This window comes from Tyto alba, unplaced genomic scaffold, assembly GCF_018691265.1.
Source record: "Tyto alba isolate M040663 unplaced genomic scaffold, T.alba_DEE_v4.0 Super-Scaffold_6, whole genome shotgun sequence".
NCBI lineage: Eukaryota > Metazoa > Chordata > Aves > Strigiformes > Tytonidae > Tyto > Tyto alba.
Genome location: NW_024881327.1, coordinates 13,548,691 through 14,125,406, shown reverse-complemented (window position 1 = coordinate 14,125,406; position 576,716 = coordinate 13,548,691). Strand labels below are relative to the sequence as shown.

Genomic DNA, 576,716 nt, shown 5'->3' with positions numbered 1-576,716 from the left:
CGAGATAGTTACTGGCAGACAGTGTTTTGAAATGCAAATAATTATAATAGTCTATCATTCCCTCAATCTGTAATTGCAGGGTAAAATGGAGGACAGGTGCATATTTCGAGCTCTGTTAAGCACTAAAGTTTTAAAGTCCCTCTCTGGACACGGACTTGAATTGATGGCTGATGTATCATCAGATACTTAGAAATCTTGAAAAATTCCATAAACAACACAGCCAGCATTCTACATGCCTCCTCCCTTGTACTTTTTTTTTTTTTTCTATCAGCATTTAGCACAAATGGTTGTTTCTAATTAAACTTCAGTGCAGGGGGAAAAAAGTAAATGGATGCAGCAATGATCTGGACTATTGGATAAAGAGAAAGCTTGCAGGAAGAAAGTGAATAGCAAAATGAGAATATAGGACCGAGGCACGTACGATTGCTAAAAGAAACAATTACCAAACCACAGGCAGTCTTTGTTTTGCATTAAGTCATCTGTAATTCTAACACTGGCTCAGACCAAGGACTTCTGTCATTAAAATAACCTGATTCTGTCAAATTATATGGGATCCTTTTAGCTTAGACTTGCTCAATTCTTGCAGAGAATTCAGGAATAACTTAGATCAAAATTTCTGTATTTCACAAACTGAAGAGACTTGCTGGCCCAACAGTGTAATGTGTTATTTACACACAGATCTTGAAATCTAGGACATGAGCTTGTTCACGGACTACTCCAGGGGAAAAAAAAAAAAACAAAACAAAACAAAACAAAAAAAAAAAAAAAAAACAAACCAAAACAAAACAAAAAAACCACCCTGACCTGGTTTGGGCTGAAATAGAGTTAGTATTCCTTTTCGAGAACTATAAGAGTGCTGTGTTTTGGATTTAGCTTTGGGTTTGGTATGGGAAGAATGCTGACAGCACACTGATGTTTTCAGTTGCTACCGAGACTTCAAGGACTCTCCGACTCCCCATGTCCTGCCCGTGCGCCAGGGCACAGGGAGCAGGGAGGGAGCACGGCCAGAGCACCTGACCCAAACTGGCCAGTGAAATATTCCATATCATGGCACGTCATGCTCACTATATAAAGGAGGGGTGGCTGGGAAGGAGCTCTCTCTCTCTCTCTCTCTCTCTCTCTCTCTCTCTCTCTCTCTCTCTCTCTCTCTCTCTCTCTCTCTCTCTCTCTCTCTCGCTTCCGGGATTGCGACTGTGGGATCTTGGTACCTCGGGATCACCAGCCGGGAACGGGCTGGGGATTTATTGGTCAGCGGGTGGTGAGCAATTACACTGTGCATTGCCCGTTTATATTCTTTCTATTATTGCCATTGTTTTCCTTTTATTGACATTATTAAAGTGTTCCTATCTCAGCCTGCAAGTCTCCCTTCACCCCTCCAATTCCCTCCCCCATTCCCAGGTGGGGAGGGGGAAGGGAGGGTGACTGGCTGTGGTGGCTGGCTGCCGACCAGGTTCAAACCACGACAACAACAAATCAAAACAAAACAAAACATCAATTTATGCTAACACAGAATTTTCAGCCTGAATATTCCAGCAGATTCCACACCAAAGAACGAGCAAAACTTTTACAGAAAGTAATTCCGGGAATAATCCGTAATATCGTGAAGGAGGTAGAAGATCACAGAATGCTTAGTAGAGTATATAGGTACAATACTTAACTTTTTGCTCAAGAAACTTAATAACCTCAGATCAACAAACATGCAAGATATTTTCCAGAGAGGAAACCTTAACAGGGTTTCTCCAGTACTACTTAATACCACTGCTCAGCTTCATGTTCAGCACAGTAATATACAAATCACCTATTTTACAGCCATTATCAAGTGCAGTATATCTGTGCAAGGACTGAGTATGAGGGGGCACACACAGGTACAATGGTAAAAATACAGATCTGTTTTCAGGCCCCAGTGTGCAGTGCCTCATGCTCTCACTCAATGCCTACTTGGAAAAACAAGCGAGGAGAGTGCACTATGAATTATCTTTTCTGTTACTCAATCAAGCTAAGTACTGAGGCAAAGGCAACTTTTAACTCTAGTAGTCTCTCTGAAACAACTGAAAGCTAAGCTGCACAACAGCTTTGCTGGCTCAGACAACGAGGCCTTGGACAGACGTTGGGTATCGCTAACTTCTCCATTCACCAGATGGAGGGTTTTGTCCCTACTGGCAAAAATGCTCAAGTGATAGCTCATTATTTATTTCAGGCCATACAAACAAACCCAGCTGGTCCGGACTGAAGCAGGTTAAGAAAAACAACAAAATCTTCATGGGCAGACTACAGGAATGGCAAATTCTACAGAGAGGAGATAAACTTAGAAGTGGGGAACATTTTGCAACCACCATGGGTATTTGGCCCTCTATCAGCTACAGAGATTAAACCTGGAAATTGCTGCTCTTATCTTGTTGTCCACATAAAGTTCTATCTATATTTGAAACAATTAATTACAAAAATGCCATAAGGCAATCCTCAAAGTCCCACATTCAATTCAGCCAGCTAAAGTGAACACAAATGCACCAAAAGAAAAGACTGCTGACTCTACAGAATGAGCCTCCACCTCTGGGAACAGCGACAACCTCTCACGCTGTATACAGAGCAGGAGCTGGCAGTTTCTCAAGTGACATTCAAGTGATCAGCATCACCTCCATACCTTCTTACTCCCTCGGCAGGAGTCAAGAGCAGCCCAAATTATTGAAAAGGCATAATGACTAGGAAAGAAGGACTGCTGACAAAGATACAAATAAAAGTACTGGTTCTGCTCTCAGATGCTCAAAGAACTATGGGATTGCATGGTGTGTTCACAGTAGGTCAGTGTAACCATATGGTCTGGCTCTTCTGGGAAATACTTCATCTCTACTTTAGTCCTCAGAAACATTGGGAGTAATTACGTGAGGCCTCCAAATGTTTACCATGGTTCAGAGAATCAGTCTTCTAAAGAAACAAATTAAGTGTCCGCTTGAATTTAATCCCGAAGCTCAAGTATATTAGTTATCCTGTGGTTGTAACGTTCTCTCCAGCCTTTTGTTTCAGATTTCTCATCAAAGAAAAATATAACCTGCTGTTGGGACTGGATAATATTTATAGAGTGCTCAGAGCACTCTATGATAACAAGTGTTACTAATACCCATGAAAAAGTAACAGAACTTGCACCTAAAAAAACATGCCTTCCCCTCTGGATTGAAGGGAAAAGACACAACGCTGAAACAGGCGTAACAGGATTTAACAATAATATTAACCAGAGAGAAAGAAGACAACGGGAATGAGCAGAAAACTAATGCAAGTCAACCACATGAACATGGAAAATTATTTTCTGGCATATTCAAATAAGACAGGTGCAGAATGGTAACACACTGAAAAAAAAAAAAAAAAAAAGAACCAAAAACCATATCAGAGCTCAGACACCTTTAACGGAAGGTTTTCAGACCAGAACTGGAAATCTTACTCTATTTTGAATGCTAGTGGAGCACACGATTGAATTTCACTGCTGAACATTACTGGGAGAAAATGGAGTGATCAATGAGTTACAGCTTATCCTCAGTCCAGTTTATGGCTAAGGTATAAGTGTTAAAGGAAGATATTTGTATTTGGAAATGAAAGACTTAGAATCTGTAAGAAGAATTTGAAGTTTTGGATCATGTGGTTGAGAAAAGAAAATGGTATACGCAGAACCCACAGAGATATACAAAATAATACAAAAAACAAAAATACAAATTTGATAGTACTGTTTACCACAATTTATAATACAAAAACAAATGGATAGAGAGCGATGTTGAACAAAAACAATTTGAAAAGAAGAGGGGGAAAATATTTCTACATAGCACATAATTAACCGGTGATGGTTTTCCTGAAGGTATTATCAAGACCAAGAGCTTAGCAAGATTCAAAAAGGATTTAGACATTTATATGCATAATGAGAACATCCACAGTTACATTAGATGAGATTAAAAAAAAAAAGTGAGATATAAAACTTGATGCTTCAGTGAATAAGTCAACTTCTTGCTGGTGAACATTAGAAAGAATCTGTCCCAGTGGGCAAACTGTTCCACAACTACCCGTTATGGTGCTTCCTTCACTTACCCTTGAAGCAGCTGGAGCTGAGCACTCCAAGTCAGAATGCCAGAACAGACAGACTTGCTTTGGCCATTTATACATTTCAAGTGAAAAAAAAAAGGCATTGCTATACAATCAAATCAAGTACATGTGACAGTGAGCTTGCAGAATTTGAAAAGGAGAATAGAGCTTCTTATCTCATAATATCCTTTAACTGTCATTAACTGTAAGGTTTAGGGCACTGTAAGATGATAGTTTTGGCTTTTGGAGAGAATTCTGTTTGTGTACATCTTTCTTTAAAACCATATTTGGCACTTCAAGCTACCTCTTAGTCTCTGGGCCAAACTCCCTGACAATAGCCAGTCCCACTCTAAAACACACAGATAATCTCCTTGTGTGCTGTGGGTGTTCCTGTCAAGTTAGTCACAGTGTGCACCTAAACTCTGCTTTCCTGCAGCTTAACCCTCACTAAAATGTGACGCCAGTCCCCAAGATGCATAAGGGGAAAGCCTCTTGGTAGCACCACTCAAATTTACCACGCTTTCCTGGAAGGCCATGCTTTACCAGGTTTCCTGGTAGCCAGCCCTCCTTCCTTCCTTGCAATATACTAATGCTCTCATCCAGTACATTATTTTCCCACCCCTCCCACCCCTTAATTGTGCTGGTTTTGGCTGGGATAGAGTTAATTTTCTTCACAGTGGCTAGGATGGGGCTATGTTCTGGATTTGTGCTGAACACAGTGTTGGTAACACAGGGATGTTTTCCTTATTGCTGAGCAGCGCTCACACAGAGCCAGGGCCTTTTCTGCTCCGCACCCCACCCCAGCAGCGAGGGGCTGGGGGGCACAAGAGGTGGTGAGGGGGCACAGCCGGGACAGCTGGCCCCAACTGACCGAAGGGACATCCCAGACCATATGACATCGTGCTCGGTGCATAAAGCTGGGGGAGGAAGGAGGAAGGGGGGGACGTTCAGAGTGATGGCGTTTGTCTCCCAGGTCACCGTTAGGTGTGACACAGCCCGGCTGTCCTGGGGATGGCTGAGCACCTGCCTGCCCATGGGAAGGGGTGAATGAATTCCTTGTTTTGCTTTGCTGGCATGCGTGGCTTTTGCTTTACATGTTAGACTCCCTTTAGCTCAACTCATAGTTTTCTTACTTTTACTCTTCTAATTCTCTCCCCCATCTCACTGGCTGGGGTTAAGTCAATGCAAATTCCTTCAACCTGTCCCCCAAAAGTAAAATCTCTTTTCAACAGCTAATTCAGTTAATGGGAAAAGCTTCTGTGCTGGGTTTGTGTGACTGTCATGGTTTTTGGTAGCAGGGGAGGGGGCTACAGCAGTGGCCTCTGTGAGAAGCTTCTCAAAGCTCCCCCAGCTCCAAGTTGGACCCACCTCTGGCCAGGGCCGAGCCAATGACCAACAGTGGCTGCACCTCTGCGATAACATATTTAAGAAGCAGAACCTGGAAGGAGTTGGGGTTGTGAGGAGTTGCAAAGAGGACACTTATGCAAACACCAAGGTCAGTGGAAGAAAGGAGGAGGAAGGAGAGGAGGTGCATTGGATCAGGCTCCCCTCAGCCTGTGGTGAGAGGGCAGGCTGCTCCCCTGCAGCCCATGGAGGTCACTTGTGGAGCAGATGCCCACCTGCAGCCCATGGAGGACCCCACATGAGAGCATATGAGTGTGCTCCAAGAAGGCTGGGACTCTATGGGAAGAAGCAGCCCCCGCTGTTGCAGTTTGGTGCTGGAAGGACTGTAACATGTGGGGGGACCCACGCTGGAGCAGCACGGGAAGTACTGCAGCCTGTGGGAAGGACTCACATCAGAGAAAGTTAGTGGAGGACTGTCTCCCATGACAGGGACACCACAGTGGAGCAGGGGAAGAATGCGAGCAGTACCGCCACCCTGAGGAGGAAGAAGCGGTAGGACTGACTACAACCCTCCATTCCATGCCCGCTGTGCTGCCAGAAAGGAGGAGGTAGAGAAATCAGGAGCAAAGCTGAGCCCGGGTAGAAGGGAGGGGTGGGGTAAAGGTGTTTTCAAGATGTGGTAATGCTTCTCGCTGTCCTACTCTGTTTAGTGTTGTTGTTTTTAGTGTTTGAATTAAATGGCTGTTCTTTTTCTTCCCCCAATGAGTCTGTCTTTTGTCCTTGACCAAATGGGTGAGTCACCCTTCCCTGTCCTTATCTCGATTCTCGAGTTCTTTGCTTTATTTTTCTCATTCCCATTCCTGAGGGGGAAGGGGTGAGTGAGCAGCTGCATGGTGCTCTGTTGCCCTCTGGGCCCAAAGCATGACAGCTTCAAATACAACTAAGATTCTCACATAACCTGACCACCAGACACTTTGACACTGTATTCTGTCACCTATGCTTAGCCTGGAAAAATGCTTGGACTCAACCTCAACATACTACACTTACATGAAAAGAACTATCTGAGGAACAAGACAGTCCACTAAAACTTCAAGGCTTACTCATATTTAAAAAGAAACACCCAGTTGATGAGAAAGGGTTGTTGTAACATGAAGATGGGTTGTAGTCCCTGTTTGAAAGACCACTTCTGAATTCTGGCCTTGGACCATTTAGTGTAAGACAGAGGCACAGTTCTCAGAGCAAGGACTGAATTCCTCACATATAAGTATCCTAAATATTAGGCTGAGAAAACATAATCTCCCCTCAGTGTGAACTAATGCACTGTTAAAGCTGCTCTATTGTTCAGAAAAAGACTTCCTAGACAGACGGAAGACTGTCTCCTAAACTTAACCATCCCCTCTTACTCCAACCCAGAGATCCAATGATTGCCCCCTTTCCATGAGAAAAAGCATGTTTCAAAAACCTACAGCAACATGAACTGGGTTTCTCCACATTCAAGGCAAAAGGTTTTAAGATTGGCTACCTTACATAAAAGCAGGCACCCCTATATGTATGTTTCTTGCAACAGCCATTGCTGCTGTGTTTTGTATAGGGCAGAACACTAGATCCTGCAGCTGCCAGTTCATCTTGCTCACAACATAGCCATGAGACCAGGCTCCCCAGAGAATACAGGCAGTAGAAGGATTTGAGTGCAGACATGAACTGTTTCACCACAAGATGGGACAGCACTGAGCTGCTCAGTGCTGAAGAGATTAAACAGGTCTAAGACAATCACAGAGAGGACTTCTGGAAACACAGAGAGCTTTACAAGAACTAATGTACCTAACTGGCTAGATGAAGGTCTGAGAAACACGTTTTCTGACTTACATGACAAGCTCCCAATTCCATTCTCCAGATATAAACAAACTGACACTTAGCTATCAATAACACAGTGGGAATTGCACTTCCAGAGGTCATGCCAGACCCAAAGTGAAAAGAAACCATCCTTTGTTTGCTACCTTTGCAGAAAAGTCAATGTTTAAATGTTACTGAATTTGAATGCTGATATAAACACACATAATATACACTTGGATCCTGCCTGAACACGTGCATTTATGTTTTCAACATATGCCAAAGACATCTAATTTGAAGGAGTGAAAAAAAAAAACTATTTATTTCTTTTATAAGAATCTGGCATGCATACAAAATTTGAAATGCTTTATTTTTATAGATCACATTGTAAATTAATGTAAATAATTCAACGTGCAGAGTATTCACTGTGCTGAAAATGACTGGCATTTTTCAAGAGTATAAAGAGAACTGCTTGACTAAGGATATCAGCAAATGATATAACGGCAAAAAAGACTTAGCAACTTCCAATAAAATATTTCAGACTATACAGATTGTTCCACATTTGAAATTGTACAGTATGTCAGAGGTTAATGCAAGTGTGCAGCACATATTTTGAAGATCTGTTGTTTGCACTTTAAACAAAAAAGATTGCTTTATTTTTTAAAAAACTTAAGTGACTGAACATGTACATGACCATATTGCCTGGATTTCACTTGTACTTGGCTCAAGCTATTGTACCATCAGGCATCAGAGGGTTTTTGTTTTTTTTTTTTTTTTTCCCTGCAGAAAATCAACAATATAAGAACAAAGGAAACATCTTCACTGACAGCTCAAGGTCATCCCTAGAGACTGCTCTTGCTAAACAAGTCTGTGGACATAGTTAGTGGAAATGCAGTAATTATAGGTGCCAGCTGGATCACTGGTGCAGACCACCAACTCAAAGGATGCCAAGGGTTTTAAAGTCCAAAATAGGCTCTCATTTTACTTATACCTTAATTAAAGAATCTAACATTTCTTGTACTCTCCTTTATCTCACACTATAATGTGTTTCAAAAATGCAAATGGAAACCAAAAAATCCCAATACCTTCCCATTAGATTAAGAGCTGATCAGGCAAGGATTATTTTTCTATTTAGTCAGACTTGGACAACCACACGTGACTTTCAGTAACATGCTATGGATTTGTCTATATTTCACTGTAAGCATAAAAGACATTTCTCTATATCAGCAGTTAGGTGGTTCCATTAACCCAAGGCTGTAAAATATACATAGCATATACAAGTACAGTATACAGTCAGATGGGCTACACTGATGGACTTCTATATCAGATGTCTTTTCCATTTCTCTGAAATAACATAGCTGCTGTTAGCGCTAAAAATTGTAATAAAAACATAGCACACCTCTCAGAAATCTTATTTACCAACCACTACAGTCCAAACAGCCTGGGAAGCTGGATGCTCTCAGTCCCTATCTGAATTCAGAGTCAAAATTTACAGCAAGCTGCTATATTTATAATTGATGACAATACTAATTACAGACATTCAAGCACACACACTATCTTCATCTCCCTTTGAGGTGTTAAATAAAAATATGTATCCAATAGTTGTTGCATAAGCATATCCTTAACATATTCTTTTTAATGCAGAGGGCATAAAATTCTCATTAACAATAATTGGAGTTAGAAACAGAAATTCCAGGAAGGATATGTTGTCTCATTAGATATTAACTGGAAATACTGTAAAATATTCTGTTTATGCATTGTTAGAATTCTGGAGTCTTGTCTTTTGTTTTTTAATCTTTCAAATTAACACCTCTATGAATAAGTCATTTAGAGCTAAATGAAAGCTCCTGCAATTCTAGAAACCATGTGTGTACTTGTAAGCTCCCGCAACGATACGGCCTTCCCACTAAACTGTAGAGTTTTAAGAAAACAGCTCTACAGCACCTGCTTGCCTTACTGCACAGGTAATTAATCCCCACCACAGTTTATTGATCTAGTAATTCCAGCAATAACATGTCTTCTCAAAATTCCCACCATGTTGGGGCTCACAAAATGCTGGTGGAACTCATGATACACAAGGGCCCGAATGTGTCAGTACTTCCTGACCACACACAGGACCACACGATTGCCTCTCCACACAAGGGAACACAAATGAGTTGGTATAGTTTACTTCAGGATTTACAACAGAGAAATCAGAAAAACCGCAGTTTTCTCTCAGGCAACAGTCCCTTCCAGGAGTCACCCATAAGTGGTTTACAGCTCCAAGAGAAAACTGCTTCTGCTCAGAGACTAATCTTTCTGAATCTTAGGAAGATTTCATTATACATTTCATTATACTGGATATATCATGATAAATTCTTCATTAGCGGCTTATGCCCACCTCCTAGAGCCAATGAAATAATTTCCAAGGACTACAAGGAAATAGGGTTATGCTCTGCTCATTCCAAACTTTTTTACAAACTTCACTCCTCAAGATACCCCAATTATCAGAAAAAAGGGGAGAAGCAGGAACCCACACAGATTTGGCCATTTACAGCAAGACTTCCAGAAAGTTTCTTTAACACTTCTGCTTTAATAATTATTGTCTGATTCCACAGTTATGAAAGGTGATCCTTCCAGCTGCCACTCCCAACTAAGAGATGGCACACAGTCATGTGTTTTAAAAAAAACAAACAGAACTGCCTTCTTACATTAATGTTTGTTGTGAATTGGTTGTTTAGCAGTAAATAAAATCCCAAGAGATGCTTCAGTAATTGATTTCCCAGAGCAAATCTATATAAGGATACAAAGTAAATTCAAAATTAACAAAAGTGTAGCTGTGAGTTAAGACAAAGCACCTGTATCAGTTCTCATTCACTGCTAAACCTATGGTCCTTACACACCACAGTTATTACTTCAGAGAACGTATACTTTGTATGCCTTCCAAATATCTTTTTTTTTCCAAATAAACTTTTTTAAACAAGATAACTGGAGGAGTCTCTTAATGAAGTAACAGTCGCTTGCAAAATTTTGCCACACAGAACTTTAAACAAGAAAAAAAAACCCATGCTAGAAAGCAGTATCCTCTTATTGCCACTTCATTGCTTGATTGGTCAAAACTGACAGTGTGATTTATCATCTTCACTTCATCTGTTAGGGTTAAACCTTTCCAAAATGCTGTAGAACTGCAAAGTACACTACTCCCACCCTCCTCCTCCTTCCATTACCTCACTGATAATTCAGGAAAGCTGGCCAGGATATTTCCAAAGCTGCAACTCCACACCACAGCATTACACCAAATCTTTCAAAAATATTCTTCCTCCTTTGTGGCAGGACCAAACCTCTATAAATGCACAAAGTTCTTAACGCTAAAATCCTGAAGAAAATGAGATAAAAAGGAACTATACTGATATGTATGTTAAAAAACCAACCAAACAAACAAACCAACCAACCAACAAAACACAACAAAACAGAAGCACAAAAGTCAAAAATAGACACACCTATACACACAAAAGAACAATGGGTTCTGGAGGCTTACTGCTCTTCATAGCAATGATAAATCTCCCACTAGACCTGACTACATTTTGGTACTTAGATTTTATTGTCACTGAAGAGTCTTGCTGCATTTAACAACAGAAGACATGTTTGCAGGACTCACCTTTGTCCACAACTCCATCACATCTCTGGTAGCTATTTGGTTCAATCCCACAGACTACCAAGTGATTTAGCAATGCTTCTACATTGATTAGCAATATTTCTACATTCTTTGAGCATCTCCTGACTTTAGTAGGCATGGCAAGTTTACAGGGCTTAGAGAAGCTGACTTTTCAAGGCAAAACCTTCTGTAAAAGGTTTGGATGTTGTATCTCAGCTCTTTTTGCAGTGTCAGCTATCGTGTTTATTTTGACATGTCTCTGTATAGAGAGTACCAACAGCTTGGCTATGCTGCCATCAATTCATCAAATGAGGAGTACAGTTACATGTCTTTTCAGAGTTTCCTGTACATTGCTAGTAAACAGACTACTGTGCATTTCTCAGCTCAAAGGCAACAGTAGTTTATATCAGATGTGATAAAGTGACACAGAGATGGTCAGCCACCTATAGTGTGCTTGCTTTGCTGACCTTAACGAGATATCCTCCAGTCCAGAACTGACTACTGACTTCTTTAGGCTCAGCAGCACAACTTTTCTTGTCTCTTCTGACCTGCGTTCAACATAGCATCTCCTCACAGGGCCCAGGGAGTACTCAGGACAGTATCTGATTTTTCCATGCAAGAGGAAAAGGAAAATGACACATACTACCTCTCATCCACTGTGCAATAGACAAGTACAGAATGATCACTCCTATGCATCTCCACACAGTTTTAGCAAAAACACCTTCTCATTCATAAAGGACTAGAGTGGTAACACTTTTGTAATCTCTTCTACAGTTTTATAACTGACTGCAGTTTCATGAAGACAAAAGATCTTTTCTTTTAGGTGGTCCTGGTACTTATTCCCCACTCAAATTGATAATGCTCTACTCTATCTAATATAAAAGTTATATGGTGTTTTTTTAAAGAACATTCACATTGTCATCAATAATGTCTACAGACACAGGGATGGAAATAGAATATACAGAAACCATATGTAGCATATACAGTATAATGTTGCACCCTAACATTTCCCACAGACAACTTGCCTCAGCTTATGAAAGATACAGCTCTTTGCAACACTTCATAATCCAAACATCTTAACACAACTACATGGTCATTTCTAATAAATTGCAGACTCTTCATAACTGATATACCACGGACTCTTGACTAGCTTTATCATGATTTGTCCAGTAATTCATCCATACAAGCAAACTATATTCTTGAACAGAAATAAACATGTATACCTATAAATAAATTAATTACATTGCTTGAAATTACAGGTATTTATGTAAAAGGTTATGTCATTATTCTCTATTATTTACATATTGGAAGTCCAAAGTGCGGCATTTTCTATATTCTCAGTACCCAAATTTGCACTCTTAATAATGGTATGGTATTTTCTGTAGAATGTACCAGCTAAAAAATATTTCATAATTATACACTAAAAGTGTCTAAGAACTATGATCAACTCTGTATTTTTTCTTGCATAAAATAGCCACAATAAAATGTGCACTGATGCATACATATGGTGTCACGTTGATGTTCTTAGCACTATTAAATAGTCAAGAAACAGAAGCAGTATAATACCAAATCTCAAATTGTACTAGAAAAGTCACATTAATTCAGTTTTTACATCCATAATTTCTCTGCTCTGCAAGACTAAGACTTCTGGGAAAAGCAGAGTCTTATGATGCTCTGTACTCAGCACGTAATGCAACAAACCATGAGTTTGCTTGTATATTCTAGGGAATAACCTAACCATGGCAGCTTTCAGGTGCACACCTGCTTACCAAAACTTATACACATGCATACTTAAGTAAAAAACTTGTTTTCACCCTTAATTTTCTACAATAAACAGTAGGTTAACCAAGCCAGTTTTACTCTGTGCTATCAGCCTGAGAACACTGAGAAAAACATTACATAGACATTGTTTTGTATAAATAAGTGATAATATTCAGCTTTTTACCACCTCAAAAACTGTTCTATTTATTCACATTTACCATTACTACTTTAAAATTCTCCTACTTCTCTAATGCAGTTATCATTATAACAATTCTCAAGAGTTAGTCTGTCCTGGGTTGAGTGAGTGGTGGAGTTTTTTTTGGTGGCAGGGGAGGGGACTATAGGGGCAGCCCCCTGTGAGAAGCTTCTCGAACCTCCCCCAGCTCCAAGTCAGCTCCACCTCTGCTCGAAAACTGAGCCCATCAGATGCTCCTCTACGATAACGTATTTAAGAAGGGATGTGGTGACGTGCAGTCAGACTTGTGAGGAAGAGTTGCGGCAGATGCATGAACACCAAGGTCAGTGGGGGAACGGAGGAAGAAAGGAGGGGGGAGGTGTGCCGGAGCAGAGACCCCCCTGTATCCTGTGGTGAGACGGCAGGGCGGCCCCCCCCTGCCACCCATGAAGATCTACGGTGGAGCAGACATTGATTTATGGCCTGTGTTTCGCCTGGTTGATCAAGGTTCTGTGCCCGAAGAAGGCCGGGGTCTCACGGGAAAAGGCAGCCCCACTGCTGTAATTCAGTGCTGGGAGGATTGCAGCATGCCGGGGAGTCCCACACCGGAGCAGCTCGGGAAGGGCTGCAGCCGTGGGAGGGAATCCAGTCGGAGGAAGTTGGTGACCCATGACGGAGCAGTGTGGGGAACGCTGCGGCCCGTGGGAGGGACTCACGTTGGAGAAAGTTCGTGGAGAACTGTCTCCTGTGAGAGGGGGACCATGATGGAGCAGGGGAAGAAGTTCCAGAAGCTCCCCCCACCAAAGATGGCAGAAGTGGCAGCACTGACTGCACCCCCCATTCCCTGCCCCTGCGCCACTGGGGGAGGAGGCAGAGATATCGGGAGCAGAGCTGAGCCCGGGAAGAAGGGAGGGGTGGGGGGAAGGTGTTCTCAAGATGTGGTAATGCTTCTCACTGTCCTACTCTGTTATGTGTTGTTAGTGTCTGTAATAAATGTATGGGTTTTTTTCTTCCCCTAACAAGTCTGCCTTTTGCTCATGATCATAAAGGGAGATTTTTCCCCATCCCAGTCCTATCTTGAATCCCAAGTTTGGCTCTCTGTCCCTTCTTATTGCCGGAAGAGAAGGGAGTGAGAGCCGCTGTGTGGTGGTTGGCTGCCGACCAGGCCCAAACCACGACATAGTCCTACGTATTTTCTCTATGAAACAACATCAGAGATTGTTGGGGTTTCAGCTCAGAGGGCAACTGAGCATCACACAGATGATCAATCCCCCTTCCCCCCCAGCGCTGACAATAAGCAAATGCTTGGGATTTGAGATAGGACAGGGAGGGATAAATCACCCATTACAGCCACTGGCAAAAGACAGATTTATTAGGGGAAGAGAAAAACATAAATTTAATACAGACATTAACAACAATAGCACTCAACAGACAAAGCAGGACAGTGAGAAGCATTACCACATCTTGAAAACACCTTCACCCCACGCCTCGTTTCTTACCAGGCTCAGCTCTGCTCCCAATATCTCTACCTCCTGCCCCCAAGAGGCACAGTGGCAGAGGGAATGGGGGGTGCTGTCAGTGCTGCCGCTTCTTCCATCCTGGGGGGGAGAGAACTTCTGGAACTTGTTTCCCCTGCTCTAGTGTGGTCCCCCTCTCACAGGAGACAGTTCTCCAAAACTTTCTCTGACTTGAATCCCTCCCACAGGCCGCAGCATTTCTCTAGCTGCTCCAGTGGGGGACACCAATTTTTGCCAACTGGCCTCCCTCTCACAGGCTGCAGCCCTTACCGAGCTGCTCCGCCGTGGGACACCCCCACGCACTGCAGTCCTCCCAGTGCCAAATTACAACAGTGGGGGCTGCTTCTTCCCATAGGATCCCAGCCTCCTTCAGGAGCATCCATGTTAAATGGCCATATAGGGACCCCCAAAGGCCATATATATCAGTGTCTGCTCCACCATACGCCTCCATGGCTGGGGGGGGGTGGGGGTGGGGGGTGGGGAGGGGCAGGCCACCCTGCTGTCTCACTAAAGGATACAGGGGGTCTCTGCTCCAGCACATCTCCCCCCTTTCTTCCTCCAATGACCTTAGTGTTCACATAGATGTCACAACTTCTCCTCACAACTCCAACTCCTCCTCCCAGGTCCCTTCTTAAATACGTTATCGTAGAGGTGCAGCTAATTAGCTCAGCCTTGGTGCAGAGGTGGGTCTGACTTGGAGCCAGGGGAACTTTGAGAAGCTTCTCACAGGGGACTACCGCTGTAGCCCCCTCCTCTGCTACTGAAAACTCCACCACTTACTCAAACCCAGTGTTGTATCCGTACCCAGTACACAATAGTGTAGCAGCAGAAGGTTATTCATATGAGAGACTGAATCCACAAGGATTGGAATGGATTTGCTTTCTTCCCTTCGACTCCCCAAAAAGGCCTGGTTCTGATTCAAAACAGATGGGTTCAAATTTGTTTTTTCTTAAAAATATTTTTGTGATTGTAGAAACGTATCAGTATTTTTAAACTTTTAAAAATGTTCCCTATTAAAAACTACTTAAAATCCTAAGTTTTTGCATATTTCACTCTAAAAGGAGAAAACATGAAAAAGCAATAAAAACAGATAAGGGGAACATTTGAAAAATTTAAACAGAGCTAGCATATCCTAAAGACAATTTTTGCTTTTTAGAATTGTGACATTTTAATCCCAATTCCAGAGAAGAAAATTTTATGAATGATACATTTTTTTCCAGAAGAAATACTTCCCATCAAGTACACTGATCTGCTCTTTGGTGACAGGAAAAAAACCTAAGCTTTTCAGAATGCCTGTTGTTGGACATTTTTAAAGTGTATAACATTGAGTCATCTTAAAACTGTCTCATTGTATGACTGCTCATCCCAGATTCATCTAAGACTACACATCAGCTTCTGCTAGCCAGTCTGTTCTTCCTGCCTAATCAAAATTTTAAACCTTGTGAGAAATCTCCTCATTGCAATTTCATACCTGCACGTAGGAGGAGTTAATTGGTTTGCAATGTTATGCGTAGGCATGCAGCCCTTGGGTTTGGGTATATCTAGAAAATGATACTGAATGTTTGTAAACTTCCACGAAAATCTGCTCCCTCATGATCCAGATCTTCTTCTCCTGTGTCAGATACCAGGATGTATTGAAAAGTTTGCTGTTACCATACACTTCCTACAGAAGCTAAGACTTCTTATCCCCCTAAGACATTACTAGTGTTTGCATACTTTACTGAGCGCTAGACAATGTCACAAAGACACAGCCTGGAGCAGCATGTTTCTGTACTGGAGCATTCCACAAGAATGACTGCAAATTAGACAGAGGCAATTCCATCCTGCTTCCCCGATGTTGGAGACAGAAAGTAATTAGCTGCTGGCCTACACCAGCAGCAAATCATTAACCCCTCCTGCCCCTAAACATTAGCTCAGCTGTGCTGGCCACTGAATTGCAAAGAATGGAAATACATCTCTGTCCATCTTCTGCTTTGTCAGCTCCAGAGAATCAGCGTAAATGTGCCATTCTTGGCTCCTGGATATCCAGTCTGGGAAGTCTTGAGAGGACTGGGTAGCATTTGGACTTTCTCAGAGCTGATACCCAAATCAGTCTAGCCCTCAGTGATTGCAAAAACTTTCCAGAGCTCCAGAAAGGGCAAAGCTGTCCGCACACATGCTGCAGTTCCTATACATCACTATACTGAGACAAGCCAGCAGATACAAAGACAGAGCAGGGTCTGGAGCTGGGTTTTGTCACCACTGTCTTGGGTTATCTTTATTATACATCACTCAGCTTGATCAGGGTTTGTTAAATACTGTTTTGGACTCTATTCAATAAAGGCAACACCTGCCATTTAACCTAGACTACGTGAAGCCATTCCAAAAGCCTAACTTTGAGAAGTGTTTTATCAAAGTAAGAATTTCTTTCAATACTCTTATTACATGTACTTGAAACATACATTGTATGAGCAATTTTTCTTCACAGCTATCAGCCTAGCAGCAAAGTAGGCCAAACACATCCATCTAACTCAACAGGCCAAACATAAAAAATGTAGGCCTTTTACAAATGCTTGTAAGAAATTATGTCTTATCATTTGAAAGATGGAGTCATTGCATCGGCATTACACAGCCTGTGCATTAGATCAGACAGCAAATGAGATATTGATAGAACTATTTTGAACAGTCAATAAGCTTTCTAATGATTGATAGCTTTGAGCTAACTGGTAATATCAGCGTCTGCACTTGGAAACTAGAGATTGAAACTGTAATGCAATATTCTCTTTGTGGAATTCATAAGCGTAACTCAGATGTAGGCAGTGGCTCCAGTTGAGGGATTTGCATGGGGCTCCTTCTTCATATCAGACAAAAAGAATGACAGCAAATTTTACTTGTTTTAATCTTTCCATCTAAATCCAACCAAAGCAGTATCTCAGAAGAACAGGGAGGGCTAAGCCATGGGAGAAGATAAGTTAAAGCACTGAGCAAAAGAACAAACTGAGGAAAGAGAACTTCTCCGTGAACATTGTGCTTAAAACAGCCTGCATGTTAGTCCCACAGATTTCAGCAGAAGTCAGAACAGAGTAAGTTACTGGAGATTCCAAGTAAAGAACCAAAATTTTCTCTTAGAATATTTTATGTAGTACAATCAGAGAAAAGGTAGCCATTAAGGAATAGAAAAAGGAGCAGAGAAGTAAACACAAGCACAGACTTTTAAAAGTGGTATCAAATCATTATCAATGCAGATGTAAAGCAGATAGATTTTCAAATACATGTGCTCTGTACTCTCCCAGCATAAGCTTCTTTCATCTCATGAGGAATCCAACAAAAATCCACTATTAAAAATATTCCTTACACCTGTAAAAATTTCTTTTTGCAGAGAATGAAGAAGGAATTTTAATTCCCTAACCTCCATCTAACGATGATTGAAATTAGTAACAGCATATTTATCTTAAGTTTCCAAGATGTCAAGCTGATGGTAATGTTCTGAGAAAGCTATAAATCCTGTTTGAATTACAGTTATTCATGTACAGTAGTTTCTACTAGGTTATCAACCAAATTTCCCTTCAATTTCATCCCAAATTGGAGAAGGGAAGAAGGTGAAAGAAGTGGACTGTGGATCATTTATAAACAGTTACTTCCCCTTGCAACCATATGGAAGCTGATGCTACTATTTGCAGGGGTATTGTCTCACACTTGCAAGAGGTTAGTGGTCCAGCTATTAGTAAAGTAAAATGCAAATGACTTTAAGATTCTCTACAGCGGAGAGAAGGTCCACAACGATTACTTGATCAAATTAACTGTTAGCCGTTTAAAACCTGAGATATATCAGGCTACGAGTACTAACATTGCTCCAATTGCCACCTAGATCAGCGATGTTCCAGTACACTCAGGCATAACCTCCTTCTGCCCTCTCTGCACCTGACAAGGATGCATCCTTGCTCCCTCCTACACAACACAGAGCACAAAAGTTCCTGCATAGTTAGGGATTTGCTTTGGAAAACCGACTGACAGCAGAGGTAGTTCTTCTTTCACTTACTTGGTATTACGCCAGTGCTAGTCCACAATCATCCATAACATTGCTCTTGGTTTATACTGACATGCGAGATCAGAATCCATACCTAAAACAAATACAGTATAGCACTTGTAAATTTATTGTCGTAATTTACTTAGCCAATCCAAAATATTTCCTTCACCACCAGTATTCTGCCCTAAGGAGGCAGTATCCTTCTTCTCTACTGCAGCACTTCAATCAAGTTTTTACATCCTTCTCACTGTTACCCATGTGCCTTCTCTCTTTGCCTTTTTATAAACACTATGCTTGAATATGTGTTTGGGTAATCACCTCTAATGCAAACTTCATGATGCCCTGACAAAAAGTGCCCATTTTAATTTACACTCTCTATGCACATGCAGAAAGCTGCTTGAAATTTTAGTTCACTAAAACAGTACAGTTGCAAGATGCTCCTGCAGAGAGGTGAAGTGGCAGAATATACTATATAGCAGTGGGATAAGCACATTACATATAGATAAGGTAATTTAAGAAAAACAGTGGGAACGGTAAAGGTTTTGGAAACTAATGTACACTGTGCTGTTTGGTTATTTTTATTATACTGACTCCTTGATGTAATACAAACTTAATGAACAAGCAGGCATTGTGGTTTAATAAAGAATCATGTCCTAAGCAAGGAGATAAAAATAACAGATAGTCCTCAAACTTTCTTCTAACACCTGCATACCACAATAGAAACAAACAGGGACCATCAAGGAATCTGAAATTAAATAAAGAACAAAAATGGCAAAGTGAAAAGCACATACAGAAGCCTAGCCAAATGGTCATGTATAATTTTCAGATTGAGAGTTGGAAATTATTTTGTCCAAATCTATGGTTGTTGCAAATAATTTAAGGTGCCCATATCCCATGAGCTGTGCTGACAAATAGTGTAAAATCCTGGTTTTTCGTATTTATTGAAAAGCCGTCTTTCTGTACCTAGTACTAGCCTTGAATATTATTTTATTAATAAAAAGTGACAGCATGGAAATGAATGATTTGAAAAGTGCAGAAAAAAAAAAAAGATACAATCTATGATCTCTTAGCCTTATAATGGCTTGTTATCCCCCAAAGGACACTGGTGTACATCTAAATCTGCATTTAGAATGTATGCCACCTAGTGGGAGTGAAAATTTGATCAAAATGTTAAACACAATCCTCCAAAAACTAGCCTGGCACACTGCAAGCAGGAAGGAAATTAGAATTTGCATTTGGTGTTCAAGCACGGTGTTTACATACAAAGCCCACAAAGCAAAGGGTTTCTGACTGTCCATTATCTCCTCCTTATTGCAAAACATGAGCTTTAACTTACATAGTTAAGACCTATGTATGAAAACACACTGGAAACACAACTGATGGTAGACAGACTTCACTACCTCAGGTCAGGTCTAATTCTAGTGCTGCAGCTCCGTACAAGCTATTTAATTTCTTTCAACTTGAACTTTGGGAGGAATGAACCAAGTGCAGCACTTTGGCTAAGCTACAGCCATTACAAAAGGAATAACGTGTCCATCCATAAGAGGCGAGTCTTGCATGTATGTGAGCATGAAAGGAGGTGCACATCTGCCCTGAGACATTTCACAGTCTTCATTTCGGCTTCATTTGTCATGTTAGATACAGAATGAGAAGCAGAATCTTCTCGCTCTATGGCCTGTCAGCAGACTGAAGGGAAATAAACAAGTCTGCTTAGCATCACAATGGATATGTAAAAGCATTTATATTTCACAATATAAATTTCACAACACAAATCTATGAAGCTCACTAACAAAAGATGCGAGTATATTAAAGACCACATGAATTCTGGGAAGACAGAAGAGAAACTCAGAGTTACTAAATACTCACAGCTACTTCCAGCCTAGCAAGTCTGCTGAACAGAAAATGTCAGCAAGGCTAAGAGCATACGAAGTATCCTTGCCTTAGTCTCACTCTTTACAGCAACTGTTGGAAAAGGGACTAAATGGATCTTTGATGTGACTTACCTTAGAAATTCTTGTTTTATGATAGGGCAAAATGTATATGTAGTAAATATACTGAAATATTAAAAATTAATGGTACAAGGCAATGCACTGTAATTACCTGACCTTCTCCCCCCCCCCAAAAAAAAAAAAACCTCTGGAAATGCACGAGTTGCCACAGCATAATCTTAGCTTCAAATTTAACCAGCTTGTATCATTAATACAGGCATGGCAAGTAGCATACATGAGAGGATGAGCACAAGAGCCTGAGGCCCTTAATGCTTCACAGCACGGCCCAGTCTCTCCCCGTGAAAGGCTCCGAGCACTGCCCTCCGTGAGGAGACAAGGCCAGAGGTTTTCAGACCGATACTATTTCCCCAGGGGCCAGCTCACACAGAGTTAAAAGGAGAACAAGCCTGTGGAGAGCTCCTCTAAAGGCCTGGCTATGCTTACGCCACGAAAGGATCCGTAAACCCCCGCAGTAACGCGGCGGGGCCCGCCGAAGCGGGAAGAGGAGCTCGCACCCCACAGCACCGCCCACGCACGCTCTCCTGGGCGCCCACCGCAAGGGCAAAGCGCAGGCACCGCGCCCATTTTCTACCACCCCACTCAGGGCCCTCCCCCGCCCTTCCCACCCCACAGCCTCCAGCCCAGCACCGTTTCAAAAGCCTCCCAGTTTGGCTTTCTCTTGGAAACCGTTGCTGGAGTACAGGCGGAAGTGCTCAGGCACTTGTCTGGAGCACAAGCGGCAAGGAGACAGGTGACGACTTTTTTGGTCCCCCTGCCTCACACGCGTGCAGGCGCACAGCCCGGCTCGCCCGCGGCCTCCCCCGCAGGGACGCGGCTTGCACGCTGCCTGGCATGCCCGGCAACCCCACCGTTCCCGTGGCTGCCCCGGCCCAAACCGGCGGTTTTTCACCGAGGGCGGGCACCTGCAGCAGCGCTGCCCCGCGGCGGGGGGCGGGGGGGGGCGTGCGGCGGCCCTGCCCGCCGGCCCTGCCGCTTCCCGCGCCGCGGTGAGGGACCGCTTCCCGCCGCACCGAGGACGGGGAGGCGCCGCCACCTTTTGGTCTCCTCCCGGGGACGCCAGGCCGGATTACAGAGGCGGTGGCGGCCCCCCGCAGGCTGTCATGGCGGGAGGGGGAGAGGAGAGGTCTGTTAGCGCTGAGCTTAGGCTTCGCCAAGAGCCGGGTGCTGAATCCGTAGGGCGCTTGTGAAGAGGTAGCGCTGTTTTGTTCCCTTTTGTGCTCTCGGCAGCACTGAGCGCTTTATCACGGTTGCTTGGAAGTCTTGCAAGCCCCACAGATGTTACTCTGCTTTTTGTCTCTTTTGTTCCTCAAGTGGAAGGGTACTTTAAAAGAATCTCTGTCCCTTTTAATTAAAGTGAAGGCTATTGGCGCTGTGATTTGTCTTGCTCCTCTCTCAAGAGAAAACTTCAAAATGACTTCTACCTGCTCTTTGAGTGCTAGAGAAGATGGCAAAGAGAAGGGAGAAGGCCTTACGCTACTCAAGAAGAACTCCTACTTTCAACAAAACCTCTTCATAGAATCATATCTGAAACATTTTTTGTAGCTGATACCACATATTTCACTTATGCGTGCTTCAGTTTATTCTGTGCGCAACTTCAGATATTCTTCATGTAAGATTTCAAGTGCCAGAGAGAGTAGATGAGGTTTTTTATTCATTCTGGTGGGGTTTTTTGACATGAGCTATCTGACAAATATGAAAGCAGCTCACAGTGTATTTCAGTCCTATCAATGTATTGCACTCTCCAAAATTTGATCATAATCTTTTGTTTAGCTCTATTATTGTGCCTGTGGGATAAAAGTCAGTAAACCAAAGCAAGAGACTTTTACCATTATTTTGGGGCAACTGAAGAAAAGTGAATGGATATGTTCACGCAGGATCTGTGCAGGAAGTAGAAGACATCCTCACCTCTTGCCAGCTCCTCTTCGGAAGAAAGACTTTCACAAATAAAGCTCAAAGATATATCATACCTATCTGTGTTTAGGTGGCCTGATTTTCAGTAGTGCTGAATGTTGGTTGGATTATGTGTTGATAACCAGGCTGCTGATCCAAGTAGTAAAACATGAATTTTGGCACCACATTTTAGACCCTGACATTCTAAAATACGTGTAGAGCTGCAGAAACAAAAGTGCAGGGGAAATAAGAAAAACACCTGCAACAGTAGAAGGAAGCATCAAGGCTGTTTGTATTAACGAGATGAGCTTACCAGGGTGTTTTAGAGGAAGCATTGACATCTTCTGCAAATACTGTTAGGGGACACACTTCTAAATCATTATGTGTTTTACAAAGGAACATTTTTGAAAAGGAAGAGGCTTTCTGAGAGTGTGCTTTCAGCTAGTAATTTCTCAGTCTAATCCGAGGTTGGGGCCAAACAAGCACCACTTCCTCTTCTCACACATATGGTCCTCTGGGCTGGCTCTAGGGCTTGTCTGCCCCCCCAGCAAGATGGTTTGGGGAACCTAATGAGTAGAAAACGATTAATTTTCTGTGGGTTTCCAGTTTGGTTCCCTGAGCTGATTACTGCTCAAACAAATGCTGAAGGAAGGGAGGATGGAGAGGAGCAGAACTTAGCATTTGTACAACAGGTTGTGTGGCTGGCTTAGTTTTAAAATGAAACCTTCATACCACAGTAGAAATAATTGTTCCAAAGAGCCAGAGACTTACCTGATACAAATTGGTAAAAACCTGTGAAAACTTATTTTTTTCCATCAGTGGTTTTGATCCACATGGCTTGAAACCCACTGTATTTCAATTCTAGTTAATCTACTTCCAAGCCCGTACATGGAAAAGAAAATGGTGAAAAAGCATCACTAAATATAATGTACATATGATGTAAATATGAAGTCAGTTTAAGTCAGCATATCTGCATAAACAAAATCAATTATGGATATGTATAATCTTCCTGTAGGCTGAGAACTAGCCAAAAATTATGCTGTTCTCTTGCATTTTTGCTAAACTACAACTATAAAGCGGGATTAAATTTTGGAAGTAAAACCCTACTACTGTTTGGTGGCTCCTCCCATTCATTTCCAGCCTCCAAGGTTTTCATGTAATTTAAACCTCGGTTTTACTAAATTTTCAGAATTTGATAAGACTGCTTTGCTAAATCATCCCTTTCGGTTATTGAAGCGTATTTGAAATGTATTTGTTTTATCTAGCCTTCTGTGTCCTGATGCTCATCCATCTCCTTTTGCTAAACATTATTTTCTGAAGAAGTAAAGTAATACCAGTATACCTGGTGACAGTATACTATCAAGAAAGAATCCTCCACAGTGGCTATTTTGGATCTGTGGTGTTTTATGATAACAAATAAAAAAGTGTATGGGGGAAGTTTGATCTGAGTCCACTTAAATTGTAAGAAAAATAATGGCCCATAAAGTGCGTAGAAATGAACAACAAATCTGTTTTCTTCTGATGTCTTAACAATATGTTTTTCTTCTTTTCCTGGGTAAGTTGTTTTCAAATCTAGAGATAAGCTGAAGACGTAAAATGATACAGAATTTGTGTCTGCATGAAATTTTCAGAATGCTTTTTCAGACACTTAAAATGTTACCCTTCTTCTAATGAAGAATACAGTAGTGTCACAAAGAGAACAGTAGGGCCAAGATCAAATTTAAGAGTAGAAAAGCAAATGGGTTTAAAATTGATAAAACACTAAAGATTTTGAGGTGATCTACTTCTGCTATATTAAACAGAACAGAGTATTTTGTTATTTGCCAACAAATTGATTTTATGTTACGATTTCTCTCACTTTATTAGCTTCATCTTTAAGAAAAAGACTGATTGTCCTCTTGTTCTGCAGCGGCTACATCAAAAATTAGAGGTATGGTACCTACTTAGAATATTTAACGTTGTTAAGGAAGTTTCATGAGGAAACTTCATTTCTGCTTTTCTGTGCCACGCATTTTCAAAGCTTCATAGAGGGAAATCTGCATCAATGATGCCAAGAAAGCACTAAGTATCCTTAGCTCCCCATAAATTCAACAAAGTTAGTAAAGGCTGCCCAGAGCACCTAGCAACTTAAAGACTTGAGGCCTTAGGCACTGCTGTCACTTACGCCTGGAAAATAATGCAACACATACATGCAGATGTAAAATTGGAGGTACTTTGTATCTTGTGTTTTAAAGCATGTTCCTGTTCAAATATGCAATTCTTCTCTCATGCAGTGCCTTTACCAGTAAGGGTGAGTGTATAATCATGCCATTCATACAGCCTCACTAACAGCTAGATCAATACTTGTCACGTGTATGGTTTCCTGGGCTGCTGCTTAAAGCTAATTTTGATGGTATTACTTGAAAACACACATTTAGCTTTTGGGTTCCTCGTATTGATTTTTGTTTTTCTAAATGTAATGCTTGTTTCACCCTAATATGTAAGTGTTTCTTTAAAGTGGATCTATAATGAGGTAGTTTGGACTGTGTGTCTTACCTCTCTCTCTACACTATTAGTATTGGACTCCCAAGGGCAGTTTGTGCAGTGAACTGTGATAATGAGGTTGATGGTTCATAAAAGGGCTGATGTGACAAATTAGCAACCTGTTTTGAAGACTAAGTAACCGTACCTTTGCCAAGGTCTGCATATCGGCTTTTTATTCATCATAATTTTTGTAGTTGTAAGTATGGTAGTTGCCCTGCTGAGTGTTCCACGTGCCAAGCTGATCAAGAAAACAGTTGCAAAATATGAGTACTGATGTGATTAGTTGTGTTTCTCTCAAGACAAAGCACATTATTCTGTGATTCAGGATCTGCACTGGGTTAAATTTTATGCAGCTTCTCGCAATACTTGAGGTCTTTGGAAGTTCATCCAATACCCAACGTCTGCAGCTTTAGATGGGAGACTATGGGAAGGAGCACATGTTACAAAACTCAGTTCCTCCTCATACAGATGTTGCCTTTTCATTCTGTGACATTTGGTTAAGCTGCAGCAGTATCAGTTGGTTATCTACCTATACTCAGGTCTTCTCAGAGGCACTCTCTTTTGTGAGACACTATAGTTTCTCTCAGTGAGACCTATATTATTTTCTCTGATCTTGCTTTTGGTGGTAATACAACATACCCCTTGATTCTGTTTAAGAGCACAGGCATTCCAGATCACTAGTAAAAATTGTCTTCTGTAGGATGTCTGTATAGATGGTTTTTAATAGTCCGTCAACTGGTTTGTGAAGATAGCCAATAGAAACAACATCTGCTATGTATTTTATTTCATTGCTACTTTTGCAGGTATTTCTTTAAACTTTTCATTTATGCCTGCCAGACTTTGGATGGGTGCATTCTTATGGGCGAAAAATGGCTCTGAGATATACAATGTGTATTTACATGTGTTCCACAGTAAAATATGGTTTTCAGCAGGAAACACAAAAGTTGTTGTCGTACACTTAGAAGTGTGATGATGATGCTTAATTTGTCATTTTATTTTTGGAACATTCAGCAAATTGAGCTTCATTGTCCTACTGATGTGTCCAACAGAGAGTTTGCATTGGTAGTCTTTTCTCATTATCATTGACACTGTCGGTTGTGCTAGCTTTCATCTTTCCCCATAGCTGTTGCTTTGGGTTTTTTGCTACAAGGACTCTCAAGCATTTAAATGAGCACAACTCGCTATCGTCCGCTTGCTGCAGTGGGATTGTCATTTCTGTCCCTCATGCTGTCTCATGCTTACATTTCCTGAGGAAAAATTGAGTTCTATGAAGTGTCTTGCATAATTGTCTGTGCCTTTGTGATGTACATAATGATGTGTAACATTATTTTGGAAAGGCTAAAGTAATGATCAAAAGTCCTTGCTGCATGTCTGCTTCATGTTTTATCAACACAGTTGGCAAGCAGTGGTCACAGTCGCTTCTGCAATTATATATTTCACTCTCTAAACAAGAGGATGGCTTTTGCAGAGCTTATCTTCTGCTGGGTGCCAAGAATTAATTGAGGCTTTTCGCACAGATATCGGTGTTCTGTAGTGGAAGAATATCAACATCAACATGAAAGTATGACTGCAAAGTGTGGGGTAAATGTTGTGGAAATGACAGAATTTGTACTGAAAATGTCATATACAAAGAAATGCTTTAATTTCCCCAGTAATTTGTACCTTCTCTGTGTGCTTTAAACTTAACTCTACAACTTAAATTAGTTATTAATATTTTTTTCCCTGAAAAATTGTAATGTAGTCACCTGAATGATTCTGGAACTATGGGACTCTGCATATAATACTCAGTAGGTCTCTGGGATGATGAGGGTAAGCTTACTTAAAATGGCAGTCGAGGTCCATTGTCAAAAAAGCTGAGCTTCACCAACTCACGTCTCTTACATATGATTTAATTATTTGTGTGTGCCCAGAAAAATACATCTTGTGCTATAAAGAACCATTCTTAAATGTCAGTATTACGAAGCTGCCTTTTGGTTTACCAGCTATTTCCAATTTTGATAGCCATCTGCAAAGTCGGAATACTATTCTTTATTTTTGTTTATATCCGCTCACAACTCATGCTCAGAACAACAACAAAACTATTCAAAGCACATTTTGTCTACCAATTCATATGGTCCACTTGTGCGAAATGCTTTTGAACATAAATCTTTTGGCTTATCATTACTTGTTTTTAATAACCAAATAATCAAGATTGACTTACTAATTTTCTAGGTCTGAAATGATATTAAAAACTCTTTCTTCAAAATGAGTGTTTTGGAATTGGGCTTCCCATTCAAGATTTGAAGGCAACTGATATCACTGTTTCCAATGGCTTAAGTCACCAGACCATTCTGCGTTGTGCTTATATGTACATTGAGACAAACCCATCTCAGTCAGTAGCCCTGCTTGGAGCAGAGCTTTCCTATTCCACAACATGTGTTAATGAGTATTGCAACATCTGCTGAAGAGATACAGAGATCATCTTTTCTTTGCAGGGAGTGTCCATATTGCAGGGACACAGCAGCATGATCTGTTATGCAGAGCTTTAACAGACTTGCATTGCAAACAAAATGTTTACGCACTTTTATGGGTAAATCATGATTAGAACAACCCCGGAATTTACTGATATGTTGATCAGAAGCCTGTGTACTGATAATGTCATAGCTGAGTTAGGGGAGCAACAAAAAGAACTTGTCAATCAAAAATTCAAAAATAGCATTACTTTGATTAAACCTAATATGCCAAGTACGTGTTGTGTTAACATGCATGGCTTCTATTTCAATAGGAATAATTATGCCAAGACTGATGAATGGCATTTTTTGAAAATCTGTCAGCACCAGCAATAATGGGTATCTGTCATTCAGGGACTGTGCTAGTGCCACTTAAAACATTTAAACAGGTATGATAGAAGTAATTTTTTAATGACATAAATTTTTTTTTTATGATACAAGTTCTCGTAAAGGAGGGAACTTTGCAATGGCTTAAACTTCCACTGACTTGTCTGGGCTCTAGGCTGGTAATCAGATTGCTCACTTAATCTCTTCTTGAAACAAACATTGTTTTTCGAGAGACTGAGTTCACTCCGAAACTTTACTAAGAGCAGAGCCCTGTTTTGACTTTCTATTCAGATTAATGGTGGCAAACTTCAAACACAGCTTTTCATAGAACCATAGAATAGTTTGGGTTGGAAAGGACCTTTGAAGGTCATCTAGTCCAGCCCACCTGCAATGAGCATGGACACCTTCAACTAGATCATGTTGCTCAGAGCCCCGTCCAGCCTGGCCTTGGATGTTTTCAGGGATGGAGCATCTACCAGGGCATCTATGGGCAACCTTGTGCAGTGTTTCACCACCCTAATAGTGACAATTTTATTCCTTGTATCTAGTTTGAATCTTTTAGTTTAAAACCATAACCTGTTGTCCTGTCTCTACAGGCCCTACTAAAAACTCTGTCCCCATCTTTCTCACAAGTCTTGTTTAAGTACCTTCAAGAATTATCCATGTTATTGGTATCACTGTTTCACATTAAGTACCAGCTATGAGGTGGCCATTATACAAGATAGGAAAGAAAATACTGGTTTTAGTCCAGTAAAGAAATTGAAAAAAAATCTTGTGATCTTAATGAGGATTTTGGTGAGATTTCTGACATTAATATCAAAGAAAGGGAGACCTTCATGTGTAGTTAATCCTGCAAGTTCTCTGCAGCTCTTTATAGTACTTGTGCCTTCTAAATGAGACCCAGACAGTTCTCGGATTTTAACATAACAAGGATTCTCACACCAAATGCCTTAAGGCTCCTACCCAACTTATCCTCCCTTCACCATTACCCTGTCCTAAGAAAAAGTATCATGCAATGCCAATTCAATATGAGAGTTTTTCTAAAGGTAGACTGAGGTTTGTGATGTGTGGAGTCAGTATCATCCTACAGGTAGTTTTTCACTGTAATATTTCAGACCCTAAACCCAATTATTTCAAATACAGCAAATTAACACCAGTACTTTACACTCACAGCACGCAAAAACAGTGTTAAAGCTGACATGATGATGGTACTCCTGGACTTGATGCATCTCAGCCAAAGTGGGCGTCAGAGCAGTTGAAAGCCAACTGATGCCTGCTGTACCAAGGTACAGGAGGGCTCAGAGGTTCTGGCAGTGCAGAACATTTTGTGTTTATCTCCTACAGAAAACAGGCTCTTGTGTCCCTTTGATTTTAAAACCAGCCTGTTCCATATGGCAAAGTCTGCTTCCAAATACAGTTCAGCTCTCTGTTGCCTGCGTGAGGAAGAATGGAAGAAGGACCCTTAGAAGGAACTTGAAACTAAGGTTCCTGTACAAGATGACTAATTTTTCCTGTTAGAATTTTGCCTTAAATGTGGTGCCTGCATTTAGGGCAAGATAGAAATTCTACCATCCAACTATGTCTAAATATTATTATTTTGCAGATTAGTGCAAGTATTTGCCAGGGAATACACATTTCAGATTGTTCTAGGAAAACGGTAATGGTGTCATGGAGAGGAAAAGAAGAAGGATTTCCATTAAGCTAATAACTTATGTGATTTTTAGCATGATAGAAATACTGTATCAGATCAAAGCCACAAATCTAGATAAACTAGCACATGAAATATTGCAGTGGGAGACACTGAGAATAAACACCATGCAGCAGAAGATCACATCTGCTAAAAAGAAATTTGGATTTGGACTATACCAAAACTCAGTTATGCTCTTTTTTTCCCCTCTGTAAAGTGTCCTCATTGTTCCCAGAGTCTGAACACACTTGTTAATCTTGAAGATCATCATATTCATATGAAGTTGTAAAATCTTGCTGCCGAACTTTTTTAAATCTGTGTTGCACTCGGGTGGCCATTATAACTGCAAAATGAGCAAGGATAAATAGGTGTATCATGATTTTTATTAGCCATGCTATTCATTATTTCTGTACTTCTGTCATGTTGCATGTTCTTGATCTCTTCCTTGGACTGATTAGTTCTGTTCTGCACATTTATTTTCACTTGGAAGTTGTCCATTCTCCTACAAACTTGTGTTACCTTTGTTTGGATTTCTTCTATGCTTGCTTTTCCCTCTTTAAAAGGATGTGAAGAGAAAATATTATTGTCGATGAAAGCGTATAATCGATTTAATGACATATTTTCATTTATTTGCTATCCCTGCCTTTCTCTTTACCTTGTATTCAGCTACTGATAAAAATGGAGTAGGTATTTTTAGTGGTGTCCCAAATGAATTCAAAGTAATTGTTTCCTCACTTACAGGAGATTTACAGTCACTAATTATCTATTCAGTATACACAATGCTTTTGTCATAGAATGACAGGAGTCACTGTGTTTTATCTCTCCTTTTGACATTCTCTCAGTCTTTTTTTAGGCTAGAGCAACCTAAATAATCTGCTGTCTGCAAATGCTGCCACTTGCATTCTGTTATTAAATAGTGAATGCACAGATTCTGCTGTAAGTGACATCTTCAAATGAGGCATCTGGTTTTCAAAACAGACGTAGAATAACACTTTTTTTCAGATTATTGTGTTACTGTACTATTTTACATGGGCAAAAAATGCGCCCCAACAAATGACAAATGATCTAATAGTAAGAGTCTGTTGTCAGTGGTTGAAGAAAGTACATGATTTTGACAACCAGAGGGAAAATGAATATTTTTGGAAGTTCTAGTTATACAGCAGTTCTCAGGGGAAAAAATAAGAGGGGGGGTGGGGGGTGGAATATGGTCAGTCTTTGGTACTAAGATAAAGTGCCAGAAGTCTTGACAAGAACCTGTGTAGTGACTTTCTGAAACAAGACACTGTGGCTTGAGTAAATGATTTAATAAATTCATGAAAAACTATGAAACTGACTTTCAAAAATTTTACAAACTCTCTCCTAGAGCTGGTTAAAGTTTATCCTTCCTAATCCTCTCCCATTCTCCATCAGCCCTAAGAGACTGTGAAGATCTAGCCTAGTGCCCTAGAAGAATCATGGCTTATGTCTTTTCCTCAATAAACCTTATAGGTTAGGCATCTTGGTTGGATTTCATCTTCCAGATTGGTATTTCTATTTGAAAAACAGAGCATATATCTTGGGGAACTTGACCTGAGAAGTAGGAGTCTGTGACAATGCAGGAAGCATTTAGCAAATTAAACATACTTGTTTCTGGATGGTTTTGGATCATGACTTTTGTTGATACTAATATATTTGCAGTATACCCATTTTGTATCCACAGTCAGCTATACACGGAATGCCATGTCTAGGATACATCAGATCCATTGTACATTGTGTGCAGAATTTTCCCGTACCATGGGTCAGGCTGCCAATTTGCCATGACCTGTTAGATAATGGAAAAAAGCCATTCAGCTGGCAAGTATTGAAACTGGAGTGGCTATTCCCAACCTCAGATACTATGTGAAATTTAGTTTTGTACTGAAATCTAAATTTGATATGAAGTCTTGCTCATAATTTCAGAAAAAGTAAAATGTGTAACAAACTTACACGTAATAAACTAAATCACAGTTAGCCCTGTTATACCTCAATCAAACTCTTTAAAGTTTTCTCTATGAAGAACATACATCAACCAGTTACAGTGGCTTGATAAATATTTCAGCTACGCATCACACTAGCCAGTAGCTAACAACCTTTTTCCTACACCAGTACTCTGGTTCATTTTCAACACAAAGTCATCGACAAGGTACTAATAAACCTCTGATTTAGTCATGCAGCTTGCAGTGAAAGCCTCAAGCTGAAGGCTGTGTGTGTATGTAATTTCTTAACTGCTGCTGTGAGCTACAAGCTTTTTCTATCAAGGTAAAATGCATTAAACTAGCTCATAATTCTTCCGTCTGCTTTGTGTTGCTTGAGAGGCTTTAAAGAGCTGTAATCAATTTGCCAAATGAATAAAGAACAGCCGTGACCCTGCATCATGCACAACGAAGGATTCACTTGTGAAAATACTGTGCATATATGAAACTCCTTACCTGTTACACAACTGCAGAAGCATCAGAGTCCTTGAAATGATATTGTATGCTGAATAAAGGAGAAAGATAAAAGAAAATAATGGATATTGTACTTTTCTGAAGTGAAATCACGTATCTAATCTTGAATTAGTACGATAGCAAATGAAACTTGCTGGCAAAAATCCATTCTGATTCACGGGTGCTGTGTCTTTCTCCCTGCTCCTAATCTAAGTTTAAAATTGCAAGGTCATTTACTGTGGGATTATTTCACATGAAAAATGCTTTATCCAGCCAGTTAGCAACTAGGGATTAAGGTTCTAGGTGTGTTTGGGTGAGAAGAAGAGAGAACTACCAATCTGTGTGTTTGGCCACAATTTCTAAAAACACGTATGTTGGAAAGTAATTGTTGGTAAAAATAGCTCAATGAAATCAAGTCTAATTTTGATTTATTTTTATTTATTATTTATATATGAAATTGGGATCAGCCTACCAGAAATGCTGGCAGAGAAGAGTGAACAACTCTGTGGCTGTGGCTTCTTCCACATGACTCATCATAAAATAAAGCTCAAACCAGCTACACAACAACTGTATTTCTAGAGAAGGGCTGTCCTACATATGTACACTTTTATCCTGTGTCAATTACCACCCTTTGTAATGGCTATCAAAGGCTGATTCTACAGTCAGAAGAAGCTCTCTCTCTTCACTTACCTCATGTAATACACCCATGATATTACGACCAGGAATTAAGCGGCAAAACCATGCCTGTGTCACAATTAAATTCTCCTATTTCAGGGAAATGCTGTTGCATTGTGCTGGCAGAGAAATAGCTGATAAAGAGGCCTAGGATGTGACAGATTATTAATCACCTTTTCTTAGAGGTCCAAATGTAGTAGTCTTTTTTTATTTATTATTATTTTCTCTCTCTTTTGCCTGTCATGTAAAACTGATAAAATACAGGAACTTTTGGGTTTGCCCCAAAGAGAAATTCACTGAACATATAATCACCATATAACCCAAACAGGCCTGAATTTTTGCATATATAAAGACTTCTCAGAAATGTCAGTTCCACAAACTAAAAAAACAAAATAAATGATTGAGATGCCCACTGCTCTGAGGCTGACCTCGGAGGTTCAGTATTACCTTTCCCCCACACCTTTTTTCGCCTTTCGGATTGCTTATAAAACAGCGATCTGTAAACCTCTTTTATAAACCTCTTTTCTATTTTCTTTCCGATATGGTAGTTTTTAAAAATTATTATTTGAGACCATGTCTAATTAACAATCAGCTTTATTGGCAGTAGTGCACCCAGGAAGGTGAACATTCCCATGTTAATAAATAGTCAGCAATCATTTTCTGACATCACAGTTTCAAACAATTGGAGCTGGGCTATTGGTCAAATGAAGGATTTAGTTTGTCTGGCAAAGCTCCATGGGCTACATATTAGGCCACAAAGTTGTTTTCTCCAGCCAGATACCTAGCTGTAAAGCAGTCAGTTCAGCTTCATGCATTTACTATGTAACTAACATAGCTGTGATTGGCAGTTTAAAAAAAAAAAAAAAAAAGTTGGGGGAAACAACAATTTTGTGACCTTGCCTTTTAATGGGTAATGAAGTTTTAAAATTATAAGCCTAGGACCTACTGGGGCTCTTCCTTGGGTTTATTCTTTCTGGGCAATTACATCAGTGAATAATATACTTGAGTACCTTCGCTCACTAACATCGTAACAGCAAGTAAGGGTGTTAACCTAGGGACTCAGCAGGTTTTCAGATCATTATTTATTTCAGAATTTTATCAGTATCTTTGACAGCTACTCATGAAAATGGAGTTATTCAGAGGAGGGATTATGAAGAGACAAAGGGTGGCATTCTTACAACCTTTCATAGACCTTAAATAATCTCTTTTTAATGACTGGTATGATTTGGTCTCAAACTTGAAAACCAGTTAACTCTGTGGAACTGTAGCCCCTTCAGTTTGTGATCTTATTTCTCATGTAAAGCCACTAAAGAGTTGTATGTCTGATCCCTTGCATGCTGCTTATGCCACACAGGCTCATAAATATGTCCAAAAGAGCTAAAAACAAGTCTGTTTTTCAGAGTTGAAGATGAAAACAGTGTAATCCTTTGAAGCTGTAATCAATCGACAAACCAGGAGCCAGCTCCTTGAATTGGAGTACATGGGAACGGTGCCACCCATTTGAAAAGGAGCAACACTAGACCCTGAGTAAGCAGAAAAGGAAGCTTGCTCAGTTTTCAACAAGGAGCAGAGTTCAAGTCATGAGAGTGTGGTTAGGAGTGACAAGCTTTCTTCGAACACTGAACAGGACCCTTTTCTGCTTTATGGCAGAACTACCTAATAAGCTCCTCCCTAGTCCTAATGGAAGGCTGATGAAAATACACAGTATTCGCATTTTCACAGTCTGTTTCAAGTCAGGCCAGACATTGATGATATGTGATTGCCACATATTCTGGTATTTTGAATGTCTCAAAGACAGAGTAACAGCATGTAATATTTTCTAAAAGTTCCAAGTGCTAGTTCAGTCTTTATCAGGGAACAGTTCTGGAACAAGGGCACTACTTCAGCTGCAGGTCATAAAAAGCAGAGCTTATACTAATCAGAGGTGGGATCACTGTGATCTACAAATTAAAAGGTACACTTGAAATTAAAAAAAAAAAAAAAGTGGAACGCCATGTTTCAAAGTTTCTCCCTGGTGATCAGTTATGTAGGAAATACATTTTTTTCTGTTTGTTTGGGTTTTTTCCTGCCATGTATTTGTCTTTGGACATTCTTCATATCCGCTTTCACATTTCTGGTGTTCTTAATAAGCCTGATAAAATACCATGGAACAGCTTTCAGCTATCTTTCAGTAGTTACTTTAACTGCTGAGGTTGTTGGAGGCAATGGCCCATCTTGTTTGGGTGCTGTCAAACCATGAATCTGCTAATTGTTCCAAGCTGCTACCCATTCCTTGTCTCATCACCACCCCTGTGCGGACGCGTGCATGTATCCTTTTCTCCATGCCAGTTGGCAAGTCAGGAGCAGCAAAGAAGCTTCCCGTGGAAGAAACCGGCCAGGACCACGCTTAGGGCTGCAGGAGCCATGGGGAGAACGGCAGTGACCTGGCCACAGCGGCTGGGGTCAGGCTTACAGTGAAGTCGTGGGAAGCAGCAGAGGTGAGAGGGACGTGGTGCCTGGAAAGCAGGTGAAGTCCATTGGTCCCGAGTGCCAGCTCCTCTCTGTCTAGCAGAGATTAGACGGGAGAAAGGGTGTTCACAGCAGTAGTTTTCAGAGTGTGAGCAACCAGCTTTGGAAAAGTACGTTCTGCTCAGCAATTGCAGTGCTTGGTCTTAGTTGATAACTGCCTGATGGTGTGGGACACAGGAATAGTCACTTCCCCATTCCTCGCAAATCTGTCTTTTCCTCTGGAACTTGTACTTAAATATATATATGCACGCATATGTGTGTGTATATACGTGTGTGTGTATGGGTACTTCCACAACTCTTTCTTCTCCATTGGTAGTAAAGAACGGTACCCCGAAAAGTCCTTAACTCTTTTCTTCCAAAGGAGTGCATAGGAGCAGCATTTTAAGTTGCAGTTCATCTTTTTAGCACTCTTGATTTGAATCCCTCTGCTTCTGACAGTCCTTTGCTAGCCAAGTAATTGAGTGTCTTTGGAAATGAACTACCAAGGCACAAGCAAAGTATCGTTAGTTCATGGCTATGCAGTGAACTCTACCCATGCTTCCTGTACCTTGGAAGTGTTTTGTGACACAGCAGTGGTGGCTGCAGTAAATTCAGCACACAGTGTCCCTGCCCTGAGGACCATAAAAATGAGACAGGAGCAGGACAAGTTTATATGTAAGGGTACTGTAACTTTTGAGGGCACTCAAACACTGGTGGTGTGAGTTTGCTGATGTTTCATTCTAAGGCCTTAGCTATCAGACTCCCTTCCCTGTGATTTGTTTTGATAAGATGATGTGAATGTTCCCTCTGTATTTGCAGCTAGTGAATGCCATCCCCCAGGGAGAGTCCTGATTATCTTTTTCACTAGCACACTCGGTACTTTCCATACAGAGAGCCAAAGAGCTTCTGGAAGAGCCTGCTTGACAGGAGTGAATTGTAGCTCTTGTAGCAGATGTAATTGCCAAGGAGCCTTTTGAGGAGAACAGTTTTGATTGTTGGTGAAATTAAATCTTGCCTAACTGTGAAAGGCTGAGAAGTATAGTGGGAATGCTAAAGATTGAAATTAACATTTCAGGAGAGTCGGAAGGGATGTCCAGGAAAATCAGGTAGCTCCTGTCTGCAACAAGCTCTCCTCAACTAATGCCAGTGCAGCAGGGCAGACCCTCAGCCTGTAAACTCTCTAGGGAAACCTCTACAGTAGCAGAAATCTCCAGAAAGGATCCGAGTGTCAAATCCTAGCTTAACAAATCCATTCCTTCCTATGTGAGAGTTACGTTTGCCTAATTTATAAAGATAATATGGAGGTTAGTGGGTATGTATCTTAACAATTTTACACAGAAAGTTTCGGAATTTCCAGCTGTTCAGCTGTAAAACATCAATACGAGACTTTTTCTTGCTTTCCTTCTCTGTTTCTTTCTTTGACGATGGATATTTTTTTCTTTTCCTTAAGAATTCATTTACCTATTTACTTAATGCTTCCTTTGACAGGATGGGATGTTTGAAGAAAAAGTATGCATGTTTCATAACATTTTTAGTAATGCATCTTTTTGTTCAACCTTTTAACCATATTTTCTACCCCAGAGCTGCTACTCCCTGTTTTGGTAAGGCCTCACTGCCCATCTAATAAGTTCTTAATGCTTAGTGTCTGTTTTCATGAACTGGATAATATGCATGGCTTTCATAAGCAGGAATGATTTCACACTGTAACAAATTCTTCAAAGTGACCACATTTTTCATTCAAAATGTAAAGATAACATCCTCAGGAAAGCTACACAGTTTTAAATCTTGTGTTAGGTTTATCCTGTTGGCAGGTACCCACAAAATTAAAATTCTTTATTCAAGTACCTGTGTTCAGAGTGTGTGGAAGAACAAGACCATTAAAATCTGTGTTTATTTGCCTGTCAGCATTTAATGGTATTTCATGAATACAGTTTTAGGTAATAAAACTTCTAACTGTAATTGTCTGGGCAGCATGAATAATCTCTAGTGTGTTTTCAAAATGGGTGGTTCCCAAATACAGAAGACTAAAACTGTTTGAATAAATTCTTGTGGAAAAATTAGGCATATTAGCCAGTGACACAGTAATAGAAGATTGTGCATTTATTCTTAAGTGGTTATTTTTAATCAGTATTGTACTAATTTTCTTCCTTGCAGATTGTCTACCAGTTCCAGTATTATGTCTTTTTAACCATGTTTCATTTTATATGTTTGGATTTAACTGTGATACATCCTGAATTGGTCAGTATTTCCTACAGAGAATTAGTTTTTGCATACCCTATTTTAGCATCCACTCATTCAAGATGTGGCTGTAGTGAAGGCAGAAGAACATCCCCTAGTAAGCAACATACGCAACAAATTTCAGTACCAACTTCAATTGTCATTCACCCCAGATGCTTAATAGAAGTATCCAGCAGAGCTCTCTTCACATATTTACTAAAAAATACCATGTTAATCTCCTATTTTAGGATTTGTTTTCAGCATTTATTATCAATGAACATCAGTTTCTGCAGCAGAGATTAACTATCCTCTTCTGGATTATCTAGCATTGCATGAATCATATTTCTTGCAGGGGAGCCAGCTTGTTGCAGTTAAGCTTCTTTATCTTCAATGCAACATTCATTAATGCTGGGGTTCTACAGTATCCCATTTTGGGACCCATACTGTTTTGTAATTATATATTTCCCTTAAGCAGTATCAGATTGGTCTCATTGTTTCCAGTATCTCATGCAGATGATCTTCAGATTTGCCTTTTCCTATTCCATCCTAAATGGAATGCTAACAAGACAGAGTAGTTAATTGGTCCATCTCTAGGTCTTTGCACTCCTCACTCATTGCTTCTATAAATAGATGTTCCGTTTTCCCTGTTGCCAAGGCTTGTAGCCTTGGTGATAAAAGAAGAAAGGGGGAAAAATTGGGTCCCTGAAAAACAGTATAGATATTTTCCACCTAGGAAAAGGCAAACAGTTCTAGAGGAGCTGAGCCTTTGTTTCACTGGAGTCCTTACAGTGCAACAGCTAGGAATAATATTAATACAAAGAAGAGATAGCAACGACTAAAGGAAGTCAAAGTGCAATGAAAAGATGGGCTAATGGCAGATACTATATACCATCCTAAGAACCGTTAGGGGCAATGGGATATTTTTGCAGCTAGACAGAGGATATCAGTTTAAAGAAGCATTGCTTAGGCCATCGTGGTAAATCTGTGTTCTCAAAGGCCTCTAAGCAGCAAGTGGAAACAAATGCAACAGGGGAGGTGGCAGTGCAGTTCTGCATAGTCCAAAACGACGGCAGCTTGACTGTGACATGGAGCTTTTGACAGTGTAAGCTAGAGAGCCCTGGAATTGACAGTCACACTTCAGGAGAGATGCAGACACACTGGAGAGAGTCCAGTGCAGAGTAACAAGGGTGTACGAACAAAGAGATAGCAACAGTGCATCGAATAGTCCATCTAGTTCAGTCAGTATCTTGTCCCTAACACTAACAAGCAGTGAGTGTTTAGGGAAAGAGTGTTAAAGCTAGACATAGAACAAAATGCCTCTTGATGTATTTTCCACACTTTAGTAAGTTGGAATTTAAGGAATTCCTGCGTTCAAAGGTGTGTCAGCATCATGCGTTTTAGTTGCCATTTTGGTTTAAATGTTGAATGTAGCATAATTGCTTTTTAAGCCATTTATAATATTTTATCTACATCTTACAGTGAAGAATCCTGTGGAAAAGATTTCCATCAGTAAGGAGGCAGTGAAGCACTGAAATAGATAGGAGTTTATGCTGATCTGTCAGTGTATGTCTTAACAGGTTAGATAACTGTCTGACTGGAATAATACAGGTATAATGTGACTTGGGCAAGTGGGTGAACTGTTTTATCTTTTCAAGTTGTTTTTGGCCAACTCTGTGACAGTGATATCATCCCAGGAAAGAAATCCCTGCTTCCTAAATCCTCTCTCACATTACAGCCTTTGAAGTAAGTTTATTTGCTGTCTCTTCCTCCTGCTATATCTTGCATCGATGCCACAGCAGATTGGACAACAAGGCACATCCTAAACCTTGTCTTATAAGATGTAACGTTAAACAGGTACGATTTGCAAAGAGGACACCTTCATTTGATCAGACATGCTAGAATTGTATAATTTTGACATTTTGTTCATTGCCAGTTAACTAAGGTTGTGAAGCAGAGAACAACAGGCCTGCAGATTTAACTGCTTTGTTGAGAAAGATTTCTAGAATTATTCATAAAGGATGAACTTGTTAGCTTGTTAGATAAAAGTCTGTTAAGCAGTAGCCAAGAGCCATGGGTTTATAGAAGTAGATCTTGTCAGGAGCATATGGTAGAATTAATCAAGGAGCAAGTGGGACAAAGAAATGAGAGACTAGGGATTCTATAGATCTGATTGACTTAGATCGGAGTAAGGCTTTGATAAAGTTTCACATAAGAAGTTGATATGCAAATTCAAGGATATTAGAGTCAATGAGAGGATGATGAAATGGATGAAAAACAGGCTGAGGAGAAGAATACTGAATAAATGGGCACAAACTGGCTTAGAGAATAGAAACAACTAAGGGCCTCTGGATTCTTCCATTTGCCACTTAAAAAAACTTCTTGAGGCTTTATTCAGATGCTTACTTGCACTTAGCACATGTCCACTGTTGCAGAAAACCAGTGGGGGAGATGCAATGAGGCAATATACTTCTATATCTAAGGAAATTGACTACTTCCCCCTAAGGAAGAGAGAGGAAAGGAACTTAGAGAATGCAATTTCTCTCATTCCAAGGCACAAATATTAAACAGACAAATTCATTTTTAGAAGTGTGGTTTTTTTCCCCAATGATGAATTATGGGTGACTGGCTCATAGACACAAACACTGTGGGCATCTAAAGTACAAGCAAGATAAAATTACTCTGGTGCTTCCTTTTTCCCTCATTTATGCCCATTGTACATCAGTATAATTGTGTTGCCTTGCATTACTACCTCAACTCTCCCTTCTATAGGATTTCCCCCTTATACCACGTTAAAGCGCCCACTTTCTCAGGAAGTGTTCTGTCTTCAATCTTGTCTTGCATTCTTCTTTCAGTTTTTAAAGACAGAGTGTAAGGACAGTATATGACCTGACAAAGGTCCATTGCTCTTAAAAAATTCTCTAGTTCTGGAAAATCTCCTCTTTCCCTTTATAGGGAGTGGGTCTACAGAGCCAAACTATAGAAGCATCATCCAGTATGCAGAGGTTTGGGCTGGGATTCAGTCCTGGGTCAACTATAATTTGCCCTCTGAACAATCAATTTATGCTTTCCCTTGGTGCTCTGCCTGTAAAAATGAGAATGATACAGAGTTATTGTGTAGACATAATCAGGTAATGAGGCATTTAGCTTTCTGCCACGAGGCAGGGAAGCATGTTAATAAACAGAACCTGTATAAACAAATTCAGGTCTTGGAAGAATCATGCTGTACACATGCTGGTGTAGGGGATTGTGTGTGTGTGTATACATATACATACATATATGCCTAAACCCTTTCTGATTTATATTGGTGAATTAATTTGTAACAGGGCACATCGTAACAGAGCTAGTCTATATAAAACTAATTTACATTCATCCATAGAAGTGAGTACATAAAACATACTCAGAGACTTTTTATCCAACCTTTTGTTGTTCATTGGACCCCTCTGAACTGGTTCATCAAAAACTTCGGCTTATGGTGAAGAAGCATTGCTCTGCATTCTGGGAGCTGTAAAACATCACACTCTTCATCAGAACAGCATTCTAGAGAAGCTGCATGAGAAGTACTGAGATCCCTAGGGACAAGGGATATAGTCTGTCCTCAGTCAATGGCAGAGAAACATATACTAAGATCTGTTTCAGGGTTTTTTTTGCTGAAAGTTCCCATTGTTCAGTATAACTCCATTATCAACACAGCACAGACTCAGACAGAACATAAACAGCAGTACTTCAAAAACCAGAACTTCCCTGAGGAAGTGTGGCTGCCCCATGAATCCAAAACTGGAACTGGGAATAACATTGGAGTCTAGGAAAGCAAACCAAGTGCAGTCAGGCAGAAAGGAGGCAGTGTGCCACTCTCACATTTTGTGTGCCCTTAATTCTACACAAAAAGCCTGCAGTTCCCATCCTCTACCTAAAAATACTCTGTTCCACTGCAATGATCTGTCTCCTAGTACAGTCCCACACAGGTTTTCATTCAGCATGACTTTATTTTTTTTTTTTTTTTTCCACCCAAGATCAAGAGAAGCATAGTGTCTTTAAACATCTAGGAAGCTTGTAACAATCATTCTGAATTCTGCATCGCAGCTGGGTTAACAGGATTGATACAAATACAGCAGTTCCATGTTGCTTATGTCCCACTGTCTTGAATTGGATGCTCTGGGGGTGTCCTGGCATGCCTGAACCATCTCATGGTCATTTCCAATTTTATTTAAATAAATAGTTTGAAAAATAGAAATCACAATAAAATACTACATCTTTATGTTTGAAAGGTTTTTGAATACAAAATTGAATTATTTATTCTAGAGAAGCTGATAATTTGATTTTATTAGATAGTATTTTTTGCTTTTATTCAGTTACCTGGGTAATATAACAAGTGGAATATAGAACTTTTAAGTTAAGGAAATGGTTAACGTTGACAGAGAAATGAATACTTATTCCGCTAGATACTTCTACTTAGAAGACTTCTTCGTGCTGAGTCTGTGATAGTTAGGTCAGGACTCTATTCCAACAGTATGCTAATCAATGCCTTTCCAAACAACAAACTCACGGTTATTTTTCTCCCGTGGGGAAAGTGGAAAATCCTATAAAGCTTTTATTGACTTTAGGCTCTGGGTTTGGAAGCAACTTAGTGAGTCCTGAGAAACCTGTTGGCTGAATTCAGTAGCAAGGGGCTGGTGAGTGAAGAGTTTAGTCCTTTCTAGTAGATATCACCACAAGCCAGTAGGAGCTACCACATGGGATTTTTGATGGACATAAACCAAATTTGACCAGCCAGAAAAAGTCATGAGACAGCTAGTCCTGCAAATAGCCTGAGTGATTCTTTGTAAAAAAGATTGCATGGTAGTAGCTCTAGCTATGTATTTCCTACTTTCTTCCAAATATGTAATCTGACAGAAATAAAACAAACAGAGGAGGTGTTCATTTGAAAACTATCATGAAGCCTTTCCTTTCTTTATTTTTTTTTTCTTTAATCTTGTGGTTCAAAACGGAAAAGACAAGGTGTCCAGTGTAGGCCAGAATGTGTTCACTTACAGAGCTTTGTTCTATGTATAGCCTCCTTTATTAACATTTGCAAATATCCAAAACCTTACCATTTCTACGTGTTACTGCTTAACATGTGTATGCTCAATGTATTAAGGAAATAATTCAAGGGCTTAAAGATAAGCATTCACTGCCATTTTTATGTCAGTTTCTGGCTGCCACTCAAAAGAATTTTGGTCCTTCAGCATACCTACCAGGCCATATAACATTGAAAATAGTGCTAGATATCTGTGTTTAACCCCTGGGCCCAATGTCCCAGACAGGCTACTGGCCTTAATTTAATCATTAAATTAAATGTGTTTATTTTCATTTTATATCATTTTGTTCAAGGGGCTATTTCAGAACCTGTATGTGGGCAGTTACCCTGTGAATTCTGGTTTTCGCTCAGCAACAGTCTCAAAGACTTCCCTTCATTGCCTTTTTTTCCCTGATTATTTTCAATTGTTTTGCTCCTGAGGAGATCTCTGAGTTTCCTATGGAAATACCTGAGAAGTCTGTCATTGCTGTTAAACTGAAATAAAATAATATTTCAAACATCCATGCAGAATAAAAGATGCCTTGCAAAGAAAGAGAAAAAAAAAAAATCAAGAGAAATTTCCATTCCTGGTGCTTTGTTTCACAAAGTACTGTCACAAGCTGCGTAGTAGATTGTTTCCTTGTCCCCTAATCAATCAGTCATATCATATGAAGCTTTTCATATCAAAGCCCTAATGTAAAGGAATTTCTTAAGGTAAGACTTTAAAGCTACTTTACCTTGTGACTGAAGGTCCTTGATCAGTGTTTGACTATAGATCATTATTATAAAGTTAAATCCTAATCACCTGGCTGTAGGGAAACTGATATATTCCTCTCTCTTTGGGAAGGCAGAGGAAGCTGAGGGAGATGGATCAGTTTTTCCATACAAGAGGGGTTTCTATAGGCCAGGAGGCTGTGCTGAAATCCCACAACTGAGACATGATGACTAGTGCAATGGATTTGAGTCCGGCTGTTTGGAAATAACCTGCTCTCTTGAAAAAAAAAAGGCTCTTGGGTTTTCTTCTTGGTCCTGTTAGCATTTCCCCAAAGCAGTGGTTTGAATGGAAGCCCTTTGTTCTCACACTTTTTCCTTCAGTTCCCTTGACTTGTGCCCGTACAGGATACTCCGTTTCAGTGCTCAGTTCTCTACTCTATTTCTGTGTTATGGGGATCAAAATAAGTGCCAATGCTTTGCACTACTACTTAAGTCATTAGCATTCCTAAAGGATATGTAAGGGGAGAGAGGCACTAACAAATAGGGATTTTTTCCAGAGTAAACTACAGAAGTAAACAGATCTGGCCAGTGCTGTCTCATGCAGAGGTGGACCTCTTGCATCATACTGCAAGCCCTAGCATTTCACTGTATGCAGATTTACATATAACATGGTAAGCTCTTAGCAAATCAGAATCTGTCTAAAAAGACCACAAAATGGATGTTGTCTTGCCTGTGCTACAACCCATGTTGCTACGTAATTCGGTTGGACAAGATTTAAGTAATAACAATTACAGCTTGATAAAGGAAAAGATATTGAAGAGCTTTAAAAGGCAGAGGAACACTTATAATTAAATATTAGTCATGTAGTTAATAATAATTAATAGCCTCACCTTCATAGCGGTGGTGGTGTTTTCACTTTGCATATGAAGAAACAGCAGCAAAAGCAGAGAAAGCTTTTCGAAATCAACTACCCATTCGTGTAGCTATCAAAACACTGTTGCAGGGTTTTTCTCTGCCAAGCTTACCTGGTTTTGGTAATTTTGAACTAAGGTAACAATACTAAAGTGTGACTCAGAAGTTGGTTATAGTTTGTGTTTCTAAAATTCAGTTCTGAAATCTCAGTTGTTAGCACTAACCATGACAAGAGTGTGTGGTATAGTATTATATAGAGACATGTTTAAAAAATACGGAAAACCTATGCACAACATGGGGTTTTCTAACTTTATTGGTGATTGGTTTATGACAGCAGCCTACGTGAACTGAAATGACAATGCAGCTTTGCATTTTCTTCCCTCTCTCCAGGACTTTCTTGAAAATGGGATGCATTATCCCAGAATTTGGTAAGCGAAATGCTAATACCAGAAATGGTAAGTGAAATGCTAATAAACAGATAAATCTGAATACCTCTTAAGTCATGCTTATGTGTTTAGAAGAACTTGGAGAGGAACTGGGTAACTCCAGTGATTTGGCAGTAAACATCCGCAGCTTTAAGCTGTAGGTCATTTGTACAAAATCTAGCTCAGATCAGTAGGTACTATGTTATACCTGTCTGATGGCTGATTGGCATCTTACCTGATATAAACTGGTGACATTGATGTACCTGATGGGCAGGTGTCTACTAATGTCAGAGTAGATTTTAATAGAAGAGTGATAATGTACGACTAAGAATTATATCGCTAATATGGAATATTAAAGGAAGTATAGGAAACAGAACAATCATATAGTATTTAGATTGATGGAGTAAAGTTTTAGTCCATTTCAATAAGAGCAACTTGGTTACACTCACAGAGGAGATGTTACAGGCTTGAATCATAAACTTTGGTTTAAGCTGTGTACTCTCATAAGAGGCATCACAGCAACAAAGTGTATGTGTGGCATCAGTTTGTCACTCAGTTGTTTATATTAACCAAGATGTGAAGGAATTAAGTGGCCCAGAGATTAGAAATGTCTGCATGATTTGTCAGGAAGGGCAGAAAAATACTGATGAGAAAGTTACTGCTGCATGGCATGTGACATAGTCATACCTTTTTCTCCTCCAAAGGCATCAAGTTTGTTTTCTTTTGCAATGTTAAATTTCTACAGAAAATCTGCACTTCTACACAAATTCGGTCATAAGCTGAAAATTTGGGGGGCTATATTAAATGTAAACCATTCTGCTACATAAGTGAAACTACTCCCATTGGGCACACTTTTGCAAGATTGGAACCTTGGACAACATTTTCTGTTCAAATGAGTTCTGTTTGGTCCGTTTCTCATTTTATATCTGCTCATTATTACTGTCTGTAATTTTCACGTAAGATACATCTCAAAAAATAATCTTGATTTATAATTAAATAACAGGTGTTATTAATAATTGCTATGTATTTAACAGAGGCCTATGACTAAGGGCCTTTTTTCAGCTAATAATGTCAAAGCAAATGTGTATCTTTAAGTTATATTCCAACATGTCATAAAAAGTTTTCAAAAGCTTTTCCGATATTTAACATTTTTAACTACCCACACATAAAAATGGAAGCAGGAACACAGAAACCTATGCCAGGGTTCGTTTAAGAATTTGACCTATACTGAGGTACGGGGTATAATAGTTTTGTGTTGGGTTTTTTAAAAAGAAAACCTTCCTCAATTTCACTTAGGACTGTATGAGGCAGTTAAGTACAGACAGTGATTTATAGAATTACTTCTTTGTCATGTACAGTAGGATTGTTAATAATAATAGTGTTTCTTCTCCGTTGCATTAATTCTTTGGAAACAACTAGAGCTACTGAATAGCTTGTTCTGAGCTTATTGCTCATTAGGCTTTGGCACCCAGTTATGCATGGCCACAAGTTTTCTTCTTTTGGAGCTAATACCAGAATAAAGGCTACTGCGAAACTAGTTTTTATAAGTGAATGTTGTTTGAGTTTGGATACCTAGTGGATGTTTTGTTACACCTACTACATAAACCACAGAAACTGTTCTCTAGAATTTGGTCTTTAATATACCAAGGGGCCTCTCTATCACATTGATCCTTTTTCATCATTTTTCAGAGACAGTGTAGCTATGCTATGGATTTCCTCTATGTCATGTGGAAGGATTTTTAATAAAACAGGCCATGTACAGCCATCAGCAGTAATTATGAAAGCAAAGATTGATCACTACCGATACTAATTAGTCAAGCTAATAATTAATGGCTGTAGTACACCCACCACGTTTTAAAATGGCAATTATTTTATCAGAGACTAGCACCTCAGCTATGTTATCTCTCAAGTTACAACTATGCATGACAATAAAACATTAAGAATAAAACACCTTGTGGCTATGGAATGAACTGAAACAAGCCTTCTTTATGGAGATTATGGGTTTTTCCCAGGCATAAAGTATAAACTACGTTTTATTAGAAAAATAATCCAGTGGCGTTGTAACTTGTGTAAAAGGCCAAATTCTGCCAGCATTTATTAACTTCTATCCTAGTTCTTTCTAAACATTTATTTTCAGTTGGCTTTACTTGTTTCTTGGAACTTGCAAATTTACCTGTTTTCTGCTAATACCAGTAAACCCATTTACAAACTTGCTTATTGAAGCGGCTTGTATTTGAGTTCTCACATTTGACTGGTAAGGACAGCAGCTCTCTTTCTAAAGTGCCAAGTGTCTGTGGTTACATCTACTTGGATCCAAATTGTACCTTATGCCACCCCACATCGATATCTAAATATCTCCTGTTCACTTAAAATTGGAGTACAGTGTTTCATCTTTGCCATCTCCTCTCTCCTTGAAGATACTGGGCCAGCATTCAAGATCAGGGTCTGTGTAGTCCCATCTGGACATAAAAACTAGCCAAGCATGCTTGGTTCTTCTGAAAGCTGATACCACAAATAACCATAACTATTCTGTTTCTCAAAGGCAGTAGATTTGCAAATGTTTGCAAGCAGCACAGCTTGTGTCTTCTCCAGTGCTGTTTTGCATTCTGGGAGTAGCACTAGCCAAGCTATACCATTTGCAAACATAATCTCTCAATAAAGAGACTTATTATAATACAATATATATGTACACATTTGGAGCCTTTCATCTTGAAAGAAAGCATTTGTAGTGGAAGAAATAGAAAAAAAAAAATGCAATTAAACCTGCTACGTTAGTCCATACAAGTTTAGTGTAAAATAGCTTGTACACAAATCCAGGATATTCTAACCAAAGTCTGGAGCTCCCTTGCTTGAAAGCAAGTCCTTGTAGCTGAACCTTCTAAACATGGAACTGGAGTTACAACTGCAAGTTACAGGATATTACTTTTAACTGGGGAATACAGGTGCTTAACACTTCTGAAATAGTGTGAAAATTTGGACCCCATCCCTTTAAGCCTCACATGACCTGTTTTCTCTCCATTTTTTATGTATGCATCTCTTTGGCTATTTCTTTAAAAGGTCAGTATACCAAATTCTTGGGAGTTCTTTAAAATCTTGTTGTGGTTTGATATAACTTACTTTATCATACCCTCAATAGCATGGAGAGTGGTAGAAAGAAAAGTATCTGTTAGGACTGAGATTTGAGATACAAACTGAGAGAGGCAGAAAGATTTACTCTATAATAGGAATAGGAATTCCTTGGAAAATTATAACTGCATATAGATAGAATGCTGGAAATTATTAAAGTGCACAGGAAAGTGAAGGGTGGGGGAATAAGTTAAGATGAGAAAATCAGAATATATTTTTATAATCATGAAAAAATCAGCAAGAAGAAGCAATGTTGGAATTGTAGGAAGAAAAGGATATTAGAGTAGCATCAGCTGTTGTCTTAGCTGTGCAGATGTAATACAGGCTTATAGAGCTGGTATTTTCATCATGAATAAGAGTTTAGAGGTTTAAATAGGGATTTTTAAAGTTAAATAAACAGTCTAGTCCCACAACACCAAAATGAGAACTTTGCAAAGGGAGGTCCCAGCTGTATACAGGGGAAGAAACCAACCCGTTATAACTCTGCAAATATATCAGCGTACTGCAGCCTTCACAAATAAGTAGGACTGCTGGCATATCTGGGGATTAGAGGCAGTACCCTGCTTTGCCACACTGTACCTCTTTTGCTGGCTCTTCTCCTTGCACGTTCCAGAATGCCCGATGAGTCTCAGAGCACTGCTTGCTTTCCTTTGAGCCCAGGGGATTGATTCTAGGAGGTTTTATATGGTTTCAGAAAGAGAAGGAAAGTGGAATGGTCATTTCTTTAAACTGTAGCTGCAATAAGCACCACAGTAAAATCAGTAGAAAAATATGTAAGGAATTAAATAATGATAGCCAGGGTTGTTATTTTTGCCCTTCGGATCAACTACTTTGTCTCTTTTGTTGTTCATGCTTGCTGACCAATACTCATAGAGAAGTAAGATGAGGATCTCCCTGCTGGCCTTTGCTCTTTCTGCCTTATGAAGCTCCTAGCAAGCATTCCTGTCAGAGGGGTCTCTCAAGCATAAAAGTCTGCTTGGCCCTCTACCAAATCCTGGGGGGCAGACTGGCGGGAAGGGGACATCGGGACACTGCTTCAACTTGCTTCTGCTCAGAAGCAGATCCTTGGAGACAAATGGAACCAAAATAAATTTGAACAGTCTCTAAGGACTAGGCCCACATTACTTCCAGTACACAGTGTTTTAAACCTGCTTTTTCTTCCCACTCTTTGATTCCTGCCCCAAGTACAGCTCAGCTGAACAAAGGATCCCACTCAGTGGGCTGGCCAGAAGGAAAGAAAATAAGAGTAAGTGTAAATATACACTGGGACCCTGTGGTGGTAAGAAGCTGGAGTTTGTGATGTCCCTTAAGAATCAACCAAATTCTTGCATATAGTAATAATAACGATAGCAGTTGGATTATTTTACATAGTAAAACTTGAATACTATTTAAACAATTTTTCAGAGAAAAAAAAAAAAAAAAAAAAAACAAGACCAAAACCTGCAAGTTTCATTGCAAAAATGAAGTAAAATATACTGAACTTGGATGATATTCACATAAAGAAAGATAGAGTAAACAGAAGACTACATATTCCAGAGAATTAATTCTTAATGGGCCTTAAAACTACTACTGGGTATTTCAGAAATAGAGAGCTAAATCCAAACATAAATTGCCTAGAGTAGAACATAAGTGCAGCTTAGGTGCCAAGGTTCAAAATGCTGATCATGAAAACTGCAGTTTAAGTGCTTCTTACACCCAGAGATGCTTAAATTCCAGTAACATGGTACTTCTTGGTCAAGTTCCCTCCAGCTTTGTCTGTATGTTCCTAGAAATCCAAGATGTTTAACAGTACACCCAGCTGATACCCAGTCCTGAGAAGGAGCCAGAAATAACTTCTTTCCAAACACTCTGAGAGGCTCAATCTAGGAAACAATCTCAGAATATTTGTAATCTGCACCCAGAATCAGATTGCTAAATCCAGTGATGACTGCTAGTACTCTTAGTGTGAACCCTGCTTATGTGATTACCAAGTACTTAGAAAATTTGTCTGTGAAGTGGGAGACTTAAAGTTCAGTTCCTCTGTGTGTCTGGTCACATACAAAACTACTTTTCTTCTTCCAAGGTGGAAGATGAATCTTTAGTCACCAGCTGTAGGTAACACTGAACAAGGACATACTTCTCTGTTCTTGTTGAAGTTCTGCTGCAGTACAAAGGCATTTATTAGGTCAAGAAGAAAGAGTAAACTGGAGGGTGAATCCATAGCCTGGAACACTTGACTGGAAAAGGGAAACCCAGATCTCAGCAAAAAGACTGCTGGCTCAATTTTGTTTTCTAGGGTCTTCCAAGTAAAATAGCCTTGGGGTTAAACCAGTCTTTGTGCAAGTAAGAGTTGCTGCTTTGAATCAACTCTAATAGCAAATTTTAAAAGTCTGACATCTGATTGATTTAGAAAAAAAAATCCAACAAAAGTTGTAGTCCTCTGTCCCCAGAAAACAACACTCAGCTTTGGAGCTGCATACGTTTGAGTGAACACAGGCACATCTCTGTACTATAAACAAAGGGGTCGCATTTAAATGACAGATTGCTCCCAACAGCATTTCCTATTGCTTGTCCTCACCCTGATGGTGTAGGATGCATTTGGCCCTGTACTTAGCATACTACTTGTCTTGGATCCTGTTCTGAAAGCTCCCAGTGTTGCTGCTTGGCACCTAACCTAGTCCTGGATTTCACTAGAACTTTTCATGTTGGTTTAATTTAAAATGTGGTTTACTACATGTGAGTTTTTAGAACTATTGTTGAAAGCCTTTTCAAGACAGTGGTTTCCTTAATCTGATGGAGGGAGACGATCTAGAGAACCAGCTTAATGATAGGTGAGATAAATAATCCACATACCAATTACGTTATAAAAGATTGTAGCAGCTTTCAAAAGGAGAAGAAGAAAAATTCCATTTAGGGATTTACCAAATCTTACTGATATTTCACATATCAAAATTATTCTCATCATGACCCATGACCTAATCCTTGAATGCATGACTGTTTGGAGAGGAAGGTCTATTTGCCAGACTTGTGTTTTAAGAGTTGAATTCATGCTTGTCAAGAAAAACACTCCAGCAATCTGCTTTTGTTACAGTGTTTGCAGTTGCTTATGCTTTTTTCCCCACTTTGAGCCTCAAACTGCATGCTTAAATGCAGCTTCACCACCGTGATGCTCAAATACTCACTCTCTGTGCTACACATGATAATATTGAAGAAAAATGAAGATTTCACTTGAGCAAAATCTATAGAAGGCTGTATTGCTCTTAAGATAGGAGGAAGAAGAAAAAATTGAACTGAATTAAGGGAAAGATCAGATGTTAGATTTTAAGGACAAAGGACTCTTCTGTTCAGGTACATCAACTCTTCTGTTGATGTTAACTGACTTTGGCCACTCTTAATCTGGTAAAAGATCAATCTCAGACAGAAAGAATTGCATCAGCAGTAGCTGCTAGCAAGATATTGAGCAGCTTGACAGTATCCAAAACGGACCAATTCAAGATAAGCTGGTCTAGAAATTACAGTAATTTGGACTCTAGAAGTTCTACATTGAAACCAACAGAATGAATTTCAGCAGGCCTTAACATGCCTTTATTTTTCATTTTATCAGGAGAGAAACCTAAGGAACAGAGGTCACCTTTGTTTCACCAAACTCAGTATAAAGTCCAACCTGGATATTTTTTATTTTCTTCATTTTGGTATTCCAGATATTCCTGTGCAATGTCTCACAATGAATATAATTTTGAAAGACTGCTGCAGCAAGATCTCTTGTCTCCAATAAGCAAATAACCCTCTGAATTGGTGAGACGAGTACTCTAATTCATTTTGCCTCAACTGATTGCCTTGATCCTCTTGTTTGTTTTTGCCTGGGTTAACTTCTTTTGATACTTTATGCTGTTCATCACTATGGGATTTTAATTAAATTGATATATTAACTGTTTGGTAATTACAGTTGAAGTATCTGTTGTAAATGTCACGCTGCTGTGCTCTCACCCCAGGTCAGCAATGAAAATGAGATGTTGTGTTTCAATATATTTACCCAAGGAAATTAAAACATAAGATAATTTATGATTTATCATTATCATTAGAGGCATTTATTAAAATTATTTATTACCATGCATCATGTAATCTTTCATAAATGCTACCAGTGGTAGCCTTTCTGTGTGGCCACCTACTTAATCTTGTTTTGCCTGCTGGAAGTTAGGCCAAAGAAGATAAGAGGTAACACTGAAAAACAAGTGAAAAAGTTTTAACTTTAGATCATGCCTTAAACTCTCACTATCCTCAAGTGGAATTGTTAACATGTATGCTTCATAGAGCTACTACAATGAGCAAAGACAAGCTTTTGGATAAGTTAACAGTGGCATCATAGCAAAGATTGTGAGGATACTTGTTCTGTATTCAGCAGAGGACAAGAGTTAGTCTGCTGTACAAGGTGTACATTGGCTAGTGAAGAGGAAATTCGTGGCCAGTTAAGCAAGTACTTTCAGCTTAATGATGGAAGGATTCTCCAGAAAATACATAAGTAAAAACATCATTAAAGAAAATATTCTAGTGCAAAATGTGCGGGCAGCCCTAATCCCAGTACTTCCTATCTGTTGAAAACTTTACTTTGCAGGAATAGCATTTCAGTGTATTATTATACACTGCATATATGTTACTACAAGTTTCACTTAGGAATTACTTCCAAATAAGATTTCTAGCTCTATTTCAGAGATTGAATAGACATGTCACTAGCATGTGTAATATGGTGGCGCAAGATGTGCTAATTAGCATAATTTCTGAGCAAGATCCCAGGTGAGATTGAAACCATATTATGCAAGGCACTGCTCATACATATAATTCTGGAGAGTTTAAAATGCGAAAAATTAAAATTATGAAGGGTGAAGAAGTTGAGTACTAATTATTATGGTCCTTTTATAGATAAGGAATTTAGAGGATCTTACATACAGAATTAGTAGACTTATTCTGGAAGGTGTGTAGGAGGTTATGAACTAACTGAATCCAGCTGTTGAACCAACTGCTTGACTGTGTCTGTGTCTGCCCTATGAGATAGGAAAGCTCTTCATTCCTGGGGAACAGCTTGTCTGTGTCCTGATTTCATACCACAGTCAGGGGGCTGCCCATGTGCCCTGCTGTCCTATAGAGAGCCCTCTGCACACTCCAGGAGAGGCCTTTGTCTAGATGATTAAAGCTTAAAGGTTGCAACACACACCATAAAGCACACTTACCACAAAATGGGTATACAGCTAGTAGGATCCTCCCTCCTATCTTGTTCTGTTAAACACTTACTCAGGGTTCAAAGTCTACAGTTCTAAGATGGTTGGTCCCATTGCTTTCTATTGACACAGCTATTTTGATGTTACATTCACTGAAGTTGTTAATGAACTTGCACATGTCAAATAATCAATACAAATAAAAGAGGGAAGTTCCAAAAGCAATAACCAGCACTACATCAAAATAATTCACTACATAAATTCCTAAATGTAGGGACTTGTTCTATAGATCATTGTAGTTTCCTGACATTGCTCTACTGCCAGTATAAATACTTCTTATGTTATGGTGTACTATAGATAGAGCAGTGTGTTCAAGTTACTTAAATTTATGAAGTGGGGCAGCTTTTTTCAAAATGTCAAGTTCTGGCCAAAACACTGACATTTTATGAAAGCTGCCTCACTTCATAAATGCATGTACATCCTGAATGGACTGTTCTGCCTGGAGTGTGCTATAACTGGAGAGAAGGATTCTTCGTGTAAGATTCAAAACAATTGAAAGACGTATGTAGATTTTTATGTTTGAAATGGACATTTTAAATTTCCTTTTTATGTAATTTGATGACCTTATGTATTCAAGGCTTCAGAAGTATTTGAAAAGTGCGAGGAAAATGCAGGTTAAACCTCACCTCAGCAAATGCTGAACAGTTTAAGGTGTTAGTGTGATCCTGGACTCATTTCCACTGACTACCATGGCACAAGGTTTTCCTGCTTTGCCCATGAACTGACCTTTCACTTTGATGACTTGTGTGTCTTTGGACAAGTCATTTAGTTTCCTAGTATTTTGATTTCTTTTTCTGTAAAATTAAAAGATCCATACTTAGTTAATTTTGATGGGCATAATTATGCTTAATTAATATTTATATAAATTATGAGAGCTTCAGAAAACCAATTCTTAAGGAAATAATTAATAATCAAAATGTTTTATTAATTGATGGAGTGCGGCACAGCACACAACATTTCTAGGCAAAGGAGAGACACAACATCCTGGTTAACAAGATTTTAAACTAATCAAATAATTCTTGTAAGGGTTTTAACTTGGCTTAGCTATTGTTTCTCCCAGTCAAATTATATCAAACCTGCAAGGAAAAGTCATGTTCTCTTTCAACACTGATATGTAGTGAAAGCCAGTGAAGATGCTAGACACCTAGAAAATTCAGACTTAAGTTTAATGAGGAAATATCATCTTGAAAGTCTTGATCAAATAGTAGTCACAAACTGAAAATATGTTTGGCGGAGTTTTGAAATCACAACTCTATCAAATTGATTAAAGCTGCACAATGCTGTCATTTGGATGTTACAGTTCAGGACAACTGACTTTGAATTTTGAAGAATGCTTTCATATTATCCCCAGACTTAATATGTTACTTTAACATCAGGCTTTGGGGGGATATAAAATAGAGTGAAATCAGGACTGGTGAAATCTTTGTTCACTACACAGTACCTTTTATGAGTCCAAAACATGTAGAACGAAAATAGCTAAGTGTGAAGATCCACCAAATTAATAGCTGTAAATAGCACGAGAAACCACTTTCTTCCAATAGTTCCGTATTTTTTTCAACACAAAATTTAGTAACAGCTTGTCATTAGAACGCATTGGGTACTCTGTATAGACACTGTAGAGGAAAGCAGCAAAGTCCTAGGAACAAGACACTTCCAGTTTAATCCTTTGTGATTTTCTCCTCTTTAGTACTTGGTTCATAACTGTGAGACATTCTTCAGAAGCAGATCCCCGCCCTCCACCCTTCTATCACTCATCTGGAACAAAGAGTCTGGTTTTCTTAGTTTGGCCTTCTGAAATGCAGTAAACTTGGATCTTTTCAGACTAGAGGACAGTTCTATCCACAGTCCCGTGATTGAACAATTTGAATTTTAACAGCTGACTTTTTGTGCTGGTCCCCATCATCAGCTAAAATTGTTCATTCTTGCTTGAAGGTTTTTCTCATTCACTGGACAGTCATGTCAGAGGTCTCTAGCGCATAGTACTTTGGCAACTTCCATCAAAAGAGATCTTCATAGTTGTCTCTACAGCAGAGTTGGGCAAGACTGGAACTCTAAGTATGTTTAGATGAATAATATTCTTGCCCATGTTTAAGTACATGAATGCCATAGTTATTGAATGGAATAATTCCATGTTTACTAAAATTGTTTTCTTGTTCTGAGAGAGTCGAAGCTCTGTTGCTCTCAGTGTAGTGCTGCTGCACTTTGTTTCTGGTTTTCAGTGTGTTTTCTTTTTCAATATACATTTTCATAGTTTAAATTAGACAGTACTGCTTATTTCCTTCACATTAGGTTTGCACATTTATGAGCAGTTTTACAACCAGACTGCTCTCACAATGTATTCAATGAAGGATAGAAATCAAGTGGTTAAAGCTTTAAGATGTTAAACAATAAAATAGGAAACAGTGCAAATAACGTTCTTTCCCTTAGTGACGTAGCATCCTTTATTAAAAAACAGAGGTATTATTCATCTGAGAGTTACTCTTTATTTCTGTGTCCCCCACTGGCATTCCAGAGGCAAGGGAAGAGTTTCTTCATAGACTTTGCATACACTTCAGAGCTTTTGCAGAAAGCTTCTTGTAAAAGTAATAAAGAATATAAACTTGGTGAAGCTGAAGCTGAGGAATATAAACAAACCTGATTTAACCCAACTCTTAAAGAGATCTTTCACATTAGTCTCACCATCACTATCACATCGATTATTCACAGACTGGTCTACTGGGAATATTCAGGTGCAGAAAATGCTGCTGGACTCAGAGTAATCGCTATAAAACCTATTTGTCCTGTCCAGAAAGAAAGAAAGAAAGAAGTAAAGACAAACCTGACTGAACCTATTCCCCTGTAAAACTGTGGGAAAATACAACAATATGAAGTAGGTGAGTCTAATGAAAGACTATCAGTTTAGAATTTTGTATTCAATGAGTTATAAAGATCAAAGAGAAGATTCTCAGAAAGATGTAAAAAATAATAAAAAAACTGATGTGGCTTGGAGTCTTTCACAGAGAAATGGAAGAAAACCAAGAATGAAATGCAAATTTTAATTGACATGGAAAAGTACCTGCAGAACTGTATAACGTTTCTGGTCTCTTTTAAGTACTTCCTTGAGTAAAATCTAAATATGATCCCAGTGCAACCACTCAAACAGGCACCAAGCCACCACAGGAAAATAGGTTCCCTTTCTGTTTCAGTAACTCTGTCTTCAGGTCCATTATTTTTCATTCACTGCACAACTGAGAAAGGAAATTCAGACAGACAACATGTTAGCAATTTCTAAACTTTTCTCCTACGTAGAAATTATAGTTCTAAATTCATAATCTCTGTGTTGCTTATATGAGTAGAAACGTATCTGAGCAACTGACTGGATCTAATTGCAGGTCTTTGAGTTGACCCAACCGCAGGGGTCTCGGTTTCCCTTCCGGAGCCAAAGACTGTGGATCACTTGACTTGGAAGAAAGTATGTTGATTTCCATTGGCTGGAGTCTGAAAGTAATAAACATTTAATAAACATTTATTCCCTCTAAATATTCACCTCAACCACAAGTAGAAGATTTTAGGTTCCCATAGAAACTGAAAAGGCTTATAGAAAAACAAAGAAATTTTCTGAAAGTACCTGGAAATACCTGTGCTCATGAAATACCTATTTGCTCTACAGACACTTAAGTTTTAACTGTTGTGAATAAATGGTACATGAGTGTTGATAGTTTTGATGCACTCATATATAAAACAAACCTCTTATGAAAACTTTTCATGCTTCCGACAGAGTTAATCAGTTTTGCAGAATTCAAAGTAAATTCTGTATCATCACCTATGAAAGAAAAACGGTCTCCACACATGAAAGATTCATTCACCAGTCACTAACACAGTTAACTCCCTGTAAGGCATTGCCTTAGGCATGAAGATGTGATCAGCACAAAGCAGGGCTCTGAAAAGAAAATACTCTTCTCTTGAAAAGAAAATTGATCATTTCCATCTTGAAGAGCAAATAGTTCATCACTGGTTATTTCAGCCAATGTTTAATCTTGAAATCTCTCTGTTAAGGCTTTATGTTTATGCCATGAATACCACCATGGGTATCTAAAACCACTTGGCACATGGTTGTTGCTGTTGCTGAGCCTAAGGAACATCTCTTTCTCATCTCATTCCTCTGACATAATGAAGTTTTGTTTAGGCTCATTACAGTGCATAATATGAGCTGTGCCACTCTCTCATTTCTCCTTCGGTCAAATGGTCTTTTATTTTGGATGATCGTGTATTATTCACTATACATTCTGCTTTCATTTGGGATTCTGTCACTGGTTTCCTTGCATGTATCACCATAGCTTTGCTGCTTGAAGGTTGGCTAGGGCACACATGTGCCTCAAGTCCTAAACTGTGAAGAAATGATCAGAAATAGTCAGAGTATGCATACGCTCAGCTGAGGAAAGTTGTACTACTGCTTACACAGTTCTGGCTGTTGGACCTCACTGACCACATTCTGCAGCAGCACAAGCCCGTTTGCAGCTGTGAAAGGGCTCAACCTAATGGAGAAAAGCAAAGCTGGGATTCTGCTGGACGCAGCCAACCTACAGTCTGACATCTGTGAATTATGCAAACAGGGGAGCAGAACACAAGCTTGTCCTTATAAGCAGGTTGTATTTTCAGTGGAAGAGGGAATTGAGAAACACGGTTGCCTAATAATTATTGAAGTTGGGAGGGAACTTATTCCCATGGCGCTTCTCAGGGAGGAATAGTTTATTTTGGCTTGTCTCTTCAAGTGGAAACATAACTGTGAATTAAAAAATGGCATGCTGAGTTTTAGGACTGGCTTTTTTGCTGCTTGCCAGAGAAAAGTGGTGAGTAGAGGGCAAGTTGTCATTGATTTTTGAAGCCTGAGTGCGCTTTTCATACCCTGATGCTGAATAGTGAGCAGGGTAATGCTGCTCGTGATAGAAAGTTTATGAATAATGCTAATAAATGAAGTGTTCACAGTGCTGTTCTCCTTCCCTGACATAACATAGCCACCTGCTCCCTGCTTTTAGAAGAAGGTGGTAGAAGATAAATTCCACCTTATTGAGGAATATGAGAAGCTAATTTATTCACAGTAAGATTGTAATTCCACAATCGTTACGCTTCTTTTCTTTGTTTAAGTTTCTTTTAGTTCTGTTTGATAATTTATAATGAATATATTAAGTTATTTATTAAGTTTAATTATTTTGGTATTACTCTTCTGTATGTTATGTTCTACAGTATTAATAATGAAAATGCTATCACTATTAATTCAGCACCAGTGTGAATGTAGATCTGGATGGTGCTATGTGGAGTCAAACAATAGGTCATTATATTTTTTTTAGTATTGATTTCTTGAAGAAGGAAAAAAAATACTATTAACATCATAAAACATAAACTGAATTTTTGTAGCCCTTAACCACTGAGTCACTTCATAAAATTCCAGACTAGATACAAATGAATGACAATTTTATTAATGTGGAAAACATTTGAGAAGCTGTAAAGAGTTTAAATAGCAATATGTATGCAATATTAAACTATTACAGAATTTTAATAACTTTTATGTGGTGCTTCCCATCAAAAAGCAGTTCTCATGCCATCAAACCTGGTTTCATCAGAATCGGCAAAATTAAATCACATGCACAATATACACATGCACAAGTAGTGCTTTTGGGCAGTATTGTTGTCATTCTGGAGCCAATATAAACTTATGATCTAACTGGTCAAGCATAATATACGTAGCTCATTGCTACTCTTTATTTTTTCATGTCACTAAGATCTTATTACAAAGACAGAAAATGAAAAAGCAAACAAGAACTAGAGTTCATATGTCTTCATATCATCGTCTCCTTTCTTATTTCATGGCAAACTTTGCTTGTGGACTTAGATATTTCAGCCATAGCTGGATGGTAGATTTCACTGAGAAGAGACATAATTTATTGCCTGTGTTACTAGAACATAATTTTGCAACACACCATGAAGGATCCATTGTCATGTCCCAGAAGGAGTTTGCTTTGTATTCTTCCTTTTGAAACAAACATGACATTAAGCTTACTCTGCTAGCAATTGGGAGTTACTCTATAGATGAATTGCATTCTCTAGAACAATGCCCGAGTCAGCATAATAAATAGAAATTATATATTCCTATTTGTTCATGGAAAAGAGAGTTTAAACAGGGAACTTTTAAGCAGTACAACTCTTCTTACCTTTTTTTCTCTGTGAATGAAATTCCATATTGTGCACAGTGTATGCAAGCCCTAAATATCACATGATCTCACCATCCATTTTGAGAGCTAATGTAATTTACAGGTTTTGTTTGGACATAGAATTTTACCTGTGTGCTGCAAGGCACATTTGGAAGTCCATAAATGGATTCAATAAATGTTGCTTAGATTAGGTTGAGTCTTAGAATGATTTTCTCTCTTTTATTATTTTATTCTCCTTTTTGAATGCTGATTAATAGCCTCTTCCAGGTGTGACTTATTGCTTTTGGACTCACAAACATAAAATTGAACAGCAAATTATTTTGTCTAAACAGATTTCTTTAAATGGCAGTTTTGGAAAAGGCAAATTATACTCCCATAGAAAGACATCTTCAGAGTCCCATAAAAGTCTTCATCTCTCTCATCTTTCATGTCAACATGCTTCTTTGATTTTGTACAAGCTTTGCTTCCCATCCTTGCCTGCTTCCGGAAGGAGAAACAGGGATGCAACAAATGTTCTGTTAATAGATACTATTGCTTAGTGCCATTGCACAGGAAGGCAGGTGCCCGTGTGTTGCAAATTGTAGCCCACACAAAAAATACAGACACTAGGACAAGTATCATTCCTTTAGCTACCATTAATCATGTGATGTAGCTGCAAAGTTTGTTTCTTTCCATTGCAGACTTACAACTGCCAATACCCACAGAGCACAGAAAAAAAAAAAAATATATATAAAAATGATAGTGTCCAGTAAGTGAACTTTGATGTATTTTATGAGGTACAGATGCTCTTGTGACAAATGGCATATTTCTTACACATAAAACCACATTGTGCCTAATATAAGAAGATTAATGAACCTCAAAATCTTAGAATTGAGGCGCTGCTTGGAAAAAGGGTGTGTGACTTCACATAAGGATCAAACTGCACCAATGCAGCAAATGCAGCAAAATACAACTGTACAATCTCGGGAAAAAGGTTTCCTATGGAAGTATTTGTCATAATTTGTTTCCAGCCTGGAGGTCCTTCAGTAAGGGCCATGGTATGAGCTGACGTTACAGTTAAGGTGCAAACTTCATATCAGAGGAGTCATGTCCCATGTGGTTCTGAGATAGTGCATTGCTGATGTTTCCCTATTTGTGTATAGGTTGTCTTGAAGTTTCAATGGAAAAAATTTCAGGGACAAATATGCTTTTTTGAGGTTATGATAAAAAATCGTAATTGAACTTTGCTTTAAGCAACACAATTTGTCCTTCCATCAGAAAGCCGAATTCCTCAAAAGAAGTTAGAGGCTGGTTATTTCTTTCCTTCAGTGAAGCACGTGCACAGGTGAGGTCAGTTTTCCGCATCACTGCCAATTAACTTACAGATAAAATGGGTATTCCTGACAATTGTCTGGAAGGCCTGTCAATTCCTCCATGCCCAGTCACCTGTGACTGCTGGTCTCCCAACAGCTCACCGGGGTATTTGCTTGGGTTGGAGGCCTTCTGTTATCTCCTTGAAGGGTGGTGCTTCTCTCGTATATGAAGCCTGAAGCAAAGTGTGCTCAAGGTGAGTGAAGATATTCATGATTAAAGCTAGCTACATCTAGAACAATGTGTAAAAATACTCTTTCTCTAGAGACTATTTTCAGGCCTTTTAGATCACCCATGATATTACCTCTCACTTCCTTTCAAAGTGGTATTGTAGATGAGTAGGATTTCATTGGAAATACACAACTGTGGTAAATACTGTCACTCATAAGCATAAATATTGCATACAGTTATCAAGTGTGTGACAAGGACCTCATAAATGTGTGTTGTAAGGCAGTTTTATTGCACACTAAGCACAAAAACCATTCTTTATGTGTGCCCCCAAATGTTACAGCGATCAAAAAAAGAGGGAGAATTCCATCACCAAGGGAGATGTTTTGCTACCAGTGCTGGTATTACAGCTTCAGTGGAAGTTACTCAGGGCTCTGCTGGAAGTGGCAGTCTGCAAGTCTCTAATGGAAGCAAATGATAGACTTCCTAAAGCGACAGTATCATTTCACTAATGTGCAACTAAAAGTATTCAAGTGAAATCTAATAGCTTCAACTTTCCAGAAACATTGTTAAAATAATTGCTTTCTCTTTTTGCAAAGTAATATTTCATGTAGCAGATGATTATCTGAAATGAAGGTAACCTAAACTATAACAAGAGAATGTAAATTGTCCAGACAATTCTTTAATAATTCCTGAGTGGCGCAACCAGAATGTTTCAACATGCCAAGACATTGTGAGCTAAACAGAACCTGCTGGGGATAATTGGTCTCTTTCCCATCGTCCAAAAGGTCATGGGATTCAGCCCATCTTGCTTATTTTACTAAATTGTTTGGTCTGTGCATTTATTTATTTATCATTAAGGCAGCAGTGTGACAGCTTTGTTTTACTCTGATGTTGCCTAATTTTCTTTCAATTTTCACACCCTCAGATTTGTGTGTGCGTGTATTTGAATTAATACTTGGCTACTGTGGGTATAAATATATATATATGTATACATATATATGAATCAACAAAGAGAGAGAAAACATGAATAAAATATTAGTGTTGTACAATTAAAATGGGATTAAAAGTGAAAGTAACATTTGGAAAACACTATATATATGTTCACGCTGCCTTTCTTGGTGTAAGCTGCATTTCACAGTCCTGTGTAACATGTTCTAATTTTTTTTTTTTTAATTTAACAAGCAAAGAGAAATAGAAAATATGTATGAAACAACTCCGTAACGCGAGTGTTTGGTGTTGTATAGTTCTATGTACACTTCTGATCCAATGGGCAACAGGTCGTTTTGTGCTTTACTTTTCTGCGTCTTCCCAACTCAGATCTACTTTGTTTTTTACTATTAAAAGAAGAGTAGAACCACATTCCATTACCTCTATGAATTAAGTACCGTCTCGTGCCGTGTTTTTGATACCTCATTGCCCTCAGGTGTGGTAACTGGCATGCCTGGTCTCCAGCACTTCTCTTTGCTGTTGCCTCAGAGGAGTGATATAATCAGCGCCTCAGAGTTTTCCTGCTAGAGCCGAGTCTATTCGGTTCCCGCTCCCAGCTGGAACAGGTAGCTGGGGAGCTTAGGGAAAACCGAAGGAGGTGCGGGGTGTGGGAGGGCAGCGCCTGCTCGCCCCGCTGTGCCGTGGGGCAGCAGTGCTTGCAGAAACCGCCTGCCGCCGCGCTGCACCGGGCGCTCCGGTGGTCCCTCCACGCAGCGCCGTGGGCAGCAGCTGCCAGCCTGAATCTGTAGCAGACTCTGGTTGTACTTCAAAAAGCAGGAGGCTCTCGGCTGCAGCTGAGCCGCTGTGTTTCCCCCCAGAGGCAACAGGTTACCCCTGGGGGGCTGAACCCTCTGTTGGTTTCCATGTTCTTGAGCTTGCCTCGTGCTAGTGACCGCTGCCTGGAGGAGAGAAGAGCAGCGCGTGAGGGCATCTCGCCACATCAAACTGAGGGCCAGGAAGCGGGGAATGACTTTCAGCTTCTATAAAACGAGGGGCTCTCCCTTTTCTTTCTGGTCGTATGGCTGTGGGCCTTACAATTGCTGTGTGATTACAGCCTTGCATTAAGCTGACAGTGCAGCTCACTGCCCAAACCTTGAAATTTAACACTCTGCAAGTATTTAACCTCCCTGAAATGCTGACAGCAACATTTGGTTTTAAGGTATATAAGGCCGAATACTTCCCTCCCATAATTTCATTGGCTATAGTGATATTAAACCACAGAGAAATTCGTCATGGAAAATCCTAAAATAGCCAACCCTTATGGGCTTAAATCACTAATAACCTCTAGACACATAGTGCTGCATGAAATAAATAAATCCCCTTTTCAACTTTCAAAGTGTGTGTCTAATAAGAAAAGTGAGAACCTATAATGTGGCACCATTATACTCAACTGATCTGCTTCCTTTCAGGAGCCAGAATCGCATTAGCTGGCTCAGTGCCTGCAAAGGACCCTTCCTGCTTAGCAGCGTTAGTAGCCCTGCAAAGTCAGCAACCTAAGCAAAGAAGAGTTGCATTTTATTCTAATTAATTTTGCTCTGAAATAATAGCTTAAATACATTAGTATAATGTGTGTGTGTTGTTTTAATTCTGTAATTCACTATCATGAAATGTTATAATTGTATTGCTATATAGTGAAACCTCTATAATCTCTATCTGTCTGTATCTCAACTACCCCAATGCAATCTTGCTGAGAGCACTAGGATACCCCAGATGATTCTGATCATATCATTAGAAGACAGTGGTGCTCATTGTCTGGTCTATCCAGCAGAGCAATTGCTCGGGAATGTGCACCAGAAATAATCCCATTTAAAGCGAGTCATTACTCCCCTGTGACACCATGGTAGACAAGGCTTAAGCTACTCTGAAGACAGTTTGAGTTTAAAGTTACTGCGATATAAACATCCAGCCCAAAGATACCCATTTCCCCCAGGTCACATTTCAGAGTAGGAATGTTCTTTAGAACTAATTGGCCCCCATGTGGACATGCTGTAAAGTCCATATATTAAAATAAGTGTTTCTCTTGACTCGGTAAGGCATAAACACGCACTTCATTGGAGCATGTGCCTGAAGTGTCAGCTGCGCTTGGGAAGAAGGAGCAGATCCAGATTTAAGTGGTGGGCATGTTGTATACTGACCACACAGAAAATACCTTTTTCCAATATTTAATTCTACTAGCAAACTGGACTTTTAGTCTCTTTTCTTTTTTGAGATCATAAAGTCTGCTTGTCAACCAGAAGTGATTTAATGATAAATCTTAAGCAGCAGAGTTCATCCGTCTTTCAATTCTGCATGGGCAGAACAAGTGGGGTCCAGTGTCCACCCACTTTGTTCCTTTCCTTGAGCTTTTGCTTTTGTCATCATTTACAAACGTGACCTAGAGGCTGGAACATGGGGTCTGCAATGTATGTAGTTTGAGTCCCCTGCAGCGGTATCAATACTGAATTATTTCTTTTGAAAAATAATTCTCTGTTCATGTTTGTATAAATTTCTTGCGTTCTTTTCTGTTACTTTTTTTTTGCATTGGGTGTGGCATGGATGTGTGTTTTTGAGTAGAGAAAGAGAGAGGTTTGAATCTTTAGAAAAAAAACCTTGTTACTGGATTATTCTCCACATAATCAACAGAATTGGGACTTTCGTTTTCGCCTCACAGCTGTAATCGTGCCTGAATTTATCTTTTCCATTAAGTTTCAGACTGGTTTTATTTGTCTCTTTTTCTCATTTTTCTGGCTATGTGCATGTGTGCGTGCACACACACACACACACACACATACTTTGTCTTGTCCTTGTATGCATATGTACGCACCCCCACACGCTACTACAGGTAAGGCACAATTTCATTTCCCGGTGCGCACAGCGTGGCCTAAATCATGTATATGCAGTGAATACCCGGTGTGTGACACTGCTGGGGAGATGTGCCTGAGCTCTGCAGTGTCATCGGCATTATCTTCGCCAGCATTGAGTTGGACCTGTGGTTTTGTTCCCCATAGCGTAAACCCCACGGAACCCCGAAGCAATGTTCTCTTTATGTTAAATAGCGCATTGCAGTGCGCTCAAATGCTTTGGGTACAGGCGGTGACAGGACTCTGGATAAAGAGAATAAAAGAAGGAGCGTTTTGATGCATGATTTTCCTTATTCTCCCAGCGGTTCCCCTTTACGCTTGAGAAGCAGCAGCAGGTGGTGGTTTTATTTAACACCGCTCTGGATGGGCCTGCAGCACGAATTCGGCAAACCGTGTTCCCGCAGTTCACCAAAGGTGCTCGGCCGTGGCCTTTCACGTGTGCCCGCGTGCGTGGTGTCGAAGGGGACAGCTTGTCGGAGATGATATCCCATTTAAAGCTGGCTCGCCAGGGAAGCGTAGCGGGGTTCCACTCCAGTTTGGGATGCTGGCACGAGGCGCTCTCTCGCCACGTTGTTTGCTGCCCTGTTTGACAGCGCTGCTGTCCTTCCCTCATTCCTGCAGGTATTGGGGATCTCCAGGGAGCACTGTCTTTGTGCGAGTGAGGACTATGACACTGCAGGATGCAACTAGAGCGTTAATGGGTCAGTGAGTGACAGCTGAGCCTTCTCTCGGAGGGATTTTGCTGGCTAGCACTGCCAGGAGCACAAGGTCTATACAGCGAAGTGTGCCAATTTAATTTTGTCACATGTGGCCTGGGTTGTACAGATAGCGCTGTTTCTAGAACTCTTTGACAATGCTAAAACTGATTCAGGCCACAATGCAACATTTAAGGATGCTAATTAGAAAATAATTGTGCTGGGTCGTACAGACTTTACCATCGTAATATATCTTAAAGGCCCCTATAGAATGGGAAAGAAGGTATTTTAATGCACTTTACATGCAAAATGAGGCACTAGATTTTGTGATTTGTAACAAAGCACAGCACAACTGCCATCACCCAGTAAATCAGAAAGCAAAAATAGTTCTTAAGCAGTTAGTATTCTGCTTTATTTGCTAATTAAAATGGGGTTTGGAACTGCTTTTCAAAATGATTGCTCTAATTAATTCGTTGTTCTTTTGCAGTTCTACCTTCTATACGATTTGAATACAAGGCAATCCCTTGTGCTTCTCAGAAGCATGACGCCCAACAGGGCATCCTTCCCTTCCTCAGAACAACTGGCTTTATTGCTTGTCATTGTTTAATAAAATGTCTATTCTATACCAGGGGTAAAAAGTCATCCGTATACACACTATCACAAATCCATTTGCAGTAAAATACAAGTATAAAGCCACATTTTAAATTAATATCAAATGTTTGTTTAATTTATGCAGAATTAAAAGAAAAGCAGATGATCACTTTTATAAGGGCAGTGACAGATTTTAGCTTTAATTATTTTTTTAAGGCTTAATAAAAGATAGTGATTATTGTAATTGCTATTCCTGTCACTGTGATATAATCTTTCATTTTGTGGTTGATGGATGATATTTAAGGTAGTTTCTTCAGTTGCATTTAAAACATTGACTGCGTTACTGGCAGAATACAAGACATCCCATATGAAAAGGGAATGAAAGGAATGGAGTATGGAAAAAGATGCACTCATTTTGCATTTCTCAGCGCTCGAAAGTTTTGAATATGATTCACATCAGTCCGGACAGAGATTTAAGGAGATGTAATTGCAATACTGGTTGTGAATATACTCTCTGGTAGAGGTAGCCTTGTATTTTCTCAAACTGATCCTGCTATCTCTGCATAGATGTATATTATTCACAGGTGTCAGTGAAGAATTTAATACCACAAAGGCTGCTTGAAAGCTTGTTTTTAGTGACTTGTTCAACACAAGAAGATGTGTTGTCTGTTGCTTGTTCTATTTATTAGAAATTTTTAATGAAAGGAAAAAATGAAGAATGGGTCTGGAGCTGAAGTTCACTGAAGTCAGTCGAAAAAGAGATTCTAGATGATTTCAAAACCTGTTTGATCAAATCTCTAATACTTACAAGTTGTGTCATGATCCCACAAGTATCACTGGAGTGACCCCTCAGCTTTAGTCAGAAAAGAGGTGCCAATCTATCATGTCTTGTATTATTTGATCAGTTCCTCTTACAGTAGATGACAAAAAAAGTTTTAAACTCTTCAGATTTTCATTGCCAGCACATTTGGAACTAACCTCTGTTTTCTTCAGTAGTGTAGTAGAAATGACCATGATTACAGCCTGTTATATTTTAAAGAATTTAGGTTATTAAAGATGAATGGTCCTAAATTTAGTTTTGTGGGGCTTTTTATGCCTTCAAGCTAGAGCTAGGTCAGCATAGTGGCTTTTGGATTCTGCTTTGTGCAATATCTGGATACAAGGTGTTATGAGCACTATATTAAATATTGGCTAGCTGTAACAAAAATCCATTTTTCAGAAAAACATCTCTGTCAACCCAAACATCCAAGCTATTTGAACTTGGTGTCTCCATAGCTATTTGGTTGGTCATTAAAAAAAAAAAAAATAAAAAATAAGGAAATGACCTCACAGTATCTGGCTACTCTCTGGTTAAGAAATTTCCAGCACAACGGTATTTGTTAGCAAATCATAAATCATGGGAAGGAACTGGCACCTATTTACCTTTCTCTTCTTGCCCACCTGTCTTTTCAACAGCATTCCAAGATCAAACAGATGCTTTTAAGGTCTTCTTCCTTAAAAATGAGCAAGCAGACTTAAGTGGTCCCTATGGGTCCTATAAGACAAAAATCTTCTCTGGGAAGAGAGGCAGTACACAGCCTGTCTCCCCTGCGCAGGGTGCAGGGTGCCTCTGGTGGCCTTGCAGAGGGCCTCCTCTCTGCCGGGCACACGCTGATTCTTCCTGGGACAAGATCCTTCATACCCTTAGGAGCTATGCTCTGTACACTTCTGCCTATCTCCCACCCTCATCTTGCTCACTTCCATGAGATACTCATTTCAACCCAGCACTGAACTGTTCATGTTTCCTGTCACATTTTTTCCCCCCCAGTGATTTATTAAATTAACGACCCACGTCTCCATAGCACTGAACCTTTCTGAGTGTTTGCATTTCTCAAATGTCTGCAAGTACTTAGCCTTCAGCTTCATGCTTCACAACATTGTGACTTATTGCTGTAATAGTTATTTTCCATACATCTGGAATAGGAACTTACACAAGTCTTCATGCTCCTATACATTTACATGTGCAATTCCTTTGCATTTCCACTCCTACTACCCACCAGTTTTGTAGCTAGGCATTTGCAAAATACTGTAGTGACAACAACATAATCTTTTTCAGTTAAGTCAATGTTTTAAAATAGCTAAAAAAAGATTCCTCATGGTAGCAGTAAGACAAAAATTTCTACATGTGATTTGCTTCCTATTTTCACTATATTATTGTCATTCTTAAGTGCCTGTCATCTACTCCTGCCTGCCAAAATCTGCTGATTTTCTCTGTTGTTCTTCAATGACTTGATTTAATGGAGAATGGGTTTTGGGGGTGCTTCCTGGTACAAGAAGGAGCTAATACAGGTTTGTTTTTTTCATAAGCAGCATCTGCTGATGCTTCTACCTGTTAGAACAAATATGTCTGTGGAAAAAGACAAGAGTGTCTAGATGGTAAAACACAAAGTCTTACCAGTCTGAGTACTGATGAGTTATCTGCCGGGAAGTGTGTGAGATGGAGAGGAGTGGAATGGAAGAGGCTGGTGATGTGCAGACATAGCTGAAACAAGCAGATGGCTTAAAGGAAGCTGAGAAAGGCTGTTAGCACATAAAGTAGCAGACACTTGATGATGAATTGCCATTTTGAGTTGCTAGGTCTTTCTTCCTTATTTAGATAACTACTGTTCCGATAATGACTTATATAATCGTTTCTCTGTGAAAACTTTGTCTCCTTTAGATTGAAGGTGTCTTTTTTTTATAGAATGAAAGCCCAGATTTAAAAAAAATCATTAAGGTCTAAATGCAAGGAGAGGAGAAAACTGGGATGGGAGAACAGTAACCATGTAATTTGCTTCCTTTTCCCTTAATGAAATTAAAGTAACTCACTGCCCTATCAGTGGGAAATAAGACTTAGGAGTCTACAGAATGGCCCGGCTGCTCAGGTTGTATCATCTACACCCACGCCTGACACAGTTTATCCCAGTCCAGCTTTTATGTCCTGGACACGGGCTCTGTATGACCCCTAAATTCTTCCTATCTTGCTGCATCACATGTGTTGTTACAGCAGTAGACCTATCCATTAATTCTTGTCTGACTTTGGACAGGTCCCTTAATTTACCCTTAGTCCCATTTTCCCTACCTGAAGAATCTGGTTTACAACACCGGCTGATGTCAGGGTGGCATGTGTGGGAGATGAGAGCTCATTACAATATATCAGGTAATGTAGTAATTATCAAGAACACTCAGGGAGGAAACATCTGTCCAACGCAGGACACAAATGTCTCATTTTGCTATGCCGGTAGATTGACAGGCAGACCCCTCCATCAGGACACTCCTGCACAATCAGCTGGTTGCAGGAGAGAAGCTCTTTTCAGTACTTGTCTTCATCAGACTGTATGGGTAATATATGGCCAGTGTATGTGTGACAGTCACTGCTTATTTGGACAAGGGTGTACTGAGGCGTATTTCAGAAAGCCATGAAACGTATTCATTCATGTGACCAGGCCTGTTCTGAGTCTTCAGGCAGGGCTTTGTCTCTGGAGTTGTGAAAGACACTCTGGATTAGACCTGAAAAGTGTCCTTCGTGATTGTTACCTAGCAGTGGGGTTCTAGTTTTTAAGAGAACAGTAATATACTGATGTGTTTCAAGGCAAAGGTGCATGCGGCCCTTGGGATCCAGGCAATGCATGCATTGGTTTCATTTTGCTAAATACATCACTTTAGTGTTACTCTATAACACCTATACATTACTGCTAATAAGCATAGGAATGATGATGAAGATATATCTCCAATTTCCTACGGTACCTGTAAAATATTAGTAATTTAAATGTGGCCATGCAAACTATAAAATTACAGCATCACACACTCTCATTGCAATATGATTGGTTTGCGTCTCTAAATGGTTCATCAATCCCAATAAAGACAAAGCGTGGGTCTAACTGTTGTCTTCAATCCAATAACTTAGTTTTATTGCCTCAGTAGCAGCTGTTTAAGTGCCCCTTCCTCTGCCACTCAGTGATGTGATATGCCTTTTCCATAAAGCAAGTCCATCAAACTTGCCAGGATTCTGCTCCAGCTCACCTCAAGGGATCCTCTCAGGTTTTGAACTGCACAAGTGTATTTAGAAGGGCATAAATGAGTAATAAAGGTACAAATGCCTCTTATTTTTGCTTAATTGAATTAAAATTCAGAAGGGAAAAAAAAAGAATATTCATCAACATTTCTCAAAATGTCTGGCCACCCATAGGCCATTGCTTTCATGAAGGAAAGACATAGGAGGGTAAGAAACATCCTGTAAGATGGGTAAGAAGTCTCCCAAAAATATTTAAGTAGTAATGAACTCTGGGTGAAGAATTTCCTGTTCTAGCTGGTCATTAATTGCCAGGAAATTCCTGGACTAGATGTCATTACTGATTAATAATGAAAATATTTAAGAAAGAAAACAATTAGTCAATTAACTTACCTAAACTGAAAGACAAAAATATAAATGTAAATATGTGTTACCAGGGCCTGGAGTTCTGTTTAGTTATTAATATTTTCTTAAAAGGTGAAGTTTAATAGTAGGCAGGAGCTGATTCTCTTCGATACCCTGGGTGTATAAGTGTCATAACTTCTAATTATTTTAATTCTTGTTTCAATTTCAGTACATTATTTGAAGTAAGAAACGTTGCTGATGACTTAAATGAGGAAAAAACCCCACGTGTAAATTGAAGCTGATCAAAATGGGGGTAAAAAGTGCAAATTATTTTGCAATTTCTTAATCAAATTTTTGAAACAGTGCTTATATAACCCATATTCAGGCAATTTTTTTTTTCTCACTTTAAATATATATATATATATTTTAGTGGAAAATTCACATTTAAGTTGATTTAAAATCCAGTTCACTATGGTGGCTGGGGATTTGTAAGGATACATACTATGGAAACATTTCTTTGTAATTTCTGGGCCTCTCATCCCTGAGTTGACACAGAATGAAAAATTGCTTCCTCTTTCTTTCATTCCAGTTACAGTGAAGAAGGTACTGCTCACTATGAACACATGGCAGGCACTCTAGAAAGAAGGAAAGTGCAAGGAAGTTTTCATGTACTGCATTGGATGCCTAGGCCTTCTCTGGCCATCTACCTGGGAATACAGTTCTCCTCTCTGTAGTTCGGAATTTTGAGTTTTAAATGTCCTACTGTCCTATTTAAGATGAATCTTGGTGCATGTCAAGAATATTTTAAACAAGGAAAACATCATTTAAATGGAAAAGGATAGCATCCATATATCATCCCTGACAGTGCAGCTTTAACTGTGTGCCTTTTGATTGTGTACAGTAATGAAAGATCTTTATAGTCTTATGTATTATTTCCCAGCTAAGCTAATTTATGAGCAGGTTGCTAATTTACTGTTTGAATGCATATGAAATACAAGTAATACACTGCCAGAGTGATTCCCACAAAATATATTTCTGCTTTGTTTTGTAAAATTAAGAATATTAATATTCTGTGGGAATAAAATGTAATGTTGTTATTTTGTTTTCAGGAGATTTCCACAAACATTTTATGCCAGAAGGAAAATAAATATACGCATCTCCACTACAGCTACTATACATATTTTATGATAATCTTCTATTGGTTTGCAATTTTCAGCCTAGAGTTTTGCAACCTGGATGACAATGGTTATGCTGATGAAGTTGTTAAGCTAATTAATATATAATAAAGTAATAGCTAGGTTTATCTCTGCACTTCCACACTACTGCCCTGTAACAAGGGCTGTTTATAAATAAGCATTCATGCTGAAAAAACCAGTTCTGTGAACACAAGTCATTTCAGGCAGGAAACAAACTAATACAGCAACATTGATGAAAAACAAACCCACCAAAGATTTTGGTGTGAATTTGAACTTCCATCCTGACAGATTTTATCATTGTCCTTTAAAAAAGTGTGAAACAGCACCTGACAAAAATCCACAAAAGAAACAGTTTATAGAAACTTCTATAAACGCTTTTCCCCTGCTTCAGAGAATGGTTTCATTCAGACACCAATGAATTTATATGTACAATTGAGACAAATTCTCATCAATTGAATTTTGAGATCTCCAGTGGTTATCACAATATTCCACACATCCATCCTGTTCAACAGACTGCTTATGTGTATGTTTTAGACAATGCTTAGGAAATATCAACATTTCTGGCATGAAAGCAATTGATATTTACAATAATTTGATAAATAAGTTCACTGCTGAATTGAGATATTTACCATATGCTATTATAAGTATTTTGAGACTTTTCTAGGCAAATGTCTAAGCACAAGACTTTCATGCTGAAATTTAGTGATCTGAAGAACACATCTTATTCTATTCATTACTCATTTTAATGAGGGAGGGGATGTTAGTTACTTTTTCATAATCATGACAAGATTTTGTGTATCTTTTCCAGTACTGTTCATTGAATAAGTTCTTAAAATAATTCTGAAAATTTAACAAAATACATCAAAAATACCAAAAGATATTTCACTATAAATTCCAGTATTACCAACTTCATATTTGCTTATTTTCCGGTCTGACTGGAGCCTTTGGTAACATATTACATTTTTTTCTGTTCCCTTGCTAGTTGACTTACAAAAAATGGGTTTTCTGAGTCTAAGCACATGGGTTTCAGAATTCCTTTCTTTCAAATATTTTTGAAAAATTTAAAATAAAATATAGTTTCTGTGAATATACTTTCCAGAAATTTAACATTCTAGAAAAGAAAACTGTCAAAAGTAAGGTGTGAGGTTTGGGTTTATTTTATCAAATCTAACATATCAATTAAATTTTTAAAACATATTTTCCTAGATTCTAGTGGAATTTTAGCATCCTCAGTAGATGGAACTAAAAAACTTTTGAGCCTGATTGTAAATGGGGTTTTATTGTTTTCACCTGCACCATATCTGATTTTTATTGTATAGTCCACAAAATCTGTAATCCTGTTTCCATTATTGTACAACACAGAGACAATGACATCTTTATTTCTACAAACCTACTAATTATTAAGAGCCTCATCTCGTTTCAAAGATGGATTTAAAATTAAACTATTTTATGAAAGGCTACATGATCAAATCTCTATCATAGATAGAAATCTGTGCTTTAAAAAGTGGATTTCAAATGCGCTGTTGCTATGATTCTTTCTTAACATCTACTAAATGTGTTGTTTTTCCAACAGTTATGCCTTCCGTTGAGGGTTATTTTATTTCTGGATTATTTGGGGACTTTATTCATAGACATGTCCTAGATCACAGCATGCATAAATCTTGGAGGGACTGTAGGAAAATCATTGAAAATATCTCCATATTGATTTTCCATGTTTTTGCCTACTTGATAAAAAAGTATATAAAAGCTTTAGGAAGCAAAGAGGTACCTACATATGTAATACAGTGATCGGAATAGTTGAAATCGCAAGAACTGAAGCAATTCCCTAAGTCAAGAGAATATTTTATTAGAATAACACAATAAATTCTAGCAGTTGTCTTTAATGAGTTTCTAAATAAGCTTTAATATCCTCTTTAATACAATACAGATTGATTTGATAGCCAGATTCAAGGCATCGTTTGGATTAGCAACTACCCATTTCCCCTAAATTAGGACCAGTTAGGAAATGAGTTATTAACAGACTGTGTGCAGTAGAAGAACTATTTTTGTGAACTTTTTTGCATTTATATATGTTTCACAGCTAATAGTAAATTGTCCCACCAAGCAATTTTGTCCCCTGCACTGTGATTGCCCTTTCTAAACAAAATTTGTAAATGTGCAAGTGAGACCCATCCTAGCTTTGTATGAGAAGCAGATGTAGACTGTGTTTGAGATAGATACAATAGAAGTATTTTAAACTAAATGAAAATATTTCATATTTCTTCAGACTGACCTCTTGTACCCTTCCTGTTAGTGGAGTCCAATATCTGTACCAAAAAAAGACTCCAGAGAAACTACTTACCAACCATTGAAATGCAAATGGGTGAAAAAAAAAAGGGGGTTGTGAAACCACCAAAGCAGCCAAGTGGGTTTGGCCCAGTTTTTAAAGCATTTTTACATTACTTTAACCCACAAGTGTCAGTTTTCAGTGTGGAATATTAAAGGTAGGCTCTTTAACCAGTCATTTTTAAAAAATATTCTCCCCATAGCCTTCTACTACTAAAAAGATGCTGAATTTTATTCCTGTCAGGTTCCAAGTTTGAGGACAGCTTAGATTCTGGGAGCCAGGGAGGTGTCCTGCTCAGGATGGACATGCTTACCTGGTCTTTGACTATCCTTATTCCCAGGCATTTTAAATCAGTATTTTCCTCTGGGATCCATCCTGGCTGAACTGAAACTGATTGGTTCTGAGAAGTGTATGCAGAAAAGGAAACATATTACAAATAATAGTGAGCCAACCTCCTCCACCAAAACATTTTTGTCTTTTTCTGAAGGCCGATTTGAGTGTGTCCATGAGATTTTTGAGTTTTATTTGACTGGAAGCGCTTATCATAAAGGTTATGCTGAAAGTTTTCACCCCAAATACCATTTTACTTTTTTGTCACCTCCCTTCAGTATTTTTTTCACCCACAGTTTCGTGCTTTCCCACTGGGACATGTGTGGTATCCATTATTTATGTGTTTATTCAGAGCCCTTGAAACTGGGACTGTACAGCTGCTGTCTTCCATTGGGTTTTTTTTTTAGGTTTGTTGCCATTAACATTTCATTGTAATACACTGCTATCAGAAGAAAAGCAAGGATGATCTTGTTAATTAAAATGGCATTTTGGATAACCTGAAGGTGATGAAATGGATAAAAGCCAGGACATGTAGCGTAAAGGCTGACATGCTTTACTAGGCTTGTCATGTTGGGCTCAAGCTTGGTGATAGGATATGCAAGCTAACTATGATACTGTCTCAGTTTAAAATTCAGAATGTCTTACTCTTATCAGAAAAGCTCTTGTGTCCTATAATTAAAAAGAAGATTTTGTAGCCATGGGGTTTCCCTGGAAAAGCTATACAACTTTTCTGCATATTGCACCTTGAAAAATAAGATCTCCCTCATCTCTGCTGTGTTCTGTCTCTTAATTCTAGAGCAGAAGAAAGCACAATGAGCTTTCTTCTCATTAGGATTTCCTTTTCGCTTTTCATTTTTCATTGTCTTAATCTTAAATGTGTAATCCAGGCTGAAACTGAATGCTTAACCCTTCATTTCACTAAGATTATGCCATTCTCTGGGGTTTAAACTAGCTCATGCACCAAGAACAACCTGACAACCCAGCCCATTTGTGAATTTTGCAACCCAGGTGGAATGCCAGGCTGTGATGATACGTCAGTGGCAGAACTTAAACGGCTTCTTTGTAATAAGTGGGAATCCTTGGATGATCAGCAGAATTTTATCTGTAATGTAGACATAGGCTACCCTCTTTCACTTTCTGTTTATTTTTCCAAATTTTAAAATATTTTTTTCAGTACTGTTATAATTACAACCTAAAGAACCACTGTAAGCAAGAAATTTTCATATGTTGTAATAAATCCTTTGAGTTGCTGCTCGGCTGAAAGTAATGGAGCGCTTTAAAAAGCATATTAATATATATCATGATACTTTTGCTTGTTGCATAAGCTATCTTCTTTTAAGATAGAAATCTTAGCTTTCAATACGATCAAATTTAGTCTGTAGAAAGAAGATCAATGCCAGCCAGTGAAATTCTTGCTTATTTTTTCTGTGCTTCCTCTTTCTTCCTAGAATTTCCTTTCTTAGGAGGAGTTAGGAATCTTCAGTGCCTGTCAGCCAAGGTCTCTGAACAGCCCCAATTTGATCCAGATAGCCTGATCATCATCAACCTCTGAGAAATAACCAGGCAGCTTCTTGGTGAAGACAAGAAAGGGTTAGTCTCTACTCCCTTGCCGGGCAGTTCTGATGGTTGAGATGATGTCTTTCTACAGTGTGTTGAAGTTAAAACAGCACAATCTGGGCAATTGTGAGGTTAGTGGAAGTCCTTAAAATGAGTTTTGGGAATCTGTGTATTCTGTGTGAGGTTTCTAGGGGTTTTCATCTTTTTATCACGTCTTGAGATAAAAAAGGAAAGAGGAATTTTCTTTTTTATGTTTTAGAGGATGTATTTTGCCTTCATCCTCTGAATGATTATGGATGAATGGGTGTAGCAGTGCTTACAGATCATTGACTTTATGTTTGGGTGAATGCCTGAATACACTGTTCCAAGAGGTAAATATTGGTTTATGCCAGCAGTAGTCAACAGCACCATTTTGCATGTTCAGTATTGCACTTCAGCAAAAATAAGTGGGAACAAGTACTGCACAACCACATGCATTCCTGACACAGCTGCTCATAACTGCCTGGAGACTTAAATCATTCTTGCAAACTTTCAGACATTAACAGGGTAAGGGAATATGTTTTATCCTCTTTTCCCACTTCTGATTCGTCTTGAGTGAGTTTGTTTGCTGTTTCCTCATCCTTCCTTGGCTCTTAAATCCATGAAGAATAGGACCTTATATTCTTTAGTTACATTTTAAAAGCTAGATAAGAATTGGGGATTTTTAGTCATATTTGGAACTTGATTCCATGGATATAGTTGTTTTCAGCTCTTGACCTGCAAAATTCAAGAATTCAGAAAGATTACTGTTTTTAAAAGGAGAGTGCTTTTTTAAAAAGCCAATGAATAATTAGTTCTTGGACTGATACTTCATATATCCATCACATTTCATTATCATTCAACAACTTTTAATGCCCTGGCAATAGAAGAGCTTTCATTACAGTGGCACTATTCTACAGTGTTAGCATTCCAAGAAATTAAATATTAGAAAAATGTACATTTGCGGAGTGTATTACAAAAAATCTGTTGACACCCATGAAAATGAGGAAATTCAAAGTTAAAACCAAATATGAGGATTTCTGAAATAAGCATAACTACAGGGAAACCACTGCATTATTTTGGTACTTCCAGCTGTTCCAAGTTTTTCTTGTGATATACTCTATTTCTAATCTTGACTATGCCCATTCTCCATTTTAGAAATAACAGTCTATCCAGAATAACTCCTGAAAACAAATGTTTACTTTGATCAACTTGTATATGAGGCCAAATTCCCATTTCCACTTTCCTCCTCTAAAGTTTTCCAGGGAGAGTACTGGAAAAGTATTCCTTTATAAGGCAGGCTGCTCTTTCACTTGAGGGCACATTTAAACTAAGCCTTTTAATACAAAGCAGGTGAAAGTAAAACATAAAGTAAACAATGCCATGAAAATGACCAACCTACAAAGCCCAAATAATTTAAAAATACAGTTATTTATTTCAGTTCAATAACTGGGCACCTCTATAGGTGTGTAAAGACAGGTATTTTCAGTTACCTTATGGACCTGGCCCTGATTCCATTCTGTATTTGAAGCTCCCTTTGGAGTAAATTGCATATACAGAACACAGAGCACATAAAAGCTTGAGTCCACAAAAATCTGTGGCATTAAATAACAACAGGTAAAATCCTGTTTCACTACATTTGAGATTTTATCTTCCACACCTGATGGACTTGTTAATCACTAGTCAGTTACCAATTCCACCTTTTATTTCACTAGAAACGCTTGTTATTTCTGTAAGATTGTACTACAGATATACTTTGCAAAAGCATTGTTCTTAAAGAAATGTTGTGTATCCATTAACCCAAATTTGTGACATTGACTTTAAAAGAGAACTGACATGAATGAAAGGAAGTGTTTTCTTATCATGACTGTCACTATTATCCTGTTGTGGTAACTCAGCCTTATGAATTTAAATCAGTGAGAAAACAAAACAGTAAAATCTAGCTTGGTCTTTCTTCCAACTTCAGTTTTGCTTTATACATTGTTCATGTGGCAGATAAAACACCTTGCATTTATTTAAATGTTTTACAGATTTTCTCAGTCCTAGATCTTATTTTTTTTTTAATACCAGGAGTTGCAAGAAGAGTCACATCTCTAACATTTGACCTCTGTTAGTTGCAATAATATATAGCACAGGCTCATCAAAACTGTCTGTATGACTAAAATTCCCTCATTAGCTTCTACAAAGAAGGTTATTCCATGTTCTTTAACTTTTTAGCACTGATTTTCTGTTTGCCTGAATATTTCTCAACAACTGAGGAAGGTTCGCGGTTGTAGTAATTGAAGAAAAGGAGAAATCTTGTTTCTTTATTGATATAGTCCATTAATATATGTATATCAACATGAAAAACTTACATTTATTTTTCATAACATCTAAAAGTAAATACATTTTAAGGGGCAGAAGAACAGGAGAGTCTTAGGCAGTGATCAAAGTAAACATCAGGTGAAAGACAAAAGCCTGGAAGAATTGATTATGCCACTTGGCTGCTCTCGTGAGGAAGATAAAAGAGGCCAGGACATGCTCTGCTACTCCTCGCATGTAGAAGTCAGGCTTGGAAACAATACTCCGACATCTCTGCCATGCAGATAACTCCAGCAGGCAGGTCTGCTGATTTAACTATTCACATTTTGTATTTTTTGTGCCCACTGATTGACAGCTACAGAACACATTCTACCAGCTTGATCTTTGTGTACTGGCTTTAATGAAAAAGAAAGAATTAGGATAGGAAATGGATGAAATTGAAAAGATAAAGTGATTAAATAAAAGATTAAGATTCCTGGAGACTGGGTATTCTGCCAAGATAATGCAAGGAGAGCTTGAGCCAAAGTGTTGAGCTGTATGCATACAGCCAAGGACACTGGAGACTGTATGAACTTCTGCTGTTCAGACCCTGCCAGGAAATGTAACTGTGGAAGAATAGCGCTTACAGATCCTCGGCCTTAGAACGGCTGGGTTACAAACGTGGTGTTACCTGTTGTGCTGTGATACCTCCAAGCCGGTACATCAAAGGGCAGCACGCTACGTACATTCAGCTCCCATTAAATATTATGTCAGTTAAAACTCACATCACTTGGTACTGTGCATGATCAAACTGGAGGAACCATGTTGTACTGATACAAAAATCTAAATCATAGTCATTATCTGGGAAAGGAAGAACCCGAACGTCCTTAAGATACGAGCCAGCCCTCCCATGGGGGTCAAGGAGGGAGGTGCCGGGACATAACGACCCCAGTAAGGAAGACACTCAGTCCCTGTAAGTTATCATTTAAAATGCTAATTATTAGAGATAACACTATAAGAACAGAATATCATAGGTAATTTTAATACCCTTTTATATGCTGGGGACTCCAGGTGATGTTGCGTCAAAAAGACCTCTGATCCACACACCAGGAAGACCCTATCCACAGAAGAGGCTCTCCCATTTCGGTCATTCGAGCTGCCATAGGATTTTCTTGCAAGAACACAACTCTATTCATCATTTCCACAGTCGAACAGAAAGGATGCTCACACGAGAACTTCCTGCTGCACCTGTGGATAAAGGCAGGGCCACACGTGGGGCGTCATCACCAAGCAAGGGGCTTGCTGCAGGCTCCTCTCTTACAGTGAGCTGGCTGCGTGGATCCTGCGACCGTGGGCTGGCCACAGCTCGGGGGAGCCTGAGGGGCAGGCTGGGCGTGCGGCACCGGCATCGGCACCGGCACCGGCACCGGCACCGCTCGGGCTGGCCGCTGGGTCTGCCCTCACTGCGAGGTGTGCCGTGGCTGCCCGGCCAGGGCCGCTGCAGGAGCCGGTTGGGTTTTGGTTGCATCTGGACTTTGATAGTCCCAGAAGCAGTGATTCCTGAGATGAAGATGGAACAGCAAGCTGCGCTCAGCAACAAGAAATTGGAAAGGCTGTTTAGTCTGGAGAGAAAAAATAAAATAGAATGACAGGGACATGGATAAGAAGGCTGTTCAAAATTGTGTCACTGTTGCTTCTCTCTGCCTTCTCTGGGAGCCGGGCTGTCCAAGGGCAGAATTAGGATCTGTGTAATGAAGAATCTGGCTGTGACAGCTTCAAAAGTAAAAGCCAGTAACAAAATGCAACAGCTTTGAGATAAGGCTTCAGGCCTTGATATCTCGTGTTCTTAGGGTACAGTGACCTATCTGTTGCCCTTAGTCCAGCCTTTCCCTTTTCCAGATATGTGAGATACAAGTGTCAAGACCAGTGATAGCATGGTCATTTGTAGGCACTGAAAGGCAAGTCTGTGGAGTACCCTTTACAGAGACTATTCTGCCTACGTCCCATGGCAGCACTGTTCCCCATGACTTCTGTCACTGTGGTCTTCCTTACCCTAGGCGGACACTCCAGATCCTCCTGGGTGGAGCAAGAGTCCATTCAATTTTTATGTGTAAAGGAACCTCACTTAGTTCTCAGAGAAGGAGTTCAAGATTAAGCTATTCCAAAGTACTCCAATTCTCTACTTTGCCACCTGAGGAAGATAACAATATTATATTTTTTCAATGTATTCCATGTTACCAGTTTTCTTAAAAAAAGGAGGAATTTTACAGTTCTGCCATTCTTTCTTCTGAATGCACTTGAGATGTACACCTTCTGCAAAAATAGCATGTTACAGCTGCAACATATTCAGGCACATGCAGCAGAACATAAATGTACACAAACTTCATTTCTTGCATTCCAAATGGAGTTTCAGTTATGTTAAGGTAAATCCAGTGCTTTAAGAAGAAACAGAAAAGCTTATAAAATGGAAGTTACACTTTGTGCACGGGTAAGGAAATTACAAAATACAGGGAGTTCAAAACAAATTCATGAAAAGTTGCTGCACTGAGGAGGAAAGATCATATCAGCTAAGCTACCTATTAAAGATGTTAGTGGACGTAGGAAGACAAAAAGTATGAAATGGCCATTATATAGAATAATTGCTGGGAGCCAAATGATAGGAAAGAAATGAGAAATGGACAGGACACTCAAAAAATAATAAAGGGGAAAAAATCTAAGATGACTACACTTGCGGGATCAGGAAAGAGAAGTATATTAGTAATAAAAATAGTGTATTTTAATCGAGAGGTAATTTACAAAGAGTGAATTTGAATCTGTAGTTCTGAACTCAACATGACATCAACAGAAGTAGCCTCGCTGCTGCCTTGTAGACACTTGCAATATGAAATCTGACAGCCAAAAGACATAAAAACCAGCACACTGCCTAGCTGGGAACTGCAGCCATGGGCACTGGAGCATACTCCTCTGCTTCAGGGAAATATTGCTGGTCTTTGATATGTGTTCCTGCAGGGAAGGACTTTAATGTTAAACTTTTCCTCCAAAGACTCACTCCATGTTAGGGACATATTAAAGATAAAGGGTGCTGTAGGAAGGTGATTGGTGACCTTGCATTGAATTTAATCTATTAGAGCAGAATTATTTTAGCTGGCATTCATCTTACTGAGAGAATTATTTCTTGGCACTCACTACTGTAGCAACTGAACACATAATGAACATTAATAGATTGTTTTCATCATCATAAGCCTTATGTGAGCTGAGTAAGAATTAGCCCCATTTTGCAGGTGGTGAACTAAGCCCAATCTTTCAACATGATGAACGTGTCCTACATAGTGTTGTATGCCCTCAACTCCCATTGGAATTGCAGAGCAGTGAATACCTTAGAGAAAGCTTTTAGACATCCAAGCATTTTGTTTAAGTGATTTGCTAAAAGTTCTACATGTGTGGTGTTCCTTATTCTCAATTACACTAAAACCATATTACATTAACCGGGCAGGAAGCCAGAGAACACAATCTGAACCTTACGATATTAACCCAGTGTCTTAACCACAGGATTGTTCTTTCCCCATAAAACAGGCACCAAAAAAATCCAGGATTTGGGGAAAAAAATGGATATCGGGATAATGGAATCAGTGCACTTCCCTGGCACAGATGACAGCCTGTTGATGAGAGAAAATGGATAAAAGCAGGAAAGTGGTGAATGGGGGTGTGTGTGTAAGGAAACAGTAGGAGAAATGAGTGGCAAGATTGAGAGGGTGTGGAAAAGGTCAGTAATAGCAGAAAGTGAGGAGAGACAATATATTTAGTAGTAGTAGTAGTAGTGCATGCAAAGGAGACCATTATGGGAGTGAGAACAAACACAGCGAATTGTGTAAATGTATTGCATATGTTTTAAATGAACAAATCCTCAGCACTTGGTATGTTGTTTGTATCCAGACACAGGTAAATCTCTGGAAAAAGAGGTCATATTTACCTTAGAACACCACATGGCTATAAATATAATGCAATTTCTAATGAATGCTGGTTTGGATTTTATGTTTATTGTTAATTGTCCTTTATGACTCATGTATTATTTCCTTAGCATTTTACAATGTTTCTATTGACTAAGTAATTATAAAATGTTGAGATATACTTCTTTATATTGATCCACCACTGCAGTAACAATTCTGCTTTGGGGTTTGCTTTTTATTTTATTTATTGTTATCATTCATGAAATTTCCCTTCAAGTTCTCCTAAGTCCTACACAACAGCTTCTAGACAATTTCTTGAGGGAATACTTGTTAAAAGGATTTCAAAGACTTGGGAATTAACACCATCACATCAAAGGGCATTAGACAGGGGCTTTGATCTTGCAGCTTTGTGTTCTACCACCTTTTCTCACTCCTTTTGATCCCCTCCACCTTTGCTGAACCTAACTACTGCCCAACAACCAAACCACGAGTTGTCTAAGAGGGAACACATGTTCTCGTCCCTTAAACCACTTTATTCTGCAGTGTCACTTATCTATTCATTTATGTGAGATGCCGTTTTAGAGAATTCCTTACAGCTACCAGGTCCCACCCTTTCAATGTTATATTCCTCTGTAGAAAGTGAAGGTAAATTATATAAAGGCATAGCCACATGACTACTGATAAAAGAAAGGCAAGTTTTCTTGAGAAAGATAATATGTTTTACCAGAACAACTCGCTGCTCCTCTCAGACACACAAGCCCTTCATCGAGCGTGTGAAGTTCTCCTAAATAATTTTTGAAAAATTACTACAATATGGCTAAAATTATAAAGCAAAGTGGAAGAAGGCACAGGAACATGCTGGCCCAATTACTCCTGGAAAGTTTCCCAAGTTAAAATTATCTGTTGTATCTCTGGTTGCAGATACCACTGGTGCCTAATACTTTCACCTGGTATGTCATAGCGATCAGAGACTTCCGCAGTACAGCATCCTCTCTTCAAAGATAAAGCTTTTAAAATGATCCTCACAGATTTTCTGTATCAGATTTTCTGGCAAAAGGGCCTTCAGTGGGATTTGTGGTCTGCTCAAGCAAATTTCAAGAGCTGTTACTCACCTTGTGCTCACATTCCCCTCTCTAAAGGGAGAACCGACTACCTAAACTTCTCTGGATCAACCACAGGAGAAGTGATAAAGAACCAACAGGCTAACAGTGGGGGGAGAAAAAAGGTGAGCTGATAGACATAGATCACACGCTGGGCTGAATAGCAGCCAACCTGTCATCCAGTCTATTAATGCTTCAGTCACTCACCGTAACTTGTACCCTACATTGGTTATTGGCTCCTTATTTTCAATGAGAGAAATACGGTTTGTCAAAATACCAGCTTTTACTGTTAAAAAATACCTCTCAGATGTTTTGCAGGTCACCTCTGGAGGGACTGGTCACTTTCTGAGAGCATATTGCAAATGCCCCTTCGAAGTGATATGTCTTGCGTAAAGCCACAACCTCTTTATTATTTTTGTACAGCAGAAAACCAATAAAACATCTTTTAAATAATCCCACTTAAGGTTTAAGCTCAGTGTGGCAGAAAGCTGTCATGGTGATTTTGATTTGAGAGGCTGAGAGAAAGGGAAAATGAAAATTGCTCTGACCTTTATTCCTAGTATAATGGGAGTGGATCATTTCTGTGGTTACTGTACAGAGAGCTTTGATGTTTTAGGATGAAACTGTAGGATATTATCTACTGCTCACTTTTGAGAAACCACACACACAGCATAAATGTGACTTGAGTTTAAAGAAAAATGTATGCACACACACAAGCACACACGCACACATACACAGATCAGCTCAGGTGCAATAGAGAATACCAATGTGCAGCAAATCAGAAGCATTTGATCTCCTACCTGTACAGCTTCCCCTGTGTGTTCAGTTTTATTCCCCATGTCCTTTGGGTTGTCTGTTATTCTAACACAGTGCCAGGTGTCAGAATACTATAAAAATATTGCAGTGCCTCACCCGAAGGAGAGAACAAGGGCACACAAGTGATGGGTATAAATCTGGACACACTCAAGACTAAGTGTTGCAAGAACAGTAAGGCTTCTGACAGGCTATCTTAACTCTCACAAAATAATTTTTACTGGAAATTATGACTGGGATGCTTTTTAGGGGCTGTATCAGCCAAGACTGCAATGCAATGGCAAGAAGACAAAGCTGTGAAGGAGGCTGTATGTGACCAGCCATAGGAATTAGAAGTGAGATTGGCAAGGCAATCATATCATGCATAGGAAAATCTATGAGTGCATTACTGAATACCAGAAAGCAAGGAGCAAAAAAGACAGAGCAGTGATTCAGTTTCTCTAAGAAATTATATCCATTACTTTTTAAACCTGCACAATAGGTCAGGTGCAAAACCAAGGAATGAAACAGTATGATTAAGGCCACCTACAGCCTACGGACCTGTTTACATCCATATGGTATATTTTCAGCTATGACATTTATTTGTTATTAAGACTATGCTGTACTGCTGATGTCATCAGATTATTGAGCACTTCCCAGCTAAAATTGGCTGAACATGAAGAAATCCTTAGAAAACGTAATGAAATCCATAGTTCTCCTCCATACAGCATTATTTCAATTGGATTTGTTTATTAGCCAGTGTTAACTGACATAAGGTCAAATATTCATCCCGCTTCTGTTATCCTTTTAATCTTTAAGAGCCTAAGGACATTACTAGTCATTACTTAATTGGAATTTCCCTTCGAGTGCATTTAATGAAATACCAGGTATGAGAAACTCACAACTTGCAAGCAATTTGTGGTATGCCATGCATCCTCTTTGTATTTGGCTGTGTATGTTTTGTTAATAATAATTTTTTTATTGTCACTGTTTCACACTTCCAAGGACCAGAATGTTAATGTTAAGACATTCTGTAGTCTTTCTCCACTCATTTTAAGAGCATAAGGAAACTCCAAAACTCTTAACACATAAACAATAGTTAAAAATTGCTACATATGTTCCATACATCATATTCCCTGCAGCTCACATGCAAAGTAGGTTGATTCTATTCTCTCATCCCATGCTATCAAGAACTGGATTGTCTATTTACCATACGAAACAAGAAACGGGTAGGACGTTACAAATCAAAAGGACATACCTAGACAAAAAAGATAAGAATGAAGATAAAGTGTAATTCTCATCTTCCCCGTGTCACAATCTCTGACATGTTTCTTCATGGCATTATGAACTGTTCTTGAAATTTATTACTTCCAGTATTTTTTTTACTCACTGATCAGAGAGAAGTAACTGTTTCCACTAAAACCAGATGACTCTTTCAGTGGCCAAATTAACATCTCTATGCAAAACACTGCATATTACTTGAAGTGTATTTGACTTAATATTATTCAACAAACTAATTATGGAGAAGATATCCAACCAAATAAATGAAATTAATGGCAAATCTTAAAACCAGGGAAAACTGTTTTCCTTGTATATTTAATCCTATACTGGATTTTACTTCGGACAGTAAGAGAAGCAAATCCTCTAGCTGATCAGCTTCACAGGAAAACACCCCAACCTCAGAACAGGGGTCCAAAACCAAAGGACTTGCAGTCTTTACTGTTGTTACTGAGGGACTTCATCTGTTCAGTTAGTTAAACAAATAAATGAAGGAAGTTACAGCTTCTGCTGAGAAAGTTTGAAGAGTTTAAATAAACACCTAGTAAAAATTTGTTCTACCTTACACCAGTTTTCCTAACCATTATGTAGGGAAAATATCTCCAAGCCTAGCTTTATTATCAAGCCCTGAGATGAAAACAGCCCTGGAAAGTCAAATGTTTCTTTCTCTAGCAAGGATAACACCTCCACAGCTGCTGAAGCCATGCTCTGTACTTGTACAAACTCACGTTCTTTACTTTTTGATAAATGTACTACAGTGTATTTTTAAAATATGGGGGTTGGCACAAGAATAATTTGTGGAACCATCCTTCTGTCTCTCTCCAGTGGTGCTCTTTGTACTAATACAAAGGAGGAGTGTAAATCATATTTAATCAGGAACCCTAACTACAGATTTAACTACTACGAGTCCAAGGCTTCATGGTTCACAACTATTTTTTGCAGAGATTGATCACTAGAACGTTTCACTTTGTTGTGCACACCAGATTACCTGGGGACAGGTCTTACACTATTGTCTAAGAAGCATCAGGGCTTAGAAAAATATTTTTGAAATAAGAAGAGCCACATTGTTGACACCGCAGATCTATTTGGTAGAACGCTTGGCTATACTGTTAGCGCTTCCAGCCTGACTTGGTTTCTTGCACTTGTTCTTCCCTTTCCCCTTCCACGAAGGGCTGCAGTCCCTTCACTTACACTAGCAGAACAGCTACTGCATCGCAACTTTTCATTTTTTACTATTTTGTAATGGCTTCTTTCATGTATCTGGTTAATGGTGTGGGCACACAAATGGTCAATTCAGTAGGATCGGGGGAATGGCAATGCGTAACAGAAAGGGAAAGAATAAGGAGCACGGAGCATAGCAGGGGCAGGAGTCTTCTAAACTGGTTCCCAGCTAGCCTCTGCTGATTCTCAGTTCTCATTTTCTCTTTGGAGAAGTAAGTGTAATCCATGGCAAAATACAACTGTTCCTCACCCAAACTCAGTTATAAGGAGGAATGAATGACAGAATGATGGCTTGGGGATTTAGGCTCCTGAGGTTAAAACTCTCTGCACCCTAGTTAAACTGGTCTTAAATAATCATCACTCATACCTTAGAACCGCATCTAAGTTAAAGAATACTCTTAAATATTTAGTTACTAGCTCATGCATTTAACACACATCAGAACTGCAGAACTGCCATGGGCAGATAGCAAAGAAAGGAGGGATACAGCTGAACTGCCAGTAGGTGCACCTCTCCCTACCTGATGGCTGCTACATACTAGGAATTAAGAGCTTTTACTGTTCTGCTTTGTGCTTGCAAATAATTTTGTCTAATAATGAACTTATGAAATTATTGAGTACAATTTGTCCTGAAGGGCCATGTCTCAGCTTGGCTGAAAGCTAGCTCTGAGTAATACTGTGGAAAAAATTAAAAGAAAAGCTCTTTTTTGACCCTCTTTGTTCTGCATTTGTATGAGGATGAAGTAGGCTGCACTGCAGAACAGTAGTTTTGTCACAGAAGATATCTTAGCTGATAACAAGAAATAACCTTGTCACCTTCTGTATCCTTTGCTGAAGTTAACATTATGTCATTATGCTTCTGGTATTTTACAGTGAGACACTGAGTCAAAATAACATTTCTTTTGTCTTTTTATTTTTGTCAACATCCTCAGAGCCTTGAACTCTAGGCATAATGTGGGCATTGAATTAAACATCTGCTCTCTCTGGGTTTTAGATATGTGCACCTTTACTAGGGACTTCAGCATGGGAGTGTAACCTTGTTCTTGCTAACACTGGTGTAAAGTAGGGATCATTACAACGCAGTCAGTGGAATTACTCTGGTAGAAAATGGGGGTAAATGGGGCTCTGGATTGTCCACAGACTTTCAGACAATTGCAAAAGATGTTGCAGTGTGTCCTCCAATTACTATTAACAAAAGTGCTCTTCCTCACGTAGCCATTTTCCTCAAAGTGCCAATTTCTTTTGAGCTCTGCTTCCCATTAAGACTTTCCCTGAATGAGGGCAAATGAGAGTGATGCTCACTTTCATCAGCTGAGCGGTATTGGAGGACTGGCCTTGCTATTACTATGCACTCACAAGCAGCTCAGAAGCAATTGCAACACACTTGGTTGTCTAATTTGAAACTTTGAAAAAGAAAGAAAAGGTTCAGCTCAGTAAGAGAGTAGGCTGTGTAGCAGCATTTAAAACTTTCAAGTGCTTTTTAGAACAAAAGTCTTGAGAAGAATTTTTTTTGTCTCTTCCTTTTCAGTGTCCCGGATCTGGTGTGTTTCTTCTGCGAGAATTCATGACAGCAACAGATATCCTAGAGGTAAGGTAAAAATTGTGAGAAAATTATTTGCCTCAATGGTTATTCAGGTGCTCAGATTTTACAGCAAAAATCAGACCTGGTCTTGGTAAGTGGGTGAGGGAGAATGTTCAGATATGTAGAAATTAGGCTGCACTGGAAAACAAGGTGCGAGCTTCCAACAGCAATACCAGTCTGCCTGACAAATTAAATAATAAAGTTCTGTATTGAGGCCTCCCGGTGAAGTAATGAGTGAAATCCATTGGCTCTAGTCCTTCCCGAGTCTGGGAGAAGTCTTGCTCACGGCTCGTGAGCCCAGATCTGACACGGGCACTCAGAGCTAACCCAGTGGTCAGGGTTCTGGCATCCTGTTTAAACTAAAACAATTTTAATCTCTATGATATCAAATTTATATCCGTTTAGAGTCCTTTATATAGGCTTAGATGAAGAGTGACAGAATATAATTCAGGCAGTTTTATTAATCACTTCTGAATCAAACTCTGTATCTGTTTTCTAAGGGAAATTAAATAAAGATGTCCTGTTCATATTTATGAGGGATTTTCCTCTAACACAGAAGCATATCCTCTGGCTTACTGTTCCTAAACAGCTTCTCAGAAGAATGTGGGCCAAGAAGCTGTTTACACTGGGATGCACACAGCTCTCTTTACTTACATTTATGTTTTGTGTCAGCACATAAGCAGCTGCCAGCTGAGGAGTACCCAGCACCAGCCCTTTTTGACTGAAGTGTTTGCATGCTCTGTACCTCACCCAACAAAGCCATGTCCAATGGGAAGAGAATATACATGTAATGAAAAACCTTACAGTTTATTGCAAAGTCTGTTCTTTATCAAATTTAATGCATTTATTGGTACAGTTATTCCAGCATTTTTTTCTGCTTATAGGCCACTTATTCCCCATCTGGTCTTATCAGAATCCATGAACAGTACTGGCTGGAAAACAATCATGATGGACAAATTCTAATACAGTTTTAGTGCTAATATGAAGATGTGCTACTAAAACAAAACAATTACTATAAATTTATAGGAAATTTTCAATAGAGAATAATTGAGTCAAAAGGACTGAGACTTAAGCAGTCTGATGTCTGAGTGGCTTTCCTTTTCTTTAGCAATCGTGCTGAACTTACAGCTGAAAACCGTAAAAATTCTTTGTGTGAGAAAATATTTACTATTTTGCATCCTTGTGGCTTACATCCTCTTTGGTAAAAATCTGATGGAAATCTGGAGTAACTTTCAGTGTCTACAGCGATTAAAGCTTTTTCATCAGGGAACTTCAAAATGCTACACAAAACCCACAAATAGTGGTTTTGTTTTTAAGGAAAAAGCCTACAGAGAGTTTGCTCAGGCCATACAGTTGCAGGTGGGTAGAAGTGAAATCTTCTTCTGAAGCTCTAGCCACTTGGTATTTTTTCCTCTTAGTCTCTTAAATAAGTTCATTATAGGTATTGTACATATATATGGCATACATTGTGTATGTGCTTTTGGGGTTCCTTTCAAGTTTACTCAGTATGAGTACAGTATGTCTCTGTACAATTACAAAGATGGTGATCTAGCTTTCATGAAAAATCCATCCAGGCCTGTTTGGAAAACTGGTGATTTACTGGTGCCTTTTAAACTTAATTGTTTTTTTCCCCTTTCCCTTGCCTCTTCTTATTAACTTAAATTTGAAGGAAATTACAGTAATTTGATTACAGCTGCTGTAGGAATTCGGTTAAAGGAATTCCAATTACAGCGAGCTATAGGAAAATGTTTTACAGAATCTTACACTAAAGTTGTTTATGCCAGAGCCTCAGCACTTCATCAGAGATTTTATATATTCGCAGTCAATTTTGCAGTTTATCTGCATCAGTGATGGGAGCTGGTGTTGGCAGGGGCAGAAGAGAGGGGTGTGCACTCTCAGGGAGCTCCCTTGCTGTTAAGAGGTGGCACATGGATGTAGGATTCTTTTCAAATTAATAGAATCCAAATGGCTGGTCAAAAGATGACAAAATCAAAAGTTTCAAAGGTGCTTTCACATGAATTCTCTTTTAAAATAGATGTAATTTGTTGGGGGAGAACCTTTCAGGTGTTTTTTTAACTCCAAAGTCAGCATAAATACTCAAATATATTGCTTGGTACCTCCGTCTGCTGGGCAGAGTAGCATCTATATGCCTACTTGACATCTTCAAATTATCACATTGTTTAATAATTTTCTTAAAGTATTTCTAAGTACTATTTCTTGTCATTAATTGTGCCTAGTGGTTAAGATGTAGACTTGCAAAAGAACCTTCCATCAGTGAAATTAGCATTTTAGTCTTAAATGTTAAATACTTGTCATGTTACAATTTTAAAGAGATATGTTTTGTCAAACCTGTTTTAAGAAAGCAGTTTTCACTGTCTGAAGGAATCCAATTTGGTTCTGTTTACTCCAAAGTGTAGAAATACAGAGACATCCTGGAATAAGACAACATTGCTGAAGTGGTTTTGCAGCATTGCTTAAGCGGATTTGCCTCATCTTGGAGGCGTTCTTCACCTTGCTTGATGGCTTCTTAATGAGACTACTGGTAAAAATTTCACTGTGAGCCTCTCAAGTATGACAAGACTGACTGCAAACAGCCTCCATAGCACCGCAAAGCACATCTTTAATGCTCTTGTTTGTCTACTTGACTCTATTCATTGTGTCTCCTCACAACACCCTGTCTAAGTAACCTTGAGAAACGTAATTATACACTCACTATTGATTAGTAAGGATCCATATTTAATTATGTGTAACATATTCCACTCCTAAACTTTTAGTTATTTGTTCACCAACACACCATGTCAGATTGCGGTTTACTTTCAGCCATTGCAGTAAATGATCTTCATAGGAAAATGAGGTTTCCCCCTTCCTAAATTGTTTAAGGAAGAGACTTATTTCCTGCTCCTCTAGCTGCATGCAAGCTATCATCCATCCTTTGGTACAGAAGCATGACCAGTCATTCTTTACTGAATTATTTTATTTATATTTTTTGCAATAAAAACATTTTTGCTGAGGCAATGCTTTGAGATCTTTGCATTGATTCTATACTGTGGACTCTAGGAATCACGTCAGTTAAATTTGGACCTATTGCCATAGCAGTTTCTTTATTTTTAGCTCACAAAAACTGTTAAACACTAGCAGTATAAGCTCATGTACTCAAACAAACCTAAAGTCTTCCCTAACCAGTTCCTATTTACTGCAAAAATAAACTTTTCCAGTAGAACAGGAACATGAAATTAAAAACTCCTGAACTCTAGCCTTAGCATACTACAAACTATCTCATTTTGCAGACAGTGTCCTTAGAAGTAATATGTGGTGATTTGCTTCCTGTTGAAAAAGGAATTGTGCACAAAATAAACCTTAATTTACAATACTTTTCTCAAACAGGAACTTAACTGAGTCTTTTTTCCAGAGCAAATTTAATCTATGATCCTTAGAGATGCAGATCGCAATTCTTGCTTCTGAATCTGTACCCCCCCCCCAAGGTTGGTTGTTTTTTTTTTTTTTTGTTAGTTCAGTGAAGAAGAATTAAAACCAGAGGACTTCAGTTTCTAGATCTGGTTCACATATGCTCTGAATTGGAAGAAAGACCATGACAGCAACTGACATCATTGTAGTGATCCCCACCAGACTGCGCTTCAGCACTGGAGTTCTTGCCAACACCTTCTCCAGTTCCAAACATGGGCTGATTGCTACTGATAATTCAGGGTCAAATTCAGAAGTATCAAAATGGGTGCTAAGGGTATTAAGTTGGGATGAAAGAAAATTAAAAAGTCTTTCCCCAGAGATCATCTCTGTCTTCTTGATAAAATAACTTCTACAGTCTTTATATAGTGTGATGATATCTGTAGGAGCATCCTTGCTTGGTTACATGAACCCAGCATGTCTTTATAAGATAACCTCATAGGAATCAGGGTTCTGCACTGTGTAGAAGCTCTGCAGCCATTTCATATTCCTCATTATCTCTTGAGAGTTTTGGTTGCTACCAAGGCAGAGCATGGGAGAGTAAGAGGAGAATGAACGTGTCCTCAGAAAACACCATTACTAAAATACTTCCCTACGCAGAAACTGTGACATGAAAACGTACTGATGAGTTCATTGCTTAGTGGGGCTATTTCTGGGATGTTTACACTCACTTCTTGCTCAGAGCTGTGCCTAGTATAAGCAACTAGTTTTGAAGGTCTGCTTAAGATAGTAGTGCACTGTTAAGCAGCGGAAGCATTTTCCTTCAAATATGGCTATACTCCAAAAAAAAGTAGTTCTGAGTAGCTCATTTGTGCAATAAAGCCAGTTGGTAATATGCTTTGGGAACTGTTTGGATCCAAGATGTTATAAGTGGAGGATCATTATCACTGGAAAGTGCTTTTAATGGCAAATGGTCTGTATGAAGTAACAAAAAAAAAGAGATTGTAAGGGAAGTGTAAAGATCAGGTTCAAAAGCATATCAGGGTAACTCACAGGGCTATAGCAAAGATACAGTAGTGTCATGGGGTTCTGTTTGTGTCCCGGGTAAGCTATAGGACTACAAAGCATGACACTACCATGACTGAACTGAGAATGAGATACTCATCTTGTAGTTGATAAAGGAGGTATAATACTATCTCATGATAAAAATAATGATTTATAAAATACAGGATGACTTGCATTTTTCCTTCACACTGAACAAGAACAGAATGAGAAAAACAGTAATAATCCTAAAGCTTGTTCATTCTCTGAGGAAGAACCAGGTCTCCCAATCTTCCAGGCTCTCTAGATCAACAGAAAAACAAAACAAAGAATATGAAAACCTGTTTTAAAAATCACTTAGAAATACAGTAAATAGCCAGTGGATTTTGAATAGGTCTGCAAACAATAGGCAAAAGAAATGTGTAATATTCATATATCAGAATATGGCTTTCGTTAATTAAATGAAATCTTTTGTATACTAGGAAAGACATTGACTAGAAAGGCATTGTTTTATAGTCTGGATATGTGTTGCTTGTGTTGTAAAAGTACGTTCTTCTGCTAGTAAAAGCTTCTGATTGACGTCCTACATTTTCTAGTACTATTGATTAGCTCTGGTGCATCCTTCAGGTTGTTTCTGGTCTTATTTTATGTCTGATAACACCACTGTGATGAATTGTGTTGTGTAGTTCTAAAAATAATAACAACCCTCAAGCAAACATGATCATTTGTGGAACTAGAGAAAGGTGTGTAAGATGGCAATGACAAGACTGACAGGAGAAGAATTTTGTTCTGAGAAGTACACTGTGAGGATTTACAAAAAAGTTTGTGTGTGCTGAGACAGAAAATATGATTAGATTTTATCTGAAAATTATATCCAAGCTACTTTTTTATAATTATTTTTTAATGAAAGCTTTGTGGCATATCCTTTTAAATTTTTACATTTGGGAAGAAGGAGAAAATAGACAGGAAATTACCTGACTAAAGTAGTCCTATTAAACATACATTCCTGCTAAATGGTTCACAGATCACCCAGTGACCAATGTCTACATCAGGTAGAGAACTCTGGTAGTTGATTTAAAAATTGCTTCTGGAAAGTACTGTTTCTGATATATTATTTGGAACTATTGCAGATTAAAAATTATCTAGATCCTCTCCAGGAGGAATATGAACGTTATTTACACTTGACGACCTCAAAATACCGATCACACTACACAGACAATATGACATCCATCCCTGCCTTCTCTCAGCTTTTGCAGAACCATTGTTATAGGGTAGGCAGTCAAATAGTCAGTCCTATGTGAGTAGGTGGGCACAGTGCCTCACATTTTGATCTGTTGGATGCAAACTGTAATCCTAGCATGTAAGAAGTCAGTGTGTAAAAGTGATGGCACCATGCATTTCACATGTCTTGAGCACACTGTTACTGGTTTCATGAGCTACTCGAGGTTAAAGCTTCTTTTCTCGCAATACATGTGTCTATGTAAAATAAACTGAATAGATCTGTACTGCAAACAGCAGACTGAACATCAGTGTTTTCCACTTCGTAACGAGCAGGGAAGAGGAAAGTTATATACTTACATTTCTTCTGTTATGTATATTATTTATATGTTTGAAATTACTGGGTGTCCAAGTTTTTGAAAAATCTAATAAACATAGATCCTGTGTGGAACATTTTTAATATCCTAAATGTCAAACACCCTCTCCCCCCCAAAAAAAAACCCTGACATTTGAGACCTAATTTTTTTCTTCAAGATATATGCATGCATATACAAATAAGTAGTAGGTTATATTAATATTCCACCTGACTCTAGTATCATATGCGTCTAGCTGCATCTTAAATTGCCAGTTTACAGGCCATTGTAGCTATTTTGCAGGTGATTCTTAGCCACTGCTTGTATGCAGATCTTGCATATAAAACTACTGTAGAAATCTGGCATATTCATTTACTGTCTTGCTTGTATTTCTAATTAGGAAGTAGTAACCCCTGCCTAAATGGTAATGTCAGCCATTCAGGTGATGCTTAGGTAACTAACTCAACATTACTGCTGTGGTGGTGTACATTTTAACAGAAGTAGGTACACTGTAAAGTTATACTTCATGAAGTATGCATTTACCAAGAATACAGACAAAACATACACATTTTTTTTAATTAAATGTTTTTGAATCAAATAACATGACAAATCAAACAAATGCCTGAAATAAGGAATTTTGAAAGACAGAGAGGAGTTCAAAATAAAGCAGAGGGCAGTGCATCTGGATTAGGATGTGTCTGTCATGTCTGGGTTGACAATTAAAAATGTGAGACTATGTTTTTGCTTTAAGAAAATTTGTCCCCCTTGGTCAGTCTATCAAAGCTCTGAGATTCATGATTGTTCTGAAACAGGGAAAATCGCTTCTGGCATCAACACCTGGGAAAGCAAAATTTTCAAATCTCATGGGATTTTAAAACATTCATCTGACTTTAAGTAGATCCACAAAAATGTTAAGTACTAGAGGAAATCACAATGAGTCTCCTCACTGATACTTATCTTCGGCTGCTCTGCTCTAGCTGCCCATTAGGTTAATGCATACAAAAGCACTGCTGACAAGGACCAGCTAAGAGCCCTATTTTTTCACATTAGTACGAGAAGGAGGAATGTCAGAATGTGACAGTCATATGCTGTAAACTTGCTTGATAAATATATGTACTAGATGGGGAAAATACAGTCAAATTCTGTTATTTTCTAACTAGCTCTGGCGGTTAACCAAGGCACAGTTATGTCCTTCAGCAACAATTCATGTTACGTATGATATCCTGTCATTTACATGACCTCAGAAAGTCTTTCGACAGGTTGTGTCTGATACGCTAGAGAATCTGAAAAGACTGGGTGGAGGAATCAGCTCTCCAGCTCTCGGTCATGATGGGGAACCTCAGAGCTGAAGAAACCATCTCAAATGGATCCCTGCTGATTACAAGAATGCAGATATGATGAACCCAGCTAGCTGCTCAGTAGGGATCATCACTTGGTCCCTCTTTTCAGCACCAGTGATGCCTGGGAACCCTGATGGACCTTGACGTGGGAAAGAACTTTTATGTTGTTAAAACAGCATCACCTCATGAAAACGTCATGATGAAATAGGGCAGGGATATGGGGAAATAGGGTAGGGAAAACCTCAAATGGTGCAGGGAAGAAAGTTCTCTTCAGGAGGATGTTTGCTCTTGGACAGTGATGAGAAGAAAAAGAGCATTAAAGAATAGGAGAAGGATGTGTAGAAGAAGCAGTTGTTATCCAAGGCACTAGAAGAAAAAAATGAAGGAACTCTGGTCCTTTAACAGTTCAAATAAGAAGGTTAAAGTTTGCATTCCTGGACCAAATCTCATTACACTTAAATGAAGGATGCTGTTTACTTTGATAAGAAATACTTCCATCAAAAATTACTTTGGACTTGAACTGTGCAAAGAAAATAATGTGCATAGGCTAGTCAGCACCTTGTGTGAGTGGACCAGAAGCCCCCACATAAATATGAAGGCATAAGGAAGATAAAACAAAGTTCTCTGAATAAAAAGTTGCAAGGACTGATGTGATATTTAATTTTTTTAAGTTTGCAAAGCTTAAATAATGGAAGGATATAAGTCTGAAAATTTTGTGGCACAACTGAGTAGAAAAGCGTAAGTTTTGTCAAGTATAATATGCCTGGAAGCTTTCATATTATTCTGATTATTTCAAATGCAGAGCAAACAGTATAAATGCTGAGCTGTGAGAAACTCTGTGTGAATAAATATGTGCCTATCACACTTTAGACATAAAATATTCATATATTTCAATGCTAATTCTTCCCTAACTTGGCTGTTTCCTGAAAAAACAAACAAACAAACAAACAAACAAATAAAAAAAAATAAAATAAAAAAAAAAAAAAAAAAGAAAAAAAGGATACTTTTACAGAAAAGTCAGAGGGTACAAGTTACACTTAATATTATCGGAACAAACAATGGCTAGAAACACTAGCTAGCACTTTTTTAAACCCCATTCTCTTTTAGTTGTGAACCTTCACATTACAGGGTGATAATTACGGAAGCAAACTTAGCATGGAAGCAAACAGCATTTTTCTTGCATCATTGCCTACTAGTGTGAAGCTGGTTGGGATTCAAGTCCAGACCCTGAATGAAGCAGCTACAGATTAGCGTTTAATAAAGAATAGGTCAGCTATGACCAGCTTTAATTGAAAAGGGACAGCCAGAGATAATTTCAAATGTAACACCATGGGGTTTTGCCCGTTTGAAGGAAAGAAGAGCTCTCACTTCCTTAAGTGCCCTTAGTGCTAATAGGAAAAGCCCAGCATTTTCAATCCCTCTCCTCAGGGCTGGGGGCAATACTAAACCAAAAATTATGTATATATACTGTTTTTCATAGAATTGTAGAATGGTTTGGGTTGGAAGGGACCTTAAAGACCATCTAGTTCCAACCCCCCTGCCCCGGGCAGGGCCCCCTTGCCCCAGCCCAGGGTGCTCCCAGCCCCGTCCAACCTGGCCTTGAACCCTTCCAGGGAGGGGGCAGCCACAGCTGCTCTGGGCACCCTGGGCCAGTGCCTCACCACCCACACAGGAAAGAATTTATTTCTTATATCTCATCTAAATCTACCCTCTTTCAGTTTAAAGCCGTTACCCTTCATCTCATCTCTACACCCCCTGATAAGGAGTCCCTCCCCACCTTCCCTGTAGCCCCCTTTAAGCACTGAAAGGCCGCTCGAAGGTCTCCCCGGAGCCTTCTCTTCTCCAGGCTGAACAGCCCCAACTCTCTCAGCCCGGCCGCATAGGGGAGGTGCTCCAGCCCCTTGAGCATCTTCATGGCCTCCTCTGGACCCACTCCAACAAGTCCATGTCGTTCTTATGCTGGGAGCCCCAGAGCTGGACCCAGCACTGCAGGTGGGGTCTTCACCAGAGCAGAGTAGAGGGGGAGAATCCCCTCCCTCGATGTGCTGGTCACACTTGATGCAGCCCAGGATTTTTTTTATTGGATATTGACTTTTCTCTTATTGGATGTTTTATTCATTCGCAGTACTGAGAGAGACAGCTCACTTGTTTGTATGGCAAGTCTGAAGAGAAGAAGCAATTTTATTCAATGCAGAAGCATTGCACAGCTCCTCTGTCATGCTCCAAGCAAGCATATATGCAGTGCAATGATCTGACTCTGTGCCTCCATTCCTAGATCTGTACCTTTGGAAATATATTCTCTAGGGATAAATAATGGTCTTTAACTTGTGGGGTACTGTGATAATGGAGTGATACTACAAAGATATCTGTAAAGAGATAGGTGCTCCAAAGCAATCTCCTCCTGGGGAAAACAGCGTGCACCCTACTGACACTGCAATTACCTAGCACTGCCCAAGCCTGCCTTCACTTGCTTTTATGCCTGCTGGATTCCTCGGCCATGTTATTGGTATACACCTACCTTGGCTGGTTCAATTCTCTCTTCCGTGGCATTCCCAAGCCGCAGGTTCCTGGGGCTTTACCTATCTTCTCAGAAAAACAGCATTGCCTCTCTTGTGAGGTCCCTATTTATTTCTCAGTTGGACTTCATATTCCTTGAGCTGTACAGAAAACTTGCCCCAGGATATTTTATTGGGTGTTTTCTTTCCCAATCACCCTCCTTATTTTTCAAACTCCTGTTACAGCTGAATTTTCATTGTGGCTCTGTACAACTCACCACTTGTGGTTCCTGATGCATTTTTTACTGCAGTTCCCGACATCTGAAACTGATTCCCTATAGTTCTTTGTCTCATAAGTTCTCCATCTTTTTCTAAATCTCATCTGAAGATGTGCCTTTTAGCACTTGCTTATATCTCTTAATTTTCTCTTTGCAGTTTTTTATTATATAAGCCATCAATTTTGTTGATAAACTGCATAAAGTATGTAGGAATACGTGGTCTATAAAAAAAAAAAAAAAGGTTATATAAAATATGACTGAATTGTGTTGGCCAGATTCATCTTATTCACATTAGTTTGAAGAGAATACCATAATTTTCCACAGAATTACACAGACACACTCTGGAGTCAGTGAAAGAGACTAGGACACAGGATATTTTTTGAGAGGACTTGACAGCAATCCTAGATGTAATGCAGTGCACCGGAGGCGGCTCACCTGCATGGTGGGCTGCTCTAGATTGAGCAACAAACTGGTCTGGGATCGGGAAATCAGCATGGCAGCAAAAAGCTGTGTTACAATAAGAAACAAGCCAAGTGAGGCTTCTGTGAAACAAACTTGGTGCCTAAATTCTGCATTTGGCTTACTGTCTTCAGTGAAAAATCTTCTTTTAGTCCTTGATACTTTATTCTCTGCAGCTTCCTTATTGATACAAAGCTTTAATGTACAAATCTCGTATGCACAGAAGGAGCAGCAGTCTGTGATCATCTTGCATCATTGATCGCCTTAGGTCCATATACAACCTCCAAAGCTACAGGGCCAGCAAAGCCGCAGTAAGGCTTTAAAATCTCTTTAAGATACTTCTATCAAATGAGTTTTCCCTGCCCCTGCTTTGAGGCTGAATAAGTCAGAAAACAGAGGATACATATGCTGCCCCCAGAGGTTGTGTCACTAGCAAAGAAGTCAGGCATTGCTAATTACTGAAGTGCCTTACTGGGTCCTTTGGCTTAAGTAACTAAGGGACTGATCCAAAGAAACCACAGGAATCAGTGGGAATTTTCTTCCATTTACTTCAGCAGGCTTGGGGTGGGTCAGGCCTTTGTTATAGTGTTCCAAAACCTGCTTAAATACACCTCGATTTTCTGCCGGTCTCGTAAACTCTATCAATTGTTCCCAGATGCACTGTGCAGAAAATAATTTTCCTTTTTCTGTGAGATTTCAAATACAAACAGCAAGCAATATGAGAAGTCTGTGGGCAGCTGGTTTGACTTTTGTCCTAGAAACTCCAGACTGGCCATGCATAACCTTTCTTGAATAGAAAAAATAACAATAATTCAAATTGATTTGAATGTGAGTGCAGTCAAAAAGATTGAAACTGGCCAAAAAGACTGGCTTGGAAAGTACTTCAAACATCACTGAGGAGAGAAATAAGAAGAACAGAGGATGATACTGTGAGCAGGAAATTATAAAATGAAATTCAAAACAGAAAAGTTAATAGATCTTCATCCAAATTCTGTCTGCATTTGCACCTTATGTATTTCCTTTGTTCCTGATCTCCTCCTCTCTTGCAGGTTTTAAATAGGCCTGATAAGGCCACTGGCTTCATTAAGTGTGTTGCTGTTGCTGTTTTGCTTCAGTGCCATTGCAAAGTGTATCAGCCTCAAAGACTGTGAGATGTCTGCATGCTGTCTGGAAGAACATGCCTGAGTTTCTCACAGTCTTCAGAAAAAAAAAAAAAAAAAAAAAAAAAAAATGGAATTATATTTACATGTCTGTTCCTTTTTCTTGGGATATGCCAGGAAGGGGACAATTAACATTATACAGTAAAATGAGCATCTGGCATTTCCTAGCTCAGTGAGGGGTGTGTCCTAATGAAATTCCAAATAGCCTCAAAATACTGATCCTGAACACTGAACACTCTAGTAGGCAGATTCCTTAGTGTTACACTGGACGGAAAATAATTTAATATTAAGAGAATTCAAACTAAATATCACTTCCTATCAGAAGACAAGTGTTTCCCTTGAAATGTTCTAGAAGACCTATTTCTTGAGATGCCTGAGAAGCAGTGGAAGGTAAGTACGCTGCAAGAGGCAGTCTTGCCTTGTCAGGAGGAAGAACCAGGTAACCCTAAGTTCATATGTGTCTAAAATGGATCCTGCTATGATTTTAATGGAGTGGGTCTAATAGAATGTTAGCAGCTGAATTCATCACTTTGCTGGATGATCGGTACTTATTTGAAAGTGTTCACACAGTGCTGTATATTTAGAAACCAACAACATCCTAGTTTCAGCTGCTTGTCACGCATGTAGGATGGGTGCTAGATAAAAGTGACATGGATTTAAAAAAAAAAAAAAAAAGAAGAGGAGAGTTTAAGTATAAGCTGCAGAGGCACTGTGTTCTGCTCTTCCAAGGAAGGGTCCAGGAGCCAGAAGAATTAGTTGAGATCTTGTCAAAGTCATTTATTTCAGAGGTTTAATGAAGCCTGGCTACCAAACTTCAGGGAAAAAAAAAAAAAAAAAAAAAAAGCTAGCCTTCAATTTGTAGTTATAAATTTGAGATGCTATATCTAGGACATGTGGTTAAATAGTTAGTAATACAAAATGTATCTGCTTCTATATCTAGTTCATTTAGATAAAACAATCTATAGCCAAAATTGATTTATGTAACTAAATGAAGAAATTACAATTAGGTCAGAAAATATCTATATGCATGAAAATCCAGTGTGTACAAAAGTAATTAGATAAACCACCAAATACAGTTAGACATACTGTACAAATGAGTGACCTGATTGTTCTGTTGTGCTGGTGTTAAGCAGATGTAAAATAGGTTAAATTCAGATCCAATGGCTTGTTATGTGGTTTTTATTTAGACCGGGTTTGCTCTGACTTCATTTGAGTACAGTGGTGTACACCTAGTGTCATGGTGAGCCACAACAACTTACTAATATTTGTTTGCTAATTTAAACATTTGTTGGTTTGTTAGGATGGGCATAAAGATAGAAAGAAAGAGGAAGGAAGGACTGAGGAACTATTTATTTGGGTAAGAAAATGCAGACTTACAAACTAAAGGACAAATAGGTAAACACTTCATCCAAGTTGATTTTCCTGTCCATATACCCATCACAGTCGTGCCTGCTAAAATCAATACAATTTGCTTTTTTCTTCTGCTAGGTATAGCTGCCAATTTCTTTTTAAGCTAGCACTCTGAAACTGCTTTCTCTCCTGTGTGCTGTGTTTTTTTTTATCCCTGGTCTGCATTTGGGGTTGATAATCTTGGGAGTTGAGTAGCATGGACTCAGATGCTGTTCTTCTCAGTCTTAGAAAACTTGTGAGTCTTAGAAAACTTGTGTAACCCATTCTTTCCCTGAAAACAAAAACTCTAGGGGTTTTTTTATGTTTTTAATGTTAGGAAGATTGTGAGGTAAGGGAAGCATAGGATAGACTCTAAGTAGCAGGTCTAACTTGTTTGTAGTGACAATGGAAGAGGAAGTAAAAGAGACAGGAAGGCTCAGCAGACCAAGCCCCCAGTGGAGGTGTACACCCAGGAGAGTATAGGAGACTGAGAGGGACAGAGGGTGCCTAGATAAAATCAGATGCCTCCATAAAATACAATGGAAATGCGGCTTTGGTTCAGAAATGAATAGCAAGTCTTGTTGCTTTTGTTATTGCAGATGCTGCCATTGCAGGGGTTTACATATTCTTCACTCTTTATGCTTTTTTTTTATTATTATTTCTATTTTTTTTTATTTTTCCTGAGAAAAACAGATATATATCACATCCACATCTTGAAATGTGCTGCATTCATAAGCCTCTGAATGACAAAATACATGAAGAAATCTAACACAAAAGATGAATTGTAAAAAAATAGAATGATGCATAAAAACAGAAAACATAAGAGTGTAGATTAAAATCCAAGAGGTGTTTATAGAACTGAGTCAACAAATCAGCTTGAGCACATTCATACATTTACTTTAGGCCTATCTATAATTCACTTTCTAGATTGTTTGCCTGAGTATGTAGGGACTGATTGCCCTCTTGCTTGTTTGTTTAAATCAGGAACATAGTCGGTGCATTTACTAATAGAACAGTGACATAACAGAGAGATGAGTCAGTTGAGGAAAAAAGTTATATAATGGTATTTTAAAAAGGTGCGCTGTAGTTTACTGTGAGGAAAAAATAATTTTTATAAGCTCTCAGCAAAGAGGCGAATAAGTCGGACTATGTACTGGGGACCAGTTTCTCAGTGGCTCCGTCTTGATCTATGCTGATGAACGATCTGCTTGGGGATGCCAGTCACTGAGATGAGCACAATGCTGCAATCTCTCCCGGTGATGCTGTTGACTGGAATTCACGCTGGCCCTGTGCGTGCCAGCCAGTAGTGGTCATTTATGCAAGATGTGAGAGCCGGAGCCATCCTGTTCTTCTCATTCCTGGAGTCACAGGCAAGGCATCTACCAAAGCCCCTTTTTGCAGCTTTTACATCCAACACTGCTTTCACTAGGTCAAGAAACAGAAGTGAAGCCGCATGATGTATTTGATCTCCTAAAATTATTTGCCAATCTTTCTGAAGCAAGGGAGATCAAATGCAGAGAAGAGTACATGTTCAGTCCACATGGTTAAACAAAATTAACTTTGGATAATGAATACATTTGAGGAAATCGTGACTTGCGTGTGGATAGTCCCACAAACAGGAAATGAGACTAAATCAATTTGATAAATTACTGCTTGCAAATGAGTCATTCAGACATACTTTTGCAAGCACCGCATTGAGAGCTATCCAGAGCAACTGGTGAGGAAAGGAATAGAGGAACTGTTTCCTGGCAGCAGTGTAAGCAGGTTGTCCACCTTACCCCATCCAGGAACGGTCTGAGAGTAGCTCCCAAGCAGCTTCCACCACCTACCCCCTACCATGGTGATGGTGTCTTTTTCCTGGAAAAGATTTCCACAGTAAACGGGGGACATCGCTGTGGGAGCTGTAGTTCACACCGATGCTCAGGTCACCTTGCAGAGAGCTGTTGGAAGACAAGGCCCCAGTTCCTCCCTGGTGAGCTGGTCACTCTGTGAATTTTGAACACTGTCAGTGTGGAGGTCCTCAGCCCTTCATGAACATACTTCACAGGACTGAGCCATACACGTCAGTGGGGAATTTCAGCCTCCTTAGCAACTATGTTACATCAAATTAAACTCCCAGTGAACTCAGTAGATATAGCTCCACTCCTAAAGTTGTATTTATTTTGTTTTATGTTGTATTTATCTAGGCACAGCTACACTGGGGAAAACAAAGATTCTGGAATGTTAGCTGGGTATGTGAAAGTAGGCTGGCTATTTTCATGTAGGATACAGCTATGAAATAACATGCAGAGCAATAAACTAAATTCCTTATTGTTGATCTTAGGCCTATCCATGTCTCCTTTATCCACGTATAAAAGAGCCTGATATTTTACAAGAGGTGTGAAGAACATGGCAGCTATGTACACTGCTAGGCTGCCATGCACTCTTATGCATGCTTTGCTGGCTTCCCTGTCGGTAACTGCTATGACCACAGGTGCTCTTTTGGGAGTTAGGAATATATTGGCTCAAAGAGAATTTTATGCAAAATAATTAAACATAATTTCTTAGCTTTCCACTGAATGTAAATACAAAAGTTGGTAGATAAAGGTATTGACTTGTTGGTGCCACTAAATGGAGCAATTCTGTCTTAATTTTTCTATCTTTCTGGGGACCCGATCTCTCTTTCTTTCAGATAAGACTGAGAAGATGGACTTTGTATTCCCACATATTAAATGACAGGGATATTCTGTCTGGAAAATAACAAATCTTACTAATAAAGTAGGAAGGAATAGGAGAAACTTGTGGGGAGGACTTAAACAGAAGTATACTGATAAGTGTAAGTGCTTCTTGTTCAGCAGAGGTAGGTATTGTGTGTGCATATTTGTGGGTGAGAAAGAAGTGCTTTCAAAAACACACACATTTTTCAGTGCAGGTAGAATAACAGTTTTTACTCCTGAGAATACTCAGGTGACAGACAAAGTAGTACTTAAAGAAACTTTGAGCTGAAGTGTTATTTCTACAGCCATTATCAGCTGCACTCCCATGACTAAAATGCATTCCTCCAGAGAGAGAGGAAAGCTAACAGAGCTTCTAGCCAATTCACAGGAAATCTGTTTTTTCTTCTTCAGAAGGGAGCAGAGGGAGTACTAGGTGAAAAAATTAACTTTGTTGAGACTGGATTTTCAGCACACAAGCAGACACGAAATGGACAATTACATAAGAAGTTAAAGCCCCAGTCACACAATGGAGAATCCCAAGGCCTCTTGTTTTTAATGGCATCGTGACATTTGAGACCAGATGAGCACTGGCTTTTTCAGACTACAGGACACTCAGTGAGGTAGTAAAAGTTTTCAATTGCCAGAACAGTAAATCACTCTAAGGAGTTCTAGTTTTTTAATCTTCCATACTTAATATGATACCACTTTAGGTATTACTAATCAAAGACAAAAATACTTTTCTGTTACATGGTCTGTATAAGGATAGCATAGATTCATGAATGATGGAGCCACATCACTTTTATACCAGTTGACTGAGATAAGAAGTTTCTATCATTTCTCAGAGAAACAGAGATTTTCAAACCCATTTTGTGGATGGAAAAGCAAAGACTGTCACGTATATTCTGTAGCAGAGTTTGAAAACCTCTGCTAATTTGCTGGGCCCATTCTATCTCTGCTGTATCAGGTCTGTAGGTCCTCTTCCTCACTAAGTACTATCACTGAGGCCAAAGGGCACAAGGTGCAATTGGTAGATAAAAAAAAGCACACAAGGAGGTGGCCCACAGCTGAAAATCTCTTCCAGAGACCCCATTGTGCAGCCTTTCTAGTTTCACTCCTCTCTCCTAGGAGCTGCGTATATTTAAAAATATGTTTTCCCGTTATTTCTGCTTCCTTTTCAGTACGGCATTATAATGTATCATGGAACTCTGTCAGCAGAGATCTTTTCCAACGACATGCCACAGAGAAATATTTTGAAATGTAGGATAAGTAAGGGTTAAAAATTGATCACTGGAACAAGCTAGTGTCTCCAAATTGCATTTGGTAATTTTAGGTTGTCCCAAAATACCCAGTGGGAGACATTTCATGCAATGTTTTTAAAAAACACTGTTTGTCTGAATTAGGGAATTTTTATCTCATTTATGTTATGTGCAGAGAAAGGCTGACAGTATGAAGAAGTGAGAGGAAGAAGTCTGGTTTTCAAAGTACGAGATGTCTGAGCCAGTACCCTATGTGTTGGGTAACTGAATTCATTGCATTGCTTGTACAGTTGGTCATTAGCTAATAGCCATTAGCCTGGTGTTCTGGACTGTCAGAGCAGTGAAAGAGAAACTCAAACCTGTAACTCCTCTGTACTTCCGAAAGCAGGAAAAAAGTCAGGAGTACATTTTCAAAGATACAGAGGATGATGGGAAGTATTTCTAGCTATGTCAGTGTCTCAGAACAAGCATTCCCCCCCCAAATCAGACAAATATGGAAGCTCCATTTGCAAATGTGGTCTAAGCACTATGCATGTCTACGTCTGCACTGAATATATCGTCACTATTAGATACAAAATAGAAAACACCAGGGATCACGAGAGAAACAGCCAGCCATAGGAGATCATGGGAAGCAATGTGTTTTGAAACTGACTGTGATTAGTCTTGATATTGAAGGAAAGAGTTAATGTCCAGAATGCTTATGTATAGCGTATCTAATTCACTGAGATGAACAAATTATCTAGGGTTGAGCTAAAAAGAACCCTGGTTTTAGACTACAAGAGAAAGACCACTGCTTTGAACTATAAGAAGTCAAAAAAACCTGCTTTGAACTACAAAAAGAGGTACCAGTGAGAAGAACCTTGCTTTAGTTGAGCAGCAAAAGAATTCTGCTTTGAAATACAAGTAGGCGAAAAAAATCCTATCGTATTCTGAGATGAAATGAAGTAAGAAATGCGCTTCCAAAATACAGACAAAACCTGGGTTTAGACATTTGAAAGAGAACAAAGAGAAACAGCTGTAAATACAGTAACGGAGTTGTATTATCTAATGGTCGGTGCCTAAGACTGGAAAGAATTTCTGAATCATGGTTGCTACTAATTTGGTCTCTTCCTAGCTGTGTTACTTACCTGACGGCTTCACTTGCTTTCCCTGTAAAACACAGCTGACTCTTTACCTACCTCACAGAAGTAGGGATATTTTTTAGAGTGCTTTGAAGATGTTAAGCCTTATGTACTTGCTAAGTATTGTTGTTATACTTTGTTATGGATGATTACAATGCAAAGGAGAGAAAGCCTGCTTTAATACAGAAAAGATAAATGAACATTCTGACTGTAAGCAAGGGTAGGTAATGTAGGAAAAAAAAAAAAATCAAAAGACTGAATAAACGAAAACAGAAAGATGGGGAGGAGAGAAGTGAGGAAGAACACTCTTCCAAGCACATCCATCATCCATGAAATGGAAATGACTTGGAAATTATTTGCAACAGGGTGAATTTCCACACGGAAATGACTTGCAACAAGAAAAGTGCTATTCGCTTCCCTCCTACCAGATGAAGTAGGCCTCTTGCTGTCGCATTGCCATCTGGTGGGGAAAAGCGACAGGCTTGCAGAGCCCGTGCTCTCCCAGGAAGGTTATCCAGGTAGAGCTGAGGCAGGGGCCGCCACGTATAGATACCAGAAATGCCGCTGCCTGCAAACACTGGTGCTTGACTGATCTCTCTGAGTGCTCCACCGTACTGAGGAGTCTGCCTGTGCTAATCTGAGAGCAAATGCAATATGTAATGATGCTTCCAGTAATGGGTAGACAGAAGAAAGCTAGTCATGCTGAAGAGTATATGCTGAGTACTTCAAAAAATAATGTATAATTAGGGAGACATATGGGTAAATGAATTCCAAAGACTCGGTCCTTCATCCACTCATCTGTACACAGTATCTAGCTCTTTTCTTTAATAATTCCAGTGAAAATGGAGAAATAATGAGTCAGAGCATATGTACTTGCACTTCTGTATGCATTAAACAAAGAGTTTGCTTAGGATGGCCTGATAATTTTGTCCAGCATAATGAAGATATATGAGGAAAACACAAAATTAACTTTGTCTTGCAAAAAGATCAAAATGTACTGAATTCAGTTTTGGGTTTTTTTGTTTTTTTTTTTTTTTTTTGTTTTTTTGTTTTTTTGTTTTTTTTTTTTTTTTAATCAAGCACACACAACAGAGAAAAGTGAGAACGAAGCTGTCAGGAATAGAAAGGTCTACATTCTGCAGAATGTTTTGCTGTTTCAGAAGTGAATACTAATTGTGGTATAAAATTGTTGTACCTCCAAAGTCAGCTAGTTAAGTGAAACCTTTCCAAGGAAAATGCTGATGTCTGTGGGCTAAAGCATATTTGCAATATGTGACAAGACAAATCAATTGAAACAGGAGTGCCCCAGATAAAACTGGATTCCCTGTAGTTACTTTATCTTCATGAATGAAATCATTAAAATCAGTCTTGTTCAGGGAGTCCGGATTCTGAGTTCATCTTCACCCATGTTTGTCAGATCACCTCTTCTGACTCCATTCATCAGCTTTGCAGCAGTAAGATTTCTGTGGCATCATTCAAAGGCATCAAAACAGAAAGTCCTTCAGATATTGATTCTGCCACTAAGTATTAGGCACACTGTTACATTTGATTTTTATGGATTGTTACCTTCTTCATGGACCTTTCTATTCCAGGTTCCCCTGAGATCGATGAACGTGCATGCTAAATAGAACCTATCAAGCATTATTCTTCACTCACTTTAAACCATACATTTCAACAAGCAGAATGGAATTCAGCATGCCACAAAAGGCGACTGGGGAACTGCGGTTCAGCTTCCTGTCGGACTGAGAGCAGCAAGGACTTCTATACCGCCAAAGGACATCCTGCCCAGGGAGCAACTGTGCCCTTCTAAGCTGCAAGGTTGAATCACAAGGCACTGCCATAAACCAGCTTCCTAAACATTTTGCAAAAATGGAGTACGGACCCATTTTCCTCCTGCAGCTTGTGGTGACCCTCCTCTCAACACTGTGACGTGGCCTTGAGAGCAAGAGCCTAAGCAGTCTTCTGGCCAGTGATGAGATGGTATGATATCAAATTCTACCCATGTTGTTGTACCAGCACCAAAACAAACCCTTGGGCTTTCAAGTTCATATGACTTATTTTAGGGTTTCGTCCTCTGTCTTAAGGGAGGTTAGTGACATGGGGCATTTTTTTCCTACATTGTTTCAGCTCTGTGGCATGTAATGTGTTGACTTTCTGAAGCAAAAGAACTGTCGTGTTTCTGAAAGTGAATAAAGGGACCCCTATAACTTTATCTCTGAACTGGGAAAAATCAGGAGCACCAGCAATGGATGCAAGAGAAATGGAGACATCATAATGTGGGAAGCAGCTGGGTGTTTGTACTAGTGCAAGTTCTTCTGCAAGGATCTCTGTGGTCTCTGGAGCATCTTCTTCTGACTCCTGCTGTTTAGCTAGGCTGAGCACTACTTTTCCCAGCAGTAGCTAGGAAAGGGCAAGGACACAGCAAGAGAAGGCTGCATTTAGCTTTTGTCAGAGTGGTGGAAGGGTCTCATGGAAAGTGAAGCACAGTCCAGAGCAGTCTTTCTCTCTCCTCAGTTTGGATCAGTGCATACAGACTGCCCAGGGCTATCGGCACGTGGCTTTTCCCTTTGTTATACCCTGAAGAATCCCTTCTTTCCTTTTTATATGGTGGGTTTGGATGGATATAATTTCTAAAGTTTTCTTTATCTCAGAGTAATTATCTTTTAGCATGAAAATCTAAAAATTACTTTAGCTAAAAGTGTATATGGAAATATGAAAGATTTTAAAATTAGGTGATTACTGGAACAGAACTTGTTCTGCTCTAGACCACTATCCTGGAGGGTAGTTAAGTCTCTGCACATAATAAAAACTTAAATTCCATAATGTGAAGCTTTGATAATCCCTTCAGCGTGAGGAGATACCTTCCCCCTCCTTTCTGCATTATTTTTACTACATAACACTGAATTCTGGTTAAATATGTTTCTAAATTCATGTGGGTCGTATGGAATTTAAATAATCTGAAAAACAGGTGCCGTTCAGCATGATGTTTTTAGGAATATAGGGCTTGATTCTCCCTTGCAGCATCCACAGGTTGACAGGTTGACTGTTTCCACCAATAAAAGATGGAAGCAAAGTGGGTGGGAAGCAATATCGAATCTGAATATTCAGTGCACACTGAAGGCATATAACAGCAGTATAAGAAAAAAAAAATAGTGAAGAGTGAATTCTACAGAGTATACTATAACCACTGCTTCCTAGGATTGTTATGTAAAACGCAAAGTCATAGATATAGATAAAATTCGAAATACTTTTCTCAAATCTTCTCCAGCATTTCTGGAACACAGCTAGGGGCAAATGTGTTATACCCTTTTTTTTTTCCTTCTTTTTTATTTGTTAAATGCCTATCAATATGGAAAGGCAAAGTGTCTCACAGAAATCATACTGATATTTGTCTGTATGCATATTTCACCCCAGCAGTTTAGTGAGTACAGTCAACGGATGAAGACAGTGGACTCCAAGTCTGTGACTTGGCATTACGAGAATTACTGCAGTATAACAGTGGGAGAGGCTCAAACATTAAATCAGTCAAACCCAGTTTGTTTGGGTTTAAGGTTGTACAGTGACGAAACATTTGTTGATCAAGAAAAAAATAAAAGTCACTGTGACAAGATCGATTATTTAAGTTATAGCAGTTATAGCTGAAGTACAAGGCAGAAGGCGCAAATGATAATGCACTTGCCATTTTCACACTCTTTAGCAATTCCAACTTTTACCTTGCAAACTCTTTATTTCACTTAGTATCTTGCAGGACAGAGCTGTTTATATGACTATTTAATTAAAACCAATTATCACAAAGCAATCCCATTTTCTGCATTGCAGTCCCTTTGCTTTACTTAGGAATGCTCTGAATTTACATCAGCTTGACAATTAAAGCTCCAAACCAGTTGTGAAAGCCTTTTATATCTAGTTTTCATTAGTTCATATTAAACGATTCATTGGCTTGATTTTTACTTCAGTGAGCCTTCTCATAAAATCTGCTTAGACATAATGGTGATATCACATAGGAAGTGAAATGAATTAATACATCAGCAGAAACACTAACTAGAAGGCTATTTTTTTTTCTCACATTTTATTATTTTGCAGATATACTTGTCAGTCATGTGCAAGATATACTGAGACCAAGACAGTAGGAAAGCAGCACTAAGTCAAAAGGATGCTCTTTGACAGTGTATTCTGTGTTCATTTGTTGAAGCAGGTGTGTAGTCAGCAAATCTCTGCTGAAGGGAATTACTCTATAGATGGTCTCTTCTTAGTGTTATAATGGTGCCACTAAAGCTACAATAATTAAGGATCTCTCAGCATTTCATTACAAAACCATATTTTCAAGTGGATATATAAATTGCGTATAGAGAAATTTTGCTTCTTGTTCAAATGTCTTCCTAAAATTAGCATTCTGAGTGGGTTCTTAAAAAAATACACACATTAATTTGTTGATAAGAATGACTTAATGAGTATTTAGCTCAGAAACCATGGAGGAACAGCTGTAACCCAATAAGAAGAAAAGGTTTGCCGCCTTCCAGATCTGTGCAAATATTGTGTAAAATATAATGTACAAAATGCTCCTGTGTGCAGGAGCAGACATTGATCATCAGAAACGTATCTGTTTAGCAGGCAGGGAGCATCCTTGCATTTATAGGTTTTTGCTGTTTTGTGGAAGGTCTGTACAGGCTTACTGAAAACACAAATCTGCAAGATCTCAGGTATTATAAGCCTTATTAAAAGGTTGAAAAAAGAGATTTACAGCGTAGCTTGCCTAAGACAGCTATGAGGAGAAAAGCGCTTCTGTCATCCAGTTGCATGCCCGGTCCAATAAACTGTGTTTTGCCCAAATTGTCCTCCGTACTCTCTTGTGTACTCTTCAACAAAAGGTGATCATCAGCTATAGGGGCAAGGTGCTGGAAATGTACCTACGGCGTAGCTTGTGCACAGCGAGAATGGTGAGTTAGGCTGGCCTAAGTGGGGGGGACGTGCTTTGCTGGCGGAGGTGCTTCAGCCCGTATCTGTGCAGGCAGACAGCTCGAGAGCACGGCCAGGCACCCTGGCTTGCGAATGTCGGTTGCCTTTGTGGCAGGCAAGTGGCTCGGGCAGCGAAGAGCCCAAACTCATCTCCCCTGAACAGCTAGAGCAGGCCAAGGTTTTCTTTCTCCAGTTATTATCAGTCTGTTTCCACTCTTTTCCCTTCCGTGAGCCTCCTCGTGACAAGATCGGACTGGGATCCTGTTTACAGCACGTGAAACGGTGTGTCTTTGTGAAGAGCTGTCCGTGGGTAAACATGGCAATGGCGATAATGTTATTCCTTGCCAGGCTCCGTTCTGTTATTTTGGCATTTCCCTTCTTACGCAAAGCGTGTCTTTGCCATGTAGGTGTTAGGTGGAGAAGGATCGGCTGTGTGTGTCTGAACACCAAATGCTTTCCACAGCACTGTCACAGGCAGATCTGGGGTCTGAGTTCTGTCTTACATGTGTAAAAGAGCAACAAATGGCATGCATTTTTTCCTTCATTTATAAAGCATTTAAACCCCCCCCCCCCAAAAAAAAAAATCCATTTTAATGTCTTTGCTGCACTACAAAAGTGTTTATTTAATTTTATTTTCAAAATACCTCAACATTTTTCTTCAGATTTATTCAGCATTTACCCAAAGACTGAAGCAGCTATTTTTGGAACATGTAGCGATATGATCTACAAATAACAAAGAGGATTAATTAGGTATTTATCCAACAGATGGTCAGTGAATTAAATAATACAGGTTTTAGAAAACTTCATAATTATGTATTTTTGCCTGAGAGCTCAGTTAAATCTGTAAAGAACACTAAACATGAAAATCTGAAGGATGACATTAAAAGGCAAATGTAAATAACAAGAGGACTGAAGTTCCCTTTCCAGGACTTGTGCAGTTCAGTAGCAAATGTCTGCTCCTCCAATCTTGTTTTGTTGGAGTTACTTCTGATTCATGCCAGTATAACTAGGAGCAGACTCAAGGATGAACTTTTGTTCTCTATAAATCATGCTGTTCTGCCTTTTTTTTATTTTTGACTTAAATAGTTCTGGCTTACCTGTCAGTTTGTCAGATCGTTGACACTAAACTATATTAAACCATAGTTCCTGTTGGAGTTACCCGCTGCATATCTAATACTTGCATAACTAAATCACTCAAATTATGTGAAACGAGGCCTGTATGTGGTAGAATATATTAACCTTTTGCATATTTATCAGGAAAAAAGCCAAGATTTAGTTCACTTTCCACATAAGGATACACAAAAAAATGTCTATGTACAAAATGTTTTGAATCCTAATGCTCAGGTTTAAGAAAGTATCCAGTATTAAGCTTAGGTTTTGACAGCCTGATTCATTATAGTTATTTCCACTTATTTTGAATATTATCTTCTGCATGCCCTCTCCATTTTTCTTTCATATTGCAAAGCCCCACTTTTAGGCAACAGATGAATTTGTGCTACAATTTTGTTCCCTTTACCTGCCTGTCCATGCAATCTGACATTTTGAATAGGTGACATCTGAGCCAGGTGCTGTGGAGAAGCCAGTTTGTCCTACGTACTGAATAATGGTAGTTTCCTTACTTGAAAAAAAATAGGATTTTTTTTATTTTTCTTGATAAACAGCCCATATGTATTAAACTAATAGTTCTAATACTGTCATTACAATTCCATGAAATGGAAAAATTGCATTTCTTTTTGTCTTGCCTTTTTAATTCACCTTGTAAGCATCTTATTTTCATTTCAGCTATGTAGAGCAAAGGCACCAGTTTACTGCCTCTAAATCTCTATATTTCAGTCAGGTTGAGTGTTATCAATACCCACTCTTTTTTAAAATTTTATTTTATATTTCACATAGTACTTCAGGTCCTACAATCATGTGAGACCAGAAACCATTTCTTATCACAAAAAGGAAAGAAAAAGGTTTCTATACCTCAAAACTGCAGAATTTGATTGATTTGAGTCTGTTACCTGGATAGATGATGAGACTCTAAACAGAACAGATTGAGCTGCAATTGTATCACAATTTTGAAATCTCTCCACTTTTAAATTAAGCACGTGGTATGATTTGATTGAAACCTGATTTCAGCATTGGCAGAAGGGTTCCTCTGAGTTCTCACTGGACATGTGTGGGTGTCAGGAAGATCCCACTTCTGCCAACCCATCCCGAGATTAAGACCATAAAGATTAGGCTGCCGTTAGGAAGCATGATGATCCAGTCTGTCTGTGGCGCCCTCCCACTGTCACGATCACTTGCATCCAAGTGGATGAGAAGAGATATATCTGCTAAAAATATACATCTCTCAGCAGCTGAAAAGTGAGCAGGAACAATACCGTAATGCCCTCCAGAAACTGGGGGTGGAAAAATGGCAGAAGGGGGAGGACACACAGAAAAAGCTGAGAAGAGCTGCACAGAAAAGTCAAAGGGGAAGCAAAGCAGGTGACCTACAAACCAGCTACTGCTCTTTGGGAAAGTGGCTTTGTCTTGGAAGTCAGAAGAGGAAGCATGGCCAGTAGTAGATATGGAGTATACAGTAAATGTGAGCCACTCCTGCTGAGCAGAACCTAGAAAGCAAGCCTTATTTTAGTTAAAAGATTAGACTAAAATTCTGTTTAGCTTGATACTGCTCACAAAAATTTCTAGGACCAGAGCTAAGGGATCATCAGAATTGTTTTTAATTTAATTTTTATTACTTTTTTTTTTTTTTTTTTTTTTTAGGATTTTGCTTTCTTCTATCAACTTTTTTTTTTCCCTTCCAGCAACAAAGGAGCATAAGGGAAAGATAAACATAACCAGATAAATGTTTTATAAGATTTGATTCCACTTTAAAAAAAAAAAAAAAAAAATTCCTGAGAATAATTGTAGGGGGTTGCAAAGTCCTGTTAGATGTAGGATAAATAAATAAATCTGGAACTAAAAAGTCAGGTTGCACCGTGCTGGACCTTCTACCACAGTATCTAAAGCAAGGGTTCCACAATTAATACTGAAAAGTGGAAAGAAGCATGGATACTGTGGGACTTGCTAAACTTCATTTGGTCTTATGATTTTTCTGTAGAACTGTGATAATTTTCTAATTTAAATGAGGATTTGAACCTATGAAAATGGAGTCGTGGTCTGAAGGGAAGCAATGTGAGCAGTAGCAGTCAGGTAAGAACCCTCTGCGAGTGCCAAATGCAAGGTGAGCTGGGACCACTGCCTCTCTTCACACATGTCATCATGCAGATGCCATCTGATAACAATTTATTTAACACTGTAGAAAGAGGAGGTTTCTCATCTTAATTACACCAGCTCTGAAATAGCACCATAGATTTCGTTGAAATTATTGCATAATTAAAGTGGTGACTAATGTAAAGAATATAATCAAGATTCATATTTTGTCACTTATGGAGACCACAAACTGTGACCTGGGGTGCTGGTTTGTGGAAGCGGAGGAGGAAAACGTGGGAATACAATTGGGATCCCAGGGTGGAACAACAGGAATGGAGTGGGGACCATGGCACTGGTGTTCTTCTTTGCGAGGTGGGAAAAGTGTGATATACTACATTATAATGTGGATTATAATATGTAAAATGGAGTTGTCTGAAGATCCATAGATAAATATAATTCCATAAATTATATTTCTGCCTACCAACCTGTGGTTAGTGGCCAAGAAACAGCAATTCACAGCTGGTCAGTGGTGAACAGCAGAGGAAGTGCATGAGTGAAGAAGTGGTAGTGACTTCTCAGGGGCAGTGATGTCAGAGACAGGAAGCATTAGAAATATGCTAATAGCTATAGAGGAATTCAGTGCTGCAGCTGGAACTAAGACTCAAATAGCCTGCACCTAAATTTCTGAAGATTAAATGCAAAATCAGCCCAAAGAGCAAGAAAACTAACTACTTCATAACCCATCATTTACAAAACCAAACCCATGAATAGTTGGTAAAACAGTTTAGGATAAATGAAAACCAACTCTAGTCTTTCAGCTCACACCTTAAAAAACAACCAAGTCACCCTTATTTGCCATTGGAAATAGTACTTGGGGGAAGAAAAGGGAGCTGTGGAGTATTTAGAAGTATTGGCTGACTGATTTAGGGGTTTTTTCATTGCATATAATCATAGGAGATGGTCTGGCAGGGAGCTAAAGAGATCATCTAATCCCTTTCCAAATCCACGGAAACATCTCAGTACTAGAACATATCTATTATATTTTATTTCCATCTTTCTCAGAACCACTTACTATTAAATAACTTCAGGGAATCTTTTCTTTATGAATTTCAAGCTGGGGCACAGAGAGACAGAAAACCAAGCAATTGCATTATCTTTTGGAATATATATCACTTTTTTCAAATAGGGAAGAAATCTGCTCTGGCAGAGCAAGGAATAGTCAGGCACTGGACCCTGAACTGTCTCTTCAGTTTACCCATTTAATGGATTAAGGCCACACCAAGGTTCTTGCCTAACACATGGTTTCTTTCATTGTTAAGAACTGCTCTTATCAAGAAAACACTAACATTTACTTAGCACCAGTAATACAAATAGAAAACATTCTCTGTTCACAGCCCAGCAAGGCTGGGTACATGGCTGTTGTCTCACATGGCCAGCTGAGTGACAGCCTCCAGGATAGGGATGAGTGTTCTGCAGGATAGAGGCAGAGGAGGGATCTTCTTACACCCTGCAGAGAAGCCTAAGGGGAATGGGATTTACTTCTTAAAGTCCAAAAAAGAAAAAAAAAAAAAAAAACAAACCAAAAAAAAAAGCCTGATTATATGTAGATTCTTCATTGTCCAAATAGCTCACAATTTGGTAATATGCCTGCATATTTTTTGGCTTAATTGAATGCTACTTGGTGTTATTCCTAGGGGAATTTTATCAGTAAAAACATTCTTTCCTGTGTGAGAATTGAGTCATCTCTAGGACAGTGATTGCTTGAATAGAAGAAAACCAATAGAAACTCACTGACAGCCAAATATAGCATTAATTCATGCCTCCTGAGAGGTAACAAAACATATGTTTTGATAGCGTGAAGTGGTGAACAGCAGGAGGAAATCTTAAGATTTCTCTTGATTATCTGAGATCTTTCTCCTGTATTAAAACATAACCTTTGTTTTGCCCACTGAGAAATCCTTTTGGCATTTCACAACACCTCTGAGTACCTTGCCCCAGGGCTTTGTAGAACTCCTCCTCCCAACTAGCTTTAAAATTGTGCAAATTCTGCACAGCGTCTTGAGGAATGGAAATAATTTTTTTGTCCATTTGTACTTGCTGCAGATCAGACAAGGCTCCCCAGTCAGGGCTGTGGGCAGAGTTTTCCTATGCAAATTCCAGCAAAGTGAACATCTTTTGTGCTAAATATTCCCGCACAGTACACATGTTATCCCCCTGTGAAAAACAGTTTGTGCTGAAGTGCCTGGTTGTTGTAAACAGGGAACAAGGACAATGACTTCAGGGGAAGGCTCACACACATACACACACACACACACACACACACACAGCTCTGTGAGCAGCTCTGATTGAAGCCGTAGGCAAACCAGAAGTTTAAATCTGTCTTTGGAGACTGTAGGCCAAAGAGACCGAAACAGCACAGGAAACTTAAGACATTATCCAACAGATGTGGTTTAATTTTGCTACATCTGTTGGCAGATATACAGAACGTGAGGATATAGGATGGCTGATAACAGCAGCCTGGGAGGGGCAAAGCCACAGGCAGTGAAAGCTGAATGTCAGGGACGTGATGCCCGAGGCAGGTGTCTCTGGGCGTAAAGTGAACTCTTTCTGTTCAGTCTGCCAGCTTAATAATGTTTGTTTCTGTAGTTGGAAAAGGTATTTCCTCTAGAGATGCTGCAGTCATCTAGCAGGGTTCATCCTGCAGGTACCGTGAGGTGGGAAATAAAAAATTACTTTGGCAAATTAGCAGACGGTTAAGAAGATAAAGTCAGCATTTTCAGGATTGCACACAGATTTAGGAGGGCTCAGTTTCTGCATGCTCAGCCTGAGACAAATAATGGCTCAGATGCTAAAGGGCTAATCACCATTCCCCCTTAGAAGTCCCAGCTTTTGAGGGGTTTGAGCCCTCATAAAAAACCAGATATTAGCTCTTTTTTGTAGTGAACTCCTACAGATTAAGCGCCACTGTTCACCACCAACTTCTGGAAAATGTCACTTCCTGCATCCACCTTTATGTTTGGCACCTCCACCAGCTAGCCAGATGTGCCAGTGCCAGTGAGTGCTGTGATCTCAAACTCCCTTCTATTCTCATTCACCTGTTGGGTTTTGGTTTTTTTTTTTTTTTTTTTGTTTTGTTTTGTTTTTTTTTAATTAACAATAAGCCTTTATATTTAGGACTATATTAAAATAGGATTTTCAAAAAGAAAGTGACAATAATGGATTTGTCATTTTTTAAGTGCCATATGCATTGACTTTTTAATAAGGTTTTCCCGAGCATCTCCCGGCTAGTCTATTGCTAACTTATTCCTAATTTATACCTAGTTTATGTTCATAATCATTTAAAAAAGAAGCTATGCAAAGACCTTTCACCTTCACTTTCCTTTGGCAGTGAAAAAGCAGCCTTGCATCTGCATTTTTTTCACCATACGTCTCCATAGTGCCTGTCATCTCTTCGATTAGCTATTTGCTTGAGAGAAGCATAAACATTTGGTATTACCTGCTGCTTCTGCCATTTACAGACAAGAGGAAAGGCTCCGGCTCACGCTCACTTTGTGCTAGCAACCACTTCAGTAAACTGGGTCCAGTTTGGAAAGCACAGCCATAGGCTGGCAGATACCCACCTTAGCTCTGGCAAACCCAATTCACTCCCAGAGAGGTATGGCCATGCTAGCACAGTAAATTCAGTAAGACTACTATAATTGCTAACTGTAGAAATGCCTGTGCTTGCTGTGAATGAGCCATAGGATCTATAGGTCCCTGGTACCCTATAGCTGTGTGAGCATGCCACTCTGCCTACTGTAAACACCCTACTTCCCCTCCTGGTGTGGGGCTAGCTCGTCCAGTAAAGGCTCACATTTTTCATGCCTTCACCATCAACCCAACTTTCTTCCTTCTCCCCCAAAAGACATTTCATTTAAAATTAAGCATAAACTCATTGTATTAACATAAATATTTTTATTAAATTCTTTCCTGGTATTTCATTTAAATACAGCTCAAGTATTTTCTACATCATATTGGCAGATACCTACAAGATTTCCTCCTGTCCTTGAGCATGACATATGATCATCCTTTCAGAAACAGTGAAATCTTTTTTACGTAGCTCTTCCTTCTTCATCCTGTTCTTCCATAGCTTCCTATATCTGTGAAATGCAGATAGTGTTACGTATAGGCTTTCTCAGTGCCAAGGAGAGATAGGGAATGGAAGAAGATGAATTAACTGGAGCTCAGTCGAAACAAGACTAAAATTATATTGTTTAAATATTCAGTTTATTTCAGATGCAGAGAATAGCAAGTATCATTGTAGTAAGACAAGATACATGGAGAGAAATAGAAAAAGTATCACTGGTCTTTGCCCGTTATAAATGTCTCCTGCTTGTAAGCTATAAAAGTCTACATGATATAATCATAGAAATAATTATAAGTTTACCTTCTAAGGGCTGCTAGAATGAATCAGTGCATTTTCTTCAATTTCCCTGAGTCTTGAAGCTGACACTGAAACTCTTGTGTTGCATTGCTCGTTCAGTCAAATTTCCCAGCGAAGTCAGGGGAGGTTTAAAGCTTGAAGGAATAAATGACTGGCTCTTCAGGACACATCAATTTTGATGTGAACTGAGAAAAAGGCTCCTGCTGCGAATATAACCATTAACCTCATGCTTTGATACTGACAGGCAGCTGTAGCATTTAGCCCCTAGGCAGGGAACGGAGCGGCCACAGCTCAGGGAAGCTGGAGAAGGTGATGAGACTTAGCGGGGAGCAGCTCGCGGTGCTCAGGTGCTGCTGCACCCCAGGCCCCCCTTCACTGGAGCCACTCCGCATGGCCTGAGCCCTGCCTGCACCTCCGAGGGCTGCGTGGGCAAATCCTGGGCTTTATGGTCTGCAGCTGTAACGGACCCATGCCCCAAAGGGTGCTTATGCATGGGCTTAAAATGAAAAACCAGAAAGCAAGTAGCTACCAGGATGAGGGAGAGGTGCTCAGGCAGACGGAGCCATGGTCTGCTGGCAGCCAGGGTCAGTGGGAGTCAGTCCGATAACCTGAAAACAACTGTTGTGGCTCAAATTCAACCAAGGGCTTTCCAGGGAGCCGGGGCGAACTGCTCAGGGCTTATATGGAGATATGTGGTGGTGTGTTTCCTATAGCTCGGAAAATATATGTTGTTGTGCTCTGCTACAAGCACCGATAGGCTCCGATGAAATTATGAGAAGGAACGGAAGTAAATATAGAAGGAGTCAGAAATAAAAAATGACACAAAGGAGCTCCAGGACTTTGCAAGTAGGAATGAAACAGAACTGTGTTTTCAATGCCCGTAGTGGAAATGTGTTCCTTCTACACTGGGCTGGTATGAGCTGCTCTCACACAGCCTGTGGCAATCTGGGAGGCCCACTGATGAAGCTAATGCACTTACAAAAGTGTAAATCCAGGGAGAGATAAAAATTAGGAGCTATTATTGTGACATACATTAGGGAAGTATATTTACAGTGAATATAAACAGAGATAACTGTTTAATATAGTCGTTCTTGGAAAAGTTTTGCCCATGCACTGTTTGCCCAAGCAATATCCTGCTTATCATAGACTGAGTGTTTATTTAATGAAATCAGTTCCTGTTTATCTTCAGTTTCTGACCTGTCTTTCTATCTGTATTGTAATAGTTTGGGTTTGCATTTACAGGCTAGTGCTATGCAAGTTTTTCACCTAAGCCCACTCCTTTTTTTCTGTCATTCCCAGGCCTGTTCAAAGGTCCCTCCCAGCTCCAACCTGCCAAGGTTTCCTTGTAGGACTCCTTGTGCCGCAGGAAGGGTCATCAGTATTTCTTACTGAAATAATAATTTTCTCCTGAGGTTGTGTCAAGCTAGACACTTTAAAAACTATGTTAAACTGACAGAGTTCTTTGGGTTTGGCTCTTCTTTTAATTCCTGTATTTGACTGATTCATTTCTCTTGTCTGCTCTGTCAGCTTACTGTTTGTTCTCCCCTTAATGTTTGTTCCCTTGGCATTTTTCAGCTCTCTGATTTCTTTTTGTGGGCAGCTGTGTCATCTACATCTGGGATCACAGCACATGCTTCCTCTCCTATCACCCACTTCTGTCTGAACAGTTGACCTTAATTTTCTGAGAATTAAAAAAAAAAAAAAATCGGGGAGAGTTTTCACCTCTCCACAGTTTCCAGCTAGCGCTGCAGTGCGTATCTTGCAATGTGGTAACTGGCCTTAGTCCCCTTCTCTCTGTCCCCTTCACAAATGAGTTCATGTACTACTGAGTTTAACACTCCTTGAGGTAGAACAGCAGGCCCTTTACTATCCCTGTAGAGTGCTGTATTTCCGAGTATAAGGAACAAAACCAAGATGATGATGATAATGATAATAATAATAGTAATAATAATAATAATACAATGTTGTAACCGAAATAGGATTGCTATTGGGATTCAAATGGGTGATCTCCAGATATAGCTCAGCTATCACAGGAAAGGATGTTATTGAAGACAAAGGTTTTGCTTTTCCCTACTCATCACATAGCCAGTGTTTCACCAGGATGACAAGAGATGCTGTACTGCAGGGCTTCTTTCACTTAACTGTAAAACCAAGTTTATGACTGCTTATGGTCACTAATGTGTCCTGGCATACTTCCAAGTGTTGGATCATTAACCTTGCTGTCAAAGCTAAAATCCACTTATATAATTAGGTTATCTTTATCTCAAATTTCCACTTGCAGTTTCACTTGGAAAAAAAAAAAAACAAAACAAAACAAAAAAAACCCAAAACTGTTCTTCCTTCCCATTCCTTCAGAAAAGAAAACAGCTGTATGAAGCTGCTGTCAAATAAAGGTGACTTGGCTCTTCCTTTGCCTTTTCCACTTGAATTTTAAACACAGTACTAGATCTAATCCTTCATCTCCTCACTTTACTCTTTCTCATTCTGTACCTAAACTACAGAATCCAGTTTAATACTTTTTATGTCCTTATTCTGCACCCATGACTGTTCCAGAGAGGTGTTAGGCCAGATAAGTGGCAGCTTTCATGTTTTTTGCTATCTCTGTAGCTGACTTCTAACCAGACAAAAAGTTATGGAGAGAGGGAAATGTTGTGGTTTGCTATGAGATGCTCTGGGGTTTACCTTTGAAGACAAGGTCAAAGCACCTTTTAGTCTTTGGAAAGGATAACGACAGTGTTTGAGGCAGTTCTTATTGTATGAGCATTTTTATGTGATATTTTTGGTGCCATTTTTCTTCACATTTTTCCTCTTTCTATGTAGCACATTCCTCAGTAATTTAGTACTTTCTGTCATCTGTGTAATCCTGTACTAGGATTTAATGTGATACTCATACCTGGAGAGTGCACCCCACTGGGCAAACGAAAAGCTCTGAAGTGCAGGCAGGCAGCGGAAGGCACCTCACAGGCAGTCAGCAGTGTGCATGCTTCCAGGTTTAAATCCCAGTTATGATTTGAAACTTGTACCTGTGAACACAACGTTGTGAGAGTTTGGAGTATCTGTTCACAAAGGTCAGAAGCAGAGTGTGCTAGGAATTTCCCAATGGCCAGTGTTTCCAGCTACCACCAGTGTTAGCACCTGAAAATCCATCTTTATTCTGTCTGGTGGAGATAACTTCATCTGTAACAAAAATTCTAGCTAGGCAAAATCTTTCCTAATTTACATTTTTGCATCTTCATTGCCATCAGATGCCTTGGTTCCCACCACTTTTTTTTTCTTTTTTTTTTTTCCTTCCCTGTATATCCCTGAAGAGATGTAGACAGCGGAACTACACAGGGGCCATGGAGGCACATCTGGACTGGCAGCTGCAGCTGCGTTAACAGGTCTGTTGTGAACAAGAGCAGAATCCAGCTCAGGCACACTCTGTGCCAGATCTGCATGACTAGCAAAAGTAAGATAGCAGCTAAGACACATTCTTGTCACTAATTCCCATCAGCTTGTCTCAAAATGCATCCATTCCCACAGTTTGATGGAGGCACACACTTTGGGTACCTGCTCCACTGATGGCAATTTGGACATCAGTTTGAATGAGGGACGGTTTTCTGTTTCTTTTTTTTTGCCAGAGCAGGGAAAATGTTTTTAACCACTCCCAAAGCTTTGGTGCTGTTCATTCAGTGTCGTGTCTGTCATTCATGTAAACAGAAGAGGTGATGGCCACATGGGCTTGCATCTGTTTTGGGGTAACCATTTGTATTTGTCTCCTCGCTACAACTTTCTGTTCTTAGCAGTCACAAAAGAGAGTAAAAAACCCCAAAATGTTTTTCTATGAACCATAATTGAGACTGCCAGCTTTATACCCTGCACAGGAAACAGAAATCAAACCATGGAGGAGGTATGCCAATCGAACCTTTCATAGCTAAAGGGAAGGATATTTTAAGTAATATAATGTTGATGAAAAAGTTTTATTAGTGATAGCATTGCCTTGCTTTTCTCCTTTTAAGCTATTATGGAAACTATTCTGTATTTAGGATTACAATCCATCTCATTTATATGTAAAACAGAAAACTATATAAAGTAATATCAATAATTGGATAATAAAGAACTTCACTTCTTTAGATATATATGGAGCAGAGTATAACCAACAGGAAAATATAGATTGCTCTCTCATGAATTGCCGTGCTCTTTTAGCAAGGAGTAACGTGTACTTTGGTGGTGAGAAATGACATATGAAAGAAGATTAGCCCCATCATATGTTATGCTTCACAAATTATCTCCATGGAAATGCAGAGTTCACTTTCTTCTTTGCTCAAAACCTGTTTTGGGTAGAGATCACTACTGATTTGAAATGTAAATCAAAATTTCCTCATGAATCAGAGGACTTCATTAGTCATGCATGGCGTCGTTCTTTCCAATATGACCTCGGTTTGCAAAATGATGTCTCCCTCCCATTCTCAGACTGAGAGTCAGCAATGAAGGAAGAAGGTTAGGCAGCTTTGAAAAAGGTAACTATTTGTCCTGAGAGCTTATTTGAATATTTTCTGATGTGAAGGCAAAACCACATTGGAACCACTTCCCTTGCCTCCTGTCAGTCTGCCTCACTTCTTCCACAAGGTGCAAGTTGTGGGAATTCACTGAGCAGAAATGATACTGCTCATTCTGTCCTAAGCAGAGCTCTTACTCCCATTTTAATGTTCTCACCATATGAGAGTGCTGCATGGAGTGGAACATTATTTAACATATACCATATGATATTCTAGTCCCTGCTGCCAATGGTGCATGGCTGAATACTAAAATCAACAGAGAACTCAGTGTACTGTAACTTTTTATTCACAACACTTCTTCCATTGTATGAAGCTGATTGATGACTTTGATTAGCCCAATTTTAACAGAGGGGGTGGTGCACTTTCTCCTCCGTCTTATCTGGAAATAGGGAAAAATGCAAAGTTTGATATTTCTAGTTGATACTTCTTGTCTACAGGTACTGCTCATCTCCTCAACCCCATAATGAATGCACTTAAGGATTTAGGTAGTGCAAAATGTATGCATTCAATATCAGAAGTAAAATCCATTCTCTCTTCTAAGGAATATGCACGAGCATATATGTAGATGACCAAATACTTTTATTTCCATTCTGAGAAACTGATGAATCTAGCATCAGGATCTAAGATTCTAATTAATGACATTTTAATTCATTTTAATTATATATGTACTAAATAGGCTTCAGTTAAATGTTTTTATTATATAGTACTTTTAAAAGTTCAAATAATTCATATTAGTTTAAATTAAAATGGCAATGAGCATTTTCTAGCAGTAAAATAAAAGTTTAAAAACTTTTAATTAAAAGTCAGAACTGTAAAAACTTTAAAAAAATCATCTGCTTGGGTGATTTCATTATTTATACTGATAGAAAGCCTCAGTGGACTTTTCAAAGATCGTCATTGTGAAAAAAATCTAACTATAATGACATTTATTTTATTTTTTCCTCTTTTTTTCATGAGTCATATAAATAAAAATAAAACATAAAGCATTTTGTGAAAAGGGGGTATGCAATCACATTTTATGGCTTACGTTACAATTGGCTTAAAAATAGAGACATCAATGAGACTAGGTTTCTGTGAAGTTTTATCATTAACTTTAATGTTCCCATAAAAGTGAATGAGAAGTTACAGTGTTTTGGTCATCTCAGTAGTTAAACTAATAAAAATACATACCTTTTCAACCATGCATATAATAGTGGTCCTAAATGATTACAACTGTTGTTGGTTTGGTTTGGTTTGGTTTTTTTCCCAGTTTTCTTCATTTTTTTTTATTTATTCTCTGAAAATTTCCATTCTAACTCTCCTAAATTCATCTGACCATCAAACAGTAAGGCTCAGAAAGACTTCTTGTTTCAGGGAAGCAAATAAATTGCAGTAAGGACAAAATAATATGTATTAAATTTTTGGTTTGTTTGTTTAGAGCTATGTCAATTTTTATCTAAAGCAATTCTTTTGGAGAGAATTGTAAATTGAAGAGGGGTGGTATATTCCATTAAACTTTACTGAACTGTTCCATTAGAAGAACAAAGACAAAAGAAAAAATGTGAATATTTTACTTGAAACCTTTAGAGCCATGTTTTAAAACTGAAAATACTTTAGTTTTTCATTCAAAAATATTTAAATTTTTAAATTTCCCTTCTTATTTCACATTTTTTTTTAAAAAAGTGGTAAAATCAAAATGGTGGTTTTCTACTGTCGTGCTTTGTTCTCATTGAACTATTTTTTTTGATCCTCCATTCTTCATGTTCCCCCTGTAAAAGACTTGAAATCAACCGCAACGCAGAAAGAAATAAAATTCTTCTAGTTTCAGTTTGAAAAACCAACAGCAAACCAACAAAAAATCCCACCTTGCAGGTGACTTAAAGGCATTGGAAGATGTGTTTTCCGAAGCTAAACCGGGAATTGTTCTCCTCATTCTAGTTGTGTCGGCTTGGATAGCGGGGAGCCGGGGGAACATCTGGCCGCACATCGGGTGACGTCCCAGTCGCTCTGTTGCCCCCCGGTCGCTCGGTTCCCCCGCGGTGGGGCTGTTCGGCTCCAGCTCGTGCTCCTCCCGCTTCCTCTTTCCCGCCCCTCATCCCCAGGCGTAAACCCCAAAAGATTGGGTGCCCACACTCCGGTGACAGCAAGGGCCGCTGCATCCCGTTGAGACACCCACGCTGACTTGCTGGGGCACAGGGAGGAGTCCCGGCGTGTCGGCACATCCATTCACCCCGCTCCTGCGGCCGTGACTGACGCGCGGACAGACGCTGTGCCTCTCAGCACTGGAAACAATTCATAATCCTTTCACGCTTAACCTTGATTCCTGCCTATTAACGTAGACGTGAAAGCTAATGAAAAAGAGATTATCATTTGTTCCATGCTTCGTTTCACTGATAAGTCAGGACCTTTAAATATTCACTGCTAAACAAGGGCTGTTTGGAAAACAAGGCTCCAGAAGGTGACTGTGGATCTCTGCTCCTAAGTAGGAGCCCTGTTAGCTAATGGATAGTAAAGCAAACGAAAGCTAGGTTTTTAAAACATGAGTAAGGCCAGCTTCTGACTCTAAAGGGAGGTGTCAGCTGTTGAATTTGCTCATAGTCCAGCTATTCATTTCAAGGACTGGTCATTCAAATATCCTGTCTATCTGTCCTTTGTAACAAGAGTGAGAAACAGAACTGATTATGTTAACATAAATACCAGAACAGCAGAATGATCATTATGAGGTAAGAGGGGAAGAAGTAGAAAATTTGGAAACTGGGTCATTCAGCATATGTTAATGTGGCCTTTCACCGGAGGGAGTAACAGAATTTTGTACAACAGCCACCCACCCCTTCCAGAAAAATAACAGTGATGTGTTGGAAGCAAAACCATTCCAATGTTAATGTTTAATTCCACAAAAAGGTATTTTTTTGCACATGGCTACTGGTTTTTTTTAAGCCATGAATTTATGAATATTACGTATATGGATACTGTGTATATTAATACACAATATTTTCTATGAGAAAATAAATCATCTAATCTACACAGTATCCACCCATTCTTACAAAAACTAGACATTCACATAGCAATGCACTGAGCTTGATCAGATAGACAACTTCTAAGATTTGTCTTTTAATATATGACCCTGACAAAAAAAAATAATAATATTGTTTTCTTATACGTGCCAAGCACATGAAAAAAAGTATACACTTGCAGCCTGTAAAAAGTAACAGAAATTTCCCTCTAGAAATTTCAGTGCTTCGTGGTTTGGTGTTTTACAAATAAGACATGAAAGAAAAAGGACTCCTTGCTAATCTACTTCTTTGTGTTTCTCTCAAAGTTACACATCTGTTCAATCCCAGCGGAAATAATTTCTTTATTTTAAGTACTAAGCAAAATTTTACAGCTGACCTTCCAAAGGAAATGTAGTCTTACTTCCCCAAGTCCGTTTAAAAAGAGCTGCAAGAAAAGAAGACTCAGAGCTCAGCAGTGCACAGTGGAATTGGCACGGCACAATTTCCAAATCTTGCATTAGCATTAGTGATATCCATTTTTATATGTTTCACACTTTGTAGAGCAGAAGGCAAAATTTTTACAAATTTAGCAATTATTGGTAGGAATATTGAGCTGAAGAGTTGTGACATCCAATAAAGTAAAAGATCTGTTAGCAGGAAAAGTCTATGTCTAATCCAAACTGCAAACTCCTATTCATCCAGGTAGACATTTCTATGAAAATCACAGAAAAGGTGTGATCCTAAGCTGTTAAACGAAGGTCATGTTTGAAAGTGGGCCTTAAAACCCTGAGTCACTTAAGTCTGTGTAGAGTCAGACCAAAATATCTTCCAGACAACCATCTCTTCATCTTGCTGACTCAGATCCTGAAAGCTATTCAGGTTCTTAATCCCTATTGAATCAAACACTTTCGAAGCGCTGTGCATTCTAGCTCCAGCCAGGTCTGGAGGAAATTGCTGTCACACACCGGTGCTGGCTCATATCATTCCTTCCATAGGTTTTCATAAACTTCCATCTGTACCACAGAGATAGTACCACTTCCTGAGCTTTTATAAGGCTGTGAATAGAAATGAAGACCTGAGAGGAACTGGTAGTATTGTAACAGAAGTTTTGTCGGTACACTAAGTGGTGTCTAATGCTTTACCTGATCATGGGCCACTGCAAGTGCTCTTCTTGTCTTCTGAGCAGCCTGGGATGGTATGAGGTACTATTTTTCAATCAGTGTTGGAAATGATGTGTGACCTTAAATGAAGAGTGATGGATAAGTACACTGAGAGACTCTCCAAAGCAGACAGCTGTTGAAGGAGTTTCTGCCAAATAAAGAAAGAAAGGATAGAGACACAGCAAGCTAGACAGAATCAGAAGAAAGAAGACAATTAAAGATAATCTTCCTACACAAAATTGTTCATCTTTCCCACAGGCTCCTTGCAACTAAGCAGAGAAGAAGTTGGATAAACAGGAAAATTATGCAGAGATTATTTTTGTCTATCAAGAACTCCCCTTCATTCTGTAGATACTTTGTGCTGAATTTATGTACATGTTTGTGATGGCCAGTGTCTGTGAAACATTGCCATGGAGTAACTGTCCCTTTCTTCAGTGATTTTCTTTCAAGGCCTATGAAGTCTGTTCCTGCTTGCTTTCACTGCACTGCTCTTTTGCTCACAGAAATCATTTGTCCCTCATTTAAATAGAGAAACTAAGTGAGATTTGATCTTTGTGATCATGACAGAAACATTTAAAGATGAAATGCTTTTAGCTAGTTTGGGCCAGAAAGGGTAAATATGATGGCAACAACTGAGCAATACTTCAGTCTTGACATGACCACCTCTTCTAGCAATTACAGCAAAGAAACAATATGTTCTTTACCCTTCTAAGGAAACAGTTATTCATTATTTGCATGAGGTGCTGGTTAATAACACTGCACCTGAAGTATCCAGAGATTTCTTACTTTTATTTTATTTTATTTTATTTTATTTTATTTTATTTTATTTTATTTTATTTTATTTTATTTTATTTTATTTTATTTTATTTTATTTTATTTTATTTTATTTTATTTTATTTTGTATCTTGGTGTTTTTTTCTCTTTATCCCAAGGCACTAGGTGGATATTTTCATCATGTAGACTGGCTCATTTGTCTCTGTAACTCTTCCATTCAATGCATGCTCCCACTGCCTGGCACATAGCCCTTCAGCTAGCAGAACCAATTAACCTCCTTCTTTTTCTTTAAAAGTGAAAAAAAAATCCCTCCTCCCTTCTCCGTGCTTACAATAGGGTTAGCCAAAGTACATATTCACAGCTATAAATATATCTCTTGGAAAACTGTAAGCATGTGCCATGAATTGGATTTATTTTGTCTTGGGAAATCGCACTTAACATAAAACTACAGTTTCTGACCTTTTCTTTGTTTTTCATTGTATTACTTATTAGCATAAAATAACATTTATACTCTTACTAATATCCAAAGAGGTGTTGACATGCTTGTGGATACATAAGCTTGCCAGATAAATGACAAGCCAACGGGGCACGTCTTAGCCATGCAGTCGCTGCAGTGCATTGCAGAAAAGCGAAATATCCTGCAGGTCAAGGAGGTGTTGCAGAATGAACACCATCACCTTGACTGAGTACAATCGATCGGCTTGAAAGCACCAACATCAGCTCAGGAAAAGGTAGTCGCTCTATCAAGACAGGATTGATAAACATCGAGCCACCTGGGCTTCTTCCAATTGCAATACTCATGACTGGGTGGGTGGATATCCTTTAGTAACGACTTGGCAAAAATTACCCCTTGTTCCTGCCTAAACCCTAGGTGAAACACACAGTTTGTTTTGATTTTTATAAAGGAAGGGGCTTGATTAAATTGTTTGTAGTTCCCCAGAGTGTTTGTCAGCTGTAGGTTGGAATCTTTATTAATAAACTGGAATACTTAGAATCTCTTTTAAGGAATTTTATGAGAAATATTTGTATGGTTTTGTCTTGATTGTCTTATATACCATTTATAATATTTAATATGTTCTTATTATTTTATTACTTTATGAACTACCTTGAAAGAGGGTGTGATATGTATGGACTAGCATCTGCTACAGATATGGTCAAGGCTTCTGCTGACTATTAGGGCCATTCTTCAATTCACTGAGCTCCTTCTGGTAGCCTGAAAAGGACTGAAGCTTTGTAAGCAGAGGTAGCACCTGAAGCACAGCTGTGATGGAAAAAATGAATTGTGAATAAGAGTCAGAGTGGAAATAAGACTGTGGTATTTGGCCATGTATCTAGTCGTCCATACTTGGAATACCTATGATCTGTCCTGGGGAGGAAAATGGAAAAATCAGATTAAATAAGAAAATGTGACTAATTTAGACACGTTCAGTCCTTGGTTAATGCATGTTTGTCACTCATAATGTGAAATTTGTGACTTGACCCCAGTAACCTTCACTTTGTTCTCTGTATATCAGTTTCCCAGTCACAGATGTTTGGAGCATCTCCATGAACTTCCCCATTCTGAAAGTAACAAGACAGTACTTCATAACTCCATCAAGACCACTTATATAAAATCCTTGCGATCCATTTGATATCACAGTATTACAACAGTTTCACACAAACTCATGCGTAGTGATCTGTTTAACCGTGTCTGGCTTTGGGAATATTGGGAGCGTTGCCATTTGGATCAGTGAAGGACAAGAGGGTTTTTTGACAGCATGCGTTGTCCACGAGTGCTCTACCTAAGTCCTCATCCGTGCTGCTGTATTATGCAGAGTCTGGCAATATGCCATCAGGGACCCTGTGCTCCATGGCAAGGTTCCTGGTGGCTGGCAATTTCCTCAGTGACCAGCTCTTTGCTGAGGAACACAGGCTGAAGCGCTGCTGTTTCCAAGGCAAACTCCTGAACAAAGCTGTAAGGAGCAGCCGTGCATATTCCAGGTAGAAGCACGGCCGTGCTAATCCTTGTAGTACCATAGGACTTCTACACTGGCAGCTTTAGCTACCCGTACTGCTGGAGGCAGAAACAAAGGTGTAGCCCACAGGGCTGTGAGCAGCTGTGTTGTGTTTGCACGTTGGTCTGCACCAACAAAAGCAAGCAGGGAGGAGTCATCGGGCCCTGGTTCCAAGTCTCCCCTCTACTCATTCTGCCTGTTCTTCCTCTGACTGTGAGAAATTCTTTATTCAAAGCTTTCTTTCCCCTGATATCTGTTGCTTCTTAGAGAGCTCATTTTTGTTTCCAGAGGTCTCCTACAATGTGCAGGCTGGCAATCAAGGGCCAAACTAACCTCTGTAGTAGCCAACAGAGTTTTAAGGTAGGTGAGTAAGGTAGTCTACAGTAATTGTACCCTGTGTGTGTTTTGGTGCCTGCTGTCAATTTAAGGTGGAGGTAGGTAATCAGTTATGTTGCATTTGGTCATAGGGGAGAGGGGACAGTTCTACAGGGAGGTATCTTCACCCAGCTGTGCCGGAGTAGCATGCAGTCTGCGTGTGAGGATGGTGTGGGCAGAACAGAAATATCTCCAACGTGTTTTACACGGCCTAAAGAAATTTAGCCCGGATCCCCCCTTTCCAGACCTCGCATGCTTGAAATGTCAGAACTGTGATTGTTACTCTAAGACCGGCTTTTAAGACTATTTTCTCTCTTTGTGAATCTAGTAGATCTTTTGGAGCAGTTTTAAACAACTAGATAGTTGTGTGATGGAGGGGGTTTGTTACAGACCCATTCAAAAATGGGTCATTACCTTCTCACAGGGAGGGAAAAGGGTGGAAGAGGAGAGAAAGTATTAAGAAGCTTCAGGGTTAAAAACTGAATTGGTTGCTTTTGATCTGGCATAAAACCAGATGTAGGTAACAGATTTCCTGGGAAGAGAGGTGGGGAAATCAAGGAGCACTGATTATTTGTAGTGCCTACTGAGTCAGAAGCAATTGTAACAGGAATCAAGCCCTGCTGCGCAGGTGTGAAATCGAGAAGTCACAAGCATCCAAAAATACACTGAATGCATCAGACGCTGCTGTGATTGACCTTATTTTGTGAATATTAGGTTTGTAACCTTGGACAGTAGGTAATGTGTTACAGGCAGTACAAAGTCCTGATATCCAATGTACAGTCCATTTGTTCTTTGCCTCAACAGACTGATTCAATGACTTGCCAGCACCTCTAATCCAAAACTGGCTGATCTTTCTGTCCAAGTCCCAAAGACCCATGCCCACTTCTTCTTCCATGTGTTCCTTGCAGTATTTTTACAAATTAGAAGGTTCCCCCCTTCCCAGATAAAGAAGGAAGTGGCAATTAATTTTGGTGTGAAGTCAAACAAATTAAAAATAAGATAAAGGGGAAATATGTTTCCATTTTTATCTTAGCATGTTTTTGATTAAAAATGTTGATCCTTTCCATCCTGTTTTGTCAGTAATCAGAAAGAAAGAAACAGCCATTTAAAATATGGCTAATTCCCTCTTATCTCTTTTTATCCACTATTGCTTAAACATTGCTAACAATTTTTGCAATTCAAGAGGCAGTCTGAGTGGTGATGTGGAGGAATTTCCAGTTCTGCTCAGTGGGTTGGTTCTGAAAATCAGCTGATCAGGCTTTCTATCAGTCCAGCTTCAAGTAATGCAGCCAGGCATGTCCTGTGGGATCAGGCAATTATTTAGATTGAGTGGCGCTCAGCCCCATTGCTGCCTTGTTCAAAACTCCCACTGTCTTTGGTATGTCCTGAATTTCCCACTTTGCATAATGCCAGGTAACCATTGCCCCAGTGAAGTAGATAAACTTGCCTTTATATGGGCTGTTAAAAATGACTGTGGCTTCTGCTGTGTACCCTGGGGAAACAGACGTAAACCATTGGAAATCAAAATTAATTGGCAAGATGTTCGGAAAGAGCAGGAGCATTCCTGTGAGAAGTGCAGGAGTAGCAGCAGCAGCAGAATCACCACCTCCATGTTGTGTCTTCTAACCTGAATCTCTTCCATTAATTCTCCTGCTCCTCACATAGCAAGAATTTGTCAGCAAAGGAGCAGAGGCAAAAGCGCATCTTACTATGAAAATTTAGTGTTTATTACAGTATTTCCTACAGCCCACTTAGCTGCTGCTTGCTCAGTGATTGAAACCTCCTACAAGGGAAACAAAAAATAGTTAGGCTTTGCACTTCCTATTGTTATTGCATGTGAAGGGTGCCCTACTAATTAATAGGTATGCGTGAAAGATCTCTTCCCTTTAGAGTAGAAAAAAAGCCATTTCACGTTGCTGGTTTGTGTCTAACTACAGCACAGTTTCCATCTTGTCCCACTGCTGCTTGCATATTGCACACCTTTCTCCCTCTAACCTCACCACGCTCTACTCTGCTGCTGAAGCAGAACTACTTTGAAGTGCTGCTTTATAACCACCTAATGTTTCCGTTGCTTTTCCTTCCACCTTTCTCAGGCCCTTGCACTGGCAGCGCTCCTCCTAACAGCCCTGTGATGCATCCTACGTTGTGGTGTATGTGGCAGAGCGTGGTAAGGCTGCTTCTCCTTTGCAACGTGTGTTGTCACACTCATACTTCCAGGGAGCTGGTGCAGAGTTCTGCCTCTTTCAGGTGCTGTTATGCAGTTGCTTAGTATAGGTATAAATGGCTACGCTGAGCTCAAAGCAGAGGTGTGGGCCCTGTCTATGTAATTGCTAATGCCTATTCTTACTTTTGAATCAAAAATGTAGAAAGCTTGTGCAAAAATCTGACCGGGGGGGGGAATAAAAAGCAAAAAGCCTTTCTAGTCTTGCTCTGCCTGCCTCTCCATGCAATTGGCAGGATAGATATTGCCTTGTTTGAACAGAATCTGCTTCAATTCATAGAAGATATTGCCGAGTAAATTATTTTAGAGCCATAACTTCACTGCTTCTGTTAGCTGAGCGTATGTAACGGTAGTGCATCACCTGCTTGTGAAGGCTGAGCCTTACGAGGTGGAATAAAACCTCCCAGGTCAGAAGTGAGGCACTGTGGAGCGCCCTGCACCTCAGCATGGTGACTGAAAGAGGTGGGAAAGACACACTCCCCAGGTTCATCCTTTGGGAAGGAAAAAAAAAGCAGTAAGTTCTCTTAATTTCTAGATCTGTGGGAGTAGACAAGAGGCGTGGGAATCAAATGTGGATAAGGGCAAAGGATGAAGAACTACAGGGTTGCTCTGCATTCTTTTTTTAAAAAAAAAGAATAAATAAATGGTGAATAGAAATAGATTAAGACTTCAGACCACATGGGCCATGCAAGGAGGGGCCCTGCTGTATACTTTTGTAAAGTGCAACAAGACAAGCTTCACAGTATGATTCAGGCTGTTGTTGAAGAAATGAGGTACCACAGAAATTAAGACAAATTGGAAGCTTACTACAAGTCCATTCCCAAAACATCATCACATTTCTCTTAACATTGGATTTAAATGTCTAGCAGTCTCCTTTCATCCTAGCAGCTCACAGCAGGCAAGGTTTCATCTTGCAAATGCCGTCATCACTACTGGCAGCCTTGCTGACCGCCTTAGCAGAGAGGCCAAGGACTCGTTGATGTTGTGTTAATTTAAATGGAATAAATTGGCCTAAAGAGTCAAAGGCATTAGCACGACCCTTTCACTGTACACTTAAACAAGGCTCAGGATTTTGAGCACGGACTTCAGCTGAGTCCCATGGCAAAAAGCACCATTAAAATATTTTAACTTTCATTAAAGATTCAGAAAAATGTAGAAAAACATTGGAGTCCCTGCAATGTAGTGTTAAGGCTTTGACTTTTCAGCCTTCCTTTAACCCTTTAGTTATAGAGCTTGCTTTATTCAGAGGAACAGAAAGCAAATATTTAGTCTTAAGTAGGATGAAACTGGGGTTCAGAGGAAAAAAAAAAAAACAAACAACAATCTTTTTGAGACTGTTCTTAAAGTGTTGCCATGAAAGTCCATACTCAGCTTCCTGAAAGCAAACAATTGCAGTCATAGAGCAAATGGAGTTTCTGCAACTAATGGTGATTCTTCCTTGCACTTCTCCAGTCCCCTGATGAGGGGGGACAGGAACAATCCGAAGCCTACCACAATCCAGTAAGCTTGGAACTCTTTTCTGTGCTATTTAGTACGTGGTTGTTAATAGCTTCACTGGTTACAGAACCTTAACGGCAATGCAAGGGATTCACTTGACCAGGTAGTCAACACTGAAGGCAAAGGGGAGCAGAAAAGGAATTGAGATTAAGAAGAGGACAAGGCACACGGTGGGAGCACCAGTTCGGGGGGGGTCTAGCGATGCTCCTCTCCACCACGTATCCTGCTCAGGAGGCTTTCGGGGTTGGGACAGCTGAGGTCTGGCAGGGACTCTGAGCAGCAGTGGTGCAGATCTGATAGCAGAAAGGGTGTCCTTTAGGGTGATACTTCTTCCTGGCAGAGTTGCTGGTTGGAAGGACTGCTGACTCGGGAGCTCAGCCCAAGTAGTACTTTGTTCACCAATTACACAGATAAACAAGGTTTCCTTCTGTTTGCCTGTGTTCCTTGGGTAGGATTTAATGCCATACTTGAGTTTTGTCAGTGCTCTTGGCTGGCCCACTTCTGCATCTCGCTGAAGTTTCCTAGCTTCACTATGTGTACATACATAGCAGTCTGATCTGGATTTTGTGTACTTTAATTAGCTTAATGTGTCACTGGAAGAAGTGAAGACACAGGCTAGGCGATGGTGTGCCTTATGGATCTGGCTGAGGCAAAGTCAAAAAGCAGTGTGAAACAAGCATGCTATACTATTTTGGAGGTAACAGAACTTAATTCACCAATGCCATCTATTAGGATGACGCCTCAAGCGGCCAAGCCTGAGCCCTGGTTGTGGGAGGTGTCATACAGGTACAGATGACAAGTCTAGCTTGCAGACATTTGATAATGGAGTGGTGATAATAACTTAAAGTATCCAGTGGCAAGCCTACTTCCCTTTCCATTTGTTTATTTAAAAAAAAAGAATTAACAAGTCCTGTGGCATGGTGGCCATACGTCCTCTGAAGTGCCAACAACAGAAGCTCAGCTGGTACATGGTTTAGCTGGTTTAGTTTAGCTAGCTAACAGTAAAAAGGAGTATTTAAAAGAAAGGAAACACAGCTGCCCGCGAATGGCTTCCAAAAACACCTGATGGCATATTCCCTTACAGTGTAGCAGGCAACTCTTGCATGCGGTCAGCCACAGTCAGATATTAAAATGTGGTACTGAAATAAGGGAATCTGTAGAGCTGTTTGAACAGAAAGATCATGCTCTGGAGCAAATGAAGCATGCAAAGCAAATGACAGAAATAGAAAATAAAAACCTTCTCGCACCTGTAAGAACAGACATAAAACGTCATGCATGTGTCTGTACATCTAGCTTTGTAGTCACCCAGCTTGCCTGACCCATCTCCAATTATTGTGCCATTCTTGGCTGCTACAGGGACTCGAGAGTAGCAAAGGGGAAAAAGAGGAAGATTCTCCAGATCTGCAAGGGTTAAAGCCTTTAAAACTCAAGGAGTGTTTTCCTGCTATGCTGGGTTCACAGGGACAGGACCTATTTTAAATGTAAAGTTAATTCCACATTACCAAATAAATTAAAGAAGTTTACTTGAAGTTAGAAAGGGGGAAATATAACCTGACTCTATCTCCACATGCAATCAGCACTCTTTCCCACGCAAAGGCAGCAGGAGCTCTCCTGAGTGCATTAATAAGCATTTCCCTGCAAGGCATTGTTCTGGAAGTCGGGGAGAGGAGGGCTGTTCTCCAAGTAGGAATGATAGAATTGCAGCAATGTAAACAAATACTGGTAAGTAAACAACGTACGTACTTGAGCTTTGCGGTGGATTTAAATGATAAAATTGCAAAGACAATAGTGTACATGCTTTCTGGGCCTTCACCTGCCACCTTGTAGATCTTGGGAGAGGGCAGTGAAGCATCTCCTGGACCACTGGGATAGTTCCAGACTTCAAGATGCTGGAGCTCGTTCTCCGTACCTGCTGCCCTTGTGTCCTTTCAGAGATGATGTGAGGTCAGAAAAGCCGAGCCAGGGTTCAGTTACCAAGCAGAGCATTCAGAGGAGCCCGAGGGCCTCAGACATGATGGCAGCACTTGCCGAAAGCGTTCACACCCAGAATCCAGCCTGCAGTTGTTCAGCAGCAGGATCAGAGCGGGCACTGCACAGCTGAGACAGAAAAATGAGGCCTAATTATTTGGAGACCCTTACAACCCAGATGCAGTCTTCCACTAAGCAGAAATCAGTGTCACTCTGTTCATTACACAGAAACATTCTGCCCATGTAGCATTTCCTTTATAGGTAGAACTTGATACCTTTTTATTATTATTATTATTATTCATTCTCTGCTGCTGTGTAATAGTACACTGAGCTGTTGGGAGCTATTTTATTGCCCCTGAGTTGTTACTTTTCGGTAGTGGATGAGCTGACTCCTGTGTTAGAAAACAGCTTTCCTCTTCCCAAACTGTTGAGTGTAAACAAGACTTTTTTTGCAAGTATGTGATGTTGTTTAATTGAGGTAAAGTACTGTCTAATTGCACAGATCATGCACAAGAAATAAAAGTAGCAAAATTGCAGGATGCAATTTTTAAGGGTTGGGTTTTTTTGGTTTTGTTTTGGTTTTGGTTTGGGTTTTTTTTTTATTTTGCTTTCTCTGTGAACAAAACATATTTTTACACTGATGAGTTTTTAATTAGACACTGCTCCCATTAGCTAAGATTAGGAGCTGGATTACATCTCCTGCATTTTTGAAATGCTATATGATGATGAAAAGGATAAGTGAAAAGGAAGAATTAACACAAAAAGTTTCATTGCATCTAGGGATATGCTAAACAACATCTGAGTGAAGATAACTGCCTTCCCTCCACCCCTGCTGATGTGTCTAGGTTTATCAGCAGGAAATGAGAGTGTTTATGTATTGGGAGATATTTGTTTTAAATATTTATAGGGTGCAAACTCCTTAGGCATTTACAGGAGGCTTTGTGAATTCATCATGAAGTTTTTACACAGATGTATTTTGGTGAATCGTTTTGTCATAATGCAAAAAGACTCTGTGCCCAGCCTCTGTATTAACCTTACTGCACTGTCTGGATTAAGAGGAGTAGGAGAGGCAATGACACGGTTAGAGATTAATGGGCAGTACCTGGAACACAGGAAAATCTCAATGTGAAGCAACGAGGCTGGAATTACAACACTGGCATTCCTAACATTTCATTCTTCCCTTTACCTCGCCCATGCTTGAACAAGCAAGTATACACAAATATGATCCAGAGTGTGTGCTGTGACCCTGAGTGTAGCAAAGAGGAGCTTCTGAATAGCTAGTGACTATAAGACTGATGATAAGGCACTGAGAAGAATCAATCTCCTGTGAATAATCATCAAAATACAGGCATTTCCTTGCCTTGCTTTTCCCTCAGATACATTTCCCTTATTTAGCCTAATAAAGCTGCACAAGGCAGGGAGTTACAGTTAAAGATAAGCATAACTCAGCACTTTAGGATGCAAGGTAGCTATTCTGGATCATCTCCTTTAGGTTAAGGGCAGCCCATTTCATGAATGGGAGTCCATGTGGTTTTCTTTCCCCTCACTCTAAGCAACTGTATGTGATGAAGCACAACCCAGAAATTTTCTTTTCCTTTTTGTCTCTAAGGAGAAACAATAAGGAAAGGTAGAGAATATATTCTTTGTTTCCATAGGTCATAGCAAAGTACGTGCTCCCAGATCCTCTGCTAGCTCTTCACCCTTAAAGCAACAGATGAGTCCCAAATTGTTTCAGTCTGTGTGGAACACCATCCTGCAGAAACATATGCTGAGGAGCACTTTATCAAGAGACAAATACTCTTTCCTATTTGGCATTTCAACATCAGTGATATTTGGGATTCAGAGCTCTAAAATATTCACAGATCTCCATCTACAACACCTTTGCCATAGGCATGCTAACTAACGATGCAAAATCTGGCTGGACAGGCTATGCTTTGTGCCCACAGTTGATGAACAGAACTGGTATTTCAGCTGCCAGCTCTCCAATCCCATCTGTTAGGATGCTGCTTATGTGGGTTAGATGTTGGTCAGACCCTTGCCCCTATTCCAGAAAAGCTGCATACGAAAAAGTTGACAGGTCAGTTTGATTCCAGACTTGTAGTTATTACTTGCAGAAAGCAGCAAGATGTGTATGAGTTGGGATGACTTATGACTGACACAGAATGGAAGACTTCATTAATTAGAAGCTGCATTAATTAGAAAACTTTTTTTTAACATAACAGGGTTCTGTTTGAACATGTTATTTTTAACTTTAATTGTTAACTGGAAAAAAAATTTAAGTGAGAAGATTATAATTAGTCACGTTTCTGTACTGCATGCCTTCATACACTCTGCCACACCTGTTGACATTTAAGTTCCAAAAAACCTTTTCTAAACAAGACAATAGCCAAATAGCAGATGATGGGAAGGCATGCAGATCATAAGGCTTGTAGATGCCAAAAAGACAGATTGCATGCAGCAGGCACCCTGAAAAAAAATATTTGGAAAGTCACTTGGTGTCTCTAAGTTTGTCACAGTGAAGAACTGCTTACAGGCAGCCCCACTGCATCCGCTGACACCTGCAGGTAAACGATAAAAGGAGTTAATCAGACGAGACGTAATTTGGAGCCTGCCAGTCAAAAAGGAATAATCCCAACCGGCCAACCTGAGGGTGCCTAATGCCCTTGTAAAAAGGTGAAGGACATCACAAAATATGACTACCCTATAAAGTTTATTGCGATATCACCCGGTCCCACCTGAGACTGGGACTTTGTTGTATTATGGGGGTATACAAATGCATCCGCTGCAATTAAAAAGCAGAGAGTATACATGAATGAGTCTGATGGTGCTCAGCCACAAAAGACTGGCCTGATTTGGGTATGTAATATGTAATTTCATTCTCTAGCAGGGAGCTAAACACAATACCAAGTGCAAGGCTGGTTGATTGATTTATTTTATCCTGCCTCCTCTTGGTTTGTATGGCAGCTTTTCTTTGTGATGTGCGTACTCATAAGTAAAAGCCTCTTTTAGTCCTCTGGGATCTGAATGGGGGTGACCATACAAACGTCAACACTGGCTGCAGATCATCTGTCATACAAGCAGAAGACAGCAGACAGCATGTGTTAGACAAGGCAGAGAGACACTTTCATAACTCTGAAAGGAGTTCTGTAATTGTTAATTCCGAGATCTGAGTCATTCCGTTTACCTTTAGCAATAACGGTACAATGAGGCAGAGGGATTTATCATAATTACATTTTCACCCGGAGGAGAGAGACCTGGAGGCAATTCCGAACTTCAATGCTATCTGCTGGGTTCACAGAAGGTTTCGGATTAAGTAAGAAATACCAGGTTTGCACTTCTTGCCACCAGGATTTGCTGCTACAATGTCAACTTGAGCTCAAGTTCCCTTGTACAAAGATTACTGGGAGTCACCGTGAACCTCTCTAATGATGGTAGGGTTACAGGTGCCTTGTTTTTTTTGTTTGAGAAAGTAACTGAGCTCCTTTCTGAGACCAGATAGTAAAAACTATTGGGGGAAATACATAACTCCCATCTGTGAAAAAACCCTGGACTTCTGCTGAGAAATTGTTCCAAAAAAATCCAAAGACACTGTTAAAAAAATGGGAGAATGTTTGAAGGCTGAAGTCACATTTTATTGTTTTTATTTCCTCTCCCCATCTCCCAGTCTTCTTTTCTAGCCAAATATCCTTTACCACACAGTGTATCTTATCTTAGCTCATGGATGTAAACAATTTTCCTCTTGAGTACAAACAGCAATAGAGCATGGCAGGAAATAGAGCAACTGGTGGTCTCAGTACCATGGGAAAAAAAAAAAAAAAAAAAAGTAGATTTTGTCATTTCTGACTTATAGGGCAATTATAAAATTACTTCCAGACATCAGCTGAGATCATCCTCTTCAGCCCATTGTAATTTTGATTTGCCTAGGTTGTTAAATAAATAAATAAATAAAAATAAGCAAACAAGCAGTAACAGAGTGCACAACCACATAATCTGTTGCTTCATTAATGCAAGATGTAAATGCTTCTCTTAATCTTCCTGAGCCTAGGCATACAGGGTGGTGTATCACGATGACAAAGCAGGGTTACGGAAGGGACACTCTGCATACCCTTTTTAACTCAAACACATCCAGAGCCATTGAACAAAAAGCTTTAATTTATCTCATATGCGAAGCTCTGAATGTATTGTTTGTTTAATCATGTTGATGCAGATAGTGCAGTTACTCAGAGCTGGAACTTCTTTCACTGATGCCTCAACTGCAGGTCACGTAAGAAGCAAAAGACAGAGGTTGATTCCAAAACGCTGTGTGGCATGAGAGTCGTATTGATAGCTGGGCTGGCTACAGAACTGGGAGACTCAAAGTGCCCTGAGTTCCCACTGAAGTTGTTGGGAATGAAAGCAGAGAGGAGGTGCTGACTTGAGGTCCTTCTCGAAGCCACTTGTTAGTGCACAGAGCAGGCGCTCGGCCACACCGGCAGCGCAGCAATGCTGATGGACACAGCTGCTTCCCAGGTGGGTAGGTGCTGTCAGAAAGGAGTTGGGCCAGCATCTTTGGACATCGGGCATTTTAGCTGGGTAGTTGGGAAGGTCATTACAAGTATGGATAACAGGGGAAACCACATTGAACATTTTGCCTCCAGATGCACGTGTAAATTGTGCTGGGCTTAATGCAGCTTCATAAGCACACAGCAGAGCAGAATATTTATAATGCCTGCTGCTGTGATATATAAGCACTTATCTAACTTTAAGTGCTGAGCAAGCCAGCTGCAGAACCTGCAAGGAAGCAAGATTAGGAGGCGGCTTGTTGCAGCACCATCATTGGAAAGCACTTGCTACTGTGAATTCTTGCTACCAAAGGAAGGGGATGGTTGATTTCTGTGCAAAAATCATAGCCAGATCTGGCCACAGGATATGTATCCTGGGAAGCATACATTTGGCTATAAATGTTAAATATTTCAGAACTTGGTTGTATTTTTATTTAGCTTAGGCAACTCATGTGCATCAGCCATTGCACTGCTTTGGTGATCTAAGAGAAAAAAAATGTAATTGTGCGATGCTGAATACAGGTTGTACATACACGACCTGTTGCATCCCATAGAAAATAATTGTATTAGAATAGATTTTTGTCCTGTTTCTTTCACCCAGGCAAATTCAGTCTATTTCTCAATGAAGTATGTCAATCATTGTAACAGTCATTTCTAGATCATTTGGGGCACTGCTATGTCCATGCCATGGGAAAAGGAGGAAAATCTTAGAGGCTATTTTCACAGTTGCTATAGAGCTTTTCCCCAGTTTTCTGCATTCTAAGTCTGTGAAGGAGTATGTATGGGGACGGTCCCTGAATTTGAGTTCAGCCCCACTAATCTTAATGTCACTCTGCATGGATAGAGGACCTAATCGCAAATGTCCACATGTGCCTATGTACTTCCAAACGCATTCTGTCTTCACTAGCAGAACAACTACAGTGCAAACCTCTGCAGCTCACCTTACACAATACAATTGGTGATAAGAAGTCTGAGCTGCAAGGCATCCATTTTTTCTTAAAGAAATTTACATCCAGTTCATGTACCATTGAATTTCAAACAATTTTACTTTCCTTGTGTTAACCTAGAAGTTTAGCATCACTGAATGCTTACACAGAGTCAGTGCCCTTCTGAAGTTGCTTCAATATTTTGAGACAGTCTTCAACTTGCATTTTTAAGTTAGATATTTGTATGGCTGCCTTCTGTAATAGACGTCTTTCATTAACTGTATGAGTGAGAGATCAAGTCTTATACTTTGAAATATTTAATTTAAAGATTTAACTGTATGTATGTCACCGCCTTTAAATTCAGTTAAGGAATAAAAGCTCAGATGGTTATTACTGGCAACATGATAATCCTTGAGGCACAAATATGAAATGCAGTCAGTGTCTTGGGACTCCTTTGATAAGTTCTGAAAACAAAGATAACTACTCCATGTACTCCCCAAATGTTCAGCTTGTCTGTATCCTGGTTAAACTGCTAGACTAACTCAGCGTGACTTGCAGAGGTACAGCACTGACGTAGTATAGTATTTTGAATTAATAAGAATTACCCAATACTGTAATATCATTTCTAGGCATCATGTGTTCAAAAGCTGCATTTCCGGAATTATTTAAAAAACTGACATTGCCAGCAAGTTGAAAAGCAGCTTAAATAACAATTCACCTCTTCCATGTCCACAACTCGGCATCCATCACATTAGTGTATGTGGACCTCATTCTACAGCTTTGGTCCACTTATGGTTGGGTTAAATTAAGTTTTAATTAGCTCAGGAATAGGGATTGTACTGTTTTGGAAGTGAAAGCATATCTTCTTAATGTTATAAGTTCAGTGTATGCAAATTTATGTACACAGCTTTGGGGAAGCAGAATTTAAATAAGTGCCAAGGTAAAGGTCTCTGTTGAAGCCCTAGACTCAAAGTTCCTGTTGTAGTTGAAGCTGTTCAAGGTGGGGTGGAGGAAAGGCCATGAATATTGATATGGGCTCTACAATTTGACATATGCAAAAAAGTGGACAATTTAGTCCCTTATCTGCCCGAAGTTTTATTGCTGTATGGAAGTACAAGCAAGAAGGTATCCGAATATCTTTGGACTAGATTGTCTCCTTTTCCTCTTCCTTTTCCTTCGTGATATATTAAGTTGCCTTCATGAAGTCATAAAATACATATTTTTGTGAAAGCCTGGGGCTCTATTATAAAACTTGCACATAAATGGTAATCAAGCAGAGTTTTAAAGGGCTGTTTAAAAATGTGTATAGAATGGGATTGATGAAACTAACTGGATTTGTACTTATCCCAGTTTTGCTGTCAAGTTTTCAGACTTCTGGTTTTGAAGATGAAGAGAAGAGCTTTGTTTTATGCTTGCCTACTGGCAGGTAGCACTTCATATGTTATGCAGTAGTAAAAAGATCTACTTTTCTTATGGAGCAGTGGATTATATTTCCTTATTTCTATAATAGTTTTATTGTTATTATTTCCATTGAATTGCTTCCAGGAAAGGCATCACTTAGGTTTTTTCCTCTTTCCATTCTTCATCTTTTTTTTTTTTTTTTTTCCCTTTTCTTTCCTTTGCTTCTTGACTTTGACTTCAGATTCTTTTTATAGACCGAGCAAAGCTGAGCAGGTTTGGTATTCTATTTCGAGTACCATTAAAATGCGTATAAATGTAGTACTCAACAAAATGTGACAGTAATGGCAGTCCAAATTCACAAGTGTTGCTGTTTTACACTGCAGTCCCAGCTCCCTTGCAATTAAAAAGCACAATAGATAATGTTGGGTGACATACTCTAAATATTTCCATGTGTTTCTGTTTCTTATAATTCTAACACAATTCTCCTCCTTTATAACTGTTAGGTTAGGGATTATTACAGTTATTAGTGTACTTTCTGGAAGTATTATGCCAAAATGTATCTGAAATTCATTTCTGCTTAATGTAGGCCATAATCTGAAAAGAAATTTAGATGCTGAACTTTGAGGATCTTCGCCCTAGGCACACTGCAGGATGTACACACATGAATAGTAATTGCAGTAGTCATGTTTCTGAAGTTACTGCATGGTGGGATATATGTAGGATCAGGAGCTAGTGCTACTGAAAGTAATGAAAGTATGCATTAGGACCACGATCATAAATCAAGAGGAGCAAATGCAGCACCCTATAATTGCCTTATTTGAAGTTTGTCTTGCAAATCTCTTGAAGTTTTGCAATAATAATGGTTAAACAAAAGACAAATTACCTTTAGTGCTTACAGCTCCTGGATCCTTGCTTCTTTTGGCTCTCCAGACGACGTGACCGGCAGTAATGAGTCCAAGCTGGCAGCTGAAGACTTTCTGCCTCTCTGTAATTTTTATTGGATGATTATTAGAGATAGAAAACTGACAGCCTGGAGTTTCTCCTGATTTACTGCCTCAGAGCAGGTAAAGAATATGCAACAGCTGCAAACTTTCCAGCTCCTCAGCCCTAATTAACCAGAAACTGAACCAGACACTAACTAAAGCCTGAAGATGCTGCCCTGGCCTCAGCATCAGCCTTGATGTCTGCTCTCACAATAATTCATCTTGCAAAAGAAATCTCAAGTGTATGTTTTGTGTATTTACAAGCCAGTCCGTTTGCTGTTACAAAGGTGATTGACTTCCACATAGTCTACTACATGCCTACTTCTGCAGATGAAAATCTGCACAACAAATCTGCACGTCATTGTTTGTTTAGAGTAGCATCTAGTGTTTCTAATTAGAATTAGATTTTAATTGTCATTTCTAATGGCGTGCTTGAGACACAGGCTAATTTACCCCTCCTTCAGGCAGTGAGATCAACTTCCAACCTTTCTTTCTATGATTTCTAAGGGATAAATGAGTTCCGTTTCATGTTTAGTTAAGATGCACCCAGACCAGGCATGACCTGAAGAGTCTGGAAGCAGACGACCTTGTGGCTTTAGACTAAAAATGTTCATCCGCAAGTTCCCAAACTCTTGACATTGTTAATCCTCTTTGCGTCATACCTATTGGCACTTTACAGCTAAGGACATATACTTCCGTCTCTTGTCTTTCTCTGGAGGGACCTCACAAAGTTTTGGTAGAAACTATGGCAAGCATTTCTGTGTGGGCTCTTCTCTAACAGAAATAGGACTCGCCCCAGAGATATTTCATGGAGGTTCATCAGATTTTACCCTGTAATCTATACAGGAATAAATTGCCAAGGCTTTTCATGTGTACTGGGATTTGCAGAACTGAGTAAGTTTCCTTTGCCATGAGTTTGTACTGGATTCTGCAGAGGGGTTGATTAGGCTACCAGCAGTCCTCTAAGCCGGTGTGTGTCAACCTGCTGGAGCTCCCAGAGAGCCTGCGGAAGGCTGGAAGGGAGTTGTGAAGAGTTAGGGAAAGGCAATATTAGTAAGGCAACGCACTTCCTTCACACTGAGAGAGCAAGATGTGGCAGTGGTTACTGACTGCGAGTACTTATCGCTGGCCAAGGATCTCCCAGCTGCCTGCCTCCTGGAGGCAGCTGAGTTCGGGCAAGAGAGGGAATGTCTCCACAGGTGACTGAGAACGGCAACTGGTTCCCACCCCACCTTCCTGAAAAAACCCTCTGATATTATGCTGAGGACTGTGTACGTCAGGGGGACAAACAAAGAAAGACAAGCCACGTGGAGTGCTTGTCTTTTGAAATGTCTGAGGAATGTTTTTAAGCCATCTATGCATGTTTTGGGTACTTACACTAAACTTTTATGTTGTTGGACTGGGTTACAAACATCTAAGCAAGGTTTCTAGAAAATCCACCATCCAGGCTGAACCACACCTGATAAATATTGCTGTATTAAGTTTGGGGGTTGTTTTGTTGTTGTTATTTTATTTTCCTCCCAATGTCTATACTAGGGTAATGGCTCATTTTTCAGTTCCCTAGTGAATTCCTCTTGAATGTTTGCTCTGTGTGCAGAATCCATCAGCCAAAACACTACTCGTTCCAGCAGCAGCCTCAGAGTGCACAACTAACAGAATTACCATCAATAAAATGCATATGGAATTCCTTAAGCTTGTGAACACTTACTTTCCCGCCAGAGGTATACGGTAGTTCATAAGAGTACTAGTGGGAGATTCCGGTTATAAAGAATATTTGTGTCAGTAGCAGATGTAATTAAAAGAATCGTTCTTTGGTTTAATGTTCACCTTTGGCACTAATTCTATTGGGGTCTAAATGTGGAAGGACATAAATATTGTATGTGGAGAAAATAGCATCTCTATTTGCAGACCAGCTGAATTAAAACCAGCAAGCAGTTAGGTGGTCCAGATGAAAACTATTATAGTGAGAGGTGAAAACCGTACCAAGTATTGTGGACCTGAGTTTCAAGCAACACACACGCCCGCAGTGATTTGCAGCGGTGGCTATGTAGTTGCACAGCCAATCTGCTAATGTGCATGCAACCTGTAGTAGCTACAGCAGGCATCAGTTCACTAAGTGGTATCTCCTGAAGTTGTCAGGAAACCAGGAACAGACAAAGCATGGAAGACTTGCTTCATGTTTTCATGGATTTTAGGCAACTCTAGACAAATATTAGTTCTCTTCTTTGCTGTTTTCTCTCCCAGTTGCTTTCAGTTTATGCCTCTCAATACCAATCACCTTCACCCCGTATCAATACTTAATAGGAGACAGAAAAAAAAGAGCAGCTCAGCATCTAATTCCACCACCAGCTGTGTCTATTTATCAGTGCTTCCAAATGGATCAGCTAGACGCAGTGATCTAAAAATGTCTTTTTCCTCCTACCGTAAATCCCCAGACTGGCACAACTTTCTTATTTATGCCACTCATCAGCAGAGAATAAGTGTGACACCAATCTGATACCCAAGCAAACTCCATTAGTTTTGGCCTTGAAGCTTTCTACAGCACTGTAAAAGGTTAGGGGTCTTCCCAGCTTATAATTTTTTCCTGTAATTTGGATACGAAGTACCACAAAAATGATCTGCTGCTCTCAAAATTGTTTATATGGTTACATTTGTATGTCTCTAATAATCTTTCCTCCAAAATTACTGGTTGAAAGCAAGGCATGTGAGTAAACAAGTCTATCAATACTTTCTATAATCAGCTGAATTCAGAAACCGAAAACTCCTTTATTTAGGGGCAGAGAGCTGTAGTGCAGTGTCATGTCCCTGTGCAAAACTGCATTGTTAAATCTGGACTAGGTCTGAGCCTGATTCTGCTCCAAGACACTACATACTGTTTGGTACTTTTCCACAGCACAGAGTTTTACTGGTGGTTTGGAGAAGGACAGATGATTAATGCCGGAGCTGTGGAAAGGAATAAACAGATCTTACTCATACATTACGGAATTGTTGATGTGTGTACCAATTCTGGGAAAAACGGCTAGGAGGATAAACATGGTATTGAATGTAGACTTCCCTCTTGATCCTAAGACCACTGTCACTGGAGATCTTATTTCTCTTGTAAACATTAAGGACACATGGTACTCCCAGGGCAGAAGAATGTCCTTAAAAGGGCAACAAAAGGTCTGGACCCGTGCCAGGAGGGGGTAAGACTGCACAGTGGCTCCTTTGTACTCTTCTGGAGCTCCACCAGGCACAAAGATCTGGCTAGACAGACACAGAGCTGCCTTCCACTGCGTACTCAGAGGCAGTCTGGCTGACAGCGCATACTGCTGCGCAAACCACTGCTGTCCTGGCATCGCCATGGGAAGGACGATGAGTTGGTAACTGCTGAGGCCGGTCGCCAAAGGCTGAGCTGTGAAGATGTGTCTGAACACCTCTTAGAGCTGCGACCTCTGAGGTCTTTGTGGATTCTCTGCCTGCCATGACAATGACCTGGCTGCTAGGCTCAGCTGATGGCCTTCCCTTTGGGGAGGATAAAGCAGAACATAGTGCAAGCTGCATCGCTGTGAGAATGATTTTCCTTGCAGAGAAAGACGGAAGGCATGTGTGGAGTAAAAGTAATTTTTAAAGGGGAAAAAAAAAAATTTTTAAATTAATTTTTAAATTTTAATTAAAGGAGAAAAAAAAAAAAAAGGGAAGATTGCCTAAAGATGGGTGAGCTAATTTGTTTTGTGCTCCTGGAGGGATTTTGACAATCCCTGAAATGTTAGAGGTGTGGGGAGGAACAAGAATCATGAAATCTTTTCTTGGCTTGTAACTGTGAATCTTGTCCTAGTTATGATCATATTGTTTATCTGATTATTCTAAGAAAGAGGATCTTGCAGCTTATATATAATGTCCTTCTACTTTTACAGTGTTCCATCTCCTGCAGTCCTCCCACATGCTCATCCTTGTAAACTGTGATCAGTTCTTCATTTTCCTTCTGAAGTAACCAAATCTTCCTTATCAATTAAAAATTCAAAGGATAAAAAGTCAGCCAGCAGCCTCCAAAATGCTACACTTGCTCAGTTCCAATTTATGCCTTCCTCTTCCAGGGCATGTTTGAGAGCATGTAGTGCAGGCAGAAAGTATCAGAGGTCTCCAATCATTAAAAAATTTACCACCATTCCCCGTGATTTCTGAGACCATCCGGTAACATGCTGTCTCATCCCCCTCCCATGTATATTCTCTTCCATCCTGTGCCTTCTGTCTTGGTCAGTCGACCATTAAAACTTGCTTTTCAAAGGGATCATTAAGCTAGCTGGCATTGTTGCTACTTGGAACAATTCAATTCTAGAGAAATCGATGAGTCCTCAGGCAGGTCTGTTACAGTCTAACCTTGCTGTCAAAACTGTGTTCTTCCCTTTTCCACCTCCTGTGGTCTGGAGAAGGAGGAGCTTTTAGGGATGTTATTCTTGCCAGTAGCATGATCACTGGTACTGCCTTGTTGGGTCCAAGAAACTGGACTTCACTATATCCAGTTTTTCAGTGGTAAGTTCTTGTTCCAAATTTCAGAACTGGTTTTAATAACTTCGGGACTAAATAATGAATGATATTTTAGTGATGAAGGAAAGGTATCCTTTCTCATCTTAGAGTTCATGTTACTCAGAGAGGAAGCAAAAGTCTTGGCCACTATCAAACCAGTATTGTAATCTGCATCTTATCAGACTCTTGAAGAGAGTCTGTGAATAGTTGCAGTTCAGAAAAAGAAGAAATAAAAAAAAAAAAAAAAAAAAAGCTGCAACATTTTATAGAGGATAATGTAGAATATTAAGTTTTTATTAATAGATTACCATCAACTAATTTATGAATGCACATGGAATGAAATGAACTAAGAAACTCTCTGCAAGATACTTTAATCATCCTCGAACGCAGATCAACTGAGACATCTCATAACAGAAAGCATTGTGTGGGGCCACAGCCACGGGTCCATTTATTTGATATTACCTTTCAAAATGTTACTCAAAAGGGAAACAATGAATAAAAATGGAGGTCTTGAATTAAAGCGGTAATAAACTAGACAGCTGCAGATAACCTGCAATGCTCCCAGTCAAAATAAGGCTCCCGCTATTGTCTTTACAGTGGTCCTGTAGGTGAAAGGGCACAAAGTTTTTCACAGAGATGGGCCTGAGGGGCCTGAGCTGGTTTCTGTAAATCTCTGTAGAACTTCATCTGAAATAAGAGCAGACTCAGAATAACTGCATCTACTCAGGACAAAACTTAAACCTTTTTTTTCAGTGTGTTACAAGAAACACATGTGGTCATGGTTAGACTTCAGAAGTAAGGGGAGTCTTCTCTTTATTTTTCAAGTTTTGTTTGATATTATCTGTGTTGCACATGAGGAAATGCACAGATGAATTCCTAATAACATCCTCAGACAAAGAAATCTTAAGGCTGTCAATTTAAATTACTGTAGTAACGCAAACCACATAAGTTATATATAGCATTGAATAACATGCGCTTTAAGGAGCTAAAGGTCATACTTAAAACAGGATCACATGTTGTCATTACGGGTGATTTTTATTTTCATAAACTTTCCATCTTCAGCTATGGGGCTGAACATTTTTGTTGTTCCATCTTTTTTCAGCCTCTCTACTGATAGATGAAACCAAGTATTTCTATGAAAACAAACTAATTATTGCTAAACAGTCAAGAATGTTGTTAATTATGTGACTTAAATCACGCCGTTTGTAAAACATTAAGGTCTATTATAAGATGATAACGATAACTATGAGCATTATAACTGCCTTTATGAAAAGAATGTTAGAATAAATGTTCTGGAAATTATACAGTTTCTCTTCTATGGTTTTACATAGAACTTTTCTACTCCTTCATCTCTGAATTCATAAGCATTAAATACATACACAGCTTGGAGCACTTCAGAAAACAGAATAAATACATCTCCTCATTCAAATCAATAAAGCTACTTCAGTTAACAAAGGCTTCATTCTTCTTGAAGCAATCAAAATCTATATAATGTTTGCTTTGATTACTGTACTGGGATATGTTTTCCCTGTACATTTGAGCTCTAATTGCCCTGCCACCAAGAGGCCAGCAGAAAAAAGACTGAAAACACACAGCCAGGCTTCCAGCTACAGGCAGCTACAACGGATTTCCTCCTACTGTCCCACACTGCTCAGAAATTTTAGGGTTTCCCTATGAAAGCTTCTCTCTGTTGGGTAAAGCAGATAATCTGGCTACATGTTGGTGGGAGTAAATGCATTCTAGGAAGGTGCAGCTAGTAGGGAGAGCTGCATTTCAAACCCAACGTAAAACAGAGTAGTTTGTCAAGTTTCAAAATATAAAAGGAAAAACAAGCAAACAAAGTGAGGCTGTTTGTTCTTGTTGTAGCTGTTTTTTCTCACAAAGTAGATATAAATGGGAAGGCTGGGGCCATGGCCATATACTCAAACTCCCATGGTTTTCTTAATATGATCTGTTTTCACAAAATAGCTCATGCACGAAACTGCAAATATATTGAACTATAAAGAAAATCTATAACAATTAAAAATACACAGGTTTTGATCTAGAAGACAAACGAATGTTAGACAGGTCTGTGTGTAAGTTTGATCTTATTGTAGAGCACCAAAATACTATGTTAACAATTAAGTTTCTCAGAAAATGTGTTTCTTCATAGAAACTGCATCTTCTTAAACATATTTTGCCAGAAAGTTTCCGAATTCTTCCTTTATATTTCTTTCTCTGTGCTATCAATTTTGTCTCTTAAGAAGTGATTTAACAAATACTATAATTATACTTCTTTCTAACATCACTTTATGCAAAGTGTATCAGGCAAAAGAATCCATAAAATAACAAATGGAATAAGAGCAACCTGGCATACATACCCACAGTGAGAATTTGAAACAAAGATCCCAAATGCAATTTTGCCTTTATCTCCTGATGCATAAGGCAGGGAGAAAACATGAAGCAGAGGTCAGCGTTGTGGTAATATTGAGACATTGGAGAGAGGACTCTTGTTGACATGTTGTGGTCTGAAACCAGAGGGCAACTGAGCACCGTGCAGCCACTCATCACCCCTTCCCTCCCGGCGCTGGGAAGGAGAAAATGAAGTAAAAGACTCAGGAATCAAGATAAAGTCAGGAAGGAGTAGCTCACCCATTATCGTCATGGGCAAAAGACAGACTCATTAGGGGAAGAAAGGAGAACATCACTTCAATTCAAACACTAACAAAGACTACAACAGACAAGGTGGGACAGTGAGAAGTCCCACCACATCCAAAAACACCTCCCCCCACCCCTCCCTTGTTCCCGGGCTCAGCTCTGCTCCCCATCTCTCTCCCTCCTCCCCCCTTGGGGCAGGGGATGGGGGTTACAGTCAGCTCGCTGCTCCTTCCTTCTCAGGAGGTGGGGTGAACGTCGCACATTCCTCCCCCGCTCCACGGGGCTCCCCTCTCACTGCAGACAGTCCTCCGTGAACCTTCTCCAGAGTGAGTCCTCCCCACGGGATGCAGCCATTCCCATGTGGATCTGGCGTGGGTCACCCCTGCGTGTTGCAATCCTCCCAGTGCTGATCTACTGCTTCTTCCCCGAGTCCCGGCTTCCTTTAAGCGCAGATGCCTGTCCTGGTGCGGGCTCCTCCTCAAGCTCAGGGTCAGCCCCTGCTCCACCGTGGACCTCCACGGGTGGCAGGGGGGGGGTCAGCCCTGCCATCTCACCGTGGGGTACAGGGGGTCTCTGCTCCGGCACACCTCCCCTCCTTCCTCCTCCTCCCTTCCAGTGGCCTCGGTGTTCGCATAGGTGTCCTTGTCGCAACTCCTCCTCACAAGTCCCAACTCCCGCTCAGGTTCCCCTTCTTAAATACACTGCCAAAGGCGCAGCCACAGACGCTCCTTGACTCAGCCCTGGCCAGAGCTGGGGCTGACCTAGAGCCGGGGGAGCTTTAAGAAGCTTCTCACAGGGACCACCGCTGTAGCCCCCTCCCCTGCTACCAAAACCCCCGCCACAGAAACCCAGCGCACAACAGTGAAATCTGGGAGCAAGCCCACCCTGGGCTGGACAATCAGAAATTAGTACGTGGTAAAGTAAAATGAAAAAACACTTCAGTGGAAACTGATGAGGATAATCCCAGGGCAGAGACTGACACCCGTCAGTTACATTAATGTTCAACTCGAAGACAGATGTGTAGTTACAATGCTGCAAAAACAAAAAAAAAAAAAAAAAAAGCGCGTGGAGAGCCCAAGAGGGGTATAACCGAGCAGCGCCGCAAGCTGAGGTACTTCCCGAGATACGCTCGTCCTTCCGCCCGGCTCAGGCCGGAGCCCGGGGGAACCTGCCGCGGGGCGACCTCGTCAGCAGGGCCGGCCCTCACAAAGGCTTCTTCCCGGGTAAAACGCGTGGGTGATGAGAAGCCGTGGGACCCCGGCGTGTTCCTGCAGCGGCGGGGAGAGCGGCCCGGCAGGGCGGGAAAGCGGCGGGCCGGGCCGGGCCTCACACCCCCTCTGCCGGGGGGCGCCGCCATCGCGCCGCCGGGGCGGCCGCGCGGCCTGCCGGGTGCGGGCCGCGGGTGCTGAGGGAGGTGCGTGCGGGGACTGAAACGGTCGCGCTCTTTCTTACTTATTTTTTTTTTTTTTTTTTTTTTTTTTTTTTTAAGTGTTGCCGGGTATTTGCGGATGGGAAATGTTTTGCTATCGTGTCGTGCAACAGGAATAAGGAAAATAGTTTGAACGCTGAACTTCAAATGCTCGTGATGAATTGTGCATGAATGAGCTACAGCTCAGGAACTGCTCAGAGAAAATATTCACCAAACAAATGTGAAGAGAGAATAAATAAGAAATCTGTGATCTGTTTACAGATAATTCACATGAAGGAGGATGCTCTTTGGATGCATTATTTGGTTGTAGCTGGAGGACGCAGATTTCAAAAATGGGCACAGAGCCTAGGTCCTATTGCCATTCAAAAATATGATGCTCCTGACTACTGAAAACGAGACTTAAACACCTTTTACATTTATTCCCTATGTGTATGAGTCCCCAGCTCCGGCAGCATCCTCTTGCACAAGTTATGACAGGATGCCATGCACAGTAGGATATAATGGGATGATATGCACAGTATCCAGCATGAATACAGGGACAGAATTCAACCCTACTTTTAGTATAACTACTTGAAATGGTTCTTTAGTTCAGGAACATCCTCTTCAGATATTTTGAAGAGCCTAACTGTTTGAAAGGATGGTGAGGACAACCAAGTTTTAACTACCATAAATTTATTAAATGAAGGGGAGCTGTGCACTGAAAAGGCATCAGGAACAGGACATCATACGGCCTCCCAGGTGTTTCAGCATAGTTCCGAAGTGATGGCTGTAATGAGGTGAAACACTGTTTAAACTGTTTCTGTGGGTAGTAACGTATATGTTGACCCATGGTCTTGCTAATATAATGTGAAGGCTGAAAATTTAGCACACTAATGTAGTGCATGAGTATGAACGAACTTTGGAAGATCTGGTTCCAGAAATAAGGAAGCAAAGATTGTGATTTTGGAAGCTGAAACACAATCAGTTGTTTTATTAGATTTCACTAGGTATGAAGGAAATTTTTCTCGGACCACAATTCTACCACAGTCAGTCATTCCCAGCGTGAAAAAAATGCTCAGAAGTTTTTACTGGGAATGGGGTTATGCTGCTCTTGAAATGTAAGATATCAGAAGGGTCGTTTCATTTGCCAATTCATGGTATCACACAGAGGAAGTAATTGCCTATCTAAACTGCAAGAGAAAACTGCAGTACTTGATAGCTTGTGGTATGTATGTCAGTGAAGTGAGAGGCTTGTCGCACACCTGCTTTTTGGATTGCGTTGTGCTGGGCTCTGCCATAAAATAAGAGCAGCATGGCAGAGCCTGCAGGAATGGCGGAGCCAAAAGCAGGTGTGTGATATACCTTTCCTGGCATGCACGCCACATGCTACCCAGCATCGCACACGGCTAGGGGAGAAGCTTGCAAAATACAGCCCTTGCTCAAATACTCCACGCTGCTTTAGGTGTCTCTCAGTAGCTGAGAGCATCCTGACTATCAAACATAATCACCTGATGTGGAGCCTAAATCTGCATCCCTTATTAATGTTTGGGTAGCAAATGAGTTCTCAGGCCGGTTGCCCAGAGGTGACAGTATCCTCCCAGGAATGCAATGCACAGTGTGAGGATGGGTTACTGCATCTTACTCGTAATTATCAGCACACAGAAGAGATTCCCCTCCTTGTTCAAACCAGCATTGCTCAAGTCCCACGTAACACAGGGGACCTTAGTACCTCTGCTCCGAAGTCATTAATCAAATTTCACAACTCCTTGCAGTGGGGACCGGGGCTCTTTGTTTTAATACAGTGCCTGCTGAATGTGGTCCTGAGTTATGCCACTGTAACAAAAGAAAACACAAATTTCCCTTGAGTTCTGTAATTAGGTTAAGATTTGTATAAATCATTATAAATGTAGAGGATCCTAAGAAAACATCTAGAGCAAAACCTGGTACGTATACTACCGTTCACAATATTAATTATGAAAGCTGATAAGACTTTTCAAATCCAATATGCCTTCTAATTGATTGTTTTGCAACTCCAGATGCTTGGGCAATAAAATATGCTGAAGTCAAATTCACCAGCTCTGTGCTTTCAAAAACTGCTTGTCAAGAGCTTGAAATTCCAGAGTTGACAGCAAGGGTGAAAAACTTCAAGTATTGATTTAGAACCTAACTCTTACTTAAAAAGCTCTTTTGGAAAAACAAACAAACAAACCCTGAAGTACACAAGTTACACAGAAACCTTTTAAATGTTACCCTACATTTTAGTTACTTACTGTGGGTATCTGATTTGGTGTTGCAATTTCTTGAACTTACCTGAAAAACTAGCTAAGGCAACACCTGTTAGGCTGCTAAATCCACTTTCCAAATGCAAACTGTTTGACACTTGGTGTTTTTGTCTAAGCATGAAAACTGGAGATTGTTATTTGCTTCAGATGAGTTTATGAAGGGTGTGCAGTGATTTTTAAGGACATTAAAGGTGACAAAAAGATAAACTTACATTATATGTACTTTTAAGTCACTAACTTTTTAAGCAGCTGAGAGAACACCTCCTCAGCCAGGTTCTATCAGAGAAAAAAACCCCACACTTTTGGAATAAATCCAGGCAATTTGCACTTTCTAATCCCAAATCCCTGCATTATCTCAGTCCTTTAACTCCTGTGTCAAATCTGAAACTTATTAAGATGGGCTAATAATTCTGCTTATCTCATAGGCAGAAAGGTAAAGAGCCCTTGGGACAGACTGGCTCCTGACCAGGCAAAATCCAGTGCGGTGGCATTAGGGACGGCCCAGGCACAAGTGCTGCTTGTTGGTGCACGGAGGACCTCTGAGGAAGCTCCGTGATGCAGGCACCGGCAGCATCCTTGGATGCCCTTTGTTACGTATAATGGAGCACAGAAGGATTTGAAAGCATGTTTTTCCAGACAAGACCCCTATTTAGCTATTTGTGGCTGCTGCCTGAACCGTCTTCTCCAGGTTGAGGTATACCTACTTCCAGCAGAAAAGTGGTTACTGAACACCTCCGGCTGCAGTACCCTTGTTCCTCTGTTGGCCACCACACCTTGGGTCCTGGGAAAAGACTTGCTTTCTCGCCAAGCTGAGAGCTTGTGGTCCCTGTACCATCACTTCTGTCAGGGCTGTGAGGCAGCAATGCTCCCCCGTGCACCTACTCCGGGGCAGAGAGGCTGACAGGTTGGCAGCCACCAGGGATCCCCGGGCAGGGCTGCAGGGATGTCATCTTGAAATCGGGATGGACCTATTTAATGAGGTCACTGAGCTACTAACTAGAAACTAAGCCTGGAACTATAGGTATTACTCCTGGGAAGCCCTAAAACATCAAAAATAAATTAACTCCATTTAATGGAGAAGCAAGCCCTCCCTCCCCCGTCCCTTGTGGCAGTAGATGTGCCCGTCAGCTGGTGCTGCAACGAATACATCTTCCACGTGTGACATCTTCCAGGGGTCTCTTTTCTTGCCTCTGCAAAGTTTCCCCTAGCACAGGGGAAACAGGAACTACCCAACAAATGAGAGATGCTCCCAGTTTACAGAGTTACAGCAAAACTGGCAAACAAGCATCATATGTGGGGAACTGCTCAGTTGACTACAAACCTGAGACATAAGGCTAGGGAGCACGAGGTCAGGGATCGGTGTGGGGAGCGCATGCATTAACAAAAGCTCTTGTTCAGGAGCCACATTCTCCTTTGAACGTGGCTACAAGTTGAGCGTTTCCTTTCCACCGCTTACACAGCCTCAGGACTTAACTCACGGGTTGTGGTGGAGCCTTAATGCTTTCTGAACTATGCCATTGTGTTTGAAGCCGATGGGACTTGCCCCCTTGAAAGCTGTAGCACAGCCAGGAGACGGAGAGCTGGCGTGCTCTCGTTGCAGAGAACTTCTTAGAGTTACTGGGCAAATCAGACCGTTGGGCTTGAAAAGCACCCTTCCTGGGGCACCACCCAGGCATACCCTGGTGCACCGCTCTGAACAAAATCTGCCCCTTTTTTCTTGCTCTGTGCCTGTACAAAAAAAAAAAAAAAAAAAAAAAAAAAAAAACAACAAAACTTTGCTTTCTTGTCATACTGCAGCTTTGTCTCAGCTGCTGTGGAGGAGAAAAAAAAAAAAAACCTGCCCCACCAAACCCAGAGATGGGAACAGTCTGGGCAATTCCCTGGGAAGGGCATTAAAGTCAGGAGGCAGGTGGGACGGAGCATCCCTGGGGGCAGGCAGCTCCTGTGGCCCCTACGAAACCCTCCTGCAGCAGCAGCAATGCTGCTCCCGTTTTCTTGCCAGGGGCGGAAGGCAAAGCCAGTGTGTCTGGGAAGATCCCAGCCGCGCTTCGGAGGAAAATATCTCTCCTTGCCTCTCATACAGCCCTGCCTGGGGGAGCTTCTGGGCTGGAGAAGGCGATGCTCCCTGGAGTACCATGTCGTGGGGAGGGCTGCGGGGCTGCAGCCCCCTGGCATTGGGCAAACCTGGCGTGAAAGTAGCTGGGGCTGGTCACAGCCTGGGCTCTGCGAAGGGAAAGGCAACTTAAAAAAAAAAAAAAAAACCACAACAAAAAAACACACACAAAAAAAAAACACAAACCCAAACCGAGCCCTAGGAAACAACAGTAAAACCCAGGCGAGCCCTGGTTGAGCAGCCGAGCCGAGCCGTGGGCACTGCCGTCCCGCCGAGCGAGGTCTGATGGGTGCGTGGTGAAGGTAGAGCTCAGGGGAGAGCTTTTTGGGGGTATAAGGAGGGTGGAAGGGTAGGGTCTGGCAGGGAGCGACCCCAGCCTTAAGATAGATACCCTGAGAGGCAAACGGAGAGATGTTCTCCAGGGGTGGGGGGTTCCCCGACATCCCTCCTGGTCCTGCCTCTCCCCCTGTCCCCCACCCAGCAGACGGATGCCCCCCTGGCCGGCATGGAGCTTCACCCCCCCCCCCCCCGCATTTTGTGGCTCCCTAAGGACGGCCGTGGCCCCCCCAGAGCCCTGCCGGTGTGTGTGTGTGTGTGTGTGTGTGTGTTCGTGTGGTGGGGGGGGGGCTCAAGCCCACGGGGACGGTGCGAGGACGAGAGAGCCACGGGCGTAGCGGGGTCCGGGCAGCGCAGCCCGAGCTGCCGGGGCTTCTCCCGGCTGCACGGCCCGGGGAGAGGGGAGGGGGGGGGGGGGTGGGTGTGTGTATTGGGGCGGGGGGTTGGGGGTGCGTGTGCATGCGTCCACGTGTGTGCACTAGCATCTGCGTGCGAGTGTGCCCGCGGGTGTGCGCGCAGGGGGCGCGGGCGGGGGAAGGCGAAAGGGGGCCGGTTCTGCAGCGGGTGGCTCCCAGCCTCCCCCGCCCCCTTCCCTCTGGGTCTGCTCCTCGCTCCGGCTCGCATTTTATCGCAGGCGGCCGGCGCAGCCCCCCTCTCCCAGCCCCGGCCCCGGCCCCGGCCCCGGCCCCGGCCCCCGCCCACCCCCGGGGTGGAGGCAGCCGCGCCTCGCCGAGCCGCCCGCGGGAAGAAAGCAGCGCTCCGCCGGGCTCCGCGCCGCTCCGCGCCCCTCCGCGGGGCCATGCAGCGCCCCTGCCCCCCCGCCACGAGCGGTGCCCCTCGCCCCGCCGCCCCCCGCGCAGCCTGAGCGCCTCGCGGGGGCTCCGCGCCGCTCCGCGCCCCTCCGCGCCCCTCCGCGCCCGGCGGTGGGACGGGGCTGGCGGAGGCAGAGGCGGCACAGAGAAGCTCGGCGGCTCTGCGCGAACGCCCACCCCTGCCCCGGCCATGGGGAAGGGGCTGGAGGGGACGGCGGCCCGCTGCGGGCTGGGACTGGGATACCTGCTGCAGACCGTGGTGCTGCCCGCCCTGGCCGTGCTGGGGGCCAGCCGCCCCGGCTCCGCCGCGCAAGGTAAGGCGGGGATGGAGGGAGGGATGGATGGAGGGAGGGATGGATGGATGGAGGGATGGATGGAGGGAGGGAGGGAGGGAAGGGTGCAGGGGTGGATGGATGGATGGATGGATGGATGGAGGGGTGCAGGGGTGGATGGATGGTTGGAGGGAGGGAGAGCGGCCGGGGCGTCCTCCGAGTGCGGGCTGAAAATGCCAATCTATGCCGTGATTTTTTATTTTTATTTATTTTTTTTTAAATTCTTTTTCTGTGCGTATATGTGCAAGCGGCGCATTCCCCCCCGCATGCACGGCCCCCGCCGGCGTCTCCTTTTTTTTTTTTTTTTTTTTTCTTTTTTTTTTTGGTGGTGGGGGTCCGGTCGCCCCCGGCGGCTCGGCTCTCTGCCGTCGCTGAGCCTGCCCGGGACAGGCGTTTCCCAGCGCTCCGTCCTCCAGCGGGGCACCGAGATCGGAGCGGGGGCTCTGGGCTGGAGGAGCCCCGCCGGCGCGTCCCGCGTGGGCTGCCCAGGTGCGTGGGAACGGCAGGTGCGAGGCGGGGGTCCCCCTGCGGCGGCACCGCCGTGCCCCGCGGCTCCGCAGGCGAGGGGTGTGCGTGAGCCCCCCGGCTCCCCCCCACACCCTCCTCCTTCGTACCTAAAACATGATACACCCGAAGGGAGTCACCGTGTTTCTGTGTTTATGCTTTTTCTCTTTTTTTTTTTTTTTTTTTTTTTTTTTTTTTTTCTTTTTTTTCTTTTCTTTTCCCTTCCCTTGTCGGGGGTTCTGGAGTACATCTAGGTCTGTTTTCCCCGTAGCCCGTGTATAAACTCCCCTTTCCAAGTGAAAATGTCTCGCTTCTCAGTGCGTGTTTAGCGATGTCTTAAGAGCATCACAAAGAGCCCTGGCTCAGCGTGTCACCCACCCGGCAGACAGCCACAGCAGGAGGCTTTTTCTCCTGCGAGCTGATGCCGGATAAACTTTCTCGGTGCTTTTCTTCTCTCTTCCCAGGAGTTAGACCTAAAGTGGAAATGCGTGTCTTTTGCTGGGAAATACTTTTCTAACAACCTCCTCAACACTTGGAGAGAGTGAGGGAGGTTGCTGCTGCATGTGGGCAGAGCTGCGCATAGCAAGGATGTGCAGGTTCATTAAAGCACTTGGAAATCCTGGCTCTGTGGTTAACAAGAGAAAAGGGATTTTAGAAGCTGTTTTGTTTGCTTGTTTGTTTTTGTTTTTGTTTATGTTTTCTTCCACATGTGCCACCAAGAAATAGCAATAGGCACCAAAGCTTTGATTTGGAGTTGTTAGCTTAGTGCAAGTGGAAGATTGCTTGTTTTTCCCCCCATCATCTCTGTGGAGAGGCACTCGAGACGACTGCACAGCTCTGGCCCCTTGCTCTCACCCAGCCGTTGCGAAGCGCGCTCCTCTGTGGCCCTTCCGACCGGGGAGCGGTGCTGGTTGCTCGGACTCCCGGTGCCCCTGGCAGGCTTTCGGGAGCCGTAGGCTTGCTGCCGGTGGGCTGGATGCACTGTACATCGTGTCTGTACGTGTAACGGTGCTAATCCATTTCCCGGTGATACTTCCCTCCACCCTCAGAGTCACGTTCCCTCACCTATACCGGGCATTGATGAAGATCAGAAACCTGGTCATGAAAAGGGGGTAGCAGAGAACGAGAGTACAAAAATCCCTTATGCATCGTGTCACGTTTCTTCCGTGTCTTACGTACCATCGTTTCCATTCACCGTTTCGAGATAGGACAGGTTTGATGTTATCTATTTAAAGGTTTTGATAGTACCGTGTGCACGTAGACCTAGCTGTCAGTGGGTATGTATCAGTCGGTGTAGATGGGGGGGCTGTTGGAGGGGAAAGATCCTCTCGGATAGCTGTCCCTGGCGTGGAAAGGAGCCCGCTGGCTCTGCCAGCAGGACACGAGTAATTCGCGTGACAGATGGCCCAAGAGGGGAAGGGAGGACCCCCCACATTCGGCTGGTTCAGAGCCGCGCATCTCGGTGCCATGCTTTCAGATGGTTTCTCCTTTCCACGTGTACCCTCCATAAGGCAGTGCTGTGCGACAGAAATGCCACGGGGGGAGAGGAGCCAGACCCCCCCCCCCCCCCCAGGACCTGCCACAGGACACAGGAGCACTCACCCACCCGGAGAGGGATGGAGGGCTCTTCAGCAACGCTTCCCGCTGTGTGGCGTGTGATAAACTTTCACAGCAGAGTGGAAAGTCCAGGGAATGTTGTTGGGATATAGTCATTCATCTTGGACTTGTTTTTCCATGTTATGCTTTTATTTTTCTTTCCCGTTTGCTAGGACCAGGCACAGAATTTGGGGGCAGACCTGGTTTTGGCATTTTTCCCAGAGCTGAGGGATTTTCTGATTGGTGTTTGCCATGGGGATCTTCGTGTATGTGTATGTGCATGTGGTGCTTCAGCGAGGCAATGAATCAACAGTTTAACTATGCCCTCTTCAGGAAGTTTTCTCATCATATAGCACCGGGCAAAGTTTTCCCTCTGTTTTATTTATACATTTCCAAAAATGCATGAACATTGAAATGCTTCTTACCCAACCTCTTTTTCCAAAGTCATCTCCCATTCAGTCCACTCCTTTGAAATGGAAACACTGCTCTAGTCTTTTCGGTTGCACTCCTTTGAGAGCAATAGAATTAGGACACATGGAAGTTACACTCCAAACTGGTCTCAGTCTTCTGATTTTCAGTGGGTCTGGAGCCAGCTGACTTGGTTTTAATTGTGCAAAAAAATTCAGTCTTCCTTCTTCCTTTGTGATACCTTGAAAAGGAGAAAATCTTAGCAGGGTCTCCATACAGCAAACACATAGTTACAATTTAGAAAGGGGAAGAGGGGAAGGGGAAGAGAGTGTGTACATTTTTTTTCCAGTACTTGCTGCTAGTACTATTTCTTGCTTTGCTTTTCTTCTCCATTGCCCAACTATCTTTATCTTTTGAAGCAGGCTAAGGAGGCCGTGAGCATTGCTGGGGCTTCTGCTTTCATGCCTTCCTTTTCCATTGCCTCGTGGAAAATAATAAATTTATTAACCGAGTAGTTGGTGGACCAACCCCCACATTCACCGGCAGAGAGATTCATATCACTGCATCTCAGCATCCTTCTGTGAGCTTCCCAGCAGAGCTAAATATGCTTTTTGTTTTATAAGCATTTCTTGTCTTCTTATCTGAAGCTGTCTAAGTATTTTTCCCCTGTTATCAGGAGAGAACAGGAAATGGCCACAACGATAAAGACAGCCCTTAATTCTCAAAGTGGGATGAATGGGGACAGAATGATTATCAAGCCAGAATCAACTCGGATCTGGCACTCGCTGCATTCATTGTACCTCTATCACAAGCTATGTTAGAATAAGAATTCAAATGTCCCAAACTGTGAAAGAAAGAGCAACCAGCCCTGGGCCCAAGCACCTTCCCCTGCCTGGTATTTCAGTGCCATCTCCCATAAGAACAACTTTTCCTTTGGTTCTTCAGTCAGCAGAGACTGGGTTTCAGCTGATGCGCTTCCCTACTACCCCCCACGCCTTCTTTGGGCATTAAAAGTGTTTGGAGAACTTATCCTGTGCTCCCCACCTTTCTGGGGTGTAGGTGGGACGAAAGGGAGGGTCAGGCTAGCTATCTCTAGTGACAAGCATGGTTCAGGCACCTTTGTGGGCTAATAATGATGGCATGAGAGATGGATGGAAAAGCTAAAGGGACTACATATTAATGATTTTTTGTTTCAGTTGTTCCTTTACAACAAAAGAGTACCTTTTTTTTTGAATGCTTAACCCTTCAAACCTCATTAAATCAAAGTGATAATTTAAAAAGAAAACTGTAAAAGAGCCATATGTACAGATATTTGTCTTGCCCCAGCGTTGTCTGTATTAGCAACAGCAGCAGTTTGAAAGTGCTTGGTGCGGAAAAAGTGAAATATAACATGTGAATGTACTAACCTTTTGGGGATGCACTTTTTAATTAAATACCTAAACACATCTGGTTGAAAAAGGGGGGCAAAAAGGACTTAATTATCTTGATGCATCAGTGGACCGCTTGTGTTTCATCATGTGGGTGTAATAGTATTTGTACTAGTCGAGCGAGGGCCAAGTAGTATTTTGCTGTGAATGGATAAGCCCCTTTGGAACGTTAATTTGTTTTAAAGCAATGTGCTCTGGCAGATTTCAATGATGTTGATGAGTTTGGGCTGGATGTGGTAGCCCATACTGGCCCTGAGTAGCATTTCAGTACTGCAGCAGGCTTTGCTGAAAGCAAAGCAGCCACTGGGTTTCCTTTGCTGACTGAGGTGCAATTTAAGCAGGATTAAAATGAAGTAGACAGATCTGTCGGCGGAGGAGGGATTCCTCACCGGGAACGCGGGAGCCAGAATCTGGGCTCGTCTTCCTCCCACTCCAGTCTCTAGCAGCTGGTTGCAACAGTTATGAAAAAAAACTATATACATCAAATACAGCCCCCTTCTGATGGCTTTTTAGCATTACTGTCAGTGTCACTTATGCCTCTGTACAGTAAGAATGCCTGAGTGTATCTAAACATTTCCACAATTGTGCATGTTTACACTTAATCATTTAACGTGAGTCAATCATCACACAACTTTTTTTTTTTTTTTTTTTTTTCCCTTTGGTAATGGTCTCAGACCCTGACTATTAACTATATTTTGGGACTAGCTTTGTGTGTGACATCCAAAGTCAGAAACAGGAAACAGCATTAACCATATTAAAAAGATTTTCCTAATTTAATTTTCCAAATACAGTACGTCTGAAAACAGGAATACAACTCCGTGCCAAGGCCAGGCAAATCAGTTCCATAGCTGGTCTGTGCAGCAAGAGAGGAGAAAATGTGGATTGTATTTATTAGACATCTTCAAGAAAATATCTTGATTTTTCTGCAAGTTGAAGAGGGGCGTTTTGAGGCACAGTCTGTCCAGTTCAGTTGAATAGGATGCAAAGCAACATCAGTTCCCACGGAGGGTATGAGGAGCCCAGGCTGACTAGGACAACAATTGAGTATTTCTGTACAGCATACGACCAGAGTTTTGAGTCTATGTAAACCCTAAGGAGAGATGTGCTTTGACAAGTGAAGCTACATTTATTTTGTGCTCCAGCTAAGTAATCTTGTTTGGACTTAACTGTTTTATAGCCTATCGCTGTATTTGTTGCATTCTGGTATCTTTCTGGATTTTAAATCATTGGACTTTTGAGGAATCAGTTCTTGTTACTTTTTCTGGAAAAAGGCACAGAAGTTGCTTTGGCAGCTTATCAGAGAAATATGTTTTAATTGCTGTTGCAAAGCGGAATTCCTAGTAAATTTGCATTGCTCAAAGTAGCGAACAGTTTGCTGCAATTTAGTCAAAGAGGATTTGACTCAACGTGAGTCTCAAATGTTCAGATCATTGGTTTACCATTGAAAACACATCACTGGAGGTTATCTTTTGAAATAAAAGTTAATTTCATCGTGGGTGCTCAGCCTATGCAATATGTTTCATATAACTATCTATATGTCACTGTAGGGAAAAAATGGCATTCCCTTTCCTCCCTTTCGAGTGGGGTGGTGCTAGTTTGTGAAGTGCACATCTTGTCAGCCACCCAGTGGAGGTATTCAAGTTTAGCAGGCAGCAATCTTGGCATCCGTGCCAATAAAGCAGTAATTACATTGCCTGTCATTTTCATTAGCCATCTTTACTTTCATGTTTGGCTTGCAGGTATAAAACAGCGCAAGCTTTTCAAGAGTAAGTCAAGGATTAAAAGTGAGGAGTAAGAGACGAGCAGCAGTTTTCCATTTGGCTACAACCTCCATCAACGCAGGGGCAGAATAATGTTGTGCAGAGGCACAGTTCAGTACTAACTGCTTCCAAGGACTGAAGGGATGGTGGTGTTTTAAGTGATTTATTGCGTGTGCTCGGTAGAGTCCAGTCTTGGGAGCAGGCACCCTTGGAGCTTTCCATCATAACATTATCCAAGAGGCAATCTGAAAAAAAATGGTATTAACTATTCCGGGAGGCAAACTGTATCCCAAGAAAGACTTAATTTGCATCATTTGTAAGCAAGCATTTGAAATTATGCTCAAAAGGGAAATGGTTATAAAGAAGCTTATGTTGAACAAATAGGAACAACAAAATTCCCCTTAATTTTGCATTTACTTTGTTTCCCTGTGTTTAACTCAATGTGATCATCTGCAGATACTCCAACCCCACACTCAGCAGTGTCGAGGGGAGACGCTGTGGTGTTGGGCAGACGTGGGGAGACAATTTAGTATTGTCATTGTTTTTGTGATAGGTCTGCTTAAACATGTTGCAGAGCCTCAGTTGTGGGTTTTGTATTTAGATTTGTCTTTCTTGGGTAAGGATGTGGCATAAAACTGACTGTAAGCTGTGGACGTGCATGCTAGCTGGAGAAGGTAAAAGAAAGCCCCAAACTGTAGTTGTGTTCCAGTCGCTTTTGTCGAAGCTGGCTCTGCTCATATAAACACCACACACAAGTAAGGTGCAGTGGGCAAGAGCTGCCAGAGGTTTTCCCAGCTTTCAGTAACCTCAGAGATGCTTGTATACAGCTTTCCCCCTAGGTAGGCATCATTAGAACAGCCTCCTGTTTGCTTTTATAACCTCATCCCAAAGCACTTGTATGTTAAGCAGGAAACATGGGATTTCCTCCTCATTCGTCAAATGCTGGGTTTTAGGGAGTCCCTTTATAGCCTGGCACACTATTATCTAAAAGTTTGGGCTGGGGAAGTAGAGCATCATGCAAAAATAGTTTAACTTAAAAATGTCCTTCTTATCAACGTGGAAAATTTTGGGGGGGAGGAAAAAAAAAGTCTGTTTTGTTTATTTGCTGGGGGGAGGTTGGAAAAAAATGAGAAACCTTAATAGAAGTCAGAAAGGATAAAGTTATGTTAGTGAAAAGGTCTATAAAACTGCAAATGTTTACCTTGCTGTCCAAACTCTTTCTACTTAAGCTCTGAAAATCTTTTAGGTGTTCAGTGAAAATGAAAAAGTTAAAACTTGTAGAGTCTTCAGACAATAATAGTTTTCATTTCCATTTCCATTTTTTCCATATATTTCAACCAGCTCAGTGAAAAATCTCATTCTTGATCTACAGTCCTGGTTAAGCACTGGTTAAGGCATATACTTACAGCACTTTCTGGATCTTGCTCTTTTTTTTTTTTTTTTTTTTAAAAATCCACACTGATTTTACTGTGATGCAGATTGAGATAGAGACCCAGATTCTCAGTGGTGCCAGACATGCCCTTAATGCCACTCAGGAAGGGCAGGCAATGCTGGATTTAGGTGAGTACCTTTGCTATTTCCCAAATGCAAGCAGTGCTGCTCTAGCTTGCATGGCTGTGCAATAATCCTGTCAAGGCAGGGGCGTCCCCTGTGCCAGTATGCGATGCTGGGGTGTATCAGCACCTCAAATTCTCTCTGTCCTTCATTACGAGTCCTACACAGGCAGGACAGGAAGAGGCAGCCAGAAAGCTGTGCGTGCTCGTCTCAGTTGGTGATACCTCCCATGGGGGACATCTGCAGTTGCGCCTTTAGGATAGCCTGGCTACATATTTGCGTTGCTAGAGACAATGGGAGGTTTCTACCTGTCACGTTGCATTAGCTATTTAATCTTTAATCCATCTTTCTGGCTTGGGAGGACAGCTATATTTATCTCTGTTTGGTGGTGAGATATAAGGGGAATTGCCTAAGGGTGCAGAGCAAATGTGTAAGAAGGATGAAGAGGGAACCTGAGGCTTCCAAGTGCTCGAGACTCTGGTGCTCCAGTCAATCCTCCTTCTCGTCTGACTATCCCAAAGGTGGATGCTACAGAGGGAGTGCTGTGTTGGAGGTTCCCAGGTGCCTTCCCAGGGTCTAATTTGTTGGGTCTCACTAATCGTTTCTGGTGACTGGAAATATGTATGAAAGGTGAGTGCTTCCTGAAGGCTCTGACTTCAGGGTGGCAGGCAGCTTGGGAGGATTTGCTTTGCCCAGTGAAATCCCCAGCGTTATCCCAAATTTGGAAAGAGCAAGAGCAGATTCAGCAGATGACTGCAGCACTGTTGTAAATGGAATAAGGATCACTGCCTTGGGTTGTTTCGTTTCATTTGGGTTTAATCTGCAGTTTAGGACTATGTTATTCAACTACACTTCATTCGTCTGAACCACTTGTGCTCCAAAGGACCCTGTTGCCTTATGAGTCATAAAAGCTATGAGGTTGCCTAGGCAATTAAATCAGTGTCTTTTTTCTCTTGTTGCGGTAACATTATCAACAACAATGCTAAGGCGCTCGGATAGGTTTTACTGGCTTGGCAACAGCTGAGCATTTTCTTGTTAGGTAGCTCCTGCCAATCCCTTTTTAGTTATTTTCAAGAAGTAAAGTAGCTTTATTTCTTAGTCTCATATTGAGTGAGAGGTTGAAATGTTAAGCTCTGTGGATTAACGGTGTATCCTTCGAGAAAAAGGAAAGCTTGCGTTTTTCTTGGTCCCCTGAGTGCTGGATGCGATTGTTTGAGAAATCTTGAATTTCATCAGCTAGGTACAAGGAAACGTGCAAGTAAGCCTTGAATGATCTGTCAAAAGAGGTTGACTCTATTGCAGGCATTTCAGAAACTTGTTTGAACTGATAGTTGTTCCCCAGGCATTTCTTTGCTTGAATTCAGTGCATTTCACGTCAGGCAGTGAAAAGTGATCACCACAGGATTATTAGTAATTCAGTGCTTCTTGGAGAGCTATATCCCAACCATAAATTTGCTAAAATAATGGCTGGAACATGAATTGCTGCACTCTTAAGATATGGTGTGTGTATTTATTGTTTAAATACATCGCTTGTCTTATCTAGTCCCAACATATGTGTTTATACTGGAAAGTTTACATAGTGAGCGAAAATAATAATATGGTCTCACTGAGTGAGGTTAATTGCAGTTCAGTCATACCAAAATTGAGGAATAAGAAGTGGGGCAGAATAGCAAGTGAGACTAATTCTGTTCTCATGTGCATTGGATTTACCTACACTGACTGCAGCGCAGGTAATTACCGGGAGTAATTCAGAGTACAAGCATGCACACTGCCTTAGTCTGAATTAATTTTCCCTTTCATTAATGTATCTCCTAGTTTGGCCAGTTGCTCACAGACTTAGCAGAGATGTATTATTCTTCTCTCCTTTCCCTACAACATCAACAACTTCATGTGTCTGCCTGGTTACTCTGCAGCTCTACACATAAAAAGGATGACTGGCCATGACTAGCAGTGAATAGCCGGGGCTAACAGGGTAGCAGTGAGGTGCCCAGACTGAAATTTTGGATTGTCTGGAGTCAGATGAAGCTACAGAGAAACCTCTGCTGCTCAAGCCTTCATTTCAGGATTAAGACAAAACCCAGTGGTGCTTTCAACTAGGACATTTCCCCTGTTAAACTCAGTCACTTCAGATCTGAAAGTCAGAGTTGATTGTGGAAACTAGAACTCTGTTTGGTTAAGTAATGGGGCTGTAATTAAATGGTGAAGAATGTGCCCTTGTACCAGTGTCGTTCATTGAAAATCTCGCTGAATTGTCTTATGAAATACTAGCATGCTTTCCGCTAAGCTTTTTGGCCCCAAAGCTGTACTAGTTTTTTTGGCAAGTGATCATCCCGTTACAAATTCCTTTCACGCAGACGTTGCAAATGTAGCTTTAGGGACTTCCTTTCTGCTTCCTCACCAGTTTCTGAAGGTGAGGGTAACTTTTTTTTGGTCTCTTGCTCAAATAAAATGCAGCAATCTTCTTATGCAGCAGATCTCTGCTGACAAGAATACGGGTGCTGTTTTTCCTTCTCTTCCTCATGTGAAATAGCTGTGCTGTAGCAAATAGGAAGTTCCTAATTTCTTAGTTCCTAAGTAACTAGAAACTTTGTAGCTATAAAGTTCAGTACTGGGACCCCTCAGTTTACTAGCAGTTTCCTTTTGTTTTTTTTAAATCCCTAATGCTTGTACCAAGGATAGACTTACACTACACCAAGGCCAGGTTATGGCCACTGACAAATATAGCGCCATTGATTTCAAAGCCAGCACACGTCAGAAGCTGATCTGGTTCTGTGTTAAAAATATGTTGACACAGGAGAGTAACACTCTAGGATGGATGGACCTTGATCTCACCTTTTTTGTTGGTAAGATATTTTTGTGTCTTTTTTTTTTTTTTTTTTTTTTAACTCACTAATTTGAATAACTTTGAGGGTTTCCATTTCCCTTACATGTAGTGATGTGGCTCTTTCCTGTAGAGAGATTAGCATGGTGCCTCACTTGAAAACATGTGGGTGAGATTCTTCCAGGTAGATGTTTTTTCTCTTGTTTTTTGTCACATTATTTCAGATAAGAACACTGACAGCCAAATGTCACCAACTGTAGGCAGATATCCACGTAAATATCTATTACACACAAATGCGTTGCAATTTCCTGCTTCAGCAATCAGTCATTTTTGAACTAAAGACCTCTACTACTAAAAGCAGGGGCTTCAAATGCTTGAGTTAGAAATGCAGCCTGGTAGCTGGTAACAAAAGCAGTTATTATCCTAGTTTAGGCAGTAGGGCAGTAGAATGAGAAGTGCCGCATGCCTGTCATGAGCACTGGAAAAGGCAAAATCATTCAGCTCCTGATAGCTTTTTTCCTTTGCTTGTACTGCACTATTTCTGTATGGATTTTTTTTTTTTTTTGGCTACATGTTGTATGTTAATTCTTTGTAGTAAACATACCTGTTAGGTAAAACCTTCCAAATACTTTTTTTTTTTTTTTTTTAAAAAAAGGACTAATTTACTCACTTGCTTTATAAAAATTTCTGTCGTTTTATAGTCTCAAGAGGAAAGTCTTAAATTTGCATTTACTAGAATCATTTCCAAAGAAAACTGAATTAAAATGACAAAGTGACATTGCATGGACTATTCATCTGCTATATTTTACTGATGAGCTTATTTTATGAGTACTTTTTTTTATGAGGTTTCTTTGCAAAGATCCTTTCTCTAAGGGAAATCAATTGATGGCAGTACCTCGATCAAATTTTGCTTTCTGTCCGATTAGTTTCACTGGATTGCTTGGGATTTACTCACCGAAGCAAGACAAGGAAAATTCGGTCTTTTGTCTTTAAACTTTTATATCTACTAGCACCAATGCAGAACACATATTTTGCTTGTGGAGGCCAGGCTGAGGTTAAGTTGGTTTTAAAGATAACAGTAGATTCCAGCGTCCTTGCATTTGTTTTCTATTTGGTGACAGTCACTAAATCAGAGGAAGGAATGTTCAAACAACACACTTGAGGAAAAGTGATTTTTATAGAAAGGGCCCATTCCTGCTAATAGCCAGTAACTGCACATAACCCCACTGACATTAAAAGCCCATTAGCTAAGCCCAGTTTAAACAGCAGCTGATGCTATGTCAGCTAATGTACATTGGAATTTTTCATGTAACACAGCAATAGCACTTCTGTAATTTTTCTAAAACTATGTACATTAAGAAAAGCAAATGTCATCTGATAGTAGTAAGATGAAGAGTTCACATTAAAGTAGGGAGAATTGTAATCAAACTGAAGTTACCATCTGGTTGCATTAACAAGAAACCAAAATGGTTACAAGAAAAGCAGAGAGTGTCGGGTTTCTGAATTAAACCTAGATTAACAAATCTAGTGTATGGGCTTCTGTAATACAGGATAAGCACAGAGCTGCTTATCTGCTTGGTTCTTTTTTGTTAAATGTATTATGACCTTGTTTGAAAAAAGTTTCTACTGAAGTTAGTAAGATGCTTTGTCATATGAACCTCTGGGTTGCCATGGGGAAAAAAAAAAGGTTATTTCCTGGCTGTTTAGGAAATATGTCTCATTACAGCAGAGTAAAAACATTTAAACTTGTCAAGGTAGTGTTTGTATGCCTATGGCCTTAAATTCCAGTTAACCATTGGCTCGGTAAATAGCATCTAGCCATCTCAGTGTATCAAAAGGAGAGTTGAGAAGTACGGTGAAAAAACGGTGTGTGCTTGGTAAAGCGCGACAGGTGATGAACTTGTTGTTCATCTCCAAAAGCAACCAGCAGACTGAGGTCCTCGTACTGTGGTCTTGGGACCCGCCGAAGCATGGCTTAGCACCCGGTTTGGCAATCCGTCTAATTCTGAGAAGTCCCTTTGAAGTCTGATTTGAAAATAGCTCTTGTGCTGTAAAGCCATTGTGGAGACAGGAGAAGGGCTGCTTAGTAAGTTAATGTGAGAGCTAGAAACAGAGGGGTAATTAGTTGCTTATTGACATGCTCCCAAATATGGCCAAGTATTACTGTAACCTCCTCCGCCTCCGCTTTGCTATTATCCGTCCATTAGTGAAACCTTGTACAAGTACTGACAGGAGTAGAACTTAAATGCCTGGTGCGGGTAGACATACCCACTGCAAAAATCCTGCAAACACATCTGGAGGGCTCACTTAAACTCTTAACAATCTGTGTTAATAGTACAAAACCCTTGACTGTGTCATGAGGCTGAACTTGAATTTTTTGTCTTCCCGAGCTGAAGGAGTTGACATCAGTAGCGTGCCCAGAGCAGATCGTTTGTTTGCGAACCACAGGGTTTAAGGAGAGTAATTCAATTGCATTTTTTTCCTCTTCTGGAACATAACATGTAAACATATTACTGAACAAAAGCCTGTTTTTAATTACAAGCAGTAACTTTTTCATGTTGACAGATCTTCACATGCAAAGCTTTATTGAAAGTGAGAGAAGACCTTTTTGCCATCATTAGTTCTTGCTGCTTAGTGCTTTTATCAAGTACAGTAAAATACTGTTTGTAATTAATTCCAAGCTTATATGGACATGTTCAATATAATTACCAAACAAAATCCTGTTTACTAACATATTGCTTGTGAAACCAGTCTGAATAATCTGGTTTTTGGCACACATAAATCAGGCAGTAATAACAGCTGTAAATATTTCACAATATACTTAGAGTGCTTTCATTTTAGTACTGAATCCACTTTTGGGTTTTAAGGATAAAACATAGGTCAAAAGTGACTTTTCCCATATGTTCTTTCCTAACCTCTTTCACTGCTTTGCCTGAGAGTTATTAAAAACAATCATTATTGTATTTGATTATGAAAAAGTAAATATATACACATTCATGAGCTGGAAGACTTATGTAATTGAATTATGCTGGAGCTAACAAAATGCTGCCGCTCACATTGGTGTGGGAGAATTGCTCTAATACAGCCGTGAATCGTTTTCACTGGAAAAGGCATTGCAGTGCCAATACGCTTTGTCTTTCTCAAAGTTTTACTATTTTTATCTGTCTGGATGTCCATATAGTGTATGCTCAGCCTGAAACACTTGCGTAAAACTGTTAGAAGCAGCTGGTTATGTAGCTGATTCAGGCACCCAAAGGGCTGTGAAACTGAAGGTGACCAGGAGCCGGGTTTGTAGTGGCGTCCTGGGGGATTTACGGGACTGTGTTATGTGCTGGGCTCCCTCTTTCTGGGAAGGCTTTGAGCCTGTACTTAAATAGAAGGAGGAAAAGGAGACCGATAGTCTGTCTGCTACAGAATATTTGGGGTTGCATGAGGCTACTAAACTGTCTTTGAGTTAGGACTGTGTGTGTATTTTATTCGGTTCAGCAGAGGCCTTGAAATTTCAAGAAAAGATTTATAATCATCCCTCAAGTCATTTTCCCCTGCCCCAAACAAAGATGTTAAAAAACAGTTGTGCAAAACAAAACATTTTGCAATTTTTGTTTAGCTGGGAATGTTCTTCAACCTCTAAAACCAAGAAATAAAGTAACCAAAGTACTGTTTTGAAAGACAAATTTGAAAAATGTTCTTTTTTTTTTTTTTTTTGTCTTTTTACTCTTGTTCTGCAGTTGGATTCCCTCACTGAAGTGGACATAACTATTCAAATGTTTTGGCCATTGCATTCTCTGAAGAAATTTAGTCTCCAGAACTGTGCCAGGCTCCTTCATGAGTGCTGTCTCCTCTGAGCCATGAGCCTCTCAAACTTAGGACCCCGCCCCCCAAAATAAAATGCACAACTAAAAATTACCAAGTAGGAAGTAACGTTGGGAAATGCTGCAGGAGAAGATTTCCCCCCTACTCGAGGGGGGGAAACAAAGCCTGCAGATGTGCTCAGCTCCCCGAGGTGCGTGTCTGAGCAAGGGGAGCGCCCGGGGCACAGGGTGGAAGGGAACTGCAGGGTGTCTGGGCTGCTCCCCAGCACTGGGTGCAGGTGCCCGGGCGTTGGCAGCAGGGATCTGCAGGGGTAGCCCCTGGGAGGAGGATGAGGAGGAGGAGGAGGAGGAGGAGGTGCTCCAGGTGTCGGAGCTGAGATCCCGCCGCAGCCTCTGGAGAGCCCAGGCTGGAGCAGGCTTGTCCTGAGGGTCTGCAGCCCCTGGGAAGGACCCACGCCAGAGCAGGGGGAAAGCAGTTTCAAGCTGGCTCAGCAGAGACATTTTTTTTTTGTAGGAGGCAGATGAAGATCAGTGGCATAAGTGGCACACTAAGCTGCTGTTTGTATTTTCCTCAGTTAGTTAAGGACAGTGAACAACTGCATGTGGTCATTTGTGAAAGCAAAAGCCTGTATGAAGCAAAACTTTTGGGATGTTCTGATTGTGTGAGCTGTTAGTGATAGGTCTGACTGTAACATGATTTTCCCAAGTTTTCTGCTGTTATGATATCTAAGCATTTTGGAATTTGGTGGGCTTATAGAAATGCATTTCTGACTCTCAAGTTATGAAAAGGGCTCTTATTTGACTAAAAAGATGTAAGGGGTTTCTACTGTATTTGCTTCTTTTTCTATTTCTTCTCTACATACAACAAAAGACAAAAAGTCTGATTGCTCTTGTCAAAGTTCCTTGTTTTGAGCTGTGGACTTCAGCACTTCCATGGAAGTACATTAGTGGGGAATTGTATTTGTGCACGGTCTGTAAAGTCAAAATTAATCTTAAAACACTATTGATTACTTTTTCTCAGCTACTGAAGTTTAGTTTGTTTGAGCAAAGTAACTCTTACCCAGAGTGCAAGGCAAAAACTGTTTTACTGCTTGTTTTCTGATGTGGCATCTGAAAAATGAATACAAATACTGGCCTATTTATTATCACTTGTGCATATTAGAAAATAAATATACTCAGGAATGTTTTGCTTAAGGCAGTCCTTTAAAAAAAAAAAAAATTTAAATCATACTCTAATCATCGTATTTCACCTAACTTTGCCTTGGTTTTAGGTGGTCAGTATTTTAAGATACATCAATATATTTTGATCAGTATGATAACACGTGGTGTCACTTGATACTTCCGATCAGTGTCAAGTGTCCCTATCAACATCCTATGGGCACCTAGGGATACGTGGCTGTGATTTGCGAAGGTGCTACTGTCAAATATGTAGCAGGTTGTTGTCTCTTAAAGAGATCACAGGGGTTCCTGAATGCAGTACTTTGATTTTGGAAAGCTGAAGTCCCAATTCTTAGCTTTCTGTAGTATGAGAACTTGTAGTGAAGTGTGAGTCATTGCTTGAAAACACTGCAGTGCATGAACAATATTAAATTACTTTGTTATGTGTATGTGCAGGCTGCATCCAGACACTGTCATTGGGAAGTTATTAGTATCTATAATTACCTAACCACAAGGAATTTCTGGACTGAAATAGTTTATGTAATCCTACGTGTTTCCTTCCCACAAACCCAGCTTAAAGGCTCATGCAAGTCTTCTGCCAAGGATATGTCTTACTGACCATGAATTACTATTCGGGAAGATGCACTTGGCTGCAGGAGTAAAGAGCCTACCTGAAAATAGCCCTACCTTCAAAAGTCAGTTCATCTGACTGGTGCTCAGAGTTGTTTATCAAATGATGTGTTGTTTCATTTTAGGTGATGTGACCTTTAGATTTCAGCTGCTGCCATTATCTAATTGGCAGCATGAGTCCTCCTATAGGAGCCAAAACTATTAACGAGAATTCGTGCAACACTAAGTTTTCATGACTTGAGGGCCACCAGATACGACTTGTGTGTATGAAAACCAAGTAGTTGTAGTGGCATAGGCCTGGAACTTGAGAAGGCCAAAGGTGTTTTGATTAGTGAGGAAATTAATACCAGCTAGTTTACTTATGCCTATAAATACATATAACTGCATTTAGGTGCACAGGTAAATTGCATATGCCACTTAGCCCCATCTGTTCCTAATAAATTTCTGCCCACAGGCTGTAGGTTTTGAAACTTCCGATTACGCTCAGGTGAACTTTCTAAGTGGAAGAGCCGGCCTTCACAGAATGTGTTTGCAGCTGAGCATCTCATTTTGTGTAAACCAGCACAGCTTCCCTGAGTTCAGTGGGTGCCTCTGTCCTGCGCCAGCTGAAGGCTGTTAACAGTTAAGATTTCTGTAAGACTGTCTTCATGGTGGAGAGATTTCTATCTCATCTGTTTGGACAGAAAAAAGTTCCATGACTCTAAGAATGCCTTTTTAAAAAACGGAAAAAAAGGAGCAGACGCTGCAAAATACATCAGAGTGCGATCCCAGTGCTAACAAAGAGATTCTTTGCCACTAAAATGAGGAGGAAAATGTTTATATCTTTACAAGATCTTGTCCCATTTAAGAGAGCCTAAAGAAAAGATAGGCATCTAGAACAGCAATTACTGGGTAAAACGCTGTTTTGTGACTACTAGTTGAGGCTTTTTAAAAAGAACATTTTCTTTGAAAGTTTTTGCAGCCACCCACCATCGCACCAATGCAAAGCCTCTGCAGAGACTTAGTAATTAAAATGAAAAGGCTGTATGTTCACATTGTCCCCGCTCTCTGCAGTTGTTTGTTCTCAGAACGTCACCCTACTTCTGATCAAAACCTGGGATGAACTTTTCCCAGCAAGTCTCTGTACCATCGAGGCTGTCTTCCTAGCTGCAGCAACGACCGGTCACTTTTGATCATCTTAGAGGATATTTACAAAAACAAAAATAAACCTTGATTTCCCTCATTGTCTTCTCTCAACGTAAGCGATGGAAAATAAGAACATACAAAAATCAGCCTGTTAGGATTAGCAGTTTCAAATATTAATTGGTAACAGTGGAAAAATACATTTATTTGGAGAATTAAGAGTTTTGAATACGCTACAGTATTTATTTTTATTTCCCTGGGTGGTAAGACAAATCCTGCACTGTATAAAGAAGTTAAAAAATCTTCTTTCCCCAAAAATACATGTTTATAAACACAAGGTATAGACTAAACATTCTTTTCTCATGCATGAAAACTTGGGACGGGAACAAACTTATCCGTGGGATTTGAGGCTGGAGAAAGGCAGTGGTTTGATCCTCCGGCTAAATAAAAATTACGTTTCGCGGAGCAGAGTAGTATGTAGTTAGTAGCCACTCCAAAACCACAAGACAGACACAAATGCCCACAGGCGGTCTGTTTAAAGGTTACCAAAGCATGTTGTGCATGATGCTACTTGAGGCAAGAAAGGGAAGATGGTGATAAAGAAACTGCTCTGTTTTTTGTTAGGACACCAGCACGCACAGAGCGGCCTGGTCCTGCCTAATGACCGGCAGGGGCCACGCAGTTGTCTCTCACCAGTAGTTGTTTGCAGTCGAGTGGACTGAATGTGGCTCTGACATGAAACAGGGGAAACGGTTGGGAAACAGGCCAGGAATTACCAGCAGCAGGTGCCCGTGAAGAAATGCTGGAGAAATGTTCGAAGAGGCAAATGCTGGTTTCGAAAAGACGTCGAGGTCCTTGGGTCAGGCTGGAAGATGATTCAGTGTGAGCTGAGACAAGCAGGGAGGAAGAACTTGAAAATCAAAAGTCACATGAATTTGAGTTTTGGTAGTTGTTTTTAAAGTAAATGTGTCATTATCTATATGAGCTATCTATAATATTGTGGTTATGAGGCATATTAAATAACAGAGGTACTTTAAAAACAAGAGAAGGAATTAATATTGCCACCAGGTTATCTCTTGATGTTGCTGTGGTTTGTTTGGTTTGGTTTTTTTGTTTTGTTTTGGTTTGGTTTTTTTTTTTTTTTTTTTTTTTATGTGAGGCTGTTCCTTATCCACTGGAGAAATCTTGCAGAAGTGGGAGGGGCAGCACTTAGAACAATTTTCTGAATTGGTACATCTAGCCACTAAAAAAGGTGTCAGAGGATTGTTATTATCTTTGAATGCAAGAGGAAACTAAAACCCAAAGGCAACATAAAACAGGATCCCACAAGATGTCTGAGTAAGGAATTTGGAGCGAAATAGATGGAAAGTCTCGGTGAAAAGGCCATGGATCTGGCCCTTGTTTTTGAGTGCTCACGCTGCTGCCAGGGCAGAGCCATTTGTTACCAACCACTTTCCTGTTGGGCTGCTGAGACAGGTGTTGTTTTGGTGTGTTTGCTTGGTACACTAAGCTGTAAATTACATAAAAGGAACCAACAAAGTCAATTTAAGCACTGTGGGTTCTCATACCCATGGAAAAATGTCAAAGGAAAATTTAAAGCATAAGTGGGACTAAAGGCGCAGTTGTATAAAAATCCTCTCCCTCGTGAGCAGTCCTATTAACCTTTGAGGTGCGACGACACATTTGTAAGCATCTGTGTTTCACTGTGTGAGTAATCCCATGACTCTAATATGCAGTTTTGCGAGGTTGTGGCCTAAAATGAGTAGTCCCACCAAAGTATCCCAGTAGGATCAGGAACAGTCCCTTAGGGAAGGAGTTCAGAGCAGGAACATGACTTCTCTGAAGAATCCTTAATCTAAACTCCTCACTGCAGGAGCTCTCATCAGAGAAGTTTTGATGATGTCTATTGATTACGTTTCTTTTTTTTTTTTTATCTTAAAGAGTAAATCGAAAGGTCATTTTTATATTGGCATGCAAGGAGTTTTATTGATTCTCTTTTATGAGGCATTAATGAAATCTATAGAAGCCTAACAAGATTGTATAGTTAACCTTGCAAGATTGCCTGCTCTTTTTACATGTGCAGAAAAGGGAAAATACAATGTTCCATTTTGGCAGTTTAAAATATGTGAGAGCGAGTGAATTTCACGGAATCAAATACCTCTTAGCACAGAAAGAGAGCATGATGTATCTGTACTAACCCATTAACTCCAAAATGTGCTTAGTAGAGATTTTTTGGGGAATACTTTGTTTTCCTGCCTAATGGTACCACATACTTATCGCTATGAAAACAAGCAGGGAAGTCAATCACTCATTACGCGTGCCAGAAATGCCTTCTGCAGTCACAATGGTGGCATGTCAAGAGTCTATCCCACTTTAAAAGAACAGGCAGGATTTATTCTGGAAATGTACCAAAATGGACCAATCTTTCTCAAAAATATGAAGCTGGGATCAGTTTTGCAAAGTTAAAATAAACAGTAGCCACACTTGACCCAGTGTATTATGTTAACAGAGGAAGAAGTGTAAAGTGCTGGGGGTATCTATGGGTTTGTCTTGGTAGAACATTAAACGCGATACATTGGATTAAAAAATTATCCACTAACTTAAAAACTATTTATAATAAAAATTTGGAAGAATTTTCAGTGTATTATTTCATTCCACATTATTTTCTTAAACATATTTTCTCTCTATACCACTTCCATTAATGAAGGCCATCTTGGCTATGAATTACAAAGTTAATGCCCCCTGAGAAAGGATGCCTTTGCATAGTGAAAGCTCAGATCACGTTCATCAGAAGCTCAGAAGCCTTTGAGTGAATGTCACGCATTTTTATTTGCAGTAGAAAAAAACATACTGGAGAGAGGCAAGTATAATTATCACAATTTTTAGATGGAAACCAGAGGAGCGGGAGGCGGGACTGGGGAGTGAGCAGACACAGGAATTCCCCTCTGGTGGGCTCACAGAAAACATGGAAGTAATTTGCGGTATGAAAATGGCTGGTGTTGCTTGTTTCTATCAGAAGGCCACGGAGAATGTAGGAAGTGGGCGCTGGGTTTTCACACCGCAGTCTGATTTGTGACCAGCCTAACTGCTGCTGGCCCAACTCGTCTTTGCTGCTCGTCCTCATCGAGTGGTCAGCAAGCTGCTGGTACAGACAAAATTAGGCGTGGGGCTCCTAATCCCGATTTCTGGCTCCACAGACCTGCGGTGAGAACAGCGGCTGGTTGTAAAAGCCCAGTTGGAGGAGCACTGCCCCACAGAGCCACTGGTCCTGCTTCGCCAGTGCCTCTGAGGACCAGCCCGCCCTGGCTTGCTCCACGCCGTGTGGTTTTCTCCAGCCTCTTTGCCTAAGCGCCTGAGTCTGTGTGACTCGAATGACACGCCTCACGTGGCTTTTCTATTACTCACTGCCCTCACAAAAGCCTCCTTCCCTCCCCGCTGGATGGACAATCTTCCCAGAGTGTTTCCAAGACCATTTTTAGCAATGATGGTGAGGGGTTGCGGCTCTACGGCTGCCCTCGTGCCCTGTGCTGCAGTGCTGCATGCTTCAAACCTGCACAGCTGGAAGTCCCTCAGCGTCTTGGTGCAGATACTCAAGCGAAGTGCCCTCACTTCACCCCATGTCAGGCACCAGTTGTTTTTCAAGAGAGCAGAATGGGCTAGAGGTGCTGGTCTGGAGTTGCCAGAGGGGCATCACGCAGCGAGTCAAGACTTTGCCTGTGCCCAGAGGGAGAATGGCTTTGGGAGCTCCAGTCTCCTTCAGAGCAGTACAAAATCAGGCTGTAAAGAGATACATCCCAAAACACAGAAGCAGTCTTTAGCTTGGCTCTTGCACTTTTATTAGCTGTCATGAAACTGGGAGCTAGATGTTGCTGCATCTTTTAGCTCATGAAAAAGGTACAAGTCAATTCTACTTTTTGTATTTTTTAAGTCATGTTACATGTTCTGTTACTGGATTGGATTTTGAGTAATGACCACTCAGGCTCTGCTGTCTGTGAAATGATGTCTGCACTGGAGGACAGAGATCTGCAGTACTGTAGGCTCTCTTTATTTCCTCCCTTGGAAGATGTATTTAGAAAATCCATTGCTTGGGTCTCCCTGGGAGGGAGCACACCCAGAAAGCAGCTGATGTGACCTTCTGAGATACTGTAAGAAAACTGCAGGATTACTTGAACAATATGTCCAAAATGCATTGCAGGATGTAAATGAATCAGAGGGACAGGCAGGCATGATACCTTTTGTTTTCATGTCTAAATAACACAAAGAATATTTTCCTTTTGACTGAACATTTTGGTTAAACTTCCTTGCTGTTTGGAAATACCAGTATATCTGTAGATTTTTATATTTGAAAGTTAAAGACATTTCAATGGCTACTAATGAATAGTTTCTATTTCAGCTAAGCTACTGAATTCTTTTATTTATTGATCAAACGAGCATTTAGGATTAAAGGATGCCAAGAAGTATTTGGACCCTGGCACTCCAGTAATGATATAAGGAGTAAGGACAATCGTATACGCTATCTCCAGGTACATTTCCAGGCAGTATGTTTCCAAGAAGACAGGCACTCCCAGTTTTGTAACAGAAAACACGGGAAAAAAAAAAAAAAAAAAAAAAACAAAAAAAAAACCTGAGAGATAACTGGGTAGATGGAGAGACAAAAAGATGAATGGGTGGATGTGAAGTAAAGAGATATAGTTGGGATTTATCAATCCTTTGCAAACATAGTGGGTGCTCTAGAAATAGCTACTTTTTCTTCCTGGTAGCGTGCTTGAGAGTGTGCAGTGGCTTTGATGGCCGGGCTGGGGGCTAGGAGAGAGGGTGCTGAGCTCTCTAAAAATGGGTCTGCACAGTGCAGCTGACAGCAGATACAAGGGCAAACAAAGCTGGTTTTAGCTGTTGGCGCCTCGCAGCACCAGGCAAAGGTGGGAGCATGTAGCAGCCGGAGGGGGCATTTGGCTGCCGGGGGGCGAGGGTCGCGTTTGCCGTTCTGGTGACTCGGCTCGCTTCGTCCCTGAACCGCGCGCGCCGGCCCCTGCGCGCTTGCAGGTGAGGGCACCTGTCGGACGTCTGTCCCGAGGGCTGGTGGTGCGTCTGTCAGTGCCACGAAAGCTGCTGCAAAGCCTTTTGTCACAGATGTAGCCCTCTGGCTGCTGCAGATTGCCAAGGTGACTGATTTGTGATGTGGAAAGGGGGTAATGTGATTCAGAGGGGACAGAAAAAAACAACCAACCAAACAAAAAAAAACAGATACTGACCTAAGGGTGCTCCTCTTAAAGCAGGTTCTGGCATTTTTCCATCAGGCATTGGGCTTCAGCCCTCCCACAGTCATTAATCATTTCCAAAAGCCTTGGCCCCGCTCTCTAGATGGGCTGCACTTTACCCCTGGCTCCGCCAGGTCCTCCCACCCAGCACTTCCCATCAGTCTGAGAAGCCATTAACGTTCAGAAACTCTTACCTGTATTTTGGCATTTATCGCTTTACAGAAGTTAGGAAGTGATGGCCCATGTTATAAGGCTGTCTGTTTTTTATTTTTCCTTCGATACAGAGGGCTTCTCTGGACAGGGTGGAGCTGGTGACTTCTCCATGCTAAATGAGGTGTCTGACTGCTGTTGAATTTGAGAATACCTTTGTTACTACTTTGTTGTATACCTTTGGGTCCAAATGGGTGTTTGAATCCCAGAAATGGCAATTTCCTGCACAGCAGTACTGCCAGGGTACAGCGATACTGCTACCAAATAGGCATTAAGAGGCAAACCAGATTCCCCACAAGTTCAGAAGAGGGCATTAAAGCCTGCATAGATGTGTCCTAAGCACTTGCACTCATTTAACTGGTCCCAGAAGAAAAACAGACTCCCCGCAACTACAGCCAAGAAGGGAATATATTTTGAACAAATGGCCAAAAAACACCTTGGTTTTTGGAAATGTGGAACAAGCATTCAAGCTTCATCCAAATCATTATTAGCTACAAAATGGGACTGTTGCAGAAGCCTTTAAAGTACCCCTGGCTTTCTGACAGTGATTAGCCCTCTCTGTGTTTTGCTCAAAAGCATCCCTGCCCGTGCATGAACTCGATCATTGTGTGTCCCCCCCTTCCTCTCCTTTCCTCTGAGCGGTATTTTGCAGGCTTCGTGTAACAACTCCTGCGTTACACACAGCCCCCAGGACACCCTGGTGAGCAGGTTCTGTAGGAACTGCCCCAGGTACTGGTGGCTGGCATTGCTGTAGCAGGTAATGCTTCCTGCTGTTACTGTCAGAAGCTGCATGACGTTCCTGTGGGAGGCCAGCTGAGCCCCGTATCTTCTACAGAAGCTCATGCAAAACACCAGTCGCTGCTTTTCAGCAAAGGCAGTACTCTCTTGGTGCAGCGCACAACTTAACTTTGCTGTTCAGGGTTAGTTCTTGGTGGCGCTGCGCGGTGAATTATGTTCCTGTGATCTGCACTGCAGGGATAGCCTGTGCTAGGCACTTCTGAAGCTGACAGCTGGAGAAACAGGACTCGGTTTTGGCCAAAATGCAGTTGGGGTTTTTGGCACATGGCGTATTTCTGCTGCTTATGTGCAAACAACTAGGCAGGGCTTTCCCACTGAAGTTCATCCTCTGGTCTTCCCTGAACACAGAGTTTAAAAATTAGTGAAGCAGAGTATATGAAAATAACTTTCACATCTTTTACATCTTATTTTTGGTGGTTACTTTTTTGGTATTAGTTTTACCTAGCACAGGAAGATATGTGTTCCTTCCTTGTTTTTTTTTTTTTTTTGTTTGTTTGTTTGCTTTTTTGTTTTGTTTTGGTTTTGTTTGTTTTGTTTTGTTTTTGTTTTTGTTTTTTCTTTCATCCAAATCAAGAAGCTATATAACCATTGGATATCAGATTAGTTCTCCCAAAAGCTGTAGTAAGTACCGCAGAAAATGAAAAGGGGAGAATGATAGAGTTGCACTCACCTTGGGCTGTCCACCATCTGGCTGCCCTTCAAGTAGCCTGACTAGGACTTCTACACAGAGAGACACTGTTATTCTGTCTCTCTGCAAAACGTTGTTAGGGCTAAAATGGTCACGACTGCCTTTTACTTGTCTGTTACATTCAAGGTCAGATTATTGAAGAATTTAACTGCTGATAAAAATAGGGGAAAATGAAATTGCGGTGTTTTATATTGTCCTAAGGACATTCCATTCTCTTTCATGTAATATTGTAACTTTTAGTGGGTGAAGACTGACTTACCACTTATATCTTGCTTAAAATATTCTAGTAGGAATTCAGTGGGAATAGGATTTTGTATGGTTCCTTCTCTGAATTGAATTCATACCTATGCAATGCCATTCATTTGCACAGGGTAGAAAAAAGACTTTAAGACTGCTCTGTCTTAAATGTATTTATTATATAGTTTATAGTTTATCTTGCTTTGATATTGGGATTATTATACTTAATTCTATTGTTTTAAAAGGCTGTTTTCAAATCTGTCTGTCTGTCTAGAACATAAATCTGCTTCAGTCAATTAATATATGGTGCAGTACTTTATACTGCAAATAAATCTGCTTCACTTAATTTTTACATGGTAGAACAAATGCTTGAGCTGGGGAACTGGATTCATGTATCTAATACAACTGCCCACTTTTGATGACATGGAGATACTGTGCTTTCCCTAACTGTTTGTCTTCCTGGGGAATATTTTGAAGTGCTAGATTAGTCAGTCAATTGCATACTGATAACATAGGGAAATTCAAGTATAGGGACAGCAGCAGCTTTCTGGAGTGAAATCTGAGTGATGCTTACTAGCTTTTCTCATACTGTACAGCCATAGGGGCAAAGTGGTGGGTTTATGTCCTCTGGAATGCACCAGCACCATTTAAGTGGGCATTATGAGAAGTCAAGAAAAGGTAGATGAACTCTGGAGAAGAACTGTGGACATAGACACGTGATGTAGCGGGCACCAATGTTATCTCATTGCTGTCCACTGGATATCATGTGCAGGAAGTACTGATTTCCCACTGATCCCTTTTCACAAGGCTTCCCCTGAGGGGCTAATGATACAGGAGTTACATGTGCCTTGCAGTCCTAGAAACTCCTTTTTTTTTTTTTTTTTTTTTTTTAAGCCTACAGGAGTTCTGCACCTTGATGGGTAAGGGCAAAAAATATTTAAAATTGTTCCTAACAAGTACAACTTTGTTGTTTCAAAGAAAGGTACAGAAAAATGCAGCAGAACAGTCAGGGTGTTTGTTGTGGGGAACAGTGGACCATACCTTGTACTGGTTTGCAGTGTGAAATAGTAAATGATGCCTTCAGACAACCTCAGTCTCCAAAACATACTCCAGAACATACTGAGAGGGTGGTCAAACCACTGGAACAGGCTTCCAGGAGAGGTGGTCCAATGCCCCAAGCCTGTCAGTGTTTAAGAGGCATTTGGAAAATGCCCTTAATAATTTGCTTTAACTTTTGGTCAGGCCTAAATTGTTCAGGCAGTTGGCCTAGATGATCATTATAGGTGCCTTCTATTCTATTCTATTCTATTCTATTCTATTCTATTCTATTCTATTCTATTCTATTCTATTCTATTCTATTCTATTCTATTCTATTCTATTCTATTCATATTTTCTGTTGGGAGGGGAGCTTTTAGGAGAATGAGGAAAGAAGCATCAGTTCCTGGTTATAGACCAGCAGGTTTGGCTGCCTTCGTCTCTTGCAGCCATTATGTTGCAAATGTACTTTAACTAATCCAAGACTTGCCAGTTTTCTTGGCATCGACCACAATGCAAGAAAAGAAGAAGAAGAAGAAAAAAAAGATATTTTTTAAAAGCTCGGGGAAGTTCAGCATGTATGTGAGCTGATACTCAAGGCTTCATTGGCAAGCTTGAGTCAGCGAAGGGTGCAATGGAAGCCGGACCCGGGAGGCAGAGCTCTCCAGTCATTTTGAGTCTCCCAGCCAAAACAGTTCTGCTGTTGGCTTGCTCTCTGACTACAGAAATATGTGCAGGCAATGTTGGGGTGTGGGGTAAACTTTTTTGTAGATAGACTCGACCAATGAAAACATGTAACTGAGAACTGGCATTCTTCCTTCCTTTTTTAAAAGACATGCCACTAGGATTTGCTCTCTGCTTTGTATTTAAATAACATCTATTGTAGCTGTCTGTTCTTGCTATTCCCTGAGCACAAAACAAATGAAAGCAGGAATACGTTGAAGCATGTTAAATATGCTCTAGCATAGCCTCAGCCTTTCCTTCCAATTTCTTCTTCTTCCTATGACTACGTGAAACAATTCTCAGAAGTTAAGCTCTGCCTCATTCCCCTGATCCTTCCTCCCCTCACTTCTTCCAAATATTCTGGATTTAAATTTGAATCTTTTTGAAGTTTCTAAACCCTTCAGTTAATTTGCATGCTTTTCACTGTCATAGTTTGTTTCGGCACATCATTTTGAAGGGCGGTCCTGACAGAACATCAGGTTTGCCTCCGGCAGTGGTCCTGCAAGTTAGGAGACCAGCCTCACTCCCCCAAAAACCTATCCCCAGCATTTTATTTATTGTTTGGTTTTTTTTTTTTAAGTTTCTGGCTGAATTCTGCAGACTGCTTTCGGGAGCTGTCCCAACAGCTATCCAAATATTTCGTTGCTTCTCTGGACGTTGCTGATAAGGTTGATGCTGTCATTAGTTGTAATACTTTTTATCTCCCAGAGCAAACAGAAGTGTTAATGAGGATTAGCGTATTTGTCAGTATGTCACTAATTTTAATTTCTGTGACTCTTTCAGTCATCCTCGCCACTATTTTTCAGCATCTGGATAAGGTAGTATTGAAATTTTTGCAAATCCTTAAAGTCCACTGAGTGGTGGTGTGATTGATCATTTTTCTGAAAATTTGTATTAAAAATGTACTGTGTATCAGAGGAGTGTCAGCAGCATACTTATGATTTACTATTTTCTAGCTAGGAGGCAAGAATGGTTCTTACTATCTTGTATGCCTTGCCAGGCGAAACGGTATATTGCCAACACACAGAGTTTGGGAGTAAAGTGTACATCAAAATTTTCCATGAAAAGAATTCTGTGAATACTGGCAAACAGCAAACATGGCTGAATAATATTCAGATCGGATTGTAACTAAAACTAAGAAGGAAATAAGACAGTCTATAACTTGTAAAGAACATGATGATTCATTTTTTTGTCACTGCTTTATCTTCTTGCTGCCAGTTTTCAGTGCCAATCAGAATTACTGTGGTTATTTCGAAAGGCGTGTTTGAGTTACTGGGTTTTGAGAAGCATAAATCTGAACAGCTCTGATATCACCTTTGACTTACACTGCACATAAAAGGCAGATTTTTCTTCGGAAACAAGTAGAAAGGAACATCAGTATCCTGGCGCAGGTAGAGTTGAGAAGTTTTGTGAAGTGGGGTGATGCGTGAAGCAGGGGTGATGGTGCAAAGGGGAGGAAGGACTCAGCAGGGGTCAAACCCTGCCTCCACAGCAGCCAGTGGAAAGACGTCCCTTCGTGTTGGCAGGGACAGGACTTCACCCCGCGTATTCAGGGAGCACCAACACCGAGCTAGAAGTAAACGAGCCCTGTACAGAATTGTTTCACAATGCACTTCTACTTTTACAAAAAAACTACAACCAAAACATCCATTCCAATGGCAGAGCACATTTTGCCTTTCAGAACAGGACGGGGAGTGCCAATTTTCAGCTCACTTGACCCCTGAGGGCACAGGAGAAAATCGGTGGAGAGGAGAGAGAAAAGCAATGAAAGACATTAGTGTGCTCGCTGGCTCCAGTTGTAACGATTTCTTCCATCGTGCTCTGCCTCTATGTGAGGCATTTTACCCGAATGCACATCATTCTTTTATAATTGCAAATATTTGTTTAGAGAAAAATGTCTAAGCATTTAAAATCAATCTGAGGGAGGAAAAAATTGAAACACTAAAATCTGTGAGGCTTCACATAAGCCTTTTCTTTTTGGAAGTGGGGGGGTGGAAAAAGAGGGTAAGTCAGAAAGAGAGAGTGGTTCCTCCTTCCCCAAAGTATCTTCAGTGGTGACAAGTGGTAGGAGGCTGTGCAGTGCTCAACATGTTGGGCTTGAGCACACGCCTGCTTTTTGAGTCACCGTCAGTGGTGACGCTCGGACCTGGTGGAAAGGAGCCTGGGCTGTCTGTCTCCCCTTTGGAGAACCGGCATAGCCAGAGCCTCCCTCTGGTATTTTATCAGTGCTTGCATGAGGAGTGCCAGCTTGTGCTGAGTAACAACACATCCGCTATCTCGCTTGACTTTTTCTTTCCCCTTTAAGTCAAGGAGAATCAGCTCTCAGAGCATAGATAGCGTGCTCTGTGATTACAGCCAGTGCAGTCACTAACATCTTCCAGATGTTTTATAGTCCCTTGCATCGGTTCCACAATGAAATTCCTCTCTTAGTTGCCCATAATTTCTCTTATTTTCAGTTAAATCTATACTCTAATGGATATCTCCTTTGTAAGATGTAAATCACTCCATTTTAGCAGCCTGTAACAAATATCTACTGTCTGACAGTTCTGCGTGGAGTTAGTGGGATTTTTACAAACTGGCTTCAGTAGAAGCAAGATTGAATATGTAGTAAACATCTACCTACAGAAGCCTGATGTCAAACAAAGAGTCAGGGAAATAAGTATTTCTTACATGAGATTATATAAACCAAGATACTCCTGTACATAAAGAATAAGGATTTAATTCTTGCAGTCCTGCCTGGCTGCTGAAATTGGGGAACGAAAAGGGGTTGGGGATTCAGCTGTGAATGTATGGTAAACGCTTTTGTCTTCAGCTGTAGTCAGTCATTTTCAAGCCCTTCAGTAGGCATAAAGTCTCAAAGCTTGGAAGCAGATCTGCATGATTCAGTTGAATAAATGTGTTTGACATTGAAGACAAATATTGTACTCAGTAGAGCAATTTTGAAGTCTAATACTCTCCTCTCCCAACTAATTCTAAGGCTTAATTACTGAATACCAATATTGTATAATTCACAAATAATTCCCTGGCTGCCTTTTGTTCACTTGTGCCTTTAGTACCGTATTAACAAATACCAGAAAGATTATCAGATAGCATGACCGGTTTGGAGATGCTCTGCAGTGCCAAAAAATATCAAAATGCAATAACTTGCCAATTCGCAAAGTGGTGTTTCACTGGCTCCGTAGGAGTATTATTCCACTCTGGTTTTCCAAGACTGATTTACATGTAGTAATAAAACCTTCTCTTCAAAATACTATTAATCTCTCAAATTTGAGAGGCAGACAGACTGAGCTTCCTTTGTCTTAATTCAGGAAAATATATGCTTTGCCTTTATAGCTTACAGATTAGTTATCTACCATCAAATTACTGTAGCCCTAGGAAATGGGAGGAGACCGAGCCTTTCTGCCCAAGTATAAACAACTGCAGCTCTACTGACTTTCTATTGCAGTCTTTTCCAGGAGGGCTACATTTGGTCCACTTTAACAGCTTGAGAAAATAGTGTGGGGTTTTGTCTGTTTTTTTTTTTTTTTTTTTTTTTTTTTTTTTTAATATTAGTTTTTTGAATAGCTGAGCTGTTCCTATGAGAACTTTTGAGTGTCAGTTTTCAGTTAGTTGAAGTACTGTACACAAAAGGGCATAAAAGCAATATATCCAGCAGTGGAAATTGCTGGAATTGATTTCTGTACGATAAATTGATCTTATTTTTAGTAATAATCTTATTACATTATTACATCTAGAGATTTGATAGATGTGTGCAGTTTTTTCTCCCTTTAATGAAAAGGTGTCAGTCAGAAACTTCTAATGTTCCTGTGCTCAATGTAAAAATAACACTGTGGGAAGGACTGGGATTTTCACTGTGAATATATATCCCATCATCAGACAGCAATTCAAATATTTTGCCTGACAAAGGAGAAGGTGTGAAAACTGACTTGCTACAAAGCCCTTGGAAAGCAGCAGGATGGTTCGGACTTTGCTGGACACTTACGGTCTCACCTGGTAATTGCTCACCCACAGGAGAGGAGCTTCCCATCCTTACAATCCTTTAGGCTTGGAGAGGTGCAGGAGGCTCCGTGGAAGATCTTTGCTCCTGTTAGTTTGTTAATGTATAAATGAAAATTTTGAGTTGCTCAGTTTAGTCATGGCTCTCAAACTCCTTGGGCCAAGCGGTGAGTTCAGAGTAGTCCTTATTGTTTTCTGAGTTTCTGGCCTAGATCTGTTACTGGAGTGCCTTTAATCCCCCTGAAATATCACATATGGCAGTCGCAGGAAGAGTAACACAGTGCTGCCAGCCCACCCAACAAAGATGGAGTGACATGGAGCTTGCTTCGCATAGACTCTTCTCTACTGCTTGGCTTTTTGTACTGAAGGAGGTGGCAGCAGCTCAAAGTGTTACCCAAAGCATCAGCAATCGGTGAGAGCAGCAGCTTGAGCCCTTACACGTATGAGTTGCCGCCACATTCAGTGCTGGCAGGGCTGCAAATTCTCTGTCACCAAATGCAAAGCCACACACCCTTTGATTCCAGGCTGTCAGGTGCTAGTCGTGGCTGTGACTGCAGCACGGTGACTTGCGCGAGGGGCCGGGGGAGATGAGTAAGTTAGAGGGTGCTAGGACTGAAGCTAAAGCTGTTCGAAGTAGTTAACAAGATAAATTGTACTGTTTGTACTGTGAGGCTGGGTTGGCAGCCATGGCTTTGCATAGGGGTTTGGTTTCCTTTCCCCTAGTAAGTGTTCATAGAGGACTCGGGCAGTCACGTAACGAGGAGGAGTCTTCCAGTGCCTTCTGCCATGTGCCCAGGCAGATGGCTACATCCTCCCACGGTTTTCCAGGAAACTGCAGCAGAGCTCAGTGCAGCACGGAGAGCAGAGGAACAGGGCTTCAGGAATCCCAGACACGCTCCTGCACATGCAGAGCAAAAGTGAGGTGACGCGGGCTTGGAAGAAGCACGTAGGCACTGTGGGCTGTGCTGGGCTAAGCCCAGCGCTCAAACGTGGGGAGCAAGTAATGAGTTAACCCTCTCATAAGGATACACTTTTAATGGTGCTGCTACGGTGTAGAGCGAAAGTGCATCAGTAGGATGTGTCAGAGAAGCCTTGCATTGCTCCTCACCACATGAAAGGTATCTGTGCATGAACAAAGGCTGTTGGTTTCTAGGGCTACCTATCCCTTACCCCAGATGAAAGACTGCAAAGGCTGGAGGAGAGGATGTTAGAGCAGCTATTAGGTGAGGTTGTATTAAGGAATCACAGCTGGCCACTTAACTTGTCATTAGCAACCATCTCTAGGCTCGAGTCAAGAAACTCTAGAAATCTGCCAAGGAAGCCTGAATGAGCAAAATTGTGAGGACAGTTTTGAAATCAGATGTTCAAAGCATTAATTAACTTTTGGGAAAACCACCTGCTGACAGATCCATACTGAGCCTTTGAGACTTCATGGTTCGGACCACCACAGAGCAGGATGTGGTCCCAGGGCTATGGTCTGGCAGAAGCCACCCCTCTACCCCAACAGAGCCTGCTGCAGAAGCCAGGCGGCAAATTCAGTGTCAGAAGTGCTTGAGAAAAATACAGGGTCTGAGCTGGAGCTTGCAGAGATAATGAGGTATAATTTTTGAATGAAAAAGGGTGTGCATCAATAGCAAAGCTGGAACAGTGTGTTGAATCCTGCTCACTTGTCCGTTCATTTGTTATTTTGTACTTGTACCCTCTAATGGCTTCATGTCCCCACTTCAGCATGAAGATCCTTTTTAACTTGCTGACCTCCAGAAGCTACCATGAAGCTGAGTTCATTAAGCTTTGAAGTTCTCAGCCGCAGGAGAGGCTGAAGAACTACCTGCATATAAAGCACTGTTGAAGGAGCATAGTGGTATTTTATTAAAGCAACACACTACACAGGTTGATACTCTTGTAGCACCAGTCCCTAAAAATAAATAAATAACTAGAGTTAGTGATTTTTTTATTTTTATTTTTTTTTTAGGGGATTTTGCCCCTTATTTGAGAGAAGCACTTAAGAATGGGTACTAAGAGAGTACTTTGGTAGCAGACTTCTTCAGCCTCTTTCCCTCTGATTCAGTATAACTGCAGTGTGCGTGACTTACAGCTGGTATTGCTATATAATGCAATGAGTGACAAACGCTACTTAGCATACTGAACAGGGGCACTGTCCCTAGCTTAATCTACCTAATGCCCCCACTGCAAGATATAAATAGATTAAGAGAGAAAATCCAATAATTTCTCCATTCTCCCACCAGAGCAATACACATTACATGTTCCTTGCCATCTAATTGCATTACATGGCAGGGATGCAATAAACATTTAATGGCAGTCACAGTCATCTGTCACTTCCCTTTAGATTGGTAATGTTCAGTATGATTTACATCCTTAACACTGTACGTTTTTAGGGGGAGGGAGGAGGATAGGAGTAACCCACATCAAAGAAGTTGTGCTTTTAGCTGAAAGATTTTCTTTAATTAGAGTTAAGAAAGAGATTGAGTACCCAGTACTCCTGAGGTATCTTAATTAATCCCTCATGAAACCAGGATGGAACTTTAAAAGTCTTGGGCCTGATTTACCTCCAGTAGTACTTTAGCTTTGCTCAGGTATCAACTGGAGTCACACCACTGAATTAAGTGCAAATAATTAGAAGTGTTTAGGAAAAACGTTTGAGTCCCACTCCAGCTTGTTACTTAGACATCTCATAAACTACTTTATTTCAGAGGGAGGTGCATTGGGTGCTGGGAAGCAATGTGGTCTGATATATGTCTGTATTTCAGGCATAGATCAATTACATTCACTAAATAGAGAATCTTCCATTAGCTTCAAGGAGAATAGGGCGGTTCTATTACAAAAGTCTGTTAAAAACATGGAGACCATGAAATATATTGTTCATGTTGAACACTTTAATGGAAAAGCTACAAATCCCTGTGGATGTGTAATATCAAATTATATTCCCCCCTCCGGGCAAGGTGGGGGGGAAGATGCTCAGCCACACTTCTCATAAAGCTGCTCTGCTTTGCCTTGTGTAGAGTTTTACCATGTGATGGGTAACATGTTACACATCCAGTGGCAAATCCCAGCTGTTTCTAAACAGGGAGAACAAAAGCTGTCACATACTTTCTCTTGTAGCAGCATCAAGAGCTGTGCTTTGGAATACATAGGCCCTTGGATTTATTAAGAAAAGTTGAGCAACGCTGCTTCAAAAAGTGTCCTCTCTGCACCAGTGTTTTTCGAATTTACTAGATGGGTATGAAATGTTAAAAAAAAAAAAAAAATCCCAGTGTTGTAAAAAGAAGGCATAAACCAGACACAATAACAAAGTTAGTGAGAATTAGAAGAGCGATTTTTAAGGCAGCTAGGAAGGCACTGTCTTGTTTCAGTCAAACCACCAGCAAGTGATCATCTGGTGAAAACTTTCAGCCAGTGTGAATTTGAGCCGAACAGTAGCCTGCAGGTGACAGTCTCTGTAGCCCATTAACAGTCTCTCGAGGCCTGTAATCCTGCAGCTGAGCCCGTTTCTTGCTCTTTCCTGAGAGCTCAGCTCACATTTGCATTTGCTTTGCTGTGTCTGTGGCTTGCAAGCAAACTGGGGAGCAAATGTGCTCTGCTACAGCACTGTGGTTCCCCAGCATTTAGGCGGTTTCCCTTATCTGGCTTCTCTTGTTGATCCCGAGAAGGATGGCTCTAAGATTTGTCTCTTAATCTTGCTTTTGTACTCTGGGTCTGTAGAGAAAAAGAAGTGAAGCGGGATTTAGTTTTCTTGTCTGTTAGAAAGTCAGAGCTGGGTGTCCTGGGATCATCCACTGTGGGATGGGACGAGCGGAACAGAAATGCGGCGCTGAACTACTCTGTCCTAAAACGAGCTCCTAGAACTTGTGCTCGGCAAGGATGGAACACAGAGGGGGGGTGTGCACGCAGAGATTCACTTGCTGATGAACTCCCCTCTGTAATTTGCCAGCGAGTTACGTGCTGTGTGGTGCTCTGGGCTTTTGCTAGTTTGACAAGGTCACTTCACATGGCACCATCTGCAATGCAAACAATTACCAAAGGTGGCAAGGCATCTTTTCGTGTATGAATCACTAAATCATTAACTTCTGTGTCACTGAGGAAGTATCCTAGCTACTGTTGGTGTCCTCCTCAACCACCATCCCCAGACGGAGTATCCATGTCCTTTACCCCCCCCACCACCTCCAGGAATGACTAAACCTTTCCAGCAGCTCCGAATCACTCGGCTAATGGGCGCGCGAGCACAGGCCTTAATTGTCCCGGACACCAACGCAGCCGCTTTTCTTCTTCGCCTGTCAAACACTGTCCGTCCCTGTCAGAGCAGGGGCGGGTCTCGGGGCACGTTACAGCAGGTTCGGGCCACGCCGACCTGATTCTGCTAGAACGTACGTGGGGTTTTGGCAGCCTTCTGGAAGCAAGGGCGGGCACGCGTCACTCGTGGCTGGGTTTGCCTGCGTCACGCTGCCACAAAGCTGCGGGAGAGGGGTTCAGCAAAACCCTCCTCGTCGCGCGTGGCGGGACGGACGGACGGACGGACGGACGGACACGCGCGGCACGGGGAGGCGCGCGCGGCCCGGCGCGCTGCGGCCAGGGCGCCCTCTAGCGGCCCGCGCTGGGCAGCGAGGGCAGGGCCGGGCCCGGGCCGCCGCGGGGCATCGGGGGGGGGGGGGGGGGGGGGGGGGAAGTGCACCCCCTGGTTTGGCAAATGGGCAGTTGTGTCGCCAGCCCTCTGGTGAAGCTGTAGCGCCGAGAAACGTTTTAAACGTTTACAGCGTTTTAATGCTTCCACTAACGCTCCCCCCCCCCCCCCCCCCCCCGCCATGAAACTACTTCCAGTAGCAATTAAAAATGAAGAGTACAGCTACTGCTGTCGGTCCCTTGCGTTCACCGAAACGGAGGTTTTAAAAACCTGGGAAAGGCAGCGATGACTGAAATTTTGATTGTGTTATTTTGGCATGTACACTGTGGATGCATCCAGGCGGATGTTTTAATTGGAATTTCTAGTCATCTTTAACAGTAAAAAAAAAACGACTTGAAGAATTGCTCCTTTTATATTTCACATTCTGTGCTATATCCTGCAACTTTCTAAAAGGCCTAAAGGTACTAACACAGCCATAACAACTGCAAAACTCCAGGTCCTTTCTTTATGATTTGAGAAATGCAGTGATTTGTGGGGCTACCGATGCCTGCGAGCATGGATGCGACTGCTTGACTGATACACTGAATTTGGGAATGGCAGAGCAGGCGTGGGTTCTACACCATCCCTAGCTGTCCACTTAAGCATAAGTACATGCTTTGATTTAATTTCCTACTAATGAGATAACATTTTACTAAACTGAAAAGGTTGCAAGGATTACTGACTGTCTGTGCAATCAGGGTTTTGTGGTCTGAGATGCTGGGAGCTTTTTTTACAGGTAACAGGTCTTCGAGAAGTCTTCCCATGCAACTAATATCAGGATGATATTTTGAAGTTCTGTCTATAAGGATAGCGAAAATATGTATGTCTTTTCCATCCCGCCCCATATTTAGTGTAGAACGATGCACAATTTAACCCAAGGCAGCTGCCCCAGTGCCAACCCCTCCTACCCCTACTGCAGCCAGTGCTGGACCCCAGGAAAACTGCTGTGGTGGGAGGGTATGGTGCTCCCAAAACACACAGTAGTCTGTATGGTCCCCCCAAATCTGCCCTTTCTCCCCACCAGGCTGGCTCCGCTTTCTCTGGAAGCGCCTGCGTTCGTGAGTGAGTGTGGGAAGATGTCTGCTCTTACACACGGACTTCAATATTCAGTTTTGTTGCTGGTTTATTATTGTGCTTTAGGCCTCGTTAGAAGTTCTGCTAGAAGCATGTGCATATAAATATAGTCATTAACACATTTATTATTTGTAAATCTACACTTAACTTTGACTATTAAATAAACAAATGGGAACAGCCTGTACCAGTATTACTAAACTGCCTGAAATATTCCTTTCGGTCAAGTCTTGCAGTGATGTAAACTGCTGTAACCACACTCAAATCAATGTTACCATGCAATTTAGAGCTATTTGAAAATCTGGCCACAGTATATATTATTTGTTAATGAACTGGGTAGGTAGTTTTGTTTATTCCTTTGAGGATGAACTCAGAAAAGTCTAGATTTAAAAACAAAGTGAAACAACCTATCATTAATTTTGTGTATAATACATATCTCAGCAGCATACACCATAAACCGGTATAAAAATATCTAGGTCCTAGAAATCATCTTATTTTTCTTTTTTTTTTTTTTTTTTTTTAATAAAGATACATATTTGTATAGCATACAAAGTGTGACTCTATCAAAAATAATATAGTTTTTTGTTGTAAGCTGTTTTCATACTGTGAGGAGGCATAAAGGACCATGTTGGAGAAGGACAGTGCAGAGGGGCATTGGGCAGAGGTTACTTGGCATCCCTGTTGACCAGCTAGTCTGGAAGGGAAGACCTGGATGTGGAAGAGGGTTCTTAGGGTGGCTCTGGATGGGACTCTCGTAGGGGTGATGTGTCAGTCCTGGGCAGCCTTAGAGAAAGACACTCATCTCTTCTGCTCATTTCCGATGTTCTTGGAGATATTATATGTATAATATTGATATATGTATATGTTTCTATATAGACACACACACACATATATGATAATGAGGAATGCACAAAAATAGAAAGTAATTTTTATGCTACTGCAGTGAAAATAGGCTTTCATTATTGGCATCATGTTGATAGTATGCTTTGAACGCAATGTTAGCAAATGCTCAAGGCTTTGCATCCTTCAAGGGAGCAGTTGATTCTTCCCTTTCCACCACAAGGCAAGGGAAGCGGCACTGTCCCTGTGTTGCGGCTGGAGGCCCCAGCTTGCACCCACGTTAAATGTCATACAGAGCACTCACAGTAGAGCAAGGCTTGGTGTTCAGGAGCTTTAGGGACACGTGCACGGACCGCTCAGACCCAGGACTCAGCAAGGCAGGGGTGAAACGCTTTGACCCACCGCGGAAGCTGGTGGCCAAAACCCAAAAGTTCCCTGTGAGTTTCATGGCTGTGCGATGCAGGCAGGATCCTGGTTTTACAGATCTTACCTGTGATGATTTGGGGGTGGGGAGGCTGTTGGCTTTTTCAGGTCTGCTCTGCCTGGCAGCAAGCTTGCTCTTGCTGTGGTGCACTATCTATCATTACCTATTCATCAGAAGCCGTGAGAGTCAGCTGCTCAGTCCTCTGAGTGTTCTTGCCTTCCTTTAATGTATCCCTAAATTGCTTAAAAGTTTATTTGTAGCTGTAATAGCCTGTGCTATCCTAATTTCTGTCTGCATGTTTGTAAAATCGTATGTCAGCAGCCGTCAATGTTTGAAATCATTGCAACATATTTCAATTATATCCCTTTGATGCTGGTAAAGACTGTTTAAGAATAAAATAACAACCCTGCACTTAATGCAATCAAAGTTTCCTCAAAACTGGTTTATACTATCATCGCTCATTCAGTATGGTTGAAAACATTTTGTATAATGCTATTAGAGTGATTTGCCAGTGAACAATACAAGTTAATATTGATTTTAATACACACAAATGATTCCTTAAATCCCCAAATGCTTAATGAAAATCTCAGTGTAGTGTTACAAAAGAATTCATGGATGCGAGCTGGATGGCATTCAAACAACTGTAGATTCTTACATTCCAGAATACAACTTTATATATGGCATACTTGTTTATCTTACCTACCCTTTGGGTAAACAGATTCATGGCTCTATAAATATTTGACATGGTCTCTTTTTTTTTTTTTTTCCTTTTTCTGCACTGTGAAAATTCATAAACTAGTTATCAGTGATAGGAGTCTTGGTACTGACAGTGCTTTGTACTCAGATCTATTTTTAGCACCACTTCACCATAATGAAAACTAGCTGCGTTGAGCAGCAATGGGGATTTCTTCACCTGACCTCATCCTCTAACCTCGTTTTGACAGTTTTAATTTCTGAGCTCCTATATGAACTGTATTCCCAACCAGCTGAGGGGTGAGACATGGAGGATAGAGATCTGTAGTTCGTGATGAGGGGACGTGCTAACAGGGTTGGTTGATTAGTTAGGTTTTTCTAAAACTGAAGACCTGAAAGTGTACTTGCATTGTAAAAGTAGAATGCCAAAGAGGAGGATTAGGTGCATAAAAAAATAAAGAGGACTCAAAAGGGAGATCAGAAGGATTATGCGAGGGTCATGTCAGGAGGACGGAGATCCCACCTTCCAGTCCAGATCTGTGCAGATCAGCTGGGACAACTGGGAAAGGAGAGACTTGTTACTCCGTTGACCCTCTCCCTCCTTGCTGCAGCTGGCGATTTTACAAGACCTGTATAAGCTGGAGACTAGTATGCACAAAGAACTTATTAGAAATTATAAAATCATTTTACTTGTATGCCACCAAGCAACAGTAGAGACTAATATATCTGAGTCACTAGTAAAGTAGGTTAGATTTGAAATAGTGACCTATGGTGAAAAATTCCATGTGTGACCAACGCTCCCTGGCAGACGTGCATTACCCTTTCCTCTGTGTGATCATTAAGCAAAAGTTACATTTTTCTCTCTCCAGCTTATGCATTAAGCGCTAAAGGAAGGAAGATACAGAAGGTATACCAGAGAAATACCTTACTCTAAAACTGTACAGACTTGCTAATACTTGAGCAGCTTTATATCTTCTCAATTTTTGCTTAATTTTTCTGAAGTCAGAGTTTGCTGTGTAAGAGACTTGCCACCCAGGTTGCAATGTGAAATTGTGACTAAAAAGTAGTTCTTGTTGCTGCTTGTTTTTTTTTTGTTTGTTTGGTTTTTTGTTTGTTTTGTTTTGTTTTGTTGTTTTTTGTTTTTTTTTTTCCCAGCCTGAAAGACATGAAAGCTTCAAGGGCATACTGATGTTTTAACTACCGATGCCCAGCAAGCACTGTGTCTTAGCTTTGGGCAGCAGAGGAAGCGTGCATGCAGGAACCGCTGGTCTCTCCGGTCTGCTCTCCCCTCCTTTCCTTTCTGAAACCTCCATTAGTTGGTCTATTGCCGCTTCCTTTTGCACCCCCTCACACATGGAGGGTTGCTTCTCCTGCCCAGAAGAAGGGGGAATGTGGCCCTCATGGCTTCATCCCATTGATTTCAGCAGAGGGAGGTGGCTTTACATCCCCTGCCACGTTTAGTTCACCCATTGCCCCTCTTTCTTCGCCCCGGGGTGCCCCGGGGTGGGGGGTTTCAGGTGGGTCAGCAGCATGGCACACCTCCTCGGTGCGCAACACTCGCGCCGGCACACCCAGGCAGACTCAAGTGCCGCTGCAGCCTTGTGCCTGAAAGCACAAGCTATTCCACTCTAAAAATTGCTTTGAGATTGCAAATTGCTTTTTTGATCCTCTGGGATGAAAAGTTCTATATTAGTGTATTATTATTAATGACAACAAATTATTCTTGAGGCGGTGGGGCTGCTTCGCTTCCTACAGAGCGGAATGAGTAAGCGCTTTCCCATGAGTACACCCAAAACGCAAAATACTGGCAGATGAGCCTAGCGGCTGGGCAGCCTGATGTTTCACCACCACGCGTGTGTTTTGCTCGCTGAAAACACGGCGAAAGAAGGTGCCCCGACGAGAAGGCGCGCTGTGCTGCTGGGGGCACGCTCCCAGGCGGCAGGGCTAGTGCCAGCCCCGTGGCTCGCCGGTAGCCTTTGCTGGGAGCCGGCTGGACCAACGCCCTCTTCGAGAGGCTCACCGAAGTCCCGGCTCGGTGGCTGAAGCGTTTCCACCGTTTGTTTTTCTGGGATCCCTTCCAGTCCCTCTGAATCAGCCTCTTGTTTGCCCGCCTGCCCCGGCCTGCGGTGCTCCCCAGGCCTCCACCGCTCCCTCCGCTCGGTTGGGGAGGGGGGGGTTGTTTGGGGCTAACAAATGATTTGGAGTCAAATTTCGGTGACGGACAAAGCAGCCGTTAACTCCATCACCGACTTGCAGCAACGCTCTTGTGTCCTGTTTTTTCTAAAACACTCAAGTTCATTACTGCAAGCTTAAACAATTAAAAATAAGTCCATACTCTGTAATCACTGGCTATGGAGGAGCTTGGTTTTTTCTTACCCTGCCTCTGACTTTTAAATATTCATGATTTATTGTTTTGAAAGATGCCCTATGCAAAGGCATGTTTCGAAAGGCAGAGGGTCTGACAGTGCTTAACATGTGTCCTGGTGTTTCGGGAGCACCGTTAACAAAGTGAGCTTTCACAAAGATGCATTTGAACTAGGAACAATAGAAATGTTTAGCGTGATGGATCTGTGGCCGGGCACTAGGGGGAACAGCTTTGTGCAGGCTTGAGAGGGGGAGAAGTGGAGGATGACAAGTCATGTAATGGCAGATATTTACAGCAGTTCTTTTCCCTTTCCTTCTGTTTTTATAGTAAGTGAGAAGCTATGGCAAACTGTTTTGTGCCAGGGGGCCTGTTTTCTGAAAGAAATCCAGACGCTGTGGAGAAAAAAAGCAAAAACCAGTTGTGAACCACCCCTCAGCCACTTCATACCAAGTTTTCAAGGCTGAACTAAAGCCAAATCATGAAAACGGTTCTCATTAATTACTGTGATTTCATGCAAAATGCGTTTATTTACTGTTCTGAGAAAAACAAGGTGAGAAGGCCAAAAAACCCTCAAAAAATCTAAAAACCGCCACCAACTTTTCTTCTTTCTACAAAACCTAAGGAGAACGAGGTAGCTGATCCTTCGGCAAGAGAAGGATGAAAAGGGGGCAGGGGAAGGTGCTGGGTTTATGCAGCTCTAGCGTAGGGCAGTTCCACTTCATGGCAAGCACTCCTAGGCTGTTTTGCAATACGGCTGCTGACAGTAAGTAGCCCAAGAAGTGGGTGCCCAGGGTCGGCGAGGCCGTGGCCCTGCAGCGCGAGGTCTCTGGCATCAGCACCGTCCAAAGTGGGGCTCGCAGCCCCCTGCCCCTGCCTCGACCTGCGCACATCACCCCTGCAGCTCTGCCAGCTGGGTTTGGAACCGCTCACGAAGCTGGCGTTGATGCCAAGGCCACCGTACTGTGCACACTTGGCTTAGGAATATAGAGCCTGGAGCTGCTTACTCATGTTTTCGTAGGTGGTAAAGTACTTCTTGGCCCTGTGTGTGCATGTGTCCCATTTTCACACCTGCAACGCCTGCCTTTTCCAGGAGTATGGAGATGGCTAGTTTTTTTAATGGTAAGCTGACAATAAGCTGATAAGTTTGTCCTTCTGGATATACTTTTCTACCAGCCTGAAAAGAAATAAGTGCAGTCAGTCCTTTAGAGATCAGGAAAATGTTGAGAGCAACAGAAAGCTCCTTTTCCCCTCTTTAAATGAAATGGATGAAGAATACAGAAACTGTGGACTTTGGTTGTGGGGGGTCTGTTGGGGGAGATTTGGTAGGAGATTCTTTTGGAGGGTTTGGTGGAGAGTATTACAGTTGAAAATTGTAATTTCTCTAAAGTAGGCTGGAAGAATGATTAAAAGAAAGTCCCTTTTACCCAAGCAATTGAGAGGCAGCACTGACAAGAAGAAAATAGTGCTTAGGGTTATATGTCTTTTTTTTTTTTTTTTCTTTTGCATAAATATTTGTATGAATTTTCAAATACATAAACACATGGGTTTGGTCCAGCAAACTCTGGGCTAGGTACTACCCACTCCATGCCTATGTGCTGGCAAGAAACAGGAGGGGGGAATAATGAGAAGGTAGAGAAGCATTTTCTTTTCCATAAAGCTGAGAGCCCTTCTCTGAAGAGACCTCTCCAAGTTCAGCATCTGGGTAGCTTTCCCATCTTCTAGGAGTGGGAGTATAGGTAAGATAATCAGGGGGGCAGTTATGAGCTCTCCTGGATCTGTTCTGAATTGCACAGATGGCAGATTGCGATCCTGAGCTCAGATGTAGCACTGGGGGTGTGTGTGCCTTTGAAAGATGCTAATTTGAAAGCTATTGTGGTTAGTTTTGAGAGGTGTTCTTGTGGACAGATGTAAATGATGGGAATAGTAGGGTTCACTGTAGCTGTCATTGTTTGGGACTACCAGTGTAATCAAATATAAACAGACAGAACTGATGGGATTTTGGTCTTACAGGCCAGTTCCTTCATGGATTTGGTCTGTTTTAACCACAGCTTTCAAGGACAAGAGGTAAATGCATAGAAGGTGCAACTTACTGCAAGATGCAATATCATCACAGAAAAAGTGGGTGTAATAAAAAGACTAAACCACACAAACTAGACCACGTCTTGACTGTGGTGTTCTTCATTCAGAATGAGCCAGAACTTAATGTCCATTGCAGCAAAAACATCCTTAAAAATGTTAGGCTAGCATACAGGTATTTACAGGCTTCATCAGTAAAATGGAAGAATATAGGTCCAAAGAACTGGTGGTATTATTGAAGGCTCTAAACTAGACCTCAGGGACAACACAGGGTTCAGATCTGCATGGATGATTTTTTTTAAAAAATTCTTTTTGAGAACTGATTTCAGTTGTCCTCTAGTCAAAGACAGGAGGAGTGGATGGCCAGGGACCAATTCTCTTTTCGTCTCTGCTTTTCTTGATTTAATTTTTTTTTTTTTTTTTTAATGAGCGAAAAATAAAGGAACCATTTATCTAATTTTTGTAGAGACCTATTTCATATGACCTAACAAGAGCATTAACAGAATAGAGGCTGAAAATCATAACGGTAAAGTAGACCACTAGTAATCTATTCACATGGCATTGTGTATGTGTTGCTTTTTTTTAAAAAAAAAAGTGAGCTACACAGTCACTCTAATTATTAGGAAATTAAGAGTGAAAGGGAAGTCAGGCATAACTATTCTACTTGGATGGAAGCAAACATATGGAATAAGTTGTAGAGCAAAGCTATTAAAACCAGTATGTGAGCTACAGAGAGACAAAGAGGGTGACGTATTTGTTGTGAACAGGGAGGGGGTTCTGAAAACACAGATGCAGATGCAAGTAAGGTGGGTGTGAAATAAATTTAAAGGGGATAGACTGGCTTCTGCGGGCATAGCGTCCTTTTCTTGTGTGATGGTTTTGTACGCACCTATAGGATAAGGGAGAAATTTTTTTACATTGAAGTTCTAAGTTAACTGGGTGCTTTTAAAAAATAAAGGAGCACGGAGATGGAAGCCTTCATTTTTCCTGCAGCTACTGGTTCAAGGAGTTTAATTTGACACCCACCAGGCCATTGCTGGACGCTGGTGGTGCTGCTTTCGGTGGACCTGAGTATTTTATACCCGCGAGTAGGTCCGTGTACAGGTCTGCCCTTCCCTCTGAAGTCAATGGGTGTCTTACTGAGAAAAAAAGTATGTTGATGCCACGATTCTGGTGCTTCGGCAAGATACACAGCAGAAGCAGAAACCGTATGATAAGGGTGTCATCTTGACAGCGCTCTGCATGTAGAGGGCTCAGCCCCGTCCCGGGAGGCTGGCTCTGCTGGCCTCGGCGACACTGCTCAGGCGAGGGGTGGACAGCCTGCACGACTTAGAAATTGAGCATCCTTGTGACACAGGGAATTAAGTGGGAACGGGCCCTGCCTTTCCAAGAACTGGTCAGAATGCTTGCTTTTTTCCTCCCAGTTTCGGGAAAAGTGTGAGGTTTCTTTAGGTGGGAATTTTAATGATCTGAGCACTGCCAGGGAGTCCAGCTTCCAGTCCTTCCTCTCCCTGCAAAATCGACCTCTTCCAGGAGACAGCTCTGATCGCAAAGATAAGGCTGTTCTGTGAGAAACCATTCCCTGCCCCCTGGGGTCTCCTTTGTGAAGTGTGCTGAAATGAAGAGCAGAAGGACAGATCCTTTGGTCCAAAGTGATATCGAGAAAGAAAGGAAGCGTGACCTGAGTTCCCCTAATTATGGCTCTGAGCACAGAGATCCAAGGCCTGGGGTCTGGTCTTTGCCCCCACGCTTTTTTTTTTTTTTCCCTTGATGTGAAACAATCTCCTAAGTGTGATAGCTGGTCTGTGAGTATCCTAGCAATGATACATGCAGTCTGGAAAGACCTCTCCTTATTTTGTGATTAAATGTCCCACATAACATTAATCTTTCCATCCTCTCTTAGGTCTTAGAAATTCCTGGCTTCTTGACCAAAAAGTCAAGCTAATATTTAAGGTTTCTGATAGATTGTTTACTAATGTAATTTAAAAGTGCATAGTGGATAACATAATGTAGGTAATTTTTCACTTTTAAGATTCTTTTATACAGATTGATAGCAAATAGTGTATTTGAAAAGTTGTAGCAAGCCTTAAGCTGGGAAAAGCCAGCCCTGGTTGTGATCTGGGCCCAGCCACAGTAGAATTCAGTCTCTCGACATCTTTAAAAAAATTTGCCTGTTTCCCAAGAAAAAAACAACATCAGTAGTCTGTTTATTTCTACATCTGCTGGAACCATTTTCTATTAGATGATGTGTGAGTGATGATTAATTAGTTGCTTTTGTTTCAGCTTGAAGGTTTGTGCAAGTGACAGTGGGAAGAGGGGGTTTGTGAGCTGGTCTTCTGCCAGGGGTTGTCATTCATGTGGTTGACAACTCCATCTCTCTAGAAGACCATATAATAATGTATTTCAAAATAAAAAGTCAGTTAAGGGGACATTCATCACTTTGAGAGCGTGTTCAAAGCAAGTGTCAGGCATGTAATTCAAGAGCGCTTCAAAGTAGGGCTCATGAGAGGAGAATGAACAGGAGAGAAGCACAGCCAGTGTTTCCCTTGTCCTTCCCTACCTAATTTTCCTTAACAGGAGAGACGTGGCTCTTCGTCTCTGTCTCAAAGTCCCCGGGTTCAGCGTTACCGGCTGCGTTTGAGCACCACGGCCCGTTGGCGTCGGCGGGCGTTCAGCTGCCTGGCGGTGCCTTTTCTTCTGTGCCACCTCTCCTCGGACAGAAAGAGACAGTGCTGATCTCACTCAGACAGTATTTTCACACTTGAAATGGCTCGGTTCATATGACATCAGTGTGAGGTAAGCACTGGGTCCGGACCGTGCTTGCCAGATGGTGCCCCACACGCCCATGGTAAGAAAAGGCAGCAGATGCAGTGATGTGGCTCTGTGGTGTGTGCTGTTAATGCCACAGCAGCAGATGTTGCATCCTTGAATCACTGGAACACTTCTTCTTTAGAGCCAGACCTCATTCTTGACAGTCGCCTCATTCTCTCACTCCCCCTGCTACAGCCACCATTCAGAGTTGAAGTTTGGGGATCCCGACAGAAGCTGGTGGTGTTCTGCTATGGCCATGGGAGCCCCAGTAGCCCAGGATCTAGCCATGGCTGTGTGAGTGTTAGGAGGGGAACTGAAGTCCTTCAGCAAGCCGAGTACTTATCTGTTTTCTGAATAAGAAATCAGGGTGAAATTAGTACCTGTTAAATTGTTCTTAATGCTGGTTGAGGATGATTTCATCAGTTCTTGTCTCAGTTAGTCTTGCCACTTTTTCCATGACATTGCTTTGGACCAAGGTAAAGACATTATTTCTCTTATCCTGTTGTTTCTGTGCAATATACCTGCTGTTCTGGGTTTTGATCTGGGTAGACCCTTCTACTGTTCTGTGACAAATGTATGTTTTGGTTTCACCGTGATCTTATCTAACACCTCCATTGATGCATAGGAGCCAGTGGGAGTTTTAAATCTAACTTCTCTTGATCGTATTAGGAATAGGAATGTATCTTAGACCCATTTGTGCCTTAAGTGGAATGCTGTTTTCTGAAATTCTTGTCACTTTGGGTTCAGGCACATCCCGCACACCTGTGTTGCTGGGCAGAATACTTCAACGCTTGCTGTATGCTATTCCCAAACCAGAAATGTCTGACAGCTGCAGACAAGAGGATCAAGGTGCTATCAGTGAAACTACAGGTTGTTTTCACCTTTAGATAGCTGGTAAATAAAAATTGTTCTTAAATTTTTCAAAAAGGGAAGTGTTAGGAACTATTAGCTAAAAGCTTTCTGCCTGACAGCATTAATTTCCTATTCATTTCATTAAAGGAACATTTTTGTAGAGACTTGTAAATTACAGCATGCTCCTAGCAGAATAATAGCTTCAGGAAAAGCTTGTAATAGCTCTCCTTAATCAAAATAAAGGGCAAGTTGTTGTTTATCCAGCTGAAGAGCTGGGGATCACTAAAGCTTGATTTCTGGTTTTCACATTAAACAATTGTACAGTTTTTGAACTGTGCTTTAAGAGGAACATGGGTGTATTTCAGTAAAGTACATGCTTGTTTGGTTATTTGTTTGTCCTGAACATGTTTATACTTCCGCTTCCTTTTTTTTATTCCTATAGCAGTTTCCCTGTCCATGTCCTTCCCTGACAGTGACACATCAGCCAAAAAGAAGCAGCCTCGAACTGTTGGATAAAACAGAATTCTGCCCCTGTGGGATAATGTAGCAGATATTATCATTGTTTAGATAAAAGCTGATGATAACACCTCCTGCCAGAGCTGAATGATTCTTGTCTTAGTCACGTAATAGATCAGGTGGGAGTTTCTGCTGGCGCTTGCGCTGTGATGCTCAAGATCAGCTCACACTAACTCTACACATGTAAATAACACAAGGGGAAAGGAGATCCAGAATTATACCACTGATTCTAGTGGGTCTTTTCAGAGAAGGCTGGATGCAAGCTGGCTGGAGATAGCTGGGACCGTGGTCTTCAAAGACATTTAGATACTAAGTCTAGATCTCCATGGGTATTTAGAAAAGAAAGTTCATTTCAAATGAATATGCCAAGAATGTGACTTTTTTTTTTTTTACTGGGCTACCATTTGCCTGCTTAGCTTCGCTTATGTTTGCTTTTAATCGGGTTTTAGGTAGTTTGTACTGTGGAGTTGTGAATCCTCTTCCATTATCTTCTCTGTGCTTTGCAATTAAGAACAGTTTTACTCTGTGTTCCTGCAGCCTGTAGGTTTAATTAAACCTCAGAACCTCAGTTTACCACAAAGGGTTTTATTTTCATTATGAATGAATAAAATAAAGCACAGATAATTTAAATAAAATAGAATAAGTACATTTCTGAAATAGCACAGCAATTTAGTAGCTGTAATCCCTTGTTATTGCTTGTGTACTTATGAGGACTGGCAGCATACTATGGCGTATCTTAGTACCTCACAAAACCAGAGTGCTTGTGCTCTTTCCTAAAAGACTGAGACAGTAAAGCTACGCGCAATTGTTTGAAAGTCAAATACATGTTGTTCATTTTTTGGAGGATGCATTGTGTTGGATTTTCAGAAATGCAGGTGATTTCGATTGGGTAAATTTGTAGTGTGATGGTTGGGTAGAGGCGGGAAGGGTTATGTGGAGATGGACCAGGACCATGGTGTTACTGGTTGCAGACTCTCAAGAGTTCTGGCTTTTCCCTTAAAGAGTCTGCCAGCATTTCTAGCCTGTCTACGTAGACTCCTCTGGAAAAAGGACAAAGTAACAGCCCTCTCCGTTTGGACAAAATGAAGACTGAAAAGATTATTCAGGGTGATGCGTACCTTTCAGTCAGCTTACTTGCTGTGGTCCAAGAAATGTAGTTATAGATCACAGCGTGGCAGGGGGTTGGAGCGAAGAGCTGGGACCTCTCCATGGCGTGGCAGAGGGCAGGAAATTTGTGATTAGCACCACAACAAAATCATACTTTTCAGTGCTAATGGCTGACTTTACTAATAGTGGTGTTGATGCACGTGGGGAGGAGCAGAATGAAGAAATAATTGAGAAAACCATGAAGAGCAATAACGTTCCCCAGAAATAGCTTTTTTTTTTTTTTTTTTCTTAGATATATGAAGTGTGGCATGCAGCGCTCTTGCCTATATTGCATTCTCCATCTGGCTGGTTACTGAAAGCTCAGATTCTCCTGGGCTTTTCTGAGTTATTTACTTTAATATTCTGCCTTTTATAGAAAAGATTATCTTACAAACTGGATTCTCCATAGTGGATAGATTTTTATGGTTTAATCCTGTTTTTGATATCTAATTCTATTTTTTCCCCTTGAATTTAATATCATTTCCCCTGACACACATACATAAACATGCACAGGATTTCATGTCTTATTTTTTTTCTGGTAGTGTCTCATGCAGAGATTCTTTTCTTACCACACTTGATTGAGAAATAGCTCCTATGGGATTTAGAGAATTGTTCTATACCTTCGGTTTAGGGACTGAGAAATCTCCACGTGCCTTGTTCCCTTTAAATGGCGACTACAGCGAAAGCCCAATTAATACAGAGGGAGTCCTTCCATTGATTTCAGTTATCTCTTGGTCAGGCTGTCTGTCTTTTATGCTTCATTATCATTATCAGTGAGCATATCGTAATATATACATTTATCCTACTACATGCCTGTGTGGTAAGGAAGAGATAATCTTTCCACTTTATTGATGGGGATTTGAAGTACAGTGAGATTAAGTGCTTGATCTGGCAAGAGACTGAATTCAGTTATTGAAGCCCTGGTTTAGATAAATTCCAATGTATTGTCACCAAAAGGCCCTGCCAAGTGGCTGCAGGTGCTGGTGAAATGTATGTATCCTTTATGCAGATGATGCAGCTCATGCAAAGTAGTGTGGGAACAGTTCTGGGAGCACAGTTTGGGATCCAGGACTAGCCATCATTCTGGGATGACGCCCTTAAATGAGAACAGCATAGCTGTTTTCTCTCTCTCCCTGCTCTTTTTCTTCTGGGTACGCACTCAACTTTGTGCTCAGTGGCATATATGCGATGAGAGTAAAATCCACCCTGCACAGAATATTTCTTGGTGGCTACAGGATTCTGTTGACAGACTATGGACCTGAGTTATGTGACACTGAGCCTGGGTAGTGAATGAGTGGTAACATACTGTTCTGCTTTGTTCCTGTGAGATTTCTTGCAAGACATTGGCTCTTCAAAAGAGGGTTCAGGGTTGGAAAGCCTTAAGTTGGCAATTGTGGGTTTGGGTTTTTTTGGTTTCTTTTAGTTGGAAGAATGGCTGGTGACAGGATGCTTTGGGTTGCAGTGGAGGACATGCTTAGGATGGGAGGAGGAACGTCTTCCAAACTATAGCCAAAGCAAAACAGCTGGAGCTTTGTCAGCCCTGGGATCACCCCGGTGGCTTTATCTGTTCTTCCTGTATCCCACCCGTCATGATTACTGATGCAGCACTGCATTATGCAGTGAAAGATGGATCTCTTCTGGTTTAGGTATTTAATTTTATGTGGGAAAATAATTTTTTTTTTCTTTTCTTTTTAAGACATCCATGTAAAGGTCCCATAGTGCCTTAGGCAAATCGCTGTGAGATTTAAAGCAGAAAGCTTAGGACGGTGCTTAGTCTTCCCATTAGGCTGAAAGGGGTTTAGATTTCCACTGATTGACCACTGAACCCTCCCTTCCTCCCTCCCCCCCACTAGCTTCACTTCTCTGGCCCAGATCAATGTCAGTAGTTAAATGGATCGGTTATTTGAAAGCTGTCTGTTGACCTTTCCTTCATGATTGATTGCATGAAAAGTGCACAGGAGTGTGGCTTCCAGCTAGGCGAGCAGTCACTGCTGACGGCTCTCTTTCACCACTCCCCATAGCCCACTAGGATTTCCCACAGAGGAATAGGCTGCCTGCAAAGATGCTGGACCAGAGAGTGCTCTCAAGTAACCATAATGAAGCTGAAAGCCAGCCCTAGTCTTCCTCAATGGCCAAGAGGAATTATTTATGAAGAGGAGACCAGGGCTGAGTGGTTTACTGGCCTGCAAAACACTTCCTGACCCGAGGTTTGGAATTGGAGAGCCACAAGAGCCCTGGGTGGCAGTTGCCCATGGGTGTTGGCAGGTGTCCTACCAAAAACGAGGAAAAAGGACAAAACCAGGTCCATCTGACTCTCTGGTGCACACAGCAGCATGCACTTGCCATCTCACACGCTCGCCATCTCGCACATGTGCTGTCTTAGCCTAGAAAAATAATTAACTTTTCTATCTTTCAGTATGCATTTGAAATACAAAAACAGCCTGCAGGAGCAGATGCATAGAATTAGTCTTTCTGCAACTCTTCTTTCTTTATGCTTTCCCAGTCTAAAACTAATGTTGTCAGAGCTTTAATTTGCTTAAATCTCCTGTAACCAATTCCATGGTAACAGGTTTTGATTTCTGGCATATGGAACATTTTAGTTACTCCCGATTGTTAGCATTATGAATAATAAACCCACCTTTTAACTCTTAAAATAAAGTTTGACAGTGCAGTAAGTGACATTCTGTTTGCACAGAAGCAGAGAATACAAATTACCCTAAATCAGGTAATGGGAAGCTGATGTATGATGATTATGTTGTTTCATCACCCAGTTTTTAGTGGGTTGTTCAGGATCTATAATTCACTGCATGATCTTCCTTTTAAATCACTTTCTTAATAAACATGTAACAACACTAGCCTGATGTAGGGCACAGCATGATTCTATGCTTAATCTATATTTTACAAACCAGCAATACACCACAAGTAATGAAAAGCTTCATAATACCAGTGCTTGATTCTGATCATCAGGGAATTCTCTCTGTAGAGTGTGGGGAGACATGGAGAGCTGGAGAGAAGTGTTGGAGCAGCCTGAGAATTGGGGTTTCTGCGGATAAATACCATGTACCAAAGCCTAGGCTGGTGCATGCAATGAGTATTGTAACCCAGGTTAACGGTGGACGCTGAGAATGATTTGCCATCAGCTGGCTTCTCTGTTGCCCATCAGTGCTCTTCAGCTCTGGCACTGCAAAGTAGTCCTGCTGAAGGGTTAGCCTTAACCCTTCACAAACAGTGGGAAAAATAGCTTGTGGAGGAGCTCTGAAAGGCATGAGCTGGGAGTGAGGAACGAGTGAGTCTTTTGTAGGCTGAAGAGGGCTTGGGAGCCTTAAGGAGGTCAAGAGTGTGATCCTGCTCTCCATGTAGGGAGATATTTGCAGCCTGCTGTATTAATCTTTGAGGCCAGGTGTGGTGGAAGGAAGAGCAAACAGAGCTGAAAATAGGAGACCTACCTCCTGTGAACTGCTATCTGTGTGAGAGCTACCCTAAGTTTCAGCTGCAATAACTCAAAACCAGCAGCTGAAGACAACAGAAGACAGGTTTAAGTCTAGATAAGGCCGCTAGCGGTAGTTTCATTACATTACATGTACAACAACTTTTGACGAAAAAGCCACTGATTTGAACATGATTCCCGTGTTCAAATGTGGGAGTGTAGAGGGCTCGGGAATGGTGCTTTGTAGTATTTATGATGGACTAACTTTGTCCTTCTGGCTGCTGGAGTCTGATTCAGTCACCTGAACTGTTGTCGTGCTGCGCTGGTCCCAGCAGTGGGGCTGAGCAGGTGGGGCTGTGCTGGAGAAGGACGCGAGTACCCAGCTCTGCAGCCATCCCCAGCTGCTGGGACAAGGTGGGCAGAGCCAGGCCAGAGCTTTCAGCTCAGAAGAGGTCTTCCTGAGCCATTCATGGCTTTCAGGGGCCTTCATGTGGCTGAGCAGCCAAACCTGAAATTGTAATAGGGAAAACTCCAGAGATCCACCCAGAGGGGATACTTGTACTGCACTGTCGTTAATGGCATTTCCACGTTCTCTCCATTTGGCTCCACTCCTCTCTGTTTTCATAAAAGTTGTGTATGGCTTTTTTTCACCCAGCTAAGACATGTAATTGATTAATCAATGCCTTCTCTTCTCACATGCTCCTCCACACGACACGGGGTTCATTATGGAAAACTCTCCATTTGCCTTGAACACCTTAGCAATTAACAAATGCCATCAGCATGCCACCAGTTGCCACCGTTGGAAAGTACTGGTGGAGAGGGTTCACCACCACTTCACATCATCCTCTAAATGGCCTAATAAAAGACCAGGGAGAACTGTTTCAGGGTTGATAAAAGAAATTGTAGCTCTTGTAATTGATAGTAGCTCTTGATCATCTATCCAGTCAAAGCTAATACCTTTCTTTTTCCTAAGGGGTGAGGGATCAAATGGTGACTTACCAAATCATAGGGAAGTGAGATTATTTCAGGCTCTAAAAAGAGTTTAATCGGGAATAGGCAATTTATTTCTTCTTTTGGTGCAAGATAATTTAAAGTTATTCCTTGTACTGGAGTGAGGGAGGGAAGGAAGAAAAAAGACAGAAGAGAAACATAATAAATTTGAAAAAGAAGTCGCCAGCTTGCTTGCAAACCCAGGTTGAACCTAGTGCATGTTCAGTCTGCAAATCTGCATGTTTCCTTACCCTGTTGACTCATCTGGAGTAATTCCATGCACAACACTTATTTTACTGAGGGTGTCTTGGTTGGATGAGAGTGGTGTTGGGCAAAGCAAATCCATGATATTTAAGAAATATTTGTGTATTTAGAATTAGCAAGAGAGTTGATGTTAGAAAGAAGGCTGGTACTTACTCCACCCATTTTCTCTGATAAAGATGGAATGGTAACAAAAAACTCCCAGGCAGAAAACTGTTACGTTGAGGCCTTGAGGGAAGTGGACAACACAATGTGAACACAGAGAGGTGTGGGCTTATGCATGACTGTTGCAGAAATGTCTCTGCCTTCCTTCTCAGCTCCTTTACCAACGTGGTGTGGAGAATCTAGAGGGAGCATCTCTAAGTCAGTTTAATCATCACTGGGAAAGTGCCTTCCTCTTTCCAACAAACCTTCAGGTTTTGTTCCAGTAATTCGCTTTCTTACAATTGTTTTTAAAACACTTTTCTGGAATTAAAAAAGCAACCTGTAGGGACCTTCTTCTGTTGCAAAGATGGGATGAGGGCCTTTAATAGGTCTAGAAGCTATAGACCTGTCAGAGATGACATTTAGAATTACAAAGCTGTTCACAGGAGAATTAGTTGCTCAAGAGTAGCCGGCACCCATCAGTTTGGGTGCTTGGGTGTGACAGGGTTGAGTCTCCATTCTGTCTGACTCAGACCAGGGACTTGAATTGCACTTTCTACTGAAAAACACCTGCTGAGTGTCCTGACTATTGGCTTTCGGGTTCATTTCTGAATCTGAACTTATGTCTTTGATCTGAAGAAAGAAGTGGCAAAAGCTTCAGAGAAATAAGCTTATTTCATCAAATTGTTTTCATTATGGATGCTATGCCAATTTTCCTTTGGGAGGGAGTGAAAGGAGTAAGTCTAAAAAGTTCCGACCAACCTAATAAAGAATGAAACAAAATATAGATGTCATATCAGTACCCACTCTCCCTCCCTTCCCCAAGGAGGGAGGGAAGGCACAGTCCTTCAGACCCAGTGCTGAGGGAGTCCTTGTGTCTGTCTCCCACTGATCTTGCCAGTGAAAGCCTGTGGACAACTTCTGAGCACACATTTACAGCTCGGGGAGGCTGTTACCCGGGGTCACTGCAGCGCTTTGCTGGTGGGGAGTTACTCCTGAGTGGAGTACTTGATTCCTCTACAAGGTCTTGCAGTATGCCCAACAGCACCTTACCTTTGAATAAAACTAGGGTTGCCGAAGAATTGTTCTGATAGCCGAGCAGAAATTAAGAGGATGCAAAGCCTTCCCCCTTCTTTCTCTCTTCCCACCCAGCACAGCTGTCTCTAGCTCTCCTTCCCACGTAGCCCTGGGTACCTGACAGTTCCCAGTGTCATGGTGCTCCACACCCACCCTTCCACAGGGAGTCCAGCCACCCTTTCCACAGCATCCCTCCACAGCAACCTGGCATCTGATAGACTGGGGAGTGAATATGCTTTTCTGTCTGCTGCCGGTGCAAGGATGACACCAGATTTTTGCAAACGACCCTTTCATCCCTCATGGAAAGCTCTGGGCCTGGGCTTCAGTTTTCAGCAGTTTTATTTCCCAAACAGGCCATTCCCCGTAGGTAGTCAGAAAGCAGCAGGTTGATGGAAGAGCTGTTTAACTCCCTGCCAGCTTAGTATAATGGTCTGCACCAGTGTGCCGTCTTGAAAAAAAAGGGGGAAAAATATCAGGCAATCTGGTTTGTTTTCATTTAGAAGGAGAAATGGAGACATTTTGAGAGATTAAGTGATATGCCTAAAGCTGGGCAGGGGGTCTGACTGGAGCTCAGACCTTAATTCAGTGTTGCCCAGTCATGTAACTCAAGCTCAAGACTTTTTCTAACCTTTGCATAAAACGTGCTTAAAGCCAAACAGTTACAGTTCATTCTGGCATGACTTCTTTCATGTCATCCTAGTAAATGCAAGGATATTAGAAAGTTTAAGAATAAACCCAGGTCACAATATCCTCTATTTTCCTAAAGTCTCCTAGTGAATTTTGAGAACATAATTTCTATTTTATCATGGTGAAAAGTAGCACCTGCAGTGGGTTTAATTCTTTACAAATGTCAAATCTAATGTTTCAAAGAAAGCTGAAGATGAAATGAAAATGAGAGCAGAAGGGTACATAGCTGTCATTAGCCTTAAGATTGTTTATGAAAACCCGAGGTGACCTACCGCTTTAAATGACATTGATTGGCATACTTTAACTTTGTGCTAATGGACTAATGACTTGCAAAGCTCTGAACATTCAAAGGAAAAAAAAAAAAAAAAAAGACTGGCATCTGTGAAAGATGTTGATTGCAATCTGTGGTATTCAGCTGACTTTTCCAATAAGTGTTAAATATGCAGGACACTGCACAGAATTGTAATTGTTGCTATTAAAAAAAAAAAAAATCCTCAAATAACAAAGTCTTTTGTCTTTAGTGCCAGCAATACAACACATTGAAATGAATACTTTCAACTGTAGCCTCACAACACAAGAGGCAAACCTTTCTACAATTAAGCAATGCATAGCATCTGAACAGTCCTTCTAAATCTTCAGTCTAAAGGAAAGAGTGCTGAGGGAATAAAACTAAAAAAATATGAGAAACCCCCTTTCTCCTCCTGCTACAGAACACATACCAGCTACCTTGTTTTCCCCCTTAACTCAGTTGGATGTTTGGGATAAAAAGGAGGGTAGGATTTGCCTTGCATTTCCAGTGTAGTGATGACTGTTTCTTCTTCTCCTCCTTTTATTATCCTGGGTAAAATGTGCTGCTACAAGAATCCTTTTGAGACATGAAATACTGCTGAAAGGTCACTGTTTAGAGCACAGCCAATATAGCACGAGACACTGCTGATCTATTGGTTCTATGATGAATATGTTGACAAGCAGCTGAATTTTAATAATTAATCATGATAAAACTAAAGCGAGTTAATAATTTAGAGTCTGATAATGGAGAGTGGTGTGACTTCTTGAGTAGGCAGTTTCTGTTAAGTTTCACCTCTGTTAATTTTAACCAAAAGGAGCACTGTCACTTTTAATTATCAATGAGAAGCTCTTGGAGCTGTATGGCTGGCACAGAGGAGGCCACCTCCAGGAAATGCTAACAGCTCAGAGAGAAAACTTGGGGAGCACGTTTAAAGTCAGTCCAAAGCTGATCACTGCAGTTGGTTCCTCAAGCTGTACATTTGCTTTACCATAGTACTGTGTTACTGGTGATAAAGTAAGAAAAATGGTAAAAAGGTGAATAGGTAGAAAGTAGATGTTTGTCATCCCAAATATGCCAATCATAAAAAATTGTGTGAAGCCCTGACCTTACTAGCATTGGTGGCAGAATTGCCATCCTCTCTAATGGAATGGGAGTTTACCCATTTATATGCATGCATTCAGCAAAATGGTTTTATGACCTGTCCATCGTTGTAACTTCCTCCTCAGGAAACATTTTGAATTCCTAAAGACGTGACATGTATGTATTCACGCTTTTGTCAAGCAGGTTGCCCCTCCAAAAACTCTGTCTTTTCTAAATTTAAACGGCCCATTTCAACAGAAAGAGGTAAAAGACCCCATGAGGTATTTCTCCAAGCTTTTCAAAAATCAGTAGCAGGATATGAGATGACCTGAACGATGTTCTGATGGAGGGAAGGCTGCGCTCACCCTGCCCCTGCAGCCCTGCTCCACGCCGCCCCAGCAGCCGCAGTGGGCAGGCTGTGGTGCTGCCAGGGGTGAGAGCCCGCCGGGACCAGGGAAGGAGGTCTAGGGGATGTAAGGCAGGAATCTAAAGGAAATCGGGCTTCAGCAATTCTGCCGCTGAGGAAATAACTCTTGCTTTTATATCTCAACTGATAAATGCATCATGCTTTCTCGGAACTGAAGATGCCGGTGTAGGACACCGCAACATGTCATCCGTATAAGATTGCCAGCGTGGCATTAGGTGCTGCAGTGCCTGAGCATTGACTTGTGTTTCCTGCTACTCACGGTAGGAAATTCCTGGAATACTGGGACTACTGAGGTACCTATTCAGTTATCAGAAGCATTTGGCAAGTTTCTAAGGGCAGCCACTGTAGCTGAGATGTTATTTTAGTAATTTTACAAAGCTCTTTGATAAACAGAGGTTGACATTTCTAAGGAACCCTGTTCTCTACACCCTTGTGGTGGTCAGAGTTGGCCAGTGGAGAGGAAACACCTCACATGGTGTGGCTCAGGTTACACAAATCAGATGATTTACCAGCCTTTTCAATGTTCCCTGTTTAAATAGCTGCTTTTGTTCCAGGCTTGGCTGAGTTTTCAGAGGGCTGCAGTTCTCCACTTTGCGAAAGTTGGTCGTTTGTGTTAAAGACGCACTGGCGCGGTTTTAAAAGAAGAAATAATAAAGCAGGGCAGTAAGCAGTTAAAGTATACAGTGTGTAATATTCAGAGTTACTTTACTTGGCCTCAGTACTGTATCAATGGCAAAAAAATTAACACCAAAAAAATGCATGCAAAGAATGACTGCTTCTGAGAAGCGCTCCGAGCAGTACCCGCTTGCCACTCTTACATCTCCGAGTGTGTGATCTTGTCTCTGTTAGTTGTTTGTTTTGGCCAGGCTCCAAAGGGTTTGTACTACAGGCTGTTTTGTCACTGCGGTTGACATAACTCACAGTTTTTCTCTTTGGTTTTTCACTAGAGATAATCATATTTGTTGTACTGCACAGAATAACTTCCTCTCACTGTTTGTAGTTTCATGTCATGTTGTGTTGATGTGTGATGAAGGCATGTCCTGTCATGATTTTATGTCATTACATGACAAGACACCTTCCTCATAAATTAACACAACATGATTAAGTTGCAGTACAGGGTCAAGTTATTCCATTGCAAAGTTTCAGGAGTCTCAGAGACCCAGACGAGTTCGGAACAATAACAAAGCTTTAGGCTAAACTCGTGGCATGTGAGATACTCCCCATAAAATCAGGATTGTCCCATAAACTTCTTTGTAGACAATCTTTGAATCGTATCCCAGCCTAAGGCTGTTGTTAAAAATGTTCCGGAATTGGCTAGCAAGCACTGGTGATGAAATACATGTGTTTTAGGCATCCATTCATCTAAAGACAAAATTTGCATATATCTGCACCTGACAGTTTCCAGTCAACTTGAATGAAAGGGGTCTCCAAATGCCTGTCCTATTTACTCCCTAAATCCATTACGTAGCAGTATGATGTACTGTGGCAGATGTATGGATGTTTGAAAGAATGACAGCATCCAGTGCAACTTCTATCCATGGGGATCCATGATCCATAAATCATTACAGTTATGTGAAGCAACCTGCTGCATAAAGTATGACACTAAAGGTATGAACAGAAAACGTTACCTGGCAGAAAAAAATAAAGCTATGCTTACTATAAAACATATAGTAAGTCATAATTGCTTGGCCATGCCCTCAATAAAATGTACCAGCATCTCTGAAGTCATATGTGAACTGTATGCAATTACAGACAAATGTCTGCATGAAAGGGTCGGATGTGTTTCACGTGCCCTGAGAAGCCCAGTTACTTAGCACCAGACTTAAGAGCTAAGTCTATATCTCAGGGGTCACCAAATTCAACTCCCTTATGTTAATGCTATCACCTACTGACTTGATTTATTTGTTGAGGTAATTGCATATGTTATTACTCAATTATTGTAGAATTTTTATTATAATTCACTCATCTATAAATTCCAGGCCAAATTAAACTGCATATTAGATAATCTTTGTATTTGTTAGATGTACAGAAAGAAATGGTTGAATCACATTTTTATATATGATGATTTGTATCAGTGGTCATCAGCTTCCTTTCTGCAGAGAAAGAGTAATATTGCATTTTTTCTTAAAAATACATGCTTTTGAGTTAGATTGCATATATATGTATAAAAGGTTTTTGAGAAACTTGTAACTTTTTCAAATGTTGAGTATTTTTTGTGGGTGACAGAAATGAGCTGAAAGTATAAATTTACAAAAAAAAAAAAAAAAAAGTCAAGTTTTCCTTCTTGCCAGTCATTCATCACTTTACAGCATATAAAACTCTGGAGATTTTTTTTGAATCCAGCTTTGTACTTACTACATAGCATCAATAACTACTTATATCTTCAATACAGTCTATGGACAAGAAGACAAATCAAGTCTAGCTTGTTCATGATTTATTGTGAAAGGGTTAGCTATTAGGTTTTGATTTCAGGCCAGCAGAAAGCCCTTGCACTTTAACTATCCCTACCAAGTAAATAATTTTTCCTCAAGTCATTCAACCAGTAGATGTAAAAAGTGAACTCTCTCATACAAGCTCACGTAATTGTTGAATGGTTAAAATTGCCTCTTGCATTTTGGATTTTACTACATTTTAAACAATGGACATTTATTCCTTCCCTAAACGGTGCAATGAAATAACCTATTCTACATGACTTGAACAAAAGTAATGACAAGAGAGTTTAGTGTTTCAGAGCTGACAAGCTCGCTTTAGGATTAAGATGAATCACAGCCACTAGGTATATATGATAATGTTACTTTTTCTCTGTCTGCTGCACTGATCTGCAGCTCAGAGGTGATGCTCGGGGATGCACTGCGACCTCATCCCTTGGGCGCGCTGTGACACATTTACATCTTTCTCTATCTAAGCTGGAAGCCCACCTTTCTCTGCCTGTCAAAGGAATGACAAGAGAAAAAGAGAAAGGGCCCAATTCCGCAAAGTACTAAGCATACCCCAAAGTCTTGCATTCCCTCAGCTCCTCAGTGATTAAGATGCTCGGGTTTGTCCATTCTGCATTAGGCATGGCAGCATGGGGGATTTCAAGTGCTCATTTATGTTTTGCTTGTTTCTGTCCACTAGTCGATCCCTAGTTTTTTGTTTGGTTGCTCTGTGGCAGCTGCAAGGCTGGTGCACTGTATCAGTAAAAAGTAAAACCCGTTACATAAATCAGATAAAGAAAATATCAGTCAATTCCTTATGGGAGTTTATCTGATTTAAATTACTTTCATATGACTGATGTGTGCTGGGCTAAGAAGAAAAGAAAGCAAACTGACAATACCTCTGGCCATTGCACGATCTTTTGTGGAGACTATAATGCTCCTTTTGAAAATGTTGGGAGTCATCTACTTGGTCTGATCATAAGAGAATGGTGAAGTAAAGACCATGAAACCAGCAGTGAAAGAAAGTCAGGGTTTTCCTCTGGTGGGCTCAGACCTCTCGTGGTATAACTGCCTTTATCCCTCTGGTGTTCACAGGCTGCTCCTGAAATAAACTGCACTTGATGTAGGCTAAAGATGTACTCCCAGCATTTTGGTTTTAAGAGAGATAAATATGCTTGGGGGTTGTTGGCCTTTATTTTGCAAAGGTTTTTTAGCTTTGCTTTTTTAAGAAAGTGGCAGGATGGAAAGCTTTTTCATATGCTGCAGCATGGAAAATTTGAAACGTAAAACTTCATACTGGTGAATTATTATAATTTGCTGTTAATACCAGTATACCCAACATGCTGTGGGATCTACCAGAGATGCCAGGAAGGCATAATTTCTCCACTGCAGAGCTCCCCAAATCAGTATAGGCACAGAGAAGATGACACAGGCCAGAGCAGATAAAGAGTGTTAAAATGGAAGTCAATTCTGCTCACTGTAATATGGCACAATTGTTTCTTAAGGGTATTTCATGGGTAATGAAGCTAACCAGCTTAGTTTCATTATCCAAGCTGAGATAAATGCATGGGGAATACATTTCAATACATCATCTAAGCTTCCACGTGATTTAAGTCTCCAGTCGACTCACGGTCTGTTCAACACAACACTACATTTGTAGGAATTGGACTTTTAAACACAATTAAAACTTCAGTTCCCAAAAGTAGATACAAGTCTGAATTTTTGTAAAGGATTGAGTGATTGCACAAATAAAGATGTTTCCCTGACTAATTAGTTTGGGATCACTGCAAGCCATCATATCTTTGGCATGCCCCTTCTCGCAGACTGTGCAGAGCTTGGGCACTCTCACGGTGATCAGAGCTCAGACAACAGAGGAAGAAGCAAACAGGAGGGTTGGTGAAGTTGCTGGGCTGGCAATACTGGGCAGGTGGCTTCTGGATGCTTCATCTTGGTAGAAGGGTGAAAACAAGGATATTTTCTGGCTCATTGTAGGGAGAAAGGCTCTGTCCCTTTACTGGTGTCCTGAAAACAGAACAGGATGTGGGGAGAAGAGCTGGGAAATAGAGTAGCTTGTGTAGATATAGGGCTGCAGAAATAATGACCAGTCTGATGTGTTCCCAAACTCTGGCACATGCACTGAGTCATGTCTTTGAGAGGGAGATTGACACTGAATATGTGTCTTAAGGAATTTTAACTTAACAGCATATCTTATGCAGTGTAAACTGCACCGCTTTAAAATTTCTTTTAGCTACAATGATCTTAGAACAATTTAAAAAAAGTAGGAAAGAAGTGCAAGATGACATGAAGAGGGCAGAGCCCTTGGCTGGCCTCTGCCTGCCTCTTTCCAACAGGTCTGTGGTCGAGGGTCTGGCCTGTGGTGTTTACCTTGGTAATGTCCCTTCACATGCCTTACGTTCTTCAAGCTGAGTAACTCCCTCCAAAGCATCATTTCTGTTCACTCCAGAGTGAACAAGAAAGCTTCGTTGAACCAAGTCTGTTCCCACAAGGAGTCAGTGGGGGAACACTCGCTGATACCCATGGAACTGGGATTCAGCTTCACTTGCTTGATAGATTAGATATTATGCAGAAGGTAAAACTTTCCATGTTGAGTTCTTTGATAACCCTGTACTAATTGCTGCTCATTGATAAGCATTGTGCTGTTCTTCAAGCAGTGAGTAGAAAGCAGAAGATGCTGTCAGTGTAAGATCAAGAGATCTGGGAGACATCGTAAGGATATCTGTCTGGCTCATTTGCTGGCGTGCCCTCCTATGATCTCAAAAATCTGCTGCGACTCTGCACTCTGTGGAAAAGCCATAATATGCAAACCAAACATGATGCTGGTGATGCAACATTAAGCGACTGATGATGTTAAGAAATGTACTAATATTCGTGTTTGAGGCCGTCTGGTCTGGTTTAGCCCTCTTGAGCCTCCTTAATAGATGAACACTGTGTATTAGACAATGAAGTGCTTTAGGATAAAAGTCTTCATGTTATTGCTGCTACATTCTCTGAAATTAATATTTTCTGATTTATGTTTCCCGTGCCTCACTCTTCTTCATATGTATGCGTGTATGTATGCAATGTATATACGTTTTGAAAGAGAATTTTGTATTTCATCTCTCTTGGGAAAATTCTTTTCCCTGAAGATGCCTGGTTTTCCCTAATGTGGGCTAGTGGCAGTGGTTTAATGAATTTTTGCTTCTTACTGTAAGAACTTTCACCAGACACACTTCTGTAATAGGATAGTACTGAATGTAAGTGGAATATAAATGTTACACAGTTGAAATGCATGCTTTGATGGAAGGGGGCAGAATTACGAATGTCAGATATTCCAAACTGTTTTGAGATGACTGGATTCATTTGAAATACAGTTTTGATGCAGAGAAACAGCCTGGGGGATGGATTGATCTTGTTTACCTACTGACACTTTCTTTCCATAGTTTGTCTGTGCAGAAATTTGCCCATGCAGAACTGTATGCATTGGGGAGGCAGGCTCATTTTAGACCTTTTGACTGATTTTCTTAGAGTGTCTGATTTATCAAAAAGAAGAAAGAAGAAAGGAAAAATAATAATAATAATAATAATAATAAAAAAAAAAAAAAAAGGAAGTGTTGCACTGTTCCTTAAGCTTTAAAAAGGAAGCTCAGGATTCATTTAAGCCTTTAAAATGTTTCAATGCCTCAGTCTTTCTGCAGTGTCCCAGTGCAACGTTGCATTACCCAAAAGAAATACTTGGTGGTTTTCATTCCAATATGGTAGAGTTAGCCAAGGAACCCTGTGTAAGAGGTAACATCTGTACTGGCACGCTGTGGTGCTGTTTCTCTAGTGGGTTTGTTACTCCCCACATTCTGCTGAAAACATGCCAAAATGCTGCTGCTGCACAGGTTCCTAAACGAAAGAGCTCTTCCCTCTCTCTTACCTCCCATCCTCAGCCACACACCCTGCTTGGGGGCCTTGGGGTAAAAGGGAAGATAATGTGAGTTTCCCCGTGACAGCATTGTTTATAATGATTTATTATTTCTATTACTGCGGTCCTTAGAGGCCACATGTAAAGACTGGGGCTTAATTGAACTAGGTGCATTGAAAACACATGGTAGAAAAAAGCACACATCATCCTGAAGATGCTTCTTAATAAAACACCCTCGCTGACCACAGCTCAGACAGGTGTGTGAGGTGGATACAGCGGAGAGAAGGTACAAGATAAAACAGAGGAGGAAGTTTGCCATACAGTAATGCATGCAGAAACTGAAGAAAAGTTACTTGGGTGTCAGGCACTAAAATAAATCTTACCAGCCTCTGAATAAGAGTCAAGACTGAGCAGAGTGGCTGGACCTTGCTCTTACCAGGAGAGTTTACAATAAAACTCTGGGTAATGATGGCTCTGAAGAGTTACATTTGCTTTGGAATTTACTTTTTATAAAAGCATGAAACTTTATGTATAAACTAGATCTATAACTGCCTATATAAAAGTAAGCATTTTTAGTACCTCTGAGAATGATGGACCATATTCTGTACGCTGCTACAGGACAGATCTTGTGTTAGGACTGTAGGATCAGAGCTGAGTGAGTAATTCAATATTGGTTATTTCATAAGCTTTGTCTTTGGTGAGCATAGAATATTATTTTCTTGAATCGATTTATTACATGACCTTTTTTTTTTTTTCTTCTTCTTTTTTTCTTCCAATCTGCTCTTGCCAGACGTATTCTTAGCATTTCCTGGGTCACTGCTTAGTGACCCAGATGCCAAACCAGCGGTGCTTTAGATGGGGTGTGGGAGCGTGCTCAGGACCAGCCCCTCTCTACCACCTCCCGTGAGCATGCCCTTACCATCCTGCCTTGCCTTTCTGCTGTGTGAGGACCCACAGCCTCGAGACCATCCTTCTTCTGCAGCTGGCAACGCTGCAGCAGGTCGCGGTGACCCTGAAGGCGGCCTCTGGGCTTCAGCTGCACCAGGAGTCAGGAAATACAGGGACAAAAATAGGAAGGAAGAGCTAGGGAAGGGCAGAAGATTTTTTTTCTGAAGTCTTCCTTGTGTCTCTTCCTTCTGGAAACACTGGGGCATGACTTATGTTTAACGGTAGCGCAGATATAGCTGTTGCCTTCAGTCAGAACACGCTGAAAAGCAAACTTGCTGGAATTACACTTTTGCTTATTGCTCCCATGAAGCAGCAGCCTTGTGAACCTAGTGATAAATCACGGCCCAAAGCCCACAGCGATGATGAGGTGAAGTACGGAAAAAACCTGCAAAGGAGAAGGCGAAGACAATGGAGGAGGCATTGATTTGATTTTGATAGCTGCTAAACAAAGTGGGCTGACAAAAACCATTAATGCCCCTTTCAGCTGCCTCCATGGGAGGTCGGCTGCCAAACAAGAGAGGAAATGGCGGGGGTGAGTTATGTGCTGGCTATAAGACTGATGACTTCTTATGTTTGATGGAGCCAGAGTTGCTTGCTAGTGGATGTCCTGGCGTATCAGAGAGAGGCCTGGGCATTTGCTTTCTGACAGGGGATCCTGAAGGAGAGGCACTGAAAGAGTGTTGTCTGCAGTGGGCTGGTAACAGTTGGCAGTGGGAAGTGCCTGAGCTCTGCTGCTGCCCCGGGAGGCACACTGGGATCACCAGAAAACACCTCGTTCTTGCACAGGGCACGGCAGCGGGGCACAGCCAGCCCCGACGAGGCTGCAGGGTGTGCGGAAGGTAGTTCTGGCACAAGTCCTTAGCGTAACGATGTCTCCTTGCTGGATTTCTGGTTTGGTTTTGGTTTTTGCTTTTTTTTTTTTTTTTTTTTTTTTTTTTTTTTTTTTTTTTTATGGTGATGTTTAGTGTTAATGGTTTTGTTGCGTGATCAGCCTTCGTTTTCCTATGCGATGAAATTCAGGGATAATCAAGGTACTGCTGCTTGTGTTAAATAGCTGTAAGAAGTGTGGGGTTATGGGAAGCAGGGGAGCGGGGTGTGGTGGTAGGGCAGGGTGGGAGAATCTTTCTCAGGCAGTAGTGCTTGTGGCGGGTTTATTTCTGAATCTTCCCCCTTTTGGCTTTCCTCCATTCCTCCTCCAGGATTAAAATGTTCCTGTTTGGGTCTACGTGCATTTACAAACTTGCTTTAAGACCGTATCTGAGCTCATTCTTTCTCAAAACAGTTTCCACATTGGCCATGATTAGAGATGCCATTTGTGTCACTGTTAATCTGTAAATGTTTTCGCTGAATCAATAAGATACTGCTTTGAGATCATGGGGCCATTCTCTACAAATTCAAGTTGTTTCAATAATGGAGAAAGAAAGAACAGCCGCAAATTGAACATTTTATTATTGATAATGGCCAGCCAGGATGACTAAAACACGATGCTGGCTACAGCACTATTTGCTTCTGTTTTAATGTCTGTGACTGGCAACTTGAAAAACACAACTAAGTTTGGCACTAATCAACAGACATAAAGTTTAATTACAATGCAATAAGATAGCTTAGCTACTGTTAAAGTGGTACTCAGCTGATGGGCTAAAGGAAGTCTGAAAGAATGGCTTGCCTGTTCATTTTAACACTGCATTCTTTCACTGGATGTTTTCACGTCAAGCACCATGGAAAATTGTTGGCAGTCTGTTCTGTGTGAGTGACAGAGTATCGTAAAATACTGTGGATTTTGACATCAAGTCAGAGTTGGCTTGTTTACTCAAGTGGTGGCCAGTGGGCCAGAGACCCAGTAGCCCTAATGGGATCTTTGTCACTAAAACTCCGCTCTACTTTTAAATGCCCAATTTGTTTCCATTTCATGTGAAAAAAGATAACCTACTCATGGTTACCTGGACAAATTTTCTTTGACCACAGGTGTCTGATTTATAAGTCTGTAAATTACTAATAGAGACAAATAAGTGAGATTGCTGAGTGTTTTCCTAGATACGTTACCAAATAACCTTACTAATGGCTTGTGCCTGACTAATGTGCCCTTTCTTGGCAGCAAAGTTGACTTACAGGGTTTCTCTTGTGTTCCTCATCTGTCCTTTCCTCACTATTACTCACATCGCCAGATTTTTCCCTCTTGACTGTGCCCACACTACTGTTTGGGGGGCAGTGCTGTAACCTTATTGACATGATCTGAGTTGAGAACGAAAGCATTAGAAGAGATTAAGAGTTGATTTTTTTTTTTTTTTTTTTTTTACCGATATTGCTTCTCCAATACATTTTGTAAAGAAACCTCAAAAATTATCAGCATAAATGGGTAAACAGTAAACTGTTTTCCCCATCCCCAGGTGATGGAGACAACACTCTCTTAATCTGAAAATACCAGTGATGCTTACTCCAATCTCACTCTTTTTGATAGTTACTATTATCCTACCACTTGCCACGTTACCTTCTTTTCACTTCCCATCATCTACCTTAAGTGTCTGATAAGCAAGCAGCTTCTGCATGTGTACAGAATCGCTGGCTTCCAGGACTTTTATTTCCATTACTTGCATCCAGACAACGCTAATGAGGTATGAAATCATACTGGGCATGAGATATTTTGTAAGCAAATTCTCCTCCAAAATAAGCAGACATCTGGGCCTGATGGAGCAGTGGAAGTTGCATGGCGCAAGGAGGGCCTTGGAGAGCCATATGTTTGAAGGCTGGAGGTGACATATCTGCTTTTCTTCCTTATATGGTTCCTTACTGCAGTTTGTTTGTTTTCTTAATTGCTCTCCGTAGCTGAGTCTCTGTGGACTGTATTGTATGTAAAACAATACATATGTATGATTCAAGGAAAAGCAAGGGTTTGACTGTCCTGCTAGACATACCAATATGTGGGATACTGTGAACTATGAATTTAAGGAACCCACTGCCTGTTGAACTAAATCCTAAACCAGTCATAATTTAAATAATTTGTTCTAACTATAATTTAATATTTCATAACAGCAGATTTGCTGTATAGCAGTGTAGTACCTAAGGCACTTGCACAAAATCAGGGCTTACTTGTCTGGACTGCTGCACATGCCATAGCTGTTCCAGCAGAAAGGAGCTTGCTTTATCTGAGGAGGCAAAAAGTCTGAAGAGAAAGGAGTATTTTAATCCTTATTCCACAGAAGAGGCAGACTGAAAAATTAACAGACTTGCCCGTGATCTCCCAGGTTCTTCACAGAAGTACTGGTGATTGAATCTCCCGAGTCCTGGTACATCATTGTCATCACAAATTCTGAACTAATCAATAACACATTTATTTGCCATCCCATAATTGCAGCAGTATTTTGTTGTTAAATACCCTGCAGTGCCATTAAAAACTAGATTATTTAAGAATTGTAACCAACACAGGCACTTGAGGCATTTCTAAAGGAAATAGTGTGTGAGCCGTTCAATCGAACTAACAATAAAGCAAAATACTTGACTACCCAGAGATGTAAACCTGAAATCCTTCCTGAAGTAATCGGGATGAAGTCTGGCAGTGTCATACCACTATGGCACACCCTCCTTACTACTCTGAATAGCACTGTAAAATGGACACAAAATGAAACACGGTATTAAAAAGGCAAAAATAGACCTGGGCTTCCTTGATCTGAGGCCAAGAGCGAGAACATGCCCCCGTCGCCTCTGACAACCTGAAATGGAGCAGCATGGCACAGAAGGGGAAATCCAGATTGGCAAATTGCGGCTTTGAAGTTCCAAATTCAGCATTAAAGAAAATTGAAAGATGGCTGAGCAGGCTGGTGGTCTACTGGAGTAATCACCCGCAGCCACATTTTCAAACAAGATCTCTGAAGAAAGCCACAGGGTGACCACAAAAAGGGCAGAAAGCTAATTTTCCACCTACCTTTTGTTATAAATGGTGGTAAACTGTGATTCCGGGTCCTAGAGGCAAGGGAATGATTCTGCAGCTAGCAGTGATGCGTTAAGACACTTTAAGTAAAACCAAAAAGTTGCACCTCCCCCCTCCCCAACTTTACATGGGAAAAATCAGATTGAAACACTGCTACTCTATCAAGATCCAAAGAGCTGAAGCTAACAAGCTAGGCAAAGGAAGATGGCTAAGATTTAGCCAACAAAAGAAATGTCTATAGATAGTTTTCTGAATCCCAGCTGTTAAAAGAAATTATGAATTGAGCTGACATATGGATAATGCTGCATTGTTTCTGCTTTCTGGATGGGAACAGTGCTTTTAATTGGGTTTCCAGTACATGTGCTTGCTGTTAGAATTGGGTTTGGATAAACCTGCTGGGAAGTTTGCTTTAAATGTATTGTTTTAGCAACGTTCTTGTTTTCTAACGTTCTGGTAAGATCGATATTTAAAGGCTGTGAAAGCACTTGAGTAATTTTATTTACAATTTTGAATGAATATTTTGGGGAACTGTTCTTCTTTTTTAGTTGCCCTTTTTCCCATTTGGTTATCAATATCCTGGAGATAAGAAGACAAATCCTGTTTATCTCCTATTGATTTTGGACTAAGTGAGCAATCATCCCCTGTAACTCTACTCCTCCGCATACTCAAATAACATCTGTAAAAGCAGAGATGCAGTAACAGACGTGAAGACCAGCCACAGATACACTGCTTTTGCAAGGGAAGCATTTAACAGAAACAGAAAAATTGAAGTGAGTACTGCGAGTAGTTTGGGAAGGCTACCTGAGTTATTTGCGCTCATGAAAGTGATAGTAACAGAAAACATAATTCCTCTCTAAACCAGTGGGGGACCCTACATCAAAAACTTGACCGGAATATATGAAGCAATTAGTGCAAATATACTACAATGTTGCGGAACACAAGCATATTTTTGTTTTAATTTTGCAACAATAGAAGAGGCCAAATACTATTCTATATTACATTAATGAGATAGATTGCTACTTTTAATGGAGCTTCTGTGCTCTACACTGCACTATATGCAGATTTGCTAGTTAATAAGCCCGAACAGTGTTTCTGTTCATGGAAAATGAATCTGAAACGTTTGTCAGATTATCTGTTTGGCATGCCTGACTGGTGTCTGGAGTGGCACTTTGCTAATGTGCTATTACTCAGTGTCATTAACCCGCAGAAGTGATTGAAAGGTGAATTTATATTTGCATCATGCTGCTTAGAACAGGCGGTGGTCTGGATTAATCTGGTGCCTTGTGAAATGGTGCTGCACGGGATAGAACAAGCCTGCATCTCAGAAAGTGTGTATCCCCGACTCTTGGTAGCTTTTTTTGTGAGAGGAGTGTCCCTTTGTGATTATGGTAAAATGCGGTCACAGAGTTGCTTGTGTGAATGTTTGTTTGTTAGCTGTCTGTTCGACATAATTAGAAATCCAAAGTTTTTATAATTCCTGTGAAAAGCTTCTGATTGCTTTGCTCATCAGCATTTGAACCACATCAAATATTTTGGCAGCTGCATTATGTATGCATAGCTTTGAAATACTGCATTAAAAAAAAAAGGGGGGGGGGGATTGGTCTGAGAAATGCAGAGCTTATGTTTTTTTCCTTATTGATCAAGAAAATGTATCTGTTTGCATGCAAGTAGATTACTTCCATCCTACAGTGTATTTCCTTCTCCACTAAAACTGACTAAGTCTTATTTTCTTTCAATAACTGGAACCATCACTGTTAGTTTGTTTTGCGTTAAATAACTGTTTGGAGACTGCTTAATGCTTTGCATCTCATGATATTTTTACAATATTTCTTGCAAATCATTTTTAAGGTTTGTCAAGTAAAAGCCACGGTCTTTTCATTTAGGTGGATTTTGGAGCTGAAATGGGGTTTGCTGTGTCCTGTTCAGGCATGCAAGGGGATACAAACCACAAAATAAAACAGTTTCTTGCTTACTGAGAATACAGAAGGATGGGGGGAGAGGAGGAGACTGGCATTATTCTGCATCTCTCCTGATTTGACTTCTTTCTGTTTGGTTTTACATCAAAATTTGAGGCTTGAAGTAATGAGCGTTCTGGGGGGTTTTAATGTTTTTTCAATAGTCTTGAAATATTGGTATATTTGTCTACATAAAAAGGCAAAAGAACCCCTTAGCTCTTTTGCACCATGCTTCACAAGAGACAGAGGAGTGTGACATACCGTGATAATCTCCCTTTGACGTACCCCAGAGTTGGAAATGTTTTCAAAACCCAGTGAATGAGGATTTTGTTTCCTACGTGAGCAGCTCAGGGCTCCCTCACTCAGTTTGCAGTCAGAATGCCCACTGCTCCAGGAAGAGTTTTACTGAGAAAAAGAATAATAAAAAAAAAAAAAAAGCCAAAACCAAAAGAAAGGTCTAAGTGAAGACTCTGGCATTAACAAATCCTTGCAAAAACGTGTACAGAGTTGATCTTAAATGGAAGGTGTCACGGTAACGAATGACTTCTGAAAATCGTGGTGACAGGATGGTGTGTCCGGGATCAGGGTGTGGAGAGGCGCCTGCCGGTGCTGCGTTATACTCTGAGCTGGGACGGTGCTTGTCCCGTGTCTCTTCAGAAAAATACCTGCTCTTACGCATTTTCCTAGTGTTAAGGATTAGTGCTGTCTCCATTTATGAAGTTTAGCCCTTTTTCAGGGACTTGAAAAATAATGGACTTGCTGTTCTTCTCAATTAGTGCTTTATTTTGTTTAATCAGATAGAGATCAGTTTTCTGTCGTCATTCCTTAATAATAATAAATGCAGTGATGAGCCTAATTGTTACAGTAATTAGACCTCAAACCCAGGAGCAGTCACCCTTAAGTTTTGTTGTTCAGAAAAGGATAAATGCAGAGCAACCTTGAATGTCTTTCCAGACGTTGATTAGCTGTCTAGGCTAAGTACTTGGATTCTTCTGTGTGTTATTTTTACTGTTATTGGATGGTAAAACAAAGAAAAGAAATCCCGAGGAGTTCATCTACATTGACATGATAGATTACAAGAATTTCTCCAGGGCATTTGTTCATCACGTATAGATAAATTCAATCTCAGTCTCCTTTTTCTTTAATGGAAAGATTGCTACAATGTGGGAGTTAATTAGCAGAGCTGTTAATGAAAAGGGGGGATGGGGGTTATAGGCATGGATAGATGGATGGATGAATTGATGGATGAAGAGATAGATGCTGGGATGATTTTAAGTTTAAAAAAAAAAAAAAAATCCAAGTCTACTGGGGATTGCAAAAATTGGAGTTTGCCCGTATTTATAAAAACAAAATTACTACTTGCTGTTAGCCCTGGAAAGGCATTTTATGATGGGGAGATTTTTTACTTTTGTGTGTGCATGTGTGTTTTTGTTAACTGAAAAGCACCGTCTGGGCATTGTGTAATTCCACTCACTAACAAGCAAGTCCCTTCATGTCACCCAATGGAAGCAGGATGGGCAGTATAGACAAATAAAGGAAAAATAATTACGAAGTTTAAGAAATTGTTAAGGAGAGTCTGGAGGGGTGGTGTAGTCTGTTAGTTGAATTGTTATGCTGATGAAGAAACTATACATGGTAATAGTATTTGTAAATAGAAGGCAATGCTGTTAATTTTGCCTTAAAAAAAAAAAAAGACAAAACTGTGTCATATTTTGGGGGTATTTCTTTATTATTTTTTATATTACACAGTTTGGAAAAAAGTTACAAGCTGCAAGGAATACATATAGTTTTCTTCATTTCACTCAACAGGGGTGAGGCAGTGACCTTCTCCTGTTTCCACTTTAATGACTAATACTGATACAAATCTGAACATATTCAGGCCTTTTCTGTTTCTGATGCGTTTCCATTCCTGGTTTGCTTTCACTAAGGAAACATGGTTGTGGACAAGCACAGCACTCTGCTACTTGGATTTCCATTCCTTTATTCTGATGTTTATTTAATTTCATTTGGTTTTTAAATAAAGCCATTGTTCCAATTTAAGTATGAAAAAAATGAGTAGCTTTTAAAGTTAAGAAGAGAGCTCATGAAATAATTTATTCCCATCAACTTCATTTAAGTAAATATATTTTTTAAGAGATGGTTGAAACCTCTTCATTAGAATATATACATATATATATATATAGGTTTAGGTTAACAATGTGTCTTTGACTCAGAATAGTTTTTCGTTGCACATATAAATGTTAAAAAAATATACAGAGGTCTTAAAAGCACTACAATTATTTGTAAAGTCCATTAATAGGATGTATATAGATAGCATTCCTTTGGGCTTTAAGAGGGAAAGTGCAAGGTTCAAAGTCAAAACGCAACCAAGATTCATTGCTAATAAGCCTGTATACAGTGATATATGTAAACATGTCAGACAAAACACAATTTGGGATTGCACAGAATTACTTTGAAATTTGCTGTGAGATGAAATATATTTCATAGTTGTCTTATTATCTGTTGATCTGGAAGAGACTGTCTTACTGAACATGAGACCGGCGTGTCCCCCAGCCTCACAATTATTTCTTTCTGTGATTTAATGCAGAAGATAGTGTGACCCTGTTCACATGAAAGTAGAAATACTGCTTAGGAAGGGTCTTCAAGAGGAATGAGGAGGTTTGTCCCAAATAAGAGCCCGGTTTTGCCTTTGGCTCCTCCATTGCCCCAGATTCGGTCTGGCACTTTCGGAGCTCTTCACGCCCTGGGCTGAGGCACACCTCACCCAGAAGCACTGTCATTCCCCCGAGCGTGCCTGCCTTTGAAAGGAGCATCCCTCCGTGGCTTCCTGCTGCTCCCCCTGTACTTGCATCTCACAGCAGTGGCTTTCAGGGAGGCTGCAAGATGTCCAGCTGCCCACGATCTCCTCACCAAAATGTCTCCCCTAGGTATCCCGTGAGGTTTTCCATTTCCTAAAGCTGCCTGCAAGCACATAATTTGGTCACAAATATACAGCATGGCTATATACTAACCGTCATCAGCAAATTGTGCCAAATCCTCCACGTGCTTTCTATAGACAATAATAGCAGAGAAAGTGAGAGTTCTTACACTGGGGTCTCACCACTGGTAGACATTAGTCAAGTTCATAGTGAGCACTTATATGTAGGCCACGTTCTCAGACGTTATCGGTTAAGATGCTTCTCACTAACGAAAGCGAATATCATGAACTAGTTTTGAAGACAATAAGCTGGTGAAACCCACTTAGGGCAAACGTCTCACTATCACTTAGAAAAATAAAAATGAGGTGGGGACTCATTCCTTTGTCCACATGAGAGACCACCCATTGCTCCTCCTCAAGTGCTCAGGGGGCTCTGTGATTGTTAGATTTTGAATTTTTTATTGTTTTGTCAGCTTAACCTGCAGTTGACCCATACAGATTTCATTCAGAGTGATGCCACTTACTAGTAATGCATTTTCTGACACCCTGTAGAAATTATGCTGCCGGCATCACGGTCTGGACCATCAGCCCGGGTGGAGCTTCTGGCAGGCTCATCTCCTGCCGGGGAGCCTTGTACAAGGCTGCTCTTTCATTATTTAGCAGCTTGCTTATGGCATCGTGCTTGAACTCTGGAACTTTTCAAGTCCACTTCCCAGGGGTTCAAGGGCAATTATTAACCCCTACAATGCCAAAAATCTCCAAGAAGCTGAAACCCTATAGGTGCGCGTGTGCCTGGCTGGTGTGTATGGGGCATTCACTTCACACTTGACAACTTTAAATGAATTTAGCCACCATCTTGTGTAGCTCTGTCAAAGGCATCTGTGGGAGTCCCACTGCAGGGCTGGACCCCAAAAGGTCGGCTGTCAGCACCCGAAACATCTCTTTGCATGCTCCTAGGCATGGGCACAGCCCCCTAAAGGCAAAGCTTCCTTTAGCCTTGACACGGCCAGGATTTCAGTCCCAGTGTCTAATGCCATCGTGTATTTAGAGTCTTACGTTGCCTGCAGAAAGAGGTATTTAGTCCAGTTATTTCCAGTGCTTGCCAATATATGGTACTGGTTTCTTCACGTGGAGCTTCTAACAATGTCTAAGTAAAATATGTCAGTTATAACGCAGTGAAGTCTAACAAAACCGGCTCATTACCACACTGATTGCTGCTGATATTCACTGCTCAATGCCTTCTTGCAAACATGATCCTTTAGGAAATCAATTTTAATTAAAAAAAAAAAAAAAACCAAAACAAACCCAAACAAAACAAAAACAACAAACCACAACAAGTTTAAATTCATGTTTTTGCTGTGCCTCAGCCTTTGGAACAACCGGAGGAAGGCAGAATTCATATTTTATTCTAGAATGTGTGAGAAATGAGAATATTTTATCTCATGAAGTTATGAAAAACAACCAGATTCATTAACGTTTGATTTTGAACTTGAAGCTGTAGCTCAGGAAAGCATCAAGCAAGAGAATAATAACGCCAAGAAAAGCTCGGTGATGAACAAACCGGGTCCTTGTGGTGGCACACGCTTCCCTGCGGCTGTGTGCCGCTGTGCGGGGAAGGGGAAGCCGGTGGGTGACCGCTTGAGTTTCAGAAGGACTTTGTGAAACCATCCAGTGCCTCCTACTTGCTTTTGCCATTCTCCTTGTGAGCAGTGAGACAGCTCTCACGAGACCTGCGCTGCAAAGAACAGGGGAGGAGAAGCCAGCACCTGTGAGCACTGGTGAGGGCTCTCTGGAAACGCCGCCGCACGAGCCCCGTGCTTTGGAAGACAACGTCCTTAGGGCCCCCCAGGCATATTTTCGGGGTGGATTTTGTCTGCTATAAAGGCAAGGCGTTGCTGCCGGTAGCACAGTGAGGGTCCTGTAAGGTTGAATGGGGAGTCGGGGGCTGTGCTGTGCCTGGTGCATCACCTTCACAAAGGCCCTGCTCAGGTACAAGGGCTGCTCTTTATAGGCTACTCTTGAAAGCAAAGGGGTTAGATACTTTAAAATGAAGCCGAGTGACTCTCTCAAAAACAAACATGGGCAAAAATGCTTGAATAAAAGCCAACCCTACACCTGCTTTCTCGTATCTTTTTGCCCCATCTGTGCGATGGAGGAACGTTTCTTTTGTACTGGAATGAGCTGGATACAGATGGCAGCTACCTATAGTCCCAGTGCAGCCGTACGTTGAGATCTTTGCATTTTTCACACCATGGCTTAAACTCTCTCCTAGGGTAGGTGCTACCTGCCAGGTGGTTGTGGCAAACCACTCTTCCAAGCACATGGGACTGATCCAGCCTTCCTCTCTGCAGCTGGTCTGTCTGCCCTTCTCAGCGCAATGGGAAGCTAAAAATTTAAACGGTATGGCACAGTCACGAATTTTGTCCTAAAGAAAGCTGCACCTCCCTTAGCTTTGTAACTGTGGACTGTGAGTCAACATAAAATGTGGCAAATCGTTATGCAAATGAGGATGGTAAAAAGTGTTATTTCTTAAGTGCTAGATCTTGAAACGGATGTCTGCAGGCTGACAGAGCCCTGCCCTCACGTAGAGTTCTGCAAAAGCAGGACAGGGCATCTCCGTGCATCAGCTGGCAGGATTAGGACTGGTATATTAAGGCAAAGAGAAAATGTAGAGCCACCATTTGTCTTACAGAAAGTTACAGTTTGGGAGGGTTTTTCTGTAGACAGGCTATCACTGCTTCAGAACTAAGTACCCACCATGAAGACACAAAATGATTGCAGTTCCTTTGTTAAAGGGATATTAACTTTTAGTGGATGTGAATTTAATCTAACCTATCTATTCACATTAGAGAGATCATGCATTATCACTGATGATTATTGGAATTCTGCTTAAGCATTTGAAATTCAGACAGGATGCTATGAAAGTAAAATTGAGTAGGAAATGACCGCAGACAAGTGTGAAGCTGACTGTGCTGTCTTCATCAAGAAGGGAAAAAAAGAATTTTAAGTCTTGAAAAATAAGATAGGTAGTCAGAAAATCTTTCTGGTGTTGATAATCTTCACATGCTTCTCCTGTTTATAAGAACTCTGAAATCCAGCATTTTTGACCTTATGAATATATCCCTCTTTCATTTGGTAGGGTGTTTATTTTTCAGCTATGGAGTCTGTGTCATAAAATTCATTAGCCAGTTGATGAAGAATCAGCTGGGAAAATAAAAATTAATGAAGCCCCCCCATCAGGCAGCTTCATCCCCAACAGACCAACAAAAGGGGAGAGAGAATCAGAAGTTACCCACCTCTCAGTGTTTTTTCTTGGTGGCTTACAAGGTAGCATTTGCACTTTAGTGGATAAAATCTCTCTGCTCAGATCTGCTGTGCCATCCTGTGGCATTTCACAGGGTCAGCTGGCAGGAAAGTTTTACACTTGTGATTTATCACATACATGACTTGCATCGCAGTTTCATTAATGCCATGGACCGAGGTTAGGCTGAGTTTTGAATTAAGAGGGACCTTAAGGGAGAGGAAGACTTTTGGGATTGATCATCAGATCCTTATATTGACTTTTTTTTTTTTTTTTTTTTTTGCTTATTTTACACTTCAAAAAAAGGTTATTTTCCACCTTTCAAAATGGGAAAATGAGTCTGGAGTGTCTACCAGAGTGCCCAAAGATTGGATGGAGAGACGCATCTCTCTCGTTCCATCTCACTCATGGTTTGCCATAAAAAGCAAACCTCTCCCAATCAACCAGAATTTTATAGTGTTTATTCTTTGCATTAAATACTTAAATTTTAATTCTTTAGCTCACAGGACTGTTTTGGGAATATGATTATTAATATTTATTCATTTAATTTTCTTTCATTAAAACTAACAGCTAACATTTTAATTTTTAATACTGCTCCTGGAATACCTGGTCCTAGAGGGAAAATAAGGATGCTCCTGGGTATCTTGTTAAATTTATAGCTGACCCATCAAGAATGACTCATCAGTCTTCAGAGAAATGAGAGGTCCATTTTGGTACTCCTTTGTCTAGGGTTTTGCAACTGTGGGAGGGAGGTAGGTGATGTTTAAACAGCTCAGTAACTATCTACAGACCATAACTGAAAAGCTCAGTTATAAGTGATGGCCAAGCAGTGGTGAATTTGTTCCCATACGTTGAAAGAGAGAAAGGGATGCAGTCCAGTCAGGTCTGATGGACTGCTGGTAGGTGACTAGGGAAAAAAACATGTGGATGGAGAGAGTCAACAGTTTTTTTTTTTCTCCAAACTGCCTTTTTCAGGATGAGCCAGCTCAAAAAAAAAAAAAAAATAATGTATAACTGAATATTTATATTGAAATCTAAAGTCCTCTTTGGATATTTGAGTTGGTTAAACACTTCCTTATCTAAACTGCTTTTGCTAAGCTTTCTTGTGACTTGCTGGCACCTTCAGAAGTCCCCCAGAGTCTCTAATGATCAGAGGAGGTTGTGCCATCAGGCATAATGTGGGAAGCACGGACCAGACCCAGCCATGGACTCGATCCTCCATCGGTCAGTCTCTGTGGCCTGAGGCATCTCGCAGTGGCCCAGCTTCAAGGACGGGTGCTCAGAAAGGGCCGTGCCTTTGGAGCAGAGCTTTCTGGCTGTGAGTCCCTTTGAAGCCTCAAGTCCTGCACCTGACCTCTGAAGGTAGTATGGGATCCCTCTCCTGAGTATTTTCTACCTGGCTTTGGGCAAGGAAGGGCTTCGACACACACGGTCAATGAGAGAAGCTATGTGGCCAGTTAATCTTTACTCCGGCATGTCAGTGAAACTCGTGATGCTGGGGTTGGCTTTCTCTATTGACTATGCCTTCAAAATGTGTCAAAGGTGGCAAGAACCTGAGAAGCTCCTTTCAGGGTTTTTTTTGGTTAACTTTTAGATTTTAAGAAAATATTAAAGTGTTGTGGTTGATTTGTTTGTTTGTTTCTTTGTTTTTCACCCTAGATAAATAGCCTTAATATTGACAAAAAGAGATCAAGTGTCACAAGTGAATGACGTGTATTTGAGAAATCTCTAGGGAAATAAGAAGGCATAAAACTTAACTCTCTAAAAGAGATGGAACGCAAAGCTACAGTATATATAGTGGATACAACTCACACCTTTGCTGACAACTTCCTCCTGTGTGTCAGCTGAAATGAAGCAAAGCTGAACAGAAACAGACACTGAATCGTTTCCTCACCTCAGAGTTTCTGGTAGGAATAAGGGCCCCGGTCCTGTACCGAACGGGGACAGCTGCACTGCCCAGTCAACTCGAATGGTGCGATGTGGTGCGTTACGAACGTTAACCTGTCTTCAGGTTTCAGGCTCAGGCCCATATTCCAGCTCTCCCTACAATGCACTCGCTGGAGTGTTTTCATGCTTTCAGATGACCCTGTAGATGGTCTGTGGATGCTCTCATGCGAGTGCTCAGGGTCACACAGGTAGAGGCGAGGTGTGTCCCGTCTGTTGCCCTTTGTGTCCCTCCTGGATGACAGTGTCCCCAGGCCTCAGGCGATGTGCGGGAGCTCCCACCTCCAGCTGCTTCTCGGGGTGGGTACCGCAGTGGAGGTGTGGCACTGCTGGTCTCAGACCTGCAGCGAGCATGCAGAGGATGGGGAGGTTCCTCTCGGGAGGTGGGTTTACACCAGGTACAGGGTGGTTTGCGTAGCCCACCCTCCTCCTCGCTATCATGGATTTTGCTGGAGGAGAGAGAATCCGGCAGTGATGGTGAGCACGCAGCTCCCTCTGCGTTGCATGGAAATGTTGCCTGTCTTAGACAGATGGCGAGGTCAGGTCCTGTACAAAGCAATATTTAAATTACAGGCCGTGGAAATTAGTATTCTGACCTTTTTGTAAACTTTTTGCTACTCGCTCTTTTCATTTTTATTCTTCATTCACCAGTGTTTAAAAAAAAAAAAAAAAGGAAATCCAGCAGAAGGTCTGAGACTGACATTTCCGAGTGAAACAGAGAGTGCAAAATTTCAGTTTGACCCTGGCACTGCAGCTGCTGAAATATTAACGGCATTAAATGCAGGTGAATCGGAAATGTGCGCGCAGGCCAAAGATTCCTCCAGGCGGTTTTCTTCGAGCCCTGCGTCGCTGCCACCGGCGGGGAGTCTCCTCCGCTCGCCCAAATGAAGAGTGACAGGGGTGATGAGGACGGCGGTTATTGCAACAGCCTTTCTTTGATAGCGAAAGCTGTCTGTCTGATAGATTTAACAGGCAGCGCGGGTTGTTCAGCCAATGCAAGGCCACCGCCGGAGAGCCCGTCGGCCAGCTAAGGAAAAACCACGCGCTCTCAGGCAGCGCCGGCTGCCGCTGCCGAGCCCACGCCCGCAGGGGCTTGGGGACGTGGGTGATTTCGTGGAGGTGAATCGAGACCTCAGGCAGGGCTGTGTTACCTCCCCAGTACCAAGCTTCGCCTCCGATGTTCCTACATGGTTTTTTGTACGTGTATGTCGTAGCGTGGGCTACCCCAGCACAGTCTGCAGTAGTGAGGTGGGGGGGTTCCTGCGGACGCTCTCCCTGGGAATTGCTTGCTTTGGTAAACGATTGCAGCTTGAAGCCTAGAAAAGGAGATTTTTGTTGAATAGGAATAAAAGCGCTCTGAGCTGTCTGTCCCAAAGAGCGGAGAGGATGGTGGTGCTACATGGCTGTCAGGCACTAAGCTCCCGTAGTGGCAAGATTTTGGTGGTGTTAGGAGGTGAGATATTTGGAAGCGGGCACTCTCGTGGCTGCCAGAACCATTTGAATTGTTAATTTCCATCAGTGTCACGCCAGCTTTTTCACAGAACTGGCTAATGAGGTAAAGCAGTCATTTTGATATTGCCACATTTAGGTTACTGGAAAATCTGCCGTGACACAAATGGACTTTTAAAAAAGCCAAAACAAAATGAGATGTCTTTAAGTACTCCCCCCTCCCTTTCATCTCAACAAAATAAAATGCTAAGAAGGGGATTTAAATGATTATATATGTGCCCAAGGCATGAGTTCCACTCCTTTCTCCTTTTAGGACATGGTTAAAACCCACAAGTTTGTTTTCAAAGTTAGTTCTCTGTCAAGTTTGTTGCCTGATTTTTCTTTAACTTTCTTTCTACTCTTTTACCCCGTCATTCTTCCCTCCCCCAACTGCCACCACACACGAGCCCTGCTCTCTTTCTTGCAAAGCTGCCAAGAAACTGTGAGCAAATTTAATGTCTGAATAACTGCTCGGTCTCTCAGTGACCTTGAAAAAATTACTTTGCATCATTAAAAATTCATAGAAATGAAATTTTTGTGAGGAGAGTGGCACATGCAAAATTAGTACTTGTTGAAATGCAGCTGGAGTAATCCAACCTCGTGAACTTTCAAAATTGTAATTCTTATGAGAGCTAATTGCGGCCACCTTACAACTTGGATCAAGTGTTGCTGTTTGACTTCCTAAAATAATATCATCCTATGCATGATATACCTGTAAGCATGTGCAGTAAGTGCAGGTAAAATTGATACACAGCTTCTCAGAGACAAAAATGTTTAAAGATTGTTAAGCGCTGATATGATGATGAGCACTGTAACAGGATGTAATGCCTGAGTGGGATAGCTGGGAAGTAAGTAAATTATAATACTTTGCCGCTGTTAATGGGCTGCATAGAGCTCTGGGCTGCATATCCACTCCGTACTGTTAATTAGCTGTGGTGCCGTGAAGTTCAAGATCACATCAGATGTGACTTCTTGAACTCTTAGAATTTATCAGTCCAGATTTCTTCCTGTTGCGTTGGTCGTCTAAGCTGTAAAGCTTGGTTGTGCATTTGGAGCGGGGGGGAAGTGTGTTTGGGTGGTAACTATCTTCTATGTTGTCTCTCTTTGCTGTTATAAGGGAAGAATGTTTTGCCAGGGGAAAAACATAATTAAATAATAACCACTGATGTACAGCATGTAGTAGCAAAGTGCACTTTCCCTTTTTCAGTATTGTGGCAGGATGGAGGCTTTAACAGATGTCGCTTGTTTGGTTTTCAGTTCAGGGAAATAAAATGCAGTGCTTGTGGGGCCTGAGCAGGAGGGATGCTGTCCCCGTGACCTGAGCACAGCAGGTTGTTCAGCCCTGATGGAGCTAACCGCTTAGGGTTTCTGAGTACGGACCAACATCCTTGTGGTTTGTCTCACAGTTTTTTCAGTTTATTCCTTGAAGGCTGCTTGTCAATACAGGAAAGCCCTGCAGTATATTGGGCGTGATCCCCATTTCATTAATACCAGTTGGAGACTTTCCATATACTTGCCGGAGTTGAGATTTGGGCTTGTTGCACCCATGGGAAGAGAAAGAGACACCTTTTATGCTTGTGATCCACAGAGGCTGCTTTATACTGTCATAATGTTAAAATCACCAACTTTTGGGGTGAATTCCTGTGGAATTCAGTGCGTGTCACTAAAAGTATGATGTCTCAGGCTCTCAAGCCCAGACCATGCTGGGACCATGCGAAGGCTGCAGCTGGCAGCAGCAGTATTTTGTTGTAAGTAGCTTTTGTTTGCCGGGCTCTGAAACATGCCTGTGAGCTCAGTGGACACGCTGAATACCAGTTGCAGCTCCGTCACCACCCACGCTGCGGTCCATTTTGCTGTCACATCGTAATTAAAAAATCATTGCTCTCAGTAATATTTGGCACCGTGGCTGAACCAAAGCAGTAAGCAGCTCAAATAAGATGTGTCTGAATGAAAAAAGTTTGACTGCCCAGCATATTTTCAGCCAAAGTCAGTGAGGATAGCAGTACACACATAACTTTGGGGAGCAAGCGCACTCCTTTTTGATCTTGCTTCGGTCCTGAGCATTTTCCTACCTTTGTTATACAGCACCTTGTTTTTCTGAGCAGATCTGGTTATCTTCCCTAGCGCCTTGCTGCTGGATGCCATTAGCATATATCTGGACCGCCCCTTGTGCAGAGTTGTCCCCAGGTGAAAGCCCTCGTGGTCTGGGATGGAAAAGGGCTGCAATTTACTGAGTCCATTATCACCTCCGGACGTGTAGAATGATAATGGAAGTGACAGAGGTGCAGTTGAAAATTGGCTCTTAATATTTTATGTGTTAAAGCTGAGTATTGGAAATCTCACACTGCTCTTCAGGGAAAATGAAGTGTGTGTGTCTTTCTCCCCCGCTCTCCCCCTCCCATCACATTCAACCTCTGAGCAAAACAGCTCTCTTTTTACACTTAAGCATAATGGAAACACTGTGCTTCAGTAGTGATATTTTAAAAGGCAATAGTATGAAATGCTATGAAGAATGACGAGTTATCCTGGATGGTAGTATGGTGCCATCAGGATCACTGCTGCAGTGAAACTTTGGAAGGCGTAGATGCAAGGCTACTTCATCCTTTCTCCCTTCAAGTTAGGGGCAAAACAAAATGTCTGCCCTGAAGCGGCATCTTCAAATTGCTTTTCTTCGCATCTTGTAGTCTATAGCCTGGGTAGTTTCATCCCTCTGCTCTAATGCTTGCAAATTATGCTCTTTTATCAAGGCAGCTTCCCTTCCCCCTCCTCTGCACATACACACTGAACTATTATTCAAGATTACTGTTCATCTATTCACGTGTAATGTGTCATGGATACATAATTTTAAATAGTTTCTTCGTCTAAATGACTTATGCAAATGGAAAATTAGCTTCCTGGCCTTCCACCAAACTCGGTCTGCAGACTTTCTGCGTCTTCTTGGTAGTGATTACAAGTAATATTAGATGAAATTGGTTCTCGCAGCTTGGCTTTATTAATTTCTCGTGTTCTTACATCAGTTTAAACACTTAGGACTGGGTGCTGCCATGATTCTCATTGACCCAGAGATCTCTCGAGTGCTTTGGAGGACTCCTTCCCTTCTGCCTAGCATCTTCTGTGCAAATGCAAAGACTGGGAGTAAGAACACTCTGCTAAAGGATATCTTCATGCATACAAAAGGGATTCTGGTTTTCCTTGTGCTCTGCATTTTTGAATGAGATGTTCAGCAAAGGCTTCATATGTGCTGCATCGCTTCCCTTACAGGCGAGTATCACAGCGAGCAGACTCATGGGCCACATGTTGTAAGACACGGGTGCAGTTTAATGCCTCCAGTTGGCCTGTATTATAACAGCCCCTAAATATAGTTGCATTCAACTTCATATCATGGGCTGCCTTACTCTGTGTTGCGCATTGTTTCTGCTGTCCTACCCACAACCAGAAATGTTTAAATATTAATGCAAACCACCATTTTGTAGTTGTCATTACCGTAATGGGCTGTGAGTTGTGTAGATAATAGATTAGGCTTGGGTTTAGGGAGCCTAGGTGCTAGCCATGGATCTGCAGATACTTCTTCTGTCGGTCCAGATGCATGATTTCCCCAAGACTTGGCTCTTCATTTTTTGATGGGAAGTAAACACACTTTCTCAGGAGAGTTGCTGTGACATAACTGTTACTAATTTGGAGATTGCTCAGCTGTGATGCCATTATGACAATGGGAATGCTTAGGAAGAGTCAGTGTTACTCACCACTTTACAAACTGTTAAAATAAAGCCTTGGAAGAACTTCATTGTAAACAAGGCTGAGGCGTCGTAGCTAATCATGTTTTTATAGTGTGCTGAGCTAATTTCGCGGAATGGAGAAGCGCCACCCACCCCCACGCTGTTCTGCTTCTCTTCTGCGCAGAGACGCGCTGGGATGCAGGGAGCACCATTAGCTGTAGCTGGTTGCAACTGGACTGCAAGAGACAGACGTGCCAGCTTGAGGAGCGGGGAAAATTGCCAGGATAATAAACATCTTTTCTTCAGTGGTTCCCACTTGACTGTTGTGAAAGTTATGGAGTTTTTTTTTAATTAAAAATCGTTATTATTAAAATGAGCAACCCTACATGCCATATGGGTACAAATAAAATATGAAGTCCAACCTTCCCATGCTATTTGTATTCTTTTTGCTTCTTCTGTCTTAAATAAAGAACTGGGGAATCACCCTATTAAGATTTAATTGACTTAACACACACAAAAAAAATCCTAACTAAAAATGAGGAGCAAATGTTTCCTCTAATCCCAACAACATTTCATCTGAAATAGAAAAAAACTACCCATATTCAGATTTTGTTATTTAACTACTATGCTTGTTCCCAATTTCTGTGTTTCATGCCAAGCCTACTGCAAACAGGCAATGAGTTTTTCTAATGGGAAGCTCTTGCACAGATGGTCAGAAGGAGCACTATATTTGCAGGACGTTATGAGAAGTCATAAAAAAAAAGAAAGAAGGTGCTCCAGTAGCCTGAGCAAAGTGAGCAGAGAAGAATGGGGTGGGAGTCAAAGTGAAACTCGGCAGCCAGAGTCTTAAATCCTTTTTGATGGTATTGGAAAGTGTTGGCAAGGAGAGAAAGACAAAATGAAGGAAGATTTTTCTCCGTATCAGATGGTTAAGATGAGCAAATAATGAACCGCAACATTAAAATGTGGCTCCAGCTCCTCAAACTTCAGACTATTTGGATTTGGGTTTTCAATTTGTTAAGTCCTGCTGAAAATAAAACCATTCAGATGTTTTGCATTTTGCAAAATACATATTTGGGGAAGGAAGTAACTTTTCTTTCTTTTTTTTTTTTTTTTTTTTTTTCACACTTACATCTGTTTTCCAACAACAATTACTTAAATCTATCTACTGTTTTGGGGGTTTAAAATGTAAGGAGTAATTTCTAGGCTACCACAATAAATGTTTTCCAGAACAGGGAAAAAAACAAATTACAAAGTATCCTCACGAACAATTGTGAGAAGTTGAGGTTCAATGTGATCTGGTGCACATCGATTCGATTAGCTCAAGATGCAAGTGCTTGAAATGATGCCGACTAATATTCAACCATTTCAGCAGCCTGACCTTTCTGAGGACACTGCTAGGTTGCTCATACATGAGGAGCTTGGCGTAAAGGCATGTTCAGTTCTGGAGTCCCGGGAAATACTGGGTCCTGGCTGGAAGCTGATGCCCAATGCTGTATGAACAGGCAGGGTCTTCTGATGGGGCTGTGTCTCTCTCTTGCTTCAGAAAGGTGGAAACAGGTTAGACTGAGCTCTTCTTATTTCAGGGGTTTCTGATGGCTGATGTTGTTCTTGACACTTCACGATTTAGGAACATCTGCCAGTGCAGTGGCCTTCCTTGTTACCCAGATGTAGTGCTGAGGCAGGGAGGACAGAAGCGGTCAACTTAATGGCAAGCAGCACGCCGTGGCAGGAGGAAATAAACTCCAGATCGCTGATACGATAAATCTCTGCCTCCTCTCTCAGACCACAGCACCACTGAGACATCTGATTTCAATTCCATGGGCTCAGTACTCTCATCAAGTATAAATAGGGCTATTCATACTTCACTATCTGGTTGGTATTTTCCCCCTTTTCTTTTTCCAGTTGCTTTAAGAGCAACAAATGAAAAGATCTTAGTTTGGTTAGGTCTTTATTACAGCTGCACAAAGTGCAGAAGGACCAACCAGGGCAACTTTGCAATTTAGAAGTTTCTGAATGAGCATGAAACCATTTCATTTCTTTTTTTTTTTTTTTTTTTTCCTTTTATAATTTTGCCGTTTGACATTACGTAAAGTAAAACAAAAGCACTGATAAAGGTGGTGGGTGCCTCAGTGTGTTGCGAGATGTAGCATTGAAAGACTGGGGTTACTCAGGTTGGAATGACCTCAGGGAACTAATGTGTTCCCAAAGCAACCACATCTTATGAATATTAGCACTGACAGTGTGTTGCTTCCTACCTGCTATATGTTATTCCTTCATTTTTTGTCTTCTTTTTTTTTTTTTTTTTAAATATTTCAGTCAGTGGTTTAGCAAAGAAAAAAACAATCCTATATGATTTAAATGACAGTTCTCCTAAATTATTTTGCAAATACTTCGAAGTTACATATATCCCCAAATTCAAGATCAAGATACAGACTATTTTCATTTGAAGAAGCAAAGCTGGCAGGTTTACATGTGAAATCCATTATCATAACAAATGATTTTGACAATATTTTGACATGGTTTTGCACAAGTTAATCATATATTTTAAAAAGTGAATACTCCTTTAATAAATACTAGACTGCTTTTATAATTTGAAGGGAGACATGCCATTGCCTTGAGGGAATCACTTAATACTCCTTTTCTCCTCACAGCCCATTGGGGAAGAGATCTCAGGGATTTACAAATAAAGAAGTTGAAAAAGTAAAATACTCTGTATAAATACTTTGTGTAAAGAGACCTATTGATTTAAAGAGAAAATGAGAGAGGGAGAAGAATTCCAGTGTAGCAGTTGGCTTTTCAGACACTTCCAGAGCAGATGGTCTAATGGTCTAAGCATCTGGTTTGAAATATCTGCTTTCCCTAGGGCCATCAGCTCAAATTTAGGCGAGCTTCTTTTATACCTTTATTTTCAAGACAGATCATTTGGTCTGACTCCTGTTGGTTACAGGAGGTTTTTTTGCCCAAGTAACACCACGGATACTGGCTCTAAGGGTTTCATGCCATTCACAGGGTACATTTTTCAGACGACCTTAAAAATGGAAGTTCAGTTGGCTACATGTCATTCTTTAAGAGGATCCTTGTGCTACAGAGGGATTTGTCCCAGTGTCATTGCTCAGAATTTCCCTCGTGTCCCTACTGCTATGTAACATTTCTTGGATGGATGATGTATCATTCTTGCTTTTCTTTCACGCTTTGAGTATTTAATTGAAAACCTTGAAAATTACATCTGAATTTGGATGAAAAGCTTTTGGGTAAGAGCAGGTAACTGTTCAGAGTGAAAAAAAATCACTCTTCTATGGCGAGTAACACAGGAGCGTTGCATTCTCAGTGCTAGTTGCATGGGATTTTAAATATTTTTTACATTTTTTTTGCTATGTGCCTTGAGTCACACTTATGTCTTGCTTTGCTCTCTGCTATCATGCAGAGCATTCCCTCAGACACATTCTAATAAAACCAAGAGGTATATTTTCTTGTAATAAAGAGGCAAATCTGAAACAACTGTAGGAGAATAGGAGGGCAATGGGAGGGCAGGTTCATTTTGTGATCATTGTGTGAAATTGTTTATGCTATCATGTATTCCTCGTTGCTGAAATTGTCTTTCTAACAGTTTTTGCGCAGATTTCGTATTATGCTGTGCTACAGCTGGTGACCTATATGCTATCATCTGCATGCTTTTTTCTAGTAAGAATTTGAGTTTGAATTAGTTTTCTTCTCCATTATTTATTGATAGCATGTTTTTAGGAAACCAAGAAGGAAAAAAAAAAATGAATAACAGGGAGATTTAGAAGTCGACTGATGAGAACGGAATTTAGCCTACCGTATAGTAATTGAGTGGCAAAAACAATTCCCCTTGTTGAAGTGAGATTAATCAGAAGATTAACCAAAAACACTTGCTAACAGCAGTTCTTAGGACAGTCCAGAATATGTACTAGGCAAAATTAATCCTTCCAAATTGCTAAGAAACTCAGGGACTTTAAGATTTAACCCGGAGTGTTGTGGTTAGTAAACCATTTCCAATCAGTGTGTCAGGTTTGTAATTCTTATTTGTTTTGTTTTGCTTTGGAAATATAAAATCTCAGCCATGTGTGTGCCAGGGGTCTAACCCTTGCCTGGACTATGGCATCCTTGTGTCCCTCAGTTCCCACGCAGGTTGTGCGGGGCTGGGGCTCCAGAAACGGCTCTGAGTTGTGCCAGCTATCTGTTCAATAGAAAATTGGGTGGCCACCATTGATTTGGGGAGACTTCCTCTAGCTTGTGTCCCCTCGGCATCTTTGCCCATCTCTAGAACGGATCCCAGAGCAGTTGGTGTAGGCACTACGCTGATGGCTTTTAGCCACTTTAGGGTCTGACAACATAAGCAAAGGGATCCTTCATTAGTCAGCTGTATTGATTTTATGTTGGCTTTGTACAATTGCAGCCCTACTGCAAAAGAGGTCTTACTCCACAGTATTGGATGTCACAGAGCTTTGATGGGGCACTGTGTATCTCTGGGGATGATCAAGGGCTATAATGAAGAGCATGCCTTATTAAGGGGTGTCTGCGTAGGTTAACTTAATAGGTGACCTGAGCCATCCTGTAAAAATATTTAGTAGAAATAATGTCTGCTGTGATTAGAATTTAAAATAATCTGCTTCTCAGATCTGGTTCCCGATGGGTTTATTGTGATCAAGGAAAAATTAGGAAAGAAATGAAAAATAAACAATACTGAAAAGATAAATGGGAATACTGCACAATTCATTTAGTAAACAGTTTTCTCCTCAAGTGCCTTTCAGAGTGCAAGGGAGAAAGAAGCAGCAGAAGGACAAATGACTTCTGGAAATTTCACTGCAATGTTCTGTTTTCTTCAGGCTCTTTCCTCTGCCAAAGCACGATGAAAATCACAGCAAACTGGGAATGATACAGCAACTCTGTCTTATTTTTGTTTTGTTTTTTCTCTTTGTCTTCATGACTGAAATGCTCAGTGCTTCACTTTCCAAACTGTCACCTTCCCTCTTCAAACTACTTTCAAATCCCGTGGAGCTCCTGAGAGGGAGCAACCCTGTCAGATGTGGCCATCTGCTTCTGACTCATTGATGTACACAAAGACCTGGGAGAGGAGTTAATCCCTCCTGCCTTGCCCCACTTTTATTTCTCTCAAATTTTCCCAGTCCAAATCTTCCTGGAAGTTGGGGTTTTTTTAAGTAAGCAGGGAGCCAAGAAGGCAACCTGAGCTCTGTGAACCTTCCAGCCCTGGTGGCTTTGCTGTCATCATGTCATGGTCTGAGCAAAGGAAACCTTATTTGTACCCCTGGGTGTTGCGGTAACTCCTAGCCTTGCCTGCTCTAGCTCGGGAGAGGTTTTCAAGACTCCCGTTGGCCCCTCTGACTGCTGTGGTCACCGGCCAGCATTCGGCAGAGCTCTCCATGAAGGTGTCAGATATACCCCCTGACACGCCGGGTCCCGGGGTGGGAAGGGCCTGGAGCAGCAGGACTATCTGTGAGCGGGTTGTTTCCAGAGATGTGCCGTGATAGTTGCAAAATTGAACTCCAGGTACAGGAGCAAAGCCAGCACAGAGAACCAGGATGTTTCTTAACTGTCAAGCGCTGGGGTCCAGAAAGCCATGGTTCTCTGTAGGACTGTCAAATGCAATATAACTGTTCCCTTGCCTTTAAGAAGTGGTCTGGAGGGTGAGGTAAGCCAGCAAGTATCCTGAGTTTACCATTCCCTTCCCTCTTGCTGAATTTTTTTGTTCCACAGTATTGAATTTCTCTGAGCACATAGAAAATTGGCATAAAAGTATGGGGTGATTAAAACCAGGCAGCAGAACAGTAGGATCCTATTGACTTTCTGAAGGGTTTTCTTCAGAGGATAATCTAGTAACTCAATATTTTGCTGTTGCTTACTTTTTTTGCTACTTTAGAGACCTTTAAAAATGTACTTGTTTGCTGCAAAAATGGATTAATTCTTGTTGAGTAGCCAGTTTCCTTACCAGGTGATGGCCAAATATAAAATACTTAAGCAAAACTACCACTGTTGATTCGTCATCAGATACTCTGACTCATTATCACATATTCTTTGTAGGGTTAAATGAGTTCCCATGTTATGCATTTTTGCTACAGAAAATGATCAGCATTTTTTTCATCACTTGTCCCCTCAGTATTTTGAGGGGGACAAAAAAAGGAAAACCAAACCAAAGCAGTATTTCTTGAGTAGTTAGTGGCTAAAACTGTAGCAGGCACAGTCCCACTGCTTTGCCTGGCTGGGCACTCAAGCGCTGCTGGAGTTTCGGGGTTAGTGCTTTTGCAATTTCTGTGCGGTTTCCTTTTGACATACTGCAGTTTTGAGCTCCTGAAGTCCCCTGAGGCTTTATGTGGATTGAGAGAGCCTTAGTTAAGCTTGATTTGATGCAGCACTTTTGGAGCCAAGGCAAAGCAAAGCTTTTGTAGTTCCTAAAGAACACGCTTTCCTCAGAGCACTTAATTTGTACCCTCTACTTTTGCTAGTAAGAGGCAGTGCTGCTCTGCCCTCCATGGGGTAGTAGGGTTGTATTCCCTTCTTCCTCCCCTGCACATCCGTGTTAACCATAGTTACTTACCTGTATTTGCCTGCAGATCTTGACAAGGATTCTTGTGTAAGGTGATAAACATGAGGTGCAGGAGGATATTCTGCTTTGAGCCTAGTGCACATCTGGAGGCTTTTTTTGTCCCACTGTGCCTGTGCAAAACGGTAACTCAGAAAGCAAGGGAGTGAAAATGCGTGTTAGTAAATATGTGATAATGCTTCACAAATAAGGCAAGTGGGAGAAGAGCAAGGAAAACACTATCCATCAATACTGTGATATGGGTAGAAAGTCTTGTCGCTGAGCTGGCAGTGTACAGAAGACCTAATCCCCTGGATATTTTCCCAGGCCTAATTTGATGGCTTTGATGACTGCTTATTGTTGTTCTATTTATTCTTACCCTTGGCCACAACTCACTCAGCAGATACAAGTATGGGACGGCAGAATACTCCTGAGGTTCTTAGTCCACATATCAGCTCATAAATATCTCTCTCATGCATGTGGCAGAGCCTTAGCAATCTCTGAGCAGAAACCCCTTGCCAGCAGTGCTGGGGAAGTGGAAGCATAGCTGCCCTGATCACATGCAGGGCAACGTGCTGATAGAGTGTCTCGTGCTATAGTTTTTGACCAAAGCAGAATATGGCTGTGAGTGCTTCCTATGGCAGCAGGCAGCCCCTGCCCAGCACGCGCAGGTGCTGGAGCCTCGCCTTTGCTGTGCGGACGTGAACCTGGCACAGTTCTGCCAAGGTCAGCGGGCAGCAAAACGTATGAGAAGAGAAGCTGCTCCATGATGATGTCAGGCATTATGCAGCTCTGTACTTATGCCTACATGGGCCATGGTCCAGGATAAAAGAAATGAGGAGGATAAGATCCAGCATCCAAGAACACCACAGGGTGGGACTAAGGATACGAGGATTTGATGTCAGCTTAGGAGGGTTTTTTCTGCACCCAGCTGGCCATTGCTGCGTGGATATAGAATAGAGGTATTAGAGCTTTGAAATGCACCTCTTTTTATTCTTAATTTGCATCCTCATCTTATTTTGTTAGTGGATCAGTAGTAACCTAATTTCTGTAAATGCTTGCCATTTTGCCTGGAAAATCAAGGACCAGCATGATCTGCAGCATGCAGAAGGTGGGGGGAGATTACCTGCTGTGTACAGGGACCAGATGGTAAAGGTTAGGTTCAGAGAGGTGGCCTGTGGAGCTGGTGACACGCATTTGACCCTCCTGAGATTTCCATGAAAAGCCATGGCACGCACCAGTGTGGGGCCGTAGGTACTGCACGATAGAAGCACATAGGAAGCATGTAAGAATCGTAAGATGTAGGTGCTCCTTCATTGCTGGAAATCCAGGAGAGCAAAGCCACATGCGTAGGCAAGGAGATGGGAAAGTAATGAAGCATGCAAGCCTTGCATCAATTCTTGCTAGCCAACTCTTGCGGTCTCCTATGCTACATCTATGTGCAATACCCAGAACGAGGGGTGCTCCATTTTGACTGTCTTATCTAGGCACTGAGTAATGCAAGCTATCAGTAGGAAAAATAAAAAACTATTCTGGGATCTTTTTGTGTAATCTATGTTAATCTATCTAGGTAGTGTGTGTCTGCTATGCCTGTTACACTCTAATATTTTCCATGCTGCACTTCTGTTGCTTTACATGTCTGAGATAATCCTGTTCTAAAACTGGAGGGAAAAGTGGCACTGACTAGCAAGATAAATCAGATTTACCTGCAGTGCTAACAAAAATGTTGAAGAGATGTTCTCTGGGAAGAAGAAGGCAAAAGCATTACATGCGTTTTCCGTACAGCAGAGCTCATTTACTGGTTTCTCTTTTTTCGGTTTGGTTTGGTCTCAGTCAGTGAGTAAGATCTGCACACATTATTAATAGTCAGGAGCACGAGTGAGCTGGCTTTTACCCACAGCCCTGCTGTTATCTCTAACGCACAAATAAACTACAGCTAAATTGCAGAATTAATCACATTAAATTTTTGGTCCCTGATAAGGAAAATGCCACTATATTTTTATTTATTTTGAGCCTGGAAAACAATTTAGCTGAGTTCCTCTGGTTGTACAGTTTGCTTCCATTTCAGCATCCTACAGCATTACATTAGATCTTATCATTGCTGCTGCATTAGTGTGTCTAAGCAGCATTCCAGTGATTATATCCACCTTCTTCAACTCCACTGCTAAATGATCTGGGACAGAAAAGCTAATTACACCTTTGCTATGGAGGAAGGTTTCCTATTATCCAGTCTACCCGCTGCAAAAGAAAGGCACTCTGGTAGCTACAAGCCTTGGCAGGTTTGTTTTTCCCTGTAGGGGTTGGGGGCTGCACAAAATGTAGGTTTTGGGAGGGGTTGATGATCAGATGTATCTGGGATCTGGACCTGTGGACAGAGGCAGTGGCAGCTGTTTGCCAAAAGGTCCAGGATCCTTTTGTTATATAACATGTTGAAAATTTGGAATGGCCTAAGCTCCAGATCTGATTTATAATATTGCTTGGTCTGCCGACCGCTTTACCCAGGCCTGCAAGGATTGCTAAACCACAGACCACCAATACCTGCACTTCAGGAGAGACATGGGAACAGAGGAAACTCACTGCTTTTAGTGGAAGGAGGTGAAAGAAACTGTGCTGGAGCTGGGACAAGGAAATTTTGTAGTTGAGAAGGAATGCATCCTAACAAATTGTACAAGTAGGGGTAGGCTCCAATCCTGAAGCCGCGTCCTTTATGGGGCGTTGGTAGGTTTGCTGTATGTGCAGACCCACTCAGCACTATAAATGTTATAAACCATAGTCATAAAAAATAACAAGGATGTCTGAGGAAACCATGACCTGATTATAAAAAAGCATTCTAGTTTCAGTGAATGAACCATTTCCTGAAAGTGATTAACTCGGATGGAGTAATAAATGAAGTAATAAATCTCTGCATTTGATCCTCTGGGCTTAATCCATGAGACAAGATTTATGACTGGACCCATTAACTCTTGTACTGGGAAAATGCTCTTCATCTCTCATCTGCATGATATTAATTTGGAAGGTTTGCATTCAGACAGCTACATCTTAGCTTTCAGCTGAAGTAGGGAAAACTTTTGAGAATATTTCACACAAAAAATATGCAAGATAAGATCCTAAAGCAATGCTCTTCTGATGTATGCAACATTTTGCTGGTTATTCTGAAATTAAGCTATGGTCTGACTGAAACCTAAAAATTAGGAAAATCCATTTAAAGCTTTGGTCCGTTCTGAATTTATGCTGCTGTTTGCCAGATGTGTTGGCTACTCGTGTATCTATTTCTGCATGAGGGAAAAGTGTATGAACTGCAATGTATTGTCCTAGCAGGATGTGTTAGGAGCAGAATGGAGGACTTAACTCCGCACTTCACTCTCTGTCTGGATTTAAGACAGTCTACTGCAGGCATGTTCAAGCAATTTGAAGGTCCAGTATATATATTTGTACATTTTAATAGTCTGAACTATTAGAAAGACACTAAAGCATATAGATGCATTATGTAGGAGATTCAGCCAAGACAAAAGACCAAATCTCAGTGGATCTCAACAGTTCAGCAGCAAGAGTGAAAATTACCTCATACTTAGGCTCTTGTAAGTGCCTGTGCAGCATCATGACTTGGAAACCTTGCAAGAAATCTAGGAACCTCATTTTTAAATACTTTTAGCTCCAGATCTGATTTGTGTCTATACCATTCTGTAGCAAAAAGTAAAGTGTCAGCAGAGCTTGCTATACAGAAGCATTCAGCTGCTACTGTATGTTGAAACCTTAGAAGCCACAGTTTTAGAGTTTGGCTCTTATGGTGCACAGTAACTTTCTTAGAAACTGTGTTTCAAGACACTTTCCATAGTTACAAGATAGCTGCAGAATGATGTGCAATATTGACTGACTGTGATGGCATCATAGATAATAAGATCAGGTGAGATTTCTTTGTTTCTTCCTTAAGTTGTTGGAAAAGGGATTTGTAGCTTATAGGGTAAAAAAAAAACCTGTTAAATAGAAGTTTCACAGGTAAGATAGAAGCAATATCCCATTTTAGGGTCCTTTTAGTTGAATTAGTGCACAAGAGCCCTGTTGCCTGTGCATCATATAATCCAGTGGTTGAAAGTAAGGGGATGTTCTGTTGTGTGTTTGTATGCATACATATACAGATATATATATATATCTATCTAGTAAAAAACACCCACTGCTTCAAGTGAGTGTAAGTGCTTATTTTCAGATTGTTACTTCTGACACTAATGGGGAAATAAGTTCCTTTACAGTGTGCTTTCAGGCACTAATATAACAAGCCTGTTACTAGCCACAGCATTCAAGGTCCCTTAACATCAGTGAGAGCTTAATTATAAAATATCACCCCATAATAAGGACATGCAGTGTTTTGTAAGTGTAAACATTAAGGCTGCTCCAATTACAGGTTTCCCTGTAGCTGCTGTGGAAGGACACATACCTCTGCCTGCTTTCAACAAGTAGAGAAAGGTGTAATCTGTGTTATGGGCTGATTCTGCACATGCTCAGCTGTACTGGCTGAATAGCCCATTGACACCAAAGAAAGTCTTTGGAAGATAAAATCTTGGCATCCTGTGGCCAGCTAGGATTTCACCTAGGCTCCATAAAATGTGTATGTACATTTTTTTTTTTTTTTTCCATGTTTTGGACCTTAAGACTGAGCACTGTTCTGAGGTAGAGTTCTTTTAAAGTCATTATGACTGTGAAATGGAGCTGTGCCACTAAATGACTGGCGAAGAAAGATTTCCTTTCTGTTTTCTTTTCCTTTTTCTTTTATTCTTTCTTTTCTTTTTTCCGTTCTTTCCTTTTTTCTTTTTCTTTTTTCCTTTTCCTTCTGAGGTGGCAAACTGTGAAGGACTGGTTTGGGATGAGTATCCGTAAGGTGATTTAAAATAGTAAGCTGCACATAAATTTCCACACTTCTTACTTGATCATTTCTAACATTCAGTATTAAGTTAAAATGTTCAAAGGATGTCTGGAGCCAAGCATTCTCTCTCTAGTTCATAACCTGCATTCACATGGCTCGTGTGCAGAAACACTGTCTGCAACCCATGCCCCACCAGCCCCATGTGCTTTGCTGAGGCTGGAACTGACTTAGGTCACCTGGGTTCAATAGCACCGACACAAATGACCTTTAAGCTAATGATGGGACATACTGAATTTTAGGAACTTTTTGGGGCTACATGGATGCAACAATATTGTTAAAGTTGAGTTTGCCTCCGGACTAATACAAATTGTATGCTGAAGCAAGGCGTGATGCTCTGCAGGCTGATTCAGCCCAGACTTGTCAGAGGAGGAGGGGGCCACGATGGTAAGACGGGTAGCGCCCGAATCGCAGCCGTCCTCCACAACCTGCTGGGCGACGTAGCTGGGAGATGCGACCTCCCGTCCTCAGGAGCGCTTTTGGAAATGAAGGTTCTGCTGTGCCACTTGAAATACCCACGTGACAAAGATTCCAACACACTTTTAATGCTGCTCTGTGATTTGTGAGGCTGTCCCCTGTGTCTGTGCAGTGTTGGGCGGGTGAGCTGCTGTTGCTCTTTGTGTGTAGAGCCCTCGGCGATGTCGGGGGTGTGTCGCCCAGGGCAGCTGTACCTGTGTGAGCTGGAAGGGCCACGGTTCCCGTTTTGTTCTCTCACGGGTACCTAAGCACGCTCCACTTTTGCTCTTGGTTGGCTGTCAATTTTGTACAATAATACAAACGCTCAAACACTCCTTCGTATCTAGCAGATCTGGAAGCAGATAATTAGCTGAGTATAACCAAAGCAGAAACAAAAAATAGATTGTCTTCCTTGGAGGTATTTCTGGAGAGCCAGATGTCTGTCATCTACTGCAGTATCCAAATGCCTGCCTCCAAATACCTGCCAAAGACAGGGTGGGTGGTGGTCGTGCAGAGTGCTGGGCACGGGGCAGGCGAGATGTCTGGGCTCTCCTGACTGTCACAGCAACAGAAACACAGGACAACCCCTCCTGCATCCCTGCGGTTGGTTTGCTGGCAGTGTAACTTGGCAGAGCTTAACCCCTAGCCCTGCTCGTGGGAGCTCCTGCGATCATCTCGCTCCTTTCCATGTCCAGGAGCAGGGGATTGCGGTCACCCGTGCTCACAGAGCGGGGAAAACCTACGGGATTCTTGGCAGCGGGTCTGGCCCGTGACATCCCCTGGCTGTGCACTTGGGCAACTCATGTCTTACCCTTTGGTTTATTCTTTCAAGCCCTTGCACAGGGGAATAATCTGTTTCCATTTTATTCTTCTGACTCAAATCAACATGACTGCTCGTGTCAGCTATGTTTACAAGATCGGGCTCCCTGGTTTGTAAAGCTGCACACAGTTCATCTCTGTTGGTAAATGTCTTTTCTTACTTGAAAATCTACCCAAGAGAACATGGTCAGAAAATGTGTTAGTGGCTGGGAGACTCACTAACCTACCATTTAACAACGGTTAAAAGGATTTCTCTATTTTTATGTAGACTGCAGATCGATAAATCTTTAATAAACATCAATTATTTTAGATAATGCATCTTTTGGACTATGGGAAAGCTAAATTACCTACAAAGATGAGTTTCAGTAGAGAAAAAGAGGAAGAAAAACTCATGTATAAAATTTCAGCCCTGGGAATTTTATGTTTTAATCAGTTTGCTTAATAAAATGTAATAAGACTATTGCAGTTATCAGTGAGATGCTTTTCAGAAATCTGACACTTACAGCTGTCTCATTTATTAATGTGAATAGCAAAAATAAATGGCAAATACAAAGCATTCAGCCGAAGTTGTGTTAACTCCCAAGATGGCTTTCTTATTCTGTTGCCTCACTAGCTTAAGTTTATAATGACAGCACTGCAGATCAGATATCTTTGTACTGAATTTTTAAATAATCCTTAGAAGAAAGAAAAATCAGACATCTGACCAATTAAGACTAGGGGTTTGGATTCAGAGCTACAGACACTTCAAAGAAAGTTAAGTTTGCCCAAAAAGACATTTTCCCATGTCACTTTTGGTTCAGAAGTGAACTGAGAGATGTATTTGGTTAAAAAAGGCTGTTTGTTTCATATTTAGAAGCCATCTAAACAAGCTTATGGTTGTAACAATGACCGTTATGTTTCAAAAGTAGTTGTATATATTATAACATAATAAGATAATAAATAATACATGTCTGTCTATATCTATCTATCCACCCATCCATCCATCTAGCCATCCATCCATGTAAATCCATTCCTCTTAACTGTGAAATTACGAATAGCAAAAAATGCTCATTCTCCCTGATATGCTCTATTTTTTCATATGAATGATCCTCAGATTTAAAGGAACTCTTATTTTGATCGGGCTTGCTTACAAATCTAATTTTTCTGTTTGACACTGAAAATGTCAGTGCAACCAAAATGCAAATCTCCCCTTGCATTCAGCAGCAACTTTTTGTACTTGGTGTTTCTTTTTTTTTTCTTTTTTTTTGGAGGGGGGGGTGGGGGGGTGGCGGGTGGGGTGTCAGGTCCAGTGATAAACCATTACTGGCATTTACAGTTTGTTACATTTCACTTGCATGCAGTCTTCATCAAATGGTGTGGGAGCAAGTCAAGCAATATTTGGGATTATCTAGAAGGGGACCAGGACCCCTTTTCTTGGGCAGAAAACACATACAGAGACTCAGCCCTGCTCAAGCAGTTGGTCTCTCTGTGAATGTGTGGACCAGGACCCCTCGCGTCCAAATCCCAGCGGTGTCTCCGTGGCCTAGAGTCAGCTAAATAATGTTTTCTGATATCTGCTGGTAGCAGATAAATGCCGCCCCCGCCCTTGGCTGGGCCCTGTGAGGCTCAGCGAGCTGTTTGGGGTTTGGGAGGCAGGCAGGGGAGCGCACCTCTCTGATGGGGAGCATGGCTGCTTTGCATCACGGCGGCTGCTACCAGCCGCAGGCTCCAGGGATGCCAATTTTAATAATTGAAAGCTTTGCTCCCCTACATAATTCAGAGCTTTACGCTCTCCTCCTACAAAAACTTCCCAATTCCTTTTGCTGCTGGTAAAATGCCCGTGCCTGCAGGCTGGTGGCTGGAAACGGGCATTTCACCGGGGCGGTGCGGGGACGGCGGAGGCTCATCCCTGTGCTGCTCGGCAAGCGGGCAAGTCTGCGGGGGGTGCGCTGGGACAGCCTGGCACCCGCAGCAGCCCCCAGCCCCTGGGAACGGGCACCCCACGCACAGCCCCGACGCCAGGCTTTTATCGTTCCCGTGGGACCGTGGGTCACTAAAACAACCTCTCTGGGGTGAAACCTCATTGTCGCGGTGGGGCACCCCTGAGGGACAGCAGAGAGAGGGGGCAAGCGGGGCGAGGTGGTGGGGCCGCTCTCAGCATGGCCACCTCCTCCAGCTTGGGGCTGGAAACGGCTGCGTGGGGGTCAGGGCAGTATCTGGCGTATGGCAGGAGTGCTTCCCGTGAGAGGAAGGGACAGACGAGGCTGGGGTGGTGGGGAGAGAGCGAGAGAAATACGTGGCACAGTGGGATGCTGGCGAGACCAGCAGTGGTGTCAACGCAAGCAACCGTAACTCTTTTTGGATGCCTTTGCATCCTTGTTATGAATTCTTTTAATTTCTTCTGCAGATTTATTAAGCGCCTCTTGTCCTGGTGGCTCAGCACTTATTTACCAAGCTAAACCAAGCAGTAAATTACCTGTGCTTGTGTTAGGAAGTTAAAATCAGACCAGAAATAAAGAAAAAGGAAAGGCTTTTACTGTATTTTCTGCCTTTGCCTTCTGCTAGATCTCCCTGGAGAGAGGAATCCGTGCTGGAAGTCCTCCTGGAGAAGACCTCTGCTGTCCCCAGAGCCTTAAAACTAAGGAGCCTCCTGGCTGATGGATAAGCACTGATTTTCTTCCTGGTGGAGCTTATTCATATGATTGCTTTTAGCCACAGCTCCTAATATAGACATCAAAATGCACCCTCTCCCCAGCAAAGGCTAATCCAGCCTGAAAACTTGCTCCATCCATTTATTCTGGCTCCACTTTGTCTTCTGCAATGGAGTTGCAGTGGAGCTACATTTCCCCTGGTGATTCACAGATAGGTCAGGTATTAGTCAGGCACGCAGGAGTTTTGCGGCTGGTTCCACGGCTGGCCCTTCTCCATGGAGCCCATTAAAGCTTTTACGCTACGATTTAGGCTAAGAAATTCTGTTTTATCATTTTTATTGTCCTCAAGGTATCACGGTGAATGTCAAATGAAGACAGTTTTACTGAGAGCCTGTGCTAATTTTTTAACTTAGTTTATAGAGTGCTTCTGCTAACATTGAATTGATTGTGAGCAAAGAGGCAGAGGCTGTTTGGTCTTTTGATACGTTGCTTCTCAGTAGAAGCATCACAGTTGTGGAGTTTAGTCAAGAGTAACAGATAATCATAGTGGGTTCCCAACATCTGGTCGTTTACAATCCCCATACGTTTCTTGTGCAAACATTTTCCCTTTTCTGATGCTTGTTTTTGCTGACCCTCTCTACTCAGGAGACAAGGTTCCCTTATTAATCTGTAAATCAGAGACATTTAATTGGCTTCTGCAGTTTCAGCGTGGGTTTGGTCACGTTCCAGTGGAAAAAATGTTGCTTTGACCAACCACTGTGATGTCTGTTTTTCCAAGCAGGAGACAGAAGAGAGAGCAGAGATAAGATACAGTCAAACAGAGAATGTGTTTTCTAATTACAAATGACCCATTCTGTTCTGCTGTGGGCAAAAGGCCAAATGTAACATATCGCAGAATATAACAATATAACCATATATATATATATGTGCTTAATATCAGGGAAAAAAAAACACATGTAAACTTAGAGTGTCTTCAATAGAAGGAATATGCCTGTTTCTTTGGAATAAACCAGCAGTTTGTAAAAGGGAGAATTGTCTACTATCTTTCTGACTAGCTGCAGACGTGGTGCACAGTTACAACACTGTTTACATTCACAACCATCCTCAGATCAATTCATAATGAAGGCGGATGAAGGCAGGCTCCTCTAATGACTGGAAAGAGTCCAGAGGATGTCAGGAATTTCTGAGACTCTTTCTAGGGTACACTGCAGCTAATTAAATCCAAGGAATAATAATAATAATAAAAAAAAAAAATAGAGGAAGTGCAAATACAGATTGCAGAACTAACCTCAGGGGTTGTTGCCATTTCTAAGCTGTCTTCACTTGAATTTAATTTTTTTGGGGGGGGATAACTGCATTTATTTACATTTCTATGTACATCTCACAATCCCAGTAGAATGGGCACTGCCTTCCTCATTTCCTTCCAGCTCTTGGAGTGCCTCCGTGCTGGTTAGGCTTTGTGCACCCTGTCAGTACCTGAAAGTGTTTCTTTTCACTTCCCTGTGCAGGCGTCTCCGTGAGTGTCCTGTTTGCTCCTCTCTGTTTAAAGCTGTCTGAGAGTCCGAGTACACCGCTGAGAGTCGTGTAACAAAGAACAATTCAAGAGGTGTGCATATAGGTTAGGCTTTAAGCATGGAAAGACTTAATCTCTTCCTGAGGTTGGCAGCCTGCGCTGGAAATCAGCAGGCTCTTGCCGGCCTCAAATAAAATGCAAAGAAAGGCTTAGGGGGATTCGAGCATCAGTGTGCAGGGATGCAGGGTAAGAGAAGGCTGGGCTGCTCGGCGGATAAAGTGCTGTCCCCAGGGCGCCTCGAAAGCCAGGTTTGGGGGAGCAGGCAGGGTGCTGCACCCCATGGACCAGGTTAGCCAGGCGGTTGCTGTCAGGATCTCCATCACCCGGGAATAGCCTGCTCATCCCCCCAGCTACTGCCACTTAAATCGTGCTGCCTTAAATAAACAGAGCGAGGTGGGTTAAAGATTTTAGCTGTCTCTTCAGAAGCCATTCTAAGGCGCTGATAGGGCGGCTGGTGAAAGAGAGAGCTGGTTTGGAGCTAAAGATCTGGGTGGTGCCTAGAGACTGGATGCCTAAGAGTTGGCTCTGAGGGAGAGAGATACTGGAGCAGCCTTGTCGCAGGAAGAGAATTGCAGGACTTTCCCACTTGACCTCTGGTGGGAGTAGATGGGCTTCAGGGGCTTGCAAATATCTTTTCAGAGAAGCCCTCTGCTCTGCCAAAACTTGCAGGTCTGCACCGAGGCTTGGAGGCCAGCGGCTGCTGTCTCTTCTGGGGCCCTCTGTTTATTTGTCTTCAGAGAGTCTTTGAAATCCTGCTATATGAAGTCTTGTGTAAATATATTTTTAAAAACCCCACAGTTTAATGGGAATAAAAAGAAGCTTGTGTTCCTGCATTTGCTGAGCTTGTGTTCCACTGACGAAGATGAAGTTGTTTTAAATACCTAGTAAAGTAGCTGCAAAACTTGAGGAGGAGCTACAGGGGGGATTCAGGGTCTGAATTTGTAAATCACTAGGTCTGATCCTGTAGACTGGCTACAGAAATCTGTTTTGGAGTACTTGAGGTGGGCATCCAGGCTGGAGGACTAGGCTCTGTTGTGCTTAATAATACCAAAGATTTTCTATATGAACAGATAAATGCAGTTAACAAATATTGTGGCAGTAACAAAACTCACACAGACCTCAGGAACCCCAATGCAAAGCTGCACTTTTTTTTCTCATTTATGCTGGCACAAGGCTTTGTTTCAAGATCAGACCTTGGTACTACAGCGCCAGTCAGTGGAACTGAAAACCTAAGAGCTGTATGAGCCATCGGGTGAGTGACATGGCTGAATGGTGACTTCATTCAGAGTCCTCAGTTCAAAAGTGGTCTTTTTTTCAATCGACTAATTCTGTTTGTTCTCTGCCAGTCTGTTACCATTAAGTTCCCAAATATTTTCTGCCTTTACATGTGTATGTGAATCTATACATTTGTGTAGGCTCACAATTAAGCTCAAATGCAGAGTAGACCTATTTAATGATTTTTCTCTTTAAGAGCCATTTTGGGTTTATTTCTTCATGAAAACATAGATGCTGGGAAGACGCCAGGTTGTCATGTCCAAATAATAACTAGAGGAGCTGCCCTCTAAAACTTCACTTTCATCCTGAAAAATAAATTCCTGATTTTCCTTTTGCTGGAGAAAACATGGAAAAACTAGCAGATGTAGAGCATAGCTGAATAACCATTGTGGGCTTTCACACACACACACCCCCCACTCACCCCCCCCCAATTCCCTAACTGTCCTGTAAATGGGAAGGACTTCCCATGCTGCAGCATTGTGTCTGGTACAGGTGGAAGAAAAATGGTAGTTCAGCGGTAAGTTAGGAGAGGGGGAGCGCACTCTGCATCCCCCAGGGCTGTACTCCCTGCCTTGGGGTGCTTGCCAGGAAAGAGGTAGGATGACACATTGAATGAAGAGCATTCCAGAGCATCCTTTGGGGAGGCCAGGCTTTTTGCAGGTTTTTTTTTTTCATTCTGCTGTCCCATCTTGCTCCCACATATGTTCCCACTGATTTCATGAGCCTCTCCCTCAGTGAGAGTGATGTGCTGGTGCCTTTAGCTGTTGAATCCTGCTAATATATGAGAGATTTTCCCCGAATGCCTTAACAAGATGGTGCCAAGCTGAACCCTACGGTCTGCAAACCGTATTTCTTCCAACACTCCCTGTCTTTTAAGGAAAAGAAGGCCCTTCCTCTGACATTATGTGGTGCTTTTGTTTTATATAGATTACACTGAAATTCTCACTTACGAGGTTATTACAGTTTATAATCTTCCGAAACTCCATTATGAATCCTCTTGTAGTAACAAGTACCTGGCTGTCATTTATGCAAATGCCTTATCTCAGGAGAGCAGCCGGGCACAGAGGGTGCCCTTTGCTGAACACTTCAAGGTATGTGCTGAGATTACTTGTTTCTTTTTGTGAGAGTTTATCCCCAAAAGAACCTGCCCTCCAAGAAATCAATAACGCTTCTATATTTGCCCAGGGGATTTTTTGTGGGTTTGCTTAGCTGTGCCAACTCAAATCCCAACCAGAGAAGTTACTGAAGCAGGAAGATAAATTTTGAGTCGCTGCTACCAGAAATATCTCGTTACTCCAAATTTGTAGGGTATCATGCTGTATGTGTGATCTGCCTTGTCTGTGATGATCAGCAGCAGTGTGCACTTTCAAGGAGATGATTTTTCACGGTTTTGTTTTTGCCTATTTTTGTTTTTACAAAAAAATAAAAAATTGCAGTTCTTTGTAGTCTCCTGCAGTACTTTTTAGGTCCTTGGAAACATGTAGTGAACAGACAGTGCTTTGCTTTACTGCCTCTCTGCCAAGGGGATCTTCTCATCTTACTAGCAGTAAATTAAAGATCTGAATTTCTTACAAACTGTCCAGTCTAATCTTAGGACTTGATTTGTCTCTAACATCTTCCCGCCTACACTTCTCTTCATCTAATGATAGAGGTTGTTCATTTTTCTGCAACACTGGGGAAAAACTGCAAACTCAGAAAACTATCACTGGTCCTTGCTATAAAAGTAATTAAGGAACTTGCTGTATTAACATGCACAAAGCCAGATTGCGTCCTCTCCTGAGACCCTGGCGAGAGAGAGATACTAGGGCTTTATCACAGGAACACTGGGTCTTCGTCTGGGCTAATTGAACTGTCATAAGCAGTGCATCAGTTAAGACAGCCAGCTACATCTCCATTGCCAAATCCACAACTGACAACACGGCTTTCTCTGGAGAAAAGTCTGGCCTCACTGCAAGGCCTTTGACTTTGGAGGTGGGGGCAGAGAGGAGAGAAGGTTAAAAAGAAGAAAAGAGAAAAAGCAGGGAGGGAAAAAAAAAAAAAACAAAAACAAACAAAAAAAACCAAACCAAAACGCTAGGGCCTAAATGAAGTTAGAAGTGATCTTATTTTAGAGAATGTTTTCTTAACAGAGTGCTGCAAGACTCTGCCTCAGCGTTCCGGATTAAATTACTGTTGGTAGAGATAAGCCCCATTAGGCTGTCATTTCCAAAGGAGGCTTTTCCACGGCTGTTACTCTCCCTTCCTCCCCCAAACCTCAGGTACAACAATAGAAACATTAATGGGGGCCAGAGAAGGCCATGAAGATGGACTTTTTATTACTATGCAAATGCAAGCAATCTCGGAAATTAATATTTCATGTGTGCCTCTCTTCACAAGGCGTGTTTGAATTACAAGCTCCTGGTCCCTCAGCCGGGCGGCTGGCTGCAAGGGCTGTTGTTGTAAGCAGGGCCTTGAACTTCTTTTTGTTTCTTGCTGGATGCAATGTGGGGACCAGTCAGGGGACCGGCCGTGCTGTGTCTGGTGGGCTGCCCTGGGGGCTGTCTTAGCATTGCCACGAGAGGAGTGGAGCGTCTGGGTGTGCGCAGCACTACGAGTGCCGCTCCCCAAGCCCGTAACGCCATGTTGCACGTCCTTCCCGGGAAGTCAGCTCGGGAAGGAAGGTCTGCAACAATTACAGAAGTGGTCGAAATAGTTTTCCCTGCACTTCCCTAGCAGGTAGCTAGGCAGTACTGCAGAGAGGTGTACGGCCAAGATGCGAGTAGGACAAGCTGCCGTCCGGCGAGATAATCCCCCTGTGTACAGCACTGAGTAACGTGGGCAGGGCCACAGTGCTGGGGTGCTCGTAAGAGCGGCTCCAGCACAGAGAAGCTCTGCCTGGCACAGGTTAAGATGCAGATTTCCCCAGGCTCCCCCAAGGGCACTGGCAATCCTCACACCTGCCTTTGCGAGAAACAGCCTGTGGTCCCCCGGCACCCGCTGATGGGCAAAACACCAGCTGCACCCGCAGCGCGGCTTGCTGTGGTCCCTTGGGCTGGGCCTGGCTGCCCAAAAAGCCTCAGGTGGTTGGGAATACCAAGTTACGGCTGGGTCCTGCCCCTCTTCTCTCTTCCTCAACCCCTTGGCAAGGGGTGGCCGCAGTTTAACCTTCGTTAAGCCTTGCCGCGTGCCGGCGAGGTGAGCACATGCCGCTGCAGCCTTCGTTCAGCGGGCGGGCGGCTGCTCGATGGCCCAGCCAGGGTGGCGTAGGGCTCGGTAGCGAAGTTCAGGACGGGTCTGGGGATTCAAGTGCTCACTCGCTCTTTTCTTTCCCGTGATTTTAACGAACTTTTATCACAATGTATATGCAAGGCAAAAAGCGTGAGTCAATACATACCGCAACCTGAGACCGTGCAGGCGGCATTATGCTTCAGATGCACTCACCCAGAAGAAGTAAGAGCCTCTTAATGTGTTCAGAGCATTAATAAACTTAAAGTGGATTTGAAGAAAAGGTAAGAGAATTGTGAATTAAATATTGATCCTGGTATTTCATTGTTGAATTGCAGACATTCAATTGCCTATGGATTATTCTGCCATCGAATCATCGCAGCTAGAGATGGAAAAGCTGTACAATTATCCCATTCATCTCCTTGCCAATGGAAGAGTGTTCCCCACAGTACATTCTCGTAGTGGTTGAAGTTGATTACTTAATTCCAATTACTGACAGTCTACTAATTGCTTAGGCTGTATTCCAATTTTTGTCAGCCCTCCCATCATGTTAACTCCTTATCTAGAGGTCTGCCTTGCCTTCTGGAGGAGGATCATGTGAGTGGTTTTGAATAGGAACTTTTAAAATAACCCAAAGTGTCCCCCTGTTTTGTTTTGTTTGTTTTTTTTTTTTTTTTTTTCTGTTCGCCTTCATTTCTGACTGCATGTGTTCTTGATCTACCTGCACTTTATAAAATAAAAAGGCAAACTAAAATGCCTCCAAATGAGTCATTTAAGGAGAGCAGATGTGTGTCAGCATTCCCCAGCCATGATTATTTTCCTTTCAGTGTGCCCTGGTCACTAGCCTCCAGTGGATGGCTTTCTGATTTTACATAGTTCTAAATAAATGAAGGCAAAATATCTCTGCCAAAATCTTGAGCGTCGGATTCACATAATTTTTTTTCCCCCTGCCATTAGAGAATTATCCTCCAGCAATCCTTAGTTCCAGAAATTAGTCCTGATGTAAAGGAAATACTTTCTCTTTTACTTACTGGTAAACTCACACCTCAGCCCTTCACCATCTTTCTCCTTAAAACTGCTGTTTTAGCCCAGGCTGTTTTGCTGTCAGGGAAAAATTAGCTGCGCACTGGCAAACATCAGAGGGCAGTGGGCAGTTTTCTGACTGCCCAAATTCCTTTAAATCATTTATTTATTCACTCATACATTTTTTTGGCCTGAAAATGTGTGTGAGCAAGGGTTTCTTGATGGGACTGGGCAGCCAGAAAGGTACCAGATGGAAAGGTTGGCAGAGACAGGGGTCACGGGAGAGCAAGGACGCGTCTGTGAAGTTGACTTGAAAAAGAAAGTGCTAGTGATGGAGCCGAGGGGTAAAGGCTGGTGTGGATCTGGGGAGAAGATGAAATGCCTGAAGCTGGATAAAAGGACTTTTCTTCTGTGTGTGTGTGCACTGCAGCAGCAGGTAGCGAAAGGCAGCTGGGGCGACAGCAGCAGACTGGAAGGATGCTCAGCATCCCTGAGTGGTGCTGGGCTGTGCTGGGCACCGGGAGGGGCACCGAGGGGGTGATGGGCTGCCTGCCGTCCCTGGAGGTGATGTGAGTGCGAAAGGAAAGCCTTGCGGCACAGAGCGGCATCGGGAGGTCGCCAAAGGGACCGTGCGTGGTAGAGAGGCTTGGTTTTGACGGGTGAGGGCAGGGCACGCCCAGGTGAAGTGACATCAGATAAATGACTGTCATTTTCAACCGCACCTCTGGCGCAGAGTTTTGTGAGGGAAGACTTCCAGGCACAAAAGGAGGAATTTGACTGCGGATTGCAGCCAGAAAGAAGTCAGTAAAAGAAAGTCCACTTTTTAAATAAGTTTACAGAAGACAGACAACCATGTGAAAGCAAATCTATTAGACCTCCAGGCATGAAAATTAAAGAATTCTGCTCAGTCATGAGATGACACAGAGATATGTCAAGCTTTTTGCTTGAGAGCTTATAAAATGACTTAAAGTCCTGACTTCGCTTTTACTTTGAACATCCCAATTGAGTGCTGAGTGAAAGAATAGCCGTGGAGCAAGCAGGCTGAAAATGAGCCTGTGCGGCAGAGCTGCTACTTTGAAGGTGCGTGGCCTTTCACCGTCACACAGCTTTATTATCTGAGGCTCAGCAAGTTTTTCACTTGATAAAATGAACTAGGCAAAGTGAAAGGAAAATGCGCTAGGCGAAGGGAAAGGAAAATGCGCAAAGGGAGAATGTTACATCTGTCTGCAGTTTAAGCTGAGCCTTGAGTTCAGGTTACAGAGTGAAACAGGGTTTACAGGAGTTATTTTAATATTTCAGTAACTGCGGTCAAGACCATGGTTGTGTTTATGACTGGCAGCGTATAATAACCTACTGGAAACATTATCTGTCCTGAAGAGTACACAGTCTGAGACGGGGATGCTGGATGTTAGCTCAGTGTAATATTAAAAGTAGCACTATTTCCCATGATAGTTGTTTACAAAAGAAATGTATTGCCAGTTACTGTAGTTACGCTATGTAACCTCCAAAACAATTGCCACCATCACCTCCAAACAATAGTTTGTAGATTTTTAATCTTCTATTTGATGGTTCACACGGCCATTCTCACAAAATGTGAATTGTGTCTCCATTAGAGATGGCTATCTAAAGCAAGAAATCATCCTGCTTCTTTCTGCTTACCTTATGTTGGTGTATAGTTTATGGCCCATGCACTTGATCCCTCTCAAACCTCAGTATATCCAGTATATTTCTGTCCTTTGCAATACAAGTCTGAACCGGAAAGATGATAAGATGATGCAAGTGATATGGGCCCCATGGGTCTCACACTTTAGGCAGTTATCTTTAGACATAAAACTTTTGTTTGAATAGCACATAATTTTATACTTAAATACATAAACTTAACTATGGCATTCCATAATTAGGGACTACTTATATTTAGGAGCTTTAAAAAAATCACTTAACTTTTGTTAATTTCCATGCCAATTCTGATGGTAAGATATTTGTGTTTAAAAAACACAAAAATACCTTTGTGTATAAAAAAAATTACTACGAAGAAGAAATAAGAGATTTTTCTGTATTCTTACAGGACAAGGCTGAGATTACAGGAAAGAAGATTTGGGTAGATCTCCTGAAAATCTTTCAAAGGAGAAGAATAATTAAGCAATAGGATAGTCACCTGGAGAAGTGGTCAGGTCTGTACTGAAGGGGATTAAAAACGCCTTGGACATGTGTCATAAGCATGACTTAAGTTGAGTGGATCTTGCCTGTGGACTGAAGGGCCCAGACTTCGGTCTGTTTTCAGTGGTTCCCAAGAATCAGGGAGGACAGACAGCGTGTCTTACACTGGTTACTACTGTTCTGCCTGGATTTAACTCTCCTTGTCCAGGTTGGGTTGTAGGATTAAAGGTCTGTAAGCCCTAAAACCAGTGCTGTACTTGTGGTAGTGCACTTGTTTGGAAACACAACATAATTGCAAAGAAAGGTCAATGACCTTATTCAGAGATTGGGAAAGATCTGTCCTTCAAAGGGGAGTAAGCTCTTGGCAAACAAAAATAGCCAAAGTTAGCAAATCAAAAAGAGAATAAATCAGTGGGCAAATGACCTTCTGTTATTGTTGAAACTGTAATGCGCTTCTCTTCCGAGGCTGCTCTCCAGTTGAACCTTAAGCAGTTGCGAACAGAAATTTTAGGATCTCCTTCCCGAATAAATAACAGCTCTGAAAAGCAGGTGCAGATTTACAGGGTGGTGATGAATGACTGCAGAGACCTTGGCACTCCATTAACACTGGCGGGTATAGAGTGTCCCCCCAGATCACACAGTGTGGTTTACAACTCTTCCATCCACTCTCTGTGAAGTTTCTTTAAAAAGCAGTCACCCTCCATCCTTGATGGCATGTTGTAATGTGCAGGTGGAGGGGATTACAGAGTTCTAGTCTTGCAGCTCTTCTCCCAGTAGATGTTGCCATCAAGGCAGCTCTGGAAAGAGAAAGAGAAGGAGGTAATTTCTAGTTCTTTTGCGTTGCTGTGATTAGCTATTTCACGGTGAAACATTGAAGAAATGGTTCCGGTGCTTTTGCTACGAATGCTTTGGGACAAATGCTGATAATCATGCATGGCCTATCTGGCTGGTGGAAGGACTTTCCAGCAGCCCAAATGCATCAATGCCATCCTGCAAGCATGGACCTTTGAACTGCTCTGAGTGCTTACTCGCTTTCAGTTGTGCTATAGAACTGCAAAGCGATCCACATTGCATGTGAAATTAATAGGTGCGGGTAAGAATGGAAAACCAAGCAAGCACAAGTATGTGTTCAAATGCTTTATGTTTTTTTCCTCTAGCTTTGCACCTGAATGAAAGCTTTCTAGAGTCAGGTTTGGACTGTCAATTGAGGAAACTGAGGAAGCATGCCCGTGCGTGTATTTATTTTCAAAACAGCAATCCTTGGTTTGGGTGTTGTTTCCCAGGTGAAACAAGAGAAGTGTTCCCTCCCCTGCTGCACACAGCTCTGACAGATTGATGTAGTGTTCCCAGGAAGAAAATAAAGGTTTGTCTAAAAATTATTTCCCATATCTTTGAGAGGAACCAGCCATATTATTTTTTTCCTTTGATTCTTAGCACTGAAATCTCTGCCTTTACTCTTTAATAGATGACTGTGTTTGATGAAGGTTTCTGAACCAACTAAATGGTCAGGTGTCAGAGATCTATAGGCAGCTGGTGTTTGTTTAGTAAATGATGTCCCTGTTATTGTAGTAAAAGACAGGCCTGAGTGGGCTATAAATACAGTCTGTTCCCATGCATCATACCTCTGTCCAAAGGTACATTTCAGGCCTTTGGTTGTTTGCTCTCCAATTTCTTTCTTTTTCATTACATTTCTCCCTCTCTCTCCCCCACCACCTTACTACGCTGAAACAAGACCAAGTAATTCATGTAATAACCCTTTCAGAAGGAAGCAGAATTTTCTATATACAACAGTTGTCACTGCAGTCTTTATTGTTGCCATTTGCAAACCAGCGATGCTCCCATGTTACTTGAATGATGTGACAAAGACGACAATGAACGTGTGTTTAGCGGATACCACTACAGAAAAATGCTCCAATCTATCTGCATGAGACATTGTGAAATGGAAATGGCAGACCTTAATCTGTGTCCGAAGTGGACTGCATGACTGCATTGTGAAGGGTTAGAAAGGGAACTCTGTCTGTTAGAGAGTGCATGGGATTTTGCGGTCAGATGGATGGCTGGAAGACAACTTAAAGAGCAGGACTATTCTCTGTCTGTCTGTCTTCATTTTACTCCTATGATGGTTGTTCTTGTAGACGCAGAGGTATTTTAGGTGATTTATAGGATCAGTAGAGCCCCACCAACATCCCAAAACTCACCAGACGTTCGTGTGAATATCTAAAGCTGTAAGGTCAGAGGAAAAAGCAGCTTTTGGGAACCATTTTTATAGAACTGTATTTCCTATATACAAGTTCATGTTTCACATACACTGACAGAATTGTAAAAACAGCTTGTCTTGTGGTGTCTTGGCCATTTAGTTTCTGGTTCTATTTGGGACTCTGGTATGTAGAAGTGAGTTAGGTGCAAGGCTTGGAAAGTACATGAGTGGGACATCTGCAGTAAATGGGAGCTAACCTTTCCTTGTCTTGGATATTACATGGTAATTATTATCTCATGTCAACTGGGTTGTCTCCTCTCTTTTGCCTTGACCATAACCCAAAGCTGCTGGTCTGCTCAGCTGGAAGTGCCAGTGTGGTGTAATTGAGAGTAGAAAGTGCTCTGAACACACCTGACATAGAGGTGGCGCTGGGTGGTACCTTGGAGTCAGTCAAATCCATCCTGAATTTAAAAGTATCTGAATCCAGGAGGAGAGTGTATTTGAAAGGGGACAGGAAAATGTAAAGACTTGGAACCTTAGAGATATTCATTGGCTCATCAAACTCTGAGCCCAAGCTTTCCAAATAAGAGCAATCTCTGCCCTTAACTCCTAATGCAGTAAATCTGAACATTTGATATTTCACTTGTGATGAACAACTGCCAGAAAGCCCAGGAACACAGAGCCTTGAACTGCCCTTCAGCTAATATCTCAAAGTCTCCAGATCTGTGAGTAGGAATTAAGTGTCCCATAGGATCTGGGCACAACCTGTGGTCAGGGTTGCATTTGACCATGATTTAACAAATGCACTTATGATTTAAAAATCGCCTTCAAATTCAGAGTCAGATTGAGTTGCTGGAGGAAGTCCTCCCCTGGTAGACAGAAAGTTAAATTTACAGTCCTCATCAAAAGGTCACGAGGACAAGAAAGGGTGATATTGAAGATTTTCTCATGCTCTTCTGAGAGACCGCAGTCATTTGTTCAGTATGGAGGAGAAGCACGATTTCCTTTTAATATTATTTTTTCTCCTCAAGCATATCTGGCAGAATCAGAAGAGCAATAAAACTGTCCTGATAATGATGCAAATGTGTGAAATTGCAGATGTCCTTCAACAACCTTTTGCTCTTAGTTTGTTTCTTTTCAGCTGTCAAGCTGCTGATTTTAAGCTTCCCCTTCCCCTGAAACAACATTTTATTGGAAAAAAAGATATTTTCTCACTTTTATCTGGCTTAACTTTCCATTCTCCTCATTGATACTCCAAAGACGAATCTTTGAGGGAACCGAATAATTGGAATCTTCAGGGTACGAATTGTTCATTTTCCACTAAATATGAAACCCATCATGCTGAACGGTGAATACATCAGGATACACTTAGCAGGTGTATGAAAATGAAAATAAAAGGACACTGATTGAAATGAGGGGGGGGAGGAGTGGAAATCACGAAAGTGATATTTCCTCAACTCATCCAAAATACACAAAATATTTTAACTGCTTTAATAACAGATACCATGCAAAGAGACCCTATTAATTTTATCTACATGCTGCTATACAATCTGTATAATTCTTTTGGTCACCAAAAGAATTATAATGTCTGAGGTACATTATATTATTCATACAGACTTCACTCCTTGGAAAAAGAAATCACTTTTAATCTCTTTTTCTCTTTATCTATGGATTGATCTGTCCATGAAGAGCTCCAAATCTTAGCAGGAAAAAAAAGTGTAAGTAATAACAACCTGATAAATTCTGGAAGAAACCTTAAAGAGAAAGCATGTTCACTTTAGACAGAGATTGACGTTTAAATAGAGGAGCACATACTGTGTGAATGTAATTGTGTTTAAAGGTATAATGTCTTTTAACTTGGTATATTGAAGAGATGAAGTGCTTTTGCAAGAGGTCACAGTAGCCTTACAATTTGCATGAGAGTAATGGAGGGAATGCTGACAATAGCAAATGAAGCCCTAATTCTTTGTGTAGTTAGGGGGAGCCAAATCCGTTTCTACAATTCCTTAAGCCAGACTCACTTGTGGTTTCTGCTGATGGAAACCATCAACAGTTTTGTGTATCAGCAAAGAAGGGGTTTTGTCCAAAAGCGCTGGTTCAGTTGAGCAGCGGGCAGTGGCAGAAATTTTATGAAATTTCTGTGCAGGAATGCAAGACAAGAAGGTCAAGTTGCCCTCCGGTTTTAGGAATAGGTACCTTGTTTCCTTTGCAAGACTAAAGCCAGGTTAAGTCCTTGCATTTTCATCATTTACCCTCACTTCAGCCTGTAGTGAACCTTACAGGCTGCTCAGTCTGCCTGAGCCTAACATATCGGTCTACAAGGATGTGGGAGAGGAAAAATGACACAATTTGTGGGAATTTGGTTATGGCAACAGAGTATAACTGACAGGCTAGCAAGCGGGCACTCAGTGATTTGTTCTCCAGAAACGTCGAAGAGGGAGGATGGATGGGTAGATTGTTTTCACAATTACTGCCTCATTTTCTGCTTTCATTGTCAGCTCAGAAGCCAGCCCCAGTTTAACAAATAGTTTTCTCTGGTTTACAAGGCTTTCAGAAAGCTTTGGTGCAGTTTTAGGCAATCTTGGCCTGAATTCAGGTCTATATGGGGGGTCTGTGTAAATCTCGGTTAGTGTATGATTTCATGCATCTAGTACGGAGAAGTCAGAAAAATGCATACTTTTTCTGCCTATGGGCTAACGCAGAGAGGAGCCACAGGCAGATACAGCCAAATTTTCAGGGACCTCCAAATGCTGACTTTGGTATGTGGGCGTATGTTATTTTTTAATCCCCAAGGACCCAACATTTGACGCTTTATGTTTATTGTCTCATCTGAATATAAACCACAGTGTAAAACTTGTTCATCTTCAAAGCGAAACCATGAAAATTAGTCTTGTAATATTCACTGAATTAAGCCTGCTGAATCCAGAGGCCAAGCTGTGATCAGCTCACCTTTGGGAGGAAGTCCATGGGGTACCTGTGGCCATTTGGCACGTGGTAGGTGGAAGAACCATCTGGATCTGCATTTGGAGGTGGAAAAAGTAAATGGCCATAGAAGAGGGGGAAGCACCACAACTTTCATTGGCTACAGGTTTCAATGGCTCCTTTATACTCGGATGAGAACCGAGAGGGAGCTGAGACCTGATCTGGAGCACCGCTTGTTCTCCAGTGTGCTGCCCAGATAGCCCCGCTGCTCCCTGCCCCTTTCTCCCAGCGGATCACAACTATAGGCTAGACTGCTTTGGGGGCTTGCTTTTGAAGATAGCAGCATCTTCTCCAGTCTGGCCTGATGTCAACCACGTAATAAGTGTGTATTTGTTACAACGTGGGTGGGAAGCTCGCTGGAATATAGGACAGAGAGCCTGCCCTATATTACAGGGTTTGTTTGTTTTTTTCATTTAACAAATGCTCATTTATCAAGCTGCTGAAGGGAGAGAAGCCCAGCTATTTCTGCCTGTGTGCCTGCTAGGATTTAAAAAACACCTTTAAAGGTATAAACAGACTTGAAACCCCAAAGGATTTAAGGTCAGACATGAAGCATATGCAAGTTTTTAGAAAGATAAGTAGTTAGTTCCATCTTTATTGTGTTTTTACTGACTCTAGAAAACATCTTAAAGTAGGGATTTAAAAATGCTTTCTGTATTCCTCTCTATGCATTCATCTTTGCATGGTCTGCACATTTCAGGGGGGCTTACTTGGAAATACTGGATTTGGATAGTGCTTCTCCTTTTCCTTATTTTAAGTCATTTTCTTGGAAGTGATTATACTTAACATTAATGCCTAAGCTAATAGGCAGAATAGATGTCACTGGCCCTCATTCTCTTTTCTTTATCAGTCAAAGGGTAACCATGAAGTTAAAGTAACTATGTCGGTCTGAAGTTTGCATCAGAGGCTTATGCCTGCCCAAAATTATATTTTTTGTGTTTCTTTTAATATATACAAAGTTTTTAGGCTTTTGCTTACAATACACATGCACACAACTACTTGAAGAATCATAACCTACTTTTTGTGTCCTCTAGTGTTCTTATTTATGATATAACTATAAAAGAAAAAAGCTAGGTTGGTTCCTCTTTGAGGCTATGACTTTGATCATAGGGTACTGAATCGTACCTTATTTTATTTCAGAGAACAAAAGTCAGGAAAATTGAGAACAGCAGGGAGGGCCTTTCTATTCGGAGGTAGATTACTTCATCTTTAATCCTCTTTCCTTCCTTGTGCCTGATGTGATATGCACATACACACATCCATGTGTACACAACTACTTGTAAAGTTTAAGTTTCTCTTGCCCTCCCTCAGAGCCAGACGCATAAATCTTGTTTCTGTAATAAAAGCATTTAAAGCACAAAGTTATGAAAATATTCTCTATATTTCTGTGTTGGGTATGTCACTGGCAGTAGGAAGCATTTATCTTCCCTGTCACTTACTTTCCTTGCTGAAGTCTCTTGGGACAACAACATTTGGTTTTCTTGAAATTTTCAATAAAGGACAGGCAAATAACATTTTTCTCTACTAGGCTTTCCCCAGCTTAGTTCTACTGAGGGTGTCTTGCAGGGACAATTATACCACGACATTGCCTGAGTCTGGGTGGACATTGTTATTGCAGCATTTGTCCCCTTCCTGACAAATTGCATTTTATTCCTGTGGCCATGGACCATTAGTGGGCCCAGGGGAGCCAGGAGGGGATCATGACTGGCTGCTCGCCCCTGGGCAGAGGCAGCTCCAAGAGGGGGCAAGCAGAAAAAGGCCAAAAAGGAGCCCGTTTGGGTGCTCTCCTGTACCTCTGAACTGCCAGCTGCTTAGTGCTCAGTGTCCCTGACGCCCCTTCCCTGCCTGGGGCTTGCTTCTCTCTTAGCTTTGCAATGCTACACCCACTGCCCTCACTACACCTCCTCCTACCAGGGAGGGGGCCTTTTCCATGTGCTTCTCTCTCTGCCCAAGCATCTGGCACCAGGTGGTCGCTTAAACATCAGCAACACCTGGAAACAATGCTCTTTCCCTGAAATACCCCTTTTTTCTTTGTCTTTTGCATGGGTTTTTTGGGGCTTGCTACCTGGTTTAGTTTCAGGCCTTGGCTTCTCTGGCAGGAAGGGTAATAGATGTCATGTTCTAGCTGAGGTTTTGAGGTCTGTGCAGCAAAAAATGGCCAAAGACTTTCAGCCTCATGTCAGGCACTGCACAGGCAGCGGGCGGGCAGTGTCTGTGTGGGGCATCGCTGAGGCCCCGGGAGCAAATACAGCCTTGGCGCTGCTCATTACATTAAATTGAGCTGTGCTAGGTGGCAGTTCTCTCTTGGAGATGCTGACGTGAGGGGGACAGGAAAGTATTAAGAGATCAATAATTAAAGCCTTATCTTGACTTGAAATTCTTCCCCTGTTCAGTTCCTGATCCCAGACATTCAGCTGCAAAATCCCCAAAGAGGCCGGTTTGTAATTCTCACGTAGGCTTTATGTAACCAGCTGTGTTTTCCACATCCCAGGGCTGATGTGGGTCTCCAGGTCTCTTGCTTAAGCCTTATTAATTCATGTGTTTTTTTCTAATATGGATGTTTCCAATTCACTTTTTGAAATACAGACTGAAGTGATGATGTACTATATATTTTCTACTATATAGATATTTCTGTTAACCTAAATAACAAGCTTGGGGAGGGGTGGAAGGGAATGGTTTTGCTTTGAGAGGTAATCATAAAAGAGTCTCTGGTCTCCTCTCAGATCGCTTTAAAAACACTGAAGAAAGCTGGTGTTTTATCACTGGTAAGGTCTTCTCTGTTTTCTTGCTTTCCCCAGAAATCTTCACTCCAGAAACAGTATGGGCATGGTACTCCCCTCGTGTGTGTCACCTTCCTATGGCACTGCACCTTGGTGAAAATGCACTTTCGGTCTGTTAGATAGGCTGATTTAACTTACTCAGCACTTCAATCTAGCATCTAGACTTGTAAGCACAGCCGTCTTGGTAATTGTTACCATTGCAAAACAGATGCTTCGCTGTCTCAGTGAGGCAGGTAGTTTGTTTCATGTTCTTGCTGTCTAGGAATTTTTAGATTTTGTTGGTACTTGTTTGTAGTATTTCCAACTGATGTGGACAAAATGCTTATGCTAACACACCAATCTTGCACAAATTTCTGCTGTTAGAATTTATATAGAGTCTAGGTGGAAGCACATGAATCAAAGTGGCTAAAGAGTTAATGCACAGCAGTATTTGTTCCTTCGTTCTCTTTCTACCATTGCTGCAGACAATGCGTTATTTAGTACAGGTGCTTCGCTGAGAATCTCAGTACCTTGCAGTAATGATCACTGCAGATAATCAGCCTCTGTCTACAACAGAAAAATTACTGCAATTGGATAACGTAGTTTATCTCTGCTGGGACCCCAGATGAGGCACGTTAGCATAACTGCACAGCCAGCCGACACAACAGTTTTAAGCACCGTCTTGAACTGTGAGATCAGCAAGATGCTGTGGTGGTTGGTAGGGCAGTGGTTGTCAGCCATCTGCCAAGGCTACAGTCCCCACTGCTATTAACAGCACGGGCACTGAATTCCTAAAATACTCCTGTCAGGGACCGTAGCCATCACTTGCAATCCTGCATTCCAGGTCGTCTTTATTTACCTGTGAAGCTCTTACGCTCGCAGGAGGAGCGCTGGCTTCAGTGGCAGTGCTCAGCTCCCCTGCGCTGTATTGCTAAACATAGCAGGGTGCTTTGTCTTAGCGAGCCTAAAAATAAATGCTGTGTTATCAGCACTGGGTTTTAAAGATAATTTGTTGAGGAAGTGCAGCATTTCAAGTTGCTGCTTTTATAAAGAAGCCACGTTACACTCTAAAGACTATGTGAGCCTTTAATTTGCTTTGGTGGTTACAAGGTAGGTTTAATTGGATGCAGCTGAGTTTTAGGAGCACTGATCAGGCCCGAGATTTGGGAGTGCACCTTGGTGGTATCCCAGATCTTCATTAAAGACCTGAGTGCCCACTGCCCCCAGGCATGCTGCAAGAGCTGTAAACCAGCAGCAAATACTAGGTCCTCGTGGAAGCTCCTGTGCAGGCAGGGATGAAGCAGCCCTGAGCTGCCAGCGTGTAGGAGCCCCTTGACAGGAGAGGATAAAAAGGGTAAGATGGGGCCAAATTATGAAACAAGACAGGTCCATGTTCTTCACACGGTGTTTTTTCCTGAGAGTTTTGTTTTTCATTTTGTTTTTCTGCTTTTGAGCAAACACCAAGGCTTATGCTCCGAACAGCTGTGTTTGCAGTGCTTTATGCTACCTCATGAAATTCATCGAGGCCAGGTGCAAGGTCCTGCACATGGGTGGGGGCAATCCCAAGCACAGATACAGGCTGGGCAATGAGGGGATTGAGGGCAGCCCTGCGGAGAAGGACTTGGGGATATCTGTGGATGGAAAACTGACCGTGAGCCAGCAACGTGCCCTTGCAGCCCAGAAAGCCACCTGTGTTCTGAGCTGCATCAAGAGCAGTGTGGCCAGCAGGTCAAGGGAGGGGATTCTCCCCCTCTACTCTGCTCTTGTGAGACCCCCCCTGCAGTGCTGGGTCCAGCTCTGGGGCCCCAGCATAAGAAGGACACGGACCTGCTTGAGTGGGACCAGAGGAGGCCACAAAGATGCTCAGGGGGCTGGAGCAGCTCCCCTGTGAGGCCAGGCTGAGAGACAGTTGACGTTGTTCAGCCTGGAGAAGAGAAGGCTCTGGGGACACCTTAGAGTGGCCTTCCAGTACTTAAAGGGGGCTACAGGAAAGGTGGGGAGGGACTCTTTATCAGGGAGTGTAGGGATAAGAGAGGGGTAACAGTTTTAAACTGCAAGAGGGTAGATTTAGGTTAGATATCAGTAAGAAAATCTTCACTGTGAGGGATGTGAGACATGGGCACAGGTTGCCCAGAGCAGCTGTGGCTGCCCCCTCCCTGGAAGGGTTCAAGGCCAGGTTGGACGGGGCTGGGAGCCCCCTGGGCTGGGGGAAGGGGGCCCTGACCATGGCAGGGGGTTGGAAAGAGATGATCTTTCAGGTCCCTTCCAACCCAAACCGTTCTACAATTCAGTGCTAGATAGATGTTCATACAGCACCTATAAGTTAAGATCTTGATCCTAATGGAAACTGTAAGTGGTATATAATGTTCTTCGTTTCATTGGTTTAGCTGAATAAAACAAAATAATAGAAATGGCAGCTATGATGAAGAGTGAACTTTTAAAATTCTTTCTGTTTTATATAAGGTTGGTTAATTTGTGCATCCAGTTGGTCTCATGAACCTCAGTGGGACTGTCTGTGGGAATAAATACGCTAGTTTTTAACCCCTCGAGTTTTCCTAATAACATCATTATGTCATTTAAAGCATGAGCAGCATTTATCTTGATGACCTCTTGTTATTTGAGATCAAAGTCAGATAAGAGTTGAAAATGAATGCAACCTAGCAATCGCATTAAGAAGCCATCTACTATAAGAGTTTCACAGCAGAGTCATTCTGAAGGTTTCATTTTGATCCTTCACTGCAGTCTTTCCTTCCAGAAATCCACTTCTTGGCTTGGGGCATTAATTACCACCTTTTTCAAGAGCTCTGTCCTCAAAATGCCTGTGCACATGTCTGTGTCTTCTGACAGTGCTACTGTCACCAAATGGAAAACTAACCAAAGACCTAAAGATTTGGTGAATTCTAGCTTTGGGTAAGAAATAATACCTACCCACTTCAAGGTGAGTTTTGAGGGTTTGATAGGGACATGAAAAATCCCTATTAGTGCTAAAGTAGTATTGGAATTAGGTAATGATCCAGTGTCTTTTTTTCTAAGGATAGGGGTGTGATATTTATATCAGAAAGACATGTGAATTGGTGTGAGCCTGAAGCTGTACTAGCTTCAGAGTTGATTTTAAGATATTATTATTCCCTCCCCCTTTCTGAAGGGTCTCATGAGTCCATCTGGAGCTAGTACCTCAGTGAAGACCACTTCCATTGTCTAATTCAGATTTACTATAACATACGGTGGTGGTGGGGAGAACATCACATTTTATGAATTAAATTCCAGAGAAAGAAATAATTTATCTTACTTTGAGCTTAAAGATTTCTTCCAATGAGTCCTATTTATTATGCGTATTGGTAACAGAGGGAAAAAAAAAAAAAAAAAACAAAACAAAAAACTAACATTCTGCTTTAGTCTGTTGAATACGTCCAGAAAGTTTCCTTTTTAATTGTCTCCCCTTTAATGGGTAAATCCTGCTGCTTGAAAAAAGGTACTCAAAATACTATGTGGAACAAAACTGGAGTATTTTCCCCTAAGTTATTAACTCTTGCCAACCCAGTGGATGCACGAGTTGCAAGAGAGAGCATCTCAAATTACATTAGATATCTGCATTTAGGAAACTGATTTAAGCCCTTTGTATGGTGATGGCAGCATAATTAATTTATCATATGTAGTAAAATATGCATAAGTAATTCATACTGTAATGAAAAGTGACATTCTTATTGCCTAGTGTTAGTAGAAAGACCTGGTACTGGAAAAGACTTCAAGATTTCCTTAGATATGTGTTCACACATATGCAGGATATATAAAAATATTTTTAACTTCTTATTGCATTGGGCATATCACCTAATGCAAAAGAAGCAGAGTTGCATTACAAGATGCATAATTGACCTCAATCTTGAAAGCAGGGTTAAAGATGGAAATTCATCTTAAGTTCTGTTTGTTAGCTTATGGTGCAAAGTAAAATTTATTGGCAGGTAGGTTTTAAATGGGTTCTCATCAGGGCCTTTGAGAATTCGGAAGATCCATATAACCAAAAGGAGATAACAAGCTAATGCTGAAGTGTATCAGGAGCAGGAAGCCAGAGGAATCGTCAGGTCCCTCAAGATATTAGTCAGTGATCAGAGAAGATAAGAATGTTGCAGATGCTTTTCAAGATTTTCTTTTCTTTGGTCTTTGATACTGAGAATGATGAATACATTTGGAGTGAGGGAATTCCAGAGAGTAAAGGTGCAGTACTCCCTTTGACAGATGTTTCCCAAAAATTTCTCTCTGTGTATCTATATATACGTATTTGTGTGTGTGTGTGTGTGTGTGTGAAATGGAAGAACTCAGGAAATTAAATGTCAATAAATCATTGGGACCAGATGGCATTCATCTGAGATTTAAGAAAAACGCAGTAGCAGAGTTACTATAAAAATATGTATAGATTATCACTGAAAATAACTTCATCTGTTATCTGAGAACAGTTGTCAATTGAAAAGACTCTTTAAAAGACAAGAATAGTGGCAGTGATTATACCGTGGCTAGAGAATTGAATGTCCATAGTAGGAAAATAGATGTATGATGTTTTAATAAATTAACATACTATTACTTTTGATGTCCCACTGTCTTTGACTTAACAAAAATATTTTAAACAATGCAGAAAAAGACCCCTCTTATTAGAACACAGATATAACTAATTATTTTTTTTTTCAAATGTCTTGTTATAAAGTTATTTTTACAAAGTCTGTTAATGGAATTCGTTAACTAGAGGGTGAGGGTAAAGCTAGATCTGTTCAGAGATTAAAAGAGGGAATTAGATTACCCAGATTACAGATAGGAAAAAAAGACTACAAGGACCAATATCTATGCCTCAGCACAGAGGGAGGTTATTAATAAGTAGCCACAGGGTTCAGACATAGAGCGGGCGTTGTTAAACACGTTTAGAGTAGAAGGGGGAGGAGAGAGGTAACTGCTGGCACAACAGGAACTTGTTTATTCAGCCACACAGTGCACTGAAAATTTCTAAGAAAGCTAGAAACTTGGGCAGTGTAATTCAAGATAGGCAGGTGCAATGAAATGCATACTGGGTAGAACAGTTGGCAAGCGCCCAGATGAGTTTTGCATTAACCCAAGCCACCCGTAGAGGAGATAAAGGGATGGGAGGTAAAAACTTGTCCCTTATACAGCACAGCACACCTGAGTCCTTCTAGCATAAATGAAAAGCCCCGTGGCTGGAGGGGAGGGAGACGAGCATCGCGTGACGTGTGGGTGTCTGGGGTGGGTATGGGTCACAGCAGCAGCAGGCGGGCACTGCCTGCCTTTTCTTTGCCCCTGCAGTAATGGTACTTGTGACTGTGTTTCTGCAACATGGCACTTAGCTCTGCGCAGTCATCCAGGCAGCTTCCCTTACCCATCCCAGTGCAAATGTGTAATGAGCATAATTAACCTTACAGAGCCAAGTGGCATTGAAGATAGATGACTAAAGATACCTGTGTGGCGGAGAAAGATGATGATTAGAATACCAAAATGTTGCACTTTGTTAAGGAGGAGATGATGTTGTCTATTTTACCTTTTCACCTTTATGGAGGGATTCACTTTCACTCATTTTATTCTGACTAAAAAAGTAAAAAATAGCAGAGAAAAAAGCGAGGGAAGGCTCACGAAAGATGAGAGGAATGGTAGATTGAAGTGAGAAAAGAGATTTGGCAATGAAGACTTGAAGCAGTTCTAGGAAATCAATTTGTCTCCCTTCCTATGCACAGGCTGTAACTAATGATTTGGAGAACGTTTCTGAAGGAACACTTGCAATAAACCCCGAACTAACTGATCCATTTCACTTCAAAGCATCTGATGGGGAAAAGTCGACTTTATCTTCTCCACTCAGGGTAGCAGTAAAGTCCTACGCATACTCCTTTCACTTCAGCAAGAAGTCTGCATCACCGACATTCTCAATCCCAGCTTTGCAAAGAAAACATCCAGAGACTGTTTTTTAAAAGCAGGCTGAGATCTGGTTTCCTCCATGGAATCAAAAGGCTGGACTTTTCACAAAAGATTTATGGGCATCTCTTCCAAATTCTCAGTGTTCAGCTGAATAGGAAGTCTGCCTGTTTAAGAGTTGGATTGATAATTCAATGCAGTGGGGATAAAGTATTAGTTTCTGAAGTTTGCCAGGAATTTTGTATCTGAGCATCCTCGAGGAGTGGGAAGGAGGGCTTCTGTGCCTGACATCACAAAGCTCATCTCTAAAAACAAGTATCTTGAGGTTTGGAGTTTCAAAAGAGGATGTGTTTTATTCCACAGCATTCTGAGAATTTGAGAGGTCAGCAGAACGGGACTTTCTTCTGCTTTGATTTTTTTTTTTTTTTTTAATTAGACAAAAGCCAACTTTTCCTCAGAAGGAAAGCCTGCCTTCCCCAGCTCCCTCATTTCCTTGCAGACCGTGCTGTTGGCAGAACGAGGACCTACTTCTGAAATCATTGCTACCAATTATACAGTAAAGATAATTCCACTGAGAAAGTGTAGACCAAACTTTATCTCATTAAGACAAAGTCCAGATGCTCCATTTATGTGTGTTTTAAAACCAGCACAGTAAAGTCTTCCAGATACATATAATTGGCAAGAGAAAGCAGAGTACAAAAGGGTAATAGTTCCGCTCTTTTGTTTTAAATTAACAACTGTGGTGTATCGTCTTGTCTCCAAATAGAGATCTGAACAAGGACATGGATTGTATGGCATGCCAAAAAAACTTCATGGGCGTAAGTCACAGGAACAAAAGGGAAGGACTCTCTGATGCTAGGAGATGCTATGAAGAGAGACTCTAAGAGAGAGTAACGTTGGAAAGAAATCAAGATGCCAGAAATGTGAGAAATAATGTCAAATTGTCAGCGCTGTTATTTTCAGGGTAGAAGGGGAAATAAATATTCTTTTGGGTCTTTGGCATGGGAGCATTTCTGTCCATGAGCAGGGGTGGGAAAGACCCTCTCCCAATTAGCCAGGCTGTCTGAAAGCCCACGTGGAAGAGGTTGGTTCTGGACATAGATGCCTTTGTCTCAATTTGCAGATACTCAGTAATATAAATTCCTCTCCTGCCCCCTGGGAGCGAGCTCGCAGGTAATCGAGAGTAGCATTTTACACAGGAAGAGGAAAAATCTCTGCATTTAGACAATTCTCATTGGAAAATGGTAGCCCAAGGCTGTAATAAAGATGCCAGTTTCATGAAACTGAAACCGCCTTGGACACACTGAATTATGGAGTAAAGGGAGCCCAGACAATTAATAGTAAAATTGCTCTTAAATATAAATGAGAGTTTAAGATAATGTTTTTGATAATAATCTTTTTGTAATAGCACAATAAAGTGATCTGCACTCCTCACCGTGCACAGAAGAGCTTATTTAAATGTCTTCTATTCCCTCGAGACCAGGCTTAGGTATTCGATGTACATTGTAATGTCAGTCATTATTTCCTGAGCACATTGACAAAGTTTGACTCCATTTATCCTAAGTGCTGAATTTAGCTGGGGGCTCTGCAGGCTCTATATTGCACCAGCACGGCCACAGCTGTGATGTAAATGGTGTTGCCTCTGAAGTTTCTGCCCCCCTTGGCAGGACACAGCAAAGGAGCCCGGAGCTGTGGGCTGGTGGGACGCACGCCGCGGCTTGGCGTACCCACGGCGGGGCAGGCAATGGTCTTGGCAGGAACACGAGGAAAAAACTCGTTATGAGGGGTCTGTTTGTAAGGCGAACAGCATCAGACTTTTGTCAGTCCCTTGATTTGAGTAATCCAGTAAGGTTTTTAAATATGTCTCTTGGAAATTATACACTGGAAGATTGCATGTAGCCGCAGTGCAGGAGACGGCGCGGAATTGCTCCCTTATCTGTTGATGTTGGCTGCACAAAAGAGCATGGCAGAAACTACGGCCCCAATCTGTCTCCCGGCGGAGGGCCGCTAGCAACCCAATCTCATGTCTGCGCTGCTTTATAGGGCATTGATTTTCTCTCTTAGGAGCGGATAAAGCTCTCACTAAAATCAAGGACAAAATCCCTATTGATACCAGTAGAAGTAGAATCCAGCTTTTGTGATTTAAGTGGTGTGTATAAGGAGGGGTCTCTGTCCCAAAGAAGAAAGCCTCTAACTTTTTTAAGCTTGGTTGCATTCATCTTGCAGGCGATCTGAAACAGGTATTATAAGCATCCCAGCTCCCTTAAGTGCTTTCCAGGGGAAGCGCCAAGTGCACCAAAGCTTCATGTTATTTCTCTTGCCTCTTTAATAAAAGGGCTGATTCTGATATTTGCAGATGCAGCAAAGAAGCAGCTCCCTTTCATGCTTGGGGAGGGGGGGGGGAGCCTGATTGTTGCCTACAATGCCACGATTCCCCTCCAGCTGGGGCAGGGCCCTCCACAGGCTGGAAATCCGGGCACAACGCGACACTCTCGCCCCTGATCTGGCAGTGTCCTCGCTGGCAGTAAAGGAAAAGTGACGCATCTTCGTTATAACATCAGGATGCACTCTTCTAGGGATAGGGTTAATTGGCTTTTTAGGGTGGTGGGAGGGAAAGGACGGAAAGTGTGACAGATGTTTCATTAGACGGGATGTCGAATAAAACAGTTAGGAAACTGCACCCCCCAGAGTTAACCTTTCCTGCCTGCATTTCAAAGCTCAATTGTGAGGTTAGGTTTGAAAAGGCTGATGGGGTGGGGAAAGGGAGGTTAATGTATTTTATTAGAGTCAGCTAAGGGGAAAAAAAAAAAAAAGCTTTTATTTCATGATGACCTGAATTATTCTCTCCTACTATAAATGAAATGACAGCTCACCTGGGAGAAGAGAGAGGGGATTTAAAACCAAATAACGATTCATAAAATCCATTGTTCCCAAGATAAATAAGTTTTGAAGAACATCTAGTGCTAGGCCAGCTTCGCTGCATGCAGAAGCCTTATAGCTGAAAGCCATTAAGTAATTAATACTGTACAATGCGTCAGAGCTCAAGGGAACGGTGCCCCGGTCCAGCTGAGGTACTTAGCTAAGATGTCACGTCCCACGACACTGTCCCAGCAGCACAGGGCAGGGCACAGATCCTGACTGTGCAGTTCAGGTTTTTGTGGTTTGCAGCTGGCTACTGCATAGGCTTTTTTGTCCAACTCCTGTCTCCTGGCGTTTGCTTTCTGCACATTTTCTGGCTTCTAGGACAGCATAAACATCTCTTTGACAGATATTTGCACGATCAGTGCCCTGTCGGAAGGTGTCCTTAGGGTTTGTTTTCTGACAGCTGCGCTGTCTTGTGTTCCCAGATACCACCAGGCTCTGCTGTGTTTCACACCAGTGTAAATCCAGAGGAAATCTATGGCCTATCAGTTTGCACGGGGGACAGAAAGAGACCCACTGCAGAGAGTGTATTGTACAAAGTTAAGTAATAAGTCAGTCCGGGTCTCCACTTGGCCTTGTCAAAGGGCAGACAGAGAGACATGCAGCAGGGAGGTGGGTGAGGTGGGGGGTGGCAGGCTCAGTTTGAATGTTTGCCCTTTGAATTAATTCTGGTTGACCTACTTCAGCAATGATTGAAGAATTTTTTATTCAGTTTGCCCTGATCTATCCCCTGGTGAGCGTGCGCTTGTTATTTTTTAATGAAACCATTTTCACAGCCTGTTGTTTTAGGTGTTGAGAATGGAGGAGAGTGAGGTTATTTTTTGGTTCGTATTCTATTTCTTGTTTCTTCAGGGTTCCCAGTGCCATGAGGTTGCTTTTAACTGCGTGCGCACAGTGCACTCCCCGTTCCTCATTCTCTGCTCAGCAGGATTGTTTTCATAGCAGATAAAAATAGTGTAAAGATATAATCAATGATTAAAAAAAGGTCTCTCTTACAGGAGTCATAACTGAATATTTCTGTCTTTCCCTGGGAGTCATGTGCAAGTAGACGTGAGGAGAGTCTTGCTCTGGCTTTAAACTTCTCTGGAGCATTGGTGCTTGAGCCTTTAGACACAGAATATATGTAGGATGGGATGCACTGAAGTAACTGTGAAAAATAGCTATTAATTTACACTCTTCGCTTATGTCAGACACAAAAGACTTGACATACTGGATGAGATCACTGTTCCATCTTGTTTTCGGTCCTGAGGAAAGTGGAGCATCTCATCTCTCCCTTCACAGCACGTCCTCGCACATTCTCCCACCAAGGCTGTTTCACTGTGAATGCAGTACCAAATGGTGAGATCCTGAGGTCTCTGCATTTTTGTTGAGCTTAACTTCACAAGAATTGCGTTTACTCTCCACCACTCTGGAGCTTTTGTTGTACAGCGAAGGAGGCTCCAGGGATGACTAATGGCTTAGTGACTGTGCAGATCCAGGGCTGATTGCCTTTTGAAGGCATTGCTTTGGCTCTGAAGTAGCAGGTACGGTAAACAGCCGCTTTTGTGTTTGGTTAGCAATCAACAGCCACTGCATTTTTACCACGCTAAAAAAACTACAGGTTTGGTTTTGTTAAGCCGCACAAAGGAGGTTTCCTTGTGGCAGTCTGAGACACACTCCTGTGATGTGCCGTTCCCTGGATGTTTGCTGGCAGTCTCGGCGTTCGATTTGCAGGGCAGGGGTAAGCAGCAACGAGCACGGAGGTTAAAAAATTTATCTTGGTTCTTTCTGTGCTTTGGATTTTTTTTTTCTGTCCTAAAGAAGGTAGTTTCCAGGTTTCTGCCTCTGAAAGAAACATTAAATCTCTTAGTTCTAAACAACTGAAAGTTAAGTAAAAAGACCCTTGGTTTCTTAAGTGAATGTTTCTTAGGCAACTGGCATTGATCACAGTTTCAAATATTGATTACTGGCTTAAAAGAAAAATTGACCAAATGCCAATACCATTTTTTCAACAAAGAAATAGATAATGTTTCTAGAAAGGAATAACATAGTAGTCTTATTTGTTGTATCATATCACTGTGAACAGCTACCTGAGTTAAGGGACATATAAGTTGAAAGGAAAAAAACCCAAAGACTTTATCTTAAACAAAGACATGCAGCTTTATTCCTCCTTCTCAATATAACTTGCCAGGAACAGGTTTCATAATGGAACACTATTATCATCACTTTAATCTTGTTTAAATTCAAAATTCTTCTTGCAAGCCTCAAGGCCTAGAGGAAAGACCTTTAGTAAGTTATCTTAGGAAAGCAGATTGCCTGTGAATCACTTCTTATAGTCTATAAAATCCTTTGTAATTTACAGAACAGCTGTCCATAATAAAACATCAGAAAAGCTCTAGTTTGAGTCCTTAAACTGAAATAAACATGATGTAGAAAAATAGTTGTGGAACACATTTAGAAAGGTGCAGGTGCCAGCTATAAGCTTTTCACCTCTTTACTGCTAAAAAGTCTTAAGGTAACAGGGTAGAAAAGGTTGCCAGATTAAATAATAGCCAATAAAAATCCATAGATCATCCACTTGGGCTTCTAGAAAGAAATGTGACCTCTAATGAATTTGAGAAGGAGACAACGTTTCTAAATGCACGTTTTGTTAAATATTGACCTTCAGATTTTTAAGTTATTATTTTTTTTGCTGTTCTTACAAACAAGGTTAAGAGAGGAGTTGCTGTAACATTTCAATGTAATAGGTGTTCACTTAGCATATGTTGGCCCTGAAGAGGACAAATAGAGCTTTTTCATCTCATGTCTGTTTAGAAAAATAGCATTCATGGCACTGATTCCACATAAATGTCTTCATAACTTACAGATATGCTTTTCTGAAATGAAATTTCCCATAAAGTCAGGTGCCAGTTAAAACAATATTGATGCCTGCTTCTCTACCACCTTTGTTCCTTGAAGACCTTAAGCTTAGACATCAAAGACCCATCCAATTTACTGACAGAGTCTAGAAGATGACAGGATGGGAAATAAAATAACGAGCCAAAGACAGATTTTTCTTAGAGAAGAGCTCTTATCTCCATTGGGAACAAAGTTGCTCCTTCTGATGCTCTTTCTGGGATTCTCCAGACTAGACTTCTGTTTTATATAATCTTCCTAGGTCCTCTAAGGAAACCAGCTCAGATTTCTTGTGGGGACCTTTCTTTCAAAAAAGAACTTCTGCAACTGGAATGGCAGCTGTGGTAAGCCTGCCTAGTGTGGAAAAAAATCCCTTCTTGAAAAGCAAACTGGCAGTTAGCATTCAATCAAGGCAATGTGGGCTCAGCAGAAACCCTGTGGCATGGTACTTAGGAAGGAAAAATTAGGCAGCTAGATTTCAGTGGGAAAATGGTTCCAGTCCTCTTTTCATTTTTATACCAGCTGAAGTCTTGTACTTCTTTTCTGACATAGTGGCCAGATATATGCTAACTTCACAGTGATTGGATTGCAGTAGGTTTGGACACCTGATGATATGATGTGTATAATTTGCAACATACGATGGCCTTTATATAAAACACAGGGTTACTTAAACTATGTTGTCTTGCTTCTGTCTCATCAAATGAGAATGATGAGAGAAAATTGTTGTTATGTCCTTATATAAGGACTTCATATTATGTATTAACAGAGACATAGGTTGGTTTCTTCTGCCCAGTCTTCATAAACAGATGAAACGGGAGGACAAAGTGGATTTTTATGGAACCCTTAATTTGTTCAGTGTGCATTGAAGACTGTTGCAATGAAAAGGCATAACTTTTGGGGGGTAGGAGTGTGAGTGCTTAACTAGTTGAAAAAAGATGTTTAATCGTATTGCAGAACTACAGCAGCTCCTTCATTCAGAAAGCAACAAGAAGGAGATCTATTGAGGATGGATTTCAAAACAGCTTTTTACATGTTTTCTGTTCAAGACCCAATAGCACTATTATCCAAATGGTAGCACTGAGAATGCAGTTGTGGTCTGATCAGAGCAACTATGGTAAGAGCAAAGACTAAATTCAGCAAATGAACCATGGAGTAGAAAGTCTTTCATTCTAATTTTTTTTTTTTTTTTTTTTTTTTTTTTTTTTTTTAATAAAAAGCTCAATGTACTGTCTACACCAACTCTCTACGACCACTTCCATAGTTCAAGGTTCTGGTATATGTCCCATATCAGTGAGCAGACTGGCAGTGGGAGTAAAGAGGAATGTCACAAGCCACAGGAGTTAAGATAAAAAAAGAGAGGAGATATGAACACAAGATAGCTTGTGCCATAAACACCCCACATGCTTATGCTTAACCAACTAAATAACTTAAATTCTTTCAATTGCTTCCCCCTTCTGTTAGTATTTCACATTATTATTTTCCCAGTACCATCTGATCTCAAATATTCACCTTTATAATAAACACAGTTTAAGCTGTTACTTCCTTAAAAGAGTCATAAATTATTTTGGATAGGGGAAGGAAACTGATGGGAAAAAAAGAATGGATGATGGAGGGGGGGAGATGAGGTTAGGAAATGATACACAGAGTCTGGCCAGAGCTACAGACACGTTTTGTGTCCTCACGTATGAAAGGATATCCCTGAGATGGATCTACCAGGAAAGATTAAGTCATGCTTGGGAAGAGGGGCTCAACGGTGGGTTTGGCTAGTGAATAAGTGCAGCAACTCTCCTTGGGTTTTAGGATGCTTTTAGCTATCTATTCTTGATAAATGCAGGCAGAAAGTTGAAAAGGATATATCTTCCAGTTGCAATAAGTCCCCCATAGTGATAAAGGGATTCAGGACTGTCAGTTTGTGGTTTTAAGGGTTTCATTACCATTTTCTAAAAAGTATTGTGGTTGCTGAATTTTTTCTCCTCTAAACAAGCAGATTTTGGTGAATGCTGCCCCTGCACCTGTTCTCCAGCATTATCCTGATAGCGAGCTGATGCTGTGCTCATGGTTGCAGTTCTCCCTCTGGCATATAAGAGGTAGTGCTAAGCAGTTACTTTTTCTAGATCAGTAATATTCACAGTAGGTTGGTTTTATTTTGTTAAATTCAAGCAATTAGTATATCCATCTGATATTTTTTCTCATTTTCAAATTAGGTATTTCAGATATGTACCTCCTTTTTATGCTCTTAGCAGCTCCAGCCCTTAAGTTGAATTTGCCAAAAGCTCCACTTATTAAATAACATTGATGGCAAACGTTAATGAAAGCTTCGATGCAGAGGCCCTCAGAGCAGAGTCTTCAAGGGGAAAGGCCAATGTAGTTTAAGGCAGGTAATCTCTCTTTTGTGCTAGCTACCTGAGCAAAGTCTGCACAGATGAATGTTGGCCAGGGCCTGTTGAATAGGTGGCACCCTGGAGCAACACAAGCTGGAGAACCTGACATGGCCTCAAAAGACTATCCATAACACCCACAGGTGTCTAGAGATGGTCAAAGCGAAGGCGATGAATGATGGGAATGACAGGTCTCCCCCACACCACCCCAGCTGCAATGTTGTGCAACACAGAGACGGCCCAGCATCCTGGGGTGTGATTTACACTCCCCTGGCCCAGCAAGGGCTGACAGTGTCAAGGTACCACATATTTATTGCTCCCACACACCCTAACGCTCTGTGGTCTCGGCTGTCAGTTTGTCTTTGCTCAATGGAATGACAACAACCTTCCTCCCTTATCAGGCCGTGCAACATCTGTTACAGTTTAGTAGCTAATTTCCTACAAAATTGGGAGGCTTTAGTCTGCTAAAATTAAGTTCCTGCTATCAACAGCTGCCAGGGAATGTGCTTTTGTGGAGCATCTCGTGACTTTGCACAGGACTTACTCAGCTTCTTAATTAAACCTCTCTGGTCTGGAGAGTGCGCACAAGGTGTGGAACAGGAGTGGAGCTCATGTCAAAGATGTCACTCACAATTATTTCATATCCAAACGCTTATTTTCCCATTATAGGTCAGGTAAAATTTTATTTTTCTTCTTTTGTTGGCTCCTGTCAGCAATTCAACCACATACTGTGGTTACCTTCATCTTAACAACCTGCTTTTCCAAAGCAACTGCTCAAGCGAGGCAAAGACTTGTTAATAGGGTTCTTCTAGTAGTTGACCTACTAGCTGCGAGGGAACCGCCTTCTTGAGGTGACTTTTAGAGACTTGCTGGGATTGATGATGGACCACTAAAAAGAAGTAAAGACACCATGCAGCCAGTAAGCTGGAACTATCAGCTCTGGCAAAAAATTCTGCTGGGGTAGTAGCATAGCTGTGTTGTATTTCTATTTGTATATATTTCAATGTGGTGAAGTGTCCTCCAACTCAGCAGCTTGAGGAGCGCAGCATTAAATTTCCCTATTGCTGTTATTTTGAAATTTATCAACTCTGGCATAAAAGCATCCTGAAGTGACAGGTTTAAAATATAGCGTTGTTCTTGTGTCCTCCTTTCCCAGATGCAAAATATCACTCTCTTTTTGAACTCCAGTAAGCGCATGTACGGAGTAGAATACTGAGCTCTCCTCACCCTCCCATCTGCAGATTTCTCCCCATATGTTACATTTTAAGGTGTAATTTAATAACGAAAGGGATTTAATAAATTTTAAAAATTGGGCATGAATTTTTAGTGCTTGTAGAAGGTGCCAGATGGACAAGTGGTGGAGAGGGAAGACCTTTCTTTGTCACCAGAGGCCCTAAAACAGGAGTAACAGCAGCACAAAGTTCTTCACATTGCCTTTTAATGTGCCTTGATCTCCCTTCTTAACTGATTGCTGAGCTTTTTCTCGGGATTTGCTCCAGACCCAGCCAGGCTGAATTTTTTGGCTCTTTGGTTGGCTGTCTGTCCATTACCCTGCCCCAACCAGGGGGATCAGCTTAACCCCAGGAGGAGAGGAAAGCAGTGCATTTGGGCAGGACAGTGAAGTGTGTGCTACTTTTAAGCTGGGAAATGGTTTGTTGACTTGCTGGAAAGGAGGAAGGCGGAAGGCGGCAATTACCAAACCCCGTCTTGGGTGGCTGGTGCTTTTCACAAGCATACAAAGGCAGCTGCAGATAAACAGAACAAGCACTTTAAGCATGTCTGCATTGATACAGTCTGTGGTTTGCCAAGATTGCTAGAGTATTATACAGCAGAAGTCTGTTTGAAACCTGGATTTATATAACTAATCCACTAAAATACTATAATGAATAGTAAACTGAGCGTTTAATCAAGAAGTGGTCTTTATAGCTACAAAAACCATTGCACAATAGTATTATGTAATACAATTGCACATTTAAAAAAAAAAACAAAACAAAAAAAAAAAAAAAAAACAAAAAAACAACAATGTTTCAGTACTGATAGCTTTTGCAATCTTATTATTTTCCTCCTCCTAAATCTGCTCTTCACCAGGTTGCTTGTTTCTCCAAGCATTCTTTTAGGTAACATCATGGGTAAGGCTTGCCATGTTTATTTAAAAATAGGTCAGCAATAGTATGCAGTCTTAATTGAAAAGTATCTGAATTTGCTCACTGAATATTGAGTATTGGCACTGGTTTTGTACCCACAGTTAAGTCAAGCAGGACTCTAGTGAGTTTTGTTCAGCTGTTGAACTGCATCGTAATTGTCAGATTTCATGTATTTTTGATAGAAGTCAACCATTGATCTTAGAAAGCCTGAAGTTGTACAAGAGATTTAGCTAGTCTAGTTGTTAAAATAATGAAAACACAAATGAACAAAATACAATAGATAAAAACGTGGTTTGAGGGCATGCTAGAAAAGCCAACCCCCTTTATCATGCCGGTGCCACTGCAGCTCATTCTGAGTCACAGAACGCTGCCAGCCAGAAGCTGTGACTTCAAGCATATGTGCTTCATGTACAGGCTAAGGTCTGGAGCTAGGTCAACTATAGATGAAGCCATTATGTCAGTGGCACACCCCAGGTTATTATTTTTAAATCTTCTTTGATGGAGCTTTTTTACACCTACATGACACGGTGAGAATTTTTGTAGCTTTCTCACCAAGCTGTGTAAAGGTAGCGGTGCAAAAAGAGGCAGAGCAAATGCGTGCAATTGGAGAGGGATTTTTTTCTATTTTAATTTAGTATTTGTTGTGATTAAAATTAATCAAAATTCAAGTTGGTAACAAAGAGCTTATAGCATCATTTCATGTAAATATATGAAGCTAATAAATGAACAGAACAGTTAATGGAATAATTTTAAATGGATGTGATAAACATAACTGTGTAGATAATAAATGCTCACATTCTTTATATTCAAGAAAATCTAACTTTTCCCTTCCAGATGATGAATACATGGTTGTAGTTACCTGCATCAGTTACTGCCTGGCAATGCCTGCCAAGTGACAGTATTCTTGCCATGATGCCCAATCACCTGCCTTGGGTGGCTGCAGAAAAGTGCCACGTCTTGTTGAGGAGAATGTAGAGGCATATCAGCTTGAGGTAGCTAGCCTAAATTAAAGAAAAAGGAAGTAAACGTTCAGGTGGGAAATGAGTACGTTTGCCTGCTTTGCAGTCCATGAGGCACAAGGAACGGAGGTGCCTTAAGCAAGGTTAAGTGCAGAGACCACATCAGAGGTGTCGGGTGCTGCTCTGCACGCCTTGGAGATAGATAAGCCATTTGAGAGTGGGGCTGCCCGCTGCTATCAGAAGGAGGCATATTTGGCCAAAGCCAGGCACTTGTGAAGCTCCTGCTTTAGAACGGTTTACACGGAATTACAGGGTACGGCCTGGTCCTGCGGGCGGGTGTAGGGTGCCCCAGAGCCTGCCCCATTTCGGGGTGCTTGGCCTGCTCACCTGTGTCGTGTGGAGCCCTCAGCCCCTGGTACGGCCTCTGCCAGCTCAGAAAGTGGGGCAGCCTCCTTAACCTGTAAAAATTACCTGTTGGCTCCGAGGGTGCTTCATGTGGGACTCTCAGTGCTGGCCAAGACTGCGGCTAGCTGCTGCTAAACTCACTATCCCCCCTATATTGCCCTACATCTGGGGTCCGTAGCCTGGGGTCCAGTGTATGTTTTGGGGCAATCTGTATCCTGCTTTGGTTGCTGCCTGTGATAAATATGTTTAGCAAGTGAAGGTGCTCCTTTTCAAAGTCATGGCGTTACATCTGCACCCTTTATCTCAAGAGAAAGCATCAGACAAAGTACTAGGCTTTTTTAAGTTAAGTTTCTTTTTATTGTCTAATTGTCAAACTACCCACAGCCCAGCTTGATGCTACACCATGTTGTAGAGCGGTTCTTTCATGCACACTACGCTCGGTGTTTATCTCCCATTATCACACCCTGCTGACAAGACAGTGAATAGAAATCGTGGCAAATATGTGACAGGCGATTCGAGGAAGCGTTTGGATGCCCCCTAGTAAGTTAATCAGCTTTTGATACCTGCAAACTAACTGTACGAGGGGCTGGAAGACTGCTGGCACAATGCCGCAGTAAATTGTTTCTTCTTCACGGGAAGTGTGCAGCAGCCACGTAGTTTGGACGACGGAGCGTTTGACAGCTCACCCGTCACGCGTGGAGCACCCCGTGGGAGCTGCTCACCCTCAGTTTTGCATGCAGCCAAGCGCTGATGAAACGGGGGCTAAATAGGAGAATCATTTTCCAATCAAACAGCAGTGTGGCTATTTATCCCATTGCTGAAAGGGTCTCTGTCAAACCCCTCTGCCTGGAAGACATTCACTTGGCATGTTTATTGAAGCAAACCCTGTGCTTGGCTGGTTTGTTGTAGCCTTTTTTTTTTTTTTTTAAATAAAATAAATGTCTGAGGAGATAGGGAGATGGTAAAAGTCTTTGCTGATGTATGGTCCCATCACATTCATTAATGCAAGATGGCATGATGACAGATATTGGGAAAACTTTGCAGGGTCTGTGCAGCCATGCAAAAAGGATCTTGCCAATATTTAATAAAAGAAAGACTGATGAGACAAAGAATATATGTACATGGGCTGACCTGGTTAATCGGTGTTTGGCTTGTCCAGATGTTAGAGCATTCAGTAGCTTAAAGAGTGACCTGTAAGCAGAGTGAACAGTGTTATGCATGTGCTGTTGAGGCATTAATGTGAACTTCCTGAGGGATTTAAAATCCAAAGTAGAACTATGATTTTACAAGTGATGGGGATTGGGATTATCCAGGTTTTAATATAGCTATTTCTTTTTCACAAAGCACATGATCTCTACTCACTACAGAAGCACTTATCTTCTAAAACTAACAGGAAAATCCTACAGGCAAAACTAAACTCAAACAGTTTTATCTGAAAAGGAGGGTAAAAATGCAGTTTTCATACAATAAAATTCCCTGTCTTTGTGTGGATTAGACAGCTTTTCCCTATACCTTAAATTTATTACTGTACAACTGCAATACTGTGCGTTTTAGCTGATGGGGTTTTTTTATGTATTTCTTAAAATATAAAGATAATACATAGTTTGAAAAGTGATAATTTAGCAGTTTACAGTGGTCAGAGATCAATTCATCTTCCCCCAGTATTTGTTGGCAACTTTTTGCATACGTTTGCAATTTTTTTTTAAGTGCTAAAATTCTGCAGACAGCTACTTACTTTATTGCCTAATCCTGTATTTTCTTCACCAAACACAAATCTTTTAGATTAATTGTGTTTAAAAAAATCTTTAATTTGCAGTGATTTAAATTCAATGTATTTCTACTGAAATTGATACATCTGTTTTAGATTTATACCTGGGCAAATTGAAAGCAGGATTTGGCTCATTATACAATTATGTATTACTAACATTTCTGAGACAGTGAACTCAAATGTCCTGACTGCTCAGATTTGCTGATCCAATTATTTTGGGGAATACTGTGGCTCCTTTGGTTGTCTAGTTTTTCTCCTGTGTGCTGTCTCCCTATGCTTTAATACAGCTCTTGTTCAGTTGTGTCTCTCTTGAATCACTGCAGCCAGATCTGTAATCTTTATGAAGGTGGCCATGTTCAAGTTTGGTTTTACTTCAGTTCTTAACTCAAATGTGGGTCATTGTCCATGTTCAGAATCAGTGCATGTCTTAAAATTCCGTCTTAATTTCTGCCCATTCTCAGTTGGATGCATGTATCAGTATGTTGGAGGTTCAGCAAAAAGTATGAGTCAGGTGTTTTCAAGTAAAATTTGGACATGTCATTTTCACTGAATTATTTCTTGAATCAACTCATGCATCTCAGAGATTGAATGCTTTGGCATCATGATGCTTGGTCCAATATTACGCAGAGCTCAGGTTTTACTATAATAACTGCTGGTTACCCAAGATCATATGTGATCACATCACATGCAGTATATGTCCATCAGACCTCATGGGGCTCTGTAAAATACTTGATTTTGGTGCTTAAAATTCACTTCAAGGTATGTAAAGGCACTGGAAATAATCCTCCCTCTAAGCTTAGGCTGAAAAATGTAAACCCTAAAACCTGTCCTACTTCCTGTCTTCCCCCACAATCCCTAAAATATGCCTACATGCACCTGCTTCCTTTGCAGAGATGACCCATTTTTTAAGTTATATATAAGTGTATGTTTCGCTAGGTTTGGTTCTGTGTTTTCTACAAGTGATAACTAAAGATTGTGGTTAGGTTATGCTACAGATACAAGATCACAGATCAATTGTGGACTCTAGTGGGCTAAATAAAGCTCTAACTTTGCCTAGCCGGGTGCTGGGGAAAGCAGGCATGGGTTTGGTCTGTTGGTTTTAAATGCCCACTTGCAAGTTAGTAAATTTGGACACTGGGTGGCTTGTAGCATCTTTGCACTGACAGCATCTGTCCCCTCAGTATCACTTTATTAAAGGTCAGGAGACAAGAAACGTGTGGGTGGGACAACAGTAGAGAGCCGGGAGAGGCAGACCTCCAGGTCCAAAACTGCATGGGGAGAAGAAAAGAGGGGGGGAGATCGTGGGAAATGACAGAACAGCATTATGCTAACTGGTTGTGATTTTAGCAGCAGGTTTGTCAGAAAAAGATCAGACCACATCCTGCCTGCTGTTGAAGTGTCACCTCACTTAGTAATCCTCTGCACAGACGACACAAAGTACATACCATTGGAGACTTACAAACAGAACATTTGGTTCCAAGGTCTTCCTAATACCTCTCAGTATTTTCTAGAAGTAGTTCATTTTTTTAGATTTGCTTTGTACCAGAAGATAGAAAATTAAGTTCAGTGATTAAATAGCATCAACCTTGTCTCAATAGGGCTGAGTAAACCATAGTCGTGTAACATGGCAGAGGTTCATACTACGCTATACACTGTATGGGCCTTTTGGATTCTGATTGTGTTACTGACATGTAGTTACCAGAGCCAAATAAAAGGTGCCAGGGAGAATTATCTTCTGATAACACACTATTAGAGTGATGTTACATAGCATAATGATATGTTACCTGTCCTGGGTTGAGTGAGTGGTGGAGTTTTTTGGTGGCAGAGGAGGGGGCTTTAGGGGTGGCCCCCTGTGAGAAGCTTCTCGAAGCTCCCCCAGCTCCAAGTCAGCTCCACTTCTGTTTGGGAGATTGAGCCAATCAGCTGCACCTCTGCGATAACGTATTTAAGAAGGGACATGGTGACAAGGAGTTGGACTTGTGAGGAGGAGTTGCTGCAGCTGCGTGAACACCAAGGTCAGTGGACGAACAGAGGAAGAAAGGAGGGGGGAGGCATGCCGGAGCAGAGACCCCCCTGTATCCTGTGGTGAGACGGCAGGGCGGCCCCCCCTGCCACCCATGGAGATCTACGGTGGAGCAGACACTGATTTATGGCCTGTGTTTCGCCTGGTTGATCAAGGTGCTTTGCCCAAAGAAGGCCGGGGTCTTGTGGGAAAAGGTAGCCTCACTGCTGTAATTCAGTGCTGGGAGGATTGCAGCATGCGGGGGGGTCCCACGCAGGAGCAGCTCAGGAAGGGCTGCAGCCATGGGAGGGAATCCAGTCGGAGAAAGTTGGTGACCCACAACGGAGTAGTGTGGAGAACGCTGCAGCCCATGGGAAGGACTCATGTCAGAGAAAGTTTGTGGAGGACTGTCTCCTGTGAGAGGGGGACCACGATGGAGCAGGGGGAAGAAGTTCCAGAAGCTCCCCCCACCGAAGATGGAGAAAGTGGCAGCACTGACTGCACCCCCCATTCCCTGACCCTGCACCGCTGGGGGAGGAGGTAGAGATATCGGGAGCAGAGCTGAGCCCGGGAAGAAGGGAGGGGTGGGGGGAAGGTGTTCTCAAGACGTGTCAATGTTTCTCACTGTCCTACTCTGTTACCTGTTGTTAGTGTCTGTAATAAATGTATGTTCTTTTTTTTTCTTCCCCTAACAAGTCTGCCTTTTGCTCGTGCCCATAAAGGGTGATTTTTTTCCCATCCCAGTCCTATCTCGAGCCCCAAGCCTGGCTCTCTGTCCCTTCTTATTGTTGGAAGAGAAGGGAAAGAGAGTGGCTGCGTGCTGTTCGGCTGCCGACCAGGCTCAAACCACGACATTACCATATCACACATAGCTCCTTTTAGAATGAAAAAAAAAAAAAAAAAACAAAACTAAAAAAGGAGTAGGTCAGCTGCATCAAAATACCTAGTTGTATACCTTTCTAGTACAGTTAAAGGGAAGTAGTTTATGGACCAGCAGTTCCAAATAGATGTGGTGGGAGTTACATCTCACTGCCTTTGACTTTGTAGCTCAAATAAAACAGGACTCGTTTAAATTAGAGACAGCTGGCAGCCACCTTTGGTGGTTTTAAGAATGAGATCCAAATTTGAAGCCCTAAATCTTTAGGAAAGTCTCTTCCATGCTTTACTACCTTAACTGCATAGCCAATGGCAAACTCTTGATTATGCTGAGGAAGCATATGGTAAAGACCCGAAGGAAGAAAGTTAAATAGGAATGATGCAACACTGTCTGTTTCCGATCTTTGTCACCCTCACTCAAGGGCTCTTGAAGACTTCTTGTTTGGGGGTAGGTATGGAGGAAAAAAATGGAGTTATGATATCCTTTGAGCTGCTTTCTGAGTTCATTCTCCATCATTTATGAAACTAGATAGTGGTTTCCATAGAAGCCAAGAGTCTAAGGAATATAAATATACTGCTTTAAAACTAATGGTGCACTGTTGACTCAGGACTGTTTGAGCTGGGAACATAGCAAGCGTCTTGAGATACACAACTCAAATCTCTTGTTTTATACAAAACAATATGGTGATTTTAAAATGTAGAGCTACATGGTGTTTTTTAAAAGCAATCAATCGAAACACATGTTTTCTGGCAACAGTGATTCACATAGGTTCTGCTGCAACCTCTAAATGAAATGCCAACGTCAAGAAGGGTCTGCACATGCTTCTAGAAGCTTTTATATTTTGCAGACAACATGACACTTGTGTATTTTGGCGGGGAGGGGAGGGAGTGGATGTTTTTAAAGACACAGAAAGGTTTATCTAAACCATGGCTTCATGCTATTTGCGGTGTTGTCATAACCTTATCTTCTTAGCAGATTTTCCAATACTGCACAGTGTGCATCTGTGACTGAGACAAAATCAATGCTTATAGATTTAGCTGTGTAATCCTATCACTTGTCCTCCTAGATATGATTTGAAATGTAAAGTTTGTTAATGTTTAAATGAACTGGAAGGCCTAGGGTCTCTAGAGGAGTTTTCAGTTTCTTAGAGAGTAATCCATTTCTTACCTTTTATTTTCCTGCTTGTCTCTGTCAGTCTTTTTGTCTCCTTAATCATTTAAGACGCTGGAACACTCAATCATGCCCAAAGTACATATCGAAAGAAAAAAGCAGAAACATTGCTAATCATGTTACCAATAGCTGCTTAAGCATGGGGAATGCTTGAATTCCTCTGTACGAATCACAGTTAGGGAAAGTGAAACAGAAAGTAAGTAATTGGCTTTTACTACTTTTGTCATAAAATCAGTTAAAATTCAGTTTCCCCACACTGTAGACAACTACTCTTACCTCTTAAAAAAAAAAAAAAAAAAAAAACAACTATGTAGTTTTCTACAATACTGTATCTTACCTGTTTTGGCAAGAAATATTTTAATGAAGAAGTAGAAAAAATGGTTTATTTTATTTTCCCTGTTCTCAAGGGAATGGAGAAGGAGTATACATACCAATGCCAGGGGGAAAAAAAATATTGAGGGGTACTTTGAGGCAAAAATTCTTGTGTGAATTTGTAGAAGAGGGAGGCAAAATAATTTTGGGACTTGTTGCAAATTTTGACAATCTTGCATTTAGAACCATCTGTTACTTATTTGGATTGCACTGGTGAGAAGCCAGGCTTGTTCACCTAAGTAAGGAAGTAGATTACTTGGGAGGAGATATTTGGGTATTTTAAGAGTTCACCTGGCATGAGTGCCTGGATGCTGAGAACAGTAATTAATTACTCTCGGTGTCTTAAAGCCCAGCCTAACTGAGACAAAATACTCTTTCATTGGGCTAATGTTCTGCACTTTAATGGATTAAACTGTGGAATGAGGCTCAGATTCCTAATGTTCTTCCTGGATATTCAGTGTCTTCTTACACTCTGTCCTATGCTTGCCTCCAGGTTGAGCATTATTTTTGAATGAGAGCTGGAAAGAGAGTTTGGAAATGGGGTTCACGTAGCAGAGCTTCATTCACCACTGTCTGCATAGACTGCCAAGAGAAACTGCCTCAAACACATCAAACTCAGCCTAGGGTTTATGTTCTTCATGTTTATGGCCTTCGGCGGTTCTGGGGGAAAACTTGGCTCTGGATTTAGTTTATTCCCACCCCAGCTCTCCTTCCCTTGTGTCCCACCAAGTGAAACTCTGTCTGTGGGGGTACCTCTGAAAGTGCTGGGGGTGTGTTGGGAGGGATGCTGGCATGCCTGCCTGTTCACAGTCCAGGGACAGCAGCTGAGTGTGGAAGAATTTCTCTCAGGTTTCTTCAGCTTGAATCCTCAAAGAAATCAGCAAAGAATCAACCACATTCAGGATTCATTTGCTAAAACCTTTACAAAGTGAATCCTCGCAAGTGTGTGTGTGTGTGTATCTGCATGCACAGTATGAAGAAACAGTCAAATCATGGTTTTCCCACGAGCCCCCATATGAGTAGCGCCTTTCAAGGGCTCACAGGCCAAATGCAAGGAGGAATCTGAGAAAGATTTTGAAAATGTCATTGTAGGTTGGCGGAACGGGGGAGACCATCAAAGTTTCTTGCCTTATCTCAAGACTAATGCCAAGGCAGTTTCTTATTTCTTTTATTTATTTATTTACTTAGCGTGAAGGTAGGATTAATGAGGATTTTAGGATGTGCAATTTGCGTTGGGTGATCCCACAGCAATAACCTGTTCAAGCCTTTGTGTATGCAAGTCTGATACTTCTTCCAACTTGATTGTTTTCATCACCAAAAGTAGAAGAGGGTAGGGGCAGCAGAGATAAGTGAAGTGTTTCAGATCATTTACTTAATCTCCCCGTGCAGCTCCCAGGTGGGACCGAAACTACAGTAAGATTATTAAAAAGTGGGGCTTGTCTTTCGGAAAGAGTGTCCTGATAACAGAAGAATCTTGCTTTGAAGATCATTATCCGTGTGGGCTGATTGCCTGCTTACAGATACACAGCCTGTGGGCTCGGCTCTGACGTGAGGTTTTACACGTTGGCACGAATACTCCCCCAGGCTGACCTTCAGCCCCGGTTGTGCAGCTGAAGCTCAGGGCTGGTGGGCTGGATGCTTCCACGGAGCAAGGGCTCATCCTCTGCCAGGGCATGCAGAGGGGCTGCCGCCACAGGAGGGAAAAGCAGCAAGATTTTCTGCTGGCTGAAGTGTAATTAGTGGGCATAAACTCAAATGGATGGTGATCTTGGAGCACTGAAGCTCAACGATGGTCAATTCTGATCTGTCAGGTGGGTTCTCTGCCGTTTGCAGTGTGCACCCACTGGGAAATGTTGGTTTTGGAGTCAGATGGTGAGATTCAAAGCATTTTGTTGTGACCAAATGAACTGTACTCTAATGACAAAAAGCAGTGCAAAAAGTGCTTAACTTGCATTTTAACTTACCCCATCAGTGTGCTGGTAAGGAGAGAAGGGGGCTTTGCAGATGGGAAAATTGAGGAATGTAGGTGTTACAGTTATTTGGGGCATGCCAAGTGGCATTTAAGGGCAGAATCAAAGTCCAAGGAGCTGAAACTGTACAAGAGGGTAGTATTAATGGAAACCAGGGGCTACTGAGTATGAATTGGACCAGAGGCTCTCTCAGATCAAGCAGGTGTCTGCATGCAGTGCTGTTTACAAATGTGAAAATAATCTATGTTAATAATTGATTGTTCAATTAGTAAAACAAATGTTACAAAGTTAGACAGCTTTGCTTGCCAGTGATGACAGGAATATATTTGACTGCAGCCCATTATCAGTCCAAGGCTGAGAAACATTATTCCAAGAAAATCCTGTTTGTTATTCTCATGTTTACCCTTTTCTTCCTCCACCACTTATAATGCCATAATGCAGGCAGACACCAGGTACATGCAGTGAATAGCATTAGATGAAGTTGTAGCTAGGCTTACTGTATTGCTGGTAATAATGCTAGGCAGCAGAAAAGGCCCAGAGCTGTCTAGGCAAGGTGACATCAGAGCCCCAACTTCTTCTGCAGATTTTGAGGAGGAAAAGCAAGCTGGCAGGAATTCTTGCAGAGGGGCACAGAAACAACATCTGCTGCTGTTTTATCTTGCTTGCCCTTGTAATGTTGCGTCCAGAGCGATGGTGCGTTTTGCAGAAGAATGTGGAAACGCTAATGTAAGCAAATGTAACTTTTTAACAAGCCTTGGAAATGCATGAATGCAGGTACCGATTACTCCCTTTACAGTGCAAGGCTTTTTTTAAAGACGTTTGAAAATGTAAAAATAAATCCTTTTCTTGGTGGCTTATCTTACAAAACAGTGCACACAGAGTATACTGTAAAGGTTTTCTAAATCACTGCCAGGAGCTTGCAAATCCCTTATCAGAAGTTACGCAAGAGCTGGACCTCTTCTGGTTACTGTGTTAAAATCTATACAGTTTCTGTACAAGTCTGTATTGGAAGTAACACACCAGTAATCATTCTTCTGATTACCACTAGTAGTACATGGAGTAGCTTTCCTAGAAGTGTCTCAAAGAAACACATAACCATTAATTGCTTAATCCTCATGGCACTCCTGCCAGGTCAGTCTGGTGGGTGTAAAAATGTATTATGACCATTTTTCAAGGTAAGGTTGCAAGTAAAAGGAGGCAGCTTAATAAATGGATGGAACCAGCTTAATAAATGGCTGTGCCCTATGTTTGGCTCTCTCCTTTTGGAAAGCGTGATCCAGTCCCACAGCCCCACTAGCTTGGTCAGCGCTTTTCAGGCTGCTGCCTGGCCATTTGGGTATTTGAATTTCACATGTTTTTGTCCTTTTGAGTTTTGGGAAAGCAATTAGTAAGTCGGCCTGCTTATTGCTTATTTCCACAATGCTCAAGCTATGTGGAGGTGCTGCATGCGCACGTAGGGATGCGCGGCTCCTGCAACAAGGGCCCATGGCCTGCGGTGTGTGAAGTGTGTTGGCACAGCAAGCTATAGTCAGGGGCATCTGGGAGTAGGTCCAAAGCTGCAGCAGTGGGTGACTTTATTGACATCAGGAGTGAGGAGGCAGAGCTGAGTGCACTTATGTAATTGTCATGGTTTGAATCCGGTCGGCAGCCAAACACCATGCAGCTGCTCACCAACCCTCCCTCCACCCAGGGGGGTAGACTTGTAGGTTGAGATAAAAATGGTTTAATAATTGTAATAAGATAAAACAATTGCAGTAATAGAAGGTATGAATGGGCAATGTACAATGCGAGTGCTCACCACCTGACAACTGATACCCAGCCCATTCCTAACTAGTGATCCCGAAACATCGAGACCCTGCAATCACAATCCTGGAAGGAGAGCCCCCCTTCCCAGCTGCCCCTCCTTTATGTACTGAGCATGGCGTTACATGATATGGAATATTTCGTTGGCCAATTTGGGTCCATTGCTCTGGCTGTGCTCCATCTCAGCTTCTTGTGTACCTGGACACAGGCAGGGCATGGGGAGTTGGAGAGTCCTTGACACATCAGCAACAACTGAAAACATCAGTGTATTATCGACGCTTTTCTCATACCAAATCCCATATTGGATCCAAAGCACAGCACTATTCTAGCTACTAAGAAGAAAAATTAACTCTATGCCAGCCAAACTGGGACAGTTATGAATGTTAGGAAGAGAGATGTGATTAATAAAGATCATTATGAAGCTGGATGTGTACAGAGATCACTAATGTTCATTTTAGTAATCCCAGAAGGCTTTGTGCCTTTAAATAATGGCAGTGACAAGAAAGAGTCAAAAATGATGATGTGATAGTGAAAGACAGTGGTTTATTTTATTGTAATAAGTGTTGTGCTTAAACTTTCCAAGATTTCATGCTGAAGGAAATGGCACAACAGTTTGGAAGGAAGAAGAGGCAGCAATCAGAAGCTCGTCTGCTTTTTTCACTGTTTTGTTCTGGTTTTCTCTCATCTTCCTTTGTGTTTTTCTAGATCCTATGCTTGCCAGTGCACGAAGATTTAATAGGTGTTTGTACAGCATGTTTGGGCTTCGTTCTAATTGTAGTATTTGAATGCTACCAGAACAGAAATAATAAACAATAATTATATCAATAATAGAACCACACAGAGAAATGTATAAAAGTTTGGAATGCTGAAATAAATCTCAATGAGATTAATTTGTGGGTAAGGTATATAATCAGGCTTATAGCACTGGTTTTCTGATACGTGCCTCTGCTGATCACATAAAAATCCCTGTCACAAGTCTGGCATATAAAATAGCTTCTCTGTACACATTTTTCTATACATATTCTTATATCAGTGCAGCATGAAAATGGACTGTTCTGTATTACAAATTGCCATAACTTTGACAAAACAATTTCACAATTCCAAATGAATTAATAAAAACCAATGGTGACTATTTGCGACTCCTTGCACATTTTGTAATACTAGAAGTCTTAAGGGGATGGATGTAGTAGGAGACAGACTGCAAGGAAGTTTGTCAAAGGTGTGATAAATTTTCATATGCCTCTCAGATTTTATGGCGTGGCTTTCTACTCCACACAGTGTTCTCTTACTGCTCTCCCCTTATACGCTTGTTTAAAAGGGGGATAATTGAACTTATAAGAACAGCTAATGAAAGTGGGTCAGCATCTTGGAGTCAGTGTTCTTGACTTCTTCTCAGGCTTGCATTCAAGGAGATAGATCAGTGAGGAGGAAGCAGGTAAATGATCAAAATTATGAGAAATAAACTTGTGACACCTTTCTGAAAGTTACATTTGGGTTTGGTTATGAGGGGTTAGCAGATGTCATGTGCCGTTGGCATTTATTAGTGAATTTGATGTTGTGTCCTTCAGCTTGGCTTGAAGGGAGTTTGCAGAGCTGTACAGGTTATTGATGGCAGGGATGCAAACGAACCTGGTGTTTTTTATGGCAATGTTGCTAGGTCCTGACTTTCTGAAGTGGTACTCTATATTAGCCAAAATGGAGCCTGAACTACCATATGAAGTCTGTAATTGTCCTTTTCCATCAATGTCTTACAGAGAAGGGCTGCAGTTGGAGTGGTCTCCCAACCAGCGGCACAGGTACCCCCTGTCCCATAAAATATAGGGACTAGGCAGGGCTTTTTCTTAGATGTTTCACTCATGGCACACGTGCCGAGTGGCTCTGTGCACAAGCAGGACAGTGTCACACGCAGAGAGATCTGGCTGGATTCACTCACTGTGCCAAAATTGTTCTGCATTGTATTTGCCTAAGACATGCAAGTAACTGAACCAGCGTTGGGTCCAACTTACTAAAATCTTTAGGGCACACTGGATTTCTGTACTTTGGTGGTTTTCTATATAATTGCTAGCAAGCAGCAAATATGAATACAACTAAGTTGTTACACTTTGCTCTACAGTTCATGAGTATGTAAAATGTATATTGAAAAAGCTATTACTGAAGGAAAATTAAACTGGGAAGGCTGTGATAGTCCTGTGCTGTATTAGAGGAATGCATTGAAAATCACTGCTTTGCTGAAGCTAAATTCTACCTCTTAAATTTAGGTATAGCATGTTTCATCTCCTGGAAGTCTATGGTGCTAGCAGTGATGTTCTATTGTTTAACTTAATTTAGGCCTTGAAAACATGGAAGCCAAACACTTAGAAAGCAGCTGTTCATCTGAATGTATTAAGCAATTTACTTTAGGTAATGTAGCCTATAAAATTTTAATTTTGGATTAAATAAACCGTATCCTTCAGCATGACTCTCCTACCTTGATGTTCAGAGAATGAAATATGGGCACATTTAGTGAGTTTCTTCTCCAGGATGCTCCAGTGGATAAGGGTCAATAGTTTCCTAATGAAAGCAGTCAATAGCAATTTCTCTTAGTAAGCACAAAGAAATTAGCATTAAACAACAGGCATCAGTGGCAAAAGTTTTACGTGATTATGTGGTTGGATTGCTATAGGCTTTAGGAAATAGCTGTAGCATACTACTCAATAGATAGGAAGCAGCTTAATTATATCCTTGTTGACAGAAGATGCATTGTCAAAAAAAGTGTCTAAACAAGTTGGAAATAAATGTACAAATATTTGTGTCTGTGTGTGCAGAGGTAGGCCTGTTTTCTGCAGTGTTTATGTTTTGCATTTTACATCTTAAGATGTGGAACTAAGCAGATGTTTTGCTGCAGAAGAAAGGCTGAAATTATTTCTTGTCACAGTTCCTTCATGAATACCATTCTTACCCTAAACCCATGTAGTTTCTTGCCTCAGATCAAAACCCCACAGATGCTGAAGAGAGTTTCTGCAATGACTGGAGTCACTGGGATCTAACTGTGAGAGGGTGCAGGTAGGGATGTTGGTGTAGGTACAAGTAGCGACAGAGGCTATGCTATGATGGAAAACAGTCAACTGTCTCAAACTCATCTTGTTTTTAATTTAAAAAATCTGATCCAAAGCATGTGTAGCAATTTTCTGAGAAAAAGGTTTGACCTATATCTAGAATGGTTTCATAAACACATGTAAAAATAACCAGCCCTGAGAATCAGTGAACACCTCTAGCCTTTGCTTACTCCTGTTTATTCTTGTTACCAAATTAGCTTTTGACTTATGACTCAGAGTCACATGTAGGCTCTGAGATGTGAGAGACGGGAATTCAACAGATTTCATTAATCTATGTAGGAAATGTTAATAGCCTGGGAGGCTTGGTTGTGTGTTGTTTGTCATCTGTTTGTTTTTAACTCCTTGTTTTTAATGTGGTCTTTCTAAAACTCTTCCCGATTTTTAACAGTAAAATAGAAGTCTCACATGGTCGATATCTAAGTTTGTACAATCTATATCATAGTATTAACTTGGGACAGGTGAAGAACTCGGCTATTGGCAGACTGAGGAATGAAGGGGCATTTTTAATACGTCTCAGATGAGGTTGTGCCAAGGGCCCTTTATTCATCCTGATTCCAAAGCAATACTTCATTGCATCTAAATAACAGCAAGAGAGTCAGAGAGGCTGAGAAAAAAACAGGGGAGAATAGCAAGATCTTAGGAACAGGTCTCTTCCAAATGTTGTCCAGGGCTGTAGGCTGTGAGGGACTGAGGGTGTCGTGGTTTAACACCCATCAGCAACTAAGCACCACACAGCTGCTCACTCACTCCTCCCCCTGCCAGTGGGATGGGGAGGACAATCAGGGAAAAAAAGCAAAACTCACGGGTTGAAATAAGAACAGTTTAATGACTAAAATAAAATAAAATAATTATAATAATTGTAATGAAAATTAATATAGCAAAAAGAGAGAGATAAATAAAACCTAAGAAAGACAAGTGATGCACAATGCAATTGCTCACCACCCGCTGACCCAGCCAGTGCCCAACTGGCGATCCCCCCTCCCAACCAACTCCCCCCAGTGTATATAATGGGCATGATGTTCTATGGTATGGAATATCCCTTTGGCCAGTTCGGGCCAGCTGTCCTGTCCATGCTCCCTCCCAGATCCTTGTGTACCGGCTCGCTGGCAGAGCACGGGAAACTGAAAAATCCTTAACTTAGGTAAGAACTACTTAGCAACAACTGAAACATCAGCGTGTTATTAGCATTATTCTCACACTAAATCCAAAACACATCACTGTACCAGCTACTAGGAAGAAAATTAACTCTATCCCAGCTGAAACCAGGACAGGGGGTAATGCCTGTTTGTTGTGTTGCTTTTAAAGACTAGTGTTTCATCTCTTAACATCTTGAGAAAATCTAACTCTTAGAATAAAATTAATATAATAGCAAAACCACTTTTTGAATGGCAGGAGAAAAAAATCAGGTATTTTTGTATGGTTGCACAGCAAGCAGTCACTTTTTTATTAGTTTTGAAGACCCATGCTTTCATGTATTTGTTTCTCTGATGAGAAAAGGAGCTTAACGTTTATATTGTATACTTTCAGAGCTGTTGTTTGATAGAGAAATTTAAAGCATGGATAGTTTATTGAAGTCTTGATTTTATTCTTGATAGACTACTGATTCGCTCAGCAAAGGAAATTGTTAGGATAAATTTTTCTTTGGCCTGATTCATTCCACAGTTTCCTTTCCAGAGAGCACAACTTTATTACATATTCAATCTCATTCTCTTCTGTTACACAAAGACTATACTGCAGAGATGCACACTGCCTGTCAGAAAAAACTTTGCCTTTGGTCAGCCCTGACTTCATGTATAATCAGGCAGAGAATTACTTATGTCGTTTATCCAGGCAGCATTGTGATAGGAGCCTGGTTTGGAGGCAGCTCAGGCAAGACTGAGATGTTGGTCTGGGCTGCCCATGCCACAGGCGTAGGACAAAAAGGGGTGTTTTGACTTCCAGGCATCAAGCATCCACACAAACCCATGGTCATCATCTTCCTTGCAAGCAGTGCCCAGTTGCTGTTTAATGTAAACCACAGAGACAGCTATAGCAAAGAGGCAAATTGGCATTTATTTCTTCATAAGACCAGGCTCTTTCAACAACAGAATTTGCAAGACCAGTATTATTTATTATTGTTTAAATGACAGTTTTACTGGAAACCCCAACTGGCTGTACCAGGTCTACATAATGTGTTGCACAGGCAAAGGATGCAAAGGCTGCTTGCTACTGGGAAGAGTAATTGTGTGCCTGAATAAGTACAGAATAGGGCTAAATGCTTCCATCTGCATGTACATTCAGTGTGTTAGCCCAGATCCTTCAGCCCTAGCTGACTGAAGGACATGTTATTCTGACACGCTGGAATAGCTCATCAGTTGGTACAAGGCAGTGACTTACAGTAGCCAAGAGCTGGGTAAGGATTCATGGACTTCACAAAAGCCCATTTCTGCTGGAGGAATAGGAGATGAGACATTTAAGAACACCAGAGCAAGGCAGTAAAGATATTCCATATTGTGTAACTATATTTTAGACCAGGACTGGTATTATTTTTCATGGAATATCACTAGTAGGTGGAAAAGCCTGTGTTAAAATAGAGCAATGGAACAATGTAGATGTCTATAATTTGGATTGAAACACAGTACAATTATCCCCAATCGGGGTTTATAAATGCAGGATACTTAGACTTTAGAAATCCATGCTTGTCAAGATAAGAAGGTGCTCACTATCCAAACAAGCCTAACACTCACCACCCCCAGTTAACAACCTTATTATTGTGAGTGAAATATTTAACCTTTCTGGTCCTGGATTAGATTAAATCGATCTTGAAGGGCAGTTCTTCTAGATTCTTCTCCTCTGTGGCCATGTGATTATGTTGCTTTCCCGTACCTCTTAGCCTTCCCTTGGACACACACATTCCCATGTGCACCTACACTCCCTCTCTCTGTAGTGTCGCCTTCTTCTGCTGTAAATGCCTGCTCTCCTTTTTTTCAAGACTGCTGCCAGCTCCCCTTGGTAGCAGGAGATGGGTGGGAGAGCTGTGCTTTGGTGCCTTCTCTCTACATGACCGTTTCCTTCATTAATTTCAAAAAAGTGAAGTTACCTTTTTCAGGATCTAGCTGCAGTCTCAGTTCCCTTGTGAATAATGGGAGATAAATGTTCTCAAAATAGCCACCTAAAAAAGGGTAAATTATGACCTTTGTCCTTTACAGAGCAATAGGAAATTGTGGCCATTTGGAAAGATGGCAATTCTGCATTAAATTCTCTATGGTACAATCATGTGCTCATTCTGCAAAAAATAAAAGTGCTCAAAGTTAAAAAGAATCTCTGGAAAAAAGGTTCCCTCCTTTCCCACATGCCCAGCTTCTGCATGCTATTTCAGTGAGTCCCTGGCTGTTTCTGACTGCAGAGTATCTAGACATACCGCAGGCTGCATTTATCTTAGGCACCAGTGGTACAAATACCATTGAAGATCCAGCACTGCAGATTGTGATGGAAGCTAAATATCCAGGGTCCCAGGTGGACTGGCACACAATGTACTGAAGACAAACCTGTCACTTATTCATCGCTTTTATTATCCAAGCCATAAAGATTAAAGTGGCTCACTGCCTGCAAATACAATTCAAATTTTGATGTAGACCCAGATTTAACTCAAAGGAAAGCATAATGCATCCATCTTATTCGGTAATGAGGAGGAAATGATCTGACACCCACAGGCCAAATTTCTTGAAGGGCTCAGTTTAGAATAAACTCATATATTAATCAGTTTATTTGTATTGTCTCGGGGAGAAACCATTCTTTGATCAAAGTCGTAAGCTCATTATTGGTGGAAGGTCAAGTGACTTCCTGCTAGAAGCATAAATACTTGGTTGCGTCTGCACCTAAATTCTGTCATTTTGGGAAGGCTATCGTAGACGCATAGCCATGGCTTTTACTTCAGGGCTAAGCTCGCTCTGTTCTAGATGCAACATGAATGCAGTGAAAGGTCATCTTTGTCCCTGCAAGACTTTAAAATATTAAGGGGTAAAATAAAGGTGGGAGGAATAAAGATTACTGCTATGATCCTACGGATCGAATGGCTTGCCGGTGGTTACACAAGTTGTCTGTGGCAGAGCTGGGATTGACCTCATAAGCCCTGTGTACACATCTGTCATGTAGCTCAGCTTCCTTCCCCTCAGGACTTTGCCACCAGGTTTATCTTGTATTGGGCTGGATTTGTTTCCCGTGTGAGATGTTAAATCTTCCTTCCCATGCCTGTCAGGAGCATGCTTCGCATTGTCCTTGCTTAGGACACAGAACACAGGGAAAAGCCAGTAAGGAACATGCATCAGACGCAAAGTCTTGCTCCCACCTGACTGGCACATCCTTGCACAGAGAATTGAGATATCATTGCAGCATGGGACACAGCTGTTGGTAGCTGTAATATAGCGTGCTTGCAAATTTCCTGGCAAAATTGATACAGTCAGCACACAGTATGCTTTACAGCAACGATAATCAAATGTTCCATAATGATGTATGATTGAAAAATAGTGCTGGCGCTCCCGGCCCTGCTCTCACAGGTTCTTCATATTAATGGACAGCTTTGCCAATTTTCCCTCTCCATTGGGGGGAAAATTCATCCAGGCAGCTGGGTTCCGTTTAGTTTTACAAACCTCAGGGCACACTCAGCTTGCTCTGGAGCGACAGGACCAGCAGCGCCGTACGTTCGCAGGAATATTCCTGAATAATTTCTGAAGCGCACTGGCAAGGTACTGGCTGGGGCTATAATGGGGCTCGCTGAGACCTTAGCGCAAGTCGCGGCGGGCGCCTGCTTGTAAGGATGTCTGAAATAGCAGCGGCTGCAGCTAGCACGTGATTTGGGGAGCGCATGAAGACCATCCTCCATCTTCCCTGCTTCTGTCAAAATCCTGCAGGAACTGTTCTCAGCACAGCCTCTGGAAAGAAAAGTAATAGGCAGCTCGCAGGCTATGTTGTTATTATTCGGCTGGTATTGACTGGCAGTACCAGGACACTGCAGAACTGCCTTTCTCTAGCTGTCAGCCCATCAGCTGTGACAGCCCTAATAATGGCTATGTCAGGAGGCAAGTAAAGAGATGCCACAAATGGATTGCACGTGTATAATTGCTTCAAAAACAAATCTGTTAATAAAAGGAGACGAGAAAATTGACAGGAAGAAATGGCTTATTGCATGCTAATTTTCTCCAGCTTTCATATTATCTCTCTCTTTTTTTTTTTTTTTTTTTTTTTTTAATTCAATTGGGTCACTTCTTCTGGGGAGAATTGTGGTCAGAAAATTGAATATGGGGAGGAATTATATGCAATAAATAATTACAGTGATGTGTTTTTCCCAACAAGGATCAAGTTCAGGCAGATGGATTTGGCGGAAGAGCTGTTACCTATCTGATAGCTCCTGCAGATTACATTTACCCTGTTACAGTCCTTTGAGTTTATAGTCAAAAAAGAAGATGGATGGAGTGGCCCAGAGAGCATAAAATATCTTGTCCCACATGTCTTCAAAGGTCCCATGATGTTGTTTCATCTACATTATCCCTCTAGAGGAAACAGAAGATGCTGCAATTTCTTGTTCTTAGAAATGGCAACATCCACAACAGATGAAAACGATTTTATTTTCCCAGCCCACAACATATCAGGATCCATATGGATGTTCCTAAATGAAAATGCTTTGCCTTCTGCACTGTCTCAGTCAGGTTGCTAGTGTTCATAAACAGGGACATTTACAGAGTACATAAGACTGGCTAATACATATATCTAAACACTTGAAACCTGGATCATCCCAGAAATAATATAAGGAAGCCCTGGAGCAGGGGAAAAAGAGAAATTAATGGATATAGCTCAATAGAAAATAAGGCTAGAAGTAAATAATGTAAGAAAATTGTACCAAATACTGGGATCAATGCTACGCTTGATGAAGGCAACAGTATTCATAAGATAGTAGTGGAAGCAGCTGCAAGACCAATAAATACAAGCTCAAGAATGCCCATTTTGGTGCAAGTTTTTATTTTTCAGAGGAAATGTTTTATTATTCTTTCTAAAGAAAATCATCTCTTTATCTATATATAGCTAAATATATTTATACTCCCCAAATATATTTAGACCCCCCCAAGTCTCCAAACTGTCAGCTGTAATGTGAGTTGTTCTGACTGCAGGAACAGTGAGAACCCATCCTGAGCTGGGGCCCTATCATGTTGCTGATGTAAAAATCAAAATCATGTGTACCCTGCTGTAGTTTAATGGTAGAAGAGGTCAGTGTACATGCACCATGATCTAGATATTCATGTAGTTTTATGAACTTTGTTGACAAACATTTGTTTAGTTCAGAGTTACAGGCTGAGGTGTATTCTGACTTGCAGAGCATAGGTGGAAGCACCAACTGGAAAGGACCTGTCTGAAAGAGATGGGGACAGCAGTATGGCTTATTTTTTGGCTTCTTTCTGGTCTGAAGTTGCTGAAGATGAAAGTTCTTATTGAAGAAGTTGAGTGATACCTAAGAATTGTAAAGTTAATTTGTGCTCTTGCTGGCTTTCTAATGAACACTGTTTTGTTGTGTGAATCTCACCATCTAAAGTGGTCACAATTTGCAGCCTCATCAGAGAGCCCAGGAGTTAGCTTGAATCAGAGGTAAGTTTTGCTCTTTTAAAGCAGTCTTGTAAAGCTAGCCAACCTGCTTTAAAGGAAGAATTGAATCTAAACTCTGTAGGCTATGACAAAAATCTCAACTCAAAGTGACAACCTTACCCCTAGGAAAGTTTGTCTAAGTGACAACTAGGGATACTCTAGAAGACTGAAGGCTAGACTGAGATTTCAGAAAAGTGGACTTGACTCTTGATTCAACTAGTTTCCAGTTTTGACAGGGTCCCTGTCCTGTAAACAAAAAAGGAAAGAAAAAACCAAACCCCATCTTTTTCTCCAAGATGCATGAGGCCACTGCTGACAGGGAAATGGACAGGTCCTCCAGCAGGTGGGCAGGATTACTGTGTACTTGCAGAAACTCCTCCAGGTGTCTGGTTTTGGGTGTTGGAGCAACCAGCAATCATTTTTTTCCAGTGCTTTATTCATTTTTGAAATACAAATTTCAAAAAATGTATCTAGAGAACAGTTATTTTCAGATTTGTAAGGTGTTATTAGAAATGACATAAGAGCAGTAATACAACCAGGGAAAGTGGGACAAATATGAAGAAAGATTTGAACAATATTCTATGATGTTATTCATTTAACAAAGATAGAGAAGACTCGTTACATAGGTGACTGCTGCAATCTGTGCTAAGATAGTTTATGGCTGCATCAGCTCTTACACTTTTCCTCAAGTTGTTTTGGGGTTGTAGCATTTACAGTACATTATTTAAATACATCTGCTTTGTATTCATGCTTTCCTTAATTAAACATTCTGCACCATGGCTTGGGGTTCAGGAGCGCAGTCACTGCATGAGCTTTCTCCGCTTGAGCAATGAAGAGCGAGTTGCTGTACATGACAGCATTTCATCTCTGTATGGCTCAGGACAGTAATGCACGAGCAGCAGGTGAAGGCATTAATCTCCTTAGCTATCCAGAAATGAACTGTCATGTACAGCAACTTGTTCTCTGCTGCTGCTGCTGCTACCTAGTTCCCTCTCCTTCTGCACCCAAGATTACCTTTGCATACATTAAGTATATTCTTGGGTTAATGACATTTTTCCGCCTGGAAGTAGCAAACTGGGGCAATATGAAGCCAGGAGGTGCTGCAGTCCACAGGGCCAGGCAGCAGTGGTGGTTGCAGCAAGTACAGAGGCAGTGGAGATGCCTCAGGATATCCCCTTTCCAAGCCTGAAGGTCACAGGGTTTGAGGGATGCTATGGGGGAGACCATCAGGACTTGAAAGAAGCTGCAGTGTGTGGGGTAGTGGAGAAACAGGCTGGTAATTTGTTCTCTGTGAAGCATGTGCAATACATTAGAATGTGTCCCCAGTACTCTGACCCTTTTGCTGCCTGGCTTATGTGTGAAAGTCCTTTCCCAGGTGGCTTCCAAACCCTTTGGGTTTCGGCTCACCTGGCCAGAGCATAGACTGTCCTACACGTGAAGGAAGATTCTGAAAGAGAACAAGTCACTTAAAAAACCAGCGTCAGCTGCAAGTAAATCGTGCAGAGGCAGTCTACCTTGAGCATATTGGCAGAGATTAATGTAATAGTGGGGGGGGTTTGGGGAGGTGAGGCAAATCCACGTAAATGTACAGTGGTGGGAAGTGCTGTGCTTTTAGTGTTGATAGGGTGATAGTTACTACACATTACCAAACAACAGAGGTGGACTTGGGAAAGAAGCAGCTCAGCTAATAGAGATTTTGTTCATTAACAGGAAGCTACAGCCCAGACTCCCGAGGCAAAATGCTGACTGTCTTGCTTGTACAATACCTGTTTTCAGCTGTGCTATAATGCGTTTTGGCATCAGCATTGAGTACAGTGGGAATCCAACCAAAATACACCCCTTCCTTTAAGTATCAGCAACGAGCATCTGAGGTTTCTTGCATACAATTACTACCCAAATGCACAGCTGGTGTTTTAATTTAGATACTAATTCACTTGTGTGCTGTGATTTTGCCACTTAAAAGGAAATGTGGCTCAGAGAGTGAAATGGAACCATTGCAAATGACCTTTTTGGTGTAAAACCTTCACATATTATGCCTAATAATTAATGTTATATGTTTTCTACCCTTTCTGCCCCCAAGCCTTGTACAATCACAGAATGTGACCTTCTACCATATATTTACAGATGTTTGATTTAATACTACTGTGCTCTGCTGGTCACAAATGAGAAACCTGCTGAATGAGACTACCTAACATCAAAATGAACTTGTGCTATTCAAGCCAATTTTGCCAAATGAAAAGCAGAAAAAGCTGTTCAGACTTAAACTGGAGAACCGCTTTAAACTGTAGTCTCTGGTTAGACACTAGAACAAAGCAGGATTACCTCTTGCCTTACTATTGCTTGGATGGATGGATTTTGCATGAATGTGAGTAAAGCAGATCCGTAGTTAATTATTCTGAGTTATAAAAGTAGGTACAACTGCCTAAGTTTGATGTTGGCTTTTGCTAGATTTCTGTCCTCAGTCATTCTATGTCTCCGCTCTTCTTAGCTATTAATCTTTATCCATTTGTAACAAAATAAGGAGATTCCTGACCAGTCAGGGTTGCCCTAACTTGAGGAAAAAAGGATGGGAGTGATGTGGAATTAAAAAAAAAAAAAAAAAAAGAAAAGAGGTGGAGGGGGGAAGTAGAGAACCTAGAGGCAAGAAGGAAGAGAATAAAATGGAGAATAAAAGATAGGACAGAAAACCCAAGAAAAGGGATGAATAAGGTCAGAGATGAGAAAACAGTGGGATTGAAATACGTGTTTTATATTCAAATCAGTCAAATAGCTTAGGTCTGTGTTTCTGTAGTGATGGCGTTTATGATCAGGACTTGGCAGATTCAGCTGGGGCTGGATATCAGTTTCCTCAGAAAGGCTGGGGATGATGGAGATGGAGATTAGTGCACTGATTCATTGCTCCCCAGCTTCAAGCTGACCTGCTGAGGAGTGCTGAATAAATAAATACGATACAGCAATACAAAGCACGTCCAGCAAAGCCTGCAAATTAATTGCATTTCCATTATTCCTCTACAATGTGTCTTTTCCTTTATGTTTTGCATTCATTCATTAGCATTGCTGCGCTGTCTTTTTGAATGCAGGTCCATATTTCAGGAATCAAAACCAAAGAATTCTATTTGCTTCTGGTTAGAGCCAAAGCTCTGGCACAGACAACAAAGTTACTTGTGCGGGGAGTTGAGACCTCAAAGATTTACAGTTTTGGAGTAGGCTGAGATGCTGAAAAATGTGATTTCTTGGAATAATCTGGGCTGTTATTGAATGATACTGCTTTCTTTAGACACAAGGGAGCCAATAGCAGGTATAAATGACCACGTGTCCCAGTACAGGCAATGCATATTTAAGGGCCAGTTTAACCCTGACTAAACAATATTGTCCTGAGTGCTATGCAGTGTGTTAGCCCCTGTGGCATCTACAAGACAGAGGTAGATATCTCTCTCAGCGTTTCTTATCCCTGCTGCTGCTGGTCAAGCCTGTAGAAGCACTTCAAGCTGCCTTTTTTTTCTCTGTTTTTTCTCCATGTGTGCTTTTGGCTACTGAAGGGCAATACTGTTATTACCTGACCTATAGTTTCAGTTTTGGAGTGGTTTTGATTTTGTCCAAACCAATTCACAGCACTGATGAGGAACAGCAACATAACTTGGTAGCAAGACTTCTTCATCTCTGGGTCTGAAGCCCCACTTCCGTGGCATTTTCGGTTAGCAAATTAAGAGATATCAGTCCCTGTAGGAACCTTACATTAAAAATGAATGTGACAGACAAGAAACTATTCACAGATAAGAGAAGGAAGCAAGTCAGTGTGTGATAGATACAGGAGTTAATCTTCAGCTGCCAGTCTCTAAGCATCAGCACCACAAAACATCAGTGCTGGATCTGTTTTCAGCACTTGCTGGGGATTTCTCTATTTTAACTACCATTGCCAGTAGTAACTGTGATTGAGTATTCAGAAGGTTTCATTTTCTTTTTCTTCCTTTGTTTGTGACTCCTGTTAGTGGCCATAGAGCGAAACTGGTAATATTTGGAGGCACAGGGTAGGGTGGTGGCCAGGAGGGGTGAACATGCACTTTACTGATACTGGAGTTTTACATGCTGTGATCTAGAAGTCATCTAATGGCACATGCCAGACCTTCCCATAGGCACTGCACATTTGCTATCTGGTCTCAACAACTTCTGTTTGAGCTATCTTGGGTACTCTTGATGATGGAAAGGGTGGTACTTCACAGGCTCTTGGGCCAAAGGTTGAATTGGAAGTAAAGCAAAGTCAGGAGCCTGCTGTCTCAGGTTGCTCTTTTAATTTTAAGGGGTTTTGTTTGTTTTTTTGTTTTGAGGGGTTTTTTGTTCTGCTTTGGGTTTTAGGGGGGTTGTTTGTTTGTTTGGTGGGTTTTTTGTTTGCTTGGAGGTTTTGTTTGTTTTTGTTTTTTTGTTAGAGAGTTTGAAAGTAAGAAATCATCAAGAGTTAGGAGATGAGTGTGAATTAAATTAGTTGCTGCAGGGGGAAATTTCCAATCTGTAACTGAATATTTCAGATCTTTTGTGGTCTTCTGAAATAACTGTGGATGCACACTGTTTCTGTAACTTGTATGAGAGGGATTGTACTGCAGTTTCCCTCTGTGGGCCCTGGGATCTGCCCATCATAGTTTCTAGCTTTAGAAAACGATAGGGTGGGTGTTAATGTCAATGAACTAGCTGCATTCTCCTTCCATCATCCCTCATTTGCTGAATCTACTGATGGTGGGAGTAGAGTGGGGAGAGGAGAGGTTGTGCTCTCCTGTAAATAAACGTGTGCTCAAAGAGGTACATCATCCGTGCATCTCCTCAATAAGCAGGCTCTGCATGGAGGATGATAGCTGATTAAATCATCCTGTATGTTTCCAAAGTAAATAAGCCTTTCTTGCTTTCATTTTCCCTCAGAGGGAGGAATACATTTGATTATTTTGTATTAGAATTCGGTTGAACACCTTATTATTAACTTTATCAGTATATATAGTACACACAATCTGTTGTTATTTTCATGAATGCAACCATAATATTCAAGCAGACCAGTGCTTTTCATCTGCTTACAAAGTCTCATGTATTTACAAAACCAATTGATAGTCAAAATAAATAAGTAAATGTCTGAGTCGTATTTCTGATCCTAGGCAATAATCTGTGTTTTTCCATCTGGCTCCCTAAATACCTGGGTGCTTAATTCAGTAAGAAGATATTTATCTTTTATATTCCTTTTCTACTTCTTTTAAGGATTTTTTTTTTCCCCTTTTCCACATCTGGTGCTCAGATTCCCAAGTTCCCCCGCTCCTCCCCCTTCCTCTTCTCCCCAGAAGCTCCTGCTTAGAATTTAGCTAATGGATTTCTAATTCAATTTGGACTTCTGCTGGGATAAATCAGCCTCATACAAAATAATTTATGGTTCTTTTAAAATTGGCTGTGGATGAAATTAGGTAACTAGCACCAGACAAATAATAATCTAATTAAGATCCATGGAAGAAAACAGTGAGTAGGTAGATATTCATGAGGACTAATGTCAGTCTCAGGACAGCAGTCTCATCAGGATGCCCCTAGCCCATGGAGAGAGCCCTTCAGAGCACCCAAGGTCAGGCTCCTGCTCCAAATCCTGCTCCTCAACCGCTCCATCAGTACAGAGGGAGACCAGTGACAAAACTTGCATCAGCTCCGAGATAGCCATACTTTGTTCCCTAATCATTTCATTGTTTGTGGTACTTTGTGTAACTGTTGTTGACTGTTTAGTAAATGGTGCTGACAGGTATTTTGGAGAACTTTTGAAGGAATAGTCTGGGTACTGAGCTGGGTACTCAGTTTGAAGGTAGTGAATTAGAGTGCTACCTATTAGGCTGCTACATCCATTTTGCAGATGGGACCCTGAACCTGACAGGGTAGATTTCCCTAAGGTCGCACAAGAATATCTACCCCCTGGGTCTCAGCTTGATGCCTTAACCAGGTAGCTGTACAACTGAGCTATTATTTTAGGTATAGGCAAGTGACCTGGATTTTTCTGGGATGGAGTGATCCCACTAACGAGATTAACTGTACACTTCAGATAGCTCATGAAATCAAGATCCAAGACATCCCACTAGATCTCAGTTTTATTAATCACGAGTTGTTGGATCATCACTTTTTGATGAGAAAAATTCTTGCATTGAAAGCATTGGAAAACGTTGGAGCTCTGTAGCAGTTTTAATAATGGGAAAAGTAGGGATAAAAATAGCCATTTTTGCTAGAAGCAAAGGATTGACATTTTAGCCCTAACGTACTAATGCAAGAAGCAAGCTAAATTATTAATATGAAACGATATAAAAAGCTAAGAAAGTATTTGCAAAGTACAACATTCAATTACAGATCCTCTCAAGCTAGCAGTATGGGACTCCTTTCATTGTGCCCTAGCCATCAACAATACATTGCACGCAGATTTATCTATATTAAACCAACTTGTGCTGTGTAGTATGATTTACCACTGGCCCTAAAATCCATCTGCCTGTGGCTGACGACTCTCTAGCCTGAGCTCTGTCATTGTTTCTAGTACATGATAGAGCCTTAAGAAATCCTCTCATGAGAAGAGATAGGATCACTTCTTTATTTGTTCATCGTATTTGGGATACCACATTCGGACTGTTGACATAGCAGTTGGATGAAGGACCTGAGTCTGAACTTCTAATTCTAAAAATAGAGAGAGAGTTAATTATCCTTAGATTTTTCCTGAATTGTATGCTTTGGACTATACCCAGGAAACTTGTTTCCAGTATGTGTTGAGAATGTATTTTATATGCTGTAAAATGCATCCTACCATCTACCCACAAAGGTTAAGTTAGGTCTTGTAAAAAGAGATTTTTCATATTATTGTAACAGGCACCTACTTTCATGTCCATGTAAATATGGCAGGCTCTGTCCTGTGTGACAAAGAGTGCCTGAAGGGGACTTGAGAATGAATAGGTTTAACAAAAAGTATTTTAGCCTAAGCCTTGTCCATCTTTAATTAGTTATCAGGGTTAAAGAAGGGGTCAAGAGCCTGGAGCTGCTTCAAGACTAATGTGTCAAAGGAAAGTGAAGCCTAACACTGAAGAGGAAATGATGCTCCTCAGAGGTTTAATAATTTTTTGACCCTGTGTCAACCATTATGACTACTAATGGCAGCTGGGGCAGAAATGTTTCAAATGAGACTTCGCTTTGCAGGTGGTTAGGAGGAGATCCCGTGCCATTGTGCAGACCCATCACAAGCTAGAATCCAAAAAAGGAAAAACGCATTTCAGTTTTACAGGCAAGACACAAAGTCTCGTGATCTGACACTGAAGTTTCTCTGCTGTTCATACGTTGCATTTGTATCAGAGAAAACAGAACTAGCAATAATATGCAGCCAAACTGCTTGAACTCTACCAGCACAACCATGTCTAACAAGAGTCATGTTAATTTTCTAATTAGATTAAATGCCCAGAGCTCACACTTACGGAATACAGCATGTGTGCTGGGCAAAGTAACACTTGCATGTTATTCTCTGTGGTTTTGTTACATGACAGAGCAAGGGAGATAAAGTTTCAGAGACAGTCTGCAACCCAGTTTTTTTTTTTAAGCATTAATATTTTATTAATTTTAAACAAATGGAAAGAGAGAACAACTGGACAATGGAGAGCAATCTTCCACAGGATAATAATTACCAAGAAATGTCACTGATGTCACCTGCTGTTTGTACAAGCACTTTTGTTTTATTTTAAGGTGCTGTACTTTTGATAGCCATGGCATAGGAACTGAGCCAACCTTATTCAGCAGCACAACAACAAGGTTTCCATCAGAATTAATGAAAGTGTTGCAAAGAGGGATGTGACTGCTGGTGCACAGGACAGGGCAGCAAAGAAACAGGGCCTTTGCCTCTTCACTTGACGTTTCACACTGTCAGTGCTCATAATTCAGCCTCACCTCCCGATGATTTGCCTCCATCCTCTTTTATCTATTTATATGGTTAGGCAGCCTCATAATAAATAGGACTTGCAGATTACTGCGTTAGATTTCTTATACTGACAACAATTATCATAAATCTGGTTGCCCAAAGAACAACTTGGTGATCTTCATATGTGACAGAAAGTATTTTCATTGCCTTGTGTGGGAAATCATATCATGTTCTGGCATTTTCCCACACCGAATCCAGTGCTGACAAGTACCTGTACCATCTCTTCCATGTTTAGGCAGCAGCTGGTAATCTGATGGAGTTTGTCCCAGGGCAATGGTGAAGTTCTGGATACAGAACCTTAAGTGTCATGTCTGTGTATATACCCACAAATTTTGTCTTGGATTAGCAATGGGATGTATAAAGGAATCTCTCCCTTACAGAGGGTTGTTGGAGGTGTTTTGAAGACACATGTTTGTCTTTAATTTGCCTCTGACCTGATTGATGATAAAATTGCCATTAGCTTCAAGAGAAACAGAAATTTTAATTATAATTATGAATTAAACAAACTGGGGGAAGATTCCTTTATCCCAGACAGTAATATATAACATGCAAGCTGCTTTATAAAGCTGGTACAGTCAGTGTTTTCCTCATCTAGACCTGATTCTCCTTTTCTTTACTTTGATGCAAATCAGATCTGACTCCACTGGAATTAATTGTTGATTACCAGCAGTGCAGTTTACCAGGGTAAGCCAGGCAAAACATATTCCAAGCATTGACCTGAGAGAAGGAGATGGTGCTATCAAAGCAGGGGAGATGGAGCACAAGCTGATTGCTGTAGGTAGCATGGTTGCACAGTGTCCACAATGATAACCATGTACTCTTTCATCTTCTTCTGCTGTTGGCTTTATATCAGACTGTGCAGCATTTGCTGGAAATAGGAGCACGGAGAGAAGTGCCCGGCAGGAGAGGCCTCCGCTCGGCGTGGTGCTGCCAGCCGGGCGCACCAGCGGCCACTCCTCTGGCTTCTTCCACTGCAACACGTCCCTGCTTCGGAACCACAGGTCCCAGTCCTAGCAAGCACCCTGTCTAATGCCAGGCCACGCGCTGCTCTGGCAAGGGAAAGCAGGGCACTTTCTTCTCCCCGCTCAGCTCTTCCCAGCTTTCTGAGAAAGGCTAGTCGAGGTAAGGTGGGCATAACAGGCGTGATTACTGTATTAGGCCTTTGGTAGCCCACTTACTTGCCCGGGATGTCCACTGTAGTAAGCTTGTCATTAAATAGTGGAAACCTCTTTCCTGGACTCTCCAGTTGAAACAAAAATCCAGTATTTCAGATGTGTTAGATGCCCATCGTCTGGGTTTTCAAAAGGGCTCTAGGTTAGGGCCTGTGGATGACAATGGATCGCTTATTGATTCCCATGCCTCCGTGGAAGTTGCTTTCTTGGTAGGAGGACAGGAAAGGATGTGTTTGGGTTTTCTTTGATTTGTGTGTGTGTTTGGCGGGGGAGACTCCTGCACATCAGCCTTCTGGTCTATACGTACCCCCCCAGTGGATATGTTCCTTGCTCTCTAAGTGCATACAAAGCCTGGGTTGAACCTCCTGGGGATGTGTTGTTGAGATGTGCTAGGAGGGTCTTCACCAAGCCATTGGAAATGCAGGGAAAGTTCATTCCTCTTTGCAGTCTTTATTTATTCTCTTCCTGGACTGAAGTCGCCCAAAAAAGATGAACATTGCATGCCCTATCGATTTCTCTATCACTTTTCCCAGATCATGCCTGCACTCTGCTTTCCCTGCCGAAAAGAGCACTTAATTTAGTGGGTGCTCAGTAAATTTGAGTCTGAAATTCCCCTGACCTTGCTCCCATGAGAGCAAGCATCTGGTTTGTGGGCTGCCGCAAAACCAAGCCTCGTGTTTAGTCACGTAAAGGCCTGCAGTGAATTCAGCTACAAGCAAGCAGATGCCAGGCTCCCAAGCTGGCCAAATATTACGCTGTTATAAAATTGCAATTTTCTTGGGCTATTTGGTGAAATCTTCCACTTTTGAGATGCTGACAAATAACGTATGATTGTATTATTGCATACCCACCTTGCAATCAGCTGGAGGTAGGGTTGACAGAGGCTAAGCACTAAGAAAGCCACCCTCCTCCTTCTCCTCCTCTTTCACAGGGCAGGGCAGGAAAAAGTGCTTTCTCTTTCAGGGCACAGGCTACGTTTTGCTGTGCCCATTCTCTTGTCCTTGTGTGGTCACCAGGACTGAGGCAGAGTTGAGAGGGCTCTCTGACATGGAAACTACTCACTAGAAATTCTTAGAAAATCATCCTGTTTTCTCCCATTTCTCATTCAACTTGTCCTAATTTCGTGTTCATAGTTCCATCAGTGTTACAGGGCTCTACAGTGGGGGGCAGGCTATATGACATACAGGATTTTTTGCTTCCTTGCTTCCTGTTTGCTGGCACCATGATACCGCATGCCCTTCCTAGGATGACAGAAAACCCTGTGACCGAAGGACTTCCAGCTGAGCAATTTTCCTTTCCTGAAAATGTGTGCACTGTAATCTAAACCCTTGCCTCCATCCTGATAAGCTGGTTTACTGAGCTAGCACCTGCTGTTAATTTCACAGTAAACAGTACTTGTTGCTCTAGAAAGCTTTTTAATCATAACATTAAAAAACTGAACAGAAATCCCATCCATACAGTTAACTCCAGCTGCCTTTCTTGCAACGCATGGGGAATGATCTTGCCGAGTGATGGGCATCCAAATGCAAATGGAATTAGCTTTGTAGCCATTCATTTTAAATTGCTCTTGAATCATTCTGAAGTAAATTCCATTTGAGAAGAATTTGCTTCAGGTCTCGCACAAAGAGATAATGGTCCAATATATTATGATCTAAGCAATAATAGTTTAAGTCTCACAGTTCAGAAATATAGTGAGTTATATGCTGGGTTGATGAGAATTAAAGCTTGATATATAGTAATAAAACTAGTGATCTAGAGATGAATAGATTGGTGTACGGAGCACAATATTTTCCTGCCACAGATTAGAGCGGGGATACTAGTCCATAAAAAGGGAAGTATACCATAAAATCTCCTTTTTCACTTGATATGCATGAAGAGCTATAATATGTACAATTTTGCAAACAAATGCATGAAAAGAATAAAGACCTTTCCTAACAACAGAAGGTTCCTGACATAGGCAAATATTTGTTTTTACCTTGAAAGAAAATAGAACTAAATTTAAACTAAAATTCCTATGTGTGACAGTCCATGCCAGCTCCTATCAATGCTGATTTCAGTGGCACTTCACCTGCTGCTATAGATTTTGCATTTGATTTGCCTTTTAAAAAAAATATATATAGTTGTCAGATCCTACAGAAGACAAAAGAGCGTATCTGTATTTGGACCAGCAACTAAAATAAAAATTCTAAATGAAGTTTATAAATTAAAATGCCTTTTTAATATTTATTTTCTTAATATGAATGAATCGCATGAGTGAAACCAGTTTAGTGGTACCATTACTCAGGTCTTTTGTCTTGCTAATATAAATCAGTCAATAACAACAGATGGGCTGTACACTTTATTATGTGAAAATAAAGATGGATGTGACATACTGCAGAAGTAAACTTGCATCTCAAAGTTACTGAGCACAGAAGGGGATTTGTTACAACGGGGGAGAATGATGTGTGTCTCATATTTGTGTTTGATCATGGTTGTAAGGGGAACTTGATGCACATGTTGTTGACATAATGATTGGAAATCAAGTATGTGAATTTTTAGTGTTTGGTTGTATCTACACTCCCAGATCACTCCCAAATGGTTTAATTAGCTTTTTGACTCAAGACAGAAGAAAAAATGTCTAACTACTTAAGAGAGTTAACTAAGAGAGTTATAAAGTTTGCTGCTTTGTTGCACCATTGGGAGATGAACATTTTAAATAACTGGTGACAACTGTCAGGAAGATTTGGATCAAAGTCTTAGGCAAGATTTATCTCCTCGTATAGCGATGGAACACACAGTGAGAGGCAACCCCCATCCAAATTAAAGAAACAGGCTCAGCAGGCCACATGGTTATAACAAAGTCATCCCTGAAAAAACTAAGTCAGAGTTTGGTTTTTGAATGGACAGAGGAATGACCTGTGTTTAGCTAGGGCTGGTCAGGAGAAATTGTGATGGAAATGTTTATTAGGTCATTGGAAACTGTGGCCTTGTGAAAACACAGATTCATGAGATTGCTTCAGTGTTACCAAAAGTTCAGTTTGTAGAGAGTTGCAGAAAACCTCAGCACGGTCAAATGTCCTGTATTGACATTTTCAGGGGTAGATATCTGTGTTGGATTTTTAACAATATTTTGTTATATAATTACACTGCCATTATCATTATGGCTGCACGTTGCTGCAAGCATTACAGTGAAAGCATAACAGCGTCTCCGTGGAATTAAAAAAGATGAAATGTAAGACTTGGATCCCAGATGTGTGTTAAGGTTGATGGTTCAAAACCCTGTCCCAAGCCAGCAGCCGAATCGTCCGACTGCCGCAGCTGCGCCTGTTGCGATGGGCGAGCCGCCATGACGGCATCTAAGGTTCTTCTTCCTCATTGCATCTTCACCCCGAGAGGCGAGTGCCGCAGCCCGGCACAGGGGGGCCGCAGCTGCACGCCCCGTCTGCCTGTAAACCCCCATCCTGCCACTTCAGCCGGCGGCGGCTGGCGTGCCTGGGCGGGAGGGGAGGGGTGCTCTGCCTCCCCGCGGCAGCCGATCCCGTCTCTTTGGGGAACGCAGGGACCACCGAGGGTCTTCCCGCCACAGCCCACGCAGGCTGATAAAACCCGCCTGTTACCTTTCAGCAGAGAATAGCTGGAGCGAGGGGCTTGAATGCTAACGGAGGTAGGACTAGCTTTGCAGTGGGATTGGGCTTTCTTCTGCCAAACACAGGAAAACCCAGTCATGGTCATATTCTGGATTCTCCTCTTAAGAATCTGCTCTATAAAAAAATACCTCCAATGTTGCTACTAATAGCAACAGTATGAGGGCAGGGATCAAATTAACATACTCCAGTTTAAAAAGCCCCAAAAATCTGTCTTAGCTATCTTAAATTTATTCTGAAATTGCAGATTTTAAATGCCAGTTTCCGGGGACAAGGCAGCCTCTGTGCCCTCCGTTTGCGTGACAGTTTGTGAATGATTTCCAACTATATCCCTAACATTTAAGAGCATTCAGATGCCTCTCAATAGCAATGAGAAAAAGCTTGGAAACATAAAACTGGGCTTTATTATTGCTATAGAGTAAGGTGGAATTATAGCAAGAAGCCAGTAAGAAAACTGGCTTGTGCATGACTGCAGAATGCCGGGCTGGTGGAGAGAAACAGCTATCGCCACAATCAAAATGTGAGACTAGGTTTTCATGTACCGGGCAGCACTGTGAATTCACTTTAACATAAAAATAATATTTAAACATTAGAAGCAGTTACCTTCAGGAGGTAAAGCCAAAGCCCACACACATTATCTGCGTTGATTAAAGAAATAATTTTAAAAACCCACCTTTTTTCTTTTCAGCAACTTGCTGACCCCTCCTTTTAGACTTTCTAGCTACATATTTGATAAGATGCAGTTAATTGGTCAGGCAGCCTAAGTATTGTCTTTGATAATGTGCAGAATTCTAGTGGTGAAAATAAATACATTTGTTCTTCCAGTCACCAAAAATTAGTGAAGCAATACTTGTTTAATTATAAAACATATGTGTGCTTTGTTAGTTTCCATCTGTCTGCTTGCTGATTTGCAATTAAATGACCAGAAGAAAAAGATACGTCCTGTGGCAATTCACGGGAAATGATTCATCTCTAATGTTTCTGTGTTGTGGATGTCTATGGAGCAGCATGTGCGAGAGGGAGACAGTGGAACTGGGGAAAAAGGGGAGATATGGGTAGAAGGGGATGAGGAATGCTGAAAAGCCTCTTGCTTCGGTTCAAACATTTTTCATTGTCATGACACCAAATGTGGGCTCCCATTAACTTATTGTAACTTGTCTTTTTCTTTGGAAAAAACTGGGGAGCAAAATGGAGCAAGGAAGAAATACCTAATGGGGAGGGGAAATGGGATTGCAGAAAAAGGAGACTGGTGTGGTCAGAGTGAAAAGGAAATGTCAGAAAAAAAAAAAAAAAAAAAAGAAGGATGGGAAAGTGATAGAAGTTAAATTTTATCTGAGTATTCAGAGATGATTAGTTGGAGATGGACATGGAATTGTTATACTGTGTCACAGATTTTTCCTTTGATAGAAGAATGTCAGGCCTTATTTAGTGGCCTTTTCTTCGGTCATTGAACCAGTTCACTTCTGTTGACTCTCAGGGAGTGATGCAGTAGTGAGTCAGGCCTGTTAGTCTTTGTAAAATGAGACAAAGAGGCAGGAGTATTTTTAAATTAATATGAAAGGGGAAAAAAATAAAATAATAAATTGATGAACATATGTTCTCTTCATAAGTAGTTCCAAGAGGTTCACAGAATCTTTTGCTGTGTAAGGTGTTCCCATTACTGACAAAGACACACAGTCTACCGCCATACATGGATGGGTAGCCATATTACCTTGTCTCCCTGTCTCTTTCGTCTGTGCCTGTTCTTCCTTCTCTCTCTGCAAGAGCAGTAGCTGGAAGTAGAGCTTTTCATGCCCCTTGTAATTCTGGACACTGCCCACACAGGCATGTCTCAGGTATGGGGAGGTAGCCGTCTGACATTTCATCTTCATGAAGACTAGCAGGGAGAAGATAGGCAGCCTCCCGGAGTATTTTTAGTTTGATGTTCTGTGGTGTTTTATTGATCAGCATCAGCGGCTGTCACTGTGTATAACGATAGCTGATTCAGAGGCAAAAAGGGGGAGATTGAATAAGGCCTTCAGGACTGTCATCTTGCTGCTGGTGGATCTGTCAGTAGTTGGTATGTGTGTTGTTGTTGTCATCTGTGTCCTGGTGTGTGTGTGTCCCGCCCCTGCCTTTGCTGCTGGGAGCCTCCTGGATGTTCCTGTGCACTGACGGCAGGTGAAGAGGGTTGTTCTCTGCTGAATGAGTGCTTTCTGATGTAGAAGACAGAGGGGTTGGGAAGGGGGGGTTGTGAAGAGGGGGGGAGAGAGAAAGGGAAGTATGTGTTCGGTGTTTTCAGTGTTGCCTCCTGTGTGTTGGATTCTTTTCCTCCTTCTCCGGACTCTTACCTTGACTTTATTCATTACCATCAGCACCAGAGAGGTGCAGAGGTTCCTTGCATCCACGTTGTCCCAAAATGTCATCTTCTCACAGCTGCTCTGCCCATGTTCCAGCTCCCAATTCCTCCTCGTAGTGAGGTCAGCATGACCAGTGCACTACAAACAAAGTTTAAAAGACAGAGCTTGGTGCCTTCATTAGCAGTCTTAGCAAGAGAGTCACAGTACGAAAACAGAGGTGCAGTCTGGACTTGAATTTAGTCTTTTGCCCTTAGAGCAGATTTCAAATTGCTCATCTGAAACGAAAGGCGCTATTTCCTATTTGTACCAGCCTCAGCCAATACTAGCTATGTGCATGCACTTGATTAAACGGTGCGATAAGTCACTATTGAAAAGTGTGACCTTGAAGCCTCCCAAAGTTTCTATTATTTCTTTTTATGGTTTTGCAGGCAACTCTCCCATGCGCTAACATAATGCTTTATTGCTAGTATTGCCGGTGATGATAACAAAGGACCGTTCCCAGACATGTGAATGTGCACATCCCTGTCACATCACATAGAGGAAAGAGAGCTCAGGATGTAAAGAACAATTTCTTCCAGTTTGAAAACAGCAGTGCATTTAAGTCTCAGTCTAGCAATGCTCCACGGATAGCATTTTATTTGAAAAGTATGCTCCTTTTGAAATTTTCAGAAAGTGTTTGTTTGCCAGCTGAACTTGGGTTGTTTCATTTGTCCTTTTTGTCTCTTCTCTACAGATGATGATTTTTTTCATGAACTTCCAGAAACGTTTCCATCTGATCCTCCAGAGCCATTGCCCCACTTCCTCATCGAACCTGAAGAGGCTTACATTGTGAAGAATAAGCCTGTAAATCTGTACTGCAAAGCGAGCCCAGCCACGCAGATCTATTTTAAGTGCAACAGCGAATGGGTTCATCAGAAGGACCATGTTGTGGACGAGAGAGTAGATGAAACCTCTGGTGAGTTTGTGTTATGTCATGGAGGGATGAGAATTATAAAGCTTTAATATCAAGCTCACCATTGTAATCTAGCAGCTATTTCATATGGCAGCTACTTTTCTTTACTCTTGTTCCAGCTGTGAATTCTCTATCTGGCATTACTCAACATTAGCTGTCACAGCACAGAGGTGGTGTCTGCATCCAGGTCAGTTACTAAACCATGATTGTAGAGCACCCTGCATGAGTTTGAAACAAAAAAAGAAAAAAACAAAAACCAAAAGAAAAACAGGAGAACCGTGTGAAAAAAAAAAAAAATGGAATTGCTTTATCAGCCAGGTCTACTCCCTGTTAACTTCCCCTGTGTCACAGATTCCCAGTGGTTGCACTGTATCGTAGTCACTGACCAAGAACTACATTCTCCCCAAAGTGCAAAAGAGCAATTGCATTGTTCCTAGAACGATGTTTTCTTGGAGAGATTTGAGAAAAAAAAGGAAAAATTTAATCAGCTTCTACCAAGAAAGAAGGAGAAAGCACACCTGGGCACAGTTTAGAGCAGCGTATTGATCCAGAGCAAGCAGCTGACTGTTATTCCATTACACTTTTCTGCCTGTTCCATAGAGTCTGTATGAAGAACTACAGTAGGTTAGCAAGAAAAAGGAAAAAAAAAAAAAAAAAGGGCAAACAAAAAAACCCCCAAACCACCCATGAGCCTCATCCTTCCTTAGTCAATACCAGAAATCACACTGACATTCATGGAAGAAAAATAGGGCCCTTGTACCAAAAAGAAAGAGACAAAAGGTTTAAAATCTTGGGTAATAAACCAGTGTAAATCAAAAATATGATTGCTCCCATTTGGGAACACTGGTAATCAATAGAGTTTGAGTCACATGCAAGCAGAGAAGTGGGACTTACTGCTGTTTTGATGGCTCTGAGAAATAACTGGATACCAAGCAAGAAGGTACCTTTCATTTGGGAATTACACCACCGCTTGGTCTAATTACTTAGAAAAATAACTCCACCAGATGTCTTGGAAGTCTCTTGTGAACTGGGTTTTATTTGTTTCAGCTCATTTATTTGCACAGAGATCAAAAGCATAAGCTTTTAATGGTACTGTGGTGCTCTCAGCTTGAAAAAGAAAAGGTGGGTGTAGGAAGAAAGACTGTAGAGAAAATCTGTATTAAACTTTGGGCCTGTTTATTTGTTTGTAACGATTGGCTTTTCAAACAAGCTGACTGCAGCAGAAAAACTAAAAAAAAGAAAATATTGTTACTTAATACATCTTTAATTTTTTTCATCCATGGAAGTCCACTAGAATGAAGAAGGACAAGAAGGAGGGCAGCTCTCACTGTGTTAATTTCTTAAGCTTTTATTGTCATGCAGAAACATTAAAATCTTTTGCTACAGGTGAAATTTTTCACTACAGGAGAAAAATTCATTCTTTTTTCCTCAAAAATCTCATTGTAGGAAAACTTCATGATGTGGTAAAGCAGATTGCATTCTACAAATGTAGAGGGCCAGTCCTGAAAAGAGATGCATCTGACTATATTACAGGACAAATATTTTGCATAACAAGCAGCAGCAATTATATGCAAACAAAACCCATATCCAATTAGAGATTAACATAATCTACTGGAGTTTAGGGGGGAGGAGGATGTCAAAAGCTGCGCACATCACATTATTAGTACAAGAGCCACAAACGCAGTCACACTAATAGCTTGTTAAAATGAAACTGTCATCAGAACCTAAATTTGTCAGTAAACCTGGTTGTTGCCAAAAGGTTGGTTAATGCACGTCACGGTTGCAGTGTTTGTGCACCTTCCTGTAAGTAGATTGAGAATCTAGGGTTCATAGCACATAGTTAGTATAGAAATGAGAAAATGATATATTGAAAGTAATGGTAAGATAATATCTTTTTCAAAGCAATGGAAGATCAGGAAAGTATATCCCCTGCAGATGGAGCTGGAGAAAAAGTTGCAGGAGACAGTGACTGTGAGGATTCACTCTGATGCCCGAAGAAGGAGCTATCAGCTTGGCAGCTTGCACCCATCAGGCTGGCAAAGCCCTTTGACTCTACCATTTTTGAGGTTATTTTGGATTCTTTTGCTATTTTTGGGTAGCTAGCACAGTGGTTGTAACCTAGGGTGCAGCAGTAGTGGCTGAGCTGCTTGAAGGGTGGCATAAGGATGGCAGCCCAAGCCTTTGCCGCTGCTGGCTTCGGGCTTGCAGTTTGAGAGGCTGGAGAAATTGTCCACAAACAAGGTTAGGTCTAGCCTCTACGTGGATAACCCGGGGCTCAAAGGGATCTCGGTTACTCAGTGTTTCTGGTGTCAGTGTCAGTCGTGTAATCCCAGCAACTGAAGAATGGGTGCATTCTTGTTTTCTGATATTTTACTGTTCTTAAGGTCTGTTCCGCCTAAATATGAAAAAGAGCAGCGTGCTGAGGCGGTCCCCTGCTGCTGTTTTGAACCAGGCTTTCTCTTTCAGTTCTTTAGGTAGAAAAGCAAAGGAAAGCAAGACAAACAGACAATAAAATATATGAGAGGGAAAAAGTAAAGGTCACCTGTGCTTTCTTTTCTAAAGGATGGGTAATCGGAAAGAAAGAGGACTAAAATACAGGTGTGATGCTAGCGGTACATCATTTTGGGATTGTAAATGATGCATGAAAGAGAGAAATAGGTTTTGATTTGCAAAAGATTATGTGTTCATGGACTTTGAGCCTGTGCCCAGGAATGAAATCTATGTAGAGATGATTAACTCTTCTTATAAGGCAAATTTGTTTCTGTCACTGATAAAAGCAGAGACAACAGCACAGCAATACCAGTGGCACAAGAGGTGGAGTGAGAGTGCAGCTGAGCTCTCATTGAAGCGAGCTGCTGGATGGAAATTTTGACTATATTAAGACGGTTATTTTTTTAAGAGAGGTAAATAAATATTTATATATTTTTCCTATGTATAGTTTTTTTGCTTTGTAACAGAGAGAAGATATAAAACAAGAATTATAATTATATGCACTTTGCACTATAGAATATTTTTAAACAGTAGGTAAAGCATTGCTGTAGAGAACATGCACAGGGACTCTGTGGGAGTTGTTGCCTTCTGGTTGGAGAGGATTAGAACAGTAATAGTGACAGGGTGTTCTAGTACCACTTTATTTAATTAAATTAGCCTGAAGAGAGAGCCTTACAAAAAAAATTCCGATGATTGAGTCTGAGAAGCCAGAAGCTTTACATAGAAAATCATTACATTTTGTTTTTTAATCCTCAGAGTCACTGGAATTTTTCTTCTTTATGGAAAAAGCTAAGCATTTTCATAAAGAAGTCAAATGGGTGCTTTGAAAATCTTTAGTGCACATCTTTGACTCTTTCATTTCCTATGTACGTGAAATGCAAGACAGGGCATGGTCTTTTTTATGTTTCTGCTGGAATATTTTCCCATTAATGTGGAAAATATATGTAAAGAGTAAGAACACTGGTTTTAAAAAACAAAGATGAAAGTTGTTTTGAGGGAACACATTTGATTTTATGGCTGACTGTCATAAAAGATAACAGCAATGAAAGTAAAAGGAACCCTGCAGAACTGATGCTTTTGGGGGCAAGAAAATTCCATTGTCACAGGGCAGGAAGCTCGATAGCTGCTGTAATTGTTAGAGCAGTTTGTGCACATTTTCCAAATTACTGTACCTCTGAAAATGACTGTGGCAAAATATTTTATTTTGCATGTGTTCTTTTTATGGAAAAATGTTTTCAGACACACACACACACACAATTCTGCAGTGATGGGAGAGTTGCAGATGTATAGAAAATCAATGTCCTGGACCCTTTCATTTTTCCAGAGGAATTAAATTCTGCTAAATCAAACCTCACATTCCACTAATGTACAACAGAGAAAAATCAGGACTACAGGAACCTTGTTTCTGTCTTTTCAATTTGGATATGCATTGTAACAGTTTCTCCATGACTACTAAGGTAAAATGATCTATAAAACCCCTGTTGCCCTCTGCAATGCCAGTGACGTGTTCTTCTTTCTCCTTCAAGCAAGGAGAAAACAACATTTGGGACTCTTCTAAGTGCTAATTAAATAGACATATTGGGCAATTCAGCTGGCATTATTGTTTGCCTACACTTTCTGTCTTCTTTTGCTGGGATGCATAGGGAGAGGGGGGCTCAGGGAGTTTGCTGATGACCTCCTCCATGTTCCCAAATAGCAGCAAGACAGAAAAAAGACTTTTGATCCTGGCCTGAGGTCTCAGCTAATGCAAAATTAGCAGGCTTATCTGTGCAATCTCAGAGGAAAGACATGCTGAGGAAGGCTCTGTTAAGTCGCCAATCCTTTTTCCCATGTCTTGTCTTCAGAAGTGGGCTCTCAGAAGACCTAATATCCCCCCAGGAGCATCCTGGTGATGCCCAGCCTTCGGCAAGGAGGATAGGTGGCTCTAAGGACTTTCCCTTCAGCTCCACCTTCAACTCTCTGCCTCCCCACAAATCAACGAAAACGATACAGTCAGAAACTGGCTCAGAATAAGATTTTTGTCTGATGAGGAGGGTTTATCGAATTGCACTGGGTGGATGAATATGCTCTTCTTTTCAGACAGAAATCTTTGTTTCTTTGTTTCAGTTTCTTTACATAGCTGCCACTGTGAATCCTGTGCTTACCTCTCACCATTACCTTTCCCATTAATAAAGTATTTTTGGATGACACAGATTTGGTGAAAGGAGATTGAACTTTAGATGTAGGATCAGCATTGATCTGGCAAATAGGAGGCTGTTCCCTTAAGCAATGGGCTCGGCAGCCTGTCAAGGGAGTAGGTACCCAGCTAGCTAAGTCTTTAATAGATCACCCTCTCAACAGAAAGATCAAAGATTGATGTCTGCCCTTTTGCCTTTAAAACAGCTCTTACAAGATGTTGTGTCCAAGACAGCAGTGGGGAAACCTCCACAGCGACTGTCTCTGCTCTTCTGGCACCATGTATAGAGGCAGAAAAATCACTTCCAGCACACAATGCTCTGTCACTTTATCTTACTCTCTGTGTGTACATCTCATGAAAACTGTTTATTTTGGTGTTTGTGACACCACATTTTAGAAGGCTGCATTGCCCTAATGACAAAAGTCACATCAACTTGTTTGGACATTGTTTAAGCTGGGACCTTTGATTATACATCGAAGATCATCATATGCCTCTCATTTTGAGAAGTTGTGCTCACTTGTGTTCGTATTTTTTAGAAAGAATCTATTGTTTTCAAGTATAGCACTTCTTTGAATACCAGTGTTGAAGAACTTAATCTGGGAGCCCAAACAGAAAATTCAAGTGTCCTCTATCCCCATGTAAACACAGCTGAGAGAGAAGAATGTGGAGGGGTAATGTTTTACTTGTTTTCTCTAACTCACAGATCTTCCTTTCCTTATTTCCGTTTTCCCCCTCTGCACATCTTCCTTCCTTAATCTCTTTTTGCTTCTTGACCTGCTGTAGCCTCCTAATTCTCCATATTATTTTTCAAGAGTCCAAAGATAAGGGGAAAAAAGCTATTTTTCTGAACAAATGTGGCCACTATCCCTATTAACTTCACTAAGGCGATGACAAGTGATGCTAAATGCTGCAGTTATACTTAGCCTGCAGTATTTTGACTCTCTGGGGTAGAATACCTTGGGGTTATGTTAGTAAGGGTAGCCACATATCATAAATAAGGATTGTTTTCATTCCACTGTTGTCACAAGTCATTTTATTTTCCATTTATCATTGGATCAAATCCATTACAAACATCAAGCACCCTGATTCAAAATAATTATTTCTCAGGAACATATTGCCAATTTTTAACTCTGCTCCTTCAATGCTCTGCCCTAATCCAACTCATTTCAAGGAAATTTAAAAATATGTCTGTGTATCTCTTCCCAAATGCTTCTATTAATAGTTTTGAGATGTGGGTTAGAATTGGTACTACAGTCCATTTTCTTTAGTAATTCGAAGTCTCTCTCCTCTTTGGAAGGATGCTGTAAGTGAAACACATATATATGTATGGCCTGAAAGGCTGCCCCTGGTGCAGAAACGAGCAGACAACTCTATTTCTCCAAAGAACTGGAATTCTCTGGGGAAACACGGGCTGTTTACTTACATAAAAGTATAGGAAATAACCCACACTTCTTTCCTATTTGACATTTAAGTTGCAGCCATTTTTTATGTCACTCGGGCCATTTTCTGTCTGCCTATCACTCCCCATGGCCTGGCGGGCAGCCCTCCCAGGGAAATGGAGCCCCGTGACCATCACTGCTGCAAGAGGAGTTCTCTCTTCCCGGTTTGCATCTTCAAAATCAGCTGCTGGGAACATGGTCCCCAGCATGCCCAGACCAAGGGAATACCTGACAACAGAGCTGCTGCAGACGTTTTTTGCAAGCAGGCAAAGTTTCTGCTTATCTTGAGTAATTAGGATATTTTGGTAAGAAAAAAGCCATTTTTAAAGGTTCAGAAGAAGCACACTCACAGAGAGGCAGAGAATCATCATTTTCTAGGCTGTAAATTCAAAATGTAGTTATTTTTGTTGAAGAGAGTGGAGAAATCGCAGAGGTCAGTCCTGACCTAAAGAAGGGAAATAATCTTTTTATATACAGAATAAGAACACTGGGCCAGGTATTTGCTTCTGGAGGGAAATCTGTGTATAAGCAAATACAAAAACACCCCTCAAACCCAGGGACATTATCTTTTTGTATAGAAGTCTGCAAAAGACTTTGTGGTTTTTGAGTTTAGACTCCACTGAGAACAGTATTCACATATAATACATGTATTAGCATATTATTCATTTCTTATTGAATCAAACTGTTGTATGTGGGGGTTTTTGTCCCTGTAAGTCTTTGTAGAAGGCAGCTTCCAGATCTTAGACCTCAACCTTCTTTACATGTTCACCGCCATTGACGCCTGCCTGCTCTTCTGCTAATGCTGTCCTTTCCAGCAGTACTTTGCCCCGAGGGAGTGCGTGTCCAGGCACTGTTACAGACAGCAGCCACGGACCTCGCAAACCCCCTGCCCTCATGCTGCTGAGCTGACTGAGGTGGGCTCCTCCAGCCTCTGCACTTGCTCTGTCCTCCAGGGTGTTCAGGGATGCTGACAGGGCAGCCCAGAGGGAGCTACCCTTCCTGCAAGTTAGTGCTGCTCATGCTCTTCCTCTGGGTAATGATGGGCCCATGGGAAGGGTCATTTGCCTATTCCAAATTTTCTGTGGATTCATCGTGTATGTCTGTGCAAATCACTCAACGTCTCTGTTATTTACCTCTGCAGAGTGCTTTGGGACCAAAAGATAAAAGCTTTAGGATATTTATTCATCTCCTATTGCAGCATTAACTTCCTATCTGCAGCTGTTCGCCTAATTGTCCTGAAGGTTTCCTATGGGCTTCTAGAAAAACAAATCTGAGACAGGAAATAAAATTATTTAAAAAAAATAAGAGGAGGAATATAGATGCTTAGTGCATTCATCCAAAACATTTGAAGATACCCCTCTGAATATTTCCAGCCTACACCTTATCTCCCTCCAAGTTTTTCCTTCATTAAACCCTTTGTTACACACTTGTAATCCCATTAATTCCCCAAAAGACATCTTCAGACATCAGTCCACCCACCACAGCTTCAGACTAGCCATGGCTTTGCACAGCAATGCTTTCTCTTTCCATCTGCATCCCCTGGCTCCTTTGGAGCCAAACGCCCTTTGTGTGGGATCTGGAGCCCCTGTGGTGAGGGCGGTCTGGTGCCTGAAAGCCTAATAAATGTCAGCTTGGTTTGGAAACAAGTCCCAAAGGTTAGTATCCATCCTACATCCGCTTGCCTAAATGGAAAACAACTGTTTTTTGGATACAGGAGTGGCAGAAAAGAGCAGAGCCAAGGTCTTGTGTGTTGTCAAACAGAAGTTCTGCAGTCAGTAGCACCGCAGCAGAGCAAGGGCAGGAACATTTTTTCCTATAAATGTAGTTTTTCACTTAATTAAATATGACAATGAGTAGGATTAATAGGTCTGTAATTTCTTTGCAAAAATCCCTGAAAATATTCTAGGAAATGGAAGGTCAAAATTATACCTTACTTTTTCTTCAATGAGAACAAGTTATAGTCCGATGCAGTCACTGAAATGTGCTATAACGCTGTTTAGAGACATTGGGGTCTTGATGACTGTGCAAGACATTTAGGTGTTGTTGTCTTGAGTCTCTTTGACATCTGTGTAAGCTTATATTTCCGTTACCTGACTAGTACCTTCTACTTTTTACTCTCTTAACTCATTAGACAGTGAAATCGTTCTCTGAAGATGAATTCCTACTGCTTAAAACTACATTGGAGAAATCCTTCTATAAAAAAAGCCATTTGTATGGAACAACCATTGCACATAGATCAGATTCAGGGAGACTTTTTTCACTGTGCGGGTAGGGCACCAAATCATTGTGAGCACGTAAGGGAAAGAGAGGTAGCTGTCACATGCAGCTCTGACCCACACAGGCTCTAATTTTATGCTGCCTTTGCGGGTTCACTGCCTCTATTCATTCTGCCGTTCCCGTGCATTCCTGATTTGTACATAAATGAGCAGTGTGATGCGGTAGGTACCAGCAGGACTGCCATTCACCTGCAAGGTTATGTACAGCTCCTTCTCATCAGGTTTTGATGGGATGCCTTTCACAATTCCTCATAACTTCTCATCCTTCTTCATATTTTGATTGTGAGAGCAGAAAGGGAGTCTTTTGTCAGACTCTTCTGTGTCTCTTCTTCCCCCTGAATACCGATCTTTAGGCCCTTGCAGCCTCTTCTATTATTTGCTCCCAGGTTTTGATTTTAGAGAGGATCTCGGTTGGTTGATTGCTGCTTTTGGCTTCCCAGTGACTTGTATAATGATGTTTCTGTAATGAGTGCTGACACTGCACCTGGGTCGGTTGCCGTGGCCTCCTCTGAAGAGGAAGAAGGATTGCCAGGCCTGAAGAATAATAATGCCTAGAAGTGGATCAGGCTTGCTTCGGGGTTTAGTTTTAATCCTTTTGTTCTTGAACTACATTGGAAACCAGTATTGGAATTCAGTCAGAGTGGGTACCCAGACAGGAAAAGAAAAAAAAAAAAAAAAAAAAAAAAAAAAAAAAAAAAAAAAAATGAGGCAACGAGAATTACAGGGATACTACTGATGGCATTTTCTTACATAATGAAAAAGGAGTTTTCTTCATGTCAAAGCTGCATGGATCTGCAGAGCAACTCTCTTGCATCCCTGGTGCCTCACTGTAGCTGACGGGGATCATGAGCTGTGCTGTATCCAGAAACATGTACATGCCAAATGACTTCTGTGGCCACCAGGCTGCCTTTTCGCATGCCTTTCTGCAATGATTCTTTTATTCACTGTAAACTCAGAAAAATCTGGCGTTCAGGAGCTGATGTTTTGATTGCTGCACTGGCACAACCCTGAAAACACACTGGGTTGGGGGAGCAGACGGTAAATTCCTAGAGCTTCATCTCTGTCTGGAGAAAGTCACTTCACTTGACAGCGCACTGGACAAAGCTGCTTTGAAAGCAGCTGCTTGCCTTTTAATTTTTCTCTTTTTAATTATTTTTCAAGGTTCCTAAGTCAGCTGTGAAATGCCATCCCTAGCATGCAGAACAACAACAATGAAAAACAGTGGGGCTTTTACACTTCTCCCCCAACCTGCTGTCCCTGCACAACATGGACTAAAAAATAGGAAAACTGCTGAGGAAGGCTCCCGAGTGACCCCTTGTGTCATGTTGCGACTGTCCTTGTTCCCACAATAGCTGCAGTAGCCACTGAACTGTGTCATCGCATTAAGTTCACAGAAATAAGGCATTTTCACATTGTCTCTGCTTCTCAAAACCATGCAGAGTGGGTGTGGTATGTAAATACATGTGCAGATACATATTTTATATACATACACATGTATATGTCAGTAAGTCAATAACATAAAACAACTTGATGTATATTTCTATATAAAAATTTACACACAAACCCATTTATTGTTCATTTCCCTAGCGCCCCACACACACACACACACACACTATACAAAAGAAATGTAAACATGCTGTTCAAAATTCAGATGCTCTCAGTTGGCTTCCCAGATGTTTGAAGTTCAATAGATTTTTTTTTTTTCCATAATTTCCTCAGCTTCTTCTAGTGAAGTGCTAAACAACCATTATTCATTTTTGCCTGAACATTGAGATTCATCTGTAGGCTCTAAACTGCCTCAAAAGTGCTTCAATTTTGCATGAGCACTAAGCTGGGGACTGGGAAGCATTACCCACTGCTGAAGGCCCAGATCATTAGAAAGAGCATGTAAATCCTCTGAACCAGAAATAAAAAGTGCACAGATTTTCTTTGTGAAGTCTCAACTGCAACTTTAAGTAAAACATGAACCATTGGCACGTTTTTTTCCTGGCCTTTGAAAAAAAACAAAACAACCAACATCTTTTCTCAGCTGCATGTGCCTCAACCAAAAGAAGGGAAGATTGGGCTTTGACCCAAACTTTGGAGCTTCTAAGAGCTCATACTCATGGTTTCCTATGTGAATGACCTCTCTTCTTCCTGCTCCCTGTAAATAGCACCAGCCTGGCAGAGAATTGCTTGGGTACTGCTGCTCGAGGCTGCTTAGCGGCGGAATGGCTTGGGTCAGGGTGCTTCAATTCGCATTTCTGCTCCTACACCTCAGCCTATGTGAGTTCAGCAAATATGATGCCCATGGTTGAACCTAAATATATGCTTGTAGTGAGGTTTTCTTTGGAGTCCTGCTGCACTGGAACATGATTATTACTTTTGTACCAGAAAAAAAGGAAAAAAGAAAGTGGCAACAATAGGCACACATTGTTACATATGGAAGAGAACAACGCATTTTGGAGCAATTTGTGCATATTAGCAAAAAATGCCATCAACCAGAAAATAGCCTCCATTAAAAAAAAAAAAGGGGGGGAGGTGTTTTTCCTTTGTCTCTGAAGTGTTTGTAGGCTGAGAACAAGCAATCCAATGCTGCTCTAAGGTATTAAATGGCAATAGTTCAAGGGTGATATAAAGCAATCAGCTGTGGAGGTTGGCTGGGGGGTGGAGATAGCAGAGGGGCTATTTTACCTTCTCCAAGGGGACAAGCCCACAGTGCAGTAATGCCCACTTCCACCATGCTGGCAGGGTCCAGGGCACGTGGTTTGCTTTCCATCAGCATTCAAGAACTCACTTTTGAAATCTTCCGTGCATCTTATACAACTTGGTCATTCAGATGTTAATGGAAAAAGAATAAAAAGGTAAAAAGACCTTGTCTTTACTAAAAGAAGATAAAACCCAAACAGAATGTGTGTTTTTTAATTCCAGTTGAAAGTAAAATCCCTCTGAAGACAGCCCTCTGTAATTTTAGCTAAAGATAGTAGGGGAGCTGGGATTTTAGCTTAACTCACTATCATTAGCTGGTAATTAGATACCGTAGCTAACTGATGCAAACCAGTGCAAACTTGACATTGGCTTTTAAGGCAAAATTGACTTTATACTGTTGCTTTCATCTGTATTAGTTTGCATTAGGAATGTATCTGTTGCCTAAAGAGAAAGTTATGAAGAGAGCAAAAATAGCTGGAAGTCTTTAATTTAAATATTTAATCTAATATTTGTGGAAAATTGTGATCTTCATGCAGTCATTTCATATCACCAGCCAGCCACAATTTATGGAAAAGCAGCATTGAGGCAAAACCAGGTGCATGCAATCACAGCGTGAAGGATTACTAGGTGTTAAAGCTGTTTTCTCTTTTAAACTATCTCTAGATATCTATCTATCTTTTGTTAAGATTTCAGATACTCTATGTAGAAAATAAGCTATAGGCAAAGTGAGCCATTATGCAATCATCTCTGTCCCATTAGGATGCACAGAGTACATTTTTCTCAGCAAGAACTTTAATATTTGAAGCCGTTCTTCTTGTGCATAGCCTATTTATTCATTTTTTAAACACCAAATTGCATAGCTTAAGTACTCTGATATATTTGAGCAGAGTAGCTCTCTGACTGCGAGGGATCCGTCTGCAAGAGAGTAAATAAATTTCAGTTCTTAGATAGCACTGATTTTATTTTTACCTTTGTAAAAAGGTTATTTCACCAAGTAAAGTGTTCAGCCTTCTGCTACAGAGACAGGCTGTTTATAGCACCCGTGATGAGTGATTAAATAAATTGACAGGAGGTCATTCTAGACTATCAGTAAGTAAAAAGATCATAATCCTTGGCTTTGGTCACTTAAGTTTTGCCATCAGAGAAAAACCTAATGACAAAATGCATAATAAGAAAGCAGCCTGTTTACCTTTTATTAAGTCTGTTTACAGTCATATCCCTTTTGTGTATGGTCTTGGCCATTTTCATGAAGCAAAAATTATGATGCTGTTTTAAGGATTTTTGGATGAAGCTTTGTATGAAATGTAAGACAGATGGGGACTACAAGAACTGAAAATGCTTTCAACCTTTTTGCCAAGTACCATGGAGATAATCCAGCCCCTCCTGAAATTATTGCAAAACTCAAATTTTTTGGTATCAGGATTCTCCTGACACCCTCATCTTACATTAAAAAGTGTGTATACTTATGTCGTTCAAATCTGGCCTGACTGAGCAACATTCATAAAGTATTCCTTTACGTCCCTCTCCTACTCCTAATAGCTAGAAAAAGGAACTGTGAGTCAGAAAGCATGGACTGTTTCAGACTGGCACTGATTTATTTTGAAACTGAGCAAGCCACCGCATTTTTCTCCATGTCTAGGTTGAGGATCTGAATGGGGATGCACCGTGAAGTTACGTGCTGTATAATTTGATTCTATGGCAGCATGTGTTGCACGGACGTGCAGAGGAATGCCCCTACCCCAGAGCTGTTTTGCTGCTGTCTCCCTAAAGCCTCTTCTACATCATCAGGAAACACAGCTGGAAGGGAGATTTGGGGGTGCCTGTGGCTGGGGGAGTCTGCGCCTGTCTGAGCAGGAAGGGAGCCAGCAGCACTGAACTGAACCAAGTCAGGTTTGGGAGGGTGCTCTCAGTACTGATTTCAAGAAATTGAAGTTGTAAGCTTTCATGCAAGTTACCTGCATGAAAATATATTTCCATACTTATTTACAGTGGCTGAAATACACCTGCAATCTATATGCATGTATTACAGTAATGTCTTTTTCCAGACCAGTAGGTCATAAAGTCCTGTCTCCTTGAGAAATGTGTTCTGTGGCGTATGTGATTACTAATTAATGAAATACCTTATGGGCAAATGAAAGCACAAAAGCACAGAAATTGTTTGAACTTCTACTTACAGAGAAAATAAACAAATTATCCATGCAGTTTCTTAGAGTTTGTAAGAGCAGTTTAGTCTTGCAACTAAATAGCTCCTGTTTAGTGTTGTGCCAGAGGATCAAACAGAGGCCAATATAATACTTCCACAAAAATTTATCTATCAGAGTCCTGGGGAATATTTTCACACGTGCAGGGTATTAATATCAAATGCCAAACATTTATGGCAGCCAAAATACATCAAAATAATTTCTTGGCAGAGTGGTGCCCAGTGAGGTGTAGATACTAACTCTGTGACATAGACTGACCACAGGCTGGATAATTACATTTGATTAATTGATAATAATCTACTGTTTTCAGGTGTTTATGGTGATCATTCATTGCCTTGCATAGTCATATGCGGTTGCAGAACTTTATAAGACATTTTTGTTTTCCTCTAGAAAGAAATGAGTCTGATTGGCAAATCTGCTTCTATTAAAATCATTGGGAAATTTGCCAATTACTTCAGCGGGTACAATATGGCACCCATGAGTTATTATTGCAGTTACTAATAATCTACCATAATATCATACAATTACATTACATTTGCATACATTAAAAAAGATAACATTTCTGCCTCTGAAGACCAGATAATCTACCTCACAGTTTGTATAGCCAGCTAAGTTAAGTGCTTGGGGACTGTGTCAATGAAGTGTGTCTTTGCTAGATTGTGTTTCTAGGATATAGTTTATAATAAAAGACCGTGTATATAAGGCACAATTCCCTCTACATGCTTACTTTTTTTTACTTTTGCTCCAGGAGGGGTAGTAATTTTATTTTGATATATACCATCAGCCAGTGCCTCTCCCCAGTGCACACATTAGCAGTAGGTAGACTGAGCAAGGCTCCCTCCACCCTCTGCCTCCCTCTGCCCATTAATCCCTCATTAACATGTAAATACAGAAATAAGTAAAGTTCTGGTTCCTTCCTATATCTTTTCAGACCCCAAGTTGTATTAGCTCCAGAGAGACATTTATTTTATTGAAATTATTAATTGTATATGCTTTGCTACTAAATATGCAAAATTGATCATTTATGGAGAACCTGTTTAATTCATGGGTCTGCGACATAATTGCAGACTGGTTATGCCACGTGTCCTGAGCCTTCTTGTAAGCTATCCTCTGTCCTCAACTGGACAAAAAGCTATTAGGGGCAAAAGGATATCTTAGACTGGTTTATTTAGTCTCCTAACAGCTACAGAGTTTTGGACCTCTCTTTAGGGAAATTCCACCAATGTAATGTCTTTTTCTGGTGCCAGGTCTAGGCAAGTGTATTAAATCTGAATGATCTGTGTATATAAACAGCCCCAGCTTGGAGCAACCTCGGTGACATCTTTTATAACCTAACAGATCCAGATCTGTATACTCAGGACCCAGAGAGGACAGCAAATATTTTTTGCTTTTGTTTTATTCTTGAGATTTTTTTTACTTCCTCATACTCAAGTTGTAAAACTTCTTACGCTGCTTCACTCTTGGGAATGATGCAGTTATTCACCAAGATCAGAAAATAAATGCTTGTACAGAAAGAGCCCAGCAACCTGAAGATGCATTTTTAAGGATCTATGTTTTTTTTTCAGTGAACAATCTTAAGATACAATTACCGTTTATTTTGGAGAATTGCTTTAAATGACTTCGATCTTCTGCATTTTCATTTTAAAGCTCTTCTCTTTACAATCTTCTTGTTGCTAGAAATAGAGCAGTGATAATTAGACCAAATATCTTCACATATCTGTCTTCATACCCGAGATCCAGATGGGCTGCAAGGGGCTACAGAAACAGCTCTCACTTTGTTGAATGCAGATCAAGTTTGGACAGTACAAGCAAATGCTTTTCTCTGTCATATTCTAGCTATTCATCACAGGGAGAGTATGAGTTAGAAATACTATCTAAATGCTCTTTATGGATTAGAAGGGACCTGTCAAGCATTCTAGCTGACCATATTTCTTTTATCTCCTTTCAGCTGTGTTACTGCTTTGCTTTAAAATAGGAAGATCCTGACTTCTTGTGGACTGTGCCACCATCTATGTGATTATATTAATTCTGGAAATGTGCAGCTTAATTGCTACAGGAAAAAATTTATGCTGTGTTTCTTCACCTGCTGTGTTGTGTAGCCATATGAGGAACTAGACTGAAAAATTAGGCAAAATATAGGGACTCATTCTAAAGTGACTTCTAACTAATTTTGCACTCAGAGGTTGTGCACTCACCTGTAACCAAACAATTCGATAAACAGTTGCCTGAACTACAGGCATGGAATATTACATTGTCTGGCAATATTGAGATATGGGTTGTTCGGCCTTTTTTTTTTTTTTTTTTATCACTCCAGCTACTGTTCTTTGATGTAAAAGCAGAAGCAGCTTCGACAGGGCTAAGATGAAGATCTCTGTTTGAAGTCATCCTGCCAGGGTTGTCCTGGACTTGGTGCCCACGTGAGCTGGATAAGCGATACACTCCTTGTAATGAAAGCAGACAGACTGTACCAGCTCCTCTGTGAAATCTGATGTACAGCAGTATGTCAGCTGGTTGCAAGGCAGTTGCTATCTGAGGTATCTCAGCAAATTGCGTTTTTTGTAATCTATCCTAGAAAGGGATTTTCTGTTAGGGTTCACACTGAAGTGTGCAAGCAGAATTGTGAGTTGGTACAAGAAGGGAAACGCATCCCTTTGCGCTTGCCCCAGAGTCTGAGGCTGGGTGCCTTTCAGCTGGTGAGATGTCTCTCCTAAATTGGTGTGGCTGTTTGTGCAATGAGGTGCCAGTGAGCAGTGCTGGGAAGGAGTGGTTGAATCAGCTTTGAGTTCTGGCCATGGATCCTTACATCCCAGATGGTCTCGTGGCATCACCCATGGGTTTGATACGTTTTGAACTCTAGGAAAAATGGTTTACCGTAGTGACAGAGACACAATGATATTTTTTGCTTGTAAGCAGAAAGAGGCAGCATCTATTTGCTATGTAAAGAAGGTGTGCATCTCTTCAGTCATGGCACAACTGTTGATATTACTCAAAGATCAAAAGCCAAATTACTTTGAATAACCTGAAACCTATCACTACTTCACGACTGTCCCAAAAGACATTAGCTGGAGTAGCTTGCTATTTTGAATTAGAAAGCAGATAAAGTAAGTCAGAGATAAAAAGTTCTGCTGGTACGTTCAGTGGGAGCTATTTATTGTATGGTTTTGTATCTTCAACAGACTATCAGAAAATGGCATTTGAGTCCTGAATGTTAAGACTATTTCATAATCATTATTAACCAGTACTGTCGTAATGAGCCTGCTTGCTTTAGCCCTCGGGTAACAAAGTTCACTGCTCCATCAAGCTCTGTCATAATCAGCCTTATTATAAAAACATAATATTAGAACCTTAAAAGGCTCCCTGGGCTAGTGCTATAAAAACTGGGAATGAACTGAAGTAATCTTTAGGCTAGCAGCAATTGCACTGGGAAAATGTAACCATTTTTATGCATGTAATGTACATGCTCCCTCCCCACCCTCTTCATGCTCTTCTCAACAGGACAAAAGCTATCCCTCAGACCCCTTTTGGAACCAAATTAGCTCATCAAAGCAGAATAAGTTTATAACGCAGTGTTCATTGCATACCAAATGCCCATGCACTGCTTCGATTTCCATTCTTTGGAGTGCAGTTGCCATGTTTTGAGTATTTCATTTCAAGGAGGAAAGCTATTAAGTGTTTCCCCCAAAGTAGCTGATTATTCAATGGCTAAAGATGTCAAGGATAATGAAATAAAAAGGGAGCTAGGCTGTGATAGTCTTCATCAGGAAAATGCATCTCATTAGAAGGCATTCCCACCAGAGAAGTCAATGGTATTACATGCATGAATTCCTTTCTGCTGTTAGGTTGTTAACCAAGTTTTGGATGCAAACAGCATGCAGCCTCAATGACAGTGCACAACTGTGTACAAACAGTAATTAATCGTTGGCTTCCTGAATGGAGCCTCTGTGAGGCTGGAGGCAAATCAAAGGGCTGGCCTGGTTTCCAGTGTTTGAGGAACGTGCCATGCTCTACAATTGGGAACATTCACGTTATGAATATCACCTTGTAAGCCATGTGGCAGGAGGCTGAGCGTAGCTGGCCTCCCCGGGCTCAAGTCTGTGTTCAGCAGAAGGACCTGCCCTTTCGTGTTTGGTGATGGGGACAAACTGTGCGTGCTGTGATCCAAGGATCCTTCACTTGAGCTTCCTGGCAATTCTGGAAGCAAAAAGAAAATCACTCCACTACACAAAATATTTGTATGTGATTTTATATATTCAAGGCTGTTTGCAAGAGTGCATTTTTGAAAGGGCAATGGTGTTTTCTACAGGCAGACACACAGTAGAAGTTTATTGATACTTTGGCATCAGCAGCAAAGACCAAATACGCTGACAAGAGGTGTAAGTGCTCTCCCCAACTCCCTGCCCAGTGTCCTGGCTGGAATTAAGAGCCTTTTGTCTAAGCAGTGCATTCTGAGGCAGAGAAGGGTGTTGTGTCAGTATGAAACACAGTGGTTGTCATTACAGGATCAACACATTACCAATGATCCTTGCAGCGGTGTCTGAGAAACCTCAATATTTCCTTGCACTTATAAGAAGCAAAACGGCTTCCCAACAGAGAGCACTGTGTGGGAAATGTGGGCAAGTATCGGTCTGCTGGGAAGGCTAATGAGCGTGTCACTGTCATCATTGGTGCAACTATAGGTTGGGGGGGGTTGTGCTGAGACACAGTATGGAGGGCAGGGCCAGGGAGACTGTCAGGCACTAAAGTGTATTGCACTGTATTACAAAATCACCCCAAAAATATCACAGTATCTGCAGTATATATAACAGTAATAGTCTCCAAACTGCAGCTTGCAAGAGCCATACTGCAGCACATGTGTCCATCATTACAGAGTACCAGGACATTTTCTGCAATGATAAAATCCATTTTCCTGAGCCGATCAATGTGAGAGTGAACAGGACTTCTCCCTGTGCTGTATATGTCTAGCAAAAGGAGATAGAAAACAAGAGGGCTAAGGAAGTCATATAAATTGAGTGACTCTGTGGTTTTATGATATTCATATGAAAATAAAACTGGGCTGGATTATCAGTTGGTGTAAATCATCCTAGGGACACAGTACCATTTATATTGGCTGAGATGCTGTTCCTCTTATTTGTCTAACATACGTGTGATAAAAGTCAAAATCTCAGTGATTACTTTTTCATTCACCCATGTCTCTTATTTTGCAGCGGTGGTTTTTTCCCTTCACATCATTATGATGGTCCACGTTGCTGAGTAGATACTGGTAGAGAGCTTTAGGTTCTCACAACTTTGCAAGCAGACTTCTATACCTACACGTTTTTCTTTCTATCTGTAAGCCTGACATTGACCAGTGTTACTTGTACCCTGACAGGTCTGATTGTCCGAGAGGTAAGCATTGAGATTTCCCGCCAGCAAGTCGAGGAGCTCTTTGGGCCCGAAGATTACTGGTGCCAGTGCGTTGCCTGGAGCTCTGCAGGCACCACCAAGAGCCGGAAAGCCTACGTCCGCATTGCATGTGAGTGCCTTTGCTCTGTGTGCTGAGTTGGTGGTGTTTAGGTGAGAAGAAGTGGACTCTCTGCTATTTGGGAGAGAGATTTTGTTTCCAACCAGTTAGGCTTTGTATTTTCTGAAGTTACTGATGCATACTAAAATTAAGGCCTTCAGAAGCATTGGTAAGATTTTCAGTTTATCCTGTTCTTAAGAGCAAAATCGCATTCTTCTCCTTTGTGAGGGAGGGGAAACATCAAAGCCAGTATTTATTGAGTACAGCAGTTATATGCCTCAAGAAAAGTGTCTAGAGCTAATGAGTAGGAATATTACCAAAGCAAGTTATGAAATGAGGTAACAGCTGTTCCTTTCACAGAATCACAGAATGGTTGAGGGACCATTCTAGAAGGGACCTCTGGAGGTCATCTGGTCTAAGCCCCTGCTCAAGCACAGCCACACAGAGCCAGTTGCCCAGGACTGATTCCAGATGGCTTTTCAATATCCCCAAGGAGGAAGAACCCCACCACCTCCCTGTGGTGACAGTGCTTGGTCACCTTCACAGTGAAAAAGTTTTCCCTGATGTTGAGAGGGAACCTCCTGTGTTTCAGTTTGTGCCCATTGACTCTGGTCCTGTCACTGGACACCACTGAGAAGAGCCTGGCTTCGTCCTCTTTGCACCCTCCTTCCAGGTGTTAGTACGCAGGGTTGAGATCCCCCTGAGCCTTCTCTTCTCCAGGCTGAACAGTCCCAGCTCTCTCAGCCTTTCCTCATAGGAGAAATGCTCCAGTCTCCTAGACATCTCTGTGGCCCCTTTGCTGGACTCTCTCCAAGATGTCCAAGGCTCTCTTGTACCGAGGAGCTCAGAACTGGACCCAGCACTCCAGGTGTGGCCTCACCAGTGCTCAGCAGAGGGGAAGAATCACCTCCCTTAACCTGCTGACAATACTTTTTCTCTAATGCTCTCTAATGCAGCCCAGGACACCATTAGCTTCCTTTGGTACAAGGGCACATTACTAACTCATGGTCAGCTTGGTGTCCACCAGGACCCCCCGGTCCTTTTCTACAAAGCTGAAAATATGTATCTCTGCAACCATACAATAAAGCTGCCATTCCTTGGTAAAGAATAAAATGTGTGCTTAGCATATCATGTAATCAGATTGGTAATAGGAGTTTGAAAGTGATCATCTCAACCCTAATATTTCATCATTGTTATTCATGGCTACTAACCTCAGTATTTATTTTGAACCATTCCCAGTTTAGACCCCAAGAACACAGGGCAACCAGTTCCCGGAAAACAGATCTTCATTTGACTGTACAAATATTTAATGTTCATTAATTTTCAAAGAGGTGCTTTTCTTTGTAATAGAGTAGTCACACTGGGGACTCCCATTTCTCTTTCACATGATGAAATCCTGTTTTGTATAATAGGAACAAAATATATCATCTGGAATTGTATCTCTTCCGCTGCTTTCACCTCAGAAAAAACACATTTTGTGAGAAAAGGTCATTAGAAGCTGGGTTTGCAGCATACTTATATTTCATGCACTGTGCCTAACAATTTATAATGAGAGAAGAATTCTTCCAGCCAAATAAAGCTTTTCATAGGCACGTTAGAGGAAAGACTCTCTGTCATTTAAAGCTCTGCGTTTAGAGCTTGGTTCTCCTTTTGTTCTTGAGAAAGTATTACTTAGTTAAATCCTCGAAGAGGAGTTGCCTTCTGTGTAAACATCCAGATACAAATCTCAGAGGTTCAATTTAAATGCCCATTTTTGAATGCTTTTAGTTGAAGTAACTGACTGGAAATAGAGGATCTGTACTTTTGAGTACAGGACTAACCTCAGAGATGAGTTTCCCCAGGGTTAAGGGGAGTTAAAATCATTGTACATACAGTCTTCCTGCAAAATTAGAAATACCATTACATATGTGCATAGTGCTTTCCCATGGCAGGAAACTTACCAAGACTTTGAGGATTTTCTTTTTCTGTACTGAAACAAAAGAGAGCGATTTGAAATTTTTTTCTCCTAAGCAGTCAGCACTTCAGAGAGTCTTAGTAATGTTTGAACAGGTTTTTTAGATTATGACTCCTAAGTTAAGTAGATTTTCATGTCCTGCCAGTTAGCCCTTGACAGAAGACCATTAAATTAACCCAGTGTAGAAGTCTGAGTGTATTTAACTTGATGGTTAAGTAACTTCTACATACTGCCATACCTATGCACTTGATTTCTATATAACACATAATCATTGTATGTGTATGCAAGTTATTTTATATCAATTGACATTTCTTCCAAGGTGTCCAGATTTCTACTGAAGGTGCTCATAATACAGTTTGCTTCTTTTTCTTACCATATATTGAAGAGAGAGGAACAATCAGTTCAGTGATTTTTCTAGCGTCTTGGTGGGGTTTTTTTTTTGAACAGTCTAATTAAATAAACTCCAGGGAGTCTTACGTGTTAATAACTCAAATGTGACTTCGTATTTTACTGAAGTTTTTTTAACCTCTTATTCCTGAATTTGGGGTTCTTGGGCAGCTGTGATGCAGGCAAATCACTTAGACTCCTTGGGATTAAGAGTTGAAGTGTTATGCAAACAACAGCAAAAACACATTTTCTGCATTTCCAATTTCACAGAATTCTCTAACTTTCTCAGGTAACTCATGACTATTTTTTTAGGAACTCAGACATATGATGTGGGATATATGCCTTACTTTGTGATGTCATTTAGTCTGCAAGATCACTATTTTAAACTGTAGTCTCAGATATACCAACACTTGTCTGTATGCAGAGCCTTGACTTCAGAGGACTGCACAGGCAATATAATAGTTGTTTCTTAATAAACTTTAAACACAGGTGGTAAATCTGATAGTTTCACAATGTGCCATGATACTGGAATGCAAGGCAGGGTCCATGCAGTATTTATTAATATGGAAAATCAAGGATGTCCAAAGTTTAAGAAGGACGGACGTATCCATCTCTCCAGCTCTGTCAGCAGATAGAGTTGCATGTTTGTCACTGATTCAGCCTTCACTTTTAATTGGTACAAAAAGTGAGCACTGACACTGAAAGGTTAGGGGTAAATGGAGCATGTAATGTGCTCTGCTTAAGTTATATTGTTATTTATCTTAATACCACAACCTGGTGATTTCATCTGGACAGGTACAACTGTAGCATAACTAGCCATGCGTAGCGCATTAAGAAAAGCTTCTCTCTTTCTCCCTCTCCTCTGCCTCTCCTCCTCCTTCATCCTCTTTGTCCTTCTCCTTCTTTTCTCCTTCTCCTCTTTCTCTCTTTTATCCCTTATGCCCACCGGTCTTATTCTGGAATTATTGTGTCCTCTCAAGGGCTGGAGCTGCACTCCATTAAAACAAACAAAAAAAAAAATATCATGCAACATCTCTGTTCACTGAGCGTGTAATAGAATTAACTGAAAAGTAATTTGAAAGTGTGAAAAATGTGCATCCTGGAAAAGCAGCTTGTATTTGTTTAATGCAGGGTCAGGCATGTGTCAGAAAGTACATAACAACCTAGTCAATGAAAGTTCTCTGCAAAAATCAATTGCAACATCACTCTGGCCAAGAGCTTCAGTTATTCAGGAAGGGATCAATCTATAAATATGCAGTGAAGATGCTTCTGGTTTTCAAAGGCTGCCCATGCTAGCAGTATAAACAGGAAAAGAGTCTCAGTCAAACCCAACATCCTGGCTTCTCTAAGCGTTCAGGGCATTTAACAGCATCTCACTATTGCACTCCTGTACCACAAGTATGCTAGGAAATCACTCCTTTCTGTGCAGACTGTTTCTGAAAAGGAGCTTTTTCCTATTTCATGGAATTCATCTTCTTGAGGCATTGGTCTCCCCATGAGAACAGAGCTGAGCATTTCATCCTCTTAAACTAGCAGATTTGTTGGGATTGCTTTTCACTTTGTCATTCTGATATCTCAGTAACCAGCAAAGTAGGGACACCTAATGTATGTCTTGGTGGAGCTGGAAAAATATAATTAATTTTCTGAGATACTAGCCTATGAAAGTGCTAAAATGCATTTCCTATTTATTCACACATTTCTTATTTATTCTAGGCACATCCTATCAGGAGCACTAGGAGTCACTAATATGTTTTGATGCGGTTTTTCTGCTCAATTAAAAAAATGTTACTTTTGTGGAGGGAGGAAGGAAGGAAGGGGGTTGAGTAGCTTTGCCTTTGGCTGAAAAAAAAAACAAGCCCAATATGAAGTTTTAATGTGAATTTTATGTAACAAGACTGATGTCATTGAACAGATAAAACCAAACAGGGCAAAATTCCTGTTAAAAGGATGAATGAGGTCTGAGTCTGTGTAACCAAGAGTAGAGTTAAACCCACTGGAAATTACATCTGATAAGACTAAACAATAGCTGCAGGATTTGACCTAATTTTTAGATCAGATAATAAAGGGGTGGCTAAGACAAATTGCTTTGAGCCCATGTGCATAGAGCAACCGCACTTTTCATTTGTTCCAGCTTGGTGTTGCTGTAGCCTCACAGACTTCATGATGTTAACCCATGCTGTCCTTGATAAAATCTAATAAGACTATAAGCCCTAAATCTTCTGCCAGATTTTGGATTTGCTGAAAACCTGTAGGAAAATAGCAGCTTACTCTGTAATTTCTCTTACCCGATCTTTTTTTGGTGTAATAAATGTGGATAGTCTCTTCTCTTTTCTTCTCCTTTATCATTATTTAAAATCAGATTTTTTTTTAAAAAATGCAATTTTAAAAAGCCCTGATATAGTAAGGAACTGTGCTTGTTAATCTTTTGCATAATTAGATACTAGTTTCCTATGTACTTATCTAAAAGCCTTTTTTCCCACAGACATTTTTTTCAAAGGAATGTAACTAATATATGCATGTCAGATACTGTATACTGATAAGATAAATGCAATACAGAAAAGTAGACTAGTTCACCTGATGGTTTATCTCCACTTACAAAGGCTATGCAGTCATATAAAGAAAGAGACATGAAAAAAAAAAAAAAAATCACAGATCCTTTACTGACACTTGGTTATCTCACTGTTTGATACTGGGGCCCATGCTCCACATTACATTGCTGCAGTGCCTTTCTTCCTTCTCTTCACACACCTAATCCAAGCAACACTGTGAGGTACGTTCCTGTAGCCAGCAAAGCATTAGAGCACTTTGCAATAGATACAAAGTTGGGCTGATGTCAAGATAAGTAGAGAGAGCTGAGGACATCACTTGAAAATTTTAGTAGGAAGGTGTGTCCGGAATATGCGGTATTACAAAATAACCCCAAAATGTGTTTTGTGCACTTGTAAGCATGTATAAGAGTCAGCAGAGATAGGACCTTAATTCCTTCCTTGTGTACCATTGCTTGCTACTAATCGATATCTGCTGCTTGTAGTTAATAAAGGGATAAATGAGGCATGTGGTTTTGAGCTGAGATTACTGAAGAGAGAACAGCAGATCACAGAAAGGGCAGCAGAGAAGCTAACTTAGCATTTAACATATTTGATACTACCGCTCTGCTTTTGCTCCCAACAGGCATGTTTCTATACTGCTTCCCAAGTTAACAGGCATGACTGGCTCCCAAACTTAAGGATCCAGTTGCAACAGTAATAAATACAAATCACATTTCTTTGTAATAAAGAGCTAAGACTTTATAAATTAAAATGGACTTCACTTCACTTTAGCATTACTTCAAAAACCAAAGGAAACCCCTTAACTGAATTGATATGAATTTAATCTCTACTAGGAGCCTTGAGAATCTCCTACACTGCCATGCCTAAGAGATTACCATCTTTCAGTAGAGTGTGCTTAGTGCCTGATGGTGAAACACAGATGCAGTCAGGAAGTTAAAAAAAAAAAATTGTGTATATTTTGGTAGAGACAAGACAGCCGTGTCAGTCTGATTAGTGTATCAGAAGAGCAGCAACAAAAAAATACCATGTTTATACAAATTATTTTCTGGTTTAGTGTTTCAGTGTGTTGTAAATTCAATTCTACCTGTGAATAGCAATGTACACCTGATGTTTCTAATGTCTATCTTTATTACCTTTAGTATATCTGTCATCTAAAAAGGCACCTGTTGAGGTTAGGTCATTTGAACTTTACATTTAGATTTATTTGAAGTGCAAGAACTTTGGATTCCATCTTCAGTCACCAAATGAAATAATGAACAGAATTAAGTTTATAAGTTAGTTTACAGGTTAAGCTTACAAAGAAAAGCAAGAAATATCGAACTATCGAGTAAATATATAAGAGGAGACCAGTGCAATCAATATACACCTGGGAACCCATCTTCTCAGCGAATTCTTGATAAAGTTTGCCTGCTTGTATTTTTTACAGTTTTATCAATACCAAATGTGTTGAGTGGGTTGTTCTTTGTTATAAGCATAGCCCACATGGAAGCTGGGTTGCAAAAAGTCTTTTCTCTTACCAGCACCCGGCTGAACTAGCTTAGAGCTGAAGAGAGGAAGGGAAAAAAAAATGTTTTTTCTGCAGACATGCAGGCGATGAGTCGCCGAGGAGCTGTCAGGATGCAGCATTTTCCCCAGCTGGCTGAAGTTGCCATCGACAAGAATGAGGGGCTGGTGGGTGCACACCTCCCATTGGTCAGGTTGTAAATATGTGTGGAATAAAAGAGGGGAGAAGGTCCTGGGCTCAGGCAGGGCGTCTTGCAGATTGTGGACTGGCAAGCAAAGGGTGTTCCACACCTCATTCTGTACCTCAGGTCAGAGGATGTAGCAGCCTGCATCCCCAAAACGTGCTGTGCGCTTCCAAGAAGTCTGCTTCAGTCCCCATCAGGTGCTCAGCTGGGAAAGCTGATGCTGCTTCTTGGCTGCATGGGGTGGCAGCCCGAGGCCTTGCTCCCTGGGCTGCCGGAGGGCTACAGACAAGCTCAGCTCAAGCTGCAGGCTGCCAGGCAGCTTTGGAAAGGGGGAAGCTCCACTGTCCCTGATGTTCCTCTCCAGGCTGAGAAGGTGGCTGGGGCAGCCTTGTGGTGCTGCAGCATTTGTCTTTAGGGCTGCGCAGATGGGGAGCAGCCCCTCCGGAGAAGGAAAGAGTGGCCCAGAGTTGGGTGTTAAGCATAAAGACAGGGTTTTGAGGTTTTGACTTACTTCCTCTGTCCTCAGCTGGAGTGGCTAATGCTTGGGCTGGCTGAGAGTGCAGTCCCGTCTAGCCGTGATCTTATCCCAGCTTCGATCAACAGCCAGCGTGTGGCTGATACAGGAGGGGACTCAGCAGGGCGGGGGTGCCACACTTACCAAAGCAATTCATAGAGGTTGCAGAGGGATCCCCTCGGTTACAGACTGATGACAATCCTGTGACTGTCTCAGTGGAAATCTGTTTTGATGTAATTAACAACAGAGAGCTGAAACCACCCAAGGACAAAATGGAAAAAAAAAACAAAAAACAAAACAGGAGTTTGTTGTACCTAACCTTTTCATTACTTACCCACCAGTGTGATTGATCCCTGCACAAAGGTCGGAGACTCAGCTGTGAACAGAAAAGAGAGGCCAAAATATGCCCGATAGCACACGATTTCTTACATTTAGAATTGCAGTTCCGTCTCTGATGCCTTTTTTTGCAGCAAAAGGTGTTTCTTTACTCCACCTTCATTGTGGAAAGTGATGGAAGAGGAAAAGGCCAGTTTTACAATACTAGTCATGTTTAACTCAGTATCAGTAATACAAGTTTGTGACTAAATGCACTGAGATGTGTTTTCACAAGCATATGGGTCCTCTTTCATTTTGTAGAACATCAGTGGCATTTTCCCACTCCTCTTCCACAACTATTTTTCTGTTTGGGTAGTTCGTATTAGGCTAGGTAAAATTAAAACAGCATTGAACCTTGCCTCTAAAGAACATTCTCAGCAGTAGAAGATAAGCTTGAAGTGGAGCGCTTGGCTACCTATTGACCCTCTAATCATGGTTAAAATAGCACCAAGCCATATTCCATTTTTTTTCTAATGTTTTAATTGCATTTTTTGCTTATGACTTGTTTGTTTTCATATGGATGCCTGTATATGCTTTCCCATATAAAGCAAGCTATCTTCTGTATGGAATTACATACTTCTTGTGGAGGTCTTTTCACATTCTTAAAACCTTACTTCTCTGAAAGCACACACCAAACGTACTTCTCTCAATGGGCATAGTTAATAGGAAAGTTGGATAGAAAATAATGTGTTTTTTCTTTTTGTGCTCAGAGCTTGCTCATTTTTTGGATTGTTTGTTATAGAAGGAAAGCTGACGTTGGAGTTACTAGAAGGAGCACAGAGTCTTTAAGGTCTACCAAGGGCAGAAATCCATCTTACCCTGACAGTAATGCTGCATTGTTCTGTTTGTTTCTGGTTTACATCTAATTCCTGTCTGACAAGTGTCCGTTTTTCATGCTCATTCATTAGTCACCCTTGCATTAGCACTGCCTTGAAGGCATCTGGTCTGCCTCTTATCACATTTCTCAGAAATGATAAAAGATATCCTTAAAGTTTTACCCACCCACCCATCACAGTAAAACCCAGAACAGCAAAGAGATAAAATACATTTGATTAGACAAAAAAATAGGGTCATTCTTTGCTATTTCTTAGAAGTTGACAGGTAGAAAAGGAAGAGGGGAAATGCCATGAGTTCCTTTAGAAATTATTACCTTTAGCAGGCAAAAATGCAACTCCTCAGTGGTTTGTAAGCTAAAAATGCATTAAACGGAAAAGTCAGTCCTTTAGCATTGCATCAAAATTAAGATCTAATGCCCCTCTCCCCAAAAAGCACAGTGATTCAGGAATAAAGCTAACAATATGGTGTACACTGAGATTCTGATTTCCCATTATACTCTTTCAGTTTTATGCTTGTGGAAATTCTCTCATTTCAGTGCATCTCTGAATGCAGCCATCTGTCCTTACCAAAGAGGGCTGTGCAAGACTATTTCAGGAGTCTTGGAGGAAAGTCTCATCTTAAGTATGCTGTAAATGTGCTGCGATATATGCCACAAGAGCCCCCTCTGAATTTACTGAGACTATGCATTAGTAAAGAAAATAGAGTCTGGCTCAAGGTGGCAGACCAGAATTTTAATTCTTCTCCTTGGTTTCTTTTTATGAAGACAGCCTTGAAGGGAAGTTAGAGGTGGGGAAAAATGCCTGATGGGGGTGCAGGCTGTCCCCTGAGCCTGGCGGTCACATCCCCACTGGCTACTGGATGAAACCCGTGAGAGAGCTGGTGAGGAAAAACAAGGCGGACCCTTTCACAACACTGTCTACCAGGGCTTGCTCCACTCCAGAAGAGATGAGTTGTGGCAGCAATGTTACCTGTACAAGGGGACGAAGAGTATTGCCAACACAGACAATCAGGGATTATACTGCATTACCAAAATAATAATGGAAAGAAAGCACAACTGCCTTTCTCTTGCGTCTCTCCCTATTGAAGTTGAGGGGAGATAAGGCTCTCTCTCAGTGTTGCATTAACAGGGCTGCTGCTGACCTGAGGCTTTAATAATTCACACTGCCTCTTCACAGACAAAAGAGGTCCTGACCCAGAATGGATCAAATGTTTTATTGTTTTGCTTTTTCAGGCATATTTTCTGAAGATTGTTAAAACTTTTTTTTTTTTTTTTTTTTTTGAATGGGATTTATTTTATTCATCTTTTACAATTCTCTGGAAAAATGTATCCCTTCTGTCCTTGCTTGCAAGCAATTGTAACTTATGTGACACTTTGAAAAGTAAAAAATATTATTGAAAATACTCTGCTTGGAAAGGATCCAAAGCACCTCAGTACATTATCAAGCTCACCCACTCCCGGTCGACAGTGTGAAGTTGCCATGATGACTACAATTGTTAAAAGGAAGCTGAAGATTAAAGAATTAGAAGGACATCATTGTTATCCACAGAAATCATAACAAGGACCATAGGAAAATAGCAATCATTTCAGAACCCAGTGCCATCCCAGCAGGGTGTTTCATGATAGTTAGAGCAGGTGATGAAATTGTTTGTTCAGGCCCTCTGCTTCTTCATCACTCAAAAACCCCACCTTGTTAACTTGTCTGTCTGTTACAACCAGCGAACCTTATGCTTGGTTAGGTAAAACCTGCCCTGCACAGCTGCCATCTTTAGCTATTTGTATGTGCCCTGGCTGCAGTGGGAGGGAGTAGGTAGTTCTGGTGGGATAAAGCTGTGAGCATGTGGGAGGGAGCCAACAGAGTAGGGTATAAGAGCTCCCAGTCTTGTAAATACACAATTACGTACTTCCCTTTTTTTTTTTTTTTCTTTTTTTTTTTTTTCACAAATTAGTATCATTTACTCAATAGTATCTAATGACTCCTTTGAGAACATTACTGTCTATTAATGTCAAGGCCCCTACTTAGTGTATTTTTAGTTTGTGGATCATTTACCCTCTTGAATCCAACGGTGCTGTTAAAGTGTTCACACACACAAGGCTCTGTGGACGGGGGGGAGCCGGGGTCCCTCAGGGTCTTTCTCACCTGTGGCAGCCCCACTGCAACGGTTCCCAGAGGAAAGGGGTTGTTCATACCCAGCAGTTCCAGCTGTTGATAAAAAAGATGTTAAAGTGGGAATTTTTACTGTTATTACACATTTCTAGACAAACGCTATTTACTTTTGTGTGCACTAAAACTTGTTGGTTTTTTTTTAAAGGCAAGTGCTTTGTGAGAGGCATGATTATTGTGCACGTGAGGCTATGGAGAATTTCAGAGCTCTATTAATGTTTCAGGAAGGTAGACAGGACAGTAAATCAACATGTCAAGCAAAAAACTCAGATTATTATCTATCTAATCTGCCTCTACTGTCTTCATCCCTCCATATCTGAACACCTAAAAGCTATTATTAATATACTATTTATTACTGTGCTTATATGCTGCTGTTACCAGCATGATAACTTTCTCATTTATCCTCAGCTATGATATTAGAGCACAATACATCTGTCATAATTGTCTGCACTGTACACATATCTGTATGTGCTAGATGCACTAAGGTGTACCTGATGTGGAGGTAATTCTTTTCCTTTGGAAATAGCTGTGCAACTAGCAATAATATGAACATACGGGTACTGCTAGCAATATAACCCAGTTATTTGCTAATTTAAACCAAACTATACTAACCTGTGATTATGTGTGCCTGGGATACCTATCAAGTCCACAGGATGTGTGAGGAGCCTGGGCCAAAGGATGAATATTATATCCTGAGAAACCCACCAACTCCTGATAAAGCTGCTGATCTCCCTGTTTAACATGCAGAAGTACAGCACCCAAAACTCAGCATTTTGTCCTTGGAATGACTCCCACGCACAGGGCACCTGGAGGGTTTTTGGTTTTACTCAAATTGAGCCATACAACCCAAATGCGGAGCCACGGACGAACGACACGCTGAGACGGGTTCAATGTGGAAGATAGAGCATCAATCAATCTTTATTGGTCCGGGTACATATATTTATACAGACAACGCTAATTATTATGCCTACTAGTCACTAGCTGATTGGCTTAAGCTCTAAAGGTCATGTTCGCATGGACCACCTACTTGCAGTTAGCTAACAGCACAAGCTTCTCATAACACTAAGTTTCTCATGTTTCTATTTGTGATTCCTCTTGACTTGTTTTCAATACACAACAGTACCATAACACAATGTTTCTCAGACCACCGTTACCATAACACTAGGTTTCTCAGACCACTATTCCTAATTCCCCTTAACCTGTTTTCGACACACCACAGTACACAGGGCTGAAGCGTCCTTGACATTCCTCATGTATCAGCAGCTGCGAGCAGCTGCAGGCAAACCCTAGTGAGGCCCAGCATCACCAAGGCCCAGCATCAGCCTTTAGAACAGGCTCTGATCGTACAACTGCTCGGTGGGCTCAGGACCCTTGCTTCTGAAACATTCTCCAACACCCAAATGTCCACTGGTTAGCATGTCAGAGAGGGTTGGATGATGCTAGAGCTGGCAACATGGTGGGAGTTACATACGGGTGTCGGAGACTGACCTGATCTGACTGGTTGTCTTTCTGTGGTCTCTCTCACATAAACAAGCCTCGCTGGCCTGGAATAACTCCCATCTGACAAGGATGCTCACAGGCCCAGTCTGGTGAAGCTTGGCATGTCATCCTAAGAAATGATCACTTCCAGACGTTTGCTCCTCCTCTTTGCCATAAGTTATCTGGTGTTGTAGGTTAAAGCCCCCTTCGTCAACAACTGAGGTTAAAATTGTGGTTTTTGTAGGGAGGAAGCTGTGGCATTGGCATGTGCTTCCTTTTGACAGACAGTAATCCCCAAACAAGCAGACAGCTGGAGGCAATAATTTCTTATATTGTCACAGTAAGATCTGCCAAACCTTAACTTTCTGTGCCCTAAACTGTGTCCCTAAATCCCATCCCATCAGAGGGGCTCTCAGCATCCCTGCCCTGTGTGCCGAAGGGAGCAGGAATGCCAGTGGTGGGGAGGGAGTGGGGTTTGGGGTGACTCCTCTTGTGACATGGTGCAGGGCAAGATGCCTCAGTTTGACTAGGGAAATGCATGGGTTTAAGGACGGTAGAAGCTTACCATGTTATCAGCCTAAGTTAAAATCAGCTTTTCCAGCTACGACAGAGTTTTTCCATAGTACAATTATCTTGACATTTAATTCCCGGTAATTGAACAACCGCATTTTCCCAATATAGGATAAAAGACAAAAGTGTCATGCTATCTGAAGGTGAGTTTCAGAGGAGCTGATTTTGGTGGCAGACACCCCATCTCCTTTTCCATCTGCCCCTAGTTTTGCCTTCTGATAGTGCTGATGCAGTTCCTCGTGGGTCAGCTGTAAATCAGATCTTGGAGGTAATCTAGATGAAAAATAACTCTGGATGGTTTATTTGTAAACTGGTTCAATTCAGTGATCTCTTTTCCAGCACAGCCGCAGGTTATGGCTTCAAAATATGAAGTATTTGGCTTTTAAATTGTTCCCATATGACTTGTTTCCAATATGACACGAGTATTTGTGCAACCCCGCCATGAGCTGACATAAGGAACTGGTCTGACTTCAGAACAAAAAGTTAAATAAAAATAACTTTTTTGCAAGGTTTTTTTTCAAGTCACGCCAGCTCTCTGATATTACTTTGAACATGGCCCCATGTCCATTTGCAGCAGGAACCAGCAGCAGGGAGAAATATATCCCCAGTCACTACTGGGCTGAATGCTTGGTTCTCCAAAACCCCATCCTCCCTGGTACAGCAGAGAGGAAATATGGAGCCAGTGGTAAGGAGGGAACTTCTCAAGTCCATTTAATCACCAATGCAAAGATATTACAGAAGCTTACAAAAAAAACAGAGTGCACAGCTGTCCAGTATGACGAACTGGTCCAACATTTGGAGGCGCATTTAATGTCTTCTCTGACTGACACATTTCTGTGGTGCTGTGCAGGGATGCAACTACAGTTCAGCTCCACATTACTGTTGATGTTGTAGTTATCTATTTAGTGCTACAGGGATAGTGGTAACATGAAGACAAATTAGCTAAAGCTGTAAAGTTAATGCTTATAAACTAAAAGTACATTAAATCGCAGCACGAGCACTTTCATCCATGAGTTTAAGGCAGCTCAGCTTATGTGCTCTGGTTTTACAGGTTTATTTAATTTTCCATAACTTGCTTCAGTACTTCATTGTCATAGTTCACCAAATGTAAATTATCTGAAGAAGAGACTTGCTTCACTTTTTGTTCTGTGTCTGGACATGACGTTCCACAGTGAGGCCTTGGATCCTGGCTGCACTTACATGCTCTACCACAATATAAATGATGAATCCACTATGAAACATCTGATTGATTAATGTTGGAATGAAGTGAAAACATGTCCCAGCTTTTTTTAAGTGCTTCACTTTCCAGGGACCAGAAATGCTATTTTCTCTGTTTAGAAAGATCTCTTTCATTTATGCAGTATGGCAATCAACTGTAATTTAAACAACCATCTATTAATACTACTAATTCTTTTTCTTCTCCTTCCCCAGATCTCCGGAAAACTTTTGAGCAGGAGCCCTTGGGAAAAGAAGTGTCCCTGGAGCAAGAGGTCCTGCTCCAGTGCCGTCCCCCCGAAGGCATCCCAGTAGCTGAGGTGAGCAGCAACAGCAGTGTCTTGGCACTTGGACATCCTATCTAAGGCTTGATCGGTGGCTAATCATGCAGTGAGTTAGGGCATAGCACGATGAGTATGTGGTAATGGAGAGCTGACTGACTGCTGCTGGTAGACAAGATTGATTGGGAACTGATTAATGGCTTTGGATTATGGTGCCTTACTGGGCAGAGCTGCAGGCAGTTTTGTTTCAGTTCTTTCTTCCCTTTCAAAAATCACAGAATCACAGAATAGTTTGGGTTGGAAGAGATCTTAAAGATCATTCAGTTCCAACCCCCCTGCCATGGGCAGGGACACCTTCTACCAGACCAGGTTGCTCCAAGCCTCATCCAACCTGGCCTTGGACACTTCCAGGGAGGGGGCAGCCACAGCTGCTCTGGGCACTCTGTGCCAGTGCCTCACCACCCTCATGGTGAAGAATTTCTTCCTTATATCTAACCTAAATCTACCCTCTTGCAGTTTAAAACTGCTACCCCTTGTCCTATCCCTACACTCCCTGATAGAGTCCCTTCCCATCTTTCCTATAGGGCTCCTTTAAGTACTGGAAGGCCACTATAAGGTCTCCCCGGAGCCTTCTCTTCTCAGGTTGTTCAGGCTGAACAACCCCAACTGTCTCTCAGCGTATCCTCATAGGGGAGGTGCTCCAGTCCCCTGATCATCTTTTTGGCCTCCTCTGAACCTGCTCCAACAGGAGCTTCTTGTGCTGGTGGCCTCAGAGCTGGACACAGTACTGCAGGTGGGGTCTCACGAGAGCAGAGTAGAGGGAGAGAACTCCTTCCCTCAACATGCTGGTCACACTTCTCTTGATGCAGCCCAGGACACGTGTGGCTTTCTGGGCTGCGAGAGCACATTGCTGGCTCATAGTCAGTTTTCCATCCACCAATACCCCCAGGTGCTTCTCTGCAGGGCTGCTCTCAACCCACTCATCCCCCAGCCTGTATCTGTGCCTAGGATTGCCCCCGCCCATGTGCGGGACCTTGCACTTGGCCTTGTTGAACTTCATGAGGTTTGCACAGGCCCACCTCTCAAGCCTGTCAAGGTCCTTCTGGATGGCGTCACTTCCTTCCAGTGTGTCAACTGCACCACACGGCTGGGTGTCACTGGGAAACTCACTGAGCATTCACTCAATCCCACTGTCCATGTCACTGACAAAGTTGTTAAACAGAGCCGGTCCCAACACCAACCCCTGAGGAACGCCACTCATCACTGCTCTCCACTTAGACATTGAGCCTTTGACCACAACTCTTTCAGTGTGACCACCCAGCCAATTCCTTATCCACTGAGTGGTCCATCCATCAAACCCATGTCTCTCCAATTTAGAGACAAGAATGTCATGTGAGACAGTGTCAAATGCTTTGCACAGATCCAGGTATAAAATCAGTTATATCTGGCATCCAAAGAATATGTAGTTGGTGGAGCGTATTAAAATCAACCTACTATCTTTCCTTTTCCATTTAAATTAAAAAACATTTCACTTATTCTGAGAGGCAGCTTTCAAGCATAGTATAAAGACATTTTCATTTTTAGTTTGCCAGATTCTATTTCCCTCGCATGTTTGTGCATGTGCTTGTGTGTACACCAGCTGGCCAGCTCGGCACAAGAGGATGGTTCAGTACGGCCTCCCATGAGAAGCAGCATGAGGTGGGGGCAAATAGGGGATGTGTCTGCCTACTAATGCATCTTCAGGGGCTCTTCTGGTTTTCTTACTGGCATTTAAGTAAACCCAGAATGGGTAGCCTGCCCTCCACGTGGCAGGACTGAGCGTGCCTGTCAGCAACATCTGTGCCCACTGACAGCAGTGGGTGTCCCCATGAACAGGAGCTTCCCTAAGTGCAGTGGTGGCTCCAACTTCAGACTCATTGCTCATGGGAGGGGAGGTCACAGAGGGGAGGGGAGGGGTCACCTGGGTCACAGAGGGGCTCTGAAATCCTAAATCCACTGTGATTGTTAAGAGAAAAATTGATGGTTAAAGATGGTAATTCCTCTGTGTGAATTCTCCTTGGTTTTGCTCTGCCACGCACAGAAGAAACTGTTGCCAGTTTGCATTAGGATAAGTTAGACTGTCATGGCAAAGTAGCAAAGGGGCTGTCACTCAGCGCTGATGACTGATTTCTCAGGAGATGAATCTTAAAGTGTTACTTCCCCATCTAACCCAAGTTTAGATTTAAACAGGATTGCAGAAACGTCCACAAACATCAAAAGGAATAATTAGTGTAAAAGATTTTTCCCGTTTGCTTTTTCCATAGGCTGTTTTCTTTCCCTGTTAAGATCCCCAAAACTGTAAAGATTGTCTAGGTCTGCCGAGCCAGCTTGCTGAGAACTGTAATATTAATCAGTTGGCTTTCTTCAGGAACTTAGCAGCAATTTTTTGTTTTCCTTTCTGATGCTTCTTTGCATCAAATGAAATTGCTGTTGTGCTACGGCAGGAATGTTTGCAATGAGATATGTTGTTCAGGCCATGCAGGGTAGTACTGGAGAGCTTCATTACCTTTGCTAGAAACAGAGATTGATGATGACGGGTAGTTTGTTTGAATGCAGTGTTACAAGCACCTCTGAAATTTTAGCAGCCAGTCCGGTTATTCCCTTGGAAAGGTCTGTAATGCCCAGTCGGGTAGCTGGGACCCAAACAGCATGCTGTAACATGATGCGTGGAAGTGATCTCTGAAAAGATCCTCTGTGAGCTGGTCTCATAATAATTACACTTTTTCCTGCCTTCTAGTATGCTAGCTCACTCTGTCAATAGCTGAGATTCATGACTGTACATGAACTGGCTCTGAATCTTACTTGTACCGTGGTCAGGGCAGACACCAATTAACACTTGGCAGGCTCAGAAATCGTATACTCCCCATCTGGCATTCAAAAGAACCATTGTCAATGTTGTTTTTTTTTTCCTCTCCTGACTTTTGAAGTCAGAAGGAGATCAAACACCCAGATTGGACAGCCGCCTAATACAGCCTCTTTGTAGATTCTTTCCAACACTATTAAAAGAACAAAGACCTGAACACTAATGAATATGAATACTTAATGTGACACGTTATTACAGCCACTTGCTGAAGCTGGTAAGATAAATTTTAAAAAAATGGAAAGATGAAAGGTAACTTGGTGGGTTGAAGGATTACATGATTATTTTAATTTAGAGATGAATGAGTTCTTTGTTTAAGACTTCGTTTATTTGTTTGGAGAAGTTTCTGATATGATGGTGCAGGTAAGAAAGGACTTGGGAGAAGGAAGGCAGCAGACTGAGCCTATTTTCCACCTTGTTGAAAGACTGCTTTGATTCCAGGTAGAGTAGGGTAATGCATATGCTGCAGCTGTGAGCAGCATTTTCAAATCCTTTGGTGAGCATGTACCTCAGATTCTTCCCACTCTGGGCATTGTGTTTTGTTTCGGGTTTTTTTTCCACTTACTGGCTTCTGAAATAGTCACTGGATTTAACACCAAAACAGAGGAAGAAAAGCATACGCTGTGAAACTGTATGAAATACCCATTTAGTGTAATGTAATGCTGGAGTCCAGAGTCCCAGCATCTTCCCCTTGCTTTTTATCTTAGATTTTATTCTCTCCTTTCTTTTTTTTTTTTTTTTCTTTTTTTTCTTTTTTTTCTTTTTTTTTCTTTTTCCTGGTATTTCAAAGTGGTGGGACCAGCCACTCTCAGGGATACATTCTCTACTCTTTTCAGTAGCTGGGGAATTTAGTCTTATAATTCCTAGCATATTTAATTGCAATTAACTGTGTCAAGCTCTCATGGATCAATGCTAGAGCAGGTTTTACTATTACTGAAAAGCTGAACCACATAGCAGCATACAGCTGCTCCAAAGGGCAAGAAAGACAAAGACAGAGATAGGCAGGCAAAGCTTTTAAGGCAGCATTTACCAGTTCCTCGGATCCACTAAGACATGCGGGGTGTTAGAGTAGGCTCACATCACAGCCACTTTAAAAAAAAAAAAAAAAAAAGCCCAAGATCCAAACAGAAGGTGTGTTAAAATACATCAGCCTCATGGCCTGAGGTCGCATCAAAGTATGTCTTGCTTGTTCACTTGTGACAAATCAAGGAACCGAGGGCTTGCTTGGTCTCTGGGAAAACCAGATCAGCTTCTCTGTGGCCATATACCCCCTGCCCAGCAGCCCTGACCAGTGTCAGTGCCCGGTGCACCATGGCATGCCTCTCCACTCCCACTTTTATAGCCAATATCAAGCTGAAGCTAACCACAGGTTCTGTTACACCCAGGTAAATGTTTTGTCCTTTCCAATGCGTGGCCCAGGCAAGCAGCAGAAGGACCAGCACAGGCGCTGTTACACTGAGGTTTCCACACATAGGGGTGAAGGGACAAACTCACATATTCCCGCTGTGGGGAAAAAAAAAAATAAAAAATAAAAGGAATGGACATAAAAACAAACAAGTTCCTGCCCTAGCTCCATGCTTCCCTGCCTTCTGCTTTTCCTCAACAGGGAGGAATAGGATAAGGTGGTGAGATAAGCAGTCTGACCCACCAGACTCAGCAGGAGCTGCTGGTGCTCAGCAGAAATCAGGCAGTTGCAGCTCCTCGGTGTCAGTAGAAACAGCCATTTCAATTCCACTCTCTTCCAAGTGTGCATTTTTTCCAACCTAACCTGAGAAGGCAGGAAGGATCCTCTTCCGCAACGCTCCAGCAGTAATGACAGTTATTAGCAATTAACCCCTTAGCTCATTTAATTTGTTCTTTGAAAGATGCCAGCATCATATTGCACATGATAAAATATAGTTAGAGACACCGAGTCACATCAAATTAGCTCATTGTGATAGGTTATAGATGAAAACATCAATGAGATGTAAGATTGGTTAATATGCCATAAGCTGCCAGACAAACTTTTACATTGAAATGTATGATTTGCGGTGCCTTTAACAGGGGGATAATTGCTTCTTTAATTATAACTGAGATGTTTCACAAAGTAGCTTAATTGCAGAACAAGGTGTAACGTACAATTTGGTGACCCAGTTGGGTTTAAAAGTGGATGTGATATTTATCCACATTCATGGCTTTAATTAGGAGCTAGAGCAAGGGGAAAACCATCCCTGAGTCAAGAGGCAGAAGAGGGTGTTTTACCAGGTCAAGATGACTGTGACAGGCTATTCAGCCACTCTTGCATGGGCAAAAGCTGGTGGGAGCTGGGGACTTCTCCAAATAGGCATCATCAGGTGGCTGCTCCATCTAATTGACTATTAATATGACTGCTGTTTGCTTTGTTTCTTGAGAGCCACTTAGGTTTTGCAGGAGTTATCCCTTAATTGGGAGTTCATGTGTATGCATTTCCATGCAGGTGTGTGTCGTCCAGGCAGTTGTTTTATATTCCCTGCAGGAAAGTGAGCTGTAAGAAAGGTGAGTAGAGGAGTGTGTGACCACAAATACTAGTAAGCTGGGAAGCGACACTGTCCTTTGCAGTGCCTTGCAACATACAGCAGAACTGCCGCACAGCCCAGCATGAATGGGAACTGCTCATTGATTTTGCCCTGGAGAGCCATTGCGTCAGGTCTGGCAGTGCAGGCCTGTCCTCCAAAAGTACAGGATAAAGCTCCCCAGAATTGCCAGTGCCTGGTCCCATATACTCCTGTTCCTTTTTACATACTTTTTACACTGCAATCTAGTCGTGGGTGGTCAGGGCACTCTTGGGAAGCGTGACAGGTAGGTTACAAATCCTTGCTTGAATAGGCTTGCATTTGGGTCTTGTGCTTTCCTGGGAAATACGTTGACTACTAGCTTGTTAGGTGGCCTTATTTTTACATTTCCTACCAGTTCATTTCCACAGTGCAGAAACATGTGCTGAGATGTGCAGGTTCTTCTTGCAGGACCAAGTTTTCTGAGACCTGGATTTTCTATGGGATCTACCCCTATATTTTTCCTTTCTAGTGCAGTTCCATTTCTGCCGATGTAAGGAGCGCTTAGTGCTCCTAGGTGAATCAATTGCTGTGTGATTGGATCTGACAACAATCAAGGACGATCTGTAGGAATGGAGAACAGTCAGGTTTCTAGTTCCTCTATAAAACATTACAGTGGGAGGTTTTCTGTAAGAACATTGACATGAACTCTGCCAGCTTATCCTCCCTACAGCTTACATGTTGCAGTGAAGATGGCTCTGAGATGCTGGTTTAGCTAACACAAACTACCTCTCCTCTTCAGGAAAGAGCAGCGTTTTACCTTATGTGTATTTTTTGGAAGATACGCAGTGTGGGACACAGCTCTTAGATGCATTTTTTGATGAGGTAGATGAGCATACCTCCCAGGTTTCCCCCTAGAGAAAATGGCTCCTCATCTTGGTGATGCTAGTTCTGTACACTTACAAGATTAGTCCATCAGGTCCTACTATGACACTGACCAATTCTTGCACCCTATAGTCAACAGGATTCTTAGTGCCTGAAGTGCAGAGGCCCCTGTTCTTACCAGCACCCTCAGTCACCCAGTGATAGTGTTTGTCTTGGTCAATTCCTCTGACAGTAACTTCTTCAGATGCAGTGCTCACCTTAGGCATGAAGAATTAGGATGCTCTTGTGTTTTAATGGAGGCATTTTCAAAATGCAGTCTGCAGCGCATATGTCAGCTGTCATTCAAGAGATTTTTGATCTGGTTTTGCTGAATTTTGCTCAGGAATTTTCATGTACTTCTAGAGCTGATGCTTTTCTTTCACTAAAAAGTGTAACCTGGACAGAAGCCTTTATGCTTTTTAAAACTGGTAGGAGGAGTTATCTGTATGACAACAGGCACTATGCAACTTTCAGGGAGAATGAGAAAGGGGCCGTCCTCAGGGACTGTAGCCACCCCCCAACATCGTGTTCCCTTATTGAATTAAATGATCCTGAAAAGCACAGAGCTCTGTGCTGTGAAGAATGAGATCCATCTATCCATCCAATCAAAGAACCACAGACATCACACTGATAACTTATTTGAAGTTGTTTCCAAACAGACCCCTCCCAGTTGCTTCAGGGACTGGGGAGTCCACATGCCCACGTGGTGCCAAAAGTGCCAACCAACCCACATGAGCTGTGGGACCTCCAGCTCAAGACCCTCTTTCAGGTGGGAAAGGAAGCCCAGCAACTCCTGGTAGCCACATGGCAGCCACCGTGGTTTTTCGTCAATAATGTCATGATCTGCATTTGAATTTGTGAAATAATGTTCTCCATCTCTGGAACATCTCTCCAATGTTCTGTGAAATAAAGTTCTCCATCTACTGCTACCAGTCCACCTTGACCTTTGAAGTTTCTCCTGTGAGGCTTCACTTTCCTGTTGTACATAAAGCAAAGCTGTAATAGGGCCGGAGACATCCAGCAGCTGTATGTACACACTTGTGTAGATTTTAGTATTCAAGCAGAAGGATGGATACATCTGCAATTAAGGAAGTGTTTCCACAGCAGGAACGCAAATTCCTGTTATTAGCAGCAGAAGCACAGTAGCGACAACTGAACAAAATGTCATAGTGGTTTGCATTTGCTGTCTTACTCTAAATATGTGTTTTGAAGTCTCTCATAGCTGTAATTTCTACCTCTTTGGAGACCACACTTTTTTTTTAACCTTAAATGGGTACAAAATCTATTTCCAGCAAGTAGTACATGGAGGACAGCATCCTCTTCATCAGGCAGTTGCTGGGATGAAAGTGTACATTTGAAACCAAATCTGAAAATCAAATAACATTCTTCAAAGGGGCACTCAAGTCTCAAGGTACCTGAAATAGCTGCTGGCTCAATAGCCCATATGAAAACTGCTAAAGTTTTCTTGGTCTCACTTGGGTATCTTGTACTGTGTCCAAATCAGTAGTTAGCTTCGCAAATGTTTTATTCTTATTGGTATGTTTTATTCTTACTGGTATTTTATTCATACTGGCATGGGTTGCGTGTCTGTTGTTACAGTTCAGGGGGAGCGGGGGAGCTGTGGTTTCCCTGTGGCTGTTGGAGGTGATGTGAGCTCGGCAGGGGCTGCGGCAAGGCGAGCAGCGCTGCCGGGACCGGTCGGCACGGCTGCGGAACGCCAGCGCTGCTGGGGGGCCAGAGGGAAGGAGATCCCGCCACATCGGCCAGGCACAGGGAAGGCAGGGGTGCAATGTTCTCACCTCTCAGAATCCTAAATCACCTTTTATCGAAGCAAATATCTCCCTCTGCTTCTGGCCATTTGCATCGTGTTTCTTCTGGAGAATTGCACCGGAGGGCTTTGCCTGTGTCTAGAGGGTAGAGGACTTGCTGTTTTCGGCAGGTGCTCCCCGCTCTGAAGATGACTCTAGGGCAGGTTGGTGCAGAGGAGGCAATGAGAGACCAGGATCCAGGACTCTCATCCTGCTGACTTTCCACTTGAGGTTCTGAGAGGTGTAAGGAAAAACTCATACGATCGTGAGGGAAGTATCTAGATGAGCTTGTATCCCTTTTCTGTTCTTGAATTTCTTTTGGAACAGATGTGCTTCTGCTCTACCAGTTTCTAAAACAGTCATGCACACGCAAGAGTGCCAAGAGATTTAAGTGTCTAGTAATGCTGGTAACTTGGTATGGCTAAATTTGTGTCAGCAATTAGCTTCCGTAATAGGTTTTCCTGCGTATGTAATCGCTTGTGTGATTTATGTTCCCTGTGTTCATTTAGTCTGCACAGAATCCTGGCCGGGCTTTGCAAGTCTTAGTTCCTGCGTGTGCTGACTTATTTCAGGCTGCTGCTGGAAACATCCTGCAGCAGCAGCAGCAGCAGCAGCAGCAGCACAGGTCTGGCCGCAGTTCGAGGGATAGCCAGGGTGGTGATGGTGGGTTTTCTGCTCTTGCTGATGGTCTCGCTTTTCATGTTGGGTGGCATGTGGCAGGTTCCCTCTGTTAATTAGAACAAATGTGCCAATTATGTTAATGTATCTCCCGATACCAATCAGCGAATAATTAGAGACAACACATCTGTCTCTCACTGGGGAGAGGGATGACAGAAGAGACGCTACAAGGTATGTTGCTCTAAATTACAGCCGCCTCGGATCGTGTGCTTCCTCAGACGGTCGCGGGGACGGCGCAGTCTCGTGGCAGCCTTGCTGGACGTGTAGATCAGATCCAGCACGGCTGGCGGGAGCCCTGTGCCTCCCTGCTCTGCAAATTGCATCCAGAGCACTAAGGAGCCCTGACCAAAAGGTAGCTGACTTCGGGTGTGCTCCAGCTTCCCCAGTTGCTGCGAGTCAGGATTTCATTCACTGTGCTCGCACCTTTATGGAGGGGCCTTCTCTTGCTACTCAGTTTGCAAACATAACAAAAATACCTTCTTGAGTAGAAAACTTAAAAAAAAAAAAAAAAAAAAAGAAATGGGGCTTTCTTGCCTGCTTCCTTCCAGGGGGCTGGAATGTAAGAAGAAACAGTTGCACACTGTTGTAATTCTCCATAGCTGTCATCTGCACAAGGCAACACTTACCCCATCCTTCATGGCAGTATTGTTGCCAATTAAATGATTTCTGTTATGATAAGGAAAAACTGGTGCACAGGCTTTTCCTACATATATGCATAACTATCTGTACAGTTATTAAAAACAGTTGGAGGGATGTGCCTGGTTTAATTGAACAAATAGAGCTAGGTACCTGTTCAAGAACTGTAGTATCTATAGCCAGTAAATACACATTCTCAATATTTAGGCAAAAGCAAACATTTACTCCAGAAACATCTTCTCCAGCGAGTTGAAAAATGGAGCCATGAAGGTGTGATTTGGTATGACCCTGAATACAGGCATCTTGCACGCCTTGAAACACCCATGGGTATCCTGCTGCCCCTCTGTCCGCTCGCCCAGAGGGGTGCAGGTGTCTGTCACATAAATGTCCGGTGCTTCATCTGCCAGCATCTTATGCAAGCACGGTGGTTTCCCCAGGGCACCAGTCACTGTTATTCAGGCAGCAGAATTAAATTCATGATAAGACTGGATTAACAGCCTACTTCAGTGAGGGGGCTGCACCTTGGGGAACGACGTGGCATCAAAAGAGATTGTTGCTTTTAACTTCTGTAATAACAGTTTGCACACTTGTCATTCATAAATCACACTGTCTTGTTCTGCTTTGTTCTCTTCTCTTTTGTATTTGACACCCGATCTCTTCCTACTTACATGACAGAACAACCCTGATCCCACCCATTCTGGTTACCTCAGAAAAATAAATATGAGGTTTGAAGGTGCTGAGCACTGTAGTTACCTGCACCGGAAAAAAATGAGGATGTTCGTAATTGAAAATAAGTACCAATAAAAGTCTCATTTACATGTTGTTGTGTTTAATTAGTTACCATTTCTACAAGGACTGAAGGAGAAAACACAACCACTGGAGGGGTGTGTTCTCTTTTTTGTGTTGCTCTACTGATGGCTAAAAATTGCATGAAAGGAGACTCCTGACTCTTGTTAAATCATCCATCACTTCCTCCCTTCAGATTTGACGACATTATAGTTTGCAACGTGAACAGACTTGTGGCATCATAAAAACCTGGATGCCGGAAGAAGACTGAATTAGATATATTTAAGAGGTATCTTGTGAAAGAGGTGGGGTTTAGACATGCACACACAATACCAACATACTGGCAAAACAGATTTTTCAGAAAGAAAAGGCGTCCTGTTGTTCTGCAAACTTAATGTTTTATTGTTAGCAAATTCAACGAAACATTAGGTGAAAAAGATCTTTTTCCCAAGAGATTTGGTGAAGAGCCAGAGGCAGTATACTGAATTATACAGAGTATCTCTTTTTTTCTGATATTGGCAACAACTGATTTCATATAATCTTCGGTGTTTTTTGCAGGGAAGACAGGGAATTTAATGCTCATAGCTTTAATTTTGTCTAATCAGCCGAGACCCAGGCTGAATATGCATGTGTGTGTTTTTGTGGAGAGAGAAAGTGTTGCAGAGTACTAGAAAGAGAACTGCGTGCTTGAGCATGGAGCCTTGCATAGTGCCAAGGGCTGCTAGAGTATATGCTTGGATGGGCATACCAAAAACATTTTGGACTGAGCCTTTCTTAGATGATGTAGACTGTAGTCCTGTCCTCAGTGATGCCCCGATGCCCTCAGTGTGCAGAGCACAGGAGAAGTATAGGTGGTTTTGAAGGTGGTACATACACAACTGTGGCAGCATGTGTAGTACCTTTTAGAGTCCTGATGCAAATCTGTGCTCCATCCCAGAAAGAAATAATGGTATTAAAACCCAAGAAGCACATTTTGTTTGTGTGAGAGACAGAGGTGAAGTGGTAGCCTACCACTGATGGAGAGGTAAGGTCCTGGATTGTTTTTCAGTCTGGGATGCATGCACACTTGACCTGCAAATGAGGAAGGGGATAAATATTGCCATGGACCGAACAGGAATCTGGTCTGTCTTGGTTATACCTGATACCTATTAGGATTCGAGAAAGGAGGAACAACAATTTTAGTCATCCTGGCAAGGAAAACCGGGTTATTGGCTAAGAATTTCTATCTTCCATGGTAAAACATGAATGTTGTAGTGACACAAACACAGCCTCCAAAGTTTTATGTCTTTTTTCTTCCTTCCCTGTTCCTCACAGACACACATATCGATTTCCACAGCCCTTTTTGCACCACTGATCTTAAGCTATACAGTATCTGTAGTTGTGAGGCTACCACATACTGCAGCAATCTGCTGGGGAAGACGAGGGTTTAAATCAAGCCTTCCTCGGGGCAGTGGCTTCACACTGGCTAAGGGGTGTGTCTTTGGGAGCAGCTCACGCCTGAAGCACATCTGCTCAAACTGGGGTAGGGGAGATGGAGCTGCTTAAAGCAGATCTAAAGATGGGGAGTGGGCGATGGGCAGCTTGAATCCAAGCCCTCATGTGCTTGTGCTGGTCTTACAGTGTTGGACTGGCTCTGTCTGAGGATGAATCAAGCCCTCTGTGTTTAACACCAGGAGAGGCCATCAGTTTTCTCCTCACCGCTCAGGGCAGTCTGTACAGCTGTCTTAATGGGCGAGCAGGTTCTCTGTTAGTTTTGGGGTATGTCGATGCTCAGGCAGTTCCTCAAATGTCTTTGAAAAAGTGGGGTTTATGAGAGCAGGTCTTGGCAGTTAGCACCTCGTGGGTCTGGGGGGGTTGATTATGTTTTTCTTCCTTTAATTAAATCCTGGGCACAAGCTGATATGATCCCGTGACACGGAGGCCTGGCTTTGATCCATCCAGGGCCCCAGTCCTGTCCTTCAGAGCACGCTTGGTTTAAATGAAAACAAGCTACTAGATTTGCAGCCAAGTCATATTAGGGTGGCTTGCAGCAGTCAGCTGGGATATAATAGGGTGTTTCTTCAGGAAAGCAATAAAGAGAGCATTGTCTAGATTAAAAATCACATATGAAAATATTTTTCTGTGTAACGAAGGAAATTATGCTTTATTAAAATAAAATATAGCTTACATAAAGGAAAGGGAAAAATAAGCACTGATGTAGTCATCGTGATTCCCTATTTCCTTGGTAACTGTCTCTGTTTTGTTTAGTCCTGATTGCAGGAAAACAAAAACATGCATGTACATGTGAGTGCATGTATACTCAAAAACACTAGCGTGTTTTTAATTTGTTATTGTGATTTATTCTGGTATAGGGCTTCATTGTGTTAGACCCAGGGCAGGTACATACAAGGTTACTGCATTATTAACTCTGCTATTTTGGGGTTTCTGATGTTGTAAGGCAATTTTCTGTTTGTAGATATGATCCTAAGGTATCACCCCTTCCTTATCCTTTGCCTCAGACTCTGAAAGCATAGATCAACTATTTTTCTCTGTACAGTAGCTGGCAGCCTTTGAAAATGCATTGATATTTTCAAAACAAAGCAAGACAGCTGTTGTGTAGATGGGTGGGAGGGAAGGGGACCTGAAGGGAAGAGTAGGCATGAAGGGTGTTCTCCTGCATTTCTGCCATGGTGTTTTATTTCAGTTGGCAGCGTGCCTCAGGTAAGTCCTTCATGATGGGCCGTGTTTCCTTGTGCTTTCTGGGATGAGCGATATAATCACAGATACTGTGCTCATTGCGGTATGACCAGGCGCTAACTCACTGCCTCCCCTCTGGCCTTTTGAAACCCCAAGGTGGAGTGGCTGAAGAATGAAGAGGTGATTGATCCCGTGGAAGACCGAAATTTTTACATCACCATCGATCACAACCTGATCATTAAGCAAGCCCGGCTCTCTGACACGGCCAATTACACTTGTGTTGCCAAAAACATTGTGGCCAAAAGGAAAAGCACCACAGCGACTGTGATTGTCTATGGTAAGTGATGCCTTGTCCTGCTGCACGTGGATGGATATGAGCTCCCAGCGAGAGGTGGGGCAGGAGGGGGATGCGGAATGCCTGTGTGCAACTCTTACTGCAGTCAGTGACCAGGCTGGGCCGCCTGTGCTGCCTGTTGGCTTGCAGCCACATGCAGCGACTGCAGTCAGGGTCCGTCACCGAAAATACTCCCAAGTACAGGTCTGATGGCTTGGCTTATTGGTGACAGGCAACTGCATTAAAGGTGGAACAGGCACCTAACACAAACAGCCAGTTGCCTCACTGAGGAGAAGGTGGTTGCTCCCCTGGCTATAACGTGCTGGCTGGCTGCAGCAAAGAGCCATTAGGACACTTCTTTCATCAGGAGCATCCGAGGCATTGCTTTCTACCAACGCATTTCACATTCTTAGTGTCAGCTTTCAGAAATGAGAGCAAAACTGGAAGGAAGTTTGTGCTTCCAGATACTGGTAAGAATGTCAGAGCACAGCAGAATCTTCTATCTTCTTATATCTCTTTAAATAAACCTATTTTTGGTGTCTGCTACCAAAACATACTCTGAGTAGATAGCAAAGTAGCCATATAGTAAGTAGCAAAGCACTTTGGGACTGCAGTTCATAGGCACACAGCCTAGCTTGAAAAGCAACACCAGGGGAATACAAAGCATGGGATAACATTATTCTGTGTCTGCATCCGCAGCCTTGATCTAATATTGAGGTTGGACATGCTTTGGCTGGGGAGGGGCCAGACGAGGTGCCCTCCTGGGGACTCTTCCAGGCTGTGTTGTGCTGCAGCTCTGCCCCACCAGTCTGAGCCTTTGCCCCTGCAAAGTTACTGCCCCGATGCATCCCAGGCGGGGGGATCATCCAGAACAAAACCTGCTCTGACAATGTGCCAGCTGACTGTCCTGGTGTTCCTTACAATCAGCCTAATTATAGGATAGACAAGTAGGAAAAAATCCCTATGATTATCCCTAATATTCATTTCATATTCAGGGTAGCAGTTAGATTTAATTGTAAGCAGTTGCTTCCCTGAAGTTACAATGAGGGCCTTTTAGTTCAGTTTTTATAGAAAACCGACTGAATTGAGTTGATTATCAGTGTTTGTGATATTGAGGGATGGACCGTGCAAGAGCACTGTGTTTTGTATCTGCAATGAATGCAGAAACATAAAGATGTAGGCATACTGCAACCCTTCCTCATACATATACAGCATTTTTTTCAACAGTGCAGTCAAGAGATGTATGTAGGGGAGCAGCCGTTTTTATGGGGTTTACTACTAGAGCTGTTTAAGGGTTGTGTCCTATCACAGACATTTGGCTTTAGGGAATCTGAGCAGTTAGTATGTTATCCATACCCTGGCTAAGACATTATTACATAGAACAGCACAGCTCCTGATTCATCCATCCATCTATCCCAGAAACTGAGGTGAGTGAAAAAAAAGGTCAGCATAAATAACTTCCCAGAGATAAATATCTTCCCAAAGGCCAATAATAAAGACGCACTTAGTGTGAGCAGCTTAAATATCTGTTATGGAAGTGCTGAGACCTACATATGCACCAGCTATGTCCGCAGAGGGGAGAGTGAAGTTGTCCTGACATCCTGAAATCACCTGCTGGAAAGAAAGGGAAAGAAAATCACCAATTTCTAATCAAAGCACGGGGGCCTCTCAGCATGCATAGATGATGGGTACATCTGAGAACGAGCTGGAGTGCAGGTTACCTCCCTTTGAAGAATGGTGCAGCTTTTGGAGCGGAGGCTTCTGGCTGGCAGAGCTGTGAGTGCCCTCTGAACCCGCAGGGATTTTGGCTACAGACACACCACCAGATGCTTAGTGCTGGGTTGGGTCAGTTTTCAGGAGAAGGCAGGTCACCCGCCAGCAGTAATAGCCATCGAAGGAAGGGTGGTTTTCATTCAGCATCAGCGTTTCTTTGACTCGTGCGGTGACTCCTGGCACGCTGTACATTCGGTACGTTGGAGATGTGGGTTTGTGTCCACTCAGTGTTGCTTCTCGTGCTCTTCCCAGGCATTGCCTGTGGCTGCTGTTGGAGGCAGCACAACACAGAGCCTGAGGCACCTTTGGGCTGACCGGGATGGCTTGCGTACACGATCATACTCTTTCTCTCTTGCTTTTCAGTGAATGGAGGCTGGTCTACCTGGACTGAGTGGTCAGTGTGTAACAGCCGATGCGGGAGAGGCTTTCAGAAGCGTACGAGGACCTGCACCAATCCTGCCCCACTCAACGGTGGTGCCTTCTGCGAGGGCCAGAGTGTTCAGAAAATAGCTTGCACCACTCTGTGTCCAGGTTCAGTATGAACAGTACATAGCTCTAGATAAATAGTTTATCTGTCATCAATCATTTCGGGAGAAGACTATTATTTACATAAGCCTCCTTCTCTTTATTAATGTATCCAACATCTCAGCAAATGAATATTAAATTATATTACATAAGTGGATAAAATAGCGAGCCCATTATATCAAGCAGCAGGGATTTCGGACCCACTTTTACACACAGCTTGCACCAGTGTCTCAGCCCTGGTAATTCAGGGGATTTGGGGAACATTCAGAGCTTCAAATTGTAAGAGATAAAGGATGAAAACTCTGGAAGAGGACTAGAATTTGAATATAGAAAGCATTTGTGATATAAATACATCTGCAATGTCTGTTCAGTCCAGCTGTCACAGCAAGTGAAGCATCTGGGGTGTGGATGTTAAATTGAGGTACATGTTTACATAATGTCAAATACAGAGACGTTTATACTGCAAAGAGATGTATATCCATACCTTTGAAAGGTATTTAAATGTAAACTTTTGAAAAATGCAAAACTGCTTCAGGACACACAAGGTAATTGGTGGCTTTTCTGTGGCAAAGCTCTGCCGTCTGTCTTGTTGTTCAGTGCTTTCTTGCCTCTGCAGTCCCACTCAAATTGGTGGCAGTAAGGTCATCTTCAGCTTGTGAAGCTTGCCCATCCAACTTCAGCTCTTACTGGTGGGTAGAACTTGAAGACCTGAAATTTCATCTCTGGTCACTATTCCAAGTGATAGACTCCTGGGTCAGACTGTGTCACTGCAACAATTTCTTAGTTTGTTCTTCACCTGTTCAATTTAGTGCTTTTGAAAATAATTTGTGTGATTTTGAGCACTAAACACACTCCTTGTTCTGCTCATGTGAAATAGATTGGTGCCTCTAGATATTTCTTTTAATAGAAAATATTTAACATTAAATATCTTCCTACTAAAGAAGATTTTCTGGCCAAGTTTATCTTTAATCTCTGTGTTAAAAAATGCCCCCCTTCACCAAAAAAAAAAAAAAAAAATCACAGATTTCCGACTTGTTGCTCAATTTCTTGTATACTTTGAGCGCAGATAAACTGATGACAAATTTATAAAAATGGGAGGAAAGAGCAGAAATGGGGCCGGGGCAGAGAGAAGGGAGAGGGAGAAAGAATGTGCATTTACATGCCAGGAATAGAACTTTAAGAAGAGCAGTCTGACGATCTATCTGCCTTGCTGGGAATGGCCAGGAGTTGCAGGTTGGCTTGTGTCGAGGCGTGCATCGCTCTCGTTTGGTCTCACGTTCATGTAGTCCCTAACAAGTTGCCTCCTTTCCTCACCTCAGTGGACGGCAAGTGGACGTCCTGGAGCAAGTGGTCCACCTGCGGCACGGAGTGCACCCACTGGCGCCGGAGGGAGTGCACGGCCCCGGCGCCGAAGAACGGGGGGAAGGACTGCGAGGGGCTGGTGCTGCAGTCCAAGAACTGCACCGACGGGCTCTGCATGCAGGGTAAGTGCCGCTGGGACACCTCCGGGGTCTGGGATGTAAGTGGCCGCAGAAAAACCTGCAACAGGTGCAGATCGGTATCAATGACCTAAAACCACAGGATCGTTTGTAGGATGGAGAAATGAGTTAATCCAATTCTCACCAGTCTGGACACCCCGCTCTTCTTCCCTGAAGATGAATGTAATGCTGTCTGAGGTTTATGAAGTTGAGCAGTGAAGAATTAGGAAGTCTTGTAACACAGCCCTCTCCCCCTTGCCCTCCCCACCAAACAGCCCTTCTCTCTAATACCGGGTCAACATCTGCCCGGGGAAGCTTGGCAGTGACTCTCACAACAATGCAAATTAAAAGTAGATGCTTTAGGGCAAAGCCAGCGTTTTCAAATGAGTAAACCTGTCAAAGCAGCTCAGCTTGTGACTTCTTTCTGACAGGAGTGGTGGGTGCATGTTTCTACATAGAACAGTTATGCCCTTTTGAATTTGGGGTGTCCTGTAGTAGAAAGAGGTACCCTGTATTTATGCAGCGCCTATGCAAACTTCATGTATAGTTATCAGCATGCTGCAGCCTCATGACGATCAGTTCTAGTGCTGAAGTCTGTCCTGCCTGTGCCTGTTCACACCATGGTCCTGCCTTTGTGACTAATACGAGCAAGAAGTAAAAAAAAAAAAGTAGGCTTTTAGTGTGATTCTGACATCTGCTGATGAACAATTAGTCTTCTCTGCACCCCATCCCTTCTCAAAAATGAGGTCTTCTCTGTTCTGATGGTGCATTGAAACTTCCTTTCACATTTCGTTAGCACAATAACCTGAGCCAAAATCCTCATACACACCTCTCTCCTGATCCTTCATCCTGTCTCTCTGCAGTACTTCTCTGTCAAGCCTCAGCTCTCTGTTACCCAAATGGTTGTGGCTGTAACTATATGGTATCTATGTGACCAGATCATAAAATGCTTTTAGTTCTCTCATGAAAAAGAAGTCAGGAATTTTTATTCTCTGAGGCAGGCTACCTTTGGCTGAAATAGTCATGATGACAGAGAAGTGACACTACTAGCTAATAAATAGGTCTACTTCTTGAATAAGTGCCATATATGTGCCTACTGTGCTGGCAGCGAACTCTGAGCTACCTTATGGCACAGCATGGCCATGTGCTCTGAAGTTTCCCAGATTTACAAAACAGGCTTTCTTAGTGTGGCTCGCACAAGCACTTTCATCTCATTAAAAACTGTTAGCCAGTGTCAGCAGCCTATAAAGCTGTAATTCCTCAAAACATTTGTTTTTATGGGGAAGGCAGAAAGGCGAAATCTAGAGCTCCTCTCTTTTTCTTTTCTGAAGATAGAAAAAAAAAAAATAAATCCAGCCACGTCTCACTGTGTAACACCTTGGTGACTTTTATAGTGGGGAAACTACCCCTAGCTCCAGCAGTGTGAATAAGTCATTATGGTAAATTAGGAAGAAAAGATACGTTTCCCCATACAGAAGAGCTCTTCACTATCAGATTATATTTAGACAGGTGTATGTCATCTTTGTGTATGTGCATGAAGAGAGCCATTTAAGCAGAAATCTTGTGGAAAAGTAGATATAATGATATGGCAGAATAAAAGCCCTGTAGGGATCTCATTTATCTGTTGATGGTATATTACATTTTATTTGTGAAAGTGGATGCTGAGTAGAAAGCAGAGGTCTTCAGCAGAAGAGAGGGTGAGGCTGTTTTGAATCCTATTCTGATTCATGTGTATGTATATAAAAAATGGTAATGAAAAATATACAGTCACATATTGACCTGCTTGGCTCCAGGGGCTGAGTTATCCTTCAGTGTTGGAATTTAATGGCAGTGTTTTAATGGTGTCTTTATACTCGTGAGGTTTCATATACCTGTAAAACTTACAGTCCTGCTCCCTGCTCCATCATTGCTGAGAAGATTGATTTGCTGTACTTTGTGGCAGTGTGCCTGCTGCTCGCTCTCTCTCTTTCTTTATTTCTCCTTCTCAGTTTATGCAAAACCAATCTGAACACTTGCATTTTTGCTGGTGTGGATCTAGATTCATAGCAAATCTGCCTGCTGAGCTAGGAAGAAACGCAGGACTCCTTTCATTACTAAAACACCAAGCCTCTTTTCACATTATTTGAGGCTGGTGGGGACTGGCCTGAACTGACATTTCTCCTAGTCTGGGGACCTGTGGATCCACGGCAGACTTTTCCAACACCTTCATGCCAGTGGGTCTGGCATGGCACAGGTGGCATGGAGGGAGCCACAGCCACCTTCCCTCTGTGGCCATAGCACTCCTGGAGACGTGTTGGCCAGCTGCCTACCCGCACCATAGCCAAATACTGCTCCTAGGTGCCCTGGTGCTTCCTCCTTAGTGTCAGTCTTTAGTGAGAGCTTGAAGGTTGACTTTAGCACCATGAGAGTAGATGAGGTCAAAGAATTAGTAGACAGACTCTCTTACCAGGAGTCACTAGGCTGCTGCTTTGACAAAAACTCACTTGTAAATATGTATCTCTATATAGCTGTACATAAAAGATATCCTGGAAAATGTTGGATTGAATGAGTCTAATTTACAAGGTCTTTCCCTTCCAGTCTATTATTCACTTCAGTAGCATCAGCTGGATAAATCAATAAGCTCTTTCATCAGACTGCCCCTGCTCCAGCAAAGAGCAGCAGTCTGTACCGCTATCGATTTCTGTGGGGATAAAAACTGTGGAGCTTTCTCCATCCCTTGTAATTACAGTATTTTACACCCAAAGCTGTAGTTTGTGCTTACCACTAACTGTGGCATTTCTTGTGCAACTCTGCTGTCACATTTATTCAGACTAATGATCTTGCTAGTACACACATACACTCCCTTATCCAGTAGTTAGTATTTTTCTGTTAACGTGAAAGGATGAACAGTCATTAAACTAGAGAGCCTGCAGAGAGACAGCAGGCTGAATTGAAGAAGAAAAGCGGCTGTAGTGAAAATTTAAGATGGTCATTAGTATTTTAAGGTTCTAAATACACAATATTGCCTAGCAGATCCCATTATAACAATTTCATAATTCCTGTAATAGCATTAATATGATGTTCTGGAACAAAATATGCTGTAGGTCTAAGAAGAATTGGCTGGTTACCACCCACACTAGTTGCATTATTACCTCCATAGTTGCATTATTTCCCATTTGAAGTATGAGTACTGTGGTAAATACTTCAGAGCAAGGAATAACACTTTTAAAGGCACACACTGCATCTCACAGGGGATCACTATAAACTGAAACACTGCAATTAGCGCTCCACCCATCCCATCTAATGACTTTGGTGGGCGTTCTGTGTGAGGACTAAGAAAGCAGAGCGCTCCACTGCTGGCACAAACTTCAGCACAAGCTGTTCCCTTCACTAGATAACTAATATTTTTAAAGCAATGTACAAGGGGAAGTGTTTTACTGGGCCCAGTCTGGAATGACTCTGAGATCATGTGTGTGGTACCAAACAGATGCTAAAAAGTCCCTGGCAGGCCAAATTCTGCTTTGCGTTATGTGTAAAATGCTGCTGGTGATCAGGAAGAGGTGGACAACCTAGGAAGAAAGTTAGGTGTGTTAGATGGTTATGTTGAAGGCTCATTACATCAGTTGTGACGTGCAGCTGTCATGCTCAGAGCATGTCACCAGTGTCCTTTCTGTTGAGGATCTGAAGTGACAGTGTTCAGGTCTGTATTGTTCCTGTCCTGAATAGATAAGTACAGGAAGTCTGTAGGCGTGAGGTTGGTGCCTGCGCGTGCTGGTAGAGCTGTGGGTCTTTTCTGAAATGATGCCTGTGATGTGCAGTGTTGTCACTAGCACTGTCAGAGACAACCAGTGCCCATTCCTCAGCTCACTCTCGACTTACTACTGTGGCTTTTCACAAAAGGCTGGCTAAGTTGTGTTTGCAGTTTTTTCCAAAACACAGGGCTAGCTATTTTACAGCAGCAAGGTAATACTGAAGCACATGTTGTTGCTTAAGGACTATGGATTATATAGTTACATAAATAGTACTGATGCTCTGTGTAGTACAAACTGTTTGCTTTATACAGTCTCAAAATACAGAATACAGATCCACTACTGAATAGGGCCAAAAGGAAATTTCCACTTGGGAATCATTGCTAAGCATCATCAGATGCAGTGTGGACTTTTACTTTGTTGCTTTGGATTTAAATAAATGAGCATGGAAAGACTGAGACATGCTACTCTCACTTAAAGAACGGAAGAAAAGATTCAAAACATCTTTGCCTCTTGTTACAGACAACACTCTGGACTAACTCTCAGGTCACTTTGGTTCTCTCCTTGCATGTAGCTTAACTATGTGGAAATTCAAATAGCAGATGCACCACTTGAGAAAAAAGCACCTATACCATGGTGAAGGTGATATAATTATCAGAGTAGCAATTCTGTTCCGTGTTAAAAAAGGCTGCCTTCTAGTCGAGAGTGAATTGATGTGGAATGATGACAGCAAATCTATATTTGATAAGTGCTTTGAAATCCTTGTCTGAAAGGCATTATGAAGTTCACAAGATTCCCTCTTACAATGATGGTGCCTAAGCAAGTAAAAAAGATGCAGTTTGTCATGCTTGTCCACGAAATGGTTAACTGCTGCCCTTTTCCACTCTGGTGCCTGTTTATACACAGATCTCCAGTAGAAAGCAAGGTTAAGCTGATACTAACATCTCTTTCTTCCCAAAACATATATATTCTGCACATGCCCTGCTTGTTTAATGTAACATGCCAGAACCTCTGATGGAATAAGCATTCGTTTCCCTTTTTTGGCTTGTTTTGAAAGCGGGCATTGAGGGAAGAATTACAGGACAGAGCAGTTTGATGAGGACCTCTGGTCCTCCAGACCAGATTAGTGTGCGAAGAGCAGGGGAGTGTTTTCCAGGCTCCAGGAGGTAAGCAAAGCTCTCTCAGGGGAGACTGCAACAGAAGCCCATGTGTGCAGAGGAATGAAATAAAACCTTTTATTAAGAGCATGTGGGTCAAGAGAGAACTTCTAATATGTTTGGTCTGTCAGCATAATGATACAGCCACCTGGCCTGATTCACTGTGCCCTCACAGGGGGGGTTTCATTCATTTGAAGAACACATCTCATCTGTTACTAGAGGAAGTTTTCTGTAGTACTGTTATTTGATATGAGATGTGTTACTCTGTCTTCAACCCAGCTACTACGTAATGGTGTAGCAACCAAGGCAGTTTATGCACACATCTCAGAGTTAGGACTCATCTTTATTTTTGTTGTAGTGACATGAGAAATCCCCAGCTGAGAAGCATCCATGCTCTGGTGGGCCCTCTGCAACAGAGGCTCTTGCCTAGAAAACCTACAGCTCGAAGCAGATAAAAGCATTTACAGAAATTAGAAGTGTAGAGCCACAAACAGAACCCAGGGCACTGAAATCACTGTGTCTTACCCCAGTCAGCTCAGAAAGCGCCACCTCCACATTCATTTTAACGAAAGGCAAGTGTTTTAAGATCTCTAAGCTGTTTTCAAAAATCTCAACTAACTGAAAAATATTTTAGCCATGCAGAGAGGAAAAAAACCACAACCTTGTCCATCTATAATTTTCATTCCTCTTAATTCTCTTGGATTTTTCTTTTATTCTTCCTTTATTCCTCTGTGTATTAAAAAATCAAAAAAGCTTCTCAGACAGATGGAAGAAAAATGCAAAGTTTATAGAAAAGTCTAACTGATACATTAACTTCATTGTAGAAAAAAAAAAAAAAAAACAGTGACAACAATGAGCGTTTATATTTTGCTTACCATGTACAAAGGTGGGTATATTTCATGATTTTTGCTTTACCTGGCAGGGTGTCAGGCAGAGCAAGGTTACATGAGCAGCCCGAGGCTCATTAGGGAGTCAGTGACAGGATCAGGAGTAAAACTCAGTGCTCTCAATTTCTAAATCTGTATTCTACATAAAGGACTTACAAAAACATTGGCAGCATCCTTCAGTGAAAACTCATGTTGGGGAAGGAAGGTGCTGTAGTTTGGGAAACAAACATTGAGCTGATCAGCTGATTGTGGGATTTTTGAGGTTAAAAGCCAGGAATACAAGTTAACTTACTTGTGAGTTTACAGACCTGCCAAAGATTTTGATACCTGTCGCTGAGCATCTGTGTGGATAATTCATGCTTTCCATGAGCCTTTTTTTTTTTTTTCCAGCATTCCTAACAGTTTTGATCTCCTCTTCTAGATCCTATTCCAGCTGTCCCTTCCTTTATCTAGCTTTGCCATGTGTCCTCTCTTCAATGCTGCCCCATGTCCTTATTTCAGCCCTCCTTGTAACCTGTTTGCTCTTGTCCCACTACAACTGCAAAACGAAGCAAACCCCATGAAGTCTATTTAACATTCAGTCATTGCAAATGTGGAATTTGCAAATACACAGTCTAGCAAATTGCAGTGCTAGACATGTGTTTACTTTTGCTGTCAAACATGCATAACAAACCCAATCTTAAGGTTCTGTGCTTCTAAGATACTAAAGACTGACATAAAATTTAACCAGAAGGTCAAAGTCCTTAACTGTAAAAGATTGCATAATGTCAAAATTGCCAGTCTAATCCACATCAAATTTTAGCAACAAGTTATCCTACTGTTCTATCTTCCCCAACCCTCATATAGATGACATGCATGTTTAAACTCAGGCAAGACCTTTCTAATAATGTTAACAAAATGTCAGGAATCTAATTTAAAATGAAAAACATAGTTGCAATCTTAATTATAGAATATCATAAACTCCTGTTCAAGGACAGGACAAGAGATACTCCCCATTTAACCTACCCGCTCAGGAAAGATCTGAGATAATACCCAAGTAAATAATCAGTCACAAAACCTCAGGCTCCCTGTTTATTAGCCCACCCTGAAGATGCCAATAATTAGTCCTTTAGATGGAAAATAAATTGCTGTGCATTATCTCTGGGATGCCTGATACCATATCTGACCTTCAGCATCATTACTGAAGACATGAAGGTCTTTCTTTATAATAGCAAATATAGGAAGAAGCTGGGCAGATTCTCTCTGAGATTTTTTTGCAGCTCCAGGGACTTTGTTTGTTGTGTTTGGGTGTTTTGTTTTGTTTTGTTTGTTTGGGTTTTTTTTAATTTTTAACCACCACAAATAAGGTATAAGATACCACATCTTCTTGTTTATGTGCTAGAGTTCCTGGGAAAGGGGAGAGAAACAATTAGCAGCAATTACAACTGAAAGATTATTGTTAATATTTCTCTCGTGGTAAATTTGCATTAGCAACCTGTTAAGTGGACATGAAGCCTTAGCACTAAACAGGCAGAATATGGAGTTTACTCTAAGATTGCTCTTGTGCCATTAACTCTGCCCCCTTGTAGAAAAGGAAATACTGGAAGCTCGTGCAGTCATAGTCTCTGGGCAGTGGGAACTGCACGGAGCAATTTCAAACTCCTGAATGTCAAATTAAGTCTCCTAAATTCCTTCTCCTAACATGAGACTATGTGACTGCTTGTCCAACATAGGGACTAGATGAAAATCTATAGCATTGAAATACATCTGAATTAACATTTTGAAAGCCCTTGAAAGTCTTTTTTGAAAGTATGTTTTTGAAAGCTTTGAGCCTTTGCACACTGTATTGATCATCTAGAATTTTCTTTAAAAGTAATGAAGACACTCAGCAAGCTGGTTATAGCTGTAGAATTGCTGAGAGCTGATGGTGAACTAGGTAAGGCAAAAGGAGGCATAAAATGGAAATAGGACTAGTAATGTGAAGTCAGTGCTATAGGCACAGCACTGCAAACATTGCAGGGACATGTGCCTTTTTTCTTCTTTGTCTCAAAAATGTACCTTTATAATGGAATTCTGAATTTAGAATTGTCTCTTCCCAGGAGAGCAGAGTTTTACAAACCCTGAAATTGGACTGACATCGAATTGAGAATGGCATTTTACAGGAAAAGAGAGAGAATTTATAGAACCTGGAATTTGGAAACAGCAATATATACTTTTTTTTTTTTTTTAAAAAACTGTTGAAATCCATTGAACTCAAAAATCAATAAAAACAAATCAAATTAAAAAAAAAATAGGCGTCTTAACCCAATTTTATTCAAATTTTTTCAGGATAATTTTTAAGACTGAGACTGATTATAGAAAATTTCAGCAAAACCCAAAGATTTTAAATAGAATTCTGATCCACTGGAGCTGGGGAAAAGAGCAAGATAACTGAATTAATGCTGAAAGAAGACCTTATCATGGGAAATAATAACAGAAGCAGTTGGGTGCATGTTGTTTGGGACTGGTATGGAAAAAATTACCACCTTGCTTTCTTTGAGTTATTGAATACTGGAACTCATCTGACACGTATGTATCACAGAGAAAGAAAGGGTTGTTTCAGTAAACTCTCGTGTCACAATGTATGCACTACATACCTACTTTAAATCATCTAAAAACTGTTCCCTTCAAATTTTAGGCATTTACATGTGAGAATTAGTCTCTGTTCTTCTGGACATTATAGCTCCATGGTTCAGAGCCTGTTGCCAGCAAGAGTCTATTCCTACTCCAGTGTCAGTACAATGGATAGACATCAAAGTAGAGAAAGGCAGGCAGCAGCTGAATGTGTGCCTTCCTTCCTTATAGGCAGTTTGAGGGCATTGACTTTGGAGCCAAAAGGGGGAAAAGTGCTGTTACAATATATTGTGCCCAACCTGTTGAGTTCATTGCAACAGGATGTTACTGAGACGTGTCACGTAGATAGGCTTTCAAAAGGGCCACATAATTACATGACCTCAGCTCCTTTTGAAACTGCTACATAGAGGGTAAAGAGCATTTATAGATTAGAAGCAAGTGGTGCCAGATTAAAATATGATGCATTAAAGAAACAAGCGGTTATGTGCTTTATGCAATCTTCACTTTATTAAATGAAAGTGCCTGTCTCCAACTCTCACTGACCTTGATACAGCCTCAAAATAGTATCATTAACTGTGAACTCAGCGGCTAATAGTAAAGAACAATTTCTTTGCGGGATAATTGTAAATATTTTTGTAAATATGGTCCAAACTGTATAAGCCCTGGTAAATAAGTGCCCAGAAAGTTCACCTTCATCTACTCCACCATCTTACTTAGTTACTTGCTGGGAAGAGGGAAAGTAACTGGGGAAAATACAAATGGAAAACTGGGAAATTTTCTGGAAATTTTATTTCTTTCTTATGTGAATATTTTATTTTCTCCAAGCAACAAAATAAATTATTTTCATAATCTGATCAATTGACTCTAAAATTGATATCCGTTAATACAAATTCAGCATGACTAGAAAGCTAGCAAAATCTATTAAGGAACAAAAAAGGGAGCCAGTCACAAAATTCCCTCTACATGAAGCTGTGACCTAGTGTTTTATACCACAGGGATAAAAGTTGTCTTTAAAATATGCCAGTTCACAGGCCAAAGCAGTATGTTCTCAGGACTTTCTAGGTAAAATCAAACACAGGTTTTCAGGGTGCCCATGGTCATGATACTGAGTTCCCAGTCTGAACACCATGTGTGTGCATACAGGCCCATGAATATGCTGAGGGGCAGATTCTTCCCCAGTGGAAAAATGAGAGCTTAGAAAAGTTGTTTTGGTGACTATTTGGTAACACTCTGTTTCAATTTCAGTCTCAAGGGAGTCAGTGCCATAATCTCTGCACAATTATCTTTCATATGTCTGAGATTCTCCATTCCCAAATGCTTCATTTTTTCCCCCAGCTTGGCAGAAGGTTTATCTATTTCTCCCAAGGAAAATTGCAGCAGATGAATTCATGCTGTAAAAAGGGTCAGCCTGTCTATTTGTCAAAGCTAACCCCCTAAGGCAGATGGTCCCACACATGAAGATACGCTGAAGGCCATTCAGCCACAGAGACCCACTGTTGTCTCTCCTGTGGCCTCTGGCACAAATGTGTTTCCAGAAGGTCAGAGCAAGACATGTGGGACCAGAATGCTCAGGCTAGACTTCCAGTGTTTGGGGATCATCTGCCTTCACAAACTGTACCAAATTAATTAAATGAGCTTCAAAATCTACTTAATTAAATGGTCACAAGTTCCCACATCAGTGCAAGTGCGACTGATGCTGAAATTGATAAAAAGCTTGCTGAAGCCTTTCCTGTATACCAATATTGGATTGGTTTATCTTTCCAGTACAACCTGATGTGTTCAGCCTTCTCCACTTTTCCCAGTGTGTTACATCATTATTAAGGTACTTAAATTGCTCTTCACATGCTTTATAGAAAGAGAATAGGCAATGCCTACGTAATGCACCTTTATAATGATACATTTGCATTTGTACAAAGGATTTGTGTCAGTGTAATTACTTTAGTTAAAAAAAGCCCACCTTTAACACTTAATGGAAGCACTTCCACAGGAACAAAAAATGTATTTACAAGCCTAAAATGGAATATAAAGTAGAATACATGGAGAAACATCAACTTAACTAAAGGCTTTTTAATGAATGCATTTACCATGCAATTACAGTGATGCAATTTCTGTGCGTTAACCCAAGCCTCCCACTGATTCTCCAGGTACGACATAGGGTGAGGTCCTTGTAAAATAAGGAAAACAAATATCCACTTTTGGTAAGCCTCTGAGAGCCTCAAACAAGAGGGACTATGTAAGTGTAAAGTGTGATTATTACTATTTTACTCATCCAGCATTAAGTTACACAACAAAACATCAAAAGCTGTTTTGAAAAGGTACATTTCCCAACAAGCTGGAGGAAGAAGCTTAAATTACTTTTCTCAAAGCAAGTAGCTCACTGTGAAACCAGCTGCTTTGAGTGTGAGTCAGCAGCCTTCCCAGAGTCAAACCCACCAGCACCTTTCTAAATTCACCCTTATTAAAAGTTTTGCTGATCCTGGTAGAAGTCCCTCAGGTACTTGCCAAGCAGTGCTGTTGATACAAGGAGGAAAAAAAAAAAAAAAAGAACAAAACCAAAACACACAAGGAAAAGATCTAATTTCACTGCAGTTACTTTGAAGAGAGGAGGGAAGTCATTCTTTATTATTCCAGTTTCTAATCCCAACAGGTTTACATCAGTATCTGATGAAAACTTCCTTTCTCATTGTTTGAAGGTATAGTCAGAGGGACTAGTGTGAAAGCCAACTTTCTAAAGCAATACCTGTGCTCTTGTGCTGGGAGCATGGCAAGAGCCCTACCTCCCGCCCAGGCACCACCACCAGTGTATGGCTACAAGCCTTCCCCTTTCTGCTGCCACTGCAATGCCCACTCTTTTTTGGAAGAGTGCTTGCATGACAAAAGAGTGTTTAAAAGTAGTTTTATTCTAAAAAGTCCTGCACAAATGACAGAAAGTGTCTGTAGTTGCCATGTTTGAGCGATCTCTGACAAATGTGCTTAATTTGCAAGTGCAAATGGAGATGGTGCTTGACCAGCTAACAGCTGGAGTTGCCAGCTTGGCTGGGATGCTGAAAGTCAACCCAACGTAAGGTCTCTGCTACCATCAGCCAGGGAAGGCAGCGAACAGGGTTGTACGAGCACCACAGCATGGCTTGCGTAGTGCCGTCACCTCAACAAGGGCTTTACAGCCAGCACGAGTGGCCACCTATCCACCTACAGCCAGGTTGGTCAGCTGTGATTCTTTTTTGACCCTCAGCAAAAAATTGGCATGACCGTGACTCAAATGCATGGCATCTCACTCGGCAGTCCTTAACCCTTCCACTTCAGACATGCCTTCCTTCTAGGTAAATAACACAATGTTTTTCAGGCTGAAAATGTATTCTCGCAGACACTTGTGCAAGCCAGGCTATGTTTGCATGTTGTGCTGGTTTTGGCTGGTGTAGAGTTATTTTTCTTAATAGTAGCTAGTATGGGGTTCACTCCAGGAGGGAGTGAACGAGTGGCAGTGTGGTGCTTAGTTGCAGACTGAGGTTAAGCCACAACACTGAACCATGACACACAGAGACAGTTGCATGAAGTTGAGTGCTTGGTTCTGTTTGCAGAACACAAAGGAGGATAAAATCAAGCTCATGAGTCTATTACTAAGCATGTTGGTTTGTGAGGCTAATGGAAGAAGCAAGCAGTATCCTTGGCTCATCCTCCCATTTTAATAGACATGCCTTTGAATATATACACAAAACATTTCTGTTTAAGAAATTCATGTCATTCTTATGTAGTTGCAAGGATGCTCGCTGTAGCTATCAGTTATAGTTATCTATGCAAACTTGTAAGATGCAAATAAGTATTTGTTACAAACAAGGTCTATGAAGAATTTGCAATGAGGTAAATTTCTTTTAGAGTATTTGAGGATCACCCTTGTTTATTTTGCTGAAAAGACTTCAGTTTGGATTTCCATTTTAGCAGGAACAGTTTCAATAACAACTAATCCAGTCCTTTGTGCCCATTGAGTGTCAGATGCTAGATGTGACAGGAATGATACACAACTTTGAATGCAAGACTTACCAGCTGAAATGCAACACAAGGAGAGAGGAATATCCTTTCTGGCTCTGCGTGGGTGAACTCGAGCTCCGTAGGTAATGCAGAGCTGGGGGACACGTGCTGCCCGTGCTGGCTCCCCCAAGAACATACTAGGGCACATGAAGTGCAAGGAGGCGTCCTCAGCTTTCCCAGTGGATTTGAGTATGAGGCAAAAAGGCATTTGGAGATGCAGCCAGCTTAAATTCCACCTTGTCCTTGTGCCTTGTATTTCCTGCTGGCTGCCTCTTGGTCTCCAGAGACATCTTGCCAGAGGAAATATTGGGCATAAGGCTGTAACTGAAATTGAGGTTGGCTAAATATGGGCCTCAGCATTCATCTGGGGAGTAAGTGGGGTGTAACTAGGGTACTGTAAATTCATGCCCGAACTTGCTGAGCACTTACTCAAGCCCTCAGGAGTTGCTTGCCTGACTTTTTATAACCAATACCTGGAGTACACTAGTAGAAGTAGGAAGCAGTGATTACAAAAGATAGAGTATGCATGTTGAGAGTACATATAGGTGTACTTGCCTTAAAGAATCAAACGAACGTAAGAACATAATATTTCTAAAAGCAATTATAAGGCTGAAATCATTGCTGTGAAATAAAGTTTTAAATAGATATTACGGGCATTATAGTCTGTCCCATGATGCCTCAGAAAAAATAAATCATCAAAAAGCAGTTCTTCTTGCTCTGGTGTGGTGGGTTGATCCTGGCTGGATGTCAGGTGCCCACCAAAGACTCTCTATCACTCCCCCTTCTCAGCTGGGCAGAGGAGAAAAAATACCATGGAGATCACTCACCAATTACCATCACAGGCAAAACAGACTCAACTTGGGGAAAAAATTAATTTAATTTATTACCAATCAAATCAGGGTAGGATAATGAGAAATAAAACCAAATCTTAAAACACATTGCCCCTACCCCTAACTTTACTCAGGATTTTCTCTACCTCCTCCCCGCCAGTGGCACAGGGTGACGGGGAATGGGGAGTTGCAGTCAGTTCATTGCACATTATCTCTACTGCTCCTTCTTCCTCAGGAGGGGAGGACTCCTCACACTCTTTCCCTGCTCCAGCGTGGGGTCCCTCGCATTCGAGACAGTCCTCCATTAACTTCTCCAGCATGAGTCCTTCCCACAGGCTGCAGTTCTTCACGAACTACTCCAGCGTGGGTCCCTTCCACGGGTCCTTCAAGAAAAGACTGTACGAGCACGGGTCCCCCATGGGGTCACAGGTCCTGCCAGAAGCCCGCTCCAGTGTGGGCTTCCCACAGGGTCACAGCCTCCTTCACATTCATCCACCTGCTCCAGCGTGGGGTCCTCCATGGGCTGCAGGTGGAGATCTGCTCCACCATGGACCTCCATGGGCTGCAGGGGCACAGCCTGCCTCGCCGTGGTCTTCATCACAGGTTGCAGGGGAATCTCTGCCCCAGCACCTGGAGCACCTCCTGCCCTTCCTTCTTCACTGACTTTGGAGTCTGCAGTTGCTTCTCTCATATTCCCACTCCTCTCTTCAGCTGCAATTGCTGTTGCGCAGTTTGGGAATTTTCTTCCCCTCTTCTTAAAAGTCATCCCAGAGGTGCTACCACCATCGCTGATGGCCTCGGCCTTGCTCAGCAGCAGGTCCATCTTGGAGCTGGCTGGCATTGGCTCTGTTGGACACGGGGGAAGCTTCTAACAGCTTCTCACAGCAGCTACCTCTGTAGGCCCCCCACTACCAAAACCTTGCACCACAAACACAATACATCTGGTACTTCAGTTAAGGTAGCATTTACACAACAGTTAATGTCTGGAGACTTCGGGGGGTTGTATGTCTATACCTGTGACTGGGATAGACGATATCTTCATTAGCAAGCAGTGCAGCCAAGCAGGAAGAGCTATGTAAAGCACAACAGATGCCACGCACCCAAACTCGGCATTTCTGGGAGCTGGGGATTATTACTCTGGTCTGCCTGTAATGTGGTCGTATGCATTAGGCACACGCCAGGAGTGCATTTTCCAGTTTTGTTTCACCTGCAGGGAGTCCCCGGCTGTGCGAGCTCCTTGCAGTACAATCCAAGGAGAGGGGGTGAAATTCCCTTCAAAACACCAAAGGGAAGGTGATGGAGGAGAGGTACCTTCTGTCTTATCACTGACTCTAATCCGGTTCCTGACAGCGACTCCCCTACTTACTTTGGATTTGTCATTTACCTTTCCAGCAAGATGGGACTTGGAGCATTTCACTTGTTTCCCGTATGGATGGAAAGCAGCTGGGAGGTGCTTAGCAAGTTCACAGGTCTCGTGTGCGAGCTAAGCAGCTCCAGCGTGCCGTGCTGTAGAAGCTGCAGAAAGAAAAGACAAAAGAAACGATCTCTCTTATTTATCTGTTATGAAATACAGCTGTAAATTGTGTTACGATTTTGTCAATATACAGTGCTTGCAAAGATTTCAAATAAATAATGTTATAACCCCAGGGGCCTTATTGATTTTATAATAATTTCGAAGAGAAGCCACTCAGTTTCTCGTTTGCTGACAAAATCTTCGCTCCCTGAGGAATTCCTATTGAACATGTATTAAAGACAGGATAAAATAATTCCAGGGAAGTACAGAGAGAGGGCTTTGTGCATGGACTCTGCTCAGCGAATGGGTATTTAACCTCTGACCAGTGACGACAGGTCTCCTTTAGCTCTATTAGATCAACAGCAAGCTACTATAATTAAATAAAAAAACTGTTTAGAGCCTCACCGAACATGTCCTGGGAATTAAAGCATATGGCAGGGATAGGGAAAAAAGACTTTCCATATGCTAATGACCCTTGATGTCTGAAATAAATTAGATCCATTAGAGTTTATGCTCAATAAAAGAAAGACTTTAAGCACTCCAAAGTTAGTGACTCGAGACCGATTTTGGCTTAGAAATTCAATCTGCCTGCTTATTAATTCTTAGTAAGGCTTTGGAGGAGACAGGGGATGCAAAAATCATAATTCTGTGCTGTATCGGAATTTTAAAGTGCCATCAGTTTCCTTTCCTTCTTTTTTTTTTTTTAATTAAACCATTTTTCATGCTTCCCTTTTTTGTTCTCCTCATTAATTTGATTTTGTTCCCATTTTTGTTTAATTTCTTTCTTTTTAAGGTTTCATTTATCCTATTTCAACTGAACAGAGAACCCAGAATGAATATGGATTTTCTTGTAAGTTTAATGTTTGATTTTACATTCCTGGATGCTAATTTGATGCTGTTCCTTGGGTCAAGCTTTACTGTTATGCCAGCTCTGAGTGACTAGGCAAAGAGGAACCTATTCGGCAGAGTAAGTGGCATGCTGCTTGCGTGACAGCACTCTCAGAGTTTTGCTGTCAGCGGGTTGGCACAGAATGATAACGGCCCTTATGCACAAGGGAAATGGGAGAAGATGCTGCCTCGGAGACAGAAACTGGAGAGAATGAACCCTCTTCTCATTAAAATTTCCTTAGCAAATGGAAGAAATGTGGTGGAGGGATAACTCATCTTTGAGCTGGAACTCGGGGATCTGCTTCCTGAACTGCTGGGGAGAAAAATTGTGGTGTTTCAAGGCTGGTACGTTGAAGGTCTGATAGCTAGGAGCTTACAGAGACTGATCAGTCCCCTTCAACATCTGCCAGCTTCCACCTCTGTGGCTGGAGGGCAGCCTGGCTTAAATGGCTAGAAGGCTGGGAGCAAAAAAAAAATGAAATAAAAATGATTTCACATGTTTCAAACTAACAAAAATGGGGTACTAAAAAAGTCTGATTTGGTTTTGCACTTTCTTTTTTCATTACGCTATCGCTAAAACTGGGATTCTTCAATGTATAGAAACACATCAGATTTTGATCATAAGACCTTTTGGAAAAAAAATGTCTAATGGATAATGATGCTAGAGATTAGCCTGGAATTAGTTCAGAAGATACGGTATAAGCAGCTAGTAGAAATATCATAGCCATTTTCTCACAAGACAGCTCTAATAAATCTGGGTTCCTTTTGGTAAATTACCACATTATTTCTTGTGCTTGCTTCCGCTTTTATCCAAATACGTATGTGTTAATGTCAGTGATGAGAATTCAGTGTTTGATTCTCTGCTTCGCTTGTTTATTTTTTTTAAATGGAAATGCAAGGAAGGGAAAAATGGCTTGACACATTGCAGTTCATAAAAAGCAAACTCAAAGATATATGCTGATATTCCAGGTATTCCATAGGAAGTGGGCATTTGGGGGTTTTTGACTTTTTTAAAATTAAAAAATAAGGCTTCTGAAGTTCAAAAATCCACAACATTTTTTTTTTGTTACCAGACGAACCACTAAATACCAATATTATTACACTATGTCACTAAGATATACTATTTCATTTCATAGGGTGAGTTTGCTTCATGAGACTAAGTCTATAACGTGTGTTATGCTTAGTAATTCACAGTCTGGGTACTAGATAGATGAACGAGTCGATAGGGAAAGAGTTAGAACACAAGTTAGAGAGAAATCAAAGATCATTTTCCATCAAAAGGGTATAGACCTGTTATATAGCTTTGGAAATGGATTTTAAATTAACCTATAAAAAAGGTAGTAAATATCTGCAGGAAACGAGAATAATAAGAATGTGTTTTCTTGAACGTCCCTATGGGGAGCACATTTCTTCAAGGTTCCTGGCCTCTCTCTCTCTAGCTGCTCCTGACTCGGATGATGTTGCTCTCTACGTTGGGATCGTCATAGCCGTGATCGTGTGCCTGGCTATTTCCGTGGTTGTGGCCCTGTTTGTCTATCGTAAGAACCACCGTGACTTTGAGTCAGATATTATTGACTCCTCAGCGCTAAATGGGGGATTTCAGCCTGTTAACATCAAGGCTGCAAGGCAAGGTTAGTTGTCATTTCACTCCATGTTGACCAATTCAGGGAGATGCTATAAGGTTATGGTCTCTTGGGCTGCATGAATGATATTCACTGAACGCTTGTTGGCACTTCATAAAGGGGAGAAAGATTATATCCATTTCTTTCTGATGGTCAAGTGCTCAAAACCCACGTTGGCATTTCTCAAATGTGCTCGAGAGCATAAAGCAGAGGAATTTAACTTCTGAAGAGAGAGCATGAATGCAAGAGTGAAACACAGAGACATTTATGGAAATACAGGTCCAGCTCAAATTTAAATCAAAGGCAAAGCTCTGTCAGAAACAATGGAGGCAGGATTCATCACAGGAGTGATATTACAGTACAGTAATTCTATCACATCTTCCTCCCCTTTGTTTCACTAATAGCCTTTTTTACTATGCCCTGTCTTCCACAGACATAAATAGTAGCTTAAGAAGTACTGTACTTTAAATAGACAAAGTAGAAGAAGAACTTGCAGTAGAACATCATTTAATAATGAGCATTTTTATCACTGGTGCGTAACAGGTTGATTATTTCCACACTTCATTGGCAAGAAAAAAAACACTCTAAAGTTAGTGCTGCCTTTTTCAAGACCTGTACTTAGGCTGTAGAGTTCCCCTTTTTTCCCAATATGTGTGTAAAAAGAATAAATCAAAGTAAGAGTTGAGGTGATAAGAGAATTGTCACGGGGAATATTAGCAGATGTGTAATTTTCTTTGTTAGGGATACTTTTAAAAGAAATATGCAAAAAGTGTAATGCAGGTACTAATCTCCCTCCACAGAGAGTCATGGACACAATAACTTCATAGTTTTGCTTTGTCTTTTATTTCAGGAATGCTATCGTTAGGCCAATAAGATAAATTGGTTAATGATTCTCACTTGGAATTTAGGAAGGGGCTATTAGTTAATAAAACTAGATCTACTGAGTATGGAAAACCTCTTGCCCTGAAGCTAAGCATGTCACACTGAAAATCTGAGTGCAGCCTGGGAAAATAATCCCAGTGAAAAATCCTTAGAGCAGAAACATGCTGTAATTTTATATGATCATTAGATTCCACAGAGGCTGGGGCAATGCAAGCCCCGGGAGTTTGCTGGAGAGTTGCATGGAAAAGGAGACCAAGGTCAGTGTGCAAAGACTTTGCATATTTTAACATTTGGTGTGAATGCAAAATGCAGAATGCAAACCTGAATCATGACCCAGAAGAAAGTCATCAGAACAGGGAAGTAATACAGTTCTCCCTTTTCATCTCCAATGCAGACCTCCTGGCAGTACCACCAGACCTCACTTCTGCTGCAGCCATGTACAGGGGTCCTGTTTATGCCTTGCATGATGTCTCTGATAAAATCCCAATGACCAATTCTCCAATCCTGGACCCGCTGCCCAACCTGAAAATCAAGGTTTATAACACCTCTGGCGCAGTCACTCCCCAAGATGACCTCTCTGACTTCTCCTCCAAGCTGTCCCCCCAGATTACACAGTCTCTGCTGGAGAATGAGACTCTGAACATGAAAAACCAGAGCCTTGCTCGGCAAACAGACCCGTCGTGCACTGCATTTGGGACCTTCAACTCTTTAGGAGGTCACCTAGTAATTCCCAATTCAGGTAAGTGTTAGCCATGTTAGCTTAAAGGCTCAGTTGTTTTGTATTTTCAAGTGGAGTTAGCTTTCTTTTATGCATGAAAAAGCAGGGTCACTCCTGGGACTCTGCCTTGCCTTTGTTCAGAAAAAACAGATGTTTTTCTTTCCCCCCCCCCATTCAGGTCTACCAAGGTTCTTCAGGTATTCTTTACCCAAAGTCCTGGCCACCTTTTTAAAATAATATTGCAGGGCTCTTAGCAGCTCTCTGAGACATGTGAGGCTTCAGAGCTTCCCTGTGTGAAATGAGATTCAGCATCCTTGACCTTTTCCTTTCATGCAGCTCTAGAAAAGGGACTCCAAGCCAGAAAGCCTCAATCTTGTCATCACACATAAAAAGAACAAATTAATTAAAAAACAAATCGGTTGTTCCACTTCCAATTCATTGCAGACTGTGTGGTATTGAGGTAGGACAGCAGAATACTAATTTTTGGAGGGCTTTTTTCCTGTATGCATTGCATACCCAAGGAAAATAAGGCCCAAGAGTGTCTTCTCTATATATCTTTCCTTGTTATAAATACTGTTGACTTGTGTTACGACTAGGAAAGAGGGGAACTGAGCAGTGAGTGCCTTTTGATGTAATTGCAAAGTGCTGCTCAGTCTTTCTCATATGGTGTGAGGCCAGGCTGCCAGGCCCCTTCCAAGCCACCCAGGCACCAGGAGGCAGTTTCAGAACATCCAGGGAGCTCCTGGGCAGCCTTGGGAGAGCTCAGCTCTCATGGCCCAGTCTTTTAGGAGAGCCATACTGCTGTTTGTTTCCTAAATGAAGTGTTGATGTTCAGAGGAGTTTGAGCAACTAGATGTTCCCTGTGGGTTTGGCATGCTAATGAAGAGCAACAATAACATTTAAAGTGGGGTCAAATCAAATGTGTAAAACACTGAATGTGGGGGATATGCAGGCTATACAGTGGTGAGGAGTACCCCTGCCCGGTTTCTCTGGAGCTCTGTGTCCAGGTAGGGCCATGGTAAATGTGAGGCAAGAGCTCACCACTACCTGATGTGATAGCTTAAGGTTTCACAGCATTTCTGCCTTCCTCTTTTACATTATGTGGTCGGCCCTTGGCCATTTTACAGCACAGTGCCCTGCCTGAGGAGGTAGTGCCTACCATTGCCTCCTGTTCCTTTGCTGGATCTTTTTTTGTTTGTTGATGTTATGGAGAAACCAAAATACCTAGGTGGCCCGGAGCCTGTGAGATTTGGTCCTTCCAGGATGCAGCCCCCAACTTCCCTGGAAGCAGCCAAAAGTGGTCAGTGACCAGTAGCCTTCCTCTCTGAGCTACTGTGGAATAGGAAACAAAAATAGCTATAAAATTTAAGTGAAAGCTGGACTATTACTTAAAGAAATCTGGTGCTGACTGCTGACCAATGTTGAAAATTCATGCTATACAATCCTGGATTTCACATTTCCCTAAGTAGCAGCTGAAGGTAGATATTAATACTCAGGTTTCTTATGCCATGGTGGTGCACATTGTCAGCAAAGTCAAATTTGTCACATTTAATTCACTTATATGAATATGAATTTGTAAAGAAAAAAAAAAAAAAAAGGTTACTTATTGCTCTAATCCCTTCAAAATGATTAAAGTAAGTTTTGTAAAATACATCTACTGCTACTGTGTATGCCTCCATGCTGCTTCTAGATGTATGTAAAAAAAAGGTTACTTATTGCTCTAATCCCTTCAAAATGATTAAAGTAAGTTTTGTAAAATGCATCTACTGCTACTGTGTATGCCTCCATGCTGCTTCTAGATGTATGTCCTCCTAGTAATATGATCAAAGCCCTTCATTTGTGCTATGCCTGTCCTGTAACAGCTGAGAACATGCACAGGTGAGGTTGTGAGAGACCTGTAAAGAAACAAGTATCAGAAGACATTCTCGGAAAATGCTTTCCTAGCTAACCACTCCCCTTCAAAGCCAGGTATGGGACTGAGCCCCCATACACCAATGTATGGGAAGTGTCCAGCATAACCAAACCACGTATGCTAAAGAAAATAAATAGGGCCTTGCAAGGTTTCTGTAAAGCCTCACTTGTGCATATGCATATATGTAAATAATCTGCCTGTAGGTTTGTTTTCAGCTATATATTAATAACTGTATTAAAATCCTTGCCACTGATTCCCAGTTAATTCACATCTGCAAAGACAGCTGTCTGAGACGTGTCCAGCAGAGTGAAATAGCTGGTTCGTGTGCCGTGTTTGTCACGTAACGACAGGACATTTCTGAAATGGCAGTACTGTAAGAACAATGTTTTGTAACAAAGAGTGCAACTAATCACCACTGAAAAGAGCATTGAGCATATTTATCCACATTTTTTTCAAGGTTGGATACTCGAATTTTGAGCCTCTTTACAGGACTAGGCACATTCAAAATACCAAGAAACCCAATTTTGTCTCCCTGGTAGTCTAATTAGAAGTCGAGTGCATTAAAAGACAGGATGCCAGTCACAGAAGCCATCTTTCAGGAAACAACTACTTCTTGTTGCTTCCTAGGACAGTGCTCCACTGCCTTTCTTTCCTGCTTTTAATTAAGTAAGAATTGCCTAGGGAGAGATGTCCCATTACAGCTGTTGGAAATTTTAGTCAGAGTTGTTCATTAGTCAGAGTTCTTCCATCATTTTACAAGGTAAGCAGCAGCATAACCATCTGTCTGGTCTCTAAGTAAAATAAAAGGGAAGAAAATCCTCTTCTCCACTCCTGTATTTCAGTGCTGACACACAAAAGGAATAAGAACAAGCCAGCTGATCACCAGAGATGCCCAGGTTACAGTATATACTTTTTCTCATGAGTTGCTGGGGTCAAGTAAAGTCTGCTAGTGAGGTTGGGTGAAAATCTAACATCGTAGGCTTCATCTTCCTCTCCTGTCACTCCTCTCCACAGGCTCATTTACCTCTGTTTTATTAATTTTATCTTTTGTGTCTCTTCTGTTCTGCAGGAGTAAGCTTGCTGATCCCAGCAGGGGCCGTTCCACAAGGGAGAGTCTATGAAATGTATGTGACAGTTCACAGGAAGGAGAACATGAGGTAAAAAACTGCCTTTATTTGCTTGTGCATTAACAGAGGGGACAAATGTAGTAACTAAAGACGTGTGGTAATGTGCTTATGCAAAGCCTACTGCGTTGAAGCTATTTGCTGACTTGGAGGTAAACGTGAGCAAAGCCAAGGATAAACTTTGCCACAGAACTAGCTCCGACTTTTGCTTTTCTAACCAAGAGTTGCACTCTATGGCACGTCCTCAGGTTGGGGGATGCTATATCATAACCAGAAGCAAGGAAAATGTGGCAGTGTGTGTTTGGTGCAGCAGAGAAGGTGTGAGGTAACCTCTTAAAGACCCGTGCTGCAAAGGACAAGGGAGCGGAGGAGCAAGGTGACAAATCAGCTCAGCTGAGGGACAGGTGCCTGAGCACCCGGCTTGGAGAATCTCCTCTCCTGTTATAGCAAAGGTGAATTTTTATTTTACCTTTCATGGGCTTGGTGAGTCCAGGCAGTGAAAAGAATGGAGCCAAAGCTTTTGGTGTCCTCCACACCACCTTGCTCTGAGGGGGAAGTTAGCATGTAGTTGTCCTGCTTAGCCCCAAGTACTTTACACCAAGGGCCACCCAGAGCCAATGTTGGGATGACTCCTGTTGTTCTCACCTATTATCTGCATGTGTAGCCAATTCATATTCTACATCTTACTGCCTACTGAATGACCTGACAGCCTTGGCATAAAAAAAAAAAAGAGACTCCGAAAAGACCAACATACTGTTAGAAGCAGTTTAGGAAAACCTAATGAAGAGAAAGGCAAGATCTTAGTCCACAGAATGGACTCATATGCACAAAGGCTGAATGACAAATGTGAATCTAAGCAATCATTACACGGTACTTTGCCTTTTTCCCCTCCTCATAGCTAGACACGTTTTTTGGCTCAGCCCCTTAATGGCTTTTACTATGTGCTAAGCCACAGCTGTTTATACACTGCGTGATATTGAACACTATTCTTTGGTTTGGTAGTCTTTCACCCATGCTAAAATAATCTGCTTAAAGAAAAAATAAGTAACCCACACACACACCCTTTTGCATACATTATTCATGGCCTGCTCTTAGAAAGTAGCTAATTGCGTCTATAGAAAAAAGTGCCTCTGTTCATATCTAGTATTGATTGTATTCCTATTACTTTTGGCTGTGTTTTGAAGACATTTACAAACAGTGTTGAAAAAGGACTCTCCTGCTGAAGGAAAAAAATTAAAGTCAGAGAGCATCCCCTGTTACTCAACTTGCCTCCAAATCTCCCTTTTTAAAATATCCAATTCTTCTAAAAAAATTTTATTTCATTCCTAGGAGGAGCTATACGTGCAATTATTTTCTTTCCATCCAGTCATGGAGGGAGTCCCTCCCTCCTTATACATGCAGCTGTGGACAACCAATGTCACATCCTAGTTTGATTTCTTTTCTTCAAGGGTCATAAAGCCTCCTCTGTGTGCTTTGCGATAGCTGTTACTCAGCAGGTCACCCAGGGGGTAGAAGGATAGGTTAACCTGTATTGGGAAAAGCATGGTTGGAGCTGTGTCATCTGCCAAACTGAGCAAGTGTGCTGAAGTACGCCGGCAGAAGTGAACGGAAAGGTGCGAATCCTCACTTGCAATGAAGACTATGAGAAGTGATTTCTTTCCCCTGAAGAGGAGAGCAGAGAGAAGGCTGCCTCAGCCATGGGGCAGCTGGGCTCATCCTATCGTGGTGGTAATTGATTTTTGGGTGCACATTTTATTACGGCAAATTTTCAGCCCACCTCCAGCCTGCCAGGCTTTTCACATTCATGGAAACCAACCACTTCTAGGACATTTAAAATGGATCTTGTTGGGTGTTGTCTAGGTCATGTGGAACTGAATATTCCCTGAAAAGGGCTTCAAATACTGCATGATTCTAACATCCTCTCCTGTTACCTGCTCCCTTTCCCCAGGTGCCCAGGTGCATAATGGGGGGGTGGCACCCAGCTGGAATGGTCTCCTGCTGCAGGACTGTGTTTCCAGACACTTCACTTGCTGTAGCAGAGCTGCAGCTTGGTCAAAGCCTCTTTTTCTGACTGCATGGGCCACAGATGTTGCTTCATGTAATTGGAGTCATATAGGTACCACAAGTTAGTGTGCAGTGTTATTATTTTTTAAATCTGCTGCTGCACTCTTACAGCATTCCAGCAGAGAGTGATAGTCCACAGTAAGGACTATCTGCAGACATTTGCTTCTGTGGCCAAGAGGTAACTGGAGTGTGTTCAATAAAGCCTGTGACACCCTGTATTTATTTTCATGAGCACTGTGAAAATGTGCATGGGTTGAATAGTCCTGTCATGTGTTGATGTAGTTTGGAAGGGGACATATAGGAAACTATAAAATGGGTGTTAAAATCAGAAATGAAGGCAGGCTCTTTTTCTTGACCTACAACCACCACTGAGGCGAAAATGTGGTCCCTATAGCACTACCCTAAATAGAACCAGTGCAGCAACAGAGAGGCAGACCATCACAGCTCATGTATCTCCAGCAACTTAAGATTTAGCTCACACTTTCTTTGTAGAAATATGAAACAACTTCTGAACAGTCAAGCTGAAACAGGAAATCTGTTAGCCCTTGGGAGTCCTGCCTTCCTGTGTTTTCTTGATACATTTTCCCAGTTAGTCTCTGAAACCTGTAGTAGAGACATTTGAGAGACTTCATAACCCAGTAATATCACTCTTTGTGTTGCCTTGCAGATTGGTTAGGAGAGCTTTCTGAGACGCAGTTTATTCCATTTCATATCCATCAAAGCATGTGAGAGCAGGAGGGTCACCCTAAAAGCATTATCCTTCTGCGGCGAATTGGGGTTCTGATGGCTTGCAATAAACACCACTTGGAGGAAGTTGTTTTCTCTTAAGTGTGTTAGTGTACTTATGGCACAGCGGGTTTTCTCGTTTTCTAGATGAATACACCAGCAGGCTGTTTTTCCTGCTCCTGCACTGCAAGTCCATCTTCATTCTGCCTGTCATTCAGGGCAGGATGGATGGCAAGCAGCTACTGGGCTCTGATCCCTGGCTGTCATGTTGACCTCATGGAAAGGTCCATGTGCTTTATGAAGTGGCTACAGTGGGGAAAACGCTATCTATGTATACATGTCTGTGTGTTTGTCCATGTATATATGAGTGTATGTAGATATTTATAACTGAAAAAAATGACACACCTATGAGAATATTTCACATCTATCAGACAAGTTTCTGTCTTGAAGCTCGTTTGCTTGTTCAATGGTGATGAAATTCTCTCTCCCACAGTCTGGGGGAAGTATCACTGACTGAGATTTGCAAGAAGGGGTCCCTTCTTGAGTTGTGGTTTCACCTATAAAATAAACACATTTCTGTGACCAGTACCAGGCAAAAGCCTCGTCCCAGGATCATCCGTGAGAGCCCAGGTCTTGCACAACTAAGGATTAGATAGCATGAATATAAGCCCCCAACCTTCAGGATTTTGTGGACTGCCTCGAGTTAAAAAATAAATTTAGCTGTGAGCTAAATTAGTGGAGCTGTGTGCTTCCTTCAGAAACATCTGGCGCTGGTCAGTGCTAGACGAGGTCTGGGTCTTGATGGACCACTGGTTTGATCTCGTATGGCAGTTCCCGTGTTCCTGCGTGAACCCCTGCCGAGCTTGCACAGCTTTAGGTGGAACTACTCTTGCATACTCTAATCAGAGGCAAGAAATGCACTAAATATGGCACAGCGAAGGACACTCCTGTGTAATCCATCACCCAGGAGATTATGCAAATGAGAGTGGATGTGGCTGTGCCCACGAAATGTGACAACCCTGAAGAATGGAGCAGGCAGCGCTCCTGAGGATCTTGATGGAAGACACACATAAATTGTGCAACTTCCAAATTAGCTACCTTAAAAGAGAGAAGGGTCAGGTGAGCCTTGTTGAGATTTGGATTTGTGGCTTCATGGTGTATGTGTAGACTTTATATTAAAGTCATGCAGCTGATCAATGAGTTTGATCCAAGGAGCAATGTTGCCTTTTTCACCAGCAAACTCTAAGCTTAGTGATGTGAAATAAAAGAAATTGAAGTCTTCTGCATCTCATTTCTCCACCTTCCTTCCGTATCTCAGTTGCATGAACAAAATTACTTTGCAACTCCAGTAGACAATTTCATGAAGTGCCAGTCACTATAATTGAAAAATTCAAAATATAAAAGACCGGAGTGTGAGCAAAGGGGGAGGAAAACTTTTCAGATCCTTTTTCTTCTAAAGATAGACTGGCAGAAGAACCGGGGTTGGACAAGGATGTTAAGTTTGAACACATATTAAAAACAAAGCCCCAGCAATGACAGGAGAAATAAAATGTCTTCCCTCTGACTTTTGGCTAAGCTGCATAGAAGGGTTGCCATTTGTTGCTATTTCTCTCTCCCTGCTCCATCCTATGCTTCCTGAGCTGCTAGTGATTGCCTGTAAGCTCTACACACAGTGCCAGGGAACACAATGTAGGCCAACTGAGGAGCAGAGATTTCTCTAGTTGTGCTCACATCTGCTGTGTGACAGCTACCTTAATTAATAGGGTCTGCCTTATGACAGGGAGACAGTTTTGAATGAATAATCCCATTAAAAGCACAAATTTGATTGTGAAGGAGCCAGATATAGTGAATAAAAGTTTGTTTGCTTTTAGATAAAAGTTGATTGTTCTTGATAAGTGGCGCGGGACGGGTCAACATCTAAAAATATCCGAAGACCTTTCAATTGCTGTTAGTGCCTTTTAAAAGCAATGCTAAACAGGTGATTGAATTTTAGTCTCGGTCAGATCTTTGTAAAACAAAAACATCTCTTTTGGCTGCAGTGAAGTGACTTTAGAGCCATACAGCTGAGTGCCCAGTCTCATCAAATACATTGTCCCAAGACAGCTGCAAGCCTAAGGTGAAGCACGTGGATGAGGTTTTTTGGGGTTTGGCATTCTTTTTTAGATAACAGCCTAAAAGTAGGTTCTGACCCACAGTTTGGAAGATGGCTGCTCATAGATCTTTCTGCTCTGTGTCTGTGTTTGTGCTGGATCTTCTGTGATCTGTAACACAGAAATCATGGTATTCGGTCACAACAGGCACTCGTCTAGGCCAGGATCCTGGCTTTTCTGGTGCTGCATCACCTGCTCCAGGAGAAGGAAGAAAATTGCTTGTAATGAATGACTACACAATAACTTGTCTTCAGGGGAATTTGTTGTTTACTAATTCCATCAATTAGTGTTGGGTTTATGCCTTGAAGCAGAAAGATTAATACCTCTTGTATAATATGTCTTGTCTACTGCATCTGTTTCTGTTCTCATTAGCTATAGTAAGGCATAATCCTTTTGTTTTAAAATGGAAATTGGAAACAGTGAGAAATAAGAAAAGATCTGTCAAGGGATCTGCTACCTGCAGTCACGTTAGAGCTGGATAGGGAGGGGAATATCAACTCAGTGTGCTCTGACATGCCTGGTCCCACACAGCCCCAGAAATCAGATTTACCTTTTGCCGCTGTGTCACATTACAAGTTGACACTTGCTGTGTCTCAGGTGAGTGAGCTCACCTGAGATCTTTTTCAATTTTTCAATTTTATTACTTTCTTTGCTACTAAATAACTATGTTTGGAACTTGTTTTGCTCAGGTAGTGTGAACTGTGGTATGATTAATAGGATTTTATTTCCTATCCATATTTTTATGCTCTCTGGATCTTTCGCACTATTTCATGGCTCTCACTGTTATTTGCAATAATTCCTTATTATTTTTTATCTATAAATTTAATGATTGTGTTGCTATTTACGTTGTCTTGCACACGGTGAGTAGAAACCCTAGACTCACAGTAGTCAGAGAGGGGTTTATTATGGACTTCCATAGAGCTGGGATTTCACCTATGCAGTGACACTGACCCCTGTTCCACACCACTTGGGAACTTCTCCGCAACTCATTATATCTCAGTTCTTAAAGGTTTATCTGCATGAGGTGGATGGTGGAGACTCACTAGGACTGACAGTGTTCAATAACTTTGGGGTGCCAGACTCAGATGTGTATCTGGTTGGCAATTTGGGACTGCAAAGTCAAGCACCCCAGCATCTGTCCCATTTTTCTGCTCTTCACTCCTGTCCTGTATCATAAATACTCAGGTCAGGAGCATGCATATCTCATCCACTTGGCAATAAATCTTGTAAGTCAGGTTAACAAAGATGCTGTTTACCAACTTGGGGAAAAAATAACAAGACTTGCTATTTTTTGCATGTCCTTTGTATAGTTGTATCCACTTCCCATATCACTTGCTGACTGTGCAGTCTGGAGTGCCTCCCGACTTCATGTTCTGCATCATTTTTTATACTTGTGCTAATCGGACATAAAATGCTGTGGCGCAGAATCGTGCCCTCCATCAGAGTCCTAAAATTTAACAGCCAACAAAATTTTGTCACGGAGCAGTGACTAAACTTCATTTTACTTTGAGACAACTTTAGACTGTATGATTTATCAGTACCATATTATTTTAATGACCTTTTGGCTTTTTTTAACCGCACGCATCAGTGCTCAGATTCTTGTCGATTTTAACTCATTTTTCACCTAAAAGGCACTGCATGAATTATTTTACGACAATCATGATATATTCCCTCCTATATTCTTTTTGACTGCTGGTTTTGTAATTCGGTCCAAAAAACTATGATAACTTGTATTTTTTTCCTTCCTTCTTCATGGGTCAGTAGTCTTTTAGATGAAGTTAGGTTAACCAGATGATTAAATCTATAGCTTGTCATATCTCTAGCTTTCCAGACAAATATTGTAATTTTGAAAGATCTTTCTCATAAGACATAATGTTTTTTGAAATTTCTTGAATTATGCTGTAGGAACGTGTTCAAATATCCATTAATGCATGAGGTACTTGACCATTAAAAACCACCACCATACTGTGAGTGTTTTTTAAGCTTCTCGAGAAAAAAAAAAGGAAATGGGTCTGAAAAAAGAAGCAACATTTTAGTTTAAAACTGCCCATTGATTTACTCAATTCAGTCTTGCAAGAGAGTGATCCCTGATCTTCTTAATCTGAATCCAGAGATCCCTACAGCATGCAAGAGGAGCTGGACTATGTACTCTATCTGCTAGTGTTTAATTTCTTGTGTGTACTGTTTGTTAGGCTAAAATAACTGGCATAATGCATGATAGCTGTCCAGATTGTTATACTTTACATCTTTTTTGAAAGGCAGCTATATCGCAGCTGTTTGTTTCCAGTCCACGGCTTTTCAGAAACAATTGTTAAGTCATTTAGTAAACTCATCAGTTAATTTCCACAGATGCATATCATCTGGATTTACTGATTTGCATAGATTTAAATTTTTCCCTGCCGGACCTTTTTTTTTTTTTTTTTTTTTACCAAATGTTATAAAAACCTCCCACAACATTTGTAGCAACAAGAGATACTTTTCAAAAGTGCCTTCATCCCACTTTGGAAAGGAATTTCTCAAAAGCTTGTCTTTTCTTTTCTGTGAGATTAATGGAATATTCAGGAAGAATTAAGGTGGACAAAATTAGGATATCCCTGTGGGCATATCTTTGCCAGAATAGGTACAATATATTGGATATCAAAACAGATTCTGTCCTGATTTGGTCTCCTTGAAAATGTTAACTAAGACTACAGCTACTTTTTTTGCTCTTTCTTTTGGTAAAGACAAAGACTTGCAGAAATAAACAGTATTTAATGTTGTCTCAAATAATTTCCCTAAGACCAAATGCAGATGTAAATACAAGTATTTGTAAATGCAGCAAAGGATTGAACCCTTAGCCAGACCAGAGGATGGGAGGTCCTGTGAGCAGATCTGGAGTTTAAGTGCAGATCACATCGAACACTTTTAATCTCCTGCTTGCTGGTTTCTAGATCGTGAATTTGTCCTCTGTATTATTTAGGAAGGCAGTTGATGAGGCACAGTCAGCTGTATTTGTCATACACCAGATGTCAGGATAGTTAAAGTCACTCATGCTTCCTCTGTTTTCAAGCTCCTCAGCAGTTGGTCTGGGATAGCTTACACATGCATACACGTGCGCGCACACACACACACACCCCCCACACACACACTCTATCATTTACAAACTACAGTGTATGCTATGTATCCTAAATATTCATATGATTTCCCATAACACCCATTCCTAGTGACTGGCAGCAAGCACACTGGGTAATACCCGTGTTTCTTAATTCAGCAGCTCCAGGTTATCACTAGAAATCTCAGGCTCTGTGAGTGTGTTTTGCCCTCTGCACTGTTCCTTTCCATCCCTTCGCCCTTTCTCCCCCGCTGACGGTGACACCTGCTCCCTGCAGGCATATTTGCAATAGCCGTTCTAGTAGATATGAATGCCTTTTAAATAAAATCAGTGGGTTTGGTGATGAGTCTGCCCTTAAACCGTATGTCTCAGATATGCTGTATACCACTTTTTCAGATGTGCTCATTAGTTTGTTCTCTTCCTCTGTTCTTCAATTTTCTCTTTTTTTTTTTTCTTTTTTTTTCTTTTTTTTTCAATAATTCTCACACATGGTGCTTACAAGAGCCACTGTTCATTTTGTATGCTGCTAAACAACTGCCAAATGCAGCAGTGACCACATTTTGGCAGTGGGTGAAATGAAACCTCTGCATATGGTCTACAAGGGTCATTCAGAGTGGAGGGTGCTCAGCAAGTGTGGTCTGTAACTTACTGCCACCTAAAGTTGCATTTTGACAAATGAGTGATATATGGGAAAAAAAAAAAAAAAAAAAAAAAGGACAAAACCCAGCAACAACAACAACAAAGAAACAACAAATAAACCAAAACAAAAAACATTTGAGGATTTGGGGGGAAAAAAAAAAATCAAACAAACCAAACCCACCCATTCTTTGCTTGCACAATCTTTTTGTTTGAAGAGAAGGATTTTTTATTTTCATATACCTGTATGTACCTTTTTGCTTTTTTCAACTCACTTAACGTATCCATCTTTCTGTCCCCGTGTCAGGCCGCCTGTAGAAGACAGCCAAACCCTGCTGACACCGGTGGTGAGCTGTGGCCCACCAGGAGCCCTGCTAACCCGGCCCGTCATTTTAACCATGCACCACTGCGCAGAACCGAACACGGAGGACTGGCAGATCCAGCTGAAGCACCAGGCTGCCCAGGGGCCCTGGGAGGTGAGGCTCCAGCCTGTGCACTCACCGCGTGTAGGGCTCTCTGCTAGCCCTTCAGCTGCCTTTCCGAACAGGGCTGACTGCATTTTGGGTTTTCTGTGTGAGATGCATGGCTGCCACGGGCAGGCAGGAGTGCCCTTCCACACCAGGTATCTAGGCTGTGCAGTGCCCGTGCAGAGACGCTGTCTGGGGGCAGTTTGGTGCCTCCTATTTTTTCCATGAAATAGCCTTCATCTCAGGATTTTGGCACTTGAGCTTCTGGTCGTGGCAGGATGTTGTGCCGAAGTTATGGGGACAGAGGGAAGAAAAAAGGCAAAATAAAAAACAGTGGCTGAAAATAACTTGACTCTAGAAATAAGAAAATAATTTTTACAGTATAGTTTTCACTCTCATGGTTTTCAGTCTGTTTTCAAGAAAGTGAAAATAACGCTGCAAATGATCTCCTGCTTCAGCACCAAGCCATCACCCAGCTTAATGAGATGGATAGGCTTTATCTTTCTTTTCTTTTTCCCTCCTAAGATGTTGTTGGTGGAGCATCACTTTGATTCAGTTCACGCAACCAGGATCCAAGTCTGCACCCTGTGAACTCAGGGGAGCCGCACAAGCGTTGCTGGGCAGTGCAGGCTCGGTGGGAGCCTGGGGCAGTTCCTTGCAGCAGGAGGATGTCCCAGGGCAGAGTGGCAGAAGGATCTTCCACTGTAACTGGAGAATAAAGTGATGCTTTTGGCCAGGCTGGGCCATCCTGGCAGAGCCCTCCTCTCCAGCCCTGTGCTCCTAGATACCTGCTGCCACCAGTTTGGTCTCACATAATTAATTTGGCAATGGCACTTTCTCCTACTGGTAGGTTTAATAAGGTGAGGGTGGCTTTTGGAGGGAGTTGGGCTGACAGCAGCAAAAGTGCCGTGTCCGGCATTGCCTTCGAAAGTCTCTTTCATTTGTCCCCCTGCCTGTGGCACCGGCTCTTCCTCACGCTGGGAGGGAGCATGCAGCGAACACGGGTCTGTCTCGCCAACTAATCTGCACCCCACCGGCCTGACTCTTGGCACCGCACGTACATTCCTTATTTGTGTCTGTGTGTCACTGGCACCTCTTCATTTTCTCCCCCCATCCTCCTCCTGCCCTTGACAGCGCGGTTGCTCCACCGGCCGCGCACACCCTCTGGTGCCAGCGCAGCCTCCGCAGCATCCCCAGGGTCCCTGGCCATCACGCGGCGATCTTCTTCCTCCACTCAGTTCTGGAGCAGCTCCTCCAAGCTGAGCCCCATGCGTGCACACACACACACACACACATGCATGCATGCGCTCACACCCCTGCACCATCGCTCGGGACCAGCACCTCCTGTCAGAGCCCGTTGATGGCGTGGCCATAGGGAGGTGCAATCAGCCCCTTGCCCTCCAAAAGGATTGTGCCCCCGCTGAAAACAAGTCACGCTTGCCTTTTCCAAGACTGGGGGGCCTGAGATGAACGCCAAATTTCAGCTGAGCCCACGCTGCTCAGCTGCCAGATGCGTGCACTGTGCTGCAGACCTGCAGGCAGCGGGGACGAAACATGAGCTGCGCTGAGCATCATGTGGCGTGTGGTGGCTTTGCAAGAGGCGGCCGTCATCCGCTGCTGCCTTTTCACTTCTGCTCTCTCTCAAAGCCATTCAAAGCACCTTGTGTTGCGTGCAGGATATTACATGCAGGGCTGAATGGAGAAATAAGCATGGGGGCCATTTTCCTCTACGCACAGGGTGGGGAGGTTGTCTGCATTCGGGCTGTATGTATTTTTTTTCTTCACCCTGCAGCTTTATCATGGAGGACTATTCTGACAAAGCAGCAGGTGATATTTCATGTAGATGTGGCATTCAGCCATCGTAGATGTTACTTCCCTTCCTTGAGTTTTTATAACTCCTTATTATCGTGCTTAGGAAGTGAAGGGTGGTTATTTATTCAGCACACCTGTGACTAGTGATGCTAAATTGTGGTCACTAAATGAGTACTTCTGCAATATCTCTTTCAATAAAGTATTGGTGATATTTTCATTATTTGCTTAACTCTGCCCAGGGCTTTAAAATCTGCTGCAGGGCCCAGAGGAGTTACAAGTCTTAGGAGAGTGAGGACAGGAGGAGGTTTCTACTAGCACCATCACCACCAGCACCCCAGAGAAATCATCCCCTTCTCGTGCCTACCCAGGAGAAAAGCCAAAAGCAGGAATTTAAAATCTTGATTAACCTAAGGCTCAAACAGCAAGAACTTTGTGCATCATGCAGGCCTGAAAGGGTCATTTCTGTCTTGAAGGAGACCAGGTCTGAGGGGTCGGGATCTCTAACTGGGCCTCTTTCTCCCATAGGATGTAGTGGTGGTCGGGGAGGAAAACTTCACCACTCCGTGCTATATCCAGCTGGACCCAGAGGCCTGCCATATCCTGACAGAAACCCTCAGCACCTATGCCTTGGTGGGACAGTCAATCACCAAAGCAGCAGCCAAACGTCTCAAACTGGCCATCTTTGGACCCCTGTCCTGCTCTTCACTGGAGTACAGCATCCGGGTCTACTGCCTCGATGACACACAGGATGCCCTTAAGGTGGTTGCTCTTTCGCTCGCGTTCCCTCTCCCTTTCCAGCTCCCACAGGACTGCAGTCATAGTGGTGATTAGACCCTCTGCTCCATGTATTCCTGCTCCCTGGGTTATTTTTCTGATGAGAAGAGCAGCCTGTTGCAAGATGCTGTTTTACAGTTTAACCCCCACACACTATAAATTGTCTTTTGCATAGGGATCTCACGCTATTTTCCACCCACCAGTCTTTTATCCTTTGTTTACCTGTATCATGTCCTGAATCCTAGGATTTTTGCATTATTAAAAGGCCATAAGGTACAGGGGGCTTCATTCGTTATTCATGTATTTTTAATGCTAAGTGCCAGCTCCCTAGAGATGAGGAAGCATATAAATGCTTCTTTGTAAATAGTTGATAATGATAAAAGAATCTTCTGGGCTGTTAATCACTGCCTGCTTTCATACTGCTTTATTACACCTCTTCACATGCAGCTTTTTGTGTTGGGAATTCACAACTGAAATAAGCCAAAGCTGTTGCTCTAACTATATAACCTTACTCTCACTGTGCAATTCTGGCATGCACACAAACACACACTCACTACATACAGATTAGCAGATAGATAACCATACTTGCTATTTCTCTTTATAAACACATGTATTTATACAGAGGCTAATTATAATAGATGCACTTGTGAAATATTTAGCTCCAACTGCACATGTAAGAATGGAGGTTATTAAAAGGTGGGGATTTTAATTTAATCATAACCAGTGCAACTTCCCAAATATCTCTTTGTAACAAAATAAGTTCAAAGGCTGACTAAACAGAGTCATACTGGTGCTGTATATGCTTTTGTTTCCTCAGCTCCATGTGGGAATTATTGGGATTTAAACCCACATACATGTATGTGTTGGTCAGAGCAGCGACTTCCGTCACTGTGAATGGCACACTCTGTTTTCCTCCCCAACACTATCTGATATCAAGGCTTGCCTGCCTGGACTTTTCGAGGGGGGATACTCTTTCAATATATATAAGAAAGGCAGTAAAGTATAAGGTTGAAGCAGGCATATCGTGACTTCAGCATGATTTTGCCTGTTCAGGGCCTGGGAGCTTGGCCTCTGTCAATGCGCTGGTGCTATCAGCTTTTAGAAACAATTATTTTCCCTGGTCTGAGTTCCCTTTTGTTTTTCCTCTTTAAAAAAAGTGAAAAGGATCTTTCATAGTGATCATGCTTCAAAAGTCCTGATGGTTTTATGCCTGTGCTGCATAATACAATTTTCCACGGGTTCTTCAAGGCCTGAGGTAATAATAAATGAGTCGGAGGGGCCTTGGACAGACAGCTAATGCAGTCAGCGCTGGGGGAATCCAATTAGGTGTTACTCAAGAGCTGTTGGTTTGTTTCTAATTGACTGTGGGGAGAGTTCTGAGGTAAAGTTAATCTGATTCGATGTGATAGCAGAAGGGACCAGGAGAAGCACTGAGCAACGCGGAGGGACCATCTGCAGGCAACGTTTGGGAGGGGAGCAGGCCAATCCTTGGGCTCCTACTGTGTGTGGACCCAAAGCAAGCTTGTAATTTGGTGACAAAAGGTGAGCAAAATCAGGCAGCCAGCATCCCACTCGTACCTACTGCTTTTTTTTACAGCAAAGTACATGCATTTTCATTTTCTTCTTTTTTGGCACATCTATCCCATGACTGGAAGGACACTCATGAGATTCAAGACCCAACTAGCTGACGGTTTACAAGAGGACAAGCATACATACTTGCTGGCCACAAACTCTTAAGAATGTATCGGTTGTATCAGTTGCACTTATCTGGAAATTAAAGGTCTGGGGAAGGAGAAGATAAAAGAAAAAAACCAAGTAAACCAGTAGTAGATTAAAGGGTTGAGTGTGGACCAGTGTGTATGAACCAGTGTGTACAACCCAGCCCTGTGCGATGGTGTTGTGTAGACTCAAACTAGGGTTATGTAGAAAGAAAAAATGGGTGGGGTGTTTGCTGTGTGCTTTCATAACAGCTGGCACCACAGCGGCCCTGGCTATGCTGGGAGCAGGTCCTTGGCACTGCCATATTGCCATAGGGAATGCATTCACCAGGCAATTGCCTCTGGCTGTGCGGGACAAGGCATGCAGATGGGGTTGGGCCAGTGGGTCCTGAGCTTAAAAGTAATTTGAAGAGGGTGGGAAAGTTGTAGGCAGCAAGCGAGGCAGCAGCTGCACAATCTTGATGTCTTGGGGCTGGCTGCTCAGGGCGAGGCATGGCAAGAGGAAGGAAGAGCAGCGTGACGTGTTCCCACATTAGGATGTCTGAGGTTTGAAAGAGCCTTTGCAGGGGATTATGTGTTTATTTTACTAGGCAACCGAATGCATTCTGTTATTATTTACAATTAGGAATAAGTGTGCCATATGCTGAATGTATTCTAACAGCCACCAAAGGAAGATAAGCAGTTGCGGTATAAAACACAGTGCCGTATTTATCCAGCAGGCTTTTCCCTCTCATCATGCAGAGTAAACACTCACTGCCGAACTGCCAGTGCCCACAGTACAATAGCGAAGTGTAACGAGTTGTCATCAGTAAGGGCTCAGTTATTGTGGGAGCAGCTTGGCGGGGTTCCTGGGGGCTGTGGAGCAGTGGGCCCAGTGCTGATCACGCATGCAGCATCCTCTGCACTCTGCCCCGCAGGGTCTCAAGCCACCTGGATGGGATGCTCACAAAAGCACTTTTTGGGGAAGGGTGAGGGTAGTGATGCCCTTGAGTACTGGCTTCTTTTTTAAGACTGATTTTTGCATTTAGAGGGGGGACGTTCGAACTAGTCTGCTGTAAAAAGAGAAATTAATAGTATGATAACTATAAAGAATTCCAGCTGCTTTATTCTCATCTGTTTATTCATGTATGGCTTTGACATTGAGGTATCTGAGCTGCATGTGGCAGTGTTGCAGGGCTAAGCAGCCTCACACGCCAGGGGTAAGTGAATGATTTCAGGCTGTAACAGGGTGGCATCTCCCAACCTGCCTCGTGCTGCATAGTAACCGTCCTCCAAAAGAGAGGAAAAAAAAGGCATAACAGGCATGTGATCTTCTCTGTTATTTAATGCATATTTTTCCCTCTAATGAAGAAAGGCAAGACTGAACACTGCTGCTTGCCTGTGCCCCGTTAATGAGGAAGCCCTTTCCAAATATAGGTAGTGGCTGTCCTGGTGGCTCTGAGAATGGAGAGATGCCTTACACAGCTCCCTCTCTTAGAAAAAAAAGCATAAGGGTGTAAGTCCCGGCTCACAGGAGTGGGTGAGAGGCGATGGGGAGGGTGGCTGGAGCCACCTCAGCATGGGGCAAGCAATGTGCAGCTCAGATTTTGGCTCAGTAGGGCACAGAGGCTCCAGCCAGCATTGCTCTAAATAAAATGCCGTATGGCTAGAGCCAGCCTGCAGGTTTGAAGGGCTGTACAAATCATGGCTGTAAATTAATTCTGAATTAATTAGCTGAGTGGCATGGGAGAAGAACAGGCTGCTCGGCATCCTCCAGTTGGAGCATGTAGAGGGGCGACAGTGACCAAGGGTGGTTACCAAAAGTGGGATACTGAAACTAGATGCCCGGATCAGGTGGGTGGGATGGTGCAGCATCATGCTGCAATGTTTTTCCCCACAGTAGTGCAGCTCCCAGGGCCAGCACTGCATGGGCAGGAGCAAGCATTCGGCCCCCGTGCCCTGTGTGCCTGAGAGGTGGCATCTGCAATTAGCTCACGCAGTGCTGCAAGTCATCTTCTGGCCCTTCCAAGGGGGTAATTTGGACGTAATGAAGATCTATGGTAATCAGATAATTAATATCGATTGCTTTTTAGACATCTTGATGAGGTAATTAGGGGGCACAGGAAAGAAGCTGGAACTGATTCATTGGCATAACCTTAATCTAAAAGGTTCCCTGATTGTGTTTCTTTTCCTCTAATGGCTGATAAACTAACATCATTTTAGCTTCAGTATCTGCCAGGTGGTGGGCTCACCAGGGACAGGGGCTTTTCCTGTATGCTAACTAGATCCTGAACGTTATCAAGAGTAGCTTGTTTTGTGCTTAGCTGAAACAGACACTCCTTTACTTGGCCTGGGGTAGCAACCTGGTATCGTGTGCCTGCATACTCCTTGAGTGTTTTCACTCTGTGTGTGATTTGCCTTGGCCACGTGAGACTGGTTGGTTAGTTGGCTCTTGTAATTAACTATGACTGAGATGACTGGCTGCGCTGGTTTCTAATGGGGCTTGTGTAGGTGCCTTTGTACTTGCTGCTTCCATGTGGACTACAATTAGGCTGTTTGTAGGCAATGGTCCACTGTGGTCTCATTAGTTACAGACATATATTTATTTTTAGCCACAGAAAATGACCAGACCCTTGGCTTGCTAGCTTTTAATTACAGCATCAATATTTCAGTACAAAATGCTCCGTCATAGTGTCTTGCGTTGTTTTGATACCATCCTGCCTGATGGTTAGTCTCAGCGTAGGCATCTGTTATCTCCTGTACCACTCTGTCATAGAGCAGTTTGCCAGGAGGCCACAAGCTGAAGGATGAGCCGTATGCAGAGGTCCCATATCAGCAGGACCTACACAAATAAGAGCTTCCAAAAACAAAATAGTAAAGCTACCATTAGATGTCCAGTTTGATGAGCAGTGGAGAAGACTGATATATGTCTGTATTCAAACAGTGCCTTTATGCAAAGTCTTTGCATCTGATATCATAGCATGCAATTAAGCTTTCTACTTATAGGACATGTCAGATAACACTGTGGCTCCCAAAGGAGACACGGGTGCCTGCATCCCTGCTGGGCTGATGCTGTATGATGGGGGTGATGGGGTTATACCCAGATCTACTAATGCAGTTCCACTTCGCAGGAAAACACAACTCTATGCAATGCACGTGCATTTTTTTCTGTATTACACAAGTTACAGCGTCTATAGCAGTTGATCTTGAAGAATCAGAAAACCAGTTTGCTGTCTTGATGAAACTTGAGCGCTTTCTTCTTTTTATCGCAATGCTTGCAGGAGGTCCTCCAGCTTGAGCGGCAGATGGGTGGGCAGCTTTTGGAGGAGCCCAAAGCTTTGCATTTTAAGGGAAGCACCCACAACCTCCGCCTGTCCATTCATGACGTTGCCCACTCTCTCTGGAAGAGCAAACTGCTGGCTAAATACCAGGTGAGCATCACAAACCATTCACATTGGATCCTAGCGGGGAGGCTTAAAGAGATGCAGTGACACAGAGAGGTATTTAAAAACCTCCAGGTGCCAGGCTGCAGTCCGGTGGACATTTTTTTTCCCTGGACCATTTTCAATGACAGTAGCATGGAGCACACTGTCTCTGGTCATACAGCATCCATGACCTGGTCCCGCATCCCTCCCTGACTATACTTTTTTTTGCTTTCCTCCTGCAGGAGATTCCCTTTTACCACATCTGGAGTGGATGCCAGAGGAACCTGCACTGCACCTTCACGTTGGAAAGGTTCAGCCTGAATACCCTGGAGCTGGTGTGCAAACTCTGTGTGCGGCAGGTCGAAGGAGAAGGGCAGATCTTCCAGCTCAACTGTTCTCTCTCAGAGGTAAATGACATTGGTGCACCTCTCTATCTGACTGCAGGAACACGGGAGGGTGAAGGAGGTATATCCTTTCCCATGACTACCTGTTTAGTGCTTCCCATTTTCCTCCTGGCTGCTGGGATGGACAGAAGGGATGGATGAAGTCATTGCTTTGTATCTCCTGTTGCATTTTCCCTTAGCTTCTCTCATCTGGAAGGAAGCATCCCTCCTTCAAGGGAGGGAGGAGGGCAGCTATGGTCTCCTTCCACGTGCTGCCTTTCTGTGTCTATGTGGAGGAGCTCTTTGCCTACCACACCCTAACACATCTCGAAAAGCACCACATGGTCCTGTTTCCTGGCAGTCCACAAGACCATCATGCCTGACATTCCCCCGGAGAGGGAGAAAGGAGAATAAGGGAAATGTCATTGCCATATGTTTGCATGAGCCCCTCCCCTCTGATCCCACGTAATAACTGCTGTGCAGTAGGGGATATCAGATGGACTAGTCACAATAGACTTTTCTCTTCATATTTTGCTACTGCTACAAATCCTGACTATTATCTTTGACAATTTTCCTCTTGATGGATGACATTTTCATGATCATAAGTCTTGGAATGTCTTTGCTGATGCTGTGTAGCATCTGAAGATTTTTTGCTCCTCGGGGCAGTCAAGCTTAGGGCTGAGACCAAGCAACATGTTCAGGTGTGAAGTGGCATTGACTTCAGTGAATGTGCTGGTAGTTTTTGTGCCTGATATCTTCAGCAGCTATGACGAACAGGCTCTCGGACAGCAATTCCTGCTGGCTGACTTGGGGAAGGGCTGGGAGACCACAGTTACTTGTGCTGTAGGGCCCCGGCGGTGTGCGCCATTACCCATAACATCTGCTTGGTTATTGGGTGTAAAGTTACATATTCAGCTGGGGACTACACAGCATTAAAGACAGATGGTAAAACAAGTATCATAAACAATTATTGTAATAAGTGCTGCATTGAGGTAATCTCTAATTTAACCTCGCAGAGAAGAGAAAGAACTGAGAGTAACTTTAATGAAATGCAAGTATACACTATAATCATCTTCAGCTGCTTCTGTGTAATAGGGCCTGGTAATGGATTCTGAGGGAACGGGATAATATTCTTGTCTTGTGCTGCCATCCCATCCATCAGGATGAATAGAGGAAGGGAATAATACAGCCGCTATCAAGCCTGCCTACTGCAAAACTGCTTCTCCTGGTTGTCATGCAGTGAGGTTCCTGAGCCTAAGTGGGGAGCAGGAGCACCTTGGTCTGCCAAGGGCTGGTATACAAGGTTGTGTCAACTTTGTTACTGGAAAAAAGTCCTAAAACTCAGCTGGTTTGATGACAAAAGTTACCTGTAAGTGTAATAACAGCAACCTAGAAACCAATGTGTATGCCTCCAGAGGCATCAGAGGAAGAGGTGGTTGTGATAAAGACACCAGATCAGGCATCTGGAAACCTCAGCTGTGGTTCCTCACACTTTGTTCTGGTGACTAACTAGGTCATGTAAGGGTGTGTTTTGGCCTCTGCTTTCAGATGGTGTCTGGCTTGATTCGCTTATGGTGATTTAAAATTGCGCACGTTATTCCCTTCTTGTGGGGGAGGCAGGCAGCTAGCAGCTAGGCATTGCAGGACCATGCTGGCACCTTTCTTCATTGCTGGAGCTGCTGCTCTGCCTCTGTCACCATGTGGTGAAAACATAGTAACAGAGTTTCCTGCATCTTCCCTTTATGGTCTTTCTTTTTTGTCCCCTGCAAAGGATGTAAAACTTCTGCCGATTAAATTGTCCTATTCTGGCTTTATACAGTGTCTTCCACTGGGACTTCAAAAGTACAAATGCAATGAGTGCCAGAACACGCAAATCTGTGAGGCAAGAGGAAGAGTGAGATAAAGGTCTCCCACCGGTCATTTTTGAAGCTCCCTCTTTATCTTGTGCTGTCAGTACTCACCCAAAAGAGCCTCAGGGCACCACCATGGGTACCTGGGCTCACTCTGCAGCCATCCTGATGCACCTGGGGCAGCAGGACACCTGGAGAGCTGGGGCAGCGCTGCCTCGATGTTGTCACTTGCGTCCCATGGCCCAGAATGAAAAGGGAAGGCTGTCCATCTGCGATGCCACCAGTGACCACCCTACGGCCGCTTCTGACCCGCCAGCTGCGGTGGCACACGAGTCATTTTGCCAGCCCCTGGGGCCAGGCAGTTAGAGGGGACAGTAGCTCGTTGTCTGAAGCAGTGGGGTTGGGGCCATTGGTCTGCAACACAGGGCCTTGGCACCCGAGTGGGGATGCCCCATTCAGCACTGCTTTGGGCACGTTCACTGAGGACGTTACAGTGTGGCATTAACCCTCATTGGTTAGAGATTTCACTGATTGCCATTTCAAAAAAATAAATGCAGAAGCCATATTGGTAGAGTGGAAGAGAATTAATTGCTGTGGATAAAAGAGGGCAAAAAGAAGTTTAAATCTGTTCATTGCTTATGGATACTTGCTCTCCCCTTTCTATCTCTGCGTACAGTTTGGGGGCGGGGGGGAAACCACAGATTGCACGTGACTCTCAGCATTTCCACAAGCTTCATGGGGGGATTTGTGATGGCAGCTTAAGCTAGGCATTACCTGGTTTTGAGACAGGTTCAGGTTTTACAGGGTCTTCCCAGCAGTCAGCTTGACACAAACCAACAAGGCAGCTCATAGAGGAGAAAACAAACTGACATTTAACAAGTCTTTTGCACGGGTGTTTCTGGCTGCCTGGGGCTGTGACCTGGGCAGAGGTGGAGATGAAGCAGCTTCCCCCTTTCTGCCAGCCCGGCCTCAGGCCTGTCATGCAGCAGAGGAGAGCAATTGAGAAGGCATGTGAGATGGATGAAAGCAGACCCAACCCTGCTTGTCATTTTTTCCATAGTGTGTTTTGGTAGCTGGAGGTGACAAGTGCTGCGTGTGGGAGCAGTGTCCCTGCTGCACAGTCCTGTCGGTTGGGTGTGGAGGGGCTTTCAGCTGCCCTGCAGCACCTCATCATTCCTAAGCAAACCCAACCATCCAAACTGACCAACTACCCTTGTCCTGTCAGCTACTGAGCCCCTCTTTCTACCTACCTGTGAGCGCTAAATCCTTACAGGTGAAGGGAGAGAGAAAATCCTTGCCCAGAAGAGCCGCCCACTTGTTATTTCCACATTGCATCTGTGTCATGGGGAGGACCGCATCAGAGAGCATAAACCCTTATACCCACAGGGGACAGGCTGGCTTTGGAGGTGACTTTCCCCTTGAAACACTGCTGCCACTGCCTTTAAGCGCAGTGTTCATCTTGGAGAGGGGGGGAACGGCTGCCCCGCTCCGAGCGTTACACACTCCATCTGTCTCCAGCAGAGTTAAAGCTGCATAAATTCAGTGTCCTTAGGACAGCAAGCTCACTGCCCTGGTCTTAAGGAGGGCAGACTTTGGCCTCTTCAGGGATCTGCTTGGCAGAGTAACATGAGCTAAAGCCCTGGAGGGAAGAGGGGCCCAAGGAAGCTGGTTAATATTCAGGGATCACCTCCTCCAAGCTCTGGAGTGATGCATCCCAACAAAGAGCAAGTCAGTCAAAACCACTTGGAGGCCTGCGCGGATGAACAAGGAGCTCCTGGACAAGCTCAAACACAAGGAAGCCTACAAAGGGTGGAAGCAAGGACACGGCTTGGGAGGGATACAGAGAAACTGTCCAAGCAGCCAGGGGTCAGGTTAGGAAGGCCAAAGCCCTGATAGAATTGAATCTGTCCAGGGACATCAAGGACAACAAGAAAAGCTTCTATAGGTATGTCAGTGATAAAAGGAAGCCTAGGGAAAATGTAGGCCCTCTCTAGGAGGAAACAGGAGACTTGGTTACCCAGGATATGGAGAAGGCTGAGGTAGTGACTTCTGTTAGCTCAGTCTTCACTGGAAAGACCTCCAGCCACACTGCCCAAGACACAGAAGGCAAAGGCAGGGACTGGGAGAATGAAGAACCACCCACTGTAGGAGAAGATCAGGTTCAAGCCCATTTAAGGAATGTGAAGGTGCACAAGTCCATGGGACCTGATGAGGTGCCTCTGTGGGTCCTGAGGGAAGTGGTGGATGAAGTGGCTAAGCCACTATTCATCATATTTGGGAAGTCATGGCAGTCTGGTGAAGTTCCCACTGACTGGAGAAGGGGAAACATAAGCCCCATTTTTAAAAAAGGAAAAAAGGAAGACCCAGGAAACTTCAGGCCAGCCAGTGTCACCTCTCTGCTCAGCAAGATCATGGAGCAAATCCTCCTGGAAACTATGCTACGGCACATGGAAACAAAGGAGGTGATTGGTGACAGCCAACATGGCTTCACTAAGGACAAATCATGCCTGACAAACTTGGTGGCCTTCTACAATAGGGTTACAGCATTAGTGGATAAGGGAAGAGCAACTGATGTCATCTACCTGGGCTCGTGCAAAGCATTTGACACTGTCCCACCAGACATCCTTGTCTCTAAATTGGAGAGACATGGGTTTGATGGATGGACCACTCAGTGGATAAGGAATTGGCTGGATGGTCGCACTCAAAGAGTTACGGTCACCAGCTTGATGTCCAAGTGGAGAGCAGTGATGAGTGTTGTTCCTCAGGGGTCGGTGTTGGGACCAGTGCTATTTAACATCTTTGTCAGTGACATGGACAGTGGGAGTGAGTGCTCCCTCAAGTGTCATGGTCTGAGACTGGTCGGCAGCCAAACAGCACACAGCCACTCACTCCTCTCTTCTCTTCCAGTGATGAGAAGGAACAAATGAGCCAGTCTTGTGATTTGAGATAGGACCGGGAGGGGAAAATCACCCATTATGGTCATGGGCAAAAGGCAGACTTGTTAGGGGAAGAAAAAAAAAGAACATACATTTAATACAGAAACTAACAACAACACTTAACAGAGTAGGAAAGTGAGAAGCATTGCCACATCTTGAGAACACCTTCCCCCCACCCCTCCCTTCTTCCCGGGCTCAGCTCTGCTCCTGGTATCTCTACCTCCCCACCAAGTGACACAGCAGCAGGGAATGGGGGGTGCAGTCAGCGCTGCCACTTCTTCCATCTTCGGTGGGGGGAGCTTCTGGATCTTCTCCCCCTGCTCCATCGTGGTCCCCCTCTCACAGAAGACAGTCCTCCACAAACTTTCTCCGACACGAGTTCCTCCCATGGGCTGCAGCATTCCCCACACTGCTCCATCATGGGCCACCAACTTTCTCCAACTGGATTCTCTCCCACGGCTGCAGCCCTTCCCGAGTTGCTCCGGCGTGGGACTCCCCCGCATGCTGCAATCCTCCCAGCACTGAATTACAGCAGTGAGGCTACCTTTTCCCACAAGACCCTGGCCGTTTCGGGCACAGTCACCTTGATCAACCAGGCGAAACACAGGCCATAAATCACCGTCTGCTCCACTGTAGATCTTCATGGGTGGCAGGGGGGGCCACCCTGCCATCTCACCACAGGATACAGGGGGGTCTCTGCTCCGGCACACCTCCCCCCTCCTTTCTTCCTCCGTTCCTCCACTGACCTTGGTGTTCACGCAGCTGCAGCAACTCCTCACAAGTCCGACTCCTTGTCACCACGTCCCTTCTTAAATACGTTATCGCAGAGGCACAGCCGATTGGCTCAATTTCCCAAACAGAAGTGGAGCTGACTTGGAGCTGGGGGAGCTTCGAGAAGCTTCTCACAGGGGGCCGCCCCGATAGCCCCCTCCCCTGCCACCAAAAAACCCCACCACTCACTCAAACCCAGGGCATTCCACCCCAAGCCTCTGCAAATCACGTATTTAAGAACTATCATGAGATCCAACATTCAAGTTTCCCAGTGACACCCAACTGTGTGGTGCAGTTGACACACTGGAAGGAAGTGACGCCATCCAGAAGGACCTTGACAGGCTTGAGAGGTGGGCCTGTGCAAACCTCATGAAGTTCAACAAGGCCAAGTGCAAGGTCCTGCACATGGGCGGGGGCAATCCCAGGCACAGATACAGGCTGGGCGATGAGTGGGTTGAGAGCAGCCCTGCGGAGAAGCACCTGGGGGTATTGGTGGATGGAAAACTGACTATGAGCCAGCAATGTGCTCTCGCAGCCCAGAAAGCCACCCGTGTCCTGGGCTGCATCAAGAGAAGTGTGACCAGCAGGTCGGGAGAGGGGATTCTCCCCCTCTACTCTGCTCTTGTGAGACCCCACCTGCAGTGCTGTGTCCAGCTCTGGGACCCCCAACATAAGGACATAGACCTTGAGCAGGACCAGAGGAGGGCCAAGAAGATGACCAAGGGGCTGGAGCAGCTCCTCTGTGAAGACAGGCTGAGTGAGTTTGGGTTGTTCAGCCTGGAGAAGAGAAGGCTCCAGGGAGACCTTATAGTGGCCTTCCAGTGCTTAAAAGGGGGCTACAGGAATGCTTGGGAGGGACTCTTTATCAGAGATTGTAGGGATAGGACAAGGGGTAACTGTTTTAAACTGCAAGAGGGTAGATTTAGGTTAGATATAAGGAAGAAATTCTTTACTGTGAGGGTGGTGAGACAGTGGCACAGGGTTCCCAGAGCAGCTGTGGGTGCCCCCTCCCTGGAAGGGTTCAAGGCCAGGTTGGACGGGGCTGGGAGCACCCTGGGCTGGGGGAAGGGGTCCCTGCCCATGGCAGAAGAGTTGGAACGAGATGATCTTTTAAGGTCCCCTCCAACCCAAACTATGCTATGTTTCCATTCTATGAAATTGAGGGATCAGCTTGTGCCTGAGGAGGTATTAACTGTCTCCCTGTGGTCTGCATGGCATTAGAGGCTTTGGAGAGTATGGGTACTGCCAAAGGGATGTCAGCGGTGTGACCCAGTGCTGGCTCCATGTGGTGTGGGGCACTTGAGGGGTTCTGCTGAGAAAGGGCTCCTGCCAGCTAAGCCAGGAAAGCCCTGTTCTGCCCTAGTAGTAGCAGTTTGCTCTGAAATGTGTCAAAATGCCTGATCTTTCATTATTTACAGTAAGTGATTAACTAAGATGGGCTCAATTTTGTCCAGCCATAGTTATTACCCTCAAAGCAATAAAGAAAAGGAAAAAAAAAATCTGCTGTCTACCCAAAGTCAGTTTAAATATTTCTCTTTTTCAGCTGACTAACATAAATGCTTTATTAGTAGAGGGCTGCTCCCCTCTAATACAAGTAAAAGCTCTGAGTCCCAGAGGATAGACTTCTATAACCGTCTCTGCATTCAGTAACAAAACTGCTGGTATTTTTTTTGTTTTGTTTTCTTTCCAACTTCAGGAACCCACTGGCATCGATTATCCTCCTATGGACTCAGCAGGCTCCATCACCACCATAGTAGGGCCCAGTGCTTTCAGCATCCCCCTCCCAATAAGGCAGAAGCTGTGCAGCAGCCTGGACGCGCCCCAGACCAGGGGCCACGACTGGCGGATGCTGGCCCACAAGCTGAAACTGGACAGGTGAGCGGGGCTGCCGACGCGTGGTCGGGCAACAAAGCCCCCGGGAGGTATGTGCAAAAGGGTCCTGGTGAAGATGAGTGACAGCAGATGTGTCTGCAGACTGGTCAGGCTGACCACACAGGAGATGAGCACCTTGACAGCACCAGCAGTGGGGATGGACTGAAATCATACCACTTCAGGTAGCCTTCATGCAGCTCAAAAAACGAATTTCCTTTTGGCTTGTTGCAGGTACCTAAATTATTTTGCTACGAAATCGAGTCCCACCGGTGTGATCCTGGATCTCTGGGAAGCCCAGAATTTCCCTGACGGCAACCTGAGCATGCTGGCGGCAGTTCTTGAAGAAATGGGAAGACATGAAACCATTGTTTCTTTGGCAGCAGAAGGAGATTACTGATGCATCCTTGACGTGAACAGGAAGGACAGACACAGGGAGCGGTAACGCCCTGTTATTACAAACGAGAATTGAAATGAAAACCCAGACCAATGAGTTACACAAGAGACATTTCAGAGAAGAAAGCAAGCAAAAAAAGAACAAGACAAAAAAAACAAAAAACAAAACAAAACAAAAAAAAAACAGCCCTGACCTTCACACGTGCTCTCCTTGTACATTATCACAGGATCTAAAAGAAATCATGCAAACTTGTACCTTGAAAATATACATCAACATAATGTTCCTCTCGGCTTGGCTGTACACTGCTTGGTACAGATTTTACAGTTTCCTAGGAAACGCTTTTTATTGCTATCCAGATATATGGATAAACTTTCTTAACAATCCCAGTTTCTATGGATGTTGTTTACATCAAATTCTGGACAGGGGTAAGGAGACTGTCCATGGCTCTTTATATTTTTTGTTTAAAGCCATTCTAGACAAGGCTATGGACAGTTGGTTGTGGCTATTTCAGCTTATTGGTTTCTGGTGAATTCAGATTTTGGCTACAATTCTGCACATCGACTGTCTCACAACGATCCTCCTGTCATTGTTCTGTTTCCTAGACCTACTTGTAAAAAAAAAAAAAAAAATACAAACAACAACAAGAAAATCAGAGTTTAAGAGGTGTGCATCTGGAAAGCAGGTACTCTGGGTGCTAAGCAGGAACACATTTAACATCCCCTTCCTTCCCCGATCAAGTCCCACTGAGCCTGTGTGGAGAATAGCTGTAGTACAGTGGGGAACGTAGGATCGGAGTTAATTTTCAATTCAAAATGTAACAATAGCCTTTCCACCCCTTTAGGATATGAGGGGGCTGGATATGCAATTCAGAGTTGTTAAGGGAAAAAAAAGAAGAAACCCAGAAAAAAATAAAAAAGAGAAGTTGCTATGATAATTATTTACTAATTAGTATCTAGTGCAAGGATTATAATTATTATTATTATTATTATTACCATTATTACTTTATTTCTAATTTTGTCAGCAGCAGAATGAATCATTCCTGTTTTTATGGAACCTGTTGTCCCCTTCCTGAAGGTCTTCTAAGACATGTCCCTCTATATGCTGTCTGTCCTTCCCTTCTCCAGCCATCATACTCCTCCTCCCAAGTCCTCTGCTAGCCCATAAGGGTTGCTCACCTCATGTTAGCATTGCTGTGCTTCATGCCCGATGCAAAGGTGGTACAAACTGTTGGCGCTCTGCTGAAGTCACTGCTCTGCACCCGCTAAGGACCCAACCCAGCACCCCTCCCTGGGACGTTCTGCCCTACCTTGGTGCCTCCGGGTTAGTCCAAGAAGCATTCCTGTCCCGAGGTTGCTGTCAACCAGTGACAGCCTCCCACTTCAAATACATGTTGCCCACTGGTTCAGGAACACGGGTGCAAGGATGTGGAGGCACTGATGTTGGCCACCTGATTTTTGCATCCAAGGTGGGCCTCCAGATGTCTTGCTTTGCTTTGAAGTGGTCTGAGACCCAGCAGCTCCTGTTGGCTTCCCACGGAGCTGCAGGTACTCACTCTTGCTGAAACCCACCGCCTCTGCTGTGGTCAGGGCTCCTGGGGAGGGTCCTCTGGTGGGTCATTTCTGATGCACTTGGTGGATCTCCACAGATATTCCCAGGCTTGCTGCAGCCAGGGAAGCCTCTGCCACACGGGCCAGTGTGGTGAAGTGGAAATCGCAGATACTGCAGTCCGCTCCCTCCGGCGCCGCTGCCTGGGCAGGGTGGTGCAGGCCCTTGCTGGCCAACCAGGGAGACGTTTGTCCCTCTCAGCCATGTCCCTCTTGGCCACCACAATCAGGTGAAGTGGGGACTGAGCAAAAGGAGCAAACGCTTGCTTTTTTCGGTTGTCACTGCAAACGTGTTTTATTTCCTGCTCAGTGAAAAGATCGACTCTTTGGTACATGACAGCGCATGGGATTGCAGTAGTTTTACTGCCAGGCTTGCCTGTCCTCCACTTCTGGTGCAAAACAGGCTTTCTTCCCCAGCCCGTCTGCTGCAGGTTTCCAGCCAGACCCTGATTACTGCTGTTGTGCACATATGCATGCTCCTGCCCACACACATACTCCGTGTGCTTCCTGAGACCAGAGCTGGCTTGTTTTCTTTTGTTTTTGGTTTTGTTTTTCCCCAAGGCTTTCCAGATTGTGCCTTTAAAGGTAACGTTGAAAATGTCATTGGTCAAAATGAAAGGAAAATTTCATCTGACCTTTTTCCCATTTGACATTTCCATAGGCTTGGGACTTTTCTTTTTTTTTTTTTTTTTTTTTAATTTCTCAGCTCCCTGACACCAGCTGGGTTTTGATTGACCGCTGCACAGTGATCACAAAGCACTCCCTTCCTCGAAAAAGGAAACCTAGCAGTTTGCAAACCAGCATTTCAGTCAAAACCTGAGACCAGAGGACATACATTTTCTCTTTCAACATCTGTCTGCATTTTGCCTGTGCAGGCCCCACCTTCTCTTAATGTGGAGATGCCAAGGGCATCCTTTCAACAAACATCCATCTTCTTTTTCACCTTGCGCATCCAATGCAGCCCACTGCAATGCTAATGAAAGTCTTGCTTTCAGCTTCAGGAGGCTTCAGCTGGGGCTTCCAGCTCTGCCCTTTCCCTACATTTTTTATTCACCCTGGAGCATTAAAATGGCTCCTAAAAGATAGGTCTCAGCGTTTCTCCCTCCTGTGCCATCTTCAGGTGTAACCAGTTGTATTTAGTTCGTGCTTCCTCACCCTTCCCGCATGTCCTTCCTGCGTGCCTCCTCTTCCAAGGCAGGTGCATGAGCTGAACCATCCTTCAGCCCCTGCCCCTCTTCAGCTCAGTCTTCGTTAGCTGACGCCCAAACTCACTGCTGTGCCCAGCTCTCAGCTTTTGGTAGGTGGGCAGCGTGTGCACCCTTCTCACTGGGGCCTTGCCAGACAGTGTCTCCTAGCTATCTGTATCGCTGTGAGTTGCTACTCCTTTTGCCACCTCTCTGACCTACTCCCCAATAGCTCCTTCAAGGAAAAACAGATGAGCAACTTTCTTAAAGTATTCTAGGGCGTTTTCCTTTTGCAGTGTCACTGTAAAGGGGATTTATTGAGAGGAAAAGGCACTCTCTGATTAAGAGGATCGTCCACAGAGGTGGATGGAGGTCCAGCACATCACTGCTGGCTAGGGCAGCGGCATCACAGTCGCTGGAAGGTGGAGCTGCTCTTCTTCCACCCTGTCTGCTCAGAAACCTTCCCCTGCCTGCTGCAGTCAGGGGCTGGATGGTTTCTCCTGCTCCAGGGTCCCAACACGGCACTGTGCCAGCTGCCTCAGCTCTGCCGGGGCAGGGAGACGCAGGGGCTGCCGGCAACAGGGACATTTCCACCACAGAGCCAGTAGCTCTGCACTCCATAGCTGCTAACAGCAGCTCCCACCATACCTGACAGCCCCCCCCCCCCCCCCCCCCCGCATTAATTTTGCTGGCTATTTTCTTTTTTTTTCTTTTTTTTTTTTTATTTTTTCTGGGGGGTACAGTGGTGGCAGGGCATGCGGCTGGGGAGAGCGCTCTGGCACAGGCCAGTGGTACGCACCCCTCAGCATCCCCCTCCTGCTGCCCCGAGGAGGGAGGGTGGGAAGCAACGGTGGCCAGATCCTTTGGGGATATTATTTTTGGTAGGAGGAAAACCAGCAGCCGTCCCTCCGCCTGGATGGCGGGGACACAGTGCCATCTCGTGGGGCCGAGCCCCGGCTCCAGCCTGCTGCCGCCGACACGGCGAGCAGCATCGCCCGGGAAAAGGCTTTCTCGTAGGGTGGCTCTTGAAAATGGCAGAGAAGGTCAGCAGACAGAACCGACTCTAAAAAATTATTGTAACATTTTATGTCAGGTAAGCACATCTGCTTTTAAAAAAAAAAAAAAAAAAAAAAAAAGGCTGCAGGCTTCTTATCCTCCAGTTATTACTACTTTTTTAAATGCTTATCCTTTTAGTTGTCCACCTTTGGCTATGTGCTGTAGCAGTTTTGCTGCTCGTCACACCATCACTTTATTACATGTTGATTGCTAGTGCTATAAATAATATATATATTATATAAATATATATAAAATATCTACTGACTTCAAGGAAAAACTTTAATTTCCAAGTAAGAAACACTATCGGAGGCAGTCCTTTTCACCTGATTTTTTTTTCTTCAGTTCTTCTTGTGTTGTGTTCTTGTAAAGGTGGCTGTCAGTGTATAGGGTAAGTAAGCTTGGGGTTTGGTTGGGGTTTTTTCTGAATTTTCTGATCACAGCTGATCCACTGTATCTCCCTAAACAGTGCAAGTCCTAAATGCCGTTTTACTGAGTCTTGAAAGTTTTGAGGCAGTGAGGGTCTCTTCAGTCAAGCTTTGCTTCCATGGGAGACTGAGAGCTTTTTTTTTCTCCCGTACCGCTGGCAGAAATGCAAACACTCGTGAGACATGTTGGAGTCTGGGATGCCCACATAGCAAAACATGTCTGTTCCATGGGTTTTTTGCTATTTCTGTTGCTGACATATAGAATAAATGTATTTACATGCTGTAAGCCCATCATTGTGGACAGTGTCCTAATGTTTTGTATTGCTACCTACAACAGTTTCTTTTTGGTTCTCTTTTTCTTCTTGTTTTGGGGAGTGGGAGTATGGGGAAGGGAGGGGTGAGGGGGCCCTTAGACCATTGTATGCTCTAGCCAAGTAGTTACCACAGCTCTGAGGTTAATTTTAAACAAGATGAGACTGTTGAAGTTGGGATTTTTTTTTAAGCTCGTGTCCAGGGCACTTTGTAAACTATCTTACTGAGTGTTCAGAAGTCTTTTCAGGCATTCATCTGGCTCTCATCTTGCCACGAAGTAACTAATTGTTTGCAGGCTGGCTTGCTTAATATCAGGCGGTGCAAAGATGCGAGTGGTTTGCGAATGGAAACCAAACCTTTGGCTCTTCTCCTGCAAGGACTCCAATGAGGTATTAACTTTGGGGTCACCACTGCAATCCATTCCTAGCTTGTGTGTAAAACCTCGAGTTCATAAAAATGAGCTGCGCTGCAGATTTTTAAACGCTGAAGCATGTATCTTGGACATCCTTTGAAGTGGGAATTTAACAGAAATGCAAAATGCGCGCGTGTGTGTGTGTATACAGGCAGACAGAGAGGAGAAAATAAAAGACACTTACTGCTCGAGGTTTTTAGCTCTGATGTTAGTTGTGGGCATCCTCTTACGAGCAACCTTTGCTTGGGAAGGTGAAAGTCAAAATTCATTGCTGTATCATCACTGCAAGGTCAAGTAGGCAGTATTTCGAGAGCCAACAGAGTGTAAACTGGCAAAGAAACTAGAGCTGGACTTGAACCAAAGCCACAGAAACGAGCCCTCAAGTTTGTTAGGTCAAGCTCCTCGCTTGAAATTGGAGCATTTAGTTTATTTACTTGTCCTTTAAGCTTGACACCTGCTCCCTGAAATCTGAAAATCCCTTTATCTGAAAGTCATTTGATAAACTCTGCCTGTACAAAAAAACAATGATAATACAGAATGCCCGCAAACCTCTATCATCAAACAGGTATTTCACATTTTTTGTGATGTTGGTTAAATGTATTTAATAGTGATTCAGTCTCCTTGACTGCTTACAAAGAGATTAATTGCTACGTGTGCTGTACCCTGGGCTTCCCTTTCCTCCCAAAGCATCCCGTGCCATGGCATGGGAGTAACTTCTGGATGCCTGTGAAGAAGCGGGATGTAATCAGGCAGGGCCCTTCCGCAGCGGTGAGATGACTCGCTGAGTACTGGCACTCTGGTCTCCAGCTGCTGCCAGCTGGCTCTTGCTACAGCTTGCTGGTAAATTTGGGAGCTTAAACAAAACAAATAAAAAGAAAAATTGGTCTGGAAAGTAAATAAAATTAGGAAGATGGAGTAGCAAAACACTCTTCTCCCATAGGTCTGTCAAGGCGTCTTGCAAAAACACCCGCAGAGCGGTGAGCCCACAGCCTACTTTGAAGCGGGGTGCGTAACACAGCTGAGACAGAGAAGTTATGGCATCACCTGGCATTACTGTTTTGGCACATCTGTGTAGTAGACTTTTTTTGCTAACACATGTTCTCTCTGTTAATGCTGAAGAGTAAAAAAAATAAAAAAATAAAAAAAAAATCCCCAAACAACCCTTAAGATGGTACCTTTGGTACCTTTCCAAAGCAAAGAAGGAGGGCCCATAGGAAATCGAATGCCTGTGCAACCCAGGCCGAGAGGGTGTACCCTGTTTCTCCCTCCTCTTCCCATGTCTCAGCTCTACCAGGGTTCGTGGGATTTGTTTTCTTTGCTATTCAGATTTGTAGAACTATTTTGGTTTTGATTTCCCTATTGCTGTATCTTCTATGCAATTCCTTTTCTAAAGACTGACTTACTACCGGAGAAGTGCTAGCCATTGCATTATTTGTATTGCTGTACAGTGGAGGTGTGGTTTACTAGTTCTGAGTGTGCCTCTTATCCCCCTCCCTTTTTCTCCTTCCCTCTGTTTGTAAATGCCTGCATTTATTCTGTCAGCCTGACATGTACAAAGTGTAAGAAAGAATTTTTAAACAGGTAATAAATTATATTTATAAGCAACTGGAAAAAAAAATACACCACTACCTTGTGTTCAATTGTTTAGTTTCTGGAAGCTTGGTAGGAAAGAGAAGCTTTTTACTTAGTTTCTTTTTTTTTTTTTTAATATATATATTTATATTATCTGCTCAAAAGAAATGTTTCTGCTCATAAGAACTTCTTGTGATGCAGTCTCCCTCATAAGACAACATTCATGACATCCACATGCCCATGCAGGCTGTTTCACTGCACTTCATATATCCTCGTGCCTCCTCATGGGGTACCACCCCAGCAGCTACAGGAGGATTTGCCCCACATAGGTTTCCTGGGGTTTGAATTTCATGTCTGCAGTCAAAGGTGGAGGAAAGCAACAGGCAACAAAATGCATCCTCGGCTGCTGAGCTCAGCTCCCCCTCCCAGCTTCCAACCTTTTTGTTAGGAAGAGGAGCACCCCACCAGCCTTGTGGCAGATGCCTGGGAGGCAAACTGACCACCACCTGGGCAAGATGGTTTTGTCCAGCAATACGGGCCTACGTCTAAGTTAGCCAGGTGGCTACAACGCCCAAACACTGTCGCTCACCCTTCTCGCGCCCGCTCCCCACTGTCAGAGGTGGTGGTTGTTTCTCACCGGGACCGCTAGACCTGTTGTGCTCAGTATTGAATTCCTAGGGGTGCAAGAGGCAAATTCCCCAGTACAGCCACGCAGCTGCTGCTCCCAGCTGAGGTGTGGGATGGCACTGGGGAACCGGTCATCTCTTACAGCCAGCCCCTCGCCAACGGGTCAGCCCTGGGCTGAGGAGCCGATCCTGCCCGTGATGGAGGCGGTACGGGGGCCTACGTGCTGCCAGGGGCAGCACCATCCCATCCCAGCAGCACATCCCATCCCGTCCCATCCCATCCCGTCCTCTCCCATCCCATCCCATCCCATCCCATCCCATCCCATCCCATCCCATCCCATCCCATCCCATCCCATCCCATCCCATCCCATCCCATCCCATCCCCTGCAGGTGCAGGGCTGGATGCCCACCCTCCTGCTGTGCTACGCCGAGGAATGCTCAGCCCTCGCAATGTGTTCGCTCAGCCGCTCTCCCTGCAAGGTTAAGTCACGGTGAAGTCAAAGCCGAAGCACTTCGGTAGCGTACGAAGCCAAACCAGCTCACAGCACGAAGGCTGAGAACATGGTGACGAGTGCATTTGCCAGGTTTGTGAGACGTTGCAGCCCAGATGGAAAAGGGGAGACCATTAAAAACCCACCCTCTTACACCTGGATTACAGCCAGCTTTTCCTAAGGTGTACAGTACCTTTATTTTTATCTCCCATTACAATTTTTAACGCCAGCTACACAGTGGGTGGAAGACAACTACTCAGTCTGTTCTCCTTGAGGACAGGATGCCACCAGCTTTAACACTCCTCAGTGAACTGTATCACTAACACAAGGCTCCTCCATCTCCCTGGCTTCTCTGCTAAAACTGGGGTGTGGGCAATCTCTGCCCACTGGCTCCTGTAATTTATTTGCACTTAAGAGGCAGTAATTCCTTGCAGGAAGACGGGCACAAGCAGCCCCGCAGTGCCAACTCGTGCGGCTGTCCCTTGCAGCTACTGGGGACTGGCAGGTTACTGAGCCAAGACCTGATGCCCCGAGTCCAGATGAAATACTGGGCATTGCTCCAGTACATCGAGCATGGCACAAAGCTGTGGTCAAGTGCCAGTGACAGGTCTACTCCATCCAAAAGCCACTGGACCTTTGGCAACACAGAGGGAGAACTATTCTTTTTTTTTTTTTTTTTTTTTTTTTTAAATCTTCTCTGTAATAGGAAGAGGTAGATTATGTACAAAGAGGACTTGGAGGTAAGACATGAAGGGAGGATCAGTATCCCAAGGGACACGAGACATAACTTCTTCAAAGGAAACTTTGGCCACCATGTGGTCCTGCAGTTAGAGCCGAGCTGCAGGCAGGGCTGGTTTCTGCAAAATTAAGATGCTCATTTTGGACACAGCCACTGCTTTTAGATTTCCTGGTGTCTGGCTGCCTTTCCCTTTGCATACTTAAGTTTTCACAGGAGACAAGCTCTTTTCTGTCCATCCCAGTATTCCCAAACTGTCTACATGTATTGCCAAACTCTGGTTTCCTTTGATTTTTGCCAGCACCATGGGTTGGGCCTGCTGTAGCCTGCAGTCTTTGCATTGGCCAAGCAGCTCCCTTCTTACCTTCAGGGACTTTTCCTTCAGGTACCTTACCTCTAGCTGTTCTTCCCGAGTCTCCTGAAAGTGTCTGCTCCGATGTTTCTGCATTTGAAGGTGAGACTGCAACTCTCCTTCCCAGGTAGTGAAAAGGACAGTTTGGTGTGTTTCATGAGGAAGCAGAGCTCTGGTCTTCGCAAGGGACAGCAGCATGACTCTGCCAGCCTTGAATGGAAGCAAAACAGTCCCAGCATTGCCTACAGCTGCAGAGGATAGAGGTAGCTAAGCCAAAGGCTGAATATTAGCCAGGCACCTACTGAGACGGAGAGGAAAGAAAATGAGAGCAGAGCCTAGGACTGCCCCCAAAACCCATGGCTAGAAAGTTAGGGGAAAAAAGCAAGGAGGATGGGAGGAACGGAGGGCAGCTGCAGAAACACCTATCTCAGCAGCATGCTGGAGAAGGTACAGCCCAGACAGGCTGTGCTGGAGCACTGAATAGCCTTCAGCACTGGGCGGCCAAGAGGAGCAGAAACAGCCCCAAAATGATGGGATACAGTGACAAGCCAGGGACGACATGCAGCAAGCATGGCCTGGCCGAGGGACTGTGGCAACGCTGCCGGAGAACAACTGCAACGCTCCGCCGCTGATCACAGATGTCCTGGGGCAAAGCAGGAGGGCTGCAGGGTCGGTGTTAAGTCAGTGGTAAGATGGGGCTCGAGGGAAAAATGCTGTTTACCCACCTCTCTGAACATAACCAGCAAGGTAATTACACTTTGGGAAACGCTGAGGTGAATGCTGCATGCTGCAACATGGCACTGCAGGACGAGATGAGAGCTCAGGCCGTAAACATAAATACATCCAAGTATCTCTCTGTACGTAGTGATACACATGCTTCGATGTCTCTCAGCATTAAGCAATGCCACATTTCAGCGGATGCGGTGTCTGTTGGTTGCAACTTTTTTCCTCCTGAAACATGGGGCTAGAAAACCTAGCTTCAGTCTGTGCACAGATTACCTCCTGCGCCTCTTGCGCTATTAAAAACAGTACTCACAGTTCATAAATATGTGGGAGAAAGATCGGAAGGGGGGGCCTCACAAAAATATTATGTGAGTGCCAAATTTCTATAGATTTACATAATCAGCCACAAAATGCAAGTGACTGCTCTATTAGTGATAACACTATTTTAATTGCTATTTCTCTCTTCACTGAGTTGTGAAAGGGGTGATGCTTTTTTATGCCAGTGGAAACATATGCAACATCTTGGCTGTTTATTTGTTTGCTCTGAGGAAAAATCTGATAAAAAATAAATAAATAAAGTGAGACATGGTCAAAATAATCTAGCCAGGGAAATGGAACCCAAAGCATTTACTTGTCAAGCACATGAAAAGTAAGAAGTAAAAGCAATCTCAGTCATGGAGAGATGGAAACAATTTTATTTAGGGGAATGTTAAAAGAACCATATACAATTTGAACAAATACAACATAACAGTTTGTTCCTCAGGTTTTCTAATTACAGTATTTACACGTTTAATAAGGCACTGGTTCTCAAAAAAGAACACAAATTTGTTTCTTAGTCTTTACACTGTCAACCTTTTCTTTAACAGAAATAACTTTGTGCTATAGAAAGGATAGCAGTTGCTAGATGGCATCTCTCTTTCTTTTTGGGTGTTCTTTTTAAACCACCTTCTCCCACTTACCTATGCCATCATATTCCTAAACTAAACTTCCTTCAGTAATTTACATTTGAAAACCAGATTTCTAGACCTGCAGGCACTGAAACCACGATTATCTCCGCCACTGACCTCCAAGCTCTCATCAATATGCACTGTGAAACTACCAAAATCTGGAAGTGACATTCAAAGGCCACACCTGGCAAAATAAATGTACTAACCTGTAGTCACTGTACATGCTGAAACCATAATAATTACATGTTGAATGTTGCAGAAAGTCAACCATGCAGGCAGTAACTTGAATGTCACAGTGCTAGAACAAACGACTTCCATGCTTGCCTTAGGCTGTTTTCTGGCCTTAGGAATATTCCTTTATAATAGCATCGATTACAGTGGGTAGGAGATTTGAGGGCAAAATCTGGCCTTTCAAGTCTTGGGAGAAAATAGGCAGGCACTAGTTACACAACTGCAGACCCTTTGCTTTCTCTGAGTGTGTCTCCTCGTATATATATATATATTTATTTATTTTCCTATATAGCACCGCTGCAGTGATTTGTCATTTATGTATTTTCATAAATAAATAATATGTTTTATTTAGTGCTTTATCATCCATAATAGTTTACTTTTAATCCACATCCTGGAGTTATTCCAGACTCCCAACTGAATATATATATGTGTGTGTATATATATATATATATTTATATATATATATATAAAAAACACATAAACTTGAACATTTAACATACACACTTTATGTAACCTATCAACCAGTATCTTAGATCCCTTTCTTTCGGACTAAAAAAAGTAAGACTTTGTTCAGAAAACCAGTGACTGGCCCTTCCTCTCACAGCACACTGATGGCAGACACCAGGGGCATCGCAGGCATCGCATCCACCAGCCACCAAAGCACCCTCCAAAATATTTCTGGAGAGAGCCATGATAATTAAAAAGAAAAAACAAAACGAAACAAAACAAAACAAAACTATTTGAGGAAAGCAGACATGAAATTCAACTACACAAGGCAGGGAAGAAGCATCCCTGCTGTGTGTCCGGGCTCGGAGGTGGGATTGACCGAGCCTCCCCCAACCGCCACCAAAGTCAGTGGTTCCATCTGCTTCATCAGAGCCGAGAAACCCCAGTTCCTTGGGGCGGAGCTGGTTTTTATGAAAGGGCATGAAGGCAAGAGGAGTGAGAATAGAAACCCCGTGGCTCCGTTCACTAAGGTAAGAGAAGAGAGGCTGGGCTGTCCTTCTCATTTTGGGCCACAAATCTTCAATCCAAGGTAGCCAAGGAGAGGAGCAAACTCCACTCTCAGCCAGGCAAGTACGCTGTTTATTAAGGACAGGGAAGCCAGCATTGCCCCTCTTGGGGCCAGGCTTCAGTGTACTATTAACTCCCAGAGATTTTCTTTTTGTATTGCTCGGTAGCTTTGGGTACAGGCAGGGAAACTGTACTGTGGAAAAAGCACTCTAATTACCAAAAATCCTCTGATTAAACTTTTTAACACCTATAATCATGGAGGTCCTGCTGGTTCTCTTGAACCTCTGCATTTTTCTCTGTTAGCTTGAAAGTATAAAATGGTAAGTTTTCCAACTAGAAATACCTTCAGGGAGCTGTGAAGCTAAACCCCAATTATATACCTACCTACCACAAATAAATCAGTTTTGTCCAAAAAGGGAAAAAAGAAGCATTACAGAAATGCTGAGGCTAAATCCAGCATGGCAATTATATCAGTTCTGAAACAGGCTTAGCATAATCAAAGCAGCATTTGTAAAGACTTACTTCAAAATTAAACTGAACACCATCTAGTGAAACAAGACACAGGCAGGCAAAAAATTTTAAAAAATAAAGGAACGGTAAAGAAGGGTATACTGGTAACTCCCATACAGCTCATCTTTGATAATCTGATGAAACCACCTTTCCAAAGAAAACACCTCACAGGGAATATTTCACCTCTCATTTCCCCTTCTGTAGTATTAACATCGCAGCAACTGCTGCAGCCCCAGGAAAGAGGAATGGGGAAAGACAGTGAATACGTTTCCCATTGCTTTTTTCCCCTAAAAGCTCCTCTTGCTACCTAGCAGCCCCAGCGTGGCGGCAGAGCCTGTCACTACCGTCACTTACTGCGCCGTGGCTCCCAGAGGCACGGAGGCTGCTGGAAAGCCACCTGAAATAGTAAGGCAGGTGAAGCTTGAGCCAAATTGTTCGGTTTGCGGTGCCCCCCCGCCCACCCAAGGCCCATGCTCCCTCCCCACCAGCTTCCTACTGCAGCCAGGAAGCACCAGGTCTCCTTACACTTGAGGAAAAATGACTGCCACCCCAAAAATGGGAATTTTTGAGGTTATTCACTTTCCCTTGAAAAAGGGAATGTAAATCTTTTTTTTTTTTTTTTTTTTTTTTTCCCCAACTGTGGTTGTAGATGGATACCTCACTTTTACATGGATGAAAGAGCAAGTTAATACCTTTTTCTCACAAAGAACTTCCTCTTACCCAGTGGTGGTGTATGTCGGTCACAGCAGTTTCAAATTCACCATTGGATCCGAATGTGTACTTCATTTCCACTCACACACAAAATACTTTATTTTGCAGTGGGGGGAAAGAAAGAAAGAAAGAAAAAAAAAAAAAAAAAAAAAAGCATCGGAGAAAAGGGGCACTTGTTTATCATCCTGGCACCATACCCATCAGACTTCCTGGAAACACGAAGAGACAAGTCACACTGAACCATATTCATATGGCTCCCAATTATCTTAAGCACGACCTCCCCGGGGTCAGGCCACCCACAGGAACCCGGCCGCCTGTGCTAACGATGGCAGAGATGTAATTGGGCTCCATCTCGCACGTGCAGGGCTGTGCAAAGTCATCTCCTCAGGTAGGTGGCTTTTAAGACTGTTTCCATTACAGCTCCTCTGAGCTGCACGGACCCAATCGCCTTGTTTATTTTATTTAAATGCTGATGTGCAACAGTCTCTTTATAAATGAAAAACTCGCTTTGCCTTCATTTTCAGCACAGTTTTCTCCAATTTTTTTTAATGTAACAATATACATCTTTTTTACTTCTAACCAAAAGTTTTATTTTCATAAAATTTAAAGCAGTATCTTTTTAAACAATCAAAATAATAATAATAACAATAATAATAATAAAATAATAAGTGGCTTTCATGGAAAGCAACATGCATAATCTCAAACCAGTCACTAAAACTGTATTTCCCCGTGTAAACAAGGGCAGACAAGCCTCTTTCAATCTTGTATGTCAGAATTCAGCTGATTTTTGCAAAGGATAGTCTCCTCAAAATCTGTCAAACAAACTTACAGCTGCTTTTAAGCATGACTGCACTCAGTGAATGTGAAGACTTTCGATACCTCTTCAGGACTTCTGCCTGCACGAGAAAGTCCACTTCCATGGGCCTTCACGAGAGCTGCCTCTGGCCGAGTCAGAGTTTAATGTCCTGCGACTCTGACATTTTGGCAAGTGTTTTCTTGACCCGCAGGGCTGTGAGCCGAGAGGCGGGGTTGTGAGCCCAGCACTCCATCATCAGCTTCCCCATCTGCCGTAGGCACTGCAGAGAGAAACAGGAGAGAAAGTCCCACCTGAGTCAGTGGAATAGGGGACTGCAGTTGGTGGCAGTGCTGAAAAACTGAAGGGAAAAGGTCTTTTCTAAGGGCAGCCACAAAAACCCCCATTCTGGTTGGTACTGCTGTTCCAGAGCTTTTGTTTCCTGTATATTAAGGAGATTTCTCCAAACATGGCAATTACTCTTATGACAAGTTATAGTCTAGACTTGGCCGTACACTCCACAAAAGCACTTCTCTAATTTCCCCTTCCCTAAACTCGCACTGCCTGACCCACACAAGCGTGGGTCTGTACAGAGAGCCCTTTGCTGTACAAATTCAGTGGAATTAATTTTCCTCAGCCAGGGACCGGCCCCTGAGGTACCTGAGCACGCACCCGTGCCCTGCCAAAAAGCTGCCTGTGAGCAGCTGTCTCAGCGCTGCCCTGTCCCGTTCCATCCCCTGCCCGCTTCCAAAACATAGCCAGACCTTCCTCCAGCTCTCAGCAACAACTTTCTCACTGACAACATCTCAGCGTTTGCCTTTGTCATCCTGGAAAAGGAGCATACATTCCCACTCTGCATCTACCACCTTCTTCCAAACATAAAGCACCATGTAAACCACCACAACCGGGTGATGACCCCGCCAGTGTAAGGATTTACGCTGCCTGAAGATTTGCTTGCTGCCATAGGAAAAGAGAAATCTTCCATCTCATCCAACTTGCTCTCTGTTTTCATGAAGCTCCTGGCCCGGCAGCAGTGCAGGTCCTGACAGGCATTTAGCATAAACCCCATCAGCAGTGACGAAACCAGCCTAATACATTTCAGATAAATGTGTTTGGGTGATACACAAGGTTTTATGCACTAACGAATTTGCCTCTCATCTCTAGAATGCCTGAGGTGAGATTACAGATGGCGCTAACCCATTGATCAAGGACAGTTATTTCAACAAGCCTCCTCAATCCTTGATATGTGTGGTAGCAGAACAAACACACCCCGAGTGCCACCACACAAAATCCCTTCCCAGGATCGATATTAACCATCTTTCAATCTTGTATGTCAAAATTCAGCTGATTTTTGCAAAGGATAGTCTCCTCAAAAGCTGCCAAACAAACTTACAGCTGCTCTTAAGCTTCCTCCCGTGTTTCCACTCCCGGTCTGAAGGCTCAGAGGGATTTGGGTAGGGAGAGGATGAGGCAGGTGACTCTCAGTTAGATCCTCCCACACTGGCTGTTGCACAAGCCCTTGAGCCTCCCAGGGAGGTTGTTTTATTTTGCCCTCACATTCCCAATCTGCCTACATCTCATGCCACCTAAATATTTCATCTACCTGCAGAATATTCATCTACACACTGCTATTCCCAAATGGCAGCTGTCTTCTGCGACTGTAGAAAACTTTACAGCGTTAAACTGTACCAATTAACATGATTAATGACCCCTCCTCCACAGCATCTCGAGAGCAGTCGGCAGGTTTGCCTGCAGTACCTCAACTGTTCATCTCCAATCGCACAAGCACAACTTTGCTCCATTACAGGTGCTCAGCAGGGAGAGTTCTGATTTTCCTCCAGCCCTCTCACCTCCTCATTTTATTCTGGAAAGCATTTTCTGGATCCTACATCTCCTCTGAAAGACCACGTCTGTAGCAATCTTTGCTAAAATGCAAAGAGGTACATGAGCACTCTTTTCTGTAAGATGTAAAAGGGTGAACGATGGGTGCCCCTTGGTGCAGCCCAGCTACTGTGGTCAGTACTACTGCACATCAATACCGTAAGAGTGAAACTTAGTATCTTGTGCTCATGTTAGCGTGGAATCACAGTAAAATCACATTTCCAAGCCCGCGCACCTGTGATCACAGAAAAGCTGTATGCTCATTTCATTTCAAAGAGACTGAAGATATTTCCTTCTTAAAAAAAAAAAAAAAAAAAAAAAAAATAAGGTAAAAGGTTGGAATTACAGCCCACACATCAGTACACACTGAAGTAGCTGCCAGAAGACTGAGTACGCTACCACTGCACTATACACCACAAAATAATTTCTCTTTCAAAATCTTTGGCTAGCCACTGATTTAATGCTATTAATGCCAGGAACAGAAAAGGAACAGAAAGCAAAATGAGTGCAAGAGGAAAACAGAGACTAAGAAGGTCTGAGCACAGCCTGCTATTGCTGTGGGATCTGGTAGACAGCACACGAGGAACCCGCGTGCACATACCATGGGCTACGGCCCCTGGGGCTCTGTAACCTTCCGTGGGGATAACCGAGAAGGTCACGCTCCTTCCTGAGCGCTGTTGCACCGTGACTGGTGCTAACACCAGTGGTAAAGCTCCTTCTCACTCAGTACGGTGCAGAATTGAGTCAACCTCACTCGCTCACTCTGATTAAAAGCACAGGCTGCATTTTAAGAGGGACGGTACCTCATCACTGCTCCATCTGTTGGGAAATGAAGGGCGTAGTCTCTTGATGCACACAATCTCCCGCATGTCCTCGTACGAGGGGTCGCTGGGCACGAGGTCATGGTATGGAAGCTGGTATTCCTCAACTATTCCTGAAAGAAGAAATTAGTTGCCCATCACTTGCAGAAAGCATCTTCCACTACCCTGTTCCCCTCTCACTTTATACCAGATTGATCATACTGTTTAACAATTAGAGGTACTTCTCCTTAAAAGGACTTCCCTGCCCCAGAAGTTTATTACACAGTCAAGTTCCAACATAACCATTAACATATAAAGGCTGGCCAGGTAATTTAATCCAAAATCTTAGTTACTTGCTGACTGAGACAGTTTCTACCACTGCTGTCCAGTCCAGAAATGTCCAGTAAGTTATCACAGAAAGAACTAGTAGCACAGGGCCCTTATTAGAGAAATATGGCAGAGAATTAACCCTGAATTCGGTCTCTTCCTTATCAGTGGACAGGGTATATATTAAAGTGCATTTCCGTGCCTTTTCAGAACATGGCAAGGTACCGTTCTTTGTGCGCAGCAACAGTGACAACAATATTACAAATTCTACATTGCATCATTGCAATACACTTTACCAGTTTGTAAACACAGGGATCACGTTGCTCATCAGTGAAATTCAGCTCCTCTAGGATAAGCATGGAGTGAACATTCAGCACGATGCTGCAGGCTTTAAAGACCCATAGAGTCTGGTGAAGGCAGCGTAGACCCGAGAGAGACACGCTCTACTCTTACTTGCCACCGATCTGGCACGGAACCACTGCCAAATCATTTCTCTGCATTTAAGTTTCCTCAGTGGAAAAACAGAGGTAATAACACCCATCATTTCTGCACTACACTGAGTTGTACATGCAGAAAGGACATGTAGCCTAAGTGTACAAGGATGGATCTATGCCCCAAGTCTGCAGCTGGGTGCATTGCTTTATCTTTGCTGTCCTCATGCTTGATGCCTGATATCAGAAGGGAATGAAGCACATCACTGGTATGACAGTGATGTAGTAAGTGACACTTCCTTTTGGTTTGTTTTTCTTTTTTTTTTTTCTACTTGTCTTGTAAACAAATTATTTATTTTAAATAGTGGCACAGCATACTGTCAAATTGTTTGTCCTCTTCCTTTTATTTAACTCTAACAAAACAACGAAATCCCTATTTTCTTTCTGCTAAAATAGTTGAATAACCCCGAGTCCAGCAAAAATGTGTTGCCATTGGAAAAGGCCCTCAAGTGAGCTCCATATTCCTTCTTCAGTGCAGGCATTCACTGCCTTCAAATGAGCCATTAAAATACATGACTAAACCTCTGCTGTTGAAATAGCACTGAGTGATGCTTTAAAATAAGTTTCAACAAGAGAGTTACCTGTACGGTTTATCCACACTTGCTTATTACAGTAAAAACACTTAACCAGGGAAAAGGATGTAATGGAAGATTTGGGTTATAAATGGAGTTCACTGACACAATTAAAAGTTATCTCCCAGCTCTTTACCTCCCGAAACACATCTCCTTGCTATCTCCCAAAGGATGAGTCCAAAACTGTACATATCAGCCATGATGTACGACTGAAAGTGATTTCTATTCAAGCTTTCATCCAGCACCTCAGGCGGCATATAGCGTTTTGTTCCTACGCGGGTATTTGGAGGTATGTCTACCTCGTTTGTGTCACTAAAAGAAAAAGAAGGGGGAAAAAAAAAGACATCAAACACACAGTAAAGTGGCTTGAAAAGAAAGCAATTTAGATAGGAGGAGTGGTAAATTCACACCACATCCACTCTCAAACAAGGTCAAAAGTAATGCATAATCTTAACGGAACATTTCTTACAAGGAAAGCCTCTTAGTGTGAAAGCAACCCTCCATAAAAGGCTGACCCGCCTGAGGCTATGTTAAGCATTCAAATGCAGAACCACAATGGAGATAAGACTCAACAGGGATGCTGTAACATTTTTGAGATTTCATTAGCATTAGCCCAAGTTCTAATGCTGGTGATAACAATCAAATCTTCATCAAATGCTGTTTTCTTAACATACTCCACCACCTAATGCTTTATTCTTAGTAATTAATGGAGAACACTGAACAGCTGGGGCAGTATCACTTAGCTGTAGCAAAAGGGATCTGCAAGGAAGAGGAGCCTAGCTACTTTTTGTGCATGGATTATATTTGATCTCTCTCAACCTTTACACATCAAGATGTGTGTAAACAAATCTAACCAAATATGTCACACCTCTCACATTGACCAGAAGAGACAAGGTATATCTAACAGGAACTAAATTCCCATTAATTATGTGACTGTATTTTTTTTTTCTTATTAACTCAAATTCAGCTGTACCAGTTTTCATGTTTCTAAAAGTTTAATATATGGTATATATTGTGGTTTGCCTAGAAAGGTCCGTTTCCCTTTCATCACCTTCAAAATGTAAACATTTTAAACGTGATGGATACAACAAAATCTCAACTGAATAATGATACAACTACTTCTATAATTTTCTTCACCTACAGCAATTTTCTTCACCTACCGTTATGAAAATAACAAAAAAAGCCAAGCCTGAGATACAACCAGTCACTTACACAGTCATTAAATCATACGTATGTTGGTGGCATTTCTATATATCTCCAAGAATGAAACATAAATTTAGTGACCTGCACCATTGTTCAATATTTCAAGCAAAATGAGAAATGTGGATAACTTTAGTAAACTGATTGGCTTCAGCAGAGCACACCCCTTTCAACTACTTTTTTCCGTTCCTGGCACTGCCTGAGAAATGCTGTCAAAGGAAAGATTCAGTATGAAAAACAAGCCCAGTATGTAATGCAAATTCCACTTGGACTGTGACAAATACATATTTCACCTTCTTGTATACCAACACTTCACAGTTCCTAGTTCTTCTCGGTTCATACCTAAGCAGTGTGCTGCTCTGCACTTGTCAGGCAAGGTATACCTGCAAAGGGCGAATTTCACCCCTGAAACTTTTACAGCAAACAGTGTATTTCCAAGTTGCTCTCTAGGCCCCTGTTCCTCCAAGTAAAAATATTCCTTTCTCATCTCCTAAAGAAAGGTCAGGTTCAGAAAGGAAAAGCCTCACCAAGAAACCTGGTAAGTAAGCGAATGGTGAGAAGAGCACATAAAAACTGCCTTTCTGTACAATTTCAGTTAAAGTTTTGTACAGAATTCTTAATTTTTTTTTTTGATACTTCAGAGAGCACATGATTTCAAAACTGACCTCTGAAACTGAAACCTTCAGCCTATAGCCACATTTCTACACACAGAAAAATCAGAGACTTTGTCACACACATCGCCACCACCAGGAGCACTGCCGAGAGCTCAAGCTCCTTTTGAACGCAACTGTCAGACAGTGACGACTCCTTTACAAACCCCAGGAGTGAGTAAGTCCTACTTGTCTGCTCTAAGTTGTTTAAACAGACAACCATTTTTTTTAAATCAAATTTAAAAGCCATTTCAAAAATCAAATCTGTACTTCAGCAATTTGATTTGTAGGAAATGAAACAAAAAGCAGCCCAAACGGGGTGCTTTTCAATAAATCCCAATTAGCAACTTGTGCAAATGATTAGTATTATTCTGTGTAAGTTGCGAGTGAATTATCTTGGGGTCAGGCAAGCTAAAAGCTTCAGTGACGAGTTTACGGACACGACTTAAACCTGTCGGTGCTACAACCTTTTAGGATGTGGTAGCAATACTCCGGTTGCTATTGAGGGCGAAGTGATGAAAACTGAACCTTTATGCACATGCAACTAATGTGCTCAGCAACCAAAAACTCAGAACTATTCATACACCTGCGTTATGTGTTTACACGACATCCTCGCCCACACAGGTAGCCCCGCTTCGCACACAGGTGAGCGCAGGGTGAAAGGTGTGCACGCACACTGCAGGTGCTTACTCACACGTGCACGCTCCCTCCGCCGACAACTAAACCAGCGTTTGCCAACTTTCCTCCTCACTTCTACTCACCTGATGAATTTAACAGCCAAGCCCAAATCTGCTATACAGCAGGTACCGTTCTTTTTCACCAGGATATTCTTGCTTTTTAGGTCACGGTGGGCAATAGCGGGTTTGCCCTGAGTACTGAAGATCTCCGTGTGCAGGTGGCACAAGCCACTAACGGAGGAGTAAGCCAGTTTTAGCATGGATTTTGTGTCCAAGGTAGTAGATTTTAGATAATCATAAAGCGAGCCGTTCTCATGGTAGTCAGTGATGAGATACAGCTGGGTCCAAGAGCCTGTACCTTTAATGTCTGCGGCAATGAATCCTGCAAAAAAAAGAAGATGATTTTCAAATTAATACTTCTCAGGGGTTTTGTTGACTGCTCAGAACTCTAGACTGTCAGCCACTTCAATAGTTTTATTTTAATAACATATTTCTTTCATCTTGCTTCCATGCAACTATGCCTCACCTCTAGCCTTTATCATATTTTCAGAAAGTCCAGATATGGAAATACAGGAGGCAGAAACAGATGTGTGGTGTTTGGAGTAACAGCCCCCAAATCTCATTATTTTTTAACTTTTATTTATGTGTCAGTAATCCTTGAAATGTCTTTCTTTTGAAAAGTGCTGGGTGGCTAATTGCAGAGCACAGCAGGTAACAAAGCACATAGGAAAGGACATCAGACCACAGCAAATACAAAATTATTAAACTTAAGGAACCTGTACATTATCAAATAATTCTCTGGAATGTCACTCACCAAGAATATTTTCATGTCTCATCAGGACAGTTTGGTAGATTTCTGTTTCTCTGAACCAGCTGGCCTCCTCCGTGGTAAAAAACACTTTCACAGCTACCTTTTCGCCACGCCACTTTCCCATCCAGACTTCTCCATAACGACCTTTTCCAATCTGCTTTACCATCTGAATCTGTTTTGCGATGGTCCTCTGAACCTGTGAAATGACCAGTTGGGCGGTTACAACTTGCCCTGCAAAAACCTTCTGCGTTCACCTCCCTCCTTCTGTGCCTCCTTCCCGCACAGCAAGCCCGGTGGGAAGGACAATATACAGCCACTGTGTCGTGGATTTCAGTGTAGCTTCACAATGGGGGTGCTCCCCATTTCCCCCACCATGCAACGCTGGTGAGGCCATTCCCACCACTGTGAAGAAGCCTTTCTTTCCATACATGCCCAAAACATACCGTGGCCTCTTGAGAAAATAAATCGGTCTGTACAAAGGAAACATTTGACTACTAACCTTGAAATTCTTATTTTCCTGTGGGAGGTCGCCACTTTGTGGAAATTTTTTTCGTACTTTTGGAAAAGCTTTGTCAGAAAACACGCCTGGCTACCCCAACCCAAACCAAATTCCAAAGGCTTAGGTAACACATTTTTAATTAAAACGGGAATGTTTGTTACATACTCAACACCACTGAGACTTAAGGCTAGGGCTCACAAGAGCTAAAAGCATAACAGCACTCCAAAACTAGCAAAATTACTGAGAGCAGCTTCCTATCACCTTCCTTGAAAAACCCATGCCTAATAATTTCCAAATACAAACTTGGTGTTAGGAACCTCAACCACTACTGACACAGTTAGAACCCACCTGACTACATTAATTTTAATAATCATCATTACATAGTAATAAGAATTTTTTTTTGCAAAGATATGGAAGCACAGCTTTAAATCTTCCCTTTCTAGTGCTGTATCAGCTTTGTCAGTGGCTGTACTGTGAACTGACGCTGAAGTCAAACCATTTGTACAGCTGTAGCATAAGATCAATGTACTCAGCAGCATTGCAGATACCCTTCATAAAAATGGCAGACTCCATGTAGCAGATGGACTGATTCTACATTTACCAAGTTTTTACGACTCCAGAAAATCTTAGACAAATGGGGACTAATATATTCGCATAGGATTGGAGCATGTCCGCGGATCACATATTTCTAAAAGTTCACAAATAAACACTCAAGTAGATGGTGCAACACAACCCACTGGTGTACACGTCTGACTCGGCATCACCCTAGTATAACAGGAGATTAAAATGTCACCCTCTTGAGCTTCAGTATTGCCAGTTCAATCCACAGCTAATGATTTTTAAGTTGGTAGGATTTTACAAGATTTTGAAAGAAAATAACATTATAGCCTTCAATGCAAGTTTTCCATCTGCCCCAAGCAGTTGGCAAAACCTGGACAAATGTAGCTTCGAGGCCTCTTGGTTTTGCCACCCTGTATATACAATTTTCAAGCAGTTTATTGCAGCAAGCATGCACTGTCTGAATCTCTGTGAAATCATAACACATTTCATGTAATCCCAAATATTTTTGCAATCTTGGCTGACAGAAATAATCAAAACCTGTTTTTAAAATCATGTGCTTCATTTGTGGTCCCTGGGAGGTCCAGTGGAAACTACCAGTTTGGTAATGCAGAGCAAGACTGCCACAACCCCACTGCAGCATGAATGTATGTCCAAAGATGAACTGAAAACCTATTAGATAAGGTCCATCATCATTTATTTTGTATATAAACTACTGGTTTTCATATTAGACAATTTAAAGAAGAAAAACATACGGTGGCATTAATGCAAAGCTATTTCAAAAGTCCCAGCTTTCTTCTTCTTCTTCTGTCATTTAAACAGAATTCCATTTTGTCAGCCCTGCAATGTATTATTAGACTTCCAAGATGGTGGCTTCGGTGCCATTAATTCTTATTAACATCAGTGAATGCCAAGAACAGAGATTAGCCTTAATTTTTTAAATTGATTTATTTTCTTTTATATTCTCATATAGTGATTGAACAATAGTTATATTACACTGGAATTTTGCTGTAACATTTTGTAATGTTATTTTAGCATTGTTGCTTTCTATTTTGCCCATTTTAAAAATGCATCCTGAACAATAATGCAGTTATATCAAATAACTTAATTTGTGTAAATATATCTAATGGCATCATAAAGTACATGGAATTATAATACTTAATGATGAAAAGTTCCTTATTAAATTACATTAAGAAAATGAAAAACACATTTCTGTTATGGGTTTTCAGGCGGCAGAATGCTATGTGAAGGGCCTTAACCTGGTTTCCTCTTGCTAGAACTGGTCAAACGATTTCCTATGAGCAATTTATTTTATTTTAAGGAATTCAGCCCTTTCTTGATTCATTAACTGATTATGATTTCTAAAACAAATTGGTTAATCAAAATTGTTGGATGACTGATTTCATAAGCATGCTGAATGATATGCTCATGTGAATTATTTACACTGAGTGGGGTTGGGTTTTTTTAATTTCTTATCAAAACTGTATAATTTGCTGCTTGAGCTTAGTGAGCAGCGAAGTAAAGTTACATGGCCCTTTGTTTCCTCTCCCTGACTGGAATCAATCTAATTACCAACTATTTCTACTTTCTGCATTCTATTTTTCTGATGTTCAGCTAAATGTGTTCAGATGAAAATTCAGACAAACCAACCTTTTGTAACCTGAATATTTTGAACAGAGATTTTCATACCTATGACTGGGATGCAGTCCCTCAAAAAGCTAAATTAATTGGAAGAGGAATTAGGAAAAAAATAGTGAAAAGGTAGAGACCAAACTGTAATTCAGCAAACTCTTCATACAGACCACTGAAATAAATGTCCCCAGCGTCTAATCTCCTTCCCAACTTTGCATATGGATTCACAGAGGCAACAGCTTCACTTGCACTTCTTGCTCTGTCAAGGCCAATGGGGTTCTCCTTGTCTGCACAGACTTGATTGTGCACCCCAGTTTGTTGGCTTAGAGCCTTTATTTACAACTTACTGTATTATTTTTGTGGTTTAAAATTTGACTGGCAGCATTTGACTTGCAGCAAGCTTTTTCTGCCAGAGGTGCAAGCAGGTCAGGAGAAAGAATGCTTGCTGAATGTCAAAGTATTGATAAAATCTTGGTTAATGCTTGTCTTTGGTACAGTACTTGTGCCCATTAGAATAAATGTTCTTCACAGAAGGAAAACATTACTGTTTAGCATAAAGTGACATTTTGTAATAAATTTGTGGCTTACTTTGCCAAAACAATAACTTTGGATGTTTCAGTCTTTGCATAAGAAATAATACAGTTAAAAACAAACTCTTCCACAATAAAGTCTAGAGCATTATTGCCAGGCACTTTCTATATACTTGTTTCAGGCATGGGCCCAGAGGTATTAATCTGTGTATTTCTAGTGAGCCTGTAGCAGTTGTAGCTGTCTGGGAAATGCAGCAAACATCTATTACCAAGTGCAAGATTTATTATAGCTCTCATTTTTCTTCTCTTCCACAGAAAATCACTACTTAAAGGGAAAGTCTGGGGAAAAAATGTATGCATTTTCATAGGCAGAGAGGGGAAAAGAGTGCCTTCAGGAATAGTACATGGTCCAGTGGCTGCAAAGTCTCCAGAACTGAGAGAGGAGGACTGGCAGAAGAGAGACTGGTTTCTGGTTCACAGAGTACTGGCACAGTTCTGAGAGCTACTCAACAACCACCCAGTTGGGATGCCACCTCGGCCATTACAGCAGTTAATTAGCAGAAGTTAATTTTTCTGTCCACTGCAAGAGTAGACCTGGGGACATCAGTAAGACCGCAGATCCCATCTTCAACCAGCTCACTGGGACAGAGGAAGGCATAAACTACAAGCCGTGGCAACCAGGGTTGCTCCGGCTTTTTTGTCTCGAGAGCACCCTGGGACGAAGTATTGAGACATGTGCTGCTACGAGATGCCCCAGGGCATCTCCTGCCCACGGGGGGCTGCTGGAACACATCTTCTCAGAGGAGAACAACCACGTTCCTTGTTCCTTGCATTTGGTCTAAATTATTATATAATTTCTGAAACTGTAACATGTAGGAGCACCAAACGCAGACCAAGACTTTGATGTGATAGATGTTAGGGGGAAAAAAAAAAAAAAAAGAAAAAAAAAAAGCAAAAAAGCAAGAACCCCTCACAATTCAATCAACTGGAAGCTCCTATTAGGAATGATCCTAAATTGTAAGCATGATCGCTCCCTTTCCATGGCTGCTTGAGGGACACCAGTGTGGGATATGGCAGAGCTTTTTTAAAGACTAAACCTAAATGATGGAGTTTCTCTCAAAAGAGAAAAATGACCATGGATTTTCCATGCTCAGCACCAGTCACAGCACCCACTTGGCAGCTTGTCTTTTTTTCTCAATAGCTATGTTAATTGTCAGAAAATTGGATTTTTAAAAAAAGTCAGCACTTTATTTAGATGAGACTCTAAACACTTACTCCTGCCAGAACAAATTGAGTAGAGTCAGATTGTGGCCAACCACTCAGCCTGTTGCTTCATTTTAAGGAATTAACTTCCCATTTTATTTCTTCTTTAGGGTGTAGAAAAAACTTGTGTGGGCAAAAACCAGATAGTATGTAGCACTTGGAAACTGGACAACATCTACTGTAATAGGATCACTGCAAACTAAAAGGTTGGGGGAGACAGGAGGGACGTATCTCTGAAAAATTAAAATTAAATCCTGATGAATTTCTGTGAGATCTATTAGCCTGTACTTACCCTATGTTATCTAAAATAATAAATGAGCTGAGGTGAAGAAAACCCTAAGCTTTTTTGTCTTACTCTACATGAAAAAAAAAGTCTCCTGCTTCTAAAACACCTGTTCTCCAGCTTAAATCCTTGTCAGTTCTGGGAGAGAAAAAAACACTAAAAGAACAACTGAGGACACATAAATATAATTTCTTGCATCCTATTTTGTCTTTTCCCTCTAGTAATGTTTGCATTTTAAGCTTGTATTAAAAGAATACTGCTTCCTTACCAGAAGAGGGAGCCCAGAGCCACTCCCCGAGCTCTGGGACTGCTCGATCAAATCCTTCAGGGACTCTCCAGGGGGAATGTAGGTCTCATCCTGCTCCAGCCCGATGCTGTAGCGGGGCCTGGTCTCTTGGCGTTTGTATCTGCCGTTTTACATGTAAGTGAAATTAGCTTTGAGTACAATGAACACATGTGCAATGAATAATGCACATAGTCCTTCACATTTGCTTCATTTATAGACTCACAGCTTCCTCTGCTTCCCTGAGGAATATACTGGACTCACTGCCCAAAATTTTCAGTTTTATTTTTAGCATCTGTCTTCAGTATCAAAAGTCTAAGTATAAAACTCAAAGACCATGCAACCTGGTGTAAGTTTACAAAGCAACCAAGTGTTTTTATTTCAGAAATTTAAATATGTTCAAAACGCAGACCAAGTAAATAATTTTATTTTACTGACTGCAGTTGGTCTTTTAAGATCCAGAGGAAGTGAGGTTATGGGATCTGGGACTATTTAAAAAACGTGACAAATTATTCAAACATAATGTATGTAGGTTATGATAACATTCTAGGCATATTTACTTACATTCCTATAACCCTCTCACTCTTATGATCAGTTCTCCATCACATAAATACATTTAGAAGACTTAGGTTTATTTACCCCATATAAAATTTCTCCTGTGGCTTTCTTAGACTCAGTAAAGAATAATCTGTGCTTCTACCTGAATGGCTTTTTAGGAAGTTGGGCAAAAGATGATATATGAACGATATCACACAGTTATACCTTTGACTAGCATGAATAAACCACACATTTTTCCTCATCATAAAATTACAGTTTCTCTTTTTTCTTTTCCTTAAGGTCTAATTCCATTTTTTTAAATTCTTAAGTCTTTAAAATGATAAACATTGGAAGGAACATTAAGAAGCTGGTAAAGTATTCCTTATTTACCTGAAGTAGCAGAATATGATGATAAGAACCAGAAGTATACTGCAAACAGTGACCGAGATCAGCAGGGCCTTATGGTGAATGTTTCCTTCAGCAAAGTCTGGGGGAAAAAAACAAGGAAGGTGGTAAATTTGGAAATGGAGGTGGTACAAAGTCAGTATCAAAAGACACACACGCCTTAAAAAGTGCAGCAAGCACAAGTTAATTTCCTTTCTTTTCTACTGAAGTCCTGGGCGAGGCACCTCCGGATTCCACAGGCATTTTGTGTACCTCCTCTTTGACCCTTGCTGTCCAGGGCAGAACCGGCATCTCCAAAAGCGTGTTTGAGTTTTCAACCCTCACTCAGGCAAAATATCACCTTGGTTTGCAATTCCCTGTTTGGCTCAGAATGAAAAATCACTTAAGATCTGTTGCTCTGACTCTCTGTCTGTGTGATCAGCCAGGACATACAAAAAGTACTGCCTCTATCTTAAATCACTCTTATTAAGTAGCATCCCATTGAGCAGTTAATACAAAAAAATGAATAATTGCATTTGCCCTAGGAGGAAAGACACAGCAGACCATCCAACCCCCCAGAAGACAGGCCACTAGAGGCCTTGAAGTTTTATTTCCATCACTGCAAAATAATCCGTCTCTCGGATCCTGTTTGAAACACCTGAGCAGGAATTTTCCCCTCCATTCTCTCGACAGCAGCCCTGTGTGCCAGCAAGTCCTTCCTATGCTGGTGGGCAACACTATCCTTCCAGCAGCTATTCTGTAAAACACTTTGAAAATGAAATGTGTCAAGTAACTCATAGAAAATGCTGTTATTTAAAAACTATTAAAATGTTTCAGTCAGCCTTTACAGGGGAGACCCACGTTCTCCTTTAAAGCGTCCCATTAATCTTCAAATGTGTATTCTCAACTCAGGCAAGCGAATCTGACCTTCATGCACGCTCCTCTGCTGAAAAACAAAGAAACCAAGCACTATTCTTCTTTAACCTCCCCCACCCCCCCCCCCAAAGTCTCAAAATTATGGTGTTTCAGCATGCAGACACACATCCCGCCCTCCCGAAGTTACTATCTGGTGTAATGTAAATGAGGACTATGTTGTCTGACGCTCTCCCAGCCTTGCTGTCTTGCATCTTTCACGCTAATGCCCAACACATCGTAAAATGCAAGAAATCTATCCGTATCGACTCATCCTGGAACAGCACTATTACGTTTCAGATTTACAAGGGTAATGAGACAAGGAGATTCCTGAGGGACTCTTGGTTTACTGTCAGGCTCTTTTATTTTAAAGATCCAGTTTCTCCTTCTGTTTTTGCCCCCAAACTATTTCTTTCCTTCCCCTTTCCACTACAAACAGATTACCAACCAACGCACCTTTTGATCACACTGGTCATGTTTTAACCTGCCATTACTTGCTCCGGGAGCATTAACAATGTAAACATTCAAGACACGGCCGATGCCTTTGAAAGGGGACACTGACACGATGTCTATCAGGGAAACACTGAAGCCCATCGTTCTCCCTGTTGCAGCAGATTTCTACCTGGCCTGCCACTCCGAGTGGGCTGCGAGCAGAAACCGAGAGCCCACCGGGGAATCCAGACCTCTCTCGTGAAGGCGATGGCTGCCCAACAGGGCTAAGGGCTCTAGTTCATCCTCCGTAAGCAGCCTGTGTCAGCCAGCCACTTCCCTCTAAAATGTGTGGTTTGTAACAGTTTAAGATGTCGCAGCCCATCAGCTGAGGAGAGGGTAAACACAGCACACAGAACTATACAGCGGGATTTTTATACTTGGGAGAAACCCACGTATCTGTCCACAGTGAGGGTTTTCCTACTTCACAGAATAAGCCACAATGGAAGTCGGGCTTTTGGGCTTAGCAATAATGAATGCTGACGTCAGACACAGATGGAGGAATTCAGACCTTGCTCATACACGTGTATGCCAGACCAAAGCCATGGAAGTCTGCGCATTTATAGAGACACCAAGTGTCGCACTACCAGAACTTGTAAAGCACCCACTGTTGATGCTGCCTGTGTGTGTCCAAGTGCGTACATTTGGGAGAGGGACAATGAAGATGCTGGAATCTTATTCAAATTCCGATCATTTTAAATGATCCATACCCTGCGCTCCATGTTTCTAATGGGCTTCTCCCATTCAGAAAAATAAATAAAGACAGTGTGACCCTCCAGGAGGCCACAAGACATTTGGGAAGTGCTGGGTAGCTTTCAAACTTCAGACCCCAACATTGCAAAATTTTTTGGTACCGAAATGCAATTACGTGAAGCAAGCACAAGGAAAGCGTGCCAGATATAAAGGAACATGCCTTGATCTCCGTGCTGGGAGCGGCTGATGCAGACTGCAGCTCTTGCAGTAGGTGATGCCCCCCATGCTGGCAGTGTCAGCTAGCATAGCTTTAGTAGTGGCTCACTATGCACAGCACGGACGTGCAACTGGCTCTCACAGGGAAGGAGAATAACTTCCATATGTCTTGATATTTATTTGGCTACGTATGATGAGAGGCAATACTCAACGATAAGTGAGCTATTGTCTCACCTTTCAAATACTTCCTGCGTTTTCAAAGTATTTTGGCAGAATTTCATTTGCTTGCTCACTTGAGGACTTCATAAACCCACTGGCACATGGACAACCCAAGATTAAAAGCATGCCCCCATTCTTACACCAGCAGCGTCTGTTTGTTCTGCTGAACTGAGCCAGGCTGGTGCTGCTGGAGACCAACTCTTTTCTCCTCCTACAGCCCACGCTGTTCTCCACAGAGCAGTAGGACAAACCTCCTGTTCCCTGCACTATTTTTGGCACCTCCTTGACCAGATGAAGGGATGGGGCAGTCAGCTGTGAGTCCTCTTAATCACTGGCTCGCAGGTTCCGTGGTGAAGACTGTCATGGGTACCAGTCGGTGCCAGTTTGCATGATGGAGATACTCTATCCTTTAAGAAGTCCAGTGCTGTGCTTTTTAGTGTTATGTTACTTGGCAACTACAACATGCCAAGCAGCAGGGTTATGAGAATAAGCAGTAGCTTCCACAGAGGCAGCAGTGAACGATTACTAGGAGCACAGTGGGAGGAGAGCAAAACAAACACACGGTAGGTTTGGGAAGCTTCTTCACATACCTCAGCTGGCCGATAACAGTGAAGCCTGGCAAACGGCACGTTAACAGTTTTATGTTGTACAAAACCAGTGGTGCATGCTGGTGCCAGTGGTGAACAGTACAGAAAGGGAGAGATAGCAACAAAAGGAGGGTCTTCAGTGATACCAAGCTGCCTCTCAGTTGCTTCCCTGTGATTTCCCCCTCCTCCACCACTCATTCCCCTCACTCAGCCATCTGCAGGACCGTGCTGAGGGGCAGATTGAAAACACCACCCAGCAGGTTCAAGGGAGCAGTCAGCATATCAAAGGGAGAGGAGGTTCTCCTCCCTCCCCAGGTCCCTCCAGTTCACAATGTTACGGTTATCCAAGTAAAAACTGCAGTGAAATCTGAGGCATGGAGCCTATGTGCACACATCAAACCCCATCATTCCTCCAATCATTCCCTTGCCCATTCATCACTAGCTCTACAGGCAGGGAGCCAGACACGGTGGCACCACCACTTCTGCTTATATAGGCTCTAAATCAGTAAAGACATATTTCTCCTTTCGACTGGTCTCAGCCTGCGCTTTTGCTGGGATTTCCAGGAATATCTTTTATTGTTTAAAGCAGAGGTGTTGTATCAGACCCAATTATGACTCTCATTTCCTTAATAAGACAGATGTACAGCTGGGACGAGGAATTCATGGTTTCTCCGAGGTATTTTATTCTGCTAGTTCTGTACCGAGATGAGCTCAAAACCTAGGCTTAGCTGTTGTTTCTTCCATCTTGCTTAACAAGCCTTGCATTGAACACTGTTAATTCTTCTAGCTCCCACTTTCATGTATGCAGTCCTCCTTTCTTTTCATGGGACAGGGCAGGTAAAATCCACTTTCCAGCATGTCAGGTCTGGAAAAGCAGTCTGAGAACACAAGTCACTTGCCTCTGTAGATGTTACCTTGGTGCATAGGTCAATTTGCAGTTCAGCAATCTCTGACTTATAGCTGGACACTCTCCCTACATTGTTTCCCATGAGATATGACCTCAGACATAAGTTCATCAGAAGCCAAATTTCTGTTTCTTTGTTTTTTTTTTTTTTGTTTGTTTGTTTGCTTGTTTGGTTTTTTTTTGTTTGTTTGTTTGTTTGTTTTTTTTTTTTTTTTTTTAACTGCGGAGGAACATACATATTTTTCATGGAATCCTAGAGTTCAGAAGGTTGTTGCTAGAAGCTTGTTTTTAAGTTCATCTTCTCTTTCTTTGTACTTACAGTTTATGTTAAATTTTATATACAATTCTAACAGTACTCAGTCAATCACAGCCTACTCTAATGTTTCTAACACAAACAGTGATCACAGCCATAGTACCGGGCACTGGCAGTAGCGTGTATTTGTACACAGCATTTGCACCTGGTTGTAGTGAAGATCTACAGTTCAAACTATGGCTTCCCTCTGAGTGTTCATACTAGAATACAGCAACAACAAATTAAAACAGGCCTGGCACCAAGAATGATATATGTACTTGAGGCTTTAATAAAGGTGATGACTTCAGCCCTGTCCAGCCACATTTAATGAAGCAGCTCCTGAAATCTATTTCCACAATATACTACCAGGATACCAGTAGTGCGAGGCTTATTTCAAACAAAAGTCTTCAGAGTATGTTGAGTGAATACATTGCCTTTTTTTTTGTCATGCTAAAATAAACAATGCTGCAACACAGAGCAGTGAGAATCCTGTTCCATCTCTACGAAATTTTTCTTTCAACAAATATTCTCTCTACTATTTAATGGGTCTGCCACTGCAGTGCCCAAGTGGTGCTTTATTTACCTCATATACACACAGAGCAAAGCCAACATCGATTCAAGCAATTTCTGCTACTACCAAAAACTTGGTTTATTGCTCTCTGTATAAGCAGCATATAGCATTGCCAAATAACTAAAATCTTAATAAGGCAGATGTCTAGTGTTAGGCATTGGTTCAGTATTTTTAAGTAGTTTTAACATAGAATAAACTCAGTCAGCAACAAGAAGAAAACATGGCAGTGTTTTCCATACTGAAATGATATTTATTGATGTACTAAGTAAGTGTGAACAAATATTTACTTCCTTTTAGAGCTTCTCTCTCAGTCCAAAGAACTTTTTAAAATTAAAAAAACCCCAACAAAGTAGTACATAACTCTTACATTGAAAGTCAGATTTTTATGAGGTTTTGCTGACTTAATGGCTTGCTAGTAAACACTGAAATATTTACATACTACTCTCCATAGGCCTGATTCTGCAGCCCATCTGTGCAGAATTTCATGGGCGTGAAGGGAACAGCTTACACTAGTGAAGGCTTTCTCTGAGCATGCATTTGTGTAAGTATCTGCTGTTTACATAACTAAGAGTGCATCTACACACTAATCTGAATATTCAGTTCAGAATGCCATGATTACAAACTCTCCTGCAACCTTGAGCTGACTCTTGCAGACTAAACTCAATGCTGACCACCACAAATCTTGGTCATTGCTGCCAATGCCAAGAGTTTACAATGGATGAATTTACACTTACTTAGGAATGCACTTCTATAAAATGTGTTCTGCAACATCCAGCCAAAATAGTTCTGCCAACTTTCAGAAAGTGATGTTTAAACAAGCAAACAAAAAAGCTCAAAGCTTGCCCCAAAATCTACTAAGTTAATACACGTCCATTTATTCTCAAATAACATATAAAAAAAATTAATCAGTGCATGAGTTCTTACCTACATTCTATTTTCAGCTACATCTTTCAAGTAGAAAATCCACTTTAGTGACTAGCTATTGTCCTAGTGCTGGATTATCAGGTCTTTCAAATAAGAAAAGCTTAATGGGCTTCAGTCAACTTGAACTGACTGATTAACCACTGGAGGCTTGGTCCCAGATGTGTGTGGAGTTATGAACAACAGTAATGCATGTTGTAGGGACTAGAAAGAGGATTCAATTTTATTATCAGGCTAAAAACATACACAGCAAGAAGCATCCTTTGCCATGACTAACATACGTCTTTGGGATGATCACTGATAGGCATCAGGTCTGTGCTAGGATCATATCCCGTGACTTTAATGCATCTGGTGCTCACTGCATGCATGCAATAAGAATAATAGTAAGTATCAGCAGCCGCGGGTCAAGGCACCGCTCCCCACATGACCTACAGGAATTCAGCAATACTGTTTAATGCAGTTTATCTCTCTAATCATGTGCAGTTGGAGGAAGGTGCTTTGGTTTTGGCTTTGTTTCTTCCTAAGGCACAAAGAACAACAGAAGGAAAAGATCAGTTTGGGACTGGATCTACTTCCCCTTACCTCGATTTTTCAGCGGTGGCAGCGTAGGGTGAAGGTGTTTATTACAGTAATCTTGGCCTGTGCAACATTCGATAGATCTTCTTTGGTGTGGAATAGGAGTGTCCTGCAAGAAACAATTTGAGAGAAAGCAATAAATTATCTGTATTGTAAACATATAACATCATACTGGCACTTGAGAAAAAGATGTGCTTGTTGTCTGGACTGCAGTCTGCTGCAGATTTCTAGGATGTGTGGAGCAAAGATTTCTGCTACTGAGCATATCCAGCAACATTTAATCTAGATAATTAAGAGATTAATTCACTCCTAATGCATTTGTATTGGTGCCCTAGTGCTGCAGAAGGGACTGACTGACTAATGGTGCAAGACAGAACTGTGAAAGTCACATACGTCCACCAGTTAGACTTACATTACAAAAATACGTTAATGTGAGTATTTGAAACAGTTTAGCCAGAATAATACCAGTATTGCCGTGTGGACTAATTTAGCTGCTGCTCTGGCTTTTATGGGAAGCTGGGTAAAATACCTCCCATGGACCTTGATGGTTAGACTGTTCTTGCACTCATGTAAAATCATTCATGATTAACATTAGGAAAGCCAAACGCTTTAGAGCCACCGTGCTCTATTGTCCATACCGCTTCCATTCCTGCAGTGGGATTTGCACTCAGAGATTTGCATCAGGTGATCACTGTACTCAAAGGGAATTTCTGGCACCAGAAATCTAAAACCAAAGTGCAACTGCGTAAAAGACATAAAGGTTATTTGATGGGCCGCAGCAACATCTTAACTAGCTTCAGCTACCATGGAGACTTTGGGAATTAGACTGCATTTCTCTAAATTCAAACTTCCTCTGAACGGGAGTGTTACTATTAGCAGCAGTCCAAACTCAAAAACTTAAGTTATTGTTAGGAGCAACTATAACATCACCATTCAGGGATATAAATGCACTCCCCTCAGCAATCAATGTGGAACAACTATCTGCCAAATGAACAGAAGTGAAAAACATGGGCAGAGTAATGTCTGTTGACTGCACTTCAATTGAAAGCTATCAAAAAGCCAAGTGATTCTCTGGCAGCAAATGCTTTCTTACCCGACATTGGAAGTCCGAGCCCTCTAACCCAAGACATCCCTTGGTGACTAAATGTCCACCAGACTCATCTTCTTCTATTATGGTGAAGCAGTAGCCATCAGTGCTGAGGATTGGAAAGAATGAATCAGGAAAAGGCTTTGAAGTGAAAAATGTGCTGCTGAATATAGTCTTAACATTGCTTCTTGCAAGGCAAACCTGCCATTAACAAACCAAGGTACCAAGGCAGGCTGGAAGACTCAGGCACCCAAGGCAACCTCCTGCATTGCAGTTCAACAGCCGACAGCACTGCAGCCCTGCTCTTGCACACACAAAGGAGGCTCTGCCTTGGAGCAGACACGCTTACCTTTCCAACACTTCACAGCTATAAACCCCTCTAATAAACATCCCAATTCTCTGCCTATGGTCATGATTGTGTTAAAACTTTGGAGACCGACATAAGTGCAAGCACCAGAGCTACAGCAGGACTACCTTGTGCGTGGGAATGGCGTGGATAATTGCACCACGGTGGAGACATGAAGAAAGAAGCATTTTTGAGATACTAAACATAAAATATTATTAAGAGTGATTTGTGATTCCTGTTTTAACCATGTTACAAACTGCAACACTCTTGTGTATGAGTCCTTGAGTTACCATCAACACCCTTCATAACTGTTTACTTGGGCTATAAGCCTAAAGTGATCCATAATGCTTCCGTTTACAAGAACGTGCACCAGGGAGGACAAGTATATTAACAGATGGCTAGATGGTGCTGGTGATAAATGTCCTTCCCCTATGAAGGTCAAATGCCTGAATGATATGGAAAGAGGGAGAGGAAGGCACAAAAAGTGTGGCTGTATTTTACTGTGACTGCTGTACATTAATTTCTCAGCACTCTGAGGGAGATACGTAACATGTAGAAGAAACACAAATTGACTGATTTGCAGGAAGAAGATCCAAAAATAAAGAAAAAACTCTTTAAGACATTTAAGTCACATAAAAATAAAATATTCTGTTATTTCCCCTGGAAAAGAACACTGGTTATTATGTGAAATGAGTATTTTTCAGAAGAGAAGAAACAAACTCAGTTAAAACAAGGAAATAAAAAGAAAAAAGGATTAGAAAATTTAAACACAGCAAAATTTCAGATGATTTTCTCCTTACTTGAATGAAAAGAGAGTCTAACAGAGCAACAACAGTAAAGGCAATGAAGATGTAGGAAACGAGAAGCACGGTTACACATATAAGAGATAAACATAGTTTGTAAGTATTAGCTACACGACAGACAGATGCTGGATAGGATCATGTCAAACAATTGCTGTGGTGTATTTTTATATTAGTCATGCAGGGTCTAGCCACAGTAAGCTTATTACTTCAAATAATAATCTATCATGGGTTATTGACTTCTGGATTTGAAAAGTAACCAGTTGCATGGTACAAATTACTTTATTGGAAAAGCGAGAGATGACTTCTACCCTTCTTTGACATTGTACATACGAGTAAGGCAAAGGAGACAGCAACCCTTTTGGGCAACAACCACCTCGATTTCATTGTTTAAGCTTAAAAGATAGGAACAATATGATTGCCAAGAAGAGAGACTGTAAGGAATCCATTAGAGTAGAATATTGTATTAGATTAGATTTTATTTGTTTGCATGGTGCCTTTGATTCAACGTAATGAGTAAGTTTAACCCAGGGGACAGAGCAACAAAACAATAAATTGCAATCAAGTGAAACACAAAAATAAACTCCACAGCTAACAGTCCCGGCAAAACCCAAAACACTCAGTTCACCAAAGGAAAAGTCAAATTGTTTGCAAAAGGGAAAAAAGAAGCAGGGAAGTCAGCAGTTTTATTTCTTTTTTTTTTTTGTGACTTGCCATGGGACTCTGATTCATAGCTCATTTCTGAAAATTAAATTCAGACTCCTCAAGCACTTTAGTCCCTATGAAAATTTCACTCCAAATTTAAAAAGACAAACAAAATCAGATTGGATAGAGCAAAACATAAAAGTTATAAAGCTCCAACAATAAGGATAAGTCATGCTCTTTATAGACAATAGTAGAGTAATGAAGAAAAAGCGTGAGATAATTACAAACAGGAACACTGAGCAGAATAACGTTGGTACCACATGTTTCTACCTCTCAGAAAAAAATAAAACAAAAAGCTCTCATGCAATGTAAGAACTTGTTACATTATTGAAATTTTCTCATGTGTTTGGGCAAGAGGTAGAAGTGACTCTTCTGAAAAGAAAGAAGTCTCTCTTACCTGCTTCCCCCTCCCACCCCCAACCTCTTCTCCTGGTTCACAAGATGTCAGATGAAGCAGACACTGCCAATAAAGGGCAGGGCATAGCCCTGCTGTTTTACTGATTACCCTACCTCATACCTGCCCATGGTAGAAATGAAACTGTTCTTAACTATTATAACAAGTCAGAAACCAGACAGGTAAGTTTGCATTGTCTCCAATTTTATGTTTATTTTGGTGACTGCATGAATAAAAACATATGTACATCACTGACGCATGCAAAGCAATATGAAAAACCTATTCTCCACTTCCCAGCAAAAATTTGTAATACAGAATTATTATTTTCTTAAACTCCGTAATTTGAATTCTGCTTAATTTGATTCTGTGAATGGTGTGTAAAGAAGGAACTCAGCCTGACGTTACTGAATGCATCCAGGTACACATCCACTAACCTTTTCCACTAAATCACCACCTTTTTAGAGTGTGGTGCAGGAGAGTGATTAAATACATTTTGTATGTGATCACTAATAAGCACGGATTTGGTATGTCACATATTTGCCAAGATTGAATTTTTACAGCCAAGTCAAACGCCAGGAAAATAGAGGGAATTAATAGCAGAAACACTGACAGACACTGGTGTAGAAGGTGCTGCTACAATTACAGATCACCAGAAAGAAAGATGTGATCTTAACTGAGACCTTCACTAAATGTCAGAAGAGAGGAACAGAGGCCAACAGCTTTGCAGCTGCTCACGCAGATGACCTCACTGGCCAACAGCCATTTCTCGCAGAAGATGCAATACCTCAGCTACCAAAACTTGACTGCTGAAGGTTTCCTGTCCTGCTGTGTGTGTGTGTGACGCAGCCAGGGATGACAATATATTACATGGAAAAGTAACATCTTTCCCTTGTTCAGCGCCTATCACAAACAGATGGGTTAAATAACTTGATGAAAAGATTCCTTATCTTTAATTTTATTTGCAATTGAGTCCATATGAGTATTATTATTTTTGTCCACTCCTCCTCTTTATGCTCCTGGTTTTGATATCGGAAAGAGCTACAGCATCTTTTAATTTCCGTCCAAAGCAACATGACAAATTTCTGCACTGTTTCTAAAAATTATCAAAAAATGTTAGATTATATTATGTATAGTAACTGGGAAGTTCATATTCTTCTGTAAAGGCTGACTGAAATAATCTAACTGGAAAATTGGCTGACTCCCAATTTGCATCTAATTCACATATTTTGTTGCATCCTTCTCTTAAGGAAGATGATGAAGTCCAAATTTAGCAAAACACTGTCTTTGAACACCATCCATAAAAGGAAGAGTCACTGTAAATGTGTTCAACACAGGCTGATTTTTCAGAAGAAAATAATACAGTTAGTGGCTGTGCATCAGGGAAGTAACATGAAAAGCAAGCAAGAAGAGCATTACACAGTTGTTGAGCCAGATGCACCTTCAGATGCTTGCAGAGCTACTCTGAAGGCAAGGGGAGACATACAGCTGTAACAAAGCGAAGAAGTTGGCTCACAGTGGGCTACAGTTTCTAGTCTCCAAGATGGAAGTGCTGGTCCTACCACACACGCTCTGCTCTGTATGGTACCTTTTGTCTCGTGGGGTACTCAACGATGGCCCCACACACAGAGAGAAAGGAGGGCCCCCAACATCCTAGTAAAGCATCTTTTTCTGTATTGTATCTAGGCCTATCAATCAATATTTTCTCCATACTACCTGTCTGTACTATTCTCCCAGGACTGAGACATGATCTAGTCTACCAAATGTGTCTTGCATTGTTCTACTAAATCACAAATCAAATCAAACAGTTCTCCCTGACAAGTGGGGTCACAATGAAGAAAACAAGCCATTATATGCCAACCTGTGAGGGAGAGACCTAGAAACTGTCCAAGCTGCACACAGAGTATGAAATTTGACAAGTCTGTAGACCTGATAGCACAACTCGGCATATGGCAATAGCACCAAGCATGAGCACCTCTGCATTTTCACCAGGGCTCTCTAACACCTTTCACTTACCTGTAAAATCCATCTCAGTAGATGTGAGAACTATCAAGAAGCAAATAGTAAATATAAAGTTATTTGTCTTCCTCTTTTCATTTTCCCTTTTTCTTTTACTCCTTTCGTCTCCAAAATTTAAACACAGACCAAATGTTTTTTTTCCACTTGACCTTAAGATTACGCTGCAGTTGAATTTGTATGATATAGCTTCTTCTTTAATACTAGGACAGACTTTACATGGATATTTGCCATTTTGGTAATTTTTTTATTATAAGTAAATTCAGTATGCAAGGGAAGCCTTAGGTTTTCCAGCGTTTTCTGTACAGTAACACAAAAGTACTCCCACATGCTAAAAAACTATCAGAGAGACACACAACATGTCTCAGTATAGGGAGACTGGACTTGCATTACTATTTAGCTTGAGGTTTATATTAAATACCTGATGGGCAAGCCCTGAACAAAACTAAGAACAAGGAATTTCTGGGGCACAGTTGAAAAGCATGGGAAGGGGGCTTTGCACTTCAAAACTTGTGGGGTGAAGTCACCTACTGAGCCACATATGAGATATACAGCCCTGCCAGAGACAACAGGTAAAGACTGCAGCTTGCAAAAATTTGTCTCTGTTCGACCTTTGGCTTTTTGTTTTAATCATCAAAGGGAACTTGACTGCCTCTGGTACAGCCCTGTATGAAGGATTACATTAAAAAGTAAAAATAAACATAAAAAAATTTGAAAAGCTTACTTGTAAGATCTCACCATAGCTCCTTTATCAGAAAAGGTTCAACTTTACCCTAAAAACTAAAGTTGCTAAAAAAAAAAAAAAAGCTGCCTGAACTCAGTGCTTTAGCCCACTGTTAAAGTCGTCTTCCTTCTGCATACCAAATTACAAAGAAAATTCAATCCTATCATCTGGAGAACAGGAGAATGAAAATAACATCACTCAAGTGAATCATCATCTCTGGTAACACTGAAAAAGCAACTTAAGTTTTTTATTGCTTTAGATAAACAAAGCTACCTCAAGACACAGTTGGGCAGAAACACGATCAAGACCAGTAGGCAACACGTAAGAAATTAAACTCTATCAGCTTGATCTTTAAAACTGTCAACATTTATTTGTGAATGGAAAATAAAGTACAAGGCACCTAATCGGCTTCTGCCTTTCCTGCAATCCCATTACAGTCAAAGCCAATTAAATGTAACACTACTTTTTAAAATATGCAATTAATTATGATTAGACACAACTGCCCGTGCATTCACTTTGTACGCACAAAACTTGAAATCGAACAGTAGAACAAGGTCGTGCTTGTGTTCAAAACAGCTTTGAGCTTCTTTTCTGAAAGCCCTTTATGAATTGCACACATGTTCAGAAAGAGTAAAGGGAGTAAAGGTTAACACACCCTTTACAAGCAGAGAATTGCAAACCTTCTGCAAAGATCTTAATTGCCAGCACACTACAATTGCCTGGAGTGTCCTCACCTGGGACACCCCCCACCCCCCCATACACATCCCCTGCCCAGGGGCCCTATTAAGCTCAGGTCTGAGCAGCCAACCCCTCCTCCCCCACAGTCATGATACAGGAGTGCCTGTTCACAGCCTGGTCTCCTGCCTGGATCCTGACCACTGCAAGCCGTGTGAAGGGCCATCGAGGGAGTCACGTCTGCCTGTTGCACTCACGTACCCTTCGGGAAAAGGAGCCCTGGTGGGTGAGGATATGGCTGGACCTAGCACTGTCCTCAGCTCCAGGCTTGGCCCCCTTTCACTGCTCCCTGCCACAGGCTCTCCCTGGATGAGATGACCCTGTAATGGATCTTCCAAAACTTGTTGTGCTTGTGGATTGCCCCATTTTTCAAAGCACGTTCTAACTAGAGCTACTGCTTTTCTGTTGATATAGAAAGCAATCTGCATTTTAAACTGCAGTGTTATCCTTAGCTCCCTGAAGTATTACTGGACTTAAGCTGCGGAAGTATAAAAGAAAAGGAAATTCTGTATAGGAACACAGCAGGCTGTTAGAGGATTTGATACAGATGTGGTTAAAGAATACTGACTTCTAAATTTCTAAAAATACAATCATGGAGAGGATTTTAAATGGCCACCAGATGTCCTAATTTTTACATAAACATTCAGACTACTGGTGCTACAGGCAGTATCTATACTTTAATAGATAAATACCTATGGTAGCAGACCAAAATATTCAGGTGGGATGGCAGCCTGCTTTTTATGAGACAATTTTAACAGTGATTGCAATAGGACTAGCTATTTTATTCTGAGAGTTTTAATTTAAATACAGCTGGAAATGCTTTTTCATTGATCTTTCAGAGACTTCCTTGCCCCTGGGCACACAAAGGACTTTGGTGAGAGCCCTGGTAGGGACAGTGATGCTCTCCAGAGCCCAAGCCCTGGCTACAGATGTGCCTTGTGCATCTCCTGGGTGTCAGAGCTTTGCCAGGCCCTTGAGTGCCCCAGCATGGGCTGGCTCATCCCTGCAGGGTTGGTAGATACAAGCTCTACAGGTCCAAGCACAGCCCAAAGCTTAACAGACTGACAAAAGATTTTTTTTTTTTTTAATATAAAATGTAAAAGACATTTCAGTGGCTACATCCAAGGGAAGCAGATAATGAATGCAATAATTCATAATCCAGAGCAGTTCATTTATTCTTCAGACAAACAGTGTGATCAATACTGCTTGAACTTCAATACGGGAAAACTTCCTTTAAAGTGAGGTTCAATGAGAATTCCTGAGTGCTTTAAAACTGTACCAACACTTGTTGGGGGTAGGATGAAATAGGAAAGTTACTGCCTGACTAGCAGGAGGCATACAAAACACAGGGGAAATTAATAATCCCTGTGTCCTGGTTGGGGCTGGAATAGAGTTCCTGTTCGTTTTAGTAGCGGGAGGAGCTGCAGCCCCCTGAGACCCCAGGGGCTCCCCAGGTCCCAGTGCCCTCACCTGTGTGCGGGGGTGGGGGGAGCACAGCTGGAGGGCTGGGCCCCGATTGGCCGATAGTCCATGTCATGTGACCTTGCGCTCACCATATAAAGGCAGCAGAGGGCTGGGAGGGGCTGCCACTTCCCGGAGTGTGGCTGTGGGGCCTTGGTGTTGGAGATCACCGGCGGGAGCAGGTGGGTGTCGGTCGGCGGGTGGTGAGCAGCTGTATTGTACATTACCTGCTGATATTGCTGTCAGTGTATTATTGTGTTACTGTTATTAAACTGTTTTTATCTCAACCCACGAGTCTCCCTTTGCCCCTCCGATTCCCTCCCCATTCCCAAGTAGGGGGAGGGTGGGTGAGTGACTGTGTGGCATTTAGCTGCTGAGTAGGCTCAAACCACAACAGTCCTTTTTGGCGCCCAATGTGGGGCATGAAGGGTTGAGATAACAGATTTGATCTGTGGGTACTATCAAGTTTGTTATAATGCTGACTGCCCATCCTGTTATAATGTCATTTGCTTGGCTACTAAAATCGTGGATTTTGTTGCTGCAGTTGTGTTATACATCACATTACTTACCATATGTAGTCCCCATGTTGCTGCTTATTACCCGTGGGAATTGGATTAAGATTTTTGCCTTGCTGTATTATGTAACTCTAATTTATGGCATGATAAAATTTTCAGTCCTGGGAGTTATGGGGCACCTACTGGAGTGGGTTAGTAACTATACCCTCCACCTTTTCTCCTCGGAAAGCCCACTCAAGGGGGAGATACCTTTTTCCATCTTCCCCTTCTCCAAGCTACTTGCAAGTATACTTGAGAATGCTGAGAACTCTGAATATCGATGGAATGCTCATATTAGTGTTGTTGTCTTGTTTCTGGAAGCTGTAGTGTTCCTGAATGTGGTTCAGGTTCTGTTTTGGGTTAAGCAGCTGTTTCTGAATACCACCCAGAGGTCTACCCCAGGGTTGCAGAGTTATGAGTGGCTGGGGGTGTGGGGTAGCATGGGCAAGTATCTAGGACAGTGGGGACCTCCAATGTTTTGGAACTTCACCCCTGAACAAGTGCGGGATCCTGAGAAATTAGTGAAATATTTAGAAAAGGTGTGCTGTCATCCTGACACCTCAAGAGAGATGCAGATCATTGCAACGTGCTGGGGCCTGGCCCATGCCTACCGAACCCTGCTTGCCACTATGCAGTACCCTCAAAAGGAAGACGTCCTGGCATCTGCGAGCAAAGCAACCGGCACTGCAACCACTCTGACACCCCCACCAGGCACTGCAGCCACTCCAACTGAGGCGACAGACACTGCAGCCAATCCGACCCCTACGATAAGTACTGCGGGTGAACGGGAGCATCAATCCACAACAGTATCAGTTGCTCCCATACAGAAAAAGAAATACACTAAAAAATCCCCTCGCATTATAAAAGATGATGGTGAACCAGGGCCCTCACAAGAACAGGAGGAGGAGGCAGAGCCAGTGGTAATCACCTGATCTCTATCCCTGAGTGAACTATGAGACATGAGAAAGGATTTCAGCCGCCATCCAGGCGAACACCTCCTTACCTGGCTGCTCCGATGCTGGGTTAGTGGTGCCAACAGTGTGGAATTAGAAGGTAGAGAAGCCAGGCAACTGGGATCCCTGTCCAGGGATTCAGGCATTGACAAGATTATTGGAAGAAAGACACAAACGCTCAGCCTTTGGAGATGACTACTGTCAGGCGTGAGGGACAGATATCCCTTCAAGGAAGATCTTACATGTCACCTAAGTAAGTGGACTGCCATGGAGAGAGGTATCCAATACCTGAGGGAACTGGCTGTGCTGGAGATGGTTTATTATGATCCAGACGATGCGCGGCTACCCACAGACCCAGATGAAGTTCAATGCACCCGGCCCATGTGGCGGAAGTTTATACGGAGTGCTCCATCATCACATTTGAATGCACTAGCAGTATTGACTGGAGAGACGAAGAGGGACCAACTATGGATGACTTGGCTCGCCGACTCCGGCACTACGAAGAAAGTCTCTCTTCTTCCATCGTTGCGGCTGTGGAGAAACTGTCACAAGAAGTCCAACAACTCAAAGAGGACATGTCCTACTCTCCACCTCCACAGACTAAGGTCTCGGCTATCAGGAGCAAACGACTCCCTACTCAAGCGAGACGGTATACACCACGGGGGAACCTATGGTATTACCTGTGTGACCATGGAGAAGATACGAGGAAATGGGACGGGAAATCCACCTACGTTCTAAGAGAGCGGGTCCGAGAGTTGGAAGGAAGAATGGCTACAAATCAAGGTTCTTCCAGGATAAGTGCTGCTCCAGTCTCAGCTAATCAGTTACCCAAACAGCGTAGAATTGACTTTGCTCCTGATCCTATGAGGAGAACTTCTGAGTCGTACTTACAAAAAGTGAGTAACCAGGATGAGACTGAGGTTCGCACAGACCACACTAACCCCTTCATCAACAGTGGATACTATGAGCAGCATTAGAGAGGCCCTGCCTCCAGCCAGGTGGAGGAGAGGGACAGTCGTGTTTACTGGACTGTGTGGATTCGATGGCCTGGCACATCGGATCCCCAGGAGTATAAGGCTTTGGTGGACACTGGTGCCCAGTGCACCCTGATGCCGCTGAATTTCCAAGGAACAGAGGCTATCTGTATCTCAGGAGTGACAGGAGGTTCTCAACAGCTGACTCTGGTGGAGGCTGAGGTGAGCCTAACTGGAAATGAGTGGCAAAAGCACCCTGTTGTAACTGGCCCGGAAGCTCCCTGTATTCTTGGAATAGATTATCTCTGGAGAGGGTATTTTAAGGACCCAAAAGGGTACCGGTGGGCTTTCGGTATAGCTGCCTTGGAGACAGAAGAAATTAAACAGCTGTCCACTCTGCCAGGGCTCTCAGAGGATTCTTCTGCTGTGGGACTACTGAAGGTCGAAGAGCAACAGGTGCCGATCGCTACCACGACTGTGCACCGACGGCAATATCGCACCAACAGAGACTCTGTAGTTCCCATCCACCAACTGATTCGTCAACTAGAGAGCCAAGGGGTGATCAGCAAGACTCGCTCACCCTTCAACAGCCCCACATGGCCAGTGCGGAAGTCTAATGGGGAGTGGAGACTGACAGTGGACTATCGGGGCCTGAATGAAGTCACACCACCGTTAAGTGCTGCTGTGCCAGACATGCTGCAGCTTCAGTATGAATTGGAGTCAAAGGCAGCCAAGTGGTACACCACCATTGATATCACCAATGCCTTTTTCTCCATCCCTCTGGCAGCAGAGTGCAGGCCACAGTTTTCTTTCACCTGGAGGGGTGTCCAATACACCTGGAACAGACTGCCCCAGGGGTGGAAACACAGTCCCACTATTTGTCATGGACTGATCCACACTGCACTGGAACAGGGTGAAGCTCCAGAACATTTACAATACATTGATGACATCATTATATGGGAGAATACAGCAGAAGAGGTTTTTGAGAAGGGAGAGAAAATAGTTAAAATTCTTTTGAGAGCTGGCTTCGCCATAAAATGGGGTAAAGTCAAGGGCCCTGCACAGAAGATTCAGTTTTTAGGAATCAAATGGCAAGATGGACGTCGTCAGATTCCAATGGATGTGATTAATAAAATAACGGCTATGTCTCCACCAACCAGCAGAAAGGCAGTACAAGCTTTCTTAGGTGTGATAGGCTTCTGGAGAATGCATATTCCAAATTACAGTCAGATCGTAAGCCCTCTTTATCAAGTGACCCAAAAGAAAAATGACTTTTTATGGGGCCCTGAACAAAAGCAAGCTTTTGAACAAATTAAACAAGAAATCGTTCATGCTGTAGCCCTTGGGCCAGTTCGGGCAGGACATGATGTTAAAAATGTGCTCTACACTGCGGCCGGGGAGAATGGCCCTACCTGGAGTCTTTGGCAGAGGGCACCAGGGGAGACCTGGGGTCGACCCCTGGGATTCTGGAGTCGAGGATATAGAGGATCTGAAGCCCGTTATACTCCAACTGAAAAAGAGATACTGGCAGCATATGAAGGGGTCCGAGCTGCTTCAGAAGTAATTGGTACAGAAGCACAGCTCCTCTTGGCACCCCGACTGCCGGTACTGGGCTGGATGTTCAAAGGGAAGGTCCCCTCAACACATCATGCAACTGATGCTACGTGGAGTAAGTGGGTCGCGCTCATCACACAGCGGGCTCGAATAGGAAACGCCAACCGCCCAGGAATACTAGAAGTAATTACAAATTGGCCAGAGAACAAAGACTTTGGAATGTCACCAGAGGAAGAGGTGACCCGAGCTGAAGAGGCACCGCCATATAATGAACTACCAGATAATGAGAAGCGATATGCCTTGTTTACCGATGGGTCCTGTTGCATTGTAGGGAAACATCGGAAGTGGAAGGCTGCTGTGTGGAGCCCCACACAACGGGTCACAGAAGCTGTTGAAGGAGAGGGTGAATCCAGTCAATTTGCAGAAGTGAAAGCCATCCAGCTGGCCTTAAGTATTGCCGAGCAAGAAAAATGGCCAGTCCTTTATCTCTACACTGATTCATGGATGGTGGCAAATGCCCTGTGGGGGTGGTTGCGGCAGTGGAAACAGAGTGGCTGGCAGTGTAGAGGCAAACCCATCTGGGCTGCTGACTTGTGGCAGGATATTGCTGTTCGAATAGAGAACTTGGTTGTGAAAATATGCCACGTAGATGCTCATATACCCAAAAAATCGAGCAATGGAAGAACATCAAAACAACTACCAGGTGGACCAGGCTGCAAAGATTAAGGTGGCCCAAGTAGATCTGGACTGGCAGCATAAGGGTGAAAAATTTATGGCTCGTTGGGCCCATGACTCCTCGGGCCATCAAGGAAGAGACGCAACATATAGATGGGCTCGTGACCGAGGGGTGGACCTAACTATGGACATTATATCACAGGTTATCCATGAATGTGAGATGTGCTGCGATCAGGCAGGCCAAGCGGTTAAAACCTCTTTGGTATGGAGGGAGGCGGTTAAAGTATAGATATGGGGAGGCCTGGCAGATTGATTACATCACGCTCCCACAAACTCGGCATGGTAAGCGTTATGTGCTCACAATGGTAGAAGCAACTACCGGATGGCTGGAAACATATGCTGTGCCCCATGCCACTGCTCGGAACACTATTCCGGGACTTGAAAAACAAGTCCTGTGGTGGCATGGCACCCCAGATAGAATTGAGTCAGATAATGGTACTCATTTTCGAAATAATCTTATAAACACCTGGGCAAAAGAACATGGCATTGAGTGGATATCATATCCCCTATCATGCCCCGGCCTCCGGGAAAATTGAGCGGTATAATGGGCTACTAAAGACCATGCTGAGAGCAATGGGAGGTGGAACTTTTAAGCATTGGGACACACATTTAGCAAAGGCCACCTGGTTAGTCAATACTAGAGGATCTGCCAACCAGGCTGGCCCTGCGCAGTCAAACATTCTGCATATTGTAGATGGAGACAGAGTCCTGGTAGTGCACCCTAAGAACATGCTGGGTTATACCTCCTTCAGGTAAAGGTAAGCCCATACGTGGGATTACCTTTGCCCAAGGACCCGGGTGCACTTGGTGTGTAATGCAGAAGGACGGGGAAGTCTGATGTGTACCTCAAGGGGACTTAATGTTAGGCAAAAATAGCCAATAAGCTGTATTAGATTAGTCACCACACCACCCTACCAATGCTTTGTTATAGCAAACATGAACTTGGATGAAAATAGGACTGGTTCCAGCAACTGATGCCCAGCGAATGTGAATACAGACAGCATCAGATGCATCAGGCACCAGCTCCGACTGCAACAGAGACTGCATGCCATCCTCCTGCCAGGTCCAAGGACACCTCTACCCTACTGACTGAGCATTGCTCCTCCTGCCTGAAGGGACTGTTATGACAGATGGAACCTGAAGCTATGGACCAAGTCAACTCATGATATATCCTGCAGTGATGGACCATGGACTGAGAGAATGACATCTGTATGCGTATGTCTTTGACCAAGTAAGAGGATTGTAAATAACAATAATGTATTAGAAATATGGAACGTGAGCATAATGTAAAATGATATGGAATAAGGGGTGGATACTGTCCTGGTTCGGGCTGGAATAGAGTTCCTGTTTGTTTTAGTAGCTGGAGGAGTGCTGCAGCACCCTGAGACCCCAGGGGCTCCCCAGGTCCCAGTGCCCTCACCTGTGTGCGGGGGTGGGGGGAGCACAGCTGGAGGGCTGGGCCAGGATTGGCCGATAGTCCATGTCATGTGACCTTGTGCTCACCATATAAAGGCAGCAGAGGGCTGGGAGAGGCTGCCACTTCTGGGAGTGTGGCTGTGGGGCCTTGGTGTTGGGGATCACCGGCGGGAGCAGGCGGGTGTCGGTCGGTGGGTGGTGAGTAGCTGTATTGTACATTACCTGCTGATACTGCTGTCAGCGTATTATTCTGTTACTGTTATTAAACTGGTTTTTATCTCAACCCGCGAGTGTCCCTTTGCCCCTCCGATTCCCTCCCCATTCCCAAGTGGGGGGAGGGTGGGTGAGCGACTGTGTGGCGTTTAGCTGCTGACCAGGCTCAAACCACAACACCCTGCTAACCTGATTGGGTTTGGTCAAATCTTTTGAAACCTGGTTTCAGCCCAGCCAGCTACCTGGAGACCTAACAACTATTCTTTCCCAACAGTAGACTTAGGATACTCTTCTCTCTATAATGTCCTATTTCACTTTTAATCCATAATTCCAGCTATGTATTAGGGAATGTAAGAAGCAAATGATTACAGACTAACAGTAAGGCAGATGTAGGGAAAACAAGGGGTGTTGTCCTTCATACCTCACTGCAACTCTCACACCAAGGCAAGGGGAACTATAACAATGACGACCTTCCTGAATTCCTGAAAAGGATGATTGCTGACAAGCCGGCAGGGTATTTAATTTAAATTAATTTACATTTTTTTTGTTTTATATTACTCCAAACTCTTAAGCAATTTTTCACTTATGCTGTTGCTCACTGGGCAAGTGTCAAGGTAGATACTGCTCAGGTGACAGCACAGGATAGGAGAGGAGCAGCTCTAATGCAAGTCTTTTGACTGTTTCCATTTTCCTGGACAGAAAAGTGATTAATACTTAAGTAAATCACAGTTTCAATTTTTTGAAGTCTAAACTGGAAAAAAAATTGTCACTCAAATATAACATTTAAGCCTGAACTTACAAAGATTATGAAGACAAAAGGGGTTATAACTTTGTGTTTTGTTACCACTTAACTGCCTATTCTTGGGCATTAACACCTAAAACCAAATTTGGTATTTGACATGGTAAGGGGGGACTCTGAAGAGAGTTTCCTTGAAGTACTGCAGTGAGGGAAAGTGCACAAATCCATTTTAATAGGACATTTACTCATAGTTCTTGGTAACATGAAAAATACTTAGTGTCAGTGATGTCTATGAAGGAATGCGCAATGGTAGGCCTACCTAGATGGGGTATAAACCTTGTTCAATTGGTCCTGTAACATGGATCCCTTTGTGCTTCCTAATTCATGGATTTAGAAGTGATCTGCAACTTCCCTGTTACTGTGTGTGTGACAGCATGTGTGAAAGCAGTGACTCTTGCTGGGCAGGAACAGGAAACAGCTGATTCACACTGTAGGGGATCTGCAAATTGGTATCAGAGTGGGTTTTTATAGCTTTTTAAACTGACTGCCATGTGAGAGCAGTTAGGTCTAACTTGGAAGGAAAAAGATAAAAAGGGGAAATGGTATTTACAACTGTCATCAAAACTTTGATACAATTCAGTGTGAAACTGCAGGCTGAGTGGAATTAAGTAAGGCTACAAAACAACACTCAAAAATCCAACAGAGCAATCTGTATCTTCAGCCACCTTAGGCTTTCTCCGTCTATCCTTTGAATGTGCTGCCTTGAAGAGCTGACATAACATTAGAGTGTCTCACCTCAAACAACACTGCATGCCCAACTGGTACATCCAGGTGGGCTCACAGCTGTGCCGTGCTTCGATGCTTCTCTCATCCCCACAGATTCACCAGGCTATAATTGATGGGGACTAGATCTCCAGTATCTTACCTGCTCTAAGTAAGCAGAAAATTTTAAATTCCTCATGCAGAACATGAAGAACTCAGCCCTACTGTCGTGGTTTGAGCCTGGTCGGCAGCCAAACAGCACACAGCCGCTCTCTCTCCCTTCTCTTCTGGCAATAAGAAGGGACAGGGAGCCAGGTTTGGGGTTTGAGATAGGAGTGGGATGGGGAAAAAAAACCCCTTTATGGTCATGGGCAAAAGGCAGACTCGTTAGGGGAAGGAAAAAAAGAACATACATTTATTACAGACATTAAAAACAAGTAACAGAGTAGGACACTGAGAAGCATTGCCACATCTTGAGAACACCTTCCCCCCACCTCTCCCTTCTTCCCAGGCTCAGCTCTGCTCCCGATATCTCTACCTCCTCCCCCAGTGGCGCAGGGGCATGGAAGGGGGGTGCAGTCAGTGCTGCTGCTTTCTCCATCTTCAGTGGGGGGAGCTTCTGGAACTTGTGATCCCCCGCTCACAGGAGCCTGTCCTCCACAAACTTTCTCTGACATGAGTTCCTCCCATGGGCCGCAGCATTCCCCACACTGCTCCATCGTGGGCCACCAACTTTCTCCAACTGGATTCTCTCCCACGGCTGCAGCCCTTCCCGAGCTGCTCCGGCGTGGGACACCCCCGCATGCTGCAATCCTCCCAGCGCTGAATTACAGCTGCGGGGCTGCCTTTTCCCACAAGACCCCGGCCTTCTTCGGGCACAATCACCTTGATCAACCAGGCGAAACACAGGCCATAAATCACCGTCTGCTCCACTGTAGATCTTCATGGGTGGCGGGGGGGGGCTGCCCTGCCATCTCACCACAGGATACAGGGGGGTCTCTGCTCCGGCACACCTCCCCCCTCCTTTCTTCCTCCGTTCCTCCACTGACCTTGGTGTTCATGCAGCTGCAGCAACTCCTCCTCACAAGTCTGACTGCACCTCACCACGTCCCTTCTTAAATATGTTATCGCAGAGGCGCAGCTGATTGGCTCAGTTTTTGAGCAGAGGTGGAGCTGACTTGGAGCTGGGGAAGCTTCAAGAAGCTTCTCATAGGGGGCCACCCCTATAGCCCCCTCCCCTGCCACCAAAAAAAAACCCACCACTCACTCAACTCGGGACACCTACTTTGCTGCAGCTAAAGCAAACAGTACATACACGTCAAGCCAAGGTGTTTCACCACTACTCTCATTCAACAGCTATAGTATGTGTCCAGCAAGAGCTGCTTTTGGGTGGGGGAACAGCAGCTTGGTCCTACCACAGGTACCCTCAGTCACCTCTGCTGCTTCAGGCAGTGTCAGTCAGGCAATACAGGCCAAGGCTGAGCCTTCAAGGGGACTGTGCACAGTGGGACATGCTTCTGCCCCAGGGAGGAGGAAGGATCTGAGGAAGCAGAATCCAACCCAGATGAGAAGTTTGTAGAGCTCTAAACACAAAACCCAAACAAGACTATAGCCGGTTCAAGAAAATACTCAATGCTTCACCTCAATAAAAAGATCACTTCCCTTTTAGTATGGGAGCAAGGGAAAAAATAAAGCCTTGAGGACCTACAAAAGATATCTCAGCTATTGCGAAGACACACATCAAGAGCAGTGTTCTGTAAGTGGTGTTCCATAGACAGTGATTATAAATTTCTAAGTACTGACATTTCAATATATCTTCATTAAGTCTCCTCTCATTAATGGCATGCACCTTTAAAAAGAAACTCCTACCTTCAGAATATTTCATGTACAATGAATTAATATAGGTATTATCTAAAACTGTAAAGAAGTAAACACCCTAACATAAAACTACAAATATGTAGCTGATATCTAGGTAAAAATTACCTCTGACTTTTAGACACAATGTATAAACGGCTCATTACTTTTTAAACAAAAACTGCAACACCCAACCTGGGACTGCTGAGCTATCACAAATAGGTTTTCCCATGCTTCACCACCAAATATATACCCCACCAACCTGCAGGTGCTGTTGACTGAGTCCTCAGGACAGTGGTGGTGGCACTGACAGGACAGCTTCTTCTGCGGAGGGGCAGGTGCTGTGCTCTCACCATCTTCTTTTCTGGTCTCCATGCTCAACTTGCCAGAACTTCGCAAGGGCATGTTGTCTAGAAAATTGGCTATTAATATAAGGGAGGGGGTGGGGGGGGGAAAGAAACAGTTCTAGGGTGAATTGCAAGACTTGGAATAAAGGCTTTAACATATTTCTATCCATCAAAATTTGAGGAAGTTATTTGAGCTGCGTATTCACTACAGAGCAGTTTTCTGTAGAAGCCTCTGAAATGGTCACTGTGTTTGAGGCTTATTGGGCCTCAGTGGCATTAAATCAAAGGTGCTGATGTTGAAGCTCTGCTGCTGCCAAAACGATATGTTGTGCTTTTCAGACTGCAGGGTACAGCTTTTCTGCTATTGCATTACACAGGTCAAATCCCTGGTTACATCTTTGTGCTTTCTTTGTCTCTATACTTGGCACATATCTATATCCACTGAACCCCATAAAAATGAGTGGGATTTATGGTACTCCAGGCAGAGCAAAACATGGGCATACAATTTAACAAAGATTTAACAGAAAGTGATGTTCTTCCAGGTTCAACGGCACTTTCTGTCACTGAATTGCATAAGTACTACTTGGAAAACAAGGAAAAACAGTTAATTTCTATTAAAAAAAATCTATAAACAAAGTAAAAGGCAAGAATGTGTTACAGAATGAACAATTCTGAAATACACAGACGTGATTACTTCTAAAAATATTGGAGTACTGAATCTCCATGGAGCTTGTAGAGTACAGCTAGAGATGTTGGTGATGGGCTAGGACCTGTTTAAGCAACACCACCACCCCCCACACCCCTCAGCTCTACTCGTAAATATCAGCTTTCACTCCTTGTGAATATTTTAAACCTCAAAGACAAAAATGAGATCAGCATGAAAAGCTTCAACTGGCAGTTTCTCACTTTCCTTTTGCTTCTCTGTAAGTAATCTTACTAAAGGGTCATTTACAAACAGCTGTCTCCAACAGAGTAGTTGAAGAGCAGGCTTGAAAATCTTGATTTACTGTTGTCTTTAGAAACAATTGATATTATTATTTTGATTGGCTCCTGATCTGCTGCTTTGAATCTAACTAAAATCCTTCCCAAAGCTCCATTATCAGGACTGATATATTGCGGACAGAAAACTGTATCCTCTTCAGCTCAATCCAGAGAGATGGAGTGGGCAAACAGGCAGAGGTGATGGGAACTAGTAGCTACACTTCAGGGCCTGGATGGCAAGCAACAACTGAGGCACAAACAGGCTGAAAGGTCCTGAAGCAGTGAAAGGCTGGAGGAAGAGCAGGGCTGTTAGCCCTTAGGCAGGACTAACAAAGCCCATGCTGTGACCCTGGGTGAGTGGGAGCAGGCAGTGCCCTGAGCACGCGTGTCGTGCCTCCCAGCTGCACCCCCCTGCTCTCCTGTGCTGGCTCTGGCAGGGGAGGCTGGCAAATGGACAGGCACTGGCAATAATTGGCAGACAAGCTTTAGTTTCCCTCAGTGTAAAAAGAGATGTTCAAGCTTGGCCTTAGCAAGCTAGGAAAAAGCTGAAACTTGTTAGCTCTGGGAAAAGCAGGGCTTTGCACTTAGGAACACCTCCCTCAGCCTTTCTGAACATCCCTTCCACTCCTTGCATATGAAGTGTATTAATAATATTTAGGTGACATACATAAGACAACCATTCACCATATCAGACTATAACACCTATGAAATACAAAACTCATACAGCTTAATCTTTGCTCAGTACCTATGTATTCCACTGAAACCAACTGGATTTTGATGAGCTCACTTCTTTAAGTCAAACCAGAAAAACAGTTACAAAATATATGCAAACTCTGGGCTTGTAATACTTGTGCCCAGCATCAAGATATTAATTGGATTCATGATGCACCTGGACGTCAGTCCTATACGGTTTTTATTAACATTTGGCAAAATTAGAACTAAAATAATTAGTTCACTCAAGATGCATTATGTATCTGTGTACTCACAGCTGTACCTGTAGATGCAGTAGGTGCTTAAATTAAGAAAAAAATGCACTGTTGTTTGTTTCTTATAATGTAATTTGATACCTCAAAATGCAGCCTGTGTACAACAAATTACTATCAACAGATGTTTGCTCCATGGGTCAAAGGATTAGAGATTAAGTAAATTCTCTTTCAATCAGCAATTTTTGTCTCTGTTACTTTGTTGAATATTCCCCATTCAATGGTAACAATTAATATTCCTGTCAAGGATTTTCAGACTTCAAGCTCCTGATACAACAAAGTGAACTTCTAGTTCATGAGGCAACTGAGTGAAACAGTTCGCTCTGTGTACTGTTTCCATGGCTCTTTCTACAAGCCATCTGCAGTTTCAGCAGGGATCTTTCCTCAGCAAGGAGTGCAAAAACAAAATCATTTTTTACCTAGCACAAAAAAATGAAGGTTTAATTAAACACTTAAAAGTGCCTGAAGATGTTAAATTTAGACAACTAAGTACCTTCTTCATAACACATACAAATGTAGCCCATTCCTTTTAACAAATGTGCAAGGCAGTCATCCTCCAATGCAATCTGTGCCCATCACTCATCAGGGATTGGATCATGAACAGCTTCTGCAGAACTTGCCATTAACAATAGCACCTTACATCCTATACCTGGTTGTAGCCTTAGTTAAAATAAGACAGGTAGGAGCTGCTGAATTAGAATCAGAAATCTGAAGTACCAGCAAAGTTTCACAAGTGGCTATTTAGAGACATAGTTTCTTTTTCAGAAAACTTAGGACAAATAGGCTGGCATTCAAATTTAAAATTTCCAAGAGTTTGAAGTAGGGATGTAGCCTAGGATTTTGCTTTCAGCTAATTTCCAGGTTCAAAACTAGTATAAAATCATTGCAGTTTAGTGTCAAATACATTAAATCAAATACAATTAAAAGAGGTAGGAATAAGACACCTTCAATGAGGCTCATTGCTACCTTCTTAAAAAAAAACAAAACAAACAAAAAAATAACAAACACAAACAAAAAAAAAATCAAAACCAAACCCAGAAACTCTTCTCCCTCCACTCTCTTGTTCCTTTCATGCCTTAAATTCCTGGCTGCTAGCTAAAAAGATGGGCAGAGTTTTGTCTTTAAAGTTCAGATGTCTCGCGCAGCAGATGACCACGGAACATTCAAGAATTCTTCTTCTCCCACTTGGAGTTGAGTTTCAACACTTTTTTTGTCTTCTACATCTGCTTGACTTTGGAGCAGACAGATTTTCAGCTGTCCCTGCCCCAAAATGCAACACGTAGGATGAAACCCACAAGAGCTTTCCAGTTTGGCAACAAGTTCCTCCTGATTTCAGGTGTGAAATGCAGTTTGGGATGGTGAACAGCCCACTCCTCCTGCATTTGCTGCTGTGCTGTTACAAGCACGTGCTGGTCATGCAGCCCTGGCTCTGTCTAGGGATTAGAAGCCCTTTGGGTTTTCAAAGCTCTCCTAAGGAGTTAGGTCCAAGTGCCCTGAAAGCAAGGGATTTCAGGCTATTTAACTTTGTCTGCTTCTCTGCTGTGGCCTATTCTGTTGCAGTCTGCTTATGGCCAGCTTCCCTGATGAACTGAGTACAGCTTGGGACAACTGTAGAAAAACAGTGGCATCAGAAATAAGGTTATTGTGGTCTGCTGAGAAACTTACTGACTGCATCAGGGAATTAACCAACACAGTTGAGAGCCATCAGACTGGTATCTATTAATCAAATTTAGTTGCTTTTTCTCAGCTTATCCCTCTTTGTTCACTAAAGTTCATCAGCATGTACAAAGCACTTTCCACCAGAAGGATGGGCAGGCAGGCACCTGGGCTTTTACGTCTCTTTGGAGTACTGCTCCTGAGAAATATTTTCCTTTCTAGGACTGGGACTACTCCAAATTGTGATGTGACGGCCTTTGTTATGAATCTCTACCTGGGAATGGGAACTGTGTGCTCAGAAGCAGCATGCTACTGTTGTTGTTTTCCAAATGTGTTAGTGTGTGTCTCTCTCCATGCTTTGCTTCACCCACCTGAGTTCCTTTACAGAAAGGCGTATCTACAAAGATCTTGAAGCCAGGAGAAGGAAAATGAGGAAAATAGTGCTGTAAAATGAAAGCATTACCCCGGATGACCATGAGAATGACTAATGTCTAGTCTAAACCCCTACTAACCTCCATGCCAACAAATAATCCTTCTTGGATATATTCTTCCATTTTGCTTCCCATCTCTCCCAGACTTCATGGTAACCTATGAGCATTAAGCTTTTGTATCTAAATACTAACTTTCTCATGTGGCAAATCCCTTCATGGTTTTTCAGGTTTTTTTCCTATCATTTTTTTTTAAATAATAGAGAAGTGATCACAGATCCCCACCCCACAATCACAGCGAAGTAACCACCAGGATGAATTACATCTTGGTTTTAAATAATGCTGTTTAATGTCGGTTCTGACAGGTCTGTAGACAGTGGTATCTTGCACACAGAAGGAAAATAGCCTATTTAAGCTTTGCAATTGACTCATGTAGGTGTAAAAAAAAAATTTGATCTGCACGGTCCATCTCTTAGTGTACATTCAGTCTTCAAGCTCTCTGCCATGGCTGCCAATAAGTACTCCAGCCCCTGCCAACTGTAGCCATAGTTATGCGATTTGGACAGGAATTTCTCCACTAGAATCTGGATAAAGCCCAACAACTCATTTCACACCGGCCCACAGCCATCAGATGGTAATGACTTTTGGGCACTGCTCTGATTCAACAAGTCCGGTAATGTAGGAGGTGAAAAGCTCTGTATTCTGTTACTCTGTATTCTGTAGTCCAAATCTTAAGCCATCCTGTTCCCAGAGGATGAATAATTAGCAATAGTTATCTTAACAGACTGATTTCTGTGCTACGGCTATGTGATTTATGTGCTGTCTATGCAGTGAAAAAGCAGATCTTCCAGGACCTTGCATGGGTTTGTCAGGAGTAAAAAGCGGACTTGCTCCTTCCCAAAACAGATGTTAAGGGCTGCAAACAAGTCTGCTCAGAAAGAAAAACCCGAGCATTGTGCTCACTTCTCTTTCTACACAGGGTATTTGAAGCCTCAGATTAATGCAGTACCACCCATTCACATTTTCCCAGGCCACTAACAACGTTTGGGTAGCAACAGCACCCACTGACGGGGAGCGACGACTATTGCTTCAGAGAAGGTACACACTTACGATGCTTTGCACATCATGGAATGGCTGTTTCAACTGCTGCTTTGGACAGGAATTGAGTACACTCATACAAAAGTGTCTGGGCAGTAATTAAAAATCCCCACCCCCAAGCCTCAAAAGAAAATCAGTCAACTTGATAAAACTGTTGGATGGAGATTTTAAACCACAAGGTTACTTCATTTATATCCTGCACTAGCCTGTAGTTAGTGTGCTTTTCCTCAAATCATACTTTTTTAATAAAATACGAAACTATCATGTAACACCCTGATAGAGTTTCCTATGCTGTATCATAAACTACAGCCTTGATGACTTCCTACCAGACCAGTGTTATACCATCTCACGATTTAAGAGAAAGGGAAATAACTAACTGCTAACTCACTGTACTTTGCAGCCATCAGATAAAAGAATTTCCAAGGGATATTTTTTGGCAAACAGTCAGCAATGAAAACACAGTGCAGTTAAAGAAGCTGAAATAAGTTACACCTCTTAACTCAGCCTGATCTACTGTGTAAAATAGTTAAGAGGTAACAGTAAAATACTTTTCATTGGTGACAATCATATAACAGAGAAGGAAAAACAGATCATGACAGTTGCCCTTTGCTGGATATTCAAGGCTACCATAAAACTCAAGGAAAGGTCAGATGACGTGACCTGCATACTTTTGATCCAAAACCACAGTAAACAAAATCTGGCATAAAAACACCAGAAAAAGGAAAACAACATGCTTTCATTTTCAGTGTGTGACTGCACTGGTGAGCCCAAACTGAGGTTGATACCAAATGGCGTTTGAAAATAGCTGTAGCTTGATATGCACCCACTGTAATAAATTGGCATACTAAAAAAACTGTTGCACTGTTGAACTTATGCATGATTTGCTTCATATCCCATCTATTCTGGATTTCCTGTACACTAAAGTATGTAGAACCTACACATGGTTCCTTCTCATCTGTCTATTTCAAAATTTGGGGCGGTTTTGCTTCTATTCATGATGCAAAGAAATTATGTTTACAATCTGATGTAATTTTAAACTATGTGTCAGGTAGTTTTCCTAAAAACTGTTTCTGTACATATTCACAGAATTGCCACTGAGTGCCAATATAGCTACATGTGTACAGCACTACTTTAAATAATGTATCGATTTTTTAGAAATTGCATTTGCATTTGGTTTGAAAGGGGTAAGCACTCTTCTCCAAAAAGTCTGTGTAAACCATCTTAATCACACATGACATTATTAGCTAAATTAGTTAAGTTCAGCATGGAATGTAACAAGCTGTGACAAAGCCACTGAGATAAGACCCTTCAAATTAATACTCATACCATGTTACTTGCAACTTAAAAACACAAAGGCTTCTTTGGTGTCAAAGTCTGTGGAAAATGCACATGTAATTTGCTGTCCACCATTACGTAACAGTTTGAGTGTTACTTTTTCCTGGTTTCGTCTCATTTCTGCTATCCACAGTTAATCTTTGACATATTTTTCATTTGGAAGAAAATGAGAATTGAAAAGCACACTGTACCAACAGAACAGAAAAAAAAAAAGCACAAAAGAAAAAGACCTCTTTAAAATTTCCAAAGGAAAGTAGATGCAAAGTGGTTTAGCCTGACAGCTAAACTGTAATTCCCCATTAATAAAGAACTTCCCCAACTCTGTCGAATCGCTCACTTGATTCTATCTTCTACGGTCCTTTGGTTCCATCTATAAATGTTCCAGGACAAAGAAAAGCTTTTAAAATGTAAGTAAGTTTTTAATATTTGCAAAGATTAATTAAAAGGTATTTCACATAATTCTCATAAAGATATCAACATATTTTCTTTATTTCTAATCTCTTTTCAAGAGCCACATTTTACACACAAAGGTAAAATGTGTTGGAGCTACCACTATTCTTTTCTGAATTATGTGTCCTTGTACAATTCAAAATGAACAAACATTTTTCAAACATCTGTGTAAAAGCATTACTGTTTGATGCATATATGAGGCTAACAGGTAATAAAACTGGAACAGTGAGATGCAAATATTTCAGGAACGCTAAGGTTGGATCCAAGGCCTGATCTAACCCTTCTGACTTCATCCCCACAAGTATTTCTAGTCATAACAGATCATCACTTGAAAAAAACAACCAGAGATGTGGGTGGAGCTACACCAGACCTCATCTCCCCAAAGTCATATTAAGGTACCACAAGATATTTAGAATGGGATACTTATTTCAAAGGTATGCTAGCCTAGCTTTGTGAGACAACATGCAGAAAATTAGGTTTTCTATGGTGTCATTACTTTTTACATTGCTTCATTTATCAGTTTGGTTCATACCGAGTGCCTACATTTACTTTACAGGATAGCTTCAGATAGAAAATAAACTACTAATAGGTACAGTGTATAATGGCACATTAAAGGATAGTCTCATCTGGTCATCAAACTTACAATATTTCTTACCACAGGGGAAAAAAAATAAATAAATTAACTATTTCAGTCAAATTGCTGAAGCAGTTTCTTTGAAATAGGTTATTTTTATCTCTCATCACTTTTATGCACCTCAGCTTTTTTATCTTACTCAACAGCATCTTGGGAAAATGTCTAGCTACATGTAATCAAAACTCATGAAACTATGCCACCTGCAAAACCCCAGATCCCAGCTATGAGCATCACTTGATCAAAACAGAGAATGGAAGCTAAAGTACAAAGATGTGAAACAAGCAGTTTAGATACTAAGCTACAAACAGCACAGTCTGTGCCACACTTAATTTAGAAAAATTTTATATAAAGAAAGGTAGGAAGATTACTATTAACATCCAAAGCTAGTTATTTCTGATTTTAAGCTGCAATTCTCCACATACACTCACAGTTTGAAACAGCAAACACCAAATGCCACCATTAGGAGATTATGCAAACATCACTACAAGCAATCTTGAAAACTCTTCCGAACACTAGCAACAGGGGAAAAAAAATACAGATGGGAAGCAACTACTAAACTACGCTCTGCTATCTGATCTTTAGGAAAGCATCAAAGATTGCAATAGGCAAGCTATAGATTTTTACCTATTATTATTTCAGATGATAATTAGATTGAGGCATTCAGACAATGGCATTTAAAAGAAGCAGCAATAGACAGCTTTGACCCTGTGGCTCTCTGAGATATGTTTAATAAATCATTGTCACTCCTGTTCCTTTTTCCAATGAAAAGAAACCCAAGAGCACCATGCCAGTAGGCAAGACAAAAATAGGGCCTGTAAGATAAAAATATCAGCTAGCCATTCATACCCCAATGTCAAAGACTGCACCTGTATAGTAAAATATAATAAGCATGGGCACATGCCATGCTTGCAGAAGACAGTGCCAACATTATTCAGATGTGCCAGTGCCCTTCTAACTGATTGGGTTTGGCTGTTCGTTAGTAGATGTGACATATCTCCAGCTTAGTCTAAAGAGCAACCTACTTCATAAATCACTAACTCCTTTCTCAGTTCTACTAACATTGGAGTTGTTCCCTCTCACTTCTCATAAGAATAAATTAAACAATGTAGACATTCACAAAACCAAAACTGTCATATGGCATTAGCATGCTATAGTTTTAGTAGCTTTTTAAAAATTTTATGGCCATACATATATAACTTTTTTTAAAGCTGGTTTATTGATTAGCTTATCACAAATGCTTCCCAAATAATGGGGACAGTGATGCTTCCTACCAACCCCCCCCTCCCCACTTTTCCTCAAGTACCTGTCCATCTCCCAGAAGGACAGATTATTTAGGGTCTGAAAAAAATCACTAGTATATTTTGATATTTTTTCACAAGCGGTTGCCATTGGCATCCCCAAATCCCTCACGTTTATGACACACTCGGCACTAACAGTTGCTGAATTAAGCGCTGAAGGAACTGCAAGAATTTTTCCTCCTGGAGGCAAATGCCACCCTGCCAGGTCACCAGGCCAAGCAGTGTTTTAAGTAATTGAACAAGTGACAGTATAAATTCTTGCCCTGTTCAGCTGCCAAGGCAGGGACTGAATTGAACTGACTGCCGCTACTGTTGGCCTCACCACACACGCTGAGCAGGGATTTGAACTGTGTGCGTAGAAATGGTAAGCGATGAAGAAGATCTTTGTGTTCGCAAAGGAGGGCTGAGGCACAACTCTTATCTTCTGCAAACATAGCCAAACGCAACAGAAAGTGTCGTTGACTTCCTCACTTTGACAGAAAACAAATAAATCCATTTAAAGGGGGAGGAAAGCGTCTCTATTGCAAAACAAAATTAATTGCACGTGTGGAAAAACAATAATCAATTTCAACTGCAGACGCGAGCTCTGTGGTTTTCCTGAAGCATTCACATAGCCTAAAAGCATTTCCCTGCCTCAACGCTTCGGAACATCTGCTGAGCTCGTGTCTGGGGGGGAAGGAGCCACGTGCCACCCGCGCCCGATGACGCTCCTGCCAAACCTTCAACCAGTCCCCGGTGGTGGGCTGCCACGCTCGCCCACCCACTCCATCCTCTGGAACAGAAGGGACCAGCCAGCAGCCCCACTGAGTTTGCTCCCTTTGTTTTTTTCCCAACATCATATGGCTACATCTTCATAAAGCACCTCAAAGTCTAAGAAAGAAAAGCGAATTGAAAACATCCTTAAAACTTGTCTCCCACGTGCTCTTCTCCTTGACTAGAAGTTTTCAAGAGGTGTGTGACCATCTTTTTCTCCCTTAGACTTTTTCTACAGAGTATAAAGCAGAAAACAATTCTGGTCAAGTGTAAACCTGGGTAGTTTTTTTTTTAGCACCCAGCCATATACAAACAGTGATGAAAAGTTTTAGGAAAGAAAGTACATTTGTTTTTATTATTTTGCTATTTTTCCAATTAACTTGTATTTAAAATATATAGAACAGTTGCATCATTTTAGTAAGTATTACTGACTACACATACACTATATATTGTCAAAGTACCTTTAAAATTAGACATAAAAGTGTCTAGTGCTAAGGTTAAAACCAGTCCCAGCTCTGTAATTCATCCTCAAAACACAAACCTGGCATCAAAATCAGTCTATTATTGCCAAAACATTTATTTTTAAATTAACTTCAAACCCAAAGATTAATACAAAAGCACATTTCAGGAAAAAAAGAGAAATATCCTTTCAAATTCAGTCAGGCTGAATACCGATTACCAGGTGTTCTTTTTTCTTGTTCCTCCCCAGAAAAGGGAATAGGAAATCTTTTGTTTATCTGCAGTATTTCCTCTGTAAATCTACCACCTCTCTCCTTAAAACTAAACTAACCTAAGTGCACCTAAAGGTTTTCAGCAGACCCCTGACACTGTACAAACTGTGACCCACAGTCCAAGCGAACGAATAGGAAATCTCCAGTAACGTGTGTGTCCCTCCACAAGAATTGAAGCTTCGAACACAAGACGGCACACGTCAGGAGCAGCCGTCTCCCTGCTGCCCCACAGAGCAGCCCCGCATCTTCCCAGCACGCCAGTGATGCTGCTTTTTTTCAGTCACACATTTCTCTCTTTGACCTTTCTGCAAAACTCACTAAACTTCATTTGTTTTGTTTGATTTTTGATTTTGTTTTCTTTTTTTTCTGTCTCTTTAGCGTTCTGCTCAGACCAGGCTTCAAAAAAAAAAAAAAAAAAAAAAAAAGATAAAAGAAAGAAGAAAAGGGAAAAAAGAGAGGGTAAAAAAACACAAGTGCTTTGTGAGCTGAAAAGCTAAGCCTTCTACTTACACTGGGTTTCTGTGGGCTTGCTACATCGCTGCCAGATTCCCCGAAGATGAGAGTCATGTGAGGAGGCTGAGGGTGGCTCAGGGGGCTCCACTAAGCAAACACAGCACCGTACGCCGGGCTAATCCTGCACCTGTGGCGTGTTATTCAGCAGTAAAGAAATGTAGTCCAGACTGCCTCTGCCTAATACGGCTCAGCTGTTTTTCTCTGTACTCCCTTTGATTGTAAGCTGGCAAACAGAATTATTTCAGCCAGGCGCAAAGCAATAGTCAGGCTACATAGGATATGACAGTAGAAAGGTGGAAGAAAAAAAGAAAATCTTGGAATTACAAATAAAATAAAGATTCTGAGCAATACAGATTCTGTAACTATTTCCAGATGGTTGACAGCGGTTTCCAAGGTCTGTACGTGAAACGCACGCCGGAGCCTTCTGCTCCCCACCTCCCTTTAAAGTGGGTCTACCTGCAATTTAGGATAGAGCACAGCAGCCTGGCTCGCGTTTACCCAACTCAATACATGTTTTCCAATGAGCGCAATCACGAGAAAGTGTCAATGGTTTTTAGGCCTTCTCTTGTTTACTTTAAAGGCAACACAAAAAAATGTCGATAGAGACCAGACTATTAAAGGAGATGGCATACGACCAGCAATTTGTGAATTATTATTTTTCAGAGAAAGGGCCACCAAAGAGGTTGTGAAGTTGCTACCAGGACACATAGGTTTTATCATAGCACATCATAAAAAAAGATAGGAAACTTGACAAAAACTATACACAAAGAGCAGCAAAATTTGGTCCCCTGATGGAAGGACAGCAAGAATTTCACTCCAACAGAGACACAACAGTTGAGAGTAATTAATTATCTTGATATTTGTATTATGAGTTGACTAACCACTGTTAAAAATTCCCTGCAACTGTGATCTGCACAGATATACAAGAAAATAATATTGTTGTTTTAAAAACCCCACAGATTATTATTGCACATCCTTGAAATAATTTAGTTAGCTTGTAACTTTAATGCAAGGAAAAGTAACCTGGTAATTGACATTTATTCCAGATAACACAGTCATTCAATATATCACACCCCCTTCATGTAACACATAACATCTATCATTTCCATACTAGTATGTAACTGTTAGAGATGACCTATAGCTACTGTTACTAATCAGCTTTTTTTCTTTCTGACCTTAAGCTGTAAACATCAGACCTTGCAGTCAGAACATGCTCATAGCGTTCTGTACTTAAATGTTTTTCTCTATAAAATGATACTTCTGCTCCATCATTATCTAATCTAATTCCATGTTTGGAAACTGGTAATGAAAGTAAGAGCGATCTGCACACTCAGAACTATGCATCCAATTTCTTGTTGGAAGGTTTATTGCTGCTACTGTTCACCAATAGAATTATCTCTAAAGAAATAAGAGCTATATTCTTATGAGAAAATGCTCAAAACTAAACTGGAACTATATATGAACTTCAACTTTCAACTGATTTCGTACAGAAGGTCTGACTCTTCAGGATGCTGAGTGAAACCAGTATGATTCCTAGTGCAATAACCAAAGACAGGTATCTGGATATTTTACTTGATCTAGAGGAAAAGATAAGAAACAAGGCTTTATACAACATCAACATAAAAAAGTTGCCTCCAATTTACTCCTTCAAAAATTTGCATATATTGTCTTTGCAAATACTTATTTCCTTTTTTGGAGCCTTAAGCATGCTTTTTAAAAGCTATTAGATGCCAGCAGAGGCAAAGGTTGACTTTTTCCTGCCCCATACTGTTTGGTCTGTTCCCGCTGCATCCCTAGCTCAGAGAGCTACTGGTACACACTAACAAGATCACACATACCACGTGAAAAAGATACACAACATGCAATTTTCTGCCAACGCAGTGTTGCAACATGGCCTGGCTAGAAACTGCTTGAACTGCATGGTGGTGCTCCTGGCAGACATCACGTTCCTCCTCTTCAGCTCTCTGAGGGCATCCTGCTTATTCCACCTTATGTCTCTTCTAGTCCATTCATGGGAACGTCCCATAAAAACACCTTCAGGGCTGTAAGTAGCATTTTGAATTTGCTTTCCTTGTACAGTGTGGCATTTGCACCATATGTAGTGTTACCCAGACTGTTCTGTACGAGCCTGCTGTTCTCCAGCCAATACAAAGCTCAAAACCTACTTTTAAAATAAGGTGAAAGCTCAGAAAAACAATTAAAAACATGGGAGCTGAAGCATAAACAAGGCTGATCTAAGTTTCTTTCAGTAGGAACAGTTTTCATACACAGTTCCTTTTACAACCAGTCACCCACCTAAATGTTTACATTTAACTAGCTTTTGTTCAAAACAGTGGACTAGATGGCTGTGGAGACATAGGAATTAGGTACGGAGACTGCTGTGTATATCACTCACTGAAATTCACCTAAAGCCAGCAAAAGCTGGCTGCTGGACTGCCTGTCTGAAACCAGAACATTGGCCAGGCTGAAATTCTTCAAAGGCGGTATCCATCTCACAACACCTATATTTGCTATTTCCCATAAATATTGCTCTTGCAAGTTAAAACATCTCAGGCAAAAGATCATATTGACAAGCTAACAGAAGTATAGAAGAATATTAATGCTTAACGCCATAAGGCATTGTTGCCCTCCATGTTATTTAAATTTAATGATAAACAAGCAACTTTTGTTCCCAGTGTAATAATAATGTAATAGCATTTCTCACGGGTGGTAAATCTACCCCTTTTTTCTTTCTTTCCCTCCTCTCTTCCTGAAGCATGCACTTAACCCTATTACAAAGGAAAGCCTACCACTCTCCATTCTGGTACCAAGCCAAAGAACTTGTCAGGAAAATATAAAAAAGGCATCTTACTTTCATTAATACATTAAAATGTCATTAAAAAAGGCCTAGGACAGAATACACTAGTTGCCAGCTGCCTAACTATTTTCTCATCCTCTTTCAGCCCTCAACACAATGCCTGTGTTAGGCTACCTGCCAGTGATGTTTGGAACATTAAAAATATCCCCAATTTCTGCAGAGGTTTCAAGTTGCCAAATGTGCTCTGATGGGCAAAACTGAAGCAAATATAAGAGTAAATTGATATTATTTACTTTAAATGATGAGGGATGCGAGACTACTGCACACTGTCAACTCAGCCTTGGGTTTGTATCCATATTCACAGAAGAATAGTTTAGTGATAGGGGGTTAGAGGTGGCCGAGGACAAATTTCAGTTCCCAATTAACACTACTGAGCCCTGAAAGCCTTGTCTACTAGGCGCCATCACATACAAACTATCCTCCCACTGCACAGGGCCCTTGCTCTCTACAGAGTTCAGTGTCTCCTGACTTACTCAACAGTATAAGCAGAGGGATCATTAGTTATGACTGGTAGAGTCTAGGAGATAATGTTGACTCTTATTTCAGGAACTATTAAGCTATAAACACTGCTCTGAAAGCCATTTATCTGCATTTTAAGATAAACAGAGAAGCTACTCAATTAAGTAAGATTGCAAGAAATAAGCTACAGATGCCAAAGTGAGCGACTTCTAAATTCCAAAAAGGAAAATCTGTGCATTTAATAAGCACAATTTTATACCACGAAATTACTGACATGGAAGTTCATAAGCAGCATAGCTTAACCACTCTGTGATGTTTGATAAAGAAACACAAATCAAAGTGTAATTGCAAAACAGTTAATTACTGTTACGATGTAAATTACATGCACTTAGAATCTGCAAGTTACTATTGCAGATACCAGTTACGAATTATAACGTTATGTAGTGGCAACCCTTGTGCAGCAGTATTTACATTTTATCTCCACTTCATTACAATTTGAAAATGAGATGCTATCCCAGACCTCTGTGGATGAGATAAAAGCCGAAGCTGTTGTGTCTGAATCTGCACTTGCTAGGGAGAACATTCTTACTGAGATAAGCAACAGAGTATGAAATTATTTTCTCAAGTCCTGCCAAATAAACAAATTTTTTAGCTGAATACTATTCATCTATTTGGACGTATCTCTATGAGATCTTTAAGATACTAGCTTAATAAAATTAACAGCAAAGAAAACAACCCAAAGCCACTAAAAAGCACACCCACAAAACAGTTTCCAGTATCCTTTAAAAAGATGTAAAATACAAGGCAATTTAAGCATCAAGAAAAAGATGGAATTTTTTCTTTGGTCACGAAAATTAAAAACCTGATCTTTCCTCGCACTTACAGATGCCAGAGCTTTTCAAGCCAGCTCTGAGGTCAGACAGGGGAACACGCAGGTGCACCGTGCGTCGGCAGCTGAAAGCTTGCAAGGTTGCGCCGGAATTCGATCCACACCCCCCCACACACATTCCTGCAGGCATTATAAATGCTCCCTGAAGGAATATTACCCTAATGCGGACTAATTTTCCGCAAACAGCCCCAGCCTCATTAAACTTCTTCTTTATCAGCATTGTTCAAAGCAGTTTTTCTGGTAATATTGAACTCCTTTATGCCCATCTAAAAAGAAAAGAAACTCCTTTTATGTTCTCTCCAGTATCATTTCTCCTATTCAGGTCCACTGGCACTACACAATAGATTCAATAAAAATATTCAGTTTCATCATACGGTAGTAATGTCCTAAAGACTGTGACACAGAGATTAAGAGAGAGAGAGGTTCTGTTCCCATAAATAAATACAAAGAGACGACTCTCCAAACAGGATTTGATAATTTATATGGGTGACTCATCTCAGCAAGCAGGTCAGCCCAAGTGAATTAACAGAACTATTCCTAAAGCAGGTGTTTTCCTGGACCTCCAATTCTTCACACCCCTGAAATGGCCTTGTACCCTTCCCTGGACAAATCCTTTTGTCTTCAGTGGGATCCCACAGACTCTGTTCTCTTAACACGAATAGCCATTGCCATTAAAATTAATACAAAATTTGAACAAGCTTTCACCTAGCTTTATCGTGGAAGAGCTAGTCTGCATTCAAGCGCCTTGCAAAGAATCATAACCTAGAAATGAGGTTGTGACATGAACAAACCAAAAGTGGATCCTCTTCCCAAAATGACGACTACCTATGTGACCTTATCCCAGGCACTCCATGATGCACCTTGCCCATCTGTAAATCACTGATGCGAAAAGTCATGTTCTGTTAAAAGCATTTCTGGTTTGCAGATGAAAAACTTTATTACAGGGCTGGCACAAGTACACCATCTGCAGGCATTCCTTCTTCCTCTGCTCCATCTAGATCGTCCGGAAAGGCCAGAAACTCAAAATACAGCAGAGGATAACAAAATACAGAAAGGAAACACAGCCAGAGGATATCTGCCCATCCTAACCACACCCTTTAATAGCAATCCTGAAATGATAACAGCAGTTTTACCTTAACTTGCTTGTGCTGAGGAAAACAGCAGACTAGACAGTGCTGTAATTTCCAGTGATTCTTTTGCCTGCTCCTTAATGTACGAACACCAAAATGGGATTGCCTTGAATAAGGACACTGAGAAAAGGAAATGCAGACAAAAGCACTGGGAGAAGGCAAGCCATGCATCCACAGTCTTTGGCCAGCTCAATTCCAGCTGGTAGGGATTTTTAGAAAGAAATATAAATAAGTCAATATATTATTTATATATTACATATATAAAAAAGATATTCTACCTAAACTATAAATATATAAATAAACAACCCATGAGGGCTCCAAATTGGGGGAACAAAGAGTTAGTCACACTGAACAAATCACTGTGAAAATGAAATTATTTGAAAATTGAAAACACTGCTACCATTAGAAATGGTAATGTCAATATAAGCGATGTAAATATGAAAGCTATGGCTCTCATAGCCACTCTTCCCACGTGCACAATGAACACAAGCCTGTGGTATAACATTTTACTCACATGCATCTAACTTAAAAATTCTTAACTTCTTAAAAGATGTTGTTGATGAACAGCCTTACAAAACAAGCCAAAGTAACAGCCCTGCTCAAGAAACCTGCCCCTCCTCACCCTGGAGAGCTCAGCTATGGACCGTACTGCAGAGAGACCCAACGCACAACACTGTGCAGTGCATGTGCTCTGACGACCAGGTGGTTGCAGCAAGAATGACTACTTATGCCCTCCCCACCATGCTGAAAAGAAAAATCTAAATATCATATTTTACCCCATTTATAAACAAAAATAAAACAATGTTTCCCATAATTTATTCTTCTGTTCTTCAAATCACTCTTCTTTCCCGTTTTCCCTCAACCTACTTTCCTCCACAACGTTTTAAGCATTTAACTTATTCTTCTCAGTCTTTTTTAAAATATTTGTTTCTTTCTTCATTTTTTTTTAAGTAAATTTAAGTAAGTTGCTTTCCAAAAACTCATTTTCCCCCACACTTACACTCCCCCAGATAGCCTCCCTCTCCCAGTTGCCTTTCTTCTACTCTCTTCTATAACCTGATCCGTCTTCCAGCCCCCCACTCCTCCCACTTTCAAACGATGTTTTGACGAGCTCACTGGTATTTTTCCCTTTTCTCTCTCACTTATGGTCTCCTCACTTCCCGAATGATTTACGTCAAAACCATCCAACCCTGACTCCTTCCTCAGCCTCTGTGCATCTGCCCCACTTTCACATCCCTTTAACAGCACGTGCAATACGGACTCCCAGCCCCACACCTGGCACCGCTTGCTCCCAACCACCCAGCACACGTGCAACGCCACACACTCAGCCCTTTACAGGAGGGCAACCTCCACATGTCCCTCCCGCTGGTCCTCACGCTTCCCCGGGAAGGGAAGCCCTTTCTCCCTTCCCAGGTTTCCCCCTGGGAAGCACCCCGAAAGGACTGCTGCGGACCGGAGCAAGGGCAAGAGGAGCGCTGCTACCCCTGAGAAGGAAAAGCAAACTAGAGACAGGCAACAGCCCTCTGACACGATGTGTTGCTTGCCATGTCACTAGCTGACATGACAAGCTGCCTTCTCATCTTTGACAAAGTTTTGGGGGTTTGTTTTTTGGGGGATGGTATGATTTTTAGAGATGGCCCAGATAAAAGAACAGAGGCTGCCATCTATTTATTTCAACTGAGAACCCATCTGAAGTTCATCAAGCTTCCATTAGCCCATTAAAATTGAATTAGAAACCTTGACTTCAGCAAAAGTCAATGAGAAGTGACAACTAATGCCAACAAAATACAAGAGTGTGGGTCTTCTAGAGACCCCACATGTAATTGCTAGGAGGTGGCTATGTACACGGATATGAATTTAAAAAATCAAGATTAGATTTTTCTTTCCCTTTTCTTCTTTGTAGCTATTTTAAAGAGATGGAAATTGTCATCCAGCTGAAGTTCAATTTCTTTCAGCTCCAGTCAATCTCTAAAAATACTCCAAGTCATAAGAACAAGGGGCCTACAGCAAATACATTTCAAGCTGAGATGCTGTGTAATTTCAGAGAGAAAGAAAAATATTTTCCCAAGCTTTCAACTTTTCATTTGTATAAAATAGTTTATTTTATAGCTAGGTAAAGATGTAAAATTAAACTTCTTCATTAGCGTAATGTACTGTAACTCACTATAAATACCATTAACATAACTAAATGCATGAATTGTGCAACATTTTCCATCAGAATATGTAAGGGAATAGATGCCGAATATGTAAGGGAATAGATGCCAAATATAGGGTAAAAAAAAAAAAAATGTAAGAAGTCAGCTTTCTTCTATAAAATAGCAGATTTCTTAAAGAATGTGTTGGTGGTCAAGTCTCTGACAAATAAGAGGTTGTTTCTGTGCTACACAGCCCAACTATTGGTATGATCAACCTTAACTAAGGAATAAAAAAAAGTATTTGGATATTCTGTAAATAAGCACAGGGAGTATTATTTTCCTATAAAGTCATCTGAAATTACTCCCTCCCAACTTGTATTTCTTATTGCTGTTCTTTTAATGCACCATTGCTAAATTAATTCCCTACTAAACTCTGCAATAGAGGAATGATTTTCTAAAGCCCTTTCCTGGGTGGGGACCATAGCAGATAAAAAATCCAGTATCAATGAGTTGCAGCCAGACGGAGAAGGGAAAGTGCAAAAACAGTTTTTAAGGATGGATGCGATGACTATAGGGTTTCACACACTTTCCTACATGTAATAATTTATATTTCTACACTGCTTTCCTTTCTGAAGTAGCTTCCCCTTGGATTGTGAGCTCTCTGTGAGTTAAAGAACCAGGCTGATCTCCATGCCCAGGTTCTGGAAAAATCCTTCCAAAAAAGCCGGTTGATTTGCCCCAACACAGAGTTCACATTTTTTGCCCTAAGTTACCACCATGCTCCAGGAAACACAATTAAAAAATCTAGTAATATATTCAGCAGAAAACCAATACAAATGCTTAAATATGCATGACATCAGAAAATATGTAAATTTTAACAATTTTCTTCTGTAAAATCTACCATAGTTAGGTTATAAGTAATTAACTGATCTTACTCAAAAAATATTTCTTTAGAATACTGCCCTTGCAGGTCTACATATCTGCAACGCCCACTTTGTTCACCAACAAAAATGACAGGTAACACAGACGGCACAAATCCAAGAATGCCAATCAGAAATTCAGCTGCAACTGTGCCTGTTTGCCAAACTGATAGTGAGCTACGGCCGTAGGATCCTCTTTAAGAGCTGAGCTGCAAGGCATGCATTCCAGCTCCTGGATGGTATCCAGAAGAGTGTGCATTATTGGGTGGAAAACATCATGGGTACTCTATGTTACCTTTATCTTGGAAGTTTTCTTAAAACTGAAGTTTAAGAAGCTCAACATCAAACGTAGAGAATGTGGATGCACTGGTAGGCTATACACGTTACTTCTGTACTGTTACCCACCTAACCTCAAAACAAGCAAGAACAAACCTCTTAATAAGTACTTGAAAGTATGAAGTTAACATATTTATGTTCAGAAAAGTCAGAATATACTCTAAGAGAAAAAATATTTTCTTGTATAATCAACTACATATTTTTGTTACTTAGCCAAAGAATTTCTTGTATGAAAATAATTGTCATAAATCAACAAACCCAGGAAGCTACACTTAAATAAGCATGTTGGATATTCCATGAAAAAGTTTCCAAAAGAGGAAGAGTTAAATACAAAAATAACTGAATTAGCACCTTATAATTTATTCTACATCCTGCCGGCTGCAGTTTCAGTAGGATGTGATACACTCAGGATAAAAACAACCATACTTCTTCAGTCTTATCCTCAACAGCACTGTTGACAAGAGTTATTGAGTAGATTCAATTCCAAAGCTGGTTGTTTCATGAGAGAATCAGTGATTTCTGCAAACTGAGATCATGTCCTATGTTAGAGACATACAAACCTTCACTCCTTTAAAAATCATGAAGCTAGAGAATGAAATCCTGGCTTTACCGCAAGCGTTGTTAGCTTTGCCATCACCTCCAATGGGTTTACAATTTCAAGGCAAGATCTCATATATGCAGAATTCCTTTTGCTTTCTCTCTGTCAGTTTGAGAAAGTCAATTAAAAACCTTATGTACTGAAGTAATTCCCCTGTTTCTTGACTAGACCTTAGTTCTCACTGAAAATAAACTGAGTTGTGATGTTAAAAATGAAGGTGAAACCAAGCCCAGCATGCACTGTAACAGATTTACAGGGTCCCTTTTGGATTTCTCATTCATTGTTCTGCAGCCCATGAAATACTAGGGAGCCTTGTGAAGAAGTCAAAACCCTTGACTTTAAAACCTCACACACATTCAGAAAGAGATTATTAGGAACAACAGTATTCTTGCATCATATTTCTGGTTCCCTTCACTAGTATAAAATGTTTTCAGATTCGGCAATAATATTAATCAAGTGTTTTAAGACCACCTTTTCCTTTCCCTGCAAAATTGCTCCTTCTTAGCACTCTCAGGAGTTTTTGTTTCTGCCAAAGGCAAATTCAGTTTCTACCTATAACAATGGTGGCAAAATGGGGCTCAGCACAGTTCTAGCAAAGACCAGATGTACTTTATATAGATCACTGTATTAGAATAGCTCAAACAAAAATATTGCCTAATTAAAAGCAAAAAAAAAGCCCATGCTTTTCAGACGTGCTTAGGAGAAACCAGCATAATCAAATTACTGCATCTATACGTTGTATTTCTTACACAAGTCCAAAAAAGTCCAGTAAAACAGATTTTTTTTTTTGGTATGCTTCTTTTATAGACCTTTCAAACTAAGTATGTAAACAAGAAAGAAAGAAAAAAGATAGGGCAACACACTGAAAAATAACCACGAGTCTTCCATCTCACAGATGGGGAGAGAACTGGGGAGAATTATTTATGGAACAGATCCAATAGAAAATTTCCCTTAAAAACATCTTCTCCCCATCCCCAAAGAATTTGCCCCTCCAAATTTTTCTGTGTGTCAATACTTTATGTCCATTGTTTAATCTGCCCTACAGCAAACACAGATCATCCCAACAGTGTCTCCTTTCCGGCCCCGCTGGAAAATGTCAGCTCAATATTCCCTCCAACTTCCCTGAGCAGAGGGTCACAAAAATCCCCCAAATGGCATCACAGGACTGTCTGATGGGTGGTCACCAACCTTTCCTCAATAAAGCCAGCCATGATATTTGAAGAGGCTGACTGACTTTATCTCAGTAAAAGGGGTTCATTCAAGGAGAAGAGATGGAGGACAACGTGCTTAAGCTCTTCTTATGAACTTCTCAACACACTCCCCCCCTCACCCTGCCCCAGCAACTAGGATATGGTCAAAGGACTCCACTTACATAGTGACCCCAACTAGGGAGCTCTTCTTGCCAAAAGAAACACCTCTTTCAAAATTCCTCAGCCAGCAGGGATGTGCAGGTGCTTCCCCTCTCCTAATTTTCTAGTACATTGGTTGAGGGACCTCTTCATCTTCTAGTCCCAAGCCACATGTGCTGGGACTTCCCTAAATAGAGATTACAGTTAAAAAAAAAAAAAAAAAAAAAACAAAAACAAAAACAAACCCACCAAAAAATGGAAATCTAAACCAAAATAATCCCCAGAGATCAGATCTTTATCTGTTTTAAACTGTAAATAAAGAAAAAAATGGAGGTTGCAGAATTTAGAGTAGGTCTCCTCTCCTCTCACTTTGGCTGTCAAAACCTAGTTACCAAGGTTTCCTCCCACATAACTCCGACATATATTTCAGAGAGAACGAATCATTTTCTGGACCCATCTTTCTAAATATCTAAGTATTTCTAAAGCATCTTTCACTTTTCTTTGTCTATGGACACTGGGCAGACAGCTAACATTTAGGCAGTAAAGGAGAGGTGACATGTATTGTACTCCTGTAGTTTGGATATGTTCTTCACTTTTTTGCACTTTGTGGTCCATATGAATTAGAAGGAAATTACTCCTTTCTTGCTCATGCTTTGCAAGAAAAATAGGACATGGTATCTGAAATGCTCAAACCCTGCATACTGTATTGACATCTGTTGCCAAAACCAGATGCAGTGATGCTCTTTGGCCAGTCACGGTCCACTGGACACCAGTAGAAACCTTTTTTCACTATGAAAAGCTGCCTAAAGCACAACTTCTCCATCCTCCTATTCCAAAAACACACGTTTCAGGCCACAGCAAATTTGCTCATTTCAGCTAGCAGCTATGTGACACAACCCAGAGGCCGAAGGAGATGTAAACTATTTACCCTGCCTCCCCGTGCATTCTTTCTGCGAGCTGGCAGGCCGGCATCCTTGGGCTGTGTTTGTTTATAAGACAAGTGTTCCTCGCTCCCGCAGGGTGTTCATCGAAGGAGACGCCTGGGAGTTACTGTTTGAGGAAAGCCACTAAGTGATCTGCATGTCTGCCATGGGAGATGCTTTGTTTAACTTGAAAATAGCTTTGAAATGTGACATAGCAAGTGCATTTTCCCTGAAGAACCTGGTGTCACTGATGCTGCTGCCATGTGAGTAAGAGAAGACACTCATACAGAGGAGTTCATATGGAAGTATTAAGGCACCTTGAAAAGCAGTCAGTTCACATTTCCATGGTCTGGTTTCACATGCACGCTACATGCTTTTTATATCTATATATCTATCTTTCACTCTCACTTCTTTAACACTCCCTGAATAGTCTGTCTTTCTGTCTGTCATTGTTGGCTTTTTTGTTTGCTTTGGGTTGTTTGTTTTGGTTTGGTTTTGTTTTTGTTTTGTTTTGTTTTTTTTTTTAATAAAAAACAGGTGCCCAAGCTTGAGGATGAAGAGAAAAGAAATTTTCAAATTTGGTAATTAAACAAAAAATAAAAATTGCAAATAAGCTTAAATAAGCTATGGAAGCTTCCTTTGATAATGACCCAGCCAACCTGGAAATGTCACTTTGAATGCATATTGTTCAGCCCAAAGGATTTAGTTTCTTTTCTAAATTATCTACTGCTTCTTGAAATCATTGTATTTTTGGTTTTGTTGCTTAGAGCTAGGTCAATGTTTACACGGAAATGTTATTTTGAAACAAAAATATTTACATTTTACTGAGAACAAGTTATACTAATTTTCAAAAACCCTGCTGTTATTTAGTTGAACCTATTAGTCAAGTGTAACTCAAATTTGTGAATAGTTTGGGCCTAAAATGAAACATTTTTCTGCCAATCTCTACTTTCTTATGCTTTTTACTTTTAAAATCAGCTCTATCAACCATGTCACTTTCCAGTCTTCTATAAAACAAATTAAGGATAGGGATGAAAAAGTTAATTAGGAATTTCCTACTGTATCTATGAATTTTAATAGGATGTTAATGTCACATATTAGACTGAAAAGAAATGCAAGATAAAGCCAAATAAAAGTGACTTTTTTCCCCAAAAAGTAGAAATGCTGGGGAATTAGTACTTAGGAAATTCACAGGAAGTCACTGTAGACACTTATCACCATACTAAAGAGGTAGTCACTTAAATATGCACAGTTATGATAAAAATCTAAAAAGCCCCATTCAGATGTAAAAATAAAGTGACATAATGGGTCCTAATTAAAACAAGTCATCTTTCCACCATCTTCTTGGTATTCAAGACTTTGTCCAAGTAGGCAGCATACCACTGGGAAACACCCCGATTTCACAAATTCACCTCAAAAGTTTGGTCTCACAAGGATGCCAATAATTCACTTGTAAGTAATCCTGAGTTTTAATAAGGTTTAATGCAAACCACACTCTTTTTTAAAATATGTAAGGAGGCTACAGCTCCACATCAATGATTAAACCCCAGGGATGAAACAAGGGTTTCAGCCACAGCTGGGGCCAGCCTTCTTGGATAAAAGGTATCACAGAGGACACTGCAAATATTTCCCATGGAATTATGGAAAAGTGGCATTTTGAGATGGAGGGAAGTATTCTCTTGTAGCTCTCCTTCGATGGCAAACCCCACACAGAATCACTCAAGTCTTTTCAAAACATCCTACTGCATGAAGTCTGACTTTGCTTCTTTCTGTTTACTTATTAAGAAACAGCAAGAAGGAGAGAAAGAAAGAACTCGCATAAAATGCAGGTGGGCTATAAAAATAAGGCTAGCTAAGAATCCCATCTCCTCTCCTACTGATGCATTGCAGCAAGCACCATTTTGTGAACCATGCGAACTTCTTAGAACAGTTCATTTTTGTTTCCACCACAGCTTCACTTCAGTTAGTATGGGGCTGCTTAAGTTTAGTATTGAAGGAGAAGGTTCAAAAGATGCCTTTGAAACTCTGTGTAGCTCTCTGTGCAACATGGCTACAAGCTAATAATGTCTGCGTTTGCTAGTAAAACAACTATAAGCTTTAGTTTCAAATACTATTCAAATATTTACTCTGCTCTTGTGAGATCCCACCTGCAGTACTGTGTCCAGCTCTGGGACACCCAACACAAGAGGGACAGGGACCTGCTCAAATGGGTCCAAGAGGGCCATGAAGGTGATAGAAGGCTAGAGCACCTACCCTGTGAGGACAAGCTACAAGAGAGTCTGGGTTGTTCAGCCTGGAAAAGGCTCTGGGGAGACCTTACAGCGGCCTTCCAGTACTTAAAGGGGGCTACAGGAAAGGTGGGGAGGGACTGACTCTTTATCAGGGAGTGGAGGGATAGCATGAGGGGCAACTGTTTTATACTGAAAAAGGGTAGATTTAGATCAGATGCAAGGAAGAAATTCTTTCCTGTGCGGGTGGTGAGGCGCTGGCCCAGGGTGCCCAGAGCAGCTGTGGGTGCCCCCTCCCTGGAAGGGTTCAAGGCCAGGTTGGACGGGGCTGGGAGCACCCTGGGCTGGGGGAAGGGGGCCCTGCCTGGGGCAGGGGGGTTGGGACTAGATGGTCTTTAAGGTCCTTTTCAACCCAAACCATTCTGTGATTAGACAAATTTAGCAATGGTTAAATGGCAATCCCGATTCATGAAGTCTCTACTGGACTATAAGGCAGCTGTAAGAAAAGCTCTCTAATTCTGGCAGCACGTCTCATCCCTGATTTGGACTTTTACGGGTAACTTCAGCATGCTTCACGTAGCACACTACTGTTAACAACTGCTCGACACCCCTCTTCCATCTCCTCTGCTTTCAGCCCACCTGGCAAGGTCATTATTTCAGCCAATAGAAAAAAATTTTTCATTAACATTTTCAGAGTATTAAATAACTTTTCACAACTAAAATGTATTAGATGTCCAGTATTTGTTTCTATTTTTCAACATTTTGCGTTCAAAAAGTCAGTCTTGCACTACTTACTGTGGAATATTTTGCTGTTAATACAGAAAAAATATTTAGATAGAGTACATGTAAAGTCTATGGAGCAAATCTTAAATAATTGCTATTGACTGCAGTGACTAGCGCTGCAAGGAAACTGAAGGGAATTTATAGGTTTACTTTGAACTGCTAAATATATTATTTTTTGTAAACACTTGCCCCTGAAAATGGGACTAAATTATGCAAGGGTCTTTATTCTCTGAAGAGATCTGTACTTTGCATTACTGTGTCCTGCTAGGATAAGACTGTATGAATGTTGTTCCCCACTGAATAATATGAGAGGACTGAAGCAAATCTTAGCAAAATGAGAGTTAAACACTGCCAAAACCCACCTACAAAGAACACCTCTTCATTCACTAGCTCAGACATTAACCCTCATTTATATAACTTTAAATGAAAGTTATAACCTGAAAATGACAGTTTGTAAGTGTAACGCTCATTATAATAGCATTATAAATGAAACTTGCTCACCCTGGAAGTGTTTCTGCTTTTGAAAAATAATTCTGTCTGTACTTCAACTTCTTCTTGCCAGCTGTGTGAAAAACAGCAGTGAAGGAATAGAAAAGAATGGCTCTGATTTTTTTTTTTATTTTGGGGGTTAGTTTCAAGTATTTGGCAATGGGATTTACTTCCCATGCTCTACAGATCAGAGGCAAAATAGCCACTTGAATTCTTTTTCTGTTACCACCTTTCTGTCATCCAGAAGTTCACCTTTAATCATTAACAGAAGGAAGAGATGGATGATGGAGAGCTGAAATCTGCTCGGTCAAACCCCTGCCTTATTGTTTCTCACCATACAACGGCATTACTTGTGTGTGAGGACAGAATGCTGTGCTTCACTGGGATTTTGTACAATAAATACTACCTTTTATTTTATGATTTTTAAAAAGTTTAAACAAATTATAATTTCAGGTGAGAAATTTCTGACTCTAGCCAGTTGGGCTTTAAACTGTCATGCACGTCTCTACTGTATCTTTTAAAGTGAGACTCCAGTTCTCGTCTCAGTCTCCTACGCGCTGACAGAAGTGCAGCCTTTAAGTCAAAAGCCCAGTACCTGTTCTCAGACACTGAATAGATGCTGATGGATACATTTGCGAACAGACACGTTAAGCGTATAGGAACAGTAAGATATATTATGGGAGGTGCTGAAAATGAAACTCAAAGCTTTGGCATTTCCTTCAGAAGGGATAAAACAACACAGCGATCTTAGGGAGCATTATTGTGGTGAAAGAACTCAATAGTACAGCTGTGTGAAAAACCCTAGACAAATAATCCTTGTTCAGTTAAAATTAGATACACCACTAAGGTCCCTTTACACTGTTTTGGTGAGAAGACCATTCTCCAGTTCCTGAATAGACTGAAGAGATCTTAGTATTTAGTAAGTATGTTTAGAAGAGTCTTCAAATTATTTAAAAGGTCATCAAGATATTAGGAGGGTTTTTTCCAACTTTCCAAAGCAATTAATATGCATATATTGAGACCCAAATCTTCCAAAGGAGCATGAATGTCATTACATGGCAGAGATGGGAGATTACATCTCATTTTCTTTTGCATGCTACATGGATGTGCATACTGCAGATCTGAGTAAAAGACGTTTCTGAATTTCTCAGAAAAATGGCTGGATAGAACTGCATCTAAATTTACCCTGCAGTGTTTTGTCCCATTTACTGAACGGTAAATAGTCACCTCAGTCATCCTTCCAAACAACATCATCAAAGGAGCAAATCTTGATTAGGTCTAACATTGCCTGAATCACATTTATGTTCACCCTGGAAAAACAGGTCACAGAAGTTAATCCAGCCTGTAAAAACATCTAGAACCAGAAAACCTGTTAGCGCAAGCCATGTGCCCAGTCACCTGACACAAGGCACACAGCCAGTCTTAGCAAGAACTTTAAGCATTGGCAACCTCTTCAACACCCTTCCTTTCCCCTCTCACCTTTCCTGTTGCTCAACAATACCAAAGAGCTAGCATGTAAAGGCAGGTGAATTGCATCCCTGTATCACAACTGAGTTATTGAAGAAAGAAATTTTGCAGAAGAGTCTTAATATAAAGGTGTAAAAGAGGGGAAGCACTCTGTAGGGAGAAGCTTCTGTTAACAGAGTCTTTCCATGAAAGGTGAACAGGGAAAATGAAAAAGCCTTCCAGGAGAGCAGTTAATAAAAGTGAGAGGTTCTCTGTAACAGCAAGCTGGGCAGCCTAAAGTTGATTGAGGCAGACCAGGTTTTATTCCCCTTCAGGCTTGACCCAACATGATACTTTGCTGCTCACAAACCAGCTGGACAAGGAAACCACATGCTGACAGTTTGGGTATCACCAAAATTAAGGTGTCAGTCTTACTCTGAGATAACTCAACTGAAGAATTATCTTAGCTTATCCAAAGGCATTTCACTGCTAACACCCAGCAAGCAAAGCTGCTGGCTTGCTCATTTCCTTTCTATGAATACGCGCCAGCACACCTGAATTTTACAGCAGAAATAAAGGAAAATCCAGAACCCTGCTGCTAAACTTACTGCTTAAAATAAAATCACTGCAAGATTTTTTTTTTTCTGCAGACCTTTTTTGGGCCATTTTCCAGGATGAAGCAACAGCTGTCTTTGCCAATGTCCTCATGGGCAAAGAAAATTTTCAAGATTAATTGCTCTGATAGAAAGCAGAAGATTATGTTTTTTCTTTGCTTTGCCAGTGCTGCTTCTCCTGGAGTAAAGTTTCTGATCTTGGATGTATTCCAACTGTGAATTAATTCCAGGTTTGATAAACTGCGTACCTGTTGTTCATAGAGATCAGGAGTGGTAAACTTAAAATCCCTTTTAGTTCCTAGAAGTCTGTAAAATTAATTTCCCACTTCTCCAGGTAGGCTAATGTGAGGCAATCACTGATGTCTTCCTATGGTTTGAAGCATAGCAAAAGGATACCTCAGCTGTAAATTCGGCTTTGGCGGAGGACAAGGGCCTGAAAACAGAGCAACCCCTGCAGGGGAAGAGCGTTCAACTAATTGATGAACCAAAACAGCAGAGCCCATAGCCCAGATTGGTGGGTGCCCTTGCTGAAACCCATGCTGCTCAGGATGCCATACGTTTTAATTAGGACATTTAACAGACGAATATGGCCAAGAACCAGAATTGCCTGTTCTTGTTGAAGAATAAGCTTTCCACCCAAACAAAGTATTAATGTGTCACTCTGTATAATAAATACATGACTTGCTATACAAAGAAGTATAGTCAAATGGCTTTGGCCTTGTCTCAAACTAATTTATTTTAAGTCTATATATAACAAGTTTCTCTGACAATGAATTGTGTAACGTCTACAAGACAAAAAACGGCACACTTCGTTAGCTACAGAAAGACAGGTGGACCGACAGAAACTTCCACTTAGTGCTTTATTGGCTGCCTGCCATGGTTTGAATGGGGGCAATTATGAAAAAATTGAACACATGACTTTAATAAGCTTCAATATGGATCGCTGTCTGGTGGAAACAGAGCTTTAGAATACGTTATTCTGGGTCTAGTCTTTGCTGGTAGGAACAAATGTGTTATTTCAGACGTCAATCACATACTCTTGGTATGATTTGAAAAGGTTAGCGAGAATGCTGACATGTGAAATTGCGGATGACAGGAAGCAGCCACGGCACTGATTTGCCTCCACGTCCTGTGAGACAGCAGCCTCCCTCCGCGCCGGTGGAGGAGTACCTCCCTGCGCACAGCGGGGACGTGGCAGCAGCACCCCACTCCAGGAATGCACAGCAAAGAGCAGCCACCGCTGCTGCGGGGGTTCGGCGGCAGCCCCCCGCCAGCGGGCTCCCCGGCCGCCGAGGCAGCTGCTAATGCAGTGTTCTCTCCCCACAGCTGAGCGCTCAATACTTCCCAGATAAATGAAAACCTATCTCATCAAATATTTAGGATGGACACGTCTTGATGCAAAGATGTCTTCCAGAGGTTTTACAGTTCAAGCTGCCACCTCCAACATTTGAGCTAGCTATAAATGAGACAGCAAATAAGGCACCACTTCACACTACCCACTAGGTCAGGGAGGTATCGCTGCAGCAGTTCATCCTCGTTTCCATGGTTTGAGCAGTTTAAATGAAAGTTGGGGTTTGGATGAACCACCAAGTCTCCCTCCCAACCAATTCTCTTCCCTCCCCAGCTGAGTACACCCTGGCCTTTTAGAAAAAAACTCACTCACACGTCCCTGCAAGGGAACTGCTGCTTCAGCAATAAAGGTCTGCAGGACACTTCAGGACTGAAGCAGCACATGAATGGGGGAAGCAGCATGGGCATCAGCCCCGTTGCCTGTCCCTAGCCTACAGGCAAGCCACCGAAAGCCAGGCTTGCTGGAGCTACTCGCATGGGAATGCGGGCAGAGAGCCTGACCAGAGCAAAAGCAGCAGTGGTCCCAGCCCCCCGTACAAACTCTTCCCATCCCCTAGCAGCATAAGCCACAGGACGGTTTCTCCCTGGTCTCCGTCCCCACTCCCACCCACTAACGCCAGCTCCAGCTCCCTCCCCTGCCAGCACTGAGGATGCACCAGTCCATCATGCCTATAATGCCAATAACATTTTTGGTCAGCTCTGCACTACTTCACACATGTTTTTTTTACTCTGTGCGTATACATGCATTCATCCAAAATATAACCCCCAGCATAACTATTTCATAGCAAAGATGCGCTCAAATGGCCACACCTAGTAGTGCACCCCAGGACTGAAGGCTCATGTTTCCAGTCCTGTATCACCTGTGACAAGACTGATAAAGTAATTGCAGATTATTTTATACCCTTTCAAAAATCAAAAGCAAACAAAAAAGGAAAACAGAAAATGTTATTCTATTCAGTGAGAAATTCCAGAGTCCTGCATCACCTTGAGAGTGGAAAATAAGAGAAATATGAGTAATTTTCAATGGCTTTGAGTAGGACCGTGGCACCAGAAACATTTTAATAGCTTAGGATTCTCAGCTGCAACATTATCAGAACTGCTGCTCTCCCTGCAAGTTTCTGTTTTTCTGAAGGCCTGTTGCTTCTGCCTATGCTGTTCTTGCCTGCTTCAGTCATCCTCCTTCACAAGCGTTTGAGAGGAGCTGTGCACAGGCACCACACCCTTTCATATCTCCAGGATACTTGTTCTTAAACTGTATGAGTGTATGATTTACAATAATCATACACAATATAAACTAACTATTGCTATAACTTGGTTACCACTAAGTGATATTAGTAGTGGTAATTTTTACTTTCACAGGTCTGATGTATTTTCAAGTGTTGCCCCAGGAATTATTATATTCTGTAATTTCAACCTGACCCCAAACTACTTCATCTGTAAAAATAGTAGCAATTATTAACAACAAAACAATGTGCACTGATGACAAACCCATATAAGACATTTCTGACACACCGTAAATTCAGTAAGGACAAGTCCAAATAAAACAGTCATAATTTGCTGCACAAATACAACACAGAGAACAATTGGCTAGTCAATAATCTGCAGTATCAGACAGTGCGTCACTGACTTAACGTGAGTCATCAGTGTAATAATTTATGAGAAAGCAGATATCATATGAGGAGATACCCATAGACTGATCTGCGTAAGAAAGGAGAAACAAGCCTCCTGCTCAGAGCTGGGAAGCTGCTTCAAGAATGGTGTTGTGTTTTGAGCAGCATCTCTCCTGGAGGACAAGAACTTGTGAAAAAAAAATCCAGAGAAGTGCAACGAGCACCCTCACAAATTTGAAAACAATGAATTATGAGGAAAGATTAAGACCACGAGGTTTGTTTAGTCTAGAGACAAGGGTCACACAGTAACAGCTCTGAAATAAGTAAAAAGTCTCTGCAAAGAGAGATGAAATGTAGTCTTGCTCCATGCGCACTTGCACAGGACGGGAAATAAAGGCTGAAATTTTAACACTGAGATCTCAGACATTCAAATAATCAAGTTTTCTTCAAAAGCCTGACTAAGAATGAGAACAGATTGTCTACAGAGGTACAAGAATAAACCTCTCTTCCCAAAAGTTTAAAAACCGATTAGACAAATAGTTGTCAGAAATGGCTTATGTACAGTTATACATGCCTTCAGGTGGTGTGACAGCCTAGACAACCCAAACTTCCTCCCATACTTATTTTCTGTCACTCTTCACAAATTTACCCCAAAATGCAAATTCAGCTAATTAAAAAATTGAATCCAACTCTCCTAATTTTTAAAACATTGAAACTGTTTTAATGTACTTTCACTTTTTTATTTCATAACATTGAAATTCTAACTTGGCCTAATAAACAAAAGAGAAAATAATCAAAGACCAAAATGTTTCAATGTAATGCTCATAAAACATATATTATGGTGACTCTCTTTATTACTGTTAGTTGCTCACCAAGCTAAAAGATCCATCTTCTACAGAGCTCTTATCAAGATAATCCAGGTCTTCCCATTATTGCAATTCCAAGATTCCAACAATATTTTGTTCTATATGGTTTCTATTATTGTGTTCACATCAGAATAGAGTTTGGATCAGTTATAGTATCAGTTATGTTGACAGCCTGAAATCCAGACTGTTATCACCATTGAGAAGAAAAAAAGAAAAGCAGCAGCTGAAGAAATGCTAAGGAACTCAGGGGAAAATTATTTTGAAGAGACACTGAAGTTCTGGAAATAATGAGACTACAGTATTTTGTTCTTTCTTAATTCTGGAGACTCAGAATTTGCAGAAAGCCCTAGACTAAATTAAAATATATTTTTATTACACACTGAACCTGACTCTGCAGTATGTTTCTTTGGTCATGACGGCTTAATTTCAGAGGAACAAAGCAACATTAAAAACTGCTCTGTGAATCTATTTGTGTTTTTAATCTCCTCTGAGATTATTTTCAATGAAGGCAAGAAAACATCTTTTTCAAGTAAAAAAATCCATATCAAATTTGTCTCCAGACCTTTAATTATTTAATGCAATTACCCTTGGAAGATGTTCAGTTTCATCTATACAATCTTTTTTTTTTTTTTTTTCCAGAAGACTAATCAATATTTTGAAATATAAAGTCACTCAGTTTATAAATTGCCTTGACTTTTCAAATAAGTCAAACTGATGTTGTAACGAACAATACAGTTTACCATGTTTTTCCCCATTTAACATACATGATTTCTTGCAAATGGTAGCTTCTGACAGTTGGGATTTTGGTTGTCAGAGCAGTAAAATTTTGCTTTCCAAAGCTCATTCTTTACACACTGCTGGGGAACTTTGAATTGTTAATTTATAGGGGAAGGTGGAAAGCAATATTTTCGGTGTAGAGTGAAAGAAGATAGAAGCCAAACCGACAAGGGCCATGTACAAGAAAGGAGATGGACAGCATGGTAAAACATAGTAAACCTGTCAACTCTGATGGACTGAAGCTGCCAGGCAATACCATTTCTTTACTAACAACAGTAATGTTCTATGTATACCCCCGACTGCTAACAAGCCAAAGAACGTTTCTAAGAAGGGAGGAACAATGCTATTTCAAAGAGTTTCTTCATGTCTCTTCTCAGGGGATTTAAGGAAACAGATACCAAGTGCTCACAACACTGCAGAAACATCTTGAATTTCTTTACGGTCTGTGTCCACCAAGTTTCAGGGGAAATTTCCAAAGAGGCAGCCCTGAACACGCTACTGGAGCACGATACACTGCAAGGACGCTGCGTTCAGCTTCGTCCTTTGGGAAGCACATGCAGGTGTTTCAAAGGAATGCTTCGCCTGAAACCTGCCTTTTGATTAGTATGGCTTTGGAGACCTTCTGAAAAGAGAGACCTGACAAAGGCACTGAGCTTTGTTTAGAGAACTTAATCCTCATTCTCCCAGCTGCTGACAGGAAAAGGCCATGTTTTGCTTAAGTAAAAAATTCCTTTCTTAGAATCAAGGGATGAAAGCAGTAGAAAAGAGCAAACACTCTCCTTAAACACCAGAGTTAAAACACCCGACAGCTGACTGTTAACAGCAGCAGAAACAGCTTTTTCTATTCTACAACATATATGAAAGTAAAAAATGTCTGCTAGGTGGCATTAGGCATTATAGAGATATGAAAACCATCCAAATAATAACCTGATCCTGTGAGATATTGAGTTCCCTCCTCCTGTCGAAATGAATGTTGCAAGGGTGCTATGGATGTATCCTGAGCAGTGAATCACACTCTAAAGCCTACATAGCATAAGCCATTCCAGTGCTATACTGAGCATTAGTTGAAACATTTCCAGAGGAGAAAAACCCATTTTTCATTTAAACTGAAATTCAGATATTATTAGATGCACACATTGCGGTAAGCTTTGATTTCCATTACTCCTACAATACTGATAGCGTGAGTCCAGGAAAAAAATTGTTTGAAATGCTTGTACATTTATTTTTTTCCTTAAAGACCTATATTCTTACCAGTAGCACACAAATCTAGAGACCTCCAAACACATTTCGATATTACAGGCTTGTAGTAAATATAGTTTGAAGCATTACAGTTTCATTCCATGAAGCAGTTCTATAAACCTTTTCTTAAACGAAATCTTTACCCATGAGTGGAAGAGTTTGTACTAGGTGCGCATTTGTTATTGCTCCTTTGAAAATCCAACCTAGCTTGACCAAGTAATAAACCAGTAAACTCCCCAGGCTGTACTAATTCAGACCCCAGGGACCTGAAGAGTTGGATTTCCTAACAACATCACCTCCAAAGGGAATATGCCAATGCAGCAGGACTTTTCCTGCAGCCTCGGTCCGTGCCTGCCCAAGGCTATAGCAGGCTGCGCAGCAGCGCAGTGCATGACGTTCATCCCAGTATTTGGAAACACAGGCAGATCTGATGAGGAGTCAGAATAGGTGGAGTAAACAGCCTGAGCTGGACTGAAAAGCTGAGAAGCAGCACTGGAGGTAAAACCAGTAAGCCAGGCAAGCAGCAGAATGGGGATGAGAAACCAGAGCAGTGAGAACTATATAAACTCACTCACAGAGGGGAACGGGCTGGGGACAGTCGAGTCGAGTGGGAATGAGAGTCACCAGATGTTTCTCTGTAGTTTAGCATGGCACTTTGGTTTGCTCAATCTCATTGCTCCTCTGTGGAAAAATCTTTCTGCAAGGCATTGGCAAAATGTCCTGTCCCTTCCAAGTGCTAGACACATGGAGATTTGTAACCTATTATTTGTGCCACTTAATCTGTTCACTCAAGGGAAAAGTTTTGTGCAGTGGTTATGCATGGTCATCATGCTGCATCATGCTTTGGCACGATGGGTGTGTGCGCTACACGATGGGACTTCTGTTTTCCATTTGCTTTTTTCAAGTCTAAACAATCACCTGTAAAACCACAATCTGTTAAAAGCACACTTAAAAAAAAAATCAACTTACCCACCCACCTACCTACTTTGGAGACAGTCAAATTACTTCTGTAGGTTTGTTTAATAAAGGATACTTATTGTTGCCTCTAGAATCCTTCTTCAATTTTTGTCAGAAACTTAAAAGTTAGGTAAGGTAAATAACCACAAGTAGAAAAAAAAAAAAACTAATAAAAAAGGAAAGGAACAATGTCTGGATAATACAGCTACATGCTTTACCATGACCTAGTTCTCCCAGCGCTAGGTGGGTGTGAAGCCAGCAGAAACATCTAAGCCACTCTTTTCTCAGGCAATGCTCAGTTCTTTGCTCCACTTTCCTATGTGCCCAACCTGAAAACCTTGGGTCTAATCGGCAAGCATGCTGAGCACTCACAAGTATTACTGATGTCAGGAAGGCCGAGTTTTACCTAGAGTAAATAAGTGCCAAAGGATCAAGCCCAGAATGCCTCAAACCAAGCATGTGGTAGAATGACAGCGTGATTTCACAAGTGAATTTAGCCAATGTCAGAACATGCTTCCATTAAAAGACACAGTCTAAACAAAAACTGGTTTTCCTCCTGTTTTGGTGGGGTTATTTTGCAGTCACATCAGTGACCTGCTCCACCATGCAGCTGCCAGGGACAAGCAGAGGGAGGGATCAACAGCAAGAAGGTATACAACACTGCTCACATGCTAAATTAGGCTGGTTTTAATCAAATGTGAAATCACAGCCTGGGTGTCGTCTTCTAGCCTGAACTGTCCTCTACCTCGATGCTCCATCTGCAAAGTGGGGTGACAGTTTTCTGTTTGTCTAACCGTAGGGATTTGTGAAACTAAACTGAAGTTAAAGAACATTCAGATACTATAATGATGGGTGTCTCAGGAAAAAAAAAAAAAAAAAAAGGCAAGGAAATGAATAATTATGGCCTCAGCAGGGTTTGAATAGCATGTAGTAAATAAGGCAATGGTCACACATTGAACAATGAAACTAAAATAAAATACTGAATAGGGACTCATTAAGCAAGTGCTGCTCATCCTTTGGACTGAAGAAAGCAGGGGTCCAATGGAAAAACTAATCTGTTATCATGCAATGAAAGACTGCATAGTAATGCACATGCACAGAGGTCAAAGAAAGGTTGCTTATGCAACATAAATGCAGACATTTTGAATGGAACACTAGTAAGAGTATTTTCATCTGGTTTTGTGCTCATGTAGCATGACTTGCTCTGAATATAAAAATTACCAGGCAGTGTTTACAGACTTGCCATCATTTTAGATCTGTAACTTGTCTTTCTAAATGTCATGTTACTCTCCTTAATGCACCTAAATTAGTACATTTTAAGTGCTTGGTTAAATTCTTTGGTCCAGATCAGGCAGTGCTTGGTTAAATTCTTTGGTCCAGATCAGGCAGGAGACCAGATTAACAGACCCAGTTTGGAGTACTGAGGTTGGGACACACACCTTTCCTCCACCACATCCCTCCTACAGTTCTTGTGAAGAGGCCAAAATATAGTTGCCTTCACTCCATGAGTGAAGATCCTGCCTGTGAGACAGGAAAATGACTGAATGACAAAAGTCTCTTTCTCATTCTGCAAGGGAAATTTATTCTATGTTATTTTAGGGTAAGCGGCCCTGAGAAAAACAATGGGCGTATAACATGAAAGTAGCTCATAGACTTAAGTGGGCTGCCATAAGGACCACTCAGATTTTGAAAGCCATTTGGTCCAGCATATGGAATAGCAACAGTCTGTTGTTGTTTTTATATATATATATATACACACAAATATTTCTATGGCCTTTGTCACCAGTGGAGACAGCTGCTCCCAATTAATGTCTCTCAAACAGCTCTATGGAGTCAGACTGCATTATTATTTCCAATTTGCAGGAGAGAAGGTGATACAAGAGAGCAGACCAGGTTCACAAAGGCATCTTTGTGCCTAACTCCCACTGAAAACAGCTGAACTTGGTTCAACCGCAAAACTTCTGTGGATCTGGATCTACAAATCAGATGTGCATCTAGGAGGGATTATACTACAAAGCTGCAAAATGAACTTAAGACTTTTAACTCCCACTCTGGTTATATATCTTTGAAGAGTCATTAGTGACCTGAACCCAAAATTGCCTATTCAGAAAATTGAGCTGTATTACTTCCTTCAGTAAGGTCCTCTTTTCTGTTACTACTAAGACAATATTAAACAGTCAAGAGAAACTTGGGGGAGGGAAGGATTTTTTTTATACGAAATGATTGCAATGTTGGGTTTAATGGCTCTTTTTCATGCTGCTTCTGACTTATTTTTCCTCTAATATTGTCCACACGCTGGAAGAAATAATATGCCAATAAACACTGAAAGTACAAAAATCATTAATGCTGTCACACAGTAAGAAAAAACTTGTCGTTTTAGCCAACAGTTTCAGAAGTACAAATTTCTATACATATTTTAGATATATAGAACAATATAATAAAGATTTAAAACAACACCTTTAGCTAACTCTGAAAAATCCTTCTTATGTCAGATGTGTTAAACCTAACCACAGGACCAAAGCTCTCCTCTAGCTCTGCAAGTCTGAGTATGGAAGGCGTTTGCCCACTACCAGAAACATGTCCTTTGGAGAGAAGTGAGAGCAGTGCACCACCACGGGAATTTTTCCATCCATTCTCATTTTGCCTCTGTGCCGACTGCCTGCCATCACATCCACGGCAGGGCTGCAGCCCTTCTCCAAAGTAACACCCATTTCACAGCCGCTCACCCCGAGCACGAAGGTGCTTCCCAGAAGCAGCAACGTCGTCTCAGCGCCAGGACGTGAAGACGTAGAGGTGGAAGCATTTGTTCTTAGCCGGTGCTGGTGCCCACAGCTGTAAAGCTAAAGATTACATTCCCCTCCCCGCTCTCTAAACACACAGAGGACTCTGCAAACACGTCACTTACAGAACTTGCAGAAAAATCAGAGCTTTTTCACCTATTAAAAACAACTTGTTTTAGAGACCAAATTTATTTTCCCTTTGTTTTACATCAGCTAGAGGCCTTTATTTCTGTTACCTAAAATAAACATAAAGTATTTGTTACAAAAAGAAGGCTATACCATTAAGCTGATTTTACCACATTTTTTGGTGGTGGTATGCTAGCTTAGTGCACGAACATGTTTCAAGGGAGATGTGTTTGGCAGACCCTTCCAGAGGCTGAAACAAACTTGGTTACAAAGGCTAGATTTTCACATAAACGACTGCCCAGGCACTTTACGCGATTCCATAACTTAGCAGCATTCCATTTTATTTGTTTATGAAATTTAGTTTGCTCTTCTTTGGTGGTACTATTTTGTTATTAAACACAACACGTACATGACTCAAATGCGTGTCCACAGAGCTAGAAAGAGTCTAGGGCTTTTTCCCCCATCAAAGAAAGATTTCTGAGTGATTTATGAAAAAGTTACAACATTATATTTAAAAATCAAAATAGCAAAGTACAATGACAGTAGATATTCCACACTGAATCTCCCTCGGGTTGTATAAAGCCTAGCATCTCCCACTGCCCCAGAGAAAAGTCAGCTTAAGGCAAGTATTAAAAAAGCCTTCAAAAACGAGATCACCACACAGTACTGTAAATAACCATCCACAACGGTAGTGTCAGCTATCGCTGACTGCTACTAAAGATACTGAATCAATCCCAAACATTTTGGAAAACACAGTTTTAAAGGGAATTGACCAGTAAAACTATCATAATGTTTCTATACTTCTGTATCTGGGTTTGCATGGAAACAGTAACCTAAGAGAAGTGAAAATTTATGTCAATTTAATACAGCCTACCAAGGAGGAACCATTACACATACCAGCATCTCTCTTTCATACAAGAGCAGCAATTCCATACCCAAATTTTCCCATGCAAACAAGCCTCTCCCTAAACAGTTTAATCCTCACTCTCCAGCTAGAACGCCTACTGCAGCTGTGCTATCCCTCTTTGCGGTAAAAAACAGCTCTAAATTTCCTTTATTGCAGCTATAGCTGGAAATTTTCCTGCCTCCAGTTTTTTTAAAGGGATGAAATGTTAGTAACCACTGATTTGGACAGAATTAGGTATAAAATTTTACAAAAGTCATAATTAACAAAGGCAATTTTTTACCTTCCTTCTTTTTACTGATGCCTTCTGGTATATGTTTATTTATAAGGCAGCAAAAATAATTTAAAAAGTACGTCTTCAGGCAGCTACTAACACCTGAACTGCTAAGAGAACATATAGAAAACTACATTTAACAAATAATAGAGTTTATGAGATGGTTCCATCTCTTTGAAAACTGATCTGAAACAATGCTCCTGAAGCCCAAATTTATCTGCAGAATTGAAGTCAGTAATCACAGATTCGGAAGGTGGCGATGTTACTTCTTCATCTGTAGCTGTAGTTTCACCTGGTGACTTCCCACTGGCAGCGATCACTCATTCCACAAAATCTACTCTGTGGCTCTTATTCAAATATAATATATTTAACAACTTAAATAAAATACTGAGTTTTCATTTGTTATTCAGTCACAATAGAAAAGAGGTTAGTATAGTGTCATATTCATCTAACCAATATGCATTCAGATTTAAGAAGAAAAATGTAGTTCGGTTCAGTTTCCAAGAGCTAATCTGCACTGAAAGAATAAATCAGAGCAAGTCCCAAGAGATTGCTGGATCATCCTATGACAAAGGGACCCAAGCAATCCACCCAGCAGAATGGGGTGTCTCAGGAGGGTGCCTTCTCGTCAACCCAATGTCAGATACTTCTACCCTATACAAAAATGCTGCATAACTTATGCTGAGACATCTTAGTCGGTAAGAGCTTCAAATATTACACAGTGAACAACATCTGTTTGGGCAGAAGGATCCAAGACAAGCTCAGTTAAAGCCAACGCTGAGGAAAAAGACCACGTGATGCTTGTGCTTGCCTTCTATTTCTAATAAAACTAAGTTGCCAAAAGGAGATAAAGCTGACTTACACACTCAGTCATTGTATGTTCTGTTCTGAGAAGTGTGAGAAATGCTTTTATCTTCACTCCTTACATAGTGTATTTAATTAATAATTTATGTATTTAATACATATGTGGCTTAATCACTACATACGTAATTGTGGAATTGGATTGTTAATACATTTCAGTAATATGATTTTTGTGCATTTTTTTCATTAAATCTACCTGGCTGCTCTAAAGCTTCACTCTGTACAGAAGTTGCCATGGTTAGTAAAAATTATGGCAATTTCTGCACAGAGTGAACCTGCACAATAGCAAATTCAGTATTTTTAAGTTCTTCATTTCTGATTCAAGGCTGATTTGCAAGGCTTTACCACAGTTTATTTTTAGTCACTTCATTTTCTTAAGTGAACATTGTGAGGGGAAAAAAGTAAAAAAGCAAACAAACAAAAAACAATTAATGCTACTGCTGCCTTTTCTCCTTAAAGAAAAGATGGGGGTGGAGGGAACTATTCTCTTATTGCTTAGGCTGACCAGACACAGAACAGAACCATCCATCACAAGCCTTAGATAGTACCTAACCCAAGTAAAGGGAAAAAACTAAGCCCATTTGCTTCTGAAGCTATGTCACTTATGCTGAATTTCCCAGTGCTACCCCAGTCACCAAGACATTCTGTGGTTGGCAAGAAAGAGAAATTTGTTAGAAACCTCCTGCAAATGAAACCCAGCTGCTTAAGCACAATCCCAGATGTCTCCTGCACTGTGTAGCTATGATAGATTAAATTGAGCATAAGAAAGAGATGAAATATTTATGAAAATTAAATTTGCAGGATGCATGTCAGTAAGCCTGAAAAACACTTTTTCAAACGAAGACAGGAAACCACATTTTTCACCCAAGCCAGTTAGGTTAGGTTATAGCAGTGGTATTCACGGAGCTCCTGAGATGATTACGTTTCCTACAGACTGCTTAGGTTTTATTCAAACCACTCATTCCAGAGACAGCAACCGCAAATACTGTCTCTGACACCAGTGTATCAAGCATTTATAAACAACGCACTCAAATGAAATATTATGCTTTACTGCTTATCCATCAAAAGTTTAGTATTTCGAAGGTTGGGAAAAGCTCAAATCACATATAGTACTCTGTGCAATGATACCATGCCCTGGACACCAAATACTGCTGGCACGAACAAAACCCACTGTTTCACATTTAAGGGTATGCTATCAGATACTTCAGCAAATTAATATGTTCTGAGACATCTTCAGATGTTCATGAAAACTTCACACTTGTATTGGCTTGCTCAAAAGAGCAGTGAAAGGAAGAGTCAATGTGATAAAAGAGCAACAGAAAACATAAATTAATTAAGATAATATTTACAATTAAATGAAGCCATGGAAGCACTAAATACCTCAGTTTTTCCAGCAATAAGCATCTCACATAAAATCCCCAAACACTGCTAGCATCTTTCTCTCTCTCTCCACGGTCCAGGTCTCGCCAGTCTCAGCAGATCGGCTATCTCTATAGGAAGTGCTACCACAGAACGTCATCAGGTTTTCCTTTCCTAGCTGTTCCTATCTTTCATCCCTCTGCAGGCAACTCTCTTACAAAAGGTGGCAATCTCTTTCAAGGTGCTCTTCTCTCTCTTTTGGGGGATTGAGGAACCCAGAAGAATTTTTTAGGGAGTGAATCTTTGTGATCATTTAGCACTCAATTACTTCAAAATCCTGACTGATACAAATATCCATTCAAATACAGCACTATGACTTAAGTCACACAGATGTGGTCGTCTTAGCAAAGCAAAACTAATACACAAGATTAATATTTATTCTGCCGATTAATAATAAAGGGGCTGCAGGTCTCTGTGTGACTCACTGAATACTTTTGAAACAGAAATCAAAAGGCCATTAACTTCATTCACCAAAGCAGGAACAGAGACAAATATAACACTTCGCCCTTGTGCTCCCTGAACACCTCCCGAGCGGGTTACAGGGCTGCTGGGTGAGCCAGGACAGCAGAGCTGTCCCAGAGGAGATCAGGGGTTTATTTGAAGAAGCCCAGCAAGCGACGTTTCCCAAACTCTCTTTCAAAAGAGGAGCAACGAATATCCCATTTCCTTTTAATGGGATGTTTATATACTAAGACTCAAGTACCCTTTACGCCGCTAAGCTAATGCAAAGCCAGATTTCAGCAGAGGAAGAACAATACACTTTCTTAGCGTGCACGTTTTGAGTTGTATTTACACGAACATGCTGTGTCTGAAGCAACAGTCCAAAAATTTGCTGATAGCTGATCAGTACTGTTGCAACATCACAGTAACTCCACAGACAAAGAGACGTCATAACAATCATCAGCATTAGAAAATATCTCACTACAGTCAGTTTGCGGCGTGAAATACTAAAAAACAGTAGAGCTGCAAACAGAAGTTAGTAAACAGACATGACTATGCTTGGTCTGGATAACCAAACTGACACACTAGTCCCGTTATTTTTTTAAAGGAGGTAAGCCTCCACTTCTGCAAAGTACTCAAGGAAGAGAGTAGTCCTGTCAGTCTCAAAAGGACCATTTAAGTTTAAAATCATATAGGTGGTTGGAAGTAACCTGCTGAGTAAACGCTTCATGGTTACTTTGGCTAACACATGGCAAACCTAGTTTCAGTCCACTTAAATAATCTGCTTTCTAGTGATGAATCTGGAACAGAAGGCACTCAAAAATCACATGAGTGAGGCGCTTGCCAAACTGCAAAATAAGTCAGGCCTTCAAACTCAGTATCTTTGTCAAGGTCAGACAGCTGAGGACCTGACACTCAGTGGGCGATAAACTCCAGTTCAGAACAAGTGGGTGCAAAGTACGCTTCATGTGTCCTGGGTTGAACCGTATCTCCCAGAAAAATGAGGAGGGAGGGAATAAAGGAAGGAAAGATCCTAGTATTGCTATCTTCCCACCAGGTATGATGCTGAAGAGATCAGATTTCGAACATCTGTGACGCTCACCACAAGCTGCTTTTATTGCTGATTAATAGTGAGAGATTAATAGCTGGGGATGCCACATAATAGCTGCAGTATAAAAGCTCTTACACATAGAGTCATGGTTATGCATTTAACAGCTGGGTTCATACTTTCAGTGGATTTTGCCATATGGTAACCAGGATCAGTTTACACTTACAAAATTATTACTTTAAATGCGTGCTGTACAACTACGCTGCACAGCTACCTCTAAAGTAACACAGCCCAAAGGTTATCTATTCTTGTGTTTCCCAAATCATCCTTCAGCTTTCGACAAGCCAACAACGTCAGGTCCTATCTCCTAATTCCCGGAATTTTTAGCTTTAAGCCTCTGACTCTTAAAATGCATCAAGGAGCAGAAAATATCAGGTGGAGGGGAGGCCTGGCGCTTTGCCAGACAACAACTCGACCAGCAGGTGAACATGAATTTGTTTGGATTACACCAAAGTACGGTACTGCCTGCTAAATCCCTTGAGCAGTGAACTGTATGACAAGTAATTATACCGAAGAATTCCGTTACATCAGGTTTATATATTCACCAGATTGCAACGATAATTAACAACTGCATCTACTCACAAGTCCCTGTAGCTTTGGATCTGTTAATTGTAAAGGCTGATATGTCGCTCCACAGCATGGGGCTGAGGTATACCAACAGAGAGCACCACGGGCATATGCATCACACTCCTCCTCAGAGATACAGATGGCTCCTGCCCAGTTTTCTCATGCTTTCTCCCCCATATATTTCATGAACGCTACGCTCATTCAGAAAGACTTCTCTGTGATTTCCACATACCGGTTTACGATAAGCCTGCGACATGGTCAGTGCCTACTGGAAAGATGATCATTTGTGGCTCCGCTTGGGATGCCACCAATGCTAGTATAGGAAGATGGAAAAATCTCCCAAATCAATAACCTGCCTCTATCCCACACAGGTAATACGGGCAGAAAAAGCTCCAGTTTTTGGTACAGCTCCATTTTTACAGCAAGGCAAGGCTTACACGTCATTCCACGTATAGGACTGATACAGACATGCAGTGCCAGACACAAGGGATTTGGGCCAGAACTACAATTTTGCCCTAAAACTCAGCCTCTTATGAAACACTCTTTTTTTTTTTTTTTTTTTTTTTAGCTGAACTTTGTTCAGATTATGGGACAGAAGAGAGTTTTTTCAAAAAAAAAAAAAAAGGATAGTGTTTTGGGAAGAACTTTTGTCACCCGTTTCCTTTACAGCGCAACCCTCTAGTTTGTATCATCAATCTCAGTCAAGCATTTTTTCTAAATGTCCAGTTAAATTAGGTTTTGGCCTGTTATTAACGTTTCAGTTTTCGAATGATGATTGCCTTTTATGACTTTTCTTTTGAATCTTTCCTTCAGAAAGATCTCCTTAAGTCTGAATTACAGCCTGGAAAATTACCCTCTGCAAGTTTGAAATTCAACTTTGAAACAGAAAATAGTGCTCAGTCCAAAAGCCTGAACACAAGATGCTCAGTTCAGCCTGATTGAACTGCTCTTCCTTTCTTCTTTACATTTTGATCTCAAGTTTAGAGAAGATTAAATTCAGCCAGAAGTTCCCCAACCAGACAGAGATGAACAATGTCCAACATAGGTTTGTCAAGAACAAACCATGTCAAAAGTATTTAAATTCTCTCTAGGACGAGGCATAGGCCTTGTGGACATAAGGCAAGCAAGACTGCACGTGAACTGGAGGACAGGGCTAGTATTCAAAAATGTTCTTAAGAAGCTGGATAAATGATTTGGATAAATGATTAGGAGAAGCTGCAGTGCTGTTCAGCTGGTATAACACAATAGATGGCTGGTATAACATAATGCACGCACGCAAGCAATTGCACAAATAAAGAAACACTTGGGTCTGAGTTCTGCATTTTGAGGAATAGAGAGAGAGACTGAAAAATGCACAGCAGAGGTCAGCAAGAGCAATTGGAGACACTCAAGACCACACAAATAGACTTGGGCTTGAACTGGAGCAAAGATGACCGGCGTACACTTAAGACTAATTTTTCTAAAGGTGAGAATACAGAGGTGCTGTAACTGATTGCCTGGAAACCTGTGGTCTCCTCATCACTGAAGAAAAGTCAAATATTGGTAACAAACATCGTATGCATGTCAGGGGGACTGACTAAACTCTTGGAGTTGCCTTCCTGCCCTACAAGCAGTGCGAACCTGCCCTTACATTGATGATATAGCTATACTGATATTAGCAACCATGTGGAACCATCAGGATCTCCCCAAGCACAAGTACAGGCAAAAGGCAGACTCCACAAGCTGACAATTCATCTCTCCACTGTGATCATGCTGCAAGGAAACAGAAGCTTTGAAGGAAATGAATAGAAGCATCCTCTGAGCAAATTTAAGCTAGAATTAATATGGCTTTAGAAAAGCTTGCTCTCGGCCTGAGGCACAGACTGAATTACTTAAAAGACCTCTTAATGTGAATTTAAGCTCTCTTTTCATAACAACTTCTGGCCTTGAAACTGCCTAGAGCAATGGGACTCTGACCCATAACGTAAAGGGTAGGAGGAAGCAAAGTTTTACAGTCATGTAATTTAAAAAGAAATAAATACATAAAGAATATCATTACACAATGCATAGCTTTACAAGATTTTTTTTTTCCAATGATTTAGCTCTTAAAATTATCCTACAGCATTCAGCTTCAATTGCTATCACTTTGTCTTTCTTTAATTGCTGAAAGATTTTGGGCTGGATTCCATCTCATGTTCAGTATTTCGGAGGAGGACATGGAGCTGGCGAGAGCACCCGTGGGAACCCGCATGGGCGCTCCCCGGCAAAGATCCCCCAGCACAAGCCTCTCGCCCTCTGAGCTGTGCTGGCAAACAAGAAATACACGGTCCTTGGAAGGGAAAAAATCCTGTGCTGAACCAGTCACTACTTATATTTCCTAAAAAGTTTGTACAAGTGCTCAAAAATCAGGAAAAGATTTGACTCCCAGCTGCTGGGAAGGAGGGAATGTATTTCACATGCAAACTCTGAACTCGTGAGCAGCTGGGTTTTCATTTGTGCTACTGGGAATCTCCTACTGACACTTGTAGTTACACTGTTCATAAGACACAGTATCTGAGGGTCTTATCTTTTGGCGTAACTTTTGCATACTCACTTTTGTGCCTGGAATTCTGCAGAGAGGGAATAATCTTGGTCTCTTCTGGACAAGAAAAGTTTTCTGTGCACATCTTTCGGCAACCTACCACGTTTCTTCCACAGATCTTCTTAATGCGCTTGCAGATGCTCCTAAATCAGAGTATATCTGCTTTCCTCAAAGGTCATTGCACCAAGATTCTCAGTGTCTTTAGGACCATGTTATTTTGGCACAGACAACTCTGAGGATAATTTAAGAACCCCCTTCTTTTTCAAGGGTTCATACACACACACACACACACAAAAAAAAAAAAAGTATCAAAGCATTTACCCATCAAAATTCTAAAAGGGAGCAGAGAAACTAGTCAGACTCAGAAACATTTATGACTCTTGGTTTCGGGGAAGCTGATGCAGCCCCAGCTGCACTCCCCGCTTCGGCAGCAGAGGGTGCTGGCAGAATACCGAGGGTCCCTGCAAAAATATCCCTGGCTGATCCGTCAGGTGTGACTGTAATTTGTCCAGGGCATGCACTTCACACAAGCATCACTTAGGAAGAAGAGCGCCAGTGAATGGGTTTACACTAGGTTTTCCGTATCACCCGAAGTCTCTAAGACCCGCTCATCTCACGCAGAATTGTGCAGCGCGCTCACTCCTACACCTCATACACAGCTTCTGCAGTCGAGTCTGAAAACAAGGTCAAACATTTCATATAGAGCATTGGTCCAGTGGTTCTTGTGATTCAAGGAGAGCATGATCGACCAAGGATCTCAAGCTTGAATGTGAACAGCGTACACCGTGACGCTTGGTGCAGAGTCCTGCAGCCCAGCTGCCACTCTGAATCCAGCTCTTGCAGCTACCGCGCTCTCCCCAAGCCCAGCTGCTCCCATGGACACCCTGTCCACTTCCCACCACATGAAAGCTTTCAGGACAAATGGACTACATGAGTGCTGCTGCTGTTCCTTCTGCTCCTCAGCTTTATCGTGTCTTATTAGGAAGCCTTCTGCTCCTTAGCTTTATCGTGTCTTATTAGACCTCAAGCATCAGAAAAACTCACGGTTGATGCTGAAGGGCTGTAGGTGAGGTCACAGAAAGTTTATCTGCAAGTTAACGGAACTGACTAATTTATGGGAAGAAAAATCCTCCTTGCTGTGCATATATTTGCTCTTTTCAGATGTGATACTCAGCTTGCTAGATAACTGCTTCGTGATGAAAACATCCAAGCCAAAATATCAAGTGTGTTGCATTAAATTATTTACCATTTTTACAAAGACAGTAGGCTTAACTGAAAAATATCTCTTCAATGACCGGAATTTTACAGTTCTTCCAAAGAACATCAGCACATGAATGACACGCAGTACTGTGAGCACATTTCTAAACTCCGAAAACACGCTATCTCATTTACTGCATCCTGAACTCGTTTTCAAATGCAACTGTTGTAAGTATGTTACAAACCCATTAATACACATTCCCTATTTTCAGTCTCCACAATGAATAAAGCTACTATGATTCTGCTGTCAGTCAAACTTCTGCCTTATTACAATCTCTGTTTACTGCTAATTAGTGCCCCCTTTTCTTACTGGCTATGTCGAATTTTTGCTTCTTGGTGGGCAAACGCGGCATTTTTGCTTATACTTAACACGATGCTTTCCTGTTACAACTGAAGCATGAACGAGCTCAGTCTTTCTACGAAACCAGTGCGATGTTTCTTAGTCTACAGTTGCTAACGAAAGGGCTAAACGCACGCAAGTTACAAAAAGCGTAAGCCTAAAAGGCTCAAGGTTTCTAAAGGCAGACTGAATAGAACACAGCTGCTTTAAAAGTTTTTCTTCTGAGCGCCGCAAGTAGTCTCCAGTCGCGGTACCAAGAGGCGCTGAGCCGCGGCAGCTGCTGCCTGTGCCGCCCCCCCCCGCCGGGGCCGCTTCGCCTCCCCGAGCATCCTCCGCACCGAGCAGCCCGGCAGGACCGTAAACGACACGCTGGAGCTTCCCAAACCCCGCTCCCCCCCCCCCCCCCCCCCCCCCCCCCCCGCGCAGCCCCCCGCGCTCACCTCGGGCGCGCAGCCAGCGCCGCGCCCGCACCCCGCGCCGCTCCGGCCCCGGCCGCCGCCTCGCCGCGCCCCCTTCCCCGCTGCCCTGCCCCGGCCGCTCCTCGCCCCCCCCTCCCTCCCTCCCTACTCCTTCCTTCCGACCTTCCCCCCCCCCCCCCCCGGCGGCGGGGAGCCGGGCGAGCGGCGACCCGCCGCGCTGCCACCCCCCGGGGCTCGGCCGCGAAAGGGCAAGCGGGACGGGGAGGGCGGTAGCCCCGGGGCCGCCCGCCGCGCTATGGGGAGGGGGGAGCCGCCCGCCGGGCGAGGAGAACCCTCGGCTGCCCCTCCCCCGCAGGGAAGCCAGCACCGTCCTGTCCCACCGCCTCAGGCTTTCGCACATCAAACGTTTGCCTCGGCCGGTGAGGAGCCCACGCCGGCGCGCTCGGGAACGGGGGGAGCCCCCCCCCCCCTCCCCGGCAGCAAGGGCTCGCCAGCAACTGCGAGGGGAAACACAGAAAGCCACGCTTCGGCACGGCCTGCCTTAAGATACGGCACCCTCCCTGCAGCTCTTCCCTGGAGGGCCGTTATAAACACTTTCTAAGCGGGTGTCATTCTTCAAGCACTAAATGAGCCGCTTCAACATACGTGCAGCGCACGATTTCCCCGTAAGCCTGTCAGTGAATCCGGCGCGCCCGCGGATTTACCCTCATCCCCGATGGGCACGGCTTGCACAGCAGTTGTGTCACTTCTCCACTGGTAAAACAAAGCCACTTCATCTATGGCGAAGGTTATTAGGCCTCTGCCGTTAATTGTTCCTTGATACCTGCTCAGCAAAATATTTTCAACTTGCCACTTGCCCAGAGAAAGGCTGCTTAAGTAGTGTCAATGGACGTAAGCCATAACCCATCTACTGTTATGGCATCAAACGGCAGAAGTATGTGGTCTGTGTTCTTGAACAACACACAGGTGAGATCCCTAAACACTGAATACAGCAACAGAAGGGGAAAATTACAAACTGACTTACCCCAATAAAAGGAGACTCCCGACTGCCACTGAGAAAGAAGAAAAAAGAAAAAAAAAAAAAAAAAAAAAGAGCAGGGGTAAACTAGGTATTTACAAATAAACTTCACATCACTATGTAGTCATTATTAATGACAGCACCATTATTTTTATCTGTAAGAATGAAAAATGTAGAGTTTGGGATTCATTAGCTCAGTTTTGATGATGTCTGTTCAGTTTGACGCTGATACTGGGCTGCTGTAGGTACCGGAAGACTGGCATCTCCATGGGCAAATTCCACTACTGTGCTTCAAATGGTATTTGGCTCAAAAAAAGTGATCCCCCCAGAAACTTTCTGGGGAAGAGCCACATCTTTGATGATGCTTAGCGAAATGGAATTCTTTGAAGTGGCCTCCTAGCAGCTGTCATACAACTATTAGTATTAACAGAATAAAATTCAGGTTAACGTGTCTGAGAGTAATCTGGCCGAAGCGTTCATAAATCAGACCTTGACCAGCTGTCATAAGTGTGATGAGCATTACTCTTGTCTTCCCAATGATGTGTGGAACTTATTTTTCTTTCCTCATCATTTGGTTTAAATCTTTATTACCTGCTTGATTACTACAGCATTTTTACAGTGCAACTGCAACACAGAAGACATACATTTCTATGCACATGATTGGAATACATCATTTATGTGATACAATTTTTCAGTCTTTCTCATGTGTTTTCACTGGAATATATATAGCGAGAAAGTAACGTGGTACTGTCTAAACTATTTATTTTCTAATATGAGTCATAATTACAAATTTGCTCCACACATATCAGTTTTCATGGGAAAAATTATCTTAGTTCTAAAATTCATATTTAACCCCTATGCTGTCTTCAAAAAGCACGCTTGATGTTTCCTTCCCAAGCTCCTATATAAGCACAAAAAAAACCCCTTAGAGCAATGCTTTATCATCTGCTGACACCATTTAAAATGTTTCTATGACTAAAACAAAACATCCCACACTGCCATATATCCCACATCTTTCATCAAACACTACAGAGCAGACCATTCTTCCTACATCAAACATAGCATGGCACTCCTCTGACCTTTTTGAGTACAAGATGCAAGAGTATCATTGTTCTGGACACTTGGGACAGACACCACAAGCCTCAGTTGTGTGACCATAAAGGACTGGATGCATTTGGACCTGCAAACGTCTGAATCTGAAAGACTGTCATTAAAATTATGGGGAATCTAAGTGGGATGATTTTAGGATGCCAGCAGAATCAATGCGTCAGAAAAAGAGTTTCTTGTGCAAACTAAAGCAAACCTAAGTGTTTAAAATCAGTCTTCAGTTCATGTTTGTATCTGTCCACAGATGTAAGGAACAGAGTGTGGCAGCAAGATCAAAACTCACAGTGGAAAGAACCTCAAATACGATTGGAAAGCAGCACCATGACTGGGGTCATGGTGTCAACGTGTGCAGAGATGACCACAGCTAGCTAGTCTGGATCACTGAAGGAAATGAGGTATCTTCAAGCAGGCATACAAAAGTTGGCTGAGGTAGAGCACCTCTTAAAAGTTACTGGCTTTCATCAGTTCTTTTTCAGTACTAACCATTGGTGCCTAATAGGTATTTGTTAGAGTGCAGATGGCAGAAGGACTCTTAGAGAGAGAGCCAATCTCTTTCAATTAGGTTTCCTTGCAAATCCATATAGGATATATGGATATCAGGTGATATTCCTCTTTGGGACAGTGGCCAAAGCCAAAGCATAAATTACTTTAGCAAACTTCTTGATCACTTTTTGGAAGGAAAAAAAAAAAGAGGGGAGAGGAAAAAAAGTGTAACACGGTTGCTCAAGAAACCATTATCACGGATTTGATGACAGAAGAGGTTTCCTCTCCTGTCCTGTATTCCAGTGTTTCTGACCTTAGCATGAATAATGCCATCCCATTCAGCAAGGTAAAGAGGTGGCAGCTCAGGGGTGGGAAGAAAAGAGAAAGGAGAGTTTGGTTGTCGATACATGTCTTGATCCTGTTTCTCTGAGGTCTTCAGAGTTCAAGGTGTGAGCTGCAACTAAGGAATCCTTCTTGTTGTGCATTTTTAATGAGGAGCAGGACAGTCCTGTTGTTGTTACAGCACAAAGCAAAATAAGTAAGTGAAGCAAGCAATAATGCGCTGTAATTACAGGGTTTGTAGACAGGCTGTCAGCATGCATGAATCTTCCCTCAATCTTGGGGAATGGGTCAGTATTACACACTTTTTCATGTAGAGTATGCAAGCAGCAAAAGTACTGCAAATTATGGACCTGATAGGGACATTACTGAAAATGGAAAGAAAATTTCCAAGTCATCATAAATGTGGAAATAATATTTTCACATCATAGAGGATGACATCATTGTTTCCATAGTTGTCAATGTCATCAATGATGTAACCATATCTTTGATTTCTTCCTGCTAATTATGCTCTTTTCCTAAATATTTTGTATTCTGTGAAAGCTCTTTGCCCACTAAAATCCTTTGCTAAGCAGAAGCACAAATCAAAAAAGTCTAAATTAACAACATTTCATTGCTGCTCTCTTTTTTCCTAGTTAAAAAAAAAACAATCCAGTACTTAAACTATGATAAGTAATATGGAAGGCTCTTCTTTCAGATGAAACTTACTTACACTGCTGCTTTCTCCACAAAAGCTGGCAGAAATGAATTCTTAAAGGCACTATTCTCTAATCTTTTTACTCACTTTGTGGTGAAACGCAGTGTCCCCATTCATGGAACACAAACTCGAAAAGAAAAAAAGTGTGGTTTCACTCTACTTTGAAAAATTGAGGCATTCAAACCCAGGGACAGGCAGACAACAAAAGCTGTGACATGTTTAGAAATGTCTGAAAAGACTCTTAAAAGACACTGGAGAAGTAAGTTGAACCTCTTTTGCCCAGGTTTTTTCCCTCCCACCCCGCTCCACCCACGGGGTGCTCCCCCAGCAGCCCTGCGAGGAGCAGTGCACCCCAGTCCCTGCCCCTGCGTGGGGATGGCCACCGCCTTGCAAGCAGCCCCCGTCCCCCCCCCGTGGCCCGGCTGAAGGGGCTGTCTAGTATTCCAGGCACGTATTCCTCTGGGGTTTGTCTTTTTTTTTTTTTTTTCCCCGCTTCCAGAGATCTGCCGAAGTTTCCCCTCCACTCTGTCACCTCCCAGCCCGCCCCCGCCTCCCATTTGGAAAGGGTAAAACAGGAGCAAGAAGGGAGAAAATCCCGTAACTTGTCCAAAGCATGCAAGGATGATTTGTGTTCTCACTTATGGGGTATGACTGTCACCGTTGATCTGCTTTCAGGACTAGATTACATCTGATAAGGGCTGACCTTATTTGAGTATTCACACATTATGCACTCATGGAGAGCACGCTGGACACAAAAGTCCCTCAGATGTTCTGGGCATCAATCATGCTCACAGCGTGGAGGCTGCCAAACTTTTCTTCCCTTTAACTTGGGAGAGGAGAGGGCAGTCCAAGACAGACTTAATAAAGTTTAAAGCTGTGCCACAGTATATTTGGGGCCCATTGTCTTCTAAAAGTGTGCTTTTCAACAAATTCTCTGCAGTTACCACGGGCAACAATTCGTCTTTAACAAATTGGGGGTGGGGGGGTGCAGACCGTAGGGAGGAGGGAAAATGAACAAAGAGCTTGCCAGCTCCTTTAAAACAAAAGCCAAACAACCAAAACCTCTCTCTTATTTGCCACATACTTACAAAAACAAAGTAATTTCTCAAAATCATTCCTAAAAATGGAGTAATTTCAGAACATGTCTTAAAGCAAATCACATCCTTAAGAACTCATGAACTTACTGTTTACCACATGCAAATGCTTACACTCGTTAACTCAAATAATGCGTGATTTTATAAAGAATATATTGCAAACATCCCTAACCACTAAAACATTTCATCGTTGCAATGACTGACACCTCTGTTTAAACTTTCCTGATTTCACAAGAATTACAACAAGTTTTATAAACCTTCTGTTTCAGTCTGCACGTTTATTTTAAATTATGAGAGTCAGGAGGAAATAACAGCACACAGCAGGAGGTGCACGTGCTGCTCTGAAATGTACTTACCGGCAGGGCCCAGCTTAAGTTGCAAAGTCTATATTCCCCTACAGTATCATCCTTACAGACAAAACAGACTTTAGAGAATGCAAACTTTAATGGAAACAAACAGCCTAAATAAACCATCATACCGAGCTCTCAAACATCTTTTATTCCCCCTATCTGTAGCAATCATGAAATGACTCTCAAAACAAGGTATGAACTGCTTTGCTAGAACACGCTTGTTAACTCTGAAACCTACTTAGGCCACTTTCTTTCTTCTACAGCTGGCTGTTCCAGCAGTAACAGGGAGCTAAGGCATTTTTTTCACGACTGGAAATAAATAAGTACAAAATGCAAATACTCATCAACCAAAAACTTGGACAGGGTGCCCTGAAAAGTTCAGTGTGTTCTCCCTTTTTCAGTTTTAGATACTCTCAGTGATGGAGGGTTTGTTGCTGCAGTTTGGGAGATCAGTTCACAGTATGATGCATTTCATCATGGGGCAGTTCTGCTGCTTTTCTAGAGCTGGTTGGTTGGGTTTTTTTCCCTTCCAATTTAAAACCATTGATTTCTCCGTTATATGTGTCAAAAGTTACAGGTGTCAAAAAAGATCCTTGAGAAATGGAGCAGCACAATGCCAGGAGAGGTAAAAAGACTTTAGGATTAAACCATAGGAAAAGTATATTGGGAAGGAAGTAGATTTCAGGCACAAGATCTCATGGTTTCCAATAAAAGGGACAATATCCAAGATGACAGCATAGGGAAATCCACTATGAGTTTCTCTAAATTTTCACTTAAGCCATTCCCAGCGGTAGTTTGGACACTCACTGCCTTCAGGAGGTACATTTCCTAGCGAGGACCTGCTGTGGCTGTGCATCAAATGTTGCAACACATTCTTTTTAAAATACCAACAACAAACCACCTATCCCATCACATGTGGGGATCAGGACATGGTATGCTGACTAAGGCCAAGATTTAAATCCAAGTATACTGTTTATAAAGCAGTGTTCAGTCTTAACCAAAGTGTTCATCAGAATGTTTTTGGCTACACAGCATATAGATCACAAAGTTTAAAAAAAAAAAAAAAAATCTTCCTAGCAATAGGTCCTACACAGTCTAATACAATTGGGTCTGTGGGTTTTTTCCTTGGTTAAAAACTAGCCTATAAACATAAGTTATCACTTGCAGTATTTTGAGAACAATAAATTCATTTATTTTACCAGTATAAGCATACACACAAACATACACATACAGATGGTCACCCCATTAGAAGTTCATATGTTGGTTTCAGATGCATTACCATATTATAGAATAAAAGCACATTTCTCCAACAAGCTGGATCAAAATCTAAATGTGCGAGGGAAGAATGCATCTTAACCTTTACTAAAGCTCCTTGCTAGACTGACTATATGTCAGTAAGGCACCAGCACCGTGAAAAGTGTCTATTTAAGAAGGTTAAAGGAGCTTGGACATGTGTTCGACTCGATAAACCAAAACCAATTATTTACAGTGTTTTGTTATATTTTGCCTGATCTTGCAATGAAAACCTGCACAGACCTTTACATGGTACTTCAGCTGGAAGTTACCCCCACAAACCGGGACCAGTGCAGCCACCATCAACACAAAAACCGAGCACTCCATAGCAACCTATCTGCCACCATTGCCACAGCGATTCTACCTACCCAGCTGCTGGGCCAGAGCAGGCTTGCGTCCAGACGGCTCAGACTGTGGCAAAACCAAACGGCACCTAGCTACAAAGGCTAAAGACATCCCCAAAAGGTCATGTAACATAGCGATCTCTGCAGTGACACGCTGGATCAGCCCAACAGCTCAGCTTGCCCATTATCCTGTCTCCACTAAAAGGTCTTTGCTTTTTATTAATTTTTAAATGCATTGCTTTCCAATTTCACTGGGACGTCTTCTTTTATTATGTAAAAGGTTAAATGGAAGAATCCAATTTGCCTCCTTTTCCTACACATATTATTTACTTTCTTCCTTGTCTCTCCTTTTATTGAAATTCTCTCTAACCAGTCCCCAAATTTTAAATTCCTCGCTCCTCTAGGAGACAGTTCATCTCATATTTTAGTCACCTATCTATTTCTGCAGCACCTTTTTATTGGCTGAGGTGGCCAGATATAAATGTAGTGTTACCGGAGGGATGTGGCACTCACTGAGCAACACAAGTTACTTGCAGAAATCAGCTCTGTTGTTTGGAGTCAAAAGTTTTATTTGCTTTTCTCACTGTGTAAAGCAGAAAAATTAATTGACTTGCTCAGAAAGATAAGGAGGATATCTTTTGTACTCAGAGTTAATTCAACTTTCAGGAAATATACCAGGATTTCATATTTTACAATGTGCATTTGCCAAAAATACTTTAACCTGCCTACTCATATCACTTTAGCAAATCTCTCTCGGCTTTTCTTGATTCTTTCTGATCTAAGCTAATTTAGATAATTACTTTTCCTTCTCTGATGTCATTCCTTCCTCCAAAGCCTAACATATCCAAAACCAATTCCAGAAGTAGTTTATTACTGCCTTCATAGTTAACATGACTGGAGCGGCATGCCTCCCAAATCTCTGTTTTTCATTTCCCTCTCAATATTCCAAAAAAAATGAGGCCGCAAGACAACAGAAGAGTAACACCAACAGAGATGGATGGTTCAGTGTGATGGTGGGCACGGAGGTGAGGAGAGAAAGGAGAGGGCTGTAACCACCCTCAAAAAACTCTTCTTAGTCATTCAGGCTACTTTTTCGGGGCTTCCCTCTCTCATCCTTAGAGGGGATCCGCAGGCAGCCTCCTGCTGTCCCTGCTCGCCCACCTGCTCGGCTGCCACAGGCGGACTGGCAGCTGCTCTTCAGCCCCTTTCGCCACCTGGGAACCTAAATTTAGCCCTCTGGCCTGACCAGAAGGAAGGGTTGAAGGGTCGAGGGCAGATGGGCTCAGTCCTATTCTCGGCACGCCGTCAGGGAGCCTAAGCAACGCGTGCGCATCTCTGCACACGCCGACTCCTGCCTCCTACGTCGTTGGGCAAACCCACCACCTCCCTGCGGGGTGAGAGCTCTCAAAGTGGCCGTAACGCCAGCGAACATGCAAATTAGAAAGCCTGAAACGTCAAGGTTTAAGCCTACATCTATTTACTCTATTGTAAATTTTGTCTTCTCCTATAACTGAGAAAAATTATGCTAATAGATTTTAAGCACGCGTAAAAATAATAGCTAATGCTTTTATAACATACAGCGTTCTCACCAAATAAGTTATGGCAGAGTTTCTTGGTACATAATTTCTTCAGTACATAACTTCATATTTCAAGAAGTTCCTTTCACCACAGTTTGCATTTCAGCCTCCAAGCTATTCTCTCAAGCAATAAATGGACAAAGACACAGATTTATACCCCCCCGACCCCCGCTAAACGCATGTCTGATGGATTTGGAAAGTGTCCTACAAATTCAAGATAGGCATCTGCCAAAATAAATCTGAAACTAAATGCTTGCAGAGGATATTTTTTTCTGCCATACGTCTTACAGACTGTTTAACAATTTTCAGTTGAAATAACTTTTTTTACTGAGCAAAACAACATGTTCCTCTGTTTGCAATCACATTGCTCTATAGGTTGGACTTCACAGCAGATTACCCTGAAGAACCACGGTGGCACACTGCTTTTAGGTACCCAGGCCTCCGGGCGGGTTAACACCATAATATACACCCACTATTTATAACTTTCCGATAAGGACAGGTGCACAAAGACCACAGAAGTAACAAAACACACACAAAGTAAATGCATTTCATGACTTAGCGTCTCAAAGAGCACAAGCAGTACTCGGCATCAAAATAAATCTCAGTTGTATTTACAGGTTTGCCAGGAGCACATGTTAAAAAAAAAAAAAAAAAAAAAAAAAAAAAACCAAAAAACAAAACAAAACCAAACCAAAACAACAACCAAATTTCACTCCATTGGTACTAAATCCTTTGTATTATAACAGAAGACGCATCAAAACCTGAAAGCAGTCCCTAATGTGACGTGAACACAATATGACCTCTCTGAGTCACTTCTAACTGGTATGATGAACTTGAAGGCAAGTAGGAGCTTGCATAGTCCACTGGGCTACTGAATTTACAAGCAGTAATTTCAATATTACTAAACTAATAATTAATAATAAACTCAGTAATTTTCAATATTACTTCTGCAATATTATTAAAAATAAATCTATTTAGAAAGATATTAGACTAAACAGTGTCCCTTCTTTTGATGGAAGGTTTGTTTGCTTGTTTGTGTTTTCTTAGCTAAAATACATATTAAACATTAAAAAAATCCCCTTTGGCTCTGCCTCTTTAAATAACTAGACAGCTTCTTTAGTCCTTCACATTCCTTCACCTGTCCCCAGTTATACAGCACAGCTGCTTGCGGGTTTAAGATTTTTTTGTGAAGTAACAGTTCATGATAATCTCATTAAATCCCTTCTAACACTTTCCAGTTCATACAGGATTTCCTTCACAAGGCAAGTGGAGTGAGGATTGGCTGTTTAAGCAATCTCTGTGCAAAAGAAAAAAAGTCACCCAAAGCCCTCCTCACAGAACAACCCTCAGCAGCCAGAGGGTGCAGGGGAACCAAAGCTTGGCCCCAAGCAAGGAGCTGGAACAAATCCGGAGACGCAGCAGCTTCTTTGCTGAAAATCAGCATTAAAAGTGTAATCCCCTGTATCTTTTGCATGTAAAACAAATCATGCGCTAAGCAAGCTCCTCCACCTGTAAATCATTTTCTCTAAATGTAGACAAGTCCCTCTCTCTGCTACCCTAGGAAGTACTCATCAAAAAAGAGCCGGGGAACCGCGCTTCCCGGCGGAGCCTGCTCAGACATCTCAGCCATTCCCAAGAACAGCAGACGAGCCTCCCCTGGGGGATCAGAGAGTGTGAAACAAAAGCAAGACAAAAAAAAAAAGGCCTGATTATTTTATAGATATGCCTTCTATCATCTCTTACAAGCCATGCTGTGGGTGTCCTGGAAGCATTTTCAAGGAGAGGGACCTCCTCAGAGAAGCCTTGGTGATGAGCAGATGTAAGCGAGACATTGGGAGTGACAGCAAGAAAAGCTGGGAAAGCGTAAACTGCTCTACGAGGCAACTGGAACAATTTTTAGGCTCCATTACAAAAAGCAACAACAATTACAATATCATCAACTACTTCTATCAAAACGGTCAGTTTTCATTTCACTAAAATGGTCTCATCAGCTGAAGTTTAATAGGATTTTTCTCTATTTACATGCACTTAAATGGCAAACGCACATTTCCTGCTCCAACTGCCAAAAACTACTTTTTCAACTTGCCTGCCTAAACTCATCCAAAATGAGCAATGCAAAACGTGTAAGACAGTTTAAAGTCTGTGGAAAGGGCTGGGCAGCTCAGGTATCTGGATAACAAATATTTTTACAGGCCTTTCAGTGGCTTAAATCCAGGACAACTCTGCAGTGATTTATTTGTCTCCAACAGCTCTAGGGTGGCCTATGTAAAATTAGCTGGTAATCACAAACCAAGTCCCTAGTGGGCACGTTCCACACCCGAAGCAGCAGTGACTGGTGCTCTCTTGCTGAGGGTAGTGGTAGAAAGACCAAGGACTGAGGGGGGAATGTGAGAATATCTCATGCCATCAGAAGGAATGAGGCTCAGCATCAGAGCATTATGCTAGGATTTTGCAGGATCAAAGCACAGATCATCTTATTTGAGCCATAAATATAGGTGTCACTCTTTATGATTGCCCTGCTAGCACTCTGAATAAGCACTAAACGCAGTTTTTAAGGGTTATGCAGAATTTGTCTTTCAAAAACACACTCCCTTAAGAGCACAGAGTATAAGCTGTTTGCAGTCTGAGTTGCTATTGCAGCTCACTTTTTTTTTTTATCTGGCAGAGGAAAATTGTCCCTTCATCTCAGTGTGGAAGGGAACAAATATTAACGGCACAACCTGTGTGTTCACCACTGAGGACAGTTCTGATGTCTGAGACTTCACTAATGAAGACTTTTTGCATAATTGTAACACCTTATTTCAGACAGAATTGGTTGCAAATTTCCATGCACTGAAAATCTGCAAGTCTTGCCACCACCTCCTCGGCGGCAGGGCACCATCAGCACGCTGCCCTGGCTTGCAGGCTTCAGCTTCATCCATAGCATAGATACACTTCTCAAAACCCACATGAAACATAATTAGCGGTATAAGCCTCGTTGGATGGTGCTGTAACATACTTTTCGATTCTTGTACGCTCTTGAAGACTGCCAATCAATGAGCTCACTGAAACCAAAATAAGTGCTTGCTCTGGTCAGGAATAAATAGCCTAACAATTACCACACAAGTCTTATGATGCTAAACTCGCCTCAGTCAGCCATCGTTGAAGGGGCTACTCAAGTAATTCATAATTATTGCTCGGTCCTTTGGCAGCTCTGGTACCACAAATGGAATTTTGCCCAATCTCCAAAAAGCAGCATGTGACTACACCAAAACCGTACTGACACATTTATTCCATGAAATCACACCAGGCTGGCACGGGCCACTCAGTGATGTACTAGAGGAGGCTCTTGGGAGCTTATTAAGCTTCTACCGCTAAACTCCCCAAGTATAACTGACATTACAATTTCTTTTTTTTTTTTTTTTTTCTGCCTCCAATGCAATTCCATACACCTCCACCAAAACGTCCAAGCAAGACGGAGGCTAAGTATAGTGCCTATAATTTTTGTTTGGCTGGGATGATTCAGCAACATCTGCATGGTCAGATCAAGTCTCGTATCTTCATTGTCTCTCAGTGACCTTAAACCATCACCTGGCTGTGGTAATTTTCATACTCTCAAATGAGAGCTAGAAACTGATGGGAGACTACCAAATCTAATGCAAACAAAAAAAACCACAAAAATGCAACTTCTTTTCTTGAACAATTCCCCACTATCTTTAAGAGATGTAATTCAGACAGACGTTACAGTTTTATGCTCTCAAATCCTATTATATTCTTTCAGGTCTAATGTAATAGGCACTTTGTGACTAGATTCAGTTTTGCCATGTTTTTCATTCATTTTTGCTGATCTATTTTTCATACATTCTCTGTATGTACCTTCTTTAAAATGTGCTAATTTAGTTCTCTGGATGTAGATACTACGCTAATCTCAGCACCTGCAAATATTCAGATGGAAAATAAGAATGAGACACTAGAAGTCACATGCTTATTCAAAACATGGAGCTGGACAGCATCAATATGACACAGGGTTAGCAGATTAAAATTAACCTACAATTCTGTAATATCATCAAATAGATCGACCTGCTAATAAAAGGAAAGACATTTCCCTGAGAATACGAGTGGTATCCAAGTAACAATTCCACAATGATACATTTTCAATTAAAGAATTACAATAGACTACTCTTATTTTCCCTCTCTAATGTTAGGTTGCAATTCATTATTGTACAGGCAGCAGAATATTGACATACAGTTTCTGTTCTTTGTTTTTGTAGTAACTAGGAAACGTTTACAAGGTCAAATCCTGATTTGATTACAAAGATACCTACATACCAAATTTTTGAAGTTGTCATGTCTTCCTTTATCTGGTTGCTTGTCCTCCTATATTTTATCAAGATACAGAAATACTAGCAAAACCTATGAGAAACTGACTGCCAGACTGACAAGAGTGCAGAGGAGCGAGTAACACGACAAAAGCAGTAGTAGTTCTATTTACTGCTATTCTGTAACCAAAAAAGGCTATTTTCCTGTAAGACTACAAGACTTGGAAAGCAAACAAATGGTTATAAGAAAGCAGAGCCATTTAATGAGTCAATGTTTGCAGGGGGCACCCAATTTAACTACCCATTCACGGTGACAAACTTTTAAGTGCAAGAGTGTGAAAATTAGATAAAACATGATCTTTAATTGTATTCTTATGTGACCACTTCCTATCATATTCTACCACAACATATCACTCACTAATGCTGCTGTGTAATACTACAAAATTATTATATTTAATCAAATTACAAGAAAAATGCATTATATTCTGAAAATTATTTTTCATATGCAGCTGCGTTTCTGTCAATAATTACATTTCTGAGTGTTGATCAGATTGCATTGGTGCCTGAGAGGAAGGAAACAGTACACAGTATTGTAAAATTCTCCCCTAAGGCTTAGTTTCAGAAATTCAGCATTCATTCCAAATGCTTAAATTCAGTAGTAACTGAATTCAAAGCTCAAAAAAAAAAAAAAAAACCTACCCTCAGAATCTGAGAAAAGTGGTTTTCCTTGAATTTGACAGGAAAATCAAAAAAAGAGAGGGATGGAGAAAGAGAGAATCAAGGCATTGTTCCCATTACACAGTATCTGTGGAAGGATCATTTTGAGTTATAAAGCTACTGAGAAATTGGGGAGGGGGGAGGGGGAATCTTACATGCTGAATGGTAGTTCCTGCTTCCCATGAAAGCCATCTGTTCTGTGTATGTACATGGTTTGAAAGACATTCCCGGGATTGTGTCAAGCCAAAGGAATCCCCACTAGAGTTACAGAAATATAAACTCCCTTTACACTGGCAGGAGAGCTCTAAAATGCAACTCTGAAGACACGTATACCACCACCAGGCTCAGAACCATAACAGTTCTGCTGACATACCAGACGTTATGCAGGATTTTCTCATCTGATATTATATTATGAGAACTGAAACTTTAGCAGGGATAACGTTGCAATACTTTGAATTATAAATTCTTCAGATGAGTATAAGGCGAGATCTTCACTCCTCTCTGTTGCAAAATGGCATCATCGCCCTTTCTCCCATTTGCAGCTGACATGAAAAATGCCTGGAAAATATTTTTGAAATAGGATTAATTCCATAATGCAATTTTTGCCATTACTGATTTTAATGGGAGTGGGACATGGTGCAGTTTGAATTATGTACTTGTTCCACATTAATTTCCAAACTATGGAAACAGGAGTCTGAAAACAGAAGTCTAATAATTAATACTTGTATAAGAAGGACGATCCTTCCTGTGAGACTGGCATTTTTGCAATCCCTTGTCTACTATACAACTGAGTTCAAATTGCAATTATTTTTCCTAGGGAGCAATTAAATACTGCTACCAATGTTAAGCATAAACACAACTCTAACTACAAGCAACGCTCAGATGACCAGCTCAGGTTCAAGGGTTCACTGCACATGAATATCCATAAATACCACTGACAGCCTTAGCAGTATAATGAACTTTGCAGCAACTCATGCAGGCAGTCTACACAATACATGAACATAATGCCCCTAGCTTTAAAGCAAGAAACCTCCAGAAGCAATTCTGAGCTACTCTTACAGCTGAGACAGTGTGTATTTCAACCTTGTTTTTTAAATGTTCATGTGTTTATTATTTTTTAAATCAGCCTGTGGAATCAGAGAGTAGAACTGAATGAAACATGAGCTGTACGTAAAGATGGTGAGTTCCACTGAATTGTCACACCAATTAGCAGTATGTTTTTACCTCCATTAATTTAAGCATGCAACATTACAAATTAAACACCCTTTGCTTTCTAAGGAAGCACATAATATTTTATCTTTAAGATGTTTACATTTTTTTCTTGTAAACACTGGCCACAGTGCCACACAGCCTCCCGTAAGTAGATATTTCTGGCATCTCTTGGAATATACGCCCCACCCCCAGCTCCAAAATCAGATCTGTGTTAAAGAAACACCCTCTATTTGAAATCCAGGGAATATGTTTGAAGCATTGGTTTGGTTTCTTTAATTCCACTACTTATTTGCTTAATTTAAAAGATGATGCTTCTCTAATTCTATGTGGAGCTGCAGCACAAATAATAGAGGAAGCTACTATATAAATCTGTATACTCTGTAAATGTTGCTAACAAAAAGGAACAGATTGAAAATACAGTATATTCTCAATTGACTCCAAGTTTTAGGAAGTCTAAGGGTCGATTAATGTGACTTTAAAGAGTTATAAACTAGGAAAATGTATGGTTATTAAGTCAATGGAGATTTTGTACAATGTAGCAGCATCCTATGTTCTTCATCTAGATCATGGTGGAGATCCTCTTACAAGGTGTTTTTTGCTATTTTTTAAGTCACACAAAGTTCTCACATCATTTCTGCCTCTGCTGAAATGTTATTGCTCCTTACAAAACAGTAGCTAGAGTGAAGCATGCGAGACCCCCATCTATTTTGCAGACAAGTCAGCTGGGTTTAGTTTAAACAGCATTCAGTAGCAGCTTAAGGCAAGATACCCGAGCTTCTGGGATTATACCAAAGCAGATGAGAAGCACTCAGTGGTTTTGCCACCTCTCTTTGGGAGAAAGGCAGTAATCATCAGCAGATAAGCAGTAATGTATTAAGACCAGCACATCTGTTCCAGCAGCAAACATCTGTCTGCATCCTCCTTTATCAGTATACTGACCTGGAGTACAGCACTGTGAGGGCACTCAAGTGTTATTCCCTACGACATCTATCATGCAGACTTAGAATTTCCAGCACAGTTTAGGGGTGCTACAGAGCCCAGATATAAGCTAGAAATGATATCAATTAGTTTATTACTAATTTGCTTTCTAATACTTAACATTAGATGAGCAACCTACTGAAGTTAACAGACCCGTCTGCCTTTGAGCTCAGGTTACATACTGATTGCTGACTATCACCAGATCTCCACCGGCATTTGCTATGGTCTGATCAGCTTTACTGACCTATACACCAGGAGCTCACACATAAATACCATGGCACGTAATGAAAACCTCCTTATTTCCTGTGTGATCCCAGGTTGGGAAAAGTGTTTCCCAATTGATCATGCTGAAAGACAGATTTTTAAACATCAGCTTTTTTTTTTTTTTTTTTTTCTTTTCTCTGCTCATTAGTTGAGACATGCTTTTGTGCAGCTTCAGAAGGCTGCTGCACCCACCAACCAACTTGAACCAGAGATTCTAATGCTGGTTTTGGCCACAACAGGTCTCACTTTCATGCAGAGACACCCAAAGGCATGTTACTCGTGCAATCGATTCCTGAGTACCATGACGAAGGGAATTATGTCTTTAGCAAGAGGACAGATGCACAGCGCTCTGAGAGCTGCTGGAAGAAAAGGTGGCAGGGAAGGGACCGCCCTGCACCACTGCGGTGCGTCTGGCCGGCCCACACCCACACAGTCCTTGGGAGAGGGAAAAGTGGGGTCTAGATTATGAACTGGGTGACCCAGCTCCAGCCAGACACTAATTTTAAGTGAAGAATGGGTTTCTAATTCCAGGAAAAAACAAATCAATACAGTAACCGTGCCATCTGCATTTTCTGTCTCCAGTGTTTGCCTCTGGTGCTTCAAATTTCTATGGGCGGTTTTGGTAGTCCTTTTAACATATCACCTTACGGCTGATTATGATCTCTCTAAAACCTCTGCAAGAGATTTTCCCCAGATAGATGGAGCAGTAACCACAGCCTATTCAGTGGCTGAAGTAACATGACATGAACAAGTTAGTCCCATCTTTTCTTTCTTGCTCTCAAGAGCTATTCAACCGTACTCACAAATAGCTCTTTAAAGGGGGATCTGAATGAGGTATTTATCATTCATCTAGGGTTGAAAAGCCCTCTAACCCCACTAGGACACAGGCTAATATATAGAAAGTGGTAGTGTATGTTTCCTTCACACCTATAAGCTTGTACAAGTTTATAGCAGAAGTATGAAAACTGACATAATGGAATGTCCTAATTGAATATCCTAATTGCAAATTTACAGGGGATCATTGCAATTCTTTGATAATTCTTAAAACTGCGAGTGCTGCCCTAAACATTCTCAGTGACATGCAAATACAGCTTGAAAGCAATTACTGTAGTTGTCCTCTGATAACTAAACGGTCATTATTCCAATGACAGCATTATGCTTTAGGGTTTATGTGCTACAATGATTAAAAATACAGACTGAAATGGTACTTGATGCATGTGCCCTAGGATGCAAACATGGTCTCAAAAGCTAGAGGCAAATAGCAAGCTATCTCAAAGGCAACAGAAAGAGCTGGCTGGGGAAGAGCGACGCACCCGACTGAAGAGCATGAGAAAGGCCGTGAGAGGCCGTGCAGTGGTGTGTGAGTGCGAGAGGCAAGCCGTCCGCCGGCCAAGCGCGGTCACTCAGCTGCCAGAGCGCCTGCGACCTCGAGTCCCCGCCAAATATTGAACAGGCAGTAATCCTACAACAACACTCGTGTATACAATAGGCTCCCAGAACTAACTAATGCTGCTTTTCTAAAAAAATAAAAATCTATTCAATTGTTAAATTCAGGCACACCGAAGAAGTGCTGCTTCTCAGAACTGTTACCAAATCAAGATGTTATTCCCATGTTTCTCTAGAGACAACTGTTTACCTTTTAAAAAGCACTATTTAAAAATACAGTCAAGTATAAACACAGTCACTACAACATTTAAAAATTTTACTGCAACAAGTGATACTTAATTTCCAGGTTACATCCTGGTGCTGACAGCTCGCCTGTAGCAGAAGTAAAAAAAAAAGTATGCTGAAGAGCCCCTAGGATAAAACTGATATACTCTGGGAATTTGGATGTAAAGCCTGGACAGTTTAGGAGATTCTCCCACCTCCATGAGCCAAACAAATCCAAAATGTGTAATGCTTGTTAAAAAACTCCTATGTTGCATGATTCAGCATCTTGATTGCTTTAATAACTTGTTAGTCTTGATCTTAATTCTTGATAAATGGACTCAATAAGGCTGCTTTATTGAAGACACAGATTTTTTTTTTATTTTTCATTTTTTCCCCCCAAAACCACTACTGAAGCAGCTAAGGATAAACTTAAGGGAACTATCCTACAAGACCTTGAACAGTTTCAATCTCTACTAAGACTTTAGGGCACTCAGACCTTTAAAAAAGACAAAAACCAAATAGAATCTCTAATAGCACTGGCTATTTGCTTTAACTCAATATATTTACATCTAAGGCCTATCCTGAATGAAGTCCAGGCAAAAATCAACACGAAATATTGGCCTTGGCTGAACATATAACTCACCTAAGTCAGCATCAGACACTACATATAAGGGAACGTTAGCATTCAAATGGTCAGAGGCGATCTTGCAAGAATGAAGAGTGGAGTTCCTACAGTATGAGTCTCTAACAGCTACCCAAATTGAATTCATCACAGTATCACTTAGGAAGAGTGCTTCTTGACAACAGGACAGTATCTACAATGCCACTGTATTTGCCAGCTCCAAATATCAGTTTTTGACAATTCATAGTCCCACTACGAGTGAAGTAGAGAAGAAATGATCTAAATTAATAATCTACAATGTCATTTCTGGCATTTACTGACTACCTGATGTCCATCAGCTTCAGTCAGTGGCTTTGACAAATAACTTTGTCCATAAATAGAGAAGTTACCACTTTTATTGTTCTAAACTGACTTGTAACATTTTTCATGTAGCTGCTTCTGTGACTTCCCTATGCAGCTGTATGAGTCTTTCCTACTGCTCAGTCTTTTTTACTGTACCAATTACTAGTTCAAGCACTGATCTTCTATATAACATCTAGCCAATACAATTATCCCTCTGACCTGCTGAATTTATGGAACAAGGGAGAACAGAATTTCCTTAATATCCACATTCAAGGCTGTGAAAGGGAAATAAGTTTCGTATGACTCTCACTATCCCCTTATATGTCATGAGCCTCAACTTAAAAATAATTATTCACAATCTACATGGGAGATTTGAGTAGTGCAATTAAATGGGACCATTTGACAGCATTAACTCCTTGCTTTCACATCAACAAAACCAGATTCTCTTTAACAAGTACATATAATAAACCACAGAAACGGACTTACCATTTCAAGGCATCTGAGCAAAAACATAATCATGTTCCTTGTTCCCAGAAGACATTTAATCCTCTTTGGCATAAGCAATTTTTATTCATTTTCTAGATTTCATGCAATTCTTTCAAAGACTGAAAGATAGTCATTGCAACTGAATTGCTATTCTGCTATTGCTAATGTTTAGCAGAAGAGAAGGATTATTTTGGGAGACTCAGGTCTTGTCATATTAAAGCTTGGACAAAAATTACCATAAAGGATGATTCACATTCAAAGCTGGATCTTTTACAAATTAAATGCTGCATTTTAGTAGTGTCCACCTCTATTCTACAGACTAATAGGGAGAAAATGTGTTCACAGGTGCCTATGGCAATCTAGAAGTAACTAAATCTGGAACCAAAAAGACCCTAAAGCCATGAAACCTGAGACTCTCAAAAAAGGAGGAAAGGAGGTATAAAATAGGGATATTCCTACCTCTCTGTGGCACTAGTAAACACACTGCAGGAAAATGAGCTGGATGTGTGGCTTCAGCACAAAATGCAAGTGAACACGGCAAATATAATGTTATCCCCCAAAAAGGATTCTTTCACCCAGTATGCAATCTAGTACACACAGGGTCGAGGTATTTATTTTATTCTACATCTGCACAGAGTGGGATGCTAAGGCCACTGGAGGAGATAAGCACATGACATTAAACGTCCTCCATGGCATAGGAAACCTTCAGCATCTATCCTTCACCTTCTTATCCCTTTACAGTGTTTGTAAAACAATTCTGTATTTTGTTTCAACTCTGGCAACTTTCTGTCCTCTGCTCTGGAATGCGAAGATGAGCTAGACAAAACACCAGAGAGGGAGAAGGAGAGGGCCTTCTGACCCACGCAACTTTCTCAAGGATGAAGTTTGCAATCCGCTTCTGTATTTGCAGTTGGCATGAGCAAATGTCAATAACTGCAATAATACACACACTGAACTGTGTATGTCTTAGCAGAAATTTAAACTTTCAGCTCCCTATTCTGAACTCTGTCCTCAGTGAGTGAGTCTTAAAAATAGTTGACCCTTGCTCATAGTGCCTGAATTGACTCAAGTTAAGATAGACAATGCTTTTGGCACTTGGATTTGTTTGCTTGCCTTATTTTTTTTTGTCAGGGCCATGCAGATACATGAGCAATGAATTGATAAAACATTACAGTAATGTGTTTCAATGGTTAAATATTTTGGTTTAAACTAAAATAACTGTAATCCTCAATGCACCTTCTGAACTGTTTTAATTTAGGAAAAAATTTTGAAATCTCTTTACAGATATGTTCTTTTAAAAAAAAAAAAATAACAAAACCAAAACATAGAAGAGGGAAAGTGTTTCAAAATAAATGGCTTATGCTCAGGGAGTATTAATGAGGTAAGACATCTCCAAAGAGACCAGAGAGTGACAATAGCACACGAACTGTGGTGGTGGCACAACTGCAAAACTGCCCCCCAGCAGTGAACACCTACTGAAGCGAAGCAAAGCAAAGCTAGGGGTGGGGGGGCGGGGTAGGGGGCGGAGAGAGAAAGGAAGGAAGAGAAGAAAAAAAAAACCTGCTGCAAGTTCATGCACCCCTATTACAAATTCATTTTAATTAAACAAAGAGATTATACAGACATTGCTGACAGGGATTATCAAAACAGAATGGCACCACCTGCCCCTTGCAACCCAATTAATTAGTAGAGAATCTGAGGTGCCAATTATCACAAAGGAATAAGAAAGGATCAGTAAACACAGCTCATGGTGAACTTGAAAATTAACTCTTTCAGCTCACAGCTGAAGCCCCACAGCCTCACACACCACCCTGATGCTTCTGCTGCAGCCCTCCAAAAGCCCCACACTGAAAATGCACAAAGGAGTTCTGAAGATCCATGTTTCCCTTGTGGCAGATGACCACTTCTGCTCTTCTTGAAGTCACCAGTGTAGTTTTTAAAATTATGTTAGGAAATTTAAAATAGCAGATAAAATCATTTATGTTTGAAAGGGTTCCTCTTAGAAAAATACAGACTTCTTACTGTGCTTTAGGCAAGTCAGGAAAATGCAGATCATTTTTCCTGCTGTACGAGAGAATTTTTAAGACAGTGAGTCCCTGAGTAGAATTGCAGTTATTGACAGAAATTAGCTAAAAGCTTTAGTTCTCTAGGAAGTAGGTCTGGCTTATACATACTTGCCCCCTTCTCTCTCTCCCTATATAAGAGGAAGAATAACCTCTTCATTTTCAAGCTCTCAGTAAGCCTTTTACTCCTGGAAGCATGCTACCCGAGAGAGGAAACAGGAAGGCTCAGAAGCAGTAACTGCAAATCTGTTTTCTTGGGGACCAGAGTCTACCAGAGAATTTCAGATACTTCTGGATTTGTATCTGTGTGGTATGAGCCATCATCAAAGGCACAGCCGTGTCCGTAAGGGGCCTTAGCACTTGCACAACAGGCTGATGGTGGCCCTGGAAAGGGAAGAGCAACTGCCATTTGCCCTTCCCTGGTATAAATCCCATATCACTTGCAGTAGAACTATCTCCTCCTCCTAGAAGATTCAAAATTGTACCTCCCCTCCATCTATGGGCTTGCAGCTGTGTCGTAAAGAGGAATTAGTCAGTACTTCATGCATGCAGCTTCTGTATTTTTTCCAACCATTGGAGGAAAGACACTGAGTAATGATATTTTCAACACTACCTGACCAGAGGAGTGATCTGCTGCCTGTTTGGAGAGGCAGTGCTAGCATGTTTTATGCAAACTTGTAATCCCACCTTAACCCTACTTCATTGTTTCCTGAAGGTCATAAAAAACAAATGAACAATCAGATGCAAAGCCATAGAACTGAAAAAGGCAACTGCTCTCTTTTTTTCATTTATTTCCCCGAAATATAATTTCTTTTAGGGAATGTTTATATCTCCACTATGCATATGCTTGTTTTATGGTTACATTAGCAGCTACTAAAAATATGATATAGAATGATAAAACTTAGCTTGTAGAGCTATAAATGCTCAATACAGAAAGGCTCGGTGAACCCTCAGTTATCCCAGTGTAAATTTGGTGTTATTCTGTTGTCTTTGCCATATTTAAGTGCCACAGCTGGAATTAAACATCACTCGCTGTCTTTGTGCTATTTCTTCTTTATTGAATTTGAAATAGGAAAAAAAAAAAAAGTGCTGTATATGACAAAGTGTGTCATTAAGCAGCACCTAGGTGAAAGCTGTATTGATTCAAATGGGGCAAAAATTAATTTGAAAAGTTTGTTTTCATTGTCAACATTGTTCAGTACTCCTGTAAATAAAAATGAGAACATGGACATCATAAGCTTGGTTAGAAGCACCAGGTAGTGCAACTCGATTTAAGTTAATCGCACAACTGATGTTGCATGATACAGAATTACTGTTCCATATCAATCTTGAGAACTGCAAAACAAAGGCTAAATACTTCAACGACAGCAACCTGTGAAATACGACAAGTTTTAAAAGCATATTTACTTGCAATTCCAAACTCCTCTTCCTTTGTAAGTGCCTGCTGGATCTTTACTCAATGGCTTTATTGTTTTGGGATCAGAAAGTGAAGGCTTCAGCTCTACAATGCACAGTTTGTCACCCTTTGGATAAAGGAGTTGTGAACCAAAGGAGTGGGACATACTTGCATTTAACACAGTATGCTCTAAAAAGCACATGCTGGCAGGACTTGAAAGCCCTGAAATACCAACCAGTCGCACCAGTTAACTTGGTGAGACCTCCACATACCTGTGGGGTGTGAAAAGACCCTGGTGCTCATCATTCTGCATCAGGATTGAGTTCATCTTATCAAATGGGCCTTCGAGCGTATTGTGAAGTAATTTACCAACTGAAAAAATCATAACGATTTTCCACTTCATTTACTTCAACAGTAGCTACGTAATGTCAATAGTTTTAAACATTTAATTAGACACACCACGTGTTTTATGCTCTACTAATTATATAAAATTGTGCTCAATAATTTTCTTCCCATTGAAACAAACCTTAAGCAGCTGTTAAAACACTAATTGGGCAAATGCTTCCACGCCGCGCATTTGACTCGGCGCCAAGCGCGTTCCTCCCGACGGTGAGCAGGGTTTTTCCAATGTCCATGATGGAACCATAAATGCACGTCAATCTCTGCCGCACCACAGCGCCAAGAGCGAACTCCAAACATTTACTTTGGCCCTCACCTTTGAAAACTAACATAATATATAAAATGCAACAGTTCAGAAAGATGTTTAATTATACTGGGCTCTTAATTTTCTCCACTTCCATTTTTACCTCCAAAGAGCAGCTAATTTTGACACAGAGCTTGTCATTTACAATCTCCTATGAAATCAGCACTTTTTATTACATCAGAGCTGCTTCACAAATGTTATCTCACTGTATGGTCAAATGGAAAGGCGCACTGAAGCATGCTGCTGAGCCTGGTATGGATGAAGCCCTTAGTCCTGGGATATTTTAGGGGTATTTTGTTTCTATAATGTTTAGAACAAGTATGTGAACCACAGTTATCAGTGCATACAGTGGCAAGGGATGACAAACCTTTCTTCTTCCCCTCCCAGTTTTACATGAAAAGAGAATTCAGAGAGTTTTTATTTGGTTTAGATATTCTCATAAAGGGGCATGTAAGTCTTACCATTGACAAGGTTTTGGTGATTCCAACAGCAGTCTGAATTGAGTCAGTACCTCTGAATCTCTCAATTGGCTTCATATGGAGTTTTAACCCTGACTGTAACTCCATTAAAATCAGGTTCTCTTAATTAGTGACTAAGTCAGTACAGCTGCAGGACTAATCCTGGTGCTCCTATGAGGATGGAGGCCTAGCAGAGGGGACCAGATTGCCAATAACAGTGATTGTCAGACAATTCCTACCTCAGCAGTCCCCCAAGCCTGCCTACGCGTCTCTGAACTGGAATTTTGGTCCTGACCACATCCTGACGATTCCAGACTCTGCTTCAGGATTTGTGAGCAAGGTTCCTAGAAGAAGAAACTGCCCAGACTGGCCATCTTCAGACACACACATTTACACTTTCCTCTACATCTGTTCTTTGAAAGGAGACCCTAGTGGAGTGTACGTAAATGGTCTAAAATTCAAAAGAAATTGATTTTTCTCTTTGTGTATTTTGACAAATTTCTAAATATCATAACCTGTGTATTTCTGCCTCCACAGCGACACAAGTATGCATGACATTGCAAAAAAATAACGTCTTATATTTTTAGTTAATGTCAAGTCTTCCGAAATCATGTTTATTATACTTCTTTTTTAATCATTTCCAGCAACTGGTGATCCAACTGACAATGGGTCTTCTAAGATACATCGTACCAGTGGACTTTCTTCTTCTATATATTCCATTCATTAATTACTGTTCACATAATAAATATTTAATTTTAAATAATTATAAATTCACCTTAAAGGTTATTTATAAACCAACACAATAGCATTCATTGAAACAAATGCTCAGTTTACAATCCCTTGTTTGTGTGAAGAATTAACTCTGATATGGAAATTAATCACATAGCTTTCCACTAAGAATTGAAGCCTGCCAACACTTGTGGGACTCTTTCCAAAACACTCCTGGAAAAATCAGAGGGACATGTCCTGGCTTCCTTTTCCAGTACCACAATCATCTATATCAGGTGTACTGCTGAACGTTTTTATTTTTTAACTTGCATATTCTGAAGTTAGGTACATCGCTAAAAAGGGCACAATTTTAATCCACATACCACATCACTGAAAACTGTAAGAATAGATATGCTTAAAAAAGCCCCTTAGACATAAAATATGTTGAATTCCCATAGTTCACATTAACCTTATGTTACCTGTACAAAAGGAACAAATATTTTCTTTTTTTTAAAAAAAAAAAAAACAAAACAAAACAAAACAAAAAAAAAAAAAAAACACTAAACCCATTTAGTGTCTGGATATAAAATCAGACAGATTTCCTTTTTCTGCCCTGCTATACTGCATTTCCCTGCCAATGCAACAACAAAAGCCATACACAACCAAGAAACATTTACTGAGTACAGAAGAACGTTTTGCCTGATTTTTGGAGGTTCCCAGTTTAGCCCATTTTCAGAGGCAGTAATATGCCTTTTACAAAGCAGGCAAAGGAAGGTATAGGTAAGGCAGTGTTAATATCAGCCAAGCAGTTTTCCTTCTTTCAGACAATCCTTTCACCTAAGACACAGAATGTAAATCCCTATCAGTAAATTATACTGAGAAGTAATACAAGAACAAATGGAAGCTGTATTAAATGTATCTGTGGATATAATTTCAAGCACTCTTCCTACACAAACAGGCCTACAACATTTTTTCCAGTAATTAAGATGTCATTGAGTTTCACCAATAAACTGCTGAGTCCCAACACAGAGTTCCCTTTCTGACCTCTTCGTTTTATAAATCTAAGCAGTAAATCTAGCATTTATTTTCCCACATTGCAGGATAAAACACCTCCATCCACAGGAGGCTGACCTAGAAAACTATCATCTGAACAAGCTGATTAGTGCCCAAGCGCAATTGCTGCAGGACAAACAGTTAATGGTAGAGCTCTTTTGCACTGTTACAAACAAAAAATTAAGTCTTCTTTTCATGAAGGAGTCAGGCAGTCTCATACCTATGGAAGCGAGGAATTCATCTACATCACATTTGTCATAAATACTTAAACGAGATGGCCATGGGCACTTGCCATGTATTTGAAAATTTAAATTAGTACATGATAACCACCGTGTTTTCTTCTGCTTTTGTGTGGACTCATTTAATGTACTGTAGGGATGTTATACAGGGATGCCATGTATATCTGTAAGTTTAACATCAAGAGTTTAAAAATAAAAACAAAAAAAAAAACCAAAATAGTATTAGATATGACTTCTTCTATAATCACCACTACAGAAAAATTACATATCCACAGTAAAACACATCAACCAAGCTAACACAACGATTTTGTAATTTTTGCATGCATAAGAAGCTGTGAAGATTCACTCAGTTAAGTGTCCTTCCAGAAAATCTTAGTGGAAATTACACTAGTGTGGAACAATGACAGTGTACACACAGTGCTCTCTTCTGACCCCAGTCCCTACACAAGCTGATGGATTGTAACTCACAGAAAGACTCTAGTATGTCTTTCCAACATTCTCATTGCACACCATGTGAAGATGTGTTTTAGATGGGATTAGATGACTTCCCAAGGTCCCTTCCAACCTGAGCAATTCTATGATGCCTGCAGAACATTAATAATTACATCAGGTGGCTATAACCTCAGTATCTCTCACACACAACTCGTTTCCTAATTCTTCCTTTTTACTGCAGGAGACCTCTGCTCCCACCCGCCTCAGTCCAAGTAACTCAATCATTTTCTTTTTATGTACGACGTGCAGCAGAATACAGGGGCTATTTTCCCTTTCCAGCTTTCATATTTACTTTGTGGAAACTTCCTTTATCAGCCACATTCATGTTCTTAGAAATGTGTTAGTTTCAATAAAAATGACTTACTATTTTATGGAAGTTTAAGGCCAATGACCCAAATCCTATAAATCATTACAAATATTTTTTCTCATAGAATACCATGTTGTTTTTTTCTCAGTAGCAGAGAAAGCATCTTACTATAAACAGTTACATTTTTGCCCACACTAAAAATTCTGTATTAAAAATATACTAAATGAGGGACAGATGTTTAAAACAGTGGACCTACAATGAAGTATTAAATATTGCTGGCACAGTAAGTCCTTTGGTACAGTTTAGTCTCTTTTTGCAATAGGCATGTTTTCACAGCTGTAAAAGCACCCAAAATTACTGTCTTTGCTCCAATATTAATAGAGAAATCAATGAAAAAATACACCAGACTGAACAGATTAGTCTATTGTTCATACATTCTATTATTAAAATAATTTGCTTTTATAAATTAATATTGAACTTGAATGTTTTGAAGTTGTTCAAGAAGAATAGCATCACTTTGAAGAGTACATGGATTATCTATGTAAAACCAAACAATTCCGCTTTTGTAAAAAGAAAATTGCAAGCCTCAACTAAGAAATCAAACCTGCTACTTAGTTTTATGCTCAATGACAAAGTTTGACCCACAGCAGCACAAAGATGGATGATCTTGTGCAATATCCCTCCAAACTTGAGCTTAGTACTCAGTGCTAGGATTAAAGCCCTCTTCCACAGGTACGGGTAGATGTCTTATTGCTATGAGAGCAAGAAGCAAGACAGAACATGGAAGATCAGATTCTGTGGTACAGTAGATTTTGCTATTAATACATGCTAAACAAACACGAAGGACAAAGAAATAACACGTACAACAGAATAAAAATAATAATACTAAAACTTACAGACCTTGCTCTAGTAACTGCAGGGATGAACTCAGCAAATTTATAACCACGGTAGGACCTGCTCACCACTGTACATTAATCTGGTGCTCCCACAGGAGGAAAGGAAGAGCACGTGCCATAAGTACTTCATTTTGGATCCCCTGCTACATTAAAGGTTTAATTTCTGTATCCCAGCCTGGTGACTCAGAGCTCCAAAATCAAACATCACAGGCTCATGCTACTGGCCAAATTTTGTCACAGCCTGTGCTCCATTTACTTGAGCACTAAGCAAGCTGTGACCATTGTAGTCCTGATGAAGCGATGCCTACTTAAGTTTGCAACCCATCTGGAATAATAATAGGTATGAGAATTTAGCAGCTCAATTTGTTTCAGTGAGTCCTACTTCAAATACCAGTTTGGAACATTAATTCTTGTGACATGAAACTCTTTTACTACTCAAAGCAATAAGGAGAGGAAATGTTACAAAAAAACCCTGCATCTGTTGTTACATGAAGCATGAAGGACTAGCTTGGGCCCTTGAGGGAACTGGGAAACAAATTAATCAATTGAATGTGTAGGCATCTAATAAATCTTTGTTCAAGTTCCTGATGGAGAAGGGATGGGCTGCTGAGGACAGACAAAGCTTGATTAAAATCTCTAAAGTCCAGAAACCCTGTTTAAAAAGCTGGGAAAAAACCTTGAAGAAATGGCAGAACAAGACAGAATACAGGCAAGGACTTGGCATGTTGGTCAGCCTGATCCACAGGCAGGATGCTAGCATATACAGTAATAGAAACAAAACTCCACAAGGCTTACAGCCCAACAGCACAGCTCCTACTCAGTAAACAAATTCCTTGGACTGGAGACATTTTTCTGGAAGGAGTTTGTATGGCACAAATATTTCTACTCTCTCCTTGAAGCCACCAAAAAAACAAAACCAAAAAAACCACACACATACATAAAAACCAAACCGAAGATGTCGACAGCCCAAGTGAAACATGATTCTCATCCTCTAGGAAGTCCCTTGTTAACTGTCTTGAGGAGGTCTTTGTTGAGTAGGTCCTACCGAATTCTGAATCCAGAGAATGAAGCTCAAACCCCATGATGTAACTAAGTAATTCTTGCCTTGAAGGGATGCCCACTGCAGTGCTGGATGTCGTTTGGCACAGAGAGGGCTCCCTGCAGTGGCAAGACCAGTGTTAGCAGGCACAGGCACTCACATCTCTGTAATTATTGCTGCTGTGGTGGCAATGTCCTACACAGAGCCCCACCAGCTTCAGTAGACTTTCCCCATGCATAGGGTCCCAGCTGTGCATGCCTGGGCACCTGGAGGCACGAAATGGCAACGCTGTCGTGGTGGCCAGCACAGCCCAGGACATAAGGAAACAAAGACAGCCCTCACTTTTCTGGTTAGACAAAAAAACCCAGGGGCTAGAAAACATGGGGAGGAAGGGGGAGGGGTAGAGTAAAAACAATCTCCGAGTAGAAAACCAGGATAAATTCATTGAATAAATTATTTACTGGAATTATTCACTTAGCTTCAATTACAATCTATCCATTCTATCCACCATCTACATTAAATTATAATAAATTCTTCTATTATAACTTGGCTTTATGCCTGCTGATTTACAATAGCTTATTTATTCAGAAAACAAAAGTCTGATGCTATGCAACCTTCCACAGGATTTAGATGTGCGCACCTGGACATCCCCAAAAGACAGTTTCTTTTTGAAAAACTCATTCCTAAATTAGAGGGAGGGGAGTGAGCATATTATATTTAAATTGCTACCAGATATTTCAAACAATATAAAAAAGGCCCAAGATATCAGAATAATCTTAAAACAAAAATATCCTGCTGCTTTCCTGAAGAGTTTAGCATATGTCCTGTCCTGAATACCCAAACACAGTTCTGAGAGTATACAGGCTCTCTCCATCCTTCAGCCATCAGGTCTCTTTACTGATCAGATGTTTCAGGATTCTTCTGAATTAAAAATATCTTGTTCTACCTTACCAGACCATCTTTGGCATTCACAAAGGGCTGTACTTGAAAATTAACTATACTAGGTTGCAGAAAAAAAGAAAAAAAAAAAATTAAGGTTGCTTTTTTATGTAATATACATAAATAAATATGGTTTCCACAGCAACACAGAATGACTATTTGTTAGGAATCCCAATCTGCACTTCGATAAAATGTGCACAGGTTCTAACTAAAAGGTCTAGTATATTGAGAGAACAGCAGGGGAAGCATGCAATTAAGTCAAGGGTTTGCAAATGTGAGAACACTACTCACCTTCCTCCCCTCATTCCTATAACCCTGCAACCACTATGCCTATTAACTGAACTGATTAGACAGAGACTATATTTTAAATACTATATACACTGCCATTTTTACATCTTCATTGACTTCAGCACAGCAAGTATCATATTATGGAGGAAAAGCAGAAATATATAAGGAAAAAGGTGAGCAAAATTGACTTATACATTTTAACAGTACTCTATAAACCAAGACTACAAAGCAAGAGATAACAAAGGCCTTAGTGGTCTGTTTTACCAGGGGCAGCTGCCGGAGCAGCAAAAAATGGGCCAACTTCTACCTACACGTACACCTTTTACCATGAAGGCACGAGTTAAACCTTCTGGAGTGGTGGGCATGCTCTGAATGGGATAGATTTGTTCTGTCCCTGAGAAAAGATCAAGGACAACATAAAAAAAATATCGTTGCAGAAGAACTCCTCTATAAATTCATATACACATTCCAAGAACCTGAGAACACCTTGGACGCAGCCACTTCAGATCCTTAATGACAGAATAATCCACGTTTTCAAATCTACATCTTAGAAAAACTGCTAGACATCATACTGATAAGAAGAAACCCTCTTTCTCCCTCACCCCTTATAGTAGCACAGGGTTTTATTTTGCTAATATAAACCTGTTCTTCTACACTAGAAGTGCTTTTGTAAACCTGAAAACATGCTAGCACTACTTCCATGTAGTTTTATTCCTGATGTCTACTACTATTAAAGGGTAAGCATATACTTCAAAACTATAATTCACTTAGCTAGTTACCAGAGCCACTATTATGTGAATAGGTTTGATATATCTCTGTTCCTAACCTATCAGAAAACAATTTATGGAATCTAATAAATTAAAAATGAATTGTCTCCAGCAACCATATATTTCACAATAAATGTATGCTCTTTGATCACAACTGACTGTGCCATGTTCTAATTAATTTTTATACAGAACTTTGCTATTGCCCCTTAAAATAGATTTTATACACAAGACTAATCAGCTAGCATTTTTAGCTGTGCCTTTGTCTTCCAACCAAGTTAAAAATCCACAGAATACTAGTATTTATGGCATAGCTTTCTACATATGTGCCATTTCAGTTTATGGAAGCAAAGACCCATATTTCTCCTTTGCTTTCTTGACCCCAACAGGCATAATAGAGATAAATGCGTCCAGATACCTTAAGGACATGCCTCTAGACTAGGTGAACATGGAAATTAATCCCTGCCTAGCTCTCAATTACTTTCTTATCCAGTGAAAAGTACCGGATCTACTCAGTTACTGTGTATCCCCTCCACCATCTTCTGAGACAGAAATAGAGGCATTTGATATTGTTGTTTGAAATGGCAGGGTAGACAGCATGGAGTAGCGTTTTGGCCCTATTTCTGCTGGAGTGCTGTAACTTCCCATACGTGAGAATATCTTCCTGTATCAATGACCAGGAACCTGGAAAAAACATCTACAAGTGCAATACAAAATCTCTAATTCAGACTGGATGGTCTATGCACAACATATTTTATGGATCTGATGTGTAGATTCTGGCATCAGATTTAGGGAAAGAAAATAATGGTAAGGGTAGGGGTAGAAGGCATTAATCTGGGGAGAAAAGTAAAAGAGGAACGAGGAGGTTGGCCACTGACACTATTTGCCTCCTTGCTTTGCCACAGGAGCCAGATTCTGTTCCCTTGCAGGACTAATACGCAAATAAAAGAATCTAATTGATTAGAAATAAAAAGAACTCTACTGTCTTGGCCAGATCTTCTCTGCCTTTACACATTCATTTAGAAAGGTCAGAGGCTCTTTTCATGGTTTTGGATAGCACCATCACTGTCCTTGCTTACAGGTAATAAACTATTCCTGTCTACCTACCATGAATCTCTGAAGTGCAGTACAATGCAAACACTTAAGCTATGAATGATGCTTTAGTACATTTTATATACATATATATACACACGTATATATATGTTTTGAAAAGCAAAAAGACCAACTGCTTGAGGAAATGAAAAGAGCATCTCATAAATTCCAATGAATTCCCAGTGAGAAAGAGAGCAGCAAATTTAGCCTCAGCATCAGGCATCGCTATACAACACAAAATTCTTGTTGCATACCATGTGGTCTAGAGACACCACTGAAGTTGAAAGAATATCCATTTAAGAAAAGGTCTGAAAAGTATCTCTCTAGAGTGGCTTTAGCATGTAAGGATGCTGCCTTGGGATACAGCCGTAGGTCAGCTGACCCCTGAAGATCTCTTTCAGCATTCTTCTATGACTCCGTATGAACTGGAGTTATGGGGATTATAAAAACTGGTGTTTTAAAAACCTTCTTTGCTCTATGGAAGAACTCTGACAAGAGGCATTCTTACACTTTGTTACTGTCCTCCTATGGACATTGTAATAATGAATAAGTAGGAATATGCAGAAATTAAATGAACTTTTTGGATTACGGCGTGGGGAGGTGTTTTTTTTTCACTTACAGATCATACAAGACCTTTTATGTTAAATGCTCAAAAATTAAAATAAATTCTGTAATACAGACAGGAAGTCAGTGCAATGGGAACCAAATGGGAGTAATGGGACCCAGGTGGTTGGAATGGGTACAAAAAAACACATACATGGCCATGTAAGGCACAAATTGGAGCCTGGAGATTATTATAACTGGAACCTTCCAAAAGAAAGAATGGCTGTAAACTGTTAACTGTATGAATGCAAACATCTTGGTATCTTACCACTGAGGAACTGGTGGGGAGTGGGGAATGTATAATTTTCTTAGCTAATACAGCCTGATGTGTTCATGCTGAAGCTATACCATATTAAGGAATATATCAGTATAGGGCATCATATGCAGATAATTTAAATTCTTGATTAGGATGAGACCTGAGCATAACAGAAGTGGTTCTTTGCCCAAGTCAATATGAAATTTACTTTAAATTTGAGTCAAGGAACAGACAGGCATACTGCTTCAAAAGTCACAGGACAAAATTGTCATTTTATTAGTATATTTAACAATAATAAGCAGAATCAGAGGAAGTCTGTGATTCAGTACATAAGCTGATAGGGCAAGTAAATTTGAACTTTAGTAATATAATATAGTTTAGGTCACTGAAATACCTTCATTTACTTATTTACCTCTCTATTTATTTCAAGGCAGAAGGCTAACATCCCTGTACAAAAAGGGTATATACAAAGCAGATCTAACTGATGAACAAAGCTCTCTTGGATGAGAAATAAATACCTTTAAGAGATTTTTCATTAAGAGAAAGAATATCCACAGTATGGTACAAAATGGTAACAACTAGCCTAAGCGAAGGAGGCAAAAAGGATTTCTGGCATTGGATATTATAAGGTTAATACCCTGAAAGAACATAGGGAGATTTCTGTGAACCCTGACTAGCTTCACGGACAGCAGAAGATACACTGATGTGGAACTAAGAGCCCCTGCCCAGGACTTTGTAGATTTGCATTTTATAAAGATGTCTGGCAAAACATGTGACACGAGGACGGTGTACTTTTAGTACTCTTCCACTGCTCCAGAAAGATTGAGAAAGCGCACACCATTTCTCTTGCTCCATTTAATAAAGCAGTAGGGCTTCTTGGCCCCTCTGGGATTCTGTGATAGCTGAAGTCTGCTCTTGAGCACATTTTTTTAGGAGGAAGGAGTAATTTTTTGGCAGAGGAGTGAAGGAGACAGGGAAGACATTGCTGCTGTATATCACGGTCCAGTCTGAAATCTTTAGAAACACTTTATATGTATACGTCGACGTTGTACACTGATGAAATATCATTTTGGCATCAGCAGACTAGTGTAGCTACCCTATCAAAGAACAGTTAACTAAAAATTGAACTTATAAAGTCTTAAGTTATGTGGAAGTTTGAACTTATTCAAGTCTATATTGTCAAAATAAATAGATATTATTTTCTCTTACTTAGAGGACACATCACCCCAAGAACAAAAAGATTAAAAGTACATAATGTTAACAACGTATAGTTTTGGGGGTTACTGTTTTCCACTGTAGGGCCATTAATTTGTGTACATTTGTTAATATTTTATAATACTTATTGTGTTAATAATGTTTGTTAATATTTTCGGGGGTTTTTTCTTTTTTTTTTTTTTTTCTCCCTTTTTTGAAATGAGAACCAAAGCCTTTGTGACATATAGCATAAAGATAAATTTAAAAACCAGAAAGGAACAGCGAACAAGCAATCAGAAATTTGTAAAACCACACAGAATGTAAAAAAGCAAAGAATCAAGCGTTCTCAGTGTTAAAAGCAAATGGAAATAAATGTCATGGTTTCAAGATGATAACAAAGTAAGACCAAAAACCAGGACCAACACCATCAGGTTGACCTATAAAGGCATACAATGTAGAGGAGACTTTTTTCTTTTGCGCCCCCCTGCCCCCTTTTATTTTTAACGAGTCTGTTAAAAACATGAAATGTTGAAGTTCTGCAAAACAGAAAAACAGAGAAGATGAAGTGAATTCATAAAACACAGAATACATCAACAGTGTGGATAAATAACATCCATATAAGTTTGGTGCCAGTAACCCAGTTGATACATTTTCTGATGGTAAACAGAAGAGGTGGCTGGCCCTTACTGGAGTAAGATAATAGATCTAAGTAAATCCCATGTGAAAAAAGAAATAAAAAACATCTGCTAAGGACACAAAACAGTTTGTTAGCTGACGTCAACCACGGGAATGCTTCCAGTATATCAGCTCTGGGCTTGCCAGCAGGTGTTGCTGCAATTATTCAGAACAATTAGAGGTGATATTTCCAAAAGCATAGAGATGACAGGGCCAATAAATAAGGCAAGCACAATACTGTCAACAACTGAAATGTAAGTATTTCTCATAAATCATTTGAGGACCCATGCAGCAAAGTGTTTTAAAGTCAGCCAGCAGGGCGTTAAATTTTACCAGTCGTACCCATGTGAAAAATAATATCCTTCTCCACGACGGATCCCACTGAAATCCCTGAAATAACCTGATTTCTAAGATACCTCCTTTACTATGGAGTAGAATCTCTCACCTTGACAAAGAGAAATATAACCCAAAGAGAATATGCCAGATAATATTTTCAGATAGCATGCATGTATTTTCAACAAACATGAACTTCCGCTAATGTTGAAATTATTATTACTTACATTAACTAACTTGATTAGTCTCATTATACCTTCTCCTTTCACTTTTTCCTTTGTGAATGTTTTCCAGTATTTATATTCTTTCACTGTGGCTATGCTCCAGCTTACAAGAAGGCATAAAACTCAGCTCTAATGTTTAGATGTCAGGTTTCTTAGTATACTTTGAGTATGACTCTATGTACAATATTCTCCAACTGGGCATATAGGCTAGCATTACTTTGTTGATCAACACCTAACACAGCATAAATTTACCTAATCCTAAAATCTCCCCCTTCTTGCCATTAATGAACTGCATCATGCACACCCAACAACATCAGGAGCTTTTAGGGAATGTTCTCAAAACTATGTCCACCTCATGATGTGCTCTCCAGCCTAATTTAAACTGCATTCTTAATTCACTCATCATTTTAGAAAAGTCAGAGCTTGTTTAGTTGTTTGTTGTTTTGTTTATTTAAAAAAAAAAAAATCCTCTTTCTAACTCCCTTGAACTCTAGATAAGAAAAAAGTCTATTATAAGACCCAAACTGGACATGATATGACTTGCATCATTCTGAACCATTAAATTACTGCTCATGGAAAGCAACCAAGAAGTGGAGTGGCTTCTTCACGCTGAACCGCACCATGACCCTGCATCCATTGATTTGCGGTCTTGCTGTTAAGTTTTACTGCTGACTTTGCTGAACACTATGTCAAAAGCAAAACCCTCTGTCATTTACATCATGCCCTGCATTTCATGGAAAACGTGAACTGAAAAGAGATATCAACTTTTACTTCATTTGAGTTAGAGAGTTAGGCTGATGCTCCAAGGCAAATATGCCTGGTTATTTCAATGTTATATCATGGAAACATCATCTAGCTGCCTGGCCACAGGACCAAGAGTCAGTCCCTCTTCCCTGGCACATTTTACCAAGTACTGACTGACTCAGTACACAGTGCAGTTCATTTTTCCTTTTTATAATTAATTTCCAATCATTCATATGCTTAGAGCTGAAAGTTAATTACATGCTCAAGTCACTTACTCTGAGATTAAATGGCACCAAATCCTTGTGTGCCCAGAATAAGTTACTTAACACACTCTCAGCTTTCATCTTAAAAACATGCACATTTCTATTTCCCTACAGGAAAGAAGCATTAACGGAGGCTTTCAAAATCATCTCAGGATGCAAATTGCTCTTTAAGTGGCAGATATTATTTTATTTTAAAGAGTTCTGAGCGTGGAAAAAGTTAAGATGCTGCTAACCAGCAGAAATAGTCTAAAACCTTCATGGGAGAAATAAGACCTGGTAGTGCAAGCAGAGGATGATAAGTGGTTTGGCAGAAGTGACACAATAAAATTCAGTATTTGTCATACAACTCAAAAGTATATTTTCCTAAGCTACAAGTTTAAAACAAACAAACAAAAAACAAAAAACAAAATAAAAAACCACCAAGTTGTTCTTCTAACAGCCTGCTTTACAAACCACACCTGGAGCCTGACCTGAAGTCATGCTGCATGCTCTCTGGCTCACGTTAGAAAGCAATTAACTGTTTTGTTGACGATCAACAAACCGGAATAGAATCCAGCTCATTTTCTCATACCACTACAGAGCCAATAAAAGTAAAAAGTCGTCAGCATTTATTTTTGAACTAAGGGAAACAGATATGTCTTGGAAGAGAGACAGATTTTAGATCTCTGGAGAAGGATGATAGCATTTGTACACAGTCATTTTCTGACCATATATGCACTTTACAAACAATTCCCCTACCCCACAGCATCTTAGCTGGACTTGCTCAAAACTGGGAGAGCGACTGCATTTTAAATAGCATCCCTCTGCAGCCACATCCAGCAGGCATGTGGTTTCCTTCCCTTAGACTGCTGAAAAGGGCTGCAGAACAACTCTTAGCCTAGTGACAGATGCGCAGCTGCTTTCCACAACTTGGGAAATGGGGTTAGTACCTGCCACGCGACACCTGCACCATTTTAATGAAATAAGAAGCATCTTTGTTCTAACTAGGTATAAAATAAAGCAAAAATCTTGTACCATACACGCATTTCTTCACTTTTTTGGGAAGTAAACCAGAACAGTTTCAGAGGGAGCGAGGGCCAGCTAGTCCACGCTGCTGCCTCTGCTCACAGGGGCACAGGACGCTGCTTTCGGAAGACAGGCTGCGAAGCCAAAGCAGTGTGGGGACAAGCAGGAGAAGTGCTCTGACAGCCCCTCTCAACATAGAAGAGAGGGATGACGAGGGTTGAACCCAACTTAGAGACTTGCTGAGACAAGGCAGCCCTGAATAAACGCAAGGGTAATGCTTTCAAATTTGTTCCATTATCATGCTGAGAAAACATGAGATCAAAGCTACTCTCAAACCCTGTGCGCTACGTATGGAGGAGAAAAGCAGTGTGAAGAAGCAGAAATGAACACCAGCTGGCCCCACTCCTACTGGCACAAAATAGCTAAAGTCCACGTGTTTACTAAAGCAGCCAGAACTACAACGCTACACAAGCATCAAACTTACTAGACACGCACTTTGCAGCACCGGGAGAAAGGAGTTATCCCAAGTGAAGGGTACAGCACAGCACCTCAGCCTCGCACACTCACCTCCGCAGGCACCGGGAGCCACTGGGCAGCTGCTGCCTAACCCTCCGGGCTGCCCACCACCTGCACCTACTGCAGGCCAGCTCCCAAATTCACCATCCTCAAGAGGGTGCCAGCAGAACCTGTTTCCTCCAAGCCAAAGCAACAGCAGGGCTCTGGGAGAAGGTTGGGCAACCCACCTCTAGGACAACGGGGGCTGGGTTTTGGTGCAGTTGCCTCTGTTAAAGGCCCTCACAGCATCAGAAGGAAGAGTATGTTAGCACACACCAAAAATTAATTAGCAAGAGAAAGGGTTACAAATTCCATAATTCACAGACCCCATATTAATGATTAGCTAACCGAACTAGCTGCCCAGTTGGTAATCTGATTCGTTGGAAAGGAAAAGGCACGGTACGGACCTTGAAAGGTTTTAGCGAAATTGTGTGTCCCAGGTCACCCTGCTTCCCCCTGCCTTCACCATCTCATTGTCAAGCTCAATTTGCCAGCCAGGTCCTGATAATAAACACAAAGATACATTTTAAGGTTAGTAAGCAAAACTCTTGCTGGATGTTATGACGAGCCACTGTAGTGATGAAGTAAAGGGGATGCAGGGGTGGAAAGGGTTGGGTGTTTTGCTTTGTTTAGCAAATGGCATAGTCTTACTCAATTACCACCCTTCATTTATTTTATGTTGATCATTAATACTTCATATATACCTATGACTGCTAAAAGTAAGCAGAAAAACATTCCTGGGAAGTTGAAAGGTATTATTTATGGCTAGGGAGAAATGAATGGTCTGCTCAACTGTCGAGATACTGATAGGTAATTTTCTAAGTCAAAGCACTGGGACAATATGCTTGTTAATTAAAAATCACACTTTACACTTATGCTTTCTGAGGTGGTATGAAATACAGTAAATAACTACTATTCACTGGCTTATTTTAATTTTTACAGGAACTATGGTCCCACTTCAGTGCCCTGGCACATGGTGCAAAGTCTAAGTAAAGGGTATGCTGACCTTAAGAGAAAGATTTCAAACATATGGCCTGTGGGCCAAGTAACTGTGTGGCCACAAAGGATTAAGAAAAATCAGAATATTTTGTCCTCTGTGGCAAGAAATGCATTCCTGAGTGCTGGTTTGAGATAGGAAGTAAAAGGCTGAAGACTCTCAATTTGCATTTTAGAACACAGAGTAGCTGTCTGTTTTTTCCTCTACCTGGTCACTATTTGAAGCACTGTTATTTTGCCGGTGTCATCCATGTTAAAATTCTGCCTGTATTAGCCAATATGAAAGACAGCATCTAAACTAAAAAGCACAGTGAAAGCTCCAGCTATTTTCCCAAACCCTTCTTTCTGCATAGTCAAGGAGGTTGTGTACATTTGTAACTCCTAAAGTACGAGAATGTCAATCTAAATCAGATTTCAAGATGCATCTAGAGGTACCAGTACTCAGTAGTTTAATTCTGAAATGTTAGCAATAACAGTATATTTTTTTACACAAATATTAAACACTACAAAGAAATTAGAAGCAGCAGTAGACCAAAAAAAAAAAAAAATCACTTTTTTTATACAGCCTGAAAACCTGAGTCTTCTTCATGATGTAGGTACTCACATATCATGTCATAGACTAAGATAAACTTGAAAGGACTGTTCACATTGCAAATGCTACTTCTAAACCAACATTAACGAGTGACCAAGTGTAATGCTCTACATTCTTGGTCTGCCTAAATGAGCATTGGTTAAGTGAATAAGTCTTGCTCAAATAAGACTGGACTTCCTGTGTGCAGAGAAAAAGATAAAGGTCACTGATCAAGGGACTCAGTGCCCACAAATAGAGTCTTCTGTAAACACACGTGTTGTTGAATGTGCACCTGCTCTCAGGCTAAGCAGTGTTTCCCTCAGACATTAAATACTCTCATGGTATCTATACATAATGTTGTTGATGTAACCACTTCAACTAAAGTTTTCTGACCCATAGGGGAAATGCAATGGTAAGAAGCAGTTGGTAATGATTTGCAAATACAAATCAAACTGCAAAATCCAAATACTCACTACCTATTCAAGGAGTAAATTCCAATGCCAGTTCAGTTTTTAAATATCCATGACATCATGCCAGTAACATCGCTGTACGGACACCTGCAGGCAAGGTTTCAAAGTTTTACAGGTTAGGAAAAGAATATGCACATCCATAAATTCAAAGGTGAAAGGAATAGAAAAGGTAAAATCACTTCTGGGTGAGATGGGAGCCAAGTGGGAGCTCACTTGAATACAGAAGGAGCACTGATTCCAAACATAAATGGTTTTCTTTGGTTGCATAAGCACATTTTTGCTTTTTTATTTGCTCTCAAGTTTATTATAAAGCCTGAAAAGCTCCCAAAGTCATCATCAGCAACCTACGGCAATGAAAAGATGCACGTGCCACTTTTCTGACACTAAAAAGTATCACAGTTGAGGTGACACTGGCATAAAAAGTAAATTTATGCCCATTTTCCCATCTCTGCATAGGAACATATATTTTTTAAAAAGAACAAAACAGTGCATAGGAAAACAACCTGAAGATGAAACTAAATACTGCGATGTATATTACTAGGAAACATTTTCCCCAAGATGAAGTCTGAGTGGGGGATGGCTTAGTAGAGGTGACCAAGAAATCTGATGGAAAGGGGTATTAAAAAAAAAAAAAAAAGTTAAAAAAAAAAAATTTTACTCTTCAGTCTTCTGAAACCAAGATCTTTCAAAAATATTTCCTCAAAAATCACAAAGGGAAAGAGAGAAGATTATTCCAGAATACTTAATAGCCTGCTCTGGATTACAGAATTTGCACACAGAAATTCGTATTTCTTAAAACAGATGACAAGACACAGAATGGCCCAATAGTCCAGACGCTAGAAGAGTCACAATATGGGAGACCCAAGTTTGAGTCCCCAGTCCAGTAAGCAACGTAAGATACGTATAAAGAGAAATAGCCTTGGGTGGAGAGGCTTGAGAAGCTCTCAGTATTTTGTAGGCTAGTGTGGGAAGTGCTGAGCTACAGTGTGGGAAATGAGGGCCCATATCCCTGACCTGAATCAGACAAACACATGAGATTTAATTTGAATCCTTCACAACACACATATGCGCTCTCTCCATCAGATATCAGCTATTTAACATAACAGTCTTTGTAGTTCTGGTACTGACTAGAAACATTCCCATATCCAAGACAGCTTTCCCAACTAAAATTTCTTCAGAATTTATGTGTTATAAGCTAAACTCACATATTGGCATGCCAGCATTAGAAATAATGTCAGAAATCATGCTCAGTCCTCTCCCCGTGCTGATCAATCACCAAAACCCCCAGGGACCACCTATGTTATTTGTGCAGCATACTTTGCGTAAGGACTCCAAAGGACCACCTTCAACCAAGGCATGCACCTATTTCTACGAGGTTACCTTCACATGTACACATGCATACTGTTGTGTTGTTTTTTTTTTTTTTTAAAAAGTCTATTTCACCCCTTACTTTTTTCACATGTATTTTTTTTGGCTATGCCATAATTTCATTTCCCCCATGAATGCAGAGGATGGATGACACTGTTGCATCAACCCGATTACCTAGTTCTGCTGGGGACTTCTCAAATGGAACATGATAGCAAGCTAAATAGAAAGCAAACACAACATGAAAGCAAACATTCCAGTTTACACCAACCCTGGAAACACAGCTTCTAAAGCTGAAGTTATACAATGAGTTTCAAGCAGGCTGGCTTTTGACATTCAAAAAACCAAAGATAATCCACATCCAACCCCACAAACACAACAAGGTCACCAACAGACAGAGCCATGCCCACTAATGTACTTCTGTGTCTTTGCTCCTGCTCCAATTATTAATGTGGGGAAGCGAGCATCATAAAAAAATGTTACCCCTCCTGTCCTTTCTTGTGAAACCTTCTTAGCCATCAATTTTGTAAAACCTCTGGAAGACTTCAGCCTCACTCACCCTGGGAGTTCATCCTGTCCTAGCAGGTGACCATGTGACAGCCCTCCCAGGCATGCTAACAACAGTCATAACGCCCCAACATTAACCCCTGCAACACCCCAAATGCTGTTACAATTCCCAAAGACACAAGTGCTAGAGGCAGCATGTGACTTTTCTCACCCCAGCCCCAGCAGGTAATTGGAGTTTCCAGGGATAATCCCAGCAATCAGAGAGAAAATCTCTGCCTCTAAAGTGACCCATTAGCACAGAGTTCACTGATCAGTAAGTTAACATGCGTTAAAGCATCTCTCTGGGGGGGTTTAGGAAGGGTCAAGAAAACCATCACAAAGAACAAAAATACCTACAGAACTCATAGGTGGCTATACCAAGATCTTCATGAACAGGTCAAATTCAGCTCAGAGGCTATTCTCTTTCCTGGGGCAAGACCAGCAATATCTGCAATCCTGACATTATTCTCCACAACTTCCATTAAATGTCACTTACATATGCAAAATAGAAAGCGTTTTAATAAATCATTTGGGAAAGCAAACAACCTACCTCATTGTAAGGTGGATACCATTCTGCATTAGCTACTCCACAACACTGCACACACTTGCAGTTTACGGTCCCTGGTTATAAATGAGAGACCCTTTTTTACCTGATACCAACAGGTAAGCCACATTATCACAGGGTAATGATACACACACACAGGCAATTACTAAAGAACAGTTTATGCTCTGTAAGGTCCATGCAGGTTCGCCAGTGGTAAATCACTTGTATGCCTATAGTAACAAAAGGCACAGTAATAGTAAAAATAATAGTAAAAACTGTCAGGGATACAATCGTCTAATACAGTCACGACAATGAAACTCCAAGGATGTGGACTAATCCCGTAGTAATTTATTGTGTCCAAATACACCGTGGTAAGTCCCTTTTCAACATTTATACTTTCTCTCACTTCTTATTAGTTGCCTTTTGGCCAAGATACTAGACAAAAAACCCAAGCCTATCACCTTCAAACAGAAGCATAGATAAATTTGGGCAAGGAAGAGGGAAAAAATAGGAGGTTTCAGCTTGCATTTATCATTTATTTATAAACCTCAAAGAGATGTGACAGTGCTGTTCTCTATAAAATTCAATGGTTATAAGGCAGCTAATTCTTTTCCTTTTCTTTTTTTTTTTCAATGCTATGTACTTGAATAGCTCCATAATGAGAGAATTTCCCAGCCGATTAGTTTTGTTAGTGTTAATTGTCCATATAACATACATTCCTGTCTCACCTGTTGCATTTCCCAAAGTAGTTTCTTAATGTTTCTAGTGTTTCTGATAAGCAGTGTTCTAACCAAAATGTGGAATGTATGGTACACATAGGAAATTAATGATCATCATGATCTTTAAATATATACATGTTTTCCTATATGTTCCCATATAGACTGCTTTTTTTTTTTCATCTGGAAACCACCACTGTTCTTATCCTTTACTTGGTCAATAGTGCCTTACGTTACATGGTCTGTGCGTACAAAACATTGGTGTTAACAAGTAAAGTTAAGGATCTCATGTGAGCCCTATCTTGCATTTCCTTTTATTTGTTAGTTTGAGCCTCAAGCTTAAAGTTATTTTAACACACTTCTGTTTTCAACACATATTCCGTATGTGTCTAACACCCTCTGGAGTTGCAAGCCACCCTCCCACTCACCCCCAAAAATCTTCAACCAGTGCCAAAGTCTATATTTTCTTAACTTAAAGAAGTAATTTCAGGGCTGTCAACTGATAAATTTCATTCAGGGAAACGCTGTGTTCTTTAAGCAACACATTAATCTTCTCTGAGCTAACCATAGTAAACATCAATGTTGAATTGTACAGATTTCACATGTTGCTGCCAAGAGAGAGTTTTAGAAGAATTATCCCCATTTTAGGTAACCTGGCTTTTAAAATTACACCCTAGAACATGCAAACAAAGAAGACTAATGAACTCAGCAGCCTGTACGCATTGAGGAGGTTGTTGAAAAAGATACTGTGAGTAATGGAAAAAGGTTCATTTTTCAAAAGCTGTAGGGAGCTGCCTGTGTAAAGGTAGGCAAGGGAGAATCTCTCTCTCACCTTGGTTATAACAGTTCACTGTAAACAATCATTTCCCTTCTGTTATCAGGGAATATCCTGCAGTGGTGTGTGTTCTATGTCACCTTGAGCAATTCATGAAGGAGGAGGAATTTTTCTTTCTCAATAACCCACTCGGCTCCCCACCTTTTTTTTTTTTTTTTTAAATTTACTTCTTAAACAGAGGTATGCAAGACCATCCATTAACTACTGTCCTGCTCCTCATAGAAGAACAGAATATTGACCCTGATTGCTAACAGAAGAGCAGAGAGAAGTTTGAGCCAAACTTTTTTTTTCCTGTTTTCTGCTACCAAAAGCAGTGCATATAGGACAGCAGGCTTGCCATGCAAGTACAACCATCTACAGATCAATAAACGGATGCTCTAAGCCACAACCCAGACGTTACTAAGAGATAGTATTTTAAACGACCCGCACTGCTTTCAGTAGTGAAAGTAGTCTGCGTGTATTTGTTCTGTGATGCTAACTGACCTTTTCAAGCATGTTGTTAAATGACGAAACCACCTGATATTCCTCTGTAACTGTATACAAAATCCCCGCAAGCAGAACATCCTCACACAGCGGGCAGCAGTACGCCTCAGTCGCAACACGCACCGAGCTCCTGATGCAGTGCCCTCGAAGGGCAGCCAGCCGGCTGGGACGCTGGAGGTTGAGTGACACTAAATCAATTACTTACCCTCAAATGTCTTGTTTTAAATCTGTTGCTTCCACCTGGTCATAACGCAAAGCAGGACTGCTATGATTCACCAAAAGAAGATTAACCTTGACAAGGGGGATTTATTTAATGTTGCTTAAATAACAGAAAGCTGAAATAAAATTGCCCTCAGTTCAGCCAAGATTTCTCTCGCACTCCCTCTCGGTCTCTCTTTCCAGGACTGCTACATAGTGGTCTATAAATATTGGCCCCAACACTTGCTCAGTGCTTTCCTTGCCGATGGCACAGGTCAGTGTTACTGTACACCGTGGCATGGCTCAGATGAAGTTCTCAGCTGCTCAGACAAAGCCATGGACTGGCTCCCCACCCCGCCTGCCTGGAAATACTGTGCTGCTGCCAGCTTTACAGATGCTGCAGGCCTTTTCTGCAGGCCCAGATCAGGCACAGAAAGGGAATTACGAGACTTGTCTAAAAAAGAAAAAAAAAAAAAATTACAGCTTTTTGCAAGCAGGTGGAAAAATGGGGGACGGAGAAGGAGCAGGAAGAGTTTCAGCCCCCCTTACAGTGCACATCTACATACCATCTAGCTATGATTATGGAATTTAATTCCCAGATAATGTAGATTTTAAAAAATTCTGCAAAAACATTTTCTATAAAACAAACACTTTGAAGAAAGGGTATGTTTGTCATAGAATTCATGCAAGAGCTTTAAGACTATATGGGTATTCACAGTATGATGAAAAAATACACATTAATGTCGCCTCTGAAAATTTCTGTCAGTAGTCAGGTATTTGGTGCCCAAATTCATATTTAACAATTATGCACAACATGACAGTAAGCATGAGACAACACTGGGGGCATGAATCCACAATTCTGTCCTGCAATAAGTAACAGTTTCAAAGTTTAAGAATTATTCCAAAAAGCAGAACAATCACCTCTGTGAACCCCCTGAGAAACTGGGCAGGAGACAGGTGCCTTGAAGCAGAAAACTGAGGGAAACTGAAAAGAAGGTGGCAAGACCAGCACGAACAACTCTGTATTTGATGCATGCCCTCAGTGTACACCGTGGGTCAGGCACCACAAATGCAGATAAATGTTCTGCCTTTAATCAAAACATTAAATGGCATAACTAGGATTTTTTTGTATGAGTAAAACAAACCGCATCATAACTGCATTAACACTAAGAGCTACAGGAGTTTGTTTTATCTTAAATTTCATGTCTTTTTAAGGTAGTTCATGACCATGAAATTTTCTTTGCCCTCTGCACTTTCCCCACAACATTATCTATCCATAATTCAGAGTCTGTTCCAAGGCTTACAGGACCATCAAGCTTGTGATTAAGACAGTGCAGTTTCTGCAGCCACTGGCACAGCCTGGCATAATCCAGTGGCTAGCATCCCTGCACACCTTTGAGGTTACCACCAAGGTCATGGCCAGCGCTTATCCACCCATTTGCAGCTCTGTCAAGTGGAGAAGTTTTATTAGTAAGTTTGGAACAAAACAGAAATTTCATCTCCTGCATCTGTTGAACGGTATGTTAACTCTTACTGCTCTACTTTCACTACTTTACATCAAGAGCTTTTGGAAGTGCTCCCAGTAACTTGTTCACAGTTAAGGCCCTCCTTTCACGTGATTTACTTATTTTTACTGTGCAGCTTAAAATACTACATTTATCATTAGTAATACACCAGTACTGAAGTTGTTTAAATGGACACTGTTTATAAAATCTTGGTTTAGAAGCTCATCACTGATGCCACGGAAATCTTTTGTCTTCAGATGAAAATATATTTTGATGACATGGGTAATTGCTAAGCCTCGGTGAACTGCCAGATGTAAAGTCTTCCAAATAATTTGCTCATTACAAGTTTCTTAGTCATAAAACTACTGCACGTAGCTAGCTCTTGTCCTCAACAGTGTACATGACCGTTTCGTAATATCATTCCATCAAACTTTAAGCTGCCACAAATAAATCCCTGAACAACCAGAAACCAGAGTGGTTTAATAAAACTGAGCAAGCAACTGAAGTATTTATCATAGCTTTATGTGCAGTATAATGTCAAAACATTTTCTTGGACATCTACATCTGTAGAATAGAGAATTACCTTAGAGGAAATGATACAGAAGCCCATAATGTTAATGAAACATGCATATCCTTCTACTTCTGGAAACAAATATGCAGCATCACTTTACCGTACCACATCACTACCGTGCCACACAAAAGCAAAAGGATGCACATAAACAACAGCGAGAGGAGGATACCACAAATACTTCTGTCAGTGAAGGCTTGGTTTTTAACAGTACATTTATTTGGCATTGCACATGCAGAGGGGTTGCAGCACAGGTGATGCAGCACACAAAACCAGCAACACTGACATCAAATGACACTAGGGCATTGAGCTGACAAAAAGAGGGCACAGCATGCTGGAAAAGTCTGACAGCATTGAGAGGATGAGTGTTGGAGGAGGACAAAGGAAGAACAGTAGTGTTAGCAAAACCATCAAGGAAAAAAAATCCTAATTTCTTAACAAAATGTCAATAGAACCCCTTAAAATTCATCAGAAGCATAAAATATCTTGTTAGATCTCATCTGTTGGAAAAGATAAGGAGTTTTTTACTCCAAGCAGTAGTCAATCAATTCACCAGGACAAGAGGTTTTCCCAAACACACAAGGTCCATTCTCCACCACTATGAAAGCTTCAAAGTTTGTCTTGAGTTTGAGTAACACTTGCATCCAATCTCACATTCTATTTTTTACATTGAGACTGCTTATTTTTCTGATCCTTCTCATCAGAAAATTTAGCCCACGTCACTTTGTGAATGTCATGACTATCCCCATTCATTTTATTAGTCAAGGGCGGGGGGGAAAGTCTCCTGTGTCCCAACGTTAGAAATAACTTACATTAAAATCTCACAGCTAAAGTGTGCATAATATAGAGAATTGGACACTAATTTGTGTCACCCTAATATCTCCTAGAGTTTCAGAAAGACTCCAACAAAATTTTCAGTAACAGGAGAGCTTTGGAGGAAGTGCCAACTGTGCATTTCTATGTACTTTCCTACTAGGAAACTAGTAGGTCCTTTCCTACTCCAATCACCGAAGTCAATGGGACAAACCATGACAATGCAAAGTTAAACTTGTGCAAGGTTCAGCTGAATCACAGCTTGCAGTTTGTGAAAGAGTGACAACAGCTCAAGAAAAATATGAATGCGATACTACTGCTTTTTTGCTTGCATTTTCCATACCCAGCAAGTCTGCAATTTAATAGACAGTTGTTACTACATCCCTTAAGCTAAAAGGCTTAAAATGCAATCTGGTTAGCCCTAAATCTAGGGCTACCACTAATATTAATCAAAGATAATAGGCTTACTTAACACATGCCAACAGTATCATAAATTCTAAAAGGCTGTTGTAGTCAGATAAGATAGTCCCCACGGAACACAGAACTGTATATGAACAATATGGACCACTGGAGCTCCAAAATCCCATTTTAGCAAGATGAATAATATCAAAGTTTCATAATCACCTAGTCTGACAAAAAAAAAAAAAAAAAAAAAAAAAAAAAGAATAACCTTCTGAATTAAGTAACTTGAAAAAAGAAAACCAGTAGTGGGAAAGATTCAAGTTATTTGGGAAGAAAAAAAGGAATGCATCCACCAGTAAGGAAAGTATTATGAGAAAAAATTATTTCCAGTAATGCTGTAAAACTGAAAGATTGTAGCAGACATTCAAATCCAAATTGTGCCCAGAAGCCTGGATTTTTGCAACTATAAACCAGTTTAAATAATGAAAAATATTTCAAATATTCTGTGTATTTTTAAAAGCATCTCATTCTGTTTTCTTTTATTACATCAGTTATGATACAATAAATCACGCCAAAAGTTCTGAAACCACAAAATAGCTTTAAAGGTCTGCAAGATTATATTTAAATCTCTTGAAAACCATCTTAACATATTGTGCCTCTACAAACATTCAAACACCTTATATACAATTTCAGTACCATATAAGAACCTCCATCTCTGTCTTTATGCCGCATTGTGGTTTTATTCCTTATAATGTATGAGCGAAGTTTATCCTCACTTAAATGAAAACTTCTTCCTTGGCTATTCCTGCCAAATAGGGAAAAAAGTCTACACTAAAAGTCAAACATAGATTATGACTTGAACCTATAGGTTCAAAAAGCTCTATGCCTGTCAGGCTTGCAGACTTAAATCTGTCCCTAGTTCTACCAATGGTAAACGTGTTTTTCTACCTCTGCCAACCATTATCACAGAGGATACCCCTGTATTAGTCACAAATAGCTTAAAAATTACTTTTCAGATGCTATACATATTAATTGCATGTTTACTTGTTTGTGGAATGGTCATGTTTTCGTGCTTTGAAAGATTCATGGACTACCAACTGGTGCTTTTATTCTTCTGGGAAACTGCTCTTACTGCTTGGCAGATACCTGGTCATTGTATGAAGGTGGCCACTACCAGGAAAACCATGTAATAAAGAATTCTGATTTTTCTTATTCCATACTTACAGATCCTGAACTTTTGCACCTTCAGAGAACATTTTTTTGATTACAGATATCAGATGAGAAATTTAACAAATTCACTGTAATTCCTAATGATCTCCAAAGCACAACTGCACAGCCTGTCTTTTTTTTTTTTTCCATAAATCTACAGTCTTAAAACTAAGAGGAAGTATTGTTTGAACAGGCTAAAATACGAGCATCTAATTTCACACTGCCACGTATCTTATCTTGTCACTACTATGTCAGAAAAGTCACAAAAAAATACTAAACCTAATGGCAGCATTCTTCACAAAGGAATAAATTACTATATTAAAGAAAACAAAGCCCCAACTGTCTAAGTATATCAGAAAAATATAGCAGAAAAATATAGCAGAACTAACAAGAAGCATTGCTTCATTTGAGTGCAGTGTAGATTTAGAAGAAATTTAGGCTGTTTCAGAATTCAGTCTCTCCAGCAAGGGAGCATAAACTACAAGACTAAAACAGTAGACCACGACTATCATTTTCTTCCGTTTTTTTCAGTGGCCAATACTCATCTGAAGGCTTCTGTTGCATTATAGTTATATATTGCTACAATCCAACATCTCAGTACTGTATGCAAATTAATCAGTACAATAGAGACCATTTTGATTATTTTCAGTCTGTTCTAATTCCTGACTCTGAAACTAGATTTTTTTTCCTCCAAAATTCTGAATTTCCCCCAAAATTAGAAACTTAAGGCATCCTATAAAACCATCACAGAAGTAACTTTCATCTGTATAGGCAGTAATTGTATTTTCTAGTTTAAAGGAAGTTAATTGAAGATGTATATATTGGAATTAGCTACTATGTCACACACTGTCAAAGATGGCTTATGTTCCCCTTTAACTGGAAAGGCAAGACAAAAATCCTCCAGAAATTTTTCTGCTATTTTCTCTGATTAATAAACTCTTTAGAAACTCTGAGTGAGCTCTCTGAGAAGATGACTGAAGAAGTAAAACCAAGTTCTATGGCACTCTGTAGTGTTATCTTTCAACCAGCCAAGAAAAATAAGGAAATAAGCACCCCTGAGGGTTTTCATAATGTAGCAAAAACTTAGACAAACTTATATTAACCACACAAGGATAGTAACATCTGTCATCTAGACTGGCGCATTTTCAAATGTGGTGTATGTGAAATTGCAGTCATTCTGAGTTTGAGTCGTCAGCCTTCATCATAGCCTACTCTGGCGTACATTGCACAGTGGGAAAGTATCAGCTGTGCAGACACTAATGAACATAGCTTCAGTTTACTTTTACAAAATCTGGAGAATTTAAAGACATTGCTGAAGGCATTCAATTCTTCCACAGGTTTTGTGACTTGAAGAGGGTCATTCAATGTTACACAATGTTTACCATTCACAGAATTATGCTAGTTATCCTCAACCATGGAACTAAGTTTGAGTCTGAAAGTAATTTCAAATAATGTTTCATCCCATCAGGAGGTTTATAATCACTTACACATTTACAAAAAATAACATCTCTCGTGAAAGCCACCATTGGGATGCTTGACAACTAGGGACCTAATTCTGTAATGTTTACTCAATGAATACATGCTCTGATTCTGTCCTGTGTTGAAATGCACCAAGCAAAGGACCCAGTCTCTGATGGTAGGGCCACTGTCAACCTCTGAAGGGACAATCTGATTTCAAGTGACTTGCTCTTTGTCTCTTCAGTGACTAAGAGCCTGCTAAGCATCTAGACTGGCCTGTATAGGCAACTGGTGGTTGGTCCCAGCACAGCTGAAGACAACTGGACTAACTGCTAATGACAGCTGTGCCATTTGCCTCTAGCTATACACTTCTGTCTTCACATCTGTACCATGATTTCTGTCCACTGTTGTCCCATCTTTAGTTTATGCTCCTGATTTCTTACGGGCTTGCCCAATCTTCAAACCTATCTTCTAGAACAGGTTCTGATGGTCTTTGGCTCTCTACTCCTGTCTTTGCCTTCTCTTCTTTCATATATTCATATCTTTGGCTTCTCGAGTTCATGAGTTCAGCTGAAGTTCATCTTATCCTGACAATGTCTTCTGGTTCCAAACTTGTTCCACCTTGACTTAAGAAGCTCGCTCAACTGCCTTTGGACTACCCCAAGGGGCCAAGGCTCCCCGAGGGTTTTCAACAATTACCTTCTCTTTCTACCTTCCTCTGTGACAGTATTTCATCCAAAGTTGTAACCAGAAATGTACTGAAGGAACAGATCTACTCAAAAATCAATCAAAGCACTTACCCTAAGCTATTATTAATTACTGTTTTCTACATTGTCAGTATCCCTTTCTGGAAAGTTTTCCTTAAAATCACATTTCAACCAGTGCAGCATGCTAGGATCATTGTAGCTGGTAACAGTAAAATCTTCCTCCCTATTCCTTAGAAAGGTACAATCTGTAGGAATTCGAGGCCAAAGAAAAGCCACTTAAATCTGATGTATTGACTCAGCAGCACCAAGAAACTCTGATGTACTGACTCAGCAACACCAGGAAAACATATATACAACGTATGTTCATCCATACACAGTAGGCACCTCTCTTTCCTATGATGCATCCTCACCAAGATCTTCAAGAATCTAGCACAGAAATTTTAACAAGAACATAAATAATTTCTGGATGATATCTACACTTGGAAATAATTAAAGTGAATTAATGTACACATTTTTAAAGGCAAGGTCTTAGACTTGGTAAGGCAGAGGGAATCAGTTGGCCTCTGATGATTCCATGTCTTTATTTCAAACACCACTAAGATTTCTGGAAATTTTAACAGGATTTTGCCATGCATTAATACAGAACTGTCCAGAATTTGTGAAAATTCATTTCTGCTTCATGGATGTATTCCCTCTTAGGAAAATTAAAATTAATTTGAACTCGGTGATCTCAAACTTAAATGAACTGTATCTGTTTGCCCCTTGTCTCCTTTCTCTTTGCTGCCTAGACAGATCACACCTGTTTAATTGAAGAGGAAATGGACATAATGGTAATGAATCAGTTGGGTAGTGAAGCATACCTTGGGAAGACACCATTAAACAGTAGTTGGAAAAATAAGCTATTAAGAATATCTCAGTCAATCACTTCACATTGTGCTCATTTTGAGGGTGATTAGCAAAGGATACATCACAAGAATCATACTGTTTGCACCCAAAAAGATAATTTCAAAAAGAAAAAAATTTATTCTATCATGTACATATTAAGGCTACACTGAAAAGAATAATTTTTTCAGAGTAGTCACCAACAGCTTCAATCACTTTCAGTGAAATTACATGATATCTCTATCACTGACTTTAAAGAAATTGACCACAAATATTAATTTTCTTGATTTACATTAAATATCTTTATTCTTTTACAGGTTTCAAACTAAATATCACCTTAGGTTTAGTTATAATGAACTAAACAGTTCCATCAAAACCTTGACAATTTTGCAACTAAAAAAGAAAGCATAACCACCCACAAAAACTCAAGCTAGAGAGCCTAGACTTGCAAGATGACCACTATGTTCAAACTTCGGATTAGAACACAACGCCAGACTTCCCTGTGAAGGGACACTTACATGCCATAGCTCAGGTCATGAAACTATACTCATGTCTGCAGCACCCCTGGTCAGTCTGATCTCTAGGCACATGCAATGAAGTTTGCCAGGAGGAAAGCTCGTAGGAAATAAGTCAGTTGTTCAAAAACTGGATTCTAACACCAGCTCCCAAAGTCTACAGATAAAATTCAGCACTTCAACCACTTTTAAAAGTGCATGCATTCCAGCAACTTCCAATCAGATCAACTTCATTTGATAAATTCTGTCTGTTCCTTGTCAGAACTCAATCATGCATCATCTGTCCTGGCACTGCATGGCCATATTCTACCTTACAGGTGCCACAGAGAAGAATTAGGGCTTCGAGCTATGTTGACCCTCCTGGCTGCTGAAATAATACCTTGAGGGTATCGCAGAAAAATATGGGAGAATCAAACTGCTGCCTGACAGACAACACAATATAATAAATAGATCCTCTGCTTAAAGTTCTTCTTGTAGCGCAGTAACTCTCTGCCAAACAAAAATGCACAATGTGGGAACATGAGAGCCTCCCAAGGCGGTGTCATTACTAACAAGTAACAGGTAACTTTGTTGTTACTTTTAACCTGCACTAACTTACTAGCCTCACAATAAGAAAAAAAAAAAAAAAAAAAAAAAAAAAAAAAAAAAAAAAAAAACAATCAATTAAAAAAAAAAATCAATAATCAATTAAGCATTCTGGAGTTGGACTTCACCATCTCCACGCAGTAGCCACCGTATCATCTTTGGGGTCTGCCACCACAACCACAAGTGTCCATCACGAATGTACTAGCCACCTCACTGTCTTAGCAGATGTTTCCCAGTGAGCCACACAGGCAGAGGAAAGATTTGGTTCGTGTCCTGTCTTACGTTCAACTTTCAATCGGCATGCAAGTTCTGCAAAATCCATAGCATTGGATGTTATACTTCACAGTGAGCAGATAAAGAAACCACAGTGAAGACGACACTTGAGTCAATAAAGACAAGTTCCAAAATCTTGGAAAACTGAAGTCAGAGGCAAAAGATTCTCAGTAAACATAATGGGATGACTGTGGATCTAATAAAAAATATTTTTAGTGAACTCTGGGAAAAGAAGCCAGTGAATACCTGAGCTTTTATGGCCTGAGGTCAAGCATAAGGAATAGTTTTAAACACACCTCATTACAGCAGGTTAGGTCTTTACACTTTACAAAAATTATTTCCTCATCTCTTAAAACTGATGAACAGCAGGTCAGTGATAGTTTAGTATAATAAGGCTTTCTCATTTACTCACTCAGCTGACACTCATTTGAGACACAAATCTTTAAAAATGAAATTAATCGAAATATGTCGTACTATTTTTTTAAAAAACTAAAACTAATTTAGCTGTTTAATCAGAGAGTAAATCAAAAGTCATCTTCCAGCTACATCACTGTGTTTCCCAATTCAGAAATTCCATAAACAACAGAAGACACAGCTATAGCAAAGGATAACTATAGCAAAAGAAACACACTTATAGAATGCCATCTTGTTGAATTATTTCCTGTAAAGGTCAGCAAACAACTTTAACTACATAATCTAAGCATCACTGTGACATTTACTGTATAGTGAGATATCTGTTATGAATACCTTGCCACTTTAATCTCTGTATCAGTGATGTACATCTCTACATCACTTCATCTCTGATTTGTCCGGTAAAATTAGGAGATGCATTATCACAGAGAGCTAGTTTCGCACAGTAATGCAGAGACTGGCAAGTTCTTTAAGTGAAAACAGATCAAGTGGCATTTCTTTCCCACTGAATAAATACAGTCACTAATGCCGGAATTTATAGGAGTAAATGGCTTGCATCTATTTATTTACCGAAAGCAGCTGCAGAATTCAGGTTCCACAGCCCACTCTTTACTAGCGAGTTCTTCCAATAAAATGTTTTGAGTGCCACATGACTGAGCACTGAAGTGAAAGCGAACTGATCCTGTAAATTATTTTGCTCGTATTTATCAAAGATGTCACAGTTTCCTGATGTTTCACATGAGTTTAAAGGCCCATCCATATGAAACACCTGGAAAAACATTGGGAAGTGGGAGAGAAAAGGCAGAAGGACAGAGTGAGTTGTCGCAGACCTCCAGCGAGAAAGAAAGTATGCAAAATAAAGTAATTAGCAGAGATCATTTTCAACATTCTAAATTTACACTCCATATTCCTCCATGTTTTCCTTTAGGAATGTATGCTAAAAGAAGAAAAGGAGATGCTGCATGGAAGGGCACTCTGGAACAGGTCTTCAGTTTTGTGCATCCTCCCCTAATCCAGCAACAGAAACCAGACATCTCCTCTTATTCTGGGGATCATAAAGACTTCTAATTGTTTAGATACATATATATACACATCTGTGGAACCATCTATACACCTAATACAAATCAGTGTAAGAGATTTGGTTAGAATAGAGATAAAATTCTATACAGACAAACTCCTTTCTATCAATGCAGGGCACCGTA

The 576,716-nt window shown here is 41.5% G+C and overlaps 2 protein-coding genes across 4 annotated transcripts; one reads left to right on the top strand and one right to left on the bottom strand.

The window, feature by feature from the left end:
- Positions 1 to 157,505: 157,505 nt before the first annotated feature.
- UNC5C (unc-5 netrin receptor C) lies at positions 157,506 to 429,219 on the top strand. 3 transcript variants are annotated; one of them, XM_042807593.1, is made up of 17 exons: positions 157,506 to 157,905; positions 325,655 to 325,876; positions 344,512 to 344,655; positions 358,590 to 358,693; positions 371,728 to 371,908; positions 374,042 to 374,209; positions 375,523 to 375,687; positions 391,208 to 391,264; positions 392,742 to 392,933; positions 394,201 to 394,545; positions 397,506 to 397,593; positions 406,535 to 406,703; positions 409,032 to 409,265; positions 414,259 to 414,408; positions 414,645 to 414,809; positions 422,039 to 422,217; positions 422,446 to 429,219. In XM_042807593.1, exons 1-17 carry the CDS (start codon positions 157,782 to 157,784, stop codon positions 422,609 to 422,611), a joined length of 2,853 nt encoding a protein of 950 aa, XP_042663527.1. In that variant the 5' UTR covers positions 157,506 to 157,781; the 3' UTR covers positions 422,612 to 429,219. The 3 variants fall into 3 exon arrangements, with proteins under 3 accessions (XP_042663527.1, XP_042663528.1, XP_042663529.1); XM_042807595.1 differs by lacking the exon at positions 157,506 to 157,905 and adding an exon at positions 298,021 to 298,167; XM_042807594.1 differs by lacking the exon at positions 391,208 to 391,264.
- Positions 429,220 to 436,124: 6,905 nt separating this feature from the next.
- On the bottom strand, positions 436,125 to 522,363 carry BMPR1B (bone morphogenetic protein receptor type 1B). The gene is made up of 11 exons (XM_042807596.1): positions 522,324 to 522,363; positions 474,347 to 474,506; positions 457,159 to 457,261; positions 456,072 to 456,174; positions 449,692 to 449,788; positions 448,750 to 448,888; positions 443,720 to 443,912; positions 442,990 to 443,287; positions 440,515 to 440,690; positions 438,992 to 439,122; positions 436,125 to 436,590 (listed from the first exon to the last, which is right to left on the bottom strand). The coding sequence occupies exons 2-11, from the start codon at positions 474,487 to 474,489 to the stop codon at positions 436,465 to 436,467; spliced, it is 1,509 nt and encodes a 502-aa protein (XP_042663530.1). The 5' UTR covers positions 474,490 to 474,506; positions 522,324 to 522,363; the 3' UTR covers positions 436,125 to 436,464.
- Between the last annotated feature and the right edge of the window lie 54,353 nt (positions 522,364 to 576,716).

What these genes read in the sequence shown, in the direction of transcription:
- UNC5C (XM_042807593.1), top strand. Translation starts at nt 157,782, where the DNA reads ATGGGGAAGGGGCTGGAGGGGACGGCGGCCCGCTGCGGGCTGGGACTG. An exon ending in CCCCGGCTCCGCCGCGCAAG is followed by an intron (nt 157,906 to 325,654) that starts GTAAGGCGGGGA and finishes TCTTCTCTACAG; the next exon opens with ATGATGATTTTTTTCATGAA. An exon ending in ACACACAGGATGCCCTTAAG is followed by an intron (nt 409,266 to 414,258) that starts GTGGTTGCTCTT and finishes CAATGCTTGCAG; the next exon opens with GAGGTCCTCCAGCTTGAGCG.
- BMPR1B (XM_042807596.1), bottom strand. Translation starts at nt 474,489, where the DNA reads ATGCCCTTGCGAAGTTCTGGCAAGTTGAGCATGGAGACCAGAAAAGAA. An exon ending in GCTCGGACTTCCAATGTCGG is followed by an intron (nt 456,175 to 457,158) that starts GTAAGAAAGCAT and finishes TGTTTCTTGCAG; the next exon opens with GACACTCCTATTCCACACCA. An exon ending in GCCACCGCTGAAAAATCGAG is followed by an intron (nt 449,789 to 456,071) that starts GTAAGGGGAAGT and finishes TTTTTCCCCCAG; the next exon opens with ACTTTGCTGAAGGAAACATT.